Source organism: Ranitomeya variabilis, chromosome 6 (assembly GCF_051348905.1).
Source record: "Ranitomeya variabilis isolate aRanVar5 chromosome 6, aRanVar5.hap1, whole genome shotgun sequence".
Classification (NCBI taxonomy): domain Eukaryota; kingdom Metazoa; phylum Chordata; class Amphibia; order Anura; family Dendrobatidae; genus Ranitomeya; species Ranitomeya variabilis.
Genome location: NC_135237.1, coordinates 110,792,943 through 111,369,658, shown reverse-complemented (window position 1 = coordinate 111,369,658; position 576,716 = coordinate 110,792,943). Strand labels below are relative to the sequence as shown.

At 44.1% G+C, this 576,716-nt stretch overlaps 1 protein-coding gene across 2 annotated transcripts; it reads right to left on the bottom strand.

Moving 5' to 3' along the window:
- Window positions 1–173,200: 173,200 nt before the first annotated feature.
- On the bottom strand, window positions 173,201–441,875 carry UBE2E2 (ubiquitin conjugating enzyme E2 E2). Of its 2 annotated transcripts, none has more exons than XM_077268899.1 (6): window positions 441,759–441,875; window positions 410,704–410,888; window positions 382,264–382,314; window positions 212,830–212,962; window positions 196,924–197,071; window positions 173,201–174,078 (listed from the first exon to the last, which is right to left on the bottom strand). In XM_077268899.1, the coding sequence occupies exons 2-6, from the start codon at window positions 410,877–410,879 to the stop codon at window positions 173,981–173,983; spliced, it is 606 nt and encodes a 201-aa protein (XP_077125014.1). In that variant the 5' UTR covers window positions 410,880–410,888; window positions 441,759–441,875; the 3' UTR covers window positions 173,201–173,980. The 2 variants fall into 2 exon arrangements, with proteins under 2 accessions (XP_077125014.1, XP_077125013.1); XM_077268898.1 differs by lacking the exon at window positions 441,759–441,875 and adding an exon at window positions 438,481–438,513.
- Window positions 441,876–576,716: the final 134,841 nt, after the last annotated feature.

The following is a 576,716-nucleotide window of genomic DNA, read 5'->3' as shown; positions in this document are numbered from 1 at the left end:
GAAAATGAAAATGGTGGAGGCCCACAAAGCAGGAGAAGGCTATAAGAAGATAGCAAAGCGTTTTCAAATAGCCCTAAAATTCAGCATCAGAGGTATACAAAAGAACATCTAAACAAGCCTGATGCAGAAAGAAACATCAAAATTAAACAAATAAATGAGAACATAATAACCTGATGATTTATGCAATAGCTCATTTTTTACACATTCCCTTTAAAATTGTCTGTAATATATTTTCACCCATGCTATCAAATTAGTACTCCGCAGGCATTGCTAATGCAGCATTAATGGCAGCACATTACAATTTTGTGTATAATTTGTTCAAAGTAACAACAAGTTTATGCTATTTACAGAATTCCAAAATGACTTTATCCAATAAAATTCTGTGTGCCAGGCTGAAGATCCACTATGTGAAAATAAACTGAAGTTTGTATGTTTCTGAGAAGTGTTTTTCAGGCACATCTTAGTTACTGAAACTTCAATGAACAAGAAATTTATAAGTGAGCCTGTAATCCTCACTGGCCATCGCTTATGAGTGCTGATTCCCAGACTCAGTATTTCTTCTTAAAAACCTAGTTTTGAGAGCAAAGTAGTAGAAGTAATTGACTATAAAGTGTTTGATAGTCCATTATAAGTAGCCTTAAAGAGATTATCTAATACCTTTAAATCCCTTTATAAAAGTCTATATTTAAGCCCTTATAAGTAGATTTGTTATAAAATTGTCTACAATTCTGCCTATACAGTTATTCCCTACATGTGCTTTTTTCTTTACTTCTTTTGATGTTTTGTTTAAGGGAAGTCTCAAACAGGACGTCACAGGAAGTTGGCCCTGTAGTCACTACTTTGCAGATTTTATCACCCCCACTTACCACAGCATCTGTCACCATTATCCTCTGATGATGTCCTGTTTCTGGAGTTGAGGGGGTGTTGATAGAGGAAATTACAAAAGTGGTTAGGGCTTGAAGAGAGACATTTATTAACCCCTTTGAGACCTAGCCTGTTTTCACCTTTCTGACCGGGCCAATTTTTACAATTCTGACCACTGTCACTTTATGAGGTAATAACTCTAACGCTTCAATGGATCCTGCTGATTCAGAGACTGTTTTCTCTTGACATATTGTACTTTATGATAACTTTTAAATTTCTTCAATATGATTTATGTTTGGTTGTGAAAAAAAACCCAGAAATTTGGCGAAAATGTTGAAAATTTTGCAATTTTCAAACTTTTAATTTTTATGCCCTTAAATCAGAGAGTCATATAGCACAAATAGCTAATAAATAACATTTCCCACATGTCTACTTTACATCAGCACAATTTTGGAAACACAGTTTTTTTGTTAGCAAGTTATAATGGTTAAAAGTTGACCATTTTTACAACAAAATATGCAAAACCATTTTTTTTAGGGACCACCTCACACTTGAAGTGACTTTGAGGGGCCTATATGACAGAAAATACCCCAAAATGACACCATTCTAAACACTGCACCCCTCAAGGTACTTAAAACCACATTCAACAAGTTTATTAACCCATCAGGTGCTTTGCAGGAATTTTTGGAATGTGGAAGGAAAAAATAAACATTTACTTTTCTTTCACAAAAATTTTCCTTTAGACCTATTTTTTTTTCTTTTGTAAGGGTTCAGGAGAAAATGAACCATACATTTTGTTGTGCAATTTCTACTGAGCATGTCGATACCTCATATGTGGGGGAAATCTACTGTTTGGGTGCACGGCAGGACTCAGAAGGGAAGGAGCGCCATTTGACTTTTTGAATGTAATATTTGATGGAATAATTAGCAGACACCATGCCACGTTTGAAGAGCCCCTAATGTGCTTAAACATTAGAAACCCCCCCAACTGACACCATTTTGGAAACTAGACCCCTTTGGGAACTTATCTAGATGTGTATTGAGCTCCTTGAACCCACAGGTGCTTCACAGAAGTTTATAACGTAGAGCCGTGTAAATAAAAAAAATCAAATTTTTCGCACAAAAATCTTTTTTAGCTCAATATTTTGCATTTTCATAAGGGTAACAGGAGAAATTGCTCCGTTTGTTGTGCAATTTCTCTTGAGTATGCTGATACCCCACATGTGGGGGAAAACTACTGTTTGGGCGCATGGCAGGGCTTGGAAGGGAAGGAGCAAAATTGAATGCAAAATTTGATTAAATAATTAGTGGACGCCATGTCCCATTTGAAGAGCCCCTGATGTGACTAAACAGTGGAAACCCCCCACAAGTGACACCATTTTGGAAACTAGACCCCTTTCAGAACTTATCTAGATGTGTATTGAGCACCTTGAACCCCCAGGTGCTTTACAGAAGTTTATAACAGAGAGCAGTGAAAATAAGAAAAATCACATTTTTCCCACACGAATCTTTTTTTAGCTACAAATTTTGTATTTTCACAAGGGCAAAAGGAGAAAATGGACCCCAAAGTTTGTCGTGTAATTTCTCCTGAGTTCACCGAAAACAACTTTTGAGGCACAATGCAAAGCTGTTTGAGGGTGCCAGGTTACATTGGCAGAGCCCCTGAGGTGCCAGAACAGTGGAACCCCCATAAGTGACCCCATTTAACCAATTAAATCTCTCAATGAATTCATCTAGGGGTGCAGTGATTATATTGATTATGTGTCACAAACTTTTATACCATTGGGAAGTGAAGAAAAAATAATTTACATTTTTACCACCAAGATTGTGTTATCCCCAAGTTTTACATTTTCACACTGGGAAATGGGTAAAAATGGCACCAGAATTTGTCCTGCAATTTCTGCTAAATGTATAAATACCCCATACTTTGCCATCCAGAGTGACTCGGGAGGGATAGAGCGCTATTTGCTTCCTGGAACGCAGATTTTCCTAGCCTAGTTTGTGGATTCCGTATAAAGATCCTCCAAGTGCTAGAAAAGCAGAATCCCCCTTCAAGTGACCCCATTTTGGAAATTATAACCCTTTGGAAATGTATCTACAGATGTAGTGACGATTTTGACTCCATGGGTGTTTTCCAGGAACAGGTAACAGTGGATGCTGCTGAGTGAAAACTGCAAACTGCTGTTGTAGTGACCAGTACACTGTAGTGACCAGTACATTATGCCCAGCCCATGTGATCCCAAAAGTTATGTAAAATGTTCCCAAAAAAAACTTCCACTCAATCCACAAAAAAAGCAAGTCCCCACTCAGATCTGTCATCTGTTAATGGAAATATAGGGGGCTTCCACGTTGCTGGTAGTACAAAGGCTCTGGAAAAGCGAAATGGCTCCTCACTCGCCAAAAGAAATTCAGCAAATTCTCCGCTCCCAAATCAAATGCCCTGTTGTGAACTATATTTCTTGGCTCCCTCTTGTGGTCACTAGTGGTATTACACTTGGATCATCTTTCTCCAGGTTGGTACCCACCTGGTTCGTTAGGCCTTGGGTGTTCCTATTTAGACTTCCTGGAAACTCAGTCTAGTGCCTGGAATCGATGTAGTCAGTCTATGTCTGTTTGCTCCTGACTCCTGGTCTCCTGTTCTTTGCATGATAAGCTAAGTCCTGCTTTCTTATTTTTGTTTATTCGCTTTGCTTCTATTTTGTTCCAGCTTGTTCATAATGTGATTCCTGATTTTTGCTGGAAGCTCTAGGGGGCTGATATTCTCCCCCCACACCGTTAGTCGGTGCGGGGGTTCTTGGATATTCAGCGTGGATATTTTTGTAGGGTTTTTGCTGACCGTATAAGTCTCTTTCCTATTTTCTGCTATTAATTAGTGGGCCTCTCTTTGCTAAATCTAGTTCATTCTTACGTTTGTCTTTTCTTCTTACCTCACCGTTATTATTTGTTGGGGGCTTGTATTATAACTTTGGGGTCCTTTCTCTTGAGGCAAGTGAGGTCTTATTTTCTCTGAAAGGGTTAGTTAGTTCTCCGGCTGGTGCGAGACGTCTAGAATCAACGTAGGTACGTTCCCCGGCTACTTCTAGTTGTTGTGCTAGGATTAGATATACGGTCAGCCAAGTTACCACCTCCCTATGAGCTGGTTTTTGTGTTTGCGGACTTAGCTGGAACTTCTGAGATCCTCTACCACTAGGATCATAACAGTATTCCAGGCCAAAAGTGAATATTTATTGCATTGCAGAAGCGGGATTAAAAGAAAAGAAGTTCTGAGGTTTTTTTTTTTTTTTTTTTCTTCTTCCCCTTTTTCCTCTGAGTGGCTTGAAGCTCTGCTGCAGACATGAATGTTCAGACTCTGATTACTAGTGTGGATCAGCTTGCTGCACGAGTGCAGGGCATTCAGGATTTTGTTATTAGTAGTCCTATGTCAGAGCCTAAGATACCTATTCCTGAGCTTTTCTCTGGTGATCGATTTAAATTTGGGAATTTTAGGAATAATTGTAAATTGTTTCTATCTTTGAGACCGCGTTCGTCTGGAGACTCAGCTCAGCAAGTTAAAATTGTTATCTCTTTCTTGCGTGGCGACCCTCAGGATTGGGCTTTTTCATTGGCGCCAGGAGATCCGGCATTGGCAAATATTGATGCGTTTTTTCTGGCGCTCGGATTGCTTTATGAGGAGCCCAATCTTGAAATTCAGGCAGAAAAAGCGTTGCTGGCTATCTCTCAGGGCCAAGATGAGGCTGAAGTGTATTGCCAAAAATTTCGGAAATGGTCCGTGCTTACTCAATGGAATGAGTGTGCTCTGGCCGCAAATTTCAGAAATGGCCTTTCTGAAGCCATTAAGAATGTGATGGTGGGTTTTCCCATTCCTATAAGTCTGAGTGATTCTATGGCTCTGGCCATTCAGATAGATCGGCGTTTGCGGGAGCGTAAATCTGCTAATCCTCTGGCAGTGTTGTCTGAACGGACACCTGACTCAATGCTATGTGATAGAATTCAGACTAGAACTGAACGACAAAATCATAGACGTCAGAATGGGTTGTGTTTTTACTGTGGTGATTCTACACATGTTATCTCAGCATGCTCTAAACGCCTAACAAAGATGGTTAGTCCTGTCGCCATTGGTAATTTGCATCCTAAGTTTATTTTGTCTGTAACTCTAATTTGCTCATTGTCTTCCTACCCTGTTATGGCATTTGTGGATTCAGGTGCTGCCCTGAGTCTTATGGACTTGTCGTTTGCCAAGCGCTGTGGTTTTGTCCTGGAGCCTTTGAAAAATCCTATTCCTCTTAGAGGAATTGATGCTACGCCATTGGCGGAGAATAAACCGCAGTATTGGACACAAGTGACCATGTGTATGACTCCTGAACATCGGGAGGTGATTCGTTTTCTTGTTCTGCATAAAATGCATGATTTGGTCGTTTTGGGTCTGCCATGGTTACAGACCCATAATCCAGTTTTGGATTGGAAGGCAATGTCTGTGTCAAGTTGGGGTTGTCAGGGAATTCATTGCGATTCCCCGTCGGTGTCTATTGCTTCTTCTACTCCTTCTGAAGTTCCGGAGTATTTGTTGGACTATCAGGATGTATTCAGTGAGTCCAGGTCCAGTGCCCTTCCTCCTCATAGGGACTGTGACTGCGCTATAGATTTGATTCCTGGTAGTAAATTTCCTAAGGGACGATTATTTAATTTATCTGTACCTGAGCATGCCGCAATGCGTTCTTATATAAAGGAGTCTTTGGAGAAGGGACATATTCGTCCATCCTCTTCCCCTCTTGGTGCGGGATTCTTTTTTGTAGCCAAGAAAGACGGGTCTTGGAGACCTTGTATAGACTATCGGCTTCTGAATAAAATCACGGTCAAATTTCAGTATCCTTTGCCACTATTGTCGGACTTGTTTGCTCGGATTAAGGGTGCCAAGTGGTTCACCAAGATAGATCTTCGTGGTGCGTACAACCTTGTGCGCATTAAGCAGGGAGATGAATGGAAAACTGCGTTTAATACGCCCGAAGGTCATTTTGAGTACTTGGTGATGCCTTTTGGGCTTTCTAATGCTCCTTCAGTGTTTCAGTCTTTTATGCATGACATCTTCCGGAAGTATCTAGATAAATTTATGATTGTTTATCTGGATGATATTCTGTTTTTTTCTGATGATTGGGATTCTCATGTAAAGCAGGTCAGGATGGTGTTTCAGGTTTTGCGTGATAATGCTTTGTTTGTGAAGGGCTCAAAGTGTCTCTTTGGAGTGCAGAAGGTTTCCTTTCTGGGTTTCATTTTCTCCCCTTCTACAGTAGAGATGGACCCAGTCAAGGTCCGAGCTATTCATGATTGGACTCAACCCACGTCTGTTAAGAGTCTTCAGAAGTTCTTGGGTTTTGCTAATTTCTACCGTCGTTTTATTGCTAATTTCTCTAGCGTTGTTAAACCCTTGACGGATATGACCAAGAAAGGTTCTGATGTGGCTAATTGGGCTCCGGCAGCCGTGGAGGCTTTCCGGGAGCTGAAGCGCCGGTTTACTTCGGCGCCTGTTTTGTGCCAGCCTGATGTCTCACTTCCCTTTCAGGTTGAAGTGGACGCTTCTGAGATCGGTGCAGGGGCTGTTTTGTCGCAGAAAGGCTCTGGTTGCTCTGTGATGAGACCTTGTGCTTTTTTTTCTAGGAAATTTTCGCCTGCGGAGCGGAACTATGATGTTGGTAATCGGGAGTTGTTGGCCATGAAGTGGGCATTTGAGGAGTGGCGTCATTAGCTCGAGGGAGCTAAGCATCGTGTGGTGGTCTTGACGGATCACAAAAATTTGATGTATCTCGAGTCTGCTAAGCGCCTGAATCCTAGACAGGCTCGTTGGTCATTGTTTTTCTCCCGTTTTGACTTTGTGGTCTCGTACCTGCCTGGTTCGAAGAATGTGAAGGCCGATGCTCTTTCTAGGAGTTTTGTGCCTGACTCTCCGGGAGTCTCAGAGCCAGCTGGTATTCTTAAAGAGGGAGTAATCTTGTCGGCCATTTCTCCTGATTTGCGTCGTGTGTTGCAGAGATTTCAGGCTGGTAGACCTGACCCTTGCCCACCTGATAGACTGTTTGTTCCTGATAAATGGACCAGCAGAGTTATCCCTGAGGTTCATTCCTCGGTGTTGGCGGGGCATCCTGGGATTTTTGGTACCAGAGATTTGGTGGCTAGGTCCTTTTGGTGGCCTTCCTTGTCGCGGGATGTGCGTTCTTTTGTGCAGTCCTGTGGGATTTGTGCTCGGGCTAAGCCTTGATGTTCTCGTGCCAGCGGGTTGCTTTTGCCCTTGCCCGTCCCGAAGAGGCCCTGGACACACATTTCCATGGATTTCATTTCAGATCTTCCGGTGTCTCAAGGTATGTCTGTCATCTGGGTGGTGTGTGATCGCTTTTCCAAGATGGTCCATTTGGTGCCCTTGCCTAAGTTGCCTTCCTCTTCTGATCTGGTTCCTTTGTTCTTTCAGAATGTGGTTCGCTTGCATGGCATTCCTGAGAATATCGTGTCTGACAGAGGATCCCAGTTTGTGTCCAGATTCTGGCGATCTTTTTGTGCTAAGATGGGCATTGATTTGTCGTTTTCATCTGCCTTTCATCCTCAGACTAATGGCCAAACAGAGCGAACCAATCAGACGCTGGAGGCTTATTTGAGATGTTTTGTTTCTGCGGATCAGGATGATTGGGTGACCTTCTTGCCATTGGCTGAGTTTGCCCTCAATAATCGGGCTAGTTCCGCTACTTTGGTTTCGCCATTTTTCTGCAACTCTGGTTTTCATCCTCGTTTTTCCTCGGGTCATGTTGAACCTTCTGACTGTCCTGGGGTGGATTCCGTGGTGGATAGGTTGCAGCGGATTTGGAATCATGTGGTGGACAACTTGAAGTTGTCACAGGAGAAGGCTCAGCGTTTTGCCAACCGCTGCCGCGGTGTGGGTCCCCGACTTCGTGTTGGGGATTTGGTTTGGTTATCTTCTCGGTATGTCCCTCTGAAGGTTTCCTCTCCTAAGTTTAAGCCTCGCTTTATTGGTCCTTATAAAATTTTGGAAGTCCTTAATCCGGTGTCTTTTCGTTTGGATCTTCCGGTGTCATTTGCCATTCACAATGTGTTCCATAGGTCTTTGTTACGGCGGTACGTTGTGCCTGTGGTTCCTGCTGTTGACCCTCCGGCTCCGGTCTTGGTTGAGGGCGAGTTGGAGTACGTGGTGGAGAAGATCTTGGATTCTCGTCTCTCTAGACGGAGGCTTCAGTATCTGGTCAACTGGAAGGGCTATGGTCAGGAGGATAATTCCTGGGTGGTCGCCTCTGATGTTCATGCGGCCGATTTGGTGCGTGCCTTTCACGCTGCTCATCCTGATCGCCCTGGTGGTCTTGGTGAGGGTTCTTTGACCCCTCCTTAAAGGGGGGGTACTGTTGTGAACTATATTTCTTGGCTCCCTCTTGTGGTCACTAGCGGTATTACACTTGGATCATCTTTCTCCAGGTTGGTACCCACCTGGTTCGTTAGGCCTTGGGTGTTCCTATTTAGACTTCCTGGAAACTCAGTCTAGTGCCTGGAATCGATGTAGTCAGTCTATGTCTGTTTGCTCCTGACTCCTGGTCTCCTGTTCTTTGCATGATAAGCTAAGTCCTGCTTTCTTATTTTTGTTTATTCGCTTTGCTTCTATTTTGTTCCAGCTTGTTCATAATGTGATTCCTGATTTTTGCTGGAAGCTCTAGGGGGCTGATATTCTCCCCCCACACCGTTAGTCGGTGCGGGGGTTCTTGGATATTCAGCGTGGATATTTTTGTAGGGTTTTTGCTGACCGTATAAGTCTCCTTCCTATTTTCTGCTATTAATTAGTGGGCCTCTCTTTGCTAAATCTAGTTCATTCTTACGTTTGTCTTTTCTTCTTACCTCACCGTTATTATTTGTTGGGGGCTTGTATTATAACTTTGGGGTCCTTTCTCTTGAGGCAAGTGAGGTCTTATTTTCTCTGAAAGGGTTAGTTAGTTCTCCGGCTGGTGCGAGACGTCTAGAATCAACGTAGGTACGTTCCCCGGCTACTTCTAGTTGTTGTGCTAGGATTAGATATACGGTCAGCCAAGTTACCACCTCCCTATGAGCTGGTTTTTGTGTTTGCGGACTTAGCTGGAAATCTGAGATCCTCTACCACTAGGATCATAACAATGCCCCCACCCTTCTGAGCCTCAGTGTGCATAAACAACATTTAGCGCCTGCATGTTCACGTCCTGCTCTCAGCAGGCTTTGACAAGCCACCTCTGTGCAGGACCTGGAAGGAGCCCATAGCCATCTTGGTGCTGGAGTTCTCCATGGAGAACATCAGAACAACGCAATCGCATCGCGCTGTTCTGAGGGAGGTGCACAGGGAGCCCCCTCCCTGCACGATGCTTCTCTATGCCGCTGTCACTACTGACAGCGACATCAGAGGGGTTAAATGCCCATGATCGGTGCAAGCACTGAACGTGGGAGTTGCTGCGGGGTGTCAGCTGTCACATACAGCTGACACCCACACGCGATCGCTGCTGGTGTCAGTCCTGGAAGATTCTGGTGTGGACTTGAACCCTATAGACAATCGTTTGTGGGATCTGAAGGTGGTTGTAGCATAAAATCTCAAAAATATTACTGAACTGGAAACCATTGCCCACGAGATTTGGACAAAGATTCCTCAGGAGTGTTGCCAGAAGCTGATGTTTAGCTTTTAGGATCTGTTTACACAAATGATGGTTGATTAATAGCCTGTTAATACAGGCTGGCCGCAGTAAACTATGGGCCCTGAACAATCTATAATTGCTCAGTGCGCATAGGCTGCCATGGTTCTCAGCATTGCAAGGCTTGTTTACACAGGATAATACATTGCTGACAGTGGCGTAACTTGAAACTCATGGGCCCCGATGCGAAAGCTCCAACAGGGCCCTCAAATATTTTAAATCTATAATAGCAATAGTCTTTTTCTATAGGCCAAAGGGACTTATAGGGCCCCCTAGGCTCCGGGGCCCGGGTGCAATTGCAACCCCTGCCCTTGTTGTAGTTACACCCCTGATTGCTGAGGATGACGATCTCTAGCATAGCATAAAAATCACAACAGTTGTTTTTCACACCCACATATGATTATCTTTCAGTGTAAATGCTGCTCTAGTTCAGCAAATACTCTGATTGTATAAGCACATCCAGAATTCACTTTCAGGCTAAATGCATTAACAATAGTGCTGGTAAATGGGATTACTACCAAATGGGTATCATTTTTATTGTTCTTCTCATAACTATTCACGAGCTTTGGTAATAAAGATTGCCCTGAGAGATTCAAATTGCATTTATGCAGTGCATCTGGGAGTTTTGTCTGACTCTCCATAAAAATGGGATTTAGACAAACCCTCTACATATTGCAAACGGTATTCTAGTGAATTAAACTCTGTGGCTTTTCTTTAAAGTGTATCTTTTCAGATGGGTACAAGAACCTTTCTTATAACATAGGCGATCTATCTAAATCCCATTTTTATGGGGATTTGCCCTGAATGCATTTCTTAAACGCAGTGTGAACAGAGCCTAATCCTGAAGTAGTTAAAAAGAATTGCTGTTTTCATCTTTACGGTGTGCGCGGGCTCTGTTTTCATGCCTTGGCGTATTATCATGATTCCATCAATTGCGTATTTTTTTCTATTACCATCATACAGTTAATTTATAAATTACAATGTTAAAGAATAACTAAACTTTGAGAATTGTTTACATGTTGTATAATCCTTAATTCTGTGCAGATTTCTAGGGGTCTGGGTCCTGAGAACCTTCTATTAGCTCAAAAGATCTCTAAAAGTGTGCCTCTCAAGAGGCAAGAGCACATAGCTGCTGCCTGAGAACATGGTCAGAGGTCTGTGCATATACTCCCCTGCCTCTATAGCTGCACACTAGGGACCCAGACCCCCAATTATCAGTACAGAATTAAAAAACCTATAATATATAAAACATTCTCCAAAAGTTTAGTTACACTTCAAACGACAGGAACATTCTCCCTTTTCGATATGTCAAAATTTAGGTTGAAGTTTCAGTCAGAACTTTGCAGAATTTTCATGAAGATTTTCATAGCCTTTCCTAGCATTTTTAAAATCTCCGTAGGATATTTTAGTTTTCTTTCAGATGGCACAAAAACTAGCTTTCTCTTGAAATGTTTTGTACAAATATCATATCAGCCTTTAAAAGAGATACTACAAACGATAGACAAGATTTCTGCAAAAATCATAATCGTTAACATTTTATATTCCTCTTAATATTCTCCCATCAAAGTTTTCACCCTCTTAATATATTGCAATCATCATATTATATAACACTGTGTACTTACAATTGCTCACTTTGCCCTTTTACCTGGTAAATTATTGTCTTTTCTCTACTCTATGTAGCAACAGGAAGCCTCTTGTCCCTGTTTGACTCATTCTTCTCTTCAACTCTTAACCCTGCTGCTCCCTCCTCCCTGCCATTAACATTTGCAGTGACTCCTGACTTGTGCAGAGAAAATTGACCTCCTGTTTCTACATGAAGCTTAGAATAACTCAGCTAGTCAGTTTTTAATCATGTGATGTCATAGACTCAATTGAAAAAGAAGAATTAACTGGGTAGAAGGGCAAATGAGCAATTGTAAGTACCGTACTTACTGCTATATAATATGATGACTGCAATATATTAAGAGGATAAAAAAAATTGATGGGAGTGCTGATTTAAAATCAAACTGACCAAAGCAAAATCTTCTTACATGTTACAATAAAGAATTCCTATTAGCTTTTTGATTCATTAAATGTGTGTACAGAAAATGGCCATGGCATGAAGGCGTTAAATGTGTGTACATGCATGTAATCTAGTGTGAGTGTATTAATATACTCACCAACTTCCGCTTTCTCTGGAATCCAGCACCATTCTTCTACTCTTCTCAGTGACGTCACCACAAATGAGACCTGCCTTTCTACACTCTATGCATGAGCTGTAAGTCGCTGTTACAATGAAAGCCTATGGAGCCTCGTTCTGACTTAGGTTAACATTTTAAAAGCCTCTTCCGGCTCATGCCAAATGCAGTGTGACCTGGAGGAGTTTGCAGACAAGATTCAGAAGAGGAGAAAAACAGTGCTGGACCCTGGAGAAAGTGACAGTAGGTGAGTATATTAACACATGGCCATTTTTCTGTTCTTCCAAGAGCCATAACTATTTTATTATTTCGCACACATAGCCATATGAGGGCTATGTGTACGAGAATTTTACAAGAATTTCACTGCGGTGAATTTGAACTGCAGTAAACTCACCTCCACACCGTCAGACTTTTTCTCACTGTGCTAGCGGGGTTCTCACCGAAGTCACCTCAATTCATTGGCCTGGCTAGGAAAGCAGTTTCAGTGACTGGCAGTAACCTCGATGACATCACCGCTAGTCACTGTTGGTGCGCTCACAGCAGCTTATTTCCCAGTGGTTCCCAGCCTGGATGGTCGCATCTTGGCACCGTCCAGGTTGAAAACTGTTTATCCCCCAGACATGGATTATGACGTGGGACAAAACGATGAACAGGTGAGGAATATTGTTTTTTTTATTTTTGTTTTATTACAGGAGATGAGGGATTCAGTGGAATTAGGAGTTAGGTGAGTATAACTGTGTTTGCTATGTTTAAATTAAAAAGTAAAAGTGTGTTTTGTTTTATTTTAAAAAAAGAACTTTATTCTGAGTGTCTTTTTTTACCATTCATCTGTAGGATTAGTAATGAATATGTGTCTTATAGACGCTTCTCCATTACTAATCCATGGGCTTGATGTCACCTGACAATACAAAGGTGACAACAACCCCACAAATATGAATCCAACTTGCTTCTGCTACAGGGCAAGTGGCAAGAACCTGGCAAAGTGCCAGAACTGGCGCATCTAATAGATGCGCCTTTGCTGGGTGACTGCGGGCTGCTAATTTTAGGCTGGGGGGGGCAATATCCATGGCCCCATACCAGCTTGAGAAAACCAGACCCCAGATGTCTGCTTTAGCTTGGCTGGTTGTCAAAAATGAAGAAGGCCCCAAGCCGTATTTTTTAATTATTTTTTTAAATAATTTAAAAAAATCAGCCTGGGAACCCCTCTATTCATGAAGCTAACAGCTGAGGGCTGGTATTCTCAGGCTGGTTCAGTTTTGCCAGACTGTTATCAAAAATGCAGGGGAACCCGCTCTGTTTTTTTTTAAATTATTACACACGTGGTCAAAATTGTTGGTACCTCTCATTTAAAGGGAACCTGTCACCTGAATTTGGCGGGACCAGTTTTGGGTCATATGGGTGGGGTTTTCAGGTGTTTGATTCACCCTTTCCTTACCCGCTGGCTGCATGCTGGCCGCAATATTGGATTGAAGTTCATTCTCTGTCCTCCGGAGTACACACCAGCGCAAGGCAATATTGCCTTGAGCTGGCATGTACTCCGGAGGACAGAGAATGAACTTCAATCCAATATTGCGGCCAGCATGCAGCCAGCGGGTAAAGAAAGGGTGAATCAAACACCCGAAAACCCCGCCCATATGACCCAAAACTGGTCCCGCCAAATTCAGGTGACAGGTTCCCTTTAATGACAGAAAAACCAACAATGGTCACAGAAATAACTTGAATCTGACAAAACTAATAATAAATAAAAGATCTATGAAAATAAACAAATGAGTTTTTGAGTGGCATTTCTTTTTAGTCTGGTGGTATTCATTAGCATTTTTATGCTAAATTCTCCAATATGCGTAAAATCAAAAATACTTTATTTTTGTCTTTTACTTTTTTGCGCTTTTTTACAGCAAAAAGTCATGTCATTTTTTTAAAGTGTTGCACATTAGTTTTTAACTGCACACAAATAAAATAGACAGATTTTATACTCTAGTAGGTTACTGGAATGTAATAGTGTAAAAAAAACTGCAACATTTTGGAAAATTACAATTGATGAATTTTGACAAAACTCCTGAATAAAGAAAACTGATCAAAAGATAGACACAATCAAGTAAAGTTAGCTTAAAAACAAAAATTGAATAATGAATAAAGAGCAAACAAATCACTACTAAAACCATTTTCGCTTTAGAAAAAAAGGTGGAAACACAATGATGATTTGGGCCTTAGGGCTCGTTCCTTCAAAGAAAAATGTTGTAAAATGCTTTGAAAAGTTGCAAAATGTTTGCTCAATGTGGAGTTGGGCAAAAATTTAGCAACACTTAGTGCTTTCATGTCAGTTTGATGCAGCTTGGCCAAAATGGGCAAAGTTGAGGTGGAATCAGGGAGGGACAAGGTCTGGCTATGCCCATCCATCAAATTCTGCAAAATTGGCGTCATTTCTTACACCAGAAATATTATTTTTATCCCTGAGTAGCATTTCTGGTGCTGCTCACTGAGGTGCATGCCACTGAGAAGATGTGCCGAATTCATTTGGTGGCATGCGCTTCTTAATTAATTCATCTCATCATATTCTAACGAGTCCTCAACGAGACCCTCTTAAGAAATCGTCCCCTCATTGTTTATTGCCATATGTAGTAACACGTGTCTTGTATCATTCAACTAAAAAAATAAACTGTATTGGAGGCTCAATGCTGAGAATTCCAATAAGGTGAAATTTCCAGATGTTTGTTTTATGAAGGGGGAGTCAACCATAGGCCATCTACGAATAGCTATAGCCGTCACATAAAACACTATAATATACATTTCATTTGTTCCCCATTAATATGCTGTCTTTAAAATTATTCCTGCTGAGATATTATATGCCACCCCATCATTATTACAGCTATTCTTTCTGGTAATAAAGCGGTGCTGAGGAAATAATAATACAATGTTAAAGGGTCACTAAAAATACTTTTGCTATTTTATTAAAATTGAAGACATTAGGCTCTCTGTTATAAAGCCGAAATTTCAAGTTCAATTACTGTTGTAAAATGTTTTGAGGTTTTGCACTTATTTAATAATTTTAATCAATCTTCACTGCAAATAAAAATGTCAAACTCATGAGAAATAGCCATTAGCTCGATGTGATTATGAGTAGTTAAATTAGCCATTTGTCTTTCGGCAACACAATGATGCCTTAGAGAGAGTGGAACTTAAATTGAGAAATTTACTAAATGTCAGGAACTTGTAGTGAAGATATTAGAACTGAGGGATTGTTCATAACTTTTACTGATGATGAATTCATTGGGACCGATTCATCAGGGTCTTGGCACCAGAATTCTGGCTTAAAACATATTGAAAAATCATAAAATTTTTGCACAACTCGGAAATTGCACAAAAATTTGTGACTTTTGGTGTATTTCCTCCAGCATCGGCTAGCTTTGCCAAAGTGGACGGTGAAGTGAATCAAGGTGTAGCCAAACCCTGCAAATTCATCCCTGACAGACAGTTCTGGCACAGGCGCACAACAGTATATGCACCAAATTCATTAAGTGGTGTTTCGCCAGAGGTTCCTTTATTAAGACTGGCATGCAAAAAAAAACAGTTTAAATGAATTGGACCCATAGTTTTTTGACGTTTTACCATCAGAATTAAAAAATATATCTGATGCGCAAGCTTTAACTGTACTTTCATTTAACTGCTAAAATACATATAAAAATGTATGTCACTGAGTATTTACTATTGTAAGAACTTAGTACTCAGCAACTGTAGACTGTAGGTCCGTGAAAGCACGGCCATCTCCCCCTCTGTTCCTGTCTGTCTTTGTTAGTTTTTTCATTGTAATTTATATCTGTATTTTGCACGTAACCCCTTTTGTGCAGCCCCACAGAATCAATAGTGCTCTAAATTTAATAATAATGATAATAAAAATAATAATACCTGGCATTTAAAGAAATCTTAAAGGGCATATTTGTTATATTTTATAACGATTGAAATACTGAAGTCTACGTGTGGTATCTTTAGGCTGTTGCTTTGGCTTCCCGGTGGTACATTGTGCAGGAAAATCCTACGTTAGGACAATGATTGAGTCTCGAGACCATTTTACATGGACTGACGAATAGCTGAACAAATACTCAGAGCAACACTAATCAGAGGCCTGTGTAATATGGTAGAAACCAGCTGATAAATAAGAAAAACAGTTGTAAAACTATACAGTTTACATCTTCAGGTAAAAGTTATAACCTATCCAAAGGAGGTGGATAATGTTGGCGTCCGACTGCAGGGACCCAAACTGATCCCACGAATGGGGATCTGAAATGCTCCTTTCATTTTCCATAGAATTACTGGACATAATGGAGAACTGCACACTGTCGTATGATGACAGTCCCAGAGATAATGAAAAGAGTGATCGAGAGCTCGTGCAGCCTCAGCTTTATTCCAATGGGGCATTTCATAGCCACTTTCCTGGTTAGGCACCCACCAATCTGCAAGTTATCACCTATCGTTTAGACAGGTGACAACTTTTAATACTGAGAGTAACATCATAACCTCTTCCTGACAATGGGCGTACTGGTACATCTTATTTGGGAAGGTGTTCCCGTGAGCGTACATGAAAGCTGTGCCTGGCATTATCACCACAGGAGCTCGGTTTAGTGGATAGCCAAGGTCCTGCAACAACATCGAGAGTTGGTGCCAACATGATTCCTAATTGTTTTACCCTCTAGATGCCACAGTCAATTGTGCTGCCGCATCTAGATGGTTGTTAAAGGAAAGGAAAACCTTTATTGTTTAGCTGAATGTCATAGCACCCGGAGCATTCCACATCGTGTTAATACATGTAGCGCACCTGAAGGGTTAATACACTACCTAATTACAGCTTTGAATTATTCGGTGTGCAGTTTTTAAAATGGCGCATTGTCTGTGAGGTTTTCTGAAGTACATTCCCATTCAATGTCACGTAAAAAGTGATGAGGCCCTAAACAAAAAAGATATTATAAATTTTGTAAAGAAAAAAATGCTACTTTTTTAACCCTTTCAGCATTGCAACAAAATAAAATAAAAACATTAAAAAATGATACATAAAGTACACATATTGTAGATGTTATTATTCACTTTTTTATGTGTGGTAATGATTATCTGGCATAATGGCATAAAAAAACAAATGTTAAAATTGCAAATTTTTCTAAATGTCCATCAGGAATATAAGATATTTTCATAGAGTTTGTTTCTTTGAAAAATTATAAAAACCTCCATGACAAAATTGTAGTGCATAGATATAAAGCAACATAATGGTAAAATGAATGCAACAATCTACCAACTAAAAGTAGTTTGTATCAAGTTTTGTTCCACTTTAAGAAAAACATACTACCACCATATGTAACCACGTTACCCCAAGTTCACTGAGCATAATTTTTGTCTTATGGACCCCAGGGAGAAATTTAGGTTTAGGCTCCCTCCACATCTACATGTTGATCAGATATATGGACTCCAGTAGCATTCCTAGATGCTATAAAGACATGTGTTTTCCCCTTGTTAAAAAATATACTGTTAAAATATATAAATCTTACAAAAAACACACAGAAATAAGATCATTCTCCAAATAACATTCTTAGAAGTAACTTCTAAATAATACTAAATAAATAATACAATCATAACGTTACAAAATAACAAGTATTATTACCATACAGATACAGGTACTGAATAGTGATCAGTGGACTATGGTCTTTGAGTCAAATTTTCTGAGGATCTAAAAAAAAAAACATGCCCAAATCAAATAACACACTGCTGAAGCATCAGAGAGCGAGCTAATGGTGTTTGCCTCTCTCTCGCCTCTTTCTCCATACATGATTAGTGTATGGGGCCACAATGGAGGATAATGCCCTCTCCATTATGATCCCATACATTAATAAAGTTCACTGCTGTGGCCCCATTTGCTAATAATGTCCCCTATTTAGGCTCCAATACAATGTACAGCAAAAGAATTATATTATGGTATTGTGTTAGAGAGAAAATACTTTTATGCTCAAAAAAGACAAAAGTATTCGGAGAGTGATACCTTCATTGGCTAACCAGAGAAATTATATTTGCAAGCTTTCAGAGAACAGGGGCCTTCCATTTGGATTCCGTTTATATATGGGATATCTCCCATGTGGATAAATACAGTTGAAACTAGAAGTTTACATACTCTATATAAAAAGACACAGCTGCATGTTTTTCTCAATATCTGACATGAAATCAGAATAAACCTTTCCCGTTTCAGGTCAATTAGGATTACCATAATTATTAACCCCTTCCCGACATGTGACGGTATAGTACGTCACATGTCGGGACCCCCGCTTTGATGTGCGCTCCGGCGGTGAGCGCACATCAAAGTCGCGACATGTCAGCTGTTTTTTACAGCTGACATGTGCGCGCAATAGCGGCGGGTGAAATCGCGATCACCCGCCGCTATTAACTAGTTAAATGCCGCTGTCAAACGCAGACAGCGGCATTTAACTACCGCATCCGGCCGTGCGGCCGGATATGAGCGCATCGCCGACCCCCGTCACATGATCGGGGGTCGGCGATGCTTGTACATTGTAACCATAGAGGTCCTGGAGACCTCTATGGTTACTGATCGCCGGTGGCTGTGAGCACCACCCTGTGGTCGGCGCTCACAGCACACCTGTAATTCTGCTGTGTAGCAGCGATCTTATGATCGCTGCTGCATAGCAGAGCCGATCGGGCTGTGCCTGCTTCTAGCCTCCCATGGAGGCTATAGAAGCATGGCAAAAGTAAAAAAAAAAAGTAAAAAAAAATGTGAAAAAAAAAAAAAATATATAAAAGTTTAAATCACCCCCCTTTCGCCCCAATCAAAATAAATCAATTAAAAAAAAACCCAACCTACACATATTTGGTATCGCCGCGTTCAGAATCGCCCGATCTATCAATAAAAAAAAAGCATTAACCTGATCGCTAAACGGCGTAGTGAGAAAAAAAATCGAAACGCCAGATTTACGTTTTTTTGGTCGCCACGACATTGCATTAAAATGCAATAACGGGCGATCAAAAGAACGTATCTGCACCAAAATGCTATCATTAAAAATGCCAGCTCGGCATGCAAAAAATAAGCCCTCACCTGACCCCAGATCACGAAAAATGGAGACGCTACGAGTATCGGAAAATGGCGCAATTTTGTTTTGTTTTGTTTTTTGCAAAGTTTGGAATTTTTTTTCACCACTTAGGTGAAAAATAACCTAGTCATGTTAGGTGTCTATGAACTCATACTGACCTGGAGAATCATAATGGCAGGTCAGTTTTAGCATTTAGTGAACCTAGCAAAATAGGCAAGCAAAAAACAAGTGTGGGATTGCACTTTTTTTGCAATTTCACTGCACTTGGAATTTTTTTCCCGTTTTCTAGTACACGACATGGTAAAACCAATGATGTCGTTCAAAAGTACAACTCGTCCCGCAAAAAATAAGCCCTCACATGGCCAAATTGACGGAAAAATAAAAAAGTTATGGCTCTGGGAAGGAGGGGAGCGAAAAACGAAAACGGAAAAACGGAAAAAGCTCCGGGGGTGAAGGGGTTAATATTTGCCAAATGCCAGAATAGTAAGAGATAGAATGTTTTAACGCATTGTTATTACTTACTGCAAAGTCAATATATACCGTATATATATCCTTCATCCTGCACCTCATCCTGCTATATACAGAGGGGGAATAAGTATTTGATCCCTTGCTGATTTTGTAAGTTTGCCCACTGACAAAGACATGGTCAGTCTATCATTTTAAGGGAAGGTTAATTTTAACATTGAGAGATAGAATATCAAAAATAACATCCAAAAGATCACATTGTATAAATTATATAACCGTATTTGCATTTTGCAGTGAGACATAAGTATTTGATCCCTCTGGCAAACAAGACTTAATACTTGTGGCAAAACCCTTATTGGCAAGCACAGCAGTCAGACGTTTTTTGTAGTTGATGATGAGGTTTGTGCACATGTCAGGAGAAATTTTGGTCCACTCCTCTTCGCAGTTCATCGCTAAATCATTAATATTTTGAGGCTGTCGTTTGGCAACTCACAGCTTCAACTCCATCCATAAGTTTTCTATGGGATTAAGGTCTGGAGACTGGCTAGGCCACTCCATGACCTTAAGGTGCTTCTTTTTGAGCCACTCCTTTGTTGCCTTGGCTGTATGTTTTGGGTCATTGTCTTGCTGGAAGACCCAGCCACGACCCATTCCTAATGTCCTGGCGGAGGAAAGGTTGTCACTCAGGATTTTACAGTACATGGCTCCATCCATTCTCCCATTGAGGTGGTGAAGTAGTCCTGTGCCCTTAGCAGAGAAACACCCCCAAAACATAATGCTTCCACCTCCATGCTTGACAGTGGGAACAGTGTTCTCTGGGTCATAAGCAGCATTTCTCTTCCTCCAAACATGGCGAGTTGAGATAATGTCAAAGACCTAAATTTTTGTCTCATCTGACCACAGTCTTGTTTGCTAGAGGGATCAAATACGTATTTCTCACTGAAAAATGCAAATAAATTTAAATAATTTATACAATGTGATTTTATGGATATTATTTTTAATATTATATCTCTCAATGTTAAAATTAACCTACCCTTAAAATTATAGACTGTTCATGTCTTTGTCAGTGGGCAAACTTACAAAATCAGCAAGGGATCAAATACTTATTTCCCCCACCATACATTCCCCATCCTGATATATGTCCCTTATCCTGGTCCCAATCCTGATATATATGTATCCCCCATTCTGGTATATGTCCCTTATCCTGGGCTCACTCCTGATATATATGTATCCCCCATCCTGGTATATGTCCCTTATCCTGGGCCTTATCCTGGTCTATACTGTATGTCCCCATCCTAGTATATCTTCCTTATCCAGGGCCCAATCCCAATATATATATATCCCCCATTTTGATATATATCATCCATCCTGGTATATATCCCTCATCCTGGTATATGTCCCCCTTCCCCTTTCTGAGGCTGTTGTTTAATATCTAGAAAAAAATTAACCTTTATGTCCACCTTTCCCCGCCTTGCGGCAACCTCTTCTAAGGCTGAATTCAGTGTGCAAGCGATGAGCGTGCAAGACATCACTGCCATGTGCCCCCAGTCACGTGCATGCCGACATCAGCTGCTGACCTCTGATTGGCCAGCAGGGTTTACTGTTATGCACAGACCTGACGGGTCTCTGCACGGCAATACACTGTAGCTGAATGTGCGTTCTCAGACGCACACCAAGCTGAAGTATTTGCTGGCATCGGCGGGCCCCTCATCTGCTAGGCAAGGTCGCGGTGGTGACCTGTGCGACCGCTGTAGTTATGCCCCTTAATCTTATCAATGGTAGCTGCCATCTCCTATCTCATTAATGTAATAATCTGTCTTCACTGAAAGCAGTTGTTACCTCAGAATTAAGAATTTTGAAAATGACTGATCAGTCCTGAGGAGAAATAATCATTTTCTCATTTAATTTATTACAAAATTACATATGTTCAGTGTACTATTGTTTTATGAAATAAAAATCTTAAGGACAGTTACACTTTAATGTTTGGCTACACTGACAGAAGACAGATTATTACATTACTGAGATAGGAAATGGCAATTGTTATTAATAGAATTCAGGGGTGTAATTATCGTGGTTGCACAGGTCGTCATCGCAACCATGCCTAGCAGATGAGGGGCCCGCCGATGGCAGCAAATACGGTACTTCAGCTGGGTGGAGACTATGGTGTCATTGAGTTATTTTGTTACATTTAAGGGGTTTTCCCACAAACATGGTTAATTTTAAAATTGATTTTAATTAATAGATCTTGGAATAATAATAATTTCCACAATTGGATGTGTTTAAATAAAATGTTCCTGTGCTGAGATAATCTTATAAATGTGCCCCTGCTGTGTACTGGGTAATGGCCGTGTCTGACCATTCGGGAACATGGACATCATACCACATCTCCTGGGCAGAGGAGGAAGGAAAAGGGAATACAGACAGGACAGCATGGGATCACAGCTGATTATGTTTGTGAGATAAAATATTTTCTTGCCTGTTTAACCTCAAAGAATCATTTGTGATCCCGTGCTGTCCTGTCTATATACGCTCTTCTGCTTCCTCCCCTGCCCAGGAGATGTGGTATGATCAGACCATGCTCCTGCACAGTCAGACACAGACATTACACATTACACAGCAGGGGCACATTTATAAGATTATCTCAGCACAGGAACATTTTATTTAAACACATCCAAATATGGAACTTATTATTATTCCATGATTTATTGCTTAAAACGAACTTTGTGGGAAAACCCCAATAAAATGGTTGGTGATTTGATATGGCTATGCTTACATCTAGCAGTAGCCATAAGTAAAGCAAATAGCCTAATCTCAAATAAAAACAGGTTCTTCCAGTAAGGCCGGAGACACACTGGTGCGAGAGACGGCCGAGTCTCGCTGGTTAAAAGCAAGCTGTGGCACCTGCATTCCGGAGCTGAGCGTGCGGCTCCATGTATTGCTATGGAGCCGCACGCTCCGCTCCAGAGTGCAGGTGCCACAGCTTGCTTTTAACCAGCGAGACTCGGCCGTATCTCGCACCAGTGTGTCTCCGGCCTAACAGCTAAAGTTGCAGTAAAAATTACAATTTTGCAGCCTGTAACTATGTTTAACAAAGCAGACTAGACGCAGCAAGAAATGTTCCACTCTTATAAACTTAGGACATACAATGGATAATTTCAAAGCTGAAAAATTCTCTTCAAGGATAAAAGATTACATAATACACCTAAACAAGCCGATAATAAAACAATGTAGGTAATGAATAATAGCAGATAGCATTATTGGTAATTTAAAGACAGATTAAATATAACTTCTGCAATTACAGTAAGTAATTACAGTGTTAGGCCGGTTTCACATTTGCGGTTGTGTCCGCAGTGTTTGTGCCTCAATTTTCCGCATGCGTTGTGTTTTCCTATCTTTAACATTAGGGACGCAGGTGTCTGCGATCGGTTGCGTTTTGCCGCGTTTGACGATGCATGCGTTGTTTCGTCGTCTGCGGTTTGGCGCAGTAAACGCTACATGTAGTAATTTTAGAGGCGTCAATTTGCCACCTAGAAACGTATGCGGTTGTTAGCGCTAGGAATGCAGCAAAAAAACGCATTACAGTCTATGGGAACGCATGCGTACACATGTCTTTGCATACGCATGCGTTTGATGCGCTTGCGTACTTCGGACTGCGCATGTCCAGGAACTGATTTAGACATGCCCATTAAAGACACACCCTCCTGGAAATATTAAACACATGCGCATAAAAAGCGCAAACACATGTAAAAACGCATGCAAACGCTGTGTTTTTTTTTACCATCATGTGTAAGCTGGTGCGGATAAAAAACGCTGCGTTATCAGACGTTTGCATGCGTTTTTGCATGGATTTGCGGTTGCAGACGATTCGCTGCGGACTGGCTCCAGTTAATTCTTCAGCCTCCAATTGTACATTATAACTTGATAGATACTGCAGCGTAAGGGAAATCTGTCATCAGGTTTTTCCTACCTCATATGCTAATGGTGTGATGTAGAAACTGAGACCCTGATTCCAGTGATGTATCACTTACCTGGTTGCTTGCCGAAGTTTTGATAAAATCACAGTTTTTTTGATGATCTACCAGATCTTAAATGCTGAGCTCTGTATAGCCCCACCCTCACCCTTGTTTCAGAGCTTTCTGGTTATGCTCTGTGTAGGCAGAAAGCTGCCAGTCAATGGTGGGGTGGGGTTATACAGAGCTCATGAATATGGAGGACTGCATGGCATGTTTACTAGTTCTCTATGGATTGTCTGCTGATAAAACTGTGGTTTGATCAAAACTACAGCAAGCAGCTCAATGAGTGACAGAGCGCTGGAATCAAGGTCTCTGCCTCTGCATTACGCTGCGTTTAGATTGTATGGCAAAAACCTGTTGACAAATTGCCTTTAATGTAAGATATTCTTTGCAATGTCTCTGAAGACTATTTTGGACATTATACAACCTATCATTCCTAGACATTCTGTTTATTTTTGGGGAATGGAGCTGAGATCTGACAACATTGCCCCCTTGGTACTAGGTGTTGAAGGGAAATGCGGATAGTGCACCCAGAGAAACAAAAAACCTCAGCTGAGCTTAGATTTTAACAAACTGACTGTGTTACTTATAAATATTGCCCTAAGCATTATAAGTGCTATTAAGGTCAATTTACACTGCAAGATTATATTGATCTTACATTCTAAACAAGCTGCCAATCACCTGATATTTCAGCAAAAGATCATTGTTCTCGGCAGCGCATCATCCTATGTAAACAGTACGTGCGCTGCTGAGAACAATGGCAGCCTATGTGCCCAGAAAGATACATTACTGATCTTTCCATGCACATCAGACGTGGGGTCGGCTCATGTAAACAGAGTAATTAATGACTGACCGTGACATCAGCAAACAAGCAGCTAATCGGTGGTTGTGTAGTGCACCAGATCGTGCCGTGTAAACAGACTTGGTGGTCATTCCCCACCAAAAACTTAGGAGTAAAGTGGAATGGAGCTTTGTATCTTTGTAATAAGTGCTATGTAGTGGAAAGGATTAAATGTGACGTTTGTGTGTAAAGGCATCATGTCTCAGAGTATTGGAAAATGTATTTGGGTGTAATTAAAAATGATCACACAGCTCCTCATCTCATTCATGACAGCTATACTAGTAAGTATGAGGTCAGCCTATACAGTCATCAGTATGGCATCTTTTTTACTTGTATGCAAAACAACCAAGCTTCTCCTACCTATTACAGTAAAAACAGACCACAATGAGATGACACACTGAGTTCCAAATTGGATTTTAGTGTCATAAAGATGTAATTTTTTGTCTGTCAAATAAACTTGTTTGATGGTATTGTGTCTCAGTGGTCACTGAAATCAATCTCAAACACCGGTGATAATTAACCACCTATAATAATCTCTCCAAAAATAACAAATGCCCAAAAAGAAGCAATATGCAGTACCGAAAAGCACTCTACAAGTAAAGAAAAATAAGAAAACGAGTAATAAGAGCACAAAATAAAAAAATAAGTAAATATAAAGTTTATTGATAAATAAATAAACAAACAACATTATAACATGGTGAGGTAAGGTCAAATGGAAAATAAACATTAGGAATGAGATGGACACAAAAAACCCTATAGTTAAGAGGCAGAATCTTTAATAGAAGTCCTCCTTAAAAAGACATCCCATAGTATAGATTATAAGCCATATTTAAAAAGCACCTTTGATAATTACTTTGCCAGGAGAGTAGATTTAAAGTTAAACTACTTAACAAAGACGTTCTACATTATTAAGCAGGCCAAAGGTTTCAAGCAATAGGGAAAGAAAAAGGATTTCTCTGCTGATAGCATCAAATAGTGCAATGCCTTGGACAAGGGATGAAAATATTAGCTTTTTCATGAAAACTTAAGCATAATCTTCGCACTGTGAAGGGGTTTACGGTTGATACAGAGCACAGATGGGTTTGTGCAGATAAAGGCATAATGAAGAAGGTTTCAGCCAGACAAATCCATCGGCTGCAGAGAGCAGCTGCTAAAATACCATTACAAAGCAGCAAACAGGTGTTTGAAGCTTCTGGTGCCTCCGGAGTCCTGCAAACCTCAAGGTGTATGATCCTCCAGACGCTTGCAGTTGTGCATAAACCTACTATTCAGCCATCTCTAAATATTTCCTGCAATCAAATAATGGTTGCAGTGGGCCCAGACATTCATGAAGACTAATTATAATACAGTCTTGTTTACTGATGAGTACCACGCAACCCTGGATGGTCCAGATGGATGGAGTCAGGGCCGGCTCCAGGTTTTTGAGGGCCCCGGGCGAAAGAGTCTCAGTGGGCCCCCCCCTTTAACACATACCACGATTCATGATGCCCAGATACAGCAGAGAAATATAGGTATAGTACAATGCCAGATTTCACTTCTTACATGAGTGATAGCTATTGTAAATTCTGCAGTGTATATATACAGGGCAGGAGGAGTGGTACTGTGCAGTGTATATATACAGGAGGAGCGGTACTGTGCAGTGTATATATACAGGGGAGAGGTACTGTGCGGTGTATATATACAGGGGAGAGGTACTGTGCGGTGTATATATACAGGAGTGGTACTGTGCAGTATATATATACAGGAGGAGTGGTACTGTGCAGTGTATATATACAGGAGGAGTGGTACTGTGCAGTGTATATATGCAGGAGGAGCGGTACTGTGCAGTGTATATATACAGGGGAGAGGTACTGTGCAGTGTATATATACAGGGGAGAGGTACTGTGCAGTGTATATATACAGGACAGGAGGAGTGGTACTGTGCAGTGTATATATACAGGACAGGAGGAGTGGTACTGTGCAGTGTATATATACAGGACAGGAGGAGTGGTACTGTGCAGTGTATATATACAGGACAGGAGGAGCGGTACTGTGCAGTGTATATATACAGGGGAGAGGTACTGTGCGGTGTATATATACAGGGGAGAGGTACTGTGCAGTGTATATACTTCAACAGCCGCCCAGCCCAGGCCCCCAGCACCTGTCCTGTATATATATTATATACACTGTATCTATACAGGCTGTGCTTGGGGCCTGAGCTGGGCGGCTGCTGTAGTATATATATATATGTCAGCTGCAGCCGCCCAGCCCATGGCTGCCCCAGATCACCCACACTGTCAGAACAGACAGTGATATAGCATTGCATTGCACTCACTCAGGTGCTGGTAGGAACTCCGTCTCCTCCGGAATCTGCCTGACTGTGCCTGATAAGTTCAGCACTGAGAGCAGAGCAGAAGTGCTCTCTCCGCCCACAATGTTACGCTGGCTGTGTCCTTAACCCCTACGTGCCTGGCCCTGCACTGACAGTGAGAAGATGCTTGTGCCAGCTCAAATTGAAAGGGTAGAAAGGGTTAAAGCGGCCAGATGGCTGTGACTGTGTGAGTGGACCCCCCAGTCTCGTCAGGGCCCCGGCACTTGCCCGGGTAAGCCGGGTGCTGACGCCGGCCCTGGATGGAGTAGTTGATGGTTGATGGATGGCCACCATCTCCCAACAAGGTTGTTATATCAGCATGAAGGTGGCAGCAATTTTTTAGGCCAGAACTATAGTAGCAGCATACATGAAAGCCGGACATCTGAATGTGGTCTTATGGTCAGCCCTGGCACTACTGGAAAAGTATCGAACTTCACAGGGATAAATTCCATCCATTTTATTCTTGTGATGTTAGTATAACTACTAATGAAAATTTCCTACACGATGTCTTATATTTTTTATTTGTAATATATATCAGGGGCATAGCTAAAGGGCTACAAAGAGCCTCTAAAGGACTGGTGTCTTAGGGCCCTAAAGATTTTTTGTCCAAACACATGTGCTTCCAATTATTAATAGAAATAGTTCCACACTTTGTCCGCATTGGAAACTTGTGACATTCTGCAAATAAATGTGCCTAAAATCCATGGCAAATTTTTTATGAGAATAAAAGGGACCAACTTTATTTTTCCAGAAACAGCTCCAGACACAAAAAGGTGTCTATTATGCTAAAGCTCAGCCCCAATAACAATCTTAGGCTTGAGTCACACGAGCGTATAACAAATTGTTCAGAGTTGCATCTGGTAAAGTGGGATGATTGTTTTCTCAATTGTCATCCGTGTGCAGCCCACCTGCAATCTGTTTTTTTTAATCAGCAGCTATTGATCATTTATCAGGACCATTTACAGTGTCCTATGTTACAGAGTTGCAATGTAGCTACTAAAATCAGATGCCATACTGTGGCTCCAATTTTTTTTTCACACCCAAAAACTTGAATGGGTGTCATCCGATTTCTGGAGGAAAGTAGTGCTGAAATTTTTTCACATGCAGATTTGGTCGGAGAAAAAAATTGTTCAACTGCACTGCCCCATTGAATAACATTTACATTTACCCGAGTGCAGTACTTTTTTTAACGGATAGTACACGGACCGAAAATATGGTCGTGTGCGTGAACCCTTGGGATTGAGCTCGAATACCAGTAACAGTCAAGGGTCAAGAATGACACTATTTCAGGAAACAAACCAGACCCTCTTCTTAATATACACTTACCTTGTAATGGCTAATGGCTTCACGTCCTGTTCCTTCCAGATGAATCCGGATCCCAGAATTCCAAGCGGCGGAAGTTCACCGACCTCCATATTGGGACACCCAAGTGATGGGTGTCTCAATATGGAAACTGCTGGTGGTACCAGCCTCTTGCGCGTTACCACCAGCGGAACACCGTCGCACCACACACACACACACACTGTATATGCCATATGCACCACACACACACACTGTATATGCCGTACGCACCACACACGCACACTGTATATGCCATATGCACCACACACACACTGTATACGCACCACACACACACACACACACACACACACACACACACACACACTGTATATGCCATACGCAGCCTCTCACATGGTACCATCATCGGAATACTGTCGTCAACACGCCGCCACCAGGATCAGCCAAATGATTCACTGACCGCCGCCATCTTTGTACTGGAGGAGCACATGCGCAGTTTTAATGTGACCGACGCTATCTGTCTGCACAAAGATGGCGGCGGTCTGATTTACTGCACCTGCGTAAATTCCGCAAAGGCGCACTGAATCATTTGGCTGATCCCGGTGGCAGATGCGCTACGTGTCTACAGGCAGAGGAAGCGGTCACATTAAAGGGGTTTTCCCATGAACGAAAGTTCATTTTAAAAAGTGTCTTTGTCTGACTGTGTACGAAGCATACCACATCTCCTGGGCAGAGGAGGAAGCAAAAGCTAATACTGACATTACAGAAGGGGATCACAGAGGATTTCGTTTGTCAGGTAAAATATTTCACTGACCGTTTTTAAACAATATTTTACCTCACAAAATGTATCCTCTGCGATCTCCTGCTGTAATGTCAGTATTGTCTTTTGCTTCCTCCCCTGCCCAGGAGCTGTGGTATATTCTGTACACGGTCAGACACAGACATTTTTAGAATGAACTTTCGTTCATGGGAAAACTCCTTTAAAAAGCAAATATCAACGCCAACATGGCTCCTCCTAAAAAATACGCCAATGACAATGAAAGGAAAGCAGCAAAGGCACAACGTCGAAGACAACAATGGGCAAATGAGACTCTTGAAGAGCAACAGCATCGCTGGGACAAAAACAATGCATATAAGCGTAGACGTCAAGCACATGAGTCTCCTGATGCAAAAGTCATTAGACTATCACAGGATGCCATTAGGCAACAACAGCGCCACAAATAGAAATCTGCAGTCTTAACAGCAATACCATGCTCACAAGATGACCCATTGGAACCAGCACACCACACCACCGAGTCTACAACTTCAAAGTGTATGAGGTTAACTAAGAAGGCATTTTCCCAACGCAAGGCTCCTCAGGAACAATGGCCATTGGCCACAGCAAGAAGACTGTCACATGATGCAGAAGCACACCGTCTACAGCAACAAGCTGAAACCCAAAGCCAGAGAGAAGTGCGACTGCAACAGCTATGACAAATCAACATGCGCTGGCAAAATAAGTCACATACAAAAAGAAGAAAGACATGAACTTCAAATACAAGCAAAAAACATAACCCATGATGAAAACAATTCATGAACACAGCTGCGGTCCAATCCCAAGGACAGACCCTCAATCGAGTGGGTATTTCTTTACCTGAACCAGCCTTTGGACATGGACAGCTATACGTTGCTTTCTCCAGAGTGAAGCAGTGCTCCCATGTCAAAGTGAAAATTATTAATACACCACTTCAAGGAAAGTTATGTAAGGTGATAAAATTTTTACAAGGAATGTTGTTTATAAAAATGTTTTAAATTAATCTATTTAATTTGTAATATGATTAACAGATACCGTGTATGATTTATAGGTAGATGATGGATAAATATCACATAGATATACATAGATAGTATAATAAATAGATATTTTATATATACATACATATGACATAGACATAGATAGGTGGATAGATAGATGCACATACACATAGATAGATGTTTCATAGTATGAGACAGATATAGATAGATTGTGTGATATATTGACAAATATTTAATATTGTAAGGTGATCACAGGGTAGATATGTGTCATCCAGTTTGTGAAAGATAGATAGAAATGACATACATACATTAAATATAGATTGAGACACATAGACAAATAACAGATGATAGAGACATAGATTGATGATAGATCAATATAAAGTACATATAAAATACATAGATACAGGGATAGATAACTAATTAAAATTTGGTAGCACTACCAAAAAGAACGGGTGCAATACACCTGTAAAGGTGATGTCCAAACCTCCAAAGTAGAAAATCAGAAAATAACAGGCAGCACTCCAAAAATCAAAATGAAAAACCGTGGCTTTACTGATCCATTAGCAGCAACATATCAGCAGATTTCTCTGCCTTTCTCAGGCAAGGCTTTTTTCTGATTTTCTAGATAGATAGATAGATAGATAGACATAGCTTATAGAATAAAATGTATTTTTTTGTCCTTATGTGGATACAATGTAAATTAAAGCACCTTTGTCATAAATTTTTCCATGTTATTAAAATGTTGCCTTTACCTACTTTGCTTTCATTTTAACACAGGTGGAGGGGTGAGTGCACATAGGAAAGAGGACACAGAGGGGAGACAGCTCAAACAAGAGAACACATGAGGGAAGAAGACAGCACAGTGATGGACAGAGAGAGAACAGACAAGGGGGAGAGCACATGGGGTACACAGGTCAAAGAAGAGATGACATGAGAGGAGAAGACAGCAGATGGGGGATAGAGAGAACGCACAGGGGTGAGAGAGACAGAGCACATGGGGAGAAGTCAGCACATGGGGACAGAGAGAGTGGATAGGTGGGTGAGCACATAGGGGAGAGAGTCTCAAAGCTGCAAAGCCTGCCCCCATCGCGACATTACCGCCCTCCCGAAGCAATAGCATCGGGCCTCCATCTAGTCTCTAATATTCTACTACCACTACAAGACTGAGAGAAATGTTTTCTAATGCCAAGGTAAGAATATATTTTGCTTTATCAATTTCTTATTAAATCTGAAAATATTTCTCTGTGAAGCATTTAATAGAAATAAGTGAATTTTCTCTGTATGTATTCTCCACAGTAAACATTTTCTTATTCCCTTATACATTTAAAAATCACTGGTGAATCGTGCCAAGGATGGACAATGACTGGTATTTTGTCTCTGACATTGAAAGAAAAGCGAAGTGGATTTTTATCTGATTTTCCCTGCATACACTGAAGCAAGGCATGCCACTGATAGATATAAATGAAGTCCTGCAGCGTTGGCCTGTTTGGTGACACCACATGTACAGGACAACACGGAGCATTGTGTCATTCTGTTCTCTTCAATTATGTATCCATCTACCATTGCTCCGCTAGTTTGTGAAGGGTTCTGTCAGGGCAGCTGATAAGTCGCTGCTTGTAAAAGAAATAATGGCTATTGTATTATTGTATGGTAATTGTTCGGAAAGAGAGCAGACCCAAGGTGTCTCCGTGATTGACTGTGCAGGAATGTGAATGTTTGATACAGCCTGGATCATATACTTTCTGTTAATGGATTTATTTTCTTCACATGGTCTGATGCTGGTGGAGTTACAGTTTGTTCTAGCACAGCCACATGATGATACGTTGAAATAACAAAACTGACCAGCACATCCGAACAGAATAAAGCAAGTGTGAACAAGTGCCAGCTGCAATGTCTGCATAAAATACAAACAAAAGAATACAGCAGCACTCTGTAAGCACTAAAATGTATGAAAACATTGAATATATGAAATCTGAACTGCATTATTACTATATGGAATATACCTGTAAGAATAAAGGATACTTAGTGCATAAATTGACCAATCCATGAGAACAGCACTTAAATTGGCCAGTCCATGAGAAACGCACATAAATTGGCCAATCCATGAGAGGAACACATAAATTGTGTAATCCATGATAGCAGAATATAAATTGGCCAGTCCATGAGAGCAGTGCATAAATTGGCCAGTCCATGAGAGCAGTGCATAAATTGGCCAGTCCATGAGAGCAGTGCATAATTTGGCCAGTCCATGAGAATTGTGCATAAATTGTCCAATCCATGAGAGCAGCACATAAATTGTCCAATCCATGAGAATAGTACATAAATTGTCCAATCCATGAGAGTGAAGACTTGCAGAGATCGGGATGTCGTCACCGACAGGAGGCAGATCAAAAGTTAACAAATTTATTAACAGATGAGAACTCCACGCAGGGAGAAAATGGGTATGTGAGGCAAAGGATATAACGTAATGGGAACTGGAGGGGAGAACGGGGTAAACAGGTTTTAGGCGAATGTTCAAAAAGGGAACGAAGAATACAACTTATCAGTCTGTCGGCTTTTTGATTGCAGCTTCTCGATTTCTATGGCACTGACAACAGCGGCATGTGATGTCTCCGAGTGGTCCTAGATAGACAGAGGTCTGATTCCTTGATGCAGATAGAGAGTCTTTGCTATACTAGGTGGGTTCCCGTTCCCACGGTTTCTTCGTACTGGTCTCAGTTCTTTATATGGTATCACGGGAGCGTGGCTCTGCTCCGCAGTGCAGGTGGGAAGGAGTCAGTACGTCCTGGCTCAGTCATCGATACAAGGCTAGGCCGCATGCATGCAGCAGTCACTTGTCTCACGTGTGAGTAACCTCCCGACAAGGGGGACGTCGGATGAGTCGCTGTCTGATGTCCGCGAGCAGTGGACACAATTACAGGGGTTGCGCTAGGTGGGCCTATATTACAAGATGCTAAGTTATCAAGGCCTGCACCTCACCATGCTGCGCACTCCTTCTTCCCGCCAGAACTCCTGCCTTTCTCCCACGCATAGCCCTTTTTATCTCTGACCCGTCCCCTGCTGAGAAGCGTAAAAGTCAGTCCAGGCCAGAAAGCTCTCCCACCGTGCAACAATGGTGACAATCCCGACAGTTCTGGAAGCGGCGCAAGAGAGGTACCCTCGGTCCGGTTCATTTTCTTACAAGAGCAGTGCATAAATCATCCAATCCATGAGAGCAGTGCATAAATTGTCCAATCCATGAGAGCAGTGCATAAACTGTCCAATCCATGAGGGCAGTGCATAAATTGGGCAATCCATGAGAGCAGCACATAAATTGGCCAATCCATGAGAGCAGTGCATAAATTGGCCAATCCATGAGAATAGTGCATGAATTGTTCAATCCATGAGAGCAGCACATAAATTATCCAATCCATGAGAATAGTGCATGAATTGTCCAATCCATGAGAGCAGCACATAAATTGTCCAATCCATGAGAATAGTGCATGAATTGTCCAATCCATGAGAGCAGGACATAAATTGTCCAATCCATGAGAGCAGTGCATAAATTGGCCAGTCCATGAGAGCAGTGCATAAATTGGGCAATCCATGAAAATAGTGCATGAAATGTCCAATCCATGAGAGTAGCACATAAATTGACCAATCCATGAGAGCAGCACATAAATTGTCCAATCCATGAGAATAGTGCATGAATTGTCCAATTTATGAGCTAAATATCTTAATTTTTTAAGTATATCCTATATAGCAGTAATTTCAATCAAATTTCATATATTCAGTTGCTGTTATCTGCTCGCATCCATAAAATCCCTTAAAAAATACATGCTAACAACGTTTTTGTAATACAGTTTTTTTATGGATAGTGAGTGCTGCTGTTCTGGATTTCTTGGACTTGTTGAGTCTTCATTCACAAGCAGAACATCACCCGATCCATGTAGCTTGAAGGTGAGTCCTTTATACACAAAGTCCTAGATGTTTTGAACATCTTGTAGATTGTGAGCCCTCGCGGGCAGGGTCCTCTCTCCTCCTGTACCAGTTGTGACTTGTAGTGTTCAAGATTATTGTACCTGTTTTTATTATGTATACCCCTCCTCACATGTAAAGCGCCATAATAATAATAAATAATAATAATAATAACAGGCCAAGCTTTTTTCTTTCTGACTTCGCCTTTTTCCGACCCACAATCCCTTCCTTATGCACTGAAAGACTATTACACTCTGGTACGGACTGGGGCTGAAATTCATTTCTGGCATTTGAAATCCACAGGCCCATGTTGTCCTCGTCCCCATGAACCAGTTGGGATACATTACTAATATTACCCTGGATGGAGGAAAGGAAGATTTTCTACAAGACCAATATTTCTAATGATACCCGTGGCCTGCTGGGGTAAGTGACGGAGTCAGCGACTTTTTGCTCCATCACAACTCTTAACAGTATATCTTGAGTATAGGTATCTTGAGAACACCGATTCTGTTAACAACATAGCAGACAAGGCAGCCCATGACCATACAGGCCCTTCTGGCATTTGCCAGAATTGCCAAATGGCCAGTCCGGCCATGATTACACCCAAACTTAAATAACAACCAGGGAGCAATTTCCTCACTAAGGCCGGAGTCACACTAGCGTATAATACGGATGAGTGCTATGCGAGAAAACATCGCATAGCCCTTGGACCATTGTTAATCTATGGTGAAGCTCTCGTCATCACCGTTTTTTTCTCGGGCGTATTCTACGTGTGAGTGAAATCGCAGCATGTTGCGATTTTATGCGAATATCAGCCGAGTCTCGCCAATGCAAGTCTATGGGTGCGAGAAAAAAACACACAGCACTCGCAGCATGCAAGTGCTGTCTGTTTTTCACACACCGGTGTCCTTTGAAAAGCCAGTAATTCATGTGCTGCATACAGTAAAATCACACCAACAAGTTAGAATAGAATAGATAGAATAGAAATATACACATAGAATACATATACACAGGGTCGGACTTTCCCACCGGAGAACCGGAGGATTTTCCAGTGGGCCCAGGCACTGACACCTGCTGGCATATTGGCCAGCAGCTGCTTAGGGCCCCCACTGGCTCCCCCCAGCCAGTGGAGTGTTGCTAATAGCGGCACACCCAGCTGCTATGGGGCCCCTGAGTCAAGGGGGGCCCTCCTGGTGCCAGAGAGCAGCAGATGGACAGGAGCCTGTCCCTGCTGCTAAAGAGAAATGAATAAATGAATATTCATGCTTCCCCATGCCCCCATGGGCGTGGAGAGGTGTGAATACCATTTCACTTTAATGGTGGGCAGCGTTAGCCACAGGCTGAGGCTAACACTGCCTGCTGCTGCTGCTGAATGGGGGGCCCCGGAGGTGGGCCCCTAAAGGGTGGCGATCCTTGATTGCGGTCCCTGCAGCTTGGGACCAGAGCGGAGCTGCAGGGATCCACACCTTCCTCCTTCCTGTCCGGCACTTCCTGTCTGAATCAGCATGGCTGGATGATGTCATCATTCAGCGCAGCTGTTTCTGAGAGAAAGTTGCCGTGATGTGCTGCGGCTGCTGGGAACGTGCGGAGAGGTGAGTGGGTGCTGTGTGTGTGTGCCTGTGTGTGTCGCTGTGTATGTGTCTGTGTGTGTGTGGCTGTGTGTGTCTGTTTGTGTGTCTCTGCCTGCCTGCATGTGTGTCCCTGCCTCCGTGTGTGCAGCTGTGTGTGTGGGTGGTAGGGGCAATGATGATGGTTCTGGAGGCAATAATGATGGTGCTGGAGGCAATAATGATGGTGGTGGGGGCAATGATGATGATGATGGTGGTGGGGGAAATGATGATGATGGTGCTGGAGGCAATGATGATGGTGGTGGGGGAAGCAATGATGATGATCGTGCTGAAGGCAATGATGATTGTGGTGGGGGCAATGATGATGATGGTGGTGGGGGCAATGATGATGATGGTGCCGGAGGCAATGATGATGGCGGTGGGGGCAATGATGATGGTGGTGGGGAAGCAATGATGGTGGTGGGGCAGGCAATGATTATGGTGGGGGTGGGGGAAGCAGTGATGATGGTGGTGGGGAGGCAATGATGATGGTGGTGGGGAAGAAAGCAATGATGGTTGTGGTGTAAAGGACAAAAATGGTAGTGGTGGAAAGGACAATGGTGGTGAGGGAGGAGGCAATGATGGAGGTGGTAATGAGTACAATGGTGGAGGGGAGAACAATGATGATGGTGGAGGGGGCTGCATTATACCCTTTCAGGGGGGCTGCATTATACCCTATGAGGGGGCTACATTATAATTTTGTGGGTGGCTGCATTATTCTCTGAGTGGGCTACATCATACTATATGAGGGGAGCAGCATTATGCCCTATGAGGGGCTACAGTATATTCTATGGGGGGCTGCCTTATGAGGGGTTGGCATTATACTCTGAGAGGGCTACATTATATTCTGTGGAGGGGCTGCATTATATTATATGTGGTGGTTGCATTATTCTCAGGTGACTACATCATACTATATGAGGGGAGCTGCATTATGCCCTATGAGGGGGCTACATTATATTCTATGGGGGGCTGCCTTAAGAGGGGGTTGCATTATACTCTGAGGGGCTACATTATATTCTGTGGAGGGGCTGCATTATGCCATATGAGGGAGCTACATTATATTCTATGGGGGGCTGCATTATACCTTATGAGGGGGTTGTATTATATTTTGTGGGGTGCTGTATTATACCCTATCAGGGGGGCTGCATTATATTCCATGAGGGAGGTAACATTATATTCTATGAGGGAGCTGCATTATATTCTATGGGGGGCTGCATTATATTCTGTGGGAGGCTACATTATATTCTATGAGGGGGGCTACTTTATATTCTATGAGGGGGCTACCCCAACCCCTGCTACATAATTTAGATGTGTACTACCTTATATTATGCCCTGATATTAGCGTGTTTTACTACACAATTGATGGTCTTGAATTTATTTCTATGTAGCTACATAGTGGGCCCCAAGAATGATTTTCTCTGGTGGGCCCAATGTGCTCCAGTCCGACGCTGCATATACAGCTCTGGCAAAAATTAAGAGACCACTGCAAAATGTTCAGTTTGTCTGATTTTTCTCTTTACAGGTTCATTTTTGAGTAAAATGTAAATTGTTTTTTTATTCTAGATACTTCTGATAACATGTCTCCGAATTTCCAAGCAATAAATTTTGTATTTTTTTCTCTGAAAAGGAGAAATGGTCAAAATTAAAAAAAAAAAACAATGCTTTCAGACCTCAAATAATGCAAAGAAAACAAGTTTATAATAATTTAGAAACAACAATACTAATGTTTTAACTCAGGAAGAGTTCAGAAATCAATATTTTGTATTGCATTGTTCCATTGGTATGATATTACAATTTTGGCTGTTGAGCGCTCATTTTGTATATTGTGTACTAGGGGATTATATTGCATCAGCGGGTTTGTTGTAGGAGATCCAAGGGTATTGCAGTCCCTCTTTTTTTGGATCTAGCACCTTCTCTTCATTATGTTTTTATTGATATATTGATATAATAATAAAGATATATTGTATTTTACTAAGTACTAGTGTTGGGGACCCTTTGTTTTCTAAATATATACATGTCAGTAAGACACATATACATATATATATTTATTATTATTGCACAGAAAGATAGATAGAAGAAAAGCCGGTAATACATCTGCCAGCTTCTGCAAAATCACTGCAGGAGCCGACAGGATAGAAGAGATGGATTACATACAGTAAATACAAATAGAATAGGTAGATATATAGATGTTAGTGACAAATACAATTAGTACAGTGTGTGCAAATTACTGGACATGTATTTAATTAATAAAATATTGTTTTTGGGAAAAAATGGCATGGGCTCCCATGCAATTTTCGCAACCAGCAGAGGGAAAGCCAGCGACTGGGGGCAGATGTTTATAGCCTGGGAAGGGGGTAATACCCATGGAGCTTCCCAGGCTATTAATATCAGCTCACAGCTGTATACTTAGCCTTTACTGGCTATTAAAATAGGGGAGCCCCCCAAAAAATGACGTGGGGTTTCCCTAGAATTAATAACCAGCATAAGCTATGCAGACAGCTGCAGGCTGATATTATTAGCCTAGGAAGAGGCCATGGATATTGGCCTCCCCACTGGCTAAAAACATCAGCACTCAGCCACCCCAAAAAAGACGCATCTCTAAGTTGCACCAATTTTGGCACTTAGCCTCGCTCTTCCCACTTTTCCTGTAGTGTTGGCACATGGGGTAATAGTTGTGGGGGTTGATTGTGACATCAAGTCCGGAGGTTAGCAATAGAGAGACATCAAAAAGACGCTCCCATTACTAACCCCATAGTCAAATTATTAAGAAAACAGACACCCAGTAAAAAATCCTGTATTTGAAGTAAAGACACAGACTTCTTTAATGTTCTAAATTAATCCATACTTACTGCCACACCTAATTCCCTGACTCCCTCGATCTCTTGTAATAAAGGCAAAATAATAAACCAACAATATACCCATACCTGTCCGTCATTGTGTCCCACGCAGTAATCCATATCTGGGGGATATACAGTTTTCAACCAAGACGGTGCCAAGATGCGACCATCCCGGCTGAAAACCACTGGTGAATGAGCTGCTGAGAGTGGCGCTTCAGTGACTAGCGGTGACTTCACTGAAGCTGTGCTCCCACGCAGCCTGAACTGCAATGAACTCTGCATGACGCTACTTATTTTGCATCTTGTGAGTATTTACCCCATGCTTCCTGTGTTACCTGTACATGACTTTTCTGAGCTGCTAGCAGAATATGATGGGTGCTCATACAGTACACAAGATTTCAGTGCTGAATGCACATCTAAAGTATCCATAACATTGAATTTCAATAATGAATCTCATGTTTTAGTAGATGCCAAAGTGCATCTGTACAATGTTTAGTGTTTACGTGTGGAGACAGACTACGGCAGGCATGCTGACACTGAATGTGAAGTCTGAGTGATCTACCTCTGAGTCATTCAAAGATGGAAAAACTTTAAAACAAACACTGGGAGGAAATAGGAGAGGAAATGAAACTTTTTTAAGTGCAAGCATAAGGAAAAAAATGAGGTTTAGTCAGCGGATAGTTTCTCTAACTAGGAGATAACTATGTAAAAAATCAAAGGAAAGTGAGCGCTCACGCAGGTGGTAATGCTGATAAAAAAATCACTGTTATAAAGATTAAATTACTTTGATGAAAATTGTAAAGACTACAGCTAATGAATAGCCATTCATTAGCTGCAACTTACACGTGACACAACAAGTCACACCACTCTCTGGGAACAGCGATGCTGATAATTAAAATAAAAGCAGGAAGTGAATATACTCTGGTTTGTTTTTTTAAAGGGACTGTCAGCATCTGAGAGCATCATAATGTAGGGAAAGAGACCCTGAATCCAGCCATGTATCATTTAGTTTACTGGGTGCAGCTGATATGATACAATCAGAGCTTTTAGATTTAGCAATGAAGCAGAGCTGAGGAAGCTAACCCCACCCACGCCAGGCTCTCTATGTGCATAGATATAGACCTGGGGTGGGGGAACCTTTTCTACATCCGCGGGCAGATTCCCGGGGACCAAGTGCTTGAGCCGGCAGCTGCGTTTTAATAGCTGAAAGCCCTTTAATTTTGTATTACTTGGCTAGCACGTGCAGGTCATTGTAGTAGCTTAGGTACGACCACTCATATAGAGATGGTCAGTTGTTAGTGGTCGTAACCATGGATACCTAAGCTACTGAAATGCCCTGCACATGGGGTACAGTAGCTTATTAGAAGAACTATACTACATTTCTAATTGGAGATATTTCATAATGTTATTAATTTTACACCAACTACATATTGGGATAGGATCTTGGATATGAGAATACCCCTTTAAGCTATCACTAATCAGCTGCATGCAACTAAATGGCAGTTGTTTAATGTTTAGACAGGCCAACCATGTTTTCATGCACAAAGAACGATCGTTAATATGATCGTTCTGTAGTCATCGAGCATCATGTTTTGAGAACATGTCCTTTTTACTCAGGACGATGGGCCGTGGCATAAAAATAATTTCACCCAATGAATGATTGTTTTGCTCTTTCATTGGATAATTGCCAGCTTGCTTTGATAATCCAATAATCGTGACACAAGTTTTCGCATTTATCGGCTAGTGTAAATGGGCACTTAAGATTATATTTCCTAATGCATGGCTCCTTAATCTTTCAAGGTTTATTAGGTGGCTGTGATGCAATATTTTGACTTTGGAAGGCAATAACATGTGATTTGGCAATGTGACAACTGTGCCGTCTGGGTCACAGCATATGACATAGTCCCTAATGTACTATTCAGTATAATGGATCACTGTTGAATCATGATCCCAAAGCTCAGGCCTGTGCTATCTTTATAGACATGAGACATTAGCAATAGTGAGTAAGAATGATCTTCATAACAGGAAAGAGCTCAGCAGGGATGCGAAAGCCTGTCTGTGCCACACTTACCATTTCTCTGCTAATATTATTTTATTTCCTGATATATTGTGTATCTGTGAAATGTGGGAGAATCATTTTGACAGATAAGCAATAAAGTAAGAGAGAAGATGGATTTTGAGAGGTTTTAAATTTTAAATGCCTTTTCAGTACGTTAAAAGAATTATTCTCCAGAACAGGTAATTATTCTATGTAATTAAGTATTAGGCACAAATGTATCTATTAGCCAGGACGGAGCTACAGCAAAGCAAAATGCACAGCTGGAGCAAATGCCAAGAGCGGCCCTCTAATGGGAATACATTTTAAATAAACGCCATGTCCTAATAGAATGAATGTACAACCTTGTCGTGTAATGGAAAAGACTCAAGGAGAGCAATAATGGATTTCACAAGCTGGTCATGAAGAGGACAGGAGAAGCAGAAATAACATCTGCAAATAATCTGGGACACTCTTAGAACATCTACAGTTTACCGTACATATCTTTATATGGGATTTTCCTGCCATCACTTAAAAGGAATTCCCATCAGATAATATTATTGCCTAGAGCTGTATTATCATTATCATTGAAGGGTCAACCACTGAGACCTCTATCCATCCAGAGAACAAAGAGACAAAGAGACAGAAGTCCTTTCAGCTGTTCTCCTGTACAGCAAAACTGCCATCAGGGAACTGCACTACAGCGACATTCAACTGAATAGTACTATGTCACAGTTCCCTCCAAAGTGGGGGACTAGACTGTTGTATCCAAGTGAAGAAGGATCAGCTGGACACCACTAAACCATTGGCATGGCAGGGGATTCAAATGGATGCATGACAATTTGGATATATTTAGACAAATCCGTGTAGGGGTTTACCAAAAACATGAATACGTGGAAAAACCTTACATCATCCAGTGACTTGTAAAAATTATTCAGCACCCTTGTTGTTTTTCCTGTTTGTTGCATTGCAACCTGGAATATTTTTTTTTTAATTGTAATTACGTGTGCTGGTGTAAGCAGGGAGACCTTGCGTGCATTGCAGGATTTCAATCCATGACAGGGTAGCGTGTTACTAACAGTAATGTTTGAGACTGTCATCCTAGCTCTATTCAGGTCATTGAACAGGTCCACCCATGTAATTCTGGGCTGATTCCTGACCTTTCTCAGAATCATCCTTACCCCACAAGGTGAGATCTTTTATAGAGCCCCAATACTGAGGAATATTGTCAGTCATCTTCATTTTCTAATAAGTGTGCCAACAGTTGTTGCCTTTCTAAGCTGCCTGGGCGAGGTAGTCATGGGCGAGCTGCTGCTCCCTCCTGCTCTATCACCCTACAGACAAAACGTGTCCCAGTGTGCTCCTGTGTGCAGGGTGCATCAGACTTAAGGTACCTTCACACTAAACGATATCGCTAGCGATCCGTGACGTTGCAGCGTCCTGGCTAGCGATATCGTTTAGTTTGACACGCAGTAGCGATCAGGATCCTGCTGTGATATCGCTGGTCGTTGAATAAAGTTCAGAACTTTATTTGGTCGTCAGACCGGCGTTTATCGTCAGGTTTGACACCAAAAGCAACGATACCAGCGATGTTTTACGCTGGTAACCAGGGTAAATATCGGGTTACTACGCGCAGGGCCGCGCTTAGTAACCCGATGTTTACCCTGGTTACCAGCGTAAAAGTAAAAAAAACAAACAGTACATACTCACCTGCGCGTCCCCTGCCGTCCGCTTCCTGCTCTGACTGAGCGCCGGCCCTAAAGTGAAAGTAAAAGCACAGTGGTGACGTCACCGCTCTGCTGTTAGGGCCGGCGCTCACACAGTGTAGGAAGCGGACGCCGGGGGACGCGCAGGTGAGTATGTACTGTTTGTTTTTTTTACTTTTACGATGGTAACCAGGGTAAACATCGGGTTACTAAGCGCGACCCTGCGCTTAGCAACCCGATGTTTACCCTGGTTACCCGGGGACCTCGGCATCGTTGGTCGCTGGAGAGCGGTCTGTGTGACAGCTCTCCAGCGATCAAACAGCGACGCTGCAGCGATCGGCATCGTTGTCACTATCGCTGCAGCGCCGCTTAATGTAAAGGTACCTTTACTTGTGGCCCATAGGGCTTCACTGGCTCCAGGCTTCCATCTTCCTGAACCTTCACAGCAAGTAATCCAGAGGACTCTAAATTTGTTTAAACAGTCAAACTTTTAGTTGCCAACTTATGGTCATTATAATCAGGCATATAGGATAGAGCCCTATGGGTTACAGTCTTTTCCACGGGTATCAGACATAACTTCAGCCTTAATTCTCGGTATGGGTAGAGCATCCCTCTTGCTGACTCCTGAAGCACTAGGAATTCTTCTCCACCACAAGCAGTTCACCCGGATTGCCTTCATTCCACCCAACCTTAACTTCGCCCCGCTGGCCTCATGCTCAGCTGTGCTTATCTACAGTACTGTGCAAATTAATTGGCACAAAGCATTTTTTAAGTAAAATCGTAAGTTGGTTACCAGTCAGTGATTCAAACCAGTTTTAATATATAATAAATAAATCGTGGTCAACTAGCCAGTGGAAAAAGGTAATTTTTAGTGATGAGCGAGTGTACTTGTTGCTCGGATTTTCCAGAGCACGCTCGGGTGACCTCCGAGTATTTGTTATTGCTCGGAGATATAGTTTTCATCGCTTCAGTTGCATGATTTACAGCTTCCAGATAAGCTTAATACATGTGGGAATTCCCTAACAAACAGGCATTCCTCACATGTATTCAGCGTATCTGGAAGCCGTAAATCATGCAACTGAGGCGATAAAAACTATATCTCCGAGCAACAACAAGTACTCAGAGGTCACCCGAGCGTGCTCGGGAAAACCCGAGCAACGAGTATACTCACTCATTACTAGTAGTTTTCAGAATTAGTATGTAACAGTGCATTATAACATTTAATTTTTTTGCTTTGTCCCAATAAATTTTCACAGCACTGTATGCTTCAGGGACTTCCCTGGCCAATACCAGAACGGGGACCAGCCACATTAGGGTGCACTCGTCCTCCCTTGGGAGCATTGTTTCAATACCGGAAGCCTCTGGGATTTTTCATCCCTCAGCCAAGGTCCTGGATTCAGCATTCAGGTCTGTTGGATTGTAATCTTTGGTGGCAGGGCTGCCACTAGAAATTTCGGGGCCCCATACTGGCAAAATTTTCGGGGCCCCCTTGAGACTCCGCCCAGGCTCCACCCCAGCCCCACCTCCACGCTCCACCCCTCAAACTGTCCACAGTCCCACCGCTCTCTCTTGGAAAAACTCCACTTCTCACCAATCACACATTTAGGGTACGTGTCCACCTTCAGGACGGCCGGCGGTTGCGTCGGAGCAGCAAACCCGCTCGGCGCTAAGCCCCGCCCCCTACTGTGACGCGATGATGCCAGATGTGTTCATTGCACACATCCGGGATCATCGCACCCCACACATAGGGCCCTGTGTTATAGCTTGCGGTGGCGCAGGGCGCAGAGCGGACATGCTGCGATCTTAAAAGAAGCGGCGCATGTCCGGAGTCGCAGGGCCGCCGGTTGCGTGTTACCACGCATAGTGGAGACGGGATTTCATAAAATCCCCTCCACTATGCTGTAACATCTGGATGCTGCGTGTTTGACGCTGTGGCCCCACGCAGCATCAAACACGCAGCGTTTACTTAACGTGGACACATACCCTAACAGTTCCCATCACCAGATCACACATATAGCCGGTAGCTTTTGTTTTGGCCAAAGGATTTTGTAAGCCGCAACCATAACACGGAAGACTCTTTTGGTGAGGCCCTACTCTGCTGTAACCTATTAAATATTTGTTAAAATATGCAATACAATTTAGGTATATTTTTATTTATTTTTCAATTTTTAAAATGATCAATAATATCACATAAAAAGAACAAATACCGCTACACCATGACCAGATGACATATTACCACCACAGTGATCGAATAATATCACATACAATGGACAAATAACGCTACACCATGTCCAGACCACATATTACCACCACATAGTTACTGAATACTACAATTCTGATCAGTAATAAAAAAAAAGCACCACACTATCACCATAAGTGCCATTATACACAGGAGATCTGTACTTAGTATGCAGTGTCTGTGTACAGATAATACAGTGATCACTAGTGAAATTATACACAGGAGCTCTGTATATAGTATACAGTGTATAGTGTCAGTGTATAGGTAACACAGACTTACCAGTGACGTCTCTAGGTGAAGTCCTTCATCTTTCATCCAGCACAGACCGCCATCATGTCTTCCAGCCAGGACTCGTTTCTGCAGGAAATAACACAGTTATCTCGAGCTCCGCTTGTAGAACACATTACTTAATTTTTCCCAACTTCTACATGACACCGCATACAGAAAAAGAGGCGACATAGTGTCACTCTACACAGTAACAGGACCGCCCCCTCATTTAAAACAGTGTCCTCAAAAAATAAATACATCACTGCAGTAATAATATCCCTTAATTAGTCCCTATGGTAATAATATTCCCCATCCTGGCCCCCGTGTGTCTCATTCCTGGCATCAGCCATATGTTCTCCCATCCTGCCCTCATGAGTATCCATCCTGCCCCATATGATCTCCCCATCCTGCCCCATCTGTCTCCATTGTATCCATCCTGCCCCATGATCCTGCACAATCTGTCTCCAATTCTGCCCCCAGTGTCTCCAATCATGCCTCCTGTGTCTCCAATCCTTCCCCATCTGTCTCCAGTCATGCCCCCATGTCTTTCATCATACCCCATATCTCCATTCTGCCCGTGTCCAGCATCTCTGCCCCTGTGTCCAGCATCTCTGCCCCTGTGTCCAGCATCTCTGCCCCCTGTGTCCAGCATCTCTGCCCCTTTGTCCAGCATACTGCCCCTTTGTCCAGCATTCTGCCCCCTGTGTCCAGCATTCTGCCCCGTGTCCAGCATACTGCCCCCTGTGTCCAGCATCTCTGCCCCTTTGTCCAGCATACTGCCCCTTTGTCCAGCATTCTGCCCCGTGTCCAGCATCTCTGCCCCTTTGTCCAGCATACTGCCCCCTGTGTCCAGCATCTCTGCCCCTTTGTCCAGCATACTGCCCCTTTGTCCAGCATTCTGCCCCGTGTCCAGCATCTCTGCCCCTTTGTCCAGCATCTCTGCCCCTGTGTCCAGCATCTCTGCCCCTTTGTCCAGCATCTCTGCCCCTTTGTCCAGCATACTGCCCCTTTGTCCAGCATTCTGCCCCTTTGTCCAGCATTCTGCCCCTTTGTCCAGCATCTCTGCCCCTTTGTCCAGCATACTGCCCCTTTGTCCAGCATACTGCCCCTTTGTCCAGCATACTGCCCGTGTCCAGCATTCTGCCCCCCGTGTCCAGCATTCTGCCCCGTGTCCAGCATCTCTGCCCCTTTGTCCAGCATACTGCCCCTTTGTCCAGCATTCTGCCCCCTGTGTCCAGCATACTGCCCCCTGTGTCCAGCATCTCTGCCCCTTTGTCCAGCATACTGCCCCTTTGTCCAGCATACTGCCCCTTTGTCCAGCATTCTGCCCCCTGTGTCCAGCATCTCTGCCCCTTTGTCCAGCATACTGCCCCTTTGTCCAGCATTTTGCCCCCTGTGTCCAGCATTCTGCCCCGTGTCCAGCATACTGCCCCCTGTGTCCAGCATCTCTGCCCCTTTGTCCAGCATACTGCCCCTTTGTCCAGCATTCTGCCCCGTGTCCAGCATCTCTGCCCCTTTGTCCAGCATACTGCCCCTTTGTCCAGCATACTGCCCCTTTGTCCAGCATTCTGCCCCCTGTGTCCAGCATCTCTGCCCCTTTGTCCAGCATACTGCCCCTTTGTCCAGCATTCTGCCCCCTGTGTCCAGCATTCTGCCCCCTGTGTCCAGCATACTGCCCCCTGTGTCCAGCATCTCTGCCCCTTTGTCCAGCATACTGCCCCTTTGTCCAGCATTCTGCCCCGTGTCCAGCATCTCTGCCCCTTTGTCCAGCATACTGCCCCTTTGTCCAGCATTCTGCCCCGTGTCCAGCATCTCTGCCCCTTTGTCCAGCATACTGCCCCTTTGTCCAGCATTCTGCCCCGTGTCCAGCATCTCTGCCCCCTGTGTCCAGCATACTGCCCCTTTGTCCAGAATTCTGCCCCCTGTGTCCAGCATTCTTCCCCCTGTGTCCAGCATTCTGCCCCGTGTCCAGCATTCTGCCCCCTTGTCCAGCATACTGCCCCGTGTCCAGCATCTCTGCCCCTTGTGTCCAGCATCTCTGCCCCCTGTGTCCAGCATCTCTGCCCCCTGTGTCCAGCATCTCTGCCCCTGTGTCTAGCATCTCTGCCCCTGTGTCCAGCATCTCTGCCCCCTGTGTCCAGCATCTCTGCCCCCTGTGTCCAGCATTCTGCCCCCTGTGTCCAGCATCTCTGCCCCTGTGTCCAGCATACTGCCCGTGTCCAGCTTTCTGCCCCAGCGTGTCCAGCTTTCTGCCCCGGGCCCCACCCCCCTGGGATCGCCGCTCTCAAAAAAAAACGAGTTCTTACCTTGCCATGCTCCTGCGGCGGGGAACCTCACTTCCTCCACGCAGGTGAAGGACGCACTCGCCGGCGGCTGACAATGACGTCAGACGCCGGCGAAGTGCGACTGCGCACTGCGGCCGCTCAAGTCAAGTCCAGTTCCACCTCTTCCTAGGCTGAATGTCAGGCACAAGTGCAGCATCATACTTCATTTCTGACAACTTTACCTTTGGCTGCGCCCTGCCGTTGCCATCTTACACTCGATGGGCCAAGCCTCGCCCTATGCTACTCCTTTTTCTGCAGCATACCTCTCATTTTGGGTTGAATCCTGGCTGCAGGGCACATTCTTCTTCTGACTGACACTTTTGGATGCTGGACTCATTTTCTTTGATAGGTAGTTCTTCTTTTCACCGCCGCTATCGCTATTTTGGAATCCATGCTTTTGACCGCCATCTTGGGCCACATGCCTAACAGCACTCTTCCATCTGTACCATTGGTCTGCACTTCCCAACTTTCTTCGTGTGAAGAACTAGCATCCTGGATGCCTATGTCAAATGTAAGGTGCTTGGGTGAGGTAGACATGATCGAGATGCTGCTCTTACTCGCTTTGGCACCCTACAGGCAAAACATGTCCCAGTGCAGATGTGCTGCTGTGTGTGGGGTGCATCACATTTACTTGTGGCCCATAGGCATTCACTGGCTCCAGGCTTCCATCTTCCAGAACCTTCACAGCAAGCAGTCGAGGGGACCTTGAATTAATAAAAACATTCAAACTTTTACTTGGCAACTTATGGTCATTACAATCGGGCATATAGGATAGGGCCCAATGGGTTACATTCTTTCCCACAGGTACCGGACATAACTTTAGCCTTAGGGTATGTGCACACGCTGCGGAATGGTGTGCGGATTTTTCCGCACTGATTTTGATAAATCCGCAGGTAGACCGCACTGCGCGGATTCAACCTGCGGTTTTACACCTGCGGATTCCTATTGAGGAGCAGGTGTAAACCGCTGCGGAATCTGCACAAAGAATTGACATGCTGCGGAATATAAACTGCTGCGTTTCCGCGCGTTTTATTCCACAGCATGTGCACTGTGGATCCGCAGTATATCCGCAGCGTGTGCCCATAGCCTTAATTCTCGGTATGGGTAGAGCATTCCTCTTGCTAACCCCTCTAGCACTATGAATTCTTCTCCAGCACAAGCAGTTCACCCGGATTGCAACGTCTCCCACCTCTCAAAGTTTAAGTCCATCTGTTCTTGCAGCTCCGCAGGCTTAGTGCACCCAAAAGCCCTGACATCCATCTCAAGGTTTCCAGGCTTACAGATGGATTAGCACGAAAGGGGTCTATGGCAATCCACTGCCCCAAGTAATAGGCTCACCTTGTCCCAAGCAGCCTATTGTCTATGAGCACTCTGTGTCTTCACCACACTTCCTCAAACTACCCTTGACACTTCCTGGACTTGGCACTAACTCTCAGTTCCCCCTCCCAGAACTGGGCTGGCCATTACAGTTAACTCTATCTAGACAACCCTAGGGTTTGACCTTTGACAACATACACTAATATAAAATACATTTAACCACTTAAGGTGTCAGGTGGTAGAACATCACCTCAACCACTCCTACACCTTCTTACCAAGCTGCATGCCTATTGTCCGGTAGCCCATCCCAGCCTTTTTGGTCTACAATTTTGTCACTGGTGTCCTTAGTCAGCTCTTTGGTCTTGACCATGGTGGAGAGGTTGGAGTGTAATTGATTGTGTGTGTGCACTGGTGTGTTTTATACAGATAACATGTTCAAACAGGTGCGATTTATACAGGTAATGAGTGCAGAGTAGGAGGGCTTTTTAAAGAAAAACTAACAGGTCTGTGAGAGCCAGAATTAATGCTGATTAGTAGGTGATCAAATACTTATTTCATGCAATAAAATGCAATGTAATTATTTGAAAAGTCATACCATGTGATTTTCTGATTTTTATTTTTAGATTCTGTCTCTTGCACTTGAAGTGTAACTAACATAAAAATTACAGACCTCTCCATTTTTGTAGGTGAGAAAACTTGCAAAATCGGTAGTGAATCAAATACTTATTTTCCCCACTGTATATACAGATTAATAGGGAGTAAGTCCTTGCATTAGGATATATATTTATCTACAAGGGATGTCATGGGTAGAAGTGTTGTGCCTATGTGATCTGCAGTGGGATTCGGTTGTAATACCAGATCTAGCATTTTAACTACTCATATGCCACAGTGAATAGAGATTGTGACATTTGCGAAAACTCCCTCTGTCAGACCATCAGCAGTTCTCCCCACATATGTTTTAAAAATACAACAAAAATAAACAAACTTTTTTTGCAAAAGATATTTATTAAGCACAAAAAATCATTGGTGAAATTAGTGTTTTGTTTATATTCTTCCCTATAAGTGTTAATAGAAGTTTGTTTATAAGTTTTTATGCACACCAAAATGATTCTACTGCAAAATGAAGCCCTCATACGACTATTATGGTGGAGAAAAATGAAAATCCATACAAACATCTTCAGGGAGGGGACATGTCCCGCTCACATTGAACATTTGGGAAAAGGGAAAGAGAGCTAACACTTCAACCTCCATTGAAGTATGAGCCTCTTGCAGCGACCAGATAATTACAGCAGGAAGATTTGCTGGACACAAGATAAAAAGTCTGAGATCTGTTTACGCAGAGGCGGAGAAGTACCTTTCCCAGGGATATGGTTTACTCAGATCAAAAAATCTTCTCAGATGTTTTGGAGGCAATGGTCAGTGATGAATATTGGGGTTTTACATCAATCCGATATTTATAGGAGATATATTTTCGGCATCTTTACAATTGCATTCAATAAGCTCTCCAACGTATTAATGGTCTGATGGATGGAACTATCCAGGCCATGTTTCCTCTCTATGGACAGATAAAATTGCAATAAAAATCGATGGTGTATATACCATATGCACACTGTGAGTTCGCCAATAACAAGCTAAGCAGTGGATGCAGCCACGGCTGCATCCATCACTCATCAACCAATTACGTAATTGATCTGACGATTGGAGGAAGCGGAGTTCAATTCCACATAACAAATATGGTACCAAAAAATGGCTGAAAGTCATGGCTACTGGAACTTGGCAATATATAGTTGTGGTCAAAAGTTTACATACCCCTTCAGAATTTTTGCTTTCTTGGCCTTTTTTCAGAGAATATGAATGATAACACCAACACTTTTTCTCCACACGTTACGGTTAGTGGTTGGGTGAAGCGATTTATTGTCAAACTACTGTGTTTTCTCTTTTTAAATCATAATGACAACCCAAAACATCCAAATGACCCTGATCAATAGTTCACATACCCCATTTCTTAATACTGTGTATTGCCCCCTCTAACAGCAATGACAGCTGGAAGTCTCTTACGGTAGTTGCAGATGAGGTTTTTTTATTTTCTCAGATGGTAAAGCTGCCCACTCTTCTTGGCAAAAAAACCTCCAGTTCCTGTAAATTCCTGGGCTGTCTAGCATGAACTGCAAGCTTGAGATCTCCCCAGAGTGGCTCAATGATATTGAGGTCAGGAGACTGAGATGACCACTCCAGGACCTTCACTTTGTTCTGTTGTAGCCAATGACAGGTAGACTTGGCCTTGTGTTTTGGATGGTTGTCATGTTGGAACGACCAAGTACGTCCCATTCCGGCTGATGATTATAAATTTGCCTCCAGTGTTTGCTGATAATGTGCTGCATTCATCTTTCCTTCAACCTTGAACAAGTTTCCTGTGCCTTTGTAGCTCACACATACCCAGAACAGCAGCGATCCACCTCCGTGCTTTACAATAGGAATAATGTTCCTTTCATCATAGTCCTTTTTTGACCTCTCTCCAAATGTAACGTTTATGAATGTGGCCAAAAAGTTCAATTTTGGTCTCATCACTCCAAATTATCTAGTTCCAGACAATTTGAGGCTTATCTCTGTGCTGTTTTGCATATTGTAGGTGAGATATTTTGTGGCATTTGCACAGTAATGGCTTTCTTCTGGCAACTCGACCATGCAGCCTATTTTTCTTCAAGTGCCTCCTTATTGTGCATCTTGAAACAGCCACACCGCTAGTTTTTGGAGAGTCCTGTATTTCAGCTGATGTTATTTGTGGGTTTTTCTTTGCATCCCGAATAATTTTCCTGGTATTTGTGGACAAAATTTTTGTTGCTCTACCTGACCATGGTTTTGTTTTTACAGAGCCCCTGATTTTCCATTTGTTAATCACAGTTTGAACGCTGCTGACTTGAATTATCAATTTCTTGGATATCTTTTTCTATCCCTTTCCTGTTTTATACAGTTCAACTACCTTTCCCCTAGATCCGTTGACAATTCTTTTGCTTTCCCCATGACTCATAATCCAGAAACATTAGCGGCTGGATAAAAGCTGCAAGAGTCTTCCTGGAAACCAGAAACTCACTCAGCTTTTATGCACACACACTGATTACAAGCAAACAGGGCACAGGTGAGGATGTTACCTTTAGTAGCCATTCAAACCCCTTTGTGTCAACTTCTGTGCATTTTATCAGGCTAAACTCACCAGGGTATGTAAACTTTTGATCAGGGTCATTTGGATATTTTGGGATGTCATTATTATTTATGATTTAAAAAGAGAAAACACATTAGTTTGACAATAAATGGCTTCACCCAACCACTAACCATGAGTGAAGAAAAAGTTTTGGTGTTCTCGTTCATAGTCTCTGAGAAAAGGCCAAGAAAGCAAAAACACTGCTCAAAAAAATAAAGGGAACAGTAAAATCCCACATCCTAGATATCACTGAATGAAATATTCCAGTTGTAAATCTTTATCTTCATTACATAGTGGAATATATTGAGAACAATAAAACCTAACAATTATCAACGTAAATCACCACTAATATCCCACGGAGGACTGGAGTTGGAATGATGCTCAAAATCAAAGTGGAAAATGAAGTTACAGGCTGATCCCACTTCAGTGGAAATGCCTCAAGACAAGGAAATGATGCTCAGTAATGTGTGTGGCCTCCATGTGCCTGTATGACCTCCCTACAACACCGGGGCATGCTCCTGATGAGGCGGCAGATGGTCTCCTGAGGGATCTCCTCCCAGGCCCGGACAAAAGCATCTGCCAACTCCTGGACAGTCTGTGGTGCAAAGTGACATTGGTGGATGGTGCGAGACATGATGTCCCATATGTGTTCAATTGGATTCAGGTCTGGGGAACGGGCGGGCCAGTCCATAGCTTCAATGGCTTCATCTTGCAGGAACTGCTGACACACTCCAGCCACATGAGGTCTGGCATTGCCCTGCATTAGGAGGAACCCAGGGCCAACCGCACCAGCATATGGTTTCACAAGGGGTCTGAGGATCTCAACTCGGTACCTAATGGCAGACAGGTTACCTCTGGCGAGCAAATGGAGGGCTGTGCGGCCCCCCAAAGAACTGCCACCCCACACCATTACTGACCCACTGCCAAACCAGTCATGCTGAAGGATGTTGCAGGTAGCAGATCGCTCTCCACGGCATCTCCAGACCCTGTCATGTCTGTCACGTGCTCAGTGTGAACCTGCTTTCATCTGTAAAGAGCTCAGGGCGCCTGTGGCAAAGGCCAAGCGTCCTGCATGGTGTTGGGCTGTGAGAACAACCTCCATCTGTGGACGTCGGGCACTCAGACCATCCTCATGGAGTCGGTTTCTAACCGTTTGTGCAGACATGCACATTTGTGGCCTGCTGGAGGTCATTTTGCAGGGCTCTGGCAGTGCTCCTCCTGTTCCTTCTTGCACAAAGGCTGAGGTAGTGGTCCTGCTGCTGGGTTGTTGCCCTCTTACGGCCCCCTCCACATCTCCTGGTGTACTGACCTGTCTCCTGGTAGCACCTCCATCTTTTGGACACTACGCTAACAGACACAGCAAACCTTCTTGCCACAGCTCGCATTGATGTGCCATCCTGGATGAGCTGCACTACCTGAGCCACTTGTGTAGGTTGTAAAGTCCGTCTCATGCTACCACGAGTGTGAAAGCACAACCAACCAATAATTTCCATCTGTTATCTATTCCATTTGCACAACAGGCTGTGAAATTGATTGTCAGTGTTGCTTTATAAGTGGACAGTTTGATTTCACATAAGTTTGATTTATTTGGAGTTATATTCTGTTGTTTAAGTGTTCCCTTTATTTTTTTGAGCAGTGTATATTAAAGGCCTGTTATAAATGCCACAATTGGCTGTGACAAGAAGAGGTAAAAATACCCATGTCCCAAACTGCCCCTTTAAGAAACTTTTATGCAGCTACTGTTTTACTTTCTCGATGTTTAAAGAGAAGAAATAAGCTCAAATACAATAGCATTAACTGATTCCTTAATGTATTTCAAATTAGACTGCGGCTATTCATCAATTTCTCTATGTAGTGAGCCACTCTAGGAGGTCACAAAGTACAGCGACCAGAAAGAACAAGTCATCAGCTTTACACTAATAATAAATCAAAATGTATTCAGGGAACTCCGCATATAGATGTGCAGTAAATACCAAAATGTTATCTCATAATGCTTATTCAAAATGGAACGTACACAAAATGATTGTGTAGGACATACTGTATATATTAAGTTTAACAATATAACTGCATTTTCTAATGTATGAGGCAAATAAATTATAAAAAATGATGTCTATGTTGAGAGGTGGAGGTTTAATACATATTCTTCAAATTGAAAGTAAGAAATGTTTTTCATTAACCTTTCCAGTCATAAGTAATTGTAAGTCATGTCCTATATTTATTTAATCTGATCTTCCTTTCATTCAAAAGTCAATTGTGCGGACAATCCATCCGTAATTCTAAAATCTCAAGGTCATCCACATACAGTACAGACCAAAAGTTTGGACACACCTTCTCATTTAAAGATTTTTCTGTATTTTCATGACTATGAAAATTGTACATTCACACTGAAGGCATCAAAACTATGAATTAACACATGTGGAATTATATACTTAACAAAAAAGTGTGAAACAACTGAAAATATGTCTTATATTCCAGGTTATTCAAAGTAGCCACCTTTTGCTTTGATGACTGCTTTGCACGCTCTTGGCATTCTCTTGATGAGCTTCAAGAGGTAGTCACCGGAAATGTTCTTCCAACAATATTGAAGGAGTTCCCAGAGATGCTTAGCACTTGTTGGCCCTTTTGCCTTCACTCTGCCGTCCAGCTCACCCCAAACCATCTCGATTGGGTTCAGGTCTGGTGACTGTGGAGGCCAGGTCATCAGGCGTAGCACCCCATCACTCTCTTTCTTGGTCAAATAGCCCTTACACAGCCTGCAGGTGTGTTTGGGGTCATTGTCCTGTTGAAACCGGATGGAATAGCATGCAGCTGCAAGATGCTATGGTAGCCATGCTGGTTCAGTGTGCCTTCAATTTTGAATAAATCCCCAACAGTGTAACCAGCAAAGCACCCCCACACCATCACACCTCCTCCTTCATGCTTCACGGTAGGAACCAGGCATGTAGAGTCCATCCATTCACCTTTTCTGCATCGCACAAAGACACGGTGGTTGGAACCAAAGATCTCAAATTTGGACTCATCAGACCAAAGCACAGATTTCCACTTGTCTAATGTCCATTCCTTGTGTTCATTAGCCCAAAAAAGTCTCTTCTGCTTGTTGCCTGTCCTTAGCAGTGGTTTTCTAGCAGCTATTTTACCACGAAGGCCTGCTGCACAAAGTATCCTCTTAACAGTTGTGGTAGAGATGTGTCTGCTGCTAGAACTCTGTGTGGCATTGACCTGGTCTCTAATCTGAGCTGCTTTTAACCTGAAATTTCTGAGGCTGGTGACTCGGATAAACTTATCCTCAGAAGCAGAGGTGACTCTTGGTCTTGCTTTCCTGGGGCGGTCCTCATGTGAGCCTGTTTCTTTGTAGTGCTTCATGGTTTTTGCAACTGCACTTGGAGACACTTTCAAAGTTTTCCCAATTTTTCGGACTGACTGACCTTCATTTCTTAAAGAAATGATGGCCACTCGTTTTTTTTTACTTAGCTGCTTTATTCTTGCCATAATATAAATTCTAACAGTCTATTCAGTAGGACTATCAGCTGTGTATCCACCAGACTTCTGCTCAACACAACTGATGGTCCCAACCCCATTTATAAGGCAAGAAATCCCACTTATTAAACCTGACAGGGCACACCGGTGAAGTGAAAACCATTTCCGGTGACTACCTCTTGAAGCTCATCAAGAGAATGCCAAGAGTGGGCAAAGCAGTCATCAAAGCAAAAGGTGGCTACTTTGAAGAACCCAGAATATAAGACACATTTTCAGTTGTTTCACACTTTTTTGTTAAGTATATAATTCCACATGTGCTAATTCAAAGTTTTGATGCCTTCAGTGTGAATTTCCAATTTTCATAGTCATGAAAATACAAAAAATCTTTATATGAGAAGGTGTGTCCAAACTTTTGGTCTGTACTGTAAGTCTTCCTGCTGCTCATGTTTTACTGTCCTTTCATTCATTTTATGTTAAAGGACATCTAATAAAATAACTATGTATTACTTGTGTTTATTCCGTCAGTCTTAGTTCAGAGAGACATAGTGCAGCATGCTTTGTATTTGTAACACATTGCATTACATTGTGCTTTGTAACACATATGTAATATATATATTTTTACCCATTTAATCATGATTGTTACAATACCGATATCAACTTTTTACTGATGTCACTAAGACTTAAATGGGTTTTCCCATGAACAAAGTACATTTCAATTAATAGATCTTTGAATAATAATAATTTCCACAATTGGATGTGTTAAAAATTGTCCCAGGCTGAGATAATCTTATAAATATGCCCCTGCTGTGTTCTGTGTAATGGCCGTGTCTGATGAACAGGGACATGGTCTGATCAGACCACATCTCCTGGGAAGGAGAGGAAGGCAAAAAATTTACTGACTAGGGTTGAGCGAAACAGATCGGCCAATTTCAAAAGTCGCCGACTTTTGGGAAAGTCGGGTTTCGTGAAACCCGACCCGATCTCACTGTGGGATTGGGTCGGCCGTCGGCGATCTTCGCTCCAAAGTCGGGTTTCGTTATATATATATATATATATATATATATATATATATATATATATACAGTGGGGCAAAAAAGTATTTAGTCAGTCAGCAATAGTGCAAGTTCCACCACTTAAAAAGATGAGAGGCGTCTGTAATTTACATCATAGGTAGACCTCAACTATGGGAGACAAACTGCGAAAAAAAAATCCAGAAAATCACATTGTCTGTTTTTTTAACATTTTATTTGCATATTATGGTGGAAAATAAGTATTTGGTCAGAAACAAACAATCAAGATTTCTGGCTCTCACAGACCTGTAACTTCTTCTTTAAGAGTCTCCTCTTTCCTCCACTCATTACCTGTAGTAATGGCACCTGTTTAAACTTGTTATCAGTATAAAAAGACACCTGTGCACACCCTCAAACAGTCTGACTCCAAACTCCACTATGGTGAAGACCAAAGAGCTGTCAAAGGACACCAGAAACAAAATTGTAGCCCTGCACCAGGCTGGGAAGACTGAATCTGCAATAGCCAACCAGCTTGGAGTGAAGAAATCAACAGTGGGAGCAATAATTAGAAAATGGAAGACATTCAAGACCACTGATAATCTCCCTCGATCTGGGGCTCCACGCAAAATCCCACCCCGTGGGGTCAGAATGATCACAAGAACGGTGAGCAAAAATCCCAGAACCACGCGGGGGGACCTAGTGAATGAACTGCAGAGAGCTGGGACCAATGTAACAAGGCCTACCATAAGTAACACACTACGCCACCATGGACTCAGATCCTGCAGTGCCAGACGTGTCCCACTGCTTAAGCCAGTACATGTCCGGGCCCGTCTGAAGTTTGCTAGAGAGCATTTGGATGATCCAGAGGAGTTTTGGGAGAATGTCCTATGGTCTGATGAAACCAAACTGGAACTGTTTGGTAGAAACACAACTTGTCGTGTTTGGAGGAAAAAGAATACTGAGTTGCATCCATCAAACACCATACCTACTGTAAAGCATGGTGGTGGAAACATCATGCTTTGGGGCTGTTTCTCTGCAAAGGGGCCAGGACGACTGATCCGGGTACATGAAAGAATGAATGGGGCCATGTATCGTGAGATTTTGAGTGCAAACCTCCTTCCATCAGCAAGGGCATTGAAGATGAAACGTGGCTGGGTCTTTCAACATGACAATGATCCAAAGCACACCGCCAGGGCAATGAAGGAGTGGCTTCGTAAGAAGCATTTCAAGGTCCTGGAGTGGCCTAGCCAGTCTCCAGATCTCAACCCTATAGAAAACCTTTGGAGGGAGTTGAAAGTCCGTGTTGCCAAGCGAAAAGCCAAAAACATCACTGCTCTAGAGGAGATCTGCATGGAGGAATGGGCCAACATACCAACAACAGTGTGTGGCAACCTTGTGAAGACTTACAGAAAACGTCTGACCTCTGTCATTGCCAACAAAGGATATATTACAAAGTATTGAGATGAAATTTTGTTTCTGACCAAATACTTATTTTCCACCATAATATGCAAATAAAATGTTAAAAAAACAGACAATGTGATTTCCTGGATTTTTTTTTCGCAGTTTGTCTCCCATAGTTGAAGTCTACCTATGATGTAAATTACAGACGCCTCTAATCTTTTTAAGTGGTGGAACTTGCACTATTGCTGACTGACTAAATACTTTTTTGCCCCACTGTACACAAATAAAACTGCCCTCTATTCAACACCATCATCTCCATTGGATATCTCCTGACCAGCAGCGCAGCAGAATTATCTGTATATCCCTTTCTACTATTGCATTTAACCGCTTTGCCCCCAAGGTGATTTGCATGTTAATGATCAGGTCAATTTTTACAATTCTGACCACTGTCAATTCATGAGAAAATAACTCTGGAATGCTTCAATGGATCCCAATAATTCTGAGATAGTTTCTTGTGACATATTGTACTTCATGATAGTGGTAACATTTCTTTGATATGACTTGCGTTTATTTGAGAAAAAAAATGGAAATTTGCCAAAAATGTTGAAAATTTAACAATTTTTAAACTTTGAATTCTTATGACCCTAAATCAAAGAGATACAGTGAGTACGGAAAGTATTCAGACCCTTTTACATTTTTTACTCTTTGTTTCATTGCCCCTTTGTTTCATTGCAGCTATTTGGTAAATTCAAAAAAAGTTCATTTTTTTCTCATTAATGTACACTCTGCACCCCATCTTAACTGAAAAAAACAGAAATGTAGAATTTTTTGCAAATTTATTACAAAACAAAAACTGAAATATCACATGGTCGTAAGTATTCAGACCCTTTTCTCAGACACTCATATTTAAGTCACATGCTGTTAATTTCCTTGTGATCCAACTTGAGATGGTTCTACTCCTTCATTGGAGTCCAGCTATGTTTAATTAGACTAATAGGACTTGATTTGGAAAGGCACACACCTGTCTATATAAGAGAACACAGCTCACAGTGCATGTCAGAGCAAATGAGAATCATGAGGTCAAAGGAACTGGCCAAGGAGCTCAGAGACAGAATTGTGGCAATGCACAGATCTGGCCAAGATTACAAAAGAATTTCTGCAGTATTCAAGGTTCCTAAGAGGACAGTGGCCCCATAATCCTTAAATAGAAGAAGTTTGGGACTACCAGAAGTCTTCCTAGACCTGGCCATCCAGACAAACTGAGCAACTGTGGGAGAAGAGCCTTGGTGAGAGAGGTAAAGAAGAACCCCAAGATCAATGTGGCTGAGCTCCAGAGATGCAGTAGGGAGATGGAAGAAAGTTCCACAAAGTCAACTATCACTGCAGCGCTCCACCAGTCAGGCCTTTATGGCAGAGTGGCCCAACAGAAGCCTCTCCTCAGTGCAAAACATATGAAAGCCCACACAGAGTTTGCTAAAAACACATGAAAGACTCCCAGACTATGAGAAATAAGATTCTTTGGTCTGATGAGACGAAGATAAACCTTTTTGGTAATGATTTAAAGCGGCATGTGTGGAGAAAACCAGGCACTGCTCATCACCTGCCCAATACAATCCCAAAAGTGAAACATGGTGGTGGCAGCATCATGCTATGGGGGTGTTTTTCAGCTGCATGGACTGGATCACTGGTTTCCATTGGAGGAGGTACGGCCAAGTACAGAGATATCCTGGATGAAAACCTCTTCCAGAGTGCTCTGGACCTCAGACTTGGTCGAAGGTTCACCTTCCAACAAGACAATGACCCTAAGCACACAGCTAAAATAACAAAGGAGTGGCTTCAGAACAACTCTGTGACCATTCATGACTGGCCCAGCCAGAGCCCTGACTTAAACCCAACTGAGCATCTCAGGAGAGATCTGAAAATGGCTGTCCACCAACATTCATCCATCTAACCTGATGGAACTTGAGAGAATCAGCAAGGAAGAATGGCATAAGATCCCAAAATCCAGGTGAGCTGCACTAGCTCAAAAGGGTGCTTCTACTCAATACTGGGGAAAGGGTCTGAATACTTATGACCATGTGATATTTCAGTTTTTCTTTTCTTTTTTTCAGTCAAGATGGGGTGCAGAGTGTACATTAATAAGAACAAAAATGAACTTTTTTGAATTTACTAAGTGGCTGCAATGAAACAAAGAGTGACAAATTTAAAGGGGTCTGAATACTTTCTGTAGCCACTGTATGTCACACAAAATAGTTAATAATTAACATTTCTCACATGGTTACTTTACATCAGCACAATTTTTTAAACAAGATTTGTTTTGTTGGGAAGTTAAAATTTGATCAGCGATTCCACATTTTTCCAACAAAATTTACAAAACCATTTTCTTAGGGACCACTTCACATTTGAAGTGATTTTGAGGGGTTGATTAGAAAATACCCAAAAGTGACACCATTCTAAAAATTACACCCCTCATAGTGCTCAAAACCACATTCAAGAATTTATTAACCCTTCAGGTGCTTCACGGGAATTTTTGGAATGTGGAAAAAAATGAACATTTCACTTTTTGTCATAAAAAACTTACTTTAGACCCCTGGAAAAAATAGACGACAAACTTTGTTGTGCAATTTCTCCTGAGCATGCCGATACCCCACCTGTGGGGGAAAACTACTGTTTGGGAGCACAGCAAAGCTCGGAAAGAAAGGAGAGCCATTTGACTTTTTGAATGCAAAATTTGCTGGAACAATTAGCATACGCCATGCCGCGTTTGCAGTTGCCCTAATGTACCTAAACAGTAAAAATCCCCCAGAAGTGACATCATTTTGAAAATTAGATGTCTCAGGGAACTTATCTAGATGTATGATGAGCACCTTGAATCCCCAGGTGCTTCACAGAAGTTTATAACGTTGAATTGTGAAAAAAACCCAAAAATCATATTTTCCTCGCAAAAATATTTAACCCCAAATTTTGCATTTTCATAAGGGTAACAGGAGAAATGGCACTGTACAATTTGTTGTGCAATTTCTCCTTAGTATGTGGGAGAAACCTTCTGTTTGGGCGCATGGCAGGGCTTGGAAGGGAAGACGCATCATGTGATGTTTTGAGCTTGAATGTAAAATTTGCTGTAATCATTAGCCGACGCAATATCACGTTTGGAGAGCCCCTGAGGTGGCTAAACAGTGGAAACCACCAACAAGTGACACCATTTTGGAAACACACTCCTCAGGGAACTTATCTAGATGTGTGGTGAGCACTTTAAATCCCCAGGTGCTTCACAGAAGTTTATAATGTTGAGCCATGAAAATAGAAAAAAAATCACATTTTCCCCACAAAAATGTTTTTAGCTCAAAATTTGCATTTTCATAAGGGTAACAGGAGCAATTGCACTGTACAATTTGTTGTGCAATATTTCCTGAGTATGCCAATAACTCATATGTGGGAGACAACTACTGTTTGGGCGCATGGCAGTGCTTGGAAGGGAAGGAACATCATTTCACTTTCTGAAAGTAAAATTTGCTGGAATCATTAGCGGAGGCACAGTGAAATCTAGAACCTTAGTAGAAGTGAACCCAAGGGAATGAAGAGCTCCATTAAGGTAAAATATATAATTTTTAATAATATTAAAAACACAGTACATGAACAAAGTTAAAAAGCAGAGTGCCTCACAGGGGAGACGCCACAAACCTCCAATAAATTAAGATCTGTAATTGTAGGAGTATATATTACCAAGATGAAAACTATACCATTCTCAGAAAAAGGGGGTAAAGGAACCAAGGAGAGGGTATAAGTGTGGAAATGGACAAATCAGTGGAAATAGCTGCAAGGTTAGTTAGAAAGTTTAAGCTGTCATTTGAAGTAAATAAAGTGCCTAGTGCTAGAGAATTTCGATGCCCTGAAAAAAATGTGTTTCTCACACTCCCTGTTGATACTCTGTTAGTATGGAAGGTACATGTAACGCACCTGGAAGAAGCCAGCTGCAAAATTGCATTGGGGTGAGGAGACGCCACTTCAGACTCTCCAAGGTGAATATGTTTCCCTAATTATCTCTTGGCACTTTATGCTTAAATGGTCTATCTTTATGTATCCCCTCCTCACTGTTCGGTACTAGCCTATACGCTACACGGTTACATAGACTTACTTTTATTATTTCTCTAAATGTATTGTGAAATTAGGATTTACTTGTTACATGTACCTTCTCTACTGAGTGAATTTTGCAGTGACCAGTATGTTGTAGTGACCAGAACATTGTAGTACCCAGTATGTTATCGTGACCAATGCCTTATAGTGACTAGTACATTATGCATAGCTCATGCTTCCAGAGACATGCACCCGTAAGTTAGGCGGGCTCTTATCACTTCAGAAATGCCAAATATGTGGACGCTATATGTGGTTTAGGTACACTATGGGGTTCAGTAGGGAGGGGAATTTGAATTTGGGAGCAAAGAATTTGCTGAATTTCTTTTGAGGGATGGGGAGCCATTTTGCTTTTCCAGAGCCTTTGTGCTACCAGTAAGTGGAAGCCTCTATATTTCCATTAACAGATGACGGACCTGAGTGAGGACTTGCTTTTTTTGTGGATTGAGTTGAATCTTTTGTTAGCAACAATTTACATAATGTTTGAGATCATGTTTATCCGGCACTCTACTCTGAGCACTTACATCTGGGTTTCCATCTAAATCTTAATCTCCGAGTGAGGTGATTCAGATGAAACCCCCGATGCATCCATTCACTATAATGAAGCAGCAGAGGTACTCTGGACTCCATCTGGCCTCTGTTCAGTGATATTCTTCTACTCAGAAGTGCATAAAACTGTGGCTAACGGCACTTTTATGCAATCCTAAAAAGACGGACACCGCCAGATCACAGGTCCTATGGCGTCCACAGTTCCTCCATCTGCCTCATTATTGGGAATATTTGATGGCGTACTGTCTGAATCACATATTTCACAGATTTACATGGAAACACAGAGGTAAGTGCTCAGCGAAGAGCGCAGGATAAATGTGCACAAAGCCTTAGTGCAATATTTTGGGAGGCTGAATGAACAAATCAACGGCAGGTGAGGAATTGGTTTTATTTATTTTTTACGCCATTCCTAATGTCATATAAGTATTATGGTGACTTTATTTTTCAGGTCTGTGCAATTGCAGCGATACCAGATTTATATTGGGTTTTTATGTTTGGCTGCTGTCACACATGAAAAATCGCATTTATTGCAAAAAGTAGATTTTGCATCACCATATTTTGAGAGCTATAATTTTTCCATATTTCAGCCTACAGACTCATGTGAGGTCTTGTTTTTTGCAGGACGAGTTGATGATTTTACTGGTACCAATTTCAGACACAAGACATTTTTTGATCACTTTATATTCCGATTTTTGGGAGGTAGAATTAACAAAAACCAGCAATTCAGGATTTTTTTTTATGTCCTTCCACTTGTGGTAAAATTGATAAGGCAGTTTTATTTTTCGGATCAGTACGATTACATCGATACCACATTTATATCTTTTTTATGGTTTGGCGCTTTTACACAATAAAAACTATTTTATAGAAAAAATTATTATTTTTGCAATGCTTTATTCTGAGAGCTATAACTTTTTTATTTTTCCACTGATGGAGCTGTACTATGGATTGTTTTATGTGGAACAAGTTCTTGTTTTCAGCGATACTATGTTTATTTATGTTTGTCTTTTTTATGTAGTTTTATTCCACTCCTTGTTTGGAGTTATGATGATAAAGCATTGTTTTTTGCCTTTTTTTAAAAAAAAATTTTGATGGTGTTCACTGAAGGAGTTAATTAGTGGGACAGCTTTATAGGTCGGGTCATTTCGGAAATATATTTGTACTTTTATTGTTTATATATTTTTTTCATCTAAATATTTCTCCAAGGTTACAAAATATATATATATATATATATATATATATATATATATATATATACACACACTCACTGGCCACTTTATTAGGTACACCTGTCCAACTTCTTGTTAACACTTAATTTCTAATCAGCCAATCACATGGCGGCAACTCAGTGCATTTAGGCATGTAGACATGGTCAAGACAATCTCCTGCAGTTCAAACCGAGCATCAGTATAAGGAAGAAAGGTGATTTGAGTGCCTTTGAACGTGGCATGGTTGTTGGTGCCAGAAGGGCTGGTCTGAGTATTTCACAAACTGCTGATCTACTGGGATTTTCACGCACAGCCATCTCTAGGGTTTACAGAGAATGGTCCGAAAAAGAAAAAAAATCCAGTGAGCGGCAGTTCTGTGGGCGGAAATGCCTTGTTGATGCCAGAGGTCAGAGGAGAATGGGCAGACTGGTTCGAGCTGATAGAAAGGCAACAGTGACTCAAATCGCCACCCGTTACAACCAAGGTAGGCCTAAGAGCATCTCTGAACGCACAGTGCATCGAACTTTGAGGCAGATGGGCTACAGCAGCAGAAGACCACACCGGGTACCACTCCTTTCAGCTAAGAACAGGAAACTGAGGCTACAATTTGTACAAGCTCATCGAAATTGGACAGTAGAAGATTGGAAAAACGTTGCTTGGTCTGATGAGTCTCGATTTCTGCTGCGACATTCGGATGGTAGGGTCAGAATTTGGCGTAAACAACATGAAAGCATGGATCCATCCTGCCTTGTATGGAGCATCTTTGGGATGTGCAGCCGACAAATCTGCGGCAACTGTGTGATGCCATCATGTCAATATGGACCAAAATCTCTGAGGAATGCTTCCAGCACCTTGTTGAATCTATGCCACGAAGAATTGAGGCAGTTCTGAAGGCAAAAGGGGGTCCAACCCGTTACTAGCATGGTGTACCTAATAAAGTGGCCGGTGAGTGTATATATATATATATATATATATATATATATATATATACGTCTCAAAAAAATAAAGGGAGCACTAAAATAACACATCCTAGATATCACTGAATGAAATATTTCAGTTGCAAATCTTTATTCATTACTAGTGTTGAGCATTCCGATACCGCAAGTATCGGGTATCGGCCAATACTTGCGGGTATCGGAATTCCGATACCGAGATCCGATACTTTTGTGGTATCGGGAATCGGTATCAAGATTAATATCAATGTGTAAAAGAAAGAATTAAAATAAAAAATAGGGATATACTCACCTCTCCGACGCAGCCTGGACTTTACAGCCGTAACCAGGAGCCGTTGTACCTAAAAATGCGCGCTTGAAGGGCCTTAGATGACGTCACGGCGCTCTGATTGGTCCGTAGCGGTCGCGTGACCGCTACGTGACCAATCACAAAGCAGTGACGTCACCTAAGGTCTTTCAAGCGCTTGAAATACCTTAGAAGATGTCACTGCTTTGTGATTGGTCGCGTAGCGGTCACGCGACCGCTACGGACCAATCAGAGCGCCGTGACGTCATCTAAGGCCCTTCAAGCGCGCATTCTTAGGTACAACGGCTCCCGGTTACGGCGGTAAAGTCCAGGCTGCGTCGGAGAGGTGAGCATATCCCTATTTTTTATTTTAATTCTTTCTTTTACACATTGATATGGATCCCAGGGCCTGAAGGAGAGTTTCCTCTCCTTCAGACCCTGGGAACCATACAGGATACCGTCCGATACTTGGTGTCCCATTGACTTGTATTGGTATCGGGTATCGGTATCGGATTAGATCCGATACTTTGTCGGTATCGGCCGATACTTTCCGATACCGATACTTTCAAGTATCGGACGGTATCGCTCAACACTATTCATTACATAATGGAATGAGAACAATAAAACATAAGAATAATCAATGTAAATCAAAATGAATATCCCATCGAGGTCTGGATTTGGAATAATACTCAAAATCAAAGGAAAATCAAATTACAGGCTGATACAACTTCAGTGGAAATGCCTCAAGACAAGAAAATGATGTTTAATTGTGTGTGTGTGTTGCCTCCATGTGCATGTATGATCTCCCTATAACGCCTGGGCATGCTCCTGATGAGGCAGCAGATGGTCTCCTGAGGGATCTCCTCCCAGACCTGGACTAAATACACTTCCGAGTAACCAATGCTGTATATATACTCTGGATTTACAAACTCTGTGATTGAATCGGTTGATTTTGAAGATATGGGAATGGATCGCGAATTTGATCTTTTCCAAAAAGGCGATATGAGCCTCATGGTTGCTCGTGCGCATGTGCTGGTATATGGAACTATGGAAAAAGGTTTGTGTCATCACAGATATGCACAATGGAATTATATGGATGCCGAGGACATGGCGTGCAGCGCTATTTGGAACATTTGAGTGCGGATCCTATTGGGATGCGACACCTAGAACCGTTTAACTATTTATGAAATTTCACTTGTACTGTGCACAATATTGGAGATGTATTATTGTAACAATGATATTTTATGAATGATCACTTATATATGCACTAAGCACTTTTTATATTTTTCATATACACTGTATACTTTTTAATGTTTTGGGATTAATTGATGTACTGAATTGATGAATTAGGCACCTATATATGTCTGCACTTTGATTATACTCATTGTTTGAGAAAGGATTGTATCCGAAACATCGCCACGCCATTTGGTCATTAAATATCACCTTTTTTTGGAGGTCTGCTGTGCTGTTTCCCCTTTTTCTTTCATTATCTAGAGAAGCCTTCTGTGACTGCTGGCTGGGGATGCGTGCACTTTGTAAAGGTATTTTGTCTGGTGCTGTTCCAAAAAATTTTAAATAAATATTTTTCTGTGGAAATTTGCACCATTTTCTTAGCCACATTTTTGGCTGTTTGTTGGACTATGGATAATAACTCATTTGAGCCCACGTTTTTGCATTTACTAATGAAAATGAGGCGAGAATACTTGGGAATGTGGAGGTAGATCCCACATTTTTAAGTATTCCATCATTGTTTGATCTGAAAACTAAATATGAAAATAATTTAAAGAAATCATTGACATTGCATTTGCATTTGACAACTTTAAACGAGTATTATAGAGCAAAGAAGATTCCTAGGGGACTACATTGTAACATTCGTCCTAACCTCATGACTGGTGATTCATCTTTTTGTTTGAAGTTTTGTATGATTTCTAACAAATATGGTTTGGATTTAATATTGTTGAATATCGAGTATTTACAACAAGAGATGAAGAAATATCAATTAGAATTGCTCCCTGTGGAATCGGAAATTAAACGGCTTTTGAAAGAAGATGAATGGAATAATTTTAAACTGGTGGTAGATAATAAGATTGATAAATTACGGCTGGAGTTGGAGGATGTGAAACAGAAGAAATGGATCCGCGATATGGATGATTACAAATTGGGCAATATATATATAACTGGCAAAGGGAAGGTCCTGGAAACTGGAGAAAGAAAGGTCCATGCTCTAAAAAGAAGAAAAATTTTTCTAATTATAACACTGATTATGTTGTGACTAACTTTGATTTCTCTAGATATGGGTTCTCAAAAAGACAAACAGAAACCGTCAGGAAAAGGGGAGGAAAGACACTCCGGAGACAACAAAAAAGAAAGAAAAGGGAGAAACAAATCAGCAGTGGAAAAACAAGTGGTGAAGAGGAGCAAGGACCAGGTTTAATAGTAAATATTTATAAAAAAAGTGGTAAATGCTGATGAGAAATCTGTGTTGAACAAGGGATTATCCTTTGGAATAAGGGCCCCTTCACACTGTGCAATCAAAGTCTGAACGAGCGTTCGATTTGTGACGTTTATCCGTCCTCGTTCCGAGGTTGCAAAGTGTGACATGGCGTTACGATTTGCGACGCAGCCCAGCATCGTACGATGTGAAAGAAAGAGCAGAACTTTCTTTCGTCGTAAATGTCCCGCTGTGGCGGTCGAAATCGTAGTATGTGACGGCGGTCATACGAGCTCGTAATGCGACTACGTGGGTTGGGCTTCCGCATACCTGTCTCCTGATTGGGCGTGACGTTTTAGCACGCCCATGCTGGTAATACGTCACGCTCGGAGTCGTAGGACTATGGCGGTGTGAAGGGTAGCGTACGATTGTGACGCGTGACGTTCACATCGCAACTACGTCAGAAAAAGCGTTAACATCATAGAGTGTGACCGCTGGCTACGAGCTCGTACTGCGATGTCGAATATGACGCAAATGCGTCGTAATCGTAGCAGAATCGACCAGTGTGAAGGTACCCTAAGTACACAAGCTAATTGGTTTCAACTGACTGTTGATCTAAAGATTTTTTTTAGATCTCTTAAACTCAAATAATGGTTTAGCAATAGATTGATTAAAGAAACAACTTCAGTTGGTGAACTTAAACTGAAACAAGTATCATTGAAAAATAAAAGTAGTTTTGTGCCACCAAATAGTCCACCTGTGATAGAATCATTTATAACTGCTGTCACTAGAGATATTGAATTTTTGAAAAATAATTGTGAGAAAAATTTTAAAAACCCAAATATGACAAAAGGTGAAATTCAGGCTTTACATGATTTATCGCATAATGAGGAAATTATTATAAAAAGTGCTTACAAAGGCAGCGCGGTAGTATTCATGGATCGCCAGAATTATATTAAAGAGATTGAAAGACAGTTGGGGGACCTGGAGGTATATGAGAGACTTACATATGACCCTAAATTTGAAATTGCGAGAGAGAGATTAAAAGTATTTTGAATGGAGCTTTAAACAAGCAGATAATTGATAAAAATTTGTTTGATTTTTTGGTTATTGAACATTCAACTACACCGGTTATATATACCCTCCCAAAAAATCATAAGTCTCTCGTAGATCCTCCAGGAAGACCCATTGTCTCAGGATGTGACCCTATTTTGTCTAATATTGGGGTTTATTTAGATAAAATTTTTAATCCAATCGCTAGCTGTACTGACTCTTTTGTCAAGGATACTATTGACTTTGTCAGGACTCTGAACATTTTTTACCTTTTGTGCACTACTGCCCTTTTCCAAGATGGCGTCTTTGGTCTCATGTGCACTGTGTCTTCCTGCTATAAAACTCCACCCCAGCCTTCAGTCTGTGCTAGAGTATTCTGCCTTGCATCCAGCTCCTGACCTCTGATTACTCCCTGGCCATATACCTGCTCCTGTGAACCTGTGTGGTGGTCCTGCTACTCTGCTCTGAGTTCCTGCTGCATACACCAGTTTCCAGTAATCCTCCTTCATCTACTGCTCGTGTTTACTTCCATCTGCATTTGCAGGACATGTAAGCTGTTTCTGCTCTGCAAAAACCTGAGACTATTAACCAGGCCTCCCTGGTTGAGCTAAGATATGATTTGAACTGCCTTATAAGCTTATCTATCTGTGTTTGGACTAAGACAAGGATTTATTCGTGTCAAGTATCCTCAAGAATAACTGTGCTTCATAGACTTTCTGCTTGATTGCATTTTCCTCTGAAGTTTCCTATAGACTGCTAAGCTGCTTTTAATATTTACACCAAGTGTTGTGGACTTGAGTTTCTCTCTGCACCTGTTTGAATCGCCATGTGATAATATAAACTTTACCACTTATAAAATTGTGTGCTGTAGTTGTCTTGTTCCACGCAAAGAGTCTCCTGAGTTATCCCCTATAATTATTACAGGATACTCTAGCCATAAAAAAAAGGAGACTGCTGGAACAATGAGTGCAGAGAGCAGATTAGAGCAGGTGTTTTCCATAATTAGATCACTGTAGAAAGATGTGGAAGGTCTGCAAAAGAAGTTTGGAAGCTTTGAACACAATCAACAAGTGTTTGGACAAACTTTGCAGGACTTAAGCAACCGCATGGCAGCCCAGGAAAACAAACTTGCTGGCATAGAGTCTCAGTATGGACGGGCTTTTCAGGACATAAGCACGCAAATAGCTGCACAAGTGACTTTACCCTCTGGGCAACCGCCACCAGCTAGTCCACCTAAGTTGCCCCCATTCAGATTTAATGGTGATCGCGACAAATTTCATGGCTTTGTGAATCAATGTATGCTATAGTTTGATGTGCATGCTGACCGTTTTCCTACTGATAGATCCAAAGTATTGTGTGTAATAATGCTACTGACCTCACGAGTGCTCGCCTGGGCGAATCCGATGATTGAGTCTCATTACCCACGGTTAAATAACTTGGATGATTTCTTGGCCGCTATGGCATTAATGTTTGATGACCCTAATCGCCGTGCAACCGCTGAATCTGCTTTGTTGTCTTTATGCCAGGCTAAACGTTCTGTTATTGAGAATGCCACTGAATTCAGGAGATTAGCGGTAGATACTAATTGGGACAGTTATGCACAATTGCCTATTTTTAAAAGGGGTCTGTCTAGTATTATAAAAGATGAACTAGCTCGCTCTGAGTCACCGCAAGAGCTAGAGACATTTATACAGCATTGTGTGTGCATAGACATTCGCCTTACTGAGCGTAGGCAGGAGATATTTGCTGCATATAACCGTATTTCTAACTTTTCCCTTCCTTCCAAAGAGCCTGCAGGTAAAACCTCTCGGGAGGTGGAGGAGGTGCCCATGCAAATTGATTCCGTTCAGAGGCGCGAGATCAATGAGAGCCGGGAGCATTGCCTTAGTGAAAGTCTATGTTTCTACTGCGGCCAGTCTGACCACTTCTTGATCAATTGTCCTAAGTGTCCTAGACGGCCTAACAAAGTGCTAGCAGCAGTAGGGGAGTATGACAACTGTGATGATGAATCTGACATCTCTGAATGTAGCCTGCCTTTAAACGCTGTATTCTATTCACTTTCTATGACTTCACCCCCCAAGGAGCTGAAGAAAAAGAACTCTCACTGTTCTCTCCCTATTTAGATCCTGTGTTCAGGACAGTGGATTTCCAGTGCAGCTATGATTGACTCAGGTGCAGGTGGCAATTTCATTGATATCGCATTTGCCAAGGAACATGGTATTGAAATTCAGCAAAGAGCCTCTCCATTTACCATGGAAACAGTGGATGGGTCACCTTTAATCTCTGGGCCTGTGGATCAGGAGACCGTACCCCTTGAAATTTTGTTGGAACCTAATCATCAGGAGCAACTTTCTTTCTTGCTAATTTCTTCTCCTCATTTTCCTGTGATTTTAGGCATTCCTTGGTTGCATTCTCAGAACCCAATTATCAACTGGGAGACCAAGGAGATTATCTTTCCAACAAGGAGCAACTCAGCGTTAACAGAAGCTGTCCCTGAGTCCACGGCTACGGAACCACATGTACAGGTATTTTCTTTACCTCCAGCATATAAAGAGTTCTCTGACATGTGTGACAAGAAGAATGCAGATCAACTTCCTCCACACAGGCATTATGACTGTCCCATTGAGCTGCTTCCTGGGGCAGCTATTCCTTTTGGTAACGTATACCCTTTGGCGGCACCTGAGCTTCAAGCCTTAAAGGAGCATATTGATGAAAATCTGGCCAAAGGCTTCATACGTCCTTCCTCACCAGCAGGGGCACCTATATTTTTTGTTAAAAAGAAGGATGGGACCCTGAGACCCTATCGGGAACTCAATAAGGTAACCATACGAAACCGTTACCCTTTGCCTCTGATTCCCAAATTACTGGAAAGAGTCCACCATGCTAAAGTGTTCTCTAAACTGGATCTTCGTGGGGCTTATAATTTGGTGCGTATTCGTCCAGGGGATGAGTGGAAGACCGCATTCCGATGCCGGTATGGACACTTTGAATATCTCGTGATGCCCTTCGGGCTTTGTAATGCCCCTGCAACGTTTCAACACCTTGCTAATGACATTTTCAGAGATTTGTTTGACCAGTTTGTGGTGATCTATTTGGACGATATTCTAATCTTTTCTGACTCTCTACAGGAACATGAAGAATATGTCAAAGCTGTTTTAAGACATCTGAAAGAGAACCATCTGTATATCAAGCCGGAGAAATGCGAGTTCCATCATTCTGAGATACAGTTCTTAGGTTATATCATCTCTCCCCAGGGGCTGAACATGGAATCTGGTAAGATTCAGGCTATCCTTGACTGGCCGGTACCCAAGAACGTTAAGGAGGTCCAACGTTTTATTGGTTTTGCAAATTTCTACAGACGCTTCATTAGAAATTTTTCTGATATTGTCCGTCCCATTACTTCCTTGACAAAGAAGGAAAAGCCCTTTAAGTAGTCATCACAGTCTCAAGAAGCTTTTGATAGGCTTAAGATCTGTTTCACATCAGCACCGCTGTTGATACACCCAGATCCAACACTTTCATTCATTGTGGAGGTGAACGCTTCTGATAATGCTTCGGGGGCTATTCTCTCCCAAAGAACTGGAGAGAAGGGTCTGCTACATCCTTGTGCTTTCTTTTCCCATAGACTAACCTCAGCAGAGAAGAATTACGATGTGGGAGACAAGGAATTGCTGGCTATTATTGCGGCTTTCAAAGAATGGAGGCATCATCTGCAAGGAGCTGCACAACAGATCATGGTGCTAACTGACCATCGCAATTTAGAGTTCCTTAGATCCACTAGATGTCTTTCTCCTCATCAGGCTCGTTGGAACTTATTTTTAAATCAATTTAACTTTGTTATCTCATACCGTCCAGGTTCTCGTAATGGGAAGGCTGATGCTTTATCCCGAATCCATGCTGCGGATTCCGTACCTGGAGCCCCGTCCAAGACCATTCTATCTGATGCCAATTTGATCGGAGTTATCCACGATCAGGACTTGTGGAAGGAGTGCAGGGAGCCCTATGAAGGTGATGTATTTCTGGCCAACCCACCTGTGGATATTAATCTTGTCTTTAAGGGTGGCATGTGGTTCAGAGATCGACGTATCTATGTCCCGGAGGTCATCCGTCTGCAGATCCTCAAGTTGGTACATGACTCCAAGTTGGCTGGTCACAGGGGGGTACAGAAGACACAAGAGTTCCTGAGCCGATTCTTCTGGTGGCCAACTTGCCTGAAGGATACCAAGGACTATGTCTCTCTTGCGAGGTATGTGCCCGTTACAAGACTCCTCATGTGGCACCTACGGGTCTTCTTCAACCATTACCTGTTCTGTCCCAGCCTTGGGGGTCTATATCAATGAACTTTATTGTGGAGCTGCCTACATCGGGGGGGCATGAATATAATCATGGTGGTAGTTGATCGCCTGACTAAAGCTGCTCATTTTGTTCCATGCACCGGCTTCCCCTCAGCTAAAGATACAGTGAACTTGGTTATACATAATGTCTTTCAGTTGCATGGGGTTCCGGATGAGATCATCTCTGACCGTGGAGTACAGTTCACTTCAAGATTCTGGAAGGGGTTTTGCTCTGCACTCAATATTAATGTCTGTCTCTCTTCCGCTTACCATCCCCAGACAAATGGTCAGACTGAGCGTACCAACCAGATGCTGGAACAATATCTAAGATGCTATGTCAGCCATCTCCAGGATGATTGGTTGGAGTTGCTGCCGTTAGCCAAATTTTCATATAATAATTCTCAGAGCGCCTCCACTAAATTTACACTTTTCTTTGCCAATCTGGGTTATCATCCGTGTATTTTACCTAGGTTTCCAATTAATTCTCCGGTTCCGGCAGTGGAGGAAAGGCTGACTGCGATGAGACAAAATCTGGAGGTTCTGAAGAAATCCCTGACCACAGCTCAAGAACGTTATAAGAGATCGGCTGATAGATTCCGTAAACCTGCACCCATGTTCAAGGTAGGAGATTCCGTGTGGTTAGCAACTAAGAATCTGAAGTTAAACGTTCCTTCACAAAAACTTGGACAGAAATTCATTGGCCCTTTCAAGATCAACGGTATTGTGAGCTCTGTGGCCTGCCGGCTAGTGTTGAGCGATACCGTCCGATACTTGAAAGTATCGGTATCGGAAAGTATCGGCCGATACCGGCAAAGTATCGGATCTAATCCGATACCGATACCCGATACCAATACAAGTCAATGGGACTCATGTATCGGACGGTATTCCTGATGGTTCCCAGGGTCTGAAGGAGAGGAAACTCTCCTTCAGGCCCTGGGAACCATATTAATGTGTAAAAGAAAGAATTAAAATAAAAAATATTGCTATACTCACCTCTCCGACGCAGCCTGGACTTCAGCGAGGGAACCGGCAGCGTTGTTTGCTTAAAATTCGCGCTTTAACTTCCTTACTTGAAGTCCCGGCTTGTGATTGGTCGCGCGCCGCCCATGTGACCACGACGCGACCAATCACAGCAAGCCGTGACGTAATTTTAGGTCCTTCAGGATTTTAAAATTACGTTCCGGCGTTGTGATTGGTCGCGTCGCGGTCACATGGGCGACGCGACCAATCACAAGCCGTGACGTCACGGGAGGCAGGAGACGCGCGCATTTTAAAATGCGCGCGTGTCCAGCCTCCCGTGATGTCACGGCTTGTGATTGGTCGCGTCGCCCATGTGGCCGCGACGCAACCAGTCACAGCAAGCCGTGACGTAATTTTAGGTCCTTCAGGATTTTAAAATTACGTTCCGGCGTTGTGATTGGTCGCGTCGCGGTCACATGGGCGACGCGACCAATCACAAGCCGTGACGTCACGGGAGGCTGGAGACGCGCGCATTTTAAAATGCGCGCGTGTCCTGCCTCCCGTGACGTCACGGCTTGTGATTGGTCGCGTCGCCCATGTGACCGTGACGCGACCAATCACAACGCCGGAACGTAATTTTAAAATCCTGAAGGACCTAAAATTACGTCACGGCTTGCTGTGATTGGTCGCGTCGCGGTCACATGGGCGGCGCGCGACCAATCACAAGCCGGGACTTCAAGTAAGGAAGTTAAAGCGCGAATTTTAAGCAAACAACGCTGCCGGTTCCCTCGCTGAAGTCCAGGCTGCGTCGGAGAGGTGAGTATAGCAATATTTTTTATTTTAATTCTTTATTTTACACATTAATGTTGTTTCGATACCGATACCCGATACCACAAAAGTATCGGATCTCGGTATCGGAATTCCGATACAGCAAATATCGGCCGATACCCGATACTTGCGGTATCGGAATGCTCAACACTACTGCCGGCTGAAGCTGCCTAGGACTATGAAGGTATACCCAGTTTTTCATGTATCTGTACTAAAGCCTGTATCTCCTAATACCTTCCAGGGACGTGCTGAGCCACCTCCACAGCCTGTGGTGATTGATGGGCAAGAACAATTTGTGGTGGAGGAAATTATTGATTCCAGGATTCACAGAAATCGGCTCCAATATCTGATAAGATGGCAGGGATATCCCCCTGAGGAAGACTCCTGGGAACCTGTGGAAAGCATCAATGCCCAACAGAAGATTTCTTGTTTTCATCAGAGATTCCCTGAGAAACTAGGTCCAGGATCGTCCTGAGGCCGCTTCTAAGGAGGGAGCAATGTCAGGACTCTGAAGATTTTTTACCTTTTGTGCATTACTGCCCTTTCCAAGATGGTGTCTTTGGTCTCATGTGCACTGTGTCTTCCTGCTATAAAACTCCACCCCAGCCTTCAGTCTGTGCTAGAGTATTCTGCCTTGCATCCAGCTCCTGACCTCTGATTACTCCCTGGCTATATACCTGCTCCTGTGAACCTGTGTGGTAATCCTGCTACTCTGCTCTGAGTTCCTGCTGCACACACCAGTTTCCAGTAATCCTCCTTCATCTGCTGCTCGTGTTTACTTCCATCTGCATTTGCTGGACATGTAAGCTGTTTCTGCTCTGCAAAAACCTGAGACTATTAACCAGGCCTCCCTGGTTGAGCTAAGATATGATTTGAACTGCCTTATAAGCTTATCTATCTGTATTTGGACTAAGACAAGGATTTATTCGTGTCAAGTATCCTCAAGAATAACTGTGCTTCATAGACTTTCTGCTTGATTGCATTTTCCTCTGAAGTTTCCTATAGACTGCTAAGCTGCTTTTAATATTTACACCAAGTATTGTGGACTTGAGTTTCTCTCTGCACCTGTTTGAATCACCGTCTGATAATATAGACTTTACCACTTATAAAACTGTGTCCTGTAGTTGTCTTGTTCCACGCAAAGAGTCTCCTGAGTTATCCCCTATAATTATTACAGACTTTTTGCAGTAAATCAACCAAGTCAGTATATCAGGTGAGATAATTGTGGCCTCTTTTGACATTACTTCATTATATACTTCTAATGACCATTCTTTGGGGATAAATGCAGTAAACAAAACGTTGAGGAACACTGAATTCTCTGTACAGGCAAGGAAATTCATTTTACAACTTTTGAAACTGCTTTTGACTAAAAACTATTTTTTGTTTAGGGATGATTATTATCTCCAGCTGCGCAGAGTCGCCATGGGCACAAACATGGCACCCGCGTACGCTAATTTAGTCATGAGTGTTCTTGATGAGGATTTCGTCTATGTGTCCCACCACTTCAGCTATGTTGCTGCATGGTGGAGATACATAGATAGACGACATCTTCCTAATTTGGACTGGAACAGAAATGATGCTCTTGGAGTTTCACGAATATATGAATACCATTGATGAAACTATTAAATTTACCCTGGTCCACTCAAACACCAATATACAATTTTTAGACGTGGATGTAAAAATTGTGGGTGAAGGTTTTGCTACACAGCTATATAGAAATATACACGGCACTCTATAGAAAGAAGGCGTAGGTGCTCAAGTACGGTGTCCGACCATCAATGACAAATGCGTAGAAAAACTTGGCACTCAATAGTTTTATACTGTTTTATGAAGTTTTTATTTCACATCCAGAGAAATCAGTCAATTGCTGAATGTTTTCGGTCCTGTCAGGACCTTCCTCAGAGCAATTTTGACTTTATCAGTATTCACCTGGAGTGTAAGGGTACCGTTACACTAAACGACTTACCAACGATCACGACCAGCGATGCGATCGTTGGTAAGTCGCTGTGTGGTCGCTGGGGAGCTGTCACACAGACAGCTCTCTCCAGCGACCAACGATCAGGGGAACGACTTCGGCATCGTTGAAACTGTCTTCAACGATGCCAAAGTCCCCCTGCAGCACCCGGGTAACCAGGGTAAACATCGGGTTACTAAGCGCAGGGCAGCGCTAAATCCAGAATCCGGACTAAATCCGGACTCTGTAAATCCAGAGTATATATACAGCATTTGTTACTCAGTGGGATTAACAATTATGTAAAATTACTTGTATGGTTATGGTATGACATTGTTAATCCTGCCAGTGAAGCTAACATTAAATGATTCAGAAATACACTCTATACATTGTTAATGTGGTAAATGACTATTCTATTAACGTCTGGTTTGTAATGCAATATCTTCATAGGTGTATAGAGACCCATTTCCAGCAACCATCATTCCAGTGTTCTTATGGTACTTTGTGTTTGCTAACTGTGTAAGAAGGCTAATGGATGGTTAGAATACCCTTGAACAGTGTGGCTGAATCTGGAGCATTACATTTGTTGGGTCCATTAAACTCTCAAAATGGCCAGAAAAAAAGAACTTTCATGTGAAATTCAACAGTCTATTCTTGTTCTTAGAAATGAAGGCTATTCCATGTGAGAAATTGCCAAGAAACTGAAGATTTCCTACAACGTGTGTACTACTCCCTTCAGAGAAGAGCACAAACAGGCTCTAACCAGAGTAGAAAGAGAAGTGGGAGACCCCGCTGCACAACTGAGCAACAAGACAAGTACATTAGAGTCTGTAGTTTGAGAAATCGATACCTCACAGGTCGCCAACTGGCAGCTTCATTAAATAGTACACGCAAAATGCCAGTGTCAACATCTACAGTGAAGAGGCGACTCCAGGATGCTGGCCTTCAGGGAAGAGTGGCAAAGAAAAAGCCATATCTGAGACTGGCTAATAAAAGAAAAAGATTAATATGGGCAAAAGAACACAGACATTGGACAGAGGAAGATTGGAAAAAAGTGTTATGGACAGACGAATCCAAGTTTGAGGTGTTTGGATCACACAGAAGAGCATTTGTGAGATGCAGAACAACTGAAAAGATGCTGGAAGAGTGTCTGGCACCATCTGTCAAGCATGGTGGAGGTAATGTGAAGGTCTGGGGTTGCTTTGGTGCTGGTAAAGTGGGAGATTTGTACAAGGTAAAAGGGATATTGAATAAGGAAGGCTATCACTCCATTTTGCAACGCCATGCCATACGTGTGGACAGCACTTGATTGGAGCCAATTTCATCCTACAACAGGACAATGATCCAAAGCACACCTCCAAATGATGCAAGAACTATTTAGGGAAGAAGCAGGCAGCTGGTATTCTATCTGTAATGGAGTGGCCAGTGTCACCAGATCTCAACCCCATGGAGCTATTGTGGGAGCAGCTTGACTGTATGGTATGCAAAAAGTGCCCATCAAGCCAAACCAACTTGTGGGAGGGGCTTCGGGAAGCATGGGGTGAAATGAACTACTATAATGCCAAAGGTCAGGAATGCTATAATTGCTGCAAAGGGAGCATTCTTCAATGAAAGCAAAGTTTGAAGGAGAAAATTATTATTTCAAATAAAAATCTTTTTTTCAAACCTTGTCAATGTCTGGACTAGATTTTCAATTCATTCGGCAACTCATTTGATTAGTAAAAGTATGAGTTTTCATGGAAAACACAACATTGTCTGGGTGACCCTAAACTTTTGAACGGTAGGGTGTATATATATATATATATATATATATATATATATATATATATATATATATATATATATATACACTCACCGGCCACTTTATTAGGTACACCATGCTAGTAACGGGTTGGACCCCTTTTGCCTTCAGAACTGCCTCAATTCTTCGTGGCATAGATTCAACAAGGTGCTGGAAGCATTCCTCAGAGATTTTGGTCCATATTGACATGATGGCATCACACAGTTGCCGCAGATTTGTCGGCTGCACATCCCAAAGATGCTCCATACAAGGCAGGATGGATCCATGCTTTCATGTTGTTTACGCCAAATTCTGACCCTACCATCCGAATGTCGCAGCAGAAATCGAGACTCATCAGACCAAGCAACGTTTTTCCAATCTTCTACTGTCCAATTTCGATGAGCTTGTACAAATTGTAGCCTCAGTTTCCTGTTCTTAGCTGAAAGGAGTGGTACCCGGTGTGGTCTTCTGCTGCTGTAGCCCATCTGCCTCAAAGTTCGATGCACTGTGCGTTCAGAGATGCTCTTAGGCCTACCTTGGTTGTAACGGGTGGCGATTTGAGTCACTGTTGCCTTTCTATCAGCTCGAACCAGTCTGCCCATTCTCCTCTGACCTCTGGCATTAACAAGGCATTTCCGCCCACAGAACTGCCGCTCACTGGATTTTTTTTCTTTTTCGGACCATTCTCTGTAAACCCTAGAGATGGTTGTGTGTGAAAATCCCAGTAGATCAGCAGTTTCTGAAATACTCAGACCAGCCCTTCTGGCACCAACAACCATGCCACGTTCAAAGGCACTCAAATCACCTTTCTTCCCCATACTGATGCTCGGTTTGAACTGCAGGAGATTGTCTTGACCAAGTCTACATGCCTAAATGCACTGAGTTGCCGCCATGTGATTGGCTGATTAGAAATTAAGTGTTAACAAGAAGTTGGACAGGTGTACCTAATAAAGTGGCCAGTGAGTGTATATATATATATATATATATATATATATATATATATATATATATATATATATATAAAATTATAATTTTTTTTATATTTTTCCAATTTTTTAAAACCTTTATTTTTTTACTATGTCTCACTATTGGACTCTCGTTTTTTGCAGGTTGATCGATTGTATAGCATGGGGATGCAGCAGCATCCCTATGCTATGCAAACTGTTAGCGCTGGACTGACAAAGTTGCTGATGACGTCGGGCCATGACAACATAGGGTCAACATGGCAATGATCGGGACCCCGCTATAACGTCGTGGGGTTTACGAACCAAGGGCAGAGGGGCTGTCTTCCCTCTGCCTACTCCCAAATGCTGCAATAGAATTCGATCTTTGTCCTGTTTAACCTGATGGCCATATTTTTCAAAGGGCTTAACATTAATAACAATGTCTGCTATTCAATAGCTGCAAATTCAATATCTACAGGTTAAATAGGGGAATTTATCAAGGGATTTGAGCAAGTTTTTGTCTAAAAAAAGTTGATTGATGTTGTGGAACAAATATTTCTGACTTTTTGCTATTTAAAGGGACTATGTCACCTGAATTTGGAGGGAACAATTTTCAGCCATTGAGGCGGGGTTTTTGGCTGTTTGATTCACCCTTTCCTTACCCGCTGGCTGCATGCTGGCTGCAATATTGGATTGAAGTTCATTCTCTGTCCTCCATAGTACACGCCTGCGCAAGGCAAGATTGCCTTGTGCAGGCATGTACTACGGAGGACAGAGAATGAACTTCAATCCAATATTGCAGCCAGCATGCAGCCAGCGGGTAAGGAAAGGGTGAATCAAACAGCCGAAAACCCCGCCTCTATGGCTGAAAATTGTTCCCTCCAAATTCAGGTGACAGAGTCCCGTTAACGACGCTAGTGCAACTCTTTTATAATATTATTGTGTAATGTGAGCATGGGTAGTAATACATATAAGATTTAAGCTAGATTTATGACTTGAGCGAAAAAGTTACAAGATTCCAGTAGGTTGAGTGTAAATAGTAGAAAATCTGTTCTGGACTGAAGTGTTACATCTAAAGATTCACCTAGTTTATTACACTTTTAGGTTCAAATATTTCCAAACATTCCCTTCATTATAAATGATGCCCAAAGTTCTTCACACTTTAATCCAACTGCAGAAAATCAAGAACTGGAGAGATATTAAGGAGAATAATAAATCCGCTGTGCAAATGAAAGAATGTCTTAGGGTGGAGGGATTAATGTATCCTATGGGAGATTAAAGAGCTTCATTCTACAATTAAGTGTGAGACTTAAAAGAATCTGTTAAACATGAGTATATATCAGAATGGTATATGCAAGAAAAAAGGAAGGCACTCACCGGTCTAAAATTGACCCGTAGAAGCGCAAGCACAGCGCGAAACGGCCGTCGTTTGCTCCTGCTCACAAGAGCTCCTTTCCTCACTCCCCCGGCCATTAAGTTTTTATGAAGATGAAATAAAGTTGGGAATTTTAGACCGGTGAGTGCCTTTCTTTTTTCTTGCATATACCAGTGGAATCGTCTGTTTTTTCTCTTGAAGAGCACCCGGTTTTACTATGTGTGGCTGATAGCTTAATGACTGTTGAATGACACCTGGCTCCAGGATTGGAGCAGCCTCAGCTTTGTTCAGACAGTGCCGTTTTTGTTGCCTTTTGCCTGTGTAAATATCAGAATGTTGAGGCCAGATATCATTTATAATATTGTATTTGTAAAAAATATTCCTTCCCTTTACATCAATAATTATAAATATAATATAAATTGTGGTATATATTATATATTATATTACTTTTTCATGTATATTTTTTTAACATCTTAATCCTTTTCCATTTTATGATGTGCATTTACATACGCAGGTGGACTTTACCACAAGTTACCAAAAAGTCAATAGATGATGATTTTGTGTGCTCTCAAAAACATCCGAAGTGGGTGTCAGCTGTAATATCTTAGACATTCACTTCTTAGTTTAAGTTGTTTAACCCCTTTCCAACATTGGGCGTATATTTACGCCGATGTCGGACTCCCTACCTTTGATGTGGGCTCCGGCGGTGAGCCCACATCTTTCCCAGGAGATGTCAGCTGTTTTGAAAGCTGACATGTGCCCGCAATATCTGCAGGTGGAATCGTGATCTACCCGAGGCTATTAACCAGTTAACTGCTGCTGTCAAATGCTGACAGCGGCATTGAACAAGCATTTCCAGCAATCACGCCGGAAATCCGCCCACCGGTGACCCGCGTCACCGATGTGTTGGCATGACAACCAGAGATCTCCTGGAGACCTCTATGGTTGTCAGTGCCAGCTTGCTGTGAGCACCACCCAGTGGTTGGCGCATATAGCAAGTAATTCTGCTATACAGAGGCGATCTGATCATCGCCTCTATGTAGCAGAGCTGATCGGGTTATGGCAGCTTCTAGTCTCCCATGAAGACTATTGAAGCATGCTAAAAGTAAAAAAAAAGTTTTCAAAAATATAAAAGAAATAAAAAAATATAAAAGTTCAAATCACCTCCCTTTCGCCTCATTCAATATAAAACAATAAAAAAACAAACATACACATATCTGATATCGCCACGTTCAGAATTGCCTGATCTATTAATGAAAAAAAGGATTAACCTGATTGCTAAATGGCATAGTGAAAAAAAAGTTAGAATTACATTTTTGTCGGCGGCGACATTGCATTAAAATGCAATAACGGGCGATCAAAATATCATATTTGCACCAATATGGTATCATTACAAAAGTCAGCTTGGCACGCAAAAAATAAGCCCTCACCCAACCAGAGATCACAAAAAATGGAGACGCTATGTGGTATCAGAAAATGGCACAATTTTTTTTTTTTAACAAAGTTTGGAAAATGTTTTCATCACTTAAATAAAAAAAAAACTAAACATGTTTGGTGTCTATGAATTCGTAATGACCTGGAGAATCATAATGGAAGATCAGTTTTATCATTTAGTGAATCTAGTAAAAAAGCCAAACAAAAAAAACAAGTGTGGGATTGCCCTTTTTTGCAATTTCACCACACTTGGAATTTTTTTCCCGTTTTCTAGTACACGGTAACATAGTTAAACCAATAGTGTCAATCAAAAGTACAACTCGTCCCACAAAAACAAGCCCTCACACGGCTATATTGAAAAATAAAAAAGTTATGGCTCTGAGAAGAAGGGGAGCAAAAAATGAAAATGCAAAACCGAAAAAGCTCTGGGGGTTAACAGGCTAGCAGAGTTAGGGCTTGCTTATACCAGCATATACATACAATGTTTTATAGGCTGGAGTCATACCAGCGTATGGCATCTGATGCGAGTTGCAATGTTTTTTTTGGGGTGTTGTGACACAGCTGCTTTACCAGGTAGACACAGGAATCATTCTGGTAGAAGATCACCTGCTGGTTTACTGTGGATAGCATAAACCTTGACAGGGTTCCGCAAAATGAAAAAAAAAGTCTTGCTGGCATAACGGTAAAACAAACAAAACACAGTCCATAAGAGTCCATTCCCTGCAGGGTTCGCATGCAGTTAACCAGCACAGTCCTTAGCTCCTCCAGGAGCTATGTGGGAGTTCCTTCTCTTGCAAGACACGAACCACGCCTGACTTTCATGTCCATGTGATGGTCACATGACCTTGACATCACAGGTCCTGTCAGGACTCTGCAGGTGGAGATATGGTGGACCTCCGCTCACCCACTCTATGAAGGTCTACTAAAACCAGCCCATAACATAGGTTCCTATTAACCCTCTCAGCACTTAGCATGCTGGACGAAAAAACACGCTGGCTTTACATCACTGACCGCAGTATGTGTAGTGACACGTATCTCCCTTCACATACTGTGCCAGTGACTCTATCACAGTGTCTAACAGCTGTGAAACACATGGGACAGGGACTCGAGCACATGTGGAAAAAAGGAATCCAGCTCCAAGAGATAAAATCACTTAACTTTAATAGTATTCATTTAAAATAGAAATAAGCTGTAAGACATACAAACACCAGGTATACCGGAAGGAGAGTGCCTGTCTAAACTGGGACTCGAGCACCCAATGCAAACTGTAGTAGCAAGCACTTGTGCTTAACACTAATGACGAACCATTTAATATGACATCCTTATGTTATCAAATTCTGTGTCGTACCTGTGGGTTTAAAATGCTCACTATACCCCTGGATAAATTCTTTGAGGGGTGTGGTTTTCAAAATGGGGTCACTTGTGGGGGGTTTCCACTGTTTAGGTATATCAGGGGCTCTCCAAACGCCACATGGCATCTGCTAATTGTTCCAGCAAATTTTCCAATTCAAAATGTCAAATGGCGCTCCTTCCCTTCCGAGCCTTGCCATGAGCCCAAACAGTGGATTTTCCCCCACATATGGGGTCTCAGTATGCTCAGGAGAAATTGCACAACAAATTTTGAGGTACATTTTTGCCTGTTAAAATAAAAAAAATAGTCTAAAGTCATTTTTTGTGAAAAAAAGTTAAATGTAAATTTTTTTCCACATTCTAAAAATCCCTGTGAAGCACATGAAGGGTTAATAAACTTCTTGGATGGGGTTTTGAGCACCTTGAGTGATGCAGTTTTTTAGAATGGTGTCACTTTTGAGTATTTTCTATCATATAGTCCCCTCAAAGTCATTTCAAACATGAGGTGGTTCCTAAAAAGTATGGTTTTGTAAATTTTGCCGGAAAAATTAGAAATCGATGGTCAATTTTTAACCCTTATAACTTCCTTAAAAAGTTTGCTTCAAAATATGTGCTGCTGTAAAGTAGACATGTGAGAAAAGTTATTTTCTAACTATTTTGTGTAACATATCTCTGTGATTTAAGGGCATAAGAATTCAAAGTTTGAAATTGCAATATTTTAGCCAAATTTCCATTTTTTCACAAATAAACGCTAGTCATATCGAAGAAATTTTACCACTACCATGAAGTACTGTACAATATTTCACGAATAATCATCACAAAAGCGTAAAATTTGGCTTGGTCATTAAGGTCAAAATTGGCTAGTTCATTAAAGGGTTAAATAAGCCTCATCTATACAAGTCTCACGGTAATTTAGTGATCTTCGAACATCTGCATCAAATATGGCTGCGGACCTATTTAAAAAATCTATAACCTTTGTCAGTCAATTTATCCCCTTCCATCTCAGCTGGCATGCAGTGTGAGCTTCCAGTTACAGCGTCCATACAGCCAATACAGAAAGAAATTGAAAAATGATTGTGAACAAACATTCTTAGAATGCCATCAAGATGGCGATGGCAGCACCTGCACAGTAGGATCTATCGGAATGATGCTACTACGAAGGCACCACAGGAGCCATTATGGTGGTGCCTAATTTTTTTTCTCTAGCAAAATGGCGCCTGTGCAGTAGCTTCTATTGGAATGCAACAGATGCTATTGCGAAGGCGTGGCTGCCGGCGCCATTTAATTTCAGATTTTTATTTTTTTAACAAAACTATATTTCTAAATAACATGAAAACAGCTATATTATCCACCTTATCATGCTACAGTGCAGGCAACACTTAGTGTGCATAATTCTATGAAGTATGTAAAATAGGGGACAGGTCACTGAGGGATCAGTGACCTGTCATAAGCCCATAAGGATGAATATCACCACATAAAGCCCCGCCAGAGTATGAGAATCTTATTAATTGAAAACTACAAATAAATATTAAACATCAACCAAAAGATGGATTTCATCAACCAAGGTATCATTTTAATCAGTATAACAGCACCAACCAGACACTGTGTGTAGGTTACTGAGCACAATCCTGCTGACAGGATTACTTTAACAAATTTGTTTTTTTTCATCCTGATGAGGAATTTATTTAATAAATCTAAAATGAAAACTTGAGACATTCCAATGAAAGAGAACAACTCTGATGTGATAAAATAAAAATAAATAAAACAATAAGATAATGTATTCATTAATTATGCATTTTTCCCTGATGCTTGGTAAAAAAAAATATATTTTCGTTAGTGCCATATGAATATAACCTGAAGATTTCAGCCTATTCAGACTCCAGCCCCTACCCAGTAAAGTAAAAAAAAGTGTAATGCTGTAGATAAGCCCCCGATGTATCCTGAAAGATAAGAAAAACATGTTATATTATACTCACCCAGGGGCGGTCCCGGTGCAGTCTGGTCTGATGGGTGTCACGGTCTGGGTCCGGCGCCTCCTATCTTCATATGATGTCCTCTTCTTTGCTTCCTGGTGCGGCTCCGGCTCCGGCGTACTTTATCTGCCCTGTTGAGGGCAGTGTAAAGTACTGCAGTGCGCAGGCGACAGGAAAGGTCAGAGAGGCCCGGCGCCTGCGCACTGCAGTACTATGCTCTGCCCTCAACAGGGCAGATAAAGTACGCCTGCGCAGGAGCCGCAGCAAGAAGCAAAGAGGAGGACGTCATCGTATGAAGATAGGAGGCTCCGGACACGGACCGCGAGGCCCATCGGACCGGACCACAGTGGGACTGCCCCTGGGTGAGTATAATCTAACTTGTTTTCCTTCTCTTTCAGGATACATCGGGGGCTTATCTACAGCATTACAGAATGCTGTAGATAAGCCCCTGATGCCGGTGACCTTAGCTTAGGGGTGAATTTTGGGGTGACAAATTCCCTTTAAACACCTATCACTTTACCTTCATGGCATTTAACCCTTACAGCTACATTATATTTAACATTATTAATAAGATCAGAGCAGCAGTAATATAATAATGTTATCATCTTCTTTGAGATGAAAATGCAGTTCATAACCCTGCATATATTTATAAATCTAATTGGGATTATTATTATTATTACGGGGATTTATTTAGACGGATAATAAGGATTACAAGATTTCCGGATCAAGGTTTAAACTCAATGAGATCTAGAAAAGCTTTCCTGGTAAGAAATAATAGAAGTTTATTAGTTAGCACAGAGATTTGATTAATATAATTAATCCTTTCATGCTTTTCAGAGTAGGAGCATTTTTATAGTTGGCTTTGATGTGTAGGCTTGCTGCAACTTGAAATATTATATTTTTGCCATTTTCTGTATCTTTTTGCATCTCTCAGTGGTAAATAAATATATAAATTCTGTCTGGTGGTCCGACTGCTGGGACCCCATATCTTGATGTATATACACTCACTGGCCACTTTATTAGGTACACCTGTCCAACTTCTTGTTAACACTTAATTTCTAATCAGCCAATCACATGGCGGCAACTCAGTGCATTTAGGCATGTAGACATGGTCAAGACAATCTCCTGCAGTTCAAACCGAGCATCAGTATGGGGAAGAAAGGTGATTTGAGTGCCTTTGAACGTGGCATGGTTGTTGGTGCCAGAAGGGCTGGTCTGAGTATTTCAGAAACTGCTGATCTACTGGGATTTTCACGCACAACCATCTCTAGGGTTTACAGAGAATGGTCCGAAAAAGAAAAAAAATCCAGTGAGCGGCAGTTCTGTGGGCGGAAATGCCTTGTTGATGCCAGAGGTCAGAGGAGAATGGGCAGACTGGTTCGAGCTGATAGAAAGGCAACAGTGACTCAAATCGCCACCCGTTACAACCAAGGTAGGCCTAAGAGCATCTCTGAACGCACAGTGCGTCGAACTTTGAGGCAGATGGGCTACAGCAGCAGAAGACCACACCGGGTACCACTCCTTTCAGCTAAGAACAGGAAACTGAGGCTACAATTTGTACAAGCTCATCGAAATTGGACAGTAGAAGATTGGAAAAACGTTGCTTGGTCTGATGAGTCTCGATTTCTGCTGCGACATTCGGATGGTAGGGTCAGAATTTGGCGTAAACAACATGAAAGCATGGATCCATCCTGCCTTGTATGGAGCATCTTTGGGATGTGCAGCCGACAAATCTGCAGCAACTGTGTGATGCCATCATGTCAATATGGACCAAAATCTCTGAGGAATGCTTCCAGCACCTTGTTGAATCTATGCCACGAAGAATTGAGGCAGTTCTGAAGGCAAAAGGGGGTCCAACCCGTTACTAGCATGGTGTACCTAATAATGTGGCCGGTGAGTGTAAATTGGGCATACTTCTAGCACAGAATTATTTATACAATATATTTTCCATCAGTGCCTATATTATTATAGACACCTATTTTTTTTATATTTTTATACATTGTTTTCCCATGTTGATTAAGAGCACATATATATGAAGAAGTATAGGGTGAGGAAGAATTCTTTATATTATAACTTCTTCATGTAGCACTATTGCATTTTTCTTTGGTTAAATATATATGTTCTCACATTTTGGTCACATGATATATGAATGCATCTGTGTATGTATCTGTAACTTATGCTGTTTACTCTGGACTCAGTACTGTTTTAAGTGCTACATGTTTGATTTATATATCTTGCCAATATTATCCGTTATAATATGTCTCTACTGCACTTAGGCACCCTGACTGTCATGTACTAAATATCAATATCATGATCCATATCCAATTTTTATAATATCAATGCAATTATTATCTATACTGACATCATTACTGCAGCGCCCCAGAGTCCTGGTCGTTGCAGTATTGACGCTCCGCCGCTAAGGGGAGTGATGGTACGTCTGATGGCACTAAAGGAGTTCACCTGACCAGGTATCACAGTCACACATTACACTTCACACTCTGGCCACCAGGGGGAGCAAAAGGTTCTATGTATTAGGCCACTCCTCACACTCTGGTAAAACTGGGGGTTGGATAGGAAGTTAGAGAGAAGCTGACTGGGTTTTGCCCAGGTAACATCTAGTGAGAGAAGAGGTTGCTTGGAAGGACTCAGGGAGGTCCCTGTCAGGGGTGGGATCCTGACAGTGGCCTAGCACAGGACAGATCGTTACGGAGCCGTGCCTGCACCTCATTGCGGCAGCATCTTAAGAAAGGACACAAAGCAAAGTATATTGTGGAGAAGTGAGAAACGAGATCACAGCACAAAGGCGATAGAACCGGAAGGAGTCGTGCCCCGAGATCGGCAACATCCTTCTGAGGCGCATAGCTGGCGGCTGGAACGCCGAGGAAGTAATAGACTCTACGCATTACTTTGAACTACGGCAGGGCAGTTAACTCTAGGTTGGCTGTCTCACCTTTTCACCTAATGAAGACAACGGAGGCAATTGTGGGAGAGGGGCGTCTCTAGGGTCCCTATAAAATAACTCCAGGCCTACCCCGTCATACGGGTGCGTCCTATCCATATCATCTGGGGGACGGAGAGAAAGAACAGAAACATACACGACAGTTGTGAGGACTATCCCGTGGTGCTCAGCAGGGAAGTACTACCACACCCAGGCGCTAGTAGGTAGGCTACTGATTTCCACCTGCAAAGGGAACTCTGGATGTGCCTTCGGACCGGCCGGTCTCAGCCAGCCCTGTTAGCAGTGCTCTGGATTGCGGATGCCGAAGCCTTCAGTAAAAAGGTAAAGAGACTGCAACCCTGTGTCCTCGTTATTTACTGTGACCTACACCGTCACCTACATCTTTAATTGGGCGCCCCTTAGCAGGGCCACGGACCGAGTCAGGCCACCGTGACATCCCCAGAACCAAGAGACCCGGTACCGAGTACCCCGCTGCCTTGCGTTTAGGGGCCGCTCCATTACCCTATCTTTAAATCTATTATACAAATTTAATTTGGATTTAATCTTTAAGATACGAGCTATAGTTTCAATGATTCTCGTATTTTATGCAGGCATCTAGAGCACGTACCGCGCATGCACTGCTGAGCCGCAGTGAGGAGACGCTCCTATAGTGTGACTTGTTGCCCGCACCGGGAGCGCCCCTGGGTGAGTATAATATAAACTGGATACAGGTCTGGTCATGTGACTGGATCATGTGACTGGGTGACATGCACATTGAGCGCCGTCTCTTCTGCGACACGGTAACATGGCGGGGATGCACCAACACATATGTCTGGCTAATTTACCAATTACATACACTGTAAAACACCGTTAACTTCTCTACCTCTTGACAAAACTGCAGAGGTGGTGAAACGCACGTCGAGGTGCTGGTGAGCAACCAATACATCTATTTCATCTTGGCCACAGGTAATGGATCATGTTATTGACTTCTTCATTATTCATCATTATCTACCAATGCCATTTACAATTGTGCTCAAAAGTTTACATACCCATGCAGAATTTTTGCTTTCTTGGCCTTTTTTTCAGAGAATATGAATGATAACACCAAAACCTTTTCTCCACTCATGGTTAGTGGTTGGGTGAAGCCATTTATTATCAAACTACTGTGTTTTCTCTTTTTAAATCATAATGATAACCCACAACATCCAAATGACCCTTATTAAAAGTTCACGTACCCCATTTCTTAATACCGCGTATTGCCCCCTCTATTATCAATGACAGCTTAAAGTCTTTTGTGGTAGCTGTGGATGAGGTTCTTTATTTTCTCAGATGGTAAAGCTGCCCACTCTTCTTGGCAGAAAGCCTCCAGTTCCTGTAAATTCCTGGGCTGTCTAGAATGAACTGCACGCTTGAGATCTCCCCAGAGTGGGGACCGCAAGAAATCTCCATGCAAGTAGACAAAAAGATTATATATATATAAGGTGGTCTCAAATTGACATGCTGTAGCATGATAGAGTGCAACCTTTTTCTGTATATTGTATATGGATTTAGCTCCTCCTGGTATGCACCTATTCACACTAGTCTGGATGTGCCAGTCAGTTTTTTGTCTTTTCCCTGGCAATATAAAGGCATACTTCTGAAATTGGAGCTAGTTAGTACTAGAGAAGAGCGGTGTTCGAGTCGAACTGTTTGCCAATTTCAAATTCGAGCTGTTTTGTGCGGTGTTCGAGTCGCTCGACGAACCCGAACAATTTGCTTAAAATTCGGCTGTTCGAGTTTCTGTTCGATAACTGTTCGTTCACCAAAAGCTTAGCTTGATTTGCACATTAAGACTGTTTATCATTGTTAATGGACTGTTTCAGTGTATAGTGGGCGGGGGGGGGATAGATCTGTGCTGAAATAACGCCGATCTCCATTTTTTTTTCTTTACCGCATTTACAGAGGGGCGGTGCAGTCTCTCAGCCTATCAGCAGTGCGCACACACACAGCAATGTGCATGTGATGCAGACAAGCAAGGGCACGTGTCATTGGCTGTATATGTCACATGTCACTCCTTGCCCAATGAGAACCAGCCATTTGCCCCGTCGTCACCATTTCCTCACTGCTGCAGCTTAGTGTTAGACGGCACCGCTGCTGCTGTGGGCGCTATACAGTCAAAGAGTCTTTTTTTGCCAACAAATTTTCTGAGAGATAGGTTTAGGTAGTCGGGAGTTGGGACTAGTTGTAATATCAGCCCTTCTCAGGGAAGGTTACAGCAGTTCATAGCACTGTTTGCCAGGCAGGTCTGAGCCAGTGCTGTGCAAGTGTTAGTCACAGCATTTGGTGTAATCTAGCTCAGCCAATCCTTTTGGGCTAGTAGCATTGTCTGATAGTCATCTGAGTAGCCCGCCTGTGAAGTTAGCTACACCGCCTGTGTATCTCAATTTTTACGGCATCTAACCCAGTAAATCGTTTTGGGGTTTTGGGCTTAGTAGCAGTGTCTGCACGTCAGCAGAGTAGCACGTCTGTGAAGCTAGCTACACCGCCTGTGTATCTCAATTTTTACTGCATCTAACCCAGTAAATCGTTTTGGGGTTTTGGGCTTAGTAGCAGTGTCTGCACGTCAGCAGAGTAGCCCGCCTGTGAAACAAACTATACCGCCTGTGTATCTCTATTTTCACTGCATCTAATCCAGTTGATAGTTTTGGGCCTAGTAGCATTGTCTGCACGTCAGCAGAGTAGCCCGCCTGTGAAACAAACTATACCGCCTGTGTATCTCTATTTTCACTGCATCTAATCCAGTTGATAGTTTTGGGCCTAGTAGCATTGTCTGCACGTCAGCAGAGTAGCCCGCCTGTGAAACAAACTATACCACCTGTGTATCTCTATTTTCACTGCATCTAATCCAGTTGATAGTTTTGGGCCTAGTAGCATTGTCTGCACGTCAGCAGAGTAGCCCGCCTGTGAAACAAACTATACCGTCTGTGTATCTCTATTTTCACTGCATCTAATAAAGGTTAATAGTTTTGGGCCTAGTAGCCTTGTCTGCACGTCAGCAGAGTAGCCCGCCTGTGAAACAAACTATACCGTCTGTGTATCTCTATTTTCACTGCATCTAATCCAGTTGATAGTTTTGGGCCTAGTAGCATTGTCTGCACGTCAGTAGAGTAGCCCGCCAGTGAAGCTAGCTACACCGCTTGTGTATCTCAATTTTTATGGCATCTAACCCAGTAAATCGTTTTGGGGTTTTGGGCTTAGTAGCAGTGTCTGCACGTCAGCAGAGTAGCCCGCCTGTGAAACAAACTATACCGCCTGTGTATCTCTATTTTCACTGCATCTAATCCAGTTGATAGTTTTTTGCCTAGTAGCATTGTCTGCACATCAGCAGAGTAGCCCGCCTGTGAAGCTAGCTACACCGCCTGTGTATCTCAATTTTTACGGCATCTAACCCAGTAAATCGTTTTGGGGTTTTGGGCTTAGTAGCAGTGTCTGCACGTCAGCAGAGTAGCCCGCCTGTGAAACAAACTATACCGCCTGTGTATCTCTATTTTCACTGCATCTAATCCAGTTGATAGTTTTGGGCCTAGTAGCATTGTCTGCACGTCAGCAGAGTAGCCCGCCTGTGAAACAAACTATACCGCCTGTGTATCTCTATTTTCACTGCATCTAATCCAGTTGATAGTTTTGGGCCTGGTAGCATTGTCTGCACTTCAGCAGAGTAGCCCGCCTGTGAAACTAGCTACACCACCTGTGTATCTCTATTTTCACTGCATCTAATCCAGTTGATAGTTTTGGGCCTAGTAGCATTGTCTGCACATCAGCAGAGTAGCCCGCCTGTGAAGCTAGCTACACCGCCTGTGTATCTCAATTTTTACGGCATCTAACCCAGTAAATCGTTTTGGGGTTTTGGGCTTAGTAGCAGTGTCTGCACGTCAGCAGAGTAGCCCGCCTGTGAAACAAACTGTACCACCTGTGTATCTCTATTTTCACTGCATCTAATCCAGTTGATAGTTTTGGGCCTAGTAGCATTGTCTGCACGTCAGCAGAGTAGCCCGCCTGTGAAACAAACTATACCGCCTGTGTATCTCTATTTTCACTGCATCTAATCCAGTTGATAGTTTTGGGCCTAGTAGCATTGTCTGCATGTCAGCAGAGTAGCCCGCCTGTGAAACAAACTATACCGCCTGTGTATCTCTATTTTCACTGCATCTAATCCAGTTGATAGTTTTGGGCCTAGTAGCATTGTCTGCATGTCAGCACAGTAGCCCGCCTGTGAAACAAACTATACCGCCTGTGTATCTCTATTTTCACTGCATCTAATCCAGTTGATAGTTTTGGGCCTAGTAGCATTGTCTGCACGTCAGCAGAGTAGCCCGCCTGTGAAGCTAGCTACACCGCCTGTGTATCTCAATTTTTACGGCATCTAACCCAGTAAATCGTTTTGGGGTTTTGGGCTTAGTAGCAGTGTCTGCACGTCAGCAGAGTAGCCCGCCTGTGAAACAAACTAACCAAACTATACCACCTGTGTATCTCTATTTTCACTGCATCTAATCCAGTTGATAGTTTTGGGCCTAGTACCACAGTTTGGCCACTCAGTTCTGCTCGGTTTTCATCCATCGGTTGTTGTGCCAACAACTTCAGATACAGAGTTGCCAATTAAGCACTAAAATGAGTGGCAAAAGGCCTGCTGCTGGTGGAAAGGGGAATAGGCGTGTTGGAAAGGGAAAAAAAGGTTGTGTCCCCACGGTAGGTGGTAAAGCAACAGTAACATCTGCAGAAGAAAGACCATCTTCCAGCCAAAGTAAGATGTCTACTTCTTTTCGTGGACAATCTGATATGATCCCTTTCTTACGACCATCGCTACAAGCATCGCCAAAAATTCCAGATGAGGCACAAAAACAGCAGGTGCTTGAACGGATATCAAGTGCTCGTTCAAGTGGGCTCTCCTCCATGTCAACTTCAACATCACAACTACTCCAGTCCTCAGAGTTGTCACCCCAATTGCACTTGCTTCCTCACAGCTCCCAAGTCTCCAGCTGCCCGTCTGAGCATGGGGTAGCACACATGGTTGAGTCTGTAGAGCTGTTTACGCATACTATAGCCTGGGAATCAGAGGTCTGCTCCAGAGCTTCTGTGAATCCAGATGAGGAAATGATCTGCACTGATGCCCAGAATCTTTGTGAGTCGGATCCAGGCCCAGATGAAGAAGGTTCTGAGCATAATGTAGACCCTCGTTCCCAAACTGTAACTCCTGTTGGTGGAGACAATGAGGAAGATGATGATGAGACTGAGATACCTAATTGGAACGAAAACTTGACTTTTCGGTCGGGGCAGGAAGAAGTTGGCTCTGAGGACGACGGGTGTGAGAACACACAGGATGATGATGATGAGGTTGTAGACCCCACTTACTGTCAACCCCCAGTCCGCCAGTCCATGAGGTCAGCAGAGGAGGTGGAGGAGGATGCTAGTGATGAGTCTGACGATGAGGTAACGGTGCGCCTTCCTGGACAGACACGGAGTACTGGAAGCCCGTCATCAACTGCACCCTCAACCCCAATTGTGCCTCAGACCAGAAGTCGTGGTGGCTCTTCAGGTCACATGGGCTCTAAGCCTTGCATAGCCTGGGCATTTTTTGACATCGCAAAAGATGACCCAACTCATGTTGTCTGTAAGATTTGTCAACAAAATCTCAGTAGAGACTAAAAAATCACTAGCTTGAGTACTTCATGCATGAACCGTCACTTGGATATGAGGCATAAGTTGCAGTGGGAAGCTCACTGTGCTACAATGCGGCTTAGTGGGCCGGGTCAACCACCATCTGCCCCATCAAGTGCATCCGCGTCCTCTTCATCCTCTGTGACTGTGGGGACAGCAGTCGCAAATGATTTTGGAAGCAGACCTTCCACCTCTTTACCCGCAACAGCCAGTGTGATTGGCAGGTCGTCAGGACATTTGCAAGTGGAAACACCTGCTGGAGTTGAGCGCTCTCCGACATCGACACCACATTTTGATCAAGGAAACATAACATCTCTGCCTGCACCTTCCTCACAGACCAGCAGTTTGCCGGGGACACCCTACTCAACTCCGTCTAAGCACGGCAGCCAGCCCTCAGTCCCTCAGATGTGGACAAGTAAAAGACCATTTCCTCCTAGCCATAACAAAGCTAAGAGGTTGAATTTCTCCATCTGCAAGCTGTTGGCTACAGAAATGCTGCCTTTCCGCCTGGTGGACACAGAGGATTTTCGAGACCTTATGTCTGTCGCAGTGCCCCAGTACCAGATGCCCAGTCGCCACTACTTCTCAAAGAAAGCTGTGCCTGCACTACACCAGCATGTCGCACACAACATCACCGCTTCCTTTAGAAACTCTGTGTGTGACAGGATGCATTTCACCACAGACACTTGGACGAGTAGACATGGACAGGGGCGTTACATGTCGGTGACTGGGCACTGGGTAACTACGGCGACATCAGGAGAAGGGGCTGCTGTCCAAGTCTTGCCGTCCCCACGAGTTGCTCGTCGATCCTCTGCATCTAGAAGTTCCTCCACTGCTTCTGCCTCCTCAACCTCCTCTCGGTCCTCCACCTGCATCCAAAGCCTGTCTGGTAATGCCACCCGCGTTGTAACTGTGCAGAAGGAATCCTGCACACCTCCTCACTATGCTGCCACCAGGGCTCAAGGGCATCAGGCAGTGCTTACATTGAAATGTCTGGGAAATGTGAGTCACACAGCTGACGAGTTGTGGTCAGCTCTGGAGACCGAGTTCCATCAATGGTTGTCTCTACTCAACCTGCAGCCAGGGAAGGCCGTGTGCGACAATGCTGCAAACCTGGGTGCGGCCCTTCGCTGGGGCAATGTCACACACGTGCCTTGTATGGCTCACGTTTTGAACCTGGTTGTCCAGCAATATTTATCCCACTATCCCGGACTAGATGGGCTTCTGCAGAGGGCACGGTCGCTGTGTGCTCACTTCCGCCGTTCGCATCCTGCAGCTCGATGACTTGCATCTATACAGAAGTCGTTGGGCCTGCCAGTTCACCGGCTGAAATGCAATGTGCCCACATGGTGAAATTCAACTCTGCACATGTTGTAGCGACTGTAGCAGCACCGACGAGCCCTGGTGCAATACGTTATGACGTATAGCCTGGGCCAACAAGATCAAGAGGTGGGGCAATTCACGCTGCAGGAGTTGTCTCAGATCAGGGACCTATGCACCCTTCTGCACAGTTTTGAAATAGCAATGAAGATATTTAGTGCTGACGATGCCATTATCAGCATGACCATTCCGGTGATTTACATGCTGGAGCACACCTTACACAGTGTTCGGAGTCAGGTGGTGGAACAAGAGGAGGAGGAGGAGGAACAGGAGGAGTCATATGCAGAAGGGATCATATCTCCAAGGTCAAGAAGGTTGGCAGCACCAAGGCAGCTGGCATTGGAGGCTGGCAGAGAGGGATTACCGAGGGCGCATGGTAGCAGCCAAACTGTTAAGGAAGGTGCAGGAGGCAAGGAAGAAGTGGAGGACGAACTGGCGCTGGGCATGGAAGACTCATCAGATGAGGGAGACCTTGATCAAATTTCTGTTGTGCGAGGTTGGGGGGAGAGGGCAGACGATAGAAGCATGATTCTCACCTCGCCACCACCAAGACAACAAGGACTTGGTCCTGCTGGATGCGCAAGACACATGAGTGCCTTCTTGCTGCACTACCTGCAACATGACCCTCGAATTGTCAGAATCCGAAGTTATGCTGACTACTGGGTTGCCACACTCTTAGATCCCCGGTACAAAAGCAAATTTGGCGAAATAATTCCTGCCATAGAAAGGGATTCACGCATGCAGGAGTATCAGCAGAGACTGTTACAGAATCTAACATCTGCTTTTCCACAAAACACCAGTGGTGCACGTAGTGAATCTCTGAGTTCTAACTTGCCAACCGTGGGACTATCGAGTCATCACTCAAACCGTAACAGTAACATCGTATCTGGTGGTAACAGCAATTTTTTCCAATCGTTTCAAGATTTTTTAGACCATCCTTTGCAAGGCCACAGGAGACAAGAAGTCTGACGCACAGCCAAAGCCTAGAGAGGATGGTACAAGAGTATCTCCAAGTTAACATCGATGCCATGACTGTGGAACTGGACCCTTGCTCATTTTGGGCTTCCAATCTTGAAAAATGGCCTGAGCTCGCCACTCACGCCTTAGAGATCTTGTCGTGCCCCGCAGCCAGCGTTCTCTCTGAACGTGTGTTCAGCGCTGCTGGTGGTGTGCTGACAGATAAGCGCACGCGGCTGTCCAGTGACAATGTAGACAGACTAACGTTCATCAAGATGAACAAATCCTGGATCCGCAAGGACTTTTCTACCCCTATGTCATCTTGGGGAGACTAAAAGCTTGATGATTTTTGAAAATCACCTCACCAACCGTTTTAAAAAACTCTGGCGAAATTGATGCCACTTAAGTGGTGTCTGTGGCCGAATTTTTGGAAAAAATGGAGACTCTTTGATTTAGTCTCCTTGCTGAGTTTTACATGATGTTGCCATCGTCAATTCCAGGTGGGTGGGGTCATCTGCAGAGTTGTTTACTCATGCTATGGCCTGGGATTCAGAGGTCTGCTCCAAAGCTTCAGTGTCTGCTAGTCAGCAGAGTAGCCCAGCCACCCACTGCCTGTTTACCTAAGTACTATTTTTAACAGCATATGGCCCAGGAAATCCTTTGGGGCCTACTAGAATTTGGTGCTACTCAGCAGCGTACTTCACCCATGAAGCAAGCTACACCGCCTGTTTACCTAACTACTATTTTGTAACGGCATCTAGCCCAGGAAATCCTTTTGGGCCTAGTAGAATTTGGTGCAACTCAGCAGCGTACCCCACCCATGAAGCAAGCTACACTGCCTGTTTACCTAACTACTATTTTGTAACGGCATCTAGCCCAGGAAATCCTTTTGGGCCTAGTAGAATTTGGTGCTACTCAGCAGCGTACCCCACCCATGAAGCAAGCTACACCGCCTGTTTACCTAACTACTATTTTGTAACGGCATCTAGCCCAGGAAATCCTTTTGGGCCTAGTAGAATTTGGTGCAACTCAGCAGCGTACCCCACCCATGAAGCAAGCTACACCACCTGTTTACCTAACTACTATTTTGTAACGGCATCTAGCCCAGGAAATCCTTTTGGGCCTAGTAGAATTTAGTGTTACTCAGCAGCGTACCCCACTCATGAAGCAAGCTACACCACCTGTTTACCTAACTACTATTTTGTAACGGCATCTAGCCCAGGAAATCCTTTTGGGCCTAGTAGAATTTGGTGCAACTCAGCAGCGTACCCCACCCATGAAACAAGCTACACCGCCTGTTTACCTAACTACTATTTTGTAACGGCATCTAGCCCAGGAAATCCTTTTGGGCCTAGTAGAATTTGATGCAACTCAGCAGCATACCCCACCCATGAAGCAAGTTACACCGCCTGTTTACCTAACTACTATTTTGTAAGGGCATCTAGCCCAGGAAATCCTTTTGGGCCTAGTAGAATTTGGTGCAACTCAGCAGCGTACCCCACCCATGAAGCAAGCTACACCGCCTGTTTACCTAACTACTATTTTGTAACGGCATCTAGCCCAGGAAATCCTTTTGGGCCTAGCAGAATTTAGTGCTACTCAGCAGCGTACCCCACCCATGAAGCAAGCTACATCGCCTGCTGATCTAATTACTAATTTTTAACTGATCTAGCCCAGGAAATCGTTTTGTACCTAATAGCATTTTGTGCTACTCAGCAGAGTACCCCACCTACGAAGCAAGCTACACCGCCTGTTTACCTAACTACTATTTTTTAATGGCATTTGGCCAAGGAAATCCTTTTGGGCCTAGTAGCAATTTCTGCTACTCAGCAGAGTACCCCACCCATGAAGCAAGCTACACTGCCTTCTTTCTTTCTCAATCTAACCCCTCGGCTCTGGGGTGTCTACTCTCCCTCCAGCTCTCTCTGTTGTGAATCCGCTTTTGGGCTCCCCTGGTGGTTGCTGGTGGTACTGGTGACTTGTGTGTCTTTGCTGTCTCAGTTCACCTGCTCCCATCAGTGTTTGGGAGTTTCCTATTTAGCTTTGCTCTCCAGTCATTTCCTTGCCGGTCATCATTGTAACCAGAGCCTTCGGTTGCATGTTCCTGCTACTAGTCTGCTGATCAGCTAAGTGGACTTTGTCCTTTGGTTTTGTATCTTTTGTCCAGTTTGCAGTTTTGTTATTCTCTGTAGCTGGAAGCTCTTGTGGGCTGAAATTGCCACTCCTGTGTCATGAGTTGACACAGGAGTCTTAAAGTAATTTCAGGATGGTTTTTTGATAGGGTTTTCAGTTGACCGTGAAGTCCTCTTTTGTATCCTTCTGCTATCTAGTAAGTGGACCTCTCTTTGCTAAATCTACCTTCATACTGTGTATGTCTTTTCCTCTAAACTCACCGTCATTACATGTGGGGGGCTGCTATCATCTTTTGGGGTATTTCCCTAGAGGTAAGCCAGGTCTGTTCCTTCCTCTACCAGGGGTAGTTAGTCCTATGGCTGGCACGTGGCATCTAGGGTTAATCAGGTATGCTCCCTGGCTACTATTAGTTGTGTGGTAGATTTAGCTCACGGTCAGCTCGAGATTCCATCACCCAGAGCTTGTCCGTTATCTTTGTGTTTTGATGTTTCCCTGCCATTGGGAATCATGACAGTATGACCGGCCCGTGTTAAAGTTACTGGCAGAAGAAAGGAGAGAAAAAGAAGTCTGTAGAGTTTTTTTTTTTTCCTATGTTTGCTCCATAGTTGGATCAGTTGTATTTCAGCTCTAATTACAGCCTTTGCCTTTCTCTCCTTCTAATCCTTGAATGGCTCTGATCTCACCTGTTTAAAGATGGATCCTCAGAGCTTGGCTGCAGGTTTAAATAATCTTGCTACTAAGGTTCAAAATTTACAAGAATTTGTTATACATACTCCGATGTCTGAACCTAATATTCCTACACCAGAGGTGTTTTCCGGAGATAGATCTCGGTTTCTGAATTTCAAATATAATTGTAAATTATTCCTTTCTCTCAGACCTCACTCCTCTGGAGATCCTGTCCAGCAGGTTAAGATTGTGATTTCTTTGCTGCGAGGTGACCCTCAAAACTGGGCATTTTCATTGACACCAGGGGATCCTGCGTTGCTCAATGTGGATGCCTTTTTTCTGGCTTTAGGCTTGCTTTATGAGGAACCTAATTTGGAGATTCAAGCTGAAAAAGCTTTGATAGCCCTATCTCAAGGGCAAGATGAAGCTGAGATATACTGCCAAAAATTTCGTAAATGGTCTGTGCTTACTCAGTGGAATGAGTGCGCCCTAGCGGCAAATTTCAGAGAGGGCCTCTCTGATGCCGTTAAGGATGTTATGGTCGGGTTCCCTGCGCCTACAGGTCTGAATGAGTCCATGACAATGGCTATTCAGATTGATCGGCGTTTGCGGGAGCGCAAGCCTGTGCACTAGGGTTGAGCGAAACGGGTCGATCATTTTCAAAAGTCGCCGACTTTTGGCTAAGTCGGCGTCTCATGAAACCCGATCCGACCCCTGTGCTTGTCGGCCATGCGGTACGCGACTTTCGCGCCAAAGTCGCGTTTCAATGACGCGAAAAGCGCCATTTCTCAGCCAATGAAGGTGAACGCAGAGTGTGGGCAGCGTGATGACATAGATCCTGGTCCCCACCATCTTAGAGAAGGGCATTGCAGTGATTGGCTTGCTGTCTGCGGCGTCACAGGGGCTATAAAGGGGCGTTCCCGCCGACCGCCATCTTACTGCTGCTGATCTGAGCTTAGGGACAGGTTGCTGCCGCTTCGTCAGAAGCAGGGAGAGCGTTAGGCAGGGTCCACTAACCACCAAACCGCTTGTGCTGCAGCGATTTCCACTGTCCAACACCACCTTCGGTGTGCAGGGACTGTGGAAGCTATTTTTTTTTTTTTTTCCCCTCAGCGCTGTAGCTCATTGGGCTGCCCTAGAAGGCTCCGTGATAGCTGTATTGCTGTGTGTACGCCACTGTGGAAACCAACTGCTTTTTTCAAAGCACATATCCTCTTGTTCCTTCCTTTCTGCACAGCTATCTTTTTTGTTTGTCCACACTTTTTATTTAATTTGTGCATCAGTCCACTCCTATTGCTGCCTGCCATACCTGGCTTACATTACTGCAGGGAGATAGTAATTGTAGGACAGTTTTTTTTTTTGTTTTGTTTTTTTTTGTGGGAGATTAAGATTGGCATTTCTGCTACAGTGCCATCCCTGTGTGTGCCATCTCTCACTGAGTGGGCCATAGAAAGCCTATTTATTTTTTCCGTGATTTGTGTTCTAAAATCTACCTCAACACAAAAACACTACATCAATCAGTGGGAGAAAAATATTGGCCTCAGTCAGGGCTTGTGTGCCACTGCTGTGTGTGCTATCTCTCATTCAGTGGGCTATAGCAAGCCTATTTTTTTTTTTTTTTTTTTTTAATATTATTTGGTTTCTAAAGTCTCCCTGAAAAAAAAAAAAAAACCTAAAAAAACAGTGGGAGAGTAATATTGCCCTTTCAGCTTGTGTGCCAGTCTTGACTCCTGGGTGTGCCACCTCTCTCCCTCTCATTCAGTGGGCCATAGAAAGCCTATTTATTTATTTTTTTAAATATTATTGGGTTTCTAAAGTCTCCCTTAAAAAACAAAAAATACATAAAAAAACAGTGGGAGAGTAATATTGCCCTTTCAGCTTGTGTGCCAGTCTTGACTCCTGGGTGTGCCACCTCTCTCCCTTTCATTCAGTGGGCCATAGAAAGCCTATTTATTTTTTCCGTGATTTGTGTTCTAAATTCTACCTCAACACAAAAACACTACATCAATCAGTGGGAGAAAAATATTGGCCTCAGTCAGGGCTTGTGTGCCACTGCTGTGTGTGCTATCTCTCATTCAGTGGGCTATAGCAAGCCTATTTTTTTTTTTTTTTTTTTTTAATATTATTTGGTTTCTAAAGTCTCCCTGAAAAAAAAAAAAAAAAACATACAAAAAACAGTGGGAGAGTAATATTGCCCTTTCAGCTTGTGTGCCAGTCTTGACTCCTGGGTGTGCCACCTCTCTCCCTTTCATTCAGTGGGCCATAGAAAGCCTATTTATTTATTTTTTTAAAATATTATTGGGTTTCTAAAGTCTCCCTTAAAAAACAAAAAATACATAAAAAAACAGTGGGAGAGTAATATTGCCCTTTCAGCTTGTGTGCCAGTCTTGACTCCTGGGTGTGCCACCTCTCTCTCTCATTCAGTGGGCCATAGAAAGGCTATTTTTTTTTTTGTTTTTTTAATATTATTTGGTTTCTAAAGTCTCCCTGAAAAAAAAAAAAAAAACATACAAAAAACAGTGGGAGAGTAATATTGCCCTTTCAGCTTGTGTGCCAGTCTTGACTCCTGGGTGTGCCACCTCTCTCCCTTTCATTCAGTGGGCCATAGAAAGCCTATTTATTTTTTTTTTAAATATTATTGGGTTTCTAAAGTCTCCCTTAAAAAACAAAAAATACATAAAAAAACAGTGGGAGAGTAATATTGCCCTTTCAGCTTGTGTGCCAGTCTTGACTCCTGGGTGTGCCACCTCTCTCTCTCATTCAGTGGGCCATAGAAAGGCTATTTTTTTTTTGGTTTTTTTAATATTATTTGGTTTCTAAAGTCTCCCTGAAAAAAAAAAAAAAAACATACAAAAAACAGTGGGAGAGTAATATTGCCCTTTCAGCTTGTGTGCCAGTCTTGACTCCTGGGTGTGCCACCTCTCTCCCTTTCATTCAGTGGGCCATAGAAAGCCTATTTATTTATTTTTTAAAATATTATTGGGTTTCTAAAGTCTCCCTGAAAAAAAAAAAAACATAAATTAGGTGGGAGATTAATATTGACATTAGTGCTTGAGTGACAGTCCTGCGTGTGTGTCATCTCTGTGATTTTGTGCCACAGAAAACAGAGTGTGTAACATTGTGCCTGATTTTCCTTGTGGTCTCACCAACCTGTTAAGGGATATTGAAATCATACTGAAGTTATAGCTCACCGTGTAAGTTGTTTGACAGCAACAAATAAAGTTACTTTGGTTAAGATTTTAAAACAATGAGGAAGTCTGGTGCAAGAGGTCGTCGTGGGCGTTCATTGTCAGCTGGTAATGATGGTAGTGGTAGTGGAGCATCAGGTGGTCGTGGGGATAAAAATATTCCACCTAAGTCTGGAGCTGTGGAGCCAGTTTCGTCGTCAGGCTACACAAGGCCTCGAACGCTCTCTTTTCTGGGAGTAGGAAAACCGCTTTTAAAGGCGGAGCAGCAACAGCAAGTTTTGGCTTACATTGCAGACTCAGCCTCTAGCTCTTTTGCCTCCTCTTCCGAAACTGGTAAATGTAAAAGCAGCGCGTCGCTTGTGGATGTTCACGGTCAGGGACAAGTCGCTTCCTTGTCCTCCTCAGCAAAAACTACAACAAGAGAGAAGGATGCAGCAGGCGACACAACGGGTCACTCCATGGAGCTCTTTACACATACCGTCCCTGGCTTAGAAAGTGAAACATTTAACAGGCCATGCCCATTACAAGTATATTCTGACATGGAGTGCACTGATGCACAGCCACAGCCAGAGTACTATGCTGCTCCTTTGACTCAGACCACCACATTGCCCTCTCAGGGTACAGATCCACAATCAGACCCTGATGAGACTATGTTGCCCCGCCACGAACGCTATACCACCGACCGACACAGTGACACAGACGAAGTTGCACACGAGCTCGAAGAGGAGGTAATAGATGACCCAGTTATTGACCCCGATTGGCAGCCATTGGGGGAACAGGGTGCAGGCGGCAGTAGTTCAGAAGCGGAGGTGGAGGAGGGGCCGCAGCAGGCATCAACATCGCAACAGGTTCCATCTGCCGGGCCCGTATCTGGCCCAAAACGCGTGTCAAAGCCAAAACCTGTTGGAGCACAGCGTTGCCATCCGGTTAAAGCTCAGTCTGCAATCCCTGAAAAGGGATCCGAGTCTAGGAAGAGTGCAGTCTGGCATTTTTTTAAACAACATCCAACTGATCAGCGCAAAGTCATCTGTCAAAAATGTTCAACTAGCTTAAGCAGAGGTCAGAATCTGAAAAGTCTAAATACTAGTTGCATGCATAGACACTTAACCACCATGCATTTTCAAGCCTGGACTAACTACCAAACGTCCCTCAAGGTTGTAGCACCCTCGGCCAATGAAGCTAGTCAGCAACGCAACATCCCTTCCGTCACTGTAAGGCCACCATTTTCCGCACCACCGGCAGTATCTGTGCAGGTTTCTTTGCCAGCCAAAAGCAGTCAGGGTCAGGGAATCACCAGTTTTGTAGGAGGAAATATTGCATCTAGGGCACCGGCGGAAACAATACCGTCTCCAACCGTCTCTCAGTCTGCCATGTACACCGGCACACCCGAAAGTTCCACGATCTCCAGCTCTCCAGTCCAGCTCACCCTACATGAGACTCTGGTTAGAAAAAGGAAGTACTTATCCTCGCATCCGCGTACACAGGGTTTTAACGCCCACATAGCTAGACTAATCTCGTTAGAGATGATGCCCTACCGGTTAGTTGAAAGCGAAGCTTTCAAAGCCCTGATGGAGTACGCTGAACCACGATACGAGCTACCCAGTCGACACTTTTTTTCCAGAAAAGCCATCCCAGCCCTGCACCAGCATGTTAAACAGCGCATCGTCCATGCACTCAGGCAATCTGTGAGTACAAAGGTGCACCTGACTACAGATGCATGGACCAGTAGGCATGGCCAGGGACGTTATGTGTCCATCACGGCACACTGGGTGAATGTGGTGGATGCAGGGTCCACAGGCGACATCAATTTAGGGACAGTTGTGCCTAGCCCACGGTCTAGGAAACAGTTGGCTGTAGGCGTTCGCACCCCCTCCTCCTCCTCCTCCTCGTCCTCCTGCAGAAGCTACAGCTCTTCCACAGAACGCAGTCTGCCAACCACTCCATCGGCAGATGACACTGTTGCACACCAGTTGTCCCATTATGGGCCAGCTACTGCCAAGCGTCAGCAGGCTGTATTGGCTATGAAGTGCTTGGGCGACAACAGACACACCGCGGAAGTTCTGTCCGAGTTCTTGCAACAAGAAACGCAGTCGTGGCTGGGCACAGTAGATCTTGAGGCAGGCAAGGTAGTGAGTGATAACGGAAGGAATTTCATGGCTGCCATCTCCCTTTCCCAACTGAAACACATTCCTTGCCTGGCTCACACCTTAAACCTGGTGGTGCAGTGCTTATTGAAAACTTATCCTGGGTTCTCCGACCTGCTCCTCAAAGTGCGTGCACTTTGCTCACATATCCGACGTTCGCCTGTACACGCCAGCCGTATGCAGACCTATCAGCGGTCTTTGAACCTTCCCCAGCATCGCCTAATCATAGACGTTGCAACAAGGTGGAACTCAACACTGCACATGCTTCAGAGACTGTGCGAACAGAGGCGTGCTGTTATTTATTTGTGGGAGGATACACGGGCAGGCAGTAGGATGGCAGACATGGAGTTGTCAGGTGTGCAGTGGTCTAAGATACAAGACATGTGTCAAGTCCTTCAGTGTTTTGAGGAATGCACACGGCTGGTTAGTGCAGACAACGCCGTAATAAGCATGAGCATCCCCCTAATGCGTCTGCTGATGCAAAGTTTGACGCACATAAAGGAGCAGGCGTCTGCACCAGAGGAAGAGGAAAGCCTTGATGACAGTCAGCCATTGTCTGGTCAGGGCAGTGTACAGGACGAGGTAGCGGGCGAAGAGGAGGTGGAGGACGAGGAGGATGATGGGGATGAGTATATTTTTAATGCCGAACCTTTCCCGGGGGCACAGGAAATTGGTTGCGTGTCACGGCCGGGTTCTGGTTTTTTGAGGGACACAAGTGACGTAGATTTGCCTGCAACTGCCCCTCAACCAATCACAACCGGAGATTTGACAACTGGAACTTTGGCCCACATGGCGGATTATGCCTTACGTATCCTAAAAAGGGACACACGCATTACGAAAATGATGAACGATGACGATTACTGGTTGGCCTGCCTCCTTGATCCACGCTATAAAGGCAAATTGCAAAATATTATGCCACATGAGAACTTGGAACTAATATTAGCAACCAAACAATCAACTCTTGTTGACCGTTTGCTTCAGGCATTCCCAGCACACAGCGCACGTGATCGTTCTCACACGAGCTCCGGGGGGCAGCAGACTAGGAGTGTTAGGGGTGCACACATCAGAAGTGGCGTTGGACAGAGGGGTTTTCTGACCAGGTTGTGGAGTGATTTTGCTATGACCGCAGACAGGACAGGTACTGCTGCATCAATTGAAAGTGACAGGAGACAACATTTGTCCAGTATGGTTACTAACTATTTTTCATCCCTTATCGATGTTCTCCCTCAACCGTCATTCCCATTTGATTACTGGGCCTCCAAATTAGACACCTGGCCAGAATTGGCAGAATATGCATTGCAGGAGCTTGCTTGCCCGGCAGCAAGTGTCCTATCAGAAAGAGTATTCAGTGCTGCAGGTTCAATATTAACCGAAAAAAGGACTCGTCTGGCTACCCAAAATGTTGACGATCTAACATTCATTAAAATGAACCACAACTGGATTTCGAAATCTTTTGCCCCACCTTGCCCGGCCGACACCTAGCTTTCCTATGAAAGGCTCTTGCCTGTGAATTACTTTTCTAATGTCTAATTTGCTGCAGCTGATTGTACAGCATACGACATGTTTACACCTCCCTAAATGGCCAAACTCCCCACACGGGGCCGTGGTATCGCGACTTGGCGCAAGCACCCGTGAGACTGCTGTTTGTCTGAAGAGGTGGGTGTGCTCGCTTTTGGTTGACGGCATTGCTACTGGGTCCCTCATAGTACAATGTAGTGTCTCTGGCGGTGGTGGTGCGCACCCAACGTCAGACACACCGTTGTAACATGAGGGGCCCTGGGGCGGTCCCGCCGGCCTCTAGAGAGTTCCCCCCTACCCCAGATCAAAATGTGCTCTACCACATGCAAAATTATGTCGCACAGCTCCACCAATCTTTAGTCTATTCGCTGACATCATTCAATGTCTGGCACTGACAATACAAATTTGTAGACATCTACGATGCAACTTAAAGTAGTCTGTGTCTGTGTCCTATATTGGCACCATTAAATAGTTACTGCCAAATTACTATGTCAGAAACTCAGCAGATGAGCCCACCCCTGTACCTAAGTATGCCACCTTTTTTTTTGTTTTGGTTGTTTTGCGAGACATTAACATCTATTTATATTTTGGGAGTACTGGGACAGACACTCCTTGCACTACTCCTCCACTGACCACCAAGCTGCCTGCCCGTGTATCCATGTAACCGCTGTAAAACTGCCATGAGCCTATTGTTTGTTATTTTAGGCCTTTGAAGCCTGTCTGCGGTCCCTCCTTCCACTAGTCCTCCACTGACCAGACCACTGCTGCCCGTGTACCCCTGGAACCAATTATAAAGTGCCTACAGCCAGCCCATTTTTTTATGTTAGGCCTTTGAAGCCTGTCTGCGGTCCCTCCTTCCACTAGTCCTCCACTGGCCAGACCACTGCTGCCCGTGTACCCCTGGAACCAATTATAAAGTGCCTACAGCCAGCCCATTTTTTTATGTTAGGCCTTTGAAGCCTGTCTGCGGTCCCTCCTTCCACTAGTCCTCCACTGACCAGACCACTGCTGCCCGTGTACCCCTGGAACCAATTATAAAGTGCCTACAGCCAGCCCATTTTCTTATGTTAGGCCTTTGAAGCCTGTCTGCGGTCCCTACTTTAAATACTCCTCCACTGACCACCAAGCTGCCTGCCCGTGTATCCATGTAACCGCTGTAAAACTGCCATGAGCCTATTGTTTGTTATTTTAGGCCTTTGAAGCCTGTCTGCGGTCCCTCCTTCCACTAGTCCTCCACTGACCAGACCACTGCTGCCCGTGTACCCCTGGAACCAATTATAAAGTGCCTACAGCCAGCCCATTTTCTTATGTTAGGCCTTTGAAGCCTGTCTGCGGTCCCTACTTTAAATACTCCTCCACTGACCACCAAGCTGCCTGCCCGTGTATCCATGTAACCGCTGTAAAACTGCCATAAGCCTATTGTTTGTTATTTTAGGCCTTTGATAGCCTGTCTGCGGTCCCTACTTTAAATACTCCTCCACTGACCACAATGCTGCCTGGAGTGCCTGCCTGTGTATCCATGTAACCGCTGTAAAACTGCCATGAGCCTATTGTTTGTTATTTTAGGCCTTTGATAGCCTGTCTGCGGTCCCTACTTTAAATACTCCTCCACTGACCACCAAGCTGCCTGCCCGTGTATCCATGTAACCGCTGTAAAACTGCCATAAGCCTATTGTTTGTTATTTTAGGACTTTGATAGCCTGTCTGCGGTCCCTACTTTAAATACTCCTCCACTCACCACCACCAAGCTGCCTGCCCGTGTATCCATGTAACCGCTGTAAAACTGCCATGAGCCTATTGTTTGTTATGTTAGGCCTTTGATAGCCTGTCTGCGGTCCCTACTTTAAATACTCCTCCACTGACCACCAAGCTGCCTGCCCGTGTATCCATGTAACCGCTGTAAAACTGCCATAAGCCTATTGTTTGTTATTTTAGGCCTTTGATAGCCTGTCTGCGGTCCCTACTTTAAATACTCCTCCACTGACCAGACCACTGCTGCCCGTGTACCCCTGGAACCAATTATAAAGTGCCTACAGCCAGCCCATTTTCTTATGTTAGGCCTTTGAAGCCTGTCTGCGGTCCCTACTTTAAATACTCCTCCACTCACCACCACCAAGTTGCCTGCCAGTGTATCCATGTAACCGCTGTAAAACTGCCATGAGCCTATTGTTTGTTATTTTAGGCCTTTGATAGCCTGTCTGCGGCCCCTACTTGCAATACTCCTCCACTGACCACAATGCTGCCTGGAGTGCCTGCCTGTGTATCCATGTAACCGATGTAAAACTGCCATGACTGCCTACTGTTTGTTATTTTAGGCCTTTGATAGCCTGTCTGCAGCCCATACTTGCAATACTCCTCCACTGACCACACCAATGCTGCCCGTGTACCCCTGGAACCTATTTAAAAGTTCATAGAGCCTAGTTATATATTTTATTTACTATTAATAAGGCCATGATGGACTACGCTGTACCACGCTACAAGCTAACCAGTCGACACTTCTTTTGCGAGAAAAGCCATCCCAACCCTCCACCAGCATGTAGAAGACCGCATTGTCCATGCACTCTGGCAATCTGTGAGTACAAAGGTGCACCTGACAACAGACGCATGGACCTGTAGGCATGGCCACGGAAGATTACGTGTCCATTACGGCGCAATGGGTTAATGTGGTGGATGCATGGTCCACAGGGGACAGCCTACTAAGTCTGTCTGCAGTCCCTAATTCAAATTGTCCTCCACTGTCTAAATCGGAACTTCCACCTTCTGGCTTTCGGCCTATAGTATCAGAAATTAAACTGCATTTGGCCTTCAACTTTGGTTAGGGCCTACTAACGGCTTCTGCCCCTCCCTGGTGTTGCCCTCAACTAAATAAAGCTGAGCTTCAACCTTCCGGCTCTCATTAAGTGGTTTTAAAAAAAAAAATGGTGGTTAGGGCCTACTAACGGCTTCTGCCCCTCCCTGGTGTTGTCCTCAACTAAATAAAGCTGAGCTTCAACCTTCTGCTCCAAATTACCATTTTGAAAAATGCAATAGGCTTTTCCGGCCTACTAAAGGTGTCTGTCTGTGTGCCCCTGCCTGGTGTTGCCCTCAACTAAATAAAGCTGAGCTTCAACCTTCTGCTCCAAATTACCATTTTGAAAAATGCAATAGGCTTTTCCGGCCTACTAAAGGTGTCTGTCTGTGTGCCCCTGCCTGGTGTTGTCCTCAACTAAATAAAGCTGAGCTTCAACCTTCCGGCTCTCATTAAGTGGTTTTAAAAAAAAAAAATGGTGGTTAGGGCCTACTAACGGCTTCTGCCCCTCCCTGGTGTTGCCCTCAACTAAATAAAGCTGAGCTTCAACCTTCTGCTCCAAATTACCATTTTGAAAAATGCAATAGGCTTTTCCGGCCTACTAAAGGTGTCTGTCTGTGTGCCCCTGCCTGGTGTTGCCCTCAACTAAATAAAGCTGAGCTTCAACCTTCTGCTCCAAATTACCATTTTGAAAAATGCAATAGGCTTTTCCGGCCTACTAAAGGTGTCTGTCTGTGTGCCCCTGCCTGGTGTTGTCCTCAACTAAATAAAGCTGAGCTTCAACCTTCCGGCTCTCATTAAGTGGTTTTAAAAAAAAAAAATGGTGGTTAGGGCCTACTAACGGCTTCTGCCCCTCCCTGGTGTTGCCCTCAACTAAATAAAGCTGAGCTTCAACCTTCTGCTCCAAATTACCATTTTGAAAAATGCAATAGGCTTTTCCGGCCTACTAAAGGTGTCTGTCTGTGTGCCCCTGCCTGGTGTTGTCCTCAACTAAATAAAGCTGAGCTTCAACCTTCCGGCTCTCATTAAGTGGTTTTAAAAAAAAAAAATGGTGGTTAGGGCCTACTAACGGCTTCTGCCCCTCCCTGGTGTTGTCCTCAACTAAATAAAGCTGAGCTTCAACCTTCCGGCTCTCATTAAGTGGTTTTAAAAAAAAAAATGGTGGTTAGGGCCTACTAACGGCTTCTGCCCCTCCCTGGTGTTGTCCTCAACTAAATAAAGCTGAGCTTCAACCTTCTGCTCCAAATTACCATTTTGAAAAATGCAATAGGCTTTTCCGGCCTACTAAAGGTGTCTGTCTGTGTGCCCCTGCCTGGTGTTGCCCTCAACTAAATAAAGCTGAGCTTCAACCTTCTGCTCCAAATTACCATTTTGTAAAATGCAATAGGCTTTTCCGGCCTACTAAAGGTGTCTGTCTGTGTGCCCCTGCCTGGTGTTGTCCTCAACTAAATAAAGCTGAGCTTCAACCTTCCGGCTCTCATTAAGTGGTTTTAAAAAAAAAAAATGGTGGTTAGGGCCTACTAACGGCTTCTGCCCCTCCCTGGTGTTGTCCTCAACTAAATAAAGCTGAGCTTCAACCTTCCGGCTCTCATTAAGTGGTTTTAAAAAAAAAAATGGTGGTTAGGGCCTACTAACGGCTTCTGCCCCTCCCTGGTGTTGTCCTCAACTAAATAAAGCTGAGCTTCAACCTTCTGCTCCAAATTACCATTTTGAAAAATGCAATAGGCTTTTCCGGCCTACTAAAGGTGTCTGTCTGTGTGCCCCTGCCTGGTGTTGCCCTCAACTAAATAAAGCTGAGCTTCAACCTTCTGCTCCAAATTACCATTTTGAAAAATGCAATAGGCTTTTCCGGCCTACTAAAGGTGTCTGTCTGTGTGCCCCTGCCTGGTGTTGTCCTCAACTAAATAAAGCTGAGCTTCAACCTTCCGGCTCTCATTAAGTGGTTTTAAAAAAAAAAAATGGTGGTTAGGGCCTACTAACGGCTTCTGCCCCTCCCTGGTGTTGCCCTCAACTAAATAAAGCTGAGCTTCAACCTTCTGCTCCAAATTACCATTTTGAAAAATGCAATAGGCTTTTCCGGCCTACTAAAGGTGTCTGTCTGTGTGCCCCTGCCTGGTGTTGTCCTCAACTAAATAAAGCTGAGCTTCAACCTTCCGGCTCTCATTAAGTGGTTTAAAAAAAAAAATGGTGGTTAGGGCCTACTAACGGCTTCTGCCCCTCCCTGGTGTTGCCCTCAACTAAATAAAGCTGAGCTTCAACCTTCTGCTCCAAATTACCATTTTGAAAAATGCAATAGGCTTTTCCGGCCTACTAAAGGTGTCTGTCTGTGTGCCCCTGCCTGGTGTTGCCCTCAACTAAATAAAGCTGAGCTTCAACCTTCTGCTCCAAATTACCATTTTGAAAAATGCAATAGGCTTTTCCGGCCTACTAAAGGTGTCTGTCTGTGTGCCCCTGCCTGGTGTTGTCCTCAACTAAATAAAGCTGAGCTTCAACCTTCCGGCTCTCATTAAGTGGTTTTAAAAAAAAAAAATGGTGGTTAGGGCCTACTAACGGCTTTTGCCCCTCCCTGGTGTTGCCCTCAACTAAATAAAGCTGAGCTTCAACCTTCTGCTCCAAATTACCATTTTGAAAAATGCAATAGGCTTTTCCGGCCTACTAAAGGTGTCTGTCTGTGTGCCCCTGCCTGGTGTTGTCCTCAACTAAATAAAGCTGAGCTTCAACCTTCCGGCTCTCATTAAGTGGTTTAAAAAAAAAAAAATGGTGGTTAGGGCCTACTAACGGCTTCTGCCCCTCCCTGGTGTTGCCCTCAACTAAATAAAGCTGAGCTTCAACCTTCTGCTCCAAATTACCATTTTGAAAAATGCAATAGGCTTTTCCGGCCTACTAAAGGTGTCTGTCTGTGTGCCCCTGCCTGGTGTTGTCCTCAACTAAATAAAGCTGAGCTTCAACCTTCCGGCTCTCATTAAGTGGTTTAAAAAAAAAAAAATGGTGGTTAGGGCCTACTAACGGCTTCTGCCCCTCCCTGGTGTTGCCCTCAACTAAATAAAGCTGAGCTTCAACCTTCTGCTCCAAATTACCATTTTGAAAAATGCAATAGGCTTTTCCGGCCTACTAAAGGTGTCTGTCTGTGTGCCCCTGCCTGGTGTTGCCCTCAACTAAATAAAGCTGAGCTTCAACCTTCTGCTCCAAATTACCATTTTAAAAAATGCAATAGGCTTTTCCGGCCTACTAAAGGTGTCTGTCTGTGTGCCCCTGCCTGGTGTTGTCCTCAACTGAACAAAGCTGAGCTTCCACATTCTGGCTTTCGCCCTATACTATCAGATATTAAACTGCATTTGGCCTACTAGTGTGGTTAGGCCCTTGAAACAGTGTCTGCTGCTCTTGGGTTTGCTACTCCACTGAACAAAGCAATGCCGCCTGTTTAGTCCTGTTACCAATTTTGAACTGCATTTAGCCTACTTTATTCTTTGGCCCTATATCTGTTTCCTCCTCATCCTGCCCATTGCCCAGCCACTGCTAAATGAGTCTGCTGGTACATTGACCTAGACCACTACATTCCCCTTGTACTCTACACAGCCAGAATCTGACCCTGCTGAAAGTAAGGTTCCCCTTCCCGCATGTTATACCACCTTACACAGGGACAAAGAGGAAGGTGCAGATGAAAGTGCAGGTTCCTTCATCAGGTGGGGGGGCATACTCGTTGGTGACGTCACTGGCACAGGGCCCCTCAGAGTACGCAAAAGTGTCGCTGCTGGTGGGAGGCGCCCCCGCCATGCAAACACACCGCCGTACTTTGAGGGGCCCTGTGCCAGTGGCAATGCGAACGAGTGGGCCCCCCCCTGCTTGCTCAGGATCACAGCACTTGCAACTTTTAAATACTTACCTTTCCCTGCAACACCGCCGTGACGTAGTCCGCATTTCCTGGGCCCACGAAAAACTTGAGCCAGCCCTACTCCCCCCACAACTTTCCCCCAATTCCCTATGCCCAACTATTATTATACAGTTAATTAAGATTGGCAAGCTTCAGAAACAAGAATGGATGTTTTTGGCATTAAAATGGGCACTGTAGGTGTTTTCCTGGCCTCCACTCACTGCCGACTATGCTTCCCCATTGACTTGCATTGGGTTTCGTGTTTCGGTCGATCCCCGACTTTTAGCGATAATCGGCCGACTGCACTCGACTCGACTCTGGACAAAATCGGGTTTCCCAAAACCCTACTCGATCTTAAAAAAATGAAAGTCGCTCAACCCTACTGTGCACCATTTGGCGGTATCTTCTGAAAAGTCGCCAGAGAATATGCAATGTGACAGAACTCTGTCCAGAAGCGAGCGGCAGAATTACAGTCGTAAAAATGGGTTATGTTTCTATTGTGGTGATTCTGCTCATGTTATATCAGCATGCTCTAAACGCACAAAGAAGGCTGACAAGTCTATTTGCACTTTACAGTCTAAATTTATTCTGTCTGTAACCTTGATTTGTTCATTATCAGTTATTACTGTGGATGCCTATGTGGACTCTGGCGCCGCCCTGAGTCTTATGGATTGGTCCTTTGCCAGGCGCTGTGGGTTTGATTTAGAGCCACTGGAAGTCCCTATACCTCTGAAGGGTATTGATTCTACTCCTTTGGCTAGTAATAAACCACAATTCTGGACGCAAGTGACTATGCGTATGACTCCAGACCATCAGGAGGTGATTCGCTTCCTTGTGTTGTACAATTTACATAATGTTTTAGTGCTTGGATTACCATGGTTACAATCTCATAACCCAGTCCTTGACTGGAAAACAATGTCTGTGATAAGCTGGGGATGTCGGGGGGCTCATGGGGATGTACCTTTGGTTTCCATTTCGTCATCTACTCCCTCTGAGATTCCAGCATTTTTGTCTGATTATCGTGATGTTTTTGAAGAGCCTAAGATTGGTTCTCTCCCTCCCCACAGAGATTGTGATTGCGCCATAGATCTGATTCCTGGCAGTAAATTTCCAAAGGGTCGTTTGTTTAATTTATCTGTGCCTGAACATGCTGCTATGCGAGAGTATATTAAGGAGTCCCTGGAAAAGGGACATATTCGTCCTTCTTCATCTCCTTTAGGAGCTGGTTTTTTCTTTGTGTCTAAGAAGGATGGCTCTCTGAGGCCTTGTATTGATTATCGACTCCTGAATAAAATTACAGTCAAATATCAGTATCCATTGCCTTTGTTGACTGATTTGTTTGCTCGCATAAGAGGGGCTAAGTGGTTCTCTAAGATTGATCTTCGTGGGGCGTATAATTTGGTGCGAATTAAGCAGGGGGATGAGTGGAAAACCGCATTTAATACGCCTGAGGGCCATTTTGAGTATTTAGTAATGCCTTTCGGCCTTTCAAATGCACCTTCGGTCTTTCAGTCCTTTATGCATGATATTTTCCGTGAATATTTGGATAAATTTATGATTGTGTATTTGGACGATATTTTGATTTTTTCTGATGACTGGGAGTCTCATGTTCAACAGGTCAGGAGGGTTTTTCAGGTTTTGCGGACTAGTTCTTTGTGTGTAAAGGGTTCAAAGTGTGTTTTTGGGGTTCAAAAGATTTCTTTTTTGGGGTACATTTTTTCCCCTTCTTCTGTTGAGATGGACCCTGTTAAGGTTTGGGCTATTTGTGACTGGACGCAGCCTACTTCTCTTAAGAGTCTTCAGAAGTTCTTGGGCTTTGCTAATTTCTATCGTCGATTTATAACTGGGTTTTCTGGCGTTGCTAAACCTTTGACTGATTTGACTAGAAAGGGTGCTGATGTTGCCGATTGGTCCCCTGCTGCTGTGGAGGCCTTTCGGGAGCTTAAGCGCCGCTTTTCGTCTGCTCCTGTGTTGCGCCAGCCTGATGTTTCTCTTCCCTTTCAGGTTGAGGTCGATGCTTCCGAGATCGGAGCAGGGGCGGTTTTGTCGCAGAAAAGTTCCGATTGCTCAGTGATGAGACCTTGTGCGTTCTTTTCTCGTAAATTTTCGGCCGCCGAGCGAAACTATGATGTTGGTAATCGGGAGCTTTTGGCCATGAAGTGGGCGTTTGAGGAGTGGCGTCATTGGCTTGAGGGTGCCAGACATCAGGTGGTGGTTTGACTGATCACAAGATTCTGATTTATCTGGAGTCTGCCAGGCGCCTGAATCCTAGACAGGCACGCTGGTCGTTGTTTTTTTCTCGGTTTAATTTTGTGGTCTCATACTTACCGGGTTCTAAAAATGTGAAGGCAGATGCTCTTTCTAGGAGTTTTGAGCCTGACTCTCCCTGGGATTCTGAACCTGCTGGTATCCTTAAGGATGGGGTGGTTTTGTCTGCTGTCTCCCCAGACTTGCGACGTGCTTTGCAAGAATTTCAGGCAGATAGACCTGATCGTTGTCCACCTGGTAGACTGTTTGTTCCTGATGATTGGACCAGTAGAGTCATCTCGGAAGTTCATTCTTCTACTCTGGCAGGTCATCCTGGAATTTTTGGTACTAGAGATTTGGTGGCTAGGTCCTTCTGGTGGCCTTCCCTGTCTCGAGATGTGCGTGTTTTTGTGCAGTCTTGTGATGTTTGTGCTCGGGCCAAGCCTTGTTGTTCTAGGGCTAGTGGGTTATTGTTGCCCTTGCCTATTCCGAAGAGGCCTTGGACGCACATCTCTATGGACTTTATTTCTGATCTCCCTGTTTCTCAGAAGATGTCTGTCATCTGGGTGGTGTGTGACCGTTTTTCTAAAATGGTCCATTTGGTGCCATTGCCTAAGTTGCCTCCCTCATCTGAATTGGTCCCTCTGTTTTTTCAAAATGTGGTTCGCCTGCATGGGATTCCGGAAAACATCGTTTCTGACAGGGGAACCCAGTTCGTGTCTAGATTTTGGCGGACATTCTGTTCCAGGTTGGGAATTGATTTGTCTTTTTCGTCTGCATTCCATCCTCAGACTAATGGCCAGACGGAGCGAGCTAATCAAACTTTGGAGACTTATTTGAGGTGTTTTGTGTCTGCGGATCAGGATGACTGGGTTGCCTTTTTGCCATTGGCAGAGTTTGCTCTTAATAATCGGGCTAGTTCTGCCACTTTGGTTTCCCCTTTCTTTTGCAATTCAGGGTTTCACCCTCGTTTTTCATCTGGTCAGGTGGAATCTTCGGATTGTCTGGGAGTTGATGCTGTGGTGGATCGGTTGCATCGGATTTGGGGACAAGTGGTGGAAAATTTGAAGTTGTCCCAGGAGAGGACTCAGCAGTTTGCTAACCGCCGGCGTCGTGTTGGTCCTCGCCTTCGTGTTGGGGACTTGGTGTGGTTGTCTTCCCGTTTTGTCCCTATGAGGGTTTCTTCTCCTAAGTTTAAGCCCCGGTTCATCGGTCCTTATAGGATTTTGGAGATTCTTAACCCTGTGTCCTTTCGTTTGGACCTCCCGGCATCTTTCGCTATCCATAATGTATTCCATCGGTCGTTGTTGCGGAGGTATGAGGTACCGGTGGTTCCTTCTACTGAACCTCCTGCTCCTGTGCTGGTAGGGGGTGAATTGGAGTACGTTGTGGAGAAGATCCTGGACTCCCGTATTTCCAGACGGAGACTTCAGTATCTGGTTAAATGGAAGGGCTATGGTCAAGAAGATAATTCTTGGGTAACTGCCTCTGATGTTCATGCCTCGGATTTGGTTCGTGCCTTTCATAGGGCTCATCCAGATCGTCCTGGTGGTTCTCGTGAGGGTTCGGTGCCCCCTCCTTAAGGGGGGGGTACTGTTGTGAATCCGCTTTTGGGCTCCCCTGGTGGTTGCTGGTGGTACTGGTAACTTGTGTGTCTTTGCTGTCTCAGTTCACCTGCTCCCATCAGTGTTTGGGAGTTTCCTATTTAGCTTTGCTCTCCAGTCATTTCCTTGCCGGTCATCATTGTAACCAGAGCCTTCGGTTGCATGTTCCTGCTACTAGTCTGCTGATCAGCTAAGTGGACTTTGTCCTTTTGTTTTGTATCTTTTGTCCAGTTTGCAGTTTTGTTATTCTCTGTAGCTGGAAGCTCTTGTGGGCTGAAATTGCCACTCCTGTGTCATGAGTTGACACAGGAGTCTTAAAGTAATTTCAGGATGGTTTTTTGATAGGGTTTTCAGTTGACCGTGAAGTCCTCTTTTGTATCCTTCTGCTATCTAGTAAGTGGACCTCTCTTTGCTAAATCTACCTTCATACTGTGTATGTCTTTTCCTCTAAACTCACCGTCATTACATGTGGGGGGCTGCTATAATCTTTTGGGGTATTTCCCTAGAGGTAAGCCAGGTCTGTTCCTTCCTCTACCAGGGGTAGTTAGTCCTCCGGCTGGCGCGTGGCATCTAGGGTTAATCAGGTATGCTCCCTGGCTACTATTAGTTGTGTGGTAGATTTAGCTCACGGTCAGCTCGAGATTCCATCACCCAGAGCTTGTCCGTTATCTTTGTGTTTTGATGTTTCCCTGCCATTGGGAATCATGACATCTCTCCTTCTCACAGGTGGACTACCGCGTGTTTTCACACTGTGGCGAATCTTTTGGGCCCAGGCATAAGAAGTCATCGAGGTAATGGATAATATGTGCCACCTTACAAACGTCCATGATGACACATTTGAGGAAGCAACTAAATGCCTCAAATAGTGAGCAGGATATGGAGCACCCCATGGGCAAACAGCGATCTATGTAGTATGCTCCTTCACAGAAGCAGCCCAATGGGAGGACACTATTCGGAGGCACAGGTAGTAACCGGAACGCCCCTCAATGTCTGTTTTGGCCATTAGGGTGCCCCTTCCCAACTTCTTGACCCACCTGATTGCCTCGTCAAAGGAGGTACAGTACATAGTACTGTACTTGGTTCCGCGTCGATGTTGTCGTTTACTGACCTGCCCCTTGGATATGACAAATGGTGGATTAGTCTGAATGTATTGGGTTCATTTTTTGGCACAATTCCCAACGGGGGTACCATTACATCTTCTGAGGAATGTGTTCTGAATGGACCCACCGCCATTCTACCTAAAGATATTTCTTTTTTTTTTTTGTCAAGACGTCTGGGTGTTGGTAGAGTGAGTTTAAATTTTTACTCCAGCCTTTCTTAACTTTAGAAGGGCATGACATGCCTATATCTGTGTCTCCTCCTCCTTTTACTCCTCCACCTCTTTTCTTTTCGCATGACTATGTGTAGTTGTGACTTTTCCATGTGTTTGTTGTGTCTTCTGAGCAGTTTGTCAGCTTTTGGACACCTTTTAAGGTGTTTTCTATGTGTTTTCCATGTGTTTGTATGTGTTTGTGTTTGCCTGCCATTGGTTTCAATGGGGTTCGACGGTGTTCGACGAACCGAACCGAACCAGAACACTAGGGAGGTGGCTCATCTCTAGTTAGTATACTACTTGTTCCGCTTTGATGATACAGGATTATCAAGTTACAATAGATGGTTATGAAGGCCACTATTGTTTTGAAACTCAATGTAAAGAATAATGGAAATATAATTTCATGCAAATCATCTGCATACTATTTGGCATGGGATTATAAAACCCCCTTCCTTTGTGCAGCTGTATTAAGGACACTGGGTGGTCAAGCCACAAAAGGCTGTAAGTGACATATCTCACACCTTGAGCAGGCTATGCTCATGACTGCTTCCTTGCAGTATGGAGTCCATGTGGTGTAACTGCTTTATTCAGACAGCTAGGATTTCATAAGGAACATATGGACTTATTGTACGTCCTAGCCACACACCAGTTACATTTTCAAGATCTCTGGAACCAGTCAAATGCCTTCCAGGGACTCGATCCATTTTAGCGCCCCAGGGTGGGGAGATACGAAGAATACATAGTAGGAGCCAAAGCTGTGTTTGCGCTCAATGTGTAGAAGGAGCCCATCTAGATCCAATGGCGCCAAAACCGCCTCCGTAGGACCGTCCATTAAGAAGTTATGACACATCTTAGATTTTGGAGTTTATAGCTGCCCGAGGCAAGGGGAGGGGATTCAGATTCCACCCAGAGGGCAGAAGGGCAGTGACCCAAAGGGGTTAAATGCTTGTATAAAGCATGGCCTATTGCTTTTTCTCTGGGAAGGTCGCAACAACACATCTTGTGGGGAGAAGTCAAGGAACAGAGGGGAACACCAGCCTCCCACAAATCCCCTCCCCCACAAACCAGGCCTTTCATCTGCCTGGTAACTGACTCATTCTGTTTACTTTGTCTTACCACTATTGTATTTGCATATCTGACCATTGTACATTTATAATCATTGTGTATACCGTGTTTTGTCTTGTGTGCCCTTAATGCTATTAAATATATAATTTAACCTTGAGCTGCTCTTTTATCTTGATCCATGAATCCACATGTCCGTATTTTCGGTTTAACTTTCCATGCTACTGAGGATAGTTTCTGGCCCAATATAATCCTGTTCACCAACCGGTCTTATATCTAACATGGGAGTCTTACTGGGCTGACCAGACCCTGTTTCACTGGTGCTAGTGACAGGGGCCTCTCCGCTGTCAGGGTTATAGGCAAAATTTTTGTAATGTCAGTAACTGTGTGGTCCACATCCTTACTCCCCATGCCTCCCTGGGCCTGTGTGGATAGAGGGTATTTGTGTAAAACTGTGCAAAACTGACCTTACATGTCCCGGGGCTGTGCGGAATGTTATGGTGATGCAAGTGGGTTGACCGCACTGACATATTGATCCTTCTGACATAATAGTGATGTCAAGTGGGGTGGAGAGGTGAGGGTTCATCACGCTCATGATATTTCATTATTTGGTTTATTAACCTGCAGCTGGTATTATTCTACATAAGATGTTTTAAAACTGTTATTGATTCGTATGTTTGTACCTGATTGTACTTTTGTAAATTAATTAACTTTGTTATTAAGTTTTATTAGCAAATCATAGTTCATATAAATGTTTACCATGACTTCACCTAATTTTAGAAGCCACGTTCTTCCATTTTATATAGGTTCCATTATTCCCTATGCATATACAGACCTGAAGAAGAGGCCTGTGCAGCTATGAAATGCGTACTTTTACTTTTGTACTCTTTTAACAATTTTTTTATAGTACAAAAAGCTGTTGCAACCATAGATTTGAGCCGAGCCCTTAACTTCCAGGGGACGCACGGTTACTCTTTTACACTTCCACCTGCAGTGCCCCTACAGTAGTCGGCTTGTTTTACCTGAGAATTAAGCAGGTATGTTTTTCTAATATTAAGCAACTCATTTAACTTTTATTTTCCTGTTACCTTGAAGATATAAATGGTAATTCTGATCTACTAAATTTCTGAAATGTCTTCTTTTCTTTAAATATTGAAGGTAAAAACACAAAGTTTTTGTGCATTATATTGCACTAATTTTAAAAATATGACATGGTACGTGGGTTTGTTTCAATACACATGATTTATTTTGCTCCTAATGACTGCATTCTTCCCTCTGTGTCATTACAAATCTATTTTATCTTAAACAATAGCTGGAATTGCTGACATGAACATAAAATTAGCTTCCTCAGCTTCTGGCATGCAAACCTAACAGCTTAAATCAAAGAAGGTTACACCATGATTACTGTATCTTCTTGGCTTGAGCATTTATAGGCTTAACATTTGCTCATTCCTTTACCCACAATGCAATGCTTGTTATAATTTAGCATACTGAGAATATCCTTCAATTACTACTACACATGTGAATGTCTTGACAACCTGGGGAAATTGATTTGGCCCTGACTAGTGTGCTATCCTATTCTCCTGTATAGCTTTCTTCCATTTCTTTCTTTTTTGTTTGTTTTTCCCTATTTCTCCTACATAGTTTCCTGCCATTTATTTGCTTCTGTTTCTTTGGCCTGAAACAAGTTAACAACCTGCTAGAGGCAAGTGGATCGCCCCCCAAGGGCCGTGGGGTACTCAGTACTGGGCCCTGTGTTTCACAGAGGGATGTCATGGTGGCTGACCCGGTCCGTGGCCCTGGGATGTCCGTGAAAAAGGGATAGGTCTTTAAAGGGATAAAGTTTATGTTCGTGACGCCACCTGTGGTATTCGGTCAGGGTGACCAACGCTACTTTAAGGGGTCCGCTGGGGTGATGTTATGGCAGCTAGATGATACACCTTCCCACAGGTGAAGTAGATCCCCAGGGCTTCCCAGTGTGTAGATGGTGATATGGTGAATGGCGCGGAGAATAACAAGGACACAAGGTTGCAGTCTCTTTACCTTTACTGAAGACTTCAGCGTCCACAGTCCAGAGCACCAGGTCACAGGGCAGGCAGGGTCCGGCCGGTTTGGAGGCAAGTCCAGAGTCCCCTTGTCCAGGTGGAAATCAATAGCCTTCCCTTGTGCTGTGGTGGTGTAGTCCCTTACTGCATAAGCTTCAAATAAGGGTCTCACAGATGTGGTGTCTCTCTCTCTGTCCCCCGTAGTCAGATGGGACAAACCCCATATGACTGGTGGCTTGAGGCTGTTTATAGGATATCTAGCATGCCCCGGCCTCTGAGGGGTGCCACCGTGCCTCCTGGGTGTAGGTGCGAACAGGTAACCTGCAATTAGCTGTCCTGCCGGTCTCTGAAGTAAGGCATAGAGGTCCTTACTACCTCAGTGTCCCGGCTACCGGTGTTCTGCCCCTCAGAAGGAGGCAGCCTGTTCAGGGCTGGTCCCCTTCTGGTATCCTCTCCTTTGCCTCGACTTCCTTCACACTCGCTGCAATACAGTTCTGCCTTTCAATGTGTCTTTTCCCAGGAGCTGTGGCACCTCAGGCTACACAACTCCTCTCCTTCCTTTCCCTCTGTCTCTCTCACAGGAACTGAACTCCTTCCCTCCAGATCAGGATGTTCTTATAGGGGAGTTCACCTTAAACAGGCTTAGAGCTCCCCCTTCTGGTCTGGAGTGTGAACATGTTGCATGTTTGTGATACCTGGATGCAGTTATCCTTCTTTGCCTCCAAACGTAGCATCACTCTCCCCGAGAGGAAAGCAATACCACTGCGACGACCAGGACCCTGGGGCGCCACACTCCCCCCGTTAAATCCAGTAGTCCTGGACTGGGAAAAGAAAAACAACAGTTACAGGTTAGCAAACAGACATACAATTTTTGAAATGCTAGAAAACAAATTAATACTATATCTAAGCTTCCCTTTATGGGAGGTGAGAACACTTGAACGTTGCAAAACATGTTTATAAAAGTACATCTGTTATTGTCTTTGGTCAGATGAAACAAAGAAAGGCTACCCATGCCGGCAAAGTGGGCAGAACCAAGGTGCACCTTGGGGGTGCCAAACTATTTACAATGAAAGTTTTTGGGTAAGCATTGTCCATTACCGCAATGTCCATTTTTTTTTTAAACCTGTAACAAAGATAAGCAAACAATTCAAACAAATAACAGCAATTATTGACATTTTTAATCCCTGTAACGAGCTGGGATTTGACCTTTGGTACTACGAGTAGACCTGGGTAGTTCCTGATCTAACATGTCTGCTGTTACTGTGGTGGACCCTCTAGTCTGTGCACTATCTGTAGGCCTCCAGTGTGTAGGTAAATTGGGCAAGAGTCTGCGTCTTCTTAGATTCACCATAGGTCTGACAGATTCACCAATAGCAGAGGGTGGATTCTCTGGTTCCACTGCTGGGGTGACATTCGCTGCTTGAACCTGTTGGTGCAGAGTCTCTTCTGGTTCAGGATGGTCTGGAATCACATTTTGTTCTGGTATTTCCAGCTGGGGAAAAGTCAAGACAGGTATCACGATGGCCTGATATACTTGAGTCCAAGACTGGGGAAAATCTCCAAGAACAGTGTGAATTCTCTTTTCTTCTTCTTCCATAGGTGGAGATGTTCCTGGATCTGTTACTTTGTTCCTCAATTTATCAGGGCATACTTTGAGATGGTCTCTGGATACTGCAGTTGAAGTTTCTCCTCCATCTTTACTGATAAGGCAGACTTTCGTGTTGTTGAAGTTTGAAGGTAGGATAGTATATGGTTCTGCTTCCAACTGGTCAACAAGTTTGTGCAGTCTTCTTTTACGTTTGAGCACTTGTTCACCTGGGGACAAGGGAATTGCAGGGGCATGTTGATTATAGTCTGTTTCTTGCTTTTGTCTCGCTTGTGATAGACTTCTTTCTACGCTCTCTTGTACTTGGCGGTACCTTTGTTGTCTCTCAGTATCCCACTCTGCATCAGATGAGGTATTTTCTGGGGTTAGGACTCCCATGTCCAGATCAACAGGTAGTTTGCTGGATCTTCCTCTCATCAGGTATGCTGGAGTGCAGTTGATGGAATTCACTGGAATGTGGTTGTACAAGTCTACTAAGTCTGGCAACTGTTCTGGCCATAAGTTCCTTTCCTGTATAGGTAAGGTTTTCAGAAGGTCAATCACTACTTGGTTCATCTTCTCACACATTCCATTGGGTTGTGGGTAGTGTTGAGCGATACCGTCCGATACTTGAAAGTATTGGTATCGGAAAGTATCGGCAGATACGGGCAAAGTATCGGATCTAATCCGATACCGATACCCGATACCAATACAAGTCAATGGGACTCAAGTATCGGACGGTATCCAGTATGGTTCCCAGGGTCTGAAGGAGAGGAAACTCTCCTTCAGGCCCTGGGATCCATATCAATGTGTAAAATAAAGAATTAAAATAAAAAATAGGGATATACTCACCTCTCCGGCGGCCCCTGGACTTTACCGCCGTAACCGGGAGCCGTTGTACCTAAGAATGCGCGCTTGAAGGGCCTTAGATGACGTCACGGCGCTCTGATTGGTCCGTAGCGGTCGTGTGACCGCTACGCGACCAATCACAAAGCCATGACGTCACCTAAGGTCTTTCAAGCGCTTGAAATACCTTAGGTGACGTCACGGCTTTGTGATTGGTCGCGTAGCGGTCACGCGACCGCTACGCGACCAATCAGAAGCTGCGGACGTCTTCTAAGGTATTTCAAGCGCTTGAAAGACCTTAGGTGACGTCACGGCTTTGTGATTAGTCGCGTAGCGGTCACGCGACCGCTACGGACCAATCAGAGCGCCGTGACGTCATCTAAGGCCCTTCAAGCGCGCATTCTTAGGTACAACGGCTCCCGGTTATGGCGGTAAAGTCCAGGGGCCGCCGGAGAGGTGAGTATATCCCTATTTTTTATTTTAATTCTTTCTTTTACACATTGATATTAATCCCGATACCGATTCCCGATACCACAAAAGTATTGGATCTCGGTATCGGAATTCCGATACCGCAAGTATCGGCCGATACCCGATACTTGTGGTATCGGAATGCTCAACACTAGTTGTGGGTGGTACAGTGTTGTTCTGATCTTTTTGCATCCATACAGGTTGCAGAATTCTTGAAACACTTCCGCTTCAAAGGCTGGTCCTTGATCAGTAAGTACCTTCTCAGGATATCCATGTGGTCTACAGAAGTGCTGTTGGAAGGCTTTGGCTGCCGTCTTTGCTGTCAGGTCCTTGACAGGTACGACTACCAGGAACCTGGAGTAGTGATCCACAATGGTCAGAGCATAAATATAGCCTGATCGGCTGGGCATTAGCTTCACATGGTTTAAGGCCACCAGTTCAAGTGGCTGTTTGGGGACTATGGGCTGTAGGGGAGCCCTCTGACTGTCACGGTCCATCCTGCGTAGGCTACACGGGCCACACTCTCGGCACCACTTTTCAATGGCTTTTCTCATGCCAACCCAGTAAAACATTCCACGAAGTAGACTTTCCAACTTCTTCCATCCGAAGTGTCCTGCTCCATCATGGTACGCTTCCAGAACTATTGGCGCATCTTGTCTTGGGACCACTATCTGCCAAACTAACTCATGAGTGCGTGGGTCAATGTTTTTCCGGCACAGCTTACTATCGTAGATACATAGTTTGCCTTTCTCCTTCCACAGTTGTTGCGTCTCTAGTGGATCATCTGGACCAGCTTGTGAATCTGTCTGCGTCAGGAGTTCTTTCACCAGATGGACTGCAGGGTCACTGTCCTGGGTCTCTGCTCATCCATGGTGGGGTAGGAGATTCAGCATGGGGTCCTGTTTGTCCTTGCGCCTGTTCCTCACATGATGGGAATACTGAGTCACCCTGGGGCGATGAAAAGCTGGTAACTCTATTTCTTTGAGTGTTTCTGAATCTTCTCCCATCTCTGGCAAGTTGGGCATCCTGGACAAGGCATTCTTGTGCCCTGCCCGGTACTTGATGGTGAAATCATAATTGGACAACGGGGCCATCCACCGTTGCTCCAAGGCACCTAGTTTTGCTGTGTCCAAATGTGTCAGGGGATTGTTATCCGTGAGGATGGTAAATCTTGCCGAGGCCAGGTAGTGCTTGAATCTGTCACTATCCAGACGATGGTGAGGAACTCCAGCTTAAAGGAACTGTAGTTTTCAGGGTTCCTTTCGGTGGGACAAAGTTTCCTGCTGGCATAGGCGATTACCCTTTCTTTGCCTGGGAAAACACGGCTCCTAGTCCCATGTTACTGGCATCCGTGTACAGTACAAACGGTTGGCCATATTCAGGGTAAGCCAGTACCTCATCTCCCATCAGAGCCAACTTCAAACGAGTGAAGGATCTCTCCAGTCCGTCATCCCAGTCAAATGGGGTATTCTTATCCTTGGTTTTCTTGGATTGGCCCACTAACAGGTCTTGTAGTGGCACGACTTTCTTGGTGAAGTCTTTGATAAATCTTCTACAGTAGCCTACCAACCCGAGGAACTGCCGAACTTCATGGAGGTTGCTGGGCTTTGGCCAGTCTCTGATCACAGTGACCTTGTCAGGGTCTGGGGCCACTCCTTCGGCGCTCACTACATGGCCCAGGTACTGCACTTTGGGCTTTAACAGATTGCATTTGGATGGTTTTACCTGTAAACCAAAGCTAGACAGAGCTTCGAACACCTCGGCCAGGTGCTCCAGATGGTCCTCATAAGTCTTGGAGAAGACATCGTCATCATCGAGATACAGCAAGACGGTTTCAAAATTCTTGTGTCCAAGACAGCACTCCATCATCCTCTGAAACGTTCCTGGGGTGTTGCACAGTCCAAATGGCATGTAGTTGAATTCACAGAGACCCATCGGTGTGGTGAAGGCCATCTTTTCCTTATCCGCCTCTGCTACGGGAACCTGCCAGTACCCACTGGTGAGATCCAAGGTAGAGAAGTAGTTAGCAGATTTTAAAGCAGCTAGTGACTCTTCTATTTTAGGCAATGGTTATGCATCCTTGTGTGTAATGTGTTTTATCTGCCTATAATCAACATGCATTCTCATCGTGCCATCTTTTTTTCTGATGATGAATAATGGAGCTGCCCAGGGGCTACAACTGTCTCTAATTACCCCAGCCTCCTTCATCTCTCGTAACATGTCTTTGGCACACTGATAATGAGCTGGAGGTACAGGACGGTATCTTTCTTTAATGGGCGGATGGTCTCCCGTGGGGATATGATGTTGAATCCCTTTTACCTGCCCAAAATCCAGGGGGTGCTTGCTGAATACCCGCTCATACTCATGGACCACCCTGTAAGCCCCTTGTTTTTGGTGTGATGGTGTAGAATCAGTGCCCACGTGTAATTTCTGACACCAATCTTCCATTTGTCCTGCAGAGCCATTGTCCTCCACCTGGTTGGATGGGGCCAAAGGTTCTGTGGCCTGTATCCCATTATTATCAACAGTAAACAGTTTGGCAAGTGTGGCATATTTGGTTAGGTGGACCTCTTTCTCTCCACAGTTAAGGATATGTACTGGCACCCTCCCCTTGCGGACTTCAACCACCCCTCTGGCTGTCAGGATTGTGGGCCTACTATCTGAGTACACAGGTTCTACCAGGGCCTGGTAGTCTTTACCTCTGAGGCCTTTTGCTGCCCGACACCATATTAACAATTCACTCCTGGGGGGTACTGCAATGGGGATTGAATCACTCACTGTGGCACGGCCAATTTCTCCACCAGATAGTTATTATTATTATTATTTATTTATTTATAAATGTGGGAATACGCTACCTGAGTGGGTTGGGGAATACTCACTTGGCAGCAGGATAAACACTTCAGGCACGATATCTCACACATAACAGTCTTATTTGGTTTATTACACATCATAAACCACATGACGTACAGTCCATTGCGTTATATTTCATGAGCTTATCACGACCCACAGTTCGTTCAGTCACCGTGGGAGACCACACAGTTCATAGAACATTACAAGCACTAACAGACTGTATAGTACCTGACGGGAGCTCCTGCTCCACCTGCTGACTCCTTGTCAGTCAACTCCTCCGGGTAAGCTGCCTCACAGGGATCACCAACTTGCCTGGCCGGCACACATTAGTCAGTCCAGACCCACCGAAGGACTGTAGCTTCCCCACACAGTAGCTATCACTGGCTCTGCAGATCCCGGTCCTCACCTCGTGCTATTCAGGGATCCGGTCCTACTCCCAGGACCTCCCAACACCCAGGTCACACAGGATCACACAGGTGGCCAGTCCGGGTACTATTCAGGACGTCCATCCCCAGCTGGGACCGTCCAATACCCGGGCCACCAATAACAAAGTCCCACCTTGTGCTATTCAGGATTCCTACTCCCAGGAAATCCAACACAGGTAGCCCAATGTGCTATTCAGGAATCCTACTCCCAGGAAATCCAACACATACTTCAGGACCTTCAGAGACCATGTGACCCACACACTGGTCACATTATATACCCTGAAACCACACCCCTGGATAGGAGTGTGGATGTGTGACTAGTTTGTCCCACCCATCTCACACAACTAGCCTAGTAAGTCTCCCATACTAACTATACACCATTACACAAACTCGAGGGACTACAGGTCCCAGAACAACCACATTACATCAGACTTACCACACAGACTCCCTCTGCGACACATATCGGCCATTCACCACACTACCAGTCACTGTTTCATCAAAACCCTGCCTCCAAGTGCATCTTGAAGAGCACACACAGCGCCCCCTGGCTGTAACATTGGTCACTACACCACAGCACCATTGATTCCATGGTGCTGTACATGAGAATGGGTTACATACAAGTTACAGATATCACTTACAGTAAACAAACTAACAATGACAGACTGATACAGAGGGGCGAGGACCCTGCCCTTGCGGGCTTACATTCTGCAGGATTATGGGGAAGGAGACAGTAGGTTGGGGGTAGTTATACCTGCTGTCTATGCACCAGAGCTCTGATTTCTTTCTGCAGAACACGTTGCTCACTGGAACCAGCAGTTTCAGTCACCTGCTGTAATAAGACAATAACCTCTGCAAGACAATTTTCTATGACATTAGTACCAATGGTCATCATGGGGTTACGTTCACGTTGGTCAATATCAACAATCACCATTCCTTGGGCCTTCAATTCTACCCACCCCACTTTAATGGTGACCTCTTTGTACCCCACTTGTGGCAATGGCTGACTGTTACTGGCTACTATTGTGAAATCATCATCTGGACCACGAGTAATGGCCGCGTCAGCCCAATACCGCTTATAAAGAATGTAAGGCATAGGTGTCACCTGAGAACCGGTGTCCAATAAAGCGTTCATCGGGATGCCGTCAATCACAATAGGGAGGACTGGTCGTCCTCCGACGTACTTGGCTCACCAGTTCTGTGGGCCTGGTCGTCCTACTCCTGGGGGTTGGTCCTCTGCCCCAGGGGTCGCTTGTTTAAATGACAGTACCTTGCGATGTGTCCTGTCTGGTCGCAGTGGCGGCAGATTAATCATCCATCCTGGTGATAGGGATCGTCGTCCCTTCCTCTGGTTGGCGGATCCTCTTCTGTCATCGTCAGGGGACATCTTCCGGTCTGGAAGCCAGCTTGATCTACTCCTTGGGGGCCTCCTGTAGGGACTTCACGGTCCAGGCTAATGCGGCAAAGTTCTTGGTCAGCTCCTGCAGCTGGAGGCGTAGTCCCGTGGGGGAATCATCATCGAGGACCTGGGCATCGGCCTCAGCAGGGACCAGAGGATCTAGCGCCACCTCGTGGTGGTACATGAGGGCTGGCTGCCTAGGGGGTACTGTGCGGCTGAGCTGTGGTTCATGTAGCATCCAGATGGCCTGGTCTTTAAATTGTGCAAAGTCCAGGTCAGGGTTTTGCATGGCCAGGAGGCGCAGCTGGGTTCTGTGATTGTTGCACAGGAGCCCTTCAATGAACCGCTCTGATAAGAGTTTGTCTCCATCCTGCACACTGTTAGGGTCAACCTGCCGGAGAGCCCGCAGTGCCTCCTGGAGATTAAGGGCATAGTCCCGTATGTTATCCTGTGCCCTCTGCATGCACCCATAAAATTTCAATTTGATTTTGGTAGCGGTGCGGGTCTCAAAGGTGGTTTTAAGTTTAGCAAATATCTGCTGCACAGTCCGCTTGTCCACATTTGGCCAGGATTTCACTACTCTTAGGGCTGCGCCTATCAATTGTCCAATTAAGATGCTGACCTTTTGATGCTCGGTCAGGGGATATATTTCAAAGAGACTGCAGAGTCTTTCCTTAAAGTCACTTAATGTATGGGTCTACCCGGAGTATTGTGGAAGCCAGGCTGCGCCAGGAATATAGGGCATGGACAGCTGAATGATGGGCTCTGTAGCTGCAACGGGGTCTGGCCGGCTTATGGGAGCTGCGTGTTCGGCTAGCGGTACGGGGACTGCAGTTGCGCTTTCCGCAGGGCCCGGGGGCATCACTAAGCCTGCAGGTGCATCGGCTGCTGGGCCTGGGGGCGCTATGAGGTCTGTGGCTGTGACCGCCGCTAACTCCTCTCCCGGGATAGACATGGCTCTTTCCCCTCGCTAACCTGCTAGAAGCCGACGTCTCCTCTCCAGAACCTGCGGTGGTTTCTCCGGTGCTCCGCTCGGCACTTTGCAGCGTTCTCACTTCTGGCTCCGCGGTACGGCGTCTTCACTTCCGGCGTTCCAGGCAGCACGGTGCCCCTTTCCTTCTTCGCGCTCTTTCCGGCTGGCTCCGCCCATGAAGGTATGTCTCCTCCCTCTCACGCTCCACGCAGCAGCAATTGTTGGCTGTCTTTTTGCGATACACAGTCTTTCAATAAATCACAGTTAGGCACAGTCTCTAGGCGCACATGACCCGATTCACGGGGTTTTAGTAGATTCTGTTCGTGACGCCAAGTTGGATCGCCCCCAAGGGTCGTGGGGTACTCGGTACCTGCGGTTTACAGGGGGATGTCATGGTGGCTGACCCGGTCCGTGACCCTGGGACGTCCGTGTAAAAGGGATAGGTCTTTAAAGGAATAAAGTTTATGCTCGTGACTAGAGATGAGCGGTGTTCGAGTCGAACTGTTTGCCAATTTCAAATTCTAACTGTTTTGGGTGGTGTTCGAGTCGTTCGACGAACCCGAACAATTTGCTTAAAATTCGGCTGTTCGAGTTTCTGTTCGATAACTGTTCATTCACCAAAGGCCTAGCTTGATTTGCACATTAAAACCGTTTATCATTGTCAATGGAATGTTTCAGTGAATAGTGGGCGGGGGGGGGATAGATCTGTGCTGAAATAACGCCGATCTCCATTTTTTTTTTCTTTCCCGCATTTACAGAGGGGCGGTGCAGTCTCTCAGCCTATCAGCAGTGCGCACACACACAGCAATGTGCATGTGATGCAGACAAGCAAGGGCACGTGTCATTGGCTGTGTATGTCACATGTCACTCCTTGCCCAATGAGAACCAGCCATTTGCCCCGTCGTCACCATTTCCTCACTGCTGCAGCTTAGTGTTAGACGGCACCGCTGCTGCTGTGGGCGCTATACAGACTAAAAGTGTTTTTTTGGAGCGAATTGTCAGAGAGCTAGGTTTAGGGAGTCGGGAAGAGTCGGGACTAGTTGTAATATCAGCCCTTTTCAGGGTAGGTTACAGCAGTTCATAGCACTGTTTGCCAGGCAGGTCTGAGCCAGTGCTGTGCAAGTGTTTGTCACAGCATTTGGTGTAATCTAGCTCAGCCAATCCTTTTGGGCTAATAGCATTGTCTGATAGTCATCTGAGTAGCCCGCCTGTGAAGCTAGCTACACCGCCTGTGTATCTCAATTTTTACTGCATCTAACCCAGTAAATCGTTTTGGGGTTTTGGGCATAGTAGCAGTGTCTGCACGTCAGCAGAGTAGCCCGTCTGTGAAGCTAACTATACTGCCTGCGTATCTCTATTTTCACTGCATCTAATCCAGTTAATAGTTTAGGGCCTAGGAGCAGTGTCTGCACGTCACCAGAGTAGCCCGCCTGTGAAACTAACTATACCGCCTGTGCATCTCAATTTTTACTGCATCTAATCCAGTTAATAGTTTTGGGCCTAGGAGCAGTGTCTGCACGTCAGCAGAGTAGCCCGCCTGTGAAACTAATGCAGCACCCCAGAGTCCTGGTCGTTGCAGTAATGTCGTTCTTCCACCAGGGGGAGTGATATTACATCTGAAGGCAATAAAGGAGATCACGTTACCAGGGTATCACAAACCACACAACACACTTCACACTCCAGGCCACCAGGGGGAGCTACGCTCCTATCTATTAGGGCACTCCTCACAATTGGGTAAAACTGGTGGTCTGGACAGGAAGTTAGGCAGAAGCTGGCTGGAGTGAGTGCCAGTCAGATCCAGACTGCGGTCTGAGGATGACGAGGGTCCACAGAGCAGCGCCTGCCCCATGTGCGGCAGCATCCTAGAAAGAGACATTAGAAGAGAGGTGTATTGCAGAGGGTGAGAAACGAAGCCATAGCAAAAAGGAGAAGAAACCAGAAGGAGCTCTGCCCTGTAAAAGGCTGCCTCCTTCTGAGGTGCAGGAACCCCAGTAGCCAGAACACCGAGGGAGTAAGGATCTCTACGCTTTACTTCAGAGACTGGCAGGACAGTTAATTCCATGTTAGCTGCCCGACCTTATACCCAGGAGGCACGGTGGCAACTTGTGGGGGCCGGGGCGTGATAGAGTCCCTGTAAAAAGCCTCAGGCCATCAGTCATATGGGTTTGTCCAATCCTAACCATAAGGGGGACAGAGAGAAAGAGACATAACATCTACAATAGTTGTGAGGACCTTACCGAGAAGCTCAGCAGTGAGGTACTACAACACCCAGGCGCTAGAGGAAGGCTACTGATTTCCACCTGGATAAGGGGACTCTGGATTTGCCTTTAGACCGGCCGGACTCTGCCTACCCTGTGATCTGTACCCTGGACTGTGGACACTGAAGCCTTCAGTAAAGGTAAAGAGACTGCAACCTGGTGTCCTCGTTATTCACTGTGCCTCACACCATTCACCATCTACACTCTGGGAAGCCCTGGGGATACACTTCCCCTGTGGGAAGGTATACTATCTAGCTGCCATCATATCACCCCCAGCGGACCCCTAAGCAGCGTTGGTCACCCTGACCGAATACCACAGGTGGCGTCACGAACATTATCCCTTTAAAGACTTTTCCCCCATTTTATAACGGACGCCCCTAGGGCCACGGACCGGGTCAGCCACCGTGACATCCCCACTGAGAACCGAAGGACCCGGCTCCGAGTACCCCATAGCCCTACTGGAGGCGCTCCACTAACTATACCGCCTGTGTATCTCTATTTTTACTGCATCTAATCCAGTTAATAGTTTTGGGCCTAGGAGCAGTGTCTGCATGTCAGCAGAGCAGCCAGCCTGTGAAACAACTATACCGCCTGTGTATCTCAATATTTACTGCATCTAATCCAGTTAATAGTTTTGGGCCTAGGAGCAGAGTTTGCACGTCAGCAGAGTAAAAAAAGGGGGAGAAGCCAGCGCTGCTTGTGGTCAGAACGCAAAACATAAAGTGCACGTGCACATATTGATTTCTGAGTTTCAAAAATGAGACATTTAGCAAACAATTGATCAATTCTTTGAGCCACCCCGCCACTTCACGGCATTCTCATAATGGGGCAGTCCTACTCTACGTTTTTTATATTCGCTGTGCCATTACGGCCTCTAAAAAGCAAGACCACATTAAATGCAAGCTGTACCTGAAGTATTTCTGAATCACTCCCATGGCACCAGAGAGGACAGCACAGATAAAGGTAAATAGTACCTAAGTACTATTTTGTAACGGCATCTAGCCCGGGAAATCCTTTTGGGCCTAGTAGAATTTAGTGCTACTCAGCAGCGTAGCCCACCCATGAAGCAAGCTACACCGCCTGTTTACCTAACTACTATTTTGTAATGGCATCTAGCCCGGGAAATCCTTCTGGGCCTAGTAGAATTTAGTGCTACTCAGCAGTGTACCCCACCCATGAAGCAAGCTACACCGCCTGCTTACCTAAGTACTATTTTTAACGGCATCTGGCCCAGGAAATCCTTTTGGGCCTAGTAGAATTTAGTGCTACTCAGCAGTCTCCTCCTCCTTTTACTCCTCCACCTCTTTTCTTTTCGCATGACTATATGTAGTTGTGACTTTTCCATGTGTTTGTTGTGTCTTCTGAGCAGTTTGTCAGCTTTTGGACACCTTTTAAGGTGTTTTCAATGTGTTTTCCATGTGTTTGTATGTGTTTGTGTTTGCCTGCCATTGGTTTCAATGGGGTTCGAACCGAACCCGAACACTAGGGAGGTGGCTCACCTCTACTCGTGACGCCACCTGTGGCATTCGGTCAGGGTGACCGACACTGCTTTAAGGGGTCCGCTGGGGTGATGTTATGGCAGCTAGATGATATACCTTCCCACAGGTGAAGTATATCCCCAGGGCTTCCCAGTGTGTAGATGGTGATATGGTGAATGGTGCAGAGAATAACGAGGACACAAGGTTGCAGTCTCTTTACCTTTACTGAAGACTTCAGCGTCCACAGTCCAGAGCACCAGATCACAGGGCAGGCAGGGTCCGGCCAGTTTGGAGGCAAGTCCAGAGTCCCCTTGTCCAGGTGGAAATCAATAGCCTTCCCTTGTGCTGTGGTGGTGTAGTCCCTTACTGCATAAGCTTCAAATAAGGGTCTCACAGATGTGGTCTCTCTCTCTCTGTCCCCTGTAGTCGGATGGGACAAACCTCGTATGACTGGTGGCTTGAGGCTGTTTATAGGGACTCTAGCACACCCCGGCCTCTGAGGGGTGCCACCGTGCCTCCTGGGTGTAAGTGCGAACAGGTAACCTGCAATTAGCTGTCCTGATGGTCTCTGAAGTAAGGCATAGAGGTCCTTACTACCTCAGTGTCCCGGCTACCGGTGTTCTGCGCTTCAGAAGGAGGCAGCCTGTTCGGGGCTGGTCCCCTTCTGGTATCCTCTCCTTTGCCTCGACTTCCTTCACGCTCGCTGCAATACAGTTCTGCCTTTCAATGTGTCTTTTCCCAGAAGCTGTAGCACTTCAGGCTACACGGCTCCTCTCCTTCCTTTCTGTCTGTCTCTCTCACAAGAACTTAACTCCTTCTCTCCAGATCAGGATGTCCTTATAGGGGAGTTCACCTTAAACAGGCTTAGAGCTCCCCCTTCTGGTCTGGAGTGTGAACATGTTGCATGTTTGTGATACCTGGATGCAGTTATCCTTCTTTGCCTCCAAACGTAGGATCACTCTCCCCGAGAGGAAAGCGATACCACTGCGATGACCAGAACCCTGGAGCTCCGTACAAGGACTGAAGAATGCGTTTATTCCTTGGGAAAGCTTTTCAATATTCACATTAAATTTTAAGGCCCCAAAAGGTCACAAGGTTTTTGACACCTAATCTGAGAGCAGCATAATATATAGGCAGAGATCCTGATTCCAGCTATGCATCACTTACTCAGCTGTTTAATGTAATTTTCATAAAATCAATGTTTTATCAGCAGAAGATTATCATTAGAGGACTAGTAAACTAACTGCCAAGTAGACAAGTATATTTATTGACCTCTGTATATCCATGCCCCCACCACTGATTGGCAGCTTTCTGTGTACACTGTGCATAGGCAGAAAGCTGCTAATCAGTAGTGTGGGTGGGGTCATGCAGAGTCCAGCATTCAGATAGCTAGTAGATCTGTGGGATATAAAAGAGTGATTTTATGAATATGACAACAAGCAGCCCAGTAAGTGGCACATTGCTGGAATCAGGGTCTCTACCACTACAATATGCTACTCTCAGGTAGGTTAGCAAAAACCTGGTAACAGGTTCCATTTAGGAATGATGTAATGTACATTTATCAAAGTTTTATATCACTACTGTTAGTAATATCATTAATATTGCTCAGGGAAGTACACTTACGGGTTAGGCTGGGTTCACATAGCGTTTGCCACTATGTTCAGTGGCTCCATCAGGGCTTACATCTGAACCATGCAAAATGAGATTTGAGCATATGTGCTGATGGTGTCATTGACTATCATGATGCATCAATCATCAGCGAATCAAGCAAACGTCCAAATGATCAACACAAAAAATCTGTCAATTTGCGAAAGTATCTGACTTTAGTCATTGTCATTATGATCACACCATTTCCAGTTATTAGCTAGCATATTTATTGTCTATATGTACAGATGTAGCCATTCTACTGTTACTGTCCATATAAAACCATGAAATGATTCATCAAACATTTTACCTTTGTACTTGTATCAATGGAAATGTTTGTACAGTCTTTTATGAATTCACGCATTCAAAATAATTAGTATCACTTATGGGATGTGAAGACTGAGCACAAATACACCTCAGATTATCTGTGTGAACATAGGGCACGATGATCAAAGTAATTATGTAACGACTAACGATGATTATTAGCCATTTCATTCACGATTCTCGTACTGAATAAACATTTGTCTGACATTGTTCGCTAGTTGGGAGGTAAGGTCACATTCTTCATCACTTAAATGATTCACTGCTCTTGAAAATGAACCTGAACACACAAGAAAGATATCACTGCAGAGAAAGTTACCGCTACACAATAAAGCCATTGAATTTGTATTATTTGGTGTTGTCTGCTTTGTCTGGGAATATCCTTCTTCATTGTGATAACTTTGAAATTTTAAGACTGACCACATTGGTAAATTGCCTTGTAGTGATAGAAGAGATAACATGGAAAGACAAATGCAGATAGAGCGGCTGGTAATGAAAGTCACATGGCTTCATCAGGTAGTGTGTTACATACCATACAATATAATGTGTCCTCAGGAATATCAGCAGAGGAACGCTTCAATCCCAATTCATTGATAAGACACCAGTCCAAACTGAAGATAAATGAATTGTCTTATCCAACAGGATCCAATGGAGCTAATGTGGTTTCTGGGATCAGTCCGTCAATATCAAAGATTAAATGAGTAAAATTACAAAAATCCCACTATGGTACAATATTGAGCAGAAATGGGAGAGAGCTCGCCACCTAATACAGATAAAGGATAATGTGAGCAGAGTCACCGGTTTCCAAGTAATCAGTCCAGAAGAAAATCCATTGTGAAACAGTAGGTATTCCTGTAAATGTCTTGATTCAGATGAAGTAAAGTGGATGAATCCAGGTGACTACAGTTGAGTGAATTTGTTCGGATTCGGTTCCGAATACGATCGGCAGCGAATGTTGTTTTTGCCATATTTGTCGAACACAGCCATACGTCATTAGAGTAGAAATTACCAAACCGGTCAACAAACATACATTCGGCACATATAGGGAACCAATATGTCACGAATATGGCAAATTCAGATTCAGTGACCGAACAAATTCACTCAACTCTACAGGTGACAAGGTAGCTAAACTAATAAAAAGAATATACCATTGATCTACTAGACTTGATAAACAGAGAAATGTATTTATTCTACTTGCAAAAGTAATTAAAACAGTGCTTAAAAACAAATGCATGGAGCAGTCCACCCCGTTGCAGATGCCGAATGTGTAGCCCAATCCATGGTTTTGCCCCACAATTGATGTCTTCTTCTGGGACTTCCTGAAGGTCTGAGGCATAAAAAGCCTTGGTTTTGACTCAAACTTTGATTCTGACTGAAGGCCCCTATGCACATTAGACTAATGTCAGATGATCCTCTGGTTGTGTGAAAACAGCTGCACCCAGTAATCTAAGTGATACAACGTTGGATTCAGCTTCTTTTTGCCTACATCATGCTGCTCTGAGATGAGGAAGCAAAAACCTGCTGACAGATTCCCTTTAAAATGGAGTCAGGGTGTATACATTTCTAGAACAAATTTTAATGAAAAGAGAAGAGAAAAATGGAATGATTGAGAATTTTCAAAGTTATAGGCAGTTATAGGTGAAAATTGAGCAAATCACTGTGATTAATAATTTAAATGGGCCGATGAATCATGGGGCAAGTGCCTTGCAAGCTGTTTTAAGTCAGGTGTTCTTTGTGGAGAGCCAAACTTTATTCCCAGGAGACACACTGGAAATGGGTCATCCATGTTTATCCTAATTCTGTGTAGTTTTTGCCTCTGCAGCAGACAGATTGAACTGAACCAGTTTAGAGAAGGGGTGCACTTATAGCTGCCGTTCACAGTGCTGTGAGTGGTGACTGTAGCCGCGCCAGCGCACCTGTATAACTGAGGGCCAAAGGCTCCCAGGAGTAAAAAAGCTAATTTTCTCCTAGAAGCCACACTTTCAGTATGACGGTTGGGCATCTGTCTAATGCTATTAACCTGGAGGTTAACTCCATATCTGCAGGTTAATAGCGTTATCAAATGAGACCTGTTCCCTTTAATGATGTGGGAACATATATTTGGAGTTTGACACTGCAGGAGGACGTCTAGAAGGCGGTCATGGTTTGGTAGGATTCACAGGCACAAGTTGCTCCAGCTTGTAGTGGTGAAGGATAATGTGATCGGAAGCCCTTCAGTGGTGTGGTCACCTTTCTTCATGACATATGGAATTTGTTTTCCTGCAGAGATGGTTCCTGGGGAATAGTATAACGCTGTCAGGATGTTTCGGCTAGAGGCTTAGGACCTGGGTGCTAGTAGTTGTGGCCATTCTGGACCCTGTCAATTTACAGTGCTTCTCTACAATTATTTTGGAGGAATGTTATTAATGTCATTTATGATCAGATTCATATCACACAAAGTGCTTGATTTATTATTTCCGGTATTAAGCCGGAGACAATACCCTAGGCCAGGGGTCCCCAACCTGTAGCTCGGGAGCCACATGTGGCTCGCTGTCCCATGAATTGTGGCTCACGGCTGTCTGTCAGCTTGGTGCATTAGCTCCAGTTCTAGCCAACAGGTATGAAGAGCACATCTGAAAATGGTGAATTTTGTGAGCAGCCCTGCACAGAAGAGCAGATCTGGATGCACATATACTGGTTTTAGGGGTTTTGAGATGATTTAAGTATGCTATGCTGGAGACAAGATGACACTACCTGTCAGAGGGGGTGTTTGAAGCTGTATGTGACAGTGTCTTGAGAGTGCTTTATAGGGGAATCCTGAATGGGGGGTATTGTAGGAACCCCTGAATCTTTGTATACTGCTTGTTTTCGGTGATTGATTTTTGTGGAAAAGCTTTGGTTACCATTATGACTGTAATGGGGGCTTTGGTTGCCACTATTGTGAGGGGGGCGGGAACAGAATGTGGCTTGCGACCCTCTCTCAGAGCTGACTGTGGCTCTCAAGTCCAGAAACGTTGGGAACCTCTGCCCTAGGTCATGTGCTAGTATAGCCATAATAAAATATGTGATGGGTCAGTATAGTGAAGGAGTTGTCCAGTCAAAACAGATAAGTCTGCATGTGCTGCGGGGATTCACCAGTTTCAGACTCGGAACTGGAGGGTATGTATGAGTTATACAGCCAGTGGGTGCCTCCTGGCTGTCGAGGCTGAGCCCCGTCTAGTGACACAGCCGTCTAGTGGGCATGTCAGACTAGAGGGCGAGGCCTCGCTCCATGCAAATGTATGGAGAGCAAAGCCACACCCACTAGCCCAGAGAATGTATAATTCATACATACCCTCCACTCACAGAGTGACTGCAGACTTATATGTTTTGACTGGACAACCCCTTTAACTCTTATTAGAAGGCAATAAATTACTAAAAAACTTTGTAGGAAATCTAGAAAAGAAAAAGTCATATATAACAAATAGAAACAAATGAAAGGAATGTATAGTATATTTGTAAGAAAAGAACTAATGCCATTTAAAAATATTTTCTGAATTAAATTACAAAAAAAAACAAAATAGTGATGATCCGCCCTCCGTAACTTGCATGTAGCAATAATATTTTAGAGGGGCACAGGGACTTGTTGTACTTGAACAATATTTTTTAATAAAAGAGCTAGGAACTCTAATATTGATTTTCCTGGAGCCGAGTGGTACTGCAAGGCAAAAGATAAAGTTGATATGGATAAAACGATCAGATGCAGAAAATCTGCGGTAAAGTAATGCTCTAGGTCATCTCTATAGACAAAGTTTAAAATCCTGTTTAAGCCATTTTTCTGTACAAACCTTCAGGTGATGTCAAATGAAGCAATTTCAAACTTTTGCTAAACTATAAGATAAAGTCCAGTTCTGCTGGTTTAATTACCGTAGTAACATGAAATTTTGTGCGGGATTAGAAAAAACACGGCTGCTTTCTTTCACAAACAGCGCCACCACTGACTGTGGATCATGACTGGTATTGCAGGTCAGCTCCATTTACATCAATAGCTTTGATAATTACAATATTGTCAGAAAAAAGTGCTTTGTGGTCAATATCAATCCATTAAAAGCCACAAGTGATTTTTTTTTGTCCAAATACGTCGACTGTAAAACAGTTAGAAATGTGTAAAAAATAAAGGACTCCTGGAGGAGGAAAATAGTTTTTTTTACACTAATGTAAACAGATTTCTGGGTTACACATATTTTATGGATTACCACATCTTACATAACTATATTCACATTATAGAGAGTTCTAACAATCTGGCAGTCAGCCGCCACTCTTTAATGACTGTAATGTAATCCGTAAGCAAACAGAAACGTCGTCTCAGGGAAAAGACCTTTACACGAGCCCGTGTGCTGAGCGCATGATGTGTATGTAATGGCGCTGAGCAGGGAGAATTCTGCTCTCTGTTATCTACCTTCCAGGAAGTTAGAAATCTTTTTATAGCTACAGTTTGCAGAAACACTGTCAAGACATATTAAACCCGAGGCTATGTAAAATCCAGGGCCTTGCCTAGATACAAATGTTCCACCAATGGATACATTTGTTTTTTATTTGAACAGGTTTTACATTATAGGAAGTAAACAAAAACAGATTATATTACCCTAGAGAATATGATATAGTATTTTCTGAGCAGTGTTCCTTCTAAGCTGAGCAATCTGGAAAGGAAAGAGTTAAAGCAACATAATAAGGAAGACTACAAGAGCCCAATTACTGAAATGGAAGTCTGCAGAGTTTAGGGTTTTTTTTAACTCTATCATTTCTGGGCGGCACATGTTAGAGAAAACAGTGTCTATGTGTTGAAAAAGAAAAAAATAAATTACAGTACAGACCAAAAGTTTGGACACACCTTCTCATTTAAAGATTTTTCTGTATTTTCATGACTATGGAAATTGTAAATTCACACTGAAGACATCAAAACTATGAATTAACTAATGTGGAATTATATGCTTAACAAAAAAGTGTGAAACAACTGAAATTATGTCTTATGTTCTAGGTTCTTCAAAGTAGCCACCTTTTGCTTTGATGACTGCTTTGCACATTCTTGGCATTCTCTTGATGAGCTTCAAGAGGTAGTCACCGGAAATGGTTTTCACTTCACAGGTATGACCTGTCAGGTTTAATAAGTGGGATTTCTTGCCTTATAAATGGGGTTGGGACCATCAGTTGTGTTGTGCAGAAGTCTGGTGGATACACAGCTGATAGTCCTACTGATTAGACTGTTAGAATGTGTATTATGGCAAGAAAAAAGCAGCTAAGTAAAGAAAAATGAGTGGCCATCATTACCTTAAGAAATGAAGGTCAGTCAGTGCGAAAAATTGGGAAAACTTTGAAAGTGTCCCCAAATGCACTTGCAAAAACATCAAGCGCTACAAAGAAACTGGCTCACACGAGGACCGCCCCAGAAAAGGAAGACCAAGAGTCACCTCTGCTTCTGAGGATAAGTTTATCCGAGTCACCAGTCTCAGAAATCGCAGGTTAACAGCAGCTCAGATTAGAGACCAGGTCAATGCCACACAGAGTTCTAGCAGGAGACACATCTCTACAACAACTGTTAAGAGGAGACTTTGAGTAGCAGGCCTCCATGGTAAAATAGCTGCTAGGAAACCACTGCTAAGGACAGGCAACAAGCAGAAGAGACTTGTTTGGGCTAAAGAACACATGGAATGGACATTAGACAAGTGGAAATCTGTCCTTTGGTCTGATGAGTCCAAATTTGAGATCTTTGGTTCCAACCACCGTGTCTTTGTGCGATGCAGAAAAGGTGAATGGATGGATTCTACATGCCTGGCTCCCACCGTGAAGCATGGAGGAGGAGGTGTGATGGTGTGTGGGGTGCTTTGCTGGTGACATTATTGGGGATTTATTCAAAATTGAAGGCATACTGAACCAGCATGGCTACCACAGCATCTTGCAGCAGCATGCTATTCCATCCGTCTAAAAATGAACCATACGGCGCTGCTTAGTTGCTCCAGGTGAATAAGCAGCAAATATATGGACGAAATCACTCCCAATCGTCCCAGAAGTGGTTAATCAAAGAAAACTATATGTGATATTTGCGCTAAATGCACCTATATGAAGCCATAAATAGTTAAAATACTGGGGAATGTCATAAACTAGGTTCCTCATACAGGACCAGGATTAACAAGATGTATTTACCTTAATATCAAAGAGAAGGAGATCTGTGTCCAGTGCTGGCATATAGGTGCATTTATCGCAAATATCACATATAGTTTTCTTTGCTATTCCATCCGGTTTGCGTTTAGTTGGACCATCATTTATTTTTCAACAGGACAATGACCCCAAACACACCTCCAGGCTGTCTAAGGGCTATTTGACCAAGAAGGAGAGTGATGGGGTGCTACGCCAGATGACCTGGCCTCCACAGTCACCAGACCTGAACCCAATCGGAGTGGTTTGGTGTGAGCTGGACTGCAGAGTGAAGGCAAAAGGGCCAACAAGTGCTAAGCATCTCTGGGAACTCCTTCAAGATTGTTGGAAGACCATTCCCGGTGACTACCTCTTGAAGCTCATCAAGACAATGCCAACAGTGTGCAAAGTAGTCATCAAAGCAAAAGGTGGCTACTTTGAAGAACCTAGAATATAAGACGTATTTTCAGTTGTTTCACACTTTTTTGTTAAGTATATAATTCCACATATGTTAATTCATAGTTTTGATGCCTTCAGTGTGAATTTATAATTTTCATAGTCATGAAAATACAGAAAAATCTTTAAATGAGAAGGTATGTCCAAACTTTTGGTCTGTACTGTATATATATATATATATATATATACTAGCTATTGAACCCGTTCTACGCCCGGGTGGCGAGCATTTATATTGGTATATGGTCTCCATCCTGGTATGTGCTGCTCCCATCTTGCTCTCCCATCCTGTCATGTGCTGCTCCATCCTGCGCCCCCATCCTGTCATGTGGTGCTCCATCCTACATCCCCATCCTGTCATGTGCTCCCATCCTGCGCCCCCATCCTATTATGTGCTGCTCCATCCTGCGTCTCCATCCTGTCATGTGCTCCCATCCTGCACCCCCATCCTGTGATATGCTGCTCCATCCTACACCCCCATCCTGTCATGCGTGTGCGCCCCCATTCTGTCATGTGCTGCTCCCATCCTGTGCCCCCATTCTGTCATGTGCTGCTCCCAACCTGTGCCCCCATCCTGTCATGTGCTCCCATCCTGCACCCCCATCCTGTCATGTGTGCGCCCCCATTCTGTCATGTGCTGCTGCCATCGTGCGCAATCATTCTGTCATGTGCTGCTCCCATCCTGCGCCCCCATTCTGTCATGTGGTGCTCCCATCCTGCGCCCCCATTCTGTCATGTGCTGCTCCCATCCTGTGCCCCCATTCTGTTGTAATGTGCTGCACCCATTCTGCCTGTTCTTGATTCCATTCTGCCAAATGTTGCTCTCATCTTTCTCTCTCTGGCTCTACTGCCACAGTGCGGCTGTGCTGAGTGCGGGCGGCTGTGCTGAGTGCGGGCGGCTGTGCTGAGTGTGGGCGGCTGTGCGTGGCGGTGCTGAGTGCGGGCGGCTGTGCATGGCTGTGCTGAGTGCGGGCGGCTGTGCGTGGCTGTGTTGAGTGCTGGCGGCTGTGCTGAGTGCCGGCAGCTGTGCTGAGTGCCGGCGGCTGTGCTGAGTGCCGGCGGCTGTGCTGAGTGCCGGCGGCTGTGCTGAGTGCCGGCGGCTGTGCGTGGCTGTGCTGAGTGCGAGAGGCTGTGCGTGGCGGTGCTGAGTGTGGGAGGCTGTGCGTGGCAGTGCTGAGTGCAGGCGGCTGTGCGTGGCGGTGCTGAGTGCGGGTGGCTGTGCGTGGCGGTGCTGAGTGCGGGCGGCTGTGCTGAGTGCGGGCGGCTGTGCGTGGCTGTGCTGAATGCGGGTGGCTGTGCTGAGTGCGGGCGGCTGTGCGTGGCGGTGCTGAGTGCAGGCGGCTGTGCTGAGTGCGGGCGGCTGTGCGTGGCTGTGCTGAGTGCGGGCGGCTGTGCGTGGCGGTGCTGAGTGCGGGCGGCTGTGCGTGGCGGTGCTGAGTGCGGGTGGCTGTGCGTGGCGGTGCTGAGTGCGGGCGGCTGTGCGTGGCGGTGGTGAGAGTGCGGGTGGCTGTGCGTGGCAGTGGTGAGTGCCGGCGGCTGTGCTAAGGGCCGGCGGCTGTGCTGAGTGCGGGAGGCTGTGCTGAGTGCGGGCGGCTGTGCTGAGTGCGGGCGGCTGTGCGTGGTGGTGGTGAGTGCGGGCGGCTGTGCGTGGCGGTGGTAAGTGCCGGCAGCTGAGCGTGGCGGTGCTGAGTGAGGGCGGCTGTGCGTGGCGGTGCTGAGTACGGGCGGCTGTGCGTGGCGGTGCTGAGTGCGGGCGGCTGTGCGTGGCAGTGCTGAGTGCGGGCGGCTGTGCGTGGCGGTGCTGAGTGCGGGCGGCTGTGCGTGGCGGTGCTGAGTGCGGGCGGCTGTGCGTGGTGGTGCTGAGTGTGGGCGGCTGTGCGTGGCGGTGCTGAGTGCGGGCGGCTGTGCGTGGTGGTGCTGAGTGCGGGCGGCTGTGCGTGGCGGTGGTGAGAGTGCGGGTGGCTGTGCGTGGCGGTGGTGAGAGTGCGGGCGGCTGTTGTGAATTAAACTTTTTGGCTCCCTCTTGTGGTCACTAGCGACATGACACTTTGATTTTCTTTCCCCAGCTTGGTACCCACCTGGTTCGTTAGTCCAGGGGTGTTGCCATTTAAACTCCCTGGATTCTCAGTCTGGTGCCTGGCATCGTTGTAATCAGTTCCTTTCTGTTTGCTCCTGTCTGCTGGTCCTGGTTCTTTGCAAAATAAGCTAAGTCCTGCTTCCTTATTTTTTGGTTATTTGCATTGCTCTTATTTTTGTCCAGCTTGTACTAAATGTGATTCCTGATATTGCTGGAAGCTCTAGGGGGCTGATATTCCCCCCCCCCCGTGCCATTAGACGGTTCGGGGGTTCTTGAATATTCAGCGTGGAAATTTTGATAGTGTTTTTGCTGACCGTATAAGTCATCTTCCTATATTCTGCTATTAGCCAGTGGGCCTCTCTTTGCTAAAACCTAGTTCATTCTTACGTTTGTCTTTTCTTCTTACCTCACCGTTATTATTTGTTGGGGGCTTGTATCCAACTTTTGGGGTCTTTTCTCTGGAGGCAAGAAAGGTCTATTGTTTCCCTTCTAGGGTTAGTTAGTTCTCCGGCTGGCGCGAGACGTCTAGAACCAACGTAGGTACGTTCCCCGGCTACTGCTATTTGTTGTGCTAGGATCAGGTATACGGTTAGCCTAGTTACCACTGCCCTATGAGCTGTTTTTTTGTGTGTGCAGACTTGGTAATAACCTCTGAGACCCTCTGCCATTGGGGTCATAACAGTATGCCAGGCCAAAAGTAATACTTAATGCATTGCAGAAGTGGGATTATAAGAAAGGAAATTCTGAGTTTTTTTTTTTTTCCCCTTTCTTCCTCCCCTTTATCTCTGAGTGGCTTGAGCTTGCTGCAGACATGAATGTCCAGACTTTGATTACTAGTGTGGATCAGCTTGCTGCTCGTGTGCAGGGCATTCAAGATTTTGTTACTTGTAGTCCTATGTCAGAACCTAAAATACCTATTCCTGAACTGTTCTCTGGAGACCGATTTAAGTTTAGGAATTTCAGGAATAATTGTAAATTGTTTCTATCTCTGAGACCTCGTTCGTCTGGAGACTCAGCTCAGCAAGTAAAAATTGTTATCTCTCTCTTGCGGGGCGACCCTCAGGATTGGGCCTTCTCGTTAGCGCAAGGAGATCCGGCATTGGCAAATATTGATGCGTTTTTTCTGGCGCTCGGGTTGCTTTACGAGGAGCCCAATCTTGAAATTCAGGCAGAAAAAGCTTTGCTGGCTATCTCTCAGGGCCAGGATGAAGCTGAAGTGTATTGCCAAAAATTTCGGAAATGGTCCGTGCTTACTCAGTGGAATGAGTGTGCTCTGGCCGCAAATTTCAGAAATGGCCTTTCTGAAGCCATTAAGAATGTGATGGTGGGTTTCTCCATTCCTACAAGTCTGAATGATTCCATGGCGCTGGCTATTCAAATTGACCGGCGTTTGCGGGAGCGCAAAGCCGCTAATCCTCTGGTGGTGTTGTCTGAACAAACACATGATTTAATGCAATGTGGTAGAATTCAGACTAGAAATAAACGGAAAAATCATAGACGTCAGAATGGGTTGTGTTTTTACTGTGGTGATCCTACACATGTTATATCAGCATGCTCTAAACGCTTAACAAAGGTGGTTAGTCCTGTCGCCATTGGTAATTTGCAACCTAAATTTATTTTGTCTGTGACTTTAATTTGCTCATTGTCTTCCTACCCTGTTATGGCGTTTGTGGATTCAGGTGCTGCCCTGAGTCTTATGGATTTTTCATTTGCCAAACGCTGTGGTTTTGTTCTTGAGCCGTTGGTAAATCCTATCCCTCTTAGAGGTATTGATGCTACGCCATTGGCGGAAAATAAGCTGCAGTTTTGGACACAGGTAACCATGTGCATGACTCCTGAACATCGGGAGGTGATTCGTTTTCTGGTTCTGCATAAAATGCATGATTTGGTCCTTTTGGGTCTGCCATGGTTACAGACCCATAATCCAGTTTTGGATTGGAAGGCAATGTCTGTGTCAAGTTGGGGCGGTCAGGGAATTCATGGCGATTCCCCGCCGGTGTCTATTGCTTCCTCTACTCCTTTGGAAGTTCCTGAGTATTTGTCTGATTATCAGGATATATTCAGCGAGTCCAGGTCCAGTGCTCTTCCTCCTCATAGGGACTGTGACTGCTCTATAGATTTGATTCCGGGTAGTAAATTTCCTAAGGGAAGATTATTTAATCTGTCTGTACCTGAGCATAACGTAATGCGTTCGTATATCAAGGAGTCTCTGGAGAAGGGGCATATTCGTCCATCCTCTTCCCCTCTTGGTGCGGGATTCTTTTTTGTGGCCAAGAAGGACGGATCTTTGAGACCTTGTATAGACTATCGGCTTCTGAATAAAATCACTGTTAAATTTCAGTATCCTTTGCCTTTGTTGTCGGACTTGTTTGCCCGGATTAAGGGTGCCAAGTGGTTCACCAAGATAGATCTTTGTGGTGCGTACAACCTTGTGCGCATTAAGCAGGGAGATGAATGGAAAACTGCATTTAATACGCCCGAAGGTCATTTTGAGCACTTGGTGATGCCTTTTGGGCTCTCTAATGCCCCTTCAGTGTTTCAGTCCTTTATGCATGATATTTTCCGGAAGTACCTGGATAAATTTATGATCGTTTATCTGGATGATATTCTGTTTTTTTCTGATGATTGGGACTCCCATGTAAAGCAGGTCAGGATGGTGTTTCAGGTTTTGCGTGAGAATGCTTTGTTTGTCAAGGGCTCAAAGTGTCTCTTTGGAGTGCAGAAGGTTCCCTTTTTGGGTTTTATTTTCTCCCCTTCTGTGGTGGAGATGGACCCAGTCAAGGTCCGAGCTATTCATGATTGGACTCATCCCACGTCAGTTAAGAGTCTTCAGAAGTTCTTGGGTTTTGCTAACTTCTACCGTCGTTTTATCGCTAACTTTTCTAGCGTTGTTAAACCTTTGACGGATATGACCAAGAAAGGTTCTGATGTTGCTAACTGGGCTCCTGCAGCCGTGGAAGCTTTCCAAGAGCTGAAGCGCCGGTTTACTTCGGCGCCTGTTTTGTGTCAGCCTGATGTCTCACTTCCCTTCCAGGTTGAAGTGGATGCTTCTGAGATCGGTGCAGGGGCCGTTTTGTTGCAGAGAGACCCTGGTTGCTCTATAATGAGACCATGTGCTTTTTTTCTACGAAGTTTTCGCCTGCTGAGCGAAACTATGATGTTGGCAATTGGGAGTTGTTGGCCATGAAGTGGGCATTTGAGGACTGGCGTCATTGGCTCGAGGGTGCTAAGCATCGTGTGGTGGTCTTGACTGATCACAAAAATCTGATGTATCTCGAGTCTGCTAAATGCCTGAATCCTAGACAGGCCCGTTGGTCATTGTTTTTCTCCCATTTTGACTTTGGGGTCTCGTACCTACCGGGTTCAAAGAATGTGAAGGCTGATGCTCTTTCTAGGAGCTTTGTGCCTGACTCTCCTGGAGTCTCAGAGCCAGCTGGTATTCTTAAAGAGGGAGTTATCTTGTCGGCCATTTCTCCGGATTTGCGATGTGTGTTGCAGAGATTTCAGGCTGGTAGACCTGACTCTTGTCCACCTGACAGACTGTTTGTTCCTGATAAATGGACCAGCAGAGTCATTTCCGAGGTTCATTCCTCGGTGTTGGCAGGGCATCCGGGGATTTTTGGCACCAGAGATTTGGTGGCTAGGTCCTTTTGGTGGCCTTCCTTGTCACGGGATGTGTGGTCGTTTGTGCAGTCCTGTGGGACTTGTGCTCGAGCTAAGCCTTGCTGTTCTCGTGCCAGCGGGTTGCTCTTGCCCTTGCCTGTCCCGAAGAGGCCTTGGACACACATTTCCATGGATTTCATTTCAGATCTTCCTGTGTCTCAGGGCATGTCTGTCATCTGGGTGGTATGTGATCGTTTTTCCAAGATGGTCCATTTGGTGTCCTTGCCTAAGCTGCCTTCCTCTTCCGATCTGGTTCCTTTATTCTTTCAGAATGTGGTTCGTTTGCACGGCATTCCTGAGAATATCGTGTCTGACAGAGGATCCCAGTTTGTTTCCAGGTTCTGGCGATCCTTTTGTGTTAAGATGGGCATTGATTTGTCGTTTTCATCTGCCTTTCATCCTCAGACTAATGGCCAAACTGAGCGAACAAATCAGACTCTACAGGCTTATTTGAGGTGTTTTGTTTCTGCAGATCAGGATGATTGGGTGACCTTCTTGCCATTGGCTGAGTTTGCCCTTAATAATCGGGCTAGTTCCGCTACTTTGGTTTCGCCATTTTTCTGCAACTCTGGTTTTCATCCTCGTTTTTCCTCGGGACATGTTGAGCCCTCTGACTGTCCTGGGGTAGATTCTGTGGTGGATAGGTTGCAGCGGATTTAGAATCATGTGGTGGACAACTTAAAGTTGTCACAGGAGAAGGCTCAGCGTTTTGCCAACCGCCGCCGCGGTGTGGGTCCCCGACTTCGCGTTGGGGATTTGGTGTGGCTGTCTTCTCGGTTTGTTCCTATGAAGGTCTCCTCTCCTAAATTTAAGCCTCGCTTCATCGGTCCTTATAAGATTTTGGAAATCCTTAATCCAGTGTCCTTTCACTTGGATCTTCCGGTGTCGTTTGCCATTCACAACGTGTTCCATAGGTCTTTGTTGCGGCGGTACGTTGTGCCGGTGGTTCCTTCTGTTGAGCCTCCTGCTCCGGTGTTGGTTGAGGGCGAGTTGGAGTACGTGGTGGAGAAGATCTTGGATTCTCGTCTCTCCAGACGGAGGCTTCAGTATCTGGTCAAGTGGAAGGGCTATGGTCAGGAGGATAATTCCTGGGTGGTCGCCTCTGATGTTCATGCGGCCGATTTGGTTCGTGCCTTTCACGCTGCTCATCCTGATCGCCCTGGTGGTCTTGGTGAGGGTTCGGTGACCCCTCCTTAAGGGGGGGTACTGTTGTGAATTAAACTTTTTGGCTCCCTCTTGTGGTCACTAGCGACATGACACTTTGATTTTCTTTTCCCAGCTTGGTACCAACCTGGTTCGTTAGTCCAGGGGTGTTGCTATTTAAACTCCCTGGATTCTCAGTCTGGTGCCTGGCATCGTTGTAATCAGTTCCTTTCTGTTTGCTCCTGTCTGCTGGTCCTGGTTCTTTGCAAAATAAGCTAAGTCCTGCTTCCTTATTTTTTGGTTATTTGCCTTGCTCTTATTTTTGTCCAGCTTGTACTAAATGTGATTCCTGATATTGCTGGAAGCTCTAGGGGGCTGATATTCCCCCCCCCGTGCCGTTAGACGGTTCGGGGGTTCTTGAATATTCAGCGTGGAAATTTTGATAGTGTTTTTGCTGACCGTATAAGTCATCTTCCTATATTCTGCTATTAGTCAGTGGGCCTCTCTTTGCTAAAACCTAGTTCATTCTTACGTTTGTCTTTTCTTCTTACCTCACCGTTATTATTTGTTGGGGGCTTGTATCCAACTTTTGGGGTCTTTTCTCTGGAGGCAAGAAAGGTCTATTGTTTCCCTTCTAGGGTTAGTTAGTTCTCCGGCTGGCGCGAGACGTCTAGAACCAACGTAGGTACGTTCCCCGGCTACTGCTATTTGTTGTGCTAGGATCAGGTATACGGTTAGCCTAGTTACCACTGCCCTATGAGCTGGTTTTTTGTGTGTGCAGACTTGGTAATAACCTCTGAGACCCTCTGCCATTGGGGGCATAACAGGCGGCTGTGCGTGGCGGTGGTGAGTGCCGGCGGCTGTGCTGAGTGCCGGCGGCTGTGCGTGGCTGTGCTGAGTGCAGGAGGCTGTGCTGAGTGCGGGCGGCTGTGCTGAGTGCGGGCGGCTGTGCTGAGTGCGGGCGGCTGTGCGTGGCGGTGGTGAGTGTGGGTGACTGTACGTGGCGGTGGTGAGTGTGAGCGGCTGTGCGTGGTGGTGGTGAGTGCGGGCGGCTGTGCGTGGTGGTGCTGAGAGTGCGGGCGGCTGTGCGTGGCGGTGGTGAGTGCGGGCGGCTGTGCGTGGTGGTGCTTAGAGTGCGGGCGGCTGTGCATGGCGGTGGTGAGTGCGGGCGGCTGTGCGGGGTGGTGCTGAGAGTGTGGGTGGCTGTGCTGGGCGCCGAGTGCTGGGGGCCTGAGCAGGCAGGGACACCGGCACGCTGTGGGGGTCAGGTGCCGGAGTCGCCGCTAGCTCAGGCCCCCGGCACTTGCTATATTTACCTGTCCCCCGTTCCACTGCTGCATGCTGCTCCGGTCTTCTGGGGTCCTCTGGCTGTGACTGTTCAGTCAGAGGGCGGCGCGCATTAAGCAGGTGGAGGATGGAGCAGCGCGCAGCAGTGGAACGGGACAGGTAAATATACTCACCCTCCGCCTCCTGGCTCGTCCCTGCTTCTCCGTTGGAGATCGCGGTGTGCGTTCAGCGCTTACGCATACCGCAATCTCCTGGGAGCATCACTCTGTGAGGTCCAGACTGCGCCGGCGCTTGCGCAGTCTATAAAGGCTTTGGACAGAGTGACGCTCCCAGCGTTATATTATAGATATATATATACATACATATATATATATATATATATATATATATATATATATGCCAGTGACACACACACATATATATATATATATATATAACATAGATTAATAGATAGATGGATAGATAGATAGATAGATAGATAGATAGATAGAAAGAAGAAAAGCCGGTAATTCAGACGCAGTAGTGTAAAATCACAGCAGGAGCCAACAGGATAGAAGAGATGGATTACACACAGTAAATACAGATAGAAAAAGGAGATATATAGATGTCAGTGACAAATACAATTAGAACAGTGCGAGTGCAAATTACTGTAGATTTATTTAATTAATAAAAGATTATTTTTCTGAAAAAAATGGCGTGGGCTCCCGTGTAATTTTTGTAACCAGCAGAGGGAAAGCCGATGGCTGGGGGCAGTTGTTTATAGCCTGTGAAGGGGGTAATACCCATGGTACTTCCCAGGCTATTAATATCAGATCACAGCTGTATACTTAGCCTTTCCTGGCTATTAAAGTTGGGGACCCTAAAAAATGACGTATGGTCCCCCTAAAACTAATAACCAGCAAAAGGCTATGCAGACAGCTGAGGGCTGATATTAATAGCCTAGGAAGGGGCCATGGATACTGCTCACTCTCCCAGTTAAAAATATCAGCTCTCAGCCACCCCAGCTCTGTAGCGGTGGCAAGTGGGGTAATAGTTGGGGGGATTGATGTCACCATCAGGTGACATCAAGCCCCGAGGCTAGTAATGGAGAGGCGTCCATAAGACGACCCCATTGCTAACCCCATAGTGACGTTGTATAAAAACACAGACACCCAGAATAAAGTCCTTTAATTGAAATAATGACAGACTCCTTTAATAATCTCAATCAAACCAAACTTACAAATTCACCTAATTCCACCGAAGCCCTTATTCTACTGTAATAAACCAAAAATAAAAAAACAACAATATACCATACCTGTCCATCGTTCTGTCCCACGCCATGATCCATGTCTGGGAGATAATTCGTTTTCAATCTGGACGGTGCCAAGATGCCACCGTCCAGGTTGAAAACCACTGGTGAATGAACAGCAGCAAGACCAGCCTCAGTGTTTTGTATATTGTTGTTTTTTATTTTATTTTTATTACAGGAGATCAAGGGCTTCGCTGGAATTAGGCGATGCAGTAAGTATGGTTTAATTGAGAATATTAAAGGAGTCAGTGTCATTTTTTCAATTAATGCAAAAAACAAGAGAAAGGGAGCGCACATGAGCAGGACCAGTGAGTCAATACAGGGTAAAGGATTAACCAAAGCTAAGCGGCCACTAACCTTCAAGGGTTAATATGCACCTTTGCATAACCCAGGTGGAGAGTGAGGACAGAAGGAGAGGGCACCTTTTGAGTCACTGTGCTTTCTGCTGCTGGTACAATGGTGTAGGATTTTTTAATGTGAGCTTAAAGCTTAAAAAAGTTGCATATTTTTGTGCCAATCGCAGTTGCTCAAATATTTTATGCTTTTTCTTTAGCCTGACTACTGTCAGCTTAGCAGGAATATGCATGGCAAACACTGGCTTGATAACTGACTATAATTCATGCCAGATTTTGGTAAAAACTGTAGCACAAATTTACATCAGCCCATAGGTGACATAAATGAAATGTTTGTCATTCGCTGGCGTGTGCCCCTCATAATAAATTACTGATCTCTTACTCCAATGAGCTCTTTATTATGATCAGTATATAAATTTCCAGTCTACATAAATTCCCCTATAAAGTTAAAAGGAAAAAATTATGTCTATCTCCAGCCACCACTAGGAGGAGCTCTAGAGCTTGCGACATATTGATTTATTACTGAGTCTAAAAGAAGTTGTATACATGGGACCTGGAGCTATGTAACAGAAAAACAGCTGTGACCTGTACAAATATATGTTGTGAAATTAAATGCACAGGATTTTAGAAGTCATTTAATTACAATAAAATTGAAGTGTTGCAAAACTTCCAAAGATGGACAATAACTTTAAAGGGAAACTCTGAACAAAAGTTAACATACCAATTGTAATTCATTGTTTTATGACCTCTTCTTTTCAGGATATTGACTTTAATTTAAAAGCTTAAAATGAACCTGTCAACACGATTTTCGAATGTAAAGATCATGGCTGTAATGGTGATATAATACAGATTAAATTGATACCTTCAGTGAAGAAATACACTTTGTTATTCTCCTGCTATCACCATTTGAAGTTTTGTGCTACAAGTGCTTCTAATTAAATTAGAATATCATCAAAAAGTTAATTTATTTTAGTTCTTCAATACAAAAAGTGAAACTCATATTATTTAGAGGCATTACAAACAGAGTGATCTATTTCAAGTGTTTATTTCTGTTAATGTTGATGATTATGTCTTACAGCCAATGAAAACCCAAAAGTCATTTTCTCAGTAAATTAGAATACTTTATAGCACCTGCTTGAAAAATGATTTTAAAATCCGAAATGTTGTCCTACTGAAATGCATGTTCAGTAAATGCACTCAGTATTTGGCCGGGGCTCCATTTGCATCAATTACTGCATCAATGCGGCGTGGCATGGAGGCAATCAGCCTGTGGCACTGCTGAGGTGTTATGGAAGCCCAGGTTGCTTTGATAGCAGCCTCCAGTTTGTCTGCATTGTTGGGTCTGGTGTCTCATCTTCTTCTTGACAAAACCTCATAGATTCTCTATTGGGTTAAGATCAGGCGAGTTTGCTCCCCAATCAAGCACAGTGATACTGTTATTTTTAACCCCTTACTGACAGAGCCAATTTTGAACTTAATGATAAGCCAATTTTTACAATTCTGACCACTGTCAATCTATGTGGTTATAACTCTGGAACGCTTTAACGGATCCCGCTGATTCTGAGAATGTTCTTTCATGACATATTGTACTGCAAGATAGTGGAAACATTTCTTTGATATGACTTGCATTTATTTGTGCAAAAAATTGAAATTTGGCAAAAATTTTGAAAATTTGGTAATTTTCAAACTTTGAATTTTTATGCCCTTAAATCAGAGAGATATGGCACACAAATATTCAATAAATAACATTTCTCAAATGTCTACTTTACATCAGCAAAAAATTTTTAAACAATTTTTTTTGGTTATTAAGTTATAAGGGATAAAAGTTGACCAGCGATTTTTTATTTTTACAACAAAATTTACAAAACCATTTTTTTAGGGACCACATCACATTTGAAGTGAGATTGGAAGGTCAGTATAACAGAAAATACCCAAAAGTGACACCATTCTAAAAGCTGAACCCTTCAAGGTGTGCAAAACCACATTCAAGAATGTTATTAACCCTTCAGGTGCTTAACGAGAACTAAAGAAGTGTAGAAGGAAAAAATGAATATTTTACTTTAAAAAATAAAAAAAAATACTTTTATTTTCACAAGGGTATCAGGAGAAAATGGACCACAAAATTTGTTGTGCAATTTCTCCTGAGTATGCCAATATTCTGTATGTGGGAGAAAGCCACTGCTTGGGTGCATTGCAGGGCTCAGAAGGGAGGGAGAACTGTTTGACTTTTTGAATGCAAAATTGGCTGGAATTAATGACAGGTGCCATGTTGCGTTTGGAGACTCCATCATGTACCTAAACAGTGGCAATCCCCCTTTTCTAACACCAACCCTAACACAGCCCTTACCCCAACCATAACCTCAACACAAACCCTAACCCGAGCACCACCCTAACCTCAACAAAACAACCATAACCCCATCACAAACATAACCCTAGCTCTAACCCCAACCCTAACCCTAGCCCCACCCTAACCCTAACTCTAGCCCCAACCCTAACCCTAGCCCAATTCTAACTCTAGATCCAACACCAACCCTAACCCTAGATCTAACCCCAACAGTAATTCTAACCCCAACCGCAAAGAATGAAAAAAATACATTTTTTTATTTTATTAATTTTACCTAAGGGAGCGACAAAGGTTTTTTTTATTTATTATTTTTTCTTTTCATCACTGTGATAGGGTCTATGATAGTGATCTATATGAACCAATAGGAAAAATCTATTGTTGCTGGGTGCCGGCAGATCTCAGCGGGCGCATTGCACATGTGCCCGCCATTTTCTTCAGGGAAAAGTAAATGGAGGACAAGGGGACAGAGACGGAGAGTCCAGGGATGCCGGAGGTACCGGGGGACTCCTTTTCTCTCTCCTCAGGTATGCTAGATCATATCAGAGGAGAAATGAATGGGAAATATGACTTTTTTTTCCATCGCTGTTATTCAGTGAATAACGGCGATCACAAGACCGGGGATGGTGAAAACAGACCTGAATCATGTTCTCTGGAGTCTCAGCTACCCCTGGTAGCCGAGACCCTGGAGAGTTTCTGACGTTGGGGGGTGCTGTACACTAATTTCTCAGCGCTGTTAAAAAGCAGTGCTGAGAAATAAGTACCCTTAGCTGCCACCATTAAAAGGCGTATCGGCGGTCATTAAGGGGTTAAACCAGGTATTGGTACTTTTTGCAGTGTGTACAGGTGCCAAGTCCTGCTGGAGAATTAAATTTCAATCTCCAAAAAGCTTGACCTGGTAGACGACTGCGCTGACTTTGGTCTTGATAAAACATAGTGGACCTACACCAGCAGATGACATGGCTCCCCAAACCATCACTGATTGTGGAAACTTCACACTGGACCTCAAGCAGCTTGGATTGTGTGCCTCTCCACTCTTCCTCCAGACTCTGAAGTCTTGATTTCCAAATGAAATGCAAATTATTTTGTATTGAAGAACTGAAATAAATTAACTTTTTGATTCTAATTTAGTGAGAAGCACTTGTATTTAGATTTAGGTGCACAGGGGCTGGACTGCACTCTGTGTCTTTTTCCCTGTCTATGATTTCTCGAGCCCCTCAATCTGTCACCAGTCTGGGATTCCCCGACCCCTCCACCTGCCTTCAGTCTGTGATTCTCCAGCCCCTTCTGCCTCCGGTTTGTGATTCCCCGACCCCTCCGCCTGCCTCCGGTCTGGGATTCCCCAGCCCGTTCTCCTGCCTCCGATTTGTGATTCCCTGACCCCTCTGCCTCTCTCCGGTCTGGAATTCCCCAGGCCCCTTCTCCTGCCTCTGGTCTGTGATTCTCCCAACCCCTCCGCCTGCCTCCGGTCTGGGATTCCCCATCTCCTTAGTCTGCCTCTGGTCTGTGATTCCCCAAAACCTCTGCCTCCAGTCTGGAATTCCCCGAACCCTCTTTCTGCTTCCGGCCTGTGATTCCCCAGCCCCACTGCCTGCCTCCAGTCTTTTAATGACAGGTCACTGCTGAGATATCAAAAAAAGTAGGCAGGTCATTCAAAGACCAGAGGCAGGCAGAGGGGTCAGGGAATCACTGACATGAAGCAGGAAGAGGGGCAGGGAATCACAGAACAGGGGGCCGAGAAATCACAGACATTGAGAAGACTCTCTTTACTTTACAGTACAAAATCATAGTTACATAGTTATGTAGGTTGAAAAAGACCTACAGTGAAGGAAATAATTATTTGATCCCTTGCTGATTTTGTAAGTTTGCCTACTGACAAAGACATGAACAGTCTATAATTTTAACGGTAAGTTAATGTTAAGAATGAGATATAGAATATCAAAATTAAAATCCAGAAAATCACGATGTATAAATTATATAAATTTATTTGCATTTTGCAGTGAGAAATAAGTATTTGATCCCTCTGGCAAACAAGACTTAAAACTTGGAGGCAAATGTCTGACTGCTCTGCTTGCCAACAAGGGTTTTGATTACAAAACCAGCAGGGGATCAAATAATTATTTCCTTCACTGTAGGTCCATCAAGTTCAATCTTTCTCCACCAATTGTACATTTCGTCACTAATATAAGTATAACCCACAGTGTTATGTGTATCAAGGAAATCATCCAGCCCTTTTATAAAATCTGTTATAGTGTCTGCCATTACTACCTCTTGTGGTAGAGCATCCACAGTCTGACTGCTCTAACTGTAAAGAACCCGTTCCTGTTTAGCTGCCGGAATCGCCTTTCTTCCACTCGTATTGATTGCTCTCTAGTCCTCAGTATGGTCTTTGGAAGAAATAAGTCATGTGCCAGTGTTTTGCACTGGCCACACATATATTTTTACATGTAAATAAGATTTCCTCCGAGGCGTCTTTTTTCTAAGCTAAAGAAGCCTAACTGTTGCAACCTTTCATCATATGAGAGGCCTCCCATCCCTTGTAATAATCTAGTTGCCTGTCTTTGAACTGATTCTAACTTCTGAATATTCTTTTTAAAATGTGGATTCCAAAACTGGATCCCATATTCTAGATGTGGCCTCACCAGTCATTTATAAAGGGGTAATAATAATACATTGGGATATTGGGATTTTATTTCTCTTTTTATATTATATTTTATTTGCTTTTTGCAGCTGCTGCTTGACATTGAGTACTGCTGCTCACCTTACTTGTAACTAGAATACCCAAGTCCTTCATTTGATCTGTAGTCCTGAGTATACTCCCATCTGATGTATATGCAGCGATAAGATTACTCCGTCCTAGGCACATTACTTTACATTTATCTACATTAAATCTCATTTGCCAATTCAGTCATCTTATTCAGACCGTGTTGTAATATTGTAATGTCAAGGTCAGATTTTAATATCCTACATAGTTTGGTGTCATCAGCAAAGATACACTTTACTCTCAATCCCATTCACAACTTCATTAATAAAGAGGTTAAAAAGAATCGGTCCTAGGACGGATCACTGTGGTACCCACTGCTGACTATATCCCATTGAGAGAAAGTACCATTTACAACTGTTTGTTTCCTGTCATTTAGCCAATTCCTTACCCCCAAGTCCTTGCTTCTGTAGCTTCAGTATAAGGCATTATGTGGAACTGTATCAAACGCCTTTGCAAAGTCCAGATAAATCACATCAGCCGCATTACCTACATCGATTCACACTCACCTCCTCATAGAAACCCAACATGTTAGGTAGACATGACTTATTCTTCATGAATCCATGCTGGAGGTCAGTTATTATATTATCTACAATATATTTCTGCAGGTCATCTCTTATAATGCCCTCAGAAATTTTGCACACTACTGATGTCAGGCTTACCAGACGGTAGTTGCCTGGATCGACCTTTTTACCTTTCTTAAACATACATACATACGTACATGTGAGCCATCCTCCAATCCTGTGGCACCATTCCTGTTACAAGAGTCTAAATATGAGATGCTGTGGTCTGTCAATTATTGAGCTCAATTCCCTCAGTATCCGTGGATGAATGCCATCTGGGACGGGGGATTTGTCAATGTTTAAATTGCTTAGACGTATATTTCTTTTTGTGTTAAACTTGTTATATCAGGTTGTGAATTTTGATTTTTGCCTTGTTGAATGATCCCTGTAACAGACAGTTCATTTATGAATACGGATGAAAAGTGCCTGCTTAATATCTCTGCCTTTTCTTTGTCCTCTGTGATTATCTTGTTATCTTCATCTTTTAAGGGGCCAATACCTTCTATTTTTTTCTTTTTGACATTGACGCATTTATAAAAAATGTTGGGACTTATTTTAATGTTGTTGTTGATGTGTTTCTCTGTAGACAACTTTGCTAGCTTGATTTCTTTTTAACATTTCTTATTTAGATCTTTATGCTCCTGAAATGCTGTTTCAGTATTCTCGGCTTTCAAGATTTTGTATATCCTTTTTTTTGTCTTATTAAACTTTGTACTGTTTTATTTATCCATAATGGTTTCATTTTATTCCTTGACATTTTATTACTAGAGGGTATAAGTTTTCTGCAGGATTCTAGCAGTATATCCTTAAAAATTCCCCATTTATGTTCGGTATCCCCATTTACCATGATGTTGTCCCAGTCTATAGAATTAAGCTCTTATATTAATTTGTTGAAATCAGCTTTCTTAAATTGTGCTGACAGGTTCTTTTTAAGACAAAAAAAAATCACATACGCATATACAATTAGGGGATTCACTGTGATATCTGGTACATCTCATTTAATATTATACTATCACTGCATAAACAAAAAATAGCAAAAGACAAAATAATAATCATCATAATCCCATTAATGAAGCAATTATAAGTGGAGTCAATATATTATGCATTCATAATGATGATGAGCTATGGAACAGCATGGTACTATGCTGAGAGAATGGAATTATGTTTACATATGTTTCTAGATGAAGAAAATGATAATTAAATATGTGTGAAGCCTTGTCTTTTCCAGTGTGTGGCCTTTAATGAATATCTTAGAGGCTGTGAATTACTTGAATTGAAGAAATGCTCTTTTACTAATAACTGACATGTCTATATGAACATACAATTTCCATACTGTCTCTCAGCAGCATAGAAAAGGCTTAACAATCAGTCACTCCCCTACTGCAACAGATAATTCTAGTAGGGTCTTCTAAAGAGACCACTGAAGGCTCTCAGCTTAGACAACCTCCAGTTCTGCTGCAGCTAATTTGGTGAGCAGATACATTTTTGGTTTACCATAAGGGTTCTCATGTTGTCCAACTCTGCCTCAGCGAATATTATGGCTCCAAGACAGCCTTTTTGGATTAGTTAAGCTTGCATTCCACGGAATGTACCATGTGGCATGTCTAGTCATTAGGGTTGCACATGTGCATTGGATTCCAGTCTTCTCAGATGTTCTGAACATGCCCCAGTGTCACAGCTGTAACTCGCATGCCTGCTCAGTGCCACCCTACTCACCATGGTCACCATGTAGCGCTTCCTCGTGTCAGTCCATCTTGCTGTGTTGCCTTTTGCAGCACTCCTCTGCACTGCTTAATCAGCATGTAGTTTTCATTTGGATTTAGAGGGGGGTATGATCTGTCTCTGCAGGAATTTAACTCTGCTGTGTCCTGCAGAGATTGGGTTCCCCGGCCTATCCCGTGTCAGAAGGGTCTATATTAAGAAGCTCCTCCCACCACTCTTTGTTCAAACATTGGTTCCAAGCCTGCTAGCATGCATTTATGCATTTCACAGTATTCTGTCTCCTGTTATCGACCTGGCCTGTTTACCTGCTCAGTTTGACTTCTCCATCCCTGACTGCTTTGTAAACATGTGCTGCCTGCCCTAACCCCGGACTGTATAACTATGCCTATGACTCGCTCTCCTGTACCTAGTACCCGCGCCTCTATCCCTACGGTCAGACGCTGCAGAGCCAGGGACTTCCCTGAATTGGTACCAGGTGTCTACCAGCAGCCCAGCCTATCCTCACCATCAGAGGCCCTAGTGAAGACCCGGTAGACACTTAGTCTCGCCCCTCCAGGTTAAGCACAGCTCATGGCGTAGTGGGTCCACATCCACCAGTTACACCCAACCTCCTTTTTCTGATACTTCTGGTTAGTATGTGAAAAATGTGCGCTCTGGCACTAATCTATGATGCCCAGTCAAGCAGCGGTATCTTTTGTTTGGCTAAGGTACTCAACCCCTTCTTGACCTTACTATTTTCCATTTTTGCGCTTTCATTTTTTCCTGCTTTTACTCCAAGAGTCATAAGATTTTTATTTCTCCATTGCCGTATGAGGGCTTCTTTATTGCGGAACACGTGTACATTTGAATGACATCATTCAGTTTATCATATGATACACTGGAAAGCAGGAAAAAAATTCCAAGCAAATTGAAACTGCAAAAAAAGTGCAATTCCACAATTATTTTTGGTTTTCTTTATTTAACATGTTCACTATATATTAAAATTCACCTGGCAATATGATTCTCCAGGACATTGCAAGTATGCAGATACCAAACATGTATAGTTTTTTTTATTTAAGTGGTGAAAACAAATTCAGAAATTTGTAAGAAAAAAAATCCACTTATGTCGCTATTTTCAGAGACCTGTAAACTTTTCATTTTTAGGGATATGGGGTTGTGTGAGGGCTTATTTTTTGAGCCCTAAACTGATTCTTTTATTGATAACATTTTGGGGTTAATGTGATGTTTTGCTCACCTCTTATTGCAATGTTGCAGTGGCCAAAAAAACATGTAACTGGCATTTTGATTTTTTTTCTTGATACACTGTTTACCGATCGGATTAATTTTATATTTTGATAGATCGGACTTTTACAAACACAATAATATCAAATATGTGTATTTTTAATTTTTATATTTAATAGGGCAAAAGGGGGGGGGTGATTTGAACTTTTTTCATATTTTGAAAAATCTTTTTTTACTTACCATTAACTGTATTGAATAGCCCCCTCGGGGACTTGAAGCTGCGATTATCTGATCGCTTGTGCTATACATATGCACATGTATAGCAGAAATCACAATCTCCATCTGTGACATTCACAGCAGGATCATAATGACAAGCATGGCGGTCATCAGCAGACCCCCACCGGCTGTCATGACAACCCATCAGTGCCCTGTGATCACGTGATAGAGGCATTGATGAGAAGGATGAATTTCGAATTTCCTGCCGCCACCTGTTAAATACCGCTGACAGTGATTGACAGGATTTAACTGGTTAACAGCCACGTTTGTAGCACCGCTCCACCCGTGGCTGTTAAAGGTATATGATGGCTGATTAAATCAGTCGACATGTGTGGTGAATGACGTAGGCTCGGCATGTGAGCCCGCAAAGGCAGGAACATGACCTATGACGCAAATGTACGTCAAAGGTCATGAAGGGGTAATAGGCAAAAAGGAAAAAAAGTCACCGGTTGTTTGTTAAATATTCCCAACCTCAATAAGATGATGCAAACATTTATATCTGTCAAGTATGTTCCTCTCCATATAAAATACTGGGTTTTCAAGCTGAAGGCCATGATTATTTTTGTATGGTTAAAGTCTCAATTTGCTAAAGCTTTTGATGAATTTAAATCTATGGTAAAGGTCCATTTATGTGGATCGACTAGCGGCACTAAATGACCACTGATCGGTAAACATTTTTCTGATCGGCGGTTGTTTAATAGACCGTTCATACAGCTAGACTGTTGTAAATTACGTGCACTGAGCGATCTTTAGTAGATTGCTCAGTGCGCATAGGCTGCCATGGTTCTCGGCAGTGCAAGGGCTGTTTACACAGGATGAAACACTGCCAAGATTGAGCTTTTACGCTGCACAAGATATCATTTCATCCAATGCACAAGTGTTTGCTGATGATCGGCAGCCTGTTTACACTGCAGGCTAATCATGAAATGAACCTGTTTAAGAAAGCTCGTTCCCAATACTCTTTCAGCGTAAATGCCGCTTAAGAAATGTAAAGTCACTTCTTCTGTCTGTTCTCTGAGAGGGAGCTTAAATTGGTTTGGGAAGTTTCGATTATGATAATTGTGACACAGGCCTGAGCACTATTTACTTCTGAATGAGTTACTAATTTAATGAAGGCGATTAAGAAGACCGTCTAGTAAATTTGGGGTCCGAACTTTCTGCTTTTGAGATCTTGACATCCTGAGCGAGATCCCATAACCACACTCGGTATCCCTTACTGTCAATATACCAGATCTCATCTGTGACCAAAAGATTTCAAGCTTTTAACAGTGACTGATCAGTGATCAGTGACTGCTGTGCTAATAAGGCCACGGCGCTGCGTTAGTGTGTGGGATCTCGCAAGTACACAAGAGATCTCGTGTTTTAATAAAGCTTTTGCTAGAAAGTCTAGTCCTTTAGAGGCGTCACAACCAGTTTTGGCCTTTATGTCAGACCATTTTTTTTTTCACTTTTCTATTGTTGCGTTCCAGTGACAGCCATATGAGTGCTTGTTTTTTCAGGGCGAGTTGCATTAGGGTATGTGCACACGTCAGGATTTCTTGCAGAAATTTCCTGAAGAAAACCAGAAATTTTCTGCAAGAAATCCGCATGTTTCTTTTCGCGTTTTTTTCCCGTTTTTTCTGCGGTTTTTTTAGCATTTTGCAAGCGTAATTAGCTTGCAGAATGCTAAAGTTTTCCAAGCGATCTGCAGCATCGCTTGGAAAACTGATTGACAGGTTGGTCACACTTGTCAAACGTAGTGCGTGACAAGTGTGACCAACTTTTTACTATAGATGCAGCCTATGCAGCATCAATAGTAAAAAGATGTTAAAAATAATAAAAAAAAGGTTATACTCACCCTCTGATGGCCCCTGATCTCCTCAGCTGTTGCTTTGTGTGTAGGACCTGCGATGACGTCGCGGACACATGACCGCGACGTCATCGCAGGTCCTTCACACAGAGCATCTATAGGAACGGAAGAGAGAGCATGCACCGATGAGAGGCGGGAAGACTCCGGGGCCATCAGAGGGTGAGTATATCACTATTTTTTATTTTAATTTTTTTTTTTAACAATTATATGGTGCCCAGTCCGTGGAGGAAAGTCTCCTCTCCTCCACCCTGGGTACCAACCGCAGATCAATGCATTCCTATGTGTGCGGAATCCCCGGGATTCCGCAAATTAATGAACATGTTGCTTTTTTTTCTGCAATGCGATTTTTTTGCGGAAAAAAATGCAACATTTGCACAAGATATACAGAATACACTGAAAATAATGGGAGGCATATGTAAGTGTTTTTTTTCGCGATTTTATCGCGTTTTTATAGCGAAAAAAATCCTGAATGTGTGCACCTACCCTTAGCGTCATTTTTGGGTACATGTGAAGTAAACTTTTATTAACTATGGGAAGGAATATAGACAAAACAACAATTCAACCACTTTTTTTTGCATTGTAAATTGTATGCTATACATCATGCTACATGAGTAAAGCATTAACTTTATTCTGTGGGTCAATAAGAATAAGGCTATAACAAATTTCTATAGTTTTACTATTTTGTACTATAAATACCCACTTGCATAAAAATAATTTGTTTTTCTGACATCTGTATTCCGAGTCATAAGTTATATAATTTTACGTCAACAAAACTGTATGAGGGCTTGTTTTTTTGAGTAACAAACTAGTTTTTATTGGCATCATTTTGTAGTACATGCCACTTTTTGATGACTTTTTATTACATTCTTTTGGAAGCAAAATTGACAAAAAAAAATGTAACTCTGAATTAGTTTAATCTATTTTGTTTTTAAACATTGTTCACCGGTTGGTATAATTGTTATGTTATCTTTATTCTACGGGTCAATACGTTCATGCGGATACAAAATTTATATAGGTTTTTATGTTTTGCCACTTTTGAAAAAAAAAAAAAAACCCCTTAAAAATTAATTTGAGGGGGTGGGTTACAATATTGTCATACCCATAACTTTTTTTATTTTTCAGTACATGAGGTTGTATGAGGACTTGTTTTTTCCTAGGACGAGTTGTAGTATTTAGTGGTATCATTTTTAGGTACTTTAGATTTTTTTAACCACTATTTAATTCATTTTCGGTAGGAGGCATGAACAAAAATCAATAAAACAAACTGCTTTTTAATTTATTTTTTACAGACTTCACTGTGCAGTATAATTGACATGTTAACTTTAATTTGCATGTTAATATGATTACAGTGATATCCAATTTATATTGTTTTGGGGTTTTGTACTTCTTTTGCGCAAGAAAATAACTAGAATTATATTATAAGAGCCCGATCTTTTTACTTTTTTCTGAATACAGAGCTCAATGAGGGATTGTTTTTTTGCAGAATGAGCTGTAGATTTTATTAGTACCACTTTGGGGTACATATGATTTTTTTATCACTTTTTCTTAAAAAGATTTATAGTACAGGTCGTTACGAAATTGGCGATACTAAAAATGAGTTGTTTTTGTTAGGATTTTTTTTCTTTTTACAATTGAATAATTTTTTATTATTAAAATAGGGATTAGTTTTTTCCATATTTATACATTTTTTACACACATGTATATATACTGTATATTAACAATACTTACTGGTCTGACAAGGGGACATGGTCCTGCTATCGTTTTGATAATACATTTTAGTACTTATGAACTACAGTACGTTATTTTCAGTCAGCCTTTGACTGATAGTTAGCCAATCAGACCCTGCCCTAGTGGGATCTGATTGGCTACAGGATATGTAAGAAAGAAAAGTCTTTGTCATGCTTCCATGTTTTGCTAGCTACATAAAATGTAATGATATTATATCCATTTGAAAAAAATAAACAAAAACCCCTATATATTGAGTATTCTCAGGATTGTAATAACCTAGAGCATTTGTTCATCAGACTATTTGATATGAAATGAAAACAGTAAAAAAATATATAAAAAATTAAGGCAAAAAATTGATTTTTCGCTCTATACTTGCATTGCAAAAAAAATAAAAATAAATTACATGTCAATTTACATGTACCCCAAAAGAGCACTAAAAATAATATAACTTATCCTGAATAAAACAAAGCCTCATACAGACATCCTTGAAAAACTAAAAGTTATTGCTGTTGAAACGCAAAGACGAGGCAAAAACAACAAAAATGGCTGGTAATTAACCCTCCGTCACATACAATATTCGGACTAACGAGTTCACATACAATGTGCCTGTCAGGCGCCTGCTGGAAAAATACCTATAATATCTAATGTTTGCAATTTCAGTGCTCTAAAAGTGATCAGTGACCTTCATAGGGATGTAATAAAAGAGACTACACATAATCTGTTGCAAAAAAAACCATTTACTTAACATAAAACTAATAACTATGAAATACAAACTTTTCAAAACTCCCGCCAAATAGTCCCCAGTTCGACTCTCTCAAAAAAATGTACAAAGAAAATTTTTGAACACAAACTTAATTTTAAGGTACCTTAAGTACTATTAAAAACATATTCAATCAGAAGTAGATGCTGAGGCTTCCCCAGAAAAGTCACACTTGCAGAGCAAATAGCAAGAATTACACACCATTTTTGCATGTGTCAGGCAAATTGCTTTATGACATTTGAGACATTCATAATTTGAAAGCCTTCTGGTTCCGCTTTCCGTTTGGCAGGTGGTGCATCTCCTTCTTTTGTGAGGTGGTGCAGATGGTGACTTTTCACCATCATCTTCTGGGCGGAACCTTTTGAGCTGAACTTGAAGGCGAGAGGGGATACCGATTGTTTTCACGCTTCTCCTGCGTAGCTCTCCAAGTACTAGTTCATGGGCCAATTTTTTCAGATACAATCGTCTACGGAGTGGTTCAAGCTTGTTTTCAAGATAAATCACTTGTGAATTTATACCACCCAAATTCAACATAGCAAAAAATATGACCATTGGCCAGCGTTTGATGTTTCTGCTGACGTTGAAAGTGGAGCACATCTGATCTGCTGTATCCACACCCCCTTTGGTGGCATTGTAAAATGTAATTATCTCCGGTTTTTTTTCTGCCCCAGTCCCAGGATCGATGGCAGCATCATCATGAAGTGTTGATAGAAGAAGTACGATTTTTTTGGCATGTGGTACATAGGAAACTAAAGCCTTTCCATTATGGAATGCAAACATACTGCTGTACTGTTGTCTCTCTTTCACACTTACAAACTGTGGCGGCAATTCCCTTTTGTTTTTTCTTACAGTTCCCACATATGACAGCTTCTGAATTTTCAGATAATCAATCAGATCACAACTTGTAAACCAATTGTCAGCTGTAATATTGCAACCCGATCCAAATAAGGGTTCAGCCAGTCTTTTTACAACATCAATGGGTTTGTTGCTCACACAGTAAGGACCTTCTGGTTGTTTTCCTGCATAAACTTCCAGGTTGTAAGTGTAGGTCTTACTGGCATCAACAAGGGCATACATTTTTATTCCATATTTGTTTGGCTTTGATGGAATATATTGACGAAAGGCACATCTACCACGAAAACCAGGGAGCATTTCATCAATAGTGAGATTCTCTCCAGGGTAATAACTTTGTTTACAGTTTACAACAAATCTTTGAAATATATCACGAATTGGAGCAAGTCGGTCATGTGTTTTGCGTTCGGTTCGGGTAGTTCTGTCGTCAAACCGAAGGCAACGAATTAGAATCTTGAATCTGTTTATGGACATAACAAGGCTACATTTTTCAACTCCATCCCCATCTTTACCCCAAAGTTCCTCCAAACTTTGTCTATTTGCCCTATAAGCTCCTGCAAGGTACAGTAATCCAAAAAAAGCACGCAGTTCTATTTCATCTGTGGGCTTGATGGTTCTGTTGCAGATGTACTTGTCCTTTATAATGTCTATATATTGGTTGGTATATGTGACAATAGAGTCCAGAATGTCATCTGTAAATATACTGTTCCAGCATTCAACTGCAGTTTTTGCATTACGTGCAGTTCCTATTACTGCAGGAAGGTGAGTAATAATGTTTAAAGGTTCCCTACGTTTTTTCTGGAATGGCTTCTTGTTCCATTTAGTATTTTTATCTTTTCCAATATAATATGATCCAACTTCTTCATCCTCACCACTGTCACCATCTTGCTCTGTTTCAGAATCCAGGACACATTCTTCCACCTCATCATGAGAATCAATCTCACTTTCCTCTCCTAAATCCTCATTCAGTGTGAGGTCTCTATCATCTAACAGCATGTTTGTTACTTCCTCAACATCAAGTTGTTTGGATAAATTGTACATTTTCCTCTCCATTTCAGCAGATAATCTGAAGAAAGAGAAGGAATATGTTAGGGAACTACTGTATATGCCTGAGCAGCACACTTTCTTTTATAAAATCTCCCTTATTTCTATGAAATATCCTCACATTTTGTGCTATACATTCATAAAACAAGCTAAATAAACTATTGTGATGAATAAAAACATAAAATACCAACCTTACTGAATGTGACGTATTCACATACAATGAGCCTGAGAGATCTGTGCAGCTATATCCTCTCCCCTGAAGCTCTGAAATCCAACTGTGATATCAGGTTTCACAGACCTTCAAGAGACAGGAGACTACCTGGAGGGAGGGGCTTTCCTCACAATCTGGTGAGGAAGGAGAAATGAAAGTAAAAGAGAAGCGCCTGTCAGATCAGTTGTATGTGACGGAGAGTTAAGGCTCTTTCTGGCCAGTCATTCAGGGGTTAAAAAATGTATTCTGCAGTTTTTTTTTAATATATAATTTTTATTGAAAGTTATGTTAAGTAATACAATCACCAATTTAAATGAAAACATATCACATCCAAGACGCAGACTGGGCAAAGATATTAATCATAGCTTATTTTGTTTTTAAAGCTGTGTAGCATCCCAGTTGCAAGAGATAAGAATATTGCTGAGTCATGTTGGACGGAGACCTACAGGGCAAAGTTCCCAGAGATGAAATCCTAAAGTCTATAACAGAAATGAAATTGGTAACTGAATTTCTTCCTGATCATCCCCTGGATGCAATTAGATAAAGCTTCAAAGTACTTACCGTACCTTGTCTACTTCTGCTAAACTTGCTCTACGGCTAAAGGAGCTGTACGGTGATATACAACCCAATTACCACTTTTGTTCTCCACTGCTTTAGCTTGGGGGTTTATTTGGGCCACAGCTCAAGAATGTTTTTTAATCTCTCAGTGAGGGCAAGTGTTGCTTTTCCTTGTGCCCCAAGAAAGTTACAGTTTAGATGTCTAAAACCTAAAAGTGAATCTACCTGTTTTTGGTACAAGAAGTCACTTGATGTTGGTTCCAAGGATTCAGTCATTTGGTGACAAGCTTATGTCTCCTCAAGCTGGCATGAGATTCTCAATGTCTTCATCAGCTTAGCTAAAAACTTCACTGGACTATATAGTGAAAACTCTGTTAGGGTATGGCTCCACGGTACGGCTTGCCGGCGGGATCGCCGCAGCGGCGAAGCCGCTCGGCGCTAAGCCCCGCCCCCTTCCTGGGATGCGATGGTGCCGGATGTGTACAGTACACATCCGGGATCATCGCACCCCTCGCCATAGGGCCCTGTGATATGCCTTGCGGGGACGCTGCGTCCCCGCAAGGTGTACGGACATGCTGCGTTCTGAAAAGACGCGCAGCATGTCCGGAGTCGCAGGGCCGCCGCGTGCGGGTTTCCACGCATAGTGGAGACGGGATTTCATAAAATCCCCTCCACTATGCAGGAACATCTGGACGCTGCTTGTTTGACGCTGCAGCGTCAAACAAGCAGCGTTTACGTACCGTGGAAACATACCCTTAGGGTATGTGTCCACGGTCAGGTTTGCTTCAGGCTTTGGTCAGGATTTTATGCAGGTAAAATCCTGACCAAAAATGCACCTGAGGTCCTGCGTGTTTTGCTCATTGTAGCAACATGCTGCGTTCTGAAAAAACGCAAGGCATGTGCGTTTTTGCGGGAAAAACGCATGCGTTTTTTAATGCACAGTGGAGACGGGATTTCATTAAATCCCCTCCACTATGCTGTAACATCTGGACGCTGCGTTTTTGACGCTGCGGCTCAGCGCTGCGTCAAAAACGCAGCGTTTCCTGAACGTGGACACATACCCTAACAGAGACAATACTATCAGGAACTTCCTCAAACTACTTTGTTCTTCAAGAGAGGAGATCAGTGTTCCAATTAGTTCAGGACTTTATGAAAAAGGAGCTTTATAAAATAGTCAACAAAATTCCATTGTTTAAGAGTCTTAACATTACCCAAAAAGGTAGTATGCATCTTGTTATAGACTTAACCTTCCTGAAAAAGTTTCTTCTAAACAAAAGATTTCAAATGGAGATAATTCTTTAACCAGGTGGCCACCACATAATTGTACACTTGAAAAATATCTACTTGACATTCCTTTTCTCCATTAACACAAGTTTCTCAGTCTCGCTGTTGTCCACAACAATATTATACATGAATATTAATTCACCTAACTTTTATTTGGCCTATCATAGATCCCAAGGTTTTTCTTCAAAAGTATTAGTATTCCTGGCAACCTCTCTCAGATTTTAAGGGGTGTTTGTTATACTTTACCTGGATGATTGGTTTCTCAATGTCCCTTTCAGAGAGACTCTTGATTCATTGACTCAATCTGATCATAGATGCCTTGTCTCACCACATATTCACATTATTAAAGCAAATTTCTGATTTTCAACATTAATTTAAAATCTATGATCCTAACTCTGTGAGAAGAGAGGACTCACCAGATTCTCAGAGACGTCTGAAATATTTAGTCTTTCTTACATAAGAGCAAGAGTAGAAATGAGTATCCTCAGTTTTATGCCATTCTTCTTGAATAAGACCTTTGGGCCAGAGCACATATCAGGCTTTTTAAGAACGATATTCTGCATAAATGTAATACATCTATCAATCAAGACAGATTCATTTCTATTTCTTATCAAACTAGGTGGGATCAATCAGGGTGGCTCCACAGATCCAATATCTGCAAAATAAAGGATTGTTTTCCAGACTGAAGTTATTGTTATTCTACCATTTTGCCTCTGCAGAACCTGGTTTTCTCTTGTATTGAAAAGCTAGTTTAATCTGAATCCAATAACATTCCACCTTTATGCATGCAATCTGATTGGAAACATCTGAGGAAAAAAAAATTCTGGCAGCAGATGCAATCAAGTTGTAATTTATAAGGTCATCTATGACTAGACTATAGCTATATGTACGGAGTCAATTCTCTTTCTGGTTTCTTCTCCATCTCCATCCATATCTCAACTCTAAAAGTTCCCTTTTCTGCAATTAATTCAGCAAGGCAAATGATAAGAAATTCTACAACAACTTATTGGTGAGATTTTTTTTTTACTCTTGTCAAGTTGCCTGTTCCTTCTTAGGTTTTACTATCAGTTAAAAGACTCTTTGAACCCCTGGACGATGTAGATCTCAAGTTTCTGCCCTGTAAAAAAATATTTCTTGCGGTAATTACGAGACAAAATGGAAGAAGACATTTAACATTATCTTCTGGAGAGCCTTATTTCGGGGTTAATTAAGACTGCCTTTGTCTTACTTTTGTAGATTAAATCTTTGGATGCTTAAATATTAATAGATTTTAGAAAAAAATAAGTTCCATATTTGGATGTGTAAAAATGTTCCTGTGCTGAGATAATTTTATAAATGTGCCCCTGCTGTGTACTGTGTAATGGCTGTGTCTGACCGTGCATGAACATGGTCTGATCATGCCACATCTCCTGGGCAGAGGAGGATGCAAAAGTGAGTATACAGACAGGACAGTATGGGATCACAGCTCATTCTTTCTATGAGGTAAAACAAGTTTTTAAACAGGCAGGGATTTTTTCCCTTACAGTAACCAGCATCTGGGATCCCAAGCTGTCCTGTCTGTATACTCTTTTGCTTCCTCCATGCACTTTGAGAAATGGCCATTACGCAGTACACAGCAGGGGCACATTTATAAGATCATCTCAGCAGGAACATGTTTTAAGACCTCCAATAGTGTAATTTATTTGTATTCCAAGATCTATTGAATAACATGTACTTTGTTTGTGGGACAACCCCTTTATGTGTGAAGTAAAGTTCAAACTCCTGGTGAGAGGTGAGGAAAATGTTCACGTTATTTGTGTGTTGCTGCTTCATTGGCTACTGTTTTGCCTTCATGAATATATGTACTAGGCTAGTATCTTGCTTTTTTCAATTTTAGAAAACCTGAACCAGACTCCTCCCTCACAGTTGGTATCTCCCAAAGAGGAAAATCTCACCAGATATTGAGTTCACTCTGGTACAGTCTAAGTAAAACCTGTAATACTGAGGGAAATCATCTGTTTTGGTTATAAAATGTGTTTATGAATAGTCTTATTATTTCACGTTTGAAGAGATGTGGAGAAGTGGATAAGCTGTGCTGCTGGTGTCTCACCCGATAGAGATATCAGAAAACAATTGAGATAGTGGAGTAAAATGTGCAATTTTTTTTCTCAACTCGTTTCGATGTGTAATCATTTCATTAGGAAAACCACATGTACCAGCTTTAAAAAGTTGCAAAACTTTGGCGCAACTTGCAGTTGCTAGTTTCTCCTAGCGCCAGCAAAATGAGTGGAACTTGGGAGAGACGCCACAGCTTGTCTAAATCATGACGAGCTGTAGTGTTCCCTACGTCAGAAATCTCACTCCAGCACCTGACAGGAGTGAGATTTCAGGCATGATGCACGAAAGCGTACGCCACTCGTGGTCAGATGCTCCAAACTCATGAAGAAGTATGCATCGCTTCATGAATCAGGAGTGTCTGACTCCAGACCGCCCCCTCATCAAGACTGGTATGAACGCAGGTCTTGATGAATCAGGCCCTAAATTTCTTTTCAATCTTCAGCTCCTTTATATCTTGGCATTTCCATCCTCTTTCTGAGCTCTACAGTCATGGCCAAAAGTTTTGAGAATGACACCAAAATTATATTTTCACATGATCTGCTGCCCTCTGGTTTTTATTAGTGTTTGTCTGATGTTTATATCACATACAGAAATATAATTGCAATCATATTATGAGTACCAATAGGTTATATTGACAGAATGAGTTAGGGTACTGTCTCACAGTGGCACTTTTGTCGCTACGACGGTACGATCCGTGACGTTCCAGCGATATCCATATGATATCGCTGTGTCTGACACGCAGCAGCGATCAGGGACCCTGCTGAGAATCGTACGTCGTAGCAGATCGTTTGGAACTTTCTTTCGTCGCTGGATCTCCTGCTGTCATCGTTGGATCGGTGTGTGACACCGATCCAGCGATGCGTTCGCTTGTAACCAGGGTAAACATCGGGTTACTAAGCGCAGGGCCACGCTTAGTAACCCGATGTTTACCCTGGTTACCATTGTAAAAGTAAAAAAAAACACACAGTACATACTCACATTCCGGTGTCCGTCAGGTCCCTCGCAGTCTGCTTCCCGCTCTGACTGACTGCCGGCCGTAAAGTAAGAGCAGAACACAGCGGTGACGTCACCGCTGTGCTGTGCTTTCACTTTACGGCGGCACTCAGTCAGTCTGGGAAGCAGACGGCAAGGGACCTGACGGACACCGGAATGTGAGTATGTACTGTTTTTTTTTTTTACTTTTACGATGGTAACCAGGGTAAACATCGGGTTACTAAGCGCGGCCCTGCGCTTAGTAACCCGATGTTTACCCTGGTTACCTGGGGCCTTCGGCATCGTTGGTCGCTGGAGAGCTGTCTGTGTGACAGCTCCCCAGCGACCACACAACGACTTTCCAATGATCACGGCCAGGTCGTATCGCTGGTCGTGATCGTTGGAAAGTTGCAGAGTGTGACAGTACCCTTAATGCAGCAAGTCAATATTTGCAGTGTTGACCCTTCTTCTTCAAGACCTCTGCAATTCTCCCTGACATGCTCTCAATCAACTTCTGGACCAAATCCTGACTGATAGCAGTCCATTCTTGCATAATCAATGCTTGCATTTTGCCAGAATTTGTTGGTTTTTGTTTGTCCACCCGTCTCTTGATGATTGACCACAAGTTCTCAATGGGATTAAGATCTGGGGAGTTTCCAGGCCATGGACCCAAAATCTCTATGTTTTGTTCCATGAGCCATTTAGTGATCACCTTTGCTTTATGGCAAGGTGCTCCATCATGCTGGAAAAGGCATTGTTGGGCGCCAAACTGCTCTTGGACGGTTGGGAGAAGTTGCTCTTGGAGGACATTCTGGTACCATTCTTTATTCATGGCTGTGTTTTTAGGCAAGACTGTGAGTGAGCCGATTCCCTTGGCTGAGATGCAACCCCACACATGAATGGTTTCAGGATGCTTTACAGTTGGCATGAGACAAGACTGGTGGTAGCGCTCACCTCTTCTTCTCCGAATAAGCTGTTTTCCAGATGTCCCAAACAATCGAAAAGGGGATTCATCAGAGAAAATGACTTTGCCCCAGTCCTCAGCAGTCTACTCCCTGTACCTTTTGCAGAATATCAGTCGGACCCTGATGTTTTTTCTGGAGAGAAGTGGCTTCTTTGCTGCCCTCCTTGAAACCAGGCCTTGCTCAAAGTGTCTCCGCCTCACAGTGCGTGCAGAAGCACTCACACCAGCCTGCTGCCATTCCTGAGCAAGCTTGGCACTGCTGGTAGTCCAATCCCGCAGCTGAAACAGTTTTAAGATACGGTCCTGGCGCTTGCTGGTCTTTCTTGGGCGCCCTGGAGCCTTTTTGACAACAATGGAAGCTCTCTCCTTGAAGTTCTTGATGATGCGATAGATTGTTGACTGAGGTGCAATCTTTGTAGCTGCGATACTCTTCCCTGTTAGGCCATTTTTGTGCAGTGCAATGATGGCTGCACGTGTTTCTTTAGAGATAACCATGGTTAACTGAAGAGAAACAATGATACCAAGCACCAGCCTCCTTTTAAAGTGTCCAGTGATGTCATTCTTACTTAATCATGACTGATTGATCGCCAGCCCTGTCCTCATCAACACCCACACCTGTGTTAATGGATCAATCACTAAAACGATGTTAGCTGCTCCTTTTAAGGCAGGACTGCAATGATGTTGAAATGTGTTTTGGGGGTTAAAGTTCATTTTCTGGGCAAATATTGACTTTGCAAGTACAGTAATTGCTGTTAAGCTGATCACTCTGACATTCAGGAGTATATGCAAATTGCCATTAGAAAAAATGAAGCAGTAGACATTGGAAAAATTAATATTTGTCTCATTCTCAAAATTTTTGTCCATGACTGTACACCCATCACCAATACAAAATACACTCTTAAGTAGCTAACGGCAATCTTTGCTTACACTGTAGTCTCCTGGCTGATTCTCCTGTAGACAAATTCAGTGGTGCATATGATTTGAAGCAGGACCTAGACAATCGACAGGCGCATTTAAACTGGATAACGCCTGTGATTGTACAAAGTGATTGCCAATCAGTGCACACCTCTCCAGGGCTGTGGAATCGGTAAGACAAACCTCCAACTCTGACTCCTCAATTTCCAGGACACCGACTCCACCAAAATGGGCTCCGACTCCACAACTCCGACTCCACAGCCCTGCCAGGCCAAACCTCCTTTGAGAATTTGATCTGATGGCTCACTTTATTGACATCTGTACAAGCTAACTTTGTCTTATGAAAAATCTGTTCAATATGATCGTAAATAATTTTTGGGAACGTTCCAAGATGACCGTTCATGAAACATACATCTGGCACTTTTATTTTCATTGGGTTGCATGACACTAATGCACATTACACAAAAAAAAATAACTTTCTTTCCATAATTTTCTACTTAAGACCTCTGCTTGCAGGCATCCAAGTTTTCTGTATCTGTAAGTTGTGTTCAATGCTGTTCTTCCAGGAAATACACATATTTTGCAGTGTTTTTATTGAGTGTTTCATAAAACAAGTGTACATTAACCGCTTCACATACTGCTAAAGTCATTTACAAGCAATTTTAAATAGCCCAAAATACCCTTTTTTGTTCATTTAGAAAGTCCTTAGTGGGTAAACACAGCATATTTTTTGCACAGTGATTCATTCTTTAAATGTTATTTATAAAACACTCTTCCCTGGAGCATGCACCCACCATGAAAGACTTAATACAAAAAAAAAAAAATATAAAAAAAAATTAAATCTAACAATAAGCAAATATAGAGAGGAGGTAACTGAAATTTAAATTATAGTTCCCCATTGTCCTAAAAAAACACAAATATTGATACAAGGCTTTCAAACAAAGCTCTATACTATCACATGTTCAACAATTCTTACACAGTAACTAAAATCCCCGCATATTTTCGGGGGAGTTCAAGTTAACAAAGTCTGAATAAAAAGGACATACAGTATCTTGTCACAAAATGTAATAAAAAAAAAAATAAAAAATAAGAAAAATTAAAAAAAGAAAACAAATAAAGGAGCTATTGATGCACTTAGTGAATGTGCTTGCTCAGGTCCACTGTAATAAATCCTATGTAGCGTATCTCTTGGTCCACTGTCTGGCCATCCGGTCATGCTCGGCTCTGTTGGTCATGTACTGTGTGGCGATACTTCCAACGAGAGGATCAGCTGCAAGGCAAACAAAAGACACATATCACTACTACACATAAAAGACATAGATAATACAGCACGGAGAGAATTAGGTAAAATATAACTTAATTAAATGTATTAAAAAATTAGTGGATTAGCCCACATACACACAGATTAAAAAGCCGCATAGAATAATGGGAAGGCAAAAATCCAGAATTACAGAGGCCATTACCATAGGTCACACATTCAAAGATATAGAAAAAGTGCCACAAAATAGCCGTGCTCCAACTAGAAAGAATAGGTCTTAACCATAACTAATGTAGTCATATTGTGATCCATGGAGCATCATTGGTATGCATGACAGGAGACAAAGAATATTGGTATTATTCAACATCCCTGTCGGGCCCCATGTAGTAGCTGCCACCCTTACAAGGGCAGTACCCAAGTGCTATCCTGAACCTTGTAATAAACACCCCAGTGATTTTTTGGGGGTGTTTATTACAAGGTTCAATATATCACTTGGGTACTGCCCTTGTATGGGTGGGAGCTACTATATAGGGCCCGACAGGGATGTTGAATAATACCAATATTCTTTGTCTCCTGCCATTGATACCAACGATGATCCTTGGATCACAGTATGACTACATCAGTTATGGGTGAGATCTAAACTTTCTATTACGAGCACGATTATTTTGTGGCACTTTACCTACGTGCAGATATAGGTGGGAGTGCTTCTTTTATATGGGCAACTTAGACATTTTTACTTTTAGATTGTTTTAATAAATAAGGCGCAATATATTACACGATGGTAGTCAGAATCGGGGATTTACATAAAGTCATTATTTGTCCGTGTGATGCTGTGTCACTTCTCACGGACAAGTCGTGAGTGAGAGGCGTCAAAGAGTCTGAGGTCAAAAGCCACGAGGGTACGTCATAAACAGAGGGAAGAGACAAAGGCATGGTCAGGTCACAGTCCGGGATAACAATTCCAAGGTCAGAGTCCAAAGGGGTAATACAAAAATAATAGTGAAAAGGCAGATCAAGATCTGGCAACAAAAGATCAGAATGTTTGAGTTTAGAGCACAGAGAAAACACACCAGTGAGCTGAAAGCTACAACTCGCAGAGGTCTGTGACTGACAGCTTAGCTAAAAAGCTGGGTAATCACTAAGAACATAAAACAACTGAAAAAAGCTCAGTACCACCCAGTCTCAGATTAGACGGCTGAGCTGACTGTTCAAATATTGACAACTCAGCATGCCCCTGCAATAGATTGGATGACTGAGCTGTCAATCAAAATACCGACAGCTCAGCGCGACTCTGCACTAGACCAGTCGACTGAGCTGTCACTCACCAAACTGACAGCTTAGCACCACCCTGATTCCATATGGTGGCAAAGCAGTCACTCACTGCGTCCAAGACACACTTAGAAGAGGAATAGTGGCAGTCCAATTGAACAATAACTAGTATCTTTAACATTAAATTAGAGCACGATGTCTCGGTGCTTTGTACTTAATGCACACTTAATGCACTCAAGAACAAATGTTTTAGATGTAGAGATAAAAATGATCAGATGTCACACGATGATAACAGGCTTTTCATGCTTTCACACCACAATGTTCTATGACCTGCTGATTGGTGGCAACCAAAACAAAGGGTCTCTGAAGGATCCAAAGAACGATCCAGCTTTGCACTTGTTTGCAATTAGTGTTAACATCCCCCCCACACACACCTTCTTTCTTATAGTGTAACACGGTTTACTGTAAATTATCCTCTATCCACTCCATAACATCACATTCTGAATTTTACCTGTTTAGCCATAATAAAAATAATACACCAGGGCATTAATCCATTAATTACAAATCCCACCGAACGTTTTCAATGAAGTAGAAAAAGTGGCAACCCTCCATCCTTCTATATTATTTCAAAACACTCTTTTTCGGTGATTAGTTTGCATCTCCGTTCATACTGCACCCACACACACAAGTGATACACCATTCGAAAGGTAAACTTGCCCCCTTCAGCAAGAAAATAGCCAAACAAACCACACATCCACGATGTTATCACAAAATACATTTTAAACATTAATTTTCATAAATGACCTGCAGGTGGCACCACACTATCCCAAAGCACAATACCACAAAGCTGAAACAAATCCTAACATTTGCCTTGGGGGCTTTCCAGCTTGCCGAACTCCTTGCCCAGCCGATTTCAGGCAGGTACATATAAAATATTTGCTACATATGTGGAAGTAGAATAAAAGTAAAACTTTACCTGTTTAAGACTTCAGCTTTAAAACTGAAGATATAAATGAATGCAGCCTAAAAGGGACCGGACAGGTTCTGAACCATCAGATTTCCCGTATTATTGGACAGTCATTGAAAAGTCTATCTTCGATTTCCCGTATTATTGGACAGTCATTGAAAAGTCTATCTTCGATTTCTCATATTATTGGATAGTCTTTGAAAAGTATAACTTCCTTCTAAGGTTGCAGCTTATTGGTGACCTGGAGTCACCTCTGGTTCCAAGTAAAAAACTGCAGTGTTGACATAACTCAGACTGTACATTGTTTTCAGATGGGAGAGATTGGTGGAAACATCCTTGCAAAAATTGAAAAATAAAATTCCAACCGTAGGGAAAAAAAAGGTAAAATAATCTGCAGATATTCCTTTTTTTATAGGGCTATTCTCAATTATTATACAATGGTGTAAATATGCTCAGTTATGGGGTCAATTCTCCTTCATAATTTTTACTGTCAAAGTGGCACTGCTGTACAGGGAGCTGCTCCGTTCACATACATAGGGCTGTATTGCACTTTCCTACACTGCAGATAGATGGCAGTGCTGCTGTGGAGGGGAAAAATGCTGCTGCTGTTCTTTTGCAAGGTCCTGACAATCGGACCCCTTCTGATCAGTAAGTAAAATACCATTAAGTTTAATGTTGGGGATCTCCTTTAGGCTGGAGTCACACACAACGTATAAAAAAATCGGTCCGTTATACACGGACGACAATCGCAGAAATGTTCCCTGAACAGAGATCCGTATGTCATCTGTGTGCAGTACGAGGATGTGATTTTTCTCGCATGTAAGCATCCGTGTTACATCCATATGGCGAGGATTTTCTCGCCAGCTTGCAAAATGGACAAAAAATTGATCCATGGGCTCAAATATTCCTGAAAACATATATACGGTATATATATATGTCATTGACACACATACCTCTCTGGCTTCATCATCTCATTAAATACATTTACAGTACAAAAGATCAGGAAGGACATCTAAATCATTGATAAGTGTATAGTGCAAGGAAATATAATATGCAAAATGCCTCTTCTGACAAAAAAGAGGACTTAACTCTATAGCGCCACCTGTTGGAAGTAGCGATCCTACAAGTCACAATCAACCCTTTAAGAGTCGTGCAATATGACTTAGGATAAAAGCCAAATCAGTATCTCAATTCGCAGACACGGTGTTTCGGGCTGTTGGCCCTCGTCAGTGCGAAGCAGGAGAACCGATAACCAACTTTTCATAGGAATAAGCCACATATTAGCTGCTTTAATGTTGCCCTGCCCCGAGTTGTCAGAGATTAATCACTGTTAGGTCAGGTCAAAACCATCAATCTTCAGATCAATACCGTCATCATTTTACATCTGTTTTATCGCTGAGCGGCAGTTATAAAATATTTACATGTAGGAAGGCAGCCGCTTAGCTGAAGATATCAGATGCTGCTGGTAAACAGCAGAACTGAAATGATACAGTACAATTCCTTCTTTTTTTAATCACCTTGGTTTCCTGGGCCATCATTAAATGTGTAACTGAGCAGTTAATGAGTGTTGTTCAAGGTTTCCATATATCTTACCAGCACAAGACCGCCGCATATAATAATAATGAGGTACAGTCAAATGAGGCAACGTTTCCGACAAAGGCCATGAATTGCCGACTGTGCGGCCCCAAACAAGGAAATTGATTTATCAAATATTAGGTCTAGACGTTATTACGAGGGACCCTATAATGATGACTACACCTGAGTCTGGAATTTTCTGGCAACCCCAACAATCATATATGAGATAAGGCCACCAGCATCAGGGGCTTATCTACAGCATTCTGTAATGCATTCTGTAATGCTGTAGATAAGCCCCCGATGTATCCTGAAAGGTAAGAAAAACAGGTTAGATTATACTCACCCAGGGGCGGTCCCCCGGTGCGGTCTGATGGGGGTCGCGGTCCGGGTCCAGCGCCTCATATCTTCATACGATGTCGTCCTCTTCTTGTCTTCCTGCCGCGGCTCTGATTTTTATATAATGATTTTAATTTAACGATTTTTGGGGTGACAGATTCCCTTTAAAGGAGGTTTCCACCTTTGGGGGCCTTTATTTATTTTCTATTTTAACTGCATGAAATTGGGACTTTTTATTTCAATGAGGTTTCATTAAAATGCACCTTTTGCCTTTTATAGCCTCTGTGATGCACTATATATTGCAAGCTACAGAATGAGTTAACGGAGAATCCATCAGCGATTGAAAGCATGTCACTCTTTCTGTCTTTTTCTGAGCTCCTTTCATATGATCTATAACTCTATAAGGCTGTGTACACACACACACACACACACACACACGCGCGCACGCACACACACGCACACACAGCGTTTTTGTAGGTTTTCTTTTCTCCGGAAAGGCAGCTGCATTTTACAATCCAGTTAAAGCTGAGATTTCAGAAATCTCACGAACACTCAGTTTTTTGGTTCCCAACTGAATTTGAGCACTGCAGCGTTTTTGAAAACCTGTGCTTTTTACCGATTTTCAAAATGTTTTTTTTACCATTTTTTAAAATGTGGTTTTTTTTTTTTAGAAAGTGCAAAAAACAGCATATTTGTGTGGCATTTTTGCAACGTTTTTCATGAATAAAACTATAACAACATGTAATTAACACGTAATAAAAAAAAAAAAAAATTCACAGTCTGCCTAAAAAATTCAGCTTTTTTTTTTTTTTTTTTAAATTAAAATGAGTAAAAATTTGTGGCCCTCCCTGATTGCAGTCTTGTACTGGAGTACACGTGGTGCGGACTTCACAGCTATGGGTAAGGAACGCTAACTTTATATTCATACTCTGAGTGGGTGCCATGGGATGTGGTAACTTATATTTATACTACTGGTTTTTACCATGATTATATTAGCATCCTTATGGCTATGTGTTCCACAAATATGGGTATGTAAATTATACTTGAAGCACTAGCACTTTAAGAGGGTTTACTTTATCCTACCCTGCTGTTAGGTCCGCATGCACGTGGTCGCTGCACCTCTGTTCTCGATCTCAGAAAAACTTGTGTCTTGATATGTTTTTTTTAACTCGTTTCGGTTCCTTATATGTATGATTCTCTATAAATAAATTATGATTTTACTTTTTGGTGGATCTTGGTACTCCATTTCTTTTTTGTTTAAAAAAATGGAGTCAGACCAAAGTAGGAAACTTTAAAAAGATGTCTTTTATATAATAGCAGACATGTTAATATAGATATACCAATGCATTAAACACTTCCTGTTACAATATTTCATGCCGTGATCACTTTTCCAAGGTAACGCGCATATTAAATTATTATATTATGATATTTTATCTCATTCCTGTACTAGCAGACACATAATAAATGCAGACAATTTAACATACAGAGGACTTGTATAATATGTTGCTTCATTTCTAGTAGACTTCATAAAAGCTTTAAATTTTGAGGTCCTGGTGTCAAATCCCACCAAGGATAAACGTCTGCAAGGAGTGTGTATGTTCTCCCAGTGATTGTGTGGGTTTCCTCCGGGTTCTCCGGTTTCCTTCCACACTCCAAAGACATACTGATAGAGAATCTAGATTGTGAGCCCCATTGGGGACAGTGATGATCATGTCTGTAAAGCGCTGCAAAATTAATGATGCTTAAAAATTGAGTAACTTAAATAAACTTATATTGTTACCTTTTATTTTGTGTCGCTTATGCAGTTATGGCCAAAAGTGTTGGCACTCTTGAAATTGTTCCAGAAAATTACGGAAAGTATTTCTCCCAGAAAATTATTGTAATTACACTTTTTGTCATACACATGTTTATTTCCTTTGTGTGTGTATTGGAGCAACACAAAAAAGGGAAAAAAAGGCAAATTAGACAACATTTCTCATGAAACCCCAAAAATGGGCTAAACATAACTGTTGGCACATTTTCAAAATTGTGGGTTAACAATTGTTTTAAGCATGTGATGCTCGTTCAAACTCACCTGTGGCAATTAACAAGTGTGGGCAATATGAAAATCCCACCAGAAACCAGATAAAAAGGGGAGAAGTTGACACAATCTTTACATTCTGTCTGTGGGTGCCACACTATGGCATGGAGAACAGAAAGAGAAGACGACAACTGTCCGGGGCCTTGAGAACCAAAATTGTTGAAAAATATCAACAATATCATGGTTGCAAGTCCATCTCCAGAGATCTTGATGTTCCTTTGTCCATAGTGAGCAAGATAATCTAGAAGTTAAAAACCAATGGCACTGTAGCTAATCTCCCTGGATATGGACGGAAAAGAAAAATTGATAAAACGTTGCAATGCAGGATAGTCCGGATGGTGGATAACAGACTCAATCAAGTTCCAAAGAATTATCCAGGAATCTGCATAAACTAAAAACTAAGCTACAAGTCTATACTACTAACCATAGCCACCACTGGGAAGAGAAAAGGGCGGACTAGAATGTGGAATAAAATATAAACTTTTTTTGATGCGATTAAAACCAAAATAACTGCAGTGGCACTATATGTTCAAATGGTGATCATATATATTGGACCACTATTGTGTATCATAAGTAAATATCCCACAAAGTGCTTTATATTTATGCAGAGAATGTATGTAAAAACAGCTGATGCTCATTTCATCTTGTGCACTTCAGAAAAATCTATACAATGTGTCATGCCTCGTACAAGGTCTGAACCGGTGGTGGAAGATTTAAAGACCAGCCTGAAGAGAAGTCACGTACTGGTCCTAAAGACACAGACATAACACAGAGTTTCTTTAATATCCCTCTTCCATAGCTAAACAATTATGACATCCTTTTTAATAGACCGGCAACCTGACAATATAAGGCTTCTAGCCATGTGGACAAGTCAGTGAATGTCTTTACCTAAGTTGCAGTGAGGTTAGAAGATATTGGATAAATTCAATTAATATTTAATCAAGTCAACTCGTTAATGCATATTTTACCCTTAGGTGCAATTTACTTACAGCAAATACTTAAAAAACTATTTAACAGCTCTGCTTGGCTCTTCCGTGTTTGCCAGGTCTTAGGGAAGTGCCAGCGATTGCACGGTAAAAGCCTCTTATGCTAATTATAAAATATATTTCCATAATTGTGTTAAACGTGATGGGATTTTATCTGATAATTACCCCATTGTGTTTTCTTCTGACACACACAGCTTCATATATAGTGATTACTGTGTAATTTCTAAAGTTTTCCCATGAAATAAAAAAGGTATCTAGAGGATAAGGGATAAAACTTTTAGTTTGATTTCACACAGGGTGTTTTTTTTACTGTAGTGATCAGCTACGTAGTGTTAATAAATAGGAATTTATAAAATGCACTTACATGGGCCTGGACAAATATTTGACTGGTTTAGGAATCAATTACATAATGCTTAAAGGGTCTCTGTCGTTAGAATTTCCCTAAGCTGTCTAGATAGGCATAGAGGTCATGGAAAGCTGAATAAAATAATACCTTGATATCGGCGATCTGATGTCTTATTCCAGAGAATCTACATTTTTCATAATATTCAAATTAGCAGTGGTCTAGACACAGATCTCCCTGAGAATCTGCCTCCCGAGCATATTTTAAATGAAAGGGGGCATTACCAATGTGAGACATGTAATGACTGACAGTCTGCTCTCCTGATCTACATGTCTCACACTGGTTACTCCTCCTTTCATTTTTCATAGATCTTAACAGCTCATTTACATATTTAAAAAATTTGGATTTCTATGGTATAAAACATGAAATAGCAGATATCAGAATAAAACTTTGTTCGGCTACATATGACCTGCATTCCAATATAGGTGGCTAAGGAGGGTTGATCCTACTGACAGATTCCCTTTAAAGCAAATGTGTCAAAATATTAGCTTCAGTTGAAAACAAGTTTTCTTGTGAATTGTTTTTACTTTCTAAATCATACTGTGTCTGTTAGCACAGTGTCCAGAGCATGGACCAGACACCAGGAGACAGGCCAGTAAACCAAGACCAGTGGAGGGGGCCGTAGGACGGCAACAACCCAGCAGCAGGACCGCTACCTCCTCCTTTGTGCAAGGAAGAACAGAAGGAATAGTGCCAGAGCCCTGCAAAATTACCTCCAGCAAGCCAGTAACATCCATGCATCTGCTCATACTGTCAGAAACAGACTCCATGAGGGTGGTATGAGGGCCTGACGTCCACAAGTGGGTGTTGTGCTTACAGCCCAACACCATGCAGGCAGATGAGCATTTGCCAGAGAACACCAAGAATGGCAGATTCGACATTGGTGCCCTGTGCTCTTCATGGATGAGAGCAAGTTCATACTGAGCACATGTGACAGAGTCTGGAGACGCCGTGGAGAATGTGCTCCTGCCTGCAACATCCAGCATGACCAGTTTGGCAGTGGATCAGTAATTGTGTGTGGAGTCATTTCTTTCGGGGGCCGCACAGCCCTCCATGTGCTAGCCAGAGTTACCCTGATGGCCATTAGGTACCGATATGAGATCCTCAGACCTGAATCCAATTGAACATATCTGAGACATCATATCTCAGTTCCATCCACCAACATCATGTAGCACCAGAGACTGTCCAGTTGACTGATGGTTTAATCCAGGTCTGGAAGGAGATCCCTGAGAATATCCGTTGCCTCATCAAGACCATGCCCAGGCGTTGTAGGGTCAAACAGGCATGTGGAGGCCACACATCATTTCCTTGTCTTGAGAGGAATTTCCACTGAAGTTGGATCAGAATGTAATTTGATTTTGAGCATCATTCCAAATCCAGACTTTTATGGGATATTAATTTTGACTGACATTTATCATTTTTGTTTTATTGTGTTCAACGCATTCCACTATATAATGCATAAAGATTTGAAGCTGGAATATTTTATTCAGTGATATCTAGGAATTGGAATTTGAGCAATGTATGTTCACTCTGGTCAATAAAGCTAATACTAGACTTATTTTTCCTATTCAGTACAGAAGATTTAAATCTCACCAGACATTTTCACACAGGCCATTTATCGTTTCTGTTCTCAGCAGAAAACTTTTCAAAAATCTCATCATCATCAGACAGGATAACAATTATAATCCGTGAAAATCGCATCGCACTGCACCCAGATGTCATCTGTCCTCGGTCCGATATTTTCCAAGAACCCTTTGACTTGTATGGTTGATTTTGATCTGACACTCGAATCGGCTCTGGACACTTTTCTCCTGCGAGAGCAGGCATGAACAGGGGGTTCGGGCGCCATCTTTCCGGGAGAAGGAGGTGACTGTACAGCATGAGGAGGACGTTATGCTTGGCGACATGGGAGGAGTGGAGCTGCAGACTGCACCCCAAGGCTGTGGTCTTGGAGGGGTTAGGGAAGACAGACATATGGGTAACACATCACAGCAACAGCAGGCCCTGGATGAGCAGATTGAGCTGGGCTATTAGGAGCAGTGCCTAGTGAAAGGACTATAAACAGCTGTCTGTGGATGGATAACATGTTTTGGCATAGGTGGTTTTCCTTTATTGGATGCTGCCCTTCCCTGTTTTGATCTCCCCAAGGTCATTCATCCTTATGTTTATAGTCCTTTCACTAGGCACTGCTCCTAATAGCCAGTTTCCTACTCCACACTGATGAGGGGCAAATACCCCGAAACAGCTGTCTGTGGATGGATACCATGTTTTGGCATAGGTGGTTTTCCTTTCTTGGATGCTGCCCTTCCCGTGGTTGTTCCTTCCCGGTGAAAGACCTGGCTATTCAATGCTTGCATTGAGAAATACGTGATGGTGTCTCCGCGGCTTTTCTACATGCATTTGCATATTTCCCATAAGGGATGGGGGCAGTGTTCTGGATCACTGCGTTGAGAAACACGTAATGGTGTCTCCGTGGTGTTGGATGTTTTGATCTCCCGAGGTCATTCATCCTTATGTTTATAGTTCAAATAGACTTCGTTCAGATGACCCTCATTAGTTAGACAAATCTGATGTTTAATGCCTTATATTAAGTAGATGTTGGTATATTATTGTCCTTTATTTCTCTTCATTAGTACTAGCCGGTACAGGTACCCTCATATATTAGTACTTAAGATATATTGAGCTGCTTACATGTTATGCTGAACTATCCGCAAGGTTTCAACAACATTAGCCCGGAGGAGTCTTGGTTTTGCCCTGCTGGAAAGGAGTTATTTTCCTTCTTACTAGAGAATTTTTTCTTGCCATTGCACAAGTCAAATTCTGGGCCCCGCCCCCTTGAAGAACTCTCCTGGGGTTACGTTGCCTTGTTTGCATTCCTAGTGGGTTTAGTTTGGTCCACAGACTAACCCTGGGCCAGGAGATTTTTCCTGGGAAATATGGTTCTTAATGGTATATAGTTCGCAATTTAGCAGATTAAACATTTTGCTTCTTCGCGATTTAGTCTATTGAAGGTGTCTTTACTGACCGATTTTGAAAGAATTTGCAAAAGGGGCCAGTTGACTAAGGGACTAATATCGGATATATATAGGATTATAAACTATCCTCAGGGGGGCCAACAGTTAAAACATCCATATATGAGCAGGGAATCTATTCTTTGGAGGGGACTGTCACCCCAAACTTGGCAGATCATCTGGCAAAAGAGGCTAAATCCTCTATCTACACTCTTTATAAGGAGAATCAGTACAAAATAATGATGTTCTGATATCACACCCCGGAGCTCCTCCACAGATTGAATCCTCATGTCTCAAACCTCTGTTAGAGCTGTGGTTCAGAGGTGGGCTCTCAATACCACATCTTTTGGTCTGGTTTGAAGATCATTGGATTTTGGGAGGATGTGAGAGCCTTGATACACAGGGTTCTCTTTGTGGAGGTTGGGTTTGATCCGGCTATCTACCTTCTAAACGTCTCTCCTAAAGGGATGGGAAAGACCTCAGATAGACTGCTACTCCACATTCTTACCGCAGCAAGGTGCTCGATAGCTCTTCACTGGAAGCAGACCTTGTTCTCCCTCTCATCAACATTTATTGAACAGAATTGCTGACATTCGTAGGACGGAATATATGACGGCCTTAATAGGAGCGAGAGTGGACAGATGCAACACTGTTTGGGCCCCTTGGGACTATTATTGGGCTCAGAATAGTGCCTAGGTCTCTTCTTAATACTATCGGACCTGTGCTTCCCCCCCCATCCTACCTTGTGTCAGTCTTGTCTTTATATGTGTAGTTAAGTTATTAAATATTATCTAGTAAATTGATGAACAGAGATAGTTTACAGTGGTGCCACATATAACTTTATTAGAAGGCAGCTGAATTTTTGTATTTGCTGTATCAATCTAGATTTTGGTTTCTCGCCACTGGGGGGAGCGATCCCTAATATTTCATTTTACTATTTTTTGTCTTTGAAGCTCCTTTAAATTTCTTCAAATTGTCCTTTGGAAAATGTTTCTGAATGTAATTGTTTGAATTCTTATTTTCAATTGTTATATTCTGAAAAATGTAATAAAAACAACGGACTGTACTCGTTTGAGAAAACCGGTTTGTGTGCGCGAGCCCAGGCAGGTATTTGTTATGTTATATGTAACCATTTAACCAGATCTATGGAGCTGACCGGCTGCAGTGCTCATATTTTGTTTGAGCAGATGAAACCCAGACAATCTAGTTCCAGAGGAAACAGCCTGACCCTATACTTTCCCTGACATAAGTGAAGCCAGTGGGGTGACTGCCATTAAAATATATCAATTACATGTTGATGTTATCTTCCTATCAAATAACACTAAGTGACACACTTGTCAAACACATTACATTCTGGACAATTTCTTGATGCGGCAGGTTCACATGATACTTTTCCGGAGTGCAGCTGCACGTTCTGATCCCACATACTTGCCTATTCCACCTGTGCAGAGCATATATTTTTAATACACTCCTTCCTGCTCACTCAATGTCACAATGGGAGTAATTTGTCATTGATGAATTTTGCATCACTTGCACTGGAAGCAAAGCAGATCTTACTGTGCGACACTCGTCTCAGACGAGATAATGTAGTCAGATCTATACTGAAACCAGAAAAAGTAACTGCGCCTTTTTTATTAGTTGTTAAAAGTGACAAATCTTTATTGTCAGCTGTTGAAACAGATTTGCCAAAGAGCAGATTTATCTACACACAAATCAGAAAAATCTCATAGTGGATAGATGCTAAATGCCCTGCTACACATCTGCTGCCAGCTATCCTTCCGACTCCTCCATATACTGGATGATTGGCTGACCATTCCTGTGTTTACTATGAGAAAGCTGCTGCCACAATCATCTGGCACTGGCTTAGATTCACGCCAAATAGAATATAAATCTCTCTCCCAAAATCATTTATAGGGGAGAGTCAGGACCACCCAATCACAATAGACTGTGTGCCAATCTCAACAATATTGGCGGGTTTAGCTTACTATAGTCGTATGTGTATGGGGCCCCTAAGTGTGCTCTATACAGGGCCCTTCAAAGTGAAGTCTACTTAAAGGGCTTATTCTACCCTAAAGTATTCATCACCTGCCAACAGAAGGTAATATATGCTACAGTGGAGGGGTTTGACTGCTGAGTTCACAAATCTAGTATTTATCCACTATCTAATGGGGGTTTACTGAGCTACCATTTAGCCACTATTTTGGTTGATACATGATAAATGCTTTTAAATACTTCTGGCAAGAAAACTTTAAAGGTAGTTCAATCTGGATACCTCTATTTCATATACAGGATCCATTATTGGGACCCCTTTATATAAGCCACGAGAGCTGCAGGGAAGAGTGGTTTCCATTCCAAGGGTTTAAAAGCTCATGCTCCAGCACTCCATTGAATATTCATCATAACATACCACAGTTCAAGAGTTCCTTAAAAAGAACCTGTCTCTAGGTAGTCAAAAGTGACCAGTTTTTACACTTCTTCTATCCCTGCTGCTCCCCTAAATTCCGTTTTATTCATTTATTTTTTTTAAGTCTGCCATAATGTTTCAGAGATATGCGCCATTTTATCTAGTGCTAATGTTATGGTCATTACTAAGGGGGTGTTACTGACAGGGTAATACTGCAGGGCAGCCTAAAGACATGCCCCCATAGAATTTCGTGAGCCAGACCCCCTCATAAAAAAATTATAAAAATTAGCAATAAATAAAAAAAGCCCATTTCTATGGAACCATATGGCAGATTTAAAAAAAAAAAAACCTAAAAAAAAAATACTGTGAGCATGGGAGCAGCAGGAATAAAATAAGAGCAAAAGCTGGGCACTTTTAACTTGAAGACAGGTCCTCTTTAAATGGGTAGTCCAAGCTTGGGGTTCAAGCCTGCAGTAGCTCTATGTGACTGCAGACTTGCGAATCCTCACAGCGTGCACACTGTGCGCTGTTAGGATTCTCCGGTGCTGGAGCAGGCGGGCATGTGACCACGAGTGTGTGATTTCCATACATGCAGTCACATGCTGACTAGATGTGAGAAGCATTGCTCAATACTAGCGAATTGAGTAAGAGTGGACAAGTCTATTTGGCATACTTGCGGTCACATGACCGCCAGTACCGGAGAATCCTGACAGTGCACAATGTCGCAATTTGAGGATTTGCAAGTCTGCAGTCCCATAGAGCAACTGCAGAATTGAACCCCTGAACATCCCCTTTAAGCTGGCCATACACATAAGATAGTTGTTGGCCGTACGTTTGTTTGGCAGACAGTTCTCTCCTCCATACACAAGTGTCCTGCTGAATGTTCTTGCGCTTTTGACAGGGAGAGAGAGGAAAGCCACTGTTACGCAGCTCTGGCAGTGGATTATCTCCTTGAAGACAAAAGTGTCGGGCTTTAAAACTTCAGGTGCTTAATGGGGTGTGGTGGCGGGGTGGCCTTTAGTTATTATTATTATTATTATTTATTTATATAGCACCATTAATTCCATGGTGCTGTACATGAGAAAGGGGTTACATACAGAGTTATAGATATCATTTACAGTAAACAGGTTTACAGTGACGGACAGGTACAGAGGAGAGAGGACCCTGTCCTTGCGGACTTACATTCTATGGGATAGTGGGGAAGAGACAGAAGGTAGGGGTGAGGCTCTGGCGGTGGTGAGGCGGCGGCTCGGTTATTGTAGGCTGTAGGCTTTCCTGAAGAGATGGGTTTTCAGGTTCCGTCTGAAGGATCCGAGGGTGGTGGATAATCGGACGTGTTGAGGCATGGAATTCCAGAGGATGGGGGATATTCGGGAGAAATCTTGGAGGCGATTGTGTGAGGAACGAATAAGTGTGGAGGAGAGTAGGAGGTCTTGGGATGAACGAAGATTACGTGAGGGAAGATAGTGGGAGATTAGTTCAGAGATATAGGGAGGGGACAGGTTGTGGATGGCTTTGTAGATCAGTGTTAGTAGTTTGAACTGGATTCGTTGGGGGATTGGGAGCCAGTGGAGGGATTTGCAGAGGGGAGAAGCAGGGGAGTAGCGAGGAGAGAGGTGGATTAGGCGGGCAGCAGAGTTGAGGACAGACTGGAGTGGTGCAAGAGAGTTAGCGGGGAGGCCACAGAGGAGGGTGTTGCAGTAATCGAGGCGGGAGATGATGAGAGCATGCACAAGAGTTTTGGTAGATTGTGGACTGAGGAAGGAACGGATTCTGGCAATATTTTTGAGTTGGAGGCGACAGGAGGTGGCAAGAGCTTGGACGTGAGGTTTGAAGGACAGGGCAGAGTCAAGAGTTACTCCGAGGCAGCGGATTTCAGGAGCGGGAGAGAGCGTGATGCCGTTCACCATAATAGATAGATTGGGTAGGGGGGATGATGAATTCGGTTTTGTCTACATTGAGTTTTAGGAAGCGAGAGGTGAAGAAGGAGGATATGGCTGACAGACACTTCGGGATTCTGGAGAACAGAGAGGTGACATCTGGGCCAGAGAGGTAGATCTGAGTGTCGTCTGCATATAGGTGGTACTGGAAGCCATGGGACTTTATGAGTTGTCCTAGGCCAAGGGTATAGATGGAAAAAAGTAGGGGTCCTAGGACAGAGCCTTGAGGGACTCCAACAGAGAGAGGGCGGGATGAGGATGTAGTGTGGGAGTGGGAAACGCTAAATGTGCGGTTGGATAGGTATGAGGCAATCCAGGACAGGGCGAGGTCTTTGATGCCAAGGGAAGAAAGAATCTGTAGCAGTAGGCAGTGATCGACTGTGTCGAAAGCAGAGGACAGGTCAAGAAGGAGGAGGATGGAGAACTGTCTGTTAGCTTTGGCTGTGACTAGGTCATTAGTAATTTTTGTCAGGGCAGTTTCGGTGGAGTGGTGGGGGCGGAAGACAGATTGGAGGTTGTCATGGAGAGAGTTAGATGAGAGGTGGGAGGAAAGTTGACCATGGACATGCTGCTCAAGGAGTTTTGAAGCAAACGGGAGCAGTGATATGGGGCGATAGCTGGGCATAGCAGTTGGGTCAAGGTTAGTTTTATTGAGGATGGGTGTGATGGTGGCATGTTTGAAGGCAGAGGGGAAGGTACCAGAAGAGAGCGATAGGTTGAAGAGATGGGTTGGGGCTGGAATAAGGGTGTTAGTGAGGTTGTGGAGCCGGTGGGAAGGCATGGGGTCAAGTGCACAGGTGGTGAGGTGTGATTTGGAAAAGAGGCGAGTAAGCTCTCCTTCAGTGATGTTGGAGAGGGAGGTTACTAGGGAAGGGCAGAGGTCTGGTATATGGAGTGGTTGGGGTGGTGGACAAGTAAAGGTTTGCCTTGTTTGGTCGATCTTGTTTTTGAAGTAGGTGGCAAAGTCCTCGGAAGAGATGAAGGGAGTTGGAGGTGGCAGTGGTGGGTGGAGGAGAGAGTTAAATGTGCTGAACAGTTGTTTTGGGTTGTAGGATAGTGAAGATACAAGGTTAGTGAAATAGGTCTGTTTAGCAGAGGTGAGGGCTGATTTGAAGTCAAATGTAGCTTGTTTGAAGGCAGTGAAGTCGTCTGGCAGGCGTGTTTTCTTCCAACGCCGCTCCGCAACCCTGGATGCTTGTCGAAGTTTTTTTGTGACATTGTTATGCCAAGGTTGCCTATTGGTGTGTCGCACTGTGCCATGCGTGAGAGGGGCGACTGAGTCTATGGCTGATGTGAGGGTCGAGTTATAGAAAGCGGTGGCGCTGTCCGTGTCGTGCAGTGAAGATATGGAGGACAGGGGTAGGAGAGAGTCTGAGAGTCTGTGAGTGTCTAGATGTGCGAGGTTTCTGCGAGGATGTGGTAATGGCTGAACATGGGGGGCAGGTGAGGAGGACAAGGATGAGAAGGTGAGTAGACGGTGGTCAGATAGGGGGAAGGGAGAGTTTGTGAGATTAGATAAGGAACAAAGGCGGGTGAAGATGAGGTCTAGTGTATGTCCGTCTGTGTGGGTGGCTGTGGTGGACCAATGGGTGAGTCCAAAGGATGAAGTAAGGGCCAGTAGTTTGGAGGCTGCTGGCTGGTGGGTGTCAGTAGGGATATTAAAGTCACCCATGATGATGGTGGGGATGTCGGCAGAGAGAAAGTGAAGGAGCCAGGTGGAGAATTGGTCGATGAAGGCAGTGGCTGAGCCCGGTGGTCGGTATATGACAGCCATTTGGAGATTGGTGGGAGCGTAAATACGGACAGAGTGAACCTCGAAAGAAGGGAGGATAAGGGAGGGTGGGGGTTGGATAGGGTTGAAGGAGCAGTTTTTAGAAAGAAGGATACCCACTCCTCCACCATGTCTGTTGCCGGAGCGAGGAGTGTGGGTAAATTGGAGGCCACCGTAACTCAGTGCTGCAGGCGAGGCCGTGTCAGGGGGCGTCAGCCAGGTCTCAGTGAGGGCCAGGAAGAAAAGGTTGCGAGAAGTGAAGAGATCATGGACCATGTGGAGCTTGTTGCAGACAGAGCGGGCATTCCAAAGTGCCCCAGAGAGGGGAAGCAGTGTGGTGGGGGTCAGTTGCACAGGTTTTAAGTGTGAGGGGTTGCGGTGGTTTCTCATAGTGTGAGAAGGATAGGGTAAGGGGTAGTAATGTATGAGGCGGGGGGCAGGATTGGGGGATGTGTCACCAGCAGTGAGAATAAGCGGAGAAAAGGGAAACAGGTGGGTGAAGGAAAATGAGGGTTAGTGGAGCAAAAACGGTGGGGATAATGTGAGCATGGTTAAAGAGCAGGGGAGGAAAAGCAAGGCAAGTAAATTTAGAAGATAGTGATTGGTCTTACCGTCTGGCCGATTTCTGGACTATTTCTGCAATATTTCTGATGCCACTTTAAAGATGTCACTTCAAATGATGGCACATCTGACCCAGGCCATATCTGACCAATACCATGCAACTTATACCATTTGAAGAGTCCATGAAATGAAGCCAGGTAAGAGAGGAAGAGGGAGGAGAAAGGAGGTGGGGGATAGTTCACAGCAGGGAGCAATTCACAGATTGCAGTTAATAGTACATTTGATTAGCATCAAGGTTGGTGAAGGATAGGATAAGATGGGTGGATAGAGCTAGGTGTGAGGAACATGTGCATATCAATATGCATTCAGCAAGCTTGAAGTATGAAACATGGAATTAAAGTCAGGGAAAAGCAGCAACATACCAGCAGTTAGAAGAGGGATAGAGTTATCAGAATTAATCGGCCAAAGTCCATTTGAAAAAAGAATTTTCAAGAAGAAAATTAAAACGATGCATGGACAATACATTGCAAAGGCAGTGTCTGATTGGCTGGGAATAACATAATTAGATTTCCTTAACCAGCATCACCCAAGGGACTAATTTAGGAAAAAATATGCAACCTCACCAGAGGACATCTCTCACATTTCACTATTTCTAAGCAATCTTCCAGGGCTTGTATTGAGAGTATAAATATAGCATAAATGTATAAAGGGAAGCATAGAGTCTGGATCATGTGAAGTAATTATCGCCCTCTACTCCTCCAGGCCTCATCTGGAATACTGTGTCCAGTTCTGGGCATCACATTTTAAAAAAGACATCGAAAAACTGGAGCAAGTTCAGAGAAGAACTACCAGGATGGTGAGCGGACCGCAAAGTATGTTCTACGAGGAACGGTGAAAGGATCTGGGAATGTTTAGCTTGCAAAAAAGAAGACTAAGAGGAGACTTAATAGCTGTCCACTAATATCTGAAGGGCTAAGGCTGGTTTCACACTTGCGTTTTGATCTGCAGCGTTTTTTAAAAAACTGCATGTGGTGAAAAAACGCATGTAAACGCGGCAAAACGCCGCGTTTTTTCATGCAGAAGAAAAACGCGGCGTTTTGCCGCGTTTACATGCGTTTTTCCTGCGTTTGCGTTTTTTAAACGCATGCTGAGAAGTGTGTGACAGCTGCCAATCATCAAAATCAACTAGAAAACCCACTATAAACAGAAATAGCTAGGGTTAGGATCCCTAGTAACCCTAGGGATCCTAACCCTAACCCTAGGGATCCTAACCCTAACCCTAATCCTAGGGATCCTAACCCTAACCCTAAGGGTTAGGATCCTAACCCTAAGGGTTAGGGTTAGGATCCCTAGGGTTAGGGTTAGGATCCCTAGGGTTAGGGTTAGGATCCCTAGTAACCCTAGGGTTAAGGTTTTCTTGTTTTTTCTTGTGTTTAGGGTTAGGGTTTTCTTGTGTTTAGGGTTAGGGTTTTCTTGTTTTTTCTTGTGTTTTTCCATAAAAACGCATGCGTTTTTAACGCAAGCAAACGCATGTGCTTAAAAACGCATGCGTTTACATAGACAGCAATACATTTTTTGCCGCGAATAAACGCATGCGTTTTTTTGCGGCAAAAAAACGCCGCTAGAAATTACTACAGGTTGCATTCCTGCAACTAGACACAAGTGTCAAAAAACGCATGCGTTGCCGAAAACGCGTCAAAACGCATGCTAAAAAACGCATGCGTTTTTTAATGTTAAGTATAGAAAAAAAAACGCATGCGTTTTTTAGCGCTAAAACGCTGCAGATCAAAACGCAAGTGTGAAACCAGCCTAACACAGTGTAGAGGGACCATCCTTATTCTCAATTGCACATGGAAACACAAGAAGCAATGGAATGAAACCGAAGGGGAGAAGATACAGATTAGATATTAGAAAAAAACTTTTTGACAGTGAGGGTGATCAATGAAATCGAAAAGGCTACCATGAGAGGTGGAGAGTTCTCCTTCCATGGAAGTCTTCAAACAGAGGCTGGACAGACATCTGCCTGAGGTGGTTTAGTGATTCCTGCACTGAGCAGGAGCAGGGGGTTGGACAAGAAGACCCTCAAGGTCCCTTCAAACTCTACCATTCTATGAGTCTATCCTTCCAATTTCCATTACAGTCCAGATAGGATTTTGGTGCCACGCTTATGTTCATAGCAGAATATTCATGCATGCGTATAAACAGCATAGTCCTTATGGTCTATGGACAATATGATGAAGTGGTGGACAAACTATACAAACCAGTGCAAAGCAAACTTGTCTTATCAGAGATCATTTTGTCACTAAATATCTAACCTACAGCAGCAATAGTGACGGTTTTTCTTCTTCAAATGTCTCCAATTGTTTGTTTAACTGCACAAGAAACTTTGCCAAGATGAAAAGAACGTATTGGTCTTTTCACTTGTTACAGAGGAAGCCGTGGTCCTCTGTGCAGCAGAAACAAAAGGCCGGCTTCACTTGGAAGCTCATGTAAAAGCTTCAGAGAGAAAGCAATTAGATCAGATAAAGCAGGGCAGCATTCATATGGTAATCAGCCGGTACAATGAGCAGCTCCAGATCTGGAAAGGGTCAATGCTTGGACTTTATCTGTGCTCCTATCTGATGTCTAAACCTCATGTCATTGCTATTGTGCTACAACTCAAGGGCGCGAGGCAAATAATCATGAAATGAATTTAGGAGAGTCACGTAACAGCCAGCCTCTGGGGTGGATGGAAATGAAGACGCGGCTTCTATCCAGGGCTACGGCTTCTCAAAGAGAAAAATGTAAACATAATAATATCTCTCCCACAAGCCTTTTATCATATTACGACAGTTCAATATAATTGTACAGGTACATGCTCACATCCCGGAGACAAGCCTGCTCGAAGATGATGGCCGGCTCTCCTGCCAGCGCTGTTATTTTAATTATTGTTCCTGAGGTCCTTGTTCTTACAATGAAATTATCGGTCTTGATTATCATAACATTTTACTGCACAATTCACAATTTTAACGTTAACCTGTCAAAGGATATAAGCGCATTTAGTAATGAATGTCTCTGTGACAGGAGATTTACTGCTCCCAGTGTGAATACAGAGCCATGTTCCAAGCGACTTTGCAATGGTGGTAATGTCATTTATAGCCCCTGGAAATGTTGGGATTTTAAAGTGGTTTTCCATAAAAAAAAATGGACTCAGCTAGTAATGCTTGAAAATGACAAGATAATCATCACTTTCCTGTTGAGACCCTGTTGCACCAGCGCTGCCTCTTTGCTGCTCTCTGCCGTTTTATTCTTTGCGGGGCTGCAGCGGTCACTTTGTGTCTACAACATGTGACTGCTGCAGCCAATCACTGGTCTCAGTGTTCCAGTCCTGTCTGCTTAGGCTAGTGGTTGGCTGCTAAGGTCAAATGCTGTAGACGAAACGTCATCATTGCCAACGACTCTCAAGCAGCAGAGGAGGCACTGCAGCGGCTTCAATAGGTAAGTAATGCATATTTTGTAATTTTTAAGCACTATCTTTGTCCAATTTTTTTTTTTTTTTGTAAAAGGACAACTCTATAATGATCAGGACATAACAGAAAGAACAAGTTTCTCGAGCATGGAGATACAAGTTTTATACTTTAAAGACACTGATAGATTTTTTTTCAAAGTTTCCTGGATGATAAGCTGTTGGCAAGCAGTGTTATAAATGTGGGCTGCGGGGAGACCTAGCAGTGACGGAATCTCTCTGCAGCTCTATTGTGGTCTATAGGGTGGGACCAGGCAATGTGCAGAAACCCTGAACCTGTTTTATAGAGCAGCAGAACAAACAGGGAGTGTCCTATGCCGCTAAGGCTGGTTTATATAGCAAACCCGGAAGAGAGCACTGGATACATCACAGCGCTGTGGGCCTGAACTGTCAATCAAAGACATGTACTGCCCACAGACTGAAAAGGATCAGAAAGATAAAGCCTTCAGGACCATTCGTCTAAGCCAGATAGCCCTTTTAAATATGTATTTAAAAGTATCAAGTAAGATAACTAACAAGAAGTATTTTTCCACACAAATTAAATGTTTCTATATAAAATTCACAATTTAAAGTACTTGCCTCATTTGGGGCATTTAGATTAAATATTCGTTTGGAGCTCTAATAAAGATGGTGCGTGCCATGCATGTGCAGTCATCTCTCCATGCCAGCAAGTGCATATCGGGGTATTGCTCTCAAGACTCTCATCTATTGGACATTTATGGCATATTTTATCAATGTCCTTGATAGCACAGGGCTCAGCATTAACATTTTGTATAGATTTACATAAAATCCCTTTAGAGTCCATCTGAGTGCGACATACGGCATTCATGGTTTAGAGCTTTTTGTCTATCAACAAGTGCTGCATAACGACGATACGATGGCTACAATATAATTAGTGAACACTATGAATGACTGCTATCGCCTGCAGAAGACCTGTTGGCCAGTGTTAGCCATGTGCCATCTACACATTGCTCCTAGGATCACATACAGAATTAGTCACCATAATGAATATGCTGTAAAATGTAACAAGAGAAGTCATGTACAGAGAAGAGGGAAAATGGGAGAGAGCATAATCCATGACTAAGGACAGTTGTAAGCCCAAAGCCGGTTGGTTTTTGACTTGATACAATATTTTTTATATACCAGTAACCTTTTAAGCTATACAAATAAATGAAAGTTTTATATCTTTAGGTCCAAGTGGCTAGATACCTTAGTGTTGTTAGTCATTATCCATGTCACCATGCAACATAACTATATCCACGGTACCAGAGCTGCTTATCATGGCTGATGTATCTGCTACTTCATGGACCATAAGAAAAAAAGGTAGACACTTAACAGGGTAATATCCATGAATAGTTCAGAGCTTCCACATTACTGGCCAACTGAGCTAAATAAATATGACCAATATCAATAAATATAGAAATATTAAGGCTATGTTCACACTTTGCGTTTTTCCGCTTGAAAATCAGCGCTGATTTTCTGCGGAAAAAAAGAAGTAGCATGTCAATTCTTTCTGCGGATTCCGCAGCGGTTTTCCACCAGCACCAATAGGAAAGTGCAGTTGGAAACCCGCAGTGGAATCCGCAGTAGAAACCGCACAAAAAACCGCAGTGAAAACCACCGCGGTTTTTCAAAAACAAGAGCTGAAAAATCCGCAGCAAAAAAAGGAAAGTGTGAACAAGCCCTAAAGGTTATAGCTATGGATGAGCGAATAGCTTCGGATAACTCCTTATCCGACTAGCTGCATCGGGAACCCGGATTGCTCCCGATAATCAGGTGTCCGGTGCCGCAGCTGCATGTGTCGCGGCTGTGTGACAGTTACAATACATGCATGTGTTGCCTGTTTGTTGGGCTCTCCATGCATGTGAATGTCACCAGCCATGACACATGGCACCGGACAGCTGATTATCGGGAGCGCTCCCGGTGTCTGGGTTACCGGTGCAGCTATTCGGGATGCGCTATAGCTATTCGGATAAGGATGGAGCTGAAGCTATTCGATCAACACTAGTTATAGCTTTACCAGGTATAGATAAAAAATAAATATCTTACCAGGATTGCAGTCTGTGAGCAGAGAGCAGATGGAGAGGAGAACTTTAGAAATGGTTAGTGCTGGGCTCCAGTTGTCTTTCAAGATATCAAGGCAGATGACACCTTGGCTGTTAATGTTACAGTGGTAGATTCTTGTCCGAAACGTCACCTAAAAAATAATTACAGTTGGCTGTTCAATTTTCACTTGTAACATTTACAATAAATACCGTATCAAATAATGGCTGGCGCAGCAAGTATCAGCTGTCAGCTTCCCTTTAAGTGTAGGATTTTATTACGGTATCTTATATGCTATATACAATGCTTCATTACCATTTTAAAGTCTGACATTTAAAATAAAAAACATGACGGGGGGATACAATGTGCACAGTGAGAACTACAGCCCACCTTTCATCAGTAGGAGATAAAGGGTTCGGTGATCGATCATTGTTGGTTAGCTCCTACTCGTATTAATGGAGAGTCAATGAACAATAGAAACGGACTAGTTTCAGACTTGAACAAGTAACACCTAAAGGTTATGTAGCCTACAGCGACCAGAAATCTAACTTCAAACAGCTGTCACATGTATGGAGGGACTGAGACTAGAAAACAAGAGGAGGAATATCTGCAGGCCAGAATGATATCTCACCGCTAGAAGGTAGGTAAGGAGCTGAAACAAGAGCGGAGTGTCGGGAGGGAAGGGCACAAATTACTGCTCCTGGCTGATCTTGTGCTGTGATTACGCTGATGTTATATATCAGATTTCATGCTCCGGACTATGTCATGTATTTTCTTTATCATAGAACACAATATATATTTAGTACCATAACAATCCAGTATATACAGAAGTGATATGTGATTAACCTCTTCACAACCTTGGGATTTTCCGTTTTTTTACTTCCCTTCTTCCCAGAGCCATAACTTTTTTATTTTTCCATCATTATGGCCATGTGAGTACTTGCTTTTTGTAGGACGAGTTGTAATTTTGAGATACACCATTGGTTTTACCATATAGTGTACTGGAAAACAAGAAAAAAATTCCAAGTGTGGTGAAATTAAAAAAAAAGTGCAATTTTTGAGTTTTTTTTTAATGATATGAATATCAATAAATGCTAAAACTGACCTGCCATTATGATTATCCAGGTCATTACGAGTTCACAGATACCAAACATGTATTATAGGTACATTTTTTATTTAAATGGTGAAAAAAACATTGAATGTTTGTAAAAAAGAAAAAAATAATGCCATTTGCCGAGACCTGTAGTGTTACCATTTTTCAGGACCTGGGGCTGGGTGAAGGCAAATTGTTTTGCGTGACGAGCTGACATTTTTCTTGATACCATTTTGGGTAGATACGATGTTTTGATTGCCCGTTATTGCATTTTATTGCAATGTTTCGGCGACCAAAAAACATAATTCTGGATCTCTGATTTTTTTTTCCTTGTTACTCTGTTTACCGATTGAATTATTTTTTTCTATTTTCATAGATTGGGCATTTCTGAACACAGCGTTACCAAATGTGTATTTTTTATTTTTTATTATTGTTTTATTTTGAGTAGGGCATAAGGGAGAGATTTGAAAATGTAATATTTTTAAAAACATTTTTTTGACTTGCTTCAATAGTTTCCATAGGAGACTTGCAGTGGCAATCTTCCGATCTCTTGTGCTACACATACAGGGCTTTAACACACCTATGTGTGGAAGAATTGCTCATCTGCAATGAACGCTAGCCACGGGGCGGCGCTCATAGCAGATCTGTAATGACAAGCATGGGAGTCTCCTGCAGACTCCTGGTTTCACGCCAACCTATAGGCGCCCCACGATCATGTTACTGGGGCTCCAATGTGGGTGGTTTGTGATGTGCCTCCAGCGCACTCATGTCAGAGATTGACAGCGGCATTAACATGTTAACAGCCGTGGGTGGATCGCGATTCCACCCACTGCTGTTAGGGGCACATGTCAGCTTATCAGATCAGCTGTCATGTGCCTGAAGAGATGCGGGCTCAGGGCTGGAGCCTGCATCAAAGAGAGGTGACCTATGACATACCTATACATCACAGGTCATAAACGAGTTAAGAGATAACCTGTCACAATTTTTTTCTGATATAACCCACGGCCATCACCTTTCAGCTCCATATGACAGCATTCTATAATGTTGCACATATGACTCCAATTCGTTGTATGGGGCGGTCCGGTCTGATGGGCGTCGCTGGTCTTGGTCCGGTGCCTCTCTTGCGATTCCGTCATCCTTCTGTGCTTCGTGTGGTTGATGCGTCCTACTTCATGCACACAGTGTTCTTCTTCGAGCCTGTGCTCTTTTGACCTTTCCCGATGCATGAGCGCTGTAGTACTTTGCTCTGTCTTTGGCAGGGCAGAGAGAAGTGCACATGCACAAAAGCAGGGCGAATTTGAGTCATATGTGCAGCATTATAGAATGCGGTCACATGGGGCTGAAAGGTGGTGGCCGTAGGTTTTATGGGAAAACATGACAACTCATTGATGCAAGACCTGCTCCGTTACTGCAGCTATGTATATTTTACTCTGAAAAGCAAAGGAGTTTCAGAAAAAAATATACTTTGAAAAATAGTCAAGGAACAAGTTTACTAGTCTGAGACCGGTCTTGGACGGCTTCTTCATGCCTTGCTCATCGAGACTGACAGGTTTCTCCCTATGCACACTAAGCAGTCAGTAAAAGGGGTGGGGGGTGAGTAGCCACAGTTGACCTGCCTCGGACTCATGAACCTAGTAATATGCTAACATGTGCAAATCTGGATGTTGGTAATGCGGCTGATGTGATATATCTGGACTTTGCAAAGGCATTTGATACAGTTCCACATAACATCCTAGTACTGAAGCTCCAGAAGCAGGGATCAGAGGAAACTATAAGCAAATGGGTAGAAAACTGTAACGGGACAAGATCAAACAGTCATGAATGGTATAGTCTCTAAATAGCTACAGTCAGCAATGGGCACCTCAAGGATCAGCGTCAGGATAGGACCTAGCCTTTTTTTCTTCTCTTTATTATTGACCATGTGGATGGAAAAGAGACAAAAGTGTCAGTGTCAGGCAACTAGATTATTACATGATATGGAAGGCCTCTCCTAGAATGAGAGGTTAGAAAAGTTGGGCTTGGAAAATCCATGCCTCAGAGGAGATCTCATTTACATGTATAAATACATGTGGTCAATTCAAAGAACTTGCACATAACTTATTCCTTCCATAGATCTTACAAAAGGCAAGCGGACATTTATTATCAGGACCAGGCGATTCAGGCATCTAACCAGGAAAGGGTTCTTTACAGTTAGAGCATCCAGCATTCATAAAAAGGGCTGGATGCTTTTCTCACAACAAATGGCATAGTAGGTCATAAATAATTCTAGCAATAAGAGAATGTAGATCCTGTAGAGAAAGATTCAACTTGATGGACCCATGTTATTTAAAGGGAACCTGTCACCCCCAAAATGGAAGATGAGGTAAGCCCACCAGCATCAGGGGCTTATCTACAGCATTCTGGAATGCTGTAGATAAGCCCCTGATGCATCCTCAAAGATGAGAAAAAGAGGTTAGATTATACTCACCTGGGGGGGGGCGGTCCGATCCGATGGGCGTCGCTGTCCGGTCCGGGGCCTCCCATCTTCTTACGATGACGTCCTCTTCTTGTCTTAACGCTGTGGCTCCGGCGCAGGCGTACTTTGTCTGCCCTGTTGAGGGCAGAGCAAAGTACTGCAGTGCGCAGGTGCCGGGCCTCTCTGACCTTTCCCGATGCCTGCGCACTGCAGTTCTTTGCTCTGCCCTCAACAGGGCAGACAAAGTACGCCTGCGCCGGAGCCACAGCGTTAAGACAAGAAGAGGACGTCATCGTAAGAAGATGGGAGGCCCTGGACCAGACCGCGACGCCTATCGGACTGGACTGCAGCGGGACCGCCCCTGGGTGAGTATAATCTAACCTTTATATCTCATCTTTCAGGATACATCGGGGGCTTATCTACAGCATTACAGAATGCTGTAGGTAAGCCCCTGATGCTGGAGGGCTTAGCTCATCTTCCATTTTGGGGGTGACAGGTTCCTTTTAATCTATGTACTGTACTATATAAGACATCTTTGTTTATTCACATATACACTGTGTTCCAAATTATTATGCAAATAATATTTCCTCATATTTTCTCTAAATTACCTATCTGAATTGCAGTCATTGTTATTTTCCAGTCATCTACTATTCTAGTATAATTGCAATGTTTTGGAACAAACTGCCTATGAAAACAGTATCTTTTTAAACAAAATAAACACTCAAAATGCATGTTCCAAATTATTATGCACAGCAGAGTTTTCAACCTTTTTTTTTTATTTTGAACAAAAAATGGTCAATTGTGAAGTTATAAGCATTATCAGCTTATTACGAAATGAAATCAAACAGTTTTCAAGTGAAAACTTTATTCTAGGTGATGTTACATTTGCACATAGGACCCCTTGTTCGAAAGAAGCTTCTGAACTCTCTCGTCCATTGAATTTGTCAGTTTTTGGATGGTTTCTGCTTCAATTGTTTTGCATGTGGACAGAATACCCTCCCAGAGCTGTTGCTTAGATGTGAGCTGCCTCCCGCCATCAAAGACACTCCTTTTGATGATGCTGCAGAGGTTCTCAATGGGGTTGAGGTCAGGGGAAGATGGTGGCCACACCATAAGTTTGTCCTCTTTTATGCCCATAGCAGCCAGAGATGCAGATGTGTTTTTTGCAGCATGAGACGGTGCATTATCATGCATGAAAATGATCTTGCTGCGGAAAGCACGGTTCTTCCTCTTGAACCATGGCAGGAAGTGTTGTTTTAGAAACTCAACATAGATTATGGAGTTCATCTTTACCCCTTCAGGGGTCATAAAGGGGCCGACAATCTCTCTCCCCATGATTCCAGCCCAAAACATTACTCCACCTCCTCCTTGTTGGCACCTTAGCCGTGTTTTCATGGGGTGTCCATCAACCAGCCATCCTCCTCTCCATCCATCTGGACCATCGAGCGTTGCACGACACTCATCGGTGAACAAAACAGTTTGGAAGTCAGTCTTCATGTATCGTTTGGCCCACTGGAGCCGTTTCTGCTTGTGTGCAGTGGAAAGAGGTGGTGGACAGGATGGCTTACGCACCTCTGAAGGACCCTGCATCTTGTTGTTCTGGGGACGTTGGAGGCACCAGCAGCTTCAAAAACCTGTCTGCTGCTATGACAAGGCATTTTTGCAGCTGCTCTTTTAACCTTACACAATTGCCTGTTGGAAAGAGTCCTCAATTTTTCCTTATCAGCACGCACACGTGTGTGCTGGGAATCAGCTACATACTTCTTGATTGTGCGATGATCACGATGAAGTGTCTTGGCAATGTTGATTGTAGTCATGCCTTGACCTAAATACGCCACAATTTGTTGCTTCTCAGCAGCCGACACATCCTTTTTCTTTCCCATTTTGGCAAAAAATGTAGGCTGCTTAATAATGTGGAACAGCCTTCTTAAGTAGTCTTGCCTTTATTTGGACACACCTGCCAAACTAAAGGTACCTTCACACTAAACGACGCCGCAGCAATACTGTTTGGTCGCTGGAGAGCTGTCACACAGACCGCTCTCCAGCGACCAACGATGCCGAAGTCCCCGGGTAACCAGGGTAAACATCGGGTTGCTAAGCGCAGGGCCGCGCTTAGTAACCCGATGTTTACCCTGGTTATCAGTGTAAAATGTAAAAAAACAAACAGTACATACTCACCTTTGCGTCCCCTGGCGTCCGCTTCCCTGCACTGACTGAGCGCCGGCTCTAACAGCAGAGCGGTGACGTCACCGCTGTGCTGTGCTTTCACTTTACGGCCGGCGCTCAGTCAGTGCAGGAAGCGGATGGCGAGGGACGTGACGGACATCAGAGGGTGAGTATGTACTGTTTGTTTTTTTTACTTTTACGATGGTAACCAGGGTAAACATCGGGTTACTAAGCGCGGCCCTGCACTTAGTAACCCGATATTTACCCTGGTTACCATTGTAAAACATCGCTGGCATCGTTGCTTTTGCTGTCAAACACAACGATACACGGCGATCTGACGACCAAATAAAGTTCTGAACTTTCCTAAACGACCAGCAATATCACAGCAGGATCCTGATTGCTGCTGCCTGTCAAACTCAACGATATCGCTATCTAGGATGCTGCAACGTCACGGATCGCTAGCGATATCGTTTAGTGTGAAGGTACCTTAATTTGCACAGGTATCTGCAATTGCTTTCAGTGATATAAAGAGCCCTGACACATCACCATCAATGAGTTTAAATGACAAACAAAAAAATTCTAACCTTATCACTCCTAAACTCTTTGTGCATAATAATTTGGAACACAATGTATCGCGCCATTAATTACACAGTGCTTTACAGGCACCAATACAACAAATTGCTGCGGGTGTGAAGGTCAAAGAGAGTCCAATGTGCTACTAGATGGGTGTCTGTAATAAAGTGACCTTTCAGTGTGTATACAGGTTATCTGCAGATCTTGTCGGCCAATCTGACTATGTGGCACTTTTTAGACTACAACGGTTTCTAATCAGTAAATTAGAGCCATAGATTTAAAACAGCAGCGATGCTAAATAGCTGGAGGAAAACACAATGAATATGAAATGAAGTAATAGCAGGCCAAAGAGCCTATACATTAGCTACATGATGGAGAAATAATTACATTTACATAGCGGAGCTGCTGAAGCATTTTTCATTACATGTAACTTCATTATTATCTTTGTAATTAAGATGTCTGGAGTGTAAATCACTGAAGTTGATCGTCAATAATGAATTTACATGGCAGGGTTTAAAGCAAATTGTGGCTGTAGCTGGAGCTGGAAGGAGGATTTTTCTTTCTTTTTATTAGAAATTATGGAGAATATGAGTTTCCGTAAAGGTTTGTAATCTTCAGTAGGAAAAGCAAATGTGGCTGGCGATAGGGGGACTGCGGCCGGCGATAGGAGGACTGGGGCTGATGATAGGGGGACTGTGGCTGGCGATAGGGGGACTGCGGCTGGCGATAGGGGGACTGCGGATGGCGATATGGGGACTGCGGCTGACGATAGGGGGGACTGAGGCTGGTGATAGAGGGACTGCGGCTGGTGGTAGGGGGACTGCGGCTGGCGATAGGGGGACTGCGGATGGCGATAGGGGGACTGCGGATGGCGATAGGGGGGACTGAGGCTGGTGATAGGGGGACTGCGGCTGGCAATAGGGGGACTGCGGGTGGCGATAGGTGGGACTGCGGGTGGCGATAGGGGGACTTCGGCTGGTGATAGGGGGACTGCGCCTGGCGATATGGGGATAGGGGGACTGTGGCTGGCGAGGCGAAAGGGGGACTGCAGCTGGTGATAGGGGGACTGCGGTTGGCAATAGGGGGACTGTGGCTGGCAATCGGGGGATTGCGGCTGGAGATAGAGGGACTGCGGCTGGCGATAGGGGGACTGCGGCTGGCGATAGAGGGACTGTGACCGGTGATAGGGGAACTGTGGCTGGGGATAGGAGGACTGTGGCTGGAGATTAAAAAAAAAAAAAAAAAGAACTCCTGCAAGAAATAGATCCAACCTTTGACAAAAAACAATACCAAATGGACCATCATGATTAAAATGGTGTCTGCTTGGATGGCAGCCACTTTATTGTCCCATTTCTTAATGACTCCAGCTACGGAAATGTTATATTAGTTAACCCGTACTGTTAACACCATTAAAAACAGGCAAAAAGTGTTTTTTCTGTTCATCCAATTAACAAAAATGGTAGTAAAAAGCAATAAAAATTAAAGGTTCTCAAATCAAATGATTTTTTTTACACGTAAAAAAAATCACTCCAAAGAGCTGAACACTAGGTGTTTTCCTCCTGTGTAATTGAAGTGTAAGAAAAGCTGACAGAACATATATTGCATGCAGTAAAGCGATTTTAGAGGACAGGTTGAGACGTAGGACCTACATTATGCGCAGAAGTACAAGGTGTTCAGTGCTCAGGGGCATGGCCAAGGTAAGGAAGTATGAAAGCTGACCACCACTGAACAAGACACAGATGTTGAAAGCTCAAGACTGGTTCAAGAAATAGATAGAAAAGAAGTAGATTACTTGGATTCATGCGATGGAGCATGTCCTTCATAAAAATCATGGATTTCTTGAAATATGTAGGCTTGTCCCACTGCTGGAAGAAAGTGTCTTTTAAAACTTGGCAGTATGTTTGTGAGTTAATTTGAAATCCATCTTCAATCCATAAAAGTCGAACAAGCTCATCTATAATAATACCAGCCCACACAAGTTCCCCAACTTCATGGGGTTCAAGGGGAGGTCTGTGCGCATTATTATTATTGATCCAACCATGGGACTATCCGTTTGGTCCATCAAGAGTCACTCTCAGGTCATAAAACCTTTGAAAAATCTGTTGTCAGATATTTCTTGACCCAGTCTTGACGTTTCACCTTCTGTGTCTTGTTCAGTGGTGGTCTGGTTTCAGCCTTCTTTAACTGAGCCACGTCTCTGAGCACTGAACTCCTTGTGTTTCTGGGCCCTCCGGGGAGGTTGCGGTTCTGGAATGTGACAGCACCGGAGGATAATGGGTTCCCGGTCGCTTCAAGTTTGATTCTCCTCAAATCTTTGTCAGTTAATGTGCATCAATTCTCAACCTTTTTTGTGACCTTGTTGACTGTGATCACACCCCATTATCTTAGCAATTTCATGAGAGTAGCATCCTTCTGTAAGAATTGTAACAATTTTTGACTTTTCAGAGTCAGTTAAATCTCTTTTGGTCCCTAATAATTCTGCAGACCATGATAAAGGGAGTTGTGTTCTTAGGCCTCACGCTCCTCATAACACAAATACACATTACTAGTGATGAGCGAATATACTCGTTACTCGAGATTTCTCGAGCACGCTTGGGTGACCTCCGAGTATTTTTTAGTGCTCGGAGATTTAGTTTTCATCGCCTCAGCTGAATGATTTACACCTGTTAGCCAGCATAAGTACATGTGGGAGTTGCCTGGTTGCTAGGGAATCCCCACATGTAATCAAGCTGGCTAACAGATGTAAATCATTCAGCTGAGGCAAGAAAAACTAAATGTCCGAGCACTAAAAAATACTCGGAGGTCACCTGAGCGTGCTTGGGAAAATCTCGAGTAACGAGTATATTCGCTCATCACTACACATCACCTGATCTGCTTTATCCAATAAGCATCAAGTTTATACAGCTTAGAGTTGGAAAATCTGCATAAAAATGATTATATGGTCCAAATACTCACTTGCCTAATAATTCTGCACAAAATGTATGTTCCCTATTCACACATCATAATTGGTAAAAGACATTTCAATGGAACCTGTCACCAGAAATAATGCTATTAACCCTTGCAGAATCTGCAGGATAATAGCGTTAGTAACCTGCCAGGGGCCCGCACCGTCCACGTGAATGAATCCGAACGTTGCCGGGGGGAATAAAGTTCATTTTCTCCCTGCAGCGTACGCTAAGTGCGGGCACCAGGCAGATTAATAACGCTATTAACCTGCAGATTATCCCCATAGATGCAGGTTAATAGCGCTTTCTCTGGTGACAGGTTCCCTTTAACTAAAGTATTTTAAAAGTGGTCAAATAACACTAAAACTGGAGGCGTATGTGCAAACTCTGCTGCTCATAAACACTGTAACACTTACCAAACCACAACATCCGAAAATAGAATCTGGTTAATTTACTTTACAAACTGCCAAAATACAACATGTGACACCACAGAGAACACTATCCAGGTCCGAATAAAGCATCTGCTTTCAACAATATGGTCTGGCTGCAAAAATTGGTTTGGCTTTAATATATGCAAAATTTAGAAAGGCATTACACCATATTCTGAACTTGCACGACAGCTCCAGAAGTTTTTTGTTAGGAAGGAAGAGCTAATTTGTATAGTTTTCTCCCAAGAAGGACTGTCTGTAAGACAAGACTCCGCATTCAGTGTGTCTATGGCAATTAACGGCTATGGACACATTTATGTAGAGGAAACTCGGGATGTGAACAGGCCCTAACAATGCTGGCCCACCATCAGTGGTATATTATTAAGACATACATTCGCATACTTATTTTTGCCTAATTCAGCAGAATGTGAATGCAGTGAATTTTATCAAATGAAATAATTCCATTTCCGCCCCTCTCAACCTCCCCCCAAAATAAAAAAAGATTACCGTATATACTCGAGTATAAGCCGACCCGAGTATAAGCCGACCCCCCTAATTTTGCCACTAAAACTGGGAAAACTTATTGACTCGAGTATAAGCCTAGGGTGGAAAATGCAGCAGCTACCGGTGAATTTCAAAATTAAAAATAGATGCTCCATACCGTTCATTATGGCCCCATAGATGTTCCACATAAAGCTGTGCCATATATAATGCTCTGCACCGTTCAGTATAGCCCCATAGACGCTCAACATAAAGCTGCCCCATATATAATGCTCTGCACAGTTCATTATGGCCCCATAGATGCTCCATAGAAAGCTGTGCCATATACAATGCTCTGCACCTTTGATTATGGCCCCATAGATGCTCCATAGAAAGCTGTGCCATATACAATGCTCTGCACCTTTGATTATGGCCCCATAGATAGCTGTGCCATATACAATGCTCTGCACCTTTGATTATGGCCCCATAGATAGCTGTGCCATATACAATGCTCTGCACCTTTGATTATGGCCCCATAGATAGCTGTGCCATATAAAATGCCCTGCACCTTTGATTATGGCCCCATAGATAGCTGTGCCATATAAAATGCCCTGCACCTTTGATTATGGCCCCATAGATAGCTGTGCCATATACAATGCTCTGCACCTTTGATTATGGCCCCATAGATAGCTGTGCCATATAAAATGCCCTGCACCTTTGATTATGGCCCCATAGATAGCTGTGCCATATACAATGCTCTGCACCTTTGATTATGGCCCCATAGATAGCTGTGCCATATAAAATGCCCTGCACCTTTGATTATGGCCCCATAGATAGCTGTGCCATATACAATGCCCTGCACCTTTGATTATGGCCCCATAGATAGCTGTGCCATATACAATGCTCTGCACCTTTGATTATGGCCCCATAGATAGCTGTGCCATATATAATGCCCTGCACCTTTGATTATGGCCCCATAGATAGCTGTGCTATATATAATGCTCTGCACCTTTGATTATGGCCCCATAGATAGCTGTGCTATATATAATGATCTGCACCTTTGATTATGGCCCCATAGATGCTCCACATAAAGCTGTGCCATATATATAATGCTCTGCACCGTTGCCCCATAGATACTCCACATAAATCTGTGCAATATACAATGCTGCTGCTGCTGCAATAAAAAAAAAAAAACACATACTCACCTCTCTTGCTTGCAGCTCCTCAGCGTCCCGTCCCCGCGTCTCTCTGCACTGACTGATCAGGCAGAGGGCGGCGCGCACACTAGTACGTCATCGCGCCCTCTGACCTGCACAGTCAGAACAAGAGGACGCGAAGACAGAGCGGCGCTCGGCGTGTGGAACGCGGACAGGTAACTATGACATACTTACCTGCTCCCGGCGTCCCTGGCTCCTTCTCCCGGACAGCTGGTCTCCGGGTGCCGCAGTCTCTTCCTCTGTCAGCGGTCACCGTTACCGCTGATTAGAGGAATTAATTTGCGGCTCCACCCCTATGGGAGTGGAGTCCATATTCATTTCTCTAATGAGCGGTACCATGTGACCGCTGAACAGGGGACGAGCTGCGGCACCGAAGACCGTGGGACGGGCAGGGGGAGCGCCAGGAGCGCCGGGACTAGGTGAGTATGCGACACGCTCTCTCCCCCTCACCCGCCGACCCCACCGCCGACCGTGACTCGAGTATAAGCCGAGAGGGGCACTTTCAGCCCAAAAATTTGGGCTGAAAATCTCGGCTTATACTCGAGTATATACGGTATCTCTCTCTATATATATAATTCATATTTCGGCACAAATATAGTAACTGATAGACAAGTGGATGTATTGATGATTGAATGGAGCTACAGTTTCTCTTTGCAGCTGGGGTCCTGGGTTTGAATCCCACTAATCAAAACATCTTCAAGGAGTTTGTATGTTCTCTCCTTGTTTGTGTGGGTTTCCTCCAATTCACCGGTTTCCTCCAACACTCCAAAAACATACTGATAGGGAATCTAGATTGGGGACAGTGATTATACTGTCTGTAAAGAGCTGTGGAATGAATGGCGGTACATAAGTAAGTATAATACACTAGATGGTGGCCCGATTCTAACGCATCGGGTATTCTAGAATATGCATGTCCACGTAGTATATTGCCCAGTGACGTAGTATATTGCCCAGTGACGTAGTATATTGCACAGCCATGTAGTATATTGCCCAGTTACGTAGTATAATGCCCAGTGACGTAGTATATTGCCCAGTTACGTAGTATACAGCACAGAGCCATGTAGTATATTGCCCAGTTACGTATTATATTGCACAGCCACGTAGAATATTGCCCAGTGACGTAGTATATTGCCCAGTTACGTAGTATACAGCACAGAGCCACGTAGTATATTGCCCAGCGACGTAGTATACAGCCACGTAGTATATTGCCCAGTTACGTAGTATATTGCCCAGTGACGTAGTATACAGCACAGATCCACGTAGTATATTGCACAGCGACGTAGTATACAGCACAGAGCCACGTAGTATATTGCCCAGCCACGTAGTATATTGCCCAGCCATATATGTCACAGGTTAAAAAATAAACATATACTCACCTTCCGAGGGGCCCCTTGTAGTACATTATACCATGTAATCTGATTTATCAGTCATCTAGGTGTGTAGAAACAATAGGGCTTTGGTACATGGTAGCCAGTTGTAAGACTATTAACTGCACGCAGTAAGAAAATATGAATCTTGTAGATATGATACGTATATGTGCTAAAAAAAAGAAACTAAATGATTTTCCACAGAAAATATTCATGGTATATATAGTCCAGAGGCAGCTCCAGTGATGGAGGAAAACTCACCGACACAGCGTCCTTCACAATCACTGATAAAACTGCTCTCTCCCCTCCCTGACTCTGATCAGGCTGATTGGTGCAGGATAGGGGAGAAAACTACACGGACCTGTACATCTCTAAGGCCAAGTTCACATTTGACGGTTTTTGCTGCATTTTTTTAATGCTTTTTTATCCTATTTTTCAGCTGTCTATTACAGTACCAGCAAAGCCTATGAGATTTCAGAAATCTCATGCACACACATTTTTTTGTCATCAGTATTTTGTACTCTGCATGGTTTTTTGGACATAGAGCATGTCACTTCTTTCAGCGTTTTCACCCATTGACTTGAATGGGTGGTGAAAAAACGTAACAAAAATACAGGCAGGTATCATTTTTTGCAGCTGTTTTTGTGCCAAAACCTCATTCTTTGGAATGGGACTTTTTTTTCAATACTAAATTTTATCAGCATGCAGAAGAGACAAATCTACCATGACAAAACCTCCGCAAAAAAACAAAGAAAAAACAAGCTTTAAAAAAAAAACAAAAACAAACACCTATTGTGAACGTACTCTAAAGCTGCATGGTTTCTGTGGATCTTGACTGTTGGATGAAGAACCTTTAGGCTATGTGCCCACGTTGCGGATTCGTGTGCGGATTTTTCCGCACTGTTTTTGCAAATTCCACATGTAAAACGCACTGCGTTTTACCTGCGGATTTCCAGCGGTTTTTGTGCGGATTCCACCTGCGGATTCCTATTAAGGAGCAGATGTAAACCGCTGCAGAAACCACACAAAGAATTGACATGCTGTGGAAAATACAACGCAGCGTTCCTGCGTGGTATTTTCCGCACCAAGCGAACTGCGGATTCGGTTTTCCATAGGTTTACATGGTACTGTAAACTCATGGAAAACAGCTGCGAATCCGCAGCATCCAATCCGCAACGTGTGCACATACCCTTAAAGTCATGTGATCAGTCACACCCATGGGAACATCAAAATGTGGTAGTGTATACACAGTGTGCAGCAGAGGTGGGTGTGTGTGTGTGTGTTGTGTATATCTGTTTTTTTTATTATGCAACTGAGCTGTTCCTGTATGTGTATGTAGCAGAGCTGTGTGCGTAGTTGAGTTGTGCGTATATGTGTGCATGGATCAGAGCTGTGTGTGCATGTATATATAGCAAAGCTGTGTGTGCATGTATATATAGCAAAGCTGTGTGTGCATGTTTAGCAGAGTTGTGTGTAATAGAGTGGTTCACTTGTGTGTATGTAGCAGAGCTAATATATATGATGAAGAGACCAAAGTAGTCATTAATGTTTGCTGTTTAGCATCACTTATTTTATTTTTTAGCCATTAAAAGGTGTCATATCTACAAGATTTTGTTTCTTTTGCTGAAAGCAATTAATGTTCTAAGTGTGTAGGACATAATAGTCGTTTGTCATCTAACCATTGGATTATACTTAGCAAGAGGAAAATTATCTATACAACACCAGTAAATGATTCCTCAATATTTTAAGGGAACATATAATCACAAACTGACCTACTGGTCATTTTTTTCTTAAATGTATTATTAAAATAAAAATTTGCAATTTTTTAAAAAAATGTAAAATCTCTATTAAAAATAAAAAACAGAAATCTCGCAATCTTCACACTGGTCAATGGGGTTTTATTTGATTCTTTTTTTGTTTCATGAGCACATGAACATTAGCCACAATGAATAGTCATACCTAATCTTTTGTATTGAAGCATGTAATGATCATGTGTAAGGGTGACTTATGTGAGGGGCAGCGGAGTAAGGCTACTTTAACACTAGCGTCGTGCGCTGCACGTCGCTATGCGATGTGGCGGCGCACCGACGCTAGCTGTGGAAGCGCCGCACAACGAGGGCAGCGGATGCTGTTTTTCAACGAATCCACTGCCCCATTGTGAGGTGCGGGGAGGCGGGGGCGGAGTTCTGGGAACGACGCACCAAAAAACGTTACAAGCAACGTTTTTTGGTGGCGATGGTCCGACGCAACAGTCGCACGATGGTTGCGACATGTGGCAATGCGTCACACTGCGTCGTTCGCTAGTGTGAAAGTAGCCTAAGGGCCCCTTCACACTGTGCAATCAAAGTCTGAACGAGCGTTCGATTTGTGACGTTTATCCGTCCTCGTTCCGAGGTTGCAAAGTGTGACATGGCGTTACGATTTGCAACGCAGCCCAGCATCGTACGATGTGAAAGAAAGAGCAGAACTTTCTTTCGTCGTAAATGTCTCGCTGTGGCGGTCGAAATCGTAGTATGTGACGGCGGTCATACGAGCTCGTAATGCGACTACGTGGGTTGGGCTTCCGCATACCTGTCTCCTGATTGGGCGTGACGTTTTAGCACGCCCATGCTGGTAATACGTCACGCTCGGAGTCGTAGGACTATGGCGGTGTGAAGGGTAGCGTACGATTGCGACGCGTGACGTTCACATCGCAACTACGTCAGAAAAAGCGTTAACATCGTAGAGTGTGACCGCTGGCTACGAGCTCGTACTGCGATGTCGAATATGATGCAAATGCGTCGTAATCGTAGCAGAATCGACCAGTGTGAAGGGGCCCTAAGTTGTGACTGGTGGATTCTGTGCTGTGGGTATCAGCTGTGGGTAAAGGTGTTACCTGTCATTGTAATCCTGGCTGTGATAATATGGAGCCTTGCAGGAAACTCTTTGTGAAAGGACAGGAATTAAAAGACTGAATTACCCCCAAGTGACAAGTGTGAAAATTGCAAGATTCCTATTTGTTTAAAAAACAGATTGTGATATGAAAAGAAAAATTGCCAATATTTACCTGTTTTACACAGTAGGTCATTTTCTGATTATAGCATACTTCGGTCCCCATACAAATTGCTTAGTGACATCAGCGCATCCTCTGTTTCTACAAACAATATACGGTAAGCTACAAATTGGTGACTTGATGGAGAATCACTTACTTTTGGTGGTTTGAATGGGTAGTCTGGTGAGAATGTGATATCTAAGAAGAAAACCCCTCCTTCATATACAGAACCAGGAGGACCTAGTATAGTTGATCTCCATTCATATATGTTATCTCCTTTGGGTCCAGCACTGCAAAGAGACAAACAATGGAATATTTAGTGGGACGTGTACATATCAGAAACATTCAGAGCATCTGATAAATGTATAAAACGACACAAGATTCATATAGAAACAGCGTGATCTAGAAGCTTATACAGCACTATTTTATATCATGTCAACGATGCGTGGTATAGTTAGGATTTGTTTTCACTTTACTTTCTATACCAGTAATCTCCAATAAGTCATCAATCCTGCTCAAATACTGATTAATAGCTAAGGATGTAGACATGATAAAGGCTGCAAGGCAACTGCTGTATGGGTCACGAATAAGAGCGTGAAGCTCAGGCTACTACTGTCCTCCTGCGCATGTTATCCTCCTGCGCATGCTATCCTGCTGCACATGTTCATGTTATCCTGCTGCACATGTTATCCTCCTGCGCATGTTATCCTGCTGCACATGTTCATGTTATCCTGCTGCACATGTTATCTGCTTGCGCATGTTATCCTCCTGTGCATGTTATCCTGCTGCACGTTATCTGCCTGCGCATGTTATCCTCCTGCGCATGTTATCTGCTTGCGCATGTTATCCTCCTGCGCATGTTATCTGCTTGCGCATGTTATCCTCCTGCGCATGTTATCCTGCTGCACGTTATCTGCCTGTGCATGTTATCTGCCTGTGCATGTTATCCTCCTGCGCATGTTATCCTCCTGCGCATGTTATCTGCCTGTGCATGTTATCCTCCTGCGCATGTTATCCTCCTGCGCATGTTATCCTGCTGCACATGTTATCTGATTGCGCACATCATCCTCCAGCACACATTATTTTCATGCGCACATCATCCTCCAGCACACATTATTTTCATGCGCACATCATCCTCCAGCACACATTATTTTCATGCGCACATCATCCTCCTGAGCACGTTATCTTCCAGCACACATTATTCTCCTGCACACATCATCCTCCTGAACACATCATTCTCCTGCACACATCATTCTCCTGCACACATCATCCTCCTGCGCACGTCATCCGCTTGAGCACAATATCCTCCTACACATGGTTCACCATGCTCACTCTACCCCTCTCATACAAAGAATGTTCAGGGGGAGTAACAAGGGCTGGGTCATCCTATCCAAGGATGATGTCATGAGCTAATGAAAACATACCCCATTTTCATCTTTTTTTTGTTCTATGCCAAAGCTGGACACCTAATATATTTTGTATGTAATAACACATTGCAGAAATGCATAAACACACTAGACATTTTGTACATATTAAAAAAAACTAATATGAATCTATACCAATTATAACCCTTTCTCTCAAACAAGTGACACAGTGAGTACTCTTCTTACCTAAACATTTCAGATTCATTTTCTATCTGTACTGTTTACTAGAGAAGGTCAGGTGGTGCGTCAGCATAGGCTAGCCAGCCATAACGGAGGTTGGCCAATCACAGCATATTAATGATTAACACTAGGGTAGGCCATTCATTTCAGATCAGAAGGGTTCCCACATCCAGCACCTCCACTGATCAGCTGTTACTTGTTCCAGAAGCCATTGGATGTAAAAGTTTTGAAAATAATATGATGTGTTCTGCAGCGTCAAGCTGGAGCAGACAACGGTTTTTGGTGGGGGTGTTGGGAGTCGGACTCCCAACCTAATATTATTGATGAGCTATACTAGGGTAGGATATAAATATGCTGTCACTGGACAACCCCTGGAAGGTAAGAATATAAATTAAAGCTTCTTTAGTACTAATTGCTTTACTAAACAATTGTTTCAAGATCAATCAAGTAGCTGGGGAGACTATATCTGATATAAACACCTTTCGTTGGTTGAATACATTTGTTATCACTATTGATGGCTACTGGCAGGTTTTTAACCAATGGGTTATCATAAACCCAATATGGCACCAAGGAAAAACATTACTTGTCCTGCAGAACACAAGCCCTCGTACACCTTAGTGGTGGGAAAAAAAAATGTGTTTAAAAAATGCTTTTATTGTGCAGATGATGCATAAACAGAGTACATATTGTTGGAATTGGCGTCAATGTAACTACCTGGAGAATATACAGGTCCTTCTAAAAAAATTAGCATATAGTGTTAAATTTCATTATTTACCATAATGTAATGATTACAATTAAACTTTCATATATTATAGATTCATTATCCACCAACTGAAATTTGTCAGGTCTTTTATTGTTTTAATACTGATGATTTTGGCATACAACTCCTGATAACCCAAAAAACCTGTCTCAATAAATTAGCATATTTCACCCGACCAATCAAATAAAAGTGTTTTTTAATACCAAACAAAAAAAACATCAAATAATAATGTTCAGTTATGCACTCAATACTTGGTCGGGAATCCTTTGGCAGAAATGACTGCTTCAATGCGGCGTGGCATGGAGGCAATCAGCCTGTGACACTGCTGAGATGTTATGGAGGCCCAGGATGCTTCAATAGCGGCCTTAAGCTCATCCAGAGTGTTGGGTCTTGCGTCTCTCAACTTTCTCTTCACAATATCCCACAGATTCTCTATGGGGTTCAGGTCAGGAGAGTTGGCAGGCCAATTGAGCACAGTAATACCATGGTCAGTAAACCATTTACCAGTGGTTTTGGCACTGTGAGCAGGTGCCAGGTCGTGCTGAAAAATGAAATCTTCATCTCCATAAAGCATTTCAGCCGATGGAAGCATGAAGTGCTCCAAAATCTCCTGATAGCTAGCTGCATTGACCCTGCCCTTGATGAAACACAGTGGACCAACACCAGCAGCTGACATGGCACCCCACACCATCACTGACTGTGGGTACTTGACACTGGACTTCAGGCATTTTGGCATTTCCTTCTCCCCAGTCTTCCTCCAGACTCTGGCACCTTGATTTCCGAATGACATGCAAAATTTGCTTTCATCAGAAAAAAGTACTTGGGACCACTTAGCAACAGTCCAGTGCTGCTTCTCTGTAGCCCAGGTCAGGCGCTTCTGACGCTGTTTATGGTTCAAAAGTGGCTTTACCTGGGGAATGCGGCACCTGTAGCCCATTTCCTGCACACGCCTGTGCACGGTGGCTCTGGATGTTTCCACACCAGACTCAGTCCACTGCTTCCTCAGGTTCCCCAAGGTCTGGAATCGGTCCTTCTCCACAATCTTCCTCAGGGTCCGGTCACCTCTTCTCGTTGTACAGCGTTTTCTGCCACATTGTTTCCTTCCAACAGACTTACCATTGAGGTGCCTTGATACAGCACTCTGGGAACAGCCTATTTGTTGAGAAATTTCTTTCTGGGTCTTACCCTCTTGCTTGAGGGTGTCAATGATGGCCTTCTTGACATCTGTCAGGTCGCTAGTCTTACCCATGATGGGGGTTTTGAGTAATGAACCAGGCAGGGAGTTTTTAAAAGCCTCAGGTATCTTTTGCATGTGTTTAGAGTTAATTAGTTGATTCCGAAGATTAGGGTAATAGGTCATTTAGAGAACCTTTTCTTGATATGCTAATTTATTGAGACAGGTTTTTTGGGTTATCAGGAGTTGTATGCCAAAATCATCAGTATTAAAACAATAAAAGACCTGACAAATTTCAGTTGGTGGATAATGAATCTATAGTATATGAAAGTTTAATTGTAATCATTACATTATGGTAAATAATGAAATTTAACACTATATGCTAATTTTTTGAGAAGGACCTGTAGTTACAATAATATTTGCATAGTACATTGAACAGCAAAAAAAGGAAAAACAAAACAATGGTGCATCTACAGAAAAAAAACAACAAAAGATAATAGCTAGTGATGAATTAATGTGCTCAGAATAGGTCTTATAGGAGAATGCTCGGGTGCTAATCGAGTGTCTTCGGTGTGCTAGAAAAATCTGTTCGAGTCCCCAAAAAATGACAATCTGCTGAAGGTCGTGCCTCTCCTACCAGGGTCATTTGTCTATGGCTTTCTAGATGAGAAACTCAGATGAATTAATTTTTAATATTTGTAGGACTTATTATTTCATTCAACCCTTGGAGGCTTTCCAGGCTTCTCAGGAGACACGTGCTCTGAATTAATAGTTACACTACACACTCGTAAGCCTCTATACTCAGGGTAAATATTCGGTGGCATTTGCTCCATCCTTCCCTTATCGCTGGTAAATATATTAGGCCTGTATAAACCGCTGAATAAAGTGCAGACACCTCGTGAGACTGTATTGATGTCAGCAGATTTCTCTTACTAGGCTGACCCCTCTGGGAATTCCCGGGCCGAGACGATCATATTTCCTATGCTATGCTCTTCAGGGTTGTAAATAAAGTTCTGACAATACAAATTCTTCACGGAGAAAAAGACACAAATTTACAAAAAATAAAACATTTATAAAAAAATAAATAAATAAAAATAGATCAATATAAAATATCCAAGAGTAGACATTAAACCTTAACATGTAATATCAGATTTGGGCAGCACGATGGTTCAGTGGTTAGCACTGCTGCCTCACAGCATTGGGGTCCTGGGTCCAAATCCCACCAAGGACATCTGCAAAGAGTTTGTATGTTCTCCCCGTGATTGTGTGGGTTTTCTCCGGTTTCCTCCCACACTCCGAAGACATACTGATAGGGAAATTAGATTGTGAGCCCCATTGCGGACAGTGATGATAATGTATGTTAAGCGCTGCGGAATTAATGGCGCTATTTAAGTAAGTGAAATAAATAAACTTGGGGGCCATGTGATACAGTCAAGGTCAAAAGTGTTGTCACTCTTAAAATTGTCCCAGAAAATGAAGTATTTCTCCCCAAAAAATATTGCAATTATATGTTTTTGTTCTAAACATGTTTATTTCCTTTGTAAATATCCAAAAAAGAAAGAAAAAGCCGCACCACTCCAACTTTCCATGTGGTTAAAAAACGTTTGTCCTTTATTTCTTACAAAATGGTATGGACTACGGGCGTTTCACGTCTTACACGCTTCTACGGGTCCATTTTTTATTTTTTCTTATTTCACTTTATTTCCTTTGTGTTTATTAAAAATTACACACTGAACAAAGCAAGAACGTGAATATGTAAGATTGCAGATACCCATCAATTGATGCCCATAAAATAATAATAATATGTAGCTTACCGTAATTCTGGAGTGAATGGCAGACCATTTGGGAGATAAATATATACAAGGGAGAAAAAAAACGAACTATGGTATATGGTCCAATTAACAAAAAATGGAAACCAATGTGTGGATGGAGTACAAAAATATTTATTTAGGACAAAAAAGAGGGAACAAAAAATGTATATCTGCCCATAACACAAAAAGTGACAAGGAAAAAAGGTCATAAAATTCTGACATTAATGAACACAAACCATGAATAAATCACTAAGTGTGATAATTATACAAAAGAGGAGTCAATGTACTCATAAATGTTAAACTGAATACATGTAATTTTGTTTGTATATCTAAGAAACTGCACTAGTGTGCAAAAGTAAGGTAGAAAGACTCCAGATGAAAAAACTTGTATGTCTATTTCAGGGTACATATCGTAAATGTCAGTTTGGCAAATCACCACAAATACTTTCAACAGGTAAAAGGAGCCTTGCGACTCACATATGTATAATATTTGCAGGTACAAAAAAATAGTAATATAAGTAATAAAGTGCATGTGCAAAGAAAATGTTGTAGCCACAACACCAGGCTGTGAAAAAAGGAAGAGTAAAAGTCAGAATAAAAGTCCCCATACTGCAGAATAGGAGACCTAAGTACCATACAAGTGATAAGCCTGGAAGAGTACAAGGCAAAGACTAGCGTACAGTGATCCTAATCTAAAATATTAGATTAATAGAAAATATCCAAGAGTAGACATTAAACCTTAACATGTTTGGATCGATTAACATCACATTTGGGCAGCACGATGGTTCAGTGGTTAGCACTGCTGCCTCACAGGCAGACAGTCCAAATCCCACCAAGGACATCATCTGCAAGGAGTTTGTATGCTCTCCCCGTGTTTGTGTGGGTTTCCTCCAGGTTCTCCAGTTTCCTCCCACACTCCAAAGACATACTGATAGAGAATCTAGATTGTGAGCCCCATCGGATACAGTGACGATAATGTGTGTAAAGCGCTTTGGAATTAATGGCGCTATGTAAGTGAGTAAAATAAATAAATTTGGGGGTCATGTCATACAGTCAAGGTCAAAAGTGTTGTCCCCCATAAAATTGTCCCAGAAAATGATGTATTTCTCATCCCAGAAAATTATTGCAATTACATGTTTTGTTCTAAACATGTTTATTTCCTTTGTATTTATTAGAACAGCACAAAAAAAGAGAAAAAAGGCAAAATGAACATAATTTCACACAAAATCCCAAAAATGGGTGGACAAAATTGTTGGCACCCTCAGCTTAATATTTGGTTGCACACCCTATAGAATAAATAACTGTAATCAATCTCTCCCTATAACCATCAACAAGCTTCTTACATCTCTCAACTGGAATTTTGGAACTACTCTTCTTTTGCAAACTGCTCCTGATCTCTCATATTTGCAGGCGCCTTCCCCCAACAGCAATGTAAAGATCTCTCCACAGGTGGTCAGTGGGATCTAGATCTGGACAGTGCTCATCATGAAGAAGCTGCTCTAGTTTGGGAGGTCAGCATGCTTTATTTCTGCCTATAACTCAGTGTTGTTCTTTGTAAGAGATTTTTCTCTTCTCAATAGGCAAAATATAGTTATGATGTGAACATCGTACAGGAAAAAATGTCATAAGTAATGCTGCAAAAACAATCACATTTTTATACACTTTTTTTTTTTTTTTAAACATTGCAACCAGTACAAAATGCACACATTAGGTATTTCTGTAATTGGAATAAACCGTACAATACATTCAGCATACTATTTATGGTGATTGGTAAATGAGGTAAATAAAAATGGTGCAATTGTTTTTTTATTTATGCAAATCATAATTTATTTTTATTTATTTTAATTTATTTTACTACCGTAATTTATATAGCGCCATTATTTCCTCAGCGCTTTACATACATTATCACTGTCCCCATTGGGGCTCACAATCTAAATTCCCTATAAGTAGGTCTTTTGGAATGTGGGACGAAAGTGGAGAACCTGGAGGAATCCCTCAAAAACATGGGGAGAACATACAAACTCCTTGAAGATTCTGTCCTTGGTGGGATTTGAACACAGGACAAGCGCTGAAGGCAGTTAATGGTATTCTGAGGATTGTTCTGAACTTTGACATGCAAATTATCAAAATCCACTGCTGGCAGCTCCCTTTGCAATTGCCAACTAATGACATCCCAAATATGCTCAATAGAAGACAAATCTGGAGACTCTGCAGGCCATGGTATTACTTTCAAACCAAGCAGGCTGCGAATAGTAGTACGAGCAACATGTGGCCTGGTATTGTTGTGTACCGCAAATGAAATTGGATGTCTTATACGCATACAAAGCCTAAGGCATCAAACAGTGTCTACACAAACCATCAAAAGGCATTTGCACTACATAGGATTTGAGCTATGTGGAGCAGGTGTTCCAATGACCTCACACCACCACTTTCAAAGGCTATCATGGTGCAGGGCAAGAAGACAATGTAGGCTGTCATAGAGGTCTATCCTCTTCAGCGTGAGACCCGCTTCTGTTGTCGGCACAATTACAATCAGATATTGGTCTGGAGACAACAAGGGCAATACCATGATGCTAGATTATGGCGTAGGGTGGCATAATGTACGATAGCAGGACACCTCTTGTCTTCATTCCACGTACACTAAGGGTATGTGCCCACGTTCAGACATCTGCAGCGCTGCCGGCTATTGAATGCAGGTGATTCCGCATGTGTTCATTGAACAGTTTGGAATCACGGCATCAATACATTGTAAGGGTGAGATTTATCTAGCGGAGACTCATGTCTGTGAGCGGACTGCATGGCCTAAACATGCTATCCATATTCTACAGACTATCCGGACTTGTCTCCCATCGCAAAGGTGAACTGCCAGCTGCGAATCTTGATGATTTGAGCGCCCAAGAGCAATCAGTCAAGGAATGTAAGTGTGTATGTTTCTGCACGTGGTACTCAATCTCATCTCTTATACATGGGAAGAGACAAATATCTGCTTATCTGTAGGCTTTCCATATAGCTTTTTCAGGTTAAGTATAAGTGTTTTAATGTTTCTCACCTGTAAAAAAAAAATCATGCAGTAATTTATGGTAGAAAGTATTCAGTTTTGCCATTCATTATTTGTATTTGGCCATGTTGCACGATATATATAAGTGCTATTATTCCCTGACATGCTATATATAAGTTTTTACGAAGATCCAGGTTGGAATTGTACAAAAACAAAATCTTGGCAGCTGCTGTGTTTTCCAATCTCTAATGAAACCTGCAGTCAGTAGGAAACCTCTACACAGCTTCACTCCACAGTAGTCTAAGCCGTAGGACCTCTGATAGAACCACTGCCTAGTAGACTGCTTAATGAGCCATACACTGGCTAATGAATCGAATGATTATTGATTAAAGAAAATCAGATGGCTCATTATAACCATTACAGTAAAAAAGACCGAAAGCTAAAACCCAGCTTTAGTGTCATAAAAACAATGAAACAAAGCAAAAATACCACAATAATGAACTTTCCCAAATAAAAAAATGATTATCTTACAGAACAGAAGGGACTGACTCTGCTTAACCCCGGAGCCATTTTCCATTATTGCGTTTTCGTATTTTTGATCCCCTTTTTCCCAGAGCTCTAACTTTTTTATTTTTAGGTCACTACGGCCATGTAAGGGCTTGTTTTTTATCGGATCGCCGATAGATGCTACCACGCATCTTAGTGGAGACCATTTTTTTCATTAGCAAGATGGCGCTTCCTGGAAGGGATGGAAAAAAGTACCTTGCTAGTGACTCCTGGTGTAGATAGCTGGCCTGTAATAAATGATCTGCCTGGAGAATGCTAATTTGCTGAGCAGGAGGCCTACAAATATATAAAACAGGTAGCAATACTGTATTGGTTCAGGGCTAAGTGTAGAAGAAGTATTTTACAAATGTTCTTAATTTAAAATCTCGCACTGTGTTGTATATACGTCCCTGATGCAGATCTGTGTGTCCTTAGGGTTATAAACTATAAGAAACCACTTGGGTAATCTAATTGCACAGTTTGCACCATTCTTGATAATCTATATGTTACTCAGTTGTCCTACCTTTGCCGGGCCATGCTACCATTTGCTATGGCCACCTCCCTTTGCTGTAGTCTATAATCCTTTGACATCACCCAAGGCATTTTAAGGCCAACTAAAAGAGCTATGTGCTAAGTACCCAGTAAGCTTTGCATTCAGTTTCTGGAGTTTGCCTCACCATCCGTTTCTCTCAGCTAATAATCTCTAAAACTCTTTTTTGTTTATCATCTATCTATCTGCATTTACTTCCTGGCTCAGACCTGTGGTTAACCATTCTTCTGCTGTAAGCAAAACAAACTCTTCTTAGTTAATACTAGTGCTGTTCACAATACAATGCTGTTAATGCTGGGTATCTTCTCTGTAAGCAAGTATTCAGTTCACCATTGGTACTGTATCTGCGATTAATCATTACTTTTCTGAGTGTCTACGTCTCTGCCATTGACCATCTGTCTGCTGATAAAATTCAACTCTATCATGAATGATTTGTTGGCTACAAATCCTAGACTGACTATACATCAATAGTAACTGCCTCCAGTCCACGTTACTCACCCTGACCTACGGGATAAAGAATCCACCTCATCGGGTGAGCAAGTAACAACATACAGTGGAAAAAAGGGGACACCACATGAATACAGGATCAGGTTACAAACTGGCTTTGTTTCTAATATAAAACCATGGAGAGACATTGGTTTGCCAATGGGCTGCATAGGCAAAACACTATAATCTTTTAAATCGTGTTGGGGCAATAATAATGTAGAATGTGTCGTTAGAAGGATTTTAGCACCAAAACAAAGTATAGAAAACACAACTTAATATTTATACATGCAAGCCTGCCTCTTAAAGGGGGTTTCCAGTGTGTTAAGGAAATAGGCCAGAAGCAAGAAATGTTATGAAGTAACGCAGTAATCCACATACACCCACCCATTTTAGTGCCCATTGCTGCCTGCTGCCATCACAGCTGAGGCCACTGATAGCAGCAGTGAGTTGTAGATGGACAATATCATGGTTACAGGAAGTACGCAGAGACCGGTGGAGGCTACTGGAGTAACATCGCTGGAACCAGCAGGGAAGCAATGGGTAAGTATGGGTTAATTCTTTGCTTTACAGCATTGTCTTCTCTTGGCTGATTTACTTGAACTACTGGAAAAAGCCTTAAAGAAAACATCAGAATTCTACGCTGCTAGATAGATGAATACAAGGTTCTGCTGACATAACGGCTCCCAATGATCACTACATAAAAAAATATGCTGTGCATCTGCATACTGTATGTGGAAGTATGTGATTAGCAATATTTTTACACATTAGCTTGTAGAAGCTTTGTAGTTTAGGTTTGGTGAAATCCAAATGATCAGCACTCATTTATATTCAATGGTTTATCATCATTTTCCTAAAGAACAAATAAGAGTAAAATCTGCAAATTGTGCACACGTTCAGGTCTATCTGCTTGTTTGCTTTGTGAAACTCATGGATAAAAGGCATTTAGGCTATATTTCCATTTATTTCTTTTAGGAATTTATCATAAGGCACAAAAAAGGAAAATGACTAAAAGAACATCTTTCGTTTTGAGTAAAATTCAACATCTTGTGTGCGCCATTTTGAAAAATATTTCGCAAAAACTGTCAACAAATACCACAAGACATAAAACAAAGGTCAATTAAAAAAATAAATGCAACTAATAAATGGGAGCCTGTATGTGTTAAATCTGGTTTATGGTTTAATATAAGTAAAGCTAATTCACTATATGATGAAAGTTCTATGTCTGAGCTAATTAAATCTGAGCAATACTGTATAATAATATGTAATGATCTAGATAAGATGTCTGCATGGGCGAACACATGACAGATGAAGTTTAATGTTGATAAACGTAGAGTAATGCACCACGACCGGAGCAATCGTATTGCTGCATATACATTGAATGGAAATATACTCATGATTATAGAACAGGAGAAGGAAAAGAAAGCCATTCTTTTGTTGATTTGGAGGTATACTTAGGGTCGTTGTCATATGGAAAAATGAAATTTTTCATCTTCAGGTTTTTAGATGAGGCATGAAAGTTTGCTGCAAAACTGACTGGTACTTGGAACTGTTCATAATTTCCTCCACATTGAGAAATGCCGCCGTTCCAGCTGTCAAAAAAACAGCACCGAAAGACAATGCTGCCTCCACCATGCTTCACTGTTGGTATGGTGTTCTTTTGGTGATGGGCAGGGTTGGCATGGTGCCAAATATACCTCAGAATTATGATCAAAAATTTCAACATTGGTTCCATCTGATCATAACACGTTTTCCTATATGCTTTTAGCAAGCCTGGTGTAGGTTTTGGGAAACACAGCAGGTCTTAGATGTTTTTCTTTGTAAGAAAAGGCTTCAATCTTTCCAGTCAACCAAACAAGCCAGACATATGAAGCATACGGAAGATTTCTGTTACATGCAAAACACAACCAGTACTTGCCAGAAGATTTTGCAGCTCCTCTAATGTTGCTGTAGGCCTCTTGGTAGCCTCCTTGAACAATTTTCTTTTGTTTTTTTCATAAATTTTTGAGGGACATCCAGTTCTAAGGCTATGTGCACACGTCAGGATTTTGTCAGGCTTTTTCATCAGGTTTTGTAGCCAAAACCAGGAGTGGGTGATAAATGCACAAGTGGTGCATATGTTTCTATTATACTTTTCCTCTAATTGTTCCACTCCTGGTTTTGGCTACAAATCCTGAGGAAAAATCCTGACAAAATCCTGACGTGTGAACATAGCCTAAGTGTTGTCACTGTTGTGTCAAATTTAAGTAACTTCTTGATTAGGTCTTCACAGTGTTCAATGGTATATTTAATACTTGCAAATTTTTTTTGTAACCTTATCCCGACTGATAACTTTCAACAATGAGGTCCCTTTACTGTGTTGAACGCTGTTTACAGACCATGGCTTTTGATGTAATATGCAAATATGCAACTAAGAAATTGTCATTAAAATCAGAATCACTTTAAATGACGGAAATTGTGTACTGATTATGATTTAAAATTAGTTTAAATGTGATTTGCTATTTCTAAATGCAACCACATCCCCAATTATAAGAGGTTGTTCACACTTCTGCAACCACATTATTATTTTTTCCCCTCAAAATGATTTCCGTTTGTTTTTCCATGTACTTGGGCAGATTATGGGTGACATTAGGGCCGGGGTCACACTTGCGAGCAGCACACTCCGGTCCCAAGTGCATTGCACTCGCAAGTGTGACACCGGCCTAAAGGTGGGAAAAATTCAGAAATTATTCTTAGCATGATTTTTTTTACATGACAAAAACCTGGCATTTTAATAGGGTATACTGTATTTTTCCGACCATAAGACGCACCTTTTCCCCACCAAATTTGGGAGGAAAGTGTGGGTGCGTCTTATGGTCGGAATGTAGCATGTGGGGAGGGGGCAACGGCGAGTGGGATCGCACTGTTATCCCACTTCAGGAGGCAGAAAAATGTCCCTGCTGGAATCCAGTGCTGGGGAAAACTATGTGGTCCCGATGATTAAAGTGCAGTGAATATTCATTAGCCGCTTTCTCGCCCATCTGTCAGCTGAGCAGTGAGCAGCAAATGAATACTCCTTCATTTAAACAGGGACACACATGGTTTCCCCAGCGCTGGATTCCTGCAGCGGCTGGGGAAATCTGTGTGTCTGGTGGAGGATGAGGCATAAGCAGGGGGCCAGGGGCGACAAGACCGCTGCATACCAGCCTTGGCTGTGCTGAGTGCTGCAGCATAAGGACCTGCGTAATGTCATGAAGAGGGCGGGCTGGAGCATCACATGACAGCACAGAGCCCTCCCTCTTCTGATGTCATCACAGGTCCTTCAGACTCCACACTAGAATCTGCAAGCTTCCTCTTATGACCTGTGCTGTGGAAAGGCAACAAGAGGGAGGGCTCTGTGTGTGCGGCCATGTAATGCTCCAGCTTTTTACCTCACCACAGAGGCTGGCTGGCTGCCACAATTAAAAGGTTAGTCATTACAACAAAAAACAATAAAGCACTCTGCCACTCCTGTGGTGAACTATAACTCCCAGCATACCATAGGATCTGCAGGACATGCTGGGAGTTATAGTTCTCCCAATGGGATTTTAAAGCAGCACTCCAGTGTTATTTTTCAGTGCTGGAGTGGTGCTTTAAATATAAGCCCTGTGCCCCCCATTCTTATACTCACCCTCCAGCGTCTTCATACAGTACTTTACAGACACTACACTGGTCCTGCAGCACCATCTTCTACCCGCATCTTCCAACATAATAACATACTATTATATATAATAACAAGACATATAATAGTATGTTATTAAATTTTACCACATTTTTTTTGCTTCAAATATATTTTTCCTCATTTTCCACGTCTAAAACCAGGGTGCGTCTTATAGTCCGGTGCGTCTTATAGTCCAAAAAATACGGTGCTTTTTATATCCACTATAAATATATATATATATATATATATATATATATATATAAGAGAGAGGGGGGAGAGAGGAAGAGAGGGGGGAGATGAAGGAGGAGAGAAAGAGAAAAGAGGGGAGAGAGAGGGGGGAGAGAGAGAGGGGAGAGGGAGAAGAGAGGGGGAGAGAGGAAGGGGGAGGGGAGAGAGAGAGAAGAGAGGGGAAAGATGGGAGAGGAGAGGGGGAGACGGGGGGAAGAGAGAGAAAAAGGAGAAAGGAGAGAGGAGAGAGAGAAGGGAGAGAGAGAGAAGGGAGAGAGAAAGAATTTTTTTATTTTCTGTTTGGGAACTCATCAATCAATGGGGCTTGGGTAGAAGTTTGGGTACTGTTCTGGTATCCGAACCGAACTTTTAAAATAAAGGTTGTGTCACGTACCAGAACCCAAATTTCCAGCGGACCGCCCATCCCTAAGAGATTAAACTTAATTTACATGAGACTTCTTTATTATATATTGTGGCTGGAGACGTTCTTTATAAATAATATTCTACTTGGTTCTGGATTCTAATCCTTTCCTTATTTCACTCAGTCACGGGTCATGTACTTTTCTAAAATCCACCACGACGCTGCGAGCAGGGAGATCTGAACAGACACCAAACTTATTTTAGTAGGACCACCTCTCAGTAATGAGAAAATGAACTTGTCAATATGTGCAAAGACTTTTCCAACATGGGACATGACAGTCTGCCCGCAAATATATGAAGTCCCGATATTGGAGAGACGGAGTGACAAAAGCAGAGAAATGCTAATTGGCCTTCACTATGTTGAATTAAAACGAGATGGAATAAGTGCACGAAGGACATTGCGGCTGGTGGGTGTAGAAGTAATAAAGTGACAGCTCTGATCGCCCATTCCTACCATGTTAATGTAATGTCATCGGCTTTTTGATCCAGCTGACAGGGTGACACTGATATATAGCAAGACATACGCTGACTCTGACAGTCTAAGCCTTCCGGAGAGCAAGATTAAAACAAGGCCGCATATACCCTTTACTGTCTCTCACTATAACATCCAAGTAATAGTCATAATGTATGATCGTCACGGCAGCGACACCGCTGATATAGCACTAGAGATAGCAGACATTTTATTATCAATTACAATTGAATGTCAAAGTGTCACTGAGTGCAGATTAAAGAGGGTAAACTGCTGTGATGACAAAAAGGAATAAACTTGTCATCATGTCTGTCATACACTGAATCAGTATACAGCATATGTCACAATGAAGAAGCTAGAAGTATTTTATTACTTACAAGGTATGCCGTTGTGGCGACCTTTTCAATTGCTGTATTTTAATTTATCGAGAGCCACCACTAGGGGGAGCTTACGGAACACTGTTTTAAACAGTAACAGTATGTAGTAAGCTCCATCTAGTGGTGTTGCAGGTAATCATATATATGGTTCTCTTCGCGAGGAATTTCAATCTATCAGAAAATAAAGCTACTTTAAGGTTAAATAGATTAAAAAAAATTTCAAAAAATGTATAAAATTTAAAAATGTTGGACCCATAGGTATAATGATAAAAAATCAAAGATGGTATTTCTAACTTTACAAAGAGACTGAAAATTGCCAAAATACATTACTTCAATTTATGATGACAGGATTAGTGGTGAGCGAGTGTACTTGTTGCTCGGGTTTTCCCGAGCACGCTCGGGTGGTCTCCTAGCATTTATGACTTCTCGGAGATTTAGTTTTCATCGCCTCAGCTGAATGATTTACAGCTACTAGCCGTGATGAAAACAATCTCCGAGCAGTCATAAATACTCAGAGGTCACCTGAGCGTGCTCGGGGAAAACCCGAGCAACGAGTACACTCGCTCATCACTAGTCGGGATCCAACCTCTGTAAAAATGGGGCACCTTCACAGTTTTTTTTATAATATCATTGAGGGGTTAGTAATGGGGGTATCTTATAGATGCCTCTCCATTACTAACCTCTAGACTTGATGTCATCTGACAATACAAAGGTGACATCAACACCCCCCAACCAACACCTTACTTGCCACCGCACCAGGGTAAGTGGGAAGAGCGATGCTAAGTGCCAGAATTAGCACATCTTATAGATGTGCCTTTTCTGAGCCTGCTGAGAACTGATGTTTTTAGTTTGGGTTGGGGCCAATATTCATGGACCCAATCACAGGCTCAGCCCACAGCTGTCTGCCTAGCCTTTACTGGTTATTAAATATAGTGGGACCCTACATCATTTTTTTTTTTGGGGGGGGTCCTCCATTTTAATAACTAGGAAAGTCTTGGCATATAGCTGTGACCTGATATTAATAGCCTGGGAAGCTCTGTGGGTATTACCCCCTTCCCAGGCTATACATATATGCCACGAGCTGTCCGCTTTCCCTCTGCTGGTTATGAAAATTACGCAGGAGCCCACACCATTTGTTTTAGAAAAATATCAATTTATTAATTACATACATGTACACTAAGCTGCACCCGCAGTGACTGACATCTTTATATCTATCTATTCTATGAGTAAATATCTATTCTATTTTGTCAGGTCACACTTTGATTTTACAGTACGCGGCAGATAAAATGATGTGCAATTTTTTTCTCTCCCAGCATGCTACAATTCTATATTCTCGGTGTGTGATATTCTGAGTGCTTGTCTGTTTATTTAACTCTACTTTACAGGTTGAATAATCAGGGTGTGTGGTTGACACCTCTTCATTACTAAACCTAGGGCGTGGTGTCAGCGACAGCTGCTGACACCAACCGCTAATCCCACTACCCTGATGAAGTGCAGTCTGCCTTTGTATGTATATATTGCAACAAATGAAATTTGCTGTGAAAGTCTGCAGCGCTAATCACATTCACATTGAGAATCCCCAGCGCAGGTCATTTTTTAATACACATTTCTAGTACTGTAATCTGCGGTGTATTATCTGCCCAGTGCGAACATACCCTAATTGTGGGGTGCATACAGTGCATACATTTTTTTTTTCAGTTTACAAACAAGCTACTACTTATTTTCTGTGCAGGGTCCTCAGTTTTAAGTACATACAATAACAGAGGAATTACCATCTCTCCATAGTCCATCAAAATACTGTAGTCATAAAAATATTTCCAATTAAACGCCAGGGCCTTGACAGGTCAGCTCAGTTCAAGCCACGCAAATGAAGACACCCATGTAAAAGTTGCTTCCTTGGGAACTAATTTAGCTAGAAACAGCTCTGATCATGTGCAGGCTTTATGTAAAGCTTGCAAAGACAAATCTGGTTTAAACTGCTGATGTTATTTCAATTCATATTCTGCAGCTAATGACAGATCTCCGGAGGAGAGGAAAGAAGAGCATCGCACGTTGGAGCTTGATCAGCATTAAAAGCTATGACAATCAAGGACCAAATCCAGCTTTAAGAGTCAAATCCCCAAAGTGCTTTTTAAATAATGTACATTGGATCGCTTTACTGCTTCTGCAATGTAAGAAAAATGTGGTGGAACACATAAATGGGAAATGCAAGCTGAAGCAGAGCAGCGTAATAAGGCAAAAGTGGTTATTAGCATTCATTTTAGTCTGTACATAATTATCAGCAGAACCTATCTCAATGTTTTGCTTCTTAATTAAAGGAATTATCCAAAACTTTTTGTTATTTTTCCCTATGGGGCTAAAAACTTACTGGCAGGTAGTTGCATAACTAATTTCCTGTTCTGCCCTGTGATGATCTCTCCCGACTCAGGCAGTGATTCCCCGTTTCCTTTGACCTCACATCAAGAGAGCAGTTCTTTCTCTTAAGCTCACATCAAGCCCCAGAATCACCAGTAAGTGCGGTCTGCGATCACACTGAGCCGGGAGAGATCGTCACAGGGCAGCACAGGCAGGCAGCCAAGCCTCTTGACGAAGCCCAGTGGAGTGAAACGCGCGTCGAGGTGATTCTGCCCCACCAATTGTGTTTTTCCCCAGTGAATCTATATTGGCTTTACCATGCCTATAGGTAATCATCAATCTTTGTAGCCACTTTGCTGACGCACTGTATGCACTTAATTTATTACATGTGATCTATTTGCTGATATTTGCAGCATATCCCATAAATGACTCCTGACATGCATTTAATTTGTTTATATTAGTACTTATTCCATAGCGCTTTACATGTGAGGAGGGGTATACATAATAAAAGACAAGTACAATAATCTTAAACAATACAAGTCACGACTGGTACATAAGGAGAGAGGACCCTGCCCGCGAGGGCTCACAATCTACAAGAATCATATGCATGTGACCTTTATTAGGTTACAACCTTGGTGTTTTAGAACCTTGTTCACACTTTTGCATATATGGGCTCGTAGTGTCTGGATACCTATTTTTTGTATACGGTATATATACATCTATACAACTTTGTCTGATCAAGTGTATCTACTTTGAAATTATCTCATCCATTTTTATAAAGCCAAGTTTCCCATTAATATTATTGTCATTGCTGGGGAAACATTTTTTGTGGGATTTGTGGTCTATTTCAGTCAGGAATCTACTGATCTAATGTTGATCACAATTTTCATCTATATCCTGATGTATACCGAATGTATTTTTGCAGATTTTTCTCCGTACATATGCATTGATGACTACTGAATAAACAGTTTATTATACTATCTTGGGTATCCCTGTTATGTCTTTATTTAGACCTGTTTTTACTATATTGACACTTATTATTAGATGTACATTATTTTTAGGTTATAGGTCGTTAGTAACTACTTGCCGGTAAATTCTTACCCCATAGGAAAAAACAACAAGCTAAAGTCCCAAATAATACGTTTAAAATCAAAAATACTTGCCTAATATATAGAAAACAATATAATGCAAACGTTACAAGAAAAATGTGAATGTGGCCTGAAAGCGATCATATTGAGAGAAGAGCTGTATGGTGTCTTATAGAGAAAAGCAATTTTACTTGCCTAATAGATCACCTCTGAGTAAACCTTAGACAACCTCACTTGGGAAAATTGGAAAATTAAGGGCAAAACTGTTAAAATGTGGATCACACAGGTGACATTCACATCTGAATTTATGTTTCTATACATACCGTTGGGAAAATAAGTGTTTAATACACTGCCAATTTTCAAGTTTTCCCACCTACAAAGAATTTATCGCAAGTACACTTCAACTGTGAGAGACAAAATCTTAAAAAAAAAAAAAAAAAAATCCAGAAAATCACATTGTATGATTTTTACATAATTGATTTGCATTTTATTGCATGAAATAAGTATTTGATTCAACAGAAAAACAGAACGTAATATTTGGGACAGAAACCTTTGTTTGCATTTACAGAGGTCAGATGTTTCCTGTAGTTCTTGAACAAGTTTGCACACACTGGAGCAGGGATTTTGGCCCCCTCCTCCAGATCTTCCACAAATATTTCAGGTTTCGAGGCTGTCGCTGGGCAACATGGAGTTTCAGCTCCCTCCAAAGATTTTCTATTGGGTTCAGGTCTGGAGACTAGCTAGGCCACTCCAGGACCTTGAAATGCTTCTTATGGAGCCACTCCTTAGTTGCCCTGGCTGTCTTTTTGGGGTCATTGTCATGCAGGAAGACTCAGCCACTACCCATTTTCAATGCTCTTACTGAGGAAAGGAGGTTGATGGCCAAAATCTCGAGATACATGACCCAATGCATCTTCCCTTCAATATGATGCAGTTGTCCTGTCGTCCCCTTTGCAAAAAAACACCCCCAAAGTATGACGCTTTCTCCACCATGCTTCACGGTTGGGTTAGTGTTCTTGGGGGTGAGCACACATCCTTTGTCTTTCTCCAAACACGGTGAGTGGAGTTGATACCAAAAAGTTATATTTTGGTCTCATCCGACCACATGACCTTCTTCCATGCCTCCTCTGGATCATTCAGATGGTAATTGGTGAACTTCAAATGTGCCTGGACAGGTGGTGGCCTGAGTAGGGGGACTTTGCATGGCCTGCAGGATTTTAAAACATGACGGCGTAGTGTGTTACTAATGGTAATGTTTGAGACTGTGGTCCTAGCTCTCATCAGGTCATTGACCAGGTCCGCCTCTCTAGTTTTGGGCTGATTCCTTACCATTCTCGGAATCAGCCTTACCAAATGAAGTGAGATCTTGCATGGAGCCCCTGGCCGCCAAAGAAGTTTGACAGTCATCTTGTGCTTCTTTCATTTTCTAATAATTGTGCTAACAGTTGATGCCTTCTCACCAAGCTGCTTGCCTATTGTCCAGTAGCCCATCCCAGTCTCGTGCAAGTTTACACTTTTGTCCCTGGTGTCCTTAGACAGCTCTTTGGTTTTAGCCATGATGGAGAGGTTGGAGTGTGATTGTGTGAACAGGTGTCTTTTATACAGGTAACGAGTTCAAACAGGTGCAATTAATATGGGCAATGAGTGGAATGTAGGAAGACTTCTTAAAGAAAAACTAACAGGTCTGTGAGAGCCAGAATTCTTGCTGGTTGGTAGGTGATCAAATACTTATTCTGTGCAATTAAGTGCAATTTTAATTGAACTTAAAAAATCATAAAATGTGATTTTCAGGTTTTTATTTTTAGATTCTTTACATACAATACAAGTTACAGATCTTTCCATTCTTTAGTTTCACTATGGCAAATGAAGTGGCAGTCTTGATGAATTCCCATTATTTTGAAAATTATCTGGAATAATACGGTAGGTATGTGTGATTTAGTTCCCCTCCAAATTTATCTAAACTATAGTTATAGCTATTGGAGAATGAACGTATTTGGCGTGTCATGTTAGCAGATACATAATAAAATTGGTTGTTACCTAAAGGTCTTACTGACGGCTGATTTAAGCTGTAAGGGTTACTCTGCCTCAGTTTGCATTAACCTTTGAATAATAAAGCACAGCTGGGAACGCTATAAAGAACAAACCAAGTAATGAATAATTAAAACCACCTACACAGCTTTGGATGGCTCAGTCATCAACATGGATATTAGCAAACATATTACTGGAAGAGGACTGACTAGTAGTGCGCTCCTTTCAGCCCAGAAGAGGCGAATGGGTAATCACCATTTTCACAAAAACATGAACAATAAAAATTCATGACAATAAGAAAGACAATAGAAACATGGAGGACTGTATGTAGTTTACTGCGGAATAACAAATAAAATTCCATTTGATCCCTATTACATCAGGTAAATGGGATAAAGTATTAAAGGGATAATCCAGCCCCGCTCACGTCTCCTTCGGGTGGTCAGTGGGGCCAGTGCTGTCAGGTCTAGTGCACAACTGACCTACTCTAACTACACTGCAAACCACCAGACCCACCTGATGTGGAAATGAGTGACCCCGGAGTGCCCCTTTAGATAACCCTCTTCATATTACAATATTTTTTACTATCATGCAAAATTTTCTTAATATTTTTGGGGTCAAATGTGGTGTAAGAAGACTTTCTAGTGGTTATATCTGAAGAACAAAAGTAAACTTGTATCTACTATCTACAAATAATGACAAAGATAATAAACTACTATAAGCAATAAGACTCTTTGCACATGTCGCAGCTGTATAGAAGTTATTTTTATGAAGGCACAGCTAAAAACAAATTACAAATGCAACGTGTGAATACGGCCAAAAAATATGTTCACACACAGCATTTTTTTTTTTTTTTCAAGATATTCTGCTGACGAAGTAATAAAATCATCATAATGGTTACACAATTTGACTTTGGGTCCCTGCAGACGAGTGTATAAGAAATCATTTGCTTTTCATCCAGAAAACTCAAATGCCATCCGCGTGTCCCTTTCTTTCTTTTTTTACGTCCGCGTGTGATGTGTGCCTACACAAAAAAATGTACATGTTCAAATACAGTTTCTAAGGTTTATAAAACAGTAGTGTCCATAAAAATTGGATGTCTCTCGGATGTTCTGTGTGAGATCCAATTTTCTTTTATTCACCCTTAGACTTGAACAGACAAGTCTCATCCACAACTTGGAAGAAAGCAGTGCATGCTGCGATTGTTTTCTTATAGACAGTAGGGCCGAGAGAACAATCGTTTGTTTGAACAACCCTATTGAATAACATGGGTAAGTGTGCTGTATGCATGAGGCCTTATCATGATAGCCATTGCTTCCCATACAGTGGTGCCCAAAAGTTTACATACCCTGGCAGAATTTTTGCTTTCTTGGCCTTTTTTCAGAGAATATGAATGATAGCACAAAAGCTTTTTCTCGACTATAGTGGTTGGGTGAAGCCATTTATTGTCAAACTACTGTGTTTTCTCTTTTGAAATGATAATGACAACCCAAAACATACAAATGACCCTGATCAGAAGTTCACATACCCCATTTCTTAATACTGTGTATTGCCACCCTTTAACATCAATGACAGCTCGAAGTCTCTTGTGGTAGTTGTGGATGAGGTTCTTTATTTTCTCAGATGGTAAAGCTGCCCACTCTTCTTGGCAAAAAGCCTCCAGTTCCTGTAAATTCCTGGGCTGTCTAGCATGAACTGTGCGCTTGATATCTCCCCAGAGTGGCTCAATGATATTGAGGTCAGGAGACGGAGATGGCCACTCCAGAACCTTCACATTGTTCTGCTGTAGCCAATGACGTGGCCAACTTGGCTGAGTGTTTTGGATCATTGTCATGTTGGAACGTGCAAGTACATTTCATGCACAAGTTCCAGGCTGATGAGTGCAAATTTGCCTCCAGTATTTGCTGATAACGTGCTACATTCATCTTTCCTTCAACTTTGACCAAGTTTCCTGTGCCTTTGTAGCTCACACATCCCCAAAACATCAGCAATCCACCTCCGTGCTTTACAGTAGGAATGGTGTTCCTTTCTTCATAGGCCTTTTGACCTCTCTCCAAATGTGACGCTTATGGTTGTGGCCAAACAGTTCAATTTTGGTCTCAACACTCCAAATTACCTTATTCCACAAGTTTTGAGGCTTGTCTCCGTGCTATTTTGAGTATTGTAGGAGAGATACTTTGAGGCAATTTGCGCAGTAATGGCTTTCTTCTGGCGACTCGATCATGCAGCACATTTTTCATCAAGTTATGGTTAGTTCCAGCTCATACCCAACTCCCTGATCTGGAATGGGGCTTACAATCCCCCTTCAATAGACCAATTAGGTCCAATGATGTACACCAGAAATATATGGAAGGTCTGCTCTAAAAAATTAAATCTGGCATCACCGGACTCCGCAATTCCTTCCTTTCTTTTCCATTCGAATTTCCATGAAAGTCTAAGCCACTCAATGACAGGGGTATGGACATAATCAACTATAAAATGCAAATTTTACATTGTTATGATGAGCTGAAAACAAAGATTCCCTCCATTCTCTTTCATTATTCCAATACATTAAGATTATGCACTTTGCCTCATCAGTATTCCATGGTCTACAGGCCTTCATTTGTACCTCCTTTGAGAGGCAACGCAAGAATAGTTCAACAACAAGAGGTTTAATATCTAGTATTTACAATATTCTACAGGCTCCAGACACAGATTCCTTAACTAGACACTCTCATATGCTCAAGTGGGAGGGAGGAATATCTGGGTAAAACACGAACAGTGGTGGAGTGGAGAAATGTTTGGACCAGAGCAGCTAAGACTCCATCATGTATTTCATACAAAGAAAATCAGTAAAAAATTAATCTTTCGTACCACACACCTTAATTTCAAACCTAAAATTGACCCATCTATTCCACCCCTTTGCGGGCAGTGCGCCCTATCTAGAGGTTCTATTTTTGATATTTTTTGGGCCTGCGCCTTTGATTAAACCGTTTTGGCTCAAAATCCAAATCTTCAAAATTAAAATTAGCCACTTTACCTGTGAGAACTACGCAGCAAGTAGTGTTGTAAGTGAGGTTACAGAGGATCATCAGCAATGAACTTCGGTGACTTTTCTCACGTGAGCTCAGTGCTACACACTGCAACAACGTGATTATGCTCCTCTCTCAGTGTGAGCTAGCTGGTGTTGATAGTGGTCACATCACTGATTTGACAGCTATCCGAATCATTTGGATCTTCGTGGGACAGATATGAATTATTTTCATGTCGGACAGGTGAGGGATATGGTTGTTTACTTTTTTCTTCTTTTACAGGGGACATGGGAATCGGTGGGGTAGGTGTAAAGGTGATTATTATGGTTGTTTGTTATTTTCTGTCTTTTACAGGTGACATGGGCTTCTATGGATTAGGCATAAAGGGGAGTATCACTGTGCTTTTTTATTTTTATTTCAAATAAAGGAATCCGTATCATTAGTTTAATTAAATGATTTTATTCTGTGCTTTTTTGACAATCTAACTATGGAGTTAGTAATGGGGGCATCTTATAGACACCTCTCCATTACTAACCTCTGCGCTTGATGTTAGCAGCCATAAAACAGTTGACATCAATCCCAAACCTACTCTCCCACTTACCACCGCACCAGAGCAAGTGGGAAGAGCCTGGCAAAGTGCCATAATTGGCGCATCTAATAGATGCGCCTTTTCTGTTGTGGCTGTGGGATGGTACTTTTAGGCTGGGGGGGGGCAATATCCATGGTCGCTTACCAGTGTGAATTTGAGCCCCCAGCTGTCTTGGCTGTCAAAAATAAAAGAGGGGACCCCACGCTGTTTTTTAAAATGATTTATTTAAATAATTTTAAAAAATGGCATGGAACCCCTCTATTCCAGACAACCTACCATTATAAAGCTAACAGCTGAGGGTTGCAGCCCCCAGAAGTTAGTTTTGCCTGAGCTGGCTAACAAAAATCCAAGAGACCCCATGTCATTTTTTTAAAACGTATTTATAGCACAGGCGCTGGCTGATGAATACTTCCATCAGCGGCACCTGCTCTTGCTGAAAGCTGATGAGAATAGTACTCTCTTCAACGACGCCTGTGACAGGTGGTAACCTTTTTATCGCCGGTCACAGCTGTTGGCTCGCACTTTGTCATCTGACAGCGTGGGAACCGCAGGTCTCTGACCGGAGGTAAACATCTTACTGCCGATCACAGACCATGTTTGCCGCACTGTCACGCGGGTGACAGCGTGGCTAACAACGGATGTTCATTATTCATCAAAATGGGGTCCAGGTTCAGGCACCGTTCTGGTACATGTACCAAATTTTTTTTTAGATGTTCGTCCGTACCCGAACATCCACGGGTTCGCCCATCGGTATTCACCATGCAAAACATAAGCCTTGGCACAACTTCATTGATGTGTAAATGAAAACATTAAGTGTCTCCGTATTTTTTTTTTCTAAATTTTTAATGTGTTTTCACTACTTGAATAAAAAAAATTCCTATTGCCATAACTCATACATACCTGTAGAACCATAACTAAAACAGGCCCTCAAATAGCTTTGGCAACATAATAAAAAGTTATGGCACTTGAAAGAAGGGGAGAAAAAATGAAAGCATTAAATAGAAAATTACCTCATGAAGGGGTTAAAAGGAATCTGTCATGATTCATGCTGCCTGAACCACGGAAGGCATGGATCAGAGCCTGGCTACGTTATTGCAGCCAGGCATGTTTTACTCTGAAACGCTTTAGGGTATGTGCACACGATGCAGATTTAGTGCAGAATTGGTGCAGAACTGCAGCAGATTTTTCTGCTGCAGAAACGCTGCAGAACTGCACTGTGATTTACAGTACAATGTAAATCAATGGGAAAAAAAAAAAGCTGTGCACATGGTGCAGAAAAATCTGCGCAGAAACGCTGCAGATTTCAAAGAAGTGCACGTCGCTTCTTTTGTGCAGTTCTGCAGCGTTTCTGCTGCAGATTTTTCTGCACCATGTGCACAGCTTTTTTTTTCCCATTGATTTACATTGTACTGCACTGAAACTGCATAGAAACTGCATAGAAACTGCACAGAAACTGCATAGAATCTACGCTGAAACTGCATAGAATCTGCATAGAATCTGCATAGAAACTGCACAGAAACTGCATAGAATCTGCGCAGAAACTGCATAGAAACTGCACAGAAACTGCATCAAATCTGCAGAAGTGCAGAAAATTCTGCACCACATTTCCTACGTGTGCACATAGCCTTAGAGTTTCTTGGAAAACATACATTGAAAACTCTGCTGGGAACTGTATGTCTCGGATGACTAGATCAAGGCAGGTTGCCAGTGGCTTCTCACCACCTCCCTCCCCATGACTGACACATCTTTAGCCATATGTATGTATAGGGAGAGACCTGTCAGTTAAGAACATCATGGTGGAGAGAAGCCATTGGAGACTAGCTTTGAAATAGTCTGCCGAGATACTTGGTGGCCTGCAGGCTTTCAAATGTACCGTATATACTTGAGTATAAGCCGACCCGAGTATAAGCCGACGCCCCTAATTTTGCTACAAAAAACTGGGAAAACTTAATGACTCAAGTATAAGCCTAGGGTGGAAAATCCAGCAGCTACTGGTAAATTTCAAAAATAAAAATAGATACCAATAAAAGTAAAATTAATTGCGACATCATTAGTTTAAGTGTTTTTGAATATCCATATTGAATCAGGAGCCCCATATAATGCTCCATACAGTGTATGATGGGCTCCATAAGATGCTCCATATTAAAATATGCCCCATATAATGCTGCACAAATGTTGATTATGACCCCATAAGATGCTCCATAGACACATTTGCCCCGTATAATGCTCCACAAATGCGGATTATGGCCCCATAAGATGCTCCATAGAGATATTTGCCCCATATAATGCTGCACATGGCCCCATACAGATATATGCCCCATATAATGCTGCACATGGCCCCATACAGATATTTGCCCCATATAATGCTGCACATGGCCCCATACAGATATATGCCCCATATAATGCTGCACATGGCCCCATAAGATGCTCCATACAGATATTTGCCCCATATAATGCTGCACATGGCCCCATACAGATATTTGCCCCATATAATGCTGCACATGGCCCCATAAGATGCTCCATACAGATATTTGCCCCATATAATGCTGCACATTGCCCCATAAGATGCTCCATACAGATATTTGCCCCATATAATGCTGCACATGGCCCCATACAGATATTTGCCCCATATAATGCTGCACATGGCCCCATAAGATGCTCCATACAGATATTTGCCCCATATAATGCTGCACATGGCCCCATAAGATGCTCCATACAGATATTTGCCCCATAAGATGCTCCATACAGATATTTGCCCCCATATAATGCTGCACATGGCCCCATAAGTTGCTCCATACAGATATTTGCCCCATATGCTGTTGCTGCGATTAAAAAAATAAAAAATCACATACCTCTCAGGCCCCCGGCACTAGCTATATTCACCTGTCCTCCGTTCCACCGCCGACCGCCGCTGTGTCTTCCGCGTCCTCTGCACTGACTTTCCAGGCAGAGGGCGGCGCGCACTAATCGCGTCACCGCACCCTCTGACCTGAGAGTCAGGGCAGAGGACGCAGAACACACAGCGGCGCCGACGGTGGAACGGGGAGCAGGTGAATATCCCGCACTGCGTTATACTCACCTGCTTCTGGCGCAGTCCCTGCACATCTGTTCCCTGGCACCGGCAGCTTCTTCCTGTAGTGAGCGGTCACATGGTACCGCTCATTACAGTAATGAATATGCGGCTCCACCCCTATGGGAGTGGAGTCCATATTCATTACTGTAATGAGCGGTACCATGTGACTGCTCACTACAGGAAGAAGCTGTCAGTGCCCGGAGAATCAGGGACTGCGCCAGGAGCAGGTGAGTATTATTAGACAGCTGCCGCTCCAGCTCCCCTGCCGACCCCTGGGTATGACTCTAGTATAAGCCGAGAGGAGCAATTTCAGCCTAAAAAAATGGGCTGAAATTCTCGGCTTATACTCGAGTATATACGGTATGTTGTCCCCAAAATGCGGCAGTATTTCAGAGGAAAACATACATGGCTGCAAAAATGCAGACAGTCCTTGATTCATGCTCCAGGACAGGTTCCCTTTAAGGACCTTACATTTAATGAATAGAAAGATACAGATACGTCATCATATGAATAGGTGATCGTTCACATTTTACGATCTATTTTGTTATTATTTATTTATATAGCACCATTGATTCCATGGTGCTGTACATGAGAAGGGGTTACATACAAATTACAGATATCACTTACTTACAGTAAGCAAACTAACAATTACAGACTGATAGAGGGGCGAGGACCCTGCCCTTGCGGGCTTACATTCTACAGGATGGTGGGGAAGGAGACAAGTATGTTGAGGGTTGCAGCAGCTCCGGTGTTGGTGAGGCGGTAGCTTCGGTAGTGGTGAGGAGGCAGGGGGGTCATTGCAAGCTGTAAGCGTTCCTGAAGAGGTGGGTTTTCAGGTTCCGTCTGAAGGATCCGAATGTGGTTGATAGTCGGACGTGTTGGGGCAAAGAATTCCAGAGGATGGGGGATATTCGGGAGAAGTCTTGGAGGCGGTTGGGTGAGGAGCGAGTAAGTGTGGAGGAGAGAAGGAGGTCTTGGGAGGACTGATCATTATATTTTCATATCATTAGTCATTTGCTCTTTTACAGAGGGAGTTGCCATTATTACATTCACACCTGAATAATCGCTTTGTGTATCTAGGCCTTTTGCTTTCCACTCTTGTCACAGTCCTAAGAAATTCAGGCCAGTAAACCTACCGGCAAAACAATCAATTTCCCATTGGGAGGTTGGGAACTGAACAGTAAATCTGTAGAAGAAATGTCACCCTGAAGCGGTTATTCACACAAGACCTTGAAATCTACATGGCTGGGTAACTTCTCATGTTTGATAATGAATCCGTATTATTTTAGCGCCTGTTTGAAGGTCACTTAAACCAGTATTTAGTCAGGTTAAAGATCACGTCTAGTCTGTAATTGTAGACAGAGATTTTATGTTAATGTTTTTTTATGATAATCTCTGTTCATCCTCTGAATGTAAAAATGCTCCAATCATCCCTGTTGGGAATAAATTAACATTTTGGTCTTGTGGTCTTATTTCCTCAGTTAATTGAAATGTCATTATAGTACGTAGGATGCGACAAGAGTCTGCTGTCTAAAGGCCCCCATAAACGTTAGACTAATGTTAACCAATTCCCCGGTATCCACGGGTTCGGCTGATACTCTAATGTGTAATGGAGCCTGAGACAATTTATTGTCGGGGGATATAAATCCGGCAAGGCTGATTTTGGACTTTCAATCCTTTTGTTCTCCCTCAAATAAACCTCCTTTTAGACATGTCTATTAGCACAAGTGCTCCATACACATAAGATTGTACAGCAGCCATCTCATGTATAGGAGCCTTACAGTTAAAGGGGTTTTCCCACAAATAAAGTACATTTTAATTAATAGATCTTGGAATAATAATAATTTTCACAATCTGATGTTTAATAAAATATTCCTGTGCTGAGACAATCTTATAAATGTGCCCCTGCTGTGAACTGTGTAAAGGCTGTGTCTGACCATGCAGGGACAGCTAAGAAGTATAGCAGCAGCGAGGGTGTGTGATAGACAATCACTAATCTTAGAACTATTTATCCTAAGCCATATTATAAGACTCGTTAAAGGGTTGATTGTGACTTGTAGGATTGCTACTTGCAACAGGTGGCGCTATAGAGTTCAAGTCCTCTTTTTCTCTGAAGAGGCAATTTGCATATTACTCTAGCCAGAAATTGTCACCTGTCACTATAATGCTTGTGCATACGTCAAATGAGTGATATAAAAATTAACTTTTATTTCAAAGCTTTAAAATATTAATAGACAAATTAAAACCTAATTGGGCTAAAGTGCTAAAAAAACAGTGCAGACACAAGCTGATATTCATGTACACGGTCACCTGGGTCATTAATTATTGGTTCTCTAAGGCTATGTGCACACGTTGCAGATTTTGTTGCAGATCCGCAGCGTTTTTTTCAGCGCGGATTTGCACCAAATCCGCAAAGGGTAGCTCAGGCAATTTTACTCAATGAGAATCCAGAATGGGTGTGTACATGCTGTAGAAAATTCCGCACCGATGCTCAGCGTTTTATTTTCCATAGCATGTCAATTCTTTTTGCGGATCTGCAGCGTTTCAGCACCCATTGACTTACATTGAGTCAGTCAAATTCACAGCTAAGCCTCAGGTGTAAAAAGGTCTGCTGATTAGCGTGCCAAAAACGCTGCGGAATGGAAGGAGGAAGAGTGTGTGGGCAGAGAATATTTGTGTGTGGGGGGGGGGGAGACTATGTGCGTGTCTGTCTGCATGGGTCTTCGGGTGTCTGTCTGCGCTGTGTGCGGGTGTCTGTGTGTGTACCTGCGGGTGTCTGTGTGTGTAGCAAGGCATCATCTGATGGGACTACTACTCCCATCCAGCTATGTCTGGTGTCACATATAACAGTGACAGCATGAGCCGATGATGAGACAGTAGTAGTCCCATCATCCTGCGACTGTGTTCAACTATAAAACAAAACAAAAAAAAACACATTCATACTCGCCAAACACCTAATTCCCCGACGCCTTAGCTCTCCTGCAATAAGAAATTAAATAATAAAGCAACATATACTTACTAGTGATGAGCCAGTGTACTCGTTGCTCGGGTTTTGCCGAGCACGCTCGGGTGACCACCGAGTATTTATGACTGCTCGGAGATTTAGTTTTCATCACGGCAGCTGAATGATTTACAGCTACTAGCCAGGCTAAGTAATGTAATCAAGCAGGCTAGTAGCTGTAAATCATTCAGCTTCCGCGATGAAAACTAAATCTCCGAGCACTAACAAATACTCGGAGGTCACCAGAGCGTGCTCGGGAAAACCCGAGCAATGAGTACACTCGCTCATCACTAATACTTACCTTTCCGCCGTAGTCCATTTAATAAGGAGTGCAGTGTATCACTGCGCAGCCGTCAGAGGTCATCGGAGTTCAAGCTATTACTTGCGGCACCACTGCGTGAGAAAATTCTCACACAGCAGTAGTGCCGTAAGTGAGAGCACGAACTCCGGTGAACTTTCAGTGCATCACCGGAGGCTGTGTAGAGCAGTCACATCTCCTCTCCCCCGCCAGGAACTTTTGTACTGACTCATGACTTGTGCAGAGAATATTGACTTCCTGTTTCTACATAGAGCTTAGAAGGATTCAGCTTCTTTGTTTTTAATCACATGATGCCATAGACCTAAGGGAAAAGAGATGAATTAAAGGGGTTGTCTGATCCAAATTGAGAAGTCTGAAGTCGCTTTGTGTGATTCGCCGGTTTCTATTCAGGGACAGAAAGGTATGAATGAGTTATAAATACTCCCGGCCAGTGGGAGCGGCCTCATCCTCTAGTCAGCCACGCTGACTGGATGGCTGCATCACTAGACTTGGAGCAGCCTTGCTCAATAAAAGTGTATGGAGAGAGGCCATGCCCACTCGCCCAGAGTGTGTATAACGCATTCATACCCTCCGCTCCCAGCTTGGAAACTGGTGAATCCACGCAGCGCACAGTGCATTCCCTGGCAGGATTCATAAGTCTGCAGTAACACAAAGTGCAGACTTACCGATTTGGACCGGACAACCACTTTAAATGGGTACAAGCGTAAAATGAGCCATTGCAAGTACACAATGCTATATAATATGATGATTGCAATATATTAAAAGGATACACATTTTGATGAAAGTGCTTCTTTAATCCCCAAAAAGTCAGTTTATTTAGAAAAGGTGCATTCAGGATAAAGTGAAGCAGACAAATGTGCAACAGCAGCAACAATTGTTTCACATCCTCAGCTTTGTCAAAGGACTTGAAATGACCACTACTGCTGAGCCTACAGAGGGTGAGCTATGGAAATACAACTCAGAAAATGTCAGAAAAACATGGCCAAACAAAAAGAAATATAAGTATGAAAGTATTGGATCATTTCTCTATGCCCAAAGTGCGCCACACACTTAGATATACATTGTATAGGCAGCAATGAATGATAAGATGTATACCAGATATGGACAAATCTGTAAGAGGGAAGTGAACCTACAGGGGACTAGTATACCACTGTACCTAATACGTGGCTCCATATACTGAATTAGCCAAAACACAAATGGAGGGTAATATAAAGAATATATACAGTGGGGCAAAAAAGTATTTAGTCAGTCAGCAATAGTGCAAGTTCCACCACTTAAAAAGATGAGAGGCGTCTGTAATTTACATCATAGGTAGACCTCAACTATGGGAGACAAACTGAGAAAAAAAAATCCAGAAAATCATTGTCTGTTTTTTTGTCATTTTATATGCATATTATGGTGGAAAATAAGTATTTGGTCAGAAACAAACAATCAAGATTTCTGGCTCTCACAGACCTGTAACTTCTTCTTTAAGAGTCTCCTCTTTCCTCCACTCATTACCTGTAGTAATGGCACCTGTTTAAACTTGTTATCAGTATAAAAAGACACCTGTGCACACCCTCAAACAGTCTGACTCCAAACTCCACTATGGTGAAGACCAAAGAGCTGTCAAAGGACACCAGAAACAAAATTGTAGCCCTGCACCAGGCTGGGAAGACTGAATCTGCAATAGCCAACCAGCTTGGAGTGAAGAAATCAACAGTGGGAGCAATAATTAGAAAATGGAAGACATTCAAGACCACTGATAATCTCCCTCGATCTGGGGCTCCACGCAAAATCCCACCCCGTGGGGTCAGAATGATCACAAGAACGGTGAGCAAAAATCCCAGAACCACGCGGAGGGACCTAGTGAATGAACTGCAGAGAGCTGGGACCAATGTAACAAAGCCTACCATAAGTAACACACTACGCCACCATGGACTCAGATCCTGCAGTGCCAGACGTGTCCCACTGCTTAAGCCAGTACATGTCCGGGCCCGTCTGAAGTTTGCTAGAGAGCATTTGGATGATCCAGAGGAGTTTTGGGAGAATGTCCTATGGTCTGATGAAACCAAACTGGAACTGTTTGGTAGAAACACAACTTGTCGTGTTTGGAGGAAAAAGAATACTGAGTTGCATCCATCAAACACCATACCTACTGTAAAGCATGGTGGTGGAAACATCATGCTTTGGGGCTGTTTCTCTGCAAAGGGGCCAGGACGACTGATCCGGGTACATGAAAGAATGAATGGGGCCATGTAGCGTGAGATTTTGAGTGCAAACCTCCTTCCATCAGCAAGGGCATTGAAGATGAAACGTGGCTGGGTCTTTCAACATGACAATGATCCAAAGCACACCGCCAGGGCAACGAAGGAGTGGCTTCGTAAGAAGCATTTCAAGGTCCTGGAGTGGCCTAGCCAGTCTCCAGATCTCAACCCTATAGAAAACCTTTGGAGGGAGTTGAAAGTCCGTGTTGCCAAGCGAAAAGCCAAAAACATCACTGCTGTAGAGGAGATCTGCATGGAGGAATGGGCCAACATACCAACAACAGTGTGTGGCAACCTTGTGAAGACTTACAGAAAACGTTTGACCTCTGTCATTGCCAACAAAGGATATATTACAAAGTATTGAGATGAAATTTTGTTTCTGACCAAATACTTATTTTCCACCATAATATGCAAATAAAATGACAAAAAAACAGACAATGTGATTTTCTGGATTTTTTTTTCTCAGTTTGTCTCCCATAGTTGAGGTCTACCTATGATGTAAATTACAGACGCCTCTCATCTTTTTAAGTGGTGGAACTTGCACTATTGCTGACTGACTAAATACTTTTTTGCCCCACTGTATATTATTAGTCAAAGTATTTTTTTCTACAAGATCACATACAAATCAGATAGAAAAAATGTGGCATACTTCATCAGACTTTGTATGTATGGGACGTAACACATTAAGCATGTTTGGAAGGTCGAATTTAAAGAGGTTCTTGCCATGAGACCAAGACTATCAGACAGAACCAGCAATCCTTGTGTACATCGCTGAATAATCCGATCATTAGACGACTTGCATAAATTGATTTCAGATTCCTGTGCATTTCAGACCAATGACCTGATCATTGTAAATGACTTGTCACCCTGCACGCTAATTATTGCATTGCTTCCAATTGTAAAGGAAGCTATTTGGATGATAAGAACGTATTTCGGATTTGCTTTACACGCGGTTCTCTAATATTTGAGTATGGCCTCAGATGAATGATTACAATTTACTCAATTGCCTGGTGAACCATTGGTATGGAAATAGCATGTGGAAAGAACCCAGCAAGCACAAAAATATGCAAAATTTCCATCCTTTTGTTTCCTTTATCTCACAATGTAGGACACACAGCTTCCATTATTGCCAGATGCCCTGAGGGACATACCCTGCTAAGCGAGTGTAACTGCTCCTTCACTGCTGGATGACGGCCAACATTTTTATAGGACCAGAAAATGCCAATGTAATAAAAAGAACAGCAAAATCAATAACAAACTGTTCGCTAATTGGCTATGTTAACACGCAGAAGAATCCAAAACTAGACCTTTAGTTATCTGAATAAGGTTTAAAATAATAATTGTACAATTGTTTTCTTAGTCTTTTATACTATTTTCTAGAATAATGAAATGTGTAACAATTATATTTTATTTGTACTGGAAATAATTTGTTGTAAATTCAACAGGAAAAAAAAGTCTTTTCATATTTAGTATAACTCAAATGCTTTTCAACCCCTCACAGTGACCCAAATGAAACAAAAAAGGTCACAGTGATGCAAAATCTCATGACGATAACCGCTTTTTGTAATAATCTGACGTTCTTATTTCCTGGTAGTCAACCGTACATTCCCTGCTACATAAGGGTCACTGGAGTGAATGTTCATTGTAATACATAGACTGACTAGGTACACCAAAGCCAAAGTCGGTGTAGCTAGTCGTTTTCCACGATGGCTGACCGGATTGTGGGGGGCTATAATCATTTGCATGGCCAACACAATGTGAGACTCTATAGAAAACATGCAGTATATGGTCTATGATTTTCATCCTTAGCGCAATAACAATGGGGCAGATTCATCTATTTATCCTAGTATTCTGGGGTAAAAATCTTTAAAAAGTCACATAATTTTGTCACAACTTGACGCTCTACTACAATTTTATGACTTTTGGCATTCTCAAGCCATTTTCGCGTAGCTTCGACAAAGCGGGTGAAACTGGGGTGGGACGAGCGGTGGCTTTCGCTACACCACAAATTTTACTCCAACAGGGACTTGAGTAGGATTTGAGACACGACGCACACAGAAATGCACACTATTCATCCAATGCTCCGGATTCATTAAGAGGCATATGCCTCTAGCACACCTCATCAAGACCAGCATGAACAAAGCCAGTCTTGAAATCAAGAAAAGACGTTGTCCATTACTATTATTACGGATGACCTATCCTTAGTTTAGGTAATCAATGTTTGATCGGATGGGGTCCGACACCCAGCACCCCCGCAGATCAGCTGCTATTGATGTCAGCGGCCGCCGGATGGAAGCACCACTTACCGAGCTGCTCCGTACTCTGATAGTGGCCGAGGTTTGGTACTGCATATCCACCTCTTATTCAAATCAATAGGAGGCAGATGTGTAGTATCCTGTGCCGCCACTACCAGAAGAAGGCCAGCTCCGTAAGTGGGTACTTCCGGCTGGCAGCCACCGCTGCCGATACCAATAGCAGCTAATCAGTGAGGGTGCAGTATGTCGAACTCCAGCCGATCACACATATATGAACTATCCTAAGGACTAGTCATCAATGTAAAAGTAGTGGACAACCTCTTTAAAGCTAATAAATACATTGAATGGCCACTTTATAAGACACTTGCTTTTTCATGATCAGCGCTTCCCTGTATGGAAAAAATATATACAGCTCTGGCGAAAATTAAGAGACCACCACATCAAAACCCTGTCATGGGCAGCCCAGTCTCCAAACCTGATCCCTATTGGAAACCTCTGGAATGTAATCAAGACTATGATGGATAGTCACAAGCCATCAATAAAAGAAGAACTGCTTACATTTTTGCGCCAGGAGCAGTGTGAAAGACTGGTGGAAAGCATGCCAAGACGCATCAAAGCTGTGATTAAAAATCATGGTTATTCCACAAAATATTGATTTATGATCTCTTCCCGAGTTAAAACATTAGTATTGTTGTTTCTAAATGTTTATGAACTTGTTTTCTTTGCATTATTTGAGATCTGAAAGCACTGGTTATTTTTTTTTTTAATTTTGACCATTTTTCCTTTTCAGAAAAAAAAAATACCAAATGTATTGCTTGGAAATTCGGAGACATGTTGTCAGAAGTTTATAGAATAAAAGAACAATTGACATTTTACTCAAAAATATACCTATAAAGAGAAAAATCAGACAACTGAACATTTTGCAGTGGTATCTAAATTTTGCCAGAGCTGTATGTATGGAAGACGTGCAGCAAAAAATCAAGTGAGTGGGTTTTTTGTGGATTATTTTCATTGAATCCACTTTAGAATTTGAAAATGAAGTGATCTGAGCACATTTACAAAAAGACAGGGATACCGATGTCTGGGGACAGTATTTCAATAAACCCATAAAGGGATCAAACTTCATGGATCACAATTTCCATTTAACTACTTACTGCCAGGTTTCCCCACAGCTGATCAGAAGGAAGCCAGCATGGGGTGGTTTCTTGTGATCAGTCGATAATCAAGATTCAAACCTTCTAACAAGGTGAGATTGTTCAAAGTGGAAAACTCCTTTAATATGAGTCAAGAAGCTGCAAAAATAAATTACAGCTGATAATGGTCCCTTTTAGCTTTGCAAGTAAGAGGCATCAATATATGGATCATTCAGCTTCAAAGCCAAGAATGTTAGCAGAATAAACAAAAGTGAAGGAAAAGATGATGGCTTGTCCACTTGCTTTTAACAAATGTGTTGGGAGGAGTATCTAATATATAAGTATTACAGGTTTATTGCTCCCATTTTTTTGTGAACTGCTGCTTATTTGTTAAGTTGGCCATATACATTAGATGGCTGTGGGATAAAATATGCTTTGTCCAACTGTTTGTCAGATACCATCATGGCCATCTCTCCCATGCACAGGAACCCTCACTCAGCTGAGAGCGCTTGTGTTTTCTACGGGAAAGTCGCCAACAGACATATCTGCTGAAGACTTAAGGTACCGTCACACTCAGCAACTTTGCAAAGAGAACGACAACAATCCGTGACGTTGCAGCGTCCTGGATAGCGATCTCATTGTGTTTGACACACAGCAGCGATTTGGATCCCGCTGTGCCATCGCTGGTCGGAGCTAGAAGTCCAGAACTTTATTTCGTCGCCAGGTCGGCGTGTATCGTCATGTTTGTCATCAAAAGCAACGACGCCAGCAACGAGCATAGGGGGCGTCGCAGCGTCTCCTTCTAGCCAGTCGGTACACTCCGGCTGTTTGACATGGAGCTAACAACCAGCGAGAACGATAAGTGAGTCGCCGTTACGTCACTGGATCGCTCCTGCATCGTTCTGGAGTTGCTGTGTTTGACGTCTCTACAGCGACCTAAACAGCGACGCTCCAGCGATCTAGTTTAGGTCGGCTCGTTGTCTATATCGCCGCAGCGTCGCTGAGTGTGACGGTACCTTTATCTATTGGAAAACAATATGTTGTGCAGTCCGAAATCAGACATGTCTGATCAATATCTCCTCTGGCAATCAGTTGGCAGGTGCCCCCATACACAGGGTGTGGGCCAAAAGCATTAGTATTGGTGGATTTGCATTCATCTAATGTGTCTGTAAAGGACTACTGCTGTCAAAATGGCAATGGTGGAGAAGCATGTGTCAATAAACCTCATCCACAAAAACTAATACCAAATACTATTTAGACTAAGGGTGCTTTCACACTCCATTTTTGCCCCCGTTTAATGGTCCCATCAGAGGTTACGTCCGAACCCCCAGCAAAACAGGATTCAGGCATATGTGCTGACGAGGGCTACAGACTATAATGGTGTCAACATTGCGAACGTGTGCTCTGTCATGCACCATTTTCAGGCATGTCCATCTACTAGACACCCAGATGCAGTCTACTATGTTTTGCGGGGTTTCAGACGCAAGCCCCGATGGGACCGACGAATGGGTACCAGAAGGTGGTGTGAAAGCACCCTAAGGGCTCATGCACTTGGAGGCATTAAAGGAGTTGTCCCATAAAAAAACGGATTACCTATCCATGGGATGGATGATACATGTATGATTAATGAAAAACAAAAAAGAGCATATGCCACCATTGCTCCATTAACTGTATGTAACTCCTACAGATAATAAACAGTTAATGCAGAAGAGGCCGCTGTAAGGGAAATATATAATCAATAAGGGGAAAGTATAACAGCCGTAGAGTTATATTTAGAGGGAAACAGTATAGCAAGAGAAAAGGAGCTTTTACTGGAGGTGTCCAACATGGTACCTCAGCTCCTTGACCCTGAGCTTCAAAGAAAAACATATGGTCTACAACTAGGCAGAATATTTCCTATCTACTGCATAGAGAGGAGTGGGGGGAGACACAGGATATTTGAAATGCAAAGCCCACTCTCAAGTCACAAATAGCAATTTTTAAATAGTTAAATCCAGGTCATCCTGGAAATATGAACCCAGGACCAAGCATATGAAAGCTGGGATGCACAAAAGAAAGTTGTTCACATGTGAGGGTCTGCCTATGTCAGTGTGATCCATAATTCATATCTCCATCCCTCAAGGAAACAGAAGATAACTGTAGACAGAAATGTTTGGATATTTCTGTTATTTCTCCCTTTTTATTTTGTAACTGTTATGCATATTTGTGTAGTTTTATTTTTACCCATTTATATATTATATTGTAAGCACTGTATACCATATACTTGAATATAAGCCGAGATTTTCAGCCCATATTTTTAGGCTGAAAGTGCCCCTCTCGGCTTATACTCGAGTCAATGTCCCAGGGGGTCAGCGGGGGAGAGGCAGCTGTCACATCATATTCACCTGCTCCCGGCGCGGTCCCTGCTTCTCACTGACAGATGGTCTCCGGGCGCTGACAGCTTCTTCCAGTATTGAGCGGTCACGTGGTACCACTCATTAAAGTAATGAATATGGATGCAACTCCACTCCCATAGGGGTGGAGCTCATATGCATTACTTTAATGAGTGGTACTAGTGATCGCTCAATACTGGAGGAAGCTGCGCCCGGAGACCATTTGTCAGTGAGAAGCAGGGACCGTGCCGGAAGCAGGTGAGTATAACGGGGAGGGAGAGCATTCCGATATTCACCTGTCCCCGTTCCACCGCTGGACTCTGTCTTGCGTGTCCTCTGGCAATGACGTTCAGGTCAGAGGGCGCGATGACGTGTTAGTGTGCGCCCTCTGTCGGAACAGTCACTGCGGAGAGATGGGACGCTGAGGTGCAGCGGGCAGCGATGAGAGGTGAGTATGTCATTTGACAGTACGGTTAATCATATCAGTATAAACTGCATCTTATGGGGCCATAATCAAATTTTATGCATTACATGTGGCATATTTTCTATGGAGCATCTTATGGGGCCATAATCAACCTTTATGCAGCGTTATATGGGACATATTTTCTATGGAGCATCTTATGGGGCCATAATAAACTTTATGGAGCATTACATGGGCCCATCATGAACTTTATGGAGCATTACATGGGCCCATCATGAACTTTATGGAGCATTACATGGGCCCATCATGAACTTTATGGAGCATTATATGGGCCCATCATGAACTTTATAGAGCAATATATGGGCCCATCATTAACTTTATGGAGCATTATATGGGCCCATCATTAACTTTATGGAGCATTATAAGGGGCGTATTTTATTATGGAGCATCTTATGGGGCCATAATAAACTTTATGGAGCATTATATGGGCCCATCATGAACTTATGGAGCATCTTATGGGGCCCATCATGAACTTTATGGAGCATTATATGGGCCCATCATGAACTTTATGGAGCATTATATGGACCCATCATGAACTTTATGGAGCATTATATGGGCCCATCATGAACTTTATGGAGCATTACAAGGGGCATATTTTATTATGGAGCATCTTATGGGGCCCATCATGAACTTTATGGAGCATTATATAAACCCATCATGAACTTTATGGAGCATTATATGGGCCCATCATGAACTGTATGGAGCATTATAAGGGGCGTATTTAATTATGGAGCATCTTATGGGGCCCATCATGAACTTTATGGAGCATTATATGGGGCATATTTTGTATGGAGCATCTTATGGGGCCCATCATGATCTGTATGGAGCATTATATGGGCTCCTGATTCAATATGGATATTCAAAAGCACAACTTACTGATGTCTCAATTAATTTTACTTTTATTGGTATCTTTTTATTTTTTAAATTTACCAGTAGCTGCTGCATTTCCCACTCTAGGCTTATACTCGAGTCATTAAGTTTTCGCTGTTTTTTGTGAAAAAATTAGGGGTCTCTGCTTATACTCGGGTCGGCTTACACTTGACTATATACGGTATTTTAAAATTAAAGCTTAAAAAAGGAAGACTGGAAAGTCACAAAACACAAAATAGGGTCTTATCTGTGTAACAAGGTTAAAGGACTAGCATAATGGTGCTTAAAGGTACCTTCACACGAAACGACTTTGTAACGATATCGCTAGCGATCCGTGACGTTGCAGCGTCCTGGCTAGCGATATCGTTTAGTTTGACACGCAGCAGCGATCAGGATCCTGCTGTGATGTCGCTGGTCGCTGAATAAAGTTCAGAACTTTATTTGGTCGTCCGATCGCCGTGTATCGTTGTGTTTGACAGCAAAAGCAACGATACCAGCGATATTTTACACTGGTAACCAGGGTAAACATCGGGTTACTAAGCGCAGGGCCGCGCTTAGTAACCCGATGTTTACCCTGGTTACCAGCGTAAAATGTAAAAAAAAACAGTACATACTTACATTCGCGTCCCCCGGCGTCCGCTTCCCACACTGACTGAGCGCCGCAAAGTGAAAGTGAAAGCACAGCACAGCGGTGACGTCACCGCTGTGCCCTGCTACTGCCGGCGCTCACAGTCAGTGCAGGAAGCGGACGCCGGGGGACGCATGTAAGTATGTACTGTTTGTTTTTTTTACATTTTACGCTGGTAACCAGGGTAAACATCGGGTTACTAAGCGCGGCCCTGCGCTTAAGGTACCTTCACACGAAACGACGCTGCAGCGATAGCGACAACGATGCCGATCGCTGCAGCGTCGCTGTTTGATCGCTGGAGAGCTGTCACACAGACCGCTCTCCAGCGACCAACAATGCCGAGGTCCCCGGGTAACCAGGGTAAACATTGGGTTGCTAAGCGCAGGGCCACGCTTAGTAACCCGATGTTTACCCTGGTTACCAGCGTAAAATGTAAAAAAAAACAAACAGTACATACTTACATTCGCGTCCCCCGGCGTCCGCTTCCTGAACTGACTGACTGACTGAGCGCCGGCAGTAGCAGGGCACAGCGGTGACGTCACCGCTGTGCTGTGCTTTCACTTTGCGGCGCTCAGTCAGTGTGGGAAGCAGACGCCGGGGGACGCGAATGTAAGTATGTACTGTTTGTTTTTTTTACATTTTACACTGGTAACCAGGGTAAACATCGGGTTACTAAGCGTGGCCCTGCGCTTAGTAACCCGATGTTTACCCTGGTTACCAGTGTAAAATATCGCTGGTATCGTTGCTTTTGCTGTCAAACACAACGATACATGGCGATCGGACGACCAAATAAAGTTCTGAACTTTATTCAGCGACCAGCGACATCACAGCAGGATCCTGATCGCTGCTGCGTGTCAAACTACTAAACGATATCGCTAGCCAGGACGCTGCAACGTCACGGATCGCTAGCGATATCGTTACAAAGTCGTTTCGTGTGAAGGTACCTTTAGCAACCCGATGTTTACCCTGGTTACCCGGGGACCTCGGCATCGTTGGTCGCTGGAGAGCGGTCTGTGTGACAGCTCTCCAGCGACCAAACAGCGACGCTGCAGCGATCGGCATCGTTGTCGCTATCGCTGCAGCGTCGCTTCGTGTGAAGGTACCTTTAGGCTGCTGCAGACCAAAGAGAGTATAAAAGTGCAGGTAATGGAGAAATAAAAGGGTTAATTCTGAGCTCCGTGCATGAAGAATGCCAATCAAAGTAAATTGATTTGTCAAAGCGTTTCAAAGTATATAAACTTCTTCAAGACAACCATGATCGTCATTATCCTAAGAAAGTTTATACACTTTGAAACGAATTAACAAATAAACCAATTATACTTGGATTGGAATTCTTTATCCTTCCTACACAGCAGCTCAGAACTAACTCATTTATTCCTTCATTACCTGTAAATGAAAGCTTAAAATCTTTAATAAGTTTGATCCTTGTATGTTGTAAAGAAACCATAGCCTTTCAGAGAGTGTACAGGCCTTTTTGATTGTCTGACAGCAACACACTTTGGGGAGTGGTGCCAGCCCGTTATGTAATCTGGGTGTGATTTATGTTCACTTCATAGCCTAGAACAGAGATTGAGTGCGAGGCGATAAATTAACCCTTGCAGGCACATACCACGTCACCTACTGAGAAGTGTGAAGGTGACAGCCACATGTACTTAGTCACTTTTCATTTACACATGTATTTTGAATCCCCGTTCCACCGGATTCTGTATGTACAGAGGCACATTTTCGAAACGCATAAAACAAGGATTAGATTTTTCAAAATTTAGTTTTAGCCCATCATTATGTTGAATAAATGGTTGAAACATATGATTCGTCACAAAATACACAGCTGTGATGTCCACATATTCATTCGATAACTGGGCTCCAGACTTGTATATAGAGCACATTAGGTGTTTGCAAGTATTAGAATTTTTCGATTCTTCTGCACGTGTATATAACTACAGTTTTCCCCAGATTTGGCTAAACATGATGCTTGGGCACATCTCTGTTTTCAGAATTGTTGCCAGAAAACTAATTTCTACATTCAAGCTGGTGGAGAAAAACTTGATTATTTTAATGTAAAAAGCAAGCTCGAGTGGCATGGAGGTGAAGGATAAAGTACGGTAAGCATGACTGTCTGATGGAGTACAACACATTTTTGCTGCTAAATAAAAACGGAAAATTGTGTCATGTTTCATGTTACTTTTCGGGAAATGAAATGACGTTTTGACATTAGAAATGTACGCAATGGAGAAACATTGGCACTAAAACACAATCTAACGAAAAAGCATATATTACAAGGCTGAATGATGCCAGCGAGCTGACTTCCAAATGTCTGTGAATTGCAGTTATCAAGAAACCCAAGGATATCTTAATAAAGAGAAAACTGCGCAAAGCCCTGGAGCTCCTCCAAATATAAGAGATGTCAGTATTTTCTGGAGAGAAGGTTTATATCGTTCAGCACTATATGGTCTCGACAGCCTTGTTCTGCAATTACCTAGTGTAGCGAAAGACAAGCGCACAGAGGAGCCTACAACTGTAGAAAAGTCACACCAGCAGTATAACAGATAGGTCTGCAGCTCCACACACATCCCTGTGCTTTTATGGAATCCAGTGGATCTTCTGCAGCACGTGTACTCAAATACAAAGATTGGTTATAATCTGTGCAGTGAAAACAGAAGACAAATCTTTGCACTACATGGGAACCAACAAGCTACTGTTCATGGAACGTTATTCTTCTCATGTGACTAGTCACAAAACTGTACTACATGACCAGGCATATGACAAAACTTGATATTTAGCCAGTGTTTATTACTCTTGGTGTGTACTCTATGTGTTAACTAATTTATAATCCGTGTTTGTTAGGTTTCAGAAGATCTTTGCCCCCCCCCCCCCTTTATCCTTTGCTCCTTTCCCCTCTTTATTCCTTTCCTTTACCTCCTTTTCCGTACCCATTCCTCTCCCATCTATCCCCTAAACCTTTATTATCCTTCCTTTCCCTCCTTCAGATAGTCGGGTTGACAAGTATTGTTATTATTCTGATATAACTACTGCAATTTCTTCTATTACTCTCATGTCTTCCCCATTATGTAAAAAACCCTTAGTAAAAAGTACTTTATCAGATAAATTGTACTAGCGTGATTGATATGTTAATTTGATTGGCTCATGAAAGAAGTCGCCTCGTGAAGATAACCCATGTATGACACTAATAACTACTCAATGTAACGCTAGTCACTACTCACAGACTTAGGCCGGCCTCACACTGGGCGTAAGACAATACGCCACGTATTATACGTCCGTACTACGGCCGTAATACGGAGAAATGTTCCCAAAATATTCATCCGTAGTCAGGGTGTGTCAGCGTATTTTGCGCATGGCATCCTCCGTATGTAATCCGTATGGCATCCGTACTGCGAGATTTTCGCGCAGGCTTGCAAAACCGACATCTAATGGATTTATGTGCTCAAATGTTCGGGAAAACATATATACAGTATATATATATATATATATATATATATATATATATATATATATATATATATGTCATTGAGACACATATATATATATTCTGTATTTAGATTTCATTCAGCGCGATATGTGTTAAAAGCCGGTAATTCAATTGCCGGCTTTTCATTTCTCCTGCACAAACCCGACAGGATATGAGACATGGTTTACATACAGTAAACCATCTCATATCCCCATTTTTTTTGCATATTCCACACTACTAATGTTAGTAGTGTGTATGTGCAAAATTTCAGCGCTGTAGCTGCTGAAATAAAGGGTTAAATTGCGGAAAAAATTGGCGTGGGCTCCCGCGCAATTTTCTCCGCCAGAGTGGTAAAGCCAATGACTGAGGGCAGATATTAATAGCCAGGAGAGGGTCCATGGTTATTGGCCTCCCCCCCGTGGCTAAAAACATCTGCCCCCAGCCACCCCAGAAAAGGCACATCTGGAAGATGCGCCTATTCTGGCACTTGGCCACTCTCTTCCCACTCCCGTGTAGCGGTGGGATATGGGGTAATGAAGGGTTAATGCCACCTTGCTATTGTAAGGTGACATTAAGCCAGATTAATAATGGAGAGGCGTCAATTATGACACCTATCCATTATTAATCCAATTGTTGGAAAGGGTTAAAAAACACACACACACATGATTTAAAAGTAGTTTAATGAAATAAACACAGCGGTTGTTGTAATAATTTATTGTTCTCTCAATCCATCAGGAACACCCTCGCTTGGAAAAATAATAAACGCACAAGATACATACCTTCTGGTGAACCGTCTCGTCCCACGAGGTAATCCATCTGAAGGGGTTAACTAATATTACAGGCAGGAGCCCTGCTAAATGCAGCTGTGCTCCGTGCCTGTAATCCCCGGCGAATGAATGAAATGTAGGTCAATGACCTACATTTCCTTCAGTCGCGGTGATGCGCCCCCTGGTGGATGTCCTCATATGACCTGGAGCGTGGGAAAAAGTTCCCAGGCTGCAGTTCATGAGAACATCCAGCAGGGGCGCATCACCGCGACTCAATGTAAGTACAGATCCAGCTTTGCTTTCAGCACCCGGGGATTACAGGCACGAGCGAGTGGTTTATCGCAGCTCGTGCCTGTAATATTAGTTAACCCCTTCAGATGGATTACCTCGTTGGACGTGATCTGACATCAGAAGGTATGTATCTTGTGCGTTTATTATTTTGCCAAGCGAGGGTGTTCCTGATGGATTGCGAGAACAATAAATTATTACAACAACCGCTGTGTTTATTTCATTAAAATCCTTTTTAATCATGTGTGTGTGTGTTTTTTAACCCTTTCCTACAATTGGATTAATAATGGATAGGTGTCATAATTGACGCCTCTCCATTATTAATCTGGCTTAATGTCACCTTCCAATAGCAAGGTGGCATTAACCCTTCATTACCCCATATCCCACCGCTACAGGGAGTGGGAAGAGAGAGGCCAAGTGCCAGAATAGGCGCATCTTCCAGATGTGCCTTTTCTGGGGTGGCTGGGGGCAGATGTTTTTAGCCACGGGGGGGCCAATAACCATGGTCCCTCTCCTGGCTATTAATATCTGCCCTCAGTCACTGGCTTTACCACTCTGGTGGAGAAAATTGCGCGGGAGCCCACGCCAATTTTTTCCGCCATTTAACACTTTATTTTAGCAGCTACAGCGCACAAATTTTGCACATACACACTACTAACATTAGTAGTGTGGAATATGCAAAAAAAATGGGGATATGAGATGGTTTACTGTATGTAAACCATGTCTCATATCATGTCGGGTTTGTGAAGGAGAAGGAAAAAGCCGGCAATTGAATTACCGACTTTTCACTAACACCGCTGCGTATTTCTTGCAGGTCACACTGCTGGTCCGTGTGGAATCCGTATTTTTCTCGCCCCCATAGACTTTCATTGGCGTATTATTTGCGCAATACGCTGACAAACGCAGCATGCTGCGATTTTGTACGGCTGTAGAAAGCCGTATAATACTGAACCGTAATATACGGCTGATAGGAGCAGCCCCATTGAGAATAATTGTGCCGTATGTAATGCGAGTTTTACGGACGTAGTTTCTGCGCTCTTACGTCCGTAAAACTCGCCAGTGTGACGCCGGCCTTACCGTGAGGCAGGATAGTCTAGAGGTCCAAGGGGCTTACCAAGAGGGTTACATAATTAACAGGGGAATGAAACAAAACAGTTCGAGGTCATAGAATCAGGAAGGTAGCAGATCAATACAAGGGGATAAGTCAGACTGATGGTCAAAATGGTAAATCCCAGTTCGGCAATGGAGATCAGAGAACAACAGAGAACAGAGCAAACCTGAACAGCAATTGAGCAAAGCTACAATTAGCAAAGGTCTGACAATTTGCAGTGTGCTAAATAGCCCTGCAATCACCCAGAACAGATGACACCTGGAGCAGATCCAACAGACTCAGCCAGATCATTCAATATTAACACCTCTGCCTCAGATTGACAGCTCTACCGCCCAATCCTGACAGCTTGGCCAACCCTCGATCCCATAGGACCACAGAGCTGTCATTCACAGTGTCTCATGGACACTGAGTAGCGGAATCGTGACACCATGCCAACATGCCTTATTATGCAATATGAACATCATAGAGGGGCTCCTTAGCTCAGGAACAAACTATAAAAAGAGCCAAAATAGAGCGCTGCTCTTTAGGAGCGTCTACTTCAGTGGAGGATTCAAGTCTTCTATGTAGTCTATAGATATTAAAATGTTATGGAACAAGAGATATCTGGTCTCCGTGGGCATTTATAGAAGTCGGAAAACAACAGGGCAGCACCTGCTTCACTTTATCTTTGCTCTAGTTTTCATAAATAAACCTGTGTAAAAATGAAGGAATTCTACACTATGTGCAGAATTATTAGGGAAGTGAGCATTTTCGCCATATCATCCTAATTATGCAGATTTTCCAACTCCAAGCTGTACAAACTTGATGCTTATTGGACGAAGCAGATCAGGTGATGTGTATTTGTGTAATGAGGAGGGTGAGGCCTAAGGACAACACCAGTTATTAAGGTCTGTAGAATTATTAGGGAGATTGTTTTCCTCCGGCAAAATGGACCAAAAGAGATTTAACTGACTCTGAAAAGTTAAAATTGTTACAAGTCTCTCGGAGGGATGCAGGACTCATGAAATTGCTAAGATGTAGGGTCCAGGGTTGCCCCCCGTCTAGAAATTCCTGGACAGTCGGCTAAAATTGGGCACTTTTTTGTCCTGTTCTTAAAAAATTTAAGGAGTCCATGATTTTGTTTTGAGGCTGAATAAACTTATACAGATTATTTTGACTGTAATTATCGTTTCAAAGTTTACAGTCAATGCAGCTGATGTCTTATCAGAATTATGGGCTATAGACATGGATCACTTATAATAATTATTTCTTATGGTTTTACAATGTGTCTGTAAATAATTTTGTCTGTATGTGAGTTTTTGATAAACTGTCTAGAAAAAATAAAACGTCAAATTGGCAAGCCTGGTTGAGGCGTGATCACAGAAACATCAAAAGTGTTGTTGCAAATAGTCAACAGGGTCACAAAAAATATGTTGAGTTAAAAAGACGATTTGAGAAGAACTAAAGGTGAAGCGACCAGGAACCAATTATACCTCAGTGCTTCTAGAGCTGCACCTCCCATGGACAGCGCCCAGAAATACCAGTGTTCAGTGCTGAGAGACATGGCCAAGGGAAGGAAGGATGAAACTCGACCACCACCGAACAAGACACAGAAGTGGAAATATGAAGCCTCCCTTATGCTGCTCTCAGATGAGGAAGAAAAAAAACTGGTGACAGATTCTAAAAAAGTGCCAATGATATCAGTGAATTGTTAACTGTACGACATCTGACCAATACTTGTAGTCGGATCTGATCTCATGAGCCGGTGATCAGCCTCTCTAAGGGTAAGTTCACACTAGAGGTTGTTTTCAGCTTTTTTTCTGAAGCAAAACCTGATCTCTTGGCAGAAAACAAGCTGAAGAAAAAAAGCAAAAAAAGCATGTGTTCCTTGGTTTTTCTTGAATTTTTCCTGTTGGTTTTGGCATGCTAGATTTGTCTCTTGTGCATGCTGATAAAGTTTAGTATTGAAAAAAGTCATTTTGCAAAGAATCAGGTTTTGGCACAAAAAACACAGCAAAAAATGACACTTGTGCTTTTTCAGCGTTTTTCACGACCTGTTCATGTCAAAGGGTGAAAAAACCATGCAAAGTACAAAATCCTGATGACAAAAAAGCCAGTGCCTGTGCATGAGATTTCTGGAATCTCAGATTCTGCTGGTATTGTAAAATACAGCTGAGAATTTAAATTAAAAAAAACATAAAAAAACGCAGCAAAAACGCCTAGTGTGAACTTAGTCTAATGCTTAGCAACTACTATATTTAAAGAGTTTCCTCAGTAATAGATTAAAAGCATTACAACATTGCGAAAAATACTAATAATTACCGTATATATAATTTGAGGGGAGTTGTTCCTGCGCTAAACAAGGTATGATCCTGTCACTAATAAAGCAGACTGCTGACACAAGCTGAGACTAAAGAACTGTTTGTCATCCTGCTGCTCATCAACTCCCACCTTGTGGCAGGACCACCTGTAGCTTGTGTTTACTAGCGGCAGATAGTAAATGTTTTCACTTCCCAATTTTGAGCAGTTTCTTCCATAGACATCATCTGTAGGTGGTTCAGACATACAGAGCACACAGATGATAAATGTTAGCAAAAACTATCCTCCTTAATCAGGCTGAAACATCAGATTAAGAGCTCAAGCACACTGGCACATAAACATCAGATTAAGAGCTCAAGCACACTGGCACATAAACATCAGATTAAGAGCTCAAGCACACTGGCACATAAACATCAGATTAAGAGCTCATGCACACTGGCACATAAACATCAGATTAAGAGCTCATGCACACTGGCACACAAACATCAGATTAAGAGCTCATGCACACTGGCACATAAATATCAGATTAAGAGCTCGTGCACACTGGCACATAAACATCAGATTAAGAGCTCATGCACACTGGCACATAAACATCAGATTAAGAGCTCATGCACACTGGCACATAAACATCAGATTAAGAGCTCATGCACACTGGCACATAAACATCAGATTAAGAGCTCATGCACACTGGCACATAAACATCAGATTAAGAGCTCATGCACACTGGCACATAAACATCAGATTAAGAGCTCATGCACACTGGCACATAAACATCAGATTAAGAGCTCATGCACACTGGCACATAAACATCAGATTAAGAGCTCATGCACACTGGCACATAAACATCAGATTAAGAGCTTATGCACACTGGCACATAAACATCAGATTAAGAGCTCATGCACACTGGCACATAAACATCAGATTAAGAGCTCATGCACACTGGCACATAAACATCAGATTAAGAGCTTATGCACACTGGCACATGCCTGTCAGTCTTCGTTAGCAGCACCTCTGCTCATGGAGACATTCTTCGTCAGTAGTAATACTTCTAGGGGAAAATACAGAGCTGTGAAATGCATGTGCCCTGTAAGTTCTTTTTTCTCCCTATGTCATATATAAATGTCTCAGATCATTCAATTAATTTCAATTTAACAACAATGACAGTATGAGAAGCACAACACAAAATGTATCTTTTAAAAGTTCAATTTAAAGATTTTTTTTTTTCAACAGCTTTATTATTCATGTGAAAAAGCAATTGTGCCCCTAAACCTAATAACTGGTTGTGCTGATTGAACATGGGTAGTAGTACATTTGGCGGCACAGTGACTCAGTGGTTAGCTCTTTAGCCTTGCAGTGCTGGGGTCCTGGCAGTGGTGTATCTAGAGTCTGATGGGCCCCTGATTATATATATACGGGTATGTGTGCTGCAATACACTTCAGCTGAATATGCGTCCGAGGGTGCACATCCAGCTGAAGTATTTGCCAGCACCAGTGGGCCCTCGCCGGCGAGGCCCGGTCACAGCGGCAACTGTTGCGATCATGGTCGCTAAGCCCCTAGGTCCTGGGTTCAAATCTCACCAAGGACAACATGTGCAAGGAATTTGTATGATCTCCCCATGTTTGCGTGGGTTTCCACCGGGTTCTCTGGTTTCCTCCCACAATCGAGAGACACATGGATAGGGAATTTAGATTGTGAACCCCAACGGAGACTGTGTTGATAATGTCTGTAAAGCGCTGAGAGATATGCTGGCATTATATAAGCAACACATAAATAAAATTAATAAATACTGGAGTTAAACATTTGAGATCATTCATGATGAAACTTTTACATCACTATTAAGGAATTTAATCCAATTCTTATTTGCAGAATAGCTTTATTTCAGCAGGGCTATAGGGATTTCGAGCATGAACTGCCTGCTCAGAAGTTTACCATAACATCTCAATAAGACCCAAGTCAGGACTTGGACTTCTTTTTAGCCATTCAGAGCTTTACTTGCTTATGAGATTGGATCGTAATCCTGGTGCAAAACCCAATTTCTCTTGAGCTAAAAAACTGAAGGTCGGACAGTCTCCATCAGGATTTACTGACAGAGCAGCTCCACGTCATCATTCTACCACCACGTTTGACTATTGATATGAAGTCCTAATGGTAGTATGTGGGGGTAGCTTTACATTTGACATAACGGGAGCCTGGTCTTCTAACAAGTTCCACATTTGACTCATCAGTCTACAGAATTACCGAGACCTTCAGTTTTTTAAATTTTCATCTGGTTGGGTTTTTGTTTGTGACCCCCTGAATGAGTTGTTGATGCACTTTTGGTTTACTTTTAGTAGGCCATCACTCCAGGGTAAACCAACGTTGTTCCAAGGTTTTTAAATTTGTGGATAATAGTTCTCAATGTGGTTTGTTGAAGACCCAAAGCCTTAGCAATGTCTTTATTACATTTTCCAGACTGGTTGGTTGTTAAGTGACTTTGCTTTGTATCTGTATTTGAACCTCAGAAAAAAGTGGCATCATGTACTGGATTTTGAGACCTTAGAGTGGCATCAGATTGCTGGACTAGTTCTAATAGGTCGGGATCACACACAGCGAGATACGTCCGAGTCTCGCAGGTTAAAACCAAGCTCTGGCACTGGCACTCCAGAGCGGAGCGTGTGGCCGCATAGCAATACATGGAGCTGCACGCTGTGCTCTGGAGTGCTGGTGCTAGAGCTTGTTTTTACCCTGTGAGACTCGGCCGTATCTCGCCGTAGTGTGACTCCGGCCTTAAAGTGATGGTTAGATTCAACAGGGCGGTAGTGATCATGGATGTGGCTGGTGAAAAAAAGAAACTAATTTTCAATTTAATTTGGTTAACTAGGTGATTTAATAGCTAAGGGAGGATCACTATTCACACCGGGCCAGGCAGTACTGAACAGCATTAAAACAGCATTTTTTATTTTGTTGGGGTTATCATTGTTAAGTATTAAAAATAGTTTGATGATCTGAAAAATTCAAGTATGACAAATGTAAAATAGTAGATATTGGTGAGTATTTGTACAGAATCAGAAAAAAGAAATCACCATTCTAATGTTTGATATCAGAGGGGGACAAAAGTGCAAGTAGAGAGCTAATGTACAAATATAGACCCCAATTATGGCTCCGTACAAAACGGCATGTGCATGTTCCCTTACAGATACCAGATAGCGCTCACTCGGTAGCCTCTGGGTATGCTCTCTCCAATATGGCAGTCACATGAATAATGCAAAACATCTTCTCCGTATCCTTTATGGAATCATGAACGGCACATGCTGGAAGATATATGGAGGAGCAGAGACACCATATTGTCCTTCCTCAGTGACCCCGGGATTGTGCTGTCAGTATATGCTATTAGCAGTGGGACTTATTAGCTTGCCAGAGTCCGGACTGTGATAAATGAAGACAGCTTTGTGTATTAGCATTAAAGTCTATTTCCAGCAATTTATTCCAAGCTTGTTTTAAAGAATTGAATGTCTGTCCGTATCTTCTAAGGGTTTTCAGCCTGATTGCTCCCTCCATTGAATACGATGAAGACCCAAACACAACAAATTTATACTAAGGTGGCAATAAAAAAAAACCTGAAGTGGCAACCAAGCCTCATACACATTTTTACATTATTGTACAAACTACAAAACCGCTATACAATGTACTTATGACCCAGACTGCTGATATGATTAAGTAGATCAGACACTTTGTCTCCGTGCTTTCCTTCCAGCTCGTGTCTTGATTGAGCATGCATGTGTTCTCAAAAGGAAAATGTAGTAGGGGACTGATGGGCATCTCTGGTGGCACCTTTTCTCCTTGAAGCAATACCCTATGTAAGATAAATGAAAAATATACTCATCTCTCAATCCGGTGCCATCCCACATACATCTGTGCTGTGTATGTGGGCACTCGGGTGACACAGTTATGTCACTTCTAGTGATGAGCGAGTGTACTCGTTGCTCGGGTTGTCCCGAGCACGCTCGGGTGTCCTCCGAGTACTTGTAACTGCTCGGAGATTAAGTTTTTGTAAACACAGCTGCATGATTAACGGCTGTTGGACAGCCTGAATACATGTGGGGGTTGCCTGTTTGTTAGGGAATCCTCACATGTATTCAGGCTATCAAGCAGCCGCAAATCATGCAGCTGCGTCGACACAAACTAAATCTCCGAGCACGCCAAAATACTCGGGAGGACACCCGAGCATGCTCGGGAAAACCTGAGCAACGAGTATGCTTGCTCATCACTAGTCACTTCCCTTGTCCGTAACTGTTTCATCTTTGGACAGTGTGACTGCTGAAGCCCATCAGTGGCCACTCACATCAAATAAGTGTCAGGCAAGAATCTGCAGACACAGCACCGAGACACTGATGGAAGAGCGTTGGCCCAAGAGTTAAGAATATGTTCTTTTTAGTTTACATGAGGCACAGTCTCAATTAGACATGGAACACAAGGATGGGGCACCTTGAAGTCGAACATTTCACTAACATGTGCGGCTCGGAGAGGGTCAGAATAGTATACACTTTTTGAGAAAGGGTTACAGTGAAACGCACGTCAGGGCACAGGTGGCTGTATGTGGGGTCTCTTCACTAACATGGGTAAGCTCTATACTACCTTTATATTTTATATGGACTGATTAAGCTTTTTTTATACTTGTCATCTAATATTGTACTGCTTGATATATATATATATATCTATATATATATATGTATATATATATATATATATATATATATATATATATATATATATATATATATAGACGGACTGATTATTTTATTACATTATCTCTATATTGTCTTACTATTTTGTATTATGATCCACGGTATCATGCTTTATATGAAAATCTTCCTGTGAATCTTGGAAATTAATCAGTATCCCCTGCTTTGTCTGATATAGATTACCTCGCTACTCCTTACCTTTTGTGAAACCTCCCCCACACCTTTATTTACTTGATTTCATCCCCTTTTGAATCCTCTTACATGTCCCATTTATCCTTTGGCTCATGTCTTTTTATATTTTTCTTTAATAAATTTACATATTTTTTATACTCTTTGAGTGGTGTGACTTTGGTTGTACATTAGATAATAGGTTGGTCAGGATGAAATCCGTGAACTTGGTCGAAATTCATCTAATATGTATGGCCCCCTATTTACTTAGTGGTGCTTTGAACAAACTGGTCGTGGGTTCTCAAGATGCACGCAGTACCTAAAAGTTGTGACAACATTTATTGTGGGTTTTTTAACCTTGATATTCAGTTCTGCTATGTGGATATGACTACACGGTGCTCCTTGTTGTCAGGCCAGCCCCTTCTGCTTCCTGCTTATTATTTTCTTACTTTTTCACACAGAGTCAAGAAGAACAGATGACGCTGTCCTGTGATTTTACAAAGCAGCTCATTGCACCCTTAATGTACAATTCTCCTGTTCTCCTGTGGGCCAGCCCAAGCCTGGATATGACTACACGGTGCTCCTTGTTGTCAGGCCAGCCCCTTCTGCTTCCTGCCTCTTTGTTACTTTTTCATACAGAGTCAAGAAGAACAGATGGTGCTGTCCTGTGATTTTACAAAGCAGCCCATTTTACCCATAATGTGCTATTTCTGATAATATCAATTAGAAAATGTGACAATTTTTCTTTAAGCAATAAACCAGCCTTAATAAAAGGTAAAAAGATGTTCCGGTAATATTTCAAGTTAAGACTGCAAGATCCCATTTTAGACAAGTCCATACATTCCTGCAAACATTTGCTGTCCAGAGCACTGTGAGATAGCCTACCACATGCCGAGGTGAACAAGGCGGTAGCCACAGTGAGCAATTACTGCAGAAAAACCTTTGCTAGAAAGGCAATTTTGCTTTTCATACCTTGAGGAGGATAATGGGTTTATGCCGCAGGGACCATCTCTCTTGTAGCCATTGTTGCTGCGCTGCCATGTTCCGGGCTGGCTGACTTCTGATGTAAGTCATGATCAGTATCGCTTCTTACCAACCCCAGCTCCTCTATTCCACATTAAGTACAACGGGACATAAAACACCAATTAAATATCATCTATTCCTCAGAGGTTTAGATGTTATATATTTATCTTATTTTTTTTTGTTATTTGTTAATTTATTTAAATTTAATTGATGGTCATAAATGTAATATTTATTAACTGTTCATTAACATAGAAATTACTGATCACTAACCACAGTAATAATGTTTCTAATCAGCAATTTCTATGATAAAAAGGAATTTGTCAGACGACTCGTGCTGCCCAAACCACGGGCAGTGTATCATCAGAGTCTGTGAGGATAGCTGCGGCCATGTATGTCTTCATTGATACGCCCTGGCATACTGGGGACCATAGGAATAGACATGACTAGTCCGGCACCGCCTCTGGCCTGCTTCTTCACACAACGCTCAGGGTGATAATCAGATGTCTCCCATGTGTACACATAGGGTGAGAACTGTCAATCACCTGGAGCGACGCGGGGACAACCTGGTAAAACACGCCTTGGTCAATGGCCAGATCTTTAAACTGTTTTCTCTTAGACTCTGGAGTGTTTCAGAGAAGGCATCTGGCTATAACAATGCAGCCAGGATCGAATTCATGCTGCCAATGGCTCGGGCAGCATAAATCAACTAACAGGGTCCCTTTAATGAAGGACACAGCGCTGCTTTAGTTAAAGGGATTGTTTCATCTTTTTGTTAAGAGTGCACCGCTCCTTTTCCTTCAAACTTCCTGCTTGCCTGGAGGTGGTCCACTTCTGATTGACTGACAGTACACAACAGAAGCACTGTTGCGCTGCTGGCCCAGATGTGTGATGGCGCATCCAAAGGCAGTTGTGCTTCGGCGGCATCAGAAGAATGAAAGCACTGAGGCTGGCCGCACCAGGGGCTAACAGTCCCTCTGGCCAGCTTCAGAGCAGGGCTTACAAGCTCAATAAAAAAAGAGATTGTAAGTGCTGCACTCCTTGCCTACAAAACCGGCCACCGCTGAGAGACTAGCAGCAGTAGTAGCAGTTGCTGGTAACCTAGGTAATGAACAGTAAAAAATAAAATTAAAAATCTATGTTCTTAACAAAAAGGATTTTCAATAAGTTAATGACAAAGTGGCTTGTTTTGGTCCCAAGCACTTTGAAAGTTTACCCATGTAATAAAAGGAGACTAGCCCTTTAAAGTCACAAGATCTCAGCATGACATGCAAGATTTTACGTTTTGACAGAAAGGGCGGCCATGGAGGATCGTGGGAACAAACGTAGCTTGAAAGGATCCCACAATCCAGACGTTCAGACCCATCTCCTGCTGTACATTGGCTTCTTTCAGAAATGCTATGGTACAGTTAATAAACTGAGTAAATTCCAGAGCCAATGTATTGGGAAGAAGCCGTCCAATTGTACTGAGACCCCAATAAACTTCTAGCCTGATCTGCATACGGCTGCTATGCTAGATTCCTCATGACTGCCAGCAGATCATTTTCATAAGGGATCAGTCACCGATACAGCCATGCCACGAGCTCCATATGTAATAATGCGGGGATAGCTTTTGTTGGAGATGAATGAGATAAACATGGGATTAGAGCATCATTTGGCTTCCATTGTTCTAGTCACAGTTTTTTTTCCAGCTCATAGAAAAAAAAAAAACAATTTTCAGGTTTTTTACAAGTATCTTTTTGAACGTTTGAATATACGACAGACCCAAAAATACAACACATTTTCCTAATAACTTACAGACAATATTTGGACGTAGCAGAAAAAATCAAAGATGATAAAACTGCAACATTTTTGCCATTTTTTCCATCAATATGGCCGTGTGAGGGCTTGTTTTTTTGCCGGATGAGTTGTACTTTTGAACGACACCATTAATCTTACCATATCATGTACTGGAACACAGACAAAAATTTGGTGTGGTGAAATTGCAAAAAAGTGAAATTCCACAATAGTTACCATGTTCAAAAAAATGCTAAACCTGACCGGCCATTATGATACTCCAGGTCATTACGATTCCGGAGCATCCAAACATGTATTGGTTCTTTTTTTATTTAGGTGGTAACAAAAAGTGTAATTTTCCGAGACCCGTAGCGTCTCAAATTTCTGGGACTTGGGGCTGGTTGAGGGCTTATTTTTGGCGTGCTGAGCTGACGTTTTTATTGATACCATTTGGGTGTAGATACAATGTTTTGATAGCCTGTTATTGCATTTTATTGAAATGTTGCGGCGACCAAAAAACATAATTGTGGAGTTTTGATTTTTTTTTTTTTTTTTTACTACGCCGTTTACTGATCGGATTAATTATTTTTATATTTTGATAGATCGGGCGTTTCTGAAAGCCAAAAATATTTATTTTTTATTGTTTTATTCTGAAAGGGGCAAAAGTGGGGTGATTTGAACTTTTTTATTTTAATATTTTTAAAACCTTTTTTTTTTTTACTGGCTTCAATAGTCTCTATGGGAGACTTGAAGCTGCGATCTTCTGATCGCTTGTGTTAGGCTACTTTCACACATCAGGTTTTCAGTGTCAGGCTAAATCCGGCTAATTTTCAAAAAACCGGATCAGGCGAATGTTGCCGCCGGATCAGGTTTTTTTCCCATAGACTTGTATTAGTGCCGGATTGCACCGGATGACCTTGCGTTTCGTCCGGTTTTGGCTGCTTCCATTTTCTTGAAAAAACGTCCATAGCAACGTTTTTTTGTCTCCGGCGAAAAAGCCTGAAGCGCCGGATCCGGCGCTTCCGGCTGTTTGCTAGAATGGAAGCCTATGGGAGCCGGAAGGTGCCGGATCCGGAAAAAGGTGGATCCGGCGGCTTCTTTAAACTGAGCATGCTCCAATTTTTTTTAACCTAATAATCTAGATATGCTAGCTGGATCCGTCAAAAAAACGGATCTGTCGCATCAGTTTTCACAATCTGCGCCGGATCCAGTTTTTCCAACATTCGCCGGATTTAGCCTGACACTGAAAACCTGATGTGTGAAAGTAGCCTTACACATAAGTAGCAGAAATGCTTGTCTGCTATGAACGCTGGCCACTGGGCGGCACTCATAGCAGATCGTCAATGACATACACTGGGGTATCTTGCAGACCCTGGGATGTCATGCCAACCCATCGGCGCCTCGCAATCAAGTGACAGGGGTGCAAATGGGCGGAGCTAGTGACACGCTTCTGGCGTGGGCATGTTAAATGCCACTGTCAGACATTGACCGAGGCATGTTAACATGTTAACAACCGTCATGTCCGATCAGGTGTCATGTGCCTGAAAACATGCAGGCTCAGATCCGGAACCTGCATCAAAGAGGGGGAGGTGACCTATGACGTACATAGGTTGTAAAGGGGTTAAAAAAGCAGATGTATTAACGGGAATCTGTCACCAGGATTTTGAAATGTAATCTGAGCGCAGCATAAGGTAGGAGTAGAGACCCTGATTCCAGGGATGTGTTACTTACTGGGCTGCTTCCTGTAGTTTTTATAAAATCACTGTTTTCTCGGCTGATGATCTATCAGTTGCTGAGCTCTGTATAATCCCATCACTGATTGGCAGCTTTCTGTGTGCACTGTGCATAGGCAGAAATCTGCTAATCAGTGATGTGGGGGGCGTGGTTACACAGAGCACTACATGGTAAAAAACAACTAGTCCTCTAGTGATAATCTCCTGCTGATAAAACAGTGACTTTCTTGAAAGTAAAAGAAGCAGCCCAGTTAGTGACACATCTATGGATTAAACTGCAAAAATCTGCTGATGTTTCCCTGTAAAGCAAACCACACAAAACTCGCCACAAACTCCCATCAATCCAGCGCCAACGCTTCTGTGTTCCCCCACCAATGGCCTCTGCAGTGCTGTCAGAAAGAACAGCACATGGCTATCACAGCCAGTAATTGGAACAAGAAGGGAAAGATTGAGGAATAACGCATTGTGGGCATTTTTAGTTTTATTTTTACATTTGTTGCTATTTTTTTTTTCTTTAGTTCTTGGACAACCCTATTAAAATCTTGGGTTAATTAGCAAAAAAATGAGTTTACTTGGCCTCTTAATTCCTTATTCTATACAACCTATGAAGCAAAAGTAAAAAGCAGTCCCTGTAATAGACACATTTTCTTATTTTCTGGGTGAATCCTTCACAATGACTCAGACAGGAGTCTTATGGTGTACCCACCGCAAATAGATCCCGCCGTGCCATCAGTCACAATGCTTACGAGCTACAATTGGTTGACTTTACCTCAAAGGTGACTGGATCTGTGTTTTCAGTGCAGCTAATGCATGTTATTTAAGTGGTGTGGAGAGTAAGCTGGGGATTGCGGTAATGGCAGCTGTCAGTGTGATCGCATTGTCTTCCCGCTGCTGGACTGCACTTTCATCAGCAGATTTCATATGCAGCCATTCTAGGGACGTGGGCGCGGGGCTCATTTGCTGGCAGTTATCCTCCGTAGAGCCAGTAATACAGTTGTGCTCATGATTATTTTACAATGTAATGCGCTTGTTTGTGCAGCCTGTAATTGATAAATATCATACACCGTCTTTGTGTCCCGGTAGTACAGATCCTTTCAAAACGCGGTAGAGATGCGGGAATAGGACCTGACAAGGCGTGCACACAACAGCCGACAAGGTGACACACAACAGCCGACAAGGTGACACACAACAGCCGACAAGGTGACACACAAGAGCCGACAAGGTGACACACAAGAGCCGACAAGGTGACACACAACAGCCGACAAGGTGACACACAACAGCCAACAAGGTGACATACAACAGCAGACAAGGTGACACACAACAGCCGACAAGGTGACACACAACAGCCGACAAGGTGACATACAATAGCCGACAAGGTGACACACAACAGCCGACAAGGTGACATACAACAGCCGACAACTTGACACACAACAGCAGACAAGGTGACACACAACAGCCGACAAGGTGACACACAAAAGCCGACAAGGTGACATATAACAGCCGACAGGGTGACATACAACAGCCGACAAGGTGACACACAACAGCAGACAAGGTGACACACAACAGCCGACAAGGTGACATACAACAGCAGACAAGGTGACACACAACAGCAGACAAGGTGACACACAACAGCCGACAAGGTGACATACAATAGCCGATAAGGTGACACACAACAGCCGACAAGGTGACATACAACAGCCGACAAGGTGACACACAACAGCCGACAAGGTGACACACAACAGCCGACAAGGTGACACATAACAGCCGACAGGGTGACATACAACAGCCGACAGGGTGACATACAACAGCCGACAAGGTGACACACAACAGCCGACAAGGTGACACACAACAGCCGACAAGGTGACACACAACAGCCGACAAGGTGACATACAACAGCCGACAAGGTGACATACAACAGCTGACAGGGTGACACACAACAGCCGACAAGGTGACATACAACAGCCAACAAGGTGACACACAACAGCCGACAAGGCGACACACAACAGCCGACAAGGCGTGCATACAACAGCCGACAAGGTGACATACAACAGGCGACAAGGCGTGCATACAACAGCCGACAAGGTGACACACCACAGCCGACAAGGTGACATTCAACAAGATCTTTACACCTGTCAAAAAGCCTCAAAGGTCCTGGGAATGGCAGGCGGCCACTATTGTTCCAGTAGGAAATGTGGTTTATATACAGTGTGCTCAATGCCGGCAATAAACAAGACAGATGGGCATCCTAATGGTGAGCCGGGGAAAATAGCTGTCAGCAATACCATCATTTGGATGAGAAGTATCTGATTTCATGACCAGCTTAACTAGACAGGAAAACACATCAGTATGGAGCTTTAATTATCTGCGGGAAAGGCACATTAGGCGGTAGGATGGATTAGGACTGTGATACGGTTTTCAACAAATAATGCCGCGGAATGGAGATATGAATACAGGGACATCTACAGATCAGAGGCTCAGTCTCTAGCTCCGGGAATCCAAAGCAAAATCTGTCACATGGTCCCCTCTTACCATGTGCCATTTACTTATGTGACAGGCGGTTTTAGGGGTCCCACTTGGGCACTAGGGCCCAGGCTCGATTGCTACTACTGAACCTCGATCTCACACTCAAAAATGTTGTAAACTGAAATGTTCTCATAAGTGTCCAATGAATGGCTAAGGATCGCTCTTATGTTAAAAAGGTTCATGCTTGGATATCATTTTTTTTACAGTACTAAATAGTGTAGGCTGCTATGCCATAATTCAGTAGACAAAACTATTACCATGATTCATCAGATGCATTTTTTTAAGTCATTCTTTTTGTGTTTTTACACCATATTTCTCAAAATTGGACACAAAGACCCCAATTCATCAAGACGTGAACAACTCCAGTCGGTGACTGGAGTAAGATTTCTGGAGAAGGGAAAGCTGCAGATTGTCATCAATTAAACTGTGCATGTTAGTTTTCAATTGAAAAAAAAAAAAGGTACAGGGAAAATAAAACTAGGATACTGGAGTATAATTGAGCAAACATTGCTACATTTGGAAAGATCTTGAATGATAAATTCACCAAAAAATTCTGGATAGATATCGAATACTATGCAATAAAAAAATATGGCAAACATAAAATTGACCCCTTGTCGGAAAAAAAATCACTACAAAAAAGGGACACAAAGAATTAAGTTGGCTTTTCACAATTTGGAGGCGTTTTTATTTACCGTATGTGCTTTTTTCACAGTCTACAGTAAAATATGGAAATGTCTACATTTGGATTCACAGCTTTTTGGGTTCAAAACATGGGATGTTTCAAGCTTTCTCGGTCATTAAAATATCAAAATATCTCAAACAGCACCCTTGCATGTATTTACAAAGTATAAAAGATTACCAAAATTCAGGTATAAAAATTTTCATAAACTAAAAAAAAACAAACTTCAAACTGCTGAATATGATTTAAGATGCAATACAAAAGCTTTGTGCGGCCTCATAGTTCCAGAGATAACGCAGAGGTTACGGATTTATTTATTCCGATAGTTTCCTGACATAATTCAGGACTCGCTGTACCCTGTATAGGTATTAGGAGACATTACGTCTTTAATTATGCTAACTGATGCACTCCAGTTCTCCCTATCAGAGACGCTTGATTCCGCCATTTATCTCAATGAATCCTACTCGATCCGTAAGTACACACAAGTATATAATCTACAACCTCTTTCATATCTCCAAGCACAACACTTAATTAGGGCATGTTTTTATTAGAAAGCGTGTTAAACAATGGCCATACGATGTAACCTAGGGACGTGCTTACTCCTCTGATGGCTTCAGTTACCAGTCACGGCTCTATAAATGCAATCCCATTATCAAAAGAATTTCACCGTGTGGAGCTAGAGGTCAGAAAGGCTAGAAAAAAAAACAAGAATAGGTAACCCAAGCCACCAGAAGCCTGCTAAAAGCTTTACTAGATTAGTAGAGGAGCTATAAAGAGGAAGGATGAGCTGAATTGCAGGTTTTGTCCTTGGGCCCTAATACCACACTTTTTGGCCAACTTGGAAAACACAGAATCCATCTGACCTACAACTATTGTGTCAGTAGGAGACCTGCCAGTATCAGATGGATAGGAACGGCTATTACTCAGATGCCAAGATGATTACACAGCTTTCTTGCCTGGAACCGTTGGACTACAAACCTCGTACAGGCTCTTGATCATAACAGGTTAAAGGAAGAGGATCCAATCTGGATGAAAGGTCACAACAAGAGGCTCAGAAATAGAAAAAAATAATGAAGAAAGACCAGATGTTTTCTGCTAGTCGGCATCAAAATAAAAACTCCTTAATCCACAATGGGGAAAACTTATTAATTTAAAGGAAATCTGTCAGCAGGTTTTTGCTATGTAATCTGAAGACAGCATGCTATAGGGGTTAGAAGACAGTTTTCGGCAATGCCTCTCTTATCAGGCTCTGTGTGGTTTTGCTTGCTTCAGCACCAGGAGCTTATCATGCTGGACACAACAGCACCTGCCTCCTGGTCCGCAGAGCCTCCTCCTGTGATGAGCCCCACACTGTCTATGTACATTATACACTGCTCAAAAAATAAAGGGAACACTAAAATCCCACATCCTAGATATTACTGAATGAAATAGTCCAGTTGCAAATCTTTATTCATTACTCGGTGGAATGCCTTGAGAACAATAAAACATCAAAATTAGCAATGCAAATCAAAATTAGTATCTCATGAAGGTCTGGATTTGGCCTGATTCTCAAAGACAAAGTGGAAAATGAAACTACAGGCTGATCCAACTTCAGTGGAAATGCCTCAAGACAAGGAAATTATGCTCTGTGGTGTGTGTTGCCCTCCATGTGCCTGTATGATCTCCCTACAATGCCTGGGCATGCTCCCGATGAGGCGGCGGATGGTCTCCTGAGGGATCTCCTCCCAAACTTAGGATTAAAGCATCAGTCAACTCCTGGACAGTCTGTGGTGCAACGTGACGTTGGTGGATGGAACAAGACAGATGTGCTTGATTGGATTCAGGTCTGGGGAACGGGCGGGCCAGTCCATAGCTTCAATGCTTTTATATAGCAGGAACTGCTGACACACTTTAGCCACATGCAGCCTAGCGTTGTCATGTATCAGAAGGAACTCAGGGTCCAGTGCACCTGCATATGGTCTCACAATGAGGATCTAATCCAGTCAACTTCTTTCTGATGTTGCGCACCATATCTTTGCATTCTTCACCATAGGATAGAACATCCGGCTCCGTCCAGACCTCGGGGTCACTGCGTGTTATATGGTTGCTACACATGTCTTGATGTCACTATCTTACAACATGCAGAGGTAAGAGATGCAGCACGTAACAAAGGAAAGAAGTGGACCAGACAGTGAGCAGCAAACAGAGGTGAGAGGTGCTTGATTGGGTATGGGCACGATCCAGAACTAGCAGCGCTTTGAACTCAACATATGTTCGGTGTGTCCAAAGCGCTGCCTTCTATTGGACGCAGGTAAACCCCCATGTGATCACTGAACCATGCGGATTTACCACATCCCATACATTCCATGGGTGAAATTTCTGTTGCAAAGCCTAGCGTCTCCGCAAGAGAAATTGACATGCTGCGGTCTGGAAAGATGCTCCACATGTCAGTCTCCACGGGTGATCAGCAGGCGACTATGCACGAATAGTGGACATGGGATTTCTAGAAATCCCATCCATTATGCTGTCACAGTTGGCCTTTGCGGGTTTGACGCTGCGTAAATAAGCAGCATCAAATCAGATCAGTTCCTGATCATGGCCATGTACTCTATAAGTTTTTTTTTTTTACATCATACATTTGTAACTAAGTCGTACGTAAGTTGGAAAGTGCCTATATGAGAAAATGTAAATTATAAGAAAAATGTAATAAGAACAATAGTAATAATAAATTACCTTCATCATTAAAACTATAATTTAAGCCTCATTGAGTCGGGCAGGTTTTTCTTGTTCGGACCGATTTTCATCAGTGTTTCAGTTTGGATTTTTATCAGTGTTTGATCACTTCGGTTAGTTTCTACAGTGACTTTCTTGTATGGATTCCCGACCCCAAGAGAAAATTAACTTGCACACCTTCTCCAATCCATTAAAATGTAAAAAAAAAAAAAAAGTGACAGCGCACTGACAGCCACAGACCAATAAACTTGTGTGGGTGGGTTTCATCGAGTCTATGGCCGTGTTGACGCATATGTGGGAATACCATTTTTGCGGGGGGTTCGGATGCAAACCCCGAGGATGTTCGTTTTAGGTCACTACTGGAACGGAGATGATCAGATCTTCAATATTAGAAAAACTCTTTTTATTCATTACAGTTCTCAAAAAGTGCTGACATGCTGTATGATGAAAGGATAAAAAAAAGTTATATCCTTCACTCTGCATAGCTGCATCCTTAAAGGAGCATTCCCATTTCCCAGATCCTATCCCATTATCTAGTAGATGTAATAATAATAAGAATAATATTAGCAAATATCTCCAATTAGAAGTGTAGTATAGTTTTTCTGATTCGCGGTCTCTTTCCTCAAGTGCAGGCATTGCAGGACCTTAGGGTACCGTCACACAGTACCATTTTAATCGCTACGACGGCACGATCCGTGACGTCGCAGCGATCGTATGATTATCGCTCCAGCGTCGTAGACTGCGGTCACACTTTGCAATCACGGCGCTGGAGCGATGCCGAAGTCCCCGGGTAACCAGGGTAACTAAGCGCAGGGCCGCGCTTAGTAACCCGATGTTTACCCTGGTTACCAGCGTAAACGTAAAAAAAACAAACACTACATACTTACATTCCGGTGTCTGTCCCCCGGCGTTCTGCTTCTCTGCACTGTGTAAGCGCCATAGCCGGAAAGCAGAGCGGTGACGTCAGACGTCACCGCTGTGCTCGCTTTCCGGCCGGCAGGCGCTCACACTGCAGAGAAGCTGAGACGCCGGAGGACAGACACCGGAATGTGAGTATGTTCTGTTTGTTTTTTTTACGTTTACGCTGGTAACCAGGGTAAACATCGGGTTACTAAGCGCGGCCCTGCGCTTAGTTACCCGATGTTTACCCTGGTTACAAGCGAACACATCGCTGGATCGCTGTCACACACAACGATCCAGCGATGTCAGCGGGTGATCAAGCGACGAAAGAAAGTTCCAAACGATCTGCTACGACGTACGATTCTCAGCAGGATCCCTGATCGCTGCTGCGTGTCAGACACTGCGATATCGTAACGATATCGCTAGAACGTCACGAATCGTACCGTCGTAGCGATCAAAATGGTACTGTGTGACGGTACCCTTAGGTATCCATGCTTACGACCACTGATATAGTGACAGTTAGCTAATTGCTAGTGGTTGTACCCATGGATACCTAAGGTCCTGCAATGCCTGTACATGAGGAAAGAGACACAGTGAATCCGAAAAACTATACTACATTTCTAACTGGAGATATTTGCTAATATTATTCTTATTATTACACCTACTAGATATTGGGATAGGATCTTGGATATAGGAATACCCCATTAAGGCTCAAACTAGGCTGCATCCTTAAGACATGTGCACAGGACATATTTTAGATGCTGGTGTATCTGCTGAGTTTTTGAAGAAAAAGACACTTGAGGAAAATGCTGGCAGTGTTTTTCCTAAAGCGTCGTCTTTGTCAGCTTGGTCAACAGCATCTATTTTTCTTATGGCCGGGTCACTCTTTTAAGCCACCTTAAGGCCACGTGCACAAGATTATTTGGTCAGTTTTTTACCTCAGTGTTTTTAAGCTAAAACCAGGAGTGGAACAAGCAAAGGAAAAGTATAATAGAAACACGTCACCACTTCTGTATGTTTCACCCACTCCTGGTTTTGGCTTACAGATACTGAGGTAAAATACTGACCAAATACTGAACGTGTGAACATGGCCTAAGGATAACGAAGCCTGAAGGAGTTAAAGAAAGTTACAAAAGACTGAACATATGCACAGCAAGTCCTTTTGACATTGCCTTGCATATGATTATTATTTTACGGATTCATTGAGCAGCTTTAAAACAAACAAAAAAAAAGCTGTGGGCACATACCCTTACACTTAGAGGGATTCTCAGGAGCGGAAAAAATTTAAGAATTAAAGGAAACATCTTAAATAAAATTCCTAAATAACTTTAATCAAAAATTCTTGTTAAAAATACAAAATTTTGACTAAGAAGGTACAGAACATTAAAAAGGCCGAGATCTTCTTAGGCTACGTTCCCACTAGGGTTGAGCGAAACGGATCGGACATTTTCAAAAGTCGCCGACTTTCAGCAAAGTCGGGTTTCATGAAACCCGACCCGATCCCACTGTGGGATCGGCCATGCGGTCGGCGATCTTCGCGCCAAAGTCGCGTTTCATATGACGCTTTCCCCGCCATTTTTTCAGCCAATGAAGGAGTGTGGGCAGCGTGATGACATAGGTTCCGGCTTGCTTTGTGCGGCGTCACAGGGGGTAAAACCGCCATCTTAACGTTTGGGATATAGCGATTTGCACAGTGAAACACAAACTTTGCAGGGATGGAGGGGAGAGAGAGAGAACCATCCATTGACCTGCATTGGGTTTCGTGTTTCGGTTGGCCCCCGACTTTTCACAATAATCGGCCGATTTCACAGGATCCGACTTTCGAGACAGTCGGGTTTCACGAGACCCGACTCGATCCTAAAAAAGCAAAAGTCGCTCAACCCTAGTTCCCACAATCAGGAAGGAGCAGTGCTTTGGACGCTGCGTATTTTCGCTGCATCCAAAACACTGAGTTCTAATCACACAGGTAAATCCGAGAGTGTTCACTGAACTATACGGATTTACTGGCATGCAATACATATCTATTGTGGAAATTTGACATGTTGTGGCTCGCAAACCTGTGCCAAATAGAAGCACAGTGGGCATGGGATTTCTATAAACCCATCCACTGTGCTTGTACTGTGCAACAGAGCGTTTTGATAGCAGCACACGTACCCTTACACTGGGAAAAGCATTTTCTTCAACAGTTTTGGTCACTTTTTTAATTTATTTTTTTTCCATTGTGGTAAAATGGCAATGTTCATTTAAAACTGCCATAGTTTTGTGGTAATTTGTTGCATTTTCTTGAAGAAATTTTCTTAATCATGAAAAAAAAAACCCTCGTCTATGTAGGAGAAATATTCCTAAATTAAATATTTCTAAATTAAAATATATGTATGTAATTATCAATTATCTCCAAAAATAAAAGCTATTCTAGTATAATGTAGAAGGGAGCATAAAGGGAATGTAAAAGCCAAAAAAATAAAAATAAAAAATTCCACCCAGAACCATTTAAAAGTGATTATTTTTCATAAAGAAAAACCCTTGGCAATGGCTTACAGAGATACAATTTGCTGCAATGATATAGGCAGTGAGTCGGAGCAGCGTGAGGCAACTGGTCTAGTGCGAGTCAAGTACATTCAAAGCATAGAGAAATCCCCCACTAATGGACACAATGGCGGCAATAATTAGGCCGTGAAAGGCCGTGCTCAGCGGCGCTCCTGTTATTACATGAGAACAAATCATTCCGTTTACACTTTCAAGGCTTTCACATCATTAATTACAAAGGCAGTTTTTTTAAACCGTACTCTTAAATAGCTGGTTAACTAATTAAATTAGCAGCTTCTAGTAATGTATTAGCTAAATTCACTCAAACTATACAATTGTACAGTGCACTGAAAAATATCTCGCCAGTCATTACGCTTTTGATGAATAAAAAAAAAAGATATTCTAAAAAGAAAAGCCAAAAATAAGACCAAATTATTGGATAGTGATGAAAGCAATAAATAAAGGGGTCTTTTAGGTATTAGAGTAAAGGGTCTATTTTGAATTTGAGTAAGTGACAATACCAGACATAACTCTTGGGCAAGGGTGGCGCTGTTTCTTGAAAAAAAAAAAAAAAAAAAAAGGTTCTCAGCTTTCCTTAGGGTACCAAACCGTTGGTGATGAATAAAACCACAGGGTTTAATGGTAATCTGCATGATAATGCAACTTTACTACAAACGCGATACGGGTACCGAAGGCTAACGGCCCCCATACACAGTAGGCTTATGTTGGCTGAACATGCTGATACCAACAGAATTGGCCATTTTTCTAAAGTGTATGATGGCACCAGCAGAATGATGGTTGGGAGAGCTGTTGGTCCGATTTCGGACTGCCGACTGCATTGTTCGCTCTCAGTTAAGCTGCCGGCTGACTTGTCAATTGGTCTCATAGAGAACACAGGAGTACTCGGCAGAAGGGGCGCTCCTGTGTATGCGAGACTCTGCCGAGATGGCTGACGGCCAGCTTAAGGCTATGCTCCTACCATGAGTATTTGATGAGTTTTTGATGTTGCACATATTCGCCTGCGTAATAAAGCACAGTGGGCATGAGATTTCTATAAATCCCATCGGCTTTGCTAAAACTTTAAGGTGCTTCGTTTTAGACTCACCAAAAACTCATCGTGGGAATTTAATCTCAGCCATTGTTGAGTGCTTGGAAAATTGCTACAAAAAATACTTTTTTTAAGAAGATTTTGAAGAGTTTTTATTTTCTTAAGATTTTTTACATGTGTATTTTTAAGGTTCCACATAAAAGCATATAGAGGGAAAAAATCACCTAAAAAGGCCCAATTCTGCCACATCTTTAGACGCGCAGTGTGCATGAGTTTTCATGAAATCATAGCTTGGACAGCTAACCCCTTCACGCTGCAACCCATTTTCGTTTTTGCGTTTCTGTTCTTTGCTCCCCTTCTTCCCAGAGCAATAACGTTTTCACTTTTTCGTCAATATGGCCCTGTGAGGGCTTGTTTATTGCGGGACGAGTTGTACTTTTGAACGACACCATTGGTTTTACCATATCTTGTACTGGAAAATGGGAAAAAAATCCAAGTGCGGTGAAATTGCCAAAAAAGTGCAATTCCACAACTGCTTGTTTTTTTCTTTACCATGTTCACCAAATGCTAAAACTGAACTGTCATTATGATTTTTCAGGTCATTACTAATGATGAGCGAATATACTCGTTACTCGAGATTTCTCGAGCACGCTCGGGGGTCCTCCGAGTATTTTTTAGTGCTCGGAGATTTCGTTTTTCTTGCCGCAGCTGAATGATTTACATCTGTTAGCCAGCATAAGTACATGTGGGGATTCCCTAGCAACCAGGCAACCACGTGTCGAATTTTTACATTTGGAGCAGACAGACTATAGGAGGCATCTAGCTCAAAGACGTGACACATGTTTTTCCTACCAGGCATTCGACAAAACATGAAGAGGAAATTACAGCTGGAAAAAAGTGAACAACAACAAAGTTGATAACACCCAGCTGCCACAACCAATATTACTTCTTTTCCTTCCCTTCTTCCGAGAATCATCTTTTTTTTATTTTCCTGACAAAATGGCCATATGAGGGCTTGTTTTCTTTATGGGATGAGTTACAGTTTTAAATGACACTGTTTACTTTACCATATAATGTACTGAAAAACGAGAACAAAAAATACAGTGAAATGGTGAAAAGAAAAACAAAAACAAAACACAATTCTGCCTTTTTTATGGAGTTCAATGTGTAGTTAAAATTACCAAGTACCAGGCCAGTACGATTTCGGCGATATCAAACTCGTATATACTGATTTTTTTTTTTTAAATAATGAAAAAATAATTGGAAATAATAAAGAGAAAAATTGGTTTGTGTAGCCATTTTCTGCTACGTGAGCTGAAGTTTTATTATATCTGTGTTATATATGATGTAGTATTATGTCGTCCTTCTATGAAGGCCAGCCTGAGGGCCACAGATGGCAGCCATGGGGCACCGAGCTCTCATAACAACCCATTGACATCCCTGCACCCAGCGGCATTTAAATGGTTAAAACAGCAGCAGTCGGAACAACATTTGATCGTTGTTCTTGCATGCAGATACCGGCTGTTTCACACAGTCGGCATCTAATGGGTTTGGTGCGGGCTCAGCTTCTGAGCCTGCTCCAGACACAGGGATTAAACATGGGATGTACGAATACATATTATGTCATGAACTGGTTAACACTGAATTTAATTGGAAGAGCCTTTCGAGAGTTTTTGAAGCAATTTTTAAGATGGGTTTTGGAGCGGAACAGCTTCAAAGGGGTCCACATGAATGGCTGAATGTAGCAGGCTATTAAAAGACCAGGAACAATTACCGTAAGTTTGGGAAATACAGAATATCTGGAACTCTGTATATGCCAGTAGCATAAAGTCAGGTAAGGGGTGGACTTACCATACAGGTGCCCAAGAGGTAAAGGGGCCCACTTCCACCTGACGAATCGCAATCAGCTTCTGTCACAGATACAAAAAGGGGAGCATTATGATTGGGACTGCAAAGAGCCCATATACTGTTCTTGCACAGGGGCCCCCTTCTGTGTCCGCCCAGGACTTTTCATCTCATGGAATAAGACTAAATGCATTTATAAGATTTCTTCCATAGTCTTTTTTCCCCAAGCAGCTATGATATCTGCAGAAGGGAGTGTGAGACATGAGTGCCCTGCAGCTCCTTCCTAGAGCTGTCACAGCCACTCAGCGTTACCGTATAGCTCAGGCAATCCGTAAATTAAGGTGACAGAACCACAGATAAGACATCGCTACAGACAAGATGAGATTTTCACAGGGGTCAAACGCTGGGCTGACAACCCAGTACATTTGTGCAAAACTGTCCAAAGCAAGACTGAAAAGTCATCGAAATTCACAATTATAAGTGATGGGACCTTTTAGTTTTGATTACAAATCTAACCATGAATGAGGCAAGAAAGTTCCAGCCAATCGGAAGTTATAAGTCTAAAGTCTAATGGTTGCTTCTTTATATGGAAACACTGTGGGGGGAAAAAAAATTAGACTCCATGAGATATTTCAAAAAATTCTCGGACCCCATGTTTAGACCCACTTCATGGCTAAAAATCTAAGAAGCTCCCCATGGGCCCTCTTCTACCAAGTTATCAGTGGGGCCCCCAGTCACATACCCCACCAGTGCTGGCATGCCTCAAAGTTAGAACATCAGTAAATGATTTTAACGTGTTAGAAAAAAAAAATGGATCCAATTATTGAACCCAGTGATCTCTTTATGTTACTTTTCTAGGCACAAAAGAAATCGCTGAAGAAGTTCTTAAAAGGGAAAAATTCACCAAACTTATACTCCATCTTTGAGGTTTCTAAAAGTTGTTTTTTGCTAAAATTGTTTTCTATATGTAATTGTTTGGATTCTTGTTTTCAAATGTTAAAACTATCAAATTTAATAATAAAAATTACAGTAATAAAATAAAAGTGCCAAACAGAATCACAGACTGAGCTCTGCGGATCATGATTATAGGGTAGTATTGGACCAGGTCTTGGGTGTGATTTTTTGAAATAAACACTATGGTGCAAAAGTACCTACCGTATTTTATAGTGGGGGGTTTCGTTCATTTTGTTTGTTTTTTTAATAATCGGAATGGCAGAAAAATTCGGTGCTGACAATTCAATAATAAATCTTCACAATGCCCAAAACATTTTCTTTTCTTTTGCAAAGCTTTAGATCAATAGGATCAATTTCTAAATTTGGCACAAAAAATAAGGATACTAAGCTGTATGACTTGCTTTATATGGACTACTACTTGGAAAACACCATCCTGAGTGTAAGTTCTCAACACGTGGTATGTGAACCCAAGGAGTTACACAACATGTCTTCTCCAGGGAGGATTCCCATTGTGCTCATACTAAAGATCAGCAATTAAATTTCTGCCGCCATGGTCCAGCATCCAGTCCAATCTTCTCTGACAACTAGGCTTTACTTCTCTGGCTGGCATCTTCAGCCTGGCATACTTGAAGTCTCTGATGCTTACCCACAAAGTCAAGATGAAGATCACCATGGCGCTGCATGATACTGAGTGGCCTTGCGAGAATTAATAAACAACAGAGACGCCCAGGCGCCCTGGGTGAAGATGTGTAGTCCAGCTGCCATGGACCACCGGGCTACACGACGCACCGCGGCAGTGCGAATTGAATTGCCCATCTTTACCTCAAACTGTCCGTTTAGTATATAGTAATGGGTAAGATAGTAGTATTGGGGGTAATCTGACGCAGATTGGATACGATATGCTTTGGTCTTGAAACGCTCTAAAGCAAAGTGCCGTACATGTACATCATTTACATCTTGAAGGCTAAAAAGAGGCAATGTCGTTAGGGGGTGTTACTGTAAATAAATCCTTATGTCTTGCTTTTGCACCATCCTCCATTCATTGCATCCATTGCTGGGGGACTTTACAGGCCGTCTGCTTCACAGTTACAGTTTTAGAACAAACGGTGAAATATTTTTGCAGTGTTTACAGGTGCAGCACACAATTACATTTCAGCACCTCCGCCAGCTTCCGAAGGGCTTTGACCTCAAGCTGGAGTATTTTTCACTCACTATCTCAATTTAGAAAATATGTGGGCTGACAGCCTGAGCGTTGCTGTTTTAATTTCAAGTCAATGGAAAAAAAATGTTACCTCTGCTCAACCTCAACCTTTCACCCTGGAAACTGATAAAATTCTTGCTTTGATGTATAAATAGAAGAATAGAGTAAAATCCTTGCACATACATGATTACCGTATATTCCTAAAGCGTTTACAGCTATTTTTAGTTTTACAAAACTAGGCTTAATACAGCTATAAGAGGTGGAGAAACCTGGTACACATCATATAAAGCGCTTTTTTTCCCTTTCTTTCCTCCTCAAGGTTACCCTTGAAGAGGCAAAAATGGTATTTACACATGCCCTTCTGTGTATACATTCACTTCAATGAGGCAGAGTTCAAAAGATTAAACTCGTGGGTTTTTTTTTTTTGCACGTCACAGGTATTCAAGCAAAGCCCCCTGGCGGATTGCTCAGTTAATACTTCATGTAAACTTAGATAAATTTGTTCATCAATGACCAGTATGAGAGGGTGTGAGAGCGATAACACCAAATTTACCATACCTGCTGCCTCTACATGTTCTCATTAGATCACCCGGCTGGCTCTGTATATAAACAGGCTAGGTATTCATCTAAGGCAGTCAGCTCAAGGACGCAGACCAGACTGGATGCGTCTTGGGGCTGAACAGAGACCAGCCAGAATCCCTTTCTGAGAAGAGTCTGCAGAGGCCGTGTGCAGAGAACCACAAGTATCTCTGGTTTCTATGGACAATAATTGCTTTGTCTGACCGAGCTGGGGCTGGCTCAGCCGTGTACAAGTAGCCAGGGTCTATTTTGTTTAGTTAGTGCCTGAACAAGGCTAGGGATTTATGTTTTTGAGTTTGTTCTGGGGCTGTGCAACCTGTGGAAAGCAATAAAAACTGCACGTTATTGGATCAAAAATGCATTGCCTGTGTGAATGCTACTTAAGGCCTAATGCATATATTTTTATTTTAGTTATATATATATATATATATATATATATATATATATATATATATATTCTAGATTTTATTTTCGATTAATTGATACTGTGACAAAGTCATTGGTATGGTAATAGAGGGGAAATATGTGTCGCTGTGCTTAATGGCGTCAGTGATATGAAACCAGAGTATGTTGTTCCAGCACGCTATGTGTTGGGAGGGTTAAGTTAAGTTGCATAATGGGCTGGTTTCATGTGGACCTTCATAGAGTGGGAGTGAGAAGGTCCACTTTATCTCCACCGGCAGAGCTACCGGGACCTGTGTGATGTCATGATCATGTGGTCAGTCACATGATCGCAGGAGTGACATGGTCTTGGGTGTAAATAACCGAGCTCTACAGGCAGTCTGGGTTCAGCTAGGCTGGAGAGAGTCGTTTTTGAGATCTGAAGAAAGAATGACCCTGAATTGCTCCAGAGCGAGATGCCACGCGCATGCGTATGGACTGTGTTGCAGTGTTTTGCTTTTTTTTTTTTTTTTTTTTGGGGGGGGGGGGGGGGGTGTTCCGTTTTAGCCATAAAGGCTTCATTTATTTTCCCTTCCTGTTAGTTTATGCCGCAATACAATAAACCAACTGAGGATTTAAAGAGACGGTGTTTCTATTTTCTACCTCTGTGTAACGCCACGTGAGTTGGACTACCACAATATTCATTAAATTATTTAACACATTCTTAGTAGAAAGGACCTGGTGGGTTCACAAATACAAGGTCTATAAATTGTGATTCTTTTCTGCATTTGCAGCAGAGAAGACATTAGTAGAGAAAAAAAACGAGAATAAAAGGTAAGGATGTACTGTACATAATATGTTTGCACAAGATGAAAAGCATTTAGCGGTATGTATAAATCGTATTCTGAACTATTAGATTTCTCCTTGTACACACACGGTGGAAAGAGAGTGTTTATTCAAGATGACAGGCACTTGTATCCCCTACAAAGACGTCCTTAGCTTCAGCGATTTGTATTGCACTTACAGAATTCCTTTGCATAGGAAAAAAAGAAAATAAGGCTTAAGGTCAAATTATTGGAAGATATGATATTATTCTGACACTGCCGAGACAGAGCAGGGTGACATTCTGCAGAGAGCACACTACATGGGGAATAATGGCAGACAATATTCTAATTGCCATATCTTGTCAGTATAGGAATAACAGAGTGAAAATGACACTAGACGCCTGTGATTCCGAGGCTACCATTATCCGCTCACAGCTAAATACGCTCTTTATCTTTTTAACCACATTAACTGTAGATACAATAAATATCTCCGCTCAACACAAATCTGCATTAAATACCAGTTATACCTGCACCCTGGCTCCCATACCTTCCCTTTAAGGCTATGTGCACACTTTGCGGCGTGCTCTGCGGGTTCTCCCGCAGCGGAATTGATAAATCTGCAGGGCAAAACCGCTGCGGTTATCCCTGCAGATTTATCGCGGTTTTGCGATTTCCGCTGCGGGATTACTCCTATACTATTGATGCAGCAATATGCAGCATCAATAGTAATGTTAAAAATAATAAAAATTGGTTATACTCACCCTCTGATGTCCGGATCTCCTCGGCGCTGCACGCGGCGGTCCGGTTCCAAAGATGCTGTGCCGAGAAGGACCTTTATGACGTCACGGTTATGTGACCGCGAGGTCACCACAGGTCCTGCTCGCACAGCAACTGAGACCGGACGGCCGCGTGCAGCGCTGAGAGGTGAGTATAGCATCATTTTTTATTTTAATTCTTTTTTTTTACACTATTTATGCTTCCCAGGGCCTGGAGGAGAGTCTCCTCTCCTCCACCCCGGGTAGCAACCGCACATTATCCGCTTACTTCCCGCAACGTGGGCACAGCCCCATGGGGGACGTAAGCGGATCAATGCATTTCTATGGGTGCAGAATCGCTGCGATTCTGCACAAAGAAGTGACATGCTGCGGGTTGTAAACCGCTTCGTTTCTGCGCGGTTTTTCCCGCAGCATGTGCACAGCGGTTTGCGGTTTCCATAGGGTTTACATGTTAATGTAAACGCTATGGAAACTGCTGCGGACCCACAGCATCAAAATCGCCGCGGATCCGCGGTAAAACCCGCAAAGTGTGAACATGGCCTAAGTGACACCACTGAAGCCCTCGTAACTGCACAAGATGCTAGTGAGCGCACACCATCAGTCATGGCCACTGACGCATCATATGCCGGAGAGCTTCAGGTGTGCCATCCATTTCTCTGGACAATGCTCTCTAATAAAACCATTCAGGGAGCTCCGACATGACTGGTTAAACATTAAAAGTCAGATTACACTGTCACTGCATGATAGCAATATTGTTGGGAGATAATCCCGGTTTTCCGCCTTCATCTCTCGAATTATGGAATCTTTTGCTATGGAGTTATTCAATAATATAAGCTGGCATTTATATTGTCAGTGCACAATGCATATGGCCGCTCTGTGGATATGTATGGAGTGTGGACTAATACATCTAAGGCTACTTTCAGACATAGCGCATTTTTGAGCGCTATTTTGCGGGCGCTTTTCAAAAATGCGCAATGTCATTTTCGTCTGCCGGCAAAGTGAATGAGAAATTCACTTTGCCGTTCAGACACACCGCAAAAAAACGCGGCGCTTTTGTCTGCAAACACGCCGGCGTAAAAAGAATTGACATGTCAATTCTTTACGCAGCGGCGTGTCTGCGTATCCCCCTAGGGCCCCATATTAACGTGCACACACAGCGCCTTTGTCCTGGGTGTCGGCGTCTTTGTACGGAGGGGTTGACACCCAGGACCGGACGTGACGTCGGACAGGAAGAGGGAAGCCCCCGCCCCCCAGTGAAGCAGCAGTGTGTGTGTGTGTGTGTGTGTGTGTGTGTGTGTGTGTGTGTGTAGCGACGCTGCAGCGATAGCGACAACGATGCCGATCGCTGCAGCGTCGCTGTTTGATCGCTGGAGAGCTGTCACACACACCGCTCTCCAGCGACCAAGGATGCCGAGGCCCCCGGGTAACCAGAGTAAACATCGGGTTACTAAGCGCAGGGCCGCGCTTAGTAACCCGATGTTTACCCTGGTTACCAGCGTAAAAGTAAAAAAAACAAACAGTACATGCTCACCTACGCGTCCCCCGGTGTCCGCTTCCTGACACTGACTGAGCTCCGGCCTTAACAGCACAGCGGTGACGTCACTGCTCTGCTTTCACTTTCACTTTAGGGCCGGCGCTCAGTCACTTTGATACGTGGCACTTTGATACGTGGCACTGAAATATGTGGCACTGAAATATGTGGCACGTGGCACTTTGATACGTGGCACGTGTCACAAATACATGGCACGTGGCACTTTGATACGTGGCACTTTGATACGTGGCACGTGTCGCTTAAATACGTGGCACGTGGCACTTTGATACGTGGCACTTTGATACGTGGCACGTGTCACTTAAATACGTGGCACGTGGCACTTTGATACGTGGCACTTTGATACGTGGCACGTGTCACTTAAAATACGTGGCACGTGGCACTTTGATACGTGGCACGTGTCACTTAAATACGTGGCACGTGGCACTTTGATACGTGGCACTTTGATACGTGGCACGTGGCACTTTGATACGTGGCACTGAAATACGTGGCACTGAAATACGTGATACGTGGCACTTAAATACGTGGCACGTGGCACTTAAATACGTGGCACGTGGCACTGAAATACGTGGCACGTGGCACTGAAATACGTGGCACTGAAATACGTGGCACGTGGCACTGAAATACGTGGCACGTGGCACTGAAATACGTGGCACTGAAATACGTGGCACTGAAATACGTGGCACTTAAATACGTGGCACTTAGGCTATGTTCACATTTGCGTTGTGCGCCGCATGCGTCCTTTTTTTGATTGATTTTGGACGCAGCAAAAATGCAACTTGCTGCGTCCTCTGCGGCCGGATGCGTGCGCTGCAGTGACGCATGCGGCCGGCGCAAAACGCAAGTGCGACGCATGTCCATGCGCCCCCATGTTAAATATAGGGGCGCATGACGCATGCGGCGCCCGACGCTGCGGCGCAGACCGCAAATGTGAACGTAGACTTAAATAGCTAGATAGAGCTGGATCCGCGGGCTGTGATCTGGCCTACGCTCAGCACTCTGCGGAGCGCTGTCATTCAAAACACGTCCACTCATTTTGGTGTTTAGTCCCAAAATGGAGGATGGAAGAAGAAAAGGGTTGGACAAGGAAATGACATCATTTCTTTTTTTTTTCCCCCACTGCAGTTAAAGCTTTATTTGTGTCAAACACAGACAATCTGCAGAGAAAACTGCATAAAAAACCGCACTAAAAACCGCATCAAAAACGCACCAAAAACGCACCTGCGTTTTCTGCCAAGAGCTGCGGTTTTTGTCCTGAAAAAAAAGGATTGAAATCAGGATCGTGTGAACATACCTTTACCGTACAGGGTTACGAGGGGGGGCGTCTGACTGACGCCTGCCCTAATAACCTGGGGTTAGTGACAGTGGGGTTAGTAAACCCCAGCTGATGTCTGTTCCGCTTGCTGAGGCGTCTTTGGCTCAAGGCCATTGCAGCTGGCAGAATCGACATGATGTTAACTCCAGTGTGTATTGTATTCTGAGTCATAAAGACAGGAAATGACCTCAATGACTCTTTTTTTTTTTCCCCTTTTTTTTTTTTTCAAACAAACTTTATTTTCAGTACACAATGCTGAAAAAAACGCAGCTGCAAAAAACGCAGCAAAAAACGCTGTGTGAAAGCAGCTGCGTTTTTTGCCTGCGTAAAAAAACGCAGGTAAAGCAGCAGCAAAATACGCGCGCGTAAAAATACGCAGCAAATATGCTGTGTGTGAAAGTAGCCTAAGGCTCATATACAAGACAAGTTTTTAAAGGCGGACCTGTCACCATGTCAGAAGGGACCAGTTTTAGCTCTTATTTTATTCTCGTTGTGTCACTGAATATTTCACTTTATTTTACTGAATCCACCATATACTTTAAGAGATTAGGGCTTTTTTTTATTTAGTGCTGATTTTTATGGTCTTTACAAGCGGGGAGTGGCTGACATGATTCCCTGGGGGCGTGCTTTTAGGCTGCTCTGTATTATTAACTTGTTAGCCACGGCCCCTTGAAAAACCCATAAAAATTAGCACTAAATAAAAGGCCAAAATCTGTAGAACCATAAGGTGGATTAAAAAAGTTGAATACTTAGGGGGAAAAAATAAGAGCTAAACCTTGTCACTTTTGACTTCCTCTGTAACTCAAGGCTAACAGAGTAACATCTATTTTAGATGCTACAAACTCCAAACTTTTGAAAGTAAACTGTTTATAGACATGGCGTTTCCTTTGCTATGCTTTGTATTAATATAAAAGTGAGGATCATTTCTCATTGTCTTTGTATATAAGAGCTTGAAGCGGATTTTCCATTGTTTAACTCATTAAGGACCAAGCCATTTTGTAGGTTAATGAGGAAGCCTCATTTTTTAAACATGACCAGTGTCCCTTTATTAGGTTATAACTCTGGAACGCTTCACCGGATCCTAATGATTCTGAGTTTTATTTAGAAACATATCGTACTTCATGATAGTGATTACATTTGTTCGATATAACTGGTGTTTATTTGTGAAAATATCGGAAATTTGGCAATAATATTGAAAAGTCACAATTTTTTAACTTTTAATTCTTATGCCCTTAAACCAGAGAGTTATGTAACACAAAAATAACATTTCTCACATGTCTACTTTACATTAGAACAATTTTTGAAACTTTTTTTTTTTTTGGGAAGAACGTTAGAAGGGTTAAAAGTGGATAATTTTAACAACAAAATTTACAAAACCATTTTTTTTAGGGCTCACATCACATTTGAAGCGACAGAAAATACCTAAAAGTGACACCATTCTAAAAACTGCACCCCTTTAAGTCCTCAAAACCACATTCAAGAAGTGTATTAACCCTTCAGGTGCTTCACAGGAATTAATGCAATGTGGAGGGAAAAAAACAACATTTTACATTTTTTCACAAATTTTTATTTAGCCCGTTTTTCTATTTTCACAAGGATAACAGGAGAAAATAAACCTCAAAATTTGTTCAATTTCCCCTGAGTACGCAGATAACCCATATGTGGGGGGAAACTACTGTTTGGGCACATGGCAGGGCTCGGAAGAGAAGGAGCATCTTTTGACTTTTTGAATGAAATTTGTCTGGAATCGAGAGCGGACGCCATATTGCATTTGGCCCCTGAAAAAAAAATTACATTTTTACTACAAAAATGTTGTTTTAGCCCCAGATTTTACATTTTCACAAGGGGAAATGGTAAAAATTTGTCACACAATTTCTGCTGAACATGGGAATACATCATATGTGGCTGCAAAGTACTACTTAGCCACACGGCAAGACTCGGGAGGACAGAGTCTTCTGGAGCTCAAATTTTTCTAGAATAGTTTGCGGGTTCCATAGACAGAGAAATTAAGAGTAATAGTCACTTGAGGGCAGTATTCTGCTTTTCTATTTTATAAATAATACCTGTGCCAAACGTGCATAGGAGGGAGGGGAGGCATTTGGATTTGGGAGACAGAATTCGCTGACTTTCTTTTTGGGGCGAGGAACTATAGCACTTTTACATTTCCATTGAAAGATGAAAGACCTGAGTGGGTACCTGCTTTTTTGTGGATTGAATTGAAGCTTTTGTTGGGAACATTCTAAGTAACATTCTGAATCACATTTATCTGACGTTCTACTCTGAGCAATTATATAGGAGCTTCCATTTCAATCTCCGAGTGACATGATTCAGATGAAACCCTCGAAAGAGGCGTTCACTATAATGAGACAGCAGAAATACTCTGGACTCCATCTGGCCTATGTTCAGCAGTGTCCTTCTTTTCAGAAGTGTACAAAGCTGTGGTCATTGGCACTTTTATGCATGCCTAAAAAGACGGATAACGCCAGATCACAAGTCCTATGGCGTCCACAGTGCCACCATCTGCCTCAATATAGGGAATCTTCCACCGCGGGGGTTCTGGCTGAATCATGAATTTCAGGGATTTACAAGGAAACCCCAGTGTAAGCGCTCAGAGTTGAGCGCAAGATAAATGTTTGCCAAGCCTTACCCCGATGTTTGTGAGACAGAATGAAAAAATTAACAGCAGGTGAAGAATTGGTTTTATTTATTTTTTACGCCGCTCCTTGTGCAGCATAAGTGATTAGGCGACTTTATTCTTTGGGTCGGTGCGATTACAACGTTACCAAATTCCTGTGCTGCTCAGCTGATTTAAATGCAGTGACAATTTTAAGTCATGACAGACATAGCAAATCATGATGCAAGAACTGACACCCGCTCATGCTATATCCATCATTCGGCGTTAAGGGGTTAATGGCTTGTCCAGGGGAAAAAAATATCTTTCAACAGCTCAGGCTGGTTAGAAAAAAAGTAAAGAAGCAATACTTGCCCTCTCTGATTCCCCCACAGCCCCCATTCTGAGACCTATCGAGTCTCCACTGGTCTCTATTTCTTACTCCCTTCTAAATAAACTAAAAATGGCTAGAATTGCCCACTCAATCACTGGCTGAGGTGGTTCACAGTTGTGGCCAGCGATTGTATACGCATGCATCACATGCCATTTCCCTTCAGTATGTGGATATCAGTGGATGTCTACCCCTTTCGCTGTGCCTTCCTTCTAGGTATCGCAAAAAAACAAAGCTGATGGCCGTGGCGTAACATGAAGATGTCGGGACCCAATGCAAAATCTCCAACAGGGCCCCCAATTATCACAGGTCTTTAAAAGTATTGGTTTTCTCAAATGGGTCTTCTAGGCTCCATGCCTTGGATGTGACTACAGCCCCACTACAGTAACCCCCCCCCCGAGCCTGCTAGTAGCATGGGCAATGTGGACATCCGCACAATTTGGTGTTGATTTTGTTGGTGTGGATTTGTGCTCTTTCCTCGCAGAAGCGGCCTCTTAACGTTGAGTTCTTTGAGGTGCTCTAAATGAAGTGCTCTAAAATTTCCTGGTAGATAGCTGCGCTGACTTTGGTCTTGATAAAACACAGTGGACCTACACCAGCAGATGACATGGCTCCCCAAACCATCACTGATTGTGGAAACTTCACACTGGACCTCAAGCAGCTTGGATTGTGTGCCTCTCCACTCTTCCTCCAGACTCTGAAGTCTTGATTTCCAAATGAAATGCAAATTATTTTGTATTGAAGAACTGAAATAAATTAACTTTTTGATTCTAATTTAGTGAGAAGCACTTGTATTTAGATTTAGGTGCACAGGGGCTGGACTGCACTCTGTGTCTTTTTCCCTGTCTATGATTTCTCGAGCCCCTCAATCTGTCACCAGTCTGGGATTCCCCGACCCCTCCACCTGCCTTCAGTCTGTGATTCTCCAGCCCCTTCTGCCTCCGGTTTGTGATTCCCCGACCCCTCCGCCTGCCTCCGGTCTGGGATTCCCCAGCCCGTTCTCCTGCCTCCGATTTGTGATTCCCTGACCCCTCTGCCTCTCTCCGGTCTGGAATTCCCCAGGCCCCTTCTCCTGCCTCTGGTCTGTGATTCTCCCAACCCCTCCGCCTGCCTCCGGTCTGGGATTCCCCATCTCCTTAGTCTGCCTCTGGTCTGTGATTCCCCAAAACCTCTGCCTCCAGTCTGGAATTCCCCGAACCCTCTTTCTGCTTCCGGCCTGTGATTCCCCAGCCCCACTGCCTGCCTCCAGTCTTTTAATGACAGGTCACTGCTGAGATATCCAAAAAAGGAGGCAGGTCATTCAAAGACCAGAGGCAGGCAGAGGGGTCAGGGAATCACTGACATGAAGCAGGAAGAGGGGCAGGGAATCACAGAACAGAGGGGCAGAGAAATCACAGACATTGAGAAGACCTCAAGCAGCTTGGATTGTGGCCTCTCCACTCTTCCTCCAGACTCTGAGACCTTGATTTCCAAATAAAATGCTAAATTTACTCTTATTTTAAAACAACACCTTGGACCACTTAGCAACAGTCCAGTTCTTTTTCTCCTTGGCCCAGGTAAGACGCTTCTGGCGTTGTCTATTGGTCATGAGATGGCTTGACAGAAGGAATGTGACACTTGTAGCCCATGTTCTGGATACGTCTGTGTGTGGTGGCTCTTGAAGCAATGATTCCAGCAGCAGTCCACTCCTAGTGAATTTTTCCCAAATTTTTGAATGGCCTTTTCTTAACAATCCTCTCAAGGTAGCGGTTATCCTGGTTGCTTGTGCACCTTTTTCTACCACACTTTTTCCATCCACTCAACATTCCATTAACATGCTTGGATACAGCACTCTGTAAACAGCCAGCTTCTTCAGCAATGACCTTCTGTGGCTTACCCTCCTTGTGGAGTGTGTCAATGACTGCCTTCGGGACATATGTCAAGTCAGCTGTCTTCCCCATGATTGTGGAGCCTACTGAAACAGACTAAGGGACATTTGTAAATGCTTAGGAAGCCTTTGCAGGCCATTTGTTTTTTTAAATGATTCTAATTTACTGAGATGACTTTTGAGTTTTCATTGGCTGTAAGCCATAATCATCAACTTTAACAGAAATAAACACTATAAACACCTGAAATAGATCACTGTTTGAAATTACTCAATATAATATACGAGTTTCACTTTTGGTATTGACAAACTGAAATAAATCAACTTTTTGATGATATTCTAATTTTGTGAGAAGCACGTGTATATCCTACTATATATTGCACAAGACAGTAAAAAAACACTCAAAAATCTCAAACACATACAAAGTAATGGCTACCTATCATTCATAGGCTCTTGTATTCTAAAAAGTTTGACACGACTGATCAAGACAGGCGTTTTTCACATGGATCTTAATGATGGGGAGCTGCAGTCAGATGCTCCTGATTGATTGATGGATCAGGAGTGTCTGAAGAGTGGTGTGCGCCATGACACCAAGATTTGTAGAGTAAAGAACGCTGCCAATTGTCATGAATTTGCCGAGTGGAGGTTTTCATGCCCCACCCCATCCGTTTTGTTAGAGCAGGATGAAAATGATGCGAGATCCCAATAATTCACAAAATTATAGCGCATCCTTGTATTGGGCTAAAAAGTAGTGACTTTTCAAAGCTTTTTGATGAACTCAAATATTTGATGAATCGGGCTAATATGCTTAAGGTGTCCTTTTTGGCATAAGGCCAAATTCTATAACTTGATGTAACTCAAGAAAAGGGAACTTGATGGACCTATGTCTCTTTTCAACGTATGTAACTATGTAAAAGTTAAGGGTAGAAACTCCTGTGTAAGAGTGGAATGGGGAGTTACGAATACGAGACATGTAATGTCTGACAGTCTACTCTGCTGATCCCACTGGTGAAGCCCCCATTCATTTATAATAAGGTAGATTCTCAGGGAGATCTGTGTCCTGCCCATAGATCTTAAAAGCTCATTTACATATTAAGAAAAAAAAGTAGATTTCTCTGGTATAAGACAGCGGGTCAATAATATCAAGATATCATTTTGTTCAGCTTCCTATGACCTATATGGCCATATAGACCTTTAGGAGGGATGATCCTACTGACAGATTTCCAAAAGGCCCCGTCACACACAGCGACGCTGCAGCGATACAGACAACGATGCTGATCGCTGCAGCGTCGCTGTTTTGTCGCTGTGTGGTCGCTGGGGAGCTGTCACACAGACAGCTCTCTCCAGCGACCAACGATCAGGGGAACGACTTTGGCATCGTTGAAACTGTCTTCAACGATGCCGAAGTCCCCTTGCAGCACCCGGGTAACCAGGGTAAACATCGGGTTACTAAGCGCAGGGCCGCGCTTAGTAACCCGATGTTTACCCTGGTTACCAAAAAAAACAAACAGTACATACTCACCATCTGATGTCCGTCAGGTCCCTTGCCGTCTGCTTCCTGCTCTGACTGAGTGCCGCCGTACAGTGAGAGCAGAGCGCAGCGGTGACGTCACTGCTGTGCTGTGCTCTCACTGTACGGCGGCACTCAGTCAGAGCAGGAAGCAGACGGCAAGGGACCTGATGGACATCAGATGGTGAGTATGTACTGTTTTTTTTTTTTTACATTTACGCTGGTAACCAGGGTAAACATCGGGTTACTAAGCGCGGCCCTGCGCTTAGTAACCCGATGTTTACTCTGGTTACCAGTGAAGACATCGCTGGATCGGTGTCACACACACCGGATTCAGCGATGTCAGCGGGACCTCAACGACCAAAAAAAGGTCCAGGCCATTCCGACACGACCAGCGATCTCGCAGCAGGGGCCTGATCGCTGGTACGTGTCACACATAGCGAGATCGCTACTGAGGTCGCTGTTGCGTCACAAAACTTGTGACTCAGCAGCGATCTCGCTAGCGATCTCGCTATGTGTGACGGGGCCTTTACACTTTAAACTAGTAGATTAGGCCAAATAAATACATTTTAATCAAGATAAGAAAACAATAAAATACAATAGGTATTTTGTTTTTTTTTTATTTCACATGTAAATCTCAATCTGTATCTGTTCCCTATTACAGTTCAAATATTATTCTAAATATCTAATATATAATTGCCTAGAATACTACTTCCTGCAATTTGTGCCAACTTCCGTGGCTTTGTCCGGAGCTAATGTCCGGAGCTAATGTCCGGAGCTAATGTCCGGAGCTAATGTCCGGAGATAAGTGACGTCACCAGTGTCCTACACCCAGGCAGAGCACAGGGGCCCCAGGCAGCATATGGGGCCCCAGGCAGAGCACAGTGGCCCCAGGCAGAGCACAGGGGCCCCAGGCAGCATATGGGGCCCCAGGCAGAGCACAGTGGTCCCAGGCAGAGCACAGGGGCCCCAGGCAGCCTATGGGGCCCCAGGCAGAGCACAGTGGCCCCAGGCAGAGCACAGGGGCCCCAGGCAGCATATGGGGCCCCAGGCAGAGCACAGGGGCCCCAGGCAGAGCACAGGGGCCCCAGGCAGCATATGGGGCCCCAGGCAGAGCACAGTGGCCCCAGGTAGAGCACAGGGGCCCCAGGCAGAACATGGGGCCCCAGGCAGAGCACAGGGGCCCCAGGCAGAGCACAGGGGCCCCAGGCAGCATATGGGGCCCCAGGCAGAGCACAGGGGCCCCAGGCAGCATATGGGGCCCCAGGCAGAGCACAGGGGCCCCAGGCAGAGCATGGGGCCCCAGGCAGAGCACAGGGGCCTCAGGCAGAGCACAGGGGCCCCAGGCAGCATATGGGGCCCCAGGCAGAGCACAGGGGCCCCAGGCAGCATATGGGGCCCCAGGCAGAGCACAGTGGCCCCAGGCAGCATATGGTGCCCCAGGCAGAGCACAGTGGCCCCAGGCAGAGCACAGGGGCCCCAGGCAGCATATCGGGCCCCAGGCAGAGCACAGTGGCCCCAGGCAGAGCACAGTGGCCCCAGGCAGCTTATGGGGCCCCAGGCAGAGCACAGTGGCCCCAGGCAGAACATGGGGCCCCAGGCAGAGCACAGTGGCCCCAGGCAGAGCACAGGGGCCCCAGGTAGAACATGGGGCCCCAGGCAGAGCACAGGGGCCCCAGGCAGAGCACAGGGGCCCCAGGCAGCATATGGGGCCCCAGGCAGAGCACAGGGGCCCCAGGCAGCATATGGGGCCCCAGGCAGAGCACAGTGGCCCCAGGCAGAGCACACACCAAATCGGAGGCCGAGGGGCCCCGCCAACCAAATCGGAGGCCGAGGGGCCCCGCCAACCAAATCGGAGGCCGAGGAGCCCCGCCCACCAAAGCGGAGCCGAGGGGCCCGGCCCCGCCCACCAAAGCGGAGGCCGAGGGGCCCCGACCACCAAATCGGAGGCCGAGGGTCCCCGCCCACCAAATCGGAGGCCGAGGGTCCACACCATCCAAATCGGAGGCCGAGGGGCCCCGCCCACCAAATCGGAGGCCGACGGGCCCCACCCACCAAAGCGGAGGCCGAGGGTCCCCGCCCACCAAATCGGAGGCCGAGGGTCCCCACCCACCAAATCGGAGGCCGAGGGTCCCCGCCCACCAAATTGGAGGCCGAGGGGCCCCCCCAACCAAATCGGAGGCCGAGGAGCCCCGCCCACAAAATCGGAGGCCGAGGGTCCCCGCCCACCAAATCGGAGGCCGAGGGTCCACACCATCCAAATCGGAGGCCGAGGAGCCCCGCCCACCAAATCGAAGGCCGAGCGGCCCCGCCCACCAAAGCGGAGGCCGAGGGGCCCGGCCCCGCCCACCAAAGCGGAGGCCAAGGGGCCCCGCCCACCACATCGGAGGCCGAGGGGCCCCGCCCACCAAATCGGAGGCCGAGGGTCCCCACCCACCAAATCGGAGGCCGAGGGTCCCCGCCCACCAAATCGGAGGCCGAGGGTCCCCGCCCACCAAATTGGAGGCCGAGGGTCCCCGCCCACCAAATCGGAGGCTGAGGGTCCCCGCCCACCAAATCGGAGGCCGAGGGTCCCCGCCCACCAAATCGGAGGCCGAGGGGCCCCGCCCACCAAATCGGAGGCCAGGGGTCCCCGCCCACCACATCGGAGGCCGAGGGGCCCCGCCCACCACATCGGAGGCCGAGGGGCCCCGCCCACCACATCGGAGGCCGAGGGGCCCCGCCCACCAAAGCAGAGGCAGAGGGACTCCGCCCACCAAATTATTCTTACATTTGAATAAATAAAGTATATATGGATTCTAGACTCCCGATTCTTTAGAATCGGGCTGCCATCTAGTCCTTCAATAATTAATCTGCATTTATAACTCAAACGTCTATGTTTCTTTTTTTTTCAAAGACACAGCACTGCAACAATGCAAAAATAACATGTTCCTGGTTGGTTTCCAAGATTTACTGGCAGTAAAAGACATACTGACTCTTCAATCTTCAAAGCAAAATGGTACCTGTTGATTTAATTTCCAAGCACACAATGAAACTACAGGAAACTACAGGAGAAAATGTAATGCCCCCTGTTAAACTTCCTATTTTTGGAATATATTAGATTAGATAAAAACAACCAGCTTCACACCCATTATGATAGGAAATAGAGATAAAAGCTTTTCCGGCTGTCTTTCTTGGCAGGACTCAACTACTGCACGTGAATTGCTCAAAATCAAAAGGAAATTCACAAAGCAAACTATTCAGTTTATGATTTTTTTTCTTTATACTCAGCTCCAAAAAAGAAGGAAAGATGACAGGATTGGCCCAGCCAACAAAAACGTCAATACAAAGGTGTCCTCTTCCCTTCCTGATAAGCAACTACTTCTATGTAATTGATAACTAGAATTGAGCAAAAAGATTGGAAAGACCCTTGTGCCACAGAGGCCTGAGAACCACCTACAACCTTCAGCACCTGCTGGACCTCGTCTTTTTAGTAGGCTCAGCCCCAAGACATCATGCCAATGTTGCTCTGCGGGGCCTAATAATTAGGAGTAAAATCCCAATTTTCAATATTTGTAAACCAATTAATATAAATGCCAAGCTCTTCAACGTGGGAAGAGTTCAACCTCCGAATACCAAGTGTACAATGTAGCAGTGGCTCCATGAGACTTTTCTAGGAGGTGTATAGGCATTTAAAACATAAACGCATAAGTTATCAAACATATCTAACTTGCGTAAAGGATAAACGCTGTGGTGTACCCAGCCATTTCCAGAATGGGAATACTCAAAAGCATGCTCAACTGTTTTTCAAAGGGCCATAGAAACAAATGGAGAGTCACAGCCACTTCTACACTCACTTCCAGTGTCACTAGGTGGACCAGCACCAGTCCTAAACTTTATTAGACGCAGTTAAAGGATATAGGCCCCAGTTCATGATTTATATATTTTTTTAAGCCACTTTCCTTTTTCGGCTTGTACCATTAGTTGCCATTTTTGCCACCAATTCCATCAAAATGGTACATGGAATTCATGAATTTGGTTCAAAGTCGAAAATGGTCTTTTTTCTGACAAACTGCTTTGTGGCTATTTGGTGCCAAAATTTGAACGTTTGGTAAAATTCTGGCGTTCTCAAAAATACACCAAAGGGGTGGACTGTCGTGAAGTTGAGTCAAATTTAGCGACTTTTAAAAAAGTAGCAACGGCTGAATCAGGTCAAAACGTCCGGAATTGCTAAAGTCTGACCACAAAGTGGAAAAAAATGAAAAACAAAAAGGCGACAAATGTTAAAAAAATATGCTTAAAAAGGTGCAAATAAAACAATGAATTGGGTGCACAAAAAGGCAGAAAACTATACAAAAATAGAAGCAAAGGCAATGATCGGTAGGGGCCAAAGTTGTCCTTCAGTGTATTCTGCATACATAATCCTACGCTAAATACTGACAATCCGCACATCTGGTGAATATATCCCTGTAAAACGTTTCTAAACATCTCTAAAATCCAACAGGCCTGCACCGTAGGAAAGACACGAGACGTTCCCACACATCTGGTAGATTTGTGTATTAAGGAGTCGTTCAAACACTTGAGTCTAATGGGAGTTAGAGAAACTCCGTGGATCCACTTAACCTGGATTACATGGTCACAGGAGATTTCAGAGCAGAAACAAGATCTTCATTTAGTAAAATCAACAATGTCCAGACAATATACCATAAATGACAGTTATCCATAAAAAAGGTTTTGGACCACATTGCAGATATGTTTTTTTAATGAAAAAAATCTAGAACTTATTTTTCTTGATTACTTAAAGCTGATTTTCATTATCTTATAACCTTTGGTATAACGTTTAATCGATTCAATGCTCCTATGTCCCAACCACAAGTATATAGGCAGATTCCATATTGTCCACTAAACAGAAAAACACGCAGTTGTTATATAAAAAGAAAACATGTTACGGGGTGATTAAACAGGATTTAGCACGGAGCTTAGTTTGATTACAGCGGCGTGATACGAGATCGTAATTGGCTTAACACGTTAGCTCCTGCCCAAATGCACAATAATAGTTTTTGAAACAATATCAGCAGGTGAAAATGATCATGGGTCCCGGATGGGTAAAGCCAATGTTTACGGATAGCAGAATTGGGTTTGTAATTGCGTTATCATTTGTGGGTCATAAACTATATTTTGTGTAATTATTTGCGTACAATAATCTAAACTCTAATGGACGTTACTACACAACGTACATCAGGACAAATTCCCAAAATGATTCCCGAGATCAAATATATATGTACAATAAAAGCAGAGGAAAAGTCAGGAGAGCTTAAAAGATTACCCCTGGATACAGCCCAAAAAGCTCTTCGGGGGCAGTGCTCAAAATGGCTGCAATTCTGTAACAATAGGGGCTGTAAAGTGTGGCAGAATCCAACGGTAGTGTCGCACTTTCTAGATGTGCATTCTAAAATTCGACATTGCTATTACGCCTTCAGTATGTCATAGCTGCCATTGTAACCCACTGGCACTTAGAGGTCGATGGTGGGTAAAGAGAGCAGATTGCTCCATTTAACTGCTAATTCAGCGATTGACAGAGGCAAAAATGAATATATAATATAATATAGCAGTTGTTACATTTAGAAACCTATAAATCTGCATCTACGTAGAAGAGATTGGCCACCACAACATGTATCAGATGGTCATTGGTAGCGGATAACAAAGCTGCAATGCCATAATACTAAATCACTGGCGCTGGAGAACGGAACACTGCGGGGTCACATCTGGGAGGGAATAAGCACTGGGAATTTGGCTCACTTAGGCTCCGACAGTGAGGATGATGGAAACCTCAGCTCCAGTAGAAAAATGTGACCAAAACCTATATCATGTGATTATTCCATAGAAAGATAAAGAAGATGTCAGAAATTGTAGTAAACGTTTCACCATGACCCAGGTGACAAGCTAAGTTTTAATGCCCGTGTTTATTGCCTAAGATAGTAAAAGCGAAATAATAGCGCATTAAAGGAAAAATTACGTTCTCTATTACTAGCATGTACAATAGCATCTACTTGATAACTTATTTAAGGGAATCTGTCACCAGTGTTTTGCCACCCAATCTGGGAGCAGCATAATATAGGGGCAGAAACCCTGATTCCAGTGATGTTTCACTTACTGGGCTGCTTGCTGTAGTTTTGATCCAATCACTGTTTTATCAGCAGGAGATTATCACTGGAGGACTAGTAAATCTGCTTCCATATAGTTCTCCATATTCATGAGCTCTCTATATACCCGTCCCCAACATTGACTGGCAGCTATGAGTGGTGTAGGTGGGTTTACACAGAGCTCAACGTTTAGAGAACTGCTAGAACTGAGGGAGAGAAAATGGGGATTTCATCAAAATGACAGTAAGCAGCCTAGTAAGTGATACCTCACTGGAATCAGGGTCTTTGCCCCTCATCATGCTCCTCTCATATGGGGTAGCAAAAACCTGATGACAGACGCCCTTTATGCACCTGAGACCAAAATTAAAAGAGATGTATGCAGGCACAACGACTTCAAGCTATAAATACAAATAAAACACCTCTCGCGGCAGCTGCTGAATTTACGGTAACTAAACTGAAAAAGAAAATAATAAAAAAAATCATGTTCCACATTCTGAATTTCGCTAACTAAAATGTTTCCATTTTCCACAAAGGAGCAGTTATAAAGAGGGCTCACATATAGGGAATATGTTACATTCTCCAGAAGTGCAGATTCAGCAACTTTAGGCACAAAAGATCCGAGGGGAATTCTGTGACACTGAGTCCGGCTTCGTGTTTCCTCACAAGTGACACTACGGCACGTCAGGGGATCACAATGGTAAGACCATCTCCTTTTTCAGCTCTGTCAAGGGTTTTGGCAAATAATCTCTGTGAGGCAATGCTTTTGCCATGTTCCCTTGTTCATATCTTTAACATTAAAGATTAATTGTGACATTGAAGCCAAGAAACAATTGCACCATAATTCTCCAAAATATTTTCGCTTGGAAAATGAGTTCCTAATTTTACTCAGGTGAACAACTAACAATACAAAGTCTCTCCGTGCAGACTCCTCTTTAATCCATTGGTATATACAGGGGGGACACCTTCCTGTCCTATGCCCATTGCTTCCTTATATAGAGGGACACCTTCCTGTCCTATGTCCATGCCATCCTTATATAGAGGGACACCTTCCTGTCCTATGTCCATGCCATCCTTATATAGAGGGACACCTTCCTGTCCTATGTCCATGCCATCCTTATATAGAGGGACACCTTCCTGTCCTATGTCCATGCCATCCTTATATAGAGGGGGACACCTTCCTGTCCTATGCCCATGCCATCCTTATATATAGAGGGACACCTTCCCGTCCTATGCCCATGCCATCCTTATATAGAGGGGGACACCTTCCTGTCCTATGTCCATGCCATCCTTATAGAGGGGGACACCTTCCTGTCCTATGCCCATGCCATCCTTATATAGAGGGACACCTTCCTGTCCTATGTCCATGCCATCCTTATATAGAGGGACACCTTCCTGTCCTATGTCCATGCCATCCTTATATAGAGGGGGACACCTTCCTGTCCTATACCCATGCCATCCTTATATAGAGGGGGACACCTTCCTGTCCTATACCCATGCCATCCTTATATAGGGGGGGGACACCTTCCTGTCCTATACCCATGCCATCCTTATAAAGAGAGGGACACCTTCCTGTCCTAGGTCCATGCCATCCTTATATAGAGGGGGACACCTTCCTGTCCTATGTCCATGCCATCCTTATATAGAGGGGGACACCTTCCTGTCCTATGCCCATGCCATCCTTATATAGAGGGGGACACCTTCCTGTCCTATGCCCATGCCATCCTTATATATAGAGGGACACCTTCCCGTCCTATGCCCATGCCATCCTTATATAGAGGGGGACACCTTCCTGTCCTATGTCCATGCCATCCTTATAGAGGGGGACACCTTCCTGTCCTATGCCCATGCCATCCTTATATAGAGGGACACCTTTCTGTCCTATGTCCATGCCATCCTTATATAGAGGGGGACACCTTCCTGTCCTATACCCATGCCATCCTTATATAGAGGGGGACACCTTCCTGTCCTATGCCCATGCCATCCTTATATAGAGGGACACCTTTCTGTCCTATGTCCATGCCATCCTTATATAGAGGGGGACACCTTCCTGTCCTATACCCATGCCATCCTTATATAGAGGGGGACACCTTCCTGTCCTATGCCCATGCCATCCTTATATAGAGGGACACCTTCCTGTCCTATGTCCATGCCATCCTTATATAGAGGGGGACACCTTCCTGTCCTATACCCATGTCATCCTTATATAGAGGGGGACACCTTCCTGTCCTATGTCCATGCCATCCTTATATAGAGGGGGACACCTTCCTGTCCTATGCCCATGCCATCCTTATATAGAGGGGGACACCTTCCTGTCCTATGCCCATGCCATCCTTATATAGAGGGGGACACCTTCCTGTCCTATACCCATGCCATCCTTATATAGAGGGGGACACCTTCCTGGCCTATACCCATGCCATCCTTATATAGAGGGGGACACCTTCCTGTCCTATGCCCATGCCATCCTTATATATAGAGGGGGACACCTTCCTGTCCTATACCCATGCCATCCTTATATAGAGGGGGACACCTTCCTGTCCTATACCCATGCCATCCTTATATAGGGGGGGACACCTTCCTGTCCTATACCCATGCCATCCTTATAAAGAGAGGGACACCTTCCTGTCCTATGTCCATGCCATCCTTATATAGAGGGGGACACCTTCCTGTCCTATGTCCATGCCATCCTTATATAGAGGGGGACACCTTCCTGTCCTATGCCCATGCCATCCTTATATAGAGGGGGACACCTTCCTGTCCTATGTCCATGCCATCCTTATATATAGAGGGGGACACCTTCCTGTCCTATGTCCATGCCATCCTTATATAGAGGGGGACACCTTCCTGTCCTATGTCCATGCCATCCTTATATAGAGGGGGACACCTTCCTGTCCTATGTCCATGCCATCCTTATATATAGAGGGACACCTTCCTGTCCTATGTCCATGCCATCCTTATATAGAGGGGGACACCTTCCTGTCCTATGTTCATGCCATCCTTATATAGAGGGGGACACCTTCCTGTCCTATGCCCATGCCATCCTTATATAGAGGGGGACACCTTCCTGTCCTATACCCATGTCATCCTTATATAGAGGGGGACACCTTCCTGTCCTATACCCATGCCATCCTTATATAGAGGGGGACACCTTCCTGGCCTATACCCATGCCATCCTTATATAGAGGGGGACACCTTCCTGTCCTATGCCCATGCCATCCTTATATATAGAGGGGGACACCTTCCTGTCCTATACCCATGCCATCCTTATATAGAGGGGGACACCTTCCTGTCCTATACCCATGCCATCCTTATATAGGGGGGGACACCTTCCTGTCCTATACCCATGCCATCCTTATAAAGAGAGGGACACCTTCCTGTCCTAGGTCCATGCCATCCTTATATAGAGGGGGACACCTTCCTGTCCTATACCCATGCCATCCTTATATAGGGGGGACACCTTCCTGTCCTATGCCCATGCCATCCTTATATAGAGAGGGACACCTTCCTGTCCTATGTCCATGCCATCCTTATATAGAGGGGGACACCTTCCTGTCCTATGCCCATGCCATTCTTATATAGAGGGGGACACCTTCCTGTCCTATACCCATGCCATCCTTATATAGGGGGGGACACCTTCCTGTCCTATACCCATGCCATCCTCATAGAGGGGGACACCTTCCTGTCCTATACCCATGCCATCCTTATATAGAGGGGGACACCTTCCTGTCCTATACCCATGCCATCCTTATATAGGGGGGGACACCTTCCTGTCCTATACCCATGCCATCCTTATAAAGAGAGGGACACCTTCCTGTCCTAGGTCCATGCCATCCTTATATAGAGGGGGACACCTTCCTGTCCTATACCCATGCCATCCTTATATAGGGGGGACACCTTCCTGTCCTATAACCATGCTATCCTTATATAGGGGGGGACACCTTCCTGTCCTATACCCATGCCATCCTTATCTACAGGGGGACACCTTCCTGTCCTATACCCATGCCATCCTTATATAGAGGGGGACACCTTCCTGTCCTATACCCATGCCATCCTCATATAGAGGGGGACACCTTCCTGTCCTATACCCATGCCATCCTCATAGAGGGGGACACCTTCCTGTCCTATACCCATGCCATCCTTATATAGAGGGGGACACCTTCCTGTCCTATACCCATGCCATCCTTATATAGAGGGGGACACCTTCCTGTCCTATGCCCATGCCATCCTTATATAGAGGGGGACACCTTCCTGTCCTATGCCCATGCCATCCTTATATAGAGGGGGACACCTTCCTGTCCTATACCCATGCCATCCTTATAGAGAGGGGGACACCTTCCTGTCCTATACCCATGCCATCCTTATAGAGAGGGGGACAGCTTCCTGTCCTATACCCATGCCATCCTTATATATAGAGGGGGACACCTTCCTGTTCTGTTCTTAAATTGTCTGTCATCCATTTCCGTCTGGACGTCCTCGCATCCCACAATCCACCGTGCTGCACAGGAAGTACGCTGACCGCCATATTGGAATACCCAAGTGATGGGTATTCCAATATGGCACCCGCTGGTGGTACCAGGCCCTTGCGCAGTACTACCAGCGGGTCATCGCCAGACTCCCCACTGCTGGCACTCCCCCACCGCAAGAACCCTATGCCGCCAGACCGATGCTGGGATCCCGGCCGCCGCTACCACTTCTCCGCATCCTCCCCCTCTCACCGTGCGCACTCCCCCGTGTCTCCACATGACTCGCTGCCCTCAGCCTGTCACAGCCCTGTCATGGCCGGTGGCAGAGGAGGACAGTGCGGGAACCTCGTGCAGGTAATCACAGTACGGGGGGCTGTGGTGGGGGCGGCGGAAGCTCCGAGGGAGGAGGCAGCAGCTGCAGTCAGGAGGGGAGGAGAGCACAGACCACTTCTCCGCATGCTCCCTCGTGTCCCCACATGACTCGCTGCCCTCCTTATTTTTCTCTCTAGCATTGCCTACTTCCATTTCTCCTTTCTTTCTATATTCTTTCTGCACTGATTCTGAGGCTATGTGCACACGTTGCGTATTTTGATGCGAATCCGCAGCGTTTTTGGACGCGCGGAATTGCATCAAATCCGCAGTGTAGTGCGCTACCAATGTTAATCAATGTGAAATCTAGAATTGTTGTGCACATGCTGTGGAAAAATCCACGCGGATTTGCAGCATTTTATTTTCCGCAGCATGTCAATTCTTTTTGCGGATCTGCAGCGTTTCTGCACTCATTGTCTTCCATTGAGTCAGTAAAATCCGCCGCAAAACCGCAGGAGTAAAAAGATTTGCGGTTTTGCTGCGGAGTTGCGTGTGAAAAACGCTGCAGATAGGGAGGAAGTGTGTGGGTGGAGACTGTGTGTGTGGGCGGAGACAATGTGTGTCTGCGTGTATCTGCAGGTGTGTGCATTGCTGTGTGTGTGCGTGTCTGTGTGTAGGCAGGCCTCGTCTGATGGGCCTACTAGTCCCATCCGGCTATGTCTGCGGTCACATAGAACAGTGACAGAATTAGACGATGATGCAACATTAGTCCCATCATCTGGCTACTGTGTTGAATAGTAAAAAAACAAACAAAAAAAACACATATACACATACAGTACATACTCACCAAACAGCTAGTCCCCGATGTCCTCGATCACCTGCAAAAAAAATAAAATAATAAACCAACAGTATACTCTCTGTTTTGATTTAATACATTTAATTATGAGTGTCCCACAACGATCTCCCGTGTAGAGCTGTCACATCTGGAGATGTGACCGCTCTACAGGGGGTCTGGTGATACACTGACCGGAGATAAACCTCCCGTACTGTATCACTCCGCCGCCTAGAGGTCACCGGAGTTCGTTCAGTCACTTGCGGAACCGCTGCGAGAGAAAATTCTCACGCAGCTGTAGTGCTGTAAAGTGAGAGCCCGAACTCCGATGATACACTGTGGGAGTATTATCTCCGGTCAGTGTGCCATCGGAGGACCCTGTAGAGCGGTCACCTCTCCTGCTGTGACAGCTCTACATGGGAGATCTTCGTGGGACACTTGTTATTAAATGGATTACATTGGAACAGGGAGTATTTTTCCTGGTTTATTATTTTATTTTTTTGCAGGAGAACGAGGGCGTTGCAGGAATTAGGAGTACAAAAAATATGGGAAACTGTGTTGTCTTTTATTTAATTAAAAAACTTTATTCTGGATGCCTTCATTTAACACGTAACAATTATAGGATTAGCAATGGATTGGTGTCTTATTGATGCTTCTCCATTACTAAGGCTTCTTTCACACTAGCGTCGGCACGGGGCCGTCGCTATGCGTCGGCCCGACATGCTGACGCGCGTTGTGAAAGTGATGCCCGACGTGGGCAGCGGAAGCAGTCTTACGACGCTTCCGCTGCCCCATTGTAAGGTCCGAGGAGGAGGGGGCGGAGTTTCGGTTGCGCATGCGCGGTCAAAAATGGCAGAGATGACGCGCAAAAAAAGTTACATGTAACTTTTTTTGTGCCGACGGTCTGTCAAAACACGACAACCGTCGCACGACGGTTGCGACATGTGGCCATACGTCGCAATGCGTCACTAATGTAAATCTATGGGGAAAAACGCATCCTGCGGACAACTTTGCAGGATGCGTTTTTTTCTCCTAAACGACGCATTGCGACGTACAGCAAACAACGCTAGCGTGAAAGTAGCCTAAGCCGTGGGGTTGATGTCACCAAACAATACAAAGGTGACATCAACTCCACAACTATTACCCCACTTGCCACCGCTACAGGGCAAGTGGGAAGAGAGGCTAAGTGCCGGAATTGGCGCATCTTAGAGATGCACAATTTCTGGGGCGGCTGATAACTGGTGTTTGTAGTCGGGGGGCCAATATCCATGGGGGATCCCACGTCATTTTTGGGGGGGCTCCTCTACTTTAGTAGCCAATCTGGTCAGATGGGTGTCGCTGGTCATCCACATAAAGCAAGCAATTGCAAGGAGACAGGAGGTTCTGAAGCAAGACCAGTGACCAGACTGCAAAGAAGGGAAACTAAAGACTTAGGGTGGGTTTACATCACCCAATTTTGTAGCATTAAACGACCACTGCTGTGTAAATATTTACCAATTGCAGGTCGTTTTATTGCCAGTTTATACATCAGATAGCTCTCAATGACGAGCACCGAGTGATGTGTAATGGATCTTTTAGTACTCGCAGACTGTCACTGTTCTCGGCAGCACAAGTCCTGTTTACACAAGAAGATGAGCTGCCAAGAAAGACAATCTTTTATAAGAACCAAAAGATCATTCTTCTCCAGAACTACTCGTTTGTCAGGTGATCGGCAGCCTGCTAACACTGAAAGATTCTTGTGAAACGAATGTTCGTGGAAAAGCTCTTTCACAATGATCTACGGTAGCAGTGTAAATCCACCTCTTCTGCCAGGTTTTGAGGCAGATTACAGCTGACCGTTGGACAATCTAGCAGGATGAATTTCTATAGTCAGCCGATTGTCTAGAGATCCTTCTATAAAGTAAGAAGTCTAAAGTGGAGAATACCTTTAAGATCGATGTCATTAGATTTCCATTATTATAGCAACAAGGACTAACGTAAATTGATAACATTTTAGACACATCTAATACTCGCACTCTTCGAGGATTTCTAAGCCTACATTGATTAACTGTCTCGACCAGGGTAAATGATCAGGTAACAAGCATAATATGATACTTATTTAAGTAGATATAAGCCTTGGGCAATACACTGAAGCCCCTACAAATTATTTAGCCGTTAAAGCCGTCCAGACATCATTTTAGCGAATGTTCTGCCTGTTGGAAATTAATCATCTGTCTAGGAATTGAGCGGAAAGCTGAAAACAATGCATGTAATATGTCAGGTGTCAAGTAAGACATTATGGCCTAAGCAACGCACTCTCTTCAGCAAATAAAATTCGTTTCTGGTCATTGATCCCTTATGCATTACTACTTTGTATAATGGAAATTTACAGGAAGTGGTTTCATAGTTCGGGTCAATATATCCATGTAAACAATGACTCCGAGCTTATCATTTATAGCAGGAGAAAAACTAGTGAATGCCATAAAGTGATCAGTGGCCAAAAACGGCTGGAAAACTGCCGGGAGTATGTGACGAATAATTGCAAATATATTATAATCTACAAGGTAATACTCTGTAGAGATGTGTTCTCTGTGATAGCTGAGAGGTGAGGATACTTAATCTGTCTGTGTCTTAATAAAGGAGTATTCCAGACACAGAATATATTTATTTATACTGTACACCATTTCCTTATACACTTTCTATGTCAATTAAAGGCAACCTGCCATCTGGCATACTGTAAGAGCGGCTGCAGGAAGAAAATGAAGTTATATTCTCCCTGCAGCTGCTGCCATGCACACGCTTGATTTTTTTCCCTTGCATTTTTGAGCTGCTGGGGTTTATTAAATCCACAGCACGTCAATTCTTTCAGCGTTTTTCGCCCATTATAATGAATGGACAAAAGAATCAAAATCTCACATGTGCGTATTTTATGTGTTTTTCCTGCTGAAAGGAAAAAAAAGAGCAGCAAAAATGGCATGTGTGAACATACCCTAACATTATAGTAACCATCCATAGTCTGAATGTAAAGCCTGGACTCCCCAGTTCTTCTTCTTGCCATAATTTCTACAATGTTGGTTTATCAGAACCAGCTGAACATTTTCTACCTAATTTTAACAGAAACTGCACAAAAAATGCTTTTGATAGCACTGAGCTTTGTTTTTTCTTTAGTGGGACAGACTTTATGTACCCGAATCTTGCCGAGTGTATCCTTCAGTACTAATGCAATATATTACACAGGACACACTGTCGCTAACATTATGGTCCATTCCTTGTATTAATCAAAGCACAAAACCTACACAAAAATAATAAAGTGAAAATGTTTAGCTTGGCTTCTTACTTCAACCAATGTGCTGTTAAATGAAATAAGACTAATAGGCCATTAATGGTAAGTGAACAGCCTCGCACAAAATTTTACAATTTTATTCCCATTGCTAGCCTGAGTATTATGTTTAATTTATTTTATTTAAATCTATTTTTAAAAATCGTCGTATGGCTCCAGAGAGGTGGGCTTTTTTATTTAAAGCTAATTTAATTGTCTTTCCTAAGGGTCAGTACAAAGGACTGGCACCAGACTTATTTCTTCCAAAGAACATACTAAAGACCAGTGGAGACTCATTATGGGTGGAAGAAAAAAGATTCCGGCAGCTAAATAGGAAAGGGTTCTTTACAGTTAGAGCAGTCAGACTGTGGAATGCCGACAATAAGAGGTAATAATGGCAGACACTATAACAGCTTTTAAAAAGAGCTGGATGATTTCCTAGATACACATAACATTGCGGGTTATAGGTAAATTAGTGACGAAATGTACAATGGCTGAAGAAAGGTTAAACTTGACGGACCTAGGTCTTTTTTTCAACCTATGTAACTAAGTAACAGAACAGTCAGACTGTGGCATGCCCTACCACAAGAGGTAGTAATGGCAGACACTGTAACAGCATTTAAAAGAGGGCGGGATGGTTTTCTCAACAAATAGCATTGTGGGTTATAGATAATCTAGTGATATATAGTATATATCATTTGTGGAGAAAGGAAGAATTTGATGGTCCTAGGTCTTTTTTCAACCTATGTAACTAAAATGCAATTCAGGCCATAGGAACATGAGCAGCGTGTAACACACTAGCCCTTAGTACAGGGCTTACACACTAATGAGATTGTGGTTTGATGAGTTGCTCTTTTGGAAACCCAACCCTGAGTGTCACGTTACTGCACACACGGGATATATGAGTATTAGTTAGCGGGAGTAAATAGTCTGGTCAGGAACAGCAGAACTTGAACGACACTTGAAAGCTTTTGGCATTTGTTACTTATTTCGACACATTACCGGGTGTTTTGTTGGCAGACAAACATACAACTCAAGAAAGTGTTTGCAGAAATATCTAAATGTCAATTACTGGATGAGAAAACACGATTCATATTACATACACACTGATCTTCTGCAGAAACCTGACGGTGATCTTGGCAGTCAGACAGACTCTTTGTATCTATTTCGTTCTCCAAGCTTTGGAAGCCACTTGTAGATATGACTGTGGCAGTTTGGATCTTCGCACTTAATTGGTATTTAGAGGTACGTGATGGGATTCGGGAGAAGAAAAGGTCGTGCCTAGAAATAATGCATGTTAAACCATTTATTCAGCTGCTGCTTCATGTAGCCGCAGATCCACTTGTATGGATATAGAAGGCACAAGCTGATGAGCTCTGTGATCGGCTGCAGCACTGTAGAAGGCGACAGCAGCGCTCCAGACAACAACGACCGGGGCAGTGAAGTAGACTTGGTGCTGGAACTGGGTATGGTGAGAAAAGCACAATTAGTGGTTTAACAAACTGTGCCTGGGGACATTCCTTTTCTGAAACTGGAAACCCCTTTAAGTAGCGGTATATAAAAAAAGTTAATAAAGAAGCATGTAGCTATAGCTTTGAAATCTACAGACAAGTCTATTTTACTAAAGGGGTTGTTCACTACTAGGGATAGCCCCTTCTTAAACTAAATGTTCTGCCCTGATAAAATAATAAAGCCTATACTCACCTCCCATGCCAGCTCCGTTTCCGCGGTGTCGGCACTCGCTCTCCCCAGGGCTGTGAAGCAGTTTTGTGACATGTGACGCTGGTGTCCAATCAGCACTTGCATCGCTGTCTCCGTCTTCGGACAAACTGAACATGAAGCAGAAGTCTGGGATAAGCTGCAGCCTTGACTTCCTCATGCTCAGTTCGTATGAAGGAGGAGACAGTGACGCCGGCGCTAATTGGGTACCGGGGTCATGTGTCACAACACGGCATCTCAGCTTGGGGAGAGCGAGTGCCGACACCATGTGAACAGCGCCAGCACGGGAGGCGAGTATAGCTTTTATTATTTTATCAGGCCTGAACATTAAGTTTAAGAAAGGGGTGTCCTAGTAGTGGACAACCCCTTTAGGGTATGTTTCCATGGTCCGGAATGGCAGCGCTTTGGACGCAGAGGACACCCGCCCCGTCCAAAGTGCTGCCAGCTTTTGTAAGTGCGGTAATTCCGCATGTGTTCACTGAACAGTGCAGAATCACCGCATCCTATACATAGAACGGTGATATTTATCTTGCCGAGATGGAACGTCTCCACAAGATAAATAGACACGCTGCGGTCTATAAAGACGTGCCGCATCTGCGTATACGCAGGTTTGCCACCTGCGTCTTTGTACGCATTGTGGAGAACGTATTTCATAAAATCCCCTCCACTATGGTGTAACATCTGGCCGCTGCGGATTGGACGCCGAGGCTGTACGCAGTGTCCAATCCGCAGCAAATACTGACCGTGGAAACATACCCTTAGGGGCATCATCGTCGGAAGAATAGAAAGAACAAGGAAAAGAGTAAGACCAGCAACCGGATAGCTTGATACAATCAAGATAACAGTGGAGAGGCCCCTGGTTGACCTATCTAGGCTTGCACAATATCGATCTTCCAACAGAGATTCATCCATCAAGTCACCATGGTCCGAGACAGAACAAAAGGCCATTAAAAATAAAATATATATATACTAAATGTATTTCAAGAATTTTGGTATAAATTCAGTTAAATTTATTGGGTTCTGCTTTGAATCTGTTGTTTTTATTCAGTTTTTATTGTTTTCCTAAAAGATATTCTAAATAAAAAAAAATGTTAGCATGAACATGATTTTTGTGACAGCTGATTTGCATTCAGCCATTGCACTTCAATTTGAATTTCCATTGTAAATGTTAGTTCATATGTTGTATCTTGGCACAGATTTGCAGAAAAATCTACAGAGAGAGTTCTATGGTGCCAGCTAAGTGCATGAAATTCCAACAAATCTCATTCACACATCCAGGAAAATTTCTACACACAAATTGATATGTGGTGCGGTTTGCAAAATTTGCAGTGTGTCAATTTTATGTGCAGAAATCGGCAAAAAGTTTTCTACAGATATGCTGAGGAAAAACCTGCGGCAAAAACATATACCGTATATACTCATGTATAAGTCGACCCGAGTATAAGCCGATGCACCTAATTTTGCCTCGAAAAACTGGGAAAAGTTTTGATTCAAGTATAAGCCATGTATGTATTGTCCCCTAATCCCTATTCTGGTATGCATGGCTCCTTTTCCCCATCCTTGTCTGCATGGTTCCTCATCCCCATCCTTGTCTGCATGGCTCCTTATTCCCATCCTTGTCTGCATGGATCCTTATCCCCATCCTTGTCTGCATGGTTCCTCATCCCCATCCTTGTCTGCATGGCTCCTTATTCCCATCCTTGTCTGCATGGTTCCTCATCCCCATCCTTGTCTGCATGGTTCCTCATCCCCATCCTTGTCTGCATGGCTCCTTATTCCCATCCTTGTCTGCATGGTTCCTCATCCCCATCCTCGTCTGCATGGCTCCTTATTCCCATCCTTGTCTGCATGGATCCTTATCCCCATCCTTGTCTGCATGGTTCCTCATCCCCATCCTTGTCTGCATGGCTCCTTATTCCCATCCTTGTCTGCATGGTTCCTCATCCCCATCCTTGTCTGCATGGCTCCTTATTCCCATCCTTGTCTGCATGGATCCTTATCCCCATCCTTGTCTGCATGGTTCCTCATCCCCATCCTTGTCTGCATGGCTCCTTATTCCCATCCTTGTCTGCATGGTTCCTCATCCCCATCCTTGTCTGCATGGTTCCTCATCCCCATCCTTGTCTGCATGGCTCCTTATTCCCATCCTTGTCTGCATGGTTCCTCATCCCCATCCTCGTCTGCATGGCTCCTTATTCCCATCCTTGTCTGCATGGATCCTTATCCCCATCCTTGTCTGCATGGTTCCTCATCCCCATCCTTGTCTGCATGGCTCCTTATTCCCATCCTTGTCTGCATGGTTCCTCATCCCCATCCTTGTCTGCATGGTTCCTCATCCCCATCCTTGTCTGCATGGCTCCTTATTCCCATCCTTGTCTGCATGGCTCCTTATCCCCATCCTTGTCTGCACGGCTCCTTATTCCCATCCTTGTCTGCATGGCTCCTTATTCCCATCCTTGTCTGCATGGTTCCTCATCCCCATCCTTGTCTGCATGGTTCCTCATCCCCATCCTTGTCTGCATGGCTCTTTATTCCCATCCTTGTCTGCATGGCTCCTTATTCCCATCCTTGTCTACATGGCTCCTTATTCCCATCCTTGTCTGCATGGTTCCTCATCCCCATCCTTGTCTGCGTGGCTCTTTATTCCCATCCTTGTCTGCATGGCTCCTTATTCCCATCCTTGTCTGCATGGCTCCTTATTCCCATCCTTGTCTGCATGGTTCCTCATCCCCATCCTTGTCTGCATGGTTCCTCATCCCCATCCTTGTCTGCATGGCTCTTTATTCCCATCCTTGTCTGCATGGCTCCTTATTCCCATCCTTGTCTACATGGCTCCTTATTCCCATCCTTGTCTGCATGGCTCCTTATTCCCTTCTTTATCTGCATGGCTCCTTATTTCCATCCTTGTCTGCATGGCTCCTTATTCCCATACTTGTCTGCATGACTCCTTATTCCCATCCTTGTCTACATGGCTCCTTATTCCCATCCTTGTCTGCATGGCTCCTTATTCCCTTCTTTGTCTGCATGGCTCCTTATTCCCATCCTTGTCTGCATGGCTCCTTATTCTCATACTTGTCTGCATGACTCCTTATCCTCATCCTTCTCTGCATGGCGCCTTATCCCCATCCTTGTCTGCATGGCTCCTTATCCCCATCCTTGTCTGCAGGGTCCCCGTGAGAAAAGCATACAAAACCTCAAAACATCCTACTTACCTTCCCTGCGTGTCCCCGCAGCATCTCTTTCTGGCTTCCAGCAGCTCCTGCGGCCGGGCGATCACGTGTTACCGCTCATTAAGATAATGAATATTCACCTGTCCACTCCCACAGGCGTGGAGTGGAATGAATATTCATTCCCTTAATGAGTGGTGACATGTGATCGCCCAGCCGCAGGAGCAGCTGGAAGCTGAAACGAGATGCTGCGATGGCACACTGGGAAGGTAAGTGTTTTTTCATTTTTATATACTGGAAGTCGGCGGCTGCGGACGTAAGTGTGCAGGCTGTAATAGAAATGAAAATTCATTGGCAGTGCAGTGAATATTCATTTCTCTTTAGCAGCGGGCACAGGCGTTAGCCGCAGCCGCCGGCTCCTGCCTCCTGTGACCCACCATTCCTCGGCCGTAAACTGGGACAATGACTCGTGTATAAGCCGAGGGGGGCATTTTCAAAACACAAAAAATGTGCTCAGAAACTCTGCTTATACAAGCGTATATAAGGTACTTAGTCAAAGAGTAATAGTTTCCAGAAATATACCGTAAATGATTATGGTTTCAGTTAGACATTGGTTATTAACTAAAATTTGTGCCAAAGTGTAAAATAAAAATTCTAATATTTTACATTTTCCAGACAAAAGAGGAAGCCGAGTCTTTACAGGAAATGAGAAGCCAGAAGTACACTGCAATTATTCTACAATAATTTTCCTGCAGTCATTACTACTAAAAACAGTCAATTTAAAGGAAATGGAGCAGCTTCCAGTCTATAATAAATTCTGTGCAACAGACACTATAACTATTGTGTTCGAAGAAACGATAATTCATTTAATAAAGGCGCTATAAAATACCTTGCAAGTATCCGACTTGGAGCTGCCTATTCTTGTGGAGTGCAGCTGCTTGCATTCATTGAATCTGATTAAGGCCCCTTGCTGAGTTAATCAATCTGATAATGTCAGACATTATTAGGGAAGCATGCTTGATATGGTCAAAGTATTATTATAGCTTTGTCAGCCAGGCGTCTTTGTTTGTAGCCGAACAATGAAAAAGGATTCAAATCATTACAAAAAAAAAAAAGAATACATAATCAAATAAATTACGAATGGCGTGAACGGTTAAAATAATGAAAAAAGTAAATGTTGTCTCAATGATTATAGAACTGGGTGTAATTGTGATTATATGGCAGATGTCCATCAAGCCTTATTACAAAGCTGTATAGTTAATAATAGAGCAATACATAAACGCCACAGCCTTTTACACTGGATAATCAGTTACGTCAGTGAAATTGCTCACTAATCTAACTGGCTGGTCATAATAAAATTATGATCAGAAGTATTAAATGAATGGTTTTCATAGGCTCAATTAAAAGGATGGTCTAGGATTTTTGCTTTCAGAAACAGCGCCATTGTTACCCATAGGCTATGCCTGATACAGCAGACTGTCCATATTTAAAGACAATATCCAGGAATTTAGAAAAAAAGGCATGTAATTGCTAACCGAGGCAACTACCTGTCTGTTGTACCCGTTACCGGACAATGACCGCTCCTGCCAGAGATTCAGCTACTCCTCTTAAAGTTGACAGGGCGTGACTACTGGTGTCATGCTGATTGACAACCGACTCCTGTTGCCTAAATAGGAGAAGCCAGCTGTCAATCAGCATTACACCAGTAGTCCCGCCCTGTCAACAAGAAGAGAAACTGCTGCTTTGTTGGCTGGGAAGTAGCTGAATCTCTGGCAGGAGTGGTCAATGACTGTCGCTGGGCACAAAAGGCAGATAGTTGCCTCTGTTGGCAACTACATACAGTGCCTACAAGTAGTATTCAACCACCTGCAGATTTAGCAGGTTTAATAAGATGCAAATAAATTAGAGCCTTCAAACTTCAAACAAGAGCAGGATTTATTAACAGATGCATAAATCTTACAAACCAAAAAGTTTTGTTGCTCAGTTAAATTTTTATAAATTTTAAACATAAAAGTGTGGGTCAATTATTATTCAACCCCTAGGTTTAATATTTTGTGGAATAACCTTTGTTTGCAATTTCAGCTAATAATCGTCTTTTCTAAGACCTGATCAGGCCGGCACAGGTCTCTGGAGTTATCTTGGCCCACTCCTCCATGCAGATCTTCTCCAAGTTATCTAGGTTCTTTGGGTGTCTCATGTGGACTTTAATCTTGAGCTCCTTCCACAAGTTTTCAATTGGGTTAAGGTCAGGAGACTGACTAGGCCACTGCAACACCTTGATTTTTTGCCTCTTGAACCAGGCCTTGGTTTTCTTGGCTGTGTGCTTTGGGTTGTTGTCTTGTTGGAAGACGAAATGACGACCCATCTTAAGATCCTTGATGGAGGAGCGGAGGTTCTTGGACAAAATCTCCAGGTAGGCCGTGCTATCCATCTTCCCATGGATGCGGACCAGATGGCCAGGCCCCTTGGCTGAGAAACAGCCCAACAGCATGATGCTGCCACCACCATGCTTGACTGTAGGGATGGTATTCTTGGGGTCGTATGCAGTGCCATCCAGTCTCCAAACGTCACGTGTGTGGTTGGCACCAAAGATCTGATCTTGGTCTCATCAGACCAGAGAACCTTGAACCAGTCAGTCTCAGAGTCCTCCAAGTGATCATGAGCAAACTGTAGACGAGCCTTGACATGACGCTTTGAAAGTAAAGGTACCTTACGGGCTCGTCTGGAACGGAGACTATTGCGGTGGAGTACGTTACTTATGGTATTGACTGAAACCAATGTCCCCACTGCCATGAGATCTTCCCGGAGCTCCTTCCTTGTTGTCCTTGGGTTAGCCTTGACTCTTCGGACAAGCCTGGCCTCGGCACGGGAGGAAACTTTCAAAGGCTGTCCACAGTAGTTCCATAAGCCTTCCACTTCCGGATGATGCTCCCAACAGTGGAGACAGGTAGGCCCAACTCCTTGGAAAGGGTTTTGTACCCCTTGCCAGCCTTGTGACCCTCCACGATCTTGTCTCTGATGGCCTTGGAATGCTCCTTTGTCTTTCCCATGTTGACCATGTTTGAGTGCTGTTCACAAGTTTGGGGAGGGTCTTAAATAGTCAGAAAAGGCTGGAAAAAGAGATAATTAATCCAAACATGTGAAGCTCATTGTTCTTTGTGCCTCAACTACTTCTTAATACTTTAGGGGAACCAAACAGAATTCTCGTGGGTTGAGGGGTTGAATAATAAATGACCCTCTGAAAAGATTTTACACAATTTAAAAAAAAATAAACAAAGAAATAACATTCTTTTTTGCTGCAGTGCATTTCACACTTCCAGGCTGATCTACAGTTCAAATGTCACAATGCCAAGTTAATTCCAAATGTGTAAACCTGCTAAATCTGCAGGTGGTTGAATACTACTTGTAGGCACTGTACATGCCTTTTTTATTTTTAAAAGTCGGATATCCCATTTAACTCCTTTACCACTGTGGACATATAGGTACGTCCAAGGTTGCCTCCCCATTTGCTGCGGGCTCCGGTGATGAGCCCACAACTTTTCCAACACGTCAGCTGATTAAACCGTACCTCTAACATCATTATAGCCTCAAACGCAAACCCTGATGAAACATTTTGGGGAGGCTTAGGGTTTGTCTTTTTAATTAGCATGTCAGTTGTATGGACAATAAATAAAGACAGTACTACAGTAATGCAGATCCACAGCGGCACTTGGCTGCATTCAGAGTTCAAAAGTTATGTGAAATAGGGGGTGCCTTAATAGATAGAGTGAATTCCATATGTGATTGAGATTGGTACTATCCCCTAATACACTAATGAACCATATACTGACCTCTGTAATTTTAGTGCACTATATATTCCTATTAACTAATAAAAATTAAAGTTACATTTTAATGGTCTCTAGTTAGGGATTAATTGTTATTTGGTAATCTGATAATAATTATGGTTTATCCTATGCTGACTTTTTGAACAGCTAAAATTGCATTCATTGTCTTTTTAGCACAATAATGGCCAAGAGAACAAAGTAAATTAAAAAAAAAACCATAAATAAATATATATAGACTAGATGGTGGCCCGATTCTAACGCATCGGGTATTCTAGAATATGCATGTCCACGTAGTATATTGCCCAGCCACGTAGTATATTGCCCAGACACGTAGTATATTGCCCAGCCACATAGTATATTGCCCAGCCACATAGTATATTGCCCAGCCACGTAGTATATTGCCCAGACACGTAGTATATTGCCCAGTGACATAGTATATTGCCCAGCGACGTAGTATATTGCCCAGCGACGTAGTATATTGCCCAGCGACACAGTATACAGCACAGAGCCAGGTAGTATATTGCCCAATGATGTAGTATATTGCACAGCAACGTAGTATACAGCACAGAGCCACGTAGTATATTGCCCAGCTACATAGTATATTGCCCAGCCACGTATGTCACAGGTTCAAAAATAAAAAATAAACATACTCATTTTCCGATCCGAGGGCCCCTTGTAGTTCTAACATACTCACCTTCCGATCCGAGGGTGCCTTGTAGTTCTGTCGCCTGTACGCGGTGCAGGCGGCAGCTTCCGGTCCCAGGGTGTGATGACGTCGCAGTCACATGACCGTGACGTCATGGCAGGTCCTTCTCCCGTACCATCGTTAGCACCGGAAGCTGCCGCTTGCATGGAGAGGTAACCGGAACGTCGCGAGGAGCGTGAAAGGTGAGTATATAATAATTTATTTTTTTTTTTTAACATTAGATCCTTTTACTATTGACGCTGCATAGGCAGCGTCAATAGTAAAAACTTGGTCACACAGGATTAATAGCGGCGGTAACGGAATGAGTTACCCACGGCATAACGCGGTCTGTTACCGCTGGCATTAACCCTGTGTGAGCCGTGACTGCGGGGAGTATGGAGCGGGCACTGACTGCAGGGGAGTAGGGACGGACTAATTGGACTGTGGCCGTCGCTGATTGGTCACGGCAGCCATGACAGGCAGCTGCCGAGACCAATCAGCGAATGAATATCCGTGACAGAAAGAAGGACAGACAGAAGGACAGACAGAAAGACGGAAGTGACCCTTAGACAATTATATAGTAGATACAGTGGGGAAAATAAGTATTTGATACACTGCCAATTTTGCAAGTTTTCCAACCTAAAAAGAATGGAGAGGTCTGTAATTTTTATCGTAGGTACACTTTAACTGTGAGAAACAGAATTTAGACATAAAAATCAGAAAATAACATGGTATGATTTTTGCATAATGAATTTGGATTTTATTGCATGAAATCAGTATTTGATACAATAGAAAAAAAACTTAATATTTGGTACAGAAACCTTTATTTGCAATTACGGAGGTCAGACGTTTTCTGCAGTTCTTGAACAAGTTTGCACACACTGAAGCAGGGATTTTGGCCCACTCCTCCATACAGATCTTCTCCAGATCTTTCAGATTTTGGGGCTGTCGCTGGGCAACATTGAGTTTCAGCTCCCTTTAAAGATTTTTTATTGGGTTCAGGTCTAGAGCCTGGCTATGCCACACCAGGACCTTGAAATGATTCTTATGGAGTCACTCCTTAGTTGTCCGGGCTCTATGTTTTGTCATCCTGGAAGACCCAACCACGACCCATTTTCAATGCTCTTACTGAGGGAAAATTTTGCAATACATGACCCCATCCATCCTCCCTCCATTATGGTGCCAGACGTCCTGTCCCCTTTGCAGAAAAGCACCCCCACTGTATGAGGTTTCCCCCATCATGCTTCATGGTTGGGACAGTGGTCTAGGAGTTGTACTCATCCTTCTTCCGCCAAACACGGCAACTGGAGTTGATACCAAAAAGTTTTATTTTGGTGTCATCTGACCACATGACAGTCTCCCGTGCATCCTCTGGATCATCCAGATGGTCATAGGCGAACTTGAAACGAGCATAGACATGTGCTGGTGTGAGCAGGAGGACCTTGCGTTAACTGCAGAATTTAAATCCATGACGGCGTAGTGTGTTACTAATGGTAATTTGAGACTGGTGTCCCAGCTCTCATCCGGTCATTGACCAGGTCCTCCTGTATAGTCCTGGGCTGATTCTTGACGTTTCACAGAATCATTCTTCCTCCTCCCTCTTCCCCACCATGGCAAGATCTTGCATGAATTCCCAGACTGAGGAAGATTGACAGCATCTTGTGTTTCTTCAATTTTCTAATAATTGCGCCAAGACTTGTTGCCTTCTCACCAAACTGCTTGCCTAATTTTTTGCAGGTCTACAATTTTATCCCTGGTGTCCTTAGACAGCATTTTGGTCTCGGCCATGGTGGAGAGGTTGGTGTGTGATTGATCGAGTGTGTGGATCTGTCTTTTATACAGATAAGTTGAAACAGGTGCAGTTAATACAGGTAATGAGTGCAGAGTAGGAAGACTTCTTAAAGAAAAACTAACTGGTCTGTGAGAGCCAGAATTCTTGCTGGTTGGTAGGTGATCAAATACTTCATGCAATAAAATGCTATTTAATTATTTAAAAATCATACAATGTGTGTTTCTGATTTTTATTTTTAGATTCTGTCTCTCACAGTTGAAGTGTATCTACAATACAAATTACAGACCTCTCCATTCTTTATAGGTGTGAAAACTTGCAAAATCGGCAGTGTATCAAATACTTATTTTCCCCACTGTATACTTTGTGTGCATTTAAAAGATCAAGATTTTTTTGTAGCTAGGGGACATGATTCTAGTGGTGCACAAAGCCAAGCTTGTGGCCTAAATGATTAAATGAATGTTAATTATGTCATGTAGATACGCATAATTTCACACTCATCCAATTCGGATTCTGGGGGCTGACTCCATGCAATACGATTCTTCTATAGCTTATGATTAATAGAACAGGGTTTGACAAAGTGATCTTCCCTGTAGACGGGTTATGAAATACAAGCGGTGCTCAGCTGTGAATGCAGTAGCACTATCCGGTGTGAAATCTATGGACTTCTAATTAGCAATAAACAAGATAAGGTCACTCGGTGAAGACTCTGAGCTTTCATCGGCCTCCTCTAATGTCCTTTTGGAGAATAGTTTGCAGTGGTCTCAGCTGTGGGGGACACAGATGTGTTTGGTAATGGAGCAGACATATAAATAAGGAAGAGTGGTGTACCAGGCCAGGTGGAACGGGCATAAAAACTACCGCTCTAATCATACGAAATTGTTAGAAAATCCGCATCTGTGATAGTCTCACAACATGTGACTGCCCTCATGAAGTTTTAAAAGAGGACTACATTTAATATTAGATGGAAATCAAGTGTACAAATGAGAAAGATGGGACAAAAGTTGAATATTAGGAATATTATATTCTGAAATCTCTTTTTTCGGAATCACTGTCCTGTAACATTTGTCACATGCAAATATTAAAATTAGAGTGCAAAAATAAGGACTCATTTTATATGCAGATTATAGGGGTAAAGTTGTGACTGCGTTGCTATCACAAATAGAAAATAATGGAAGTGCAAGAAATGCATAACTCACCCGTTATTTTTCTAAAAAGGCTGTCAAAGAGGATTTTTCACAACGTTTTTCATGTTGAACTGGACACATGATGTAATAGCGGCTTCAGAGCAGGAACCATGATCATATACAGCATAATGTTAGTTTCCTTATATATGGGCATTTTCTAGGCATGCTCTGTAATCTGTGCAGAGTTTACTGTGCAGGGAGTGGGAGGAGGTGAGCTGTGACCAACACCTAGTGGTGGATCCAGTGTTCTCTCTATGGAAGTGTTACATTTCAATTAAGTTCTTCCTTTAAATGAGATGACTGCAGAAAAGTGATCTCTGCAGAGCAGATAGTATTGTTTTAACATTAAGCTTAGCAGCTAAAGTGAAAATTGAAAGATTTTTTTAATGATATATTTTTAGTGAAAATATAAAAAGAAAATCCTTTTTACCTGAGATTGATAATTTAAATTGTATAAATATATTTACATTTAGAATTTAAAAAACGATGGTTTAACACAAAAATGTGATTCATGACGTAGGTCCTCTTTTACGCCACCATCTGTTTTAAGATTACAGGATTTTTTTCAGGTCTTTCCCTTTGTTACCTCCATTCATTAATATTGTGGATCTGCCATTTATAAGCTGCTTTTTGCTGAGTGCTTCTTTAGTGAATGACGTGTCTTGTTAGGGCTCGTTCAGGAGCCATAGAGTATCTTATTAGAGGTAAATGCCTCTTTGCCACTGTCTCCTGCACTCATCGTTCATTCTCGAGAACTGCTCAAATCGGTCTACAGATCTGTCTTCAGTTAAGGATCAACTTACACCTACTAACCATAGAGAAGCACCGTGGCTCAGTAATATGTGTTGGTGCGAATGGAACAATTATTATTATTTGCACATTGGTATTAACTTTCTAAAGTTCACAGCCAAGCAGGGTCACTATTGACTTTTTGTCAATGCGATGATAAAAGTAGAGAAGTAAAATGTGTGATGTCCGGCTAATAGTCATAGTTGGTTTCTATGCGATAACTAAAACTAGATTTTCCAGATATGACAACCAGTTGTCACGATGGTCTGGCAAGATCTAATGTGCAATAACCACTGTATCACTGTGCCAACAAGTATTACATCTATGTAAATAGGAGGATTACACGATATATGACTTTGGAGGAAGCTGGACCAGGAAGCACTGTACTCTCAGTTTTTGGAAGTGTTTGCAAATCAATGAAAAGCTCAGTGTTGTAGAGTTAGAAGGTGTGTAACATCCAACTGTACGATCACTGAAAACATCCTCCGGACACAAAGTTCACTAACCACAAACCACACGCTCTGCGGCAAACACACACATGCTCCACAAGCCTAGAGGAAGAATAGATCCAATAGATGCAAAAAACTAACATGCATATAACCTCAACGCAGAAAATCTGCCAGCAATCAGAATTATTTATATTATTTGTATCTACTATTGTAGAAAAACAAGAAAACCTGAGAACTGTTACACCTCATTCAGATGTCAGTTTTTCTGACGTACGAGAAATCAGTGATTTTCATTGAGGTTTGGTCAGGTTCATCAGTTATTATCACTTCCATCTTCTCCTTTCTATTAGTCAGTGGGAGAAAACAGGCAGCATGCAGATGGCATCAGAGTGCTGTCCAATACTTTCATGGACTTTCACTGCGGAATTAGATCCGGACGTATTTCCGTGACTTTACATGGGCCACTGGAATGCCGTTTTAATCTTTGAATAAGTAAAAATTCTGCAACTTTTAAACAATAAATGCAGAAAACCGTATATGGTTCATCCAAGAAAAACAGTCCGATTATAGTAATCACATCCTCATCAGACTCTGCTTAGAGTTTGATCAGGGTGGGATCGGTTTTTCTCGAATGTGAAGAATTAAAAAAAAAAAAATTCCATCTTCTCGATTTCAGTCCACCTGTAATGTAATCCGAGTGCGTTCCAATATTTTCCACGGTCCCATAGACATGAATAGGCGAGTGCCATTCGCTTGGAGGCAAATTACGCATGCTGCAACCTTTTTCCCCAGACCACCTGATCTAATGAAAAAAAAAAAAAAAAATTGGACATAAGCACAACCCACCTGAATAACATTGGTCCGAGTGTGATCACAGTAGGATCGAAACTATGGTCGCTTGCACCAGGGCTGTGGAGTCGGTGAGCCAAACCTCCGACTCTGACTGCTCAATTTCCATGACACCGACTCCACCAAAATGGGCTCCGACTCCACAGCCCTGGTTTGCACTAGCCTTAAATCAGAAGGGTTTCCCAGGAGTTTATCTGTCTCTTCCCTTACAAAAACCATGCACGGTCAGCCGAAGAACTGCTCTTATCCGTGACGGACTTGGCCAGCAGCTATCTTAACAGAATGGCCGCCTTACAACTATATCAGCGGCACATCCAGCTTTTCTACCATTTTAGCAGACAGACACAGAAGCGGGTTTTCTGTAACTGAGTGAAGCAGACTTAATCGCAATAACCTTCTTCAATTTGCTCCTCACTTTACGGAGGACATCGGCAGCCTGTGGACCGTTCAGTTACATAATGCTCTTACAATCACATGCTGGCATGGGAGGGAAATCATCTGCTCCATCGCAACTTTAATACGGAGCTCTTGGAAAAAACACAAATTGTTATAAACATAAAACTAAAGAGTCACTCGCTCTCTTAAAGGGGTTTTCAGCTACTAGCACAACCCCTTTTCAAACTGAATGTTTGTCCCTGTTAAAAAACAAACAAACAAGAAACACTCACCTTCCACACCAGCGCCGTTCCAGCATTATCGGCACTCGTGTTCCCGGGTCCCATGAGTGGTTGTTACAACACACAAGCCCAGCGCCCAATCAGTGCTGGGGTCACTGTCCCCGCCTTTAGACAAATCAAACATCAACAGGAAGTTAGGGCTACGGCTGCTCTCTGACTTCCTCTTGATTGATTTGTCTGAAGGTGGGGTCAGTGACGCCAGCGCTGATTGGGCGTAGAACTGTAGCTTAAAACTTAATTACAGACTGGGAGAGGCAATCACATGCTGGCCACATGAAAAAAATGGGAGGGCTACTAAAGCTTAAGCATTGGATTGCCAAGAAAAGAAAAGAAAAGAGTAATGTTTTCAATCTGTTTTTAGATTATTATTTTTCTCCTTTGGAACATTGACAACCTCTTTAACTTGCTTGTTCATGGTGTCAGTTATCAGTTTTTGGGCCATATATGCACAACGGTCTCTGGCCTATATAGTCCAACTGGGCTTAGCTCCATTGCTATCACAGATTTCAGATTATTATACTGTATTCTTTTTTTTATTGTGAGAATATTGTACTTAAAAACAAAATTAAAAAAATTGTTAAATCAATCATTCAGAAAATCCATCTATTGTCTAGATGTTTCGACTGTAATAATCTCCGTATCAGCACTGCATTTTCAGCTTCCTGACATTTACAAAATTAAAAACTCATCACCAACAGAAACAAATATTTGGCAAGCATTGTGCTGATTTATAATAATGAGGAATTTCTATCAGCATTGCTCACATTGCTCCAAGACTTTAATAAAAAAAACAAACTTGAATTGTCATCAGTCTTATTACAATAGAGACGTCATTCTTTAGATCAGGAACAGAGCAGACATTTATAGGACATTTCATAAATTCCCAAATTCTTATGAAAAAATTTACATCACATCCTGCATTGTACTACTGTACCCAATTTATTATATTTTATAAGTCTTATCACAAGTATCGCTGCTATTAGTAATAAGCATGGATGCTCCAGGATTATTATCCCCTATCCATCCAGTTAAAGGGATTTTCCCAACATAGTACGTTATCCCCTATCCATACGATCCAGTGATTGTCTGAATGGAGCGGAGGTCAAACCTGTGTATCTCCTGTCCAATCAATGTCTATGGGACAGAACAGAATATGACAGTTTATGGACATATTAGACTCCTATGTGCACCAAAGGCAGTTTTACCTTGAAGCTGCAAACACTGCTATATGTCCTTTGGGGGGGATAAGTGTGCATTAAAGGGGCTTTCCATCCCTTTCTTTAACTTCACATACAGTTAAGTCCATATATATTTGGACAGAGGCAACATTTTTCTAATTTTGGTTATAGACATTACCACAATGAATTTTAAATAAAACAATTCAGATGCAGTTGAAGTTCAGACTTTCAGCTTTCATTTGAGGGTATCCACATTAAAATTGGATGAAGGGTTTAGGAGTTTCAGCTCCTTAATGTGTGCCACTGTGTTTTTAAAGTAATTGGACAGATGAAATAATTATAAATAAAATGTTCATTTCTAGTACTTGGTTGAAAACCCTTTGTTGGCAATGACTGCCTGAAGTCTTGAACTCATGGACATCACCAGACGCTGTGTTTCCTCCTTTTTGATGATCTGCCAGGCCTTCACTGCGGTGGTTTTCAGTTGCTGCTTGTTTGTGGTCCTTTCTGTCTGAAGTTTAGTCTTTAACAAGTGAAATTCATGCTCAATTGGGTTGAGATCAGGTGACTGACTTGGCCATTCAAGAATATTCCACTTCTTTGCTTTAATAAACTCCTGGGTTACTTTGGCTTTATGATTTGGGTCATTGTCCATCTGTAGTATAAAATGACGACCAATCAGTTTGGCTGCATTTGGCTGGATCTGAGCACACAGTATGGCTCTGAATACCTCAGAATTCATTTGGCTGCTTCTGTCCTGTGTCACATCATCAATACACACTAGTGACCCAGTGCCACTGGCAGCCATGCATGCCCAAGCCATCACACTGCCTCCGCCGTGTTTTACAGATGATGTGGTATGCTTTGGACCATGAGCTGTACCACGCATTCCCCATACTTTTCTCTTTCCATCGTTCTGGTAGAGGTTGATCTTGGTTTCATCTGTCCAAAGAATGTCCTTCCAGAACTGTGCTGGCTTTTTTAGATGTTTTTTAGCAAAGTCCAGTCTAGCCTTTTTATTCTTGATGCTTATGAGTGGCTTGCACCGTGCAGTGAACCCTCTGTATTTACTTTCATGCAGTCTTCTCTTTATGGTAGATTTGGATATTGATACGCCGACCTCCTGGAGAGTGTTCTTCACTTGGTTGGCTGTTGTGAAGGGGTTTCTCTTCACCATGGAGATTATTCTTCTATCCTCCACCACTGTTGTCTTCAGTGGGCGCCCAGGTCTTCTTGCATTGATGAGTTCACCAGTGCTTTCTTTCTTTCTTTCTCAGGATGTACCAAACTGTAGATTTTGCCACTCCTAATATTGTAGCAATTTCTTGGATGGGTTTTTTCTGTTTTCGCAGCTTAAGGATGGCTTGTGTCACCTGCATGGAGAGCTCCTTAGACCGCATGTTTACTTCACAGCAAAACCTTCCAAATGCAAGCACCACACCTTACATCAACTCCAGGCCTTTTATCTGCTTAATTGAGAATGACATAACAAAGGGATTGCCCACACCTGTCCATGAAATAGCCTTGGAGTCAATTGTCCAATTACTTTTGGTCCCTTTAAAAACAGGGTGGCACATGTTAAGGAGCTGAAACTCCTAAACCCTTCATCCAATTTTAATGTGGATGCCCTCAAATGAAAGCTGAAAGTCTGAACTTCAACTGCATCTGAATTTTTTTGTTTAAAATTCATTGTGGTAATGTCTATAACCAAAATTAGAAAAATGTTGACTCTGTCCAAATATATATGGACTTAACTGTATGGCTGCAAACCAAGTTAAGAAATGGCACTGTTCCAGTGCAGTTGGCATATGAACGCTCCAGGCAATCATTGTCTGCAGTGAAAAAGACTCTGAGAAAGCCAAGGCGAAACATACATTGGGGCTCACAAGCTAGATTCCCTATCAGTATGTCTTTTGAGTGTGGGAGGAAACCGAAGTAACCAAAAGAAAACCCACGCAAACACGGGGAGAACATACAAACTCCTTGCAGATGTTGTCCTTGGCGGGATTTGATCCCAGGACCCCAGCGCTGCAATGGAGCAGTGCTAACCACTGAGCCACCGTGCTGCCCACATGTTCATTACCTGTTCATTATCATACCCTACTTTGTCAATACTATGTGTTTAATGAACCGCCATTTTACTTATGATACAGCAGAATACTGACCATACATTCTACACCAACACCGGATACATTTTCCAAGAACACTCTTTAGGGAGATGCTCCCACATATTTTAGCATAACTTTGCTGACTACTTTATACATTAATAACATTGGATGTCTACTTATTTTCTGTGTGGCTATTCATTCTTTGCAGGTTATTGTAGCTAAACATCCACTGAACCTTAATATATACAGTAAATGCCTTAGTTTTTGTAGTGCACATTGCCTGCAGTGGTCAAGCACTAACCCCACCATAAGAGGAACGTAGGCCAGCAGGAGTGACAGGCAAGGGATGGCAGAGCAATAGTGGGAGGCCAAAAAAGTATATGCTACTAATATTTTTTAAAGCAGTGGCCAAATGACAAGCTAAAGAAAGGGGCAGGAAACTCCTTTAAATATTTTGTGTTTCTAATCAATCTATTTATCCATCTCACCTCCATCTATTCATCTACCAAGCTGGTTATCTAACACTTCTAGGTTCATCTGAGATGGACTTACAATTTCCTACAATGTAAATGAGTGTTACATGTGTTTCCAGCAATAAAATGAATCATTTAAGCCACACAGTGCATTTCTTTACATTGAGAAAATCTATATACAAATTTCACAACTGAGAGTGTACATTCTTCTGATGATCAAGAACAAGCATATGGTGCGCTACAAATAATGATTATATTATTCAATACCAATGAGAACACTGGGTTTTCCAAGTGCTATTTATAAAGCCATCACAGTAGGTCTCCTAAATGAATGCCGCTTTATCACTAGGTAAATATTCTGCTACACTATTAAAGGGAACTTGGCAGCCTGCCAGTACAGGCATGAGACGCGGCAACCGCTCTCCGGCTAACATCATTTAGCCATTCATCCTCCCCATAATAATACAGCAGGGCACAAATGTCTCTGGAATGAAACAATGAAATGAACAGTAAAGCCCAATAATACACATATAAAAGATTACATAGATAGAATACATACGTTAGATAGATAGATAGAATACATACATTAGATAGATAGATAGATAGATAGATAGATAGATAGATAGAATACATACATTGGATAGATAGATAGATAGATAGATAGATAGATAGATAGATAGATAGATAGATAGATAGATAGATATAGATAGAATACATACATTAGATAGATGATAGATAGATAGATAGATCTAGCCATGAACACAAACAAAAATAAACACTTGACATAGATCACTGTTTCTAATGACTCTATATAATATCTGAGTTTCACTTTTTGTATTGAAGAACTTAAATAAATTTAAATAAATGAACTTTTTGATGATATTCTAATTTTGTGAGGAGCACCTGCAGATAGATAAATTATGGAGGATGGATGGATAGATAATGGATGAATGGAAGGATAGATCGCTATCTAAACCATTTTAAACTCAAATAAAAAAATGGGCAATATATAAAAACCCTCATTGATACTCCTAAAAAAAAGTCAGGTGATGACCCTGATTGACACTGTAATTAAAGGATCTAAAGGAATCCCAAAAAAATCTCAATAACAGACGACACAAGATACCAAATGCTCTTTAATTAATGAGTAAAAAAAGAAGAATCAGTCATGATAGCCAATGCAGAAAAGGTAAGAAGAAAATTAAACTAACTGTTCATTGTTAGCGTAACATGGATCATTTGTAATATAGAAGTAACTCTGTCTAAGTGAAGCTTACCTGTTACATATTTTCTTCAGTACTTTGTCATTAATTGCTTTTTAGCTCGGCACTATTAGGGCACAGCCGTGATCTCGGACTACAGTTTGGCCACAGAGGGGTGCAGTCTGAGACACACCTCCTGCCTAACCATTGGTTCAGGCTGCTACTCTCTCCTGCCCATCGCTGCTCTGTCCCCTCTGATTGGCTGCTGTGTATTAGACAAGCCAATCACAGCTCCACCAGCAGGTCAGTGCATGGAGAGCTTATTCCCTTATATTAGAGAACAGAACGAGAGATGATAAAATGCAGACAAATAACGACCCGATGACTATCAGGTGACACGTGAGTATATTCTGGTGCCAGTAAGGCTCCGGGAGCCTGGAGGGTCACATTAGAGTATGTCCATCATCAGCACTGGACACAACAGCCTGTCATTTCCTGAGCTTCTTGATGATGGATGTATTATAGATCATGTTGTTACCATGTAGTTTTGCATATACTTTTTCTGGAGAGAGTTATATGCCCAAAACAAATTGTTTTCTGGGAGAGAATGGAAGCCTAAGGGAGCACCTCTTTTAAAGCTTTTGGTACTGTTCACAATGCTCTAAATACACATCACATGAGCTAAAGTTTAAAGGGGTGCTTGAGGGTCCTCTTTAAATTATAGTAAAATATTTCAGAAAACGTTCAGACCCCTGGATATAGATGTAGACACTGGGAATATAAAGACCTGCGGTGCCTTTTATCACTGCGGTGACTTCGGGCTGTATGCACAGTCTACAGAGGAACATTACATTTGTTAGAAAAGTTCCCTTCAAAAGAACAGAAAAATGTATCGGCAGAGAAAGCTTCTCAAAGCGACTCAGCCCCACGGTAATGATCACCGCACATGACAGACGTCTGACTGTGCAGGCGCTACATGGGTGTCAGCGTCACTGACGCATTTATTTGCATGCTTTCCTTGCTCTCAGTGGGACCTCGACATTGAGATTTGTTAAAAAACTCTACAAAGAAAAAGTATTAGACAGGGCCGCAAAGTTAAGAATCTCTCAAGCATTTAAAGGGAACCTGACAGCAGGTTTTTGCTATCTAATCTGAGGACAGCATGAGGTAGGGGTTAAAACACTGAATTCAGCTGTTTACTTACAGTGAAGGTTTTATCACTAGGGCATTATCATTGCTGGGACTAGAGGCCCAGTGCCAAATCGTCTGACTCCCCCTCTGTGATAAGCAGCTCACTGTCAATAGACTATGTACATAGAGAGCCTGCTGGGGGCGGGGTTAGCTTACTCAGCTCTGCTTCATTCCACATCTAAGAATTCTAATTGTTTCACAACTTCTGCGCCCAGTAAACTAAGTGATACATTGTTAGAATCAGGGCCTCTTTTCCTACACTATCAGATGAGGTAGCAAAGATTCCCTTTAAAGGGCACTTGCATTTTAAAAGGATTGACTGTTTCGGTTTAACATTTTTTAAAAGGCTCAACACAAGAGTTCCCACAAAGTCACCTTTTAGGCTACTTTCCCACTTTGAGGTTTTGGTGAATTTTTTTAAGCTGTGTATTTAAAAAAAAAATGCATGCAAGTAACCAACTATTTTACTTGATGGCGGCTGAAATGTTGCAGAAAATCTGCAGCATCAAAAACTCATCAAAAGATCATCGTGGCAACGTATCCTTGGAGAACAAATAAAATGTTGAGCGTGTGGCACTCTCTTATTTCTATGGATGTTGGAAGTCCTACAGAACCAAGATGCATGCTTAATACAATGGGGTGGCCGAAAAAAATAAATAAAACAAGGGTTTTACTTTTTTTAAGGAATGTGTATAAAAGCCAACATAACATAAAGTATCATTTGACGCTTGATATACTGTACTTGCTGGAATCTACAGTGAGGAAAAATTGAGGAAAAATTGAGTTATTTTTTTTTAAAACATTAAATGTCTCTATAGAGATGTGCGGCCTGCATGTCATCTTCTGTGGTTTCAGGTTTTATAAGACCACAAAAATATTTCTCGAAATTTAAAAGCTTTAAATTTGGCACAGGGGAAGGAATTATTCCATTATTTTTTCTTATACAGTAGACCTTTTTAGCTTAATCTAGTCCATGTGGTATTTAGGATATTTAGAAACAATTCTAGTGAAACATTTAGTCAAGAGTAGTGTTGAGCGATACCGTCCGATACTTGAAAGTATCGGTATCGGAAAGTATCGGCCGATACCGGCAAAGTATCGGATCCAATCCGATACCGATACCAATACAAGTCAATGGGACTCAAGTATCGGACGGTATTCCTGATGGTTCCCAGGGTCTGAAGGAGAGGAAACTCTCCTTCAGGCCCTGAGATCCATATAAATGTGTAAAAGAAAGAATTAAAATAAAAAATATCGCTATACTCACCTCTCCGACGCAGCCTGGACCTCAGCGAGGGAACCGGCAGCGTTGTTTGTTTAAAATTTGCGCTTTTACTTGGTTACGTGAAGTCCCGGCTTGTGATTGGTCAGGGCGGCCATGTTGCCGGGACGCGGACCAATCACAGCAAGCCGTGACGAAATTACGTCACGGCTTGCTGTGATTGGTTAATGGCGGCCATGTTGCCGGGACGCGGACCAATCGCAGTCACATGGGAGACGCAACCAATCACAAGCCGTGACGTCACGGGAGGCTGGACACGCGCGCATTTTAAAATGGGCGCGTGTCCAGCCTCCCGTGACGTCCCGGCTTGTGATTGGTTGCGCCGCGATCAACCAATCACAAGCCGGGAGGCTGGACACGCGCGCATTTTAAAATGTTAAAATGCGCGCGTGTCCAGCCTCCCGGCTTGTGATTGGTTGACCGCGGCGCAACCAATCACAAGCCGGGACGTCACGGGAGGCTGGACACGCGCCCATTTTAAAATTTTAAAATGCGCGCGTGTCCAGCCTCCCGGCTTGTGATTGGTTGCGCCGCGATCAACCAATCACAAGCCGGGACGTCACGGGAGGCTGGACACGCGCCCATTTTAAAAAGCGCGCGTGTCCAGCCTCCAGTGACGTCCCGGCTTATGATTGGTCACGGCGCCATGTTGCCGGGACGCGGACCAATCACAGCAAGCCGTGACGAAATTACGTCACGGCTTGCTGTGATTGGTCCGCGTCCCGGCAACATGGCCGCCATTAACCAATCACAAGCCGTGACGTCACGGGAGGCTGGACACGCGCGCTTTTTAAAATGGGCGCGTGTCCAGCCTCCCGTGACGTCCCGGCTTGTGATTGGTTGATCGCGGCGCAACCAATCACAAGCCGGGAGGCTGGACACGCGCGCATTTTAAAATTTTAAAATGGGCGCGTGTCCAGCCTCCCGTGACGTCCCGGCTTGTGATTGGTTGCGCCGCGGTCAACCAATCACAAGCCGGGAGGCTGGACACGCACGCATTTTAAAATTTTAAAATGCGCGCGTGTCCAGCCTCCCGGCTTGTGATTGGTTGATCGCGGCGCAACCAATCACAAGCCGGGACGTCACGGGAGGCTGGACACGCGCCCATTTTAAAATGCGCGCGTGTCCAGCCTCCCGTGACGTCACGGCTTGTGATTAGTTGCGTCTCCCATGTGACTGCGACGCAACCAATCACAAAGCCGGGACGTAATTTTAAAATCCTTAAGGACCTGAAATTACGTCACGGCTTGCTGTGATTGGTTGCGTCGCCCATGTGACTGCGACGCAACCAATCACAACGCCGGAACGTAATTTTAAAATCCTGAAGGACCTGAAATTACGTCACGGCTTGCTGTGATTGGTTGCGTCCCGGTCACATGGGCGGCACGCAACCAATCACAAGCCGGGACTCACGTAAAGGAAAGAAAAGCGCGAATTTTAAACAAAGAACGCTGCCGCTTCCCTCGGTAAGGTGCAGGCTGCGTCGGAGAGGTGAGTATAGCAATATTTTTTATTTTAATTCTCTCTTTTACACATTTTTACATTAATGTTGTTTCGATACCGATACCCGATACCACAAAAATATCGGATCTCGGTATCGGAATTCCGATACAGCAAGTATCGGCCGATACCCGATACTTGCAGTATCGGAATGCTCAACACTAGTCAAGAGCTATCTAATGGTTTTGTGGGTTTTTTTGTTTTTTTTTATAAAATATCCTTATTTGAAAACCTCCTAGACCTCCTTGTGAATAAACAAGATTATATATTTGAAAGTATAAAATATCTTTGCACATTAGCCATTGTAAAATATCTTTTCAGCTAGGCCTTAGAGAAAGCGGACACTTATTGGCGAAACGCATGTCAGGGACATAGTCTTAGCGCTAGCTAGGGACAGCCAGTGTTATCGGAGGCAGTTCAATATCATCGTATTTCATTTCCATCTCCCTATAATTAGCGGTCACATCCATGTACATTTATGAGAACTGGCTAGTCACCTATAGTTAGCAAATGGCTAATTTTAAGGGACATTGGCTATTATTTCATTCACACAGATATAAATTTATTACTCTCTTTGCTGATGTAGTGAGATTTTTTATATATTTTTTTATATATATATATATATATATATATATATATATATATATATATATATATATAAGACGCACTATAAGACAAACTCCAAATTTTGAATTCAGCTTACCGGAGGGAGGGGGGCAGGTGGTGGCTCACAGGAGGTGTTCGAAGGTGCATCGCTGTGGGATGATGCTGTGAGACCTGTCCCAGGCTGGCAGAAGGGGGTGTTTGGTGGAACTCGGCAGTGTGGGGGCTCTGCTGACATTTAGTGAAAGGACGGGGGCCCCCGCACTTCTATAGTTTCAAGGCAGTGGACCCTAGTAAAATGGCTGCTGGAGCTGGCGCACAAGCAGATTTTGATCTTGGGAGATGAGGTTTCAATGCAGAGATCTCAATCTGCACATGCGCTGGCTCCAGCGGCCATTCTCCCGCAGTCCACTGCATTGAAACCAGGTAATTGTGGGGGATCTGGGCTTTGATGAAATGTCAGCGCAGCCCCAGGCACTGTCGAACACCTCGCTCCTACCAGCCTGGAACTCGCAGCATCGCACCGGCAAACACCCCCTCCTCCCAGCCCAGGACCCGCAGTATCACCCGACTTTTTTTTTTTTTTTTTTTTTGGGGGGGGGGGGGGGGGGGGGAGTGCGTATTATAGTGCGAAAAATAAGATAATTTCCCTCTCTCTCCTCTTTCCTCACAATTCTCATCACTTATCCTTGCAGTGTACACTTTCTAAACAGGACTATAGATCTTTTTTGTTTCGGCACTTTTTTTTTTCATATCACAATCTTTATTAGAAAAAATAAGTCTTGCAATATTTACACTAACCACTGCAGATTTTTTACACTAACTTACTACTGTTTCAGGAAATTCACATGTACATTAGCAGCAATGAACAGAGTCTGACCCTTTCTTTTGTCCTGATGCTTCTAATGAGTGTGTGCAAAGGTCATTGTGAAGGGAGGGGAGGAGGTGAGCTGTGAACGCACCTGTGGTGATTGGTGAATCTTGTGTCATCAGCTGTGTATAGAGATGTTATCTGTCATTGAAAAACAGTCTCTGATGATAAGGAAACTGATGTAAACTCTTCCTGAAAGATCAGGAGATAAAAGCCCCAGGCCACTGTAAAAACCAAATTTAAACAATAGGACATTTTTTACAACACCAGGGGCGGACATATCATTGGTGCAACTTGTGCAGCTGCACAGGGGCTCAAGAGGTAAGGGCGCCCATTTCTACCTCCAAAGCAGTTAGGATTATGCATTATGATGAGCTATTGGACTGCAAAGGGCCCATATGCTGTTCTTGCACAGGGGCCCTCATCTGTCTGTGTCTATCAGTGGACAACACATTCACTTTAGTCTAGGGATTCATATGCCCGAGGTCCAGGGGCCACATCAGTAGTCTGTGGCTACCAGACCAGAGCCTGTATGCAGGCATCCCCAGTGACTCTCCTGATTAGTAGCCCGAGAATGACGTCATCGTAGCGAATCTTTTGTTGAACTTTACATTATCATATTAAAAATTATATTTTTAATAAAATACTATAAAGTATAACCCTTATGGAATTGTAAATTGATAACATTTTCAGATTTGAGAATTCAGAGTCCTTGAGCTGATGTGAAATCAAATATTTTGGAAAAATCAGGATATTACCGTATATACTCGAGTATAAGCCGACCCGAGTATAAGCCGACCCCCCTAATTTTGCCACAAAAATCTGGGAAAACTTAATGACTCGAGTATAAGCCTAGGGTGTAAAATGCAGCAACTACCGGTAAATGTCAAAAGTAAAAATAGATACCGATAAAAGTAAAATTAATTGAGACATCAGTAGGTTAAGTATTTTTGAATATCCATATTGAATTAGGAGCCCCATATAATGCTCCATAAAGTTTATGATGGGCCCCATAAGATGCTCCATATTAAAATATGCCCCATATAATGCTGCATAAACGTTAATTATGGCCCCATAAGATGCTCCATAAAGATATTTGCCCCATATAGTGCTGCATATGATTATGGCCCCATACAGACACTTGCCCCATATATCTTTAATAATAATCTTTATTTTTATATAGCGCTAACATATTCTGCAGCGCTTTACAGGTTGCACACATTATCATCACTGTCCCTGTTGGGGCTCACAATCTAAATTCCCAATCCAAATCAGTATGTCTTTGGAATGTAGAAACCGGAGAACCCGGAGGAAACTCACGCAAACATGGAGAGAACATACAAACTCTTTGCAGATGTTGTCCTTAGTGGGGCTTGAACCCAGGACTCCGGCGCTGCAAGGCTGCTGTGCCATCCACTGCGCCACCGTGCTGCCCAATATAATGCTGCACAAATGTTGATTATGGCCCCATAAGATGCTCCATAGAGATATTTGCCCCATATAGTGCTGCACAAACGTTATGGCCCCATAAGATGCTCCATACAGACACTTAACCCCATATAGTGCTGCACAAACGTTATGTCCCCATACAGACACTTGCCCCATATAGTGCTGCACAAACGTTATGTCCCCATACAGACACTTGCCCCATATAGTGCTGCACAAACGTTATGTCCCCATACAGACACTTGCCCCATATAGTGCTGCACAAACGTTATGTCCCCATACAGACACTTGCCCCATATAGTGCTGCACAAACGTTATGTCCCCATACAGACACTTGCCCCATATAGTGCTGCACAAATGTTATGGCCCCACAAGATGCTCCATACAGACACTTGCCCCATTTGCTGTTGCTGCGATAAAAAAATAAATCACATACTCACCTCTCCGTCGCTCAGGCCCCCGGCACTTTCAATATTCACCTGCTCTTCGTTCCGGGCGCCGCTCCGTCTTCAGCGTCTTCTGCACTGACGTTCAGGCAGAGGGCGCACACTACCCATGTCATCGCGCCCTCTGACCTAAGCGTCACTGCAGAAAATGGTGAAGACGGAGCGGCACCGGAACGAGGAGCAGATGAATATCACGCAGCGCTGCGCTCCCCTCCCCTCCCCGGTGCCAGCAGCTTCTTGTTGTACTGAGCGGTCACCGTTACCACTCATTACAGTAATGAATATGCAGCTCCACCCCTATGGGAGGAGGAGCCGCATATTCATTACTGTAATGAGCGGTACCATGTGACCGCTTAACGCTGAAAGAAGCTGCCGGCGCCGGGAGCCAGGGACCTGCAGGGAGGAGCAGGTGAGTATAATTAGACAGCCCCCGGTCCCCCTCCCCTGCCGATCCCTGGGTATGACTCGAGTATAAGCCGAGTGGGGGACTTTCAGCCCCCAAAAATGGGCTGGAAATATCAGCTTATACTCGAGTATATACGGTAAATAAAAAAGTGATTGCTACAAAAATGTGTCTCAATTACTATTCTGTGATCAGACAAGACTAGGATGTAAGCAACAGAACCAGATGCGATAAAAGGGGATGTAGCGGCAATTTGTGGAGCGCTCCGCTCCTTGCACCTGCTGGGTGAGCCGCACTAAACAAACAGATGTGTAATTTCAGATAATATGAAGAAACATTAAGTCACAGATCTTTCCGCCTCGAAAGAAAATCAAGATGAGATCTCAATAAAAGACGAGCACAACAAATGCACTGATGCTAAATGCTTAATAATCATCCACACTGAATCCCCCATAAACCACTATCATGTGTACGACGGCACATTAGCCATGAAGTTGCTACATGATGGGAATTATACCGCGGCCTTCAAGAAACTCGACGGGAATCTCATTTCAAGCCAAAATATTGTTGTTATTCTTGTAAAGATGCAAAGTGAAGGTTAGAGTTTGAAGATAAGAAAATAGCCGGGACGATTATATCAACAAATCCACTGGTTACCTCTGCTTCCACAAATAGTGTTTAAAAGGTTTTTTATTTAGCAGAAAATAAAAAAGTTAAATAAAAATATAATACAATTATATATTTTTTTTTTATTTCGCATAGTAAAGCAAGAGTGAAAAGGTTTTTGGAAAATAATGTACTGTCTTTTTTTCTACTCGAAAACAGAATCATTTCAAAGCAACATTAACCCCTTAATTGCGCTATTTGTGATATTAGAATGCAACACCCCCCCCTTTAAATCCGGCATGCCTTGGAATACTTCTAATTAAGGTGGATCTAATGGTTTTTTTCTTAACAAACAAACGCATGCCAAAATGCATTTAAACACATGCACACGCTTTCTTTTTTGCGTAAGATGATGCGGAGGCGTAAGCATGCAGATGATACGCTGCGCACAGAAACGCTAATGGGAACCTAGCCTAAGGGAGAGGGTTGTGGGAGAGGGTTGTGGTGAATGTCCTGAAAGATTGTCATTATTAAAATATGGCACAAAACACATTCAAAGAAAGGGAAGGAACTGCTGGGAATTCTTTTTTTGTGAATTTTCTGTTTAGTGTTCCTTAAAATCTATTTCTATAACTTCAGTGTTTAGAAGTTTGCCGTATAACAGGGTAGACGGGCATAAAATGGTACCACAGCGGTCTGTGGCCTTAATGTTGGACCTCAATCCCAGCAGATTCACTTACATCATTGTGCAGGAAAAGATATACAATTGATTGAATGGATACAAAGCAGCAATTCTTCACTCCGCCACTCCAGACACTGCCAGTGTGAAGTAGCCTTAACTCAATGTAAGCACTGAAGAGCCTGCAGACGTAGCATGAGGGAAAACAGCTGACCGCCAGTGGTGCCAGGTTGGATGCCCACTAGTCTAATGTTGATGACCTATTTTAAGAATGGGCACTACATTTTAAAAGGCTCGATAATCCTTTAAAGAGAATCTGTCCAGGTTTTTTTGCCATGTAATCCAAGAACAGCATGATGCAGGGGCTGAGATCCTGATTCCAGCAATGTGTCATCTAGCAGGGCTCAGGACGCTGAGCTCTGTATAACTTCACCACCACTGAAGCCTTCTGCAGCATTCATGATATATTGTGAAAAAAAGGCTAATCAGTGGTTGGGGGAAGGGTAACACAGAGCGTGGGGACTAGGAGACATGAGGCACCTAGTCCTGTAGTGATAATCTCCTGCTGATAAAACAATGATTTTATTGAAACAGCGAAACACAACCCAGTAAGTGACACATCGTGGGAATCAGGCGCTCAGCACCTTCATCATGCTGCTCACAGATTACACAATACAACCTGCTGACAGATCCCATTTTAAAATGTCAAAATAAGTAATAAAATATGAATATTCTCCGGCTACCTTGATAATAAAAAAAAGTATATTTTGCAGTCTTTTGCATGGGCAATTTCAAGGGTATCTACCGTATGTATCTTAGCAATGGTAATATTTCCTAGAACACGTGGTTGGGTATATTGGTGTGTGTATTATATTGCTGTGAATGAACCCAGATGCCACTGAATCTGGTCTCTGGAAATCATCATCTCTGATCGGGGTAAAGCTTTGTAACAATGTCCTAGGCAGACATTAGACATGCAGCTTAATGATCTCTGACATGAGATCTATGATTTACTTATGAAGCAGTGAACCTTGCTCCCGCCTGTGTGTGTTCCACATATGCTCTCCAGCTGACATTTATTAATCCAGATACCCGGGAACATTTCTTAGAAAGCATATTCTAGTCCTAGGCAGTGTGCCGCCACCTTTATGCTACATTCGAAGGGTTGCTTTGGTCTAATACACCCCGGCCTCCGATCCGTGTACTCCGGGAGGCACATGCTAATAGAGCTCTGTCCTGTGCCTTTAATAGATGCAGTGTATGATCAGAGGCCCCGGTTGCACTTGGTTTTTGTCTGTCTAGTTTTGAGCCTATTTTATATCAGCTCACAAGTTTTTGGGGTTTTCTGCTTTTTGGACAGAGTTTACCACTCCCAGATCTGATTCAATTGTGACTTTTTAAAAATTACCAAAATTTGGGGCAACTGTACTGCAACTTGAAAAAGATACGACTTTTTGCTGAAAAAATAAATCCGCAAGCATGGCTAATGACCGAAAAGAAGAGCTTTTTAGCTTTACTTTTGGCCAAATTCAGAAATTGTGTGCGCCTTTTTGATTACTTTGGCGTAATAAGACACACGGAATGCCTCAAGACAAAAAAACTACGCAAATGGGGTCATGGTGTTGATAGGGACTGGAATTGTCATGGTAAAACATACTACCGGTACTTTTATTTTATTGATGATTTTAATCAACATCGCACAAAACAGTTTCCGTTAGAAAGACGTGTTAAACTTTCCACCAAGTACGATCACGGGCCTTTATTTCCTTGCGAAATGCAATTTACTTCATGTATATTTCCAGTTTTACAAACGAAATGCTTAAGTGCCCTGCACAAAGGGGTGCAAAGAAGCATGACACATTCATGGCAAACTGTGGAGACGAGATAAGCCTCCCTTTGTGCCCATACAATGGCGCAGAATGCCTTGGAATGAACCTTGCAGGAAAATGAACAGAGAACACATGGGGCTGTATGACATCTCACCTCTCTCACCGTGAATCATGGAGATTTGCATTCTTCATGTTTGCAAACTATATAGAATATACAGATGTGGCAAGAAAATAAGTGACCGTGCTACACAAGCTTCAGCACAGCGCGGCCGTTACTGACTTTGCTCTGTAGGGGCGGCGTTATTGCTGAGAAACGGAAGTGGCGCCAAATGGCAAAGTGACAGCAAAATGCTGCAATGAATGCTACGTCTGGAGAAAATAGGTTTTTTTTCTCATGCTCAATCGCTGAATAAAAGGCATCAACAATTAAGAAAATCAGGCAAAATATGACAAAAAGTCATCTCAGCAGTCACCTCTATACCCGGAGTAGCAAAGAATACCCCCAAACTCATTGTATTTTCTGGCATTAAAAGGATGGTGTCGTTTAATGCTGCAGGCAATCACAGCCAATTAATACACATACCGTACTAATATAATTATGTCATCAGTATGTAACAACAAAGCAGACGATATTTAAAAAGAAATGTATACAGACGGGTATAGTTATTTTTCTCATTCACACTGTATGGGTGAGATATCACACTGTAAGCTTATACGGTGGTACACATAGCTGTATATCAGGAGCTTTTCCCACTGAATACGTCAAAAGAAAGGGGTTGTCTGGTCACATTCTGTGTGATTGTGGACTTGTGAATCCCCCCAGCGTACGCAGTTTCTGAGCCGGGACCGGATAATACTGTTACGGATGTCTGCTGATTGGCTGGGGTGCTGGGTGTCGGACCCCGGCAGATCCAACACTGATTTCCAAGCCATTCATAGCTACCACTTAGGCTGGTATCACACATCCATGTTTCGCAGTCGGTACGGACTGAGCGCGGAACTCTTGCCCTGAATTAAACAGTCTCATAGGCACAGATGAGGAAGATGAGTTCAGGTCAGGAGTCCATACATCAAGGTTTGTACCCAGACCAGGAAATTCACATGTTAGACTGTGCAGACAAAGAGAAAAACAAAAACCGTCCCCGATTAGTGCAGATTTTTGACAACAAACAGTTGAGGGAAATCTGTCAGCGGGGTTTCTGCTATGTAGTCTGAGAGCGCCATGATCTGGGAGCAGAAACACGGATTCTAGCGATGTGTCACTTACTAGGCTCTGTTTTTCAGTTTGAACACAGTGTTTTATCAGCTGAAAATTATCACAAGAGGACTAGTCGTCTCATGCCATGTATTCCTCCTGCTCTGTATTATTTCAAATCGAAAACTGCTGTGTAGGCAGGATTATAACGACTGGCAGTGTTCTTGTCACTATGCATTGTACACAGAAAACTGCTAACAAATGGTGAAGGCGTGGGTCTACAGGGCTCAACATTTGAGATCTGCAGCAGAGAAAACAGTGATTGCATCATAACTGCAGCGCCCACTAAGTGATACATCACTGGAATCAGGGTCTGTGTCTCTACCTCATGCTGCTATCAGATTTCATAGCAAAATCCTGCTGACGGATTCCCTTTAATGATAAAAAGAATGTTAACTTATTGTGTACTAGTCCTGAACTACAGTACAAATTATAGCCCAGGGTTGCAATAACAGTTCTGCAGGCTTCAGAGATTAAATCTCTAAGCGTTTCCCACGGGGCACAGAATAGGTACACGTGGCTTGCATTCTGGTATGCAATGGACACTAGATGTCCGAGTCTTACCAGAATGCAGCACAGCGGACAATGTTCCCTTATAGCAGCTTAGCTGAGCTATTAGGAGTCACAAGAGCTGAACTCAGAGGCTTCCTGCAACTTTACAGGTCACCTGTATTTTGAGGGCCAATAAAACCAATGAATAAATTCTAATGCTCAGATAGCGGACCATCTAACATACATGGGATTAACTGGAAACAGATTCTAGTAGAAAGGACAGCGGAGGTCGCAGCCTTCCATTACATTCTCCACTTTGATCAATGTAAACATTCATACATCAAAGAAAGTAGCATCAGAGAAGGCAGCCGTCCAGAATGAACGACACAATATCAACTAGACGCCACTTAAAAGAGTATTTTCCCCTAATAATAATCTTTTACTTTTTTCTTCTGCCAAGAAATTAAAAATTCCATTTAGTCTCTTCTTAGAATGTGATGATAATAGATGAAGCAGAAGTAAAAGAACAGGGAAGGATGAACGCAATGGACACAGAAGGATACACATACGGGAATGGGAGCACGTGAGATTGCCACCAAGGTGAGGATTCACAATGGAGGTCCACTACAAGGATGTACTTTCTGGACTGGCAGGACGTAGGTGATATAATCTTATATCTGTAGGAAACCCCCTTCCCTTAGGAGGGACTGTGACTAATAGCCAAGCAGAGAACTGCTGCAAAAAGATATAGCGCCTTAAGACACTACCATGAAAAACCATGGGGGAAAAGGGGTAATGGTCCCTTTCCCACAATGGAGAGTTTTTGATGTTGCAGATTTTCTGCACCTATTTCCTGAGCAAAACAGGACATTTTCTGCAAGAAATCCGCAGGCGTTTTTCTCACGTTTTTAATGCGTTTTTGGTGCTTTTTTTTTTTTGCGGATTTTTCCGGAGGTTCCCAATGCAATGATATAGTGGAAAATCGGCAAAATTAGGCTACTTTCACACTTGCGTTTACCTGATCTGCGGCAGGCTGCGGACTTCCTCCGTGAAGCCCCGCCCTCGGCCGCTAGCTCCGCCTACTTCTGCATGTGGCCCTTATGAGACCTCCGTACCTATCTTTAACATTAGGTACGCAGGTTGTGCGGCTGTATGTGGATGCTGCCGCATGCGTCGTTTTGACGATGCGGAAAAAAAAAAATGCCACAGGCTGCGTCCTACGCTGATCGCCGCATCGTCAAAACGACGCATGCGGCACCATCCACATACTGCGGCACGACCTGCGTACCTAATGTTAAAGATAGGTACGGAGGTCTCATAAGGGCCACATGCAGAAGTAGGCGGAGCTAGCGGCCGAGGGCGGGGCTTCACGGAGGAAGTCCGCAGCCTGCTGCAGATCAGGTAAACGCAAGTGTGAAAGCAGCCTTAATGAACATGCTGCATTATTTACCGCTAAGCGTTTTTTGGTGGAAAAAAACGCATCATGTGCACAAAAATTGCGGAATGCATTCTAAATGATGGGATGCATAATGTATGCGTTTTTTTTCACGTTTTTATAACGAACAAACACGAAAAAAAACGCAAAAAATCTGCAACGTGTGCACACAGCCTTACGTAAATTAGGTTACTTGCGGTTTCTTACATGAGTTTTTATGGTGCTTTTGACGCCACATTTTATGTCTCTTTTTGGTATGTCTTGTTTTAAATAAAGTTGCTTTGTTTTGGATACTTCCTGGTGTTTGGCATTGACAAAGCTTTATTGATATACTTGCGTGAGCACAATAAGCCATGACCCCCGACCCCTGATCTGACTGCATAGACGAAGCTATTATTAAGGGGGCTGGCTTGTGATAGAAGCCAGGAGCAGACCATGCCCCCTGATCTGTGACAACATCGAAATGAGAGGGGGGACCCTCATCAGCTGCGTCTCCATCACAGTGAATAGTTCTGAATGGTTGTAAGCCTTTATAGTCTAAGAAGTTATATCAATAGGAATATACATTTATCTCCCCAGAGTACTCCATTAATAATTAAAGGGTACTCCAGTTGAGACTGGATAGGTGATAACTGTTAGGTGGTCTACTGGCTGCAAGACCAAGGCCAGGAGAAGGCAAATGAAGTAGCTGGTTGCAAAAGACCTGAAGACAGCTGAGCACTGCAGTTGGCTAACCTTGAGAATCCCTTGAATGGCGCGGCACGGTGCATGGGCGACATTCCAATATATGTACCTTCTCCTAGCCACAGTCTTGTGGCCAAGGGAGACTGGAGGAAACTAGTCCAATGTTCTGGAAATCAGTAGAGATTCCCAGCAGTGAGACCCACACCAGTCAGTCATGACAGAGGACAGGTCATTTTCTGTTCTCCTGAATATGGCCTTCCTTTGCTTTGGGGGGGTGGGGGGGTAGGTTGCGCCTGTCTCTGAGCTTTGGTCCTCTCTTCATCGTTTGTAAATCTAGTCTTGTTATCCAAGGGGATGTGATTCTCAGATTCTCATGAAGACGCCCACAGTAAAGAACTAAAGTTTGCGCCCCCTTAACTAACAAAACTAGATTTACATAGAGCGAAGAGTGGACCACATCCCAGAAATGGTGAGGCACAGGAACAAAAGAAAAACAAAGTCATTTACACCAGGTAAAAATAAATGTACATATTTATACTACTGTATTAATCCTACTTGGAGCCATATTGGCAGCCATATTGGTTATCCGCCAGTTTTCCCAGAACCCATGTAACAAATGAACAATGAACGACTTTTTCACAGATGATTTTATTTCAGTACGCCCTTCAGTTTTAGCGACCGAGACAGATGTTATCACTTGAGCCAGTAGGAAGTGTCGCCCGGTATGTCTGTGACTGTCATTCCTGCAGTCCTGCCCTGATTGCCTCAGCACAGTCTGAGGTGCCACCTGCGGACTGCCATTTGTTTTCACAGTCAGGCCTTATCTGAGCCAACAGTCATGGCACCAGGCCAAACATTAGCACAACTTCAGTCTGTACTTTACACTTAGCGCTGTAGACAGGAGCTGACACTAATGGCAGCATGTAAACAGTGCCGCCATCCCCTGGTCCGCTATCACAATGCATAAACAATAATGGTTCACTTGCCATTTACAATAAAAATAAACATGGATTCACCACATGAAAGGCATTTACTGAAGACGGCGAGCACTGAACTATTTATCCGCAGAATGGAGCGTTCTTCAAAGCCGACTGTAAAGTACAAGCTTATAGTCTGTTTCCACACAATATAAAAACCGTAAATGAAAGGAGCTATTTCACCTCACTAAGCAATCGCATAAAGGAGTGAACACGTTTCTGAAGTGACGCCCAAATAAACCGTTATGTGAAATAGGAGAACGATCGCTCTCACTGAGAACTACATCAACGACGCCATCATCCTGGGATGGGAGACATCCATTACTAATAGCATTACGTGCACACACTACAAGGTCCAAAAATCAGACCGGTCACAGATATTTGCACTGGTTGTGCTCATTTTATGCCCGTGTTTTATAGAAGATGAAAGGTATCTATTGTGCTCGCCTAATTTGTGTTCTGTAAGATACATCGCGATTTCTGCTATAATCTATGAGGAAATGTGGACGGTTGCCTTAAAGGATTATCCCTATCTGTAGACGCTATCACTACAATGCAGGTCAGCGACAAGGTCAGCGGGAAGTCTGAGAAGGGCCTCCTACCTCCTGGTATCCACGGCTCTCCTTCTGATTAGCCCGCTTGGCACGACTCCACATGTGCTTCACAATGACGTTACCCCAGGCCGGGTAACCAAAAGAAGAGCCACAGATGCTATATAGTAGGAGGAAGTTCTCAGGGCTCCCATTTGAGGGCTACAGATTACTGCCCAGGCCGCTGAACTGGGTCCTGCAAGCCGATTGGCACCAAAACCAGTCATCAGATATACTATCAGAGGGTTCCAAATGCTGGCACCCCACCGATCCCGAGAAAGGGGCTCTGAAATGCCCCTTCTCAATGGAACATTAGCCAGGTATGTGCGCCTCTGCTCTATTCATACTCTATGGAACTGCCGGAAAAAGCGCTATCTCCGACAGTCCCTTAGAGAATGAAAGGAGCAGAACTGCAACCTCTATAAACCTGGTAATTTAGATAAATGGAACCATGAGGAGCAGGTCTGAGGCTGAATCTATTTGGAGTTTAATTTCTAATAGGGAATGCCTTGATAATCTCTGTGGTGTGATTGAAGGTGTAAATTTGAGACTATAGACGTGGCTTTAATACTGTGAGTGTTCTTCTACCTTGGCAGACAATGTGCCATATTTTGGTACAAATTGTCTTGTCTTGTTTAAATTTCTCTATTACTTGGGTGCCGCTTGATTGTAAAGGGGGCAAAGCTTAGTATACAGCAATATTTTGGTGCAAATAATTGTGCTAAAATAAGTCACCCATGAAAACAAGATGTTAATTGCAAAGTTAAACACATCAAACCAAGCCAGAAACCAAGCCAGAAAACTGGTGCAATAGGCTTTGAAAATTGGCAAAGTTTTTGCACAATGCGTGGTAGCGCAAAAATATTGCGACCTTTGGTGTTTTCATGCCAGTTTCACCCAGCTGGGGCGGATGGTACAGGATGGGTCGGGCGACACCTGCTTGTCTAATTCATGAATAAGGGGTGTCTGACTCCTAGACAACCCCTTATTAAGACCGTCCAACAAGACAACACCGATCTTCATGAATGGGGCCAAAGTACCTATAGATACACAACTTTTATCATCCAGCATTAGAAACTGATAAAATTCAGAGAATCTCAGCCTTTCTAGTCAAAGTTTACGATTTCTACAAATGGATTTGCCCCAAGTTTATGCTCTGCTTCTATTGCCATGGATTGAGCAGCCGGAGTTCTGTACTGTACAAGCGGCAGAGTGGAATCATAATCGAGTTATTGCCACTAACCACAGACAGCACTATAATGGCCATTTCCTAACTAGTGAAGAACATAGCTCCAATAACATAGCTCCAATGAAGATTTTTTTTTTTTGCATTTTGGGCCATTTCAGACCGGGTTGTGTAAATACAGCCATATAATGAGTTTCATACAATTGCAGCTCTGTATTGGATGGTAAATATGAGCCTTGGAGAGAGGCCATTGTCACGTTCTTGGCAGAAGTACAGTATGAGAGTATGCATTACTGCGCATGATCCCGGAGACACTATTCATTATACAATTATGGGACATTTGGAACATTTACAATTTTATCAAGACTAAGCAAACGCTGATAATGGTCAAGTATATCACTGCCAATGCCAAAGTAACCTCAATCTGTTCGTTCTGAATAGTTCTACATACAAGCAGTGCTGAAGGATAACATAGAAGTATTGAGCAGATCTGTCAGCTGGAACTTGTAGTCTATGTAAGGACCGCACATTATAACCACAGGTCCATACTCCTAGCGGCCAAAATGCAAACCGCTGATTGAAACCAGAGGACTCACAAACAAGATTTACAAATCCGTGTACCAACGCTCGGTACAAACCGTGATATACGGCCGCGGGGTCTCCTAAGAAAACACCCTCTTAATAATATATGAGGCTGTTGGGTTTGGTTCAGGAGCCCCGCAGCCAGCCTATACATCACACTCCGTGCCTGGGCGTAACCTTAGTACATATTTTTCATCCATATGGGCAACGGGCTGAATGTGGGCACCAAGTGGACCTCATGTACAGTATACATAAGCGTTTTGCACTAAGGTCCTCGTGAAAGAAGCCACTACGTACATTATTCTAGTCCATTTTATACATCAGCACCCAGACCCAGTCACCTCCACAGTTTGCGGCTGTGACTAGCTCAGTTATTACAATGGCTGTCTGAACTCTGCCTAATGTGTTGGGACAAAGTCACTGGCAAAGTACTGGAGGGGAGGTATGTAAGGCTATGTGCACACGCTGCGGATCCGCAGCGGATTGGCCTCTGCGGATTCGCAGCAGTTTTCCATGCGTTTACAGTACCATGTAAACCTATGGAAAACAAAATCTGCAGTGCACATGCTGCAGAAAAAAAGGGCGGAAATGCTGCGTTGTTTATTCCGCAGCATGTCAATTCTTTGTGCGGATTCCGCAGCGGCTTACACCTGCTCCTCAATAGGAATCCGCAGGTGGAATCTGCGGAAAAAACGCGGTAAATCCGCAGTAAATCCAGAGTGCGGATTTACCAAAATCAGTGTGGAAAAATCCGCACAACATTCCCCAACGTGCGCACGTAACCTAACACTGAGATTGTTAGCTTCAGCAGTATAAACATAGAAAACTGCTTCAGCACACAAACTGCTTAGAGGGGTTAATCAGCCTTGTTTAGTGCTGGGATGATAGCTGCTGTGTTGTGGGAGGAATCTAGAGAATAAACACCCAGTTTTCTAGAGCATTTGGTGTGAGGTGGCCTGGAGGTGAAGGCTCTGGAGCTGTATTGTCATGTGAAGGAAAGCTAAGGCTACTTTCACACTTGCGTCGGAACCTGTGAAATAACTGCAAGACGTGGGCAGCGGATGCAGTTTTACAACGCATCCGCTGCCCATTCTGCAGTCCGGGGAGGAGGGGGCGCAGTTCCTGTGTCTACCTCTATATGCAGCCAAGTGAGTCGATCTACCACAGTGTGCAATTAGGAGGTGTGTGGTCCCCCAGCCTCCACAGCGGAGACTGTAAGGCCTCTTTCACACTTCCGTCTTGAGACGGCCGTCATATTGCATCGGTGCAATGTATCGACGGACGGTGGAAAAAGATTGGCAAATGCATGTAACGCATCCAGTAAAGTGACCGCTATTTTCCGACGGATACAGTGCACGACGGATGAAACGGATAGCCTCGAAAATGTCTACATAAATAACATCCATACAGCAGCCATTATAAATGCGATGTATACCTTTGAATGTCAGGAGAGTTCATAGGAAAAGTTATATAGATATATAGGTGTATGATCCAGCAGCATAGAGCCATATGGTATTACTGGAATTCAAGGAGTAGGATTTTCAGCAATCTTTACATTAGGTCGAGTTCTCATCCTGTTTGCAATTTATCTTTAAATGCTAATCATGCCTTAAATGTTAATTTAGGTTGAGAGCTGCCAAAATTCCTTAAGCCCTCCATTTAGCCTGTATACATCACTATACTCCAGGGTGATTCACTCGCTACTTTACCCGGAAAAGTTTCTGTAACTTCTAAGGCTGGTTTCACACTTGCGTTTTGATCTGCAGCGTTTTAAAAAAAAAACGCATGTGGTGAAAAAACGCATGTAAACGCGTGCAAACCCTAGGGTTAGGGTTAGGATCCCTAGGGTTACTAGGGATCCTAACCCTAACCCTAACCATCCTAAGGGTTAGGGTTAGGATTCCTAGGGTTAGGGTTAGGATCCCTAGTAACCCTAGGGATCCTAACCCTAACCCTAAGGGTTAGGATCCCTAGGGTTACTAGGGATCCTAACCTTAGGGTTAGGGTTTTCTTGTTTTTTCTTGTGTTTAGGGTTAGGGTTAGGGTTTTCTTGTTTTTTCTTGTTTTTTCTTGTGTTTAGGGTTAGGGTTTTCTTGTTTTTTCTTGTTTTCTTGTGTTTTTCTATAAAAACGCATGCGTTTTTAACGCAAGCAAACGCATGTGCTTAAAAACGCATGCGTTTACATAGACAGTAATACATTTTTTTGCCGTGAATAAACGCATGCCTTTTTTTGCGGCAAAAAAACGCCGCTAGAAATTACTACAGGTTGCATTTCTGCAAACAAACGCACGCATAAAAAAACGCATGCGTTGCCAAAAACGCATCAAAACGCATGCAAAAAACGCATGCGTTTTTTTTGTTAAGTATAGAGCTAAACGCAGCGGACAAAAACGCAAGTGTGAAACCAGCCTAAGAGAGACGGCCAACCGTACTGAAATTTGGACTGTACGTACTTTGGTTCATGAAAAGTGAGAGTGCAATGAACCTCAGAGACGGGAAACATCCTTACGTCAAGTCTTCTCACTAACTTGTCACCACGCCAGTCATCTCACTATGAGATAGACTTGCTGCATGCCTTTCTGCCTGTCAGTAGTTTGTGTGGTGCTTGCATTTCACTCCTGACAAATTCCTTGTTCATTTGTTAACAATGTACAGTCCTTAAAGAGGCGCCAAAGTGCTCACATTTTCAACACTTACTTTAAAACATCAGTTTCTCAAGAACCAATGTAAGTATAGTCCAAATTTCACTACGATAGACCTTTTCTAGAAGTTACAGCAATTTTTCCATCTAAATTGGTGATCACCTGGATAAAAAAGGCATGAAATACCATGGTACACAAAGTTATAAAACAGTAAAAAGGTAAAAAAAAAAGTACTTAAAGTAAAACACTCTGGGTGACTGACACCAATGTATGACGTATAAGTCCCGGCAGACACATTGGGCAGAGGACATTAACGTGCTGTGGACAGAGCCTTATAAATACATTATAAGAAAACATTTATCAAGGAATACTTTATGAATTTTAGGTTTGCAGCCAGATGTGCCTAGTTCTCACACCAGCAATGGTAACTAGTATTGTAATAATTGTTAACTTTCATAACACATGCAAAAAAGAAATCTAAGTGTAGGTTTTCATTTTACAGCACATAGCTGTATGGTGTTACACACAGAACAGTTTATTTAACCCTCATTACCTTGTATATTTAGCAGGCGGGGATCGTGAGCAATCCTTGCATACTTCTATAGGCTAGGTCAGGAACAACAATTGAAACATGCCATCATGAAAGGAGCAAACTAGGACACCTCTGAGAATGAAGTCAGAAAAATCAGCTATTACAAGGGCTGTCTCCTTTCATTAAAAAAAAAAAAAAATTATACCGCTCAAACTTTGCAGTGCAATGAATTGAGCATTGAAGGCCTCCATATGCATTAGATATCTGTAGGCAGACTTCCTTACACGCAGCTATGTCCCCCGGCTCCTACATAAACAGTTACCTCCCCAAAGTTCTCAATACACAGTTATGTCCCCCCAGGCCACCATACACAGCTACCTCCCCCCACTCCACCATACACAGCTACCTCCCCCCACTCCACCATACACAGCTACCTCCCCCCACTCCACCATACAAAGATAGCTCCTCCCCCCCCCCGCTCCACCATACACAGCTATCTCCCCCGGCTCCACTATACACAGCTACCTCCCTCCACTCCACTATACACAGCTACATCCCTCCAGTCCACCATACACAGCTACATCCCTCCACTCCACCATACACAGCTACATCCCTCCACTCCACCATACACAGCTAGTTCCACCGGCTCCACCATACACAGCTAACTCCCTCCACCCTACCATACACAGCTAACTCCCTCCAATCCACCATACACAGCTAACTCCCTCCAATCCACCATACACAGCTAGCTCCACCGGCTCCACCATACACAGCTACCTCGCTCCACCCTACCATACACAGCTACCTCCATCCACTCCACTATACACAGCTAACTCCCTCCAATCCACCATACACAGCTACCTCCCCCGGCTCCACCATACACAGCTAACTCCCTCCACCCTACCATACACAGCTAACTCCCTCCAATCCACTATACACAGCTAGCTCCACCGGCTCCACCATACACAGCTACTTCCCTCCACCCTACCATACACAGCTAACTCCCTCCACTCCACGATACACAGCTAACTCCCTCCAATCCACCATACACAGCTAACTCCCTCCAATCCACCATACACAGCTAACTCCCTCCACTCCACCATACACAGCTATCTCCCCCGGCTCCACCATACACAGCTAGATCCCTCCACTCCACCATACACAGCTAACTCCCTCCACTCCACCATACACAGCTAACTCCCTCCACTCCACCATACACAGCTAGGTCCCCCTTACTCCACCATACACAGCTACCTCCCCCCACTCCACCACACAAAGCTAGCTCCCCCGGCTCCACCATACACAGCTAACTCCCTCCAATCCACCATACACAGCTAACTCCCTCCACTCCACCATACACAGCTACCTCCCCCGGCTCCACCATACACAGCTAGATCCCTCCACTCCACCATACACAGCTAACTCCCTCCACTCCACCATACACAGCTAACTCCCTCCACTCCACCATACACAGCTAGGTCCCCCTTACTCCACCATACACAGCTACCTCCCCCCACTCCACCATACAAAGCTAGCTCCCCCGGCTCCACCATACACAGCTAGCTCCCCCAGCTCCACCATACACAGCTAGCTCCCCAGGCTCCACCATAGACAGCTAGCTCTCCTGGCTCCACCATAGACAGCTAGCTCTCCCCACTCCACCATACACAGCTAGCTCCCCCCCACTCCACCATACACAGCTACCTCCCTCCACTTCACCATACACAGCTACATCCCCCCTCTCCACCATATACAGCTACCTCCCACCACTCCACCATACACGAATACCGGCTGACTTATTGGAAATAAAAAGGATCGGCAGTTGGAAATCCAATCAGATATTTCCCTCCTTCGACATCATCTTTTGGGTGAAGAGACCTGGGTACCTCAAACACATTAGACTGTCAGTGGATCCTGTCAATATCAGCAGGTTCAGTTGTGTTTAGTCTAATGTGTATAGGTCTTTAATATGGGAGAAAGTGTATCTAAAAGGTGCTGTGAAGACTCAATGACTATAGTCATCTAACTTGCTATATAAGAAACAACCCTCTATGTACTCCAGCTGCAGTCCCCAAAATGTGGGTTTGAGGGCCTAATCTTAATATAGCTGATCACTCCACCATACACAGCTAGCTCCCCCCCACTCCACCATACACAGCTACCTCCCTCCACTTCACCATACACAGCTACATCCCCCCTCTCCACCATATACAGCTACCTCCCACCACTCCACCATACACGAATACCTCCCCCGGCTCCACCACACACAGCTTGCTCCCCCAACATACAAAGCTACATCCCCCGACTCCACCATACACAGCTACTTCCCCTGACTACTCCATAAACATCCAAATCCCCAGACTCCCCCATACACAGCTACTTCCAACCACTCCCCATACAGTTACCTCCCTCCACTCCACCATACACAGCTACATCCCCCTTCTCCACCATACACAGAGCCTCCCTCCACTCCACCATACAAAGCTAGCTCCCCCGGCTCCACCATACACAGCTACCTCTCCCAACTCCCTCATACACAGCTACTTACCCCGACTCTCCCATACACACAGCTCCCTCCCCCACTCTCCCATACACAGCTACCTCCCCTGACTCCCTAATACACAGCTATCTCCCTTACCTTCCCCTATACCCAGGAATACTTGGTTTGGCCATGCACCTGTGTTCACCATGAGAGTCCAAAACATACGCCTCTGGTAGCGGCTGACTTATTGGAAATAAAAAGGATCGGCAGTTGGAAATCCAATCAGATATTTCCCTCCTTCGACATCATCTTTTGGGTGAAGAGACCTGGGTACCTCAAACACATTAGACTGTCAGTGGATCCTGTCAATATCAGCAGGTTCAGTTGTGTTTAGTCTAATGTGTATAGGTCTTTAATATGGGAGAAAGTGTATCTAAAAGGTGCTGTGAAGACTCAATGACTATAGTCATCTAACTTGCTATATAAGAAACAACCCTCTATGTACTCCAGCTGCAGTCCCCAAAATGTGGGTTTGAGGGCCTAATCTTAATATAGCTGATCACTTGTACAGTAGTGCCCTTCCTGATTTAAGGGATCAAACTGTAGAGAAGCCATTTTGATCAGCTGGTCTCAGGTCCTGAGTTGTGCTGTCCATACTAGACTTCCCCCTGCAGTGCCACCCACAGGCAGTACAAAGCATAACATAATTGAACAGAGCTCTATTGAATACCATGGATGAGCTTCCGCATCTGAGCGTGAAGTGATTGTGTTGTAGTTATCGGTTAACGAGAGCATTTACACACAGCAATCCTTACTTACAATAGCTATGGATCAGCATCATAGGAATTCCTGTCATTTTTTTTAGGCCGATCCCCACACAATACAGGTCTTTATCCAATTTACACATGAAAAATATCACTATAAAAAGATTTCTATTATTCCAACTGAAATATCATAAAAAACAGAGCTATCTGCACAATTTCCAATCAAATAACTTATCAACTTCCGAAAACAAAAATATGTTCTGATAAAAATGCACACCATAGTTTAATAGTGTGACAGTGTAGTAAACCATATAGAAATAAGATATCAAAGCCTTACACAGCTTGTTACAAAATGTCATCACTGAACTCTCACTCGGTACACAATTAGCTTAAGGAATCTGTCAAGTTGAAGAAGCAGTGAGATCTGCCAGCAGCACGACACAGAGCGAGAGGAGTCTAGCAGATTGATATGCAGGCCTGTGCGAAAAGATTCAGTGCAACTAGTCTTTTTCTTTGCTTAGGAGTCCAGTGGGTGGATCTAAACAGTGATTGACGGCTCTCATGTGGCAACAGAGAGAAAGCTTTCTACCTCTTAGTGAAGAGCTACCACTTGCATGCCTGGTCTTTACGTCACCATATGCTAGTTGGTGGCCTCCACACAGAGTACCCCTTTCCCCTCCATCAAAGGCCTCTCACGTGGCCAGCCAGTAAGGGCAGCCATCCCCAATAGGTTGTGATGGAGGACAAGCTTTCTTCATCCTGAAGAAGAACTAATTTTCATTCAAAAGGTGGTCGCACAGAAAGTTGAGTGCTTACTTGCCATCCTAAAAGGTACATTACATACCTTTATTGGCACCCAAGAAGTGTAAGAACATAATGTGGAATAACTCCTTAAAAAAGGAATCAAATGAAACAGTTTTTTTTGTATAGAGCACTTGTGTTAAAAACAAAAGAGTAAATGATAAACGATAATTTAAAACAAAAAAACAATGGGAGGGAAAAATAGAAAAACCTAAAGCTTGTTATGACACTGGTATTGGCACCCTTTACATTAATTTAGTAGGGAAAGACAATATCAGTCGCCTGTGGGAAATCACAAATGAGAATCACCTGTGATCAATTGTCGGTGCCCATGTGACATGAGTTAGCCAATGAATGAGGACTTCAGTGTTTTAAAAAGCCACATGGTAGGCCCTGTTTATTCGTCACAATGGTGAAGACAAAGGAGCTGCCTGAGGACATCAGAACTGCTATTATTAGCACACTCAAAACTTCCAAAGGGTATAAGGCCATCTCCAAAGACCTTGGTATCCCAGTTTCAACAGTTATTAAGAAGTTTGCCAATTATGCAACAGTCAAGAACTTCCCTAGACGTGGGGGAAAGAGGAAAATTGTCAAGGAATGTCTTCGAAGGTTGGTGTAAATGGTGGGAAAAAAAAACAAAGTCAAACATCCAAAGTCCTGAAGGCCAACCTGGAACAGTCTGGGGTTATGGTTTCAACAAGTACCATTCGCCGCACATTAAATCAAGCAGAGCTTTATAGGAGAAGGTCAAGGAGACACCATTGCTGAAGAAAAGACATAAAAAGGAACAATTGATCTTTCCCAAAGAGTACCGTGACAAACCACAATCCTTCTGGGAAAAAGTTCTTTGGACAGAAACAAAAGTAGAGCTTTTTGTCAGTGCAAAGCAACAGTTCGTTTAGAGACGGCGCAATGAAGCTTATAAGGAAAAGAACACCCTACCAACAGTTAAGCATGGTGGAGGATCCATAATACTGAGGGGTTGTTTTGCTGCATCTGGTAGTGGACGCCTTTACTATATCACAGGAATCATGAAATCAGATAAATATCATGAGGTTTTAGAGCAAAATGTCCTACTCAGTGTAATAAAACTTGGTTTGAGTCGAAGATCATGGGTCTTCCAGCAAGACAATGACCCAAAGAACATATCCAAAAGTACACGGGAATGGTTGAAAAAGAAAAATAACATAGTTACTTACCGATAACGGTATTTCTCAGAGCCCATGACAGCACTACCAGAGAGAGGGGATCCGCCCTTCAGGGACAAGAAACCTATAGGATAAAAGGGCGGTACCCCTCTCCTGCGTCAGTTTGGTTTACAGAGCATCAGAGAGGTCCTCCAGGTTAGTGACAACAGGAAAATATACAGTTTTAACAAAATGCTTAACAGGATTACACCGTGTCTAAAATAAAAAAAAACACACTTCATATAATAAAGTGCTCACCGCACACGTGATAAGGGGGGGAATAAGCAGGTGCTGTCATGGGCTCTGAGGAATACCGTTATCGGTAAGTAACTATGTTATTCTCAGTCGCCCATGACAGCACTACCAGAGAGAATTGCAGAGATTATTGCTTTAGGGAGGGACCACAGCCTGCAAGACCCTTCTTCCGAAGGTTAAGTCAGATGATGAGGCTAGGTCTAAGCGGTAGTGCCTAAAAAAGGTTGAAGGTGATGACCAGGTGGCCGCCTTACAGATCTTATCTATTGATACCTCCGACCTTTCGGCCCAGGAGGTCGCCATGGCTCTTGTAGAGTGCACTTTTAGCCCCTCAGGAACTGTGTTTCCGGTGGATGAGTATGCCAAGGCTATCGCATCAGTTACCCAGCGAGCTATAGTGCTTTTGGAGGCTTTGAGTCCTTTCCTAGGTCCCTGGAAACAGATAAAGAGAGACCCTTCCTTCCTATGCTGTTGGGTGGATTCTAAGTAATGTATTACACACCTTCTCACATCTAATGTGTGGAATCTTTCCTCTTTCTTATTTTTTGGATTTAGGCAGAAGGAGGGAAGGATTATCTCCTGGGACCTGTGGAAATTGGAAGCAACCTTGGGTAGATAAGCGGGGTCTGTCCTCAGTATTACCCTATCATCCATGATTGCGTGAAGGGAGGATTTGCAGATAGGGCCTGGAGATCACTTATTCTACGGGCAGATGTTAAAGCTGTGAGAAGGGCCATTTTAAGTGATAGGGTTTTAAGTGGTATCGAATCTATGGGCTCAAACGGGGGTTCTGTCAGAGCTGACAAGACTAAATTTAAGTCCCAGGTTGGTAGTTTTTTAATGTCTATGGGTTTAGATCGTACAGCAGCTTTAATAAACCTTGATACCCATGAGTTAGTGGCAATATTATCACTGTATAATGCACCTAAAGCCGCTATTTGTACTTTTAAGGTGCTCACCGAGAGGCCCATATCTAACCTTTTTTGTAGAAATTCTAATATTTTAACAACTCCAGAGGAGGACAGAAACTTTTTCCAGGTTTTACCTTAGATTTTAGTTGTTACTGTTTTCCTACTTTTCAATAGTGTGGATACTAATTTATCTGAAAAGCCCCTTGCCTTTATTAGTGACCTCTCAAGTTCCACTCCGTCAAGTGGAGATTCGCTGACTGAGGGTGGAACACCGGTCCCTGTGATAGGAGGTCTGGAAGGTTCGGTAGAACCCAGGGATCGGTGACCGATAGGATTCTCACCAAGGAAAACCAGGTCCTTTTGGGCCAGAAGGGGGCTATTAGGATGAGTCTCGCCTTGTCCTGTCTGATTTTCCGCAGAACTGCCAGGATAAGTATATGAGGGGGAAAGGCATATGCGAGACCTTGAGTCCAGGGAATTGTGAATGCATCCAGTGCCCGAGGGCCCCCTCTGGGGTCCAGAGAACATAATTCCTTCACTTTCCTGTTTTCTACACTGGCAAAAAGGTCTATTACAGGGACCCCCCATAGTTTGGTGATCTGATCGAAGACGCTTTGATTCAGTGTCCATTCCCCCTGTTTTAAACGGATACGACTTAAGAAGTCTGCTTTTTGGTTCTCTATCCCTTTTATATGTAGCGCAGAGAGGGATAGGAAGTTGTTTTCTGCTAAGGTGAAGATTTGGGAAGTGGCCTTCATTAGGGCTTGGGATCTGGTCCCCCCCTGGTGGTTCAGTTACGCTACCACTACCTGATTGTCCGAAAAAACTCTGACAAGATGCCCCTGCAGGCTGGGAAAAAAAAATTATAGAGCGCGGCTCACTGCCCAAAGTTCTTTTTGATTTGAAGATACTCCGAATTCTTGATCTGTCCAGACTCCCTGAGTGATACTGTTGCCCAGGTGAGCTCCCCACCCCATTGGACTGGCATCCGTGGTAACTATCCGAGATGTGTTTATTACCCAAGGAACCCCCTTTGATAGGTTGTTGGAATCCAACCACCAGGCTAGGGAACGAATAGTGTTTGAACTTAGTGTCATGTGTCCTTCTAGATGTGCCTCCAGTGTGACCTGATTCCTCAGAATATCCCACTGGAGGTTCCTCGTGTGGATTTGTGCCCACTGCATTGCTGGAAGACAGGCAGAAAGGGACCCCAGTAGTGACATCGCCCCTCTTAAGGTCATATGAGGGTTTGAGCAAGCTCTTGACACCAGATTTAATATTTTTGTTTTTTTCTGGTCTGGAAGACGACATTCCTGTGTTGAGTCCAAAGTTAGGCCCAAAAATTCTTGAACTCTGGTCGGTTCCAGTTTTGATTTTTGGACATTTATAAGCCAACCTAACTCTGTCAGAGTTTTTATTACTCTGTCGCATTGTTGGCGACAGTGTTGGGCTGAGTTGCTGACAATTAGAAAGTCGTCCAAGTATGGTATTATTAAAATGTCTTTTTCTCTTAGATGGGCCATCATTTCCGCTACCAATTTGGTAAATATACGGGGTGCCACTGAAATGCCAAAGGGAAGGGCTTTGTACTGGTATTCCCTTATTTCTCCTCCCATTACCACTGCTAGTCTGAGATATTTCTGGGAGTTTTTGTGGATGGGGACGTGATAATACGCGTCGCTGAGATCCAACACTATCATAAAGCAATTCGGAAACAGGTTTTTGATTGTTGATTTTATTGATTCCATTTTGAAACTTTGGTTCTTTACATAGCTGTTTAGCTTCCGCAAGTTTATTATCGTGCGGAAGGAGCCATCCGGTTTTGGAACCAGAAACAGTGGGGAAAAAAAACCCATCCCTCTTTCCAGTAGGGGAACTTCTTGAATGACATCTTTGTTTATGAGCTTTGAGATTTCCTGTTCCAAAGCTTGTTGTTGCTGAGGTGAGGGTTTCAGTGGGGTAACCGCATAGTTTTGGGGAGGAAGGGAAGTAAAGTTTATTTGAAGTCCCATTTTTATTAAATTTAAAATCCAAGTGCTGGTTGAGATTTTTTCCCAGGCCGGAAGGTATTGAGATAATCTCCTTCCCACCCTGGGGGAGGTGTCACTTAGGGGTCTTTTTATCTCTTGGGGAATTACCAAAGAGGAACCCCCTATCCCTCCTTTTCCCATCATCCCATCTGTTCTGTTCCCTTGGAGGACGTCTCCGGAAAAACTTCCTACTCCGAAAGGGCCGCTTAACGAATGGTGTGGCCAGGTTAGGGAACCCTTTCTTCTTATCTCCGGCTTTTTGTAAAATGTCGTCTAGGGTTTCTCCAAACAAAAATTTCCCTTCACATGGAATTGAGCAAAGTTTTTGTTTAGTCTGTAGGTCGCCTGGCCAACTTTTTAGCCATAGTGTCCTACGAGCTGCATTACATAAAGCTGTCGATTTGGAAGTGAGTTTAATAGAATCAGCTGACGAGTCCGCCAAAAAAGCTGCCGCCCCTCTAATCATGGGAATTGACTCAATTACTTTATGCCTAGATACCCCATCTCTTAGTTGTTTTTCTAAGTTATCTATCCAAATCATTAGAGATCTGGAAGTACACGCGGCTGCTATTGCAGGCCTTAACCCCTTCACCCCCAAGGGTGGTTTGCACGTTAATGACCGGGCCAATTTTTACAATTCTGACCACTGTCCCTTTAGGAGGTTATAACTCTGGAACGCTTCAACGGATCTTGGCGATTCTGACATTGTTTTCTTGTGACATATTGTACTTCATGATAGTGGTAAAATTTCTTCGATATAACTTGCGTTTATTTGTGAAAAAAACGGAAATTTGGCGAAAATTTTGAAAATTTTGCAATTTTCCAACTTTGAATTTTTATGCCCTTAAATCACAGACATATGTCACGCAAAATACTTAATAAGTAACATTTCCCACATGTCTACTTTACATCAGCACAATTTTGGAACCAAAATTTTTTTTTGTTAGGGAGTTATAAGGGTTAAAAGTTGACCAGAAATTTCTCATTTTTACAACACCATTTTTTTTTAGGGACCACATCTCATTTGAAGTCATTTTGAGGGGTCTGTATGATAGAAAATACCCAAGTGTGACACCATTCTAAAAACTGCACCCCTCAAGGTGCTCAAAACCACACTCAAGAAGTTTATTAACCCTTCAGGTGTTTCACAGGAATTTTTGGAATGTTTAAATAAAAATGAACATTTAATTTTTTTTCACACAAAATTTATTTCAGCTCCAATTTGTTTTATTTTACCAAGGGTAACAGGAGAAAATAGACTGCAAAAGTTGTTGTACAATTTGTCCTGAGTACGCTGATACCCCATATGTGGGTGTAAACCATTGTTTGGGCGCATGGCAGAGCTTGGAAGGGAAGGAGCGCCATTTGACTTTTCAATGCAAAATTGACTGGAATTGAGATGGGACGCCATGTTGCGTTTGGAGAGCCCCTGATGTGCCTAAACATTGAAACCCCCTACAAGTGACACCATTTTGGAAAGTAGACCCCCTAAGGAACTTATCTAGATGTGTGGTGAGCACTTTGACCCACCAAGTGCTTCACAGAAGTTTATAATGCAGAGCCGTAAAAATAAAAAATCATATTTTTTCACAAAAATGATCTTTTCGCCCCCAATTTTTTATTTTCCCAATGGTAAGAGAAGAAATTGGTCCCCAAAAAATGTTGTGCAATTTGTCCTGAGTACGCAGATACCCCATATGTTGGGGTAAACCACTGTTTGGGCGCATGGCAGAGCTTGGAAGGGAAGGAGCGCCATTTGACTTTTCAATGCAAAATTGACTGGAATTGAGATGGGACGCCATGTTGCGTTTGGAGAGCCCCTGATGTGCCTAAACATTGAAACCCCCTACAAGTGACACCATTTTGGAAAGTAGACCCCCTAAGGAACTTATCTAGATGTGTGGTGAGCACTTTGACCCACCAAGTGCTTCACAGAAGTTTATAATGCAGAGCCGTAAAAATAAAAAATCATATTTTTTCACAAAAATGATCTTTTCGCCCCCAATTTTTTATTTTCCCAAGGGTAAGAGAAGAAATTGGTCCCCAAAAAATGTTGTGCAATTTGTCCTGAGTACGCAGATACCCCATATGTTGGGGTAAACCACTGTTTGGGCGCATGGCAGAGCTCGGAAGTGAAGGAGCGCCATTTGACTTTTCAATGCAAAATTGACTGGAATTGAGATGGGACGCCATGTTGCGTTTGGAGAGCCCCTGATGTGCCTAAACATTGAAACCTCCTACAAGTGACACCATTTTGGAAAGTAGACCCCCTAAGGAACTTATCTAGATGTGTGGTGAGAGCTTTGCACCCCCAAGTGTTTCACTACAGATTATAACGCAGAGCCGTGAAAATAAAAATTCTTTTTTTTTTTTCACAAAAATGATTTTTTAGCCCCCAGCTTTTGTATTTTTACAAGAGTAACAGAATAAACTGGACCCCAAAAGTTGTTGTCCAATTTGTCCTGAGTACGCTGATACCCCATATATGGAGGGTAACCACTGTTTGGGCGCATGACAGAGCTCGGAAGGGAAGGAGCGCCATTTGGAATGCAGACTTAAATGGATTGGTCTGCAGGCGTCACGTTGCATTTGCAGAGCCCCTGATGTACCCAAACAGTACAAACCCCCCACAAGTGACCCCATATTGGAAACTAGACCTCCCAAGGAACTTATCTAGATGTGTTGTGAGAACTTTGAACCCCCAAGTGTTTCACTACAGTTTGTAACGCAAAGCCGTGAAAATAAAAATTCTTTTTTTTTTTCACAAAAATGATTTTTTAGCCCCCAGCTTTGTATTTTTACAAGGGTAACAGAATAAATTGGACCCTAAAAGTTGTTTTCCAATTTGTCCTGAGTACGCTGATACCCCCTATGTGGGGGGTAACCACTGTTTGGGCACATGACAGAGCTCGGAAGGGAAGGAGCGCCATTTGGAATGCAGACTTAAATGGATTGGTCTGCAGGCGTCACGTTGCATTTGCAGAGCCCCTGATGTACCCAAACAGTACAAACCCCCCACAAGTGACCCCATATTGGAAACTAGACCTCCCAAGGAACTTATCTAGATGTGTTGTGAGAACTTTGAACCCCCAAGTGTTTCACTACAGTTTGTAACGCAAAGCCGTGAAAATAAAAATTCTTTTTTTTTTTCACAAAAATGATTTTTTAGCCCCCAGCTTTGTATTTTTACAAGGGTAACAGAATAAATTGGACCCTAAAAGTTGTTTTCCAATTTGTCCTGAGTACGCTGATACCCCCTATGTGGGGGGTAACCACTGTTTGGGCACATGACAGAGCTCGGAAGGGAAGGAGCGCCATTTGGAATGCAGACTTAAATGGATTGGTCTGCAGGCGTCACGTTGCATTTGCAGAGCCCCTGATGTACCCAAACAGTACAAACCCCCCACAAGTGACCCCATATTGGAAACTAGACCTCCCAAGGAACTTATCTAGATGTGTTGTGAGAACTTTGAACCCCCAAGTGTTTCACTACAGTTTGTAACGCAAAGCCGTGAAAATAAAAATTCTTTTTTTTTTTCACAAAAATGATTTTTTAGCCCCCAGCTTTGTATTTTTACAAGGGTAACAGAATAAATTGGACCCTAAAAGTTGTTTTCCAATTTGTCCTGAGTACGCTGATACCCCCTATGTGGGGGGTAACCACTGTTTGGGCACATGACAGAGCTCGGAAGGGAAGGAGCGCCATTTGGAATGCAGACTTAAATGGATTGGTCTGCAGGCGTCACGTTGCATTTGCAGAGCCCCTGATGTACCCAAACAGTACAAACCCCCCACAAGTGACCCCATATTGGAAACTAGACCTCCCAAGGAACTTATCTAGATGTGTTGTGAGAACTTTGAACCCCCAAGTGTTTCACTACAGTTTACAACGCAGAGCCGTGAAAATAAAACATATTTTTTTCCCACAAAAATGATTTTTAGCCCCCCAAATTTTTATTTTCCCAAGGATAACAAGAGAACTTGGACCCCAGAAGTTGTTGTTCAATTTGTCCCGAGTACGCTGATAACCCATATGTTGGGATAAACCCCTTTTTGGACGCACGGGAGAGCTCGGAAGGGAAGGAGCACTGTTTTACTTTTTCAACGCAGAATTGGCTGGAATTGAGATCGGACGCCATGTCGCGTTTGGAGAGCCCCTGATGTGCCTGAACAGTGGAAACTCCCCAATTCTACCTGAAACCCTAACCCAAACACACCCCTAACCCTAATCCCAACGGTAACCCTAACCCTACCCCTAACCTCACCTCTAACCGTTTAATGAACATTTTCTGACAGTCATAAGTGCCACGTATTTAAGTGCCACGTATTTAAGTGCCACATATTTAAGTGCCACATATTTAAGTGCCACGTGTTTCAGTGCCACGTGTTTCAGTGCCACGTGTTTCAGTGCCACGATATTTCAGTGCCACGTATTTCAGTGCCACGTACTATAAATACTATAACTATGTGGTTATACGTGGCACTGAAATATCGTGGCACGTAAATACGTGGCACTTAAGTACGTGGCACTTAAGTACGTGGCACTTAAATACGTGGCACGTAAATACGTGGCACGTAAATACGTGGCACGTAAATACGTGGCACTTAAGTACGTGGCACTTAAGTACGTGGCACTTAAGTACGTGGCACTTATATACGTGGCACTTATATACGTGGCCACTGAAATATCGTGGCACTTATATACGTATATAAACGTATATTTTAGTGCCACGTATTTCAGGTTAGGGGTAGGGTTAGGGGTAGGGTTTTTTTTTTTTGTTTGTTTTCTTGTGTTTTTCTATAAAAACGCATGCGTCTAAAAACGCATGCGTTTTACCACGTTTACATGCGTTTTTTCACACATGCGTTTTTTTAAAAAACGCATGCAGATAAAAACGCAAGTGTGAAACCAGCCTAAAAGACGCTTTTTATAGCAAAAAAGTTTTTGCGTCTCCACATTTTGAGACCTATAATTTTTCCACATTTTGGTCCACAGAGTCATGTGAGGTCTTGTTTTTTGTGGGACGAGTTGACGTTTTTATTGGTAACATTTTCGGACACGTGACCATTTTTGATCACTTTTTATTCCGATTTTTGTGAGGCAGAAGGACCAAAAACCAGCTATTCATGAATTTCTTTTGGGAGAGGCGTTTATACCGTTCCGCGTTTGGTAAAATTGATAAAGCAGTTTTATTCGTCGGGTCAGTACGATTACAGCGATATCTCATTTATATAATTTTTTTATGTTTTGGCGCTTTTATACGATAAAAACTATTTTATAGAAAAAATAATTATTTTGGTATCGCTTTATTCTCAGGACTATAACTTTTTTATTTTTTTGCTGATGATGCTGTATGGCGGCTCGTTTTTTGCGGGACAAGATGACGTTTTCAGCGGTACCATGGTTATTTATATCCGTCTTTTTGATCGCGTGTTATTCCACTTTTTGTTCGGCGGTATGGTAATAAAGCGTTGTTTTTTGCCTCGTTTTTTTTTTTTTTTTTCTTACGGTGTTTACTGAAGGGGTTAACTAGTGGGGCAGTTTTATAGGTTGGGTCGTTACGGACGCGGCGATACTAAATATGTGTACTTTTATTGTTTTTTTTATTTTATTTAGATAAAGAAATGTATTTATGGGAATAATATTTTTTTTTTTTTTTCATTATTTTGGAATATTTTTTTTTTTTTTTTTTACACATTTGGAAAATTTTTTTTTTAACTTTTTTACTTTGCCCCAGGGGGGGGACAATACAGATCGGTGATCTGCCAGTTTGCATAGCACTCTGACAGATCACCGATCTGAGGAAAGTGCAGGCTGCTTCACAGTGCCTGCTCTGAGCAGGCGTCTGTGAAGCCACCTCCCTCCCTGCAGGACCCGGATCCGCGGCCATCTTGGATCCGGGTCTGGGAGCTGCAGGGAGGGAGGTAAGACCCTCGCAGCAACGCGATCACATCGCGTTGCTGCGGGGGGCTCAGGGAAGCCCGCAGGGAGCCCCCTCCCTGCGCGATGCTTCCCTGCACCGCCGGCACATCGCGATCATGTTTGATCGCGGTGTGCCGGGGGTTAATGTGCCGGGGGCGGTCCGTGACCGCTCCTGGCACATAGTGCCGGATGTCAGCTGTGATAATCAGCTGACACCCGGCCGCGATCGGCGGCGCTCCCCCCGTGAGCGCCGCTGATCGCGTATGACGTACTATCCCGTCGGCGGTCATACGGGCCCACCCCACCTCGACGGGATAGTACGTCAGATGTCAGGAAGGGGTTAAACATCCCCCTGCCGATTCCCAGGCCCCTTTAAGGAAGGTATCGGCTCTTTTATCTAGGGGATCCTTTAGAGTTCCTATGTCCTCAAAGGGCAACGCAAATTTTTTTGAGGCCTTAGCTACTGCTACGTCAAGTTTAGAGGCCTTATCCCATGATGTAGAAGCCTCTTCCTCGAAGGGATACTTCCTTTTAAGGGAGGGTACAGATGAGTTTTTCCTTTCTGGTTTCTCCCACTCCTTCTTAATTAAAGCTTGAACATTTTCGTTAAGTGGAAAGACTCTGCGTTTTTTCTGGCCTAGGCCCCCAAACATGATGTCCTGTACTGTTTTGTCAGGACGGGGATCTAGGACCCCCATGGTTGATCTCACAGCCTTCACAAGGGCATCAACTTCGTCTAAAGGGAAGCAGTGGCGACCTCCACTCTCAGAATCCGAGGAGGAATCCCGTCTGTCTGAAGCACCCCCTTCAGAACTAGAGGAGTCGGAGTGAGAATAGGGTACAGGTGTTCTCTCTTTAACCTCTTCCCCTTAAAGAGATTTAAATGCTGTTTCTACCTCTGATCTGATTACAGATCGTAATTCAGAGGCGAAACTAGGAGTTTCTTCACAAAGGACTTGTCTTATACAGGAGTCACATAATTTCTTATCCCATGTTTGCGACAAGGGTTTTCTGCACAGGGGACAGGACCTATGCTTAGTTTTCTCCGTTCTTTTTCTTGCCTAAAAATAAATGGAAAAACGTGACCCCAATTATTTGGTGAACTTTCACGAAGATCACTCACCCATCTTGCGCAGCCACAGGTACCGGTTCTGGAGGAGGCATAGGATCCTGTATGAGATCCATAGTCGGTGGTGTCGGCTGGTTAGCCATACTGGAGGCTTTACTCTGCGGCGTTGAATGGCTGCTGGAGCGCGTACTGCGGGTGCTTGCAGAGGATCTTTTCTTTTGCGCATCTGGCTTCCGCTGGTGGTGACGCGGCTGCTGCGGTGTCTGGAGCTGCTGATCGCTGTCCTCCATATTGGGACTGCATGCAGCAAGAAGCAACTACACAGCGGTCTTTAAAAAGGATTCCTTTGGCGCCGATCCACCCCCTCCTCCAGGGCTGCGTCATCAGGAAGCGCTGATCCCGTTTAGATCTGCGCATGCGCGCGCTGCCCGGGACCCGGAAGTGGAATGCACTAGATCGGGGGCGGCAGCCATCTTGGTGCACCTCGTACACCATGCGCCCGTCCCGAATCAGGAAGTGCTTCTGCGTGGAGACGTCTGTGCACACCGGGTCCCTGAAGCCCCTACCCCAATCCGGGGAGGCGGCTGCGCTTCCCTCCGTGCACTCTGCAGAGCCCTCTGTCCCAGCAGTGGCGGCGTCGGACACCGCACCAGCCGTGACAGGGGCCTCCCCGCCGTCATAGCTCGACTGGCCGGCTCCGGATCTTCAAGGTACCATCCTAGAGGGTTCCCTGTCAGGAACAGGAAACCAGACTGAGGCAGGAGAGAGGTACCGCCCTTTATCCTATAGGTTTCCTGTCCTTGAAGGGCGGATCCCCTCTCTCTGGTAGTGCTGTCATGGGCGACTGAGAAATGGACTGTTTTTTAAAAAGGCCATCAATAAGTCCTGACCTCAATCCCATTAAAAATCTTTGGGGGGAGCTGAAATCTGCCATTGGGAAAAAGAACCCGGCAAATATTCAAGAGCTTGAACAACCTGCAAAGGAAGAATGGGATAAAATACCAGCTGGGAAGTGCAAGAAGCTTCTAGATGGCTACAAGAAACATTTGGAGGCTGTCATCAATGCCAAAGGGTGCACAAACAAGTATTAATCAGTGGTGCCTTTATTGCTATACATGCTGTTTACTCTGTTTCTATTTTGAAATTGCAACATGTAAGTTGAAAAACAATGGTCTATTGTTGTATTTCTTTGGACCACTAATTAAAAAATCCTGAGGAAATAACTTTGGAACATTTCCATTTATTTCTGAAGATAATGCACAGTTTATGAAAAAATGAAGCATTGCCAATAATGGTGATCAGCAGTGTAAGACCGAAAACAGTAAAAGTTTGTCCAGTACTTTTATATTGATAGCACCCAGCATTCCCACCAATCAGTTGTTATCCCTCTCCAACGGCCAGTTATAAAAAAGTGTATAGAGCAAACATCATGGATGCTGGTGAGTACTGCCCTCCCCGGCAGCCCCTAAACACTGTATGGAGCGCTGTCTTTGCCTCCATACACTGATTACATCAAAATGTCTCACCTTCTGCGGCTCCAATGCTGGCTCTACCCAGCATCAACTAGCTGCAGTGGTATACACATGGCGGCTGCTGCTGTGTACACATCGCTTTTACTGGGCGCAGAGGTCAAACTGATGTAGATGGCACAAGACCACTCAGCCCAGTGGTCACAGTCACTGTAGTTGTGGCATCACCACTGCACCCTGTCAACAAAGACCAGGGGCGATGGCAGAAAGACAATGATAGAGCAGCGCAGTTTGACAGTTTTGCCATTTTTAACCTTATAGAAATAAGCGGATTCTACAAAGAAGTAAGTGTTTAATTTTAATTTGTCACCTATCCCCAGGATAAATGTATTTTATTTATATATTATACTTCGTTATACAGCACCATCATATTCCGCAGCAGTTTACAGACATCATCATCACTGTCCCCATTGGGTTCACAATCTAATTTCCCTATCAGTATGTCTTTGGAATGTGGGAGGAAACCGGAGAACACAGAGGAAACCCATACAAACACGGGGAGAACATACAAACTCCTTGCAGATGTTGTCCTTGGTGGGATTTAAACCCAGGACCCCAATGCTGCAAATCAACAGTGCTAACTACTGAGCCACCGTGCCGGCCATAAATGTATGGATAAATATATGATTGCTGGGGGTCTGACCCCTGGGATCCTCCCTTATCACAAGAAAGGGGGTACTCTGTGTGAATGGAGCAGTAGTGAGCATGTGCAACCATGGGGCTGAGAACCTTGCATTATGATTGGCGAGCCTCCAGCAATCAAGCATTTACAAAATCTGGGAAACAGTAAAAAATGTTTGTGGAAAACCCCGTTCACAACTTATGTAGCCGTAGCCAGCCTCCTTTATACGGGGACCACACAGCCTCCACGCACTCCGGTTCAGGCTCCGTCAGACTTGGGATGTACTGGTTCAATGACAGATTAATTACACATATACCAGGTCGGACATCTTTTTCTGAAACTAACAGAAAATAACGCCTGTGTATAACTGAGATCAGAGTCCTATGATACAGCAGACGTCTCATCAGCCTTCATGGAGTCCTATGACAGCGTCACACACACTGCAGCCATAACATGACCTTGTGCACGCCGAGGAGAAGACTTATTAACGCAAACACAGATTCGAATTCCAAAAGTCTAATACTTGGGTTTCAGCCTATGAAAAATAGCGAATTCTCCCTGGCGTACACTGGAGGGATTTACCAGGGTAATTAATACCTCTCCCTCAGTGAACGCGGCTCCTGCACCTCCTGGTGCTGCATATATTTTCTAATAAAATCAATTACAGAGCTCAATTATTTCTCATTTTGCTGCAGAAATGAAACAGCAATAACTTGCTTATGGATGCGGGAAGATATGTCATCATCGCTTTCAATTTTACAAGCTTCATCACACATTGCTAACCAGAGAAAAGCGGCTGACGAGTGATGGCTTGTCACTTTCCACGTAGCGGTGATGGTGCCCGCTGTGACAGCTCCCGGATGCGCTGCCAGGCTCAGGAAGCCATCTGAGGTAACAGGACATTTAAATAACATTTACATCTATGCACCGGAACAGAAACAATCCGGGCATGACTGACTGCTCAGGAAACAAGCAGGACATCATACCAATGTAGGTACAACTGTGCACATTTCAGGCCATTTACCGGCATTTTCTCTTTAATTATACCGCTACAATGCGTTGTACGCCTCTTAGGCAAAGAAGAATCTTCAGATTACTTACTGACATAAAGCAAATAGTCTCTTCAGAGAGGAAGAGGACTAGAACTATAGTGCCCCCTGTTGGAAGTAGCAATCCTAAAAGTCAATCTCGACCCTTTAACGAGCCTTGTCACATGACTGGGGATAAAAGACAAACCAGAATTTCAATTTGCAGAGCTCGTTAAAGGATCAACATTGACTTTTAGGATTGCTACTTCTTATAGGTGGCACTAGAGTTCTAGTCCTCTTCCTCTCTGAAGAGATAATTTGCATATTTCCCAGACACCTCGACATGCTTAACATGTCACTCTCCGCAAGGAGAAACAATTACTGACATAAAGAAATTCCATTTGACTAAAATGAATGTGGCTAAGACGCAATACTAGACCTGACAAGAACAAGGGTGTCACCGTTCCTGAGAAAAAAAAAAATAGGAGTGACCTTTCTTCCCACTCCACCTACTTCAGGGGTGGGGAACTTTCATTCTGCCAAGGGAAATTGGATATTTAATTCATCCTTGGGTGGCCGTACAAATTGTACCCCAACTCCACCCACAAAGTAGGTTTTGACGTTGGCACTAGTGTCAGGACGTAATCTTTCATTGCACGCCCCTCAGTGATCAGTAGTGAATAGTGATGAGCGAGTATGCTCGTTACTCGAGATTTCCATAGCATGCTCGGGTGGTCTCCGAGTGTTTCGGCGTGCTCGGAGATTTAGTTTATGTCGACGCAGCTGCATGATTTGCAGCTGCTAGACAGCTTGAACACATGTGGGGATTCCCTAACAAACAGGCAACCCCCAAATGTATTCAAGCTGTCCAGCAGTCGCAAATCATGCAGCTGCGTCAACATAAACTAAATCTCCGAGCACGCTGAAATACTCGGAGACCACCTGAGCATGCTTGGAGAAACTGCAGTAACGAGCATACTCACTCATCACTAGTAGTGAACGCGGAGTTTGTACAGAGTAAGCAGAAATTTAAATGCCGGTGGCCATAAAAACACAGCTGCCTGCCCCACCACTGTGATCTCCAAGAATCTGCCCGGGGGCCGGAGAAAAGGTCATCACGGGCCGTAAATTACCCGCAAGCCTCAGGTTCCCCACCCCTGACCTAGCTGAAGATTGAAAACCTGGACTGGTACTTGGCTTCTTTCTTTCTGTGGCTCACATACAAGTAATCACAAATTGCTAAAAATACCGTAAATTAAAAGACTGAAATAAATGAATTTATATATCCTTAGGTTATGTAATATTTCTGAAATCAAAGAGCCCATACTGACATTAGAAAGCTGTTGACACAAATGATTTGACAGCTATTATCACAATCTTTCACTACGATGTTCTCTATGAAAGAGCCACTGCCAGACAAGTTTGGCAGCAGCTTATCTCCCCAAACAAATGGAACAGATGTTGAAATTCCAATGATTATTTTTTCCCTCGACCGACATCATCTGAGGGAGCATTAGGAGGCCCTAAACACATTAGGTCGTTGGCCGATTCAACCAATATGGGCTCATTTGGATGCCTTTAGTCTAATGTGTATGGTGACCTTAATGCCTCGCCCACAAAAAAAAAACACACCAGTGGCACATCATGGTTGTAGAACCTGTTCTAAATTTTGTTCTGAGCTGCAGGTTCATCAAGTTATGGTCTATTTTAACAAGGCAAAAATATAATATGCAAGTACGCCAGTTTCCAAATATCAACCCGACAATCCCCAGACAAACAGGAAAAATGTTAGTTCATCCGGAGCAAAAATCATCATTAACAGGGGCACATCACAACCTGTAACTAGAGATCTACTACAGATAAATAACATGATACTGTATGGGGACAGAATGATCATATCAGTGCTCGTTCTGTCCCCGTCACTGACTCTCTCTGTAAACAGGCCAGTACACCTTGTAGACAGCCTATCGGTGTTCATTTATCGGCTTGGTGGACCCAAGTGGACAATTAGAGCATGTTTGGCCCTTACAGTACATTTGGGCTGCGATAAATAGGATCTTCTCTCCTTTAGATCCGAAATATCTTAAGTTCAAAGCAAACCCTCATGGGGAACCTTACATACATATTTTTAGCTAATTGTCCAAATATACTCGTCAGTTGTATTGTTAATGGCTTTGAAGTGATCCGACTGATGACCGGTTATTATTACAGTGGCAGATTACTCCCTATAATGAGCTCTCAGTCTATACAGCATGTTGACTGCTGATTGTTCATGTGTAAAGTGGCCTTAAACTATCATTAACATAATCATTGAAACCTCATATAGCTTGAAAGTTAACAGCGGAAGATCCATATTTACACAGAGAGATGTGATGTCGACAATGAGGATTTTTGGACCTGAATTAATATTTTGCTAGCTGGTGGATTGCTGACTAGTATCCACAGGATAACAATAGATTGCATGATTATCTGCGCATTTAAAGAGAAGATATAATCAGAAAATTAACAATTGTTAATTCAGGCTTTTGATATACAAACAAGTATTTTAATACATTATGGACAATGTTTTTTTTACCATATTAAAATTTTGATTATAAAAATAAAATTAGTAATCTTGAAATTTTCACACTGGCCATTGGGGCATTTTGTAGACTCATTCTTCCTGTCTTTTCTTGAATAGTTTTCTTATTGGTAGAGTCAGGATTACAGTGACAGGTGATACCTCTATACACAGCTAATAACACAGGATCCACCAATCACAATAGATGATATAACAACTGATCCTGCTCACAATGACATTTGCAATGGTCACTAGACAATTCAATACAAAACATACGGTAGGGGTCTGACCATTGTGGATTATGTTTAAGTATTGTTTCCTGAAACAGAAGAGACAGGATTATAGTGACAGGTAATACCTCTATACACAGCTAATAACACAGGATCCACCAATCACAATAGATGATATCACAACTGATCCTGCTCACAATAATATTTGCAAATGGTCATTAGACACTCCAATACAAAATATAGGGTCAGGGTCTGACCATTGTGGCTAATGTACATGTATTGTTTCCTGAAACAGAAAAAAAGACTAAAAAAGCCCCAGTGGTCAGTATAAAAATTGCAAGATTTCTAGTTTTTATTCGTATTAGAGATTGTGATATGTACAATAATAAATACATTTAACATGAAAATCTGATTTCATTAATAGGTCAATTTCTGATTATAGCTCCCTTTCAAAGGGGCCTGGACGCAGTTATTCGGAAACCCATATTTTTATATTGTTCTACTGATGTATACAAAGCCAGGCGGACACCAAAAGGACATTCCTTCTTCTGGCTAATCTAACTCTGTGGACATGTTTAGCTCATATGTCGGGCACAGACACTAAAGGCACATTCTAAACAAGACATAGCCTCAGATGTCTCCTAAGGTTCGGCAGAATCCTAACATATCCCTGAAGCAATGGAAGAAAAAGAAAACAAACCGACACCAGAAAAAAAACAAGTTACAATACGCAGCCTTGATCGGAATCTTCCCAAAGTGTTTAGTATTAACACACATAAGAGTTTATTCCAGGAAACAGTCAATTTATCTCTCAGACTGAAAAAAAAAAAGCCGCCAGTAATGGTTTTCTATGTATAAATGCTTTGCCGTGACCTTTAGTTCCGCAACTGAAGCGGTTATTCATGTAGAAAAAAGCCGCATTTTACTCCAGCAACTGTGCCTTGTGTAGATCTGTCCGCGTCTTTAGCACATTGTTGTGTAAATTACCCGTCTAGTAGGAAAAAAAGTGATATTACAAGAACGTGGGCAGCCGGTTGTCTGAAAGCCGACACACTATGTATGCTGTCTTCAAATGAGGATTTATCTAGAGAGCAAGCGTTGATCCACTGAAATATGAATCAAAGGCAATTACTAAAAAGGTCATTTCCCGTTTGGTACTCGTCTACTTGGAGAAGAAGTGTCACCATATTTACCAACCGCACAGAATCAGAACAGAAAGGCTTGTTCCCCTGTAGCCGTCGCTGCTATTTCCCTGAGACAACAGGCAACGCGGCTGATAACAAATTACTTGACTTTAGCTTTCATAGCATCAAAACCAAAGTTGGCAAAATATATGAAAAAATTATTTATAAAAAACAGAAATAAACATTAGCAAAACGGTTAATTATTAAAGTAAGGCTCCATCTATATAGTTGCATCAAGGGGACCTGTCAGCAGGTATTCAGACCCCAAACTGACATCCTCTATGTAAAGCCCTTGTAATGTTGATGACGTCCATACCTTTGTTTTATGAGGCTACATTCACACATTGCTTTTATTTCTGCTACCAAAACCTGCTCTCTTGGCAATAAAAAGCTGCTTGTAAAAAGCATGTTTTGCTGCATTTTTGCAGTGTCTATTTTGCTGCGTTTTTAGTATAGATTATATGTGTCATTTGTCCACTGTACAAGTTTCCTTAAGTTAGTTTAATTCACCAAAAAAGCAGCAAAAACATATGGTTTGCAACATTTTTGCACTCTTTCATGGCTTTCTATGGTGTGAACATACCCTAAGGCTGTGCCTGCTTTTTCTAGAAATCCATCACCTAAATGCGTCCCAAGTGCAGGGATCTTGGCTCTGTGCTCACAACTCTCTGACCCTCTGTCTCTTTCTATGTCCTCTGTTGGCCTCCAGTCAGGGACGGACATCACTATTCTCTTTGACCTGCTATCCCGCAAGAGATTTAGTGTAAGTGCCGTCATTACTGGGGGCGCTGTATGCGCAGTAAAGTCCTGATAACACTCGAGAGTCGGGCCATAGAGGGTCACACGTGCCACCCCTGGGTGTTTGTGTGAAATCTCGGGTGGGGTAGCACCTCACAGAGAGTAGTGATTAGTGATGAGCGAGTGTACTCGGTGCTCGGGTGATCTCCGAGTATTTGTTAGTTTTCATCGCTGCAGCTGAATGATTTACAGCTATTAGACAGCTTGATTACATGTGGGGATTCCCTAGCAACCAGGCAACCCCCACATGTACTCAGCCTGGCTAGTAGCTGTAAATCATTCAACTGCCGCAATGAAAACGAAATCTCCGAACACTAACAAATACTGGGAGGTCACCCGAGCATGCTTGGGAAAACCCGAGCAACAAGTACACTCGCTCATCACTAGTAGTGATCTGTCAGTTACTAGCAGGCGGGGAAAGAGAGATGCAGAACTGTGAGTGGAGGCCGGCACTGGGATCCGATTTGAATGAAAATTTGCTGATGGATTTCTGTAGAACAGAGGCACGGACTTATAAAACATAGGTATGGATGTCATCAACATTACAAGGACTTCACATAGAGGATATTGGTTTACAGTCTAAAAACCTGCTGACAGGTTGTCCCATCATCACAATCAAGAGTAATCTGCAGAGGGCAGCTTCACATTTTCTTGGCAGAGGTAGACTGCCTGACTGTTTTACAATAGCCTGCATTCAGCAAATTACTGAGAAACTATAGTATGAAGATGAGTCTGCAGCCAAGAACACATTTTTAATGAATGGAGGATAATGACAGTCAGATGCTTTTATCAAAGCTTTACCTTAATGGAATAAAAAGCAAAACATTCCAACAAAATGAGTTTTAAACATAATTAAAATACACTAAAACATTGTTCTGAAACCTGCAAACCTGTAAGATGGAACAGATAATTTTATATGGGTTCCCTTTTGCACAAAATTGAAAAATGATGTGATGTAATGTCATTTATGCATTGCTTTGTATTGCCTAGCTTTGTAGCCTTGTATTGCAGTCTATAGGAAAAGAGAAATTTAAAAAAAATCCTATTTTAAAGTGATTTTTCTCTTGCAGCAAAATTGGACTGAAAAAATGCTGGCAAGGGTATAAAATAAAATGTTAGCTGGTGCAGACCTACACTAGATGGATCTAACACCGAATCTTTGCCATTGCTCCGGTCTCACTGCTGACAGATTCTCTTTTAAGTCAACAAATCGCATCACCGCTGTAGCTAATCACTGAGATCATCGGTACTGCCGACAGAAACAACATGAACCAGTGAGCTCAATGAATGGCTGCCGCAGTGGTGCCCACTGTCAACACGATATCACCTCTGCAGTCAAAACAGAGGCCAGAAAGCTGGAGAGGGCGAGTACAAGCTGGCTTTGTTATTTTACATTATATGACTCTAATCCCTCACATCTCTCTCAGTCCCTCTCTCCAGATGTCACTACCCATCTAACTAAAATATTTAGCCTCTCTCTTTCTTCGGGTATCTGTCCCTCTTCATTCAAACAAGCCATCATAACCCCTTTACTTAAAAAGCCATCTCTGGACCATAACTGCGCTGCTAACTACCAACCGGTCTCTAATCTACCCTTTATCTCCAAACATCTGGAACACTTGGTCCGCTCTTATCTCATCCGCTATTTCTCGGATAATTCTCTTCTCAATTCTTTACAATCTGGTTTCTGCACTTCACACTTTACAGAAACTGCCCTTACTAAAGTCTATAAAGACCTATTAAAAGCAAAATCCAATGGTCACTACTCCATGCTGATTCTCCTTGATCTCCTTGCAGAATGACACTGTGGATTAGCAGCTCCTCCTCACCATACTCCGCTCTATCGGCCTCAAGGACATCGTTCTCTCCTGGTTCTCCTCCAACCTCTCTTACCGCTCCATCACTGTATCTTTTGCCAGATCTTCTTGCTCTAATCTTCCCCTTTCTATTAGGGTTCCTCAAGGCTCAGTCCTAGGTCCTCTCCTCTTCTCATTATATACTGCCCCTATTGATAAAACCATCAGTAGGATTTGGTTTCCAGTATCATCCCTATGCTGGTGACACCCAACTATACACCTCTTCACCTGACATCACCCCCAATGTAATACAAAATATAAGGGATTGGCTGTCCGCTGTCTCTAACATCATGGGTTCCCTGTATCGGAAACTGAAGCTCTCCAAAACTGAACTCCTTGTGTTTCCTCCACCTACTAACCTACCAATATCCAACTTTTCAATTTCCTCGGGTGGTTCAACCATAACTCCTAAACAGCAAGCTCGCGGTATTGGCGTCATATTTGACACAAAACTTTCCTTTATTCCCTATATTCAATCACTCACTTGCTTGTTTCACATTCACCTTAAAAACATCTCCAGAGTCAGACCTTTTTTCACCTTTGAAACTGCAAAAACTGTTATGGTCACTCTTATTGACTCTCATATGGACTACTGAAACTCTCTTCTGATCAGTCTCCCTCTAACTAAACTTTCTCCTCTACAATCCATCCTGAATGCAGCAGCCAATGTCATACGTTTGTCCAGCTGCTTCACCGATACCTCTACCCTGTGCCAGTCACTGCACCGGTTATCTATTCGGTACAGAGTCCAATATAAACTCATTTCTCTCACCCACAAAGAGCCCCATGGTTCTATCCTCCCTATATAGCTCATCCCTCATTTCTGTCTATCGCCCTATACGTGCCCTCCATTCTGCAACTGATCTAAGACTAAGGGTATGTGTCCACGTTCAGGAAACGCTGCGTTTTTGACACTGCGTTTTTTCGCAGCGTCAAAAACGCAGCGTCCAGATGTTACAGCATAGTGGAGGGGATTTCATGAAATCCCGACTCCACTATGCGTTAAAAAACGCATGGGTTTTTGCCGCGAAAATGCATGCGCAGTGCGTTTTTTCAAAACGCAGCATGTTGCTACAATGAGCAAAACACGCAGGCACACCGCAGGTGACCTGCCAGTGACCTCAGGTGCAGTTTTGGTCAGGATTTTACTTGCATAAAATCCTGACCAAAGCCTGAAGCAAACCTGAATGTGGACACATACCCTAACATGCTCCATAATCCAAACCTCGCACCTCTGTTTTCAAGACTTCTCTCGCGCTGCGCCAGTCTACTGGAGTGCACTACCCCAATCGATCCGACTAATATCTGGCCCCCATGTTTTTAAGCGTGCTTTAAAAACACATCTGTTTGGACAGGCCTATGACCTCAGCACACTAACCTAACGCTCCCGTTCCATCCTTCTAAATGTTAGTCATAATCTGCTCCTTCCTAATCGTCAGTCTCCACATCGTCCATGCACCCAATACCGAATGGTAACTGGACCTAGACACACCCTGGCTGGTGACCGGATCATGCAGCTTAATTATGAAAACCCTTATTATAATAATAATGATGCTGGACCGTACATAACAAGCGCGTTCCACCTAATATGTCCCCCTATTGCCTTATAGATTGTAAGCTTGCGATCAGGGCCCTCACTCCAACAACTGTTAAAATGTGTTACATCGTATTGTTTTTATTGTCTGTACATGTCCCTATTTAATCGTAATGTGCTACTGAATATGCTAGAGCTATATAAATAAAATGTAATTATATTATTACATACCTGCCAGAAATTGGGGGCTACTTTGCTGAAAGTGGATAACTCTTTAAGTAATCAATTTTCCAAATTGTACCTCAGTGTATTCAGAATCCCTCTGTGCAAAGTGGTATGCCCCATAGTGACACAGTCACTGGGCAGCTATAAACAGTACATTGTGGACCAGACCACTGTAGAAAGCTACGGGAGGGGTCCTCCTGACTACGTTATGAAAGCTAGTGAATTCGGTCATCTGAGGTAACAACAATATATTTAGAAATTATATTCCCCTAATATTTGTGTTACATTGTCTTTTCAACAGAAGTAAAATGTGAACCTGCACATCAGTCAAGAAGCTTTTCCACATGAAACCACATCCACATACATTGGCCCACGCCTTGTACCCTGCTGGCAGAGGTTCCTGATTACCGGATCCTGCTCCGTACAGGTCCTCCTTGACATGAAAGATCTAATGATTTACGTTATTGCCCTACTAGACTTCTGCCCATCTGGACCCGTAACAGATGTCCTTGACAAAGACCGCCCCCGCTCGAGAAGTTGGACCATATCTGTTTTGGACTCCTTGCCGGATCAAAATAAACTGTCACCGCAGCAAGACCTACAGCCTCATTTTCTTTTATGGTGCTGAGGTTCCTACCCCTAGAAGTCTGGACCATGAGACTCTTCCCCAAGCACGCATTTTTTTAATAGGACAGTGTGCCAGTCTTTCTCCTTCTAATTCACATCTACATGCAAACTTGTCATATTATTCTTAACATATCACTGATATTACACAGTTATTATAAAAATTTAACATTTCAAACAGAACCGCCTCAAATATTCAAAGCGGAAATAGGAAGGAACAAATAGCACATCATATAGCATACAACCAATAAAACGCAAAGCAGAACACAATGAAAAGTCACACAGGCAAGTAAGCCAAGAGAAGGCTGGACATTACACACAACTACCACTAGCTATGATATCCTCAGCTGGGTCCACATCTACCAATTTGTACAATGACAAGACCAAGAATGTTAGAGTGTAGTAATTTATGAAGGCAAAGGATCAGAATGACTGACTGTTCAAGACTCAATCATTTCTTACAAGAGTAGAATGTTCTTGATCCGATGACTGTTTAATGCTCAGGTCACAATTCCTCTGGATAATTCCATTACAAATCCAACCAAAAATCTGCTGGTTCCATATTTATTAACTATAAACATCATAACATGGTGTCATGCTAAAGGGGTTGTCCAGGATTATATTCTTTTTTTACTATGTCCTAAAAAACTAACTAAGGCTACATTGACACTTAATACCGGCACTTTGTGGACGGCTGCATACTTCCTTCTTGAAGCTCTGCCCACTTCCGCACTTCTTCCGTTTAGGTCCTCCTACAGTACTTCTGCATGCATCCTGCGTACCTTTCTTTAACATTGGGTACACAGGACATGCAGATGTATGCGGATGGGTCGTTTTCAGATGCCCGCCGACCGCACGGGAACCCAACTTGTTGCATCCCCGTGCAGTCAGCAGGCACGCCAAAACAACACATCTGCATACATCTGCATGTCCTGCGTACCCAATGTTAAAGAAAGGTACGCAGGATGCATGCAGAAGTAGGAGGACCTAAACGGAAGAAGTGCGGAAGTGGGCAGACCTTCAAGGAGGAAGTATGCAGACCCGGTACGCAAGTGTGAACGTAGCCTAACAGGCAGGTAGTTGCTAACATAGGCCTACCTACCTGCCTGTCTTACCAGGCCAGAACGGTCACTCCTGCCGGCAATTCAGCTGCTCCACGTCAACAGAGCAGCTCTTCTTCTGGACTGCTCTGTCAAAGGGACGTGACCGCCGATGTCATGCTGTCTGAAAGCTCGCTCTCCGCTGTTAGGTAGCAAAGAGCCGGCTGTCAATCAGCATGATTTTGGCAGTCACGCCCCGTCAACAGAGCAGAGCAGAAGAGAAGCCGCTGCTCTGACAATGTGATATCTACGGAAGTCGCTGAATAGCCAGCAGTAGTGGTCTATCACAACTAGCTGCCTGTTAGTTCTTAGGCCCGTAGTAAAAAAATTACATAATCTTAGATAACCTCTTTAAAGTTAGGAAGGCAAAAGCTCAGCCACATTACATTACAATGAAGCTCATAAGAATAATTCTGCCAAGAGAATGAAATAAAATATAACCTACCTGCAGTTTGGAGGAGGATCCAGTGTTATTTCCGCAAGCTCTTTCTGAATTCTTAAAGAAAATGAAAGACAATCATGTCATATAGAGTTGTAATACTAAACATACAAGTAACAATTAAAAGGACACAATAGTTTAAAAAAATGCATAAATCAATAGTACAGGTGAATAGAAGAAAGTTTGTATGGTTTATCAGAGGAATCTACTTATTTCTCCGCTTATGATCCACTTCTCCCCCCTTGCTTCCTAAACTTGTCAATCACTCAGAAAAAAAAAAAAAAATTCTTCCTTAAGAAAAGACAAATTGCCAACACTGTGAGGATTCAGGTTAGACACTATATTGAAGCCTACGGAGATGGGAGAAGTACTGTAGAAGGAGTGACATGTATAGTTAGGCAGCAACTATATTAGTATATTAGCTTATGCCAGAGCTGTATTCACAGTTACACTGCTCTGTACTTTTGTGTAATTTCCTATATGCCTCTGATGCTTCTGTCTGTGGGTTACCAAAGGAAAGAAAAGCAGCAATTCCCGTTTGTGTCCACCTCCTAGTTCAGAATCGATTGCAAATTAGTGATAGAGCCTGCCGAGGGGAAACTGGTGAGCAATGCAGTACGCATATCATAAAATGGGCAGTAGTGGTGTTATTCCTCTTGTAAACAGACAATCACTGAAATGTATTCTGAAAAGTTACTTAAAACTAGAATTACCCTATGATTAACAAATCACTTTGTATAAACGTAAAACATCAAAATTCCTTTAAATTGGACCTGTCACATATTACCTGTCAGAATGATATGGACCAGAAGGAGCTGAGCAGATTGAGATATACAGTGGCATGTAAAAGTTTGGGCACCCCTGGTCAAACTTACTGTTATTGTGAACACTTGAAGATGAATTTATGTTGAAAAGGGCTAAAGTAAAAGATGACACGTTTCTACACACACACACACACACACACACCGTATATATATACACTGCTAAAAAAATAAAGGGAACGCTAAAATCCCACATCCTAGATATCACTGAATGAAATATTCAAGTTGCAAATTTTTATTCATTCAATGCATAGTGGAATGTGTTCAGAACAATAAAACATAATTATCAATGTAAATCAAAATGAATATCCCACGGAGGTCTGGATTTGCAATGATACTCAAAATCAAAGTGGAAAATCAAATTACAGGCTGAACCAACTTCAGTGGATATGACTCATGACAAGGAAAAGATGCTCAGTAGTGTGTGTGGCCTCCATGTGCCTGTATGACCTCCCTACTGTACAACACCTGGGCATGCTCCTGATGAGGCAGAAAATGGTTTCCTGAGGGATCTCCTCCCAGACCTGGACTAAAGCATCCGCCAACTCCTGGACAGTCTGTGGTGCAATGTAATGTTGGTGGAAGGAGCGAGACATGTTGTCCGAGATGTGCTCAATCGGATTCAGGTCTGGGGGAGGGGGCGGGCCAGTCCATAGCTTCAATGCCTTCATCTTCCAGGAACTGCTGTCACACTCCAGCCACATGAGGTCTGGCATTGTCCTGCATTAGGAGGAACCAAGGGCCAACCGCACCATAATATGGTCTCACAATGGGTCTGAGGTTCTCATCTCGGTACCTAATGGCAGTCAGGCTAACTCTGGCAAGCACACGGAGGGCTGTGCAGCCCTCCGAAGAAATGCCACCCCACACTATTACTGACCCACTGCCAAACAGGTCATGCTGAAGGATGTTGCAGGCAGCAGATCGCTCTCCACGGCATCTCCAGACTCTGTCACGTCTGTCACATGTGTTCAGTGTGAACCTGCTTTCATCTGTGAAGAGCACAGGGTGCCAGTGGCGAATTTGCCAATTCTAGTGTTCTGTGGCAAATGCCAAGTGTCCTGCACGGTGTTGAGCTGTGAGCACAACCCCCATCTGTTGATGTCGTCCCTCAGACCATCCTCATGGAGTCGGTTTCTAACCGTTTGTGCAGACACATACACATTTGTGGCCTGCTGGAGGTAATTTTGCAGGGCTCTGGCAGTGCTCCTCCTTGCACAAAGGCTGAGGTAGCGGTCCTGCTGCTGGGTTGTTGCCCTCCTACGGCCACCTCCACGTCTCCTGGTGTACTGGCCTGTCTCCTGGTAGCACCTCCAGCCTCTGGACACTGCGCTGACAGACACAGCAAACCTTCTTGCCACAAGTCGCATTGATGTGCCATTCTGGATGAGCTGCACTACCTGAGCCACTTGTGTTGGTTGTAGAGTCTGTCTCATTCTACCACGAGTGTGGAAGCACAACCAACATTCAAAAGTGACCAAAACATCAGCCAGAAAGCATTGGTACTGAGATGTGGTCTGTGGTCCCCATCTGCAGAACCACTCCTTTATTGAGTGTGTCGTGATAGTTGCCAATAATTTCCATCTGTTGTCTATTCCATTTGCACAACAGCATGTGAAATTGATTGTCAGTGTTGCTTCCTAAGTGGACAGTTTGATTTCACAGAAGTTTGATTTACTTGGAGTTATATTCTGTTGGTTAAGTGTTCCCTTTATTTTTTTGAGCAGTGCATTATATGTTACAGGAACAGTGGAGTTTGTCAAAATTTCAGTGAGAGCTCCTCGTAGGATTGCTAAAGAGGCAAATCAGAACGCCCGCGTGACTGCCAAAGACCTTCAGAAAGATTTAGCAGACTCTGGAGTCATGGTACGTTGTTCTACTGTTCAAAGACACCTGCACAAATATGGCCTTCATGGAAGAGTCATCAGAAAAAAACCTCTCCTGAGTCCTCACCAAAAAATTCAGTGTTAGAAGTATGCAAAAGAACATCTAAAAAAAGCTTGACATATTTTGGAAACAAGCCCTGTGGACTGATGAGGTTAAAATAGAACTCTTTGGCCACAATGATCAAAGGAATGTGTGGAGAAAAAAGGCACAGAATTTCACAAAAAGAGCAGCTCGTCAATCATTAAGCACTGGGGTGGATCAATCATGCTTTTGGTAATGTTGCAACCAATGGCACAGGGAACATTTCATGGGTAAAGGGGAAGAATGGATTCAAAGAAATTTCAACAAATCCTTGATGCAAAATAACACCATCTGTAAGAAAGCTGAAATTGAAAAGAGAGTGTGCCTTCTACAAATGGATAATAAACCTAAATACATGCCAAAATCCACAATAGACTACCTCAAAAGACACAAGCTGAAAGTTTTACAATGGCACTCACAGTCCCCTGATCTGAACATCATTGAAAATCTGTGGCTAGACCTCAAATTAGTAGTTCATGCAAGACGACCCAGGAATCTCAGAGAACAGGAAGAAGTTTCCAAAGAACAATGGATTAAAATCCCTCAAACAAGAATTGAAAGCCTATTGGCTGGCAACAAAAAGCATTTACAAGCTGTGATACTTGCATAAGGGGGTACTACTAGGTACTAACCATACAGGATGCATAAACTTTTGCATGAGCCAATTTTCTTTTTTGAAATTTTTAAAATGTTTTGACAATGTTTTTTTTTCCTGAAATACAAAGGAAAGTTTCATCTTTAAATTTAGACCTTTTACAGATCATTTCTTCTTCAAGTTGCTTAACTGCTCACAATAACAGTAATTTTGACCAGAGGGTCCCAAACTTTTACATGCCACCGTATATACGTTTATAAGATTGAGTGTCACTGAAAAGCATTAAAGGGCTATTCCCTTCCAAAACCTTGCTGAGCTGATTACAAGGGGACTGACTAGTGGGACGTCAAGAAATGCATAAAACGTGGTTCTGGAATGCTGAGAACGGGGCTATGCAGACCATTTTGAATAAAACAGAGGTGCACATGCTTGAGCTACTCTCCATTCACTGTCTATTGGACTGCAGGAGAAGACCCAGTGCTGTACTCAACTTTCTCTAACAGTCCCATAATCAGGTGAATGGAGGTGAGGCTGAACATGCGCTCTCCTGCTGCGTTATTGTTGTTGGGAACATCTGGTGTCCCAGCAGTTAAACTATGAGAGATAAGCACAAAGTTATTATTTTTGGGGAATAACCCTTGAATCCTATGACAGACAATGATACATATTAACATCACAATGATCACACAAGGCTTACACTTATGTAATCATTAGGAGGTGCTCTAACGGTCTGGGTCAAAGAAAAGTCTAATTGTGAAAATTTAACTTCTTAAATGCCAATAGTAATTGAGGCAACACAACACAAGGTGCAATGTCATGGCATCCGGAGGCATAGCCTACAAGGCCCTTGACGATTCAAGTAAACACACACGACCACCTCTGACCACTCTGTAGACACTGAAGACCCTTTCTCATGACCGCTGGGGGTATAAGCAGACCATCAGCAATCAGAAACATATCACCTATCCTGTGGATGGTGATAAGTTTGAAATGTGGGAAAAGTCCCCTAACCAGTCCTGTCTACTGAATTTCCAGCTCCTATTCCACAGAAACTTAATAATATGAAAATATTTGGTGCTGGATTAAATACCAGATTAACAGACTGGCATTTAAAAAAAAAAAGTGTAAAAAAATCCATTGAAAGCACAATAAGCAGAGTTCTGCAGAATGGAGCAGAAATGGACATTGACAATTTCACAACATGCCCCCGGAAGGTGAAGGAAGCGGAGCCTGGTAATCTTCTTGCAGCTCACATGGATCCTATCATACAGGTAACATTACCAACTAATATTGGTGTTCCGTTGGACTGCTACCTTTTAATATATGTGTGTAGAGGAATTTTGAGTATCTCTTATCTTGTGAGCGTTACCATTTCCAGCAGTCACACCAGTATAGTCCTATTACTTTCTATATCTACACCAATGGGGGGAACCTTTTTCTGCCAAGGGCCATTTGGATATTTATACCATCCTTCAGGGGTTGTACAAAATTATCAACTTGGAAATTACCCAGCTAAATTTGGTCAAATATTTAATTAAGTCACCCCTAATATGATGGCTGAAACTTCTCCTCTTTGGTGTGGCTGTGATGTTTGGTGGCATGGATGATATTGCTACTCGCAACTGCTTTTCCAGATTTGCGTCAGTCTGGAACGCAGACCACTCCTCTTTGTGATAAGTTTTGTACAGAACTCGCATCAGTAACTCGTACCGAACACAGATGTATATTATTCCGCAGATCTCTTCACATTGGGAAATCCATCACTGCTCACGTTACATTCATTTAGAGAACTCAAGAAGTGGGAGATCTGCAGTATACATAACATAGGAGGCACCGAGACTGCTGTATACAAAACATAGGAGACACAGACTGCTGTATATACATCACATAGGAAACACTGAGTCTGCTGTACATACATCACAGGAGACACGGGGCTGTGGTATATATATATCACAAGAGACATGGAGCTGCGGCATAGACATCACAGAAGACATGGGGCTGCGGCATAGACATCACAGGAGACATAGGGTGCTGGTATAAATATCATAGGAGGCATGAAGTTAGACAACACATGAAACTTTGGGGCTGCAGTATATACATAACAGCAGACATGGAGCTGTGACATAGACATCACAGTAGACGCTGCCATCTTCTACTGTGGGACATGAGTGCATCACGCGCTAACTCCATCCACAAAGTGCATCCAGATGCTGGCACTGACCAGCTTGAGGACATAATCTTTCATTTCACACGCCACAGCTTTCAGTTGTGAACACTGTGTACGCATGCTCGCACAGCAAAAAGAAATTAAAGGGCCGGTAGCCATCAAAACACAGCTGCCAGCCCAAGCACTGTGGTCTCCAGGTATCTGCCTGGCAGCTGGAGAAAAGGTCATCATGGACCATAAACAGTCCACTGGCCTGATGTTCCCCACCCCTGATCTACACCCTCGGGCTTTCACCGCTTCCCAGCTCTATGAGGCACCTCTCTTTAAAATGTTTTTACTTGTTGATTTATTGAACATGTTATATCCATCTAATAAAAGTTGTATGCACTATTTGGATCGTGGCATTAAATGCTCTGTTCTGGGTTATGCATTAGCTTCCTAGAACCAAAGCTCTGGAGTCAGTAAACCAAACCTCCGACTCCCCAGCACTGGTCACTACTGAGCATGTACATAAAGTGCAGCACAGATTCATCTCCACAGCACTGGTCACTACTGAGCATGTGCATAAAGTGCAGCACAGATTCATCTCAACTAAAAGCCCAGATCCTTTAGATCAGGAACAGAACAGACATTTATAGGACATTTCATAACTTTCCCGAATTATTATGAAAAAATAAATAATCCTGCATTGTACTACTGTACCCAATTTATTATATATTTTAGGAGTCGGTCTATTTTATACCGACCCCACCAAAATGGACACCGACTGGGACTCCGACTCCACGGCCATGCCTAGAACAGTGGGATATACTGTATTTAGTGCAATGAAGCCGAAATTGACATTTGTCGTCTCACTTAGTCTGTTTATGTTGTTACGGAGCAGTGGAAATGTCATTTTAAGTGCTGTAATTTCATCTTTTGGAGAGTAGCAAAAAAGAAAATGCGGCAGTATAAAAGCTATCATTTAAATAAATAATGTTTATGGGGAACGTAGAACTGCTGGATTACATTACCCCAATGCTCAGGCATCGCTCTGTGTACAGTATTGGGACACTGCTGGCTACAAAGCCGGTGACCGGGAGCCTGCTAATATTTATCAGATGTAATGTGTAGGTATATTTATACTGCAAGTCTGAATAAATATTGGATTCTTGATGTCTGATTACAGTGACTCATTAACAGTCCCCTGGTATTAGCAGGAATACTGCATGTCCCAATACCCAGTCAGGATTCTTTAACGTCTTAAGGTACCTTCACACGAAGCGACGCTGCAGCGATAGGGACAACGATGCCGATCGCTGCAGCGTCGCTGTTTGATCGCTGGGGAGCTGTCACACAGACCGCTCTCCAGCGACCAACGATGCCGAGGTCCCCGGGTAACCAGGGTAAACATCGGGTTACTAAGTGCAGGGCCGCGCTTAGTAACCCGATGTTTACCCTGGTTACCAGCGTAAAAGTAAAAAAAAACAAACAGTACATGCTCACCTGCGCGTCCCCCAGCGTCTGCTTCCTGACACTGACTGAGCTCCGGCCCTAACAGCAGAGCGGTGACGTCACCGCTGTGCTTTCACTTTCACTTTAGGGCCGGCGCTCAGTAAGTGTCAGGAAGCAGACGCTGGGGGACGCGCAGGTGAGTATGTACTGTTTGTTTTTTTTACTTTTACGCTGGTAACCAGGGTAAACATCGGGTTACTAAGCGCGGCCCTGCGCTTGGTAACCCGATGTTTACCCTGGTTACCAGTGTAAAACATCGCTGGTATCGTTGCTTTTGCTTTCAAACACGACGATACACGGCGATCGGACGACCAAATAAAGTTCTGGACTTTATTCAGCGACCAGCGACATCACAGCAGGATCCTGATCGCTGCTGCGTGTCAAACTAAACGATATCGCTAGCCAGGACGCTGCAACGTCACGGATCGCTAGCGATATCGTTACAAAGTCGTTTCGTGTGAAGGTACCTTTAGACACCAACGGAATGTTGGTCTTTTAAGATATTTTTTCATTTTATCTGTTGTTATATCCCATTGTAGAATAGAATGAGCTGAACAAAGTGAGATATAGGTTTGTGGGCAAAGATTCAACTTCTATCCCCTTCATTTAAAGTGTAACCTTTGTTTTAATTTTTATTTTACAAATCAATCGTACACAGGAAAATAAGAACCTGTATAAGATATCTTATCAGAGAAATCTGCTTGTTTATCAACCAAAACTGATCATTTCAAAATGCTCAAGTAAAATGTGTGTTCAGTGAAGACAGGATGTTGTTACATTGCGGAGGGGAAAGGAGCTCTGCTCCTTGCTCCTTCCTGCGCCTCTTCCCTACATAGAATCTTATCAGCACCAGCTGCCATCTCCTTTCTCAGTAATATAAAAATCTGACATCAAGGAACACAGATTTATGAAGGAAAATGACAATTTTTAATTGAGAACGTAAAAAATGAATGCTCAGTCCTGGTGGAGAAAGAAGCAGATTTCTCTGAAGATATATTATAAAGGATGTTATTTTCATGTGTAGTATTGATTAATAAAATTAAAATGATGGTTACTCTTTGTGTCTTAAATGCTTATTCTTAGTTTAAAACAAATCTGTCACCAGAATGTTGTCACATAATCAGAAAGTAGCATAATGTAGCGGCATAGACTCTGATTCCAACGATGTGTCTCTTACTGGGCTGCTTGTTGTAGTTTTAATAAAATCACTGTTTTATCATCAAGAAATTATCGCTAAAGGACTAGCAAACCTACTGTCATGTAGTCCTCCATATTCAACAGCTCTGTGTAACCAGACTCAGCCCCAATTGGTAGCTTTCTGCCTATGCACAGTGGACACAGAAAACAGCCAATCAGTGGTGTGGGTAGGGTTATACAGAGCTCAGCATTCAGAGAACTGCTAGATCTGCAGCAGAGAAAACAGGGATTTTATCAAATCTGCGTCAAGGAGCCCAGTAAGTGACACATCACTGGAATCAAGGTCTCTGTACTTACATCATGCTGCTTTCAGTAAAAAGGAGAAGGGATAACTTTACATCTTAGTACAAAACCCTTTAAAACAGACCAAAAGTGTTTAATCGGTGGGAATCTAACCCCCACCGACAATGGCATTGTGGCTTGTCCAAATGGGGGGCTATGCCTGGCTGCCCTGTAACATGAGGCAGAGACACAAAGCTGTGACGGTTACATATTAATATATAAAAAGTAATCTATATATATTGATACTGAGATTTCACATTTATTAAACGAAGATGTTGAATGGATTTATTTGGACAAAACACAATTACATTATTTTCACGTCTCGCTTCATCTCACAGAAATGTATTTCAGTTCTGTTTTCGCAATGGTGAAGATAGAAAGGAACAAAATCGAAACCACGGTGTAGAAAGGGGACGTGTTTCCGACTAACACCTCCAGTCCGCTTTTATACGGGTAATTGTAAAATTAAATACAAATTCCAATATTGGGTGAAATATCCCCCCAGTCAGAGCAACATGGCAGTCGCACACCATATGTTTATGTGCTGGGTTCAGGAATTGTAGGAGATTCATTACAGTGCATGGCCCAGAAGTGGAGAGAAGCTGACTGCAATCACAAGGTCTGACCCTCTGCACCGCGGCCATGTCATGGTCAGGGGTCTCTAGGCTCAGTATACACAGAGTTGTTAGAGAACGAATGGAAAGTTAAGCTGCTCCAAAATCCCCCCAAAAAATGACTAGAACACTCTTCTCAATTTGTTCAATGGAAAATCCACTTGTTTTTCGTATGATGAAAGTTTTTTTGTTTTTTTTTTTTACAGCTTCAGGAAAAAGTTATGGGAAATATAAAAAAAAAATACACCTCAAAAAACTTTGGAAAAAGTTTTCTCCGAGTTATAAAAAAAACCCCTAGTCTTTGTTCACTCTCCTGCATCAGAAACGTAGCGTTTTAAATGAGATATTGCAACTGTGCTGCTAACTAATGCAAATTAAAGATTATGTGCGCCCTTAATTACGGCATCAAAATGCCAAAAATGCTCAATATTTCACGGATATACTCACTTGTAAAGCGCCATGGAATAAATGGCGCTATAACAATAAATAATAAAAATAAAAAAAAATAAAATATACTGGATTATCAGCTGACACATTTCTCAATAAATCCGTAAGCGAAGCAGAAAAATACACAGCGACCAATTCACACCAAATCGCACCAATTTTGCCACAGATTAGCTGCTAATGAAAGTGATGAAAATAAAGATAAAAAACAAACACTTCCACTGGCCTTTATAGGCTTAATCACAGCTATCATGTGTCTGCAGAAGTCACAGGTGACAATTTGTGATGAGCGAGCAAGGTGTTATCTGAGCATGCTTGTGTGCTAACCAAAGGTCTTCAGCGTGCTCGAAAAATCTGTTTTGAGTCCCCGCTGCTGCATGTCTCGTGGATGTTCAACAGCAGCAACACATGCAGAGATTGGCTAATAAACAATGTGTTCCACCTGTCGAACAGCTGAGAGACATGCGGCCGCCGGGACTCAACATATTTTTCGCGCACGTCTAAGACCCTCAGTTAGCACACGAGCATGCTCAGATAACACCTTATCCGAGCACGCTCGCTTATCACTAGTGACAACACGTCATGTGGGTGCTTGGTGCAGAGGTCAGCACTGCCAGCGGAGACAAAAAAAGCATTATTCTAGTCTTTGAGCAAAGTGACTATTTTTTATTGCGGAATTGCAGCAAAATCTGCAACTTTCGGGGTTTGTTGTAGGTTTTGACTTTTCCCGAACTTAATTTTGAAAATCTGCAGCAAATCCATGATAGAAGTTTATATGCTGAAGATTTTCCATTGCCAGTATGTAGCTACATAATTATTAATGCTGAACCTCACACGTCCAGAAACACTATTTACCTGCAGATATAGGGTTAATCTGTAGGTATGTAACACTTAGGCTATGTGCACACGTTGCGGATTAGGCTTAGGAATTTCTGGTGCGGATTCTGCCTCTCCTGACAGAAAACACGTTTTTTTTGTGCGGTTCCGCAGCGTTTTTTTGTGCGTTTTTGCTGCGGTTTTCTTGCGGATTTGCTGCGTTTTTTACCCCTGCGGTTTTCTATAATGGAGTGGGTACAAAAACGCTGCAGATTCACAAAAAAGAAGTGACATGCTATTTCTTTTAAACCGCAGCGTTTCCGCAGCGGATTTTCCGCAAAGTGTGCACAGCATTTTTTTTTCTCATTGATTTACATTGTACTGTAAATCAATTGCGGATCTGCAGCGTTTCTGCACCTCAAAAAACGCTGCGGATCCGCAGAGAATCCGCAACGTGTGCACATACCCTTAAACATGGAGAATAACTACATTCTCTGCCTCCAGCCATTGCTCCAGTAATCAGGCGATATAGATTCCTCCTATATTTGCAGGTAACTAGCATTTATGGATGTGACAGGTTCCCTTTAATGTTCATAGTTACATAGGTATAAATAAGAAATAGGTCCATCAAGCTCAATCTTCCTTGACAGGGAACATATTCTAACACTCAAGAGGTCATGAGGTCATCAGTAGTAAATTATTATTTCATTGTAAAAGTAAAAAAAGTGCAAAATGAAAAGAAAAAGAAAACACTAAACCACTTCCTACTGGGGAAAATAGATAACCTGAAGGACCAGCAGTAATGGTTCACATATCATCCTGGGGCCGTTCATGATTTAACGGGAATCTCTTACTAGGTTTTTGCCTCCTCAACTGAGAGCAGCATAATGTAGGGAAAGAGACCCTGATTGCAGTGATGTGTCACTTAGTTTACTGGGTGCAGCAGTTGTGACACAGAGTATTTAGCCATAGTATTGAAGCAGAGCTGATAAAGCTAACCCCGCCCACACCAGGCAATCTGTATACATTATATAGTGACTAAGCAGTGGCGGGGATGTAGTTAGACCAAGTCTCAAGTGGGCAAAGATCGGGACAGTGATAATCTATTGCTGATAAAACACTCATTATATTGAAACAACAGCACACAGTCTATTAAGTGACACATCGCTGGAATCAGTGTCCCAGCCCCTACGTCATGCTGTCCTCACATTACATAGCAAATACCTGCTGACTGATTCCCTTTAAAGCATAATTTTATATATACCGTATATATATATATATATATATATATATATATATATATATATATATATATATATATGTATATATTGTAGTAAGGGACATTCCCACATTTACAAATGATCACCTATACATTGGATATGCTGTAATTTGCTGATTTGTGAGGATCCAACCACTTGGACACCGATAACGGGGCTCAGCCCCAACTGAATGTTTCGGTGGCCGAATATGCACACCGAAATTTAATTCAATCTCTAGGGGCCAGCAGGAAATAGTGGAGTGATGTACTTGGCTATCTCCGGAAGTTCCATAGAGAATGAATGGAGCGGTGGTGTAAATGTCTACCACTGCTCCATTCAGAGCTTGCATTCTGCAGAGCCACATTGTTAGGATTGATAGGGGTACCAGCAGTCAGACCCCCAACAATCAGAAAGCCATCACCAATCCCAATGATAAGTGAAAACTTCTGAGCAGGGGAATAACTAAGTATTGTTCATCAATGGGGGCTTTGTCCCAATCCAGCAGTAGCGATCTGCTATGTATGCACATAGGACGACCTATGTAGAGATCTATAGCCTTTCTGTATGCAGCCATGACCTTTCAGGGCCCCACTGATCATCAGTACTACAACAGATCAAACAATATTTATAAGTGTAGTTACACTATAAGCGGAAACACCACAAACACAAATAAGAGGAAAGACCACAGAACGGTCAGGGAGACGGTGCCTCCGAGGAGTCCGATAGCTGCTTACCGGCAATCTGACACCAGGACTTTGCCACTTACAGAGGACCTTTCACAACTTTTGACCAAATACAATGTCCACAGTAGCAGGAATAGAGATACAAACATTTGTCTCCATTTTTATTTTCTCCGCTCTGTTGAAGAGATACAGAGCCCCATAATTACTGGCGCTGAGTGAGTTAAATCCTTTATCTTTCAACCTGTGGTTTCATTTCTTTCAGCTCTGTGGGTGTCATAGTGGGATGAAAGTACACAGAGCCTAAAGAAATAAAACGCCCAGCTGAATGCTAAAGAATTTAACATATCACATGCCAGTAATTTCGGTGCCCTGTGTCTCCGCAACAGAGTATAAAAATTAAAAATGGGAGAGTTTTTTTATCTACATTCCTGCTACTATGATCAATTCAGTTAGTCAAAAGTTGTGAAAAGTCAAGTCCTCTTTAACCAAGGAGCAACATAATGTAGAGACAGAGCCCCTGATTCTAGTGATGAGTGACTTCCTGGGCTCCTTACTATAGTGCTTATAAAATCACTGATTTATCAGCAGGAGATTATCACTAGAGGACTAGTAAACCTGCCGCCATGTAGTCCTACACATTCATGAGCTCTGTATAATCCCACCACTAATTTTCAGTTCTCAGTCTATGTGCAGTGTACACAGAAAACTGCCAATCAGTGGGGTGGACAGGGTTATACAGAGCTCAGCATTCAGATACAGGTGCTGCTCACAAAATTATAGAATATCATCAAAAACTTAATTTATTTCAGTTCTTCAATACAAAACTTGAAGCTCATATTATATAGAGTGATCTATTCCAAGTGTTTATTTCTGTTGATGTTGATGATTATGGCTTACAGCCAATGAAAACCCAAAAGTCATTATCCAAAAGTCATTATCTCAGTAAATTAGGAGAAGTAACAAAAAAACACCTGCAAAGGCTTGCTAGTAGTGATGAGCGAATATACTCGTTACTCGAGTTTTCCTGAGCATGCTCGGGGGTCCTCAGAGTATTTTTTAGTGCTCGGAGATTTAGTTTTATTTGCCGCAGCTGAATGATTTACATCTGTTAGCCAGCATAGATACATGTGGGGGTTCCCTTCCCTTGATCGTATTGTCAAGTGGAAGATGAGACACTAGACCAACAATGCAGACGAGCTGAAGGCTACTATCAAAGCAACCTGGGCTTCCAGAACACCTCAGCAGTACCACAGGCTGATCGCCTCCATGCCGCATTGATGCAGTAATTGATGCAAATGGAGCCCAGACCAAGGATTGAGTGCATTTACTGAACAAACATTTCAGTAGGCCAACATTTCGAATTTTAAAATCATTTTTCAAGCAGGTGCTATAAAGTCTTCTAATTAACTGAGATAATGACTTTTGGGTTTTCATTGGCTGTAAGCCATAATCATCAACATTAACAGAAATAAACACTTGAAATAGATCACTCTGTTTGTAATGACAAGATATATAATATGTATGAGTTTCACTTTTTGTACTGAAGAACTGAAATAAATTAACTCTTTGATGATATTCTAATTTTGCGAGAAGCACCTGTAGCTGCTAGAACTGCAGCAGGTAACAGTGATTGGATCAAAACCAAAGCAAGTAGCCTAGTATTACATTGCTGGAAGCATCATGGTGCCCTGACATCGGATTGTGTAAACATGCCAGGTCATCAACCGACGAACGAGCAAAGTGTTCTGTCATTGGGAGACTGAAGAGTTCATGCCGGCCATTAAGTCACTGTTCTCAACAGCACATAGTCCTGTGTAAACAACGTGATGTGATGCCAATAATGATGATTGCTCAATGTGCACAGAACAATTGTATTAACGACTGTTCTGGGGCATAGAATCCTGTGTAAACAGCTGCTGATTGGCTTACTTAATGAGAACGTATGATTTTATGACGACACCTTCCCATTTGACGGCCACAGTAAGGTTATCTGAGTGGGCCCATATTCCTTTCTCCACATTGTGTATGGGGGAGGATGGGGAGAGAGTCATTGGCTGAACAAGTGTTCGGCTGACAGTTATCTAAGGTGTACGGGCGCCTTCAATCACAATGGACCGAGTGTGTGCACTTTTATAAGGGACATCCATTAAAGCATCCATTAAACACTCCGCAAACATCATACATATCCATTCTAAAATATTGATTACTGCTTTAAATGAACTGTGTCTGTGTTTGACACATGTGCCCATGTAATATTCATGTTGCTAGTCCGCGTAGTACACTTCTGTACATGCATTAACTACGCTATTGTCCGCAGAAAATAGATAATGGGAACAAGAGAGTCTGTATCAAAAGGAGAAACCCTCCAGAAGCATAACTAATGGGCGCAATAAAAGTAATGCTCTGATGCTAGAACTGTGCTGGACTCCTACTAAACCTCCAGCCTCAGATTTCAGAGTAATTATTCTAGAATGTCACAGCCAAATGTTGTGAGACAGCTGACTAAGGGGCTCTTCAGGAGGCTTTTCCAATTTTATTTCAATGCCAATTTGGTAACTATTCCTTGCTGAAACTGAGCTGCATTTTCAACTCTTTCTGCCCCTTCACACTACAGACTATTACAATTAATCGGTGCCGCGTGATCGAGGGAGGGTGATTGACATCGGGAGATAAATCTTCCCACTGTACCTAACCTCCAAAATGCTGCTGTCATGATTGACAGTATCATCTAAGACTAAACTGTGCAGCTGTCACGCTCCTGCGCTCGATCTATGCCTCAGCCGTCCCCCACAGGCTCAGGAGCTGAGCCCGCTTCATTTAGTGGTGGCGCACTACAGGTTTCTCCAAGAGGGCAAAGAGTAATTTTACTCCCATGTTCTGAAATGGGTAAAGTTAAATAGACTAGGCGACAATAAGTACAATGCATGATTTATTTGTTTTTCTGTCTGCCTCCCTTTTCCAGCTAGGCTACTTTCACACATCAGGTTTTTGGCATCAGGCACAATCCGGAAAATGTTCGAAAAAACGGATCCCGCGCAGATTGTGAAACACTGATGCGACGGATCCGTTTTTTCGATGGATCCGACTTACATATCCAGGTAATTGGATAAAAAAAAAATTTGGAGCATGCTCAGTTTAAAAAAACGGGAATCCGGCGCCGGAATCCATCATTTTCCGGATCCGGCATCTTCCGGCTCCCATAGGCTTCCATTCTAGCAAACAGCCGAAAGCGCGGATCAGGCACTTCCGGCTTTTTCGCTGGAGACAAAAAACGTTGCTATGGACGTTTTTTCCAGAAACTGAAAACTAATACAAGTCTATGGGAAAGAAACTGGATCCGGCGGCAACATTCGCCGGATCCGTTTTTTGAAATTTAGCCGGATTGAGCCTGACAGCGAAAACCTGTTGTGTGAAAGTAGCCTAAGGTAGCATGTAAAAGTCTGGACACCCCTTTTCAAAATTACTTTATTGTGAACAGATAAACAAGTTGAAGTGATCTACATTTTAAAAACTACAAAAAGGAAAATGGGATGATGCAAAAGTTTGGGCACCCTTGAAGATCTGTGTGCTCAGATAACTTTGACCAAGGTTTCAGACCTTAATTAGCCTGCTAGGGTTATGGCTTGTTCACAATCTTCAGGAAAGGCGAGGTGATGTAAGCTTCCCAGCTTTATAAAAACCCAGACTCCTCTAACTTTGTGCCAAAAGCAGCAGCCGTGGGTTATTTTAAGCAGGTGCATAGCACTCTGAAAATGAAAATGGTGGAGGCCCACAAAGCAGGAGAAGGCTACAAAAAGATAGCAAGTTTCCTTTTCCTCAGTTCAAAATATAATTAAGAAATGGCAGCTAACAGGAACAGTAGAGGTCAAGATAAGGTCTGGAAGACCAAGCAAAATTTCAGTGAGAGCTGCTCGTAGGATTGCTAGAGAGGCAAAATCAGAACATCCGCTTGACTGCAAAACACCTTCAGTAAGATTTAGCAGACTCCGGAGTTGTGGTACATTGTTCGAAACAATTGCAGAAATTTGGCCTTCATGGAAGAGTCATCAAAAGAAAATCTTCCCTGCAGGGTGCCCAAACTTTTGCACTGCCCCATTTCCTTTTTTTAAAATTTTTAAAAATGTAAAAAATGTCAATATATATATTATTTTTTTTTGCCTAAAATGCAAAGAATATGTGCCATCTTTAATTTTAGTCCTTTTACAGATCATTTCATCTTCAACTTGCTTAACTGTTCCCAATAATAGTATTATTGACCAGGGGTGCCCAAACTTTTACATGTTAATGTATGCCTTCCTCTGAGTTTTATGGTTTACGGGTCGTTGTCAAGGGGACCACTGCTGCTGTCGTAGGCTAGGTTCCCATTGCATTAATGGGTGAGCGCTAACGGACAGCGTTGCACGGCGAAATTAACGCCGTGCACTGCGTCCTTTAGCGCTCCCATTGCCAGCAATGTTTAAGCGCATTGCTAGCTCGTGTCATTTTCGGCACGCGCTAGCGATGTGCCGTTCTTTTGTGGTGCGCCTCGGACGCTGCTTGCAGCCTCCGCGGCGCGCCCGAGGTCCGTTCCCCGCTCTCGCAGATCGGGGATCTGCGCTAGCGGGGACGTTTGACGCGACCCCTTAAAAGACATTGCGTTAGCGCAATCCGCTAGCGCTTAACGGATTGCCCTAACGCAATCTGAACCTAGCCTTAGACCGATGGCCTAACGTTTCGTTTACCACCTGGATCGGCAGCTGTCGGCTAAAGGCAGATTCCCTATCAGAATGAGAGAACAGGATTACAGAAAGGGGTGGCGGAAAATTGGCATCTCCATTGGTTCCAACACTGATCAAAACTATTACCATGTTCAAAAGTGTGCACAGTCACAAGCTGAGAGGAGAGGCACCCGACAAAGCTACACTGATAGATTTGGGGAAGAAGGGAACAGTGCAGCTTGCAGTGTATGGAAATACTTGCAAGCTCCATTAAATACAGTAGTAATAAACTTGTCTATAAAAGGCAGAAAAGGGATTGAAAGCAAACAATGGATGAAAAAGTAAGAAACAAGAACAATCATGATTTTGCTTCTAATGGACTCCTCTTTTTGAAACCATTCTGTAAAAATCAATAACTCATAACAATGTATATCTAGATCATTCTATCTAGACATAAAAATAAGATAGATGTAGATATATGTACATATACAAATTGTTAGGAAAACAAGATTGTTATACAAAAGCTGTCACTTAGCCAGATAGATACACATTCAGCTGGACAATAGCATACATGGTATATATAAATGGCATTTATAGCCGCACATGATAAAATCTCAGGAGCATACAGCCGCTGCCTGGAGGAATCCAACAACATATGAAGGATGATAAATGAAGAGACAATGGCACAGCAGGTAGCGGTCTATGCTCCCAGCTGCTCTGTGCAGTGTTGCCCACAGAATTTTCTTTCTAATCAATCACATCATCATCACATCAGGGAGAAGTAGGCAAACAGTGTGCAAAGATTAGCATGAAAATATCCAGCGCAGTGAAGATTTCCATATATCAGGAATAGCAAATAGGAATAGCAAATAATTCTAGTAATACTTGTGGAGCTTTTTTCTGTTGAATTAGATTTTTTAGAATTCTAAATATATATACCGTATATACTCGAGTATAAGCCGAGACCCCCTAATTGTGCCACAAAAAAACTGGGAAAACTTATTGACTCAAGTATAAGCCTAGGAAGGGAAATGCAGCAGTAACTGGTAAATTTCAAAAATAAAAAAATATACCAATAAAAGTAAAATTAATTGAGCCATCAGTAGGTTAAGCGTTTTTTAATATCCATATTGAATCAGGAGCCCCATATAATGCTCCATAAAGTTCATGATGGGCCCCATAAGTTGCTCCATATTAAAATATGCCACATATAATGATGCATGAAAGGTTAATGATGGCCCCATAAGATGCTCCATAGATTATGCCCCATATAATGCTGCACAAAGGTTGATGGCCCCATAAGGTGCCCCATAGCATATTATGCCCCATATGCTGCTGCGATTAAAAAAAAAAAGACATACTCACCTCTCATCGCTTAGGCCCCCGGCACTTGCGATATTCACCTGTCCCCGTTCCACCGCCACGCACCGCTGTGTCTTCTGGGTCTCTGCAGTGACTGTTCAGGCAGAGGGTGCGCACTAACCACGTCATCGCGCCCTGTGACCTGAACGTCACAGCCAGAGGACGCGGAAGACAGAGCCCAGTGGTGGAACGGCGACAGGTGAATATCGCATGGCTCACCCTTCCCGTCATACTCACCATCCTGGTGTGGTCCCTGTATCTCCAATGCAATGGTCTCTGGCGCCGGCAGCTTGTTCCTGTGTTCAGCGGTCACATGGTGAACACGCTGAACACAGGAACAAGCTGCCGGCGTCAGAGACAATCTGAGAAGCAGGGACCGTGCCGGGAGCAAGTGAGTATGATGTGACAGCCGACGCTCCTCCCCCGCCGACCCCCTGGGACAATGACTCGAGTGTAAGCCGAGAGGGGCACTTTTAGCCTAAAAAAAGGGAAGAAAATCTTGGCTTATACTCGAGTATATAAGGGGTATGTATGTATATATATATATATATATATATATATATATATATATATATATATATACATACATATACATATATATTATTCCCATAGTCCTATATATAGCAATAGCTAGAGTCACTCCATCATTATATAAAAGCATGTTCTGACGTGGTGGGTGCCACAAAAGAAATGAAGTGAAAAGAAGATGTGAATAAAACCAAGTATTTATTTAAATAATTTAAAAGATTTTTTCTAAAATATAACAATTGTAAAAGACAGACAATGGGGGAATGGAAACCACCAAATACCAGGGGAGACTTGTGGAGCACGGTACCAAAAACAATACAGTGAGCTAAAAAAATATTGTAATACTGATCTTATGTGTCATTAATGCCATGTAGCTCAGAGAAATGTACCAAGTGGTATACAATGCACAGAACTATATATGTAAGAATGAGGTGCTGTATGTATCCCTAGTAGCAGTGCAGAGGCAGATGTACCTAGATTTGCAATGTTATGGAGAGAGTGCAAAAAGCACTTGTACTGCATATCTCTGATTCTGCAAAAAGGCGGATATGTAGAGACCAGAAAAGGGATGGTTGTTACCTGCACATGCAGTGTTAATCCAGAATCTGTGCATTGTGGTAGAAGTGCTGTCCAAGTTCCCCTCGCCCGACAAGCGCCGTTTCGCAAGTAGCTTCCTCAAGGGGCGTGGCCACAAGTCTCCCCTGGTATTTGGAGGTTTCCGTTCCCCCATTGTCTGTCTTTTACAATTGTTATATTTTAGAAAAAATGTTTTAAATTATTTAAATAAATACTTGGTTTTATTCACATCTTCTTTTCACTTCGTTCCTTTTGTGGCACCCACCACGTCAGAACATGCTTTGATATATATATATATATATATATATTTTTTATTTTTTTTATTATTTTTTTTTTTTTTTTTTTTTTTTAAATATGTTGTCTAGCAATCCTCAATTTGTTATTAGTGCATCATATCCAAACCATATTCTGTACATAGAAGTTAGAGTTGAAGAAAAATGAAACATGTCCTACATTTATTAACAGAGGTGATATTTTAGATTTTTCCACATTATACCCGAAAATAGGGCAATATCCGACACCACCGGGAATGGAGAGATGGCCATGCCTACGCTCTCTCTCTATTCACTTCTTTAGGAGATAAAACATTTTTAAAAAAATCACAGAACGGGTAATTTTTACAGATTTCAGAGCTACCATACAAATGATTAGAGGGAAAGGTGCATGTCCAGCCAAATCTGCAAGACATTAAGCGTTATGCAGATATGCCATAAATGTCCCGAGTTGGGACAACCTCTTAAAGCCTCATTCAGATGTCACTGATGTTTCTGATAAGCAAAATACGCTTTGATTTCCATCAATGTTTTTTATTCAATATTCATCAGCATTTCAGTTTTAACCATCAGAGTTTCATCAGTGGTTTTCTAGTATGAAAAAATAAATTGCAAAGCTTCTTCTATCCAGTACAATGTTAATCACAGACACTAAATGGACAGCACACACATGACATAGCTGGCTATCAGTGATATTTTGTGTACCCATAGTCTTGTATGGCTAATTTTGGTATATGACGCCAATCAAAAATAGATGCGTCTCTGTTAATAATTCTGGACCACTTGGTCCACAAAAAAATACAGTAAACAGCCAGAGACTATAATGGGTACGAGTTTTAGCAGTGAAAAGCACATGTGATTCAAGGATGTCTGAATGACATCCTAAGGTCAGTTAGAAGAAAACAGACAGAAAAAGCTAAAAAACCTAGTACTAAAACCACACAGCGAGTATAAGCCAGGATACACTGAAGATAAAACTACTAGTGATGAGCGAATGTGGTTAGATAAGGAGATATCTGAGCATGCTCGGATGCTAGCCAGTGACTTTGGCGTGTTTGAAAAATAGGTTTGAGTCCCTGCGCATTCATGTCTCCCGGTTGCTCGACAGCCGCAACACATTGTCTGTTTGTTAGGTAATCCCCTGCATGTGTTGCAGGTGTCGAACAGCCGCGAGACATGAAGACGCGGGGGCTCAAACATATTATTCAAATACGCCAAAATCACTTGGTTAGCACCGCAGCATGCTGGGATAACACCTTATTAGAGCATGTTTGCTCATCACTAAAGACTACGGCTAGCTACCGTAATCAATATATAGGCAAGCCTATAACAGAATACCACGCAAGTCCCTGAGGAAGCCATGTTTATTAGCAATATGCATGGATTATCCCTCCGCTACTTTTATATATTGATCTACTTTGATCAGTAGTTTTACGTTTATCGCTATTCTTATTAAGGTCACAGCTTATCAAGGCCCAAGCTTCCTGGTGTACAATTTTGGGTACTTTTTAATAGTTTTTAGCCTTTTCTGACTATGTCTTTCATGCTTCCTTTCATAAATAATCATGTTTTATGACAAACGACATCTTCTTTGTATATGTCGGGAGGAGAGGTTTATCTTAAAATAGCACAATGATTCATTCAGGTGTACGTTTTTCACATACATGTTCTAATCTATCCATGCTTTTCACGGATGGAACAATCACCCATTATGGCGCTGTTCACATGGACCGTGCGTCCGCAAAAAGAAAGTCCCAGATCAAAATCACCTGTACAAGTCTAAGGGTCTGTGAAAAGCACAGAACGCACACGGAGGCCATCCGTGGGGTGTCTGTTTTTAAAATTGCACTTGGTAAAAGCTCGGCAATTTATTCACTTACTTATTTTGCATACTAGAAAATAACTGAGATAAAACAGACACGCTGACCAAACACTGATGAAATCCTGATCCAAAACACTGATGAAAATCCATCCATGCTTCAATGTACATGAAAACTCACGGACGTCTGAGTGAGGACTTATGAATACAGCTGCTGTGACAAGTTCTGCCACTAAACAAAATTCATGGTCATTTTTTACACTTTGTATACCCCATGATAAATGTCTCTGATACTACAGACAAGATGTCTTCCAGCACTGACCCCTCACACATCTGCTCCAGCTTTTGTATGATAAAACCCTACTGTGAGACATTAGCGCTCCGTACAGCTGCGACTAATAAGCCAGGGGCCGGGAGAGACACAATTCATAGGTGCCGCAGCTGTGTGATGCATGACACAACTCACCAGAGATGCTTTGGGGCCTACTTCTGTGAGGATATAACACATAAATGCTGCACATACAAGATATACTGACATAGGTGGACGAGGTACACTGACATAGGAGGGCAAGATACAATGACATAGGTGGGCAAGATACACTGACATAGGTGGACGAGGTACACTGACATAGGAGGGCAAGATACAATGACATAGGTGGGCAAGATACACTGACATAGGTGGGCAAGATACACTGACATAGGTGGACGAGGTACACTGACATAGGAGGGCAAGATACAATGACATAGGTGGGCAAGATACACTGACATAGGTGGACGAGGTACACTGCCATAGGTGGGAAAGATACTCTGACATAGGTGGACAAGACACACTGACATAGGTGGACGAGGTACACTGACATAGGTGGGCAAGACACACTGACATAGGTGGACGAGGTACACTGACATAGGTGGGCAAGACACACTGACATAGGTGGATGAGGTACACTGACATAGGGGGACAGGATACACTGACACAGGTGGACAAGATACACTGACATAGGTGGGCAAGATACACTGACATAGGTGGACAAGACACACTGACATAGGTGGACAAGACACACTGACATAGGTGGACAAGACACATCGACATAGGTGGATAAGACACACTGACATAGTTGGACAAGATACACTGACGTAGGTGGACAAGATACACTGACGTAGGGGGACAGGATACACTGACATAGGGGGACAGGATACACTGACATAGGGGGACAGGATACACTGACATAGGGGGACAGGATACACTGACATAGGGGGACAGGATACACTGACATAGGGGGACAGGATACACTGACATAGGGGGACAGGATACACTGACATAGGGGGACAGGATACACTGACATAGGGGGACAGGATACACTGACATAGGGGGACAGGATACACTGACATAGGGGGACAGGATACACTGACATAGGGGGACAGGATACACTGACATAGGGGGACAGGATACACTGACATAGGGGGACAGGATACACTGACATAGGGGGACAGGATACACTGACATAGGGGGACAGGATACACTGACATAGGGGGACAGGATACACTGACATAGGGGGACAGGATACACTGACATAGGGGGACAGGACACACTGACATAGGGGGACAGGATACACTGACATAGGGGGACAGGATACACTGACATAGGGGGACACGTACGATCTCCGGTCCATGGGATTAACAGGTTCCTCTATGAATCTGCTTGAAGGACAGAAATTATACAATTTCATTTTGTCAGTACATCCTTTTGATCAGCACCAGAGCCATCCAAAATATATGGAAATCAACATGGACTTTAAGCCGAGCTGAACATGCATATACAGTGGAATGTGGAGTAATAATCACATTTTGTCATGTACAGTCAGCTTTTCAGTCTATGTGTACAACTATATTGTCAAAACACTATAAAACCTACATGTTCACCACAAAAGTCTAACAGGCTCATCTATGAAAATGGCTGACAAAGATTTGTGCCTGAAACAGGCAGGGAAAGCATACAATGTCCTAATTCAGTTGCTGTGTGAGGGCAGGTGGCCATTGCTGTCAAAGATGACATCTTTGAACTTCAAGGGGCTGTCCGCTTTATTTTAACAAGTGTGCTGGGGACACGATTATTAATATAAGTATTACAGGCTCTCCTCCTTTGTGAAAGTGTTACAGATTTATTTGTGCAGTCTTCCCTACAGGCAGCATAGGACTGTACAGGCAGCTACTCTGCTCAAAATGGCTGCTGACAGAGGAGCATGTGACCGAACCTGTCCATCAGCCTTCTCCAATCGAAATACAGGTTTCCCTTGTACAGTGTGTTTCTGCTGGATTAGACAGGTCAGATGCTCCTCCATGAGCGGCCACAGGAGTCTGTGGTGAAGGGTGCACTAACAAGTCCGAGAGAAGAACCTATGATACTTATTAGTGATGAGCGAGTGTACTTGTTGCTCGGGTGACCTCCGAGTATTTATGACTGCTCGGAGATTTAGTTTTTATCGCCGCAGCTGAATGATTTACAGCTACTAGCCTGCTTGATTACATGTGAGGATTCCCTAGCAACCAGGCAACCCTCACATGTACTCAGTCTGGCTAGTAGCTGTAAATCATTCAGCTGCCGTGATGAAAACTAAATCTCCGAGCAGTCATAAATACTCGGCAAAACCCGAGCAACGAGTACACTCGCTTATCACTAATACTTATATATTAGTAAGGTCCACACTGCAAGTCAATTTCCATACAGAAAATATCAGAGTTGTTACATATATACATTGCCGTTACTGTATTACACTGTGGATTTGCCATTGGAAAATTTGCGTGGCAAATCTGCAACATGTGAACGTAGCCTAATGGGGCCGAAAGTTACAACCATAGACTCACTTTTGAAATTAATGAGGGTTGTTCTTGTGTCCACCGGCAAACAAGTATGCGGAGATATGTCTCAATTCCACCTCTCCACCCCTCTCTTCGCACCGGCTACCAGTCTGCGTCTACTTAGAATGGTACAACTACAACAAAGACGACCACATAACAGCCCACATACATGTCCTCTGACTTAAAGGAAAACTAGAAAATGCACAAAACTAAAAAAAAATGCAAATGATGAATAGGGACCGACTGTTTAAAAGGCGTTGTCCAGGTTTGGCATGAAAGTTTGTAGTCACTCTATGTGACTGCAGACTTGTGAATTCTCACAGCTCTCAATGTCAGTATTCTCCCGTGCCTCCAACATGAGTGGGCGGTCATATGACTGCAAGTATAAGATATGCATACTCGCGGCGACATACCGACTAGACGTGTGAGACCACACACGTCTAGTGGGAATGTGGTTGTAAGTATGCATATATACTTGCGGACACGTGACTGCCCAGTCTTGACGCAGGTACGGGAGAATACTGACAGCACATTGTGAGGATTTAAAGATCTGTAGTCGCATAGAGTGACTGCAGACTTTCGAGCTAAGGATCTTGCAGAAATTGCTACAGACTGACAAAAAGTGAGGACACATTTTTCTTGTCTGATGTAAACATTCATTTCTAGGTTTAGCGTTCCAATAAGATATAATATGAAGTGGCTTTGCAGGCAGTAGACAAGCACAGATAAGCATTAAATAAAAAAAATGAGTATGGTAAATTAAATTTAGGAAATAGACAATGTAACACTAACTAAAATATAGCATCGATGAAAAAAGACTGATGAAACAATTTAAATAAATCTAGCCCATACATCTTGAAAACATAAACCATATTACACTTCTGCGCTCATAGCAAAACATGCATTGAAACGATGTAAAGACAATTGTATTTTTTATGCTGCTTTTTACTTTTTATTTTCCAAAAGCCTCCTCAGTTAATTACAATAAATGGAGTCTGTATTCCTGCGCACGCCCTTGTTGCGCCGAGTGTACGAGATAACACTTGGAGAACGTTCTTGCTGCTTTGACATTATACATTTGCCAGTAATGGTTACACTGCAGCAGGCCGCTTCACTGAAAATGCAAAATCCCCTGGTGTTTCTAGCGAGTTGCTAAACATTCAGATCAGCCAGCACACACCCTGAAGACTCCATGCGAACATCTGCTCCCTCCTAGTATTTCCCTATAAATCAACAGTGTGGGGGTTATTTACTACCATGGGTATAGAAGAGCAGTTACCAAGAGCAGACAGCCAGTTTCCATCATTTCACATACTCCCCACCCGAATATCTGACGTCTGAGAAGCCTCGTTGTCATTATCCTACTCTACTCCTTAACGGCATGGTGACATAACCTACCCCCTAATTACCCCATGTTATTATCCTACTCTACTCCTTAACGGCATGGTGACATAACCTACCTCCTAATTACCCCATGTCATTATCCTACTCTACTCCTTAACGGCATGGTGACATAACCTACCCCCTAATTATCCCATGTTATTATCCTACTCTACTCCTTAACAGCATGGTGACATAACCTACCCCCTAATTACCCCATGTCATTATCCTACTCTACTCCTTAACGGCATGGTGACATAACCTACCTCCTAATTACCCCATGTTATTATCCTACTCTACTCCTTAACAGCATGGTGACATAACCTACCTCCTAATTACCCCATGTCATTATCCTACTCTACTCATTAACGGCATGGTGACATAACCTACCTCCTAATTACCCCATGTCATTATCCTACTCTACTCCTTAACGGCATGGTGACATAACCTACCTCCTAATTATCCCATGTTATTATCCTACTCTACTCCTTAACAGCATGGTGACATAACCTACCCCCTAATTACCCCATGTCATTATCCTACTCTACTCCTTAACGGCATGGTGACATAACCTACCTCCTAATTACCCCATGTCATTATCCTACTCTACTCCTTAACAGCATGGAGACATAACCTACCTCCTAATTACCCCATGTTATTATCCTACTCTACTCCTTAACGGCATGGAGACATAACCTACCCCCTAATTATCCCATGTTATTATCCTACTCTACTCCTTAACAGCATGGAGACATAACCTACCTCCTAATTACCCCATGTCATTATCCTACTCTACTCATTAACGGCATGGTGACATAACCTACCTCCTAATTACCCCATGTCATTATCCTACTCTACTCCTTAACGGCATGGAGACATACCCTACCTCCTAATTACCCCATGTCATTATCCTACTCTACTCCTTAACAGCATGGAGACATAACCTACCTCCTAATTACCCCATGTTATTATCCTACTCTACTCCTTAACGGCATGGAGACATAACCTACCCCCTAATTATCCCATGTTATTATCCTACTCTACTCCTTAACAGCATGGTGACATAACCTACCTCCTAATTACCACCATGTTAAATCAACGTTTCTTCAGGAGAAATCATTTATACGGAGGACATGGTGGATAATGGCCTCATTCCTTGTGCCTCTTCTAAAATCTAGATTTCAAGTAAACAGTCAATGATAACATTGTAAACCTCAGATAAAAGTTCGACCAGTTTCACAAGTTGAACATTTACAGTCCAAGTACAGACCACGATTTCTGGGTCGGTCACAGTTCTCCTTTCCCAAACTCAATAAACCCATAGTCTATGAAGTTTTGGAGTTCTGGGCAAGTGACCCACAGCCGGTCTCGACATCGCGGTCCATACTTGAGCATGTAAACCTGGCCTCAAAAGGAAATAGATTATACTAATTTCATGAAGTGATGGTTAGTATATGCATTAGGTTGTGACTCCCACTGATCCTTAAAATGAAAGGGCTTTCAAGGTGGGTTTAGATCTGCAGGACCTTTACTGTTATTTCCATGCACAAGAGCGCTCCTGGCCCTCTAAGTCAGAAGCCAGCTCCCTGGATCTCCAACGTGCTGAGAAAAAACATCAACTGGACACAGCATTTCACTGTTATTTTTAAGATTGGTGGGACCCCAACGGGTCTCCATTGAACCCAAGCATTTCTACTGACCACAACCTAAACTACGGTAATATAGAAACTCTGAATTTCTCATTTTCACCTGAAGAAAACTTTTACAATGTTGGGTAATTGTCATTAAAAAGAAAATGATAAAGAAAATTAATTAAAAAGTACACATTCACCAGAGTTGAATAAAAATTGTGTGTGCATCAAGAAAAAAAATGCCAAAAAATAAGTATGGAATAAATAAAGATATAACGGTTTGTTCTATATGAGAAATAGATCTTTACCTATGCTGTCTCAGGAAATGAGTTTTAGAACCCATTCGAATAAGGGCTAATTAAGAAAAAAAAAAATTGTAAGATAATTATATTTTAAACCTGCTGGTGGCCAAGTGTCTGTCAGATGAGAGATACACAGCGAGAGAAAGTGACTCCTGGTAAAGTCACCCCGAACATGCAAATTAAATGACCTGGAAATGAAACATTATATGATGTAAAATTATTATAATATATCACTGCATCATGTCAGCAAAAGTGCTCCTTTCTTTCCTGATGGCACAACCACAGGGCTTGTCACTTAACTGTGCCAGTCACCTAAAGGGCAAAGTTGCCTATATGAGCAGAGATTTAACCTTCATACAAATGACAATCCTTGTGGGAACAGTAATGTCAACCCTACCAGGCAACCTGTATAACTAATATAACTAAACATTGTCTAAATAAATAATAATAATAAAAACAAAAAAACACAACTCAATTTGCAGATGAGTTTTAGGCTATAGAGATAAAGGTTCTTCAATTAAGACTATTGACGGTCTTCATTGACGAACCTTTATCTCTGCCCAATGGAAAATTAACAGTCACTGTACATTAACGGAGATTCTTATGTGTGATGTCCAATGTATGCACTTACGTTCAACCGAGACTATACGGTACAGTCGTATGATTACGGAGGAATAGCTCACCTTTTGGCACTCGTGGACAGTTTGGCAGCTGTTTTGCTGGATATCTTCCCTTCTTTCTTCTTGGGTTGAACCTTTTCCCGCTCTTGCTCATTTTGAACACCTTCCCGCTGGTCTCCGTCAGAGCTTCCTCCACTAGTGCTTGGGCTATCATCCACCCTTTGACCTTCGGTTGACATTTTCAGGTTCTACAAGGTAAAATACATAAAATATTCACAACAGAAAACAAAGGTAAATGTATTCTGATAAACGAGAGGCACAAAACAGCTCAGTTAACTTTTATTTGTATCTGCACTGCACCCGTAATGCCTTCAGTTTTCATATTCAATTTTTCTATTTCATTTTCAGGCAGATTACAATAAAATATACGGTAGTTTATAAACACAATGAAAAAAACACCAATAGCATAAAACACATAAAACTATACCCATTGCGTTACTTTCTGCTGGTTCCTACTAGAGTCAATCTACAGTGTTTTTGAGCATGTATCACTAATAGCTCAGCTTTGTGAAATATTATTTGTATAACAAAATAAACACAGAATACAAAAATGGTTTATTGTTATCTGATGAATGGGAATGCCTCCGAAAACAGATAATATTTTCTAGATAATAAAATCTATCCTTCTTTATGAAGTGCTGGAACCCTGTTTGGACTATTTGTTTTTGGGGTTTTTTTTCCAAATAAATAATTAATATTTCACATTTCTAAATGCCTGATCTTAAAGACAATCAGTCACCAAACTATTAATATGGGCACACAGGCTATAGAATTGCTGAAAACAGACTTTAAAGGGACAGCACAAAATAACTGTTCAAACCAAGCTCAGGCACTCAAGGTACCCTTGGGGTGGCCAAACTTTAAGCTCCAGATTCCCACCTACCTCTGTCCCTCTATGTCTTTTATAGAGCCAGAAAAGGCCAGAGCTAGATAGAAAACAAGGAGGAAGGTGCACTTAAATGTTTGGCCACACCAAGGGTGCACCGAGTGCTTGTACCATCATAATAGCTTAGTTTTGGATTTATGATGCAAATTCAAAAGAACTCTGGAAAATATCAAAATAGTGAACGCAACTCCGTCCTGTATCGTAAGAACATTATAACATAAGTAATTTAACATTGTACGTTTTTTATATTAAGAGTATAATGATGGCGAAAAGAATATATGCTAAAGGGGATTGGAATAGTGTGATCTGCTGGCTGCTGATTACTTATTGTGAAGATGGGGATTTGTCTGCTGCTTCTCAACCACTACATTCACCAAATACTCCTATGCTACTACTCCTCTGCATAACTGCACAGATTTAAAGGGTTAAGGAGACACAATCCAGGACTACTAAAGCAGGGCTGCTATCGGTCTTTTACAAACAGTGCCACTGTTCTTCCACGATTTGTCGTATTGCAGTTCAGATCCATTGACTTTAAAGGGAATTTGTCAGAAGATTTTTACTACCTCATCTGACAGCAGCATGATGCAGGAAAAGAGAAGCTGTATCCAACAATATATCGCTTAGTTTACTGGGTGCAGCAGGGCTGACAAGTTTTTAGATTTAGTAATGCAACAGAGCTGAGAAAGTTGCCCCTGCCCACACCAGGCTCTCACTGTACACAGTCTATAGACAGCGAGCTGCTTATTACAGATGGGGGCGGAGTCAGACTTGGAAGTACGTGCCTGCTAGTCCCAGCAATCTTAAGTGATTAAACCTTCCGTCTAAGTAAACAGCACACAGCTTGACATGTGATACATCGCTGAATTCAGTGTTTTAACCCCTACCTTATGCTGCCCTCAGATTACAAAGCAAAAACCAACTGACACATTCCCTTTAATGGCGATAATATGCAATTCCAGACACAAATCATGGACAGCTGTGATACTGTCCTTGGAAAAGAACAGCCTTGTTTTTCTAATCCTGGACAGTTCCTTTAATTCACCAATGCTATGAAAAAAAAAAATCCCCTCTGTATTGCAAGCGAGCATTCTCGGAGACGTAATGACAGTCATCCTACTCCTGTCCTCTCATTATTCAAGCTGTTAAGAGATTGCGATACCGTAGTTATCTCTCCGGCTCACTATGGTAAATTCTAATGCAGCCGCAGCCCCGAATATCACCCTGGCAGGAAATAAGCCTCCTTCATTAGATCGTGGAGGGGAAATGCTGGAGGCACCGTGTTATGTACTGTTTACAGAGGATCAGCACACACAATGTGTATTTATAGGTTTCCCATCTGGGCTATGTGTTTGATTGCTAGATGCAGAATTGTAGGTTCACCCTTCACTAATGGATGACGATGTGCATAAATAGCAGTTCCCTGTTTGGTCCTTTTGGAAGCGGAAACTCTGATAATAAAGTGGGGAATTCGGGGAGATTCAATATCCCTGAGGCTTTTCTGCCTGCTCATCGGCAGCCTACACAAAGTTTTATATGGCAAAATACTAGTAAATTACTAGTTATGGGTTGTATTGGCTGCAGTATGGAGTCTTTAACCCCTTAACGTCCAATGACGGATATATTCGACATTGGACGCCTCCCCGTTTGGTGCAGGCTCCGGTGATGAGCCCGCACCTTTTCCGGCCCATGACAGGTGATCTGATCAGCTGTCAGGTGCCCCTAACAGCCACGGGTAGAATCGCGATCCACCCGTGGCTGTTAACATGTTAAATGCCACTGTCGAACTGATGGCGGCATTTAACATGCAGGCGCAGGAAGCGCGTCATTAACCCCGCCCATTGGTGCACATGTCACATGACCGCAGGTCGCCGATGGGTTGGCATGATAACCCGGGGTCTGCAGGAGACCCCTATGGTTATCATTGTCGGATGGCTATGAGTGTTGCTCATAGCAAGTGAGCATATCTGCAACACTGAGTAAGGCTGTGGCCCTGCTCTATGCAGCACAGGTAATCGGATGACCACAGCTTCTTGTCTCCCATGGAGACTGTTGAAGCAAGTAAAAAAAATGTTTTTAAAAATATAAAATAATAAAAAAATAAAACTTCAAATCATCCACCATTCGCCCCATTCAAAATAAAACAATTAAAAAAAATTGAAAAATACACACATATGATATAATCGCGTTCACAATCGCCCGATCTATCAATATACGAAAATAATTAATCCAATCGCCGAACGGCGTAGCGAGAAAAAAAATCAAAAAGCCAAAATAAGGTTTTTTTGGTCGCTTCAACATTGCAATAAAATACAATAACGAGCGATCAAAAGATTGCATCTGCACCAATATGGTATCAATAAAAACATCAGCTCGACGCACAAAAAACAAGCCCTCACTCGACCCCAGATCCTGAAAAATGGAGATGCTACGGGTCTCAGAATATGGCGACTTTTTTTTTTTTTTGGACATACTTTGTTTTTTTCACCACTTACAAAAGAACCTAGACATGTTTGGTATCAACTCGTATTGACCTGGAGAATCATATTGGCAGGTCAGTTTTAGCATTTAGTGAACATTGTACAAAAAAAAAAAAAAAAAAAAAAAAATGTGGAATTACACTTTTTTTTGCAATTTCACCGCACTTTAAATTTTTTTTTCCCATTTTCCCAGTACACGATCTGGTAAGTTATGGTTCTGCGAAGAAGGGGAGCAAAAAAAAAAAGGAAACGCAAAAACGGAAATACCCCTGGTTCTTAAGGGGTTAACTTTAGGTACAATTTAAAGATCAAGCTGTGTTCATGAGTGAGGGTGGGGGCCAATATCACGGCCTATTACATGTTCCAGCTCTCCGCTATTCTAGACCGTTGTACTTCCAACTCTTCTGTTCCAGAACGCCCGTCCCAGCTCTTGTAGGTGCCAGGTCCCACCTTCCCCAGCTCTCGTATGTGACCCCTCGCCAGATCTGCGGAGTTCCCAGCTCCTCCCTTGGCTTTGCGCCATATCGCACACCATTCTCTGCTGTTTCATGCTCCTTCAGCTTTCTTATGCGCCAAACACAACACATTCAGATGAGGTGTATAACACTCACTATTGGGGAGAAACAAGTACATACATTTCCTCTAATGGAAAATAAAACTTTTTAAAAGTCTCTAAAAGGAGTAGAAATGGTGCACAATACTTCTGCCATGTAACACCAATTCTGAGGATCTTATCTCAGCCTGTATTATTTATTCCTGCTGGGTATTTCCCCAGGGAACATTCAATGGGGTGAGTCTGCAGGCCGTCTAAACACTTCTTGGACACAGTAAGGCTATGTTCACACGTTGCTTTTTGCAGCGTTTTGTTTTTGTTTTTTAATGTTTTTTATGCAAATTTTCATCTGCTTTCACATTACCAGCAAAATTCATGCAATTCCAGAAATCTCATGCACAACTTGTTTTTTTTCCTGACACTTTTGCCAAAGAGCTGTGTTTTTGCAGAATGCCACTTTTTTCAGCATTTCACCCATTGAAAGCAATGGGTAGTGCAAAAAACAAAGGTATCAGGTTTTGCTGCGTTTTTGGTGCCAAAACCTGATGAAGTTGAATCAGATTTTTTTTTTATTTTGCACTAATCTTTATAAGCATGCACAAGAGACAAATGTAAGCTAACGAAAAAGCAGCAAAAACGACTTTTTGTAAGCAGCTTAAGGCTAAGTGCACACGTTGTGGATTTGCCTCTGGAATTTTTTGTGCGGATTCTGCATCTCTTGGCAGAAAACGCAGGAGCGGATTTGATGCGGATTTTGTGCGGATTTCAAGCGTTTTTACCCCTGCGGATTTCTATAATGGAATGGGTACAAAAACGCTGCAGATCCGCACAAATAAATGAGGTGCTCCTTCTTTTAATCCGCAGCGTTTTCCGTGCAGAATTTTCCGCATCATGAGCACAGCATTTTTTTTCCATTGATTTACACTGTACTGTTAATCACTTGCGGATCTGCAGCGTTTCTGCGCGGGAAAAACCGCTGCGGATCCGCAGTATATCCGCGACGTGTGCACATAGCCTTAACTTTGCATTAAAAAAAACTCAGCGAAAATGCCACCTGTGAACATAGCCTAAGGGTTTGTAGTAGGGACACAGTTACATCCAAGTGTCAGTTTATTCATAAGCTTGCAGGAGGAATAATAGAGGAACAGCACATTGCAAAGTTACAAAAAAAAGATTCTTGAGAATTGTCATATTCTGGAAAAATGAACATGTTTACTAAAATTATCAAGTGAACAAAGTCGAAGACATCGGCGGTCAGGAAATCCCTATTCTGGATATAGGTTCAGGTCCTAGAGGTGGAAACTGAACCTATCAGACACTTCTGAGTGGGGAAACCATTGGTGCCGGTTCACACTGACTTCAGCTTTCCAATGTGCCAGAGAATGATTAATCGGCCTTTTGTCTAAAAGAGAGTCTGTCACCATGTTTTTGCTACCCCATCTGAGAGTAGGATAATGTAGGGGCAGAGACCCTGATTCCAGCGGTGTATCACTTACTTTTCTGGGTGCTGCAGTTTTGATTAAAGACGTTTTTCTCGGTTGCAGATCTACCAGTTCTCTGAATGCTGAGCTCTGTATAACCCCGCCCACACCCCTGATTGGCAGCTTTCTGTGTACACTGTTCATAGCCAGAAAGCTGCCAATCAGTGGTGGGGGTGTGGTTGGCTACCTGGCAGCAGGCCAACTGGCCAAGTAGTGATAATCTGATAAAGGAATGATTTTATGAAAATGACACTAAGCAGCCCAAGTGATACATCGCTGTATTCAGGGTCTCTGCTACTACATTATGCAGCTCTCAGATTCAGTAGTTTTAAGTGGCAGACCAATTTTTTCTAGCTCTCCTAGTGCCAGGACATCCTTTGTGACAAGAATTTACAATACCAACTGCATACATAAATAGACCTGATGAGGTTGTTGTATTTACTAGTATAATCCAATCCAGGACAGAATAGCTGTATAATCATTTATGAAAGTTCATCTTAATCTTCACCAGCCTAGCTTGACAGACAGCTCCTCCACTTACTGCTGAGATCTCACACTGCTCAGTACAAGCTGCAGCTGTCCGTCAGGCAGGGTGGTGTTAACTGAATACACTTGGATTTAAGAACTATTTCATTATATGCTCATATTAAAGGGGTTGTCCAGGCAAAGAAACAAAGTTCCCGAGGGGCAGGAAGATGTAATAAATAACAAAGTGATATTCACTTGTCAGAACCAGCACAATCCGCTCCATGGTTTGTGCTGACACAGGAAGAAACTTCACTGTTCCACCTGAGCAGCAGGACAGCTGCAGCCTGTAATCATCTAACCACTGCAGCTAATCACAGGTCACAGCGGTCCTGCAGATGATGATATGAGGATTTTAGGACTATTAGATTTTCAACGTAAAATCCCCTCATTAGGTCTAATTCCTTACATGTAAGCGCCATGGAATAAATGGCGCTATAACAATAAATAATAATATAATAATAATAAGATATTAAAGGATTCTCTCAGCGGGCAATTGCTATTTAATCTGAGAGCAGCATAATGTAGGGACAGAGATCCTGATTCCAGGGATGTGCCACTTGCTTAGTTTTAAACAATCAGTGTTTTATCAGGGGATTATTACTGCAGGACTAGTTGTCATGTGCCACGCAGACTAGCTAATCTGTGCAACCCTGCCCTCACCACTGATTGGCAGCTTGCTGACAATGTACAGTATACACAGAAAGCTGCCAAATAGTGGTGTGGTTGGGGTTATACAGAGCTCAGCATTCTGAGCACTGCTACATCTACAGCAGAGAAAACAGGAATTGTACCAAAATTGCACTAAGCAGTCCACTGATGCATTGCTGGAATCAGGGTCTCTGCCCCTACATCATGCAGATCTCAGATTCCACAGCAAAACCTGCACATTCCCTTTAAATAATGTATCCAGTTTTTACTGTGAAATCTGTGTCTCCTCTACCCCACCCCTTTTTCATTAGTATGTAATTGAGTCATTTGAGAACGGAGTATCTTTTAAACGCCTTATCTTTATGTCTTTATAACTGTGGTGGGCGATTTGTAACGGTTTTGGGTTTGCAACTGTAAAAAAAAAAAAAAAAAAAAAGGATTTCCTTCAAGTCACACTCCACTGGAGTTGTGTCGTAAAATAAGTAAAATCGCTCTCTCCAAGGAAATACATTGGAAGTTACTGGAACATAATGGCTTTATAAAAATCATAGCTCTTGTGCTTAGAAATACACAAATAGAGAATAAATAATGGAATGTTGCCTTCGTACAAGACGCACATTTTTAGGCGAGATTTGCAGCTTGTGGTGCTTCCCATAGACCGCAGCCCTGGATCATGAGCCATAAATCAGACGGCCCAGGACGGCCAGCAGAAAGGCTGAGATTTTATATCGCACACACGCAGAACCATTGGTCTATGGCACCCTACAATATTTCTGGGCAATATAACTTTAAAGGCCGTCGCAGATCGCTAAGGAAAGCGAGTTATGGACGTTGGTGAAGAATTTAGATAGTGGTAGTAAAGTTTAACAGCATGGAAGGAGTATTAAAACTGCAGTGTGACATCACGTTACTCTGAGAACAGAGCGTCCGTCTGAAGCTGTCACTTTGCTGCAGCACATTTGCTTTCTTCGCTGCTGCCATCGTGCACTGTTTCCTGATACAGTAACTGGCTGCAACTGGCACAAGTTCACATGTCCAGCAATCATCCGCTTGAAACAGATCCAGTAAGCAAAAAAAAAAAATGGATTAGTTAAAAATGTAAGTAAAACAGATGGCTATTTACGGATCCATTTTCTAGGCTTCAATATTTAAAATATGAAAAAAAACGGATCCAGTTGCAATCTGTTTTGTAAAGGGGTGGTCTATAAACTAAAACGTCCTTTCTAAATATCTATCTCTACACCCTAACTACATTAGCTGTATTATAAAGTACCCTACACTTCTCCCCGTGTCTTTTTTTACTGCACTTCCTGAGACATTTCTTTTGCGAGGAGTCACACGTGGCACATCACAGTAGGCTGGGGCTGCACTCACTTTCCCGCAGCATCTATCGCCCCTCCTTGAACAAGACATCATCATGGGGCAACACTGCAGTTACTTACTTAGTTCCTTGTATCACCACCCTCTAAAGGTGTCCTGAATCCATCGTCATTGCGAAAAAAGACATGGGAGATGTGAGCGCAGCACCCGCACTCTGCTTCTGTCTCTGCCGGTACATCTTCTGTGAAAGATGATGTCGTCAGGGGCCGGAGATGGAAGCAGTAAGTGACATAAGCACCGCTCCACAGCTTCTAGCATTCCCTAAAATGAAATGTCATCAGGGAGAGGCGCTGATGTTACTTATTGCTTCTATCACCAACCCCTGGTGACTATTCAAGGACAGTGCTAGAAGCTGTAGGGCAGCGCTGGTGTCACTGCTTCTATCACTGCCCCTTGACAACGCCTTCTTTCACAGTTAGAAGCTGTGGTGGTGGAGACAGAAGCAGAGTGCAGGCGCTGCACTCACCTCTGCCACAGCTTCTATCACCGTGGATTCAGGACATCTTCAGAGGGAGGCAGATCAAGAAACTGTAGTGAGTAACTTCAGCGCTGCACCCTGATTACATCCTGTTCCAGGAGGGGCGATAGACACTGCATTCAAGTGAGTGCAGCCCCACCCCCCTGATGACAATCCGTTTGACACTCCCCTCAAACGGAAAACATACTGCATGCAGAAATTTTCTGAACCAAGATTGACCCCTATATAACCAATGGGACGTATTTGCATAACTAACAGCACAGATCACTTAAAGTGGTATTCCCAAGAATGGAAGTTATCATCCATAAATGGCCTTTAAGAGACCCTGGAAAAAAAAATTTCTCCCTGCCAATAATAAACTTTATAAATGACTAAAAACAACATACACAGGGTATATTATATACAATAAATATATATTTATATATATTGTAATGCGCGATGGCGGGCAGCGTGGCAGTGACATAGGCAGGCAGACTCCATATAAGGAAAGCATGGGGCTTTATTTGCAGCCGAAAAGCAGTAAACAATAAAGTATCTGAAAATAATAACAAAGACTTGCCCGGCTACACGCTAACTAAGGCTACTTTCACACTAGCGTCGGTCTCGGCCCGTCGCTGTGCGTCGGGCCGACGTTCCCGACGCTAGCGTTGTCTCCGCCGCACAACGGGGGCAGCGGATACATTTTTCCAGCGCATCCGCTGCCCCATTGTGAGGTGCGAGGAGGCGGGGGCGGAGTTCCGGCCGCGCATGCACGGTCGGAAAAGACGTTTACGACGGAGCAAAAAACGTTGCAAGCAACGTTTTTTGCTCCCGACGGTCCGCCACTGCACGACGCATCCGTCGCACGACGGGTGCGACGTGTGGCAATCCGTCACAATGCGTCGCTTAATGTTAATCAATGGTGAAAAAAACGCATCCTGCAAACACTTTTGCAGGATGTGTTTTTTCGGCAAAACGACGCATTGTTACGGAATGCAGTTAACGCTAGTGTGAAAGTAGCCTAAGGTTACTTTCACACTAGCATCGGTACGGGGCCGTCGCCATGCGTCGGCCCGATGTACCGACGCACGTTGTGAAATAAAAGCACAACAGGGGCAGCTGATGCAGTTTTAAAACGCATCCGCTGCCCCATTGTAACATCCGGGGAGGAGGGGGCGGAGTTCCGGCCGCGCATGCGCAGTCGAAAATGGTGGACACGACGCACAAAAAAAGTTACATGGAACTTTTTTTGTGCCGACGGTCCGCCAAAACACGACGCATCGACGGATGCGACGTGTGGTAATCCGTCGCTAATACAAGTCTATGGAGAAAAAAGGCATCCTGCGGCCAACTTTGCAGGATGCGTTTTTTCTCCAAAACTACGCATTGCGACGTCCATCACACAACGCTAGTGTGAAAGTAGCCTAATACAACATAGCTAAACTCAGCGTTTAGCACATTTACCTGCCGGGCATATCCTTCTCAGAAGTACACCATATCAATCCTGAAGCTGCGTCTCTCTCTGAATCTTTTCCTTCAGCCTTTTCGGTGTCTGTAATGAGTTGACCTCTCTCAGCCGAGCTGGCAAAGCCTCCGGTACTACCCCTACTGGAGAGGGAGTGGGAGTGATGAGTCCCACCACTAAATCCTCCTCATCACTCCAATAAAACCCGGCCCGGAACTACCATAAATAAACCAGCTCAGCACCTAAGCTGCTGCTCGAACCAGTACTACCCGACTTTTAATATCTTGCCCAGCTTAACTTTCTGGGAGAGGCAGACACTCTGTCAAGTATCCTCCCTGTCGGCAGTCTACTATATATATAAATATATATATTATATAAATCACTGCAGGCTGATGATACCAGAATCGTACTTTACTCATGACTATAAAGTGTAAATCTCAGGACTGTGCAGCATACATTATTTATATATATAGTTGGTTACATTATGTATATATATATATATATATATATATATATATATATATATATATTTATTTATTTAAACTGTAACTAAACAAGTATTATATTAGAGTCAGACATTATAATAAACAGATGTAACAGCAAGGGGCCTATAAAGAGTTACTGTGATACACAGATATTTCTAACTGCAGCCACATGACAACATCGTGCACCTTGTGTATAAATGTGGGGTCAGCCATAGCGTCAGAACCTCACAATAACTTGGAGGACATGCTGGTACTGCTAATAAAAATTAATAATATTTCTACTGAACAAAAAAATTCCTCAACCACTTTACAATTAAGCCGGAACATGTAAAAATAATAAAGACATTACGACATAGTTCAACAATTACAGGAGGAGTGAGGACCTCACTCACAATCTTACAATCTATAAGGAAATAGGGGGGCACAATAGGGGGAACGTGATCGTTATGTATGGCCCAGCCATCATTATAGTAAATAGGGGCTATCATAAAAAGCTGCATGATCTGCTCATCAGACAGTATCTGTATCAGTGCAGTTACTAAGTGCTATTTGGTGCATGGAGGAAGTGGAGGCTGATGATTAAGGCTAGTTTCACACTAGCGTTTGTAGCAGCTGCGGACTTCCTCCGTGAAGCCCCGCCCTCGGCGGAACCTCCGCCGCTAGCTCCGCCTATTTGGTTAAAACGACGCATGCGGAAACATCCGCATACAGCGGCACGACCTGCGTACCTAATGTTAAAGATAGGTACGCAGGCCGCATGCCGGCCGCATGCAGAAGTAGGCAGAACTAGCGGCCGAGGGCGGGGCTTCACAGAGGAAGTCCGCAGCCCTCCGCAGCTGCTCCAAGCGCTAATGTGAAACCGGCCTAAGAGGGACCAGATTCTGAGGAACATTTAGAAGGATCGAACAGTGAAGAGCTAGATTAGTGAAATGAGGTTATAGGCCTGTCTGAAGACACGTGTTTTTTTTAAAGTACACTTAAAGATGTGGGGGCTAGGTATTAGTTGGATTGAAGAGAGAAGTCTTGGAGACGGAAGTGCAAGGTTCGGATTAAGGAGGATGTTAGTCTTAAGCTGGAGTTACACTAAACGACTTACCAACGATCACGACCAGCGATACTTGGTAAGTCGTTGTGTGGTCGCTGGGGAGCTGTCACACAGACAGCTCTCTCCAGCGACCAACGATCAGGGGAACGACTTCGGCATCGTTGAAACTGTCTTCAACGATGCCGAAGTCCCCCTGCAGCACCCGGGTAACCAGGGTAAACATCGGGTTACTAAGTGCAGGGCCGCGCTTAGTAACCCGATATTTACCCTGGTTATCATTGTAAAAGTGAAAAAAAAAAAAAACACTACATACATTCTGATGTCTGTCACATCCCCCGGCGTCCACAGGGTTAAAACTGCTTTCGGCAGGAGCGCTGCTAATATGCACGCGCTGCTGCCGAGAGCTTCCCTGCACTGAATGTGTCAGCGCCGGCACTAACAGCGGTGACGTCACCGCTGTGCTCTGCTTTACGGCCAGCGAAACCAGTTTTAACCCTGTGGACGCCGGGGGACATGACAGACATCAGAATGTGAGTATGTACTGCTTTTTTTTAAACTTTTACAATGGTAACCAGGGTAAATATCGGGTTACTAAGCGCGGCCCTGCGCTTAGTAACCCGATATTTACCCTGGTTACAAGTGAACACATCGCTGGATAGGCGTCACACACGCCGATCCAGCGATGACAGCGGGTGATCAGCGACCAAAAAAAGGTCCTGATCATTCTCATCGACCAACGATCTCCCAGCAGGGGCCTGATCGTTGGTCGCTGTCACACATAACGAGATCATTAGCGGGATCGTTGCTACATCACCAAAAGCGTGACGTTGCAACGATATCGTTAACGATATCGTTATGTGTGACTCAGCCTTTAGATTAGCTGCACGATGGGCAGCAAGGGTAGGGTGATAGAGATGAGGGAGGAGATATAGGGTAGTGCAGAACAATGGAGTAGTTTGAGTGAGAGATAAGATTGTATTGCATTCTGCAACAAATGGGCAACCAGTGCAATGACTGGCACAGAATAGAGGCGTCGGTGAAGTGGCTGGACCGGAATGCGACCCTGGCTGCCGCATCCAGGATGGATTGGAGAGGAGAAAGTTTGGTCAGAGGGAGACTGATCAGTAGAGAGTTGCAGTTGTCCAGATGAGAATGAGTAAGAGTTTTTGCAGATTCAAATGTGAGAAAAGGTCAAATTCTGGAGATGTCTTTAGGATGCAGGTGACATGAGCGAGATATTGGATATAGGTGAATAAAAGAAATTATGTGTCAAATAAGACCCTAAAACAGCGAGCATGCTGCTTGGGAGTTATGGTCAACCACCTAATGTAACTGCATAGGTCGGAAACCCAAGAAGGTCAGTTTTGGATAAAATTAGTTTTAGATGGGTGGAAGACATAGTGTTAGAGACAGCGGCAGACAACCCCTGGTATTTTGTATTAATGTGGGGTAATGTTAGGAAAAGAGGTGTATAAATGGGTGTCATCAGCATACAGTTGATACTGGAAACCAAGTCTCCTGATGGTTTGTCCAATAGGGACATTGTGTAGAGAGAAGATAAGGTGGCCTAGGACTGAGACTTGAGGAACCCCGATAGTAAGGGGAATATTAGAGGATGAACAGTCGGCAAATGATACAGTGAAGTAGCAGTCGGAGAGCTAGGATGTGAACCAAGAGTCTAGTCCCTGACACCTAACAAGTGCAGGAGCCTGGTGACTATGTAGTGGAGGTTACTGACCACATGTACTGCCCTTCTAACTGCTCCAGGACCCCACTCTCTGAGCGAAAGAGGCCAGGCTTCTACCAGTCACGCATGCTTTCTCTGTGGTGGTCAGGGAGAAAAACTTATCAGAAGGATGGCCCAATTCCTCCTTTGCCCTAATTGTTGGCAGTGGCAAGAAAGGCAAAGTTTATACCCTCGGCTACAGGAGCTCAGAGGCAGTTATGGATGCTTAAGTGCTATCGTTGCAGAGGAGAAACGTACCCCTGTTACAGGTGCGGCCGCAGGAGCTGGGCTGGAAGTGGGACCCAAATGAAACCCAGACGAGTGAGCTCACAAGCTGAGGGAACACTGCAACTGGAAGTTGTTTTTTCTCCTACCACCATTTTTAACCAGTGCTAGTGGTCAGTAAAGGAGATAAATTTCAATTGTGGGAATACGCCTTTGAGAACACTGCACTCGGGGCAGTGACGCATTTTAGACTTTGAATGGTGGCTCCATGTATGTCCTCCTCATCACATGCAGTGTATAGAAAGAGACGAGGGCTTGGGACCACTATTCTCGTGAACAGTGGGCGTTCCAAGGGTCAGGCTAAATCACACTATTACCACTACCACTAACTGGAAAAGGAATAAGTATCAATTCTGGGAAAATCCATTTTATTCGATTTCCTACTAACACAATGAACCGGGCATCCACAGGACAACTCTGCAGAGATGTTTCAGAACATATTTTCAGACTAAAAAAATCTGATCTTTGAAAGCAAAACAATATGCCGAAAGTCTGTTCAGGGAACACACTGATTCTTAAATCTAATTTATTTTGATACATGTAATAATAGCAGCCCGATCATAGAGGTTTGATCTATGAGATTTTTCAAGAACAGTTTCTAAAAATTGTCCTTATCGCCCTATAATGACTTGACATAGGGTGAAGTGAGACATTACTGATGTATTTTTAATGATATATTGTCACTTTTACATGGAAGGATCACTAACTGAGAGTCATTGCATTTCAATGCAGGTTTCGTTTTATCTAAAAAGACATTAAGCACTTTTGATGTCCTTGGAAGTTCATCTAAGAGGTAGGGAAAGAGTGTTCTTGGCTCATTAAAGTAAGATTTATATTAACAGCTCTTACCATCGAGAATAGTAATATAACACGAGTTGTCAAAATGTAAAATATCAGGCAGCAATAACTACTACAAAATAAACATATTTCATTTTTAAATACCAAATTAAGTCAAATATTAATTCAAAAAGAATAGTCTTCCCCACCCTGCAAGCGATCTTGTGATTTCTGGTACTTTCTCGGAGTCACAAAGCATTACTAATACAGTAACCAGATCACTGCTCCATGCCTCACTAGCTAGGATGGAACGACGTAATTGACTTTATATATGAAGAAGTCACTGCCAAATACAGCTTAATAAGGAAAATAAATGACATTTACAAATATGTACACTACTGTTCGAAAGTTTAGGGTCACTTAGAAATGTCCTTATTTTTGAAAGAACAGTTTTTTCCAATGAAGCTAACATTAAATGATTCAGAAATACACTCTATACATTGTTAATGTGATAAATGACTATTCTAGCTGCAAACGTCTGGTTTGTAATGCAATATCTTCATAGGTGTATAGAGGCCCATTTCCAACAACCATCACTCCAGTGTTCTTATGGTACTTTGTGTTTGCTAACTGTGTAAGAAGGCTAATGGATGGTTAGAATACCCTTGAAAACCCTTGTACAAGTATGTTAGCACAGCTGAAAACAGTTTGGCTGATTAGAGAACCTATAAACCTCACCTTCCTTTGAGCTAGTTGAGAATCTGGAGCATTACATTTGTGAGTTCCACTAAACTCTCATGTGAAACTCAACAGTCTATTCTTGTACTTATAAATGAAGGCTATTCCATGTGAGAAATTGCCAAGAAACTGAAGATTTCCTACAACGGTGTGTACTACTCCCTTCAGAGGAGAGCACAAACAGGCTCTAACCTGAGTAGAAAGAGAAGTGGGAGCCCCCACTGCACAACTGAGCAACAAGATAAGTACATTAGAGTCTGTACTTTGAGAAATCGACGCCTCACGGGTCCTCAACTGGCAGCTTCATTAAATAGTACACGCAAAATGCCAGTGTCATCGTCTACAGTGAAGAGGCGATTCTGGGATGCTGGCCTTCAGGGCAGAGTGGCAAAGAAAAAACCATATCTGAGACTGGCTAATAAAAGGAAAAGATTAATATGAGCAAAAGAACACAGACATTGGACAGAGGAAGATTGGAAAAAAGTGTTATGGACAGACGAATCCAAGTTTGAGGTGTTTGGATCACACAGAACCTTTGTGAGACGCAGAACAACTGATGAGATGCTGGAAGAGTGCCTGACGCCATCTGTCAAGCATGGTGGAAGTTGTAATGGTCTGGGATTGCTTTGGTGCTGGTAAAGTGGGAGATTTGTACAAGGTAAAAGGGATATTGAATAAGGAAGGCTATCACTCCATTTTGCAACGCCATGCCATACCCTATGGACAGCGCTTGATTGGAGCCAATTTCATCCTGCAGCAGGACAATGACCCAAAGCACACCTCCAAATTGTGCAAGAACTATTTAGGGAAGAAGCAGGCAGCTGGTATTCTATCTGTAATGGAGTGGCCAGCGCAGTCACCAGATCTCAACCCCACTGAGCTGTTGTGGGAGCAGCTTGACCGTATGGTGCGCAAAAAGTGCCCATTAAGCCAAACCAACTTGTGGGAGGGGCATCTGGAAGCACGGGGTGAAATTTCTCCAGATTACCTCAGCAAATTAACTGCTAGAATGCCAAAGGTCTGCAATGCTGTAATTGCTGCAAAAGGAGCATTCTTTGATGAAAGCAAAGTTTGAAGGAGAAAATTATTATTTCAAATAAAAATCTTTTTTAGAACCTCGTCAATGTCTGGACTAGATTTTCAATTCATTTGGCAACTCATTTGATTAATAAAAGTATGAGTTTTCATGGAAAACACAAAATTGTCTGGGTGACCCTAAACTTTTGAACGGTAGTTGTTGTGAAATTGGATTTTGGGCTCCCCCGGTGGCCACTGGTGGAATTGAACTGGTGTGCATCATCCTCTCTGTTCACCTGTTTCCATCAGGATGTGGGAGTCGCTATTTAACCGTGCTCCTCTGTCACTTCCATGCCGGTCAACATTGTAATCAGAAGCCTTTCTGTGCATGTTCCTGCTGCTAGACAACTCCCAGCTAAGTTGGACTTAGTCCTTGTTTGTTTTTGCATTTTGTTCCAGTTCACAGCTGTAGTTTCGTTTCTGTGTCTGGAAAGCTCTTGTGATCTGAAACTGCCACTCTGATGTTATGAGTTAATACTAGAGTCTTAAAGTAATTTCAGGATGGTATTTTGATAGGGTTTTCAGCTGACCATGAAAGTGCCCTTTCTGTCTTCCTGCTATCTAGTAAGCGGACCTCAATTTTGCTAAACCTATTTTCATACTACGTTTGTCATTTCATCTAAAATCACCGCCAATATTTGTGGGGGCCTCTGTCTGCCTTTCGGGGAAATTTCTCTAGAGGTGAGCCAGGACTATATTTTCCTCTGCCAGGATTAGTTAGTCCTCCGGCCGGCGCTGGGCGTCTAGGGATAAAACGCAGGCTACGCTACCCGGCTACTGTTAGTTGTGCGGCAGGTTTAGTTCATGGTCAGTTTAGTTTCCATCCTTCCAAGAGCTAGTTCGTATGTTTGCTGGGCTATGTTCTCTTGCCATTGAGAACCATAACAGTTTGACCGGCCGCAAAGGGTTAAATTAATTGACAGAGAAAGGAGAGAAAAGAGAAGTCTGCTGAAGATTTTTTTTTTTTTTTTTCTCAGTTCTGAGTGTGCTTGTAATTGAATCTCTTGCAAGTCTGCCTATATTGCAGCCTCTCTCTCTCTCTCTCCTTCTAATCCTGGAATGGCTCTGTGTTCACCTGTTTAAAATGGATATTCAGAGTTTAGCTGCAGGTTTGAATAATCTCACCACGAAAGTTCAAAACTTACAAGATTTTGTTGTTCATGTTCCTATATCTGAACCTAGAATTCCTTTGCCTGAATTTTTCTCGGGGAATAGATCTTGCTTTCAAAATTTCAAAAATAATTGCAAGTTGTTTTTGTCCCTGAAATCTCGCTCTGCTGGAGATCCTGCTCAGCAGGTCAGGATTGTGATTTCTTTGCTCCGGGGCGACCCTCAGGATTGGGCTTTTGCATTGGCTCCAGGGGATCCTGCGTTGCTCAATGTGGATGCGTTTTTTCTGGCCTTGGGGTTGCTTTATGAGGAACCTCAGTTAGAACTTCAGGCGGAAAAGGCCTTGATGTCCCTATCTCAGGGGCAAGACGAAGCTGAAATATACTGCCAGAAATTCCGTAAATGGGCTGTGCTTACTCAGTGGAATGAGTGCGCCCTGGCGGCGAATTTCAGAGAGGGTCTCTCTGATGCCATTAAGGATGTTATGGTGGGGTTCCCTGTGCCTGCGGGTCTGAATGAGTCCATGACAATGGCTATCCAGATCGATAGGCGTCTGCGGGAGCGCAAACCTGTGCACCATTTGGCGGTGTCTACTGAGAAGACGCCAGAGAATATGCAATGTGATAGAATTCTGTCCAGAAGTGAACGGCAGAATTTTAGACGAAAAAATGGGTTGTGCTTCTATTGCGGTGATTCAACTCATGTTATATCAGCATGCTCTAAGCGTACTAAGAAGCTTGATAAGTCTGTTTCAATTGGCACTTTACAGTCTAAGTTTATTCTATCTGTGACCCTGATTTGTTCTTTATCATCTATTACCGCGGATGCCTATGTCGACTCTGGCGCCGCTTTGAGTCTTATGGATTGGTCCTTTGCCAAACGCTGTGGGTATGATTTGGAGCCTCTTGAAACTCCTATACCCCTGAAGGGGATTGACTCCACCCCATTGGCTAGCAATAAACCACAATACTGGACACAAGTAACTATGCGGATTAATCCGGATCACCAGGAGATTATTCGCTTTCTTGTGCTGTATAACCTACATGATGTGTTGGTGCTTGGATTGCCATGGCTGCAATCTCATAACCCAGTCCTTGACTGGAAAGCCTGGAAATGTCTGTGTTAAGCTGGGGATGTAAGGGGACGCATGGGGACGTACCTGTGGTTTCCATTTCATCATCTATTCCCTCTGAGATTCCTGAATTCTTGACTGAATATCGTGACGTTTTTGAAGAACCTAAGCTTGGTTCATTACCTCCGCACCGGGAGTGCGATTGTGCCATAGATTTGATTCCGGGTAGTAAATACCCTAAGGGTCGTTTATTTAATCTGTCTGTGCCTGAACATGCTGCTATGCGAGAATATATAAAGGAGTCCTTGGAAAAGGGACATATTCGTCCTTCGTCATCTCCCTTAGGAGCCGGTTTTTTCTTTGTGGCTAAGAAAGATGGCTCTTTGAGGCCGTGCATTGATTATCGGCTTTTGAATAAAATCACGGTTAAATATCAATATCCGTTGCCACTGCTGACTGATTTGTTTGCTCGCATAAAGGGGGCCAAGTGGTTCTCTAAGATAGATCTTCGTGGGGCGTATAATTTGGTGCGAATTAAGCAGGGGGATGAGTGGAAAACCGCATTTAATACGCCCGAGGGCCACTTTGAGTATTTGGTGATGCCTTTTGGTCTTTCAAATGCCCCTTCAGTCTTTCAGTCCTTTATGCATGACATTTTCCGTGATTATTTGGATAAATTTATGATTGTGTATCTGGATGATATTTTGATTTTTTCGGATGACTGGGACTCTCATGTCCAGCAGGTCAGGAGGGTTTTTCAGGTTTTGCGGTCTAATTCCTTGTGTGTGAAGGGTTCTAAGTGCGTTTTTGGGGTTCAGAAGATTTCCTTTTTGGGATATATTTTTTCCCCCTCTTCCATCGAGATGGTTCCTGTCAAGGTTCAGGCTATTTGTGATTGGACGCAACCCTCTTCTCTTAAGAGTCTTCAGAAATTTTTGGGCTTTGCTAACTTTTATCGTCGATTTATTGCTGGTTTTTCTGATGTTGTTAAACCATTGACTGATTTGACTAAGAAGGGTGCTGATGTTGCTGATTGGTCCCCTGCTGCTGTGGAGGCCTTTCGGGAGCTTAAGCACCGCTTTTCTTCCGCCCCTGTGTTGCGTCAGCCTGATGTTGCTCTTCCTTTTCAGGTTGAGGTCGACGCTTCTGAAATCGGAGCTGGGGCGGTTTTGTCGCAGAGAAGTTCCGATTGCTCCGTGATGAGACCTTGTGCTTTTTTCTCGCGTAAATTTTCGCCCGCCGAGCGGAATTATGATGTTGGGAATCGGGAGCTTTTGGCCATGAAGTGGGCTTTTGAGGAGTGGCGTCATTGGCTTGAGGGGGCTAGACATCAGGTGGTGGTATTGACTGACCACAAAAATCTAATTTATCTTGAGTCCGCCAGACGCCTGAATCCTAGAGAGGCGCGCTGGTCGTTGTTTTTCTCTCGGTTTAATTTTGTGGTGTCCTACCTGCCGGGTTCTAAGAATGTTAAGGCGGATGCCCTTTCTAGGAGTTTTGAGCCTGACTCCCCTGGTAATTCTGAACCTACAGGTATCCTTAAGGATGGAGTGATATTGTCTGCCGTTTCTCCAGACCTGCGGCGGGCCTTGCAGGAGTTTCAGGCGGATAGACCTGATCGTTGCCCACCTGGTAGACTGTTTGTTCCTGATGATTGGACCAGTAAAGTCATTTCTGAGGTTCATTCTTCTGCGTTGGCAGGTCATCCTGGAATCTTTGGTACCAGGGATTTGGTGGCAAGGTCCTTCTGGTGGCCTTCCCTGTCTCGAGATGTGCGAGGCTTCGTGCAGTCTTGTGACGTTTGTGCTCGGGCCAAGCCTTGTTGTTCTCGGGCTAGTGGATTGTTGTTGCCCTTGCCTATCCCGAAGAGGCCCTGGACGCACATCTCGATGGATTTTATTTCGGATCTTCCTGTTTCTCAGAAGATGTCTGTCATCTGGGTGGTGTGTGATCGTTTCTCTAAGATGGTCCATTTGGTTCCCCTGCCTAAGTTGCCTTCTTCTTCCGAGTTGGTTCCTCTGTTTTTTCAAAATGTGGTAAGTTTGCATGGTATTCCGGAGAATATCGTTTCTGACAGAGGTACCCAATTCGTGTCTAGATTTTGGCGAGCATTCTGTGCTAGGATGGGCATAGATTTGTCTTTCTCGTCTGCTTTCCATCCTCAGACTAATGGCCAGACCGAGCGGACGAATCAGACCTTGGAGACATATTTGAGGTGTTTTGTGTCTGCAGATCAGGATGATTGGGTTGCTTTTTTGCCTTTAGCGGAGTTTGCCCTCAATAATCGGGCCAGTTCTGCCACCTTGGTGTCTCCCTTTTTCTGTAATTCGGGGTTTCATCCTCGATTTTCTTCTGGTCAGGTGGAATCTTCGGATTGTCCTGGAGTGGATGCTGTGGTGGAGAGGTTGCATCAGATTTGGGGGCAGGTAGTGGACAATTTGAAGTTGTCCCAGGAGAAGACTCAGCTTTTTGCCAACCGCCGGCGTCGGGTTGGTCCTCGGCTTTGTGTTGGGGACTTGGTGTGGTTGTCTTCCCGTTTTGTCCCTATGAGGGTTTCTTCTCCCAAGTTTAAGCCTCGGTTCATCGGCCCGTACAAGATATTGGAAATTCTTAACCCTGTGTCCTTCCGTTTGGACCTCCCTGCATCTTTTTCTATTCATAATGTTTTTCATCGGTCATTATTGCGCAGGTATGAGGTACCGGTTGTGCCTTCCGTTGAGCCTCCTGCTCCGGTGTTGGTTGAGGGCGAGTTGGAGTACGTTGTGGAAAAAATCTTGGACTCCCGTGTTTCCAGACGGAAACTCCAGTATCTCGTCAAATGGAAGGGATACGGTCAGGAGGATAATTCTTGGGTGACTGCCTCTGATGTTCATGCCTCCGATTTGGTCCGTGCCTTTCATAGGGCTCATCCTGATCGCCCTGGTGGTTCTGGTGAGGGTTCGGTGCCCCCTCCTTGAGGGGGGGGTACTGTTGTGAAATTGGATTTTGGGCTCCCCCGGTGGCCACTGGTGGAATTGAACTGGTGTGCATCATCCTCTCTGTTCACCTGTTTCCATCAGGATGTGGGAGTCGCTATTTAACCGTGCTCCTCTGTCACTTCCATGCCGGTCAACATTGTAATCAGAAGCCTTTCTGTGCATGTTCCTGCTGCTAGACAACTCCCAGCTAAGTTGGACTTAGTCCTTGTTTGTTTTTGCATTTTGTTCCAGTTCACAGCTGTAGTTTCGTTTCTGTGTCTGGAAAGCTCTTGTGATCTGAAATTGCCACTCTGATGTTATGAGTTAATACTAGAGTCTTAAAGTAATTTCAGGATGGTATTTTGATAGGGTTTTCAGCTGACCATGAAAGTGCCCTTTCTGTCTTCCTGCTATCTAGTAAGCGGACCTCAATTTTGCTAAACCTATTTTCATACTACGTTTGTCATTTCATCTAAAATCACCGCCAATATTTGTGGGGGCCTCTGTCTGCCTTTCGGGGAAATTTCTCTAGAGGTGAGCCAGGACTATATTTTCCTCTGCCAGGATTAGTTAGTCCTCCGGCCGGCGCTGGGCGTCTAGGGATAAAACGCAGGCTACGCTACCCGGCTACTGTTAGTTGTGCGGCAGGTTTAGTTCATGGTCAGTTTAGTTTCCATCCTTCCAAGAGCTAGTTCGTATGTTTGCTGGGCTATGTTCTCTTGCCATTGAGAACCATAACAGGTAGTGTATCTATATTTAAAGAGACTGAATTCCATCTATTAAAGGGATTTCCAATGTTTGCATATTCTTTTTTATATCCAGAACATAAAAACGTACAATCAGGCTCTGAAGAAAAATGAGTTTGCTACAACTGTCTCTATTTCTAGACAATCGTCTTATACATTATACCAAACTAGCCGGCAAGAGAGAGGCAAGTGCTGCTGATCTATTTGCTCTGAAGGAGGGTTCAACACATAGCCTTAAAGGGGTTGCCCAGACTTGGGGAGCAAGTCTGCAGTCACTCTATGTGACTGCAGACTTGTGAATCCTCACAGTGCACAGAGTGCATAGTCAGGATTTTCCAGTGCTGGCAGCGGGCGGGCATGTGACCACAAGTATGTGATTTGCATACTTCTTGCCACATACCAACTAGATGTGTTCAGCCTCACTCAAGTCACTTTTATTGAGCAAGGCTAGGTATGTCTAGTTGGCATGTGACTGTATGTATGCAATTCAAATACTTGCTGTAATGCACTGCCCACTACCAGAAAATCCCATACAGCTTAGGATTGACCAGTGGCTATATCGTCCCATACAAAGAAGCACTCATCCGACATCTCTGGTGGTAGGTTATTTCCGGGGGAAAAAAAAAGATCAGCAGTCCAAAATCAGATAGAGGAAAAAGTAATGTCTCTTGTAAGTAACTGAATTTTTGCACTGATTACTAATAAAATGTGGTCTTATTGCTATTTTACTCACAATTGTAGACAACTACAATCTAATTGTAGACAAGTACAATCTAATTGTAGACAACTACAATCTAACCTAACACAACACTCTTCAATGTCTTTTATTGAGCAAATATCCACAGTAGAGAGAGTTAAGATAGGAGAACCTCTATGCTAATAATGCCTGAAATGGCTAATTGTCAAAGGTGGTTTTTTATTTCAGTGCTAGAGTGCTGTCACTAATGAAAGTTCCATGACCCTAGTCTGATGCTTACCAGCTCCTGTCTTCTTCTGTTCTCAGTGCCGCTCCTCTCATTTTCTGCAGGTTGTGGTGGCCTGCCGTATCGCTCCAGTGTTTGATGGGCGAGCTGGAGGTCACGTCTCAGTGTAAGTCTACGAGAGCCAAAACGGGGCCTTCATAGACTGACACTGAGAGCTTGTGAAAGTCACTTCAGAAGTTGCGGTCACAAGATGGCGGAAAGGACAGGATCGGCACCAGAACAGCTGAAGTTGGCGGCTGGTGCGCATATTACTAGGGGCCGGGAATATGGATTAGTGATGTCACTTCAGCACTGAAATATAAAAATGCAGGAGTGGTGGCTTAAGTAGATAAGATTGGAAGGCTTGGTTTCAAGATATTTTGCCTATTACAGAAAGGCACGCAAAGCTTGGTTACTCAGAAATCTGTTCTTCTCAAGAAACATTAGTTAGAGTGAATTATACCTCAAAGTCAAACATATAAAGGAGACCTCAGAAGGTAGCTTGGAAAAGTCTACAAAAGCATTACTGGAAATATCTGGGTATACATCAATCCTACATTTCTAATTGGAAGTATCTGCTAATACAGTCAGACAAATTATCTACAAAGCCCAAAAAATTAAGTTGTTGCTTTTCTACCAAGGAGCGGCCCTAATGATAAGACCACTCAAAGAGCACAACAGGCAATCCAGAAAGGTGAGAACGAGAAGAAGCGTAAAAGCAAAAGAACTGCTGAAGACTCTACAAAGCGTAAACATGGAGTTCATGGAAGGACACCATAAAGAAAACCACTGCAATCCAAAAAAGATATGGTGTCTCATTGTCAGTGTGCCCAAGGCCACCTGGATACTCCACAGCACCTCTGGTAAAGTTTATACATAGATAAGAAAAAAATTTAACATTTACACAAATACACAAAGATATGTTTAGAGGAAAAAGATCATTGCACACCACCACCAAAACCTCATCTCCACCAGACACCTTGTGATCATTTAATGAATCCAAAGGTGCTTCAGAACATTTTAGAGAAGAATGTTAGGGCAACAATCCATCAGTGGTTAGCACAGCAGCCTTGCAGCGCTGGAGTCCTGGGTTCTAATCACACCTTGGACAACATTTGCAAGGAGTTTGTATGTTCTCCCCGTGTTTGGGTGGGTTCCCTCCGGGTACTCCGGTTTCCTCCCACATTCCATAGACATACTGGTGAGCCCTATCAGGGACAGTGATGATAATGTGTGCAAAACTGTAAAGCGCTGCGTAATATGTTAGCGCTATATAAAAATAAAGATTATTATTATTATTATTATTATTATAAGTTAACCGTAAGAGACATTGGGAGATGCCACCACACAGTGAGCCAAAGCCCACATGTAATGCTGGGTTTACATGGTCAATCGTGGCTGTTAAACAACTGTTGATCAGCTACATGGAGCCAATTATCGTTTAATAGCCTGTTTAGGGAGGCCTACATCACTTCCAGGTGCACAGAACGATCGGTAGCATGATCATTCTGTGCGCATAGAGAATCATTGTTCTTGGCAGAAATTAGGACATAAGACAATGTGTTGCTGGGAATGATGGTTTTTAAGCAAGCTTAAAAATCATTTCACCCGACGAACGAGCACTTTTCTCATTCAGAGGAAGATCGGCTGCCTGGTTAGACAAATGGATAGGCACAAAAGACATCTTAGAAGTGCTGATTAAATGAAGAATAGCGCAAAATTACTCTTCAATGTTTTGTAAATCTTATTTGCAGCAAATAGAAGATTTCCAGGCTATTTAAATCAGGGTTCACTTACTTTATCTCCCTCCAATGTGGATTATCGCCCAAAGCGTTTAATAAAAAAAATGAACAGTGTGAATGGGTTTATTATGAGGTTCATTAGACTGTGCCCATGTATAACTGTGACTTAGATAACAACCAGACGGCATTTTAATAGTAATCCTGCAGAACAATAGGTTGTTCCTGTGGGTTCTCTTAAGGTACCTTCACACTAAACGACTTTGCAACGATAACGATAGCGATCGGTGACGTTGCAGCGTCCTGGATAGCGATATCGTTGTGTTTGACACGCAGCAGCGATCTGGATCCCGCTGTGATATCGCTGGTCGTTGCTGAAAGTCCAGAACTTTATTTGGTCGTCAGATCGGCGTGTATCGTCGTGTTTGACAGCAAAAGCAACGATGCCAGCAATGTTTTACAATGCTAACCAGGGTAAATATCGGGTTACTAAGCGCAGGGCGGCGCTTAGTAACCCGATATTTACCCTGGTTACCATTGTAAATGTAAAAAAAAAAACAGTACATACTCACCTTCTGATGTCCGTCACGTCCCTGGCCGTCTGCTTCCCGCACCGACTGTGAGCGCCGGCCGGCCGTAAAGCACAGCGGTGACGTCACCGCTGTGCTCTGCTTTTACTTTACGGCTGGCCGGAGCTCACAGTCAGTGCGGGAAGCAGACGGCCAGGGACCTGACGGACATCAGAAGGTGAGTATGTACTGTTTTTTTTTACATTTACAATGGTAACCAGGGTAAACATCGGGTTACTAAGCGCGGCCCTGCGCTTAGTAACCCGATGTTTACCCAGGTTACCCGGGACTTCGGCATCGTTGGTCGCTGGAGAGCCGTCTGTGTGACAGCTCTCCAGCAACCACACAGCGACGCTGCAGCGATCGGCATCGTTGTCGATATCACTGCAGCGTCGCTTAATGTGACGGTACCTTAACTCGTTCCCCCACTGTATTTGTACATGGCTGCAGTATGTGTTTCTAGCACTTAAGGACAATAGTCACCTTCAGGTAATATCCTGCAAGCTGCACATTCTTAAAGAATATCAGATATATAAAGTCATTAGGAAACATCCAGAAAATCTCCTCTGCACACAATCTACATTCAGAAATGAGGGATTTCTCAGGAGTTTGACAAGACTGATTTACAACCTGACAAGCAAAACATCAAAGAGTGACAAAGTCATGACTACAATGTATGAAGCGGCAAACGACTGTAATAAATGAGCAATCATGAGACAATGACTCGAGAGCAACTGGACAAAAAGACTCACAATAGCTGTGAAGAGAACACTCGGACATACCTATGGATGCAGCGTTCTAACAAGTGGATTTCATCTGACAAAACAACTATTGTGTGTAAGAGCGTTTCTGAGTTTTTTTTAGCATAATGGTCAATAATAGCTGGATATGCCATAAATAACAAATCACTAACGAAATCACAGGCGTCACAGAACTCCCTGAGCAGAACAGGCTTTCCTCCCCACCTGGCTCCACTGGACTCGGAGGCATCACTCCTTAAAGGAGTATTCCCATCTCCAAGATCCTATCCCAATATGTACAATATAGAAATATAATATAGTTCTTCTGATTAGCTATGTCTCTTTCCTCATGTGCAGGACCTTAGGTAACCATGGTTACGACCACTGATATGGTGACAGTTATCTAGTTGCTAGTGGTCGTAACCATGAATACCTAAGGTCCTGCAATGCCTGCACATGGGGAAAGAGACAGTGAATCAGAAAAACTATACTACATTTCTAATTGGAGGTATCTGCCAATATTAGTACACCTACTACACACTGGGATAGGATCTTGGAGATGGGAACACCCCTTTAACATCTCGTACATGCTGTGGCCATCGACTCTGTCACACTTCCACAACTGAACGTGGGTGCACTACAATATCCAGGCACATCTCTCTTTTATAGGTCATAATTATAAAGAGAACTAAGACAAACTGCAGCCTTCTTTTGTCAATCAATCGTTAGAAATCTTATCCAGTCCCTCAGGATTGGACAATGTGCTTTATTTCCGGGGGCATGAATTTGGGAAGGAGGCACAGAAGAAAAACTGCTCCAGAATCAGTGGGGCAGCAGATCTCAGGTTAAGGCCACGTTCACATGTCCAGTATTTGGTCAGTAAACCAGGTGAGGAACAATCGGAGGAAAAGTATAATAGAAACACGTCCCCACTTCTGGATTTATCACCCACTCCTGGGTTTACAGATACTGAGGTAAAATACTGACCAAATACTGATCATGTGAACGTGGCCTTAGACGGATGCAAATTACGTGACCAAGAAAGAATCCAGTGAAAGGTCCTTTTTAAAGGAGCAGTTAAAGATATAACCTCATCCTGTTGCTGATAACATATTACTTGGTGGGGGAACTGGGGACTCTTATTCCTGTTAGGGTGCTCTCACATTGCGTTTAGTCACATGCACGGTGCGTCCAAACCCCCACTCTCCCTGCAAAATGTGCAAATCTTGTTTTGCAGAGAGGTTCGGACATAAGCCCCAACAGGACCACCGAGCGTGTAACTAAAGGCAATGTGAAAGCACCCTTAGAATGGAGCGGCAGGGAGTCCATGTGACCTGCGCTCTAGTCACTCTCTATTGGGCTCGGCTTTTTCGGTCAGTCCCATAGAGAATGAAAGGAGAGGCAGCCGGGCATCGGACCAGCCGCGGCACAGGAATAAAAATTCCCTGTTGGGGATAAAAATTCACCGATCTGACAATCTGTTGCGGTTTCAGTAGTGCGTCACCCATCGATACTGTGGATCGGTGATGTGCTCTAGGGTGGACAATCCCTTTTAGTCCTGTGCACAGGAAGTCGTAAATGATGAGTCGGAGTGAAATGGATGAGACACGGCAGCTTTGCCGAAGGGCTGTGGAGTCGGAGCCCATTTTGGTGGAGTCAGAGTCATGGAAATTGAGGAGTCGGAGGTTTGGCTTAGCCACACCATAGTCCTGCTTTGCCAGATGAGTGAAGAAGTCTGCGTGAGGAATATGGGGACGTGTCGCAGTCAGACAAAAAGTGCCCGCCAACAGGTGGTGAGATAGGCAGTAAGAAGCATAAGACAAGTAATAAAACATCTAGGTGACATTGGAGAGAGATTGTAAAAGTAGACAGACCCTTTTAGAAAAAGCCATGTGGGTCCTGGAATATCCATATAACTGCGGGTGACAGATCCTATTACAGCCTGTGTGGCTTCTCTGAACAATATTGGTCACGTAACTAACTAGACTTTGATGAATCCAACAGTCTGACAAGAGGAACTATAAAAAGGAAAGAATAAAGTGAGAACAGAGGATGTAAATAATGACGCCCCTACAAATTATGCAAAATCCGAATGTGCGCTCCACGTAGTTGTCATAGAGATGAATCAGTCGGATTTTTCAAGCAAGTTATCAGGTCAGCGATCACAACCCTGGTAACCACACAGCGTGCCAGTAACTGCCCCGGGCTGGGAGGACCACTCTTATACCATGCAGCTCTACATGCACCTTAAAGGGGCACGGAACCGAAAAAACGAAGCGCGTCACAACAGTGAATGTGGCACACAGCGCTCCTAATATTATGCACAGATGTATAAAAACATCCTGGAGGGTCTCAGAACGGGAGATCTGTCAGACAGAGTAGTGATCACGGGGCAGACATTTTTCTGGACTTCCTGCCAGTAATGATGGCTGTTTACAATGGTTTGCATTCACTGGCACCAAGGTTTAAAGTCTCACATTACAAGGGGGGAAAAGGAGAACTTACAAATGTCACAACCACTATACTGTTAACCTGGAAAGGCCTCGGAGACTTTGTTACTTTGTTACTACAAATCTCCAAGTTTGCAATGAGGGGAATGGTGGACTGGTAGGAAAATGAGATGATGTGACTGTGCTGCAGGGTCCAGATGGGAGAGAATGTCACTTAGGGAGAATCCCTTTAAGCAGAGAAGATATATATTTTCTCTCCCCCTCCCCCCACCATAGTCCTGTTCATACAGAAATCACGATGTCCTTTTCTGGTGGAAAGATTAACAGGACTCACATCATGGGCATCAGTGCGGCACTACAGATGCAGCAGCGAACCTCCCATGTGGCACGCAATGTCAAACAAACTGACCCCAAGGGGCGACACTAAGCAAATGTGCCACAAAGCTGGAACTGCTGGACACATTTTGTGCCATGTGATAAGTCACAGCTAGGACATGCCATCGCTTTGTGATCAGTAGGGTCAGACTTCTAGGTCCATGAATGATCTTGAGAATTAGGGATTATCCACCTTTGGCAATAATTTAATTTTTTTTACTTAACTGCATGTATTTTGAGATAAAAATATTTGCTTCTATTATTTTTCATTAAACACTTTGCACCGTTTGGCTGTTACAGATTCTGTTTCCTCTACAATCAGCTTTGATGATGTCAGTGGCCATAAATCAGGAGCTCAGAAATGACAGGTAAATGAATTGCAAATTCTCCTATCAGGCCATCAGAACAAGCTCACTGACGCTTCTCAGGTAAGCCATTTTGCAGTCAGCAATACACAGAGCCATGTTCACACGTTCAGTGTTTGGTCAGTATTTTACCTCAGTATCTGTAAGTGAAGACTAGGAGTGGGTGATAAAGAAGTGGTGCATATGTTTCTATTCTACTTTTCCTCTGATTGCTCCACTCCTGGTTTTGGATTACAAATACTGAGGTAAAATACTGACCAAATACTGATGATTTTTAACCCCAAATACATGCAATTAAGGAGAAAAAAAAGAAAATTGTCCTCCAAGCCGGACAAACCTCTTTAAAAGCATTGCCTCTCTGATTTTGCACTATATCCCTTCAAACTTTTTCATTGCACAGATGATTAGAAGCGTCCACTGATGTGAGGGAAAGAGCAGTGAAGGGGCTTCAGTACTGAACCAGTATCCCTTTCTGTGGATTGATGGGGGGGTACTGATGGTGTACGGCACACGTGATATCCCCCCGTGTGTGTACGGCACGCGTGATACGGTCCCCTCCACGTGTGTACGGCACACACGGCATTTGGCCCCTCCACGTTTATACGGCACATATGATTATGGTCCCCTGCCTCGCGAGTGTATGGTACAGTCATACGGCCACTCTGCGTGTGTACAGCACGCGTCATACAGACCCTCTGCGTGTGTATGGCATGCATCCCCTCCGTATGTGGACAGCATACGTCATACGACCACTATGTAGGTGTATGGTATACGTGACCCCTCCGTGTGTACGACATGCCTCATGCGGACCCTCTGTGTGTACGGCGCGTGTCATGCGGCCCCTCCGTGTGTGGACAGCACGCATATGTCCCATCCACGCGTGTATGGCATGCGGCCCCTCCGTGTGTGGACGGCACGCATCATATGTCCCATCCACGTGTGTATGGCATGCGTCATGCGGCCCCTTAGTGTGTGGAAGGCACGCATCATATGGCCCCTCCACGTGTGGACGGCATGCGTCACGCGGCCCCCTAGTGTGTTCTGCAAGCGTCTTATGGCCCCTCCACGTGTGTATGGCATGCGTCCCCTCCACGTGTGTATGGCATGCACCATGTCCCCTCCACGTGTACGTCACGTGTCGTATGTCCCCTCCACGTGTGTACGGCACGCGTCATGCGGCCCCTAAGTGTGTGGACGGCACACATCATATGGCCCCTCGGTGTGTACAGCACGCGTCGTATGTCCCCTCCACGTGTGCACGGCACGCGTCATGTGGCCCCTAAGTGTGTGGACGGCACATGGACAGATACACTGAGATCCACAGAGGATGCTTTATTTTGGCCACCAGTGGGAAGGCGGCTCAGTGGGCGTCAGGGAAGGTCTGCTCCTGCTGCTCGGAGCACCATGTGAATACAGCTACACGGCCTTTACAGACTGCACACAGGGAATCCGGAGGAGAATAATTTGGATTACAATGGAATTTTTAAATAATCTGTCACAAGTATAAATGGTGGCTTATGGGGCCTCCTGGAGCACTTGCCCTGGGTCCCAGCAGCCCCATCACTGGGGGACAGGAGAGCTGCTGGAGGTTGTGCAGCAGGGGAGAAAGTGCCCCCGAGCAATGGAAACCCCAGACTACAGCGCAGCTACTGCGATCCGGCAGGGCGAGTGGTGGAGCCGGGAGTTGTGGCGATGACACAGGAGGGAGCGCACTCATCTGACACACGATCACACACACACATGCAGCGTGCGACCATCGGCCACATTCTAGAACTGTACAGAAGCCGGGATCCAGGACACAGTGCGCGGATCCGTCCAACGTGACATTGATGGATCACACACTGCCAGCCAATGACAACGCACTCAGCTCGTCTCAGTGTATCACCACACGACTGTATTTAGCGCTGGGCTGCTGTGTAGGCTCAGGGGAACCACAAGTCCCAGCGCCTCTCGGGAACTCACCGTGCTCACCGCCGATCACTGCTGGGGACTCGACACTTCCCGGCGCATCCCCAGCAGCGAACCGCGCATGCGCAGGGAAGTCTCGCTTCTTCAGTAATTACTGGCGACGCGAGAATTGCTCGCGCGTGCGCAGTGGGCCGGCGGGGGCTGCCTGTGTGATGGATGGGGGTACGTGCTGCATGTAGGCTACTCGGAGGGGGAAAGTCGGTGCAAATGGATAAAGCTCAAAGAGGGAAAACAGTAATAGGAAAAAACTTAAATTGTAAGCTGCATTCTTCATTAACCCCTTCATGACCCAGCCTATTTTGGCCTTAATGACCTTGCCGTTTTTTGAAATTCTGACCAGTGTCCCTTTATGAGGTAATAACTCAGGAACGCTTCAACGGATCCTAGCGATTCTGAGATTGTTTTTTCGTGACATATTGGGCTTCATGTTAGTGGTAAATTTAGGTCGATAATTTCTGAGTTTATTTGTGAAAAAAACGGAAATTTGGCAAAAAATTTGAAAATTTCGCAATTTTCACATTTTGAATTTTTATTCTGTTAAACCAGAGAGTTATGTGACACAAAATAGTTAATAAATAACGTTTCCCACATGTCTACTTTACATCAGCACAATTTTGGAAACAATTTTTTTTTTTTTGCTAGGAAGTTATAAGGGTTAAAATTTGACCAGTGATTTCTCATTTTTACAACAAAATTTACAAAACCATTTTTTTTAGGGACCACCTCACATTTGAAGTCATTTTGAGGGTTCTATATGGCTGAAAATACCCAAAAGTGACACCATTCTAAAAACTGCACCCCTCAAGGTGCTCAAAACCACATTCAAGAAGTTTATTAACCCTTCAGGTGTTTCACAGCAGCAGAAGCAACATGGAAGTAAAAAATGAACATTTAACTTTTTAGTCACAAAAATGATCTTTTAGCAACAATTTTTTTATTTTCCCAGCGGTAAAAGGAGAAACTGGACCACGGACGTTGTTGTCCAATTTGTCCTGAGTACGCTGATACCTCATATGTGGGGGTAAACCACTGTTTGGGCGCACGGCAGGGCTCGGAAGGGAAGGAGCGCCATTTGACTTTTTGAATGAAAAATTGGCTCCAATCTTTAGCGGACACCATGTCACGTTTGGAGAGCCCCCGTGTGCCTAAACATTGGAGCTCCCCCACAAGTGACCCCATTTTGGAAACTAGACCCCCCAAGGAACTTATCTAGAAGCATAGTGAGCACTTTAAACCCCCAGGTGCTTCACAAATTGATCCGTAAAAATGAAAAAGTACTTTTTTTTCACAAAAAAATTATTTTAGCCTCAATTTTTTCATTTTCACATGGGCAACAGGATAAAATGGATCCTAAATTTTGTTGGGCAATTTCTCCTGAGTACACCAATACCTCACATGTGGGGGTAAACCACTGTTTGGGCACATGGTAAGGCTCGGAAGGGAAGGAGCGCCATTTGACTTTTTGAATGAAAAATTATCTCCATCGTTAGCGGACACCATGTCGCGTTTGGAAAGCCCCTGTGTGCCTAAACATTGGAGCTCCTCCACAAGTGACCCAATTTTGGAAACTAGACCCCCCAAGGAACTCATCTAGAGGCATAGTGAGCACTTTAAACCCCCAGGTGCTTCACAAATTGATCCGCAAAAATGAAAAAGTACTTTTTTTTCACACAAAATTTCTTTTAGCCTCAATTCTTTCATTTTCACATGGGCAACAGGATAAAATGGATCCTAAAATTTGTTGGGCAATTTCTCCTGAGTATGCCGATACCTCATATGTGGGGGTAAACCACTGTTTGGGTGCACGGCAAGGCTCGGAAGGGGAGGCGTGCCATTTGACTTTTTGAATGGAAAATTAGCTCCAATCGTTAGCGGACACCATGTCGCGTTTGGAGAGCCCCTGTGTGCCTAAACATTGGAGCTCCCCTACAAGTGACCCCATTTTGGAAACTAGACCCCCCAAGGAACTTATCTAGATGCATAGTGAGCACTTATAACCCCCAGGTGCTTCACAGAAGTTTATAACGCAGAGCCGTGAAAATAAAAAAATAATTTTTCTTTCCTCAAAAATGATTTTTAGCCCAGAATTTTTTATTTTCCCAAGGGTAATAGGAGAAATTGGACCCCAAATTTTGTTGTCCAGTTTGTCCTGAGTACGGTGATACCCCATATGTGGGGGTAAACCACTGTTTGGGCGCACGGCAGGGCTCGGAAGGGAAGGCACGCCATTTGGCTTTTTGAATGGAAAATTAGCTCCAATCATTAGCGGACACCATGTCGCGTTTGGAGAGCCCCTGTGTGCCTAAACATTGGAGCTCCCGCACAAGTGACCCCATTTTGGAAACTAGACCTCCCAAGGAACTAATCTAGATGTGCGGTGAGCACTTTGAACCCCCAAGTGCTTCACAGAAGTTTATAACGCTGAGCCGTGAAAATAAAAAATGTGTTTCCTTTCCTCAAAAATATTTTTTAGCCCAGAATTTTTTTATTTTTGCAAGAGTAACAGGAGAAATTGGACCCCAAAAGTTGTTGTCCAGTTTCTCCTGAGTACGCTGATACCCCATATGTGGGGGTAAACCACTGTTTTGGCACACGTCGGGGTTCGGAAGGGAAGTAGTGACGTTTTGAAATGCAGACTTTGATGGAATGCTCTGCGGGCATCAGGTTGCGTTTGCAGAGCCCCTGATGTGCCTAAACAGTAGGAACTCCCCACAAGTGACTCCATTTTGGAAACTAGACCCCCAAGGGAACTTATCTAGATGTGTGGTGAGCACTTTGAACCCCCAAATGCTTCACAGAAGTTTATAACGCAGAGCCGTGAAAATAATAAATGTGTTTCCTTTCCTCAAAAATATTTTTTTAGCCCAGAATTTTTTATTTTTGCAAGAGTAACAGGAGAAATTGGACCCCAAAAGTTGTTGTCCAGTTTCTCCTGAGTACGCTGATACCCCATATGTGGGGGTAAACCACTGTTTGGGCACATGCCGGGGCTCGGAAGGGAAGTAGTGACGTTTTGGAATGCAGACTTTGATGGAATGGTCTGCGGGCATCATGTTACGTTTGCAGAGCCCCTGATATGCCTAAACAGTAGAAACCCCCCACAAGTGACCCCATTTTGGAAACTAGACCCCCCAAGGAACTTATCTAGATGTGTGGTGAGCACGTTCAACCCCCAAGTGCTTCACAGAAGTTTACAACGCAGAGCCGTGAAAATAAAAAATCATTTTTCTTTCCTCAAAAAAGATGTTTTAGCAAGCAATTTTTTATTTTCACAAGGGTAACAGGAGAATTTGGACCCCAATATTTGTTGCCCAGTTTGTTGTGAGTATGCTGATACCCCATATGTGGGGGTAAACCACTGTTTGGGCGCACGTCAGGGCTCGGAAGGGAAGTAGTGACATTTGAAATGCAGACTTTGATGGAATGGTCTGCGGGCGTCACATTGCATTTGCAGAGCCCCTGATGTGCCTAAACAGTAGAAACACCCCACAAGTGACCCCATTTTGGAAACTAGACCCCCGAAGGAACTTATCTAGATGTGTGGTGAGCACTTTCAACCCCCAAGTGCTTCACAGAAGTTTATAACGCAGAGCCGTGAAAATAAAAAATAATTGTTCTTTCCTCAAAAATTATGTTTTAGCAAGTAATTTTTTATTTTTGCAAGGGTAACAGGAGAAATTGGACCCCAACAGTTGTTGCCCAGTTTGTCCTGAGTACGCTGGTACCCCAAATGTGGGAGTAAACCACTGTTTGGGCGCACGTCGGGGCTTGGAAGGGAGGGAGCACCATTTGACTTTTTGAATGCAAGATTGGCTGGAATCAATGGTGGCGCCATGTTGCGTTTGGAGACCCCTGATGTGCCTAAACAGTGGAAACCCCTCAATTCTAACTTCAACACTAACCCCAACACACCCCTAATCCTAATCCCAACTGTAGCCATAACCCTAATCACAACCCTAACCCCAACACACCCCTAACCACAACCCTAACCGCAACACACCCGTAACCCTAATTCCAACCCTAATCCTAACCCTAATCCCAACCGTAGCCCTAATCCCAACCCTAACCACAACTGTAACCCCAACACACCCCTAACCCTATCCGTAACCCTAACCACAAGCCTAATCTTAACCCTATTTCAAACCCTAGCCCTAATTCCAACCCTAACTCTAATTCCAACCCTAACCCTAAGGCTATGTGCCCACGTTGCGGATTCGTGTGAGATTTTTCCGCACGATTTTTGAAAAATCTGCAGGTAAAAGGCACTGCGTTTTACCTGCGGATTTACAGCAGATTTCCAGTGTTTTTTTGTGCGGATTTCACCTGCGGATTCCTATTGAGGAACAGGTGTAAAACGCTGCGGAATCCGCACAAAGAATTGACATGCTGCGGAAAATACAACGCAGCATTTCTGCACGGAATTTTCCGCACCATGGGCACAGCGGATTTGGTTTTCCTTAGGTGTACATGGTACTGTAAACCTGATGGAAAACTGCTTCGAATTCGCAGCGGCCAATCCGCTGCGGATCCGCGGCCAATCCGCTGCGGATCCGCGGCCAATCCGCTGCGGATCCGCGGCCAATCCGCTGCCAATCCGCTGCGGATCCGCGGCCAATCCGCTGCGGATCCGCTGTCAATCCGCTGCGGATCCGCGGCCAATCCGCTGCGGATCCGCTGTCAATCCACTGCGGATCCGCGGCCGATCCGCTGCCGATCCGCGGCCGATCCGCTGCGGATCCGCTGCCGATCGGGTGCGGATCCGCTGCCAATCCGCAGCGGATCCGCGGCCGATCCGCTGCCGATCCGCGGCCGATCCGCTGCCGATCCGCTGCCGATCCGCTCTGTGTGCACATGCCATAACCCTACCCCTAACCCTACCCGTAACCCTAACCCTACCCCTAACCCTACCCCTAGTTCTAACCCTAGTTCTAACCCTAACCCTAGTGGAAAAAAAAAAAAAAAAATTCTTTATTTTATTATTGTCCCTATGGGGGTGATAAAGGAGGGGGGGTTATTTATTATTTTTTTTATTTTGATCGCTGTGATAGAACCTACCACAGCGATCAAAATGTACCTGTAAGGAATCTGCCGACTGGCAGATTCGGCGGGCGCACTGAGCATGCGCCCGCCATTTTCCAAGATGGCGGCGCCCAGCGAGGAGACGGCCGGACACCGGGAGGATCGGTAAGTATGAAGGGGTGGTGGGGGGGTGGATCGGAGCACGGGGGGGGGGGAACGGAGCACAGGGGGGGTGGGTCTGAGCAAGGAGGGAGCGGACAGGAGGACGGGGGAGCCGGCAGGCGGACGGAGGGGACCGGACCCCATAACGGAGGACGGGGGGTGAGATCGGTGGGCGTGGGGGGGCACTTCAGTATTTCCAGCCATGGCCGATGATATTGCAGCATCGGCCATGGCTGGATTGTAATATTTCACCAGTTTTTTAGGTGAAATATTACAAATCGCTCTGATTGGCAGTTTCACTTTCAACAGCCAATCAGAGCGATCGTAGCCACGGGGGGGTGAAGCCACCCCCCCTGGGCTGAAGTACCACTCCCCCTCTCCCTGCAGATCGGGTAAAATAGGAGTTAACCCCTTCACCCGATCTGCAGGGACGCGATCATTCCATGACGCCACATAGGCGTCATGGGTCGGATTGGCACGGGTTTTCATGACGCCTACGTGGCGTCATGGGTCGGGAAGGGGTTAAAGTGAGCAACCCCTGATTAACTGCTTAAGTGTCCATTTAGCATAAGAAAACACATAACTCCTAGAACTGCGCTGCTTCTGTGATGTCAGCCGTCACATGACACCCTAATGATTGGCTGCAGCGCTTGGACTTACCAAGGCTGCAGACGAACAGTGATTGCTGATTGGCTGAAGAAATCACGTGACCAGGTATCACAGCAACACTGCTCAGGAACTGCACCAGGCTCGGACTGGCCCATAGGGTAACAGGCGAATCCCCGGTGGGCCCCTGTGCAGATCTGGGCCCCCAACCCCACTGTATCAGCAGTACTTGGCATAATTCTATTGATTCTGTAGAGAATAAAGCAGCATCTCATCATTTATTAATCAAAGTCCCCAGTTTATTATTATATAGAGCTATAGCTAAATTTGTGAACGAGGGTAGTGTAATATTTGTATGCAACGCAGGAAAGAAGAGCGTAGAGCAAGGCAGGAGGTGGGGAGAAATGGCGAATAGGCTCCGCCCATCGGACCAGAGCAGGGTAATTTACATACGAAAATGGAGAGATTACAAAGGTATTTTCCCAGCAAAGGTGGGGAATTGGGGGATATGAAAAGCAGAGCTCAGGCACAATTGAACCATATTTTTATCTCAAATTGAAAAAAAGGGGTGACAGATTCCCTTTAAGAAGCTAAAGGGGTTTTACCACAAGGTGCATTGTAATGTAAAGATTTTGGAATAAAAATACGAACTTTATATTGATGAAATTAATAACAATAAAATGTAGAACTCATGCAACAGGAAATCCAGGGTCAGCCATGTGCTGTGAGTGACAGGAGCCGCATCTCAGAAGTGTTTTGTCGTCTGAGGACCGGACTGCAGTTAGGCTATGTGCACACGTAAGAATTTCTTGCAGAAAATTCCTGAAGAAAACCGGACACGCATGCGTTTTTTTTCACGTTTTTACCGCATTTTTTGCACGTTTTTTTCTAGAACTTTCCCAATGCAATATATAGTGGGAAAAACGCGAAAAAAAATGCAAAATTAATGAACATGCTGCGTTTTTTGCCTCAATGCGTTTTTTTTTTTTTGCGGGAAAAAAACGCATCAAGTGCACAAAAATTGCAGAATGCATTCTAAATGATAGGATACATATGTATGCATTTTTTATGCGTTTTTATCACGTTTTTATAGCGAAAAAACCTCAACGTGTGCACACAGCCTTAAGGAATCCATTGATGCACGGGATAAGAAAGACTAAGAAACTTCGTTCTGATCTGGAGGAGACGAAAAGGAGAAAATGCAATTGTGACCTGGAGGACGACATGTGTGGGAATGTCTGCATCTGGCAGAGAGTGGACACGTCTTATTCATAATCCTCTAAGGAGACAGAGCCCTAATCCTCCTCTTCCTAAATGTAACCCCCGGAGTCTGTGTATTAGGGCAGAATGTGACTCCAGTGAGATTACTACATTCTATTAGACACTTTATAACGTGACTCTGAATTTGTCATCTCCTTGTAACGCGGTTCGTAGACTTTAAACTCCGTGCTATTTCAGAATGTGTTTCGTGGGTGTTGCGAGGTCTGCATTGTCCTGCATTTTATCTTGGTGTGCCCTCGTCTCACAGGTTAGCTGTGTGTTCATTTACTATATTATTTTTTACATTTTTTCATAGATACCACTTTTACTCACCGTGTATGATTCACCCTGGAATGCCACTTTCCCTATATGAGATAATATTGTTTGTTTTTAATAATGAGGCTTTTTTTAGTGGTTTGCTGGGTTTCATCCAACTGTTTGAGGAGACCATTCATTAATAAATCTTTATATAAGTATACAGGGTGGTCCAAAAGTAGGTGGACAGAAAATAGTAACATTTATTTTGATTTATAAATAGAATTATATTTACTAACACAATCATAACATTGACAATTACATTTTTTTCTGAACAATAATACAAAAGCCCTTAAATTTTATCAACGCAGGTGCTCAAACTGTTTTCCATCACAATTTGCACTGCTTTGAAGTCTGCCTCTTAGGCTTCGACAAACATTTTTGCACAAGTCTCTGGGTATTTCTTGAAATGCATCTCTTATATAATTTTTCAAATCACTGACACTTTTTGGTTTTCGACTATGAACTTTGTCCTTGAGTACTCGTCGAAAGAAAAAATCCATTGGGGTCAAGTCTGGTGAACGTGTCGGCCAATCAAGTGGGCCTCTTCAGCCAATCAATTTATTAGGAAAAGTTTCATCAAGATACTCGCGGGCTACTCTTGAATAATGTGGAGGGGCCCCATCTTGTTGGAAATAAAGGTCATTTGAATTAGGCTGTTGCTGTAACCGGGGAACAACTTGATTCATTAGAACTTCACTACTTATCTCCTGTAACTGTTCCAACAGAATGGTCCAAAAACACCAAAACATGAAATACCACCCCAAACATTGACACCAGGCTCATTTAGTTGTTGCGCTAATGTTAAATGCATGTTCTCATTATACCAGTAAATACAGTTATGTCTGTTAATATGGCCAGATAATTTGAAAGAAGCTTCATCACTCCACATAATGTTATCTAAAATTACTGGATTTTCTTCAATTTCGTTAAGCATAATCCCACTAAATTGCAGCCGCCTGTCTGGATCATCCTCCAATAAACCATGAATTAGACGTGGACGATAAGAGTCTGTGAAGAATGAAAAGTGGAATCTGATTGGTTGCTAAGGGCAACTGAGTCAGCTTCACTTTACACCATGTTTGATAAATCTCCCCCTTCATAACCCTATTACACATACTGTCCACCTACTTTTGGACCACCCTGTATACCGATACTCTGCATTTTTTTATATATGTGGTATAACAGAATTGTGTCTGGGGTATGGTTTTACCGATAAGTCCAGAGTGGTTAGGGGGGCTCCTGTCCATGTATATGAATCTTTGTTTTCCTCCTTATTGCCCATGGAGCACTATGGGGTTTACGCTCACTGGGTTATACCATGGTGATTCCCTGGTCTTGGTTTCATCCTCCCCTTTGTGAGCCTGTATGGTTATTTATTACCTATTTACCACTTGCTTTTATGCTAACTATCGCCTCTATAACAGTCCCTGTACTTTGGGCAGTTAAATAACATTTCTCCCTATTCGTGCCCTGCTCCAAGATGTCGCCGCTGCTGTGTTACTACAAGCTGTACAAGTCCTCTTCTTCCGGATTTCCCTGACTGATGACATCATCTGGGGTCATATTGCATACATTGTAAGTGGTCTCTGCCTCTCTTTTCGAATGAATTCCTGGTGGTGCATTCCCAGTCTACCATTACCTCCCCATTGCCATGGGTGAATCCCAAAACTAATTATAAGTTACCTGTGCACACCTGCCCTTTGTTTAACCCATTCATGACCGTTGACGTATATTTACGTCAAAGGTCGCGTCCCTGCCTTTAATATGGGGTCTGGCGCTGGAGCCCACATCTTTCACCACAGTTGATGGAAGAGTTAATCAGCCATCAAGTGCCTTTAAATGGAACCTGTCATCCCCAAAATCGAGGGTGAGCTAAGCACAGCGGCATCAGGGGCTTATGTACAGCATTCTGTAATGCTGTAGATAAGCCCCCGATGTTACCTGAAAGATGAGAAAAAGAGGTTAGATTATACTCACCCAGGGGTGGTCCCGCTGTGGTCCGGTTCTGGTCCGATGGGCATCGCGGTCCGGTCCGGGGCCTCCCATGTTCTTACGATGACGTCATCTTCTTGTCTTCACGCTGCGGCTCCGGCACAGGTGTACTTTATCTGCCCTGTTGAGGGCAGAGCAAAGTACTGCAATGCGCAGGCGCCGGGCCTCTCTGACCTTTCCCGCAGCGTGAAGACAAGAAGAGGATGTCATCCTAAGAAGATGGGAGGCCCCGGACCAGACCGCGACGCCCATCGAATCAAACCGCCCGCCCAGGTGAGTATAATATAACCTCTTTTTCTCATCTTTCAGGTAACATCGGGGGTTTATCTACAGCATTACGGAATGCTGTAGATAAGCCCCTGATGCTGGTGGGCTTAGCTCACCCACGATTTTGGGGGTGACAGGTTCCCTTTAACAGCAGCAGGTCTGTAGAACCTGTACATGTTCGGTATCTTCGTACTCGTACTGACCTGGGGAATCACATTGCCAGGTCAGTTTTACCATATAGTGAACATGGTGGATAAAAATAAAAAATACACAATTGTTTAGATACACCTTTTTTTGCAATTAAACCGCACTTGGAATTTTTTAACCATTTTCAGTACACTATACGGTAAAATCAATGGTGTCGTTTAAGTATAACTTTTCCCACAAAAAAACAAGCCCTCATACAGCTATATTGACAAAAATAAAAAAGTTATGGCTCTGGGAAGAAGGGGAGCGAAAAACGCAAAATCGTAAAATCATGATGTTGTTAAAAAAAACAATTCTTTTGGTTTATTTGTAAAATGATACAGCTTTGTTCGATATTTTTGATAGCATATCACTGTATGTATTTCCTTGTGATTTAAATTGCTGCTATTTTGGGGGAAATATGTAAATTGCACTTTCTATTGATTGATTCTGTGATGTCATTCTAAATGAACATACCTGTATATATGTGCCTGCTGCACTCTATCAACTGCTTGACAAAGGCTCTGGTTTGTCACTTGTTTGTCTGTCTGTAATGCTGTTGATAAGCCCCCGATGTAACCTGAAAGATAAGAAAAGCAAGTTATATTATACTCACCCAGGGGCGGTCCGGTCCGATGGGCGTCGTGGGTCCGGAGCCTCCCATCTTCACACGATGTCGTCATCCTCCTTGCTTCGTGTCGCGGCTCCTGCACAGGCATACTGATTTGCCTTGTTGAGGGCAGTGTAAAGTACTGCAGTGCGCAGGCGCTGGGCCCCTCAGTTTTTCCGGAACCTGCGCCCTGCAGTACTTTGCTCTGGCCTCAACAGGGCAAATCAGTATGCCTGCGCAGGAGCCGCGACACGAAGCAAGGAGGATGACGACATCGTGTGAAGATGGGAAGCATCATTTTTTTTTCTTATGGGCTGTTCAGACATTCCTGGACATTTGACAATCCTGACGTAGTCCATTACTAAGATATAGTAGCAGGCAATCAAATCAAGAACATATCCCAATTTTTAATATTCATTCCTTTTTCATTATATTCACAGTATTACATGAAAATACACTTGTACGTTTTCCGTACATTTTTCTCTGTCACATGCTGCATCGTATTAATGAAGAAAGCTGCTTAAAGCTTCTCTGGGCATACGATAATAATGACTTATCCTCCTTAGAATAGAATTTCAATGTCAGATCAGAATGTTCTGCAGAATAGAAATTACAGTTGCTAAGGTGTAAAAGATGTGTAAAGATAGAGATAAATCTGATATGTGGCAATTAGATGATAGATAAATAGCTAGATATGGGGTAGGAAAAGAAAACACAGCAGTGCTCTGCATAAACCAAGCTATCTGAAAACATTAAATCTAGATTATGTTGCTACTCAGAAAGATGTACTTACAAAAATGAAGGTTCTTAGCACATAAATTGGCCAATTCATGTGTGCCCATCAAGCACGGCAAGGTGACCTCCCCCTGATGGGTCCCCATCTACTGTACACGTAATTCTTAGGCTATCAACCTACAGTTAAATGGATAAACATGTCTCTCATGGGCTATGATTCTACAGTTCAAATGGGCGAGTAGAACAGATTTTGATCACCTGCATGTCAATGGGAGGAGTGCAGAGGCAGGCTGGAGGCAGCCAAACTTCCTAAAGGGTTAGATATGAGGTACGGTATATAGAAATCCGTGAGATATATAATTAGTGCCTTGCGTGTCTTGGTTGGTGTGTGTTTTACTGTACATGTATTAAGCTAATAAATGAAAAAAATTATACTCGGCGATTGTGAATAGTGTTACTTTTTTTTTAAATCAATTGTTGAACGAGGGACAGTGTCTTGTTTTCATTCCTCCCTTTTTATGTTTTTCAGGTTTTCATTTGTGTACTAAGTCAGACCTGCATGGTGAACCAGGAAAGTATTTTTTGTGTGATTTTTTTTTTGTTTTATTACTGGGTTAGTAATGGGGTGTCTGATAGACATCTGTCCATTACTAACACCAGGCCTTGGTGCCAGCGGTGATTTTTGACAAATCACAGCTGACCTCAACCCCAACTACCATTACACTGATTGCCACCGCACCAGGGCAATCAGGAAGAGCTGGGGCAAAGCTCTAGAATTGGAGAATCTAATGTGATGCACCACTTCTGGGGTGGCCTCAGGCTGGTATTTTTATGATGGGAAGAGTCCAATAACCAGGTACCGTCCCAGCCTGATAATATTAGCTCACAGCTGTCTGCTTTACCTTTCCTGGTTTACAAATATAAGGGTGACCCCCACATCATTTTTTTTCATTTATTTATTAGCTTAATACATGTACAGTAACCAACACATGCACGGCACTAATTCCCGTATTTTTCGGATTATAAGACGCACTTTTTCCCCAAAAATTTTTTTGGGAAATGGGGGTGCGTCTTATAATGCGGAACTCCAGGAAAATGGCTACTGGCCGGGGCCGGCATATGCACAGATGGAGATTTCGGGAGATGAGATCTCAGCGCTGAAACACTGTATCATCTCCTGAGATCTTGTTGCTGAGTTCTCCATCTGAGCATGTGCCGCCCCCGGCCGGCAGCCATTTTCCCAGAGTCCAGTCAACCGCATAGGAAACAATGTCACTGCGGGGGCTCTGGGCTTTCACAAGATGTCGGCAGAGCCCCTGCAGCATCGGACATCCGCAGTACCGGACACTCGCAGCACCAGACACTCGCAGCACCGGACACTCGCAGCATCAGACACCCACAGCACCGAACACCCGCAGCAGCGCGCAGCAGCACACATCCGAACACCGCCTCATCTCAGCCTGCGGCCTGCAGGAATGCTCCACTCTTGCCTCTTCCAGCGGCAACCCTGGGACCCCACTTCACCGCAGCCACCACCCCCGGTAAGCAATAAGATGCATGGATTATAAGAAGCACTACCATTTTATTTAAAAAATAGATGAAGGCCTCCAGCTATCGCATCGGGAGGGTGGTAATGTCACGATGGGGGCAGGCATGCGGCGCTGTTGCCTAATGGCATCCTGTGATAGTCTAATGACTTTTGCATCAGGGGACTCATGTGCTTGACGCCTACGCTTATATGCATTGTTTTTGTCCCAGCGATGCTGTTGCTCTTCAAGAGTCTCATTTGCCCTTTGTTGTCTTCGACGTTGTGCCTTTGCTGCTTTCCTTTCATTGTCACTGGCGTATTTTTTTTGAGGAGCCATGTTGGCATTGATATTTGCTTTTTAAAGGGGTTTTCCCACAAACAAAGCTTCATTTTAAAAATTGTCTGTGTCTGACCTGGTACCGAACATACCACATTTCCTGGGCAGGGGAGGAGGCAAAAGACAATACTGACATTACAGCAGAAGATCGCAGAGGATACATTTTGTGAGGTAAAATATTTTTTAACCCCTTCATGACCCAGCCTATTTTGGCCTTAATGACCTGGCCGTTTTTTGCAATTCTGACCAGTGTCCATTTATGAGGTAATAACTCAGGAACGCTTCAACGGATCCTAGCGATTCTGAAACTGTTTTTTCGTGACATATTGGGCTTCATGTTAGTGGTAAATTTAGGTCGATAATTTCTGAGTTTATTTGTGAAAAAAAACTGAAATTTGGCGAAAATTTTGAAAATTTCGCAATTTTCACATTTTGAATTTTTATTCTGTTAAACCAGAGAGTTATGTGACACAAAATAGTTAATAAATAACATTTCCCACATGTCTACTTTACATCAGCACCATTTTGGAAACAAATTTTTTTTTTTGCTAGGAAGTTATAAGGGTTAAAATTTGACCAGTGATTTCTAACTTTTACAACAAAATTTACAAAACCATTTTTTTTAGGGACCACCTCACATTTGAAGTCATTTTGAGGGTTCTATATGGCTGAAAATACCCAAAAGTGACACCATTCTAAAAACTGCACCCCTCAAGGTGCTCAAAACCACATTCAAGAAGTTTATTAACCCTTCAAGTGTTTTACAGCAGCAGAAGCCATATGGAAGTAAAAAATGAACATTTAACTTTTTAGTCACAAAAATGATCTTTTAGCAACAATTTTTTTATTTTCCCAAGGGTAAAAGGAGAAACTGGACCACGAACGTTGTTGTCCAATTTGTCCTGAGTACGCTGATACCTTATATGTGGGGGTAAACCACTGTTTGGGCGCACGGCAGGGCTCGGAAGGGAAGGAGTGCCATTTGAGTTTTTGAATGAAAAATTGGCTCCAATCTTTAGCGGATACCATGTCGCGTTTGGAGAGCCCCCGTGTGCCTAAACATTGGAGCTTCCCCACAAGTGACCCCATTTTGGAAACTAGAACCCCCAAGGAACTTATCTAGAAGCATAGTGAGCACTTTAAACCCCCAGGTGCTTCACAAATTGATCCGTAAAAATGAAAAAGTACTTTTTTTTCACAAAAAAATTATTTTAGCCTCAATTTTTTCATTTTCAGGATAAAATGGATCCTAAAATTTGTTGGGCAATTTCTCCTGAGTACGACGATACCTCATATGTGGGGGTAAACCACTGTTCGGGTGCACGGCAGGGCTTGGAAGGGAAGGCACGCCATTTGGCTTTTTGAATGGAAAATTAGCTCCAATCATTAGCGGACACCATGTCGCGTTTAGAGAGCCCCTGTGTAGATGTGTGGTGAGCACTTTGAACCCCCAAGTGCTTCACAGAAGTTTATAACGCAGAGCCATGAAAATAAAAAATAATTTTTCTTTTCTCAAAAGTGATATTTTAGCCCACAATTTTTTATTTTCCCAAGGGTAACAGGAGAAATTGGACCCCAAAAGTTGTTGTCCAGTTTCTCCTGAGTACGCTGATACCCCATATGTGGGGGTAAACCACTGTTTTGGCACACGTCGGGGTTCGGAAGGGAAGTAGTGACGTTTTGAAATGCAGAGTTTGATGGAATGCTCTGCGGGCGTCAGGTTGCGTTTGCAGAGCCCCTGATGTGCCTAAACAGTAGGAACTCCCCACAAGTGACCCCATTTTGGAAACTAGACCCCCAAGGGAACTTATCTAGATGTGTGGTGAGCACTTTGAACCCGCAAGTGCTTCACAGAAGTTTATAACGCAGAGCCGTGAAAATAATAAATGTGTTTCCTTTCCTCAAAAATATTTTTTTAGCCCCAAATTTTTTAACTTTCCCAAGGGTAACAGGAGAAATTTGACCCCAAAAGTTGTTGTCCAGTTTCTCCTGAGTACGCTGATATCCCATATGTGGGGGTAAATCACTGTTTGGGCGCACGTCAGGGCTCGGAAGGGAAGTAGTGACATTTAAAATGCAGACTTTGATGGAATGGTCTGCGGGCGTCACGTTGCCTTTGCAGAGCCCCTGATGTGTCTAAACAGTAGAAACACCCCACAAGTGACCCCATTTTGGAAACTAGACCCCCCATGGAACTTATCTAGATGTGTGGTGAGCACGTACAACCCCCAAGTGCTTCACAGAAGTTTACAACGCAGAGCCGTGAAAATAAAAAATCATTTTTCTTTCCTCAAAAAAGATGTTTTAGCAAGCAATTTTTTATTTTCACAAGGGTAACAGGAGAAATTGGACCCCTATATTTGTTGCCCAGTTTGTTGTGAGTACGCTGATACCCCATATGTCAGGGTAAAGCACTGTTTGGGCGCACGTCAGGGCTCGGAAGGGAAGTAGTGACATTTAAAATGCAGACTTTGATGGAATGGTCTGCGGGCGTCACGTTGCCTTTGCAGAGCCCCTGATGTGTCTAAACAGTAGAAACACCCCACAAGTGACCCCATTTTGGAAACTAGACCCCCCCAAGGAACTTATCTAGATGTGTGGTGAGCACTTTCAACCCCCAAGTGCTTCACAGAAGTTTATAACGCAGAGCCGTGAAAATAAAAAATAATTGTTCTTTCCTCAAAAATTATGTTTTAGCAAGTAATTGTTTATTTTTGCAAGGGTAACAGGAGAAATTGGACCCCAATAGTTGTTGCCCAGTTTGTCCTGAGTACGCTGGTACCCCATATGTGGGGGTAAACCACTGTTTGGGCGCACGTCGGGGCTTGGAAGGGAGGGAGCACCATTTGACTTTTTGAACGCAAGATTGGCTGGAATCAATGGTGGCGCCATGTTGCGTTTGGACACCCCTGATGTGCCTAATCAGTGGAAACCCCTCAATTCTAACTTCAACACTAACCCCAACACACCCCTAACCCTAATGCCAACTGTAGCCATAGCCCTAATCACAACCCTAACCCCAACACACCCCTAACCACAACCCTAATCCCAACACACCCGTAACCCTAATCCCAACCCTAATCCCAACCCTAACCACAACTGTAACCCCAACACACCCCTAACCCTATCCGTAACCCTAACCACAAGCCTAATCTTATCCCTATTTCCAACCCTAGCCCTAATTCCAACCATAACGCTAATTCCAACCCTAACACCCTAACCCTAAGGCTACGTGCCCACGTTGCGGATTCGTGTGAGATTTTTCCGCACGATTTTTGAAAAATCTGCAGGTAAAAGGCACTGCGTTTTACCTGCGGATTTACAGTGGATTTCCAGTGTTTTTTTTGTGCGGATTTCACCTGCGGATTCCTATTGAGGAACAGGTGTAAAATGCTGCGGAATCCGCACAAAAAATTGACATGCTGCGGAAAATACAACGCAGCGTTTCCGCATGGAATTTTTCGCACCATGGGCACAGCGGATTTGGTTTTCCATAGGTGTACATGGTACTGTAAACCTGATGGAAAACTGCTACGAATTCGCAGCGGCCAATCCGCTGCGGATCCGCGGCCAATCCGCTGCGGATCCGCGGCCAATCCGCTGCGGATCGGCAGCCAAATCTGCACTGTGTGCACATGCCCTAACCCTAACCCTAGTTCTAACCCTAACCCTAGTGGAAAAAGAAAAAAAAATATTTTCTTATTTTTATTATTGTCTCTACCTATGGGGATGATAAAGGGGGGGGTCATTTACAATTTTTTTTATTTTTATCACTGAGATAGGTTATATCACAGTAATCAAAACATACCTGGAACGAATCTGCCGGCCGGCAGATTCGGCAGGCGCACTGCGCATGCGCCCGCCATTTTGGAAGGTGGCGGCGCCCATGGAGAAGACGGACGGACACCGGGAGGCCCGGTAAGTATGAGGGGGGGGATCTGTTATGACCCCAATGGCAGAGGGTCTCAGAAATAATTACTAAGTCTGCAAACACAAAAAACCAGCTCATAGGGCAGTGGTAACTGAGCTGACCATATATCTAATCCTAGCACCACAAATAACAGCAGCCGGGGAACGTGCCTACGTTGGTTCTAGACGTCTCGCGCCAGCCGGAGAACTAACTAACCCTAGAAGGGAAAAGAAAGACCTTTCTTGCCTCCAGAGAAAAGACCCCGAAAGTAGGATACAAGCCCCCAACAAATAATAACGGTGAGGTAAGAGGAAAAGACAAACGTAAGAATGAGCTAGGTATTTAGCAAAGAGAGGCCCACTAGCTAATAGCAGAATTGTTGTGAAATTGGATTTTGGGCTCCCCCGGTGGCCACTGGTGGAATTGAACTGGTGTGCATCATCCTCTCTGTTCACCTGTTTCCATCAGGATGTGGGAGTCGCTATTTAGCCTTGCTCCTCTGTCACTTCCATGCCGGTCAACATTGTAATCAGAAGCCTTTCTGTGCATGTTCCTGCTGCTAGACAACTCCCAGCTAAGTTGGACTTAGTCCTTGTTTGTTTTTGCATTTTGTTCCAGTTCACAGCTGTAGTTTCGTTTCTGTGTCTGGAAAGCTCTTGTGATCTGAAATTGCCACTCTGATGTTATGAGTTAATACTAGAGTCTTAAAGTAATTTCAGGATGGTATTTTGATAGGGTTTTCAGCTGACCATGAAAGTGCCCTTTCTGTCTTCCTGCTATCTAGTAAGCGGACCTCAATTTTGCTAAACCTATTTTCATACTACGTTTGTCATTTCATCTAAAATCACCGCCAATATTTGTGGGGGCCTCTGTCTGCCTTTCGGGGAAATTTCTCTAGAGGTGAGCCAGGACTATATTTTCCTCTGCCAGGATTAGTTAGTCCTCCGGCCGGCGCTGGGCGTCTAGGGATAAAACGCAGGCTACGCTACCCGGCTACTGTTAGTTGTGCGGCAGGTTTAGTTCATGGTCAGTTTAGTTTCCATCCTTCCAAGAGCTAGTTCGTATGTTTGCTGGGCTATGTTCTCTTGCCATTGAGAACCACAACAGTTTGACCGGCCCGAAAGGGTTAAATTAATTGACAGAGAAAGGAGAGAAAAGAGAAGTCTGCTGAAGATTTTTTTTTTTTTTTTCTCAGTTCTGAGTGTGCTTGTAATTGAATCTCTTGCAAGTCTGCCTATATTGCAGCCTTTCTCTCTCTCTCTCCTTCTAATCCTGGAATGGCTCTGTGTTCACCTGTTTAAAATGGATATTCAGAGTTTAGCTGCAGGTTTGAATAATCTCACCACGAAAGTTCAAAACTTACAAGATTTTGTTGTTCATGTTCCTATATCTGAACCTAGAATTCCTTTGCCTTAATTTTTCTCGGGGAATAGATCTTGCTTTCAAAATTTCAAAAATAATTGCAAGTTGTTTTTGTCCCTGAAATCTCGCTCTGCTGGAGATCCTGCTCAGCAGGTCAGGATTGTGATTTCTTTGCTCCGGGGCGACCCACAGGATTGGGCTTTTGCATTGGCTCCAGGGGATCCTGCGTTGCTCAATGTGGATGCGTTTTTTCTGGCCTTGGGGTTGCTTTATGAGGAACCTCAGTTAGAACTTCAGGCGGAAAAGGCCTTGATGTCCCTATCTCAGGGGCAAGACGAAGCTGAAATATACTGCCAGAAATTCCGTAAATGGGCTGTGCTTACTCAGTGGAATGAGTGCGCCCTGGCGGCGAATTTCAGAGAGGGTCTCTCTGATGCCATTAAGGATGTTATGGTGGGGTTCCCTGTGCCTGCGGGTCTGAATGAGTCCATGACAATGGCTATCCAGATCGATAGGCGTCTGCGGGAGCGCAAACCTGTGCACCATTTGGCGGTGTCTACTGAGAAGACGCCAGAGAATATGCAATGTGATAGAATTCTGTCCAGAAGTGAACGGCAGAATTTTAGACGAAAAAATGGGTTGTGCTTCTATTGCGGTGATTCAACTCATGTTATATCAGCATGCTCTAAGCGTACTAAGAAGCTTGATAAGTCTGTTTCAATTGGCACTTTACAGTCTAAGTTTATTCTATCTGTGACCCTGATTTGTTCTTTATCATCTATTACCGCGGATGCCTATGTCGACTCTGGCGCCGCTTTGAGTCTTATGGATTGGTCCTTTGCCAAACGCTGTGGGTATGATTTGGAGCCTCTTGAAACTCCTATACCCCTGAAGGGGATTGACTCCACCCCATTGGCTAGCAATAAACCACAATACTGGACACAAGTAACTATGCGGATTAATCCGGATCACCAGGAGATTATTCGCTTTCTTGTGCTGTATAACCTACATGATGTGTTGGTGCTTGGATTGCCATGGCTGCAATCTCATAACCCAGTCCTTGACTGGAAAGCTATGTCTGTGTTAAGCTGGGGATGTAAGGGGACGCATGGGGACGTACCTGTGGTTTCCATTTTATCATCTATTCCCTCTGAGATTCCTGAATTCTTGACTGAATATCGTGACGTTTTTGAAGAACCTAAGCTTGGTTCATTACCTCCGCACCGGGAGTGCGATTGTGCCATAGATTTGATTCCGGGTAGTAAATACCCTAAGGGTCGTTTATTTAATCTGTCTGTGCCTGAACATGCTGCTATGCGAGAATATATAAAGGAGTCCTTGGAAAAGGGACATATTCGTCCTTCGTCATCTCCCTTAGGAGCCGGTTTTTTCTTTGTGGCTAAGAAAGATGGCTCTTTGAGGCCGTGCATTGATTATCGGCTTTTGAATAAAATCACGGTTAAATATCAATATCCGTTGCCACTGCTGACTGATTTGTTTGCTCGCATAAAGGGGGCCAAGTGGTTCTCTAAGATAGATCTTCGTGGGGCGTATAATTTGGTGCGAATTAAGCAGGGGGATGAGTGGAAAACCGCATTTAATACGCCCGAGGGCCACTTTGAGTATTTGGTGATGCCTTTTGGTCTTTCAAATGCCCCTTCAGTCTTTCAGTCCTTTATGCATGACATTTTCCGTGATTATTTGGATAAATTTATGATTGTGTATCTGGATGATATTTTGATTTTTTCGGATGACTGGGACTCTCATGTCCAGCAGGTCAGGAGGGTTTTTCAGGTTTTGCGGTCTAATTCCTTGTGTGTGAAGGGTTCTAAGTGCGTTTTTGGGGTTCAAAAGATTTCCTTTTTGGGATATATTTTTTCCCCCTCTTCCATCGAGATGGATCCTGTCAAGGTTCAGGCTATTTGTGATTGGACGCAACCCTCTTCTCTTAAGAGTCTTCAGAAATTTTTGGGCTTTGCTAACTTTTATCGTCGATTTATTGCTGGTTTGTCTGATGTTGTTAAACCATTGACTGATTTGACTAAGAAGGGTGCTGATGTTGCTGATTGGTCCCCTGCTGCTGTGGAGGCCTTTCGGGAGCTTAAGCGCCGCTTTTCTTCCGCCCCTGTGTTGCGTCAGCCTGATGTTGCTCTTCCTTTTCAGGTTGAGGTCGACGCTTCTGAAATCGGAGCTGGGGCGGTTTTGTCGCAGAGAAGTTCCGATTGCTCCGTGATGAGACCTTGTGCTTTTTTCTCGCGTAAATTTTCGCCCGCCGAGCGGAATTATGATGTTGGGAATCGGGAGCTTTTGGCCATGAAGTGGGCTTTTGAGGAGTGGCGTCATTGGCTTGAGGGGGCTAGACATCAGGTGGTGGTATTGACTGACCACAAAAATCTAATTTATCTTGAGTCCGCCAGACGCCTGAATCCTAGACAGGCGCGCTGGTCGTTGTTTTTCTCTCGGTTTAATTTTGTGGTGTCCTACCTGCCGGGTTCTAAGAATGTTAAGGCGGATGCCCTTTCTAGGAGTTTTGAGCCTGACTCCCCTGGTAATTCTGAACCTACAGGTATCCTTAAGGATGGAGTGATATTGTCTGCCGTTTCTCCAGACCTGCGGCGGGCCTTGCAGGAGTTTCAGGCGGATAGACCTGATCGTTGCCCACCTGGTAGACTGTTTGTTCCTGATGATTGGACCAGTAAAGTCATTTCTGAGGTTCATTCTTCTGCGTTGGCAGGTCATCCTGGAATCTTTGGTACCAGGGATTTGGTGGCAAGGTCCTTCTGGTGGCCTTCCCTGTCTCGAGATGTGCGAGGCTTTGTGCAGTCTTGTGACGTTTGTGCTCGGGCCAAGCCTTGTTGTTCTCGGGCTAGTGGATTGTTGTTGCCCTTGCCTATCCCGAAGAGGCCCTGGACGCACATCTCGATGGATTTTATTTCGGATCTTCCTGTTTCTCAGAAGATGTCTGTCATCTGGGTGGTGTGTGATCGTTTCTCTAAGATGGTCCATTTGGTTCCCCTGCCTAAGTTGCCTTCTTCTTCCGAGTTGGTTCCTCTGTTTTTTCAAAATGTGGTCCGTTTGCATGGTATTCCGCAGAATATCGTTTCTGACAGAGGTACCCAATTCGTGTCTAGATTTTGGCGAGCATTCTGTGCTAGGATGGGCATAGATTTGTCTTTCTCGTCTGCTTTCCATCCTCAGACTAATGGCCAGACCGAGCGGACGAATCAGACCTTGGAGACATATTTGAGGTGTTTTGTGTCTGCAGATCAGGATGATTGGGTTGCTTTTTTGCCTTTAGCGGAGTTTGCCCTCAATAATCGGGCCAGTTCTGCCACCTTGGTGTCTCCCTTTTTCTGTAATTCGGGGTTTCATCCTCGATTTTCTTCTGGTCAGGTGGAATCTTCGGATTGTCCTGGAGTGGATGCTGTGGTGGAGAGGTTGCATCAGATTTGGGGGCAGGTAGTGGACAATTTGAAGTTGTCCCAGGAGAAGACTCAGCTTTTTGCCAACCGCCGGCGTCGGGTTGGTCCTCGGCTTTGTGTTGGGGACTTGGTGTGGTTGTCTTCTCGTTTTGTCCCTATGAGGGTTTCTTCTCCCAAGTTTAAGCCTCGATTCATCGGCCCGTACAAGATATTGGAGATTCTTAACCCTGTGTCCTTCCGTTTGGACCTCCCTGCATCTTTTTCTATTCATAATGTTTTTCATCGGTCATTATTGCGCAGGTATGAGGTACCGGTTGTGCCTTCCGTTGAGCCTCCTGCTCCGGTGTTGGTTGAGGGCGAGTTGGAGTACGTTGTGGAAAAAATCTTGGACTCCCATGTTTCCAGACGGAAACTCCAGTATCTGGTCAAATGGAAGGGATACGGTCAGGAGGATAATTCTTGGGTGACTGCCTCTGATGTTCATGCCTCCGATTTGGTCCGTGCCTTTCATAGGGCTCATCCTGATCGCCCTGGTGGTTCTGGTGAGGGTTCGGTGCCCCCTCCTTGAGGGGGGGGTACTGTTGTGAAATTGGATTTTGGGCTCCCCCGGTGGCCACTGGTGGAATTGAACTGGTGTGCATCATCCTCTCTGTTCACCTGTTTCCATCAGGATGTGGGAGTCGCTATTTAGCCTTGCTCCTCTGTCACTTCCATGCCGGTCAACATTGTAATCAGAAGCCTTTCTGTGCATGTTCCTGCTGCTAGACAACTCCCAGCTAAGTTGGACTTAGTCCTTGTTTGTTTTTGCATTTTGTTCCAGTTCACAGCTGTAGTTTCGTTTCTGTGTCTGGAAAGCTCTTGTGATCTGAAATTGCCACTCTGATGTTATGAGTTAATACTAGAGTCTTAAAGTAATTTCAGGATGGTATTTTGATAGGGTTTTCAGCTGACCATGAAAGTGCCCTTTCTGTCTTCCTGCTATCTAGTAAGTGGACCTCAATTTTGCTAAACCTATTTTCATACTACGTTTGTCATTTCATCTAAAATCACCGCCAATATTTGTGGGGGCCTCTGTCTGCTTTTCGGGGAAATTTCTCTAGAGGTGAGCCAGGACTATATTTTCCTCTGCCAGGATTAGTTAGTCCTCCGGCCGGTGCTGGGCGTCTAGGGATAAAACGCAGGCTACGCTACCCGGCTACTGTTAGTTGTGCGGCAGGTTTAGTTCATGGTCAGTTTAGTTTCCATCCTTCCAAGAGCTAGTTCGTATGTTTGCTGGGCTATGTTCTCTTGCCATTGAGAACCATAACACAGAATATAGTAAGATGACTTATATGGTCAGCAAAAACCCTATCAAAATATCCACGCTGGATATTCAAGAACCCCCGAACCATCTAACGGCCCGGGGGGAGAACACCAGCCCCCTAGAGCTTCCAGCAAAGTCAGGAATCACATTTAGTACAAGCTGGACAAAAATAAGAGCAAAGCAATTAACCAAAAAACAAAGAAGCAGGACTTAGCTTAATTTACACGAACCAGGACCAGCAGACAGGAGCAAACAGAAGGATCTGATTACAACGATGCCAGGCACTGGACTAAGGATCCAGGAAGTTTATATAGCAACACCCCTGGACTAACGGCCCAGGTGGGAGCCAAACTGAGGAAAGACAATCCCAGAGTCATATCACTAGTAAACACAAGAGGGAGCCAAAAAGTCTAATTCACAACAGTACCCCCCCCTTAAGGGGTGGTCACCGAACCCTCACCAAGATCACCAGGGCGATCAGGATGAGCAGCGTGAAAGGCACGAACTAAATCGGCCGCATGCACATCAGAAGCAACCACCCAGGAATTATCCTCCTGACCATAGCCCTTCCACTTGACCAGATACTGAAGCCTCCGTCTGGAGAGACGAGAATCCAAGATCTTCTCCACCACGTACTCCAACTCGCCCTCAACCAACACCGGAGCAGGAGGCTCAACAGAAGGAACCACAGGTACAACGTACCGCCGCAACAAAGACCTATGGAACACGTTGTGAATGGCAAACGACACTGGAAGATCCAAGCGAAAGGACACAGGATTAAGGATTTCCAATATCTTGTAAGGACCGATGAAGCGAGGCTTAAATTTAGGAGAGGAGACCTTCATAGGAACAAATCGAGAAGACAGCCATACCAAATCCCCAACACGAAGTCGGGGACCCACACCGCGGCGGCGGTTGGCAAAACGCTGAGCCTTCTCCTGTGACAACTTTAAGTTGTCCACCACATGATTCCAGATCTGCTGCAACCTATGCACCACAGAATCTACCCCAGGACAGTCAGAAGGCTCCACATGTCCCGAGGAAAAACGAGGATGGAAACCAGAGTTGCAGAAAAATGGCGAAACCAAAGTAGCGGAACTAGCCCGATTATTAAGGGCAAACTCAACCAACGGCAAGAAGGTCACCCAATCATCCTGATCTGCCGAAACAAAACACCTCAAATAAGCCTCCAGAGTCTGATTAGTTCGCTCCGTTTGTCCATTAGTCTGAGGATGAAAGGCAGAGGAAAACGACAAATCAATGCCCATCCTAGCACAAAAGGATCGCCAGAACCTGGAAACAAACTGGGATCCTCTGTCAGACACAATATTCTCAGGAATGCCGTGCAAACGAACCACATTCTGAAAGAACACAGGAACCAGATCGGAAGAGGAAGGCAGCTTAGGCAAAGGCACCAAATGGACCATTTTAGAAAAGCGATCACATACCACCCAGATGACAGACATGCCCTGAGACACTGGGAGATCTGAAATGAAATCCATGGAAATGTGTGTCCAAGGCCTCTTCGGGACAGGCAAGGGCAAGAGCAACCCGCTGGCACGAGAACAGCAAGGCTTAGCTCGAGCACAAGTCCCACAGGACTGCACAAATGACCGCACATCCCGTGACAAGGAAGGCCACCAAAAGGACCTAGCCACCAGATCTCTGGTGCCAAAAATTCCCGGATGCCCCGCCAACACCGAGGAATGAACCTCGGAAATGACTCTGCTGGTCCACTTATCAGGAACAAACAGTCTGTCAGGTGGACAAGAGTCAGGTCTACTAGCCTGAAATCTCTGCAACACACGTCGCAAATCAGGAGAAATGGCCGACAAGGTAACTCCCTCTTTAAGAATACCAACTGGTTCTGCGACTCCAGGAGAGTCAGGCACAAAGCTCCTTGAAAGAGCATCAGCCTTCACATTCTTTGAACCTGGTAAATACGAGACCACAAAGTCAAAACGGGAGAAAAACAATGACCAGCGGGCCTGTCTAGGATTCAGGCGTTTAGCAGACTCGAGATACATCAAATTTTTGTGATCAGTCAAGACCACCACACGATGCTTAGCACCCTCGAGCCAATGACGCCACTCCTCAAATGCCCACTTCATGGCCAGCAACTCCCGATTGCCAACATCATAATTCCGCTCAGCAGGCGAAAACTTCCTAGAGAAGAAAGCACATGGTCTCATTACCGAGCAACCAGGGCCTCTCTGCGACAAAACGGCCCCTGCCCCAATCTCAGAAGCATCCACTTCGACCTGAAAGTGAGACATCAGGCTGGCACAAAACAGGTGCCGAAGTAAACCGGCGCTTCAACTCCTGGAACGCCTCCACGGCTGCAGGAGCCCAGCTGGCAACATCAGAACCTTTCTTGGTCATATCCGTCAAAGGTTTAACAACGCTAGAAAAATTAGCGATAAAACGACGGTAGAAGTTAGCAAAACCCAAGAACTTCTGAAGACTCTTAACTGACGTGGGTTGAGTCCAATCATGAATAGCTCGGACCTTGACTGGGTCCATCTCCACAGCAGAAGGGGAAAAAATAAACCCCAAAAAGGGAACCTTCTGTACTCCAAAGAGACACTTTGAGCCCTTAACAAACAAAGCATTCTCACGCAAAACCTGAAACACCATCCTGACCTGCTCCACATGTGAGTCCCAATCTTCAGAGAAAACCAGAATATCATCCAGATAAACAATCATAAATTTATCCAGATACTTCCGGAAAATATCATGCATAAAGGACTGAAACACTGAGGGAGCATTAGAGAGCCCAAAAGGCATCACCAAGTACTCAAAATGACCTTCGGGCGTATTAAATGCTGTCTTCCATTCATCTCCTTGCTTAATGCGCACAAGGTTGTACGCACCACGAAGATCTATCTTGGTGAACCACTTGGCACCTTTAATCCGGGCAAACAAGTCCGACAACAGAGGCAAAGGATACTGAAATTTAACAGTGATTTTATTCAGAAGCCGATAGTCAATACAAGGTCTCAAAGATCCGTCCTTCTTGGCCACAAAAAAGAATCCCGCACCAAGAGGGGAAGAGGATGGACGGATATGCCCCTTCTCCAGAGACTCCTTGATATACGAACGCATTGCGGCATGCTCAGGTACAGACAGATTAAATAGTCTTCCCTTAGGAAATTTACTACCTGGAATCAAATCTATGGCGCAGTCACAGTCCCTATGAGGAGGCAGAGCACTGGACCTGGACTCGCTGAATACATCCTGATAATCAGACAAATACTCAGGAACTTCCGAAGGAGTAGAGGAAGCAATAGACACCGGCGGGGAATCAGCATGAATTCCCTGACAGCCCCAACTTGACACAGACATTGCCTTCCAATCCAAGACTGGATTGTGGGTCTGTAACCATGGCAGACCCAAAACGACCAAATCATGCATTTTATGCAGAACAAGAAAACGAATCACCTCCCGATGTTCAGGAGTCATGCACATGGTTACCTGCGTCCAAAACTGCGGTTTATTTTCCGCCAATGGCGTAGCATCAATACCTCTAAGAGGAATAGGATTTACCAACGGCTCAAGAACAAAACCACAGCGCTTGGCAAATGACAGATCCATAAGACTCAGGGCAGCACCTGAATCCAAAAACGCCATAACAGGGTAAGAAGACAATGAGCAAATTAAAGTCACGGACAAAATAAATTTAGGTTGCAAATTACCAATGGCGACAGGACTAACAACTCTTGTTAGACGTTTAGAGCATGCTGATATAACATGTGTCGAATCACCACAGTAAAAACACAACCCATTCTGACGTCTATGATTCTTCCGCTCATTTCTAGTCTGAATTCTATCACATTGCATTAAATCAGGTGTTTGTTCAGACAACACCACCAGAGGATTAGCGGTTTTGCGCTCCCGCAAACGCCGGTCAATTTGAATAGCCAGCGCCATGGAATCATTCAGACTTGTAGGAGTGGGGAAACCCACCATCACATTCTTAATGGCTTCAGAAAGGCCATTTCTGAAATTTGCGGCCAGAGCACACTCATTCCACTGAGTAAGCACGGACCATTTCCGAAATTTTTGGCAATACACTTCAGCTTCATCCTGGCCCTGAGAAATAGCCAGCAAGGCTTTTTCTGCCTGAACTTCAAGATTGGGTTCCTCGTAAAGCAATCCGAGCGCCAGAAAAAACGCATCAATATTTGCCAATGCCGGATCTCCTGGCGCTAGCGAGAAGGCCCAATCCTGAGGGTCGCCCCGTAAAAAAGAGATAACAATTTTAACTTGCTGAGCTGAATCTCCAGATGAACGGGGTCTCAGAGATAGAAACAATTTACAATTATTCCTGAAATTCCTAAACTTAAATCGGTCTCCAGAAAACAGTTCGGGAATAGGTATTTTAGGTTCAGACATAGGACTACTGGTAACAAAATCTTGTATACCCTGCACACGAGCAGCAAGCTGGTCTACACTTGTAATCAAGGTCTGGACATTCATGTCTGCAGCAAGCACAAGCCACTCAGAGGTAAAGGGGAGGAAGAGAGGAAAAAAAAAAAAAATAAAATCAGAATTTCCTTTCTTATAATCCCACTTCTGCAATGCATTAAACATTCAATGTTGGCCTGGCATACTGTTATGACCCCAATGGCAGAGGGTCTCAGAAATAATTACTAAGTCTGCAAACACAAAAAACCAGCTCATAGGGCAGTGGTAACTGAGCTGACCATATATCTAATCCTAGCACCACAAATAACAGCAGCCGGGGAACGTGCCTACGTTGGTTCTAGACGTCTCGCGCCAGCCGGAGAACTAACTAACCCTAGAAGGGAAAAGAAAGACCTTTCTTGCCTCCAGAGAAAAGACCCCGAAAGTAGGATACAAGCCCCCAACAAATAATAACGGTGAGGTAAGAGGAAAAGACAAACGTAAGAATGAGCTAGGTATTTAGCAAAGAGAGGCCCACTAGCTAATAGCAGAATATAGTAAGATGACTTATATGGTCAGCAAAAACCCTATCAAAATATCCACACTGGATATTCAAGAACCCCCGAACCGTCTAACGGCCCGGGGGGAGAACACCAGCCCCCTAGAGCTTCCAGCAAAGTCAGGAATCACATTTAGTACAAGCTGGACAAAAATAAGAGCAAAGCAATTAACCAAAAAACAAAAAAGCAGGACTTAGCTTAATTTACACGAACCAGGACCAGCAGACAGGAGCAAACAGAAGGATCTGATTACAACGATGCCAGGCACTGGACTAAGGATCCAGGAAGTTTATATAGCAACACCCCTGGACTAACGGCCCAGGTGGGAGCCAAACTGAGGAAAGACAATCCCAGAGTCATATCACTAGTAACCACAAGAGGGAGCCAAAAAGTCTAATTCACAACAGGGATCTGAGCATGGGGGGTGGATCGGAGGACGGGGGGGTGGGATCGGAGCACGGGGGGAGCGGGCAGGAGGACGGGGGAGCAGAAAGGACGACGGAGGGGAGCGGAGCACCGGGGGGAGGACCGGGGAGGAGATCGGTGGTGGTGGGGGGGTACATAAGTGTTTCCAGCTATGGCCGATGATATTGCAGCATCGGCCATGGCTGGATTGTAATATTTCACCAGTTTTTTAGGTGAAATATTACAAATCGCTCTGATTGGCAGTTTCACTTTCAACAGCCAATCAGAGCGATCGTAGCCACGGGGGGGGTGAAGCCACCCCCCTGGGCTGAAGTACCACTGCCCCTGTCCCTGCAGGTCGGGTGAAATTGGAGTTATCCCTTTCACCCGATCTGCAGGGACGCGAACATTCCATGACGCCGCATAGGCGTCACAGGTCGGATTGGCACCGACTTTCATGACGCCTATGTGGCGTCATGGGTCGGGAAGGGGTTAAAAACAGTCAGTGAAATATTTTACCTCACAAAATGAATCCACTGTGATCCCCTGCTGTAATGTCAGTATTGTCTTTTGCTTCTTCTCCTGCCCAGGAGATGTGGTATGCTCCGTACATGGTCAGACACAGTCAATTTTTAAAATGAACTTTAGTTTGTGGGAAAACCCCTTTATGTGACCGGCTTCCTCTGCCTGTAGACACGTCGCGCATCTGCCGCTGGGATCAACTGAATGATTCACTGCACCTGCGCGTAATTCGCGCAGGCGCAGTAAATCAGACCGCCACCATCTTTATGTATGCAGATAGCGGCGGTCACATTAAAACTGCGCATGCACTCCTGGTGTACAAAGATGGCGGCAGTCCGTGAATCATTCAGCTGATCCCGGCGGCGGCATGTTCGCAACGGTTTTCCACTGGTGGTACCGCGCAAGAGGCTGCGTGAGTGTGTGAGAGTGTGAGTGTGAGAGAGAGAGTGAGTGAGTGAGTGAGTGTGTGTGTGTGGCGCGTACGGTGTATAGAGTGTGTGTGTGTGTGTGTGTGTGGTGAGACGGTGTTCCGCTGGTGGTACCACACAATAGTTGGTACCAGCAGCAGTTTCCATATTGAGACACCCATCACTTGGGTGTCCCAATATGGCGGTCAGTGAACTTCCTACGCTTGGAATTCTGGGATACGGTGACATCTGGACAGAACAGGAAATGAAAACATTACAAGGCAATTATATATATAGAAGTTTTTTTCCTATTTTCTCCTCAAAATTTGTGTTGCGTCTTATAATCCGGTGCGTTTTATAATCTGCAAAATACAGTATATGTCTCATGGATATCTATCTATAATCATTGCACATCTTTAACCCCGTACGCCCCGAGGGTGGTTTGCACGTTAATGACGGGCCAATTTTTACAATTCTGACCACTGTCCCTTTATGAGGTTATAACTCTAGAACATTCCAACGGATCCTGGCAATTCTGACACTGTTTTCTCGTGACATATTGTACTTCATGATAGTGCTAAAATTTATTTGATATAACTTGCGTTTATTTGTGAAAAAAACGGAAATTTGGCAAAAGTTTTGAAAATTTCGCAATTTTCCAACTTTGAATTTTTATGCCCTTAAATCACAGAGATATGTCACGCAAAATACTTAATAAGTAACATTTCCCATATGTCTACTTTACATCAGCACAATTTCGGAACCAAAATTTTTTTTTGTTAGGGAGTTATAAGGGTTAAAAGTTGACCAACAATTTCTCATTTTTACAACACCATTTTTTTTTAGGGACCACATCACATTTGAAGTCATTTTGAGGGGTCTATATGATAGAAAATACCCAAGTGTGACACCATTCTAAAAATTGCACCCCTCAAGGTGCTCAAAACCACATTCAAGAAGTTTATTAACCCTTCAGGTGTTTCACAGGAATTTTTGGAATGTTTAAATAAAAATGAACATTTAACTTTTTTTCACACAAAATTTATTTCAGCTCCAATTTGTCTTATTTTACCAAGGGTAACAGGAGAAAATGGACCACAAAAGTTGTTGTACAATCTGTCCTGAGTACGCTCATACCCCATATGTGGGGGTAAACCACTGTTTGGGCGCATGGCAGTGCTCGGAAGAAAAGGAGCGCCATTTTACTTTTCAATGCAAAATTGACTGGAATTGAGATGGGATGCCATGTTGCGTTTGGAGAGCCCCTGATGTGCGTAAACATTGAAACCCCCCACAAGTGACACCATTTTGGAAAGTAGACCCCCTAAGGAACTTATTTAGATGTGTGGTGAGCACTTTGACCCAACAAGTGCTTCACAGAAGTTTATAATGCAGAGCCGTAAAAATAAAAAATCATATTTTTTCACAAAAAATGATCTTTTCGCCCCCAATTTTTTATTTTCCCAAGGGTAAGAGAAGAAATTGGACCCCAAAAATTGTTGTGCAATTTGCCCTGAGTACGACGAAACCCCATATGTGGGGGTAAACCACTGTTTGGGCGCATAGCAGAGCTCGGAAGGGAAGGAGCGCCATTTTACTTTTCAATGCAAAATTGGCTGGCATTAAGATGGGACGCCATGTTGCGTTTGGAGAGCCCCTGATGTGCCTAAACATTGAAACCCCCAACAAGTGACACCATTTTGGAAAGTAGACCCCTTAAGGAACTTATCTAGATGTGTGGTGAGCACTTTGACCCAACAAGTGCTTCTTCACAGAAGTTTATAATGCAGAGCCGTAAAAATAAAAAATCATATTTTTTCACAAAAATGATCTTTTCGCCCCCAATTTTTTATTTTCCCAAGGGTAAGAGAAGAAATTGGACCCCAAAAGTTGTTGTGCAATTTGTCCTGAGTACGCTGATACCCCATATGTGGGGGTAAACGACTGTTTAGGTGCATGGCAGAGCTCGGAAGGGAAGGAGCGCCGTTTGACTTTTTAATGCAAAATTGACTGGAATTGAGATGGGACACCATGTCGCGTTTGGAGAGCCCCTGATGTGCCTAAACATTAAACCCCCCACAAATGACACCATTTTGGACAGTAGACTCCCTAGGGAACTTATCTAGATGTGTTTTGAGAGCTTTGAACCCCCAAGTGTTTCACTACAGTTTATAATGCAGAGCCGTGAAAATAAAAAAAAAACATTTTTCACAAAAAATGATTTTTAGCCCCCAGTTTTGTATTTTCACAAGGGTAACAGGATAAATTGGACCCCAAAAGTTGTTGTCCAATTTGTCCTGAGTACGCTGATACCCCGTATGTGGGGGGGAACCACTGTTTGGGCGCATGGCAGATCTCGGAAGGGAAGGAGTGCCATTTGGAATGCAGACTTAGATGGATTGGTCTGCAGGCATCACGTTGCATTTGCAGAGCCCCTGATGTACCCAAACAGTACAAACCCCCCACAAGAGACCCCATATTGGAAACTAGACCTCCCAAGGAACTTATATAGATGTGTTGTGAGAACTTTGAACCCCCAAGTGTTTCACTACAGTTTATAACGCAGAGCCGTGAAAATAAAAAATCTTTTTTTCCCACAAAAATGATTTTTAGCCCCCCAAATTTTTATTTTCCCAAGGATAACAAGAGAACTTGGACCCCAAAAGTTGTTGTCCAATTTGTCCCGAGTACGCTGATACCCCATATGTTGGGGTAAACCCCTGTTTGGGCACACGGGAGAGCTCAGAAGGGAAGGAGCACTGTTTTATTTTTTCAACGCAGAATTGGCTGGAATTGAGATCGGATGCCATGTTGCGTTTGGAGAGCCCCTGATGTGCCTGAACAGTGGAAACTCCCCAATTCTACCTGAAACCCTAATCCAAACACACCCCTAATCCCAACGGTAACCCTAACCACACCCCTAACCCTGACACACCCCTATCCCTAATCCCAACCGTAAATGTAATCCAAACCCTAACCTTAGCCCCAACCTTAACCCTAACTTTAGCCACAACCCTAACCCTAACTTTAGCCCCAACCCTAACCCTAACTTTAGCTCCAACCCTAGCCCTAACCCTAGCCCTAACCCTAGCCCTAACCCTAGCCCTAACCCTAACCCTAGCCCTAACCCTAGCCCTAACCCTAACCCTAACCCTGACCCTAGCCCTAATGGGAAAATGGAAATAAATACATTTTTTTAATTTTGTTATTTGTCCCTAACTAAGGGGGTGATGAAGGCGGGTTTGATTAACTTTATAGCGTTTTTTATATCGGATTTTTATGATTGGCAGCTGTCACACACTAAAAGTTTTTGCGTCTCCACATTTTGAGACCTATAATTTTTCCATAGTTTGGTCCACAGAGTCATGTGAGGTCTTGTTTTTTGCGGGACAAGTTGTCGTTTTTATTGGTAACATTTTCGGGCACATGACATTTTTTGATCGCTTTTTATTCCGATTTTTGTGAGGCAGAATGACCAAAAAAAAACAGCTATTCATGAATTTCTTTTGGGGGAGGCGTTTATACCTTTCCACGTTTGGTAAAATTGATAAAGCAGTTTTATTCGTCGGGTCAGTACGATTACAGCGATATCTCATGTATATCATTTTTTTATGTTGTGGCGCTTTTATACGATAAAAGCTATTTTATAGAAAAAATAATTATTTTGGCATCGCTTTATTCTGAGGATTATAACTTTTTTATTTTTTTGCTTATGATGCTGTATGGCAGCTTGTTTTTTGCGGGACAAGATGACGTTTTCAGCGGTACCATGTTTGTTTATATCCATCTTTTTAATCGCGTGTTATTCCACTTTTTGTTCAGCAGTATGATAATAAATCGTTGTTTTTTGGCTGGGTTTTTTTTGTTTTTTTTTTTTCTTATGGTGTTCACTGAAGGGGTTAACTAGTGGGACAGTTTTATAGGTTGGGTCGTTACGGACGCGGCGATATTTCTAAATATGTGTACTTTTATTGTTTTTTTTAATTTAAAGAAATGTATTTATGGGAATAATATATTTTTTTTTCTTTATTTAGGATTTTTTTTTTTTTTTTTTTTACACATGTGGAATTTTTTTCTTTACTTTTTTACTTTGTCCCGGGGGGGGACATCACAGATTGCTGATCTGACAGTTTGCACAGCACTCTGACAGCGCTGCAGGCTTACCAGCGCCTGCACTGGACCCGGAAGTAATCCCTGCAGGACCCGGATGCAGCCCCGTGGCCATTTTGGATCCGGGGCCTGCAGGGATAGGAGGTAAGAGACGCTCAGAGCAATGCGATCACATCGCGTTGCTCCGGGGGTCTCAGGGAAGCCCGCAGGGAGCCCCCTCCCTGAGCGATGCTTCCCTATACCGCCGGAACACTGCGATCATGTTTGATCGCAGTGTGCCGGGGGTTAATGTGCCGGGAGCGGTACGTGACCGCTCCTGGCACATAGTGCCGGATGTCAGCTGCGATAGTCAGCTGACACCCGGCCGCGATCGGCCGCGCTCCCCCCGTGAGCGCAGCCGATCGCATATGACGTACTATCCCGTCACTGGGAATTCCCAGGTCACCTTGACGGGATAGTACGTCATATGGGATTAAGGGGTTAACACCTTAATATCTGTCATTTCTATTCTGCTTTCTATTCCAGTACATGTCACACGGATGTCACACTTTGTCATCCATGTGCAGTACACATTGTCATCTGCGCAGCCAGAAAAAAACACTTGTGTGCTGCCTCATAGATTATAATGGGTGTGTTTACGTGTCTCTGATACGCGTGAAAATGGGAATGTGAAGGGGCCTAATATGTATTGGCTGCTGCCATGTACTGCAAATCAGTTCCTTTTCTCTTACATAGGAGCTGGTCTGTAGTACCCAGCAGCAGCTGCTACACAAAAGTTCCTTAGACTGTTACATGCTGCCACCTCTTGAGCTGCTAGGAACTGAATAGTTGGGGTGTCGGACCTATCCTGATCTATTATTGATGAGCTATCTAAGTAGTCGGTTGTCAATATCATTTGCCCAGAGAACCCCTTTAAAAGGAAAGTGTGACATACCCAAATGCTGATAACCTGCAGGGTTTGCAGAACTGGGGTCCTGGGTTCATATCCCACAAAGAACAACATCTGTTGCGTGAATTTCATCCAGGTACTCTGCTTTCCTCCCACACTCCACAGTTATACTGATAGGGAAATTACGGTAGATTGCGAGCCTCAATAGGGACAGTGATGAAGATGTCTGTAAAGTGCCAGAAAAAAATAAATACATTTAAAACGAAGGAGAAGTGCTTCTCAGCACCGGAGTCGAAGCAATCAGACGCTGCGGTCTGGTGCCCTCCATGTGTAGTGTAGGGTCTGCTACTCTCTAACCGCCCTTCATGTGCAGTTTGGGTCTGTCATTCTCTAACTGACCTCCATGTGTAGTTTGGTGTTTATCACTCTCTACCTGTTTGTAATAATTATAGGGGATAACTCAGGAGACTTTTTGCATGGAACAAGACAACTACAGGACACAGTTTTATAAGTAGTAAAGTCTTGTAGGGATTCACTCGCTCAGGTGCATAGGAGGAAACAGAAGGCACATTCTCTTCAGCGTTCATGTAGGTTTATTCACTCCATAAACCAGCCAGGCAGCAACAAAAAGGAAAACAGTCTGTATATCAGGCCGACATAGCATAAAAGTCCATAGAAGAGCTCCGCTCTTCTCAGGTCTGTAGGCATGCAGGCCCAGTCCTGGAGCCTTAACACACTGTGGAGGCTTTCTCCTCCACACACACAGACTCCTGTCTGTAGTGTCCTGCCTGGACACAGGGATCTCTGTCCACACTCACTGATTCCCAAACACTCACTAGCATGTGCCAAACACACCTCCATTATGTAGCCTGAAACCACACCCAGGTACCTGTCACATGATTAGACATGTGGTTCTGACATCACCACAGGTCCTGAAACAAACATAGATAGGCATGGTTATGCCCCTTACCAGGGGTGAGGTATATGGGTAGCCAGACCCTCCCATCTCTCATAGCTACCCGTAAACCAGACCCAAATATACCAAACAATCCCTTATTACTTTATGTGCATTAAAGAAAACACTCCGGGTTACATCACAGCGACAAGCCTTCTCTGTGATACATACCTCCCGTCGACTATCCAACCTTTAGCCACGCTACAGTCTATATTATCACACGGTGATTCAAACAGGTGCAGAGAGAAACTCAAGTCCACAACACTTGGAGTAAATATTAAATGCAGCTTAGCAGTCTATAGGAAACTTCAGAGGAAAATGCAATCACGCAGAAAGTCTATGAAGCACAATTATTCTTGAGGATACTTGACACGAATAAGTCCTTGTTTTAGTCCAAACACAGATAGATATGCTTATAAGGCAGTTCAAATAATATCTTAGCTCAACCAGGGAGGCCTGGGTAATAGTCTCAGGTTTTTGCAGAGCAGCAACAGCTTACATGTCCATCAAATGCAGATGGAAGTAAACATGAGCAGCAGATGAAAGAGGATTACTGGAAACTGGTATATGCAGCAGGAACTCAGAGCAGAGTAGCAGGATCACCACACAGGTTCACAGGAGCAGGTATATAGCCAGGGAGTCACCAAAGTCAGGAGCTGGATGCAAGGCAGAATACTCTAGCACAGACTGAAGGCTGGGGTGGAGTTTTATAGCAGGAAGACACAGTGCACATGAGACCAAAGACGCCATCTTAGAAAAGGGCAGTAATGCACAAAAGGTAATTAAAAATGTTCAGATTCCTGACATTACTCCCTCCTTAGAAGCGGCCTCAGGACGATCCTGGACCTGGTTTCTCAGGGAATCTCTGATGAAAACGAGAAATCTTCTGTTGGGCATTGATGTTTTCCACAGGTTCCCAAGAGTCTTCCTCAGGGGGATATCCCTGACGTCTTATCAGATATTGGAGGCGATTCCTGCGAATCCTGGAATCAACAAGTTCCTCCACCACAAATTGTTCTTGCCCATCAATCACCACAGGCTGCGGAGGTGGCACAACACGTCCCTGGAAGGTATTAGGAGATACAGGCTTTAGTAAAGATACATGAAAAACTGGATGTACCTTCATAGTCCTAGGCAGCTTCAGCCGGCAGGCCACAGAGCTCACAATACTGTAGATCTTGAAAGGGCCAATGAATTTCTGTCCAAGTTTTTGTGAAGGAACTTTTAACTTCAGATTCTTAGTTGCTAGCCACACGGAATCTCCTACCTTGAACATGGGTGCAGGTTTACGGAATCTATCAGCCGATCTCTTATAACGTTCTTGAGCTGTGGTCAGGGATTCCTCCAGAACCTCCAGATTTTGCCTCATCGCAGTCAGCCTTTCCTCCACTGCCGGAACCGGAGAATTAATTGGAGACCTAGGTAAGATACACGGATGATAACCCAGATTGGCAAAGAAAGGTGTAAATTTAGTGAAGGCGCTCTGAGAATTGTTATATGAAAATTCGGCTAACGACAGTAACTCCAACCAATCATCCTGGAGATGGCTGACATAACATCTTAGATATTGTTCCAGCGTCTGGTTGGTACGCTCAGTCTGACCATTTGTCTGGGGATGGTAAGCGGAAGAGAGACAGACATTAATATTGAGTGCAGAGCAAAACCCCTTCCAGAATCTTGAAGTGAACTGCACTCCACGGTCAGAGATGATCTCATCTGGAACCCCATGCAACCGAAAGACATTCTGTATAACCAAGTTCACTGTATCTTTAGCTGAGTGGAGGCAGGTGCACGGAAAAAAATGAGCAGCTTTAGTCAGGCGATGAATTACCACCATGATTGTATTCATGCCCCCCGATGTAGGCAGCTCCACAATAAAGTCCATTGATATAGACCCCCAAGGGCGGGATGGAACAGGTAATGGTTGTAGAAGACCCGTAGGTGCCACATGAGGAGTCTTGTAACAAGCACATACCTCGTAAGAGAGAACATAGTCCTTGGTATCCTTCAGGCAAGTTGGCCACCAGAAGAATCGGCTCAGGAACTCTTGTGTCTTCTGTACCCCCCTGTGACCAGCCAACTTGGAGTCATGTACCAACTTGAGGATCTGCAGACGGACGACCTCAGGGACGTAGATACGTCGATCTCTGAACCACATGCCACCCTTAAAGACAAGATTAATATCCACAGGTGGGTTGGCCAGAAATACATCACCGTCATAGGCCTCCCTGCACTCCTTCCACAAGTCCTGATCGTGGATAACGCCGATCCGATGAAATTGGCATCAGATAGAATGGTCTTGGATGGGGCTCCAGGTACAGAATCCGCAGCATGGATTCGGGATAAAGCATCAGCCTTCCCATTACGAGAACCTGGACGGTACGAGATAACAAAGTTAAATTGATTTAAAAATAAGTTCCAAAGAGCCTGACGAGGAGAAAGACATCTAGCGGATCTAAGGAACTCTAAATTGCGATGGTCAGTTAGCACTATGATCTGTTGTGCAGCTCCTTGCAGATGATGCCTCCAGTCTTTGAAAGCCGCAATAATAGCCAGCAATTCCTTGTCTCCCACATCGTAATTCTTCTCTGCTGAGGTTAGTCTACAGGAAAAGAAAGCACAAGGATGTAGCAGACCCTTCTCTCCAGTTTTTTGGGAGAGAATAGCCCCCAAAGCATTATCAGAAGCGTCCACCTCCACAATGAAAGAAAGTGTTGGATATGGGTGTATCAACAGCGGTGCTGATGTGAAAAAGATCTTAAGCCGATCAAAAGCTTCTTGAGCCTGTGATGACCACTTAAAGGGCTTTTCCTTCTTTGTCAAGGAAGTAATGGGACGGACAATATCAGAAAAATTTCGAATGAAGCGTCTGTAGAAATTTGCAAAACCAATAAAACGTTGGACCTCCTTAACGTTCTTGGGTACCGGCCAGTCAAGCATAGCCTGAATCTTACCAGATTCCATGTTCAGCCCCTGGGGAGAGATAATATAACCTAAGAACTGTATCTCAGAACGATGGAACTCGCATTTCTCCGGCTTAATATACAGATGGTTCTCTTTCAGACGTCTTAAAACAGTTTTGACATGTTCTTCATGTTCCTGTAGAGAGTCAGAAAAGATTAGTATATCGTCCAAATAGATCACCACAAACTGGTCCAGCAAATCTCTGAAAATGTCATTAGCAAGGTGTTGAAACATTGCAGGGGCGTTACAAAGCCCGAAGGGAATCACAAGATATTCAAAGTGTCCATACCGGCATCTGAATGCTGTCTTCCACTCATCCCCTGGACGAATACGCAGCAAATTATAAGCCCCACAAAGATCCAGTTTAGAGAACACCTTAGCATGGCGGACTCTTTCCAGTAATTCGGGAATCAGAGGCAAAGGGTAACGGTTTCGTACGGTTACCTTATTGAGTTTCCGATAGTCAACACAGGGTCTCAGGGTCCCATCCTTCTTTTTTACAAAAAATATAGGTGCCCCTGCTGGTAAGGAAGAAGGACGTATGAAGCCTTTGGCCAGATTTTCATCAATATACTCCTTTAAGGCTTGAAGCTCAGGTGCCGCCAAAGGGTATACGTTACCAAAAGGAATAGCTGCCCCAGGAAGCAGCTCAATGGGACAGTCATAATGCCTGTGTGGAGGAAGTTGATCTGCATTCTACTTGTCACAGATGTCAGAGAACTCTTTATATGCTGGAGGTAAAGAAAATAACTGTGCATGTGGTTCCGTAGCCGTGGACTCAGGGACAGCTTCTGTTAACGCTGAGTTGCTCCTTGTTGGAAAGATAATCTCCTTGGTCTCCCATTTGATAATTGGGTTCTGAGAACGCAACCAAGGAATGCCTAGAATCACAGGAAAATGAGGAGAAGAAATTAGCAAGAAAGAAAGTTGCTCCTGATGATTAGGCTCCAACACAATTTCAAGGGGTATGGTCTCCTGATCCACAGGCCCAGAGATTAAAGGTGACCCATCCACTGTTTCCATGGTAATTGGAGAGGCTCTTTGCTGAATTTCAGTACCATGTTCCTTGGCAAATACGATATCCATGAAATTGCCACCTGCACCAGAGTCAATCATAGCTGCACTGGAAATCCACTGTCCTGAACACAGGATCTTAGGCTGCGTGTCCACGTTCAGGATGGCCGGCGGTATCGCCGGAGCGGCGAAGCGGCTCGGCGCTAAGCCCCGCCCCCTTTTTGGACGCGATGATGCCGGATGTTTTAACTGTACACATCCGGGATCATCGCCCCCCTCCCATAGGGCCCTGTGTTATGCCTTGCGGGGACGCTAAATAGGGAGAGAACAGTGAGAGTTCTTTTCCTTAAAGGGAACCTGTCACCTGAATTTGGCGGGACCAGTTTTGGGTCATATGGGCGGGGTTTTTGGGTGTTTGATTCACCCTTTCCTTACCCACTGGCTGCATGCTGACCGCAATATTGTATTGAAGTTCATTCTCTATCCTCCGGAGTACATGCCTGCACAAGGCAATATTGCCTTGCGCAGGTGTGTACTCCGGAGGACAGAGAATGAACTTCAATTCAATATTGCGGCCAGCATGCAGCCAGCGGGTAAGGAAAGGGTGAATCAAACACCCAAAAACCCCTCCCATATGACCCAAAACTGGTCCCGCCAAATTCAGGTGACAGGTTCCCTTTAAGCTCCTTGGGGGGTGAAGTCATAGATAGTGAATGGAATACAGTGTTTAAAGGCAGGCTACATTCAGAGATGTCAGATTCATCATCACAGTTGTCATACTCCCCTACTGCTGCTAGCACCTTTTTAGGCCGTCTAGGACACTTAGGACAATTGAACAAGAAGTGGTCAGATTGGCCGCAGTAGAAACATAGACTTTCACGAAGGCGATGCTCCCGGCGCTCATTGATCTCGCGCCTCTGAACAGAATCAATTTGCATGGGCACCTCCTCCACCTCCCGAGATGTTTTACCTGCAGGCTCTTTGGAAGGAAGGGAAAAGTTAGAAATACGGTTATATGCAGCAAACTTCTCCTGCCTACGCTCAGTAAGGCGAATGTCTATGCGCACACAATGCTGTATAAAGGTCTCTAGCTCTTGTGGTGACTCAGAGCGAGCTAGTTCATCTTTTACAATACTAGACAGACCCCTTTTAAAAATAGGCAATTGTGCATAACTGTCCCAATTGGTATCTACTGCTAATCTCCTGAATTCAGTAGCATACTCAATAACAGAACATTTAGCCTGGCGTAAAGACAATAAAGCAGATTCAGCGGATGCACGGCGATTAGGGTCATCAATAGTGTTGAGTGATACCGTCCGATACTTGAAAGTATCGGTATCGGATAGTATCGGTCGATACCCGAAAATTATCGGATATCGCCGATACCGATACCCGATACCAATACAAGTCAATGGGACACCAAGTATCGGAAGGTATCCTGATGGTTCCCAGGGTCTGAAGGAGAGGAAACTCTCCTTCAGGCCCTGGGATCCATATTACTGTGTAAAATAAAGAATTAAAATAAAAAATATTGATATACTCACCTCTCCGGAGGCCCCTGGACATCACCGCTGGTAACCGGCAGCCTTCTTTGCTTAAAATGAGCGCGTTTAGGGCCTTCCATGATGTCACGGCTTCTGATTGGTCGCGTGCCGCTCATGTGACCGCCACGCGACCCATCACAAGCCGCGACGTCATTCTCAGGTCCTAAATTCCTAGAATGAGGAGTTTAGGGCCTGAGAATGACGTCACTGTAGGGAGATTGAAATTGTACTACAGTCCTTGTATTTTTTCATATATCAGCCAGCCACTTTCTGCCACTTACATTGTGTTGCGTTACACACTGGGCCTGAGTTGTGGTGCTGTCTCCCCCCCAAAAAAGGGAGATTCAAATTGTCACAAAGTGGATATACGTCAGTTCTGTTAGTTTGTCGTATATCAGCCAGCCACGTTCTGCCACTTACATTGTGTTGTAAAATACACTGGGCCTGAGTTAGAGTTCTGTGTCCAAAAAAAAAAGTGAGATTGAAATTCTCACAAAGTGGATATACCTCAGTCCTCTTAGTTTGTGATGTATTAGCCAGCCACTTGCTGCCACTCACATTGCGTTTTAGAGTACACTGGGCCTGAGTTTGGGTTCAGTCACCCCCCCAAAAAAAGTGAGATTGAAATTCTCACAAAGTGGATATACCTCAGTCCTCTTAGTTTGTGGTGTATCAGCCAGCCACTTGCTGCCACTCACATTGCGTTGTGTTACACACTGGGCCTGAGTTGTGGTGCTGTCTCCTCCCCAAAAAAGGGAGATTCAAATTGTCACAAAGTGGATATATGTCAGCTCTGTTAGTTTGTCGTATATCAGCCAGCCACGTTCTGCCACTTACATTGTGTTGTAAAATACACTGGGCCTGAGTTTGGGTTCAGTCTCCCCCCAAAAAAAAGTGAGATGGAAATTCTCACAAAGTGGATATACCTCAGTCCTCTTAGTTTGTGGTGTATCAGCCAGCCACTTGCTGCCACTCACATTGCGTTGTAAAATACACTGGGCCTGAGTTTGGGTTCTGTGTCCAAAAAAAAAAGTGAGATTGAAATTCTCACAAAGTGGATATATACCTCATTCCTCTTAGTTTGTGGTGTATCAGCCAGCCACTTGCTGCCACTCACATTGCGTTGTAAAATACACTGGGCCTGAGTTTGGGTTCTGTGTCCCAAAAAAAAAAGTGAGATTGAAATTCTCACAAAGTGGATATACCTCAGTCCTCTTAGTTTGTGGTGTATCAGCCAGCCACTTGCTGCCACTCACATTGCGTTGTAAAATACACTGGGCCTGAGTTTGGGTACAGTCTCCCCCCAAAAAAAGTGAGATTGAAATTCTCACAAAGTGGATATACCTCAGTCCTCTTAGTTTGTGGTGTATCAGCCAGACACTTTCTGCCACTTACATTGTGTTGCGTTACACACTGGGCCTGAGTTGTGGTGCTGTCTCCCCCCCAAAAAAGGGAGATTCAAATTGTCACAAAGTGGATATACGTCAGTTCTGTTAGTTTGTCGTATATCAGCCAGCCACGTTCTGCCACTTACATTGTGTTGTAAAATACACTGGGCCTGAGTTAGAGTTCTGTGTCCAAAAAAAAAAGTGAGATTGAAATTCTCACAAAGTGGATATACCTCAGTCCTCTTAGTTTGTGGTGTATTAGCCAGCCACTTGCTGCCACTCACATTGCGTTTTAGAGTACACTGGGCCTGAGTTTGGGTTCAGTCACCCCCCCAAAAAAAGTGAGATTGAAATTCTCACAAAGTGGATATACCTCAGTCCTCTTAGTTTGTGGTGTATCAGCCAGCCACTTGCTGCCACTCACATTGCGTTGTGTTACACACTGGGCCTGAGTTGTGGTGCTGTCTCCTCCCCAAAAAAGGGAGATTCAAATTGTCACAAAGTGGATATATGTCAGCTCTGTTAGTTTGTCGTATATCAGCCAGCCACGTTCTGCCACTTACATTGTGTTGTAAAATACACTGGGCCTGAGTTTGGGTTCAGTCTCCCCCCAAAAAAAAGTGAGATGGAAATTCTCACAAAGTGGATATACCTCAGTCCTCTTAGTTTGTGGTGTATCAGCCAGCCACTTGCTGCCACTCACATTGCGTTGTAAAATACACTGGGCCTGAGTTTGGGTTCTGTGTCCAAAAAAAAAGTGAGATTGAAATTCTCACAAAGTGGATATATACCTCATTCCTCTTAGTTTGTGGTGTATCAGCCAGCCACTTGCTGCCACTCACATTGCGTTGTAAAATACACTGGGCCTGAGTTTGGGTTCTGTGTCCCAAAAAAAAAAGTGAGATTGAAATTCTCACAAAGTGGATATACCTCAGTCCTCTTAGTTTGTGGTGTATCAGCCAGCCACTTGCTGCCACTCACATTGCGTTGTAAAATACACTGGGCCTGAGTTTGGGTACAGTCTCCCCCCAAAAAAAGTGAGATTGAAATTCTCACAAAGTGGATATACCTCAGTCCTCTTAGTTTGTGGTGTATCAGCCAGACACTTTCTGCCACTTACATTGCGTTGTGTTACACACTGGGCCTGAGTTGTGGTGCTGTCTCCCCCCAAAAAAAAGGGAGATTCAAATTGTCACAAAGTGGATATACGTCAGTTCTGTTAGTTTGTCGTATATCGGCCAGCCACGTTCTGCCACTTACATTGTGTTGTAAAATACACTGGGCCTGAGTTTGGGTTCAGTCTCCCCCCAAAAAAAGTGAGATGGAAATTCTCACAAAGTGGATATACCTCAGTCCTCTTAGTTTGTGGTGTATCAGCCAGCCACTTGCTGCCACTCACATTGCATTGTAAAATACACTGGGCCTGAGTTTCAGTTTTGTGTCCCAAAAAAAAAATGAGATTGAAATTCTCACAAAGTGGATATACCTCAGTCCTCTTAGTTTGTGGTGTATCAGCCAGCCACTTGCTGCCACTCACATTGCGTTGTAAAATACACTGGGCCTGAGTTTGGGTTCTGTGTCCAAAAAAAAAAGTGAGATTGAAATTCTCACAAAGTGGATATATACCTCATTCCTCTTAGTTTGTGGTGTATCAGCCAGCCACTTGCTGCCACTCACATTGCGTTGTAAAATACACTGGGCCTGAGTTTGGGTTCTGTGTCCCAAAAAAAAAAGTGAGATTGAAATTCTCACAAAGTGGATATACCTCAGTCCTCTTAGTTTGTGGTGTATCAGCCAGCCACTTGCTGCCACTCACATTGCGTTGTAAAATACACTGGGCCTGAGTTTGGGTACAGTCTCCCCCCCAAAAAAGTGAGATTGAAATTCTCACAAAGTGGATATACCTCAGTCCTCTTAGTTTGTGGTGTATCAGCCAGACACTTTCTGCCACTTACATTGCGTTGTGTTACACACTGGGCCTGAGTTGTGGTGCTGTCTCCCCCCAAAAAAAAGGGAGATTCAAATTGTCACAAAGTGGATATACGTCAGTTCTGTTAGTTTGTCGTATATCGGCCAGCCACGTTCTGCCACTTACATTGTGTTGTAAAATACACTGGGCCTGAGTTTGGGTTCAGTCTCCCCCCAAAAAAAGTGAGATGGAAATTCTCACAAAGTGGATATACCTCAGTCCTCTTAGTTTGTGGTGTATCAGCCAGCCACTTGCTGCCACTCACATTGCATTGTAAAATACACTGGGCCTGAGTTTCAGTTTTGTGTCCCAAAAAAAAAATGAGATTGAAATTCTCACAAAGTGGATATACCTCAGTCCTCTTATTTTGTGGTGTATCAGCCAGCCACTTGCTGCCACTCACATTGCGTTGTAAAATACACTGGGCCTGAGTTTGCGTTCTGTGTCCCAAAAAAAAAAGTGAGATTGAAATTCTAACAAAGTGAATATACCTCAGTCCTCTTAGTTTGTGGTGTATCAGCCAGCCACTTGCTGCCACTCACATTGCGTTGTGTTACACACTGGGCCTGAGTTGTGGTGCTGTCTCCCCCCCAAAAAAAGGGAGATTCAAATTGTCACAAAGTGGATATACGTCAGTTCTGTTAGTTTGTCGTATATCGGCCAGCCACGTTCTGCCACTTACATTGTGTTGTAAAATACACTGGGCCTGAGTTTGGGTACAGTCTCCCCCCCAAAAAAGTGAGATTGAAATTCTCACAAAGTGGATATACCTCAGTCCTCTTAGTTTGTGTTGTATCAGCCAGCCACTTGCTGCCACTCACATTGCATTGTAAAATACACTGGGCCTGAGTTTGGGTTCTGTGTCCAAAAAAAAAGTGAGATTGAAATTCTCACAAAGTGGATATACCTCAGTCCTCTTAGTTTGTGGTGTATCAGCCAGCCACTTGCTGCCACTCACATTGCGTTGTAAAATACACTGGGCCTGAGTTTGGTTGCTGTGTCCCAAAAAAAAAGTGAGATTGAAATTCTCACAAAGTGGATATACCTCAGTCCTCTTAGTTTGTGGTGTATCAGCCAGCCACTTGCTGCCACTCACATTGCGCTGTGTTACACACTGGTCCTGAGTTGTGGTGCTGTCTCCCCCCCCAAAAAAGGGAGATTCAAATTGTCACAAAGTGGATATACGTCAGTTCTGTTAGTTTGTCGTATATCAGCCAGCCACGTTCTGCCACTTACATTGCATTGTAAAATACACTGGGCCTGAGTTTGGGTTCTGTGTCCCAAAAAAAAAGGGAGATTGAAATTCTCACAAAGTGGATATACCTCAGTCCTCTTAGTTTGTGGTGTATCAGCCAGCCACTTGCTGCCACTCACATTGCGTTGTAAAATACACTGGGCCTGAGTTTGGGTTCAGTCTCCCCCCCAAAAAAAAGTGAGATTGAAATTCTCACAAAGTGGATATACCTCAGTCCTCTTAGTTTGTGGTGTATCAGCCAGCCACTTGCAGCCACTCACATTGCGTTGCAAAATACACTCGGCCTGAGTTTGGGTTCTGTGTCCCCCCAAAAAAAGTGAGATTGAAATTCTCACAAAGTGGATATACCTCAGTCCTCTTAGTTTGTGGTGTATCAGCCAGCCACTTTCTGCCACTTACATTGTGTTGTGTTACACACTGGGCCTGAGTTGTGGTGCTGTCTCCCCCCAAAAAAAGTGATACTCAAATTGTCACAAAGTGGATATACGTCAGTTCTGTTAGTTTGTCGTATATCAGCCAGCCACTTGCTGCCACTCACATTGCGTTGTAAAATACACTGGGCCTGAGTTTGGGTTCTGTGTCCAACAAAAAAAGTGAGATTGAAATTCTCACAAAGTGGCTATACCTCAGTCCTCTTAGTTTGTGGTGTATCAGCCAGCCACTTGCTGCCACTCACATAGCGTTGTAAAATACACTGGGCCTGAGTTTGGGTTCAGTCTCCCCCCAAAAAAAGTGAGATGGAAATTCTTACAAAGTGGATATACCTTAGTCCACTTAGTTTGTGGTGTATCAGCCAGCCTCTTGCTGCCACTCACGTTGCGTTGTAAAATACACTGGGCCTGAGTTTGGGTTCTGTGTCCAAAAAAAAAAGTGAGATTGAAATTCTCACAAAGTGGATATATACCTCAGTCCTCTTAGTTTGTGGTGTATCAGCCAGCCACTTGCTGCCACTCACATTGCGTTGTAAAATACACTGGGCCTGAGTTTGTGTTCTATGTCCAAAAAAAAAAAGTGAGATTGAAATTCTCACAAAGTGGATATACCTCAGTCCTCTTAGTTTGTGGTGTATCAGCCAGCCACTTGCTGCCACTCACATTACGTTGTAAAATACACTGGGCCTGAGTTTGGGTTCCATCTCCCCCCAAAAAAAGTGAGATTGAAATTCTCACAAAGTGGATATACCTCAGTCCTCTTAGTTTGTGGTGTATCAGCCAGCCACTTGCTGCCACTCACATTGCGTTGTGAAATACACTGGGCCTGAGTTTGGGTTCTGTGTCCCAAAAAAAAAGTGAGATTGAAATTCTCACAAAGTGGATATATACCTCAGTCCTCTTAGTTTGTGGTGTATCAGCCAGCCACTTGCTGCCACTCACATTGCTTTGTAAAATGCACTGGGCCTCAGTTTGGGTTCAGTCTCCCCCCCAAAAAAGTGAGATTGAAATTCACACAATTTGGATATACCTCAGTCCTCTTAGTTTGTCGTGTATCAGCCAGCCACTTGCTGCCACTTACATTGTGTTGTGTTATACACTGGGCGTGAGTTGTGGTGCAGTCTCCCCCCAAAAAAGGGAGAATTAAATTCTCAACAAGTTTATATACATCTTCTACCTTGTTTTACAGTACCATATAACGGTTGTTATTTTGGTTAGATTTTCCCAAAAATGAGGAAGTCTGGTGGAAGAGGCCATGGGTGGTCGTTGCCAGCTGGTACTGGTGGTGGTGGTGGTGAAGCATCTGGTGGTAGTGGGAAAAGCAAAATAGCAGCTAAGGCTGGAGGTGTTGAGCAAGCGTCATCATCTGGCTACACAAGGCCTCGAAGGCTCCCTTATCTGGGAGTAGGAAAACCGCTTTTAAAGCCGGAGCAGCAGGAAAAAGTTTTGGCTTTCCTTGCTGACTCAGCCTCTAGCTCTTTCGCCTCCTCTTCAGAAAGTTCCAAATTTAAAAGCAGCGAGTCGTCAGTGGATGCTCCCGGTCAGGAACAAGTCACTTCCTTGTGTCCTTCACCCAAAACAACAGTGAAGGATGCGTCAGGCGACACAACAGGTTACACCATGGAGCTCTTTACACATACCGTGCCTGTGTTAGAAAGGGAAATTGTTAACAGCCCATTACAAGATGAATCGGACATGGAGTGCACTGATGCACAGCCACAGCTAGATTATTATGCTGTTCCATTGACTCAGATCACTACATTGCCCTCGCAGTGTACGGATCCAGAAACTGACCCTGATGAGACTATGGTGCCCCGTCCCGAACGCTATAGCACCTTACACGGTGACACAGAGAAAGGTGCACATGACATTGAAGAGGAGGTGATAGATGACCCAGTTGTTGACCCAGATTGGCAGCCATTGGGAAAGAGGGTGCCGCTGACAGTAGCTCAGAAGCAGAGGAGGATGATCCGCAGCAGCCATCTACATCGCAACAGCTTTCATCTGGCAGGCCCGTCTCAGGCCAAAAACGTTTGTCAACCAAAAAAACAGTTTTAGGACAGCGTGGCCATCCAGTGAAAGTAGCACAGCGTGCAATGCCTGAAAAAGTATTCCATCGTAGGAATAGTGGAGTGTGGCAATTTTTTAACCAAGATCCGAATGATCAGTGCAAAGTTATCTGTAAGAAATGCTCAAAGACCTTTAGCAGAGGGAAGAATCCCCAAAATTTAAATACAACATGCATGCATAGACATTTAACCAGCATGCACTTGCAAGCCTGGACTAACAACCAAACGTCCAGTACCGTTGGTGCACCTGCTCAGAATGAAGGTAGTCAGCAACGCTGCATTGCTTCCCTCACTGCAAGCCCACCGGTTAGGACACCACCAGCAGCAAATGTGGCGGTATCGTCGCAAGGCCAAAGCAGTCAGGGAATCACAAGGTTTTTGGTAGGAAACACTGTATGTAGGTCAACATCAAGAATACCTTCACCAACCCTCTCTCAATCCGTCATGTCCACCACAACCACCGCTAGTTCCACCATATGCAGCTCTCCAGTCCAGCTCACCCTACAAGAGACTCTCGTTAGAACAAGAAAGTACTCATCCTCTTATCCGCGTACACAGGGTTTGAACGGCCTCATTGCTAGACTAATCTCGTTAGAGATGATGCCCTACCGGTTGGTTGAAAGCGAAGCTTTCACAGACCTGATGGCCTACGCAGTACCACGCTATGACCTACCCAGTCGGCACTTCTTTGCGAGAACAGCCATCCCAGCCCTCCACCAGCATGTCAAAGACCGCATTGTCCATGCACTGAGGCAATCAGTCAGTGGAAAGGTGTGCCTCACAACAGATGCATGGACCAGTAGGCATGGCCAGGGACATTACGTGTCCATCATGGCGCACTGGGTTAATGTGGTGGATGCAGGGTCCACAGTGGACAGTCATAGTGGGACAGTTCTGCCTAGCCCACGGTCTAGGAAACAGTTGGCTGTAGGCTTTCGCCATCCCTCCTCCTCCTCCCCCTTCTCCTCCAGAAGCCAAAGCTTGTCCACAGAGCGCAGTCGCACGACCACTCCATCGGCAGCTGCCAGTGTTGCACACGAGGTATCCCATTATCGAACAGCTAGTGGTAAGCGTCAGCAGGCTGTGTTGCAAATTAAGTGTTTGGGTGACAACAGACATACCGCGGAAGTTCTGGCCGAGTACTTGCAGCAAGAAACGCAGTCATTGCTGGGCAATGTACATCTTGAGGCAGGTAAGGTAGTCAGTGATAACGGAAGGAATTTTATGGCTGCCATAGCCCTTTCAGAACTGAAACACATACCTTGCCTGGCTCACACCTTGAACCTGGTGGTGCAGTGCTTCCTGAAAAATTATCCCGGGTTACCAGCCCTGCTCCTCAAGGTGTGAAGACTTTGCTTGCACATCCGCTGGTCACCCATACACTCCAGCCGTATGCTGAACCATCAGCGATCGCTGAATCTTCCCCAGCACCGCCTAATAATCGACGTTGCAACAAGGTGGAACTCCACACTGCACATGCTTCAGAGGCTTTGCGAACAGAGGCGTGCTGTAATGTATTTGTGGGAGGATACACATACATGGGCAGGCAGTTGGATGGCAGACATGGAGTTGTATGGTGTGCAGTGGTCGAAGCTACAAGACCTCTGTCAAGTCCTTCAGTGTTTTGAGGAATGCACACGGCTGGTAAGTGCAGACAACGCCATCATAAGCATGAGCATCCCACTAATGCGTCTGCTGATGCAAAGTTTGACGCACATTAAGGAGCAGGCGTCTGAAGCCGAGGATGAGGGAAGCCTTGATGACAGTCAGCCATTGTCTGCTCAGGGAACTCTCCTGGATGAGGTGGCGGACGAAGAGGAGGAGGAGGAGGATGATGGGGATGAATATTTATGGGAGGAGGATGCTTCTCAGGGGGCAATAGAAACTGTTGGCGTTGCAAGGTCAGGTACAGGGTTTTTGCGGGACACAAGTGATGTTGATTTGCAAGAAAGTGCTCCTCAACCCAGCACAAGCAGTGAATTGACACCTGGAACATTGGCCCACATGGCTGAGTATGCCTTGCTTATCCTAAAAAGGGACCCCCGCATTATCAAAATGATGACCAATGCCGATTACTGGTTGGCCTGCCTCCTGGATCCACGATATAAAGGAAAATTACAAAATATCATGCCACATGAGAACCTTGAGCAAATATTGGCTACCAAACAAGCAACACTTGTAGACCGTTTGGTTCAGGCATTCCCAGCACACAGCGGCGGTGATGGTTCTAACACGAGGCGTAGTGGGCAACATGGCAGAGGTGTTAGAGGTGCACAAATCCGAAGTGGCGTTGGACAGAGGCGTTTTATGACTAGGTTGTGGAGTGATTTCGCAATGACCGCTGACACGACAGGTACTGCTGCATCGATTCAAAGTGACAGGAGACAGCATTTGTCCAGTATGGTTACTAACTACTTTTCTGCCCTTATCGATGTTCTCCCTCACAGGTCATTCTCCTTTGATTACTGGGCATCTAAGGCTAATTTCACACTAGCGTTTACCTGATCTGCGGCAGGCTGCCGACTTCCTCTGTGAAGCCCCGCCTTTGGCTGCAACTCCGCCGCTAGCTCCGCCTACTTCTGCATGCGGCCCACATGCAGCCTCCGTACCTATCTTTAACATTAGGTACGCAGGTCGTGCGGCTGTATGCGGATGCTGCCGCATGCGTCGTTTTGACGATGCGGCGACCAGCGTAGGACGCAGCCTGTAGCATTTTTTTTTCCGCATCGTCAAAACGATGCATGCTGCAGCATCCGCATAAAGCCGCACGACCTGCGTACCTAATGTTAAAGATAGGTACGGAGGCCGCATGCGGGCCGCATGCAGAAGTAGGCGGAGCTAGCGGCGGAGGTGCGGCCGAGGGCGGGGCTTCACGGAGGAAGTCCGCAGCCTGCCGCAGATCAGGTAAACGCTAGTGTGAAACTAGTCTAAAATAGACACCTGGCCTGAATTGGCAGAATATGCATTACAGGAGCTCGCTTGCCCTGCTGCTAGTGTGCTATCCGAAAGAGTCTTCAGTGCGGCTGGTTCAATACTGGCCGAAAAAAGGACACGTCTGCCTACCCGAAATGTCGATGACCTAACCTTCATTAAAATGAACCAATCATGGATTTCCAATTATTTGGCCCCACCTTCCCCTGCTGACACGTAGCTTGCCTGAAAAATGTCTTGCTTTTGGCCTCCTCTTACCGACTGCTCCAATTCCTCCATTTGCAGCTGCTGAATGTCCACCATAGGCCATTTTTATACCTCTCTAAATGGGCTGACTCCCCCCACAGGGCCGTGGTCACCACCTGGCGCAAGCACCCGTGCGAGTGCCTGGACAGGTGGGTGTGACCACTCTTGGGCGACGGCACTGGCACAGGGTCTCTCATAGTACAATGAAGTATCTCTGACGGTGGTGGTGCACAACCAACGTCAGACACACCGTCGTAATATGAGGGGCCCTGTGCCAGTACCGCAGCCCACGAGAGAGTGTTCCCCCCCAGATCGAACAGTGCTCTACCACTGTCAATACTTACCTCTCCCTGCTCCACCACTGTGTAGTCTGTGCTGTTAAATCCTTCAATGGCACTGCCAATACAAATTTGTTGAAATGATAGATGATAGTTAAAATATACAGGGGCCCTGGCCTCCATTTAGACCAGTTAAAACGTTGCGCCCACTACCACTGTCTGCTACTGAGAAGAGGAGCCCACCCCTGTACCTAGCTATGCCACCTGGTTCTTTCTGAAAACATTTTTGGCAGACATTTAGCCTACTTTATTATTAGGGCCTACTCACTGTGTCAGCCACTCCTTACAATTGTCCTCCGCTGAACCAAGCAATGCCGCCTGGTTATTCCTGTTACCAATTTTGAACTGCATTTAGCCTACTTACTTTTTTGGGCCTACTAAGTGTGTCAGCCACTCCTTACATTTGTCCTCCACTGAACCAAGCAACGCCACCAGTTTAGTCCTGTTACCAATTTTGAACCGCTTTTAGCCTACTTATTTATTTGGGCCTACTAACTGTGTCTGCCGTATGAAAGCAGGAGAATAAGGAGCATATAGTACTTTTATATATATAAGCAATGTCTTTATTAGTACAAATGTTAAAAACAGAAATCAGTAATACAACATAGTATAGGCATTCCAAATCAGACACAGAGGGGGAGCTACCGCCACATTGCCCCCCTATATAAATGAGTGTCTAAACACAGAGGGAAGAAAAAGACCCCCATGTGGAGAGTAAAGTTGGCCAGCCTAGATGTATACAAAATGGTCCAAGCGAGGATCGGATTGAAATAACAAATTCTAAGTTCTCCATAATACAAACATAGATGTAAACAATAGGCTTACCAACAAGGAGGGCAAAGGAGAGGAGTCCCGCCAGAAAAAAGCGCCCCGACGCGCGTTTCGCGGCTCTGCCACGCCGCTTTCTCCCCATCTTTACTCTCCACATGGGGGTCTTTTTCTTTCCTTTGTGTTTAGCCACTCATTTATATAGGGGGGCAATGTGGCGGTAGCTCCCCCTCTGTGTCTGATTTGGAATGCCTATACTATGTTGTATTACTGATTTCTGTTTTTAACATTTGTACTAATAAAGACATTGCTTATATATATAAAAGTACTATATGCTCCTTATTCTCCTGCTTTCATATGTACTTTATGGAGCGGACATAATCTGTCTGGGGGCACATTACTTATATGTGCTTTTGCCCAGACTGTCGTTATGACGTTGGGACCTCTGTTATTATTAACTGTGTCTGCCTCCCATTACAGTTGTCCTCCACTGAACAAAGCTATGCCACCTGTTTAGTCCTTTTACCAGTTTTAAACTGCATTTAGCCTACTTATTTGGGCCTACTAACTGTGTCTGCCTCCCATTACAGTTGTCCTCCACTGAACAAAGCTATGCCCCCTGTTTAGTCCTTTTACCAGTTTTGAACTGCATTTAGCCTACTTATTTGTTGGGCCTACTAACTGTGTCTGCCTCCTATTACAGTTGTCCTCCACTGAACAAAGCTATGCCGCCTGTTTAGTCCTTTTACCAGTTTTGAACTGCATTTAGCCTACTTATTTGGGCCTACTAACTGTGTCTGCCTCCCATTACAGTTGTCCTCCACTGAACAAAGCTATGCTGCCTGTTTAGTCCTTTTTCCTGTTTTGAATTGCTTTTAGCCTACTTACTTATTTAGGCCTACTAACTGTGTCTACCTCCCATTACAGTTGTCCTCCACTGAACAAAGCTATGCCGCCTGTTTAGTCCTTTTACCTGTTTTGAACTGCATTTAGCCTACTTACTTATTTGGGCCTACTCACTGTGTCAGCCTCTCATTACAGTTGTCCTCCACTGAACAAATCAATGCCGCCTGGTTAGTCCTGTTACCAATTTTGAACTGCATTTAGCCCACTTTATTATTTGGGCCTAGATCTGTGTTTCCTCCTCATCCTTCCCATTGCTCAGCCACTGCTAGATGAGTCCACTGGTACATTGACCCAGACCACTACATTCCCCTTGCACTCTACACAGCCAGAATCTGACCCTGCTGAAAGTCAGGTTCCCCTTCCCGCATACTATACCACCTTACATGTTGACAAAGAGGAAGGTGCAGATGAAAGTGCAGGTTCCTTCATCAGGTGGGGGGGCATACTCGTTGGTGATGTCACTGGCACAGGGCCCCTCATAGTATGCAAAAGTGTCTCTGCCGGTGGGAGGCGCCACCGCCGTCAAACACACTGCCGTACTTTGAGGGGCCCTGTGCCAGTGCCAATGCGAATGAGTGGGCCCCCCCTGCTTGCTCAGGATCACAGCACTTGCAAAGTTTAAATACTTACCTCTCCCTGCTCCACCGCCGTAACGTATTCCGCGTTTCCTGGGCCCACGAAAAACTTGAGCCAGCCATAACCCCCCACAACTTTAGCCAAATGACCCCCAGTTTTCAATGCCTAACTATTATTATAAAGTAAATTAAGATTGACAAGCTTCAGTAATAAGAATTGATGTTTTTGGCATTAAAATGGGCACTGTAGGTGTTTTCCTGTCCTCCACTCTCTGCCGACTTTGATTCCCCATTGACTTGCATTGGGTTTCGTGTTTTGGTTGGCCCCCGACTTTTCGCAATAATCGGCCGATTTCACCCGACCCGACTTTTCACAAAGTCAGGTTTCGCGAAACCCAACTCGATCCCGTAAAAGTCGCTCAACGCTAGTCAGCAGGTTTCTCTTTCCTATAAAGTATAAGCTCTTATGATCAGCGGGGTTCTCTCCCTCTCTCTCCTATAAAGTGTAAGCTCTTATGGTCAGCAGGGATCTCTCTCCTATAAAGTATAAGATCTTATGGTCAGCGGGGTTCTCTCCCTCTCTCTCCTATAAAGTGTAAGCTCTTATGGTCAGTGTTGTTCTCTCTCACACTCTCCTATAAAGTGTAAGCTCTTATGGTCAACAGGGTTCTCTTTCCTATAAAGTATAAGCTCTTATGGTCAGCAGGGTTCTCTTCCTTTCTCTCTCCTATAAAGTGTAAGCTCTTATGGTCAGCAGGGTTCTCTCTCCTATAAAGTATAAGCTCTTATGGTCAGCAGGGTTCTCTTCCTTTCTCTTTCTGAAATAAAGTATAAGCTCTTATGGTCAGCAGGGTTCTCTTTCCTATAAAGTATAAGCTCTTATGGTCAGGAAGGTTATCTTCCTTTCCCTCTCTCCTATAAAGTATAAGCTCTTATGGTCAGCAGGGTTCTCTCCCTCTCTATCTCTCCTATAAAGTGTAAGCTCTTATAGTCAGCATGGTTCTCTTTCCTATAAAGTATGAGCTCTTATGGTCAGCAGGGTTCTCTTCCTTTCTCTCTCTTCTATAAAGTATAAGCTATTATGGTCAGCAGGGTTCTTTTTCTTTCTCTCTCCTATAAAGTATAAGCTCTTATCGTCAGCGGGGTTCTCTCCCTCTCTCTCTCTCTCTATTTCTCTCCTATAAAGTGTAAGCTCTTATGGTCAGCAGGGTTCTCTTTCCTATAAAGTATGAGCTCTTATGGTCAGCAGGGTTCTCTTTCTTTCTCTCTCTTCTATAAAGTATAAGCTCTTATGGTCAGCAGGGTTCTCTTTCCTATAAAGTATAAGCTCTTATGGTCAGGAAGGTTATCTTCCTTTCCCTCTCTCCTATAAAGTATAAGCTCTTATGGTCAGCAGGGTTCTCTCCCTCTCTATCTCTCCTATAAAGTGTAAGCTCTTATAGTCAGCATGGTTCTCTTTCCTATAAAGTATGAGCTCTTATGGTCAGCAGGGTTCTCTTCCTTTCTCTCTCTTCTATAAAGTATAAGCTATTATGGTCAGCAGGGTTCTTTTTCTTTCTCTCTCCTATAAAGTATAAGCTCTTATCGTCAGCGGGGTTCTCTCCCTCTCTCTCTCTCTCTATTTCTCTCCTATAAAGTGTAAGCTCTTATGGTCAGCAGGGTTCTCTTTCCTATAAAGTATGAGCTCTTATGGTCAGCAGGGTTCTCTTTCTTTCTCTCTCTTCTATAAAGTATAAGCTCTTATGGTCAGCGGGGTTCTCTTCCTTTCTCTCTCTCCTATAAAGTATAAGCTCTTATCGTCAGCAGGGTTCTCTCCCTCTCTCCTATAAAGTGTAAGCTCTTATGGTCAGCAGGGTTCTCTTTCCTATAAAGTATAAGCTCTTATGGTCAGGAAGGTTACATACTTACATAGTTATTAAGGTTGAAGGTAGACTTTAAGTCCATCTAGTTCAACCCATAGCCTAACCTAACATGCCCTAACATGTTGATCCAGAGGAAGGCAAAAAAAACCCATGTGGCAAAGAGTAAGCTCCACATTGGGGAAAAAAATTCCTTCCTGACTCCACATACGGCAGTCAGACTAGTTCCCAGGATCAACGCCCTATCAAGGAATCTAGTGTATATACCCTGTAACATTATACTTTTCAAGAAAGGTTTCAAGTCCCCTCTTAAATGTATGTAATGAATCACTCATTACAACATCATACGGCAGAGAGTTCCATAGTCTCACTGCTCTTACAGTAAAGAATCCGCGTCTGTTATTATGCTTAAACCTTCTTTCCTCCAGACGTAGAGGATGCCCCCTTGTCCCTGTCTCAGGTCTATGATTAAACAGATCATCAGAAAGGTCTTTGTACTGTCCCCTCATATATTTATACATTAAGATAAGATCACCCCTTAAGGTACCTTCACACTGAACAACTTAACAACGATAACGATAGCGATCCGTGACGTTGCAGCGTCCTGGATAGTGATCTCGTTGTGTTTGACACGCAGCAGCGATCTGGATCCCGCTGTGATATCGCTGGTCGGAGCTAGAAGGCCAGCACCTTATTTCGTCGCTGGATCACCCGCTGACATCGCTGAGTCGGCGTGTGTGAAGCTGATTCAGCGATGTCTTCACTGGTAACCAGGGTAAACATCAGGTTACTAAGTGCAGGGCCGCGCTTAGTAACCCGATGTTTACCCTGGTTACCAGTGTAAATGTAAAAAAACCCCAAACACTACATACTTACATTCCGGTGTCAGCTAGGGTTTCTCCTCTCTCCCATGTGTATATTTTGAGCAATTACAAACTTTTCCTATATTGAAATTTGCGTGAATTTCTACGCTGTAAAATGATTTTTTTTTTTTGGGGGGGGGAAGTTCAGCAAAACCAGGAAACTTGAATTTAACCCCTTAATGACAGCCAATACGTCTTTTAACTGACCTGAGATATAAGAGAATAGCTTCCCCATACAGGTGACAATCCAGCAGCTGTCGGTTGTGAACTATAGCTGACAACTTGCTGTATCAGCCACGTTCAGTGTTTGCACCGTCCAGATCTGTTTAACCCCTTAGATGCTGCTGTCAATAGTGACTACATCATTATAAATGGTTAACAGAGTGTGGGGGCTTCCTCTTTATCCAAACTAGTGCCCTCAGATCATGATTTTGTGGTCCTGATGTCACCAAATTCTGGCCTTAGAGTCTGACAGCTGTAGTAATCTGTTCAGAAGTTAGAGGCATTTAGGTGGTAAAAATACACATTTTCATTTCTGTCATACCACTTTGCATTAATTCCTGTAAAGCACCTGAAGGGTTAATAAACTACCTGACAGCAGTTTTCAATATGTCTAGGGGTGTTGTTTTTAAAATGGTATCAAGTTTGGGGGTTTCCCAATATATGGACCCCTAAAGTCACTTCAAACATGGATACATCCCTTAAAAATAAATTTAGTAAATTTCCTTGAAAAAAATGAAAAATTACTGCTACATTTTTAAGCCTCCTAAAATGCTAACAAAATAAAATAACATTTTACAAATGGTGCTGATGTAAAGCCGACATGTGGGAAATGTTATTTATTAATGGATTGCTGTGGTATGACCATCTGGATTAAAGGAATAATCATGCAAATTTAGAAAATTGCTAATTTTTTAACATTTTTCTCAAATTTTTGATATTTTTTATAAATAAACACAAAACATATTGACCTAAATTTACCAATATCATAAAGTATAAAGTGTCACGAAAAAACAGTCTCAAAATCACTGGGATTTGTTGAAGCATTGCAGAGTTATTACCACATAAAGTGACACTGGTCAGATTTCAAAAATTTGGCTCCGTCACTAAGGGGTTAATAAAATCAGCTCTTCTCTAGTGCGCACCACTTGGGCTGCAAAGATACACAGACATGTAAACAGCTCCATAAACTAATAGGCACGAGTTCAAAACATGGATATAACTTGCATGAGAAAAACTGACATCTGAATAAGCCATAGGAAGAGACATATAGACTGTTTTCAGTAGCCAGCAAAGAGCCCTGATCTCAATCCAATTGAAAATCTATGGAGGGTAAAGATCTGCTAGTGAGAAAAGGAGCCGTGCAACAAAGAGATTGAGATAATGTCAGTGGAAGAAACCAACAGCAGACCGCAGTAAAAAGTTACAAAAAAAAACTTCCATGCATTTACTGTTGCCAAATGTTGTACAGCCAAGTATTAGGGAAAGGTGCCTTGAATCGTGCTGATGCCATATACAATGTTTATTTTTTATTTATTTTTTTCTATTCTTTAAATAACTGCTTTTATGATAACAGTTCCTCATTTTTGTGTTGAATATGTGTGGACATGCTATTAAAATATTCCAATGATTTATCATTTGTATGAGGATATCAGCATTTTTTATAATGAAAAATCAAGAGTGCTAACAATGTTGACCACAACGGTATAACATTGAACATGCAGTTTGATTTGCCAGGAGAATGATAAAGAGCAGGAGGCGCTGAACAGATTGATGTATATAATGTACCTACACTTTTGTTCTCACAGGCAATCTCTCCATCTGGCGTGGTGCAACGCTGCCGCACGCTGGGTGGTACAGTTACCATGGAAACTGTGCCATACTATGCATGGGTTCAGATAATTAGAACAAGACCCAGTGTGCAGGAGCTTCACACCCCGTTAGATCATGTGGGAAAACAAACGTGTAGGGATGCTTTAAGCTTGTGGGAAAGGATTCAGTAAATCTTATATTTTATTCTTTGAAATATCAGCTGGTTTTAAAAGTCAAAGAGGCGGTCCTAATTTGTGATTAACGCCTTCATGACTTTGCAAGTTTCCATTTTTGCGCCTTCGTTTTTACCTCTCCCTCTTCCAAGAGCTGTAACTTTTTTATGTTTCTGTCTCCGTAGCCGTATAAGGGCTTGTGTTTTGCAGGACAGGTTGTTCGTTTGAATGACAACTTTCATTTTATCATGTGATTCACTGGAAAATGGGGAAAAAAATTCCAAGTGTATTGAAATTGCAAAAAAGTGCAATTCCTCAATGTTTATTTGGGCTTTTTATTTACCGTATTCACTATATGGTAAAAATGACCTGATGTTATAATAGTTTATTAATGAGGTTGATTTGAACTTCTGTGTTTTTTGTATTTTTTAATGTTTTTTAAAACTTTTTTTCTCACATTTACTGTTTGTGTTAGCCCCCTTAGGGGACTTGAGGCTGTGATCGTCTGATCGCCTGTGCTATACGCTATACATAACTGTATCAGCACTCCTAGGTATAGCAGAAATCACAATCTCCTATGATTGACAGCCATGGGAGACCCCCAGACATCATGATGACACATGAATGATGCGCTTCTGGACGATAGATTAAATCAGCTGTCATGTGCGTGGAGGAGGGGGAAGACGTGGGAATACTAAGGACATCCTGTAAACATGACCTGTTGATGGCTCTTGAGGACTGGAATTGGGGAACACTGCTCTATACTATGTTATTTGCAAATTAAAACTGCCAGAATCCATTTAAGACTTACTCATAACGACTGGAAAGTTTCTTTTATCCTTTACCATATAGATACTGTAAATTCTATGTCAAGTTTATATAGCGGGCTCAATAGCTGAGCCTGCACCAAAACTAGCAAAGGCCAATTGTGTTAGACAGCTGGCATCTGCCAGCAATAGTATCGATGGGAGACAGATGGAAAACAAGTCGGTGAGAAGGTGCACTTAAATGTTTGTCCACCCCAAGAGCTCCTGTATTTGGTTTGAACAATTCTCTGCTACAAAACTATATTTAAATGCCACTGTCAATTTTTGGCAGAAAGTTTTTTGCATGTCTTTTTTTGCAAAAAAAACAACAACGAAAAGACAAACATACGTTGGCAGTGAATTTTTTTATTGCATGACCCAAATTTAATAGGCTAATGACCCTGCTAAACAACATCCATTCAGAAAAACAGACAGTCAAAGCATGCTTGTTATGGAAAAATTGAATGCAATGAACCACACTCTTTTCTTTATCCTATGGCATAACTGTGTCATCTGACCTATCCTAAACCTGATCCTAACTGTTGCAGTAAACATTTGTTGCAAAACTCAGTAACTCGAGGCTTGTGTACATATCCCACTTTGTCTATGGAGGAAAACACTGCTTTATATGAGACAGAACAAATTATATAGGCCTGTCACTAGCACATGCAGAAGAAAAACAGGGATGCATGGAGTTTCTATGTTCTTCCCATGTTTGTGTGGGCTTCCTCCAGGTTCTCCGGTTTACTCCCATAATACAGAGACATACTGATAGTGAATCTATATTGTGAACCCCTATGGGGATATTGCCGATACTGTCTGTAAAGCACTGTGGAATTAATGGCGCTATATAACTGAGTAAAATAAATAAATGCAGAACACCAAAGCTTTGTAATATACAGTAAGAGAAGAAGCAGAGCAAAATGAAGAAGCATAATGAAATGCACGTCGGGGTGGAGGGACACCATCGTGTGCATAGCAGCTCATCTCTGGCAGATAATGGAAACTTTTTCCTGAACTATGAAACAGTCCACTTATTTATTATTATTATCAGAAAGGCACTTCATGCACTTTCGCATTAGCACTTTACTATTGTCCAAAATCTCTATGCCTGTCAGCCACATTAAAACAGTGTCTAAATAGGGAGGGGTTACAATGAAAAGCATGAAGCTGATCACAGCAAGAAATGTCTAACATCTCCTTATCTACCTACAGTAGACTAAAACTTTACTCCATTCTTAGCCTTGAGCTGCATCTGAATATCTAGCACAATGTTGGAAATTGTTTCCTTTTCATTTCCAGCACCTTTCTATGTCTATTTGTCAGTTTTAATGAATTTTTATAGTGCTTTGGAACAAAGCACTATACTGTTATTCCACCGTGGTAAACTTCTTCTTATTCTTATTATTCAGTCCGCACGTAATGCGGCCCGAACCGCTAAACTCACAGACTCCAGTGAGGTGTCATTTCGAAGCCAGCGTTCCTGAGAGGTGTGCTAAGTATTTTTCGTGCCGATCAGATTTGTAGTTTTTGCGCAATTTGTGTTTGAAAAAAGTCTTTCAATGCGTTTCAATAGGGAAATTGTCCCATACGTTTATAATGGGCTGGTTTCTGAGGCAATTTCTAAAAATAACTGCCACCTGGCTGATTAGCTCATTGATATGCGCAGTCAGACACAGTTACTATGCCAACGCCTATGAAGTCTACATCAGCTCACCAGGTCACAAGTTTTGTCAGATAATATCAGCTCTTAAAGTGACAGTACAGCACAATTCCAAACCACTATCTGTAGTCTTATGATTATTAGACTGTGGCCCGATTCTAACTCATCGGGTATTCTAGAATATGTATGTCCACGAAGTATATTGCACAGCCACGCAGTATACAGTGCAGAGCCGCGCAGTACACAGCGCAGAGCCGCGCAGTACACAGCGCAGAGCCGCGCAGTACACAGCGCAGAGCCGCGCAGTACACAGCGCAGAGCCGCGCAGTACACAGCGCAGAGTCGCGCAGTATAAAGCGCAGAGCCGCGCAGTACACAGCGCAGAGCCGCGCAGTACACAGCGCAGAGCCGCGCAGTACACAGCGCAGAGCCGCGCAGTACAAAGCGCAGAGTCGCGCAGTATAAAGCGCAGAGCCACGCAGTACACAGCGCAGAGCCGCGCAGTACACAGCGCAGAGCCGCGCAGTATAAAGCGCAGAGCCGTGCAGTACACAGCGCAGAGCCGCGCAGTATACCGCGCAGAGCCGCGCAGTACACAGCGCAGAGCCGCGCAGTACACAGAGCAGAGCCGCGCAGTATACAGCGCAGAGCCGCGCAGTACACAGCGCAGAGCCGCGCAGTACACAGCGCAGAGCCGTGCAGTATACAGCGCAGAGCCGCGCAGTATACAGCGCAGAGCCGCGCAGTACACAGCGCAGAGCCGCCCAGTATACAGCGCAGAGCCGCGCAGTATACAGCGCAGAGCCGCGCAGTACACAGCGTAGAGCCACGCAGTATACAGCGCAGAGCCGCGCAGTATACAGCGCAGAGCCGCGTAGTATACAGCGCAGAGCCCCGCAGTATACAGTGCAGAGCCCCGCAGTATACAGCGCAGAGCCGTGCAGTACACAGTGCAGAGCCGCGCAGTACACAGCGCAGAGCCGCGCAGTATACAGCGCAGACACACGCAGTACACAGCACGGACACGCGCAGTACACAGCGCAGAGCCGCGCAGTACACAGCGCAGAGCCGCGTAGTATACAGCGAAGAGCCACGCAGTATATAGCGCAGAGCCGCGCAGTACAAAGCGCAGAGCCGCGCAGTATACAGCGCAGAGCCGCGTAGTATACAGCGCAGAGCCGCGTAGTATACAGCGCAGAGCCACGCAGTATACAGCGCAGAGCCACGCAGTATACAGCGCAGAGCCACATAGTTATACTGCCCAGTCACGTAGTATATTGTCCAGTCACATAGTATACTGCATATCCCTGTTAAAAAAAAAAAAAAGAATTAAAATAAAAAAGTTACATACTCACCTCCTGGAGCGGCCGGTATCTGATGGTTGTTGCACCTCCTAGAGCGGCCGGTACACGATGCTTGTTGCACCTGGAGTGGCCGGTACCCGATGCTTGTTGCGCGCTCCGGTCCCAAGAGTGCATTGCGGTCTCATGAGATGATGACGTAGCGGTGTTGTGAGACAGAAAGACGGAAGTGCCCTTAGACAATTATATAGTAGATTACCCCGCTCACCAAATCGGACCCCGAGGGGCCCGGCTCACCAAATCGGACCCAGAGTGACCCCGCCCACCAAATCGGACCCAGAGTGACCCCGCCCACCAAATCGGACCCAGAGTGGCTCCGCCCACCAAATCGAACCCAGAGTGACCCCTTCCACCAAATCGGACCCAGAGTGACCCCACCCACCAAATCGGACCCTGAGGTGCCCAGCCCACCAAATGAGACCCTGAAGTGCCCAGCCCACCAAATCGGACCGAGTGACCCGACCCACCAAATTGGTCCCTAAGGTGCCCCGCCCACCAAATCGGACCCAGAGTGGCTCCGCCCACCGAATCGGACCCAGAGTGGCCGCGCCCACAGAATCGGACGAAAAGTGACCCCGCCCACCAAATCGGACCTAGATTTACCCCGCCCACAAAATCAGACCCAGATTGACCCAACCCACCAAATCGGACCGCCTGAGGGGCACCCAAGTGTGAAAGTCTTGCAGGGGCAGCCCGGGCACCATTCCAAAGCACTATCTGTAGTTCCTTCAGGAAATACCCATCTAGTTATTATTATAGTGCTTTGGAACAAAGCACTATACTGTTATTCCACCGTGGATAACTTCTTCTTATTATTATAGTGCTTTGGAACAAAGCACTATACTGTTATTCCACCGTGGTAAACTTCTTCTTATTCTTATTATTCAGTCCGCACGTAATGCGGCCCGAACCGCTAAACTCACAGACTCCAGTGAGGTGTCATTTCGAAGCCAGCGTTCCTGAGAGGTGTGCTAAGTATTTTTCGTGCCGATCGGATTTGTAGTTTTTGCGCAATTTGTGTTTGAAAAAAGTCTTTCAATGCGTTTAAATAGGGAAATTGTCCCATACGTTTATAATGGGCTGGTTTCTGAGGCAATTTCTAAAAATAACTGCCACCTGGCTGATTAGCTCATTGATATGCGCAGTCAGACACAGTTACTATGCCAACGCCTATGAAGTCTACATCAGCTCACCAGGTCACAAGTTTTGTCAGATAATATCAGCTCTTAAAGTGACAGTACAGCACAATTCCAAACCACTATCTGTAGTCTTATGATTATTAGACTGTGGCCCGATTCTAACTCATCGGGTATTCTAGAATATGTATGTCCACGAAGTATATTGCACAGCCACGCAGTATACAGTGCAGAGCCGCGCAGTACACAGCGCAGTACACAGCGCAGAGCCGCGCAGTACACAGCGCAGAGCCGCGCAGTACACAGCGCAGAGCCGCGCAGTACACAGCGCAGAGCCGCGCAGTACACAGCGCAGAGCCGCGCAGTACACAGCGCAGAGCCGCGCAGTACAAAGCGCAGAGTCGCGCAGTATAAAGCGCAGAGCCGCGCAGTACACAGCGCAGAGCCGCGCAGTACACAGCGCAGAGCCGCGCAGTACACAGCGCAGAGCCGCGCAGTACAAAGCGCAGAGTCGCGCAGTATAAAGCGCAGAGCCACGCAGTACACAGCGCAGAGCCGCGCAGTACACAGAGCAGAGCCGCGCAGTATACAGCGCAGAGCCGCGCAGTACACAGCGCAGAGCCGCGCAGTACACAGCGCAGAGCCGCGCAGTACACAGCGCAGAGCCGCGCAGTACAAAGCGCAGAGTCGCGCAGTATAAAGCGCAGAGCCGCGCAGTACACAGCGCAGAGCCGCGCAGTACACAGCGCAGAGCCGCGCAGTACACAGCGCAGAGCCGCGCAGTACAAAGCGCAGAGTCGCGCAGTATAAAGCGCAGAGCCGCGCAGTACACAGTGCAGAGCCGCGCAGTACACAGCGCAGAGCCGCGCAGTACACAGCGCAGAGCCACGCAGTATACAGTGCAGAGCCGCGCAGTACACAGCGCAGAGCCGCGCAGTACACAGCGCAGAGCCGCGCAGTACACAGCGCAGAGCCGCGCAGTACACAGCGCAGAGCCGCGCAGTATACAGCGCAGAGCCGCGCAGTACACAGCGCAGAGCCGCGCAGTACAAAGCGCAGAGTCGCGCAGTATAAAGCGCAGAGCCGCGCAGTACACAGCGCAGAGCCGCGCAGTACACAGCGCAGAGCCGCGCAGTACACAGCGCAGAGCCGCGCAGTATACAGCGCAGAGCCGCGCAGTACACAGCGCAGAGCCGCGCAGTACACAGCGCAGAGCCGCGCAGTACACAGCGCAGAGCCGCGCAGTACACAGCGCAGAGCCGCGCAGTACAAAGCGCAGAGCCGCGCAGTATAAAGCGCAGAGCCGCGCAGTACACAGCGCAGAGCCGCGCAGTACACAGCGCAGAGCCGCGCAGTACAGAGCGCAGAGCCGCGCAGTACACAGCGCAGAGCCGCGCAGTACACAGCGCAGAGCCGCGCAGTACACAGCGCAGAGCCGCGCAGTATACAGCGCAGAGCCGCGCAGTACACAGCGCAGAGCCGCGCAGTACAGAGCGCAGAGCCGCGCAGTATACCGCGCAGAGCCGTGCAGTGCACAGCGCAGAGCCGCGCAGTACACAGCGCAGAGCCGCGCAGTATAAAGCGCAGAGCCGCGCAGTGTAAAGCGCAGAGCCGCGCAGTACACAGCGCAGAGCCGCGCAGTACACAGCGCAGAGCCGCGCAGTACACAGCGCAGAGCCGCGCAGTACACAACGCAGAGCCGCGCAGTACACAGCGCAGAGCCGCGCAGTACACAGCGCAGAGCCGCGCAGTATACAGCGCAGAGCCGCGCAGTATACAGCGCAGAGCCGCGCAGTACACAGCGCAGAGCCGCCCAGTACACAGCGCAGAGCCGCGCAGTATACAGCGCAGAGCCGCGCAGTACACAGCGTAGAGCCACGCAGTATACAGCGCAGAGCCACGCAGTATACAGCGCAGAGCCGCGTAGTATACAGCGCAGAGCCCCGCAGTATACAGTGCAGAGCCCCGCAGTATACAGCGCAGAGCCGTGCAGTACACAGTGCAGAGCCGCGCAGTACACAGCGCAGAGCCGCGCAGTATACAGCGCAGACACACGCAGTACACAGCACGGACACGCGCAGTACACAGCGCAGAGCCGCGCAGTACACAGCGCAGAGCCGCGTAGTATACAGCGAAGAGCCACGCAGTATATAGCGCAGAGCCGCGCAGTACAAAGCGCAGAGCCGCGCAGTATACAGCGCAGAGCCGCGTAGTATACAGCGCAGAGCCGCGTAGTATACAGCGCAGAGCCACGCAGTATACAGCGCAGAGCCACGCAGTATACAGCGCAGAGCCACGTAGTTATACTGCCCAGTCACGTAGTATATTGTCCAGTCACATAGTATACTGCATATCCCTGTTAAAAAAAAAAAAAAGAATTAAAATAAAAAAGTTACATACTCACCTCCTGGAGCGGCCGGTATCTGATGGTTGTTGCACCTCCTAGAGCGGCCGGTACACGATGCTTGTTGCACCTGGAGTGGCCGGTACCCGATGCTTGTTGCGCGCTCCGGTCCCAAGAGTGCATTGCGGTCTCATGAGATGATGACGTAGCGGTGTTGTGAGACAGAAAGACGGAAGTGCCCTTAGACAATTATATAGTAGATTACCCCGCTCACCAAATCGGACCCCGAGGGGCCCGGCTCACCAAATCGGACCCAGAGTGACCCCGCCCACCAAATCGGACCCAGAGTGACCCCGCCCACCAAATCGGACCCAGAGTGGCTCCGCCCACCAAATCGAACCCAGAGTGACCCCTTCCACCAAATCAGACCCAGAGTGACCCCTTCCACCAAATCGGACCCAGAGTGACCCCACCCACCAAATCGGACCCTGAGGTGCCCAGCCCACCAAATGAGACCCTGAGGTGCCCAGCCCACCAAATCGGACCGAGTGACCCCACCCACCAAATTGGTCCCTAAGGTGCCCCGCCCACCAAATCGGACCCAGAGTGGCCGCGCCCACAGAATCGGACCAAAAGTGACCCCGCCCACCGAATCGGACCTAGATTTACCCCGCCCACAAAATCAGACCCAGATTGTCCCAACCCACCAAATCGGACCGCCTGAGGGGCACCCAAGTGTGAAAGTCTTGCAGGGGCAGCCCGGGCACCATTCCAAAGCACTATCTGTAGTTCCTTCAGGAAATACCCATCTAGTTATAGTGCTTTGGAACAAAGCACTATACTGTTATTCCACCGTGGTAAACTTCTTCTTATTCTTATTATTCAGTCCGCACGTAATGCGGCCCGAACCGCTAAACTCACAGACTCCAGTGAGGTGTCATTTCGAAGCCAGCGTCCCCAAGAGGTGTGCTAAGTATTTTTCGTGCCGATCGGATTTGTAGTTTTTGCGCAATTTGTGTTTGAAAAAAGTCTTTCAATGCGTTTCAATAGAGAAATTTTCCTATACGTTTATAATGGGCTGGTTTCTGAGGCAATTTCTAAAAATAACTGCCACCTGGCCGATTAGCTCATTGATATGCGCAGTCAGACACAGTTACTATGCCAACGCCTATGAAGTCTACATCAGCTCACCAGGTCACAAGTTTTGTCAGATAATATCAGCTCTTAAAGTGACAGTACAGCACAATTCCAAACCACTATCTGTAGTCTTATAATTATTAGACTGTGGCCCGATTCTAACTCATCGTGTATTCTAGAATATGTATGTCCACGTAGTATATTGCACAGCCACACAGTACAAAGCGCAGAGCCACGCAGTACACAGCGCAGAGCCACGCAGTACACAGCGCAGAGCCGCGCAGTACACAGCGCAGAGCCGCGCAGTATAAAGCGCAGAGCCGCGCAGTACACAGCGCAGAGCCGCGCAGTATAAAGCGCAGAGCCGCGCAGTATAAAGCGCAGAGCCGTGCAGTATAAAGCGCAGAGCCGCGCAGTACACAGCGCAGAGCCGCGCAGTACACAGCGCAGAGCCGTGCAGTACACAGCGCAGAGCCGTGCAGTATAAAGCGCAGAGCCGTGCAGTACACAGCGCAGAGCCGCGCAGTACACAGCGCAGAGCCGCGCAGTACACAGCGCAGAGCCGCGCAGTACACAGCGCAGAGCCATGCAGTACACAGCGCAAAGCCGCGCAGTATAAAGCGCAGAGCCGCGCAGTACACAGCGCAGAGCCGCGCAGTGCACAGCGCAGAGCCGCGCAGTACACAGCGCAGAGCCGCGCAGTATAAAGCGGAGAGCCGCGTAGTACACAGCGCAGAGCCGCGCAGTACACAGCACAGAGCCGCGCAGTACACAGCGCAGAGCCACGCAGTACACAGCGCAGAGCCGAGCAGTACACAGCGCAGAGCCGCGCAGTACACAGCGCAGAGCCGCGCAGTACACAGCACAGAGCCGCGTAGTACACAGCGCAGAGCCGAGCAGTACACAGCGCAGAGCCGCGCAGTACACAGCGCAGAGCCGCGCAGTACACAGCACAGAGCCGCGTAGTACACAGCGCAGAGCCGAGCAGTACACAGCGCAGAACCGCGCAGTACACAGCGCAGAGCCACGCAGTACACAGCGCAGAGCCGCGCAGTACACAGCGCAGAGCCGCGCAGTATAAAGCGGAGAGCCGCGCAGTACACAGTGCAGAGCCGAGCAGTACACAGCGCAGAGCTGCGCAATACACAGCGCAGAGCCGCGCAGTACACAGCGCAGAGCCGCGCAGTACACAGCGCAGAGCCGCGCAGTACACAGCGCAGAGCCGCGCAGTATAAAGCGGAGAGCCACGCAGTACACAGCGCAGAGCCGAGCAGTACACAGCGCAGAGCCGCGCAGTACACAGCACAGAGCCGCGCAGTACACAGCGCAGAGCCGCGCAGTACACAGCACAGAGCCGCGCAGTACACAGCGCAGAGCCGCGCAGTACACAGCGGAGAGCCGCGCAGTACACAGCGCAGAGCCGAGCAGTACACAGCGCAGAGCCGCGCAGTACACAGCGCAGAGCCGCGCAGTACACAGCGCAGAGCCGCGCAGTACACAGCGGAGAGCCGCGCAGTACACAGCGCAGAGCCGCGCAGTACAGAGCGCAGAGCCGCGCAGTATGAAGCGCAGAGCCGCGCAGTACACAGCGCAGAGCCGCGCAGTACACAGTGCAGAGCCGCGCAGTACACAGCACAGAGCTGCGCAGTACACAGCGCAGAGCCACCCAGTATACAGCGCAGAGCCGCACAGTATACAGCGCAGAGCCGCGCAGTACACAGCGTAGAGCCACGCAGTATGCAGCGCAGAGCCGCGCAGTATACAGCGCAGAGCCGCGTAGTATACTGTGCAGAGCCCCGCAGTAAACAGTGCAGAGCCACGCAGTACACAGCGTAGAGCCACGCAGTATGCAGCGCAGAGCCGCGCAGTATACAGTGCAGAGCCCCGCAGTATACAGCGCAGAGCCGCGCAGTACAAAGCGCAGAGCCGCGCAGTATACAGCGCAGAGCCGCGCAGTATACAGCGCAGAACGCGCAGTACACAGTGCAGAGCCGCGCAGTACACAGCGCAGAGCCGTGCAGTACACAGCGCAGAGCCGCGCAGTACACAGCGCAGAGCCACGCAGTATACAGCGCAGAGCCGCGTAGTATACAGCGCAGAGCCGCGTAGTATACAGCGCAGAGCCGCGTAGTATACAGCGCAGAGCCACGCAGTATACAGCGCAGAGCCACGCAGTATACAGCACAGAGCCACGTAGTTATACTGCCCAGTCACGTAGTATATTGTCCAGTCACATAGTATACTGCATATCCCTGTTAAAAAAAAAAAAGAATTAAAATAAAAAAGTTACATACTCACCTCCTGGAGCGGCCGGTATCTGATGGTTGTTGCACCTCCTAGAGCGGCCGGTACACGATGCTTGTTGCACCTGGAGTGGCCGGTACCCGATGCTTGTTGCGCGCTCCGGTCCCAAGAGTGCATTGTGGTCTCACGAGATGATGACGTAGCGGTGTTGTGAGACAGAAAGACGGAAGTGCCCTTAGACAATTATATAGTAGATTACCCCGCTCACCAAATCGGACCCCGAGGGGCCCGGCTCACCAAATCAGACCCAGAGTGACCCCGCCCCCTAAATCAGTCCCAGAGTGACCCCGCCCACCAAATCGGACCCAGAGTGGCTCCGCCCACCAAATCGGACCCAGAGTGACCCCTTCCACCAAATCAGACCCAGAGTGACCCCTTCCACCAAATCGGACCCAGAGTGACCCCTTCCACCAAATCAGGCCCAGAGTGACCCCGCCCACCAAATCGGACCCAGAGTGACCCCACCCACCAAATCGGACCCTGAGGTGCCCAGCCCACCAAATCAGACCCTGAGGTGCCCAGCCCACCAAATCGGACCGAGTGACCCCACCCACCAAATTGGTCCCTAAGGTGCCCCGCCCACCAAATCGGACCCAGAGTGGCTCCGCCCACCGAATCGGACCCAGAGTGGCCGCGCCCACAGAATCGGACCAAAAGTGACCCCGCCCACCGAATCGGACCTAGATTTACCCCGCCCACAAAATCAGACCCAGGTTGACCCAACCCACCAAATCGGACCGCCTGAGGGGCACCCAAGTGTGAAAGTCTTGCAGGGGCAGCCCGGGCACCATTCCAAAGCACTATCTGTAGTTCCTTCAGGAAATACCCATCTAGTTATAGTGCTTTGGAACAAAGCACTATACTGTTATTCCACCGTGGTAAACTTCTTCTTCTTCTTATTATTCAGTCCGCACGTAATGCGGCCCAAACCGCTAAACTCACAGACTCCAGTGAGGTGTCATTTCGAAGCCAGCGTTCCTGAGAGGTGTGCTAAGTATTTTTCGTGTCGATCGGATTTGTAGTTTTTGCGCAATTTGTGTTTGAAAAAAGTATTTCAATGCGTTTCAATGGAGAAATTTTCCTATACGTTTATAATGGGCTGGTTTCTGAGGCAATTTCTAAAAATAACTGCCACCTGGCTGATTAGCTCATTGATATGCGCAGTCAGACACAGTTACTATGCCAACTCCTATGAAATCTACATCAGCTCACCAGGTCACAAGTTTTGTCAGATAATATCAGCTCTTAAAGTGACAGTACAGCACAATTCCAAACCACTATCCGTAGTCTTATGATTATTAGACTGTGGCCCGATTCTAACTCATCGGGTATTCTAGAATATGCATGTCCACGTAGTATATTGCACAGCCACGCAGTATACAGTGCAGAGCCGTGCAGTACACAGCGCAGAGCCGCGCAGTACACAGCGCAGAGCCGCGCAGTACACAGTGCAGAGCCGCGCAGTACACAGCGCAGAGCCGAGCAGTACACAGCGCAGAGCCGCGCAGTACACAGCGCAGAGCCGCGCAGTACACAGCGCAGAGCCGCGCAGTATACAGCGCAGAGCTGCGCAGTACACAGCGCAGAGCCGCGCAGTACAGAGCGCAGAGCCGCACAGTATAAAGCGCAGAGCCGCGCAGTACACAGCGCAGAGCCGCGCAGTACACAGCGCAGAGCCGCGCAGTACACAGTGCAGAGCCGCACAGTACACAGCACAGAGCCGCGCAGTACACAGCGCAGAGCCACCCAGTATACAGCGCAGAGCCGCGCAGTACGCAGCGTAGAGCCACGCAGTATGCAGCGCAGAGCCGCGCAGTATACAGCGCTGAGCCGCGTAGTATACAGCGCAGAGCCCCGCAGTATACAGTGCAGAGCCCCGCAGTATACAGCGCAGACACGCGCAGTACACAGCACGGACACGCGCAGTACACAGCGCAGAGCCGCGCAGTACACAGCGCAGAGCCGCGTAGTATACAGCGAAGAGCCACGCAGTATATAGCGCAGAGCCGCGCAGTACAAAGCGCAGAGCTGCGCAGAGCTGCGCAGTATACAGCGCAGAGCCGCGCAGTATACAGCGCAGAACGCGCAGTACACAGTGCAGAGCCGCGCAGTACACAGCGCAGAGCCGTGCAGTACACAGCGCAGAGCCGCGCAGTACACAGCGCAGAGCCACGCAGTATACAGCGCAGAGCCGCGTAGTATACAGCGCAGAGCCGCGTAGTATACAGCGCAGAGCCACGCAGTATACAGCACAGAGCCACGCAGTATACAGCGCAGAGCCACGTAGTTATACTGCCCAGTCACGTAGTATATTGTCCAGTCACATAGTATACTGCATATCCCTGTTAAAAAAAAAAAGAATTAAAATAAAAAAGTTACATACTCACCTCCTGGAGCGGCCGGTATCTGATGGTTGTTGCACCTCCTAGAGCGGCCGGTACACGATGCTTGTTGCACCTGGAGTGGCCGGTACCCGATGCTTGTTGCGCGCTCCGGTCCCAAGAGTGCATTGCGGTCTCACGAGATGATGACGTAGCGGTGTTGTGAGACAGAAAGACGGAAGTGCCCTTAGATAATTAGATAGTAGATTACCCCGCTCACCAATTCGGAACCCGAGAGGCCCGGCCCACCAAATCGGACCCCGAGGGGCCCGGCCCACCAAATCGGACCCAGAGTGACCCCGCCCCCTAAATCAGACCCAGAGTGACCCCGCCCACCAAATCGGACCCAGAGTGGCTCCGCCCACCAAATCGGACCCAGAGTGACCCCTTCCACCAAATCAGACCCAGAGTGACCCCTTCCACCAAATCGGACCCAGAGTGACCCCTTCCACCAAATCGGGCCCAGAGTGACCCCGCCCACCAAATCGGACCCAGAGTGACCCCACCCACCAAATCGGACCCTGAGGTGCCCAGCCCACCAAATCAGACCCTGAGGTGCCCAGCCCACCAAATCGGACCGAGTGACCCCACCCACCAAATTGGTCCCTAAGGTGCCCCGCCCACCAAATCGGACCCAGAGTGGCTCCGCCCACCGAATCGGACCCAGAGTGGCCGCGCCCACAGAATCGGACCAAAAGTGACCCCGCCCACCGAATCGGACCTAGATTTACCCCGCCCACAAAATCAGACCCAGATTGACCCAACCCACCAAATCGGACCGCCTGAGGGGCACCCAAGTGTGAAAGTCTTGCAGGGGCAGCCCGGGCACCATTCCAAAGCACTATCTGTAGTTCCTTCAGGAAATACCGATCTAGTTATTATTATTATTCAGTCCGCACGTAATGCGGCCCGAACCGCTTCACTCACAGACTCCAATGAGGTGTCATTTCGAAGCCAGCGTCCCCAAGAGGTGTGCTAAGTATTTTTCGTGTCGATCGGATTTGTAGTTTTGGCGCAATTTGCGTTTGAAAATGTTTTTTCCCCTCATTGTAATGCATTTCAATAGGGAAATTTTCCCATAGGTTATAATGGCCGGGTTTCTGAGGCAATTTGAAATGTACCTGCCACCTGGCTGATTTAGGGTATGTGCACACGATGCAGATTTAGTGCAGAATTGGTGCAGAACTGCAGCAGATTTTTCTGCTGCAGAAACGCTGCAGAACTGCACTGTGATTTACAGTACAATGTAAATCAATGGGAAAAACAAAAAGCTGTGCACATGGTGCAGAAAAATCTGCGCAGAAACGCTGCAGATTTCAAAGAAGTGCACGTCGCTTCTTTTGTGCAGTTCTGCAGCGTTTCTGCTGCAGATTTTTCTGCACCATGTGCACAGCTTTTTTTTTTTCCCATTGATTTACATTGTACTGCACAGAAACTGCACAGAAACTGCATAGAAACTGCATAGAAACTGCACAGAAACTGCACAGAAACTGCACAGAAACTGCATAGAATCTGCGCAGAAACTGCATAGAATCTGCATAGAATCTGCATAGAAACTGCACAGAAACTGCATAGAATCTGCGCAGAAACTGCATAGAAACTGCACAGAAACTGCATCAAATCTGCAGATGCAGATTTAGTGCAGAAAATTCTGCACCACATTTCCTACGTGTGCACATAGCCTAGCTCATTGATATGTGCAGTCAGGCCCAGTTACTATGCCAACGCCTGCGAACTGTACATGACCCCAGCACAGTTTTGCCAGATAATATCAGCTCTTAAAGTGATAGCACAGCACAATTTAAAAGCACTATCTGTAGTCTTATTATAATTATTGCCCCGCTCACCAAATCGGACCCAGAGTGGCGCCGCCTGCCAAATCGGACCCAGAGTGGCGCCGCCTGCAAAATCGGACCCAGAGTGGCGCCGCCCGCCAAATCGGACTCAGAGTGGCGCCGCCCGCCAAATCGGACCCAGAGTGGCGCCGAACGCCAAATCGGACCCAGAGTGGCGCCGCCCGCCAAATCGGACCCAGAGTGGCGCCGCCCGCAAAATCGGACCCAGAGTGGCGCCGCCCGCCAAATCGGACCCAGAGTGGCGCCGCCCGCCAAATCGGACCCAGACTGGCACCGCCCGCCAAATCGGACCGAGAGTGGCGCCGCCCGCCAAATCGGACCCAGAGTGGCGCCGCCCGCCAAATCGGACCCAGAGTGGCGCCGCCCGCCAAATCGGACCCAGTGTGGCGCCGCCCGCCAAATCGGACCGAGTGGCGCCGCCCGCCAAATCGGACCCAGAGTGGCGCCGCCCGCCAAATCGGACCCAGAGTGGCGCCGCCCGCCAAATCGGACCCAGAGTGGCGCCGCCCGCCAAATCGGACCCAGAGTGGCGCCGCCCGCCAAATCGGACCCAGAGTGGCGCCGCTCGCCAAATCGAACCCAGAGTGGCGCCGCCCGCCAAATCGGACCCGGAGTGGCGCCGCCCGCCAAATCGGACCCGGAGTGGCGCCACCCGCCAAATCGGACCCGGAGTGGCGCCGCCCGCCAAATCGGACCCAGAGTGGCGCCGCCCGCCAAATCGGACCCCGAGTGGCGCCGCCCGCCAAATCGGACCCGGTGTGGCGCCGCCCGCCAAATCGGACCCGGAGTGGCGCCGCCCCGCCAAATCGGACCCGGAGTGGCGCCGCCCGCCAAATCGGACCCGGAGTGGCACCGCCCGCCAAATCGGACCCGGAGTGGCGCCGCCCGCCAAATCGGACCCAGAGTGGCGCCGCCCGCCAAATCGGACCCAGTGTGGTGCCGCCCGCCAAATCAGACCCGGAGTGGCGCCGCCCGCCAAATCGGACCCGGAGTGGCGCCGCCCGCCAAATCGGACCCGGAGTGGCGCCGCCCGCCAAATCGGACCCGGAGTGGTGCCGCCCGCCAAATCGGACCCAGAGTGGCGCCGCCCGCCAAATCGGACCCAGAGTGGCGCCGCCCGCAAAATCGGACCCAGAGTGGCGCCGCCCGCCAAATCGGACCCAGAGTGGCGCCGCCCGCCAAATCGGACCCAGAGTGACGCCGAACGCCAAATCGGACCTAGAGTGGCGCCGCGCGCCAAATCGGACCCGGAGTGGCGCCGCCCGCCAAATCGGACCCGGAGTGGCGCCGCCCGCCAAATCGGACCCGGAGTGGCGCCGCCCGCCAAATCGGACCCGGAGTGGTGCCGCCCGCCAAATCGGACCCAGAGTGGCGCCGCCCGCCAAATCGGACCCAGAGTGGCGCCGCCCGCAAAATCGGACCCAGAGTGGCGCCGCCCGCCAAATCGGACCCAGAGTGGCGCCGCCCGCCAAATCGGACCCAGAGTGACGCCGAACGCCAAATCGGACCTAGAGTGGCGCCGCCCGCCAAATCGGACCCGGAGTGGCGCCGCCCGCCAAATCGGACCCGGAGTGGCGCCGCTCGCCAAATCGGACCCGGAGTGGCGCCGCCCGCCAAATCGGACCCGGAGTGGCGCCGCCCGCCAAATCGGACCCGGAGTGGCGCCGCCCGCCAAATCGGACCCGGAGTGGCGCCGCCCGCCAAATCGGACCCGGAGTGGCGCCGCCCGCCAAATCGGACCCAGAGTGGCGCCGCCCGCCAAATCGGACCCAGAGTGGCGCCGCCCGCAAAATCGGACCCAGAGTGGCGCCGCCCGCAAAATCGGACCCAGAGTGGCGCCGCCCGCCAAATCGGACCCAGAGTGACGCCGAACGCCAAATCGGACCTAGAGTGGCGCCGCCCGCCAAATCGGACCCGGAGTGGCGCCGCCTGCCAAATCGGACCCGGAGTGGCGCCGCCCGCCAAATCGGACCCGGAGTGGCGCCGCCCGCCAAATCGGACCCGGAGTGGCGCCGCCCGCCAAATCGGACCCGGAGTGGCGCCGCCCGCCAGAGTGGCGCCGCCCGCCAAATCGGACCCGGAGTGGCGCCGCCCGCCAAATCGGACCCGGAGTGGCGCCGCCCGCCAAATCGGACCCGGAGTGGCGCCGCCCACCAAATAGGACACGGAGTGGCGCCGCTCACACAATCGGACCCGGAGTGACCCGGGCCACCAAATCGGACCCAGAGTGACCCGGGCCACCAAATCGGACCCAGAGTGACCCGGGCCACCAAATCGGACCCAGAGTGACCCGGGCCACCAAATCGGACCCAGAGTGACCCGGCCCACCAAATCGGACCCAGAGTGACCCGGCCCACCAAATCGGACCCAGAGTGACCCGGGCCACCAAATCGGACCCAGAGTGACCCGGGCCACCAAATCGGACCCAGAGTGACCCGGGCCACCAAATCGGACCCAGAGTGGCACCGCCCGCCAAATCGGACCCAGAGTGGCGCCGCCCGCCAAATCGGACCCAGAGTGGCGCCGCCCGCCAAATCGGACCCAGAGTGGCGCCGCCCGCCAAATCGGACCCAGAGTGGCGCCGCCCGCCAAATCGGACCCAGAGTGGCCTCAACCCTGAGGGGCTACAGCTACCAAACCAGCGCCTGAGGGGCACCCAAGTGTGAAAGTCTTGCAGGGGCAGCCCGGGCACCATTCCAAAGCACTATCTATAGTTCATTCAGGAAATACCCATCTATTTCTCTCTGTTATCAGCCATTCCCCTGTCCTGCTGTCAGTCTATTCTCCCTGTTATCAGCCATTCCCCGTCCTGCTGTCAGTCTATTCTCTCTGTTATCAGCCATTCCCCCATCCTGCTGTCAGTCTTTTTCTCTGTTATCAGCCATTCCCCTGTCCTGCTGTCAGTCTATTTCTCTCTGTTATCAGCCATTCCCTGTCCTGCTGTCAGTCTATTTCTCTCTGTTATCAGCCATTCCCCTGTCGTGCTGTCAGTCTATTCTCTCTGTTATCAGCCATTCCCCTGTCCTGCTGTCAGTCTATTCTCTGTTATCAGCCATTCCCTTATCCTGCTGTCAGTCAGAGTGACCCGGGCCACCAAATCGGACCCAGAGTGACCCGGGCTACCAAATCAGGCCCAGAGTGACCCGGGCCACCAAATCGGACCCAGAGAGACCCGGGCCACCAAATCGGACCCAGAGTGACCCGGGCCACCAAATCGGACCCAGAGTGACCCGGCCCACCAAATCGGACCCAGAGTGACCCGGCCCACCAAATCGGACCCAGAGTGACCCGGCCCACCAAATCGGACCCAGAGTGACCCGGCCCACCAAATCGGACCCAGAGTGACCCGGCCCACCAAATCGGACCCAGAGTGACCCGGGCCACCAAATCGGACCCAGAGTGACCCGGGCCACCAAATCGGACCCAGAGTGACCCGGGCCACCAAATCGGACCCAGAGTGACCCGGGCCACCAAATCGGACCCAGAGTGACCCGGGCCACCAAATCGGACCCAGAGTGACCCGGGCCACCAAATCGGACCCAGAGTGACCCGGGCCACCAAATCGGACCCAGAGTGACCCGGGCCACCAAATCGGACCCAGAGTGACCCGGGCCACCAAATCGGACCCAGAGTGACCCGGGCCACCAAATCGGACCCAGAGTGACCCGGGCCACCAAATCGGACCCAGAGTGACCCGGCCCACCAAATCGGACCCAGAGTGACCCGGCCCACCAAATCGGACCCAGAGTGACCCGGCCCACCAAATCGGACCCAGAGTGACCCGGGCCACCAAATCGGACCCAGAGTGACCCGGGCCACCAAATCGGACCCAGAGTGACCCGGGCCACCAAATCGGACCCAGAGTGACCCGGGCCACCAAATCGGACCCAGAGTGACCCGGGCCACCAAATCGGACCCAGAGTGACCCGGGCCACCAAATCGGACCCAGAGTGACCCGGGCCACCAAATCGGACCCAGAGTGACCCGGGCCACCAAATCGGACCCAGAGTGACCCGGCCCACCAAATGGGACCCAGAGTGGCCTCAACCCTGAGGGGCTACAACTACCAAACCAGCGCCTGAGGGGCACCCAAGTGTGAAAGTCTTGCAGGGACAGCCCAGGCACCATTCCAAAGCACTATCTGTAGTTCCTTCAGGAAATACCCATCTAGTTATTATTATTATTCAGTCCGCACGTAATGCGGCCCGAACCGCTTCACTCACAGACTCCAGTGAGGTGTCATTTCGAAGCCAGCGTCCCCAAGAGGTGTGCTAAGTATTTTTCATGTCGATCGGATTTGTAGTTTTGGCGCAATTTGCGTTTGAAAATGTTTTTTCCCCTCATTGTAATGCATTTCAATAGGGAAATTTTCCTATACGTTTAAAATGGGCTGGTTTCTGAGGCAATTTCTAAAAATAACTTAACTGCCAAATGCCACCTGGCTGATTAGCTCATTGATATGCGCAGTCAGACACAGTTACTATGCCAACGCCTACCAGGCCACAGTTTTGTCAGATAATATCAGCTCTTAAAGTGACAGCACAGCACAATTTCAAAGCACTATCTGTAGTCTTATTATTATTACAGTATACAGCGCAGAGCCCCGCAGCATACAGCGCAGAGCCGCGCATTATACAGCGCGGAGTCCCGCAGCATACAGCGCAGAGCCGCGCATTATACAGCGCGGAGCCACGCAGCATACAGCGCAGAGCCGCGCATTATACAGCGCGGAGCCGCGCAGCATACAGCGCGGAGCCCCGCAGCATACAGCGCGGAGCCCCGCAGCATACAGCGCAGAGCCCCGCAGCATACAGCGCAGAGCCCCGCAGCATACAGCGCAGAGCCCCGCAGCATACAGCGCAGAGCCCCGCAGCATACAGCGCAGAGCCCCGCAGCATACAGCGCAGAGCCGCGCAGCATACAGCGCAGAGCCGCGCAGTATACAGCGCAGAGCCCCGCAGTATACAGCGCAGAGCCGCGCAGTATACAGCGCAGAGCCCCGCAGTATACAGCGCAGAGCCGCGCAGTATACAGCGCCCACCAAATCGGCCCCTGAGGGGCCCCACCCACCAAATCGGACCCAGAGTGGCTACAACTACCAAACCAGCGCCTGAGGGGCACCCAAGTGTGAAAGTCTTGCTGGGGCAACCCAGGCACCATTCCAAAGCACTATCTGTAGTTCCTTCAGGAAATACCCATCTATTTCTCTCTGTTATCAGCCATTCCCTGTCCTGCTGTCAGTCTATTCTCTCTGTTATCAGCCATTCCCCGTCCTGCTGTCAGTCTATTTCTCTCTGTTATCAGCCATTCCCCGTACTGCAGTCAGTCTATTTTTCTCTGTTATCAGCCATTCCCCGTCCTGATGTCAGTCTATTTCTCTCTATCAGCAATTCCCCTGTCCTGCTGTCAGTCTATTCTCTCTGTTATCAGCCATTCCCTTGTCCTGCTGTCAGTCTATTCTCTGTTATCAGCCATTCCCTTATCCTGCTGTCAGTCAGAGTGACCCGGCCCACCAAATCGGACCCAGAGTGACCCGGCCCACCAAATCGGACCCAGAGTGACCCGGCCCACCAAATCGGACCCAGAGTGACCCGGCCCACCAAACCGGACCCAGAGTGACCCGGCCCACCAAACCGGACCCAGAGTGACCCGGCCCACCAAACCGGACCCAGAGTGACCCGGCCCACCAAACCGGACCCAGAGTGACCCGGCCCACCAAACCGGACCCAGAGTGACCCGGCCCACCAAACCGGACCCAGAGTGACCCGGCCCACCAAACCGGACCCAGAGTGACCCGGCCCACCAAACCGGACCCAGAGTGACCCGGCCCACCAAACCGGACCCAGAGTGACCCGGCCCACCAAACCGGACCCAGAGTGACCCGGCCCACCAAACCGGACCCAGAGTGACCCGGCCCACCAAACCGGACCCAGAGTGACCCGGCCCACCAAACCGGACCCAGAGTGACCCGGCCCACCAAACCGGACCCAGAGTGACCCGGCCCACCAAATCGGACCCAGAGTGACCCGGCCCACCAAACCGGACCCAGAGTGACCCGGCCCACCAAACGGGACCCAGAGTGACCCGGCCCACCAAATGGGACCCAGAGTGACCCGGCCCACCAAATCGGACCCAGAGTGACCCGGCCCACCAAACCGGACCCAGAGTGACCCGGCCCACCAAACCGGACCCAGAGTGACCCGGCCCACCAAACCGGACCCAGAGTGACCCGGCCCACCAAACCGGACCCAGAGTGACCCGGCCCACCAAACCGGACCCAGAGTGACCCGGCCCACCAAACCGGACCCAGAGTGACCCGGCCCACCAAATCGGACCCAGAGTGACCCGGGCCACCAAATCGGACCCAGAGTGACCCGGGCCACCAAATCGGACCCAGAGTGACCCGGGCCACCAAATCGGACCCAGAGTGACCCGGGCCACCAAATCGGACCCAGAGTGACCCGGGCCACCAAATCGGACCCAGAGTGACCCGGGCCACCAAATCGGACCCAGAGTGACCCGGGCCACCAAATCGGACCCAGAGTGACCCGGGCCACCAAATCGGACCCAGAGTGACCCGGGCCACCAAATCGGACCCAGAGTGACCCGGGCCACCAAATCGGACCCAGAGTGACCCGGGCCACCAAATCGGACCCAGAGTGACCCGGGCCACCAAATCGGACCCAGAGTGGCTCCACCCCCCAAATCGGACCCAGAGTGGCCCCGCCAACCAAAACCTCAACCCTGAGGGGCTACAACTACCAAACCAGCATCTGAGGGGCACCTGTTGTGAATTTGGATTCTGGGCTCCCCCGGTGGCTACTGGTGGAATTGAACTGGTGTCTTCATCTTCTCTGTTCACCTGTTCCCATCAAGATGTGGGAGTCGCTATATAACCTTGCTGCTCTGTTAGTTGCTTGCCGGTCAACAATGTTATCAGAAGCCTCTCTGTGCTTGTTCCTGCTCCTAGACAACTACTAGATAAGTTGGACTCTTGTCCATGTTTGTTTTTGCATTTTGTTCCAGTTCACAGCTGTAGTTTCGTTACTGTGTCTGGAAAGCTCTTGTGAACGGGAATTGCCACTCTGGTGTTATGAGTTAATGCCAGAGTTTTAAAGTAATTTCTGGATGGTGTTTTTTGATAGGGTTTTCAGCTGACCATGAAAGTGTCCTTTCTGTCTTCTGCTATGTAGTAAGTGGACCTCAAATTTGCTAAACCTATTTTCATACTACGTTTGTTATTTCATCTCAACTCACCGCCAATACATGTGGGGGGCCTCTGTCTCCTTTCGGGGTATTTCTCTAGAGGTGAGCTAGGACTAATATTTTCCTCTGCTAGCTTAATTTAGTCCTCCGGCTGGGCTGGGCATCTAGAATCAACGTAGGCATGCTACCCGGCCACTGCTAGTTGTGCGTTAGGTTTAGTTCATGGTCAGCTCAGTTCCCATCTTCCAAGAGCTAGTTCCTATATATGCTTATGCTATGTTCTCTTGCCATTGAGACCATGACAGTTTGACCGGACCGCAAAGTGTTAATTGTTTGGGCTGAAGCAGGAGAAAAAGAAGTGTTGAAGGGAAATTTTTTTTTTTTTTTTTTTTTCCCCTCAGAGTTTTGCTGCCTAGCCCTTAATTGCTGTCTAGCTGCTTCTTACCTCCTCTTAACCCTTGAATGGCTCTGTGTCCACCTGTTTGTAATGGATCTTCAGAGTGTAACTGCAGGTTTGAATAATCTCGCCACGAAGGTACAAAATTTGCAAGATTTTGTTTGTCATGCACCTGTATCTGAGCCGAGAATTCCTTTGCCGGAATTTTTCTCGGGGAATAGATCCGGGTTTCAGAATTTTCGAAATAATTGCAAATTATTTTTGTCTCTGAAATCTCGCTCTGCCGGAGACCCTGCACAGCAGGTCAGGATTGTGATTTCCTTGCTCCGGGGCGACCCTCAAGACTGGGCTTTTTCATTGACACCAGGAGATCCTGCGTTGCTCAATGTGGATGCGTTTTTTCTGGCCTTGGGGTTGCTTTATGACGAACCTCATTTGGAGCTTCAGGCAGAAAAAACTTTGATGTCCCTATCTCAGGGGCAAGATGAAGCGGAAATTTACTGCCAAAGATTCCGTAAATGGTCTGTGCTTACTCAGTGGAATGAGTGCGCCCTGGCGGCGACTTTCAGAGAGGGTCTCTCTGATGCCATTAAGGATGTTATGGTGGGGTTCCCTGTGCCTGCGGGTCTGAATGAGTCCATGACAATGGCTAGTCAGATCGATAGGCGTTTGCGGGAGCGCAAACCAGTGCACCATCTGGCGGTGTCCACTGAGAAGTCGCCAGAGAGTATGCAGTGTGATAGAATTCTGTCCCGAAGCGAGCGGCAGAATTTTAGACGGAAAAATGGGTTGTGTTTCTATTGTGGTGATTCTACTCATGTTATATCAGCATGCTCTAAGCGCACTAAAAAGCTCGGTAAATCTGTTTCCATTTGCACCTTACCGTCTAAATTTATTCTATCTGTGACCCTGATTTGCTCTTTGTCATCTATTACCACGGACGCCTATGTCGACTCTGGCGCCGCTTTGAGTCTTATGGATTGGTCCTTTGCCAAACGCTGTGGGTATGATTTAGAGCCTTTGGAGACTCCTATTCCTCTGAAGGGGATTGACTCCACCCCATTGGCTAATAATAAACCACAATACTGGACACAAGTAACTATGCGTATTAATCCGGATCACCAGGAGATTATTCGCTTTCTGGTGCTGTATAATCTACATGATGATTTGGTGCTAGGATTGCCTTGGCTGCAATCTCACAACCCAGTCCTCGACTGGAGAGCTATGTCTGTGTTGAGCTGGGGATGTAAGGGGGCTCATGGGGATGTACCTGTGGTTTCCATTTCATCATCCATTCCCTCTGAAATTCCTGAGTTCCTGTCTGACTATCGTGACGTCTTTGAAGAATCCAAGCTTGGTTCGTTACCTCCGCACCGAGAGTGCGATTGCGCCATAGATTTAATCCCGGGTAGTAAATACCCAAAGGGTCGTTTATTTAATCTGTCTGTGCCTGAACATGCTGCTATGCGAGAATATATAAAGGAGTCCTTGGAAAAGGGACATATTCGTCCATCGTCATCTCCCTTAGGAGCCGGTTTTTTCTTTGTGTCAAAAAAAGACGGCTCTTTGAGACCATGTATTGATTATCGGCTTTTGAATAAAATCACTGTTAAATATCAATACCCATTGCCGTTGCTGACTGATTTGTTTGCTCGCATAAAGGGGGCCAAGTGGTTCTCTAAGATTGACCTTCGTGGGGCGTATAATTTGGTGCGAATCAGGCAGGGGGATGAGTGGAAAACCGCATTTAATACGCCCGAGGGCCACTTTGAGTATTTAGTGATGCCTTTTGGTCTTTCTAATGCTCCGTCAGTTTTCCAGTCCTTTATGCATGATATTTTTCGCGATTATTTGGATAAATTTATGATTGTGTATCTGGATGATATTCTGATTTTTTCGGATGACTGGGACTCTCATGTCCAGCAAGTCAGGAGGGTTTTCCAGGTTTTGCGGTCTAATTCTTTGTGTGTGAAGGGTTCTAAGTGTGTTTTTGGGGTACAGAGGATTTCCTTTTTGGGATATATTTTTTCCCCCTCTTCCATTGAAATGGATCCTGTCAAGGTTCAAGCTATTTGTGATTGGACGCAGCCCTCTTCCCTTAAGAGTCTTCAGAAATTTTTGGGCTTTGCTAACTTTTATCGTCGATTTATTGCTGGTTTTTCGGATATTGCTAAACCATTGACCGATTTGACTAAGAAGGGTGCTGATGTTGCTGATTGGTCCCCTGATGCTGTGGAGGCCTTTCGGGAGCTTAAGCGCCGTTTTTCCTCTGCCCCTGTGTTGCGTCAGCCTGATGTTGCTCTACCTTTTCAGGTTGAGGTCGACGCTTCTGAGATCGGAGCTGGGGCAGTGTTGTCGCAGAAAAGTTCTGACTGCTCCGTGATGAGGCCTTGTGCCTTCTTTTCCCGTAAATTTTCGCCCGCTGAGCGGAATTATGATGTTGGGAATCGGGAGCTTTTGGCCATGAAGTGGGCTTTTGAGGAGTGGCGCCATTGGCTTGAGGGGGCCAGACATCAGGTGGTGGTATTGACTGACCACAAAAATTTGATTTATCTTGAGACCGCCAGGCGCCTGAATCCTAGACAGGCGCGCTGGTCATTATTTTTCTCTCGGTTTAATTTTGTGGTGTCATACCTACCGGGTTCTAAGAATGTTAAGGCGGATGCCCTTTCTAGGAGTTTTGAGCCTGACTCGCCTGGTAACTCTGAGCCCACAGGTATCCTTAAGGATGGAGTGGTATTGTCAGCCGTTTCTCCAGACCTGCGGCGGGCCTTGCAGGAGTTTCAGGCGGAGAGACCTGATCGTTGCCCACCTGATAAACTGTTTGTTCCTGATGATTGGACCAGTAGAGTCATCTCTGAGGTTCATTCTTCTGCGTTGGCAGGTCATCCTGGCATTTTTGGTACCAGGGATTTGGTGGCAAGGTCCTTCTGGTGGCCTTCCCTGTCACGAGATGTGCGAGGCTTTGTGCAGTCTTGTGACGTTTGTGCTCGGGCCAAGCCTTGTTGTTCTCGGGCTAGTGGATTATTGTTGCCCTTGCCTATTCCTAAGAGGCCTTGGACGCACATCTCGATGGATTTTATTTCAGATCTGCCTGTTTCTCAGAAGATGTCTGTCATCTGGGTGGTGTGTGACCGTTTTTCTAAGATGGTCCATTTGGTTCCTCTGCCCAAGTTACCTTCTTCTTCCGAGTTGGTTCCTCTGTTTTTTCAAAATGTTGTTCGTTTGCATGGTATTCCTGAGAATATCGTTTCTGACAGAGGGACCCAATTCGTGTCTAGATTTTGGCGGGCATTCTGTGCTAGGATGGGCATAGATTTATCTTTTTCGTCCGCTTTCCATCCTCAGACGAATGGCCAGACCGAGCGGATTAATCAGACCCTGGAGACATATCTGAGGTGTTTTGTGTCTGCTGACCAGGATGATTGGGTTGCTTTTTTGCCATTGGCGGAGTTCGCTCTCAATAATCGGGCCAGCTCTGCCACTTTGGTGTCCCCGTTTTTCTGTAATTCGGGATTTCATCCTCGATTTTCCTCTGGTCAGGTGGAATCTTCGGATTGTCCTGGAGTGGATGCTGTGGTGGAGAGATTGCATCAGATCTGGGGGCAGGTGGTGGACAATTTGAGGTTGTCCCAGGAGAAGACTCAGCTTTTTGCCAACCGCCACCGTCGTGTTGGTCCTCGGCTTTCTGTTGGGGATTTGGTGTGGTTGTCTTCTCGTTTTGTCCCTATGAGGGTCTCTTCTCCTAAGTTTAAGCCTCGGTTTATCGGCCCGTATAAGATATTGGAGATTCTTAACCCTGTTTCCTTCCGTTTGGACCTCCCTGCATCCTTTTCTATTCATAACGTTTTTCATCGGTCATTATTGCGCAGGTATGAGGTACCGGTTGTGCCTTCCGTTGAGCCTCCTGCTCCGGTGTTGGTTGAGGGTGAGTTGGAGTACGTTGTGGAGAAAATCTTGGACTCTCGTGTTTCCAGACGGAGACTCCAGTATCTGGTCAAGTGGAAGGGATACGGCCAGGAGGATAATTCTTGGGTGAATGCATCTGATGTTCATGCCTCCGATCTGGTTCGTGCCTTTCATAGGGCCCATCCTGATCGCCCTGGTGGTTCTGGTGAGGGTTCGGTGCCCCCTCCTTGAGGGGGGGGTACTGTTGTGAATTTGGATTCTGGGCTCCCCCGGTGGCTACTGGTGGAATTGAACTGGTGTCTTCATCTTCTCTGTTCACCTGTTCCCATCAAGATGTGGGAGTCGCTATATAACCTTGCTGCTCTGTTAGTTGCTTGCCGGTCAACAATGTTATCAGAAGCCTCTCTGTGCTTGTTCCTGCTCCTAGACAACTACTAGATAAGTTGGACTCTTGTCCATGTTTGTTTTTGCATTTTGTTCCAGTTCACAGCTGTAGTTTCGTTACTGTGTCTGGAAAGCTCTTGTGAACGGGAATTGCCACTCTGGTGTTATGAGTTAATGCCAGAGTTTTAAAGTAATTTCTGGATGGTGTTTTTTGATAGGGTTTTCAGCTGACCATGAAAGTGTCCTTTCTGTCTTCTGCTATGTAGTAAGTGGACCTCAAATTTGCTAAACCTATTTTCATACTACGTTTGTTATTTCATCTCAACTCACCGCCAATACATGTGGGGGGCCTCTGTCTCCTTTCGGGGTATTTCTCTAGAGGTGAGCTAGGACTAATATTTTCCTCTGCTAGCTTAATTTAGTCCTCCGGCTGGGCTGGGCATCTAGAATCAACGTAGGCATGCTACCCGGCCACTGCTAGTTGTGCGTTAGGTTTAGTTCATGGTCAGCTCAGTTCCCATCTTCCAAGAGCTAGTTCCTATATATGCTTATGCTATGTTCTCTTGCCATTGAGACCATGACAGGCACCCAAGTGTGAAAGTCTTGCAGGGGCAGCCCGGGCACAATTCCAAAGCACTATCTGTAGTTCCTTCAGGAAATACCCATCTAGTTATTATTATTCAGTCCGCACGTAATGCGGCCCGAACCGCTTCACTCACAGACTCCAGTGAGGTGTCATTTCGAAGCCAGCGTTCCTGAGAGGTGTGCTAAGTATTTTTCGTGCCGATCGGATTTGTAGTTTTTGCGCAATTTGTGTTTGAAAAAAGTGTTTCAATGCATTTCAATAGAGAAATTTTCCAATACGTTTATAATGGGCCTGATTTCTGAGGCAATTTCTAAAAATAACTGCCACCTGGCTGATTAGCTCATTGATATGCGCAGTCAGACACAGTTACTATGCCAACGCCTATAAACTCTACATCAGCCCACCAGGTCACAAGTTTTGTCAGATAATATCAGCTCTTAAAGTGACAGTACAGCACAATTCCAAACCACTATCCGTAGTCTTATGATTATTAGACTGTGGCCCGATTCTAACTCATCGGGTATTCTAGAATATGCATGTCCACGTAGTATATTGCACAGCCACGCAGTACACAGCGCAGAGCCGCGCAGTATAAAGCGCAGAGCCGTGCAGTACACAGCGCAGAGCCGCGCAGTATACCGCGCAGAGCCGCGCAGTACACAGCGCAGAGCCGCGCAGTACACAGCACAGAGCCGCGCAGAGCCGCGCAGTACACAACGCAGAGCCACGCAGTACACAGCGCAGAGCCGCGCAGTACACAGCGCAGAGCCACGCAGTACAGAGCGCAGAGCCGCACAGTATAAAGAGCAGAGCCGCGCAGTATACCGCGCAGAGCCGCGCAGTACACAGCGCAGAGCCGCGCAGTACACAGCGCAGAGCCGCGCAGTACACAGCGCAGAGCCGCGCAGTACACAGCGCAGAGCGGTGCAGTGCAAAGCGCAGAGCCGCGCAGTACACAGCGCAGAGCCGTGCAGTACACAGCGCAGAGCCGCGCAGTACACAGCGCAGAGCCGCGCAGTACACAGCGCAGAGCTGCGCAGTATAAAGCGCAGAGCCGTGCAGTACACAGCGCAGAGCCGCGCAGTATACCGCGCAGAGCCGCGCAGTACACAGCGCAGAGCCGCGCAGTACACAGCACAGAGCCGCGCAGAGCCGCGCAGTACACAGCGCAGAGCCGCGCAGTACACAGCGCAGAGCCGCGCAGTATACAGCGCAGAGCCGCGCAGTATACTGCGCAGAGCCGCGTAGTATACAGCGCAGAGCCCCGCAGTATACAGTGCAGAGCCCCGCAGTATACAGCGCAGAGCCGTGCAGTACACAGTGCAGAGCCGCGCAGTATACAGCGCAGACACGTGCAGTACACAGCACGGACACGCGCAGTACACAGCGCAGAGCCGCGCAGTACACAGCGCAGAGCCGCGTAGTATACAGCGAAGAGCCACACAGTATATAGCGCAGAGCCGCACAGTACAAAGCGCAGAGCCGCGCAGTATACAGCGCAGAGCCGCGCAGTATACAGTGCAGAACGCGCAGTACACAGCGCAGAGCCGCGCAGTACACAGCGCAGAGCCGTGCAGTACACAGCGCAGAGCCGCGCAGTACACAGTGCAGAGCCGCGCAGTACACAGCGCAGAGCCGCGCAGTATACAGCGCAGAGCCGCGTAGTATACAGCGCAGAGCCACGCAGTATACAGCGCAGAGCCACGCAGTATACAGCGCAGAGCCACGTAGTTATACTGCCCAGTCACGTAGTATATTGTCCAGTCACATAGTATACTGCATATCCCTGTTAAAAAAAAAAAAAAGAATTAAAATAAAAAAGTTACATACTCACCTCCTGGAGCGGCCGGTATCTGATGGTTGTTGCACCTCCTAGAGCGGCCGGTACACGATGCTTGTTGCACCTGGAGTGGCCGGTACCCGATGCTTGTTGCGCGCTCCGGTCCCAAGAGTGCATTGCGGTCTCACGAGATGATGACGTAGCGGTGTTGTGAGACAGAAAGACGGAAGTGCCCTTAGACAATTATATAGTAGATTACCCCGCTCACCAATTCGGAACCCGAGGGGCCCGGCCCACCAAATCGGACCCCGAGGGGCCCGGCCCACCAAATCGGACCCAGAGTGACCCCGCCCACCAAATCAGACCCAGAGTGACCCCGCCCACCAAATCGGACCCAGAGTGGCTCCGCCCACCAAATCAGACCCAGAGTGACCCCTTCCACCAAATCAGACCCAGAGTGACCCCTTCCACCAAATCAGACCCAGAGTAACCCCTTCCACCAAATCGGACCCAGAGTGACCCCGCCCACCAAATCGGACCCAGAGTGACCCCACCCACCAAATCGGACCCTGAGGTGCCCAGCCCACCAAATCAGACCCTGAGGTGCCCAGCCCACCAAATCCGACCGAGTGACCCCACCCACCAAATTGGTCCCTAAGGTGCCCCGCCCACCAAATCGGACCCAGACTGGCTCCGCCCACCGAATCGGACCCAGAGTGGCCGCGCCCACAGAATCGGACCAAAAGTGACCCCGCCCACCGAATCGGATCTAGATTTACCCCGCCCACAAAATCAGACCCAGATTGACCCAACCCACCAAATCGGACCGCCTGAGGGGCACCCAAGTGTGAAAGTCTTGCAGGGGCAGCCCGGGCACCATTCCAAAGCACTATCTGTAGTTCCTTCAGGAAATACCCATCTAGTTTTTATATGTTATTGTGAAATAAAAATTTATGATTTTAAAACAACTTACATACTTCTTCTTTATTACCTGGATGACACACATCCTTGGTAAAGTGGTTTTCATCGCTATAAGGCTGTCGTCACACTATCAGTATTTGGTCAGTATTTTACATCAGTATTTGTAAGCCAAGACCAGGAGTGGGTGATAAATGCAAAAGTGGTGACGTGTTTCTATTATACTTTTCCTCTAATTAAAGTGAGTAAAATAAATAAATGCAGAACACCAAATCTTTGTAATATACAGTAAGAGATTAACTCTCCCCGTTAGTCTATAGGTTGACTGCTATTGGTCTAAAGGAGGCGAACCCCAAATATATGGACATTTTTTCAAGTGCTAAGGGATCAATAAAACTGTGGCTACATAATGACAGGCTATGTTCACATCTCCAGTAGTCATTCATTAGAACGGTTTCAGCTTAGAAATCTGTTAGCTAAAAAAGTTGTGCAGATACAGTTTTTTTGACCAGTTTTAAAAAACTGATTTCAGCTGGATTCGTTTTTTAACATTGAAGTCTATAGACAATGGATCCGTTAACGGATGGATAATTATCTTCCATTTGACATGGATCCTGTGAGCAAAAAATGGATCCTTCTCAAATTAAAGAAAACAAAACTGATAGTGATTTAACAGATTTGTATTTTCAGAAGAACAGTGTTTCCCAGTCCTCAAAACCCCAACTGGGTTAGTATTTCACAGGTGGAGTTATTATTAAGGCATCGGAAATTGCCACAGGTTCCCTCACCCGTTCAATTCTAAAGAAATCCTGTAAACATGGTGTGTTGGGGGCCATGAGGATGGGGTTTGGGAAACACTGGACTAGAGTAACTGCTTTATATTTAGCTTTAGGGTTCTTCTGTCAATGCCAGGGAATAGAGCCATGAATTGAGCTGCAGGACGCATGTCAGATCATGTAAACTCTTTACTGCGGTCGGTCGTACAGTAAGATGCAACAGGGGCTAGTGATGTAGATACTGCTCCACTCCTCATCTCTGTGTCTGTGAGACTGCATGCTGTGGGATACGAGGGTGACCCAACACGATTCTCACACCAGGTGAAGTCTCCTTAGGCCGGGTGCACACGATCCGCATGTTTGCTGCATTCAAATCGCTGACGGCTATTGAACACAGATCAATCTGCATGTGTTCACTGAACCGTGCGGATTCACCATGTCCAACACATTCTGTTGGTGAAATTTCTCTTATGGAGACTAGCGTCTCTGCAAGAGAAATTGACATGCTGTGGTCTGGAAAGACGCGCCGCATGTCCGTCTCTGTGGTTGAGCCGCGGGAGTCTCTGGACACATATTGGGCAGTGAATTTCTTGAAATCCCATCCACTATGCTGTGGGTTGGATGCTGCACATGTACGCAGCGTCCAACCCGCAGCGTTTACTGATCGTGGGCACCTACCCTTACTCATCAGGCATAGGCACAGAAAATATGCATGCATTTTGAAACAAGAAGACGCCACCTCAAAATACCAGTTACACACAATTCTGGTCTGCGCTACATCTAATACACATCTACAGCTGTTGGCAGTGATTCTTGTAAGCGTAAATGAAGGGCTTCCCTAATGGCTTCCATAATTTTATCGATACATAGGGCTTTTGTTCAGTTTATGAGGAATTCTTAAAAATCTCGATGAATAAAAGTGTGGCTCCACTCCATAATGATTTATTTACTAACAGATTTATCATTCAGCAGTCATATCTGTGAATCCATCCATTGGCTTAGCGACAAAACAGAAAATAGATGATTGATTTATAAGATATACAACATTCTGTGCCTGACACATCCACATTAAATCACAGCAAAGAATTACATTTCAGTGGTAAGTGCACTCCATCATAGTTTTTCTTTATTTTGTCAAAGGCAGTAAAACCAGTATACTTAGAAATCATAATTCAAATGGGATTTTAACATCCTATTCATCAAATCAGTTCAAAGAACAATAATTCACAGCAGGGGAAATCCAGGAGAACTCAATGCTGTGTACTGTAATCTACATTTCTTTCACACCTGTTATGTTTGTTGTTCCAAGTCTGGAGAACAACACACAAAAAAAGTGTAGAGAGAACAAAAACATAAACCTGCTTGAGCCTGGAGTCATTGTTACCATCTCTCACACACAAAGCTGTGCAATATAGTTCAGAAGGTGAACGGGCGATCAAAGAATTGTAAAGGCGCACATATGCAAATAAATTACCGTATTTTCCGGATTATAAGGCGCACCGGATTATAAGGCGCACTTTCTATGAGCGCCTTATAAGCAATCTTGTTTCATATATAAGGCGCACTGGATTATAAGGCGCAGCACATTACCGTTAAATAAACCATTGCTCAGACTGCAAGTCAAGATTTATTACACTTTTTAACAATAACTTGAAACTGGTTCAGCTGTAATTGCAAATCAAAACGTTTACCGTACTTTTTCAGTTCATTCCTCCACCAGAAATCCATCAAATCCGTCATCTTCAGTGTCGGAGTTGAACAGTTGGGCGATTTCGGAATCAAGCATGGGGTCCTCCTCTTCATTATCCGAGTCGGTCTCGCTGCTGCTGCTAGGCTCTTCAGTGGTGATTCCAGCCTTCCTGAAAGCTCGGATGACACTGGAGACTGATACATTCTTCCAGGCATCCACGATCCACTGGCACATAGTGGCATAACTCGCACGGCGTTGCCTCCCTGTGTTGGTGAATGTGTGGTCACCTTCTGTCATCCAATGCTCCCATGCAGCTCGCAATTTAACTTTAAATGACCTGTTGATGCTGATATCTAGCGGCTGGAGCACTTTGGTTAATCCACCAGGGATGACAGCAAGCTCCGAATTAGTTTTCTTCACTTGGGCTTTGACAGTATCGGTCACGTGGGCGCGCATCGAGTCACAGACCAATAGGGATGGGGATTTGTGAAAAAAGCCACCCGGTCTCTTGACGTAGACCTCCCTCAGCCACTCACTCATCTTCTCCTCATCCATCCAGCCCTTTGGGTTAGCCTTAATGATGATACCAGCAGGAAAATTTTCTTTAGGCAAAGTCTTCCTCTTGAAAATTACCATGGGTGGTAGTTTCTGGCCATTAGCCTGACAAGCGAGAACTACAGTGAAAGATGACTTCTCATTTCCTGTGGTACGTATAGATATCGTACTGGTCCCTGTTTTCTCAACAGTACGGTTTACGGGGATATCGAAAGTGAGGGGAACCTCATCCATGTTAATAATGTGTTCTGGCTGGATATTCTTTTCATTTATCTTGGTTATGCAGTAGGTGCGGAAAATGGCCAGCTTCTCTTCATAATCCTTTGGTAATTGCTGGCACACAGTAGTTCTGGTGCGAATGGAGAGATGACGCCTTTTCATGAAACGAAAGCACCATGAAGGACCTCCTCGAAAGTCCTTGATCTCCATGTCACGTGCTAAAGCAGTGGCTTTGAGTCGAATAGAGACAGTGGAGACGCTTCTACCTGCGTTTCTCTGTTCCATAACCCACTGTTCTATTTTGTCCTCCAACTGTGGCCACCTTGCTTTGTTTCCTCGGAAACACAGTTTGGTCTTCTTTACTTGGCGGAGGGCATCTTCTTGTTTTCTCCACTTACGCACCATGGATTCATTAATGTTGAATTCTCTTGCAGCTGCCCTATTTCCATGCTCTACTGCATAACTTATAGCTTTAAGCTTGAAACCTGCATCATAAGCATGTCTCTTAACAGGAGGCATTTTTTGGGGTAGTGGGTATAGTTAACGCTAAAGCACAGATATATTGCAAGGATCCTGCGCACAGAGCTGTAAGTATCACTCAGGGTGGCTCCTGACTACGGTGGCCGTAATGCTCAATCCATTTATGGATACTGTAAAAACCCAAGTGAAGAACCCTGACGAAGAGGTGCGTCCCACCTCGAAACGCGTTGGTTGAATCTGACCCTTCGCTGCTTCCGTAGCTAGTGACGTCACTGCCAGGTCGAGCGGCCGACTGATATCGGCCACCGTCCTGTTTCTTGCGTGCATCCAGTGTCGCTACCGGCCGGGGCGCCTCTGGCTCTGCACTGCCCACACCTCCTCCGTCCTACCCGCTGATCCGGAGCGGCGCAGCAACCCTGCACGCCGGTCACATCCACCCTGCGGCCAAAGCATCTCTTCCGCCCCACCTGCTGTATAGGAACGTCACGGGACCCCTGCACGCCAGCCTCATCAACCCTGCGGCTGAAGTAGGTAATCCTCTACCCTTAAGCAGGTAGATGTGAGTAAATATTAATACTGTTGGAGCTAGATTGTGCTGTGGAACCAGGTGCCAATTAGGGGCGTAATATAAGCGTGCACTTTATTTGTACTTTCACTTTCACTTCGGGCCCGCAGCCAGTTGGTCTTATATATACCAATAGGGTATTCATGCACTAGTAGCCTCCTTAGTGGGGCGGTTATAGCGCGGTATTTTTTTGTGTTTGTCCAAGTGAAGAATAAATTCATAGGCGCACGGGGGGGAGGAGCATGGTGGTGCTGTGGTATGCCGCCGCCGACCCCTGCCGCCCACGATAGAGGTAAAGGATCCTGTATGAACCTCTCTCTTTACTGTTTGGTTCATATATAAGGCGCACCGGATTATAAGGCGCACTTTCTATTTCTGAGAAATTCTCAACATTTTATGTGCGCCTTATAATCCGGAAAATACGGTAAGCAGGATCCTTTTTGCATGGCGCAGGAAATACAATCATATTCCATAAGAGAAGTCACCAGCTCCCCTGACATGCCCTTTTTACTAAACACTTGTATTCCCAATGAAATAGTAATTCTAGAGCGTCTTTTCTATAATTTATTGTTTATATTTATTGTTCTAAAATCCCACTTCCTAGATATCACTGAATGAAATATTCCAGTTGTAAATCTTTATTCATTACATACAGTGACGGACACTGACAGCTTTGGGCCCTTGTGCAAGAAATGTGTCTGGGCCCCCCTCTCTGCCCAGCATCATACCTCCCAACTTTTGAAGATGGGAAAGAGGGACAAAGTTTGCGGCGCGCGGCGTGCGCCGCGGCAAATTTTAGCCCACGCCTCTGGCCACACCTATTCATAACTAGTCACACCCATATCCACGTCCCAACCACACCCATTTAGCACTGCTGATCACACTGTTTCATAAAGATTAATTATAAACAAAAAAATATGGCCACACAGTGCTCCATACTGAATAATGGCCCCATATGATGCTCAATACTGTATAATGGCCACATAGTGCTCCATACTGTATAATGGCCCCACATGATGCTCCATACTATATAATGGCTGCACATGATGCTCCATACTGTATATTGGCTGCACATGATGCTCCATACTGTATATTGACCGCACATGATGCTCCATACTGAATATTGACCGCACATGATGCTCCATACTGTATAATGACCGCACATGATGCTCCATACTGTATATTGGCTGCACATGATGCTCCATACTGTATATTGGCTGCACATGATGCTCCATACTGTATATTGACCGCACATGATGCTCCATACTGTATATTGACCGCACATGATGCTCCATACTGTATAATGACCGCACATGATGCTCCATACTGTATATTGGCTGCACATGATGCTCCATACTGTATATTGGCTGCACATGATGCTCCATACTGTATATTGGCTGCACATGATGCTCCATACTGTATATTGGCTGCACATGATGCTCCATACTGTATATTGGCTGCACATGATGCTCCATACTGTATAATGACCACACATGATGCTCCATACTGTATATTGGCTGCACATGATGCTCCATACTGTATATTGGCTGCACATGATGCTCCATACTGTATATTGGCTGCACATGATGCTCCATACTGTATATTGGCTGAACATGATGCTCCATACTGTATATTGGCTGCACATGATGCTCCATACTGTATAATGACCGCACATGATGCTCCATACTGTATAATGATGGCACATGATGCTCCATACTGTATATTGGCTGCACATGATGCTCCATACTGTATATTGGCTGCACATGATGCTCCATACTATATATTGACTGCACATGATGCTCCATACTGTATATTGGCTGCACATGATGCCCCATACTGTATATTGGCTTTACATGATGCTCCATACTGTATAATGGCCACACAGTGCTCCATACTGTATAATAGCCACACATGATGCTCCATACTGTATAATGACTGCACATGATGCTCCATACTGTATATTGGCTGCACATGATGCTCCATACTGTATAATGACCGCACATGATGCTCCATACTGTATAATGATGGCACATGATGCTCCATACTGTATAATGGCCGCACATGATGCTCCATACTGTATATTGGCTGCACATGATGCTCCATACTGTATATTGACCGCACATGATGCTCCATACTGTATATTGACCGCACATGATGCTCCATACTGTATAATGACCGCACATGATGCTCCATACTGTATATTGGCTGCACATGATGCTCCATACTGTATATTGGCTGCACATGATGCTCCATACTGTATATTGGCTGCACATGATGCTCCATACTGTATATTGGCTGCACATGATGCTCCATACTGTATATTGGCTGCACATGATGCTCCATACTGTTTAATGACCACACATGATGCTCCATACTGTATATTGGCTGCACATGATGCTCCATACTGTATATTGGCTGCACATGATGCTCCATACTGTATATTGGCTGCACATGATGCTCCATACTGTATATTGGCTGAACATGATGCTCCACACTGTATATTGGCTGCACATGATGCTCCATACTGTATAATGACCGCACATGATGCTCCATACTGTATAATGATGGCACATGATGCTCCATACTGTATATTGGCTGCACATGATGCTCCATACTGTATATTGGCTGCACATGATGCTCCATACTATATATTGACTGCACATGATGCTCCATACTGTATATTGGCTGCACATGATGCTCCATACTGTATATTGGCTTTACATGATGCTCCATACTGTATAATGGCCACACAGTGCTCCATACTGTATAATAGCCACACATGATGCTCCATACTGTATAATGACTGCACATGATGCTCCATACTGTATATTGGCTGCACAGGATGCTCCATACTGTATATTTTCTGCACATGATGCTCCATACTGTATATTGGCTGCACATGATGCTCCATACTGTATAATGATCCCATATGATGCTCCATACTGTATCATGACCGCATATGATGCTCTATACTGTATATTGGCTGCACATGATGCTCCATACTGTATATTGGCTGCACATGATGCTCCATACTGTATATTGGCTGCACATGATGCTCCATACTGTATAATGACCGCACATGATGCTCCATACTGTATAATGACCGCACATGATACTCCATACTGTATATTGGCTGCACATGATGCTCCATACTGTATATTGGCTGCACATGATGCTCCATACTGTATAATGACTGCACATGATGCTCCATACTGTATAATGACTGCACATGATGCTCCATACTATATAATGATGGCACATGATGCTCCATACTGTATAATGACCACACATGATGCTCCATACTGTATAATGACCGCACATGATGCTCCATACTGTATATTGGCTGCACATGATGCTCCATACTGTATATTGGCTGCACATGATGCTCCATACTGTATATTGGCTGCACATGATGCTCCATACTGTATATTGGCTGCACATGATGTTCCATACTGTATATTGGCTGAACATGATGCTCCATACTGTATAATGATGGCACATGATGCTCCATACTGTATATTGGCTGCACATGATGCTCCATACTGTATATTGGCTGCACATGATGCTCCATACTATATATTGACTGCACATGATGCTCCATACTGTATATTGGCTGCACATGATGCTCCATACTGTATATTGGCTTCACATGATGCTCCATACTGTATAATGGCCACACAGTGCTCCATATTGTATAATAGCCACACATGATGCTCCATACTGTATAATGACTGCACATGATGCTCCATACTGTATATTGGCTGCACATGATGCTCCATACTGTATATTGGCTGCACATGATGCTCCATACTGTATATTGGCTGCACATGATGCTCCATACTGTATAATGATCCCATATGATGCTCCATACTGTATCATGACCGCATATGATGCTCCATACTGTATATTGGCTGCACATGATGCTCCATACTGTATATTGGCTGCACATGATGCTCCATACTGTATATTGGCTGCACATGATGCTCCATACTGTATAATGACCGCACATGATGCTCCATACTGTATAATGACCGCACATGATACTTCATACTGTATATTGGCTGCACATGATGCTCCATACTGCATATTGGCTGCACATGATGCTCCATACTGTATAATGACTGCACATGATGCTCCATACTGTATAATGACTGCACATGATGCTCCATACTATATAATGATGGCACATGATGCTCCATACTGTATAATGACCACACATGATGCTCCATACTGTATAATGACCGCACATGATGCTCCATACTGTATATTGGCTGCACATGATGCTCCATACTGTATAATGACCGCACATGATGCTCCATACTGTATAATGACCGCACATGATACTCCATACTGTATATTGGCTGCACATGATGCTCCATACTGTATATTGGCTGCACATGATGCTCCATACTGTATAATGACCGCACATGATACTCCATACTGTATATTGGCTGCACATGATGCTCCATACTGTATATTGGCTGCACATGATGCTCCATACTGTATATTGACCGCACAAGATACTCCATACTGTATATTGGCACCACTGTACTATGTGCACATATATAGTGTTACATGCACTGAGCACTGACCAGGCTGCAGGAACTCACATTATAATATATACCGTATCTGATATATATAATGTGGGATGTCCTGGAGCCGGGCTCAGGGTCACACAGTGCAGGGTGAGGATCACTGTGACTTATTGCTGCAGCTTCAGCTTACATGCAGATCCGGTGACGCTGGAGCCAGGACCTTATCTGTCTGTAAGTTTAAGATGGTGCAATAAATCTCACAGTACAGAGAGATCTACAGAAAGCAGATAAGAAAGCAGGAATGAGATGAAGCCCGTCACATACCTCCTGCCCCGGGACCCCATGGCTCACTCTACTAACTTCATCTCTCCTCTCCAGGCCTCCGGCAGAGTGAAACAGGCGCGCAGGTGACGTCAGATCAGCAGACACAGCCTGCTGTGTCTGCAATAGGAGGATGCCGGTCGGCACTTGTAAACTACTAATACAGTGCGGGGCCTGCACCGATCTACAGCAGCAGCAGAAAGCCGGGGCCCTGTATGCCCCTGCCTGCAAGGGCCCCCCTCCACCTCCGGGCCCCGCTGCGGCTGCACTGGTTGAACCGGCGATAGGTCCACCCCTGATTACATAGTAGAATGTGTTGAGAACAATAAAACCTAAAATTATCAACGTAAATCACAGCTAATATCCAACGAAGGTCTGGAGTTGGAATGATGCTCAAAATCAAAGTGGAAAATGAAGTTACAGGCTGATCCAACTTCAGTGGAAATGTCTCAAGACAAGGAAATGATGCTAAGTAGTGTGTGTGGCCTCCACGTGCCTGTATGACCTCTCTACAATGCCTGGGCATGCTCCTGATGAGGTGGCGGATGGTCTCCTGAGGGATCGCCTCCCAGACCTGGACTAAAGCTTTCGCCAACTCCTAGACAGTCTGTGGAGCAATGTGACATTGGTGGATGGTGAGAGACATGATGTCCCAGATGTGTTCAATCGGATTCAGGCCTGGAAAAGGATGGGCCAGTCCGTAGTTTCACTGCCTTCACCTTGCAGGAACTGCTGACATACACCAGCCACATGAGGTCTGGCATTGTCCTGCATTAGGAGGTACCCAGGGCCAACCGCAACATCATATGGTCTATCAAGGGGTCTGAGGATCTCATCTCGGTACCTAATGGCAGTCAGGCTACCTCCGGTGAGCACATGGAGGGCTGTGCGGCCCTCCAAAGAAATGCCACCCCACACCATTACTGACCCACTGCCAAACCGGTCATGCTGAAGGATGCTGCAGGCAGCAGATCACTCTCCATGGCATCTCCAGACTCTGTCACGTCTGTCACATGTGCTCAGTGTGGACCTTCTTTCATCTGTGAAGATCACAGGGCGCCAGTGAGGAATTTGCCAATCCTGGTGTTCTGTGGCAAATGCCAAGTGTCCTGCATGGTGTTGGGCTGTGAGCACAATCCCCATCTGTGGACGTCGGGCACTCAGACCATCCTCATGGAGTCGGTTTCTAACTGTTTGTTCAGACACATACACACTTGTGGCCTGCTGGAGGTCATTTTGCAGGGCTCTGGCAGTGCTCCTCCTGTTCCTCCTTGCACAAAGGCTGAGGTAGCGGTCCTGCTGCTTGGTTGTTGCCTTCTTACGGCCCCCTCCATGTCTCCTGGTGTGCTGGCCTGTATCCTGGTAGCGCCTCCAGCCTCTGGACACTACGTTGACAGGCACAGCAAACCTTTTTGCCACAGCTCGCATTGATGTGCCATCCTGGATGAGCTGCACTACCTGAGCCACTTGTGTGGGTTGTAGAGTCCATCTCACGCTACCACAAGCGTGAAACCACAACCAACATTCAAAAGTGACCAAAACATCAGCCAGAAAGCATTGGTACTGAGATGTAGTCTGTGGTCCCCACCTGCAGAACCACTCCTTTATTGAGTGTGTCTTGATAATTGCCAATAATTTCCATCTGTTGTCTATTCCATTTGCCAAACAGCATGTGAAATTGATTGTCAAACAGTGTTGCTTCCTAAGTGGACAGTTTGATTTAACAGAAGTTTGATTTACTTGGAGTTATATTCTGTTGTTTAAGTGTTCCCTTTATTTTTTTGAGCAGTGTATATTCCATACATTGGAAACGGAGGTGTATATACCATATGCTCACTGTTAGTTCTCCAATAACCGGCCTATTAGTGGTAACAGCCGCAGCCCCATTAGTTAATCGTCGGCCAATCAAGTAATTGTCCTGATGATAGGGGGCAGGAGAGGGCTGTTTGTGCCAAAAAGGTAACAGCAGGGTGGTTTAGCATGACTCCCCAGGCTGTGATCTTTGACAATTGGTGGCAGCGGTGGGATCGGCTTGATCTCTCAGGTGTCGTCCTTGCAATGTGTTTAGGCAAAAATTGTGAGTGAGATCACTTCCTTGGATGAAATACAACCTGAATGGTCTCAGTATGCTTTACTGTTAGCATGACACAGTATTCTGTAATGCCAGTGTCTCTGCACCCTCTTCCCCGGCAGAGATGCTGACATTCTCACTGCCACAGCCCCGAAACTCCCCCTCCTTCTCCTGATTTGCCTGTAATGGCTTCAGTGTCTCTGCACTCTGCCCCCTCCCCAAGCAGAGATAATAATATAATAATAATCTTTATTTTTATATAGCGCTAACATATTCCGCAGCGCTTTACAGTTTACACACATTATCATCACTGTCCCCAATGGGGCTCACAATCTAAATTCCCTATCAGTATGTCTAACATACTCACCGGTGCGGTCCCACGCCCCATCCTCATCCTCAAATGGCTGCCTGGGGTCTGCGCACTGCTCGCCGATCCGCTAGCACTGAGCTTAGGGTGTGATCTGGGACAGCACGCGCCATCCTAAAGTGTCCACAGCCAATGACTGGGGAACAATTATTATTTAAGGCATCTTCACCTGGTGGGAGGTGTAACGGGGTCTTCTGTTATGATCTGGTGGCCTAAGAGCAGCATGAGACGTACTCTGGAGAAGGTGGTACCTGTACTGACCGCAGACCCTGAACTTAACACCGCAACTAGAAGTAGCCGTGGAATGTACCTATCACTCCCTAGATATCTCGACACAGCCGGAGGACTAATTACCCCTAGAGATAGAAAAGGGAAAACTATCTTGCCTCAGAGAAAATTCCCAAAGGATAGCCAGCCCCCCACAAATATTGACTGTGAGAGGAGAGGGAAAAAACATACACAGACTGAAATCAGAATTTAGCAAAGGAGGCCACTTCTAACTAAATAGAAAGGATAGGACAGAGTACTATGCGGTCAGTATTAAAACACTAGAAAATATCCACCACAGAAAATACAAAAATCTCCACAGCTAACTAAAGATATGGAGGGTATATCTGCATCTCCAGAGATACCAGCTTGGCTAAACAAATCCTTATTCAGACCAAGCTGGACAAGACAAAAACATGGAAAAGAACTGAACAATAAGGCCACAGCATGTGGACAGCAAAAATCAAGGCCACAACTTATCTTTGTTGAAAGGAACAGCAAAGCAGGAGAGAGCAGGCAAGGATGTGAATCCTCCAGGAACAGTGGACAACTGGCACTGACTAAAGGGTCAAGCAAGGCTAAATAGCCCAGTCAGGATTGCAAAAACTTGACACACCTGATGAATGCTGCGATCCAGAGACAGCAGCCCTACCACTTATAACCACCGGAGGGAGCCCAAGAGCAGAATTCACAACAGTCTTCCGTGCTGGAGTACCCCTTTAGTGCCACCCCGTTTTTCAGGAGGTCCACTCTACTTTAGCTGGAGTCTGAATGAAGGACGCTGGCTGGAATTCCTTGATTACATGGGCGCATATAAAATATCACTGCTTCTCCACGTATTTCCAGTATGACAACACTTTACTCACAGGACACAGAATATATATCACACAGGTACAGAGGGCAGGCCTATTGAAAAGCGGCAGGCCAGACATACATTACAATAGCCGCAGGGGGCCGGAGCCTGCCGATATTTACTATGGGAATTACAAAGGTGGGAGAGGTCAGAAGGGGGATATCTTGTCCCCTCTGCCCAGGTGTGCAGCATGTGGGCTGATGCATTAGGGACATGCCTCTCACATGGAAACTCTTATACATACATATAACTGCACAACATAATCTGGGTACTGAGGGGTTCCATAACACGGCTCCCCCTTTTCAGCGATGCGATCGGCATACACAGTCTGATCCTTAACGGATCGGTTTGGGGATGACCGAAGTTTATGGGGTTGGTACAAGTTCCGTTTGTCGACTTAGTCCATCGGCGTTACCGTTTTGTTTGCCGGGTCCGTAGTGGATGGTGAAGTCCAGAGGTTGTAGGGCTAAACTCCACCGCAGTAATCTGGCGTTGTCTCTGGAGACCTGATTAAGCCAGACTAGGGGATTATGGTCCGTTAGGAGGGAAAACTGTCGTCCATACAAATATGGTTGCAACTTTTTGAGTGCCCATACTACCTCCAGGCTTCTCGATGGCCGCATAGCTTACTTCACGGAGCAGTAGTTTCCGACTCAGGTAAGCTACCGGGTGTTCTTGGCTGTCGAGCCCGACTTGGCTCAGTACTGCCCCCAATCCAAACATAGAAGCGTCTGTGTGAACAAAGAAATGCATAGTTGGATCAGGTGCGGCCAATACAGGGGTATTGGTGAGGGCATCCTTTAGATGGCGGAAGGATTCCTCACACTCTGGGGTCCAGGTTACCTGGTGGGGTTGGTTCTTACGGGTCAGATCAGTGAGGGGCTTGGCTACGTTGCTGTAATTGGGAACGAATTTCCTGTAATACCCTGCTGTCCCTAGAAACGCCATGACCTGGGTTTTAGTGCGTGGGGGGGGGCCATTTGGCTATGGCCTCAATCTCAGCTGGTTCTTGACACTGTTTCCCACTTCCCACCAAATGCCCTAAATACTGGACCTCTGCTTTGCCCACGTGACCCTTGTTTGGATTCAGGGTGATTCCGGCCTTGTGGATCCTGTCCAATACTGTCTCTAGGTGATTTAGATGCTCTTCCCATGTCGCGCTGTAGATGGCGATGTCATCCAGGTAGGCACAAGCATAGTCCTGGAGACCATCCAGAAGCCGGTCAGCCAGCCTCTGGAAGGTCGCCGGAGCAGTCTTCATCCCGAATGGCATAACTCGAAACTGGAATAAGCCAAACGGGGTGACAAATGCCGACTTGGGAATAGCATCAGGACTAAGGGGAATCTGCCAGTAGCCTTTGCATAGATCGATGGTGGTCAAATACTTTGCCCCCGCCAGCCGGTCTAACAACTCATCCACACGCGGCATAGGATACGCATCTGTCACCGTTTCCTCATTGAGCTTACGATAGTCTACACAAAACCGTGTAGTCCCATCCTTGGGCACTAACACTACGGGGGATGCCCAGGGACTATCTGACTCTTCAATGACCCCTAAACGCAACATCTCTTGTATCTCTCGTCGCATCCCTTCTCGTACAGACTCAGGGACATGGAAGGGGGGTTGTCGCAGGGGGGTCTGATCCTGGGTCTCAAACTTGTGTTGTGCCAGGTGAGTGTACCCTGGTCTCCCTGAAAACATCTTCTGTCGCTGCCTCAACAACGCCTCCACCTGCTGTCTCTCCCGGGGACCTAGGTCTTCACCCCAGTGTACCTGGTCCCATGTTTTAGACTGAGTCCTTTCCCCTAAGACATCCAGCAAGGGAAGTCCGGCTAAATCCGGTGCTTCAGGTGCACAGATGGCCACTACCTCTTCAGGGCGCTCCCAGTAGGGCTTCAGCATATTCATGTGGAACATGCGGATAACCCTGGGGTAGTCACAATCGGCGACATTATAGGTGGTGTCGGCTATTTTCCCTACTACTTGGTAGGGCCCCTGTCATGCAGCTTGGAACTTGTTCTGCCTAGTGGGCTCCAACACCAGGACCTTCTGTCCTATTTCCAAGGTGCGTTCTCTGGCCCTCCGATCGTACCATACACGCTGGCGCCACTGGGCCACCTGCATGTTCCCACGTACAGCCTGGGTCAGCTCCTGTAGGCGGTCCCGGAATTCCAGCACATAGGGTATAATAGGTACCCCTTCTATGATGCCCTCCCCTTCCCAGTGTTCTAGCACTAAGTCTAGGGGTCCCCTTACCCGCCTCCTGTATACCAGTTCGAACGGGGAGAACCCCGTGGATTCTTGGGGCACCTCCCGATAGGCAAACAGGAGGTGTGGCAAGAATTTCTCCCAGTCCCTGTAGGTCCTGGTAAAAGTCCCAATGAGTCCCGTTAAAGCGTTCACACAACCCATTGGTTTGTGGGTGGTATGGGGCACTTCTAATGGACTTTACGCCGCACAGCTTCCACAGTTGGTTGGTCACCTCTGCTGTAAACTGGGTACCCTGTTCCGAGATAATCTCCTGGGGAAATCCAACCCGTGAGAAAACCTGGAGCAGGGCAGCCGCCACCGTCTCTGCCAGTATGTTAGGTAACGCAACCGCCTCTGGATACAGTGTGGCATAATCTACCACTGTCAATATATACCTTTTCCCTGATGGACTGGGTTTGGCTAACGGCCCTAATTTCGGAAGTGGTCCGTGCTTACTCGATGGAATGAATGTGCTCTGGCCGCAAATTTCAGAAATGGCCTTTCTGAAGCCATTAAGAATGTGATGGTGGGTTTTACAATTCCTACAAGTCTGAATGATTCTATGGCGCTGGCTATTCAGATTGATCGGCGTTTGCGGGAGCGCAAATCCGCTAAACCTCTGGCGGTGTTGTCTGAACAGACACCTGTCTCAATGCAATGTGATAGAATCCTGACTAGAACCGAACGACAAAATCATAGACGTCAGAATGGGCTGTGTTTTTACTGTGGTGATTCTACACATGTTATATCAGCATGCTCTAAACGCCTAACCAAGGTTGTCAGTCCTGTCACCATTGGTAATTTGCAGCCTAAATTTATTTTGTCTGTGACTTTAATTTGTTCATTGTCTTCCTACCCTGTTATGGCATTTGTGGATTCAGGTGCTGCCCTGAGTCTTATGGACTTGTCGTTTGCCAAACGCTGCGGTTTTGTCCTGGAGCCTTTAAAAGTTCCGATTCCTCTCAGAGGAATTGATGCTACGCCACTGGCGGAAAATAAACCGCAGTATTGGACACAAGTGACCATGTGCATGACTCCTGAACATCGGGAGGTGATTCGTTTTCTTGTTCTGCATAAAATGAATGATTTGGTCGTTTTAGGTCTGCCATGGTTACAGACCCATAATCCTGTTTTGGATTGGAAGGCTATGTCTGTGTCAAGTTGGGGTTGTCAGGGAATTCATTGCGATTCTCCGCCGGTGTCTATTGCTACTTCTATTCCTTCAGAAGTTCCTGAGTATTTGTGTGACTATCAGGATGTATTCAGTGAGTCCAGGTCCAGTGCTCTTCCTCCTCATAGGGACTGTGACTGCGCTATAGATTTGATTCCTGGCAGTAAATTTCCTAAGGGACGATTATTTAATTTGTCTGTACCCGAGCATGCCGCGATGCTTTCTTATGTCAAGGAATCTTTGGAGAAGGGGCATATTCGTCCATCCTCTTCCCCTCTCGGTGCGGGATTCTTTTTTGTGGCCAAGAAAGACGGGTCTTTGAGACCTTGTATAGACTATCGGCTTCTGAATAAAATCACTGTTAAGTTTCAGTATCCTTTGCCACTATTGTCAGACTTGTTTGCTTGGATTAAGGGTGCCAAGTGGTTCACCAAGATAGATCTTCGTGGGGCGTACAACCTTGTGCGCATTAGGCAGGGAGATGAATGGAAAACTGCATTCATTACGCCCGAAGGTCATTTTGAATACTTGGTGATGCCCTTTGGGCTCTCTAATGCCCCTTCAGTGTTTCAGTCCTTTATGCATGATATCTTCCGGAAGTATCTGGATAAATTTTTGATTGTGTATCTGGATGATATTCTAGTTTTCTCGGATGATTGGGATTCTCATGTAAAGCAGGTCAGGATGGTGTTTCAGGTTTTGCGTGATAACGCTTTGTTTGTGAAGGGCTCAAAGTGTCTCTTTGGAGTGCAGAAGGTTTCCTTTTTGGGTTTTATTTTCTCCCCTTCTGCTGTGGAGATGGACCCAGTCAAGGTCCGAGCTATTCATGATTGGACTCAGCCCACGTCTGTTAAGAGTCTTCAGAAGTTCTTGGGGTTTGCTAATTTCTACCGTCGCTTTATCGCTAATTTTTCTAGCGTTGTTAAACCTTTGACGGATATGACCAAGAAAGGTTCTGATGTGGCTAATTGGGCTCCTGCAGCCGTGGAGGCCTTCCAGGAGCTGAAGCGCCGGTTTACTTCGGCGCCTGTTTTGTGCCAGCCTGATGTCTCACTTCCCTTTCAGGTTGAAGTGGATGTTTCTGAGATTGGTGCTGGGGCTGTTTTGTCGCAGAGAGGCTCTGGTTGCTCTGTGATGAGACCATGTGCTTTTTTCTCTAGGAAGTTTTCGCCTGCTGAGCGGAACTATGATGTTGGTAATCGGGAGTTGTTGGCCATGAAGTGGGCATTTGAGGAGTGGCGTCATTGGCTCGAGGGTGCTAAGCATCGTGTGGTGGTCTTGACTGATCACAAAAATCTGATGTATCTCGAGTCTGCTAAGCGCCTGAATCCTAGACAGGCTCGTTGGTCATTGTTTTTCTCTCATTTTGACTTTGTGGTCTCGTACCTGCCTGGTTCGAAGAATGTTAAGGCTGATGCTCTTTCTAGGAGCTTTGTGCCTGACTCTCCTGGAGTCTCGGAGCCGGCTGGTATTCTTAAAGAGGGAGTAATCGTGTCGGCCATATCTCCTGATTTGCGACGTGTGTTGCAGAGATTTCAGGCTGGTAGACCTGACTCTTGTCCACCCGACAGACTGTTTGTTCCTGATAAATGGACCAGCAAAGTCACTTCCGAGGTTCATTCCTCGGTGTTGGCAGGGCATCCGGGAATTTTTGGTACCCGAGATTTGGTGGCTAGGTCCTTTTGGTGGCCTTCCTTGTCACGGGATGTGCGGTCATTTGTTCAGTCCTGTGGGACTTGTGCTCGGGCTAAGCCTTGTTGTTCTCGTGCTAGCGGGTTGCTTCTGCCCTTGCCCGTCCCGAAGAGGCCTTGGACACACATTTCCATGGATTTCATTTCTGATCTTCCAGTGTCTCAAGGAATGTCTGTCATTTGGGTGGTGTGTGATCGTTTTTCCAAGATGGTCCATTTAGTACCCTTGCCTAAGTTGCCTTCCTCTTCCGATCTGGTTCCTTTGTTTTTTCAGAATGTGGTTCGGTTACACGGCATTCCGGAGAATATCGTGTCCGACAGAGGATCCCAGTTTGTGTCCAGATTCTGGCGATCTTTTTGTGCTAAAATGGGCATTGATTTGTCGTTTTCATCTGCCTTCCATCCTCAGACTAATGGTCAAACGGAGCGAACTAATCAGACACTGGAGGCTTATTTGAGATGTTTTGTTTCTGCGGACCAGGATGATTGGGTGACCTTCTTGCCATTGGCGGAGTTTGCCCTTAATAATCGGGCTAGTTCCGCTACTTTGGTTTCGCCATTCTTCTGCATTTCTGGTTTTCATCCTCGTTTCTCCTCGGGTCATGTTGAGTCTTCTGACTGTCCTGGGGTGGATTCCGTGGTGGATAGGTTGCAGCGGATTTGGAATCATGTAGTGGACAACTTGAAGTTGTCACAGGAGAAGGCTCAGCGTTTTGCCAACCGCCGCCGCGGTGTGGGCCCCCGACTTCGTGTTGGGGATTTGGTTTGGTTGTCTTCTCGGTATGTCCCTCTGAAGGTTTCCTCTCCTAAGTTTAAGCCTCGCTTTATTGGTCCTTATAAAATTTTGGAAGTTCTTAACCCAGTTTCTTTTCGTTTGGATCTTCCGGTGTCGTTTGCCATTCACAACATGTTCCATAGGTCTTTGTTGCGGCGGTACGTTGTGCCTGTGGTTCCTGCTGTTGAGCCTCCTGCTCCGGTGTTGGTTGAGGGCGAGTTGGAGTACGTAGTGGAGAAGATCTTGGATTCTCGTCTCTCTAGACGGAGGCTTCAGTATTTGGTCAAATGGAAGGGCTATGGTCAGGAGGATAATACCTGGGTGGCCGCCTCTGATGTTCATGCGGCCGATTTGGTTCGTGCCTTCCACGCTGCTCATCCTGGTCGCCCTGGTGGTCTTGGTGAGGGTTCGGTGACCCCTCCTTAAAGGGGGGGTACTGTTGTGAACTATACCTTTTGGCTCCCTCTTGTGGTCACTAGTGATTTGGCACTTGGATTGTCTTTTACCAGGTTGGTACTCACCTGCTTCGTTAGACCATGGGTGTTGCTATTTAAACTTCCTGGATTCTCAGTCCAGTGCCTGGCATCGTTGTAATCAGTTCACTTCTGTTTGCTCCTGTCTTCAGGTCCTGGTTCTTTGCAAGATAAGCTAAGTCCTGCTTTCGTACTTTTGATCATTTGCATTGTTCTTATTTTTTGTCCAGCTTGTACAAAATGTGATTCCTGATATCGCTGGAAGCTCTAGGGGGCTGATATTCTCCCCCCACACCGTCAGTCGGTTTGGGGGTTCTTGGATATTCAGCGTGGATATTTTGCAGGGTTTTTTGCTGACCATATAAGTCTTCTTACTATATTCTGCTATTAGTCAGTGGGCCTCTCTTTGCTAAATCTAGTTCATTCTTACGTTTGTCTTTTCTTCTTACCTCACCGTTATTATTTGTTGGGGGCTTGTATTACTTTGGGGTCTTTTCTCTGGAGGCAAGAGAGGTCTTATTTTCCCTTATAGGGTTAGTTAGTTCTCCGGCTGGCGCGAGACGTCTAGGATCAACGTAGGCACGTTCCCCGGCTGCTGTTAGTGTTTGCGCTAGGATCAGGTATATGGTCAGCCTAGTTACCACTTCCCTAAGAGCGAGTATTTATGTTTTGAAGACTTTGCGGTAATCTCTGAGGTCCCCTGCCATTGGGACCATAACATTGTACCCACTGTAGCAGTGACCATCGTAATTTACAGGCCCATTCAGCATGGGTATCGGTTATGTGTTTTATAAGTCCGCGGAACTTTTGGCGGTATGCCTCTGGTGTCAGCGCATACCGGGCCAAGATCACTTCTTTGATCTGCTCATAGTCCATACAGTCCTCATCAGGTATCGTGTGATAGGCGTCCGCTGCCCGGCTGGTCAACTTGCTGGCCAGAATCTGAACTCGTTCCTCCGGCTTCACTTGATGAAGGGCACACTGCCGTTCAAAGTCCTGCAGAAAGCCATCAATGTCTTCCTCTGCCTCCCCCAACTGTCGGAAGGCATTACACTGGATCTTTTTGTGCCTTACTGTTGAAGGTACCTGGTCGGAGGCCAGAGCTCCCCCTGCTCGCTGACTCTCGTCTCTCCGCTCTGCCATCTCCATCTTGGCCAGCTCCACTTTGGTCCGCTCTGCCATCTCCATCTTGGCTAGCTCTATCCTGGTCCGTTCGGCCATCTTTTCCTTCAGATCAGTACGCACATCAGCCATCACCTCGCATATGATCTCTACTGCAGGGTTTGGGCCATAGAACGCCAGTCTGTTCTTTACCTCCCTCTGGAATTCAGTCTCCTCCACGTTCACATTGGAGGGCGCTGCACTGTCGTGTTCCATGAAGGCTGCTACCAAATCCGCTTTTGTTTTTTTGCTGGTGATTAACCCTCGGGCTTCCACCAGATCATTTAATGTAGTCCTCTTTAACTTCTGGTATTTGTTTTCCATTCATTCCTTTCCTCCTGTAGACGGGGTATCACATCCCGCTGTCTGCCACCAGTGTAATGGGGTCTTCCATGCTGGAGTACCTCTTTAGTACCACCCCATGTTTCAGGAGGTCCACTCTGCTTTAGCTGGAGTCTGAATGAAGGACGCTGGCTGGAATTCCTTGATTACATGGGCGCATATAAAATATCACTGCTTCTCCACGTATTTCCAGTATGACAACACTTTACTCACAGGACACAGAATATATATCACACAGGTACAGAGGGCAGGCCTATTGAAAGGCGGCAGGCCAGACATACATTACAATAGCCGCAGGGGGCCGGAGCCTGACGATATTTACTGTGGGAATTACAAAGGTGGGAGAGGTCAGAAGGGGGATATCTTATCCCCTCTGCCCAGGGGTGCTGCCTGTGGACTGATGCATTAGGGACATGCCTCTCACATGGAAACTATTATACATACATATAACTGCACAACATAATCTGGGTGCTGAGGGGTTCCGTAACAGGAGGTGCCTGATCAACATTGTAAGTTTGTTCCTAACACTCTTGACTCAAAAATAGCATAAAAGCCATCCCACTGTCAACAAGTTGACCCTGATCGGGACGGTCCTATGCTGTCTAATATTAATAACCTTACCATGTGTCAGAGTTGACCTCAATGTGTAAATAAGGGCAAACAAAAGGCTTCTTGTACATTTGTATGCTTTATGGTCAAAGTGAACATGCATTTATGTGCTGCATGTATACCAACTTAAATAAAGCTTAATTTCTGTGTTTTTTCTTTCTGTTTTTGCATTCTATGCAAGCCGGGTTTTGGCCTCCATCTCTCCTGAGCTGGAAATATCATTTAAAGGCTTCCCTAGACTGCTTTCCACAGGTCGGGACCCGGTCCTTTTATCTGCCCTTATGCACACATTGAGGTCAACTCTGGCACATGGTAAGGTTTTTAATATTAGACAGTGTAGGACCATCCCAATCAGGGTCACCTTGTCGACGAAGGGATGTCTTTTATGCTATTTTTTATCAAAAACATTATTACTAAGAACCCTGTGTTATTTAAATGCATTTTTGCTTTTTACTTATTTAGTTACAGTAGGGGTTACGTTTATTTTGCTTCTTGTAGGTTTTGTATGCTTTATGGCCAAAGTGAACATGCGTTTATGTGCTGCATTTATACCAACTTAAATCAAGCTGTATATCCAAAGTCGGATTTGGTGAGGTTCCTAGTTATGCTCCTCCAGGCTTTTCTTGGGCCCCGACACAGTGGTTCCACTACCCAGCTCGTTACAGATTCATGGTAGTGCTCATTTTTTCTTCTCGGGAAAAGTCGTTCTTAGAGATGTCCCAAACAGTCTGAAGGAGGATTCATCAGGAAAAACAACCTTACCACAGTCTTCAACAGTCCAAACTCTGCGCTTCCTGCTGTTATTTTCTCTGATGAAGCCCCCTTCAGACTGTTTGGGACATATATAAGAATGGTTGTCTAGAAAGGAAAAGGTGAGCTCTACCATGAATCCCGTATCTTGCCAACAGTAAAGCATTTTGAGACTATTTATGCATGTGGCTGCTTTTCCTACAAGACAGAGGGCTCACTTACAATTTTACTTAAGATCACTGCCACGAATAAAAAATGGGATGTAAACATCCTAAAAGAGCAGCTTCTAATTATCCAGGAGCAATTTGGTGATAGACAAGGCTTTTTCCAACACCATGGAGACCATGTCACAAGGCACAAGTGATAACTAAGAGGCTTGGTCAATGAAACATTGAAATTTTGGATCCATGACCAGAAAACTCCCCAGATCTTAACTCCATTGAAAAAACTATAAAAATTGTGATAAACTCCAAGCACTGATTAGGGAAGAATGGGGTGTCAACAGTTAGGATTTGAGCCAGAAGCTGATATCCAGCTGCCAGGGCAAAGTTCAGAAGTCTTGAAAAATAAAGATCAACACTGTAAATATTGAGTCTTTGCACAAACTTTTATGTCGGTGTTAATGACCATTTAAAAACATATAAATTGCTTATAATTGTACTTCAGTAACAATAGAAACATCTGCTTAAAAGAGCTAAAAATGCTAATGCAACAAACCAAAATTTGTCAGTCTCAAAACTTTTGGCCCTGACTGCTTGCCGTTCAAAAGAACTATATGCAAGAAAACATTTACCATGTTGAATACACTTAATTTTACGTAGTTTAGCATGAAATTGTGTAGACATTCATACAGAATGTAATGCTGGAAGCAGTTTGAATCTAGTCAAACAAAGCCGAGAATCCCCTCTATCCCTTCACACAATGATAGAGTTAAATACTGCTCTGGCTAGTGGGTATATAGCAGCTTACTGCATACATATTTATCAATGAGGTAAATGAGAGCTTTATAGATAAGTATGCAGTAAGAGCCCCCTTCTAGTGACTGCAGGCTGCCAGAAGTCTTATATAGAGGACCTGTCAGCTTTACTGACATGACTGTTTTCGTACCCTTTCATTGCATGGGGTTTTTCAACATTTTACGCTTCTGGTAGCCTGGACAATTTTCATATTTTGACGTGTTGAAGTAAAATCTAAATTACAAAATAAAAAATTGATATTAAACCCCCATACCTATGTATTTTCTGAAATTAGACACCGGCCACATTGTCAAAATGCAACTCAGCACTTTATATACGCTGGCAATTTCACACAATTTTGCATTAAACTGATTTTTTTGTTTAAAAAAAAAAAAATGCATAAAAATTGAGACTAGTGGTTAAAAGTGTAATCCAAACCGAAAATGAAATATACCACATCTTGCTAAAATGTAAGTTGTATACTTTCTTGGTCCATACTTACCACCTAGGCCTATGTCTACACTTTACACACCTTTATGAAAGCATCAGAACTGTTGAGACCATTTAAAAAAAATCAATATATTGGTAGCCACCCAATTTTAAAAAGAATACCACTTATAGTATTTAGGAAATTTGTTAACCCTTCAAGTGCTTTACATAAACTAACGAAAACTAGAAAGGAAAAATGAAAAATTGTATATTTTTCAATTAATACGCCTCACGTTTTTCATTTCAAAGTAGTAATTCGGGAACAAAAAAACACAATTTGTTACCTAACTTCTGCCTAGTATGGCAGTACCTTATATATGGTCCTAGCCTACTATTTTGGCACACAGCACGGCTTAGCCATTTACAGTTAGGTCCATATATATTTGGACAGAGACAACATTTTTCTAATTTTGGTTATAGATATTACCACAATGAATTTTAAACAAAGCAATTCAGATGCAGTTGAAGTTCAGACTTTCAGCTTTCATTTGAGGGTATCCACATTAAAATTGGATGAAGGGTTTTGGAGTTTCAGCTCCTTAACATGTGCCACTCTGTTTTTAAAGGGACCAAAAGTAATTGGACAGATTCAATAATTTTAAATAAAATGTTCATTTTTAGTACTTGGTTGAAAACCATTTCTTGGCAATGACTGCCTGAAGTCTTGAACGCATGGACATCACCAGACGCTGTGTTTCCTCCTTTTTGATGCCCTGCCAGGTCTTCACTGCTGTGGTTTTCAGTTGCTGTTTGTTTGTGGGCCTTTCTGTCTGAAGTTTAGTCTTTAACAAGTGAAATGCATGCTCAATTGGGTTGAGATCAGGTGACTGACTTGGCCATTCAAGAATATTCCACTTCTTTGCTTTAATAAACTCCTGGGTTGCTTTGGCTTTATGTTTTGGGTCATTGTCCATCTGTAGTATGAAACGACGACCAATCAGTTTGGCTGCATTTGGCTGGATCTGAGCACACAGTGTGGCTCTGAATACCTCAGAATTCATTCGGCTGCTTCTGTCCTGTGTCACATCATCAATAAACACTAGTGACCCAGTGCCACTGGCAGCCATGCATGCCCAAGCCATCACACTGCCTCTGCCGTATTTTACAGATGATGGGGTATGCTTTGGATCATGAGCTGTACCACGCCTTCGCCATACTTTTCTCTTTCCATCATTCTGGTAGAGGTTGATCTTGGTTTCATCTGTCCAAAGAATGTTCTTCTAGAACTGTGCTGGCTTTTTTAGATTTTTTTTAGCAAAGTCCAGTCTAGCCTTTTTATTCTTGATTCTTATGAGTGGCTTGCACCGTGCAGTGAACCCTCTGTATTTACTTTCATGCAGTCTTCTCTTTATGGTAGATTTGGATATTGATACGCCGACCTCCTGGAGAGTGTTGTTCACCTGGTTGGCAGTTGTGAAGGGGTTTCTCTTCACCATGGAGATTATTCTGCGATCATCCACCACTGTTGTCTTCCGTGGGCGCTCAGGTCTTTTTGCATTGATGAGTTCACCAGTGCTTTCTTTCTTTCTCAGGATGTACCAAACTGTAGATTTTGCCACTCCTAATATTGTAGCAATTTCTCGGATGGGTTTTTTCTGTTTTCGCAGCTTAAGGATGGCTTGTTTCACCTGCATGGAGAGCTCCTTTGACCGCATGTTTACTTCACAGCAAAACCTTCCAAATGCTAGCACCACACCTCAAATCAACTCCAGGCCTTTTATCTGCTTAATTGAGAATGACATAATGAAGGGATTGCCCACACCTGTCCATGAAATAGCTTTGGAGTCAATTGTCCAATTACTTTTGGTCCTTTTAAAAACTGGGTGGCACATGTTAAAGAGCTGAAACTCCTAAAGCCTTCATCCAATTTTAATGTGGATACCCTCAAATGAAAGCTAAAAGTCTGAACTTCAACTGCAACTGAATTGTTTTGTTTAAAATTGATTGTGGTAATGTCTATAACCAAAATTAGAAAAATGTTGTCTCTGTCAAAATATATATGGACCTAACTGTATATTTTGGAGTGCAAATTTTTCTGGATTGGTATTCATTCGCCATATTGCATTTGCAGAATCCAAGAGTTATTAGTATAGGGATAACTCCCAGAACTCACAATATTTTTATAACTACACCCCTCAAGGAATTAATCTAGGGGTTTATTGTATTTAATATTTTTACTACACGGGTGTTTCACAGATTTATTTATAATTGGTCTAAGAAAATGAAAATTTTTGTTTGCTACTGTTACAATAAAAGTCAGATTTAGCTCAGTGTCTTTCTTTTCTACAAAAAGTAATAAGAAACAATGTAACCTGTAATTTATTATTGTGGGGGGAAGGACATTCCCTGAATGATGTCTATACTGAAATCTACCTATCAGTGGGAGTTGGCGCCCTAGGGGAAGCATTGTGGTGCCCCCGCTCAACGATAGCTGACCCTGGGGTCTCTAGATTGACCCTAGTAATCCGAATGGGTCCCTCTACCCACACAATCATGTACTAAAGGTACCTCTATTGACTATACATCAAGCACACCTATAAATAGGGAGTCCTATGCCCCAACACCGTGCAATAAAAACAATTGGAGAACATGTAATAGGCTATTGACGGAAATGAAAGGCAGTTTGCACACTCAGTCTGTATCTCTCATGACAGACATACTTTTTGCATAGATTACTGCAATTATCAGCCTCTTCGACTGTGGGATATATTCACATGCATTTGAAATCAATCTTGTCTGTCCAACAGATCACAATTAATCCAGTTTTTTTCTGCAGCATGTGCACAGCATTTTTGTATTTCCCATTGATTAACATTGTGTGCACAATGCACTGCGGATTTGAGGCAATTTCGCGCATCCAAAAACACTGCGGAAACGCATCAAAATCCGCAACATGTGCACATACCCTAACAATCCTCAATATTTCGTTGTACACTATTGCTTGGTCAAACAACAAGGCACAGAAGAGAAGGAGCTTCAATTGGAGCACAAATTTACCTTTTTTCATTCCTCATATTGTCTTTGCAGAATCCCCATCATATTGTCTTTGCAGAATTAGAACAAAGGAACCCTCCAGAAGTAATCCCACTTTGGAAACAATAACCTTCAAGGCAAAAATAATAGTAGTAGTAGTTATTATTTTTGTAAGTCAGTTATTTTTTATTTTTGGGTAGATTGTACTGGCAAAGTCGCCGGTGTAGACACCACAAAAAATGGGCAAAATTAAGACCTAGAAAAGTAGCAGTTAGATATGAGCAGATCAATTTTCTTGACTCTGGTTGAGCAGCCAAGTCAGGGATACCTGGCAATTAAAACAGAATAAATCGGAGTATTAAGTCCAAAAAATTACTAAAAAGGTATAGATTTATTTAACACATTATAAATGCAATTACATAATTTCAAAACCTCTCTCATCAAGGTTGTTCTCTCATGATTGTTCAGTTTGGCTGGACGGCCAGGTCTAGGAAGACTTCTGGTGGTCCCAAACTTCTTCCATTTAAGGATTATGGAGGCCACTGCTCTTAGGAACCTTGAGTACTGCAAAAATTCTGTTGTAACCCTGGTCAGATCTGTAACTTGCCACAATCCTGTCTCTGAGCTCCCTGGCCAGTTCCATTGACCTCATAATTCTCATTTGGTCTGACATGCACTGTGAGCTGTGAGGGCTTATATAGACAGGTGTGTGCCTTTCCAAATCAAGTCCTATCAGTTTAATTAAATACTGCTTGACTACATTGAAGGAGTAGAACCATCTCAAGGAGGATCACAAGGAAATGGACAGCATGTCACTTAAATATGAGTGTCTGAGCAAAGGGTCTGAATACTTATGACCATGTGATATTTCAGTTTTTCTTTTTTATTAAATTTGAAAATATGTCTACATTTAAGTTTTTTTCAGTCAAGGTGGGGTGCAGAGTGTACATTAATGTGAGACAAATGAACTTTTTTCAATTTGCCAAATGGCTGCACTGAAGCAAAGAGTGAAAAATTTAAAGGGGTCTGAATACTTTCTGTACCCACTGTATACTGTAAAACCTGCTTTATGTGAAATTTTGTTGGTTTGCTCCTCCTCATCCTCCATCTCCGATGTGCTATCTCTGAGAACACATCAGCTGGAAGATCTGCAGCACTGCCTCAGTGAAGCTGCAACAGGCTCCGCTGAAGCTAATTTGTCTAGGAGACAAGCCACATACCACAGCACAGTTATTGAAAGGAATAACAGACCAGGCAGATCTGTGGCTCTTGCCGTTGAACCTACAGCCAGGCATGGTTGTGTGTAATAATGGGCGTAACCTGGTTGCGGTTGTGAAGCTTTGCAAGCTTACACGTGTGCTATACTTGACCCACGTGCTCAACTTGGTAGTTTTTGATAACTTATCCATATTAGCCAGAACTTCTATTCAAGGTACGCCATGTCAGCTGCCATTTCTGCAAGTCAGCTACAACTGCCACTGCTCTGGCAGTGCTGTAGCAGCACATGCAAATGCCAGCTTACTGACTGGTTGTGACATGCCCACATGCTGGAACTCTACACTGCACACGCTGGTAAGGCTTTGTGAACAGCAGAGGCCAGTTGTGTAATATCAGCTTCAACACGCTGTCGGTATTCTGGTCAGCCTCCTCACATAATAACTGAAGAATGGGCATGGATGTCTTACATTTGTGCAGTTCTGCAAGACTTTGAGGTCTCCACAAAGATGGTGGGTGGCGATGACACCAGCATCAGTACAACAATCCCGCTTCTGTGCCTACTTAAACAGTCTGTGCTGAAAAATTAAGCATGAAGCTTTGCATGTGGAACAGGTGGTGATGGAGGAATACATGAGACATGGAGAAACCCCTACCCAGCCTCATCTCATCTGCTCAGTGTGGATTGGGTAACAGTGAGGACATGAAGTCTGAGGAGGAGGAACAGAAGCTGGTTGAGGGCACAACAGAAGCTAGTACGCACACAAGCTTCGTCTCGTCTCTCCTACATGGATAGGTTGAGGAGAGGAATGAGGAGGAAGAGATGGAGGAAGAGAAGGAGGAGATGGAGAGAAGACATCATGGTGGAGACAGGGAAGTATTTGCTGAAGTGACTTTACGTGACCTTGGCATTACATTCATCTTGGCCAAAAAAGAGTAATTGCTGTTCAACTTACTAAACCCATGCTTCAAGGAGACCCTTGCATCTCTCTTTCCTGAGTGAGAGAGGTCTACTAAAATGGTTCTATAGCAGAAGGCCATTGTGGAAAATATGTTTTAATATTTCCCATCAGACAACACTGGTGGCAGGGGGCAAGCTTCCTTGCCCAACCAAAGAGGAGAGGCGAGAGAGACACACAGTAGAAGCAGGGGTATACTGTTAAAGGCCTGGGCCAATTTCATGACACCATCCCAGCGTCCAGGCCCTGATGGCTTGGAATTTTTGACGAGGGAAAAGTTTTTTAAAATGGTCAAGCAATACCTGGCTGACAAAACCATCATACTCCCTAATTCCTCTGTGACCTTCAGGTATTGGGTCTCAATGCTGGACACCTGGCATGAATTCTCCCACTATGCCTTGGAGGTGTTGTGCTGCACTGCCACTAGTGTCTTGTCTGAGCTGGTTTTTAGTGCCACTGAGGGGGAGATCAAAACAGACAGGCTGTCAAAAGAAAGTGCTTACAAGCTCACTCTGATCAAAAACAAAGCTTGGATTAGCCCCAACTTCTCCACACCACCAGATGACAGCAGCACATAAAGTGATTGTAATCTTCAATATTTAAATGAGGCCTGCCAGATGTTGCCTTCAATGGTCTTTGGATGACTGGATGACTCTATTTTTATTTTTTTCCTGGCTTCACACTTTGTCCCAAGCCTTTATGAGTGTAGTACATCAACTACACGTTGAAAATATTTTAATGAAGCCCTCCAGTTGCTGCCTTCAAGGGTCTATGGATGACTGTATTACGCTCCTTAGTTTTTCATAGCTTAGCACTTTATTCAGAGCCTTTATGAGTGTAGGAGCACATCAGCTACACTTGCTTAATATTTTAATAGTCCAGTCAAAATACGGTTTGACCCGGAACAAATTCCATGAAAGCGTTTTATGATTTTTTTTATTACTATTATATGTGGGGAACAACATATTAAAAGTTTTCCAAAAATTGATCACCACAAGGGTCCTAACTATGACATCATAAGACGATGACAGCCATCGCACTAAAAATAATAAATATTTCCCTATTTCAAAGCTGTAGCTTTAGGTTACAGAAGAGTTTGCATTTTGTATACTATATATTTTCATATAACAATTTTTATACAAAGTTTTATACTAACTACAGTACATGGACAGGCGAGGTCATGACGTCATCAATGACGTCATGACATATATGTACATTTCTAGAAATTATATTATTAATACACAGTGCATTTTAAGACCTACTTCATCACTGAATAAGTGTGTCAGGTCAATAGTCACTATTTTCATCATCAGACACTGCTTCCTCACTCATATTGTCACAATGCCCTTCTTGACATGGTCCGCATACCCGTGAACAGGTAAGTCCATGTCTTTTGCAAGTGCACCGAAGTGTACTACAACCACGAGAACAATAGCAGTGAATTATTTTCAGAAGTGTTTCTGGTGCGGGTGAAGTATCCATCATCACTGGAACTAGACTGTTGTTCTGCAATTCCCATCCCCATTCAGTAGTGTCCATCGCCTCACCATTGTCCATCCAAAGCATCACTTGGAGGTAACTCCGAAGGGCATGATACTTCGTTGCAGAGGAGGTTGGTGGCATCGTTCAGGTGTAACAAAGATTTTGGCTGAACCAACTTTTTTGCAGAGAGTAGAATACCTCATTGCAGACAGATTGTCTCCAGGTTTGCCCCCGAACAATGCCACCATCGCTTTACACCCAGCGTAGAAGTGATGACCGAATTCAAGTCACTCTCCCCTGTCAGTGTTCGAGCATACAACTGCTCAAGTTCTTGCAACAGGTCTGCAAAACGGGGATGGTCGCAAAGTATTTTGTCTGCAACTTGCTAAGACACTGATCAAGGAGGAGATGGCCACGAACTGCACGCTGAACTGCCTTTCCAGTCATGATGTGTTGTACAGCATTGTCACCGTAAATTGTTCCCAAGATCTCTTTGATTCCACTCCCATCCATCAACGTTCCTATGGCACCCATAAGATTCACCAATGTATGGAAGCTCCCGAGCATCAGGACAACATCTCGAATCGGGCTGTCTTCAGGCACCTCGTGTTTGATTTCTGACGCTTTCCAGTAGAGTGGCTGATCGAATGTAACAACTGCAGCAGATCGGTGTTTATCAGCAAGATTGCACAGATACTCAAGAGTAGAGAAGATGCATGACTTGTCTCCGGAATACATGTCAATGATGGGCAGGAAGATTACCGAAGACGACCCCAGATGATCACAGTCTTTATGTAGCATATGCATCATTCCATTCCAGCTCGGTGCAGGCTGTTTGAAGAGTAAATACATCTCCCACAATACATCAACACGATGGTCAATGGCGTCGAGAAATGGCAAGGGCTTGAATTTTATGTTTCGGCGAGTGTGTTTTGCGAAACGGTATTCCCTTACATCAACTCTGCTTTGTTCAACTATCTCCAAGTCCGCAGTCTTCCGTCTGAGAACAGTGCGACTGACCTTCCTTCCTGGAGTTACAGTAGCTACCATCCCCATGCCTTGGAAAGTCCCCTTCCCATCTAACGTGATGATATTATGTCGACATTGTCCGCAGCGAACAGCAGTGCCGTATCCAGTCTGTCTATGGTACTACCAAGTACATCCTGGCCAACAGAAGCGGCAGCGTTTTCCTCGAATCGCTGAACTTCCGAATATGATGAACAATATCCCATGGCTGAGAGACTGTCTACAAGAAATCGAGACCTGAAATGATGATGGAGCTGGACTGCTAACCCAAGCTGCAATGGAGCTACTACAGCCCTGGGACGTACAGCCTGAACAACTGATTGTCCAATGCTTGTGACCTTCCTGTGAATGTCCTTTCCAACAAAGAGGGTTTCAAGCAAGCAAAGCAAACTCAGGGGGAGATAATCTAAGGAAGACTGCCATTCAAGCGAAGAAGTCTTCGGATATTCATCGGTTGAAGATGGGATCTTAGACTTGATATCGCTCTTGATTAGTTTGGCCGCAGTCTCTATGATGGCTCTCTTCTGGGCTTCTTCATCCGTTTCCTGACTATGGAAATAGACCCTTAGGATTATTCTGGTCTTTTCACGGAACATTACAATGTTAGGCAACCCTTCACACTCTGCTATGAATAGCGAATCACCATACCTCTCCTCCAGGCTATACCTCAGCCATTCTAAAAAATACTCGGTCATTTTCTTTGCAAGATCTGTGACAGTCAGTTGCTCTTCATCGTTGTCCTCAAGAAATGCACACATTCTCAAGAACGCTTGCTCTTGGTCCATGTTCATCGGCCTCCCTACCTTCCGCGGTTTCTTTGTAGTAGATCCACCACCATGACGCATAGGAATTCCATAATTTGTCCGAAAGTTAATGTCACATGAACGATGATACAGACAGTCTGCAGCATGTAAGTCCTTCCCAAAGTACGTGATTCTCCCTTGAATGGTGATTGCCCAGTCATCATTACGATGTTTGCAATGTGACATGATGGACCTTACAAATCCATCCATTTTAACAAAGCTATAGTCATCAAAATCACTACTAGATCTTTAGATTCATGTCTACAGAACATACACTGCGTCGTGCTATCATAGGATCCAGTAGACACCCATGTACCTCTCTTGGCAGGTGAAGATGAACGGAAGTAGCTTTCTTATGCAAGTCTATTTGCTTCTTGTTTATGTAGTTTATACGATATCTCTTGTGCACCACTGCTCCAGCAGCTACCACAGTGCTAACGCCCCTCTCAATACTGGCATTATTGATCCCTTCAGCTCCTTTCGCACCAATCACCACTCTTTCTCCGTCATCTTCTACTTCATGGCTGCATAAGGGGCAAGTTTCTTGACTTTCCATCATTCTCAGCTCTGTAAAAGAAGATAAATAAATCGTTAAATAATAAATATAATAATAGTACCAATTGTAAGAGAAATATGATAGACACTGAAAGGCGAGTCACATTTAACATTTTACAGCTTTGGCGGCCATATTCTTTGACGTCACATTTGGACCCTTTGTAGTAACCCTATCTTGGTAAACTTTTAGTATGTTTTTCCCTACATGTAATACGAAAAAACAATAAAACGCTTTCTTGGCATTTGTTCAGGGTAAAGTATTTTTTTTTCGTATTTTGACTGGACTATATCTGTCTTGATACGATAATGCTATTGTTATATTATATCTTCCTATATGGGTTTCTAGCATATGGGCTGTCTCCACCTCATGCTTATTGGCATGATTCGTACCACGCTGTGTTGAAAATTAATCATATATTCTACACAGGTATTTATGCATGTTGTTTAACTACCTCTTGGTGGTTTGGCATTATTTTTGTTTTGTTTTGTTTTGTTTTTTTCATTTTTTTTCGTTTGCTTATCTGGTGGTTCTCCATTCCCTTTTAAAGGGTATTGTTGGGCATGCATTTTTCTGGTAATTATTTTTTGGTATGTATTTCTGGATCGTGATACTGGGATTTTTTTATGTTTCATTTTTTACTTTTTTTTATTTTTAATTTAGTTTTATTGATTACTGTTTCCTAATCTCATACCTCTACACTGGCGGTTTTGCTGGTTTCCTTGCTAAATCCTTGCAGCTACATCACTTTACTTTACTTTTGCTCACTTACTTTAGTATCTATTTTTACCTCTTGCCCTTCTGGTCTTTTCCTATAATTACAAAGACCAGTTTTGGGTACTAATCTTATTACCTCTCTCTGACATTTGATTTAATTTGTCTATTTGAAAATTTACAGCCACTGTTGATATCTTACATTTTTATTTCTTATTATGGATTTGCCTTTTTCTTTGTTTGCATCCAGTTTTAGGATCAATTCTATATGATGATGTTAATCATATGTTGTTCACTTGTGTTTGAATGTATATAGACTTCCTTGATAAAGGCAATGTGCCGAAACGCCGGATGGAATGATGTCTGATATCCCATTATGTTGACTGTTCATTAAATTTGAAATCTTTTGAAACTTGAATTTCTCTGTGACTGAGTGCCGAGGGTTATCACTTTTATATTAAACTTTTTCCTTCGTGCACCATCCTCTTGACTATGGAGTGCACCACTTCTGACTGATTTGAATTAAAAATCATGGTTATTCCTCAAAATATTTATTTCTGAACTCTTCCTGAGTTAAAACATTAGCATTGTTGTTTCTAAATGATTATGAGCTTGTTTTCTTTGCTTTATTTGTGGTCTGAAAGCACTGTTTTTTTTTTTTACATTTTGACCATTTCTCCTTTTCAGAAAAAAATTACAACATTTATTGCTTGGAAATTCAGAGACATGTTGTCAGAAGTTTATAGAATAAAAGAACAATTTACATTTTACTCAAAAATATACCTATTAAGAGAAAAATTGAACTGAACATTTTTCAGTGGTCTTTTAATTCTTGCCAGAGCGGTATATCCATCTATATAATCGTCTAAGGGGTACTTCAGTCTGTTTGTCTGTCTGTCTGTCTTCCTGTAACAGAAATCCCACGTCGCTGATTGGTCGCGGCCGGCCGCGACTAATCTGTGACAGGCTTAGTCGGGCAGCAAATTGGCCCCTCCCTACTCTCCTCCAGTCAGTGCCCCCTCCCTACTCTCCTCCAGTGAGCGCCAGTGTGTCGCCCCATCCCAGACCAACTTTTTACTATTGATGCTGCCTATGCAGCATCAATAGTAAAAAGATATAATGTTAAAAATAAAAAAATAAAAAATTGTGCTAGTCTCACCTTCCTCCGTCCACCGATGCGCACGATGTTGCCGCCAGATTCCATTCCCAGTGATGCATTGCGAAATTACCCAGATGACTTAGCATTCTCGTGAGACCGCTAAGTCATTTGGGTAATTTCGCAATGCATCACTGGGAACGGAAGCTGGCAGCAGCATCCCTCGCTTCGGTGGACGCCGGAGGATGAGTATATAACTATTTTTTATTTATTTTATTATTTTAACAGGGATATGGTTCCCACTATGCTATATACTATGTGGGCTGTGTTATATACTGCGTGGGCTGTGTTATATACTGCGTGGGCTGTGTTATATACTGCGTGGCCTGTGTTATATACTACGTAAGCTGTGTTATATACTTCGTGGGCTGTGCTATATATTACGTGGGCTGTGTTATATACTGCCTGGCTGCTATATACTACGTGGGCAGTGTTATATACTGCATGGGCTGTGTTATATACTGCGTGGGCGATGCGTTAGAATCGGGCCACCATCTAGTATATATATATATATATATATATATATATATATATAATTGTCTAAGGGTCACTTCCGTCTTTCTGTCTGTCCTTCTGTCTGTCTTTCTGTCACAGATATTCATTGGTCGCGGCCTCTGTCTGTGATGGAATCCAAGTCACTGATTGGTCGTGGCAAAATGCCCAGGACCATTGCCACGACCAATCAGCGACGCGCACAGTCAGGAAGAAAATGGCCGCTCCTTACTCCCCGCACTCAGTGCCCGACTCCCGCATACACCCCTCCGGTCACTGCTCACACAGGGTTAATGCTGGCAGTAACGGACTGCGTTATGCCTCGGGTAACGCACTCCGTTACCGCCGCTATTAACCCTGTATGACCAAGTTTTTACTATTGACGCAGCCTATGTAGCGTCAATAGTAAAAACATATAATGTTAAAAATAATAATAATAAAAAAAATCATTATATACTCACCTTCCGCCGCCTTTCCCGCTCCTCGCGATGCTCCGGCCGGTCCATGCAAGCGGCACGTTCCGGCGGCAAGGATGGTCTGGGAGAAGGACCTGCCATGACGTCATGGTCATGCGACCGTGACGTCATCACAAGTCCTGCGTGCCTGCGCGAAAAGGACCTGCCATGACGTCACGGTCATGTGACCGCGACACGGTCATGTGACCACGACGTCATCACAGGTCCTGTGTGCCTGCGCGAGAAGGACCTGCCATCATACTCTGGGACTGGAAGCTGCCGCCTGCACCCCACACAGGCGACAGAACTACAATGCGCCTGCGGAAGGTGAGTATATGTTTATTTTTTATTTTTTTAACCTTTGACATAGGTGGCTGGGCAATATAATACATAGCTGGGCAATATACTACGTGGCTGGGCAATATACTACGTGGCTCTGTGCTGTATACCACGTCGCTGTGCAATATACTAGGTGGCTCTGTGCTGTATACTACATCACTTGGCAATATACTACGTCGCTGGGCAATATACTATGTCGCTGGGCAATATACTATGTCGCTGGGCAATATACTACGTGGCTGGGCAATATACTACGTGGCTGGGCAATATACACATCCGTTTTGAGATTACCTTGACGTTTGGTGGATGGGCTCACAATTTTTGGCCAAATATTGTGCTAAGAATCTCATGTGTTTTTTCATAAATTTCACAAGCCATTATGCTATTCACGTTTCATATATTGCACATTTCCTTGCCTTAGCACAGTATATTTTGAGTGCAGCCATTGATCTATTTGCTGTTGTGAACTGTGTTTCTGGGCTCCCTCTGGTGGTCACTAATGGTATTGTGTTAGGCATGTCTTGTTGCAGGCCTGAGCTCCAGCTGTGTCGTTAAGCAGCGGGTGTTCCCTATTTAAGTCTCCTCTGGACTCAGTCTCTTGCCTGGCATCGTTGTATCCAGACCTATATGGTCTCCTCCGGATTCCTTTCAGTCTGTCTCATGCAAGAAAAGCTAAGTCTGTTTTGAACAATTTGGATCGTTTGCATTTTTCAGTGTTTTTGTCCAGCTTGCTTATATTTGATTTTCTGGCTTGCTGGAAGCTCTAGGGGTGCTGATGTTCTCCCCCCGCACCGTCAGTCGGTGTGGGGGTTCTTGAATGTTCAGCATGGATGTTTTTGTAGGGTTTTCTGCTGACCGCATAGTCCACTATCTATTTTCTGCCTATCTAGACTAGTGGGCCTCACTTTGCTGAAATCTAGTTCATCTCTACGTTTGTGTTTTCTTCTTGCCTCACCGTTATTATTTGTTGGGGGCTTTCTATATCTTTGGGGTTCAATTTCTCTGGAGGCAAGTGAGGTCTTATTTTCCCTCTAGGGGTAGACAGTTCTCCGGCTGGCTCGAGACGTCTAGAACCAACGTAGGCACGTTCACCGGCTACTTCTAGTTGTTTGTGTTAGGATCAGGTATGCGGTTAGCCCAGTTTCCACCTCCCTAGAGCAGTATTTATGTTTTTGCTATCTTGCCGGGATATCAGAGATCCTCTGCCATTGGGATCATAACAGAATGCCAGGCCAAAAGAAAATGTTTAATGCATCGCAGAAGCGGGATTAAAAAGAAGTTCTGAGTTTTTTGTTTTTTTTTTGCTGCAGTTTGCCTAGCTTCTTCCATCCCCTTTTTCTCTGAGTGGCTGAAACTCTGCTGCAGATATGAATGTCCAGACTCTGACTTCTAGTGTGGATCAGCTTGCTGCTAGGGTGCAAAGCATTCAGGATTTTGTTATCCATAGCCCTATGTCTGAACCAAAAATACCTATTCCTGAGCCGTTTTTTGGAGATAGATCTAAGTTCCTGAATTTTAGGAATAATTGTAAATTGTTTCTGTCTCTGAAACCTCGTTCCTTTGGTGGTTCCGCTCAGCAAGTTAAGATTGTTATTTCCTTCTTGCGCGGCGACCCTCAAGATTGGGCCTTCTCTCTGGCGCCAGGAGATCCTGCATTGGTGAATGTTGATGCGTTTTTCCTGGCGCTTGGTTTGCTTTATGAGGAGCCTAATCTTGAAAATCAGGCTGAAAAAATGTTGCTGGCTATCTCTCAGGGTCAGGACGAAGCTGAGGTATTTTGCCAAAAATTTCAGAAATGGTCCGTGCTTACTCAATGGAATGAGTGTGCACTGGCCGCAAATTTCAGAAATGGTCTTTCTGAAGCCATTAAAGATGTGATGGTGGGGTTTCCTATCCCTACAGGTCTGAATGATTCAATGGCTCTGGCCATTCAAATTGATCGACGTTTGCGGGAGCGCAAATCTGTTAATCCTTTGGCGGTGCTGTCTGAACGGTCACCTGATTCTATGCAATGTGACAGAATTTTGACCAGAGCCGAGCGACAAAATCATAGACGTCAAAATGGGTTGTGTTTCTACTGTGGTGATTCAACACATGTTATCTCAGCATGCTCTAAACGTTTAAAAAAAGAAGTTAATCCTGTCGCCATTGGTACTTTTCAACCTAAGTTTATTTTGTCTGTGACTTTAATTTGTTCATTATCTTCTTACCCAGTTATGGCTTTGGTGGATTCTGGTGCTGCTTTAAGTCTGATGGATTTGTCGTTTGCCAAGCGCTGCGGTTTTGTCCTGGAGCCTTTGGAAAATCCTATTCCTCTTAGAGGAATTGATTCTACGCCATTGGCAGAGAATAAACCTCAGTATTGGACGCAAGTGACCATGTGCATGACTCCTGTACACCAGGAGGTGATTCGTTTTCTGGTACTGCATAAAATGCATGATGTTGTCGTTTTGGGTCTGCCATGGTTACAGGCCCATAATCCAGTTTTAGATTGGAAAGCTATGACTGTGTCTAGTTGGGGGTGTCAGGGGATTCATGGCGATTCTCCATTGGTGTCTATTGCTTCTTCTACTCCTTCTGAGATCCCTGAGTTTTTGTCAGACTTTCAGGATGTATTTAATGAGACCAGGTCCAGTGCCCTTCCTCCTCATAGGGACTGTGATTGTGCTATAGATTTGATTCCTGGTAGTAAGTTTCCTAAGGGACGACTCTTTAATTTATCTGTGCCAGAGCATGCCGCGATGCGGAGTTATATAAAAGAGTCTTTGGAGAAGGGTCATATTCGCCCATCCTCGTCCCCTCTTGGTGCAGGATTCTTTTTTGTGGGCAAGAAAGACGGGTCTTTGAGACCTTGTATAGATTATCGTCTTCTGAATAAGATCACGGTTAAATTTCAGTATCCTTTGCCATTGTTGTCTGATTTGTTTGCTCGGATTAAGGGATCCAGTTGGTTTACCAAGATAGATCTTCGTGGTGCGTATAACCTTGTGCGCATAAAGCAGGGAGATGAATGGAAAACGGCATTTAATACGCCCGAGGGTCATTTTGAGTACCTGGTGATGCCTTTCGGATTATCTAATGCCCCTTCTGTGTTTCAGTCCTTCATGCATGACATCTTCCGGAAATATCTGGATAAATTCATGATTATTTATCTGGATGATATTTTGTTTTTTTCTGATGATTGGGAGTCCCATGTGAACCAGGTCAGGATGGTGTTTCAGGTTCTGCGGGAGAATGCTCTATTTGTGAAGGGCTCAAAATGTATCTTTGGGGTACAGAAGGTTTCTTTTTTGGGTTTTATTTTTTCCCCTTCTACTGTGGAGATGGACCCAGTCAAGGTCCGTGCCATTCATGACTGGACAGCCCACGTCTGTTAAGAGCCTGCAGAAGTTCTTGGGCTTTGCTAATTTTTACCGTCGTTTTATCGCTAATTTTTCCAGCGTGGTTAAACCTTTGACGGATATGACCAAGAAGGGTTCTGATGTTGCTAATTGGTCTCCTGCGGCCGTGGAGGCCTTTCGGGAGCTGAAGCATCGGTTTACTTCAGCGCCAGTCTTGTGGCAGCCGGATGTCTTTCTTCCCTTCCAGGTTGAAGTTGATGCTTCTGAGATTGGTGCAGGGGCTGTTTTGTCGCAAAAAAGTTCTGATGGCTCCGTGATGAAGCCATGCGCCTTCTTTTCAAGGAAATTTTCGCCTGCTGAGCGGAACTACGATGTTGGTAATCGGGAGTTGTTGGCTATGAAGTGGGCATTTGAGGAGTGGCGACATTGGCTCGAGGGAGCTAGACATCGTGTGGTGGTCTTGACTGATCATAAAAATGTGATCTACCTCGAGTCTGCCAAGCGCCTGAATCCTAGACAGGCTCGTTGGTCGTTGTTTTTCTCCCGTTTTGACTTTGTGGTCTCGTACCTGCCTGGCTCGAAGAACGAGAAGGCTGATGCACTTTCTAGGAGTTTTGTGCCTGATTCTCCGGGAGCCTCTGAGCCGGCTGGTATTCTCAGAGAGGGAGTGATTTTGTCTGCCATTTCCCCAGATTTGCGACGAGTGCTGCAGAAATTTCAGGCTGATAGGCCTGATCGTTGCCCACCAGAGAGATTGTTTGTCCCTGATAGATGGACCAGCAGAGTTATTTCTGAGGTTCATTCTTCGGTGTTGGCGGGACATCCTGGGATTTTCGGTACCAGAGATTTGGTGGCTAGGTCCTTTTGGTGGCCTTCCTTGTCGCGGGATGTGCGTTCTTTTGTGCAGTCCTGTGGGATTTGTGCTTGGGCTAAGCCTTGCTGTTCTCGTGCCAGCGGGTTGCTTTTGCCCTTGCCTATCCCAAAGAGGCCTTGGACGCACATTTCCATGGATTTCATTTCGGATCTTCCGGTATCTCGGAAGATGTCTGTCATCTGGGTGGTGTGCGATTGTTTTTCTAAAATGGTCCATTTGGTGCCCTTGCCTAAGTTGCCTTCCTCCTCTGATTTGGTCCCTTTGTTCTTTCAGAATGTGGTTCGTTTGCACGGCATCCCTGAGAATATTGTGTCTGACAGAGGATCCCAGTTTGTGTCCAGATTCTGGCGATCCTTTTGTGCTAAGATGGGTATTGATTTGTCTTTTTCGTCAGCTTTTCATCCTCAGACTAATGGCCAGACCGAGCGAACTAATCAGACGTTGGAGACTTATTTGAGATGTTTTGTTTCTGCTGATCAGGACGACTGGGTTACCTTTTTGCCACTGGCCGAGTTTGCCCTTAATAATCGGGCTAGTTCTGCCACTTTGGTTTCACCCTTTTTCTGCAACTCTGGTTTTCATCCTCGTTTCTCCTCGGGCCAGGTTGAACCTTCTGACTGTCCTGGGGTTGATTCTGTGGTGGATAGGTTGCAGCGGATTTGGAACCATGTGGTGGACAATTTGAGATTGTCACAAGACAAGGCCCAGCGTTTTGCCAACCGCCGCCGCGGTGTGGGTCCCCGACTTCGTGTTGGGGATTTGGTTTGGTTGTCTTCTCGGCATGTTCCTTTGAAAGTCTCCTCTCCTAAGTTCAAGCCTCGCTTTATCGGTCCTTATAAGATTTTGGAAATCCTTAACCCGGTGTCTTTTCGCTTGGACCTCCCAGCGTCATTTGCCATTCATAATGTGTTCCATAGGTCCTTGTTGCGGCGGTACGTGGTGCCTGTGGTTCCTGCTGTTGAGCCTCCTGCCCCGGTTTTGGTTGAGGGCGAGTTGGAGTACGTGGTGGAGAAGATTCTGGATTCTCGTATCTCTAGACGGAAGCTCCAGTATTTAGTTAAGTGGAAAGGCTATGGTCAGGAGGATAATTCCTGGGTTGTCGCCTCTGATGTTCATGCGGCTGATTTGGTTCATGCCTTTCATGCTGCTCATCCTGATCGCCCTGGGGGTCTTGGTGAGGGTTCGGTGACCCCTCCTCAAGGGGGGGGTACTGTTGTGAACTGTGTTTCTGGGCTCCCTCTGGTGGTCACTAACGGTATTGTGTTAGGCATGTCTTGTTGCAGGCCTGAGCTCCAGCTGTGTCGTTAAGCAGCGGGTGTTCCCTATTTAAGTCTCCTCTGGACTCAGTCTCTTGCCTGGCATCGTTGTATCCAGACCTATATGGTCTCCTCCGGATTCCTTTCAGTCTGTCTCATGCAAGAAAAGCTAAGTCTGTTTTGAACAATTTGGATCGTTTGCATTTTTTAGTGTTTTTGTCCAGCTTGCTTATATTTGATTTTCTGGCTAGCTGGAAGCTCTAGGGGTGCTGATGTTCTCCCCCCGCACCGTCAGTCGGTGTGGGGGTTCTTGAATGTTCAGCGTGGATGTTTTTGTAGGGTTTTCTGCTGACCGCATAGTCCACTATCTATTTTCTGCCTATCTAGACTAGTGGGCCTCACTTTGCTGAAATCTAGTTCATCTCTACGTTTGTGTTTTCTTCTTGCCTCACCGTTATTATTTGTTGGGGGCTTTCTATATCTTTGGGGTTCAATTTCTGTGGAGGCAAGTGAGGTCTTATTTTCCCTCTAGGGGTAGACAGTTCTCCGGCTGGCTCGAGACGTCTAGAACCAACGTAGGCACGTTCACCGGCTGCTTCTAGTTGTTTGTGTTAGGATCAGGTATGCGGTTAGCCCAGTTTCCACCTCCCTAGAGCAGTATTTATGTTTTTGCTATCTTGCCGGGATATCAGAGATCCTCTGCCATTGGGATCATAACAATTTGCTATATGACTTTTCTGGTTATGCACCAGTTCAGACTATATTACTGTTCAGTCAGTTTCTTATATTTACTATGTACCATTTGTTCTGACTTGAACGCCCCGCCCTTCACCATGCTGTGATTTTAATTACATCCAAACACAGTTGTTTCTGAGCTTCCTATATAAGCAGGCTTTATCATGTTACTAGCCTTAGGTAAGTGTTCAAACTAGGCAGTCAGCTCAGGTACCCATCCGTTTTGAGATTACCTTGACGTTTGGTGGATGGGTGTTGTGATCCTTAGTGGTTGAGGATCACGAATTACTCCAGCTAAGTAACAAACATAGGACAAGCTCTAGGGAGGTGGCAAACTGGACTAACCGCAAATCTGAACCTATCCAAACACACTAGAAGTAGCCAGTGAACGTGCCTAAAAAAATCCTAGACGTCTCGAGCCAGCCTGAGGAACTAACTACCCCTAGAGAGAAAGAAAGACCTCTCTTGCCTCCAGAGAAATAATCCCCAAAGATATAGAAGCCCCCAACAAATAATAACGGTGAGGTAAGAGGAAGGCACATACACAGGGGTGAAAACAGATTCAGCAAATGAGGCCCACTAATACTAGATAGCAGAAAATAGTAAGGGGTCTGTGCGGTCAGTAAAAAACCCTAACAAAATATCCACACTGAGATTTCAAGAACCCCCGCACCAACTAACGGTGTGGGGGGAGAAACTCAGTCCCCTAGAGCAACCAGCAAGCGAGGAGATCACATCTTAGCAAGCTGGACAAGAAACATGATGAATGCTGATAATCAAAAAATGAACGGACAAAAACTTAGCTTTTCTTGGAGAGGCTGGGAGCAAGGTAATCACAAGGAATCTGAAGAGCACTGAATACATTGATAGCAGGCAAGGAACTGAGTATCCAGGTGAGTTAAATAGGAAACGAACCAAGGATAACGAACCAGCTGATGCAGCCAACCTGCAGAAGACAACACTACACAGTACCGCTTGTGACCACTAGAGGGAGCCTAAAAATAGAGTTCACAACAGTACCCCCCCCTTGAGGAGGGGTCACCGAACCCTCATCAAGACCCCCAGGGCGATCAGGATGAGCCGCGTGGAAGGCATGAACCAAATCGGCTGCATGAACATCAGAGGCGACAACCCAGGAATTATCCTCCTGACCATAGCCCTTCCACTTCACCAAATACTGAAGCCTCCGTCTAGAGATACGAGAATCCAAAATCTTCTCCACCACGTACTCCAATTCACCCTCGACCAGCACCGGAGCAGGAGGGTCAACAGAAGGAACCACAGGTACCACATACCTCCACTTTTTTGGCCTGCTATACTGTTGTGATCCTTAGTGGTTGAGGATCACGAATTACTCCAGCTAAGTAACAAACATAGGACAAGCTCTAGGGAGGTGGCAAACTGGACTAACCGCAAATCTGAACCTATCCAAACACACTAGAAGTAGCCGGTGAACGTGCCTAAAAAAATCCTAGACGTCTCGAGCCAGCCTGAGGAACTAACTACCCCTAGAGAGAAAGAAAGACCTCTCTTGCCTCCAGAGAAATAATCCCCAAAGATATAGAAGCCCCCAACAAATAATAACGGTGAGGTAAGAGGAAGGCACATACACAGGGGTGAAAACAGATTCAGCAAATGAGGCCCACTAATACTAGATAGCAGAAAATAGTAAGGGGTCTGTGCGGTCAGTAAAAAACCCTAACAAAATATCCACACTGAGATTTCAAGAACCCCCGCACCAACTAACGGTGTGGGGGGAGAAACTCAGTCCCCTAGAGCAACCAGCAAGCGAGGAGATCACATCTTAGCAAGCTGGACAAGAAACATGATGAATGCTGATAATCAAAAAATGAAAGGACAAAAACTTAGCTTGTCTTGGAGAGGCTGGGAGCAAGGTAATCACAAGGAATCTGAAGAGCACTGAATACATTGATAGCAGGCAAGGAACTGAGTATCCAGGTGAGTTAAATAGGAAACGAACCAAGGATAACGAACCAGCTGATGCAGCCAACCTGCAGAAGACAACACTACACAGTACCGCTTGTGACCACTAGAGGGAGCCTAAAAATAGAGTTCACAACAGATGGGCTCACAATTTTTGGCCAAATATTGTGCTAAGAATCTCATGTGTTTTTTCATAAATTTCACAAGTAGTGTTGAGCGATACCTTCCGATACTTGAAAGTATCGGTATCGGATAGTATCGTCCGATATCCGAAAAATATCGGATATCGCCGATACCGATACCCGATACCAATACAAGTCAATGGGACACAAGTATCGGAAGCTATCCTGGATGGTTCCCAGGGTCTGAAGGAGAGGAAACTCTCCTTCAGGCCCTGGGATCCATATTTATGTAAAAAATAAAGAATAAAAATAAAAAATATGGATATACTCACCCCTCCGGCGGACCCTGGACCTAGCGGTGTTGACCGGCAGCCTCCGTTCCTAAGAATGAGCGCGTGAAGGACCTTCGATGACGTGGTGGCTTGTGATTGGTCGCGTGAGCGCTCATGTGACCGCTCACGCAACCAATCACAAGACCGCGACGTCATCGCAGGTCCTTCACTCGCTCATTCTTAGAAACGGAGGCTGCCGGTTGTAGCGGTTACAACCAGGGCGCGTCAGAGGGTGAGTATATCCCTATTTTTTATTTTTATTCTTTATTTTACACATAATTATGCATTCCAATCCCGATTCCCGATATCGCAAAAGTATCGGAACTTGGTATCGGAATTCCGATACCGCAAATATCGGCCGATACCCGATACTTGCGGTATCGGAATGCTCAACACTATTCACAAGCCATTATGCTATTCACGTTTCATATATTGCACATTTCCTTGCCTTAGCACAGTATATTTTGAGTGCAGCCATTGATCTATTTGCTATATGACTTTTCTGGTTATGCACCAGTTTAGACTATATTACTGTTCAGTCAGTTTCTTATATTTACTATGTACCATTTGTTCTGACTTGAACGCCCCGCCCTTCACCATGCTGTGATTTTAATTACATCCAAACACAGTTGTTTCTGAGCTTCCTATATAAGCAGGCTTTATCATGTTACTAACCTTAGGTAAGTGTTCACACTAGGCAGTCAGCTCAGGTACCCATCCGTTTTGAGATTACCTTGACGTTTGGTGGATGGGCTCACAATTTTTGGCCAAATATTATGCTAAGAATCTCATGTGTTTTTTCATAAATTTCACAAGCCATTATGCTGTTCACATTTCATGTATTGCACATTTCCTTGCCTTAGCACAGTATATTTTGAGTGCAGCCATTGATCTATTTGCTATATGACTTTTCTGGTTATGCACCAGTTCAGACTATATTACTGTTCAGTCAGTTTCTTATATTTGCTGGGCAATATACTACGTTGCTGGGCAATATACTACGTCACTAGGCAATATACTACGTGGCTGAGCAATATACTACGTGGACATACATATTCTAGAATACCCGATGCATTAGAATCGGGCCACCATCAAGTATATATATATACAGTATACTAGATGGTGGCCCGATTCTAACGCATCAGGTATTCTAGAATATGTATAGTAGTCTATAGCACAGCCACATAGTATATAGCACAGCCACGTAGTATATAACACAGCCACGTAGTATATAACACAGACAGCCACGTAGTATATAGCTGATATATATATATATTTACACTGCTCAAAAAAATAATGGGAACACTAAAATACCACATCCTAGATATCACTGACTGAAATATTTCAGTTGCAAATCTTTATTCATTACATAGTGGAATGTGTTGAGAGCAATAAAACATAAAATGATCGATGTAAGTCAAAATAAATATCCCACGGAGGTCTGGATTGGAATGATACTCAAAATCAAAGTGGAAAATCAAATTACAGGCTGATCCAACTTCAGTGGAAATGCCACAAGACAAGGAAATGATGTTCAGTTGTGTGTGTGTTGCCTCCATGTGCCTGTATGACCTCCCTACAACGCCTGGGCATCCTCCTGATGAGGCGGCGGATGGTCTCCTGAGGAATCTCCTCCCAGACTTGGACTTAAGCATTCGCCAACTCTTGGACAGTCTGTGGTGCAATGTGACGTTGGTGGATGGTGCGAGACATGATGTCTCAGATGTGTTCAATCAGATTCAGGTCTGGAGAACGGGCGGGCCAGTCCATAGCTTCAATGCCTTCATCTTGCAGGAACTGCTGACACACTCCAGCCACATGAGGTCTGTCGTTGTCCTGCATTAAGGAGAACCCGGGTCTAACCGCACCAGCATATAGTCTCATAAGGGGTCTCAGGATCTCATCTCGGTACCTAATGGCAGTCAGGCTACCTCTGGTGAGCACATGGAGGGCTGTGTGGCCCTCCAAAGAAATGCCACCCCACACCAGGGCTGCCACTAGAAATTTTCGTGGCCCCATACTGGCAAAATTTTCGGGGCCCCCTTGAGACTCCGCCCAGGCTCCACCCCAGCCCCGCCTCCACGCTCCACCCCTCAAACTGTCCACAGTCCCACCGCTCTCTCTTGGAAAAACTCCACTTCTCACCAATCACACATTGAGGGTACGTATCCACCTTCAGGATGGCCGGCGGTTGCGTCGGAGCGGCAAACCCGCTCGGCGCTATGCCCCGCCCCCTACTGTGACGCGATGATGCCGGATGTGTTCATTG

Bases quoted from the DNA above. Each gene is read 5' to 3' on its own strand.
- UBE2E2 (XM_077268898.1), bottom strand. The intron at 197,072-212,829 runs GTAAGTGATTCT...ATTATTTTTTAG, and splicing joins ACCCATTCAAACCACCAAAA to GTGACGTTTCGGACAAGAAT. The intron at 174,079-196,923 runs GTAAGATATTTA...TTTGCCTTGCAG, and splicing joins GCTCACAGACTGCAATCCTG to CTGATCCTCTCGTTGGAAGT.